The following is a 554,889-nucleotide window of genomic DNA, read 5'->3' as shown; positions in this document are numbered from 1 at the left end:
TCCAGCCTAGAGAGGGTGAGGCCCTGAATGAGGAGTTTTCTGTAGTGGGGAGGTAAGAGAGGGAGGATTTTCCGTGTGGTGCGGAGTAGAACAAAGCACACACCAGCGGTTTTCTTGGCTTAGGTTTGAAAGGAGAGGTCTTGGTCGAGCCAGACGCTAAGGCTTTTAATTTCACTTTTTGGGAGGGGAGTTGATCCTATGCATGTAGGCCACGCGGAGTTAAGGATAGTTGTGGGTTGAGGCTGTTGGTTTTTTTGTTGGTTGAGTAAGAATCCAGCATATTTGCTTTAGTTGCGAAGCCAATATATATCAACATTTGTAATAGCGATTACCTAATTACGATTTTCTACAAATCGCAATTAGGTCATCGCTATTACAAGTGTATGAAACAATAGCGATTCGTAGTGGGTCGCAAATCAACCTACCTCATTAATATTAATGTGGTAGGTCATAATTTAACTAACACGAAGGACCCAGTTATGGCTCCATCCGGCTGCACAGCCGCTACCAATCTATGAATCCAATTAATCAAATTAATCTTCAGTTCATCCTTTAATCCGTTTTTTCTTCTCTACTTTTTTCCTCCCTCAGTTTCACCCTTAAGTGTTCTTCAATTCATTTTACTCATTCATTTGTTCATTCCCACTTTTCTCATAAACACAGAAGAGCCACAGAGAAATTGTGATTGAACGTTAAAATGTCGATGCTGAATGACACTGATTAATGTTTTTAAGAAGTAGAAGAAAATATGTCACGATACCCCTGACAAAGGGAGGTCCCAAAATGCATTGGGTTTTTTAAATAAATCGTGACATGGAAACATTTGGCTCTCCTGTGTTTATGAGAAAAGTGGGAATGAACAAATGAATGAGTAAAATGAATTGAAGAACACTTAAAGGTGAAACTGAGAGAAAAAAGTAGAGAAGAAAAAACGGATTAAAGGATGAACTGAAGATTAATTTGATTCATTGGATTCATAGATTGGTAGCAGCTGTGCAGCCGGATGGAGCCATAACTGGGTCCTTCGTGTTCATTAGTATGATTGCAGCACAATTGGGGGGAGCGCGGAGCAGGCTTGCAGCAAAAAAAAAGACAAACGAGTAAATAGGGAGTACTAATGGTTGTAATGTTGGTTAAAACAGTTGTGCATTGCACCCCCCCTGTCCTATTTGCATAAATGAAAAAGTAGGTCTCAATTTGCAACACTCTAGGAATTGCTAAAATCACAGAGATGGTGTCCTGCTGGGTCATTTCATTTTTTTGAAAGGAAAACAGGTTGTGTTTAGAAAAAAATAATGAAAACTTTTCTTTTCATTTTATTAAAAGTAGCAGGTTGTCTGTTGGGAAATAAAGTTTTTGCATACATTTACAAAGGGGAAGGGGTCCCATAGGGACCCCGTCCCATTTGCTAACGGGTTACAACCTACTTAAAGTAGGTGGTAAAATGGAAATGTTTTGCAACCGCATTTTGGTCACAACACATTCCTACATACCGATGCGGCTCAAAATTAGTTAGCAATTCGCTATTAGGAAGGGCCATGCCCTAAACACGCTCCTTCCTAATAGTGAATCAGTAACCCATTTTGCGATTTGGTAATAGATTACCAAATCACAAAATAGGGTTTGGTACATTGGGAAACCCTTTTTTCCAGTCTCACACGGCCCAATTCTGCGAATCAGGCCATTTTTGTCCTTAAAAAAGGTACATGCATGTGTCCTGTAATGTTTTGACTGTTTGTCACAAAAATATATGGAAGTGAGAATGGTACATTCTGTGCATTGTGGCTAATTGAATTCTGTGAATATTTTATAAAATTATTTATTGAAAGATTTTTTGTAGTGGGCTCAGCTAGAATAGTTTAGTTTTTTTTTTACTTTTTACAGTTGATTTGTATATTCTTCTATGTCTGTGTGGGAGTATTTTTTCTTGATATTTGCTTGTTTTTTAGCCAGTTCCGTTGAAGGTTGGCAATTTGTTTTTTGATTTTTTTAAAATTCTTTATTCATCCAAGGGGTAGGTTTTCTTTTGTTCTGTGCAGATGCTTTAAGTGGAATTGAGAGATAAAAAGCTTGCTGGAGCCATCCACAGAGTGTTAGTACAAAATATATTGTTGGAAGTAAGCAGGTTTTCTAGTTCCTCCAAATTCAGCTTATTCTAAGTTCGATATTTAGCTGCAGGAAAGATAGGTTTATCCGGAATGAGTTGTTGTGTCTTGTGTTGGAAAGCAATAAGGCACTGGTCTGTCCATGTGACTGGAGTCATCCTGTGGAACGTGAGTAGTTCTGGGTTGCCAAAAGTGACATCAAGCTTGTGTCTTGCGATGTTTGTGGGGTTGGGAATGAGCTGTTGTAGGTTGTGTGTGTCTAGGCCAGCGAGGATGGTTCTGGTTGTGGCATATTATGTTAGTCTAACCATATGTTCAGGTCATCAAGAATGCATGGTAGATTGTAAGAAAGTTAGAGATTGTGTCTAGAAATGTGGCTGGGAATGTTGCATTGCTAGATGGTGGTCTGTAGTGAAGTAGAAGGTTACATGAAAATATTGTGGTAGGGTGCATTTGACAATGAAGGCCTCACAAACTTTTAAAGACAATTCTCAGCTTCCCTGAGACTTGTTCTCTCTCTCAGAGGCTCAACTACCCCAGCACCGCGCTCAAATCCCTAAATCTAAGAGGACCCAGGGCCGAATGCTGCTCTCAAGCACCAAGGAACATGAAAGGTCCATTCGACCTACAACTCTGCAGTTTCATCTGCCACACCCCTATACCCACACCGACAACCCTTCCCACCACCGAACCCCTTGAACCAGCTCAACTGCATGCTAATCAGTGTCAGATCCCTCAGCAAGCGTGCTATGGAATATGGGACACCACTGCCAACCCATCATCTCCGAAATCTGTCTCAAGCAAGCCTCAGCCCCTGACATAGGGACCACAACTCACAACAGCTACACAATGATCCACAAAGACCACCCACTCAAACCGGGAGGAGGGATAGCAATCATTCACAAAGACTCCATCAGACTCACCACCACAGAGGACGACTCAACTCCCATCATGGAACATCTCAATTTCCAAATGCACTTGAACGCCAATACAACCATCAAGTGTACCCTTGCCTACAGACTCCCAGGCCCCTTCCCAGCTTTATGCTATGCCGTCACCAAAATCATCGCCTCCTAGCCATCGAATCGAATTATTACTTCTTCCTAGGAGAATTCAACTTTCACCTCGATGACCACACCAACACCAACTACGCCACTCTCGTGGAGACCATGGACAACATCAGCCTGACATAAATCATTACCAGCCCCATGTACAATGCTAGACACACTCTCAACCCCATCTTCACCACCAATGACAAAATCAGATTCATCCACACCTTCGAAGTCACCTGGACAGACCACAGCATCGCCCATTTCACCCTCGCAGACACACCCCAGCCCACCAGCACACTATACAACCTCACACAACGCAGCTTGAACAAAGTCAAGCAATCCCAGTGGATGACCACCCTCAGCCCCACAACTCTCCACACCATAGATGCCGTGAACCAAGCCACCCACAATTTCTCAGACTCTATCACAGCCAGAGCATCACCCCCCACCTCAGAGACCTCCACTGGCTCCCAATCACAAAGAGATGCCACTGCAAGCAATTCTGTGTCACAGTTTAATGGCCTGGTGAAAAAGCTTCATGAAAACTCCACACCATAGATGACGTGAACCAGGTCACCCAGAATTACTCGGACTGGATCACAGTCAGAGCAGAAAGCATCACCCCCAACAACCCACCCAACACAAGAGGTTCAACAAAACTCGCCATCTGGTTCACCACTGAACTCCGGACCTCAAAAAGTGAATGCAAACGAATGGAGAGATGATGTCGCTCCAGCAGAGACCCCACAGACCACTTGCGCTAAAGTCCGCCCTCAGAAAATATCGCCACTCTCTCAAAAAAGCCAATGAAGACACCCTGGCCGCTCGCATCGAAACCAGCAGCAACCACTCAAAGGATCTATTCAACATCATCAGAGAATTCTCTGCTCCAGCAGCCATAAAAAATGTAATCCCACCCAGGACTTCTGCGATGCCTTATCGAACCACTTCAACAATAACATAGCAGACATCTATGGAAATGTCAACCTCAACCAACTGAACTCCTTCCACCTCACCAACTGGAACCAACTCAACCCCAAGACCACCGTGACCACCATGGCTTCCAGACACTCAGGGACTCCAACAGACCCGTGCTCACACCACACTTTCAACCTAGGACGGAAGGAAATCCGCCCCCCTCTCACTTACATCCTCAATGCAGCCATCAACACCACCACCTTTGCGGAAACATGGATACACGCAGAAGTAAGACTGCTCATAAAGAAACCCACTGCAGACCCCAACGACCTCAAGAACTACCACCCATCTCACGTCTCTCTCACAGACCACATGGAGAGAAACAATTTATTATAAACCTTTCAATCCGGCTTCTGAACCAATCACAGCACCGAAACAAACCTCATAGCCGACAACGGATGACATCAGAACCAACATCGACCACAGAGAATCAGCTCCCACTATTGTCCTTGACCTCTTCCTGGGCTTCAACACTGTGTCCCACCGCAACCTGGTCCACAGACTTCACCACATCGGCATCAGTGCCAACATGCTCAAGCTGATCACATCGTTTCTCACAGGACGCACGTAAATAATCCATCTACCACCCTATTTATTTATTTATTTTATTTAAAGAGTTTTATATAGCGCTGGCTAGACCCGAAGGTATCAGAGCGCTTTACATGAGAATCAATACTGTAACAGAACAAATTCAACAAATTACACAGTACATCAAAAAAATAAGCAATACAATTAGGATGGGGGAGAAGGACAGAGAGAACTAGTGGAGGGGGCAGGGGAGGTGAGAAAGGGAGGATAATGGAAGAGAAAATCAGGAGAGCCGAAAAAAAAGCCTGTCTACAGACCGACTGGGTAGGTGACGACCAAGGAGGGAATCCACGGCCCATCTCCTCTATAGCTAAACCAGGTAGCTCCATCGGGCACCAGACAAAATAGTTCAGTCTCAATACATTGAGAGGGGAGAGAAGGAGAGACATAAAATAGAGGGAGGATGCGGGGGGAGAGGACTGGAGAGATGAAAGGAAGTGGAATAATTTCGTTTAACAATATAACAGAAAAAGATCAACAAATGACACATTAAATCAAACAATCAGCAATACATTGGGAGAGGAGAGAGAAAAGTAGTAGGTGATAGGGGAGGTGAGAGAGTGATGATAAGGGAGGAGACAATAAGGAGAGACGAAAAGAAGTCTGTCTAATTACCGACTGGGTAGGTGACGACCAAGGAGGGAATCTACGGCCCATCTCCCCTATAGCTAAACCAGGTAGCTCCATCGGGCATCAGACAAAATAGTTCAGTCTCAAAACATTGAGAGAGGAGAGAAGGAGAGACATAAATAGAGGGAGGAAGCGGGAAGAGACGACAGGAGAGACGAGAGGAAGTGGAACAATGTGGTTCAGCAATATCATAGAAAAAGAATAACAATTAAACATTACATAAAGCAATCAGCAATACATTAGGAGAGGAGAGAAAAGAGAGGGAAAAGTAGTGGGGGGTAGGGGAGGTGAGAAAGTGAGGATAAAGGAAGAGACAATAAGGAGAAACGAAAAGAAGTCTGTCTAAAGACTGACTGGGTAGGTGACGACCAAGGAGAGAATCCACCTGCTTTACAGGTTACATAATTAAGAGCAACCCATTAACGAAGGTCTGGTAAAGATAGTGGACGAACGTCTCATCTCTCCCATGGGAATCTCTCCAGGGAATACATGCACGTATATCTAATAAGTGTACGTGAGCCAGGAAGCATGTCCGAGTTAATATTAACATTGTGGCAGCAAGGCATGAGGCCATTTCAGCTGCAGGATGGACCTGTGTCTTTTATTCATTTTGTTCCAAATGTACATCTTCTTTTAAATATTTATACCACGAGGGGCAGTTTAATCTCTGTAGAAGGGATGTGTATTTATGAAGTGATCTGCACCTGGGACTTCTCCTTTACAACATGCGGCTAGGCGGTGGAGTAGTGAAAATGAGTGGTAATTGTTGCTGTTCACTTAAGATAAAATAAAGTTTTCAGGTTTTATTTTCCACGAAAAATTCTCTAGTCAGACAGCCCCAAAACAAGTTTTTCACCACTGGACACAACCTTGAATGCCGCACGGAGATTCATCTCGAACACATACGTTTCCTTGTGTAGATTTCACAAACACCGTGATTGATTACCCTTCAGAAGACTATGCCTCAGTCTCTGGTAACCGATCACCAAATCGGAATGAGTAGGTGTTTGCTGGGAAAAGGCTAGTCCTCCGAACCCAAGGACACCATCAACGGCATCTCCCAGGGCTCCTCGCTTACCCCCACCTTCTTTTTTTTTTGAAAACCTTTATTGAGACAAAAACAGGAGATACATGCGCAGGCCCACAACCATCATGGCCGGCCGCAAAGATAGACGAGAAATAATAGAAAACCGTATATCAATATACAATCAGGATATTGAAAAGGACGCCAAAAACGACTGTGGGGCGCGCAACTCAGGAGAGGAGGTTTTACATTTTTAAAGCAAAAGGAAGCGAGGGGGCTGCAACAGGAAGGAGTAGACACCGTACATTAAGGGACCCAAAAGAAACGCGGCAAGAGGGGCGTACCCCATATACAAGTAGAGGTGGGCCATACATGCAACAACTATACAGGAGCAATAGGCAGCAATTCACACAATAACAGTGAGAAGCGTAATCACAGGAAGCCCATACCAGGAACAGGAAGCAAAGATCCATTGAAACACAAGAAGACAAAGGTTGCAAGATCCCGAAACAGCCAACCCCACTAAGAGGAAAGAACCCTCCCAAAGCCGGAAAAGAGCGATAGGGACCATAGAACAAAACAAACTAAAATAACAAACCCCCCCCGCACCCACCACCCTGCACCCCTGTAATGGCTACGGCTAAACCCACTAACAGCGTGCCTGTCGCCCCGGAACTGCCCCATAGTAGGGAAATTTATATAAAAGAATGGAGGAGGAGAGAAACAAACCCGCTCTCGGAATTCAATACTCGGGCCGCCCAACCCTTGACCCCATCATCAATACAAATGGAATGCATAACATCCCCGGCTATCAATCAATACCCCAGCGGCACGAGCAACAACAGTTTAAGCACAGGAGGAGACGCCCCCACCCCACCCCCCGCCGCCCGGCATTACGACAAAGTCCAGCTTCACAGTACCGTTCACCATCTCAAGTCCCAACAGTATATGGCATCACGGTGATTGAGAGGGAAAGTTCAGCCCTGTCCCCTGCGATCTAAAACGTCGACGTGGTCCAGCAGCACAGTAGCCATCTTGAGAGGGACAAACAAACCGTGTGATCCCAGTAAATCAGAGCGCCATCCAATAAAGTCTGTCCAATACAATGTCCTGCGTGCACCGGCGATGGAAAGGTAGACATCACTTTGGAACAGCCCACCCGGCCCGGGCGGTATCAGCAGCCGCAGAAGAGCGTAGGAAGCGCCTCTAATCATCAGTAATGGAGTATCCAAAGATGGCGTCCGTGGACGAGACCCCACACACTGAGCAAGCACCCCGACATCAGACCGCGGACCCCCCGTCGCGGTCCGCATCGAGGGGGCATCGAGAGCGCAGACCACCGGCACCTCCGGGCACATCAGGGCAGGCAGTCCACAGGAGTCGGGTACAGGATGAGGCTCGGAGCCACGCAGTCGCAAATGTGCGTGGGCAGGCAAGGGCACAATAGAGAGAACAGCATCCAGACTGCGCCCTAGGTCACAGGCCGTGGCACACAAAGCAGTACGAAGATCATCCAGGGCACTCAGAATGTCCATAATCCGCACTGGCGCCTCAGGAGGGAAGGATGCAACAGAGCTACGCACACGGGGCTCGGAAACCTGGAGCAGCCCACAAGACTGGCCGTCCACGGTACCATCACCACGCTGTGCACCACGCCCGCACACTGTAGAACACCATCGGTCCGGGGGCACGAGGGGAACACCGCCCATGTCACACCAAGCAGACGTAAGCGCGGCGACTGTAGCAGCCATGTCACCAATTGTAGCCCGGGATCGTGAAAAACGAGCTCCGGTGGCTCCGTCTTCAAAATGGCTCCCCCTGCTTCACATAGCGAGACCAGAGGCGTACAAAGGCATACAGGAGCCCGGGCGGTGAAACATTGTTGCAATCGCCGCCAATGTATCCCCTTCGTATAGAGGAGCAGAGCGGTGAGATGAGAAACACGGAATGCAGCCACTGCACTCCGTCGGCCGGTCCGGTGCCGATCACAGCTGCCGCTGTTGTTGTGTGCGATGGCGGCCGCACCCGGAGAACAAAGACCCGTCCACGCCGGGCAGCGTCTGGGAGAAGGCGAGGGCGTCCCGTCGTTGTCACCGCATGGAGCAACGAAAGAAACACACCAGCGGAGTCGGGGTCACCTCCCGCGCCCGAAAACAGCACTTAAGATCAGGATCAATGCCAGGACAGGTCGCGGGGCGGGAGGGAAGCGAGAAGGTCGGCGGAGCCGAAGGATTAGGCGGCCATCATGGCTGCAGGCTAGGCTCCTCCTCCTACCCCCACCTTCTTCAACAATTACATGACTCTGTTTGCCAACATTGTCCACAAAAAAACTCACCAAATGAAAAGGACTGAAAAACAAACAAAGAGTTCTGAGCATTACATTTGGACATTCAGAATTTAAAACGCTGGTCAAATGACTTCACACCTAGGGAGGAAAAACCCAAAAGGTTGTAAACACTGCCCTCACCCACTAGATAGTGGCATGCTTCATTATTGGGCCGCTAACACACCCTGGCGCAGACCAGTGCTCAGGGTGGAGCGCAATTCTTTCATTTTAGAGAGAACATTTTTTTCCTTGAAAGGGTTCCCAATTGTAGAGAAAGAAGGAATATTAAAACAGTTTTAGTGGATTGCCCTAACTTAATTTATTCTGGGCCACCATTGACAGGATTAAAATAAGAAAGGGTATATTGGAGAGATTATGTATCCATTTCCCTTACTGCCACTATCAACATGTTTCAGCCTCTGTCAACTGCCCAGAGGAGTCATAGGCCTTCTTCAGGATACAGATCTCTATGTTTTTTGCAATCTCTCCTAATAGGAACTACCTAAAGGCAGGGATGATTAGTGCTGGCAATACTTGCCTACTTGTCGACACAATCGGAGCATGTTCCCGAGTTTCACTGTTGCCATTCTCAACACGGGGAATAATTGGGAACGTTGTCCTGTAGTCACACTTTCTTCAAGGAGTAACATCACCGTCTACGCCACTCTCGGCCCTGCGACGATCAACAGCCACAAACTCAGCATCACCTCATACGCAGACTACACCCAACTCATCCTCGCTCTCACTGAAGACACCTCCACCACCAGAGCCAACTTCTGGAACGCTATGACCAACGTCGCTAACTGGATGAAAATCAACTGCCTCAAACTGAACATGGACAAGACAGAAGTGCTCGTCTCCAAAAGAAGCCCCTCCCCTTGGGAAAACTCCTGGTGGCCCCCCGCTATCAGACCTTCACCGACCCCCTCCACCCATACCAGGAACCTGGACATCCTCTGGACAGCGAGCTCTCCCTAAAACAGCAGATTCACGCAAGAACCTCGTCAAGCTTCGACATCCTCCAAATGCTCCGCAAGATCTTCAGGTGGATCCCGCCCAGCACTAGCAGAACAGTAACACAGGCCCTCATCACCAGCCGACTGGACTACGGCAACGCCCTCTCCCCTGGAATCACACACCAACTACTGACATGATTCCAGACCATCTAAACCACAGCAGCCAGACTCATACTGGATCTCCCAAGGCAGTCAAGCATCACCCCCGACCTCAGAGACATCCGCTGGCTCCCAATCACAAAGAGATTTATTTATGTATTTATTTATAAAGTTTTATATAGCGCGAACTTGACCCACGAGGGTATCAGAGCGCTTTACATTTAGGATCGTTGCGTTAAAATTTACTTCAGATACAAGAGCATAGTAAGATACAGTACACATAAACAATGTCTCAAGATTCGTTGGAGCGAGGGAAGGAAGGAGTAATAGCAGGGAGATAAGGAGGAACTGTGCCCAATGTCTGGCTGGGTAGGTGACGGTCAAGGGGGAAACCAAAGCCAATCTCCTCATTAGCTGACTAGCAGCTCCATCGGTCATCAGCCATGTTGCTCAGGTCTCAGCGTTCAGGGAAACCAGTTTTTAGTTCATTTGATTTGTGCAGGTTTCATAGTGCTGTCTAGACTCGGAGGTATCAGAGCGCTTAACCAGAGGCTCATTGCATTACAAGGTACATAAACAAGCATTTGCAATGCAATAGGTCTCGCATTAGGAAAGTTTTAGCTATTGGTCTTGTAAATGACAAATATTTTATTTATGTGTCGGTTTTGAAAATAGCGAAATTAATAGCTTTGTCTTTTACAATGCCAATACTTTTAACTTTTGCAAATGTGACACCTATAGCATTTGTAATGCAACATGTTTTGTATTTACGTGACTTAGATGTATTGATATTACAAATAACAATGGCTTTTAATTTTTTTAAATAATTAATACTTAAATAAAAGTTATTGTAATTTATAATGGCAAAAGCTTAAATTTTAGTAAATAACTTTTGTGAAGATTATGTTCAGTGTATTTTATTGTGATGAAAATCCAAGATCAGAAGTGAAATATTAACATATTTTTGTGACATTTGTACTAAAGCTTGAAACATTGAGAGAACATATTTGAACCAGTTGTTGTTGAATATTTGCACAAATTGATGTTGTGGTGGCGACGAGTGATGTTGTGGTGGCGATGAGTGATGTGGTGGCGACGAGTGATGTTGTGGTGGCGACAAGTGATGTTGTGGTGGCGACGAGTGATGCTGTGGTGTTCAGTGATGCTGTAGTAGCGCATAGTGATGTTTTGGTGCCCCTGAGTGATGCTGTGGTGCCCCTGAGGGATGCTGTGGTGATGCGATAGATAGAGTGAGGGCGATAGATAGATACATAGAGTGAGGGCGATAGATAGATAGAGTGAGGGCGATAGATAGATAGATAGATAGATAGAGTAAGGGCGATAGATAGAGTGAGTGCGATAGATAGACAGAGTGAGGGCGATAGCTAGAGTGAGGGAGATAAACAGATGGATAGAGTGAGGGCGATAGAGTGAGGGCGGTAGATAGATAGTGAGGGCGATAGGTAGATAGGTAGATAGATAGAGTGGGGGCAGTAGATAGAGTGAGGGCGATAGATAGAGGGCGATAGATAGAGGGCAATAGATAGAGGGCGATGGATAGAGGGCGATAGAGTGAGGGCGATAGATAGAGTGAGGGCGATAGATAGAGTGAGGGCGATAGATAGAGTGAGGGCGATAGAGTGAGGGCGATAGAGTGAGGGCGATAGATAGATAAAGTGAGGGCGATAGATAGATAGAGTGAGGGCGATAGATAGAGTGAGGGCGATAGATAGATAAAGTGAGGGTGATAGATAGATAGAGTGAGGGCGATAGATAGAGTGAGGGCGATAGATAGAGTGAGGGCAATAGATAGAGTGAGGAAGATAGATAGATAGAGTGAGGGCGATAGATAGAGTGAGGGCGATAGATAGAGTGAGGGTGATAGAGTGAGGGCGATAGAGTGAAGGCGATAGATAGATAAAGTGAGGGCGATAGATAGATAGCAAGACCACTGACTCATTGTCAGTGAAATTGCTCTCCCACCCTCGCAGCTCCACCATTAAGTGAGGTGCCCCTGCCCCTGCACTCTTGAGTGTTGGTGATCGAGGCCCTCCTCCACCCGCAGGTTTCCCTGCGCCTCATCCCTGGTGGTCCAGTGGACCTCTGTCTCCTTTCTTTCTTTCTGCTCCTTCGCTCCTTTTTCTCCCCTTTCTATCTTTCACCTTTCTGCACCTCTGCTCTTTTGCGCCTTATTTCTGCCCATTTCCCTTTCTCTCCCTCTGCTCCTTCACTCGTTTTCACTCGTTTTTTTCCCTTTCTATCTTTCACCTTCCTGCACCTCTGCTCTTCTGTGCCTTATTTTTGCCCATTTTCCCTTTCTCTCCCTCTGCTCCTTCACACGTTTTCACTCGTTTTTTTACCCTTTCTATCTTTCTCCTTTCTGCTCTTTTCTGCATCTCTGCTCTTTTGTGCCTTATTTCTGCTTATTTTCCCTTTTTTCTTTATCCCTTCTTTCCTCCCTTTACCTTTCCCCGCCGCTGCTGCCCCCGCGACCCCTCCCCCCCAGCACGACCGGCCCAATCCAGCTCCCCTCCCCGCTCCCGCCTCCCAGCTGTCCAGCCCTCCCCGACCCCTACTTAATGGCGGCCACTGCGGGGACAGGCGAGCAAGACCACTGACTCATTGTCAGTGAAATTGCTCTCCCACCCTCGCAGCTCCACCATTAAGTGAGGTGCCCCTGCCCCTGCACTCTTGAGTGTTGGTGATCGAGGCCCTCCTCCACCCGCAGGTTTCCCTGCGCCTCATCCCTGGTGGTCCAGTGGACCTCTGTCTCCTTTCTTTCTTTCTGCTCCTTCGCTCCTTTTTCTCCCCTTTCTATCTTTCACCTTTCTGCACCTCTGCTCTTTTGCGCCTTATTTCTGCCATTTCCCTTTCTCTCCCTCTGCTCCTTCACTCGTTTTCACTCGTTTTTTTCCCTTTCTATCTTTCACCTTCCTGCACCTCTGCTCTTCTGTGCCCATTTTCCCTTTCTCTCCCTCTGCTCCTTCACACGTTTTCACTCGTTGGTGCACCGAAGGCGCGTCAAAGGCAAGCACGTCTGCGCCCGTCTGCGATCCGTCCGCGACCAGCACCAGGAACCCTGGACCTCCGCCCCGCCAACGCTACGACCCAGCAGCACTCCACGCACTCAACCCAGGCTACAACAACAACTGCAAGCTAGCATCACCAGCCGACACCCATGGACCCTTCAGCTGTCACCGCTGCCGGCACACCTGCAGCATCGCCAAGAACACGGATCCAGCACAACCCGCCCACAAGAACACAACCGAACCGAAGACCCTACAATGCATCCTCCTCAACGTCCGATCCCTCCACAAACACGCCACAGAAATCTGGGACCTCCTCGACAGCACAACCCCAGACGTAGCATTCTTCACCGAAACCTGGACCAACACCACCTCAGGACCGGACATCGCCATCGCCATCGCCATCCCCCAAGGATACAAGATCTCCAGGAAGGACCGCCCCATCCACCCAGGAGGAGGAATCGCCATCGTCCACAAATCCAGCCTCCGCCTGAGCACACTCCCTGACGAGTCCACAGAACTGATGGAACACCTTCACTTCAAGATACTGGCCAGCCCCACCGCCGCCCTCCGAGGAACCCTCATCTACCGACCCCCTGGACCCCGCGGACCCTTCGCCAACTCCATTACGGACATTATCTCCCCGCAGGCCATCGCATCCACCAACTACACCCTGCTGGGAGACCTCAACTTCCACCTCGACAATCAACTGGACCCCAACACCACATCCCTCCTGGACAACCTCCACAACATTGGACTCCGCCAGATCGTGACCGAGCCCACGCACTCAGCAGGACACACCCTCGACCCCCTCTTCACTACAGGAAACTCCATCACCTTCAGCCACACCACCGAACTCCCATGGACCGACCATCGTTGCGTCCACTTCACCTTCAGAACACCCACCATCCACAGACACCAGCACCTGCTTCCACAAAGAAACTGGACCAAAATCACCGATGACCAGCTCACCTCCTCACTCAACAACTCCACCCCAACCATCGCGGAAAACGACGACCCCAACACCGCAGCCCGAACCCTGCATAGATGGATCTCGGACAGCACCAACACCATAGCCCCCCTCAAGAAAAACAACAATACCCATGCCAAGAAAGCCAGATGGTTTACCACCGAACTTCGAGAGTCCAGGCGCACATGCCGCCGCCTCGAAAAGGCCTGGAGAAACACCAAATCCACAGAAGCCCACAACAACTTCAGAGCCGCCACCAACGCCCACCATCAACTCATCAGAGAAACGAGGAAAAAAGCGATTGAAGACAGAATCTCCACCCACGCACACAACAGCAAGGAACTCTTCAGCATCATCAAGGAGTTCGCCCAAACCACCAGCGAGTCTACCGACATCCCTCCCTCACAAGACCTCTGCGACAAACTCAGCATCTTTTTCCACCACAAAATCAAGAGCATCTACGACAACTTCGACGAAGACAACCAACACACTGAACCCTCACCAACCACCCCCGACACCCGGAAACCAGTGATTGATGACTGGACAGCCCTCACCACCGAAGACACACTGAAGACAATGAAGTCAATCCACTCAGGGGCCCCCACGGACCCCTGCCCCCACCACATCTTCAACAGAGCCGCCAACACCATCGCACCCATGCTCCGCCAAACCATCAACTGCTCCCTGGCGACCGCCTCATTCCCCGACGACTGGAAACACGCCGAGGTCAACCCCCTCCTAAAGAAACCCTCAGCGGACCCCACCGACCTCAAAAACTACAGACCCATCTCCCTGCTCCCGTTCCCAGCGAAAGTCATCGAGAAAGCCATCAACAGCCAACTCGCCACATTCATTGAAGAACACAACATCCTCGACTCCTCCCAATCCGGCTTCAGAAAAAAACCACAGTACGGAAACCGCCCTCCTCGCCACAACAGACGACATCCGCACCTTACTGGACAAAGGAGAAACAGTAGCCCTCATCCTCCTCGACCTATCAGCGGCGTTCGACACAGTCTCCCACCGCACCCTAATACGCAGACTCTACGATGCAAGAATCCAGGACAAGGCCCTCGACTGGATCTGCTCCTTCCTCTCCAGCAGGACGCAGCGTGTCAGACTCCCCCCTTTCCTCTCGGACCCCACACCTATCACCTGCGGAGTCCCCCAGGGCTCCTCCCTCAGCCCGACGCTCTTCAACGTCTACATGGCTCCACTTGCCCCCATCGTCAGAACCTATGGACTCAACATCGTGTCATATGCAGACGACACCCAGCTCATCCTCTCCCTATCCAACGAGCCCAACACCGCCAGACGCAACATTCGAGAAGGCATGGAAGCCGTCGCCAAATGGATGAAAAACAGCTGCCTACAACTAAACACCAGCAAAACAGAAGTACTCATCATGGGCCCAAACCCCGACGCCTGGAGTGACACCTGGTGGCCCACCGCCCTCGGAAACCCGCCAACCCCCACAGACCACGCACGCAACCTGGGAATCATCCTGGACTCCGAGCTCAAAATGGACCGCCAGATCAACTCTGTCTCATCTTCCTGCTTCCACACCCTCCGCCTCCTTCGTAAGACCTTCAAATGGATCCCCCTCGAACACCGAAAGACAGTCACTCACGCCCTGGTCACCAGCAGACTCGACTACGGCAACGCACTCTACGCCGGAATAAACAAAAACCTCATCCGCAAGCTACAGAACATCCAGAACGCCGCCGCAAGACTGGTCCTCAACCTGCCAAAACACTGCCACATCTCCCAGCACCTGCGCACACTCCACTGGCTCCCCGTCGAGGCGAGAATCACCTTTAAGATGCTCACCCACGCACACAAGGCCCTCCACGGCACCGGACCAGCATACCTGAACAGTCGACTCAAATTCCACGCACCCCAAAGGACCCTACGATCAGCCCAGCTTTCCTACGCTGTGGTCCCCCGCACCAGAAAGACCAGATCGGGAGGCCGCTCCTTCTCCTTCCTCGCGGCCAAAGCATGGAACGCCCTTCCGCTCCACCTCAGACAGACAACATCGCTCCCCATCTTCGCAAGAAACCTCAAAACCTGGCTCTTCGACAGACCCCCTCCTTGATGGAATGGAACCTGCACCCCCCCCACCCCTAGCGCCTTGAGACCCTTACGGGTGAGTAGTCGCGCTTTAACAAACTCCTGATTGATTGATAGATAGAGTGAGGACGATAGATAGAGTGAGGGCAATAGATAGATAAAGTGAGGGCGATAGATAGATAGAGTGAGGGCGATAGATAGAGTGAGGGCGATAGATAGAGTGAGGGCGATAGATAGAGTGAGGAAGATAGATAGATAGAGTGAGGGCGATAGATAGAGTGAGGGCGATAGATAGAGTGAGGGCGATAGATAGAGTGAGGGCGACAGAGTGAGGGCGATAGATAGATAGATAGAGTGAGTGCGATAGATAGATAGAGTGAGGGTGACAGATAGAGTGAGGGCAACAGATAGAGTGAGGGCGATAGATAGATGTGTGTGGTTGTGCGTGTGTGTGTGGTTGTGTGTGTGTGTGTGGCTGTGTGTGAGGTTGTGTGTGTTTGTGTGTGTGTGGTTGTGTGTGTGGTTGTGTGTGTGGTCGTATGTGTGTCTGATTGTGTGAGAGGTTGTGTGTGTGTGTGTGGTTGTGTGTGGTTTTGTGTGGTTATGTGTGTGGTTGTGTGTGTGTGGTTGTGTGTGTGTGTAGTTGTATCTGTGGTTGTGTGTGTGGTTGGGTGTGATTGTGTGGTTGTGTGTGTGGTTATGTGTGCAATTGTGTGTATGGTGTGGTTGTGTGTGTGTGGTTGTATGTGTGTGTGTGCATGGTTGTATGTTGTAACAGGGAGTTAAAGAAGGAGGAGTGTGGAAGAGTGCAGCAGATCAGCACAGGAGAAGAGAACAGGGAGTTAGAGAAAGAGGTGCGTGGAAGAGAACAGCAGATCAGCACGGGAGAAGAAAACAGGGAGTTAGAGAAGGAGGCGGTGGAAGGGAACAGCAGATCAGCACGGGAGAAGTGAACAGGGAGTTGGAGAAGGGGCGGGGTGGAAGAGAGCAGCAGATCAGCACGGGAGAAGAGAAAAGGGAGTTAGAGAAGGGGGCGGGTGGAAGAGAGCAGCAGATCAGCATGGGAGAACAGACCACTGAGATAAGGAAGGAGGCAGGTGGAAGAGAGTAGCAGATCAGCACAGGAGAAGAGAAGAGAAGAGAACAGGGACTTAAAGTAGGAGGTGGGGTGGAAGAGAGCAAAAAGATCTTCACAGGAGAAGGCAACAAGGAGTTAGAGAATGAGGCGGTGGAAGATAAGAGCAGAGCAGCACAGGAGAAGAGAACAGGGAGTTAGAGAAGGGGGCTGGTGGAAGAGAGCAGCAGATCAGCACGGGAGAAGAGAACAGGGAGTTAGAGAAGGAGGTGGGTGAAATAGAGGGAGGGCGTTAGATAGAGGGAGGGAGGGCAATAGAGTGAGAGCGATAGATAGATAGAGGGAGGGCGATAGATAGATAGAGGGAGGGCTATAGATAGATAGAGGGAGCGGGATAGATAGATAGAGTGAGGGAGGGCAATAGAGCGAGGGAGGGCGATAGAGTGAGTGAGGCTAGTAAAGTGGTAGAGTGAGGGTGTGAGGGTGTGTGGGGGTCTCAGGGTGTGTGGTGGTCTGAGGGTGTGTGTTCGGTGTGAGAGGGTGAGGAGGTGTGTAAGGGTGAGGGGGTGTGTGAGGGTGGGTGTGAGGGGGAGGGGGTGTGAGTGTGTGAGGGGGTGTGTGTGGGGGTGTGAGGGTGAGGATGTGTGTGAGGGTGAGGGGGTGTGAGGGTGAGGGTGTGTGTGAGGGTGAGGATGTGTGTGAGGGTGAGGGTGTGTGTGAGGGTGAGGGGGTGTGTGTGGGTGTGAGGGTGTGTGAGGGTGAGGGGGTGTGTGAGGGTGTGTGTGAGGGTGAGGAGGTGTGTAAGGGTGAGGGGGTGTGTGAGGGTGGGTGTGAGGGGGTGTGAGTGTGTGAGGGGGTGTGTGTGGGGGTGTGAGGGTGAGGATGTGTGTGAGGGAGAGGGGGTGTGAGGGTGAGGGTGTTTGTGAGGGTGAGGATGTGTGTGAGGGTGAGGGTGTGTGAGAGGGTGAGGGGGTATGTGAGGGGGTAGAGGTGTGAGGGTGAGGGGATGTGTGAGGGGGTGAGGGTGTGTGTGTGAGGGTGAGAGGGTTGTGAGGGTGAGGGGGGTGAGGGTGTGTGAGAGGGGGTGTGAGGGTGAGGGGGTGTGAGGGGTGTGGGGGTGAGAGGGTTGTGAGGGTGAGAGTGAGTGAATAGTGAAGAGAACACAAAGCTAAAGAAGCACCAGAATGACAAGAAAGAATAGCCTGCAGGGTAAAACTAATGCCAAGATCAGGCAAAACCAGTGATGGCAAGTTGGACATTTTTCGTCAAAAGTACATAATTATCAGATATACGAAAAGTGTCATCAATAACTAGAAGATGAATATGGAGGGGCAACGATTGTGTCTGGCATCCATTGCATGTATTTGGCTAAATTAGTCAATTGCCTTAAAGAGGTGCATTAAGTGAATGTAAAGTTTGTAAATGTCTGGTCTGGTTTAAGTCGTAAGAAAACGTGTTCTCCTTGTCTCCTGCATGTGGGGAAAGCCTTGAAGGCAGCGCTGGGAGGGGGGCTGGGCACGAGCAGATGGTCCTGTTGGTCCTGTTCATGACCTGCGGAGCGCGTGAAGTGGCTGCTGGCAAATGGCTTTGATGTTCTTGTCTTGCTTTGTGCGAGGTGTAGGTGGAGCGAATTGCTGTGCACGCGCCTGGCTCTCACATGAACTGTATGAGTTTTGAAATCAGTTTACTATATTCTCGCCCAAAAAAATGCTTACGCATTGCTTCAGCGAGACCTAAAAACAGAAAGAGGGAGCTAAAATAAGAAAGAAAGAAAAAAATCTATAAACAAACTAACAAAGTACGAAATGGAACCAAAAAATTGGGCAAAAAAAAGAACAAAGGAATATTCGAAAGAAAACGAAATGAAGAAAAACACAAATGAAGCAAGCTTAGTATTAGAGTATCTGCAACAAAAACAGTGCACTGAGCAATCTACAAAAAAAATCAAATCTGTGAACCAGTAGGTTACTGCTGTGCAAGCTCTACGTTAGTCAATGGTGGGAAAACGTGTGATTAGATTGGACACAGAGCACGCCAGCACATGCATAATCAACAAGATTTATGTTGCTACTATGATATACTAGATTTCGCTGGGTACACAATGATGTCTGAAGGAAGACCCTGAGCCCCGTATGATATTTGAAGCTCGTGATCAACATAGTAAGCCAGAACATATATACTATTATACTTTTCCATGTTTACAATTTCTATGGGTCAGATTTAACGGATGTATGACATTACAACGCATGCATTTACCATGCATGCCTTTACAACGCGGTTTTTACAACGCATGCCTTTACAACGCATAGTGCTTTGGGGCGCTGGATAGTGAATTGTTTAATTTACTATTCCAACTCCAGTCCCCGTGGATAGTAGGGAAGGTGTTGGATAGTAAATTAAACCTATTCCCTATCCTAGAGCGGCCCCAGCGCAATGCGTTGTAATGGTTTGCGTTGTAAAAGTTGCGTCATAAAGGCACTGCGTGGTAAAAGTTGCGTTGTAAAGGATGTTTCCCGATTAAACATATAAAAGTACCAATAGACTTGCAGACTCCGCTCCTCGTCACTCCCTTGCCTCCCTATTTATGGCATCCACGAGAATTTTCCATTTCTTGCACTTCCCCTTCTGATATAATATGTAATTAGTCATGTGAATTTGATACATGCTGGACAGCTAACTACATGGCACTTTGACAACCCAGACCGTTTTTAACATTGTGCACAATGATTTCTCGAGCAGGTGTATAATGTTGTTACTATAAAAATGAGAATGGGCGCATAATTGCATTTGCTCCCACCAGCAGTTCTAGAAACATCACAACAGTAAACTGAACAGATGGCACTGGCAGATATGCGCTATACGAACGCTGCTTACAAAACATAACTGTACACATTTTAGTACGAAAAAGTCAGCCCTTTAATCTAAAATGACTGACACTCATCTCCTGAAAGTAGTGAATGAGCAGACTCACAGCTGGTGCGAAGTCCTCAAACAGCGGTCTTCATGAAAGCAGAGTAATAACATTCTACTATACAAACAACTGCACCAGTGAACCAAATTATACCACACTCCTACCCCCACGACCCGCCAATTACGGTGTTGTTGCAATTGGTTAACGCTAAGGTACCAACTGCGTGATCTAAACTCAGAGTTCGAGGCCGGAACTTCGGCAGAGCTTTCAACGGTGGGTTAATATACAAAAGAACATAAATGAGAGAAAGAAAAAGAAAAAAATCAAGAGAAAAATAAATAAGATGAGCAAAGACGGAGAAGACAGACAAAATATGCTGCGACAAATGGAATAAAAAATTCAACGTCACTGAGTTACGTACAGTAAATTGAAAGAACGAATAATTAAAAAAAAAATGTCATATGGGGAAATTCACAATGGGAGAAGGAGCATTCCTTTGAAGACTGATGCGGTGGCCGGGGTAGCGGCAGCCTTTCTTTGAAGTCTGATGCGGTGGCCGGGGGAGCGGCAGCCTTTCTTTGAAGTCAGATGCGGTGGCCGGGGGAGCGGCAGCCTTTCTTTGAAGACTGATGTGGTGGGCGGGGGAGCGGCAGCTTTGAAGTCGCTCGGGGAGCAAATGGCAAGCGTGCGCACGGAGCACATGCACTGTGCGTAATCCGCCTGCCAAAGCCCTCTTGGTAAGCTTTCCTGGTGCACCTCTATATTTCTCGACGGCTGCAATGTGCAAGCGCATTGGCAGGTCGAGACCTAAAAAAGACACTCTCAGATACACACATCATAGACAAGCACACAGCCAACATGCCAACGAAAGACTCGCAAACGCCACCCAGGATACACGAAACTCCGACTTGAGTGCACACAATATCAATATAGCAGTGATACGTATTCAGATGCACACACAACTGGTACTCAATTACGCAAACCATGCATGGGCACAGTGCACACCGGATGCACACGTTTGGATCAGATCAAGGAAGCGCATTCAAACGCACATAAAAGTACCTAACAGAAGCACACACAATAGCTACACAGAAATAATAAAGATTGATACACATGACATATAAAGTATACACATGAAACAAACGAACAGGAAGGACACGTAGAACATGAAATCATATCAAGTGTAAACAAATGGGACCACACCACTGAGACACCAAATGTACCTACTTCCAATACGTGCAGTTCACATAAGAATTTAAAATACTCATGTTTAGCGACCTCCCCATGACAGGCAGACAGCAGGCACATACGAAATCCTGAAGTGGCAAAAGTCAGGGGTATTCGGCAAACACCCTTGTCTCGCGAGAAGAAAGTGCGTCTCGTTTATGTGTTGTTGGACTGCAAGAAGAAAGTGTTGTGTTTTTGCAGCAAAAACCGGTCCGATGATAAAGAGGACGCTTAGGCTCGAAAACACATAGGCATGTACGCAGTTCCGTGTGACACAGACACAAGTATAAACAGAGAAAACAGATTCTCCAGCAAACTGTATAAAGGAACAGGCTGTGACAGTGATACCACAAGGACACAAAGACACCCGTGGACACAGGCCCTTCATCCATGGTCTAGTCTCGGACAGGTAACTCAGCGGGTGCAGCCCCTGTCCCAGAGTGCTGTGTGCACGGTGTAGGCCCCAGGTCAGTTGGCGCACCTCAGGGGCGGATCTACCATGGTGAGCTCACTCGCCTCATCCCAACAGGCAGAATGTTACTAGGCGGCCAGACATCGCCCAGCTGGGGAGCGTGGTCAAGGTGAGGCCAGACTGCCGCAGACTGGACTGTGTGTATAGAGTACACAGCGGGCGCATGCCGTTGTAGCGCTGCAATCCGCACATTCAACGGTTTCCCGCGTGAACCAATAGCAGCAACGTGACAGGCCGCATTCAAAGTGACAGGCCGCATTTATTACACGCCAGCCACGCAACGAGATGAGCGGCCCTTCTCTGGGGTCTGTTTCTCTCGGGCTGGCTACATTTTAATGCCTTTCACTCGGGCCTCTCCGTAGGTGTGAGGCAGATCACACTCCTGGGACAACAATACGTGCTTTAGGTTGGGATTGGAGGTTTAGCAGAGCTATGTGTGGGTCACCCAAAGAAGAGGGGGGAGCTCCGGGTCGGGGCGGGGGTGCATGAGAAGAGCTGCGGGAGGGTCCCATGACTGGATAAGCAGGGAGTGCTGATGGTCGGGACTGGGGTGCATGAGAAGAGCTGCGGGTGGGTCCCATGACTGGATAAGCAAGGGCTGCTGCTGGTCGGGACGGAGCTGTGGCAGGTGACCCTGCGGGAGTAGCGTGTGGGGCTGTGGCCGGAGAGTGAGATGCAGTCTCAGAGCTGTGAGTGGGTCACGCTCCTGGAATATACCACGGAGGCAGACGGGGACACTCCTACTCACTCCACCTGTCTCTTGATCTTTCTCTCTATAAGCGTGGGGATTATGAGACCCATTTGTGGCTAAAGATAGCCAGGGGTAGGCCATCCTCTAGGGACCCCCCAGAGCGGCTCTGCTGAGGAATGAACACGTAACCCCGATGGAGACTGGAATCCTTCGTCTTGCTGACGGAGCTCAGTGCTGCGAGGCACCGGGGCCTCTTCAAGGCCCGTTACTTCATCCCACGGTTCGCCTGACCCACTTCACCCAGCCGTTCTCTAAGGGGCTGGTGTGCGCACAGGCAAGAGGCGCGGGTTCAGCCATTGTCGTCATGCGTCGGTGCCAGCCCTGTGCCAGGCAGACGGGCTGACAGCTCAATGTCAACAGGAGGAGACAAGACAGGTGTGCAGAGAGGGCAGAGGGGGGCAGAGGCGAGGGAGGAGGCTGGCGAGGAGGAGTCGGGGCCTAGAGGGGGCCCGTGAGAGGCCTTAAAATGTCAGAGAGAACCAGACCCTGCATCTCAGTGCGTGGCCGGCACGTAATAAATGCGGCCTGACACGTTGTTGCTATTGTTTCACGTGGGAAACCGTTGAATGCGGGGATTAAAAATTAGGAAGGCAGAAGAATGACATAAATCCGCTGTGTACTCTACACACACAGTTCAGTCTGCGACAGCCACTACTTTGTCTTGTATATTTAATTGTATAACCTGAAAGAGGTTCCTCGGTCCATGGAAGCTGCGTTTATTCTAGTGTAAGGAGCTCGGACCCAGTCCGAGTGTGGAAGCCCTCAACTCAAGGCATGCATGACCAGTGCAGGTGCCACGGGCACTAATGCAAGCAAGACAAGCTGAGGATCGCCGGGCGCGAAACAGCGCGGTGGGAGCGCACGAGACGACACGCAGTCGCCGTGCGCATGCACATCAGCTGTAGCGACGCAAGCTGAACATTGCCGGAGAAGACACGCCCGACCTCTGAGTCTGCCTGCTGCCCAGACTGACCCTCTGCGGAGGGAGAGGGACACGCGGAAAGAGCCCGGTGAGTGGGGGGGGGTAAGTGGGGGAGGGTGGGTGGCAGAGAGGGCGGGGATGTGTGTGTGTGTGCGTGTGTGCCTGTGTTTGTGTGTGCGCGCGCGTCTGTGTGTGTGAACAGCATGCCATCTCTTGTCTCACTGTAAGCAGTGAAACTGAATGCTGGTTTGCCTGCGGGACAGAAGATGTGCGCGCGCGTGTGCCTGTACGTGCGTGTCCACGGTCCGAATCGCCGCGCGTGCCCCGGTCTGTCTCCCTTGAGAGCAAACTCCACAGCAATAGGTCTCGAGCGAGACCTAAAAAGGATTATATAGCGCTGGCTAGAACCGGAGGTATCAGAGCGCCACAACAGAGGAACATTGCGTTACAAGTTACATCAGTTACAATAGTGTAGTAAGGTACAGTAAATAAACAATGAGGTTCAGAGAATTTGTAGGAAAGGAGGGGAAGAAGAAGCCATAACAGGGAGATGCAATTTTTCTCTGACAGCTGTAGAAATGCAAACATTTCGGGCAATAACCAGTTCTGGACTGCGGGATAGCCAACTTTCTCCCAGGTATATTACCCTTATAGTGGGCACGAACGCTGTGGACCATCAACAACACCTGGCTGGATCAATCAGGGGTGATTTTATAATGAACATTTGTCTCTCTTGTTTCTTGGATTACCGTTGGGCATTCCTTTATACTTGTGGTCACATTTAAGATCCTGGATGACACTGGCCATGGGTAACAAAGCGTGACCTACATTCTGATGGAAACTCACTGGCTCCACTTGTAAGTCAGCACTATCTTCAAAGCCAGCAGCATCATAACAAGCACCCATGCATATCTCGATAACATGCGCTCCGTCTCTGGTAACTCTCGGCACATCCGCAGCTAGGGCACCATCATACCTGCTGCTCTCCCTGGCTGGATTAATTAGTGTTGACCAGAGCTCCCCCAGTACCACGGTGTAATGCGCATGATACCAGTCTCAACTTAAGGATGCAGAGCTGGCGCAGACGTGGAGACAACTGCGCACCGCACACCATTTAATTAAAAAAGAAAAAGAAAAGGTGAGATGCCACTGCTAGCGATTCTGTGTCACAGTTTAATGGCCTGGTAAAAGCTCTTCATGAAAATTCGGTGCCATGTCTTCCTCCAGCCATAATGCAGTTATGAAAAGTAAGTCAGGTTCTGTGTCTATCAATAGGTTGAATATTGGGAACTTATCTTTTAATTAAAATTACCATTTATAAGTAGGCAGTCTAAAGCATTTTTTTAGAGGTGGTGTGAGTTTGTGCTGTAGTAGAGTGAGTTTTGTCCTTTGAAGATGTGGGCGGTGTGCTGTTGGTGTTAACTGTAGGAGAACAGAGAAAGTGTTGTTCTTGTTTATCATTATCTTGCTCCAAAAGGACTAGAAGACATGTTTGGGTCTGTATGTGTGGGTGGAGGTGAGTCTCATTGAGACTGAGGGGTTGGACTGTGGAGTTCTATCTGAAAGGTAGACTGTTTGTTCCATAGACATGGGGATGTGAGGTTATGAGCAGTTGTGGAGTTCTTTTCTTCTGCGTATGTTGAGGTGGAAGGTGTACGGGATAGGGATGGTTGTGGCACATGGCGGCCATGTTTTATGGCTCAGAATACAGCACAGGCAGATAGATAAATGAGTAAGTGCTGTGGTGTGTAAGTGCATTGAGTGATTACTGTATTCTTTGCATGGAGAGTGTGAGGTAGAGATGGGTTTCAATGTTTTATTTATGTTGATATTCTGAGCAGAGCGGATGCTTGTAAGTATGTTGGGATGATTGGGTGTTTTCAATGTGTGAGATTTTGTTTAGATGCATTTTGTGTGTTTATGGTTTTGTGGGGTAGTGACTTCAGGTGTGGGTTTTGAGTGTGATGGACTGGTGATGTGTATATGTTGATGGAGAAGGGATTGAGTGTGAGAGTATAGTCTCTGTGTAGTGTGAGAGTGGGTAAGCAGGGGGTTTTGAGAGACAGTTGTAGGCTGAGTAAGGAATGATTTTGCCTTCTTGGTGGAAGGGAGTGTTGAAAGAGTGTTGTCTTTGATCCTGTGTGAGGGGAGGGTTGTGTGGTGAAGTGGTATGATTGAAGGTTGAAGAAAGGGTTGAGAGGGGTGGCAAGAGCAATGTTAGCCATAGACAGAGGGTAGTGGAAGGATTTTATATGGAAAGGGTGGGAGTTTGTGAGATTTGAGGTGTGTGTTTTGTGGGTTATTAGTATATAAGTAAAATAAACATTTGGTTGTGTTGCAGTATAGCGTTGTGGTTTGTGTAGGTGTATCTGAATGTAGGGGTAGACGGGTATGAAGGAGTGAATTATAAAACTGGGTAGTGTTTGTTGAGTGAGTAGAGGGCGCATTTGCCTTGTTTTTTGTTAGCAAGAGGTATATGTTTGTTGTGAGCTTGTTTGATTGCTTATGTTTGTTTTTTGAGAAGTGGTTGTAGATTGTGAAATGGGCAGCATCCCTGGCCCTCAGCCCTTCCTGACCCAAACAGGCAATCGCCCTTGTTCTCTCTGCACTTAGACTCGACGTCCAGGCTGAGCCATCCTAGTGGGAAGGTTTGTAAAGGCTGGTGATGAGGTTAAGTGACCCTGCCCCAGCCGGTTAGGCTCAGCTTCATATCCAGCCAAGTGCCTGCCCAGCAACCATCTAAAGACTGTCCCTGGAGGGGGGGGGGGTCAGCTTTCTAATCCACAAGCTGTCTGGGAGAGCAGGTGGTGTGGTGGTTGGGGTTGCCTGTTTACTATAAGTGTGCGGGGAATCTAAGAGTAGAGGGACTTTTGTGCCTATAACTCTATCACAGCAATAAGGGACACGACCACTCCTAGCTCCGGTCCGTGCCGTCAACCGCGAGCGCTGACGTCACCATTTATTTACACGCCCTGGTCTGCGCCCGGCCCAGGGAGTTGAAGTTGCAACATTGTATAGTACGAACCGTGTGGCTCACTACATCTGGGATGAGGGAAATGGAGGAGAACAGACTGTGTCAGCTGCAGTAAATGTCAGCCAGCGGCAGGCAGACCACACAAATTCCAAACGTTTACAATCAACACAAGTATAATTTGTCACCACAGTCGCCGCTATATCACTCTAAAAATGCACTTTGATTACAGTCTAAGGCAGTGGTTCCCAAACTGTGCGCCGTGGCTCCCTGCGGAGCCGCCAAACCTAGCCAGGAGAGCCGCGTACCAAGCACTTTAATGCATTTAATGTTGAAGGGTCTGTTGGCTTCAGTTAAACTAATTAGCCTTAAACGCATAATGTCAATGATTTGTAAGTCACATGCCTAAAGCTGTAAACTTAGTGCTTAATTGATGGCATGTCGAGGGAGGTGACCTCAATATTTCCCTGGATCCCCATGCTCCAACACTCCCATAGTAGGCAGAAGATGCCCGATGTATTTTGTTAGACTCGTTCATAGTTTCTTTTTTTTCCAAATGCATTTTACACCAATGCAAGTTATCAGAAAAGTACAGTTGTCCTGTCTATTAAACACATTAAGTATTATTGAGTATTGACACTTGTAATTGAACCATAGGTACATCGAGTACATAATTCTTTCAGTGCACACACATTTCCAGCCAGGCCTGCTCTCTCCTTGAGCACAGGAAAGTAAAGCACCATATATAGCATAATGCCAACATTTGGAAGCAAGAAAGAGAGGCGTTTAAAAAACAAACAAAAAAAACAAATCAGAGGAATTTATTTGGCTTCCATTGATTTGGAGGCAATTTTAGGGAGAAGACAGCAAAAATAAAGCTGTTTGTGGTTTAAAAAATCGTGATTATAAGACCTTCATCAGTTTCATCCCAATTATTTTCAGGGAGAAAAATGCAAGTGCTCCTAAGGCCGGGATTAAATCCCCCCCACCCTCCCAAAAAAAGTAAAAGTGGGGAGCAACGGGCAACAGCAAATGAGTCAAGGGAGCCGCAAGTCGAAAAAGTTTGGGAACCACTCGTCTAAGGAGTGCACAGCTATTGGTCTGATGAGCACAACTCAAGTAGTCAGAAGTCGTCCATGAGTGGTAAAAGGGGAAGCAAGCAGAGGGAAGCAGAGGCTGTTGAAAAGGGGAAAGCACAGAAAAGAATGCCAGCATTAAATCGAGTATGTTTTGGGGCGGGGGGCAGTTCCAGATCACAAAGGGACAAGTGCAAAGGGAGATAAAGGGGGAGAAAAATACGGGGTGCAGAGTAGTGGATAAAGAGAGGAAACTGGCTGTATGGAGGGACAGGAAGGGGCTTTAACGGACGAGCCACCACTGCAAGAGATGGCTGTTTTCCATGTCCAAGGCCCTACCCATATGCGGTATTACCGCACTTTCTGAGTTTCATAGGGAAATATTTATCACATAAAACCTGGTTGAGTGTGTCCTCGCAAATTAGCACAGAGTGGGGGACTTCCAGGCAGAACTGCTGCGGGAATGATTTTGGCGGGAATTCCTCATTCCGCACGAGCACCCTTGGCATTGTGGTATTATAATACCACACCCTGCAATCTCAGAATTCCTGCATGCGGTCCAGCATCAGGGCTCCGTGACTCCCAGAGTGAGGTCTGAACCGGCTAAGTAGGGATCCCCCCATATACCTGTTCCCAGGGCTTTAAGTGGGGCGGGTCTGAGCACCGGCAGTTATTTTCAGGGGGCCTCGAAACGGGTCGCTATTGGGCTCTATTTTCGGGCTTTGCAAAGGTAGTCCGTTTTCTTTTTTTTAAATTGGACTGCAGTGAGAGCATGCTCTCTGCTGGGAAGTGGAGACGTCATGCCAGGTGAGCCGCGTTGTAGGGGAAGGGAAATCCTTTAAAGAGATAATTGGAGGGGATTTTCTTAAGCCCACTATGCTAGTAATCTTGATTTAGACCACGCCCCTACTTGGATAGGCCACACCCCTTTAAGAGGTTTGCCCCGTCCCTTTTAGAGCACCCCTAGTTTTTTTCCCACTTAAAGCCCTGCCTGTTCCATCTCCCAAGAGTCCATAAGATGTCTTTATATGACCAGGATATGTTTGTTTTACAGAGACCACTACCGCCATCACCACAGACGTCACAGCGACCATGACAACTAAACCCACTGAGAACAGCACAGCCTACGCAGGTAAATATACCAAAGAACAAGGGTGTTGGGCTCCAGCTCATAATAAGGGGGCTGGGGCAAAGCTATCTGAATATATGCAAATCTATTAGGAAGTATATGCACAGTCTGGTGTAAATCTATCTGGGTGTATGCACAGTCTGGTGTAAATCTATCTGGGTGTATGCAGAGTCTGGTGTAAATCTATCTGGGTGTATGCACAGTCCGGTGTAAATCTATCTGAATGTATGCACAGTCTGGTGTAAATCTATCTGGGTGTATGTACTGTCTGGTGTAAATCTATCTGGGTGTATGCACAGTCTGGTGTAAATCTATCTGGGTGTATGCACAGTCTGGTGTAAATCTATCTGGGTGTATGCACAGTCCGGTGTAAATCTATCTGAATGTATGCACAGTCTGGTGTAAATCTATCTGGGTGTATGTACTGTCTGGTGTAAATCTATCTGGGTGTATGCACAGTCTGGTCTAAATCTATCTGGGTGTATGCACAGTCTGGTGTAAATCTATCTGGGTGTATGCACGGTCTGGTGTAAATCTATCTGAATGCATGCACAGTCTGGTGTGAATCTATCTGGGTGTATGCACAGTCTGGTGTAAATCTATCCAGATGTATGCACAGTCTGGTGTAAATCTATCCAGATGTATGCACAGTCTGGTGTAAATCTATCTGGGTGTATGCACAGTCTGGGGTAAATCTATCTGGCTGTGTGCACAGTCTGGTGTAAATCTATCTGAATGCATGCACAGTCTGGTGTAAATCTATCTGGGTGTATGCACAGTCTGGGGTAAATCTATCTGGCTGTGTGCACAGTCTGGTGTAAATCTATCTGAATGCATGCACAGTCTGGTGTAAATCTATCTGGGTGTATGTACAGTATGGTGTAAATCTATCTGGGTGTATGCACAGTCTGGGGTAAATCTATCTGGCTGTGTGCACAGTCTGGTGTAAATCTATCTGAATGCATGCACAGTCTGGTGTAAATCTATCTGAATGCATGCACAGTCTGGTGTAAATCTATCTGGGTGTATGCACAGTCTGGGGTAAATCTATCTGGCTGTGTGCACAGTCTGGTGTAAATCTATCTGAATGCATGCACAGTCTGGTGTAAATCTATCTGGGTGTATGCACAGTCTGGTGTAAATCTATCCAGATGTATGCACAGTCTGGTGTAAATCTATCTGGGTGTATGTACAGTCTGGTGTAAATCTATCTGGGTGTATGTACAGTCTGGTGTAAATCTATCTGAATGCATGCATGGTCTGGTGTAAATCTATCTGGGTGTATGTACAGTCCGGTGTAAATCTATCTGGGTGTATGCACAGTCTGGGGTAAATCTATCTGGCTGTGTGCACAGTCTGGTGTAAATCTATCTGAATGCATGCACAGTCTGGTGTAAATCTATCTGGGTGTATGCACAGTCTGGTGTAAATCTATCTGGGTGTATGCACAGTCTGGGGTAAATCTATCTGGCTGTGTGCACAGTCTGGTGTAAATCTATCTGAATGCATGCACAGTCTGGTGTAAATCTATCTGGGTGTATGCACAGTCTGGGGTAAATCTATCTGAATGCATGCACAGTCTGGTGTAAATCTATCTGAATGCATGCACAGTCTGGTGTAAATCTATCTGGGTGTATGCACAGTCTGGGGTAAATCTATCTGGCTGTGTGCACAGTCTGGTGTAAATCTATCTGAATGCATGCACAGTCTGGTGTAAATCTATCTGGGTGTATGTACAGTATGGTGTAAATCTATCTGGGTGTATGCACAGTCTGGAGTAAATCTATCTGGGTGTATGCACGGTCTGGTGTAAATCTATCTGGGTGTATGCACTGTCTGGAGTAAATCTATCTGGGTGTATGTACAGTCTGGTGTAAATCTATCTGGGTGTATGCACAGTCTGGTGTAAATCTATCTGGGTGTATGTACAGTATGGTGTAAATCTATCTGGGTGTATGCACAGTCTGGAGTAAATCTATCTGGGTGTATGCACAGTCTGGTGTAAATCTATCTGGGTGTATGCACAGTCTGGAGTAAATCTATCTGGGTGTATGTACAGTCTGGTGTAAATCTATCTGGGTGTATGCACAGTCTGGTGTAAATCTATCTGGGTGTATGTACAGTATGGTGTAAATCTATCTGAATGCATGCACAGTCTGGAGTAAATCTATCTGGGTGTATGCACTGTCTGGAGTAAATCTATCTGGGTGTATGTACAGTCTGGTGTAAATCTATCTGGGTGTATGCACAGTCTGGTGTAAATCTATCTGGGTGTATGTACAGTATGGTGTAAATCTATCTGGGTGTATGCACAGTCTGGAGTAAATCTATCTGGGTGTATGCACGGTCTGGTGTAAATCTATCTGGGTGTGTGCACAGTCTGGAGTAAATCTATCTGGGTGTATGCACAGTCTGGAGTAAATCTATCTGGGTGTATGCACGGTCTGGTGTAAATCTATCTGGGTGTATGCACAGTCTGGAGTAAATCTATCTGGGTGTATGCACAGTCTGGAGTAAATCTATCCAGATGCATGCACGGTCTGGTGTAAATCTATCTGGGTGGTTGCACAATCCGGTGTAAATCTATGTGGCTGTGTGTACAGTCTGGTGTAAATCTAGCTGGGTGGGTGTGTAGCCTGGTGTAAATTTATCTGGCTGTATGCACAGTCTGGTGTAAATCTATCCAGGTCTATACACAGTCTATGGTAAATCTAGCTGGGTGTGTGCACAGTCTGGTTTAAATCTGTCTGGATGTATGCACCATGTGGTATCAATCCATCTGTATGCATGCAGTCTAGATCAAACCTATCTGGTTGTATGCACATTCTGGTGTAAAATGATCTAATTGTTTGCAAAGTCTGGTCCACACTGTGTTATGAAGCTATAAGGAGGACTCTCTGGTATCCATAGATGTACGTACTGGGTATGAGGTTCTGTGGATGTATGCACAGTGAGGCGTCTCTGGATGTATGCACAGTCAGGTGTCTCTGGATGAATGCACGGTCGGATGTAAAATACTCTGGATGTTTGCACAGTTATGGCTAAATTCCTCAGTATGTTTGCACCTGCGTGTGGTGTGTATTCTTCAGGATGGAGAAAAGCACTTAGGAAGTATGCACTGTTGGGTTCAATGCACTCTTGGTGCCCACACACTGAAGGGTAAAGCCCTCTGAGATGTGTGCACACTGGTGCAAAACACCTTGAATAAAGGCACAGTCTGGTGTAAAACTCTCCTGTGTGTGCACAATCTGCCGTCTCGTGTGTATGAACACACGCTGTCTGGTGTTTTACCCCATAGCATCATTTATATGTTGGTGGTACATATACTATATCGCGATGGCGACGGAGTATACAAACCGCCGTGATAATGGTGAGCCTGCCCGATTGCGATGCGGGCGAACCATAGCGTTGATAGGTTTGGCTACGGTGGTGACTACTCCATTACCGCAATACCCAGATCTCTCCGATGGCCGGATGGAGTAAGGGCAGTTGGGAAAATGTCTATACTTCCGCCCACCCAATTAGGATGGGTGGACACATAGCCATGTTTTACTGTCCGTCACCACCAGGCAAACCCTGGCGGTGAGGGACATTAAAATGGTAATAATGCTCCCCTCACAATAGGAAGTGATGAGAGTGGAGCATTAGATTTTTTATTTTCACAAAGAAAATCCTGTTTGGGGATTTTCTTTTTGGAGAAAAAAATATCTGTTTGGTCATGCTGATGCAACCCCATACAGAGGGCCCGATTCACAGAACTAACTTAAGACAAAATCCTAAACTTACTACCATTTTGGTATTCACAGAAGGCACTTACTCATTTTGGTATTCACAGAAGGCACTTACTCATTTCGGTATTCTCAGAAGGCACTTACTCATTTTGGTATTCACAGAAGTTAGGGCTACTAACTTTAGGACTCCTAAATGCCTTCAGTGAATACCGAAATGAGAAAGTGCCTTCTGTGAATACCGAAATGAGTAAGTGCCTTCTGTGAATACCGAAATGAGTAAGTGCCCTCTGTGAATACCAAAATGAGTAAGTGCCTTTTGTGAATACCAAAATGAGTAAGTGCCTTCTGTGAATACCGAAATGAGTAAGTGCCCTCTGTGAATACCAAAATGAGTAAGTGCCTTCTGTGAATACCAAAATGATAGTAAATGTAGGATTTTGTCTTAAGTTAGTTCTCTGAATCGGGCCCAAAATCGCTGTGCTGGTGTTTACTGCGGTGAGCAGCCATCACAACGCGGGCAGTACCACGCGCTGCCATTTCGATGCTGCTTTCACAATGCAAGTCGTTTCAACGACTTGCGCTGGAGGGCGCTGTTGGAAAAGGAATAGTTTAATTTTCTATTCCAACACCTTCCCTACTGTAACGTGGGCTGGAGTTGGAATAGAAAATTAAACTATTCCACTATCTAGCGCTTACAGCGTAAGTCGTTGTAACGACTTGTGTTGTAAAAACAGAGTCGTTAGGGCACGCGGGGTAAAATCCCACGCTGTAATGACATACAACCGTTTCCTGCCAATGCATTATAAATGACCACCTGCTTAGCGGTCTTTTATAATCGTGGTGGGCGTTCCCTCCAACTGGGGAATGGAGAAATTTACTCCATCTCCTGGAGGAACAACGGGCTGCCCACCCACAATTTAACCAGCTCCAGACTCCAGAGTCACACAACGGAATGCATGAACATAGTCACATGCTTTAATATGCATACATAAGGAGTGACATACTAGGCCTTGCATAGAATGCTAACCACATTTTTATGCATGAATAGCTGACATATAACAAAATGTGTATAATCGTTTATTACATTTTGTTTCACAATAAAAACTTTGACAGATACATCAATTTATTCCAATCAGTACACCACTTTAACTACTATTACATTAAACCAATTGTTACCAAGATATCATTCACACTCTGCACTATTGACATAATTTATAAACTAATTTACACCACAAGTCATTGCTTTATCATGTCCTCTTAGTAGAAAAACGAGTCTTTCCTTTGCTGATCCATCCCCAAGTGTTAGGGTTAATCATAACTATTCTATTGCAATTCGCAGCCTTCTCACTGCCAAGGTTTCTGTGCATTCATTTTCCTCTGCATTGTCTGAAATGTTGTTAGTTACCAGGGCCTGTAAAGGGTTAAAACAAGGTAAAGTCCCGTACAAGGCACTCTAAAGTTAAGTCCTCCCTATGCCCTACTGCAGACAGCTCATCACATCAGCCAAAGCAAAGTACTACACCAACGCTATCGGTGAAGCCAGCGACAGATGCAGAAGGCTGTTCATCCCCCCCTGCCCGACCCACCTATTCCTCACTCCCCATAAAAGTACCGTTCTATCAACCTCTTCTTCAGGGAGAAGACACAGAAGATCCGATGAGCACAATGGGGACAGCCAGCCTGCTTCGTCTTCTATGCACGCCGCTTCCCGTACAATCCCGCAATGGTGAACATTCCAAGCCCAATTTCTTCCAGATGTCGTTGACATACTCGGCTCCCTGAAAGTCACATATGGAGATGATGTCTTACCACCGTCCTTCATCAAAGCTCTCTCTGGGGACGCTTCCTTACCTCTGCTCCCCATTGCCAATGCCTCTCTCACTCAAGCCGTCTCTTCAGGAGCTCTCAGACAGGCCAGACCCTCCCACTCCTAAAGAAACCTACCTTACACCCTGAGGACCAATTCAATTACAGGCCCTTCACTCACTCACCATTTGTTTGGCAAGATCATCGAAAAAGCAGTCTATGTCAACTTGAAGATCACATCAGTGTGAACCAGTCTGGCTTCAGATTACACTGCGACATGGAAACAGCTACCTTACACATCATAGACAATGTCCTACGAACTCCTGACCACGGATGAAGATGACCGCAGGGCTGGACCTTTCAGCTGACTTCGACACAGTCTTCCATCCCACCCTCAAATGCACCACGAAGTCTCAAATGCGATTCTCTGCCGTGTCCTTCACTGGTTTGCCTCCTGCCTTTCCAAGCAACACCAGATTGTTCACTTGGGCCCTTTCAGGTTCCAAATGGTCTCTATCGCCTGCTGAGTCTGCCAGAGGGGTCCATTCCGTACCCTATCTTCTTTGACCTCTACATGGAGCCACACCGTGCTCAACTCACAGACAACAGCATCAAGATTCACCAATATGCGATGATACACAACGCTACTTGAAAGCTTCTCTGCTTCAGACAACTTACTCCTCAAGCGCTGCCTGCACCTCTTCCAGACCTGGGTGTCCAGCACCTACCTGAAGCTCAAGCCAACCAAGACAGAATCCCTATCATTTGCCAAGAACAACAAACAAGATACAATAGAAACCTGGTTCAATAAAATGAACATTTACAGCTTCAACACCAATTTTCACAGAATGCCATGTCACTTGGATTGACTCTGGAGACCGACTACAAGTGATATTTGCCAAAAAAAACCCAAAGATGTCTGGTACCAGCCCTCTCTTTAAAGAAAGTGAAACCATTTCTTCCAGAAAGCAACTACAGAACTGCTGTTGAAGCCCCAACACACTTGCATCTGGATGGTGGTGACTTCCTGCTTCAGGACCTCCCATGGTCCTCACTGGCACCCCTTACGAGCATTCTACACACCACAGCACGTCACATCCAGGGCCCAAAGAAATATGATCACACCACCCCATCCTGACGGACCTCCATTGACTCCCCTTGCCGGCTCGCACCATCTTCTAAACCACCTACATTTACAAAGTCATCACGTCCTGCACTCCCACTTATCTCACCCTCTCTGGTGGTTCTCAGCACACTCAAAGCCAGGAGACCATCAGACTGCAGACGAAGAAGTGTGGAACAGAAACAAGGCAGCAGGCCTTTTCCATCTGTGCGTCCAGGATCTTTAACAGCAACCCCATATCCATCAGGACCACCCCAACGCTGCTCCTAGGGTTTTATGATAGGTTTGCCCTATAGAAATACCACATACATACATACTTATATACTGTTGCCTAGTGCAAGTAGACAGTATTTTAAAATCTCACCCATGTTCCCATTTGCAATATACTGGTCAGGCTCAAAATAATTTTCCCTGGGGGTTTACATCACAAGGGGCAAAAATATACTGTGTCCTTTCTTTCTGTTCATGGGCAAAGCACGGTTGTCAGTGTTTTTTGTTTGGTCAGCCCTGGTAGACGGACAATCTGACAGGTCAGGATGTGAGACCACTGAAGAGAGGCCGTTGGCACAAGGGGGGTCTGAAATTGTAGAGGGGGAGGATGAGTGATTTTGTATTCTTAGCTCTTTAAATTATCAGCTAGGAGCCTCTGTTCTTCTGAGAAATCCAGGACTGAAGTTGTCTTCTCCTCATCCGCGCAGCATTTCTTGAGCTTCCCCAAACACGTCCATTGCCTTCACCACGCATAGAGAAGTGTGTGCCACCTGTGCTGCCACACTGGCATACCCGGGTCTGACCTACAAGACTGGCAGCCGAGTCCAGGCCACCTCGGACCTGGAGAGAGCCAAGGCCTGCACCTTATTACTACAGCAAGGGCTTCCCCTTCAGCCCTCTTGTTTCCATCCTGAGTTCTCAAGGACATGAAGGGGGTTGACTGTTTTCTCAGTAATTGCTGCAGATGTAATTTCTCAATAAGATCCAGGGAGTAGGAAGAGATTCCCTGTTACAACAGCTTTTAGGGGGTGAATTTCAACTACACATCACACTGACTGAGAAGGGACCAGTGGTGCACAAGGGTGCAGGGGGCCCTTAAAGCAAGCCAACAACTGTCGATGACTGGACGCTGTGAAGGCCTCCCAGGATGCCTTGTTGTTTGCCCAATGAAAGGGCAGGTCCTCCCAGGAGCCATGGTGCCACCCTGAAAGAGGAAAATCACATGAAATGTGTCAAGTGCCTACTTGCCAGGGTCCCATTTAGGACAAAAAGCCTCAATGGCAGAAAAAGCATCCTTGGAAGTCTTTATAATACTCGATTAAACTTGATAATGTATGCAGAATTAGTTAAAAACACACCACGAAATCATCTCTGAACATCAGGAAAGAAAAAGAAAATCCAGAAGAAAAACCCAAAGGAAATCTGGCTGCAAAAGGAGTAACAATTAGGGACAAAAATAGAAGTGACTGCACAATGAAAGTGACAAAAATAAAGCTACAAATGTGTTGTGAATCTTACTTCACTTGTCAATGCCTCCTTATATATAGTTTAGGCAGGAACTGGCAGCACAGTAAAAGACTTAACACCATCTTGTATTGGCAAAACGTTAGGTAGCAAACTCTGCACATGCCGCCATCCTGGTAAGCGCCATTTGTCGGGCTTGTCGTGCACCTCGCTTTCAGCATCCACCTTAGATGAGGTACAGGAAGAAGAATCCCAGGTTTAACATCTTCCTTTTGATGAAAATCTCTGTGCTACACCCACCACCCTTACCCCGACACTTCACCCGAGCTGTGGAACAAACCTTTGGGTGACTTCAGCCATGGAAACACTGGCATGGCCTATGTAGTGCAGACACCCAGATGGGTGCCAAGCCCAGGGTCCAGGGACACACTGCTTGCTTATGCAGCAAGCGCGCTGTCTACTTCCAAACAATTCTATTCTATTCTATTCTGGGTTTGGTAAAGCGCAACAGCTGCCCCAGCAATGGGGCGTCCCGGCGCTGAGAGAAGTCACACACCCTACCAGGAGGAGGACGGGGGAGGGGGGGGGAAGGGAGCTGCACTAGTCGGAAGGAAATAGAAGGGTCTTGATTGCCTTACGGAAGGCAGAGAGGCAGTCTATGGAACGTATATGAAGAGGAAGAGCGTTCCACAACTTGGGTCCCAGGACCTTGAAGGAGCGACCTCCAATGCGACAGAGCTTTATTCGGGGTACTTTCAGAAGGAGTTGGTTGGAGGAGCGCAGCTCGCGGCTAGGAGCATAGGGGCAGGTGAGGTTTTGCAGCAGAGAGGGGTTTCCCTGTTTGAAGATTTTAAAGATCGTAATGAGCGCTTTGAATTTTACTCTGTTTTCGACGGGCAGCCAGTGAAGTTTGCGGATGGTGGCTCTGGCTGAGCATCTGCGGGGAAGACCGACCAGCGTTCTTGCCGCCGCGTTTTGGACTCGTTGAAACCTCGCAGTTTCCGCTTTGTTTGCACCTAGGAGGAGGACGTTCACGTAGTCCAGGCGTGATAAGATGGTTGCCTGGACAATCAGCTGGCGAACGTTCGAATCGAAAAAGCCGAGTATGGGCCTAAGATTTCTCAGAAGACCCATACAGGTGGCTTCCACCTTTTTGGTGTGTGTCTGGAAGCTGAGAGTGGCATCCATCCAGACTCCCAGATTTTTGACGCTAGATTTAGGGAGAGGGGTGGTACCAAGGGATGACGGCCACCAGTGCTCGTTCCAATGGCTGGTGTTTCTGCCAAGAAGGAGCACCTCGGTTTTCCCGGCATTCAGTTGGAGATAGTTGTCCGTCATCCATTGTGCCACTGCTGCCAGGCCATTTCTGAACCTGGATGCCGTGATGGAAGGGCTTTCAGTGAGGGTGACGACCAACTGGGTGTCGTCGGCGTAAGATACCAGCGTGAGCCCCCACTCTTTGGCCACTTCCGCAAGAGGCTGAACATATACGTTGAAAAGGGAGGGGCTCAGCGCTGAGCCCTGGGGAACTCCCTGTGCTATTGGATAAGGTTTTGAGAGGAAAGGGGGAGCTGATACCCGAAAGGATCTGTCCTTAAGAAAGGAGCGGAACCAGGTTAGAGCAAGGCCAGACACACCGGCCATCTCCAGACGCTTCAGAAGAATGTCGTGTGATACCGTGTCAAAGGCTGCGCTGAGATCGTGAAGAATCAGCGCAGCACTTTGACCGGAGTCTAAAATTGTCCGGAGATATTTGGTGGTGGCCAATAGGGCAGATTCCGTCCTGTGACCCGGTCTGAAGCCATTTTGGGATGGGTCCAGGATGCCATTTAGGTCCACATGTTTGGAGAGAATGCCGTTGACGTGGGCTTCTGCTATCTTAGACATCCAAGGGAGAAGGGATATAGGTCAGAAGTTTTCTGGCTTCAATTGCCTCCTCAGACAAGCTTCCACTGGCTGCAAGTGACAAGGCCAGGCCCTGAACCCCACACAGGGTTCCATGATACTAACCCACAACTGGAAGAGGGAAGACATGGGGAATGGAAGCACTTACAAGGACCCAAGCAACATAAGCAAGACATACACTGTTAGACCTGACATCCTTGGTGGGGCATTCCCCCCGGCTAGTTGCCTTCACTCCCTTACTTTGCTGAACTTGTTTTTGTTTTCTTTAGGTCTCTGTTCACTTCACCCCTGATAACAAGTGCTAAAATGCTTATGCTCTCTCCTAAAAACATGGCAAAGCTGCACTACCCCTATTGGCCTATTGGCACAATTAATTTACTTGTAAATTAAATGTTACTAGTGGACAACAGCACTCATTATGCCAACTGCCACCCACTAAAGTAGCCTTTTAAAATATGCCTCAGACCTGCTACTGCAGCCTGTGGTGCAGTTTTAAACTGTAATTTCAACCTGGCAAAATAAACATTTTGTTAGGTGTAAACCTTCCTTTTTAATACTCATAGGAACTCCTGCGGTAGGACTCTAAAGGTTCATTTGGCAGGGTACACTGTATATAAAAAGTAGGACATATGAGTTTAAGTTTTACATGTCCTGGCAGGGGAAAACTCCTAAAGTTATTTTTTACTTAACTGAGTTACCCTATTACACTTACTAAGTCCTAACTTCAGATTGGGAACAGACAGAGAAATTATGTTTACACTCAAATGAATTGCAATTTTGAATCCTCGTTGATGGTAAACTCAGATTTAAAATTACAATTTTGAAAATGCCCCTTTTAGAAAGTTGATTTCTTTTGTCCAAACCAACTGTGCCTTTCTGCCAGTGTCATGGGCCTCATGACTATGACTGGCTGTTCTACTGCGGATTGTCTATTTATGAGTGGTGGATGGAGCTCGCGGAGTTGCACTATGGGGAATTCCATGGAGTTGCATAAAAACTCAGTGGAATTCTGTGGAGTTCTGCTCCGCCCTAAGCATCATATGTTCTAGCGAGGGTCTCTTCCGTGCAACCGGAAAGCGTCACGGATTCAGAGGGTCAGAGAATGATGGCTCCCCCGGTGGAGCCCTGCCGCCAGATTCACCTGGTATTTCCAGTGTCCACTCTCCTCTCGTTTCACAACAAAGGCCTGGAAAGAACGCGATGTTGGAAACTAGGCAGGAGTCTGATCACGGATTAAAGGGTGCCATGATTAGGAAGCGCGCTCAGGTCAAAGTTCAAACGACAGAAACACAAAGCCTGCTTTGACCAATCAATGTACAGACACATGCAAAACAAAAGAGCAAACGGCGGCCTGTACTGCGCGTAACCACGCGTACAGAGAAGATACGTGCAAATGCAGTGGGAGTATTGATGAGACGCCCGCCATTGACAGCTCAAAATTGTGCAAAACAGTTTCATCAACTAAACTAGATTGGAGGTCAGAAGCAACAGGGAAGAGCTCCTTTGAATCAATGACGTGCTTACCTGAGCATGTCCCAAAGGGGAAGATGGCAGGGCCAGGCAGCTTCATGCCACCTCACAGCTTCCGCTGGTCAAGGGAGTAGTGTGTGACACAGTAATGGCTAACCTAGACCTGGTGTATGAAGCAGGTGCAAAAGTACAGTGATGCAAATAATGTGCCTGCTGGATTTCGAGTGGACGGAATGCTGACAATGCAAACATTCTCTCCCAGTCAAAAGATCTGGGTCAAATCCATCGTTCTTTTGCCCTTTACGGCACCCCAGTTTGGACCCAGCCATATGCAAATCAGCCTTGACCCTGTGCCTCATGGGAACAGTCCAGATCACTGCCAGGCCAGGTCCTCCCTGGACCGGAACCAAGCTTCCGAGGACCGGTTTCAGGGTATGTCACCCTTCTTCAGCCAGGCTAGCTTGAATCCAGTGGCACAGTGACCAAGGGACCCACATCTGGGCATACCCATCCCACTTAGGGCGAAAAGTGTTACAGAAAACAAATGATGGACGGAATGCTGACAATGCAAACATTCTCCCCCAGTCAAAAGATCTGGGGTAAATCTATTGTTCTTTTGCCCACAACGCCACTGCTGTATTTTGAGGGCATTAGTTTTTGCACTTCCTATTTGCATTATAGTATTATATGCACCGCCCTGTTTCCTGGCCTCCCCCAAGTTGGCATCCCCTCACACCTGGTCAGGCTTTTAAACCGATGCCCGCACCATTGCCTGATGAGGCTCCCACCCCTGGCTCTTAACTCTTCCCCTGGTATTGCTCCCCCGCTCCCTCTGCTCCCTGTGTCCTTAGGGATACCGTCATCTCTAGCTGCAGCTCTCAGGCCCAGCCCCTTTCACTCCATCACCGCCACCATCGGACAGCGGAACGCTATGACATCCAGTCACGTCGCTGCGCTCCATTGTGTCCTACCTTTCTTCCTATTTTATCTACTGTGATTTGTTAGATAGGAAGACCACGTTGTGGAAAAGTAAATTTTGCCATGTTCTGTGTCTCTACGTGTCATCCATCATATGTTATGTGTGCATGACCAATATGCGTATGTTATTCCCCATGTCCGATTCAAGACGCAATTACAGTTGTGTCCTCCTCTAGTATGCCAGTTTCCAGTCCTCGTGAATACTACGAATATCAGGCCTATGTAAAGCTACGTTGCCACGTTTCTCAGTGTGCACGTTATTTCATTATAAAGTCCCCGTTTCCAGGCCTCAACAGGGCCCGGACATCAGATTCAGCTCCTGTCTCCTGAAGCCTCGCTAAGGAGCGATACAGCCCCCACCTGTATCCTCGACCTTTCACTTACTTCCTGCCTCGCAGTGCCCGGTGCAGCTTGGCTCTGCCTCTGAGTCTGCCAAGACTATGTTATGATTCCAGTTATCAGTTTAGTCCTCCTTCTCTGCATTCCTAAGCTACTGAACTACATCAATAGTTTCCGTCATTGTCTAGCCTATGCGGCTCCATGTTAAGAGAAATACTGTATTTAATGGTCATTTAATATTCTTCATCACGCACTATATGTAGAATAAATGCATGCTCCAGTCTTAGAGTCAGTTAGCTTTTCCCCTCATGACTTCTAGTTTATATCAACATGTTCCCTAAACATCAGATACTAGATAGGGTTTAGGTACATGTCGCTCCGACCCTCCAGACTTTAGTCTCTGCTCCTAGCACAGAGTTCATAGCCCCCAGCTTCTTCTCGTAACACGTCATTGCCAGTTTGCGCGCACCACCAGGTTAGAGGTCCCGGCTCCTTAGGTAGCCTCCTCCATGGTTCCCGCCCATTCATGACATATTCTGTTACGTTTGCATCACATGTCTATGTATACGCCCTGTTACACCTTCTTTTTACTCTTATCTTTCGCGACTGCTACGCGTCACGCCTTCTGCTCCACCCACTGCTACGCCTACTGCAATGTAATGCTATGTGTTTGCGTTATGTATATATGCTCATGTATTGTTATTAAAAGGCAGCGCGCTCATCCCAGACTCAGCCCCAGCAGCTGCTGGGCCCTGCCATCCTATTCCTATGCAGGTTGTCCTGTTCCTGTCCTTATGCTGTAATAAACCTGCAAAACTCCTACTACCTCGAATCTTGACTCTTATTTATTGAGCTATCTGTTATGATATATGTCTAGTCAAAAATAGGGTATTATTTATTTATTTACCACATAATGGCGCCCGAATAGGGACTTGCCCTTTCCCCACGCGTCGGTGAAGCCACGCCGACCCCCTGACCCTCTGCAGTCGTGACGGAACTCTTCTGCGCAGTGGCAGATATTTCTGCTCAAGTATCCCTCAGGCCCACGGAGGAGACGGAGGAGGCGGTCCAGCATCCAGACGAGACGGTGGAGGAACGCGGCGAGTCCCGACCAGAGCCCAAGCCAAGAGTCCAAGGTCCGAGGTATCCGGAGGTCCACCCGTAACTGAAGTCCGAAGTCCGAAGTTCGTCGTCGTAGCAGTCCAGTCCAGTCCGAGGCCTTCCGTTCTTGCTGCCCGGTGAGTACCGTTACTGGGGTGGTATCTAGACAGGGTCAATTTAATTGACTCTGGTCTGTGGGTTGGTGGTACACAGTCCCACAAACGAAGTGTCCACTTCGGTGGATGCGGGTCCTGACGTGTCTCTTTAAGAGACCGGTAAGTTTCGTACTGTTTCAGCAGTGCATCTAGTTTCTGTTCTAGTCAGTTCTGTTCTCGAGAAATTTCAAGTATTTTCAGGTGGTATTCTGTTCGAACTGTTATTCATAATGTTCTTCATGTATTTTAATGTTGTGGTATGAGTGCGACGTGATTTCGTGTTTTCATTGTGTATTGTATTATGTCCAGATTATAGTCCAGTCATGCCGCTCTTCTCAAAATTACGTCAGTTAAAAACTAGAAAGGGTCTGCTGGAAGCAGCAGTTCCCGTCCCGCCCAGGGACAGTCCAGGTCACTTTATGTATCAGAAGCATGGCATAAGCGCCATATTGTATCTAGATTTATGGGTAGAGTATACCAAACAGTTAGAAGAAAAGTATAGATGGCCCGTATCGGGTACATGGGATGCCGAATGCATCATGCGAGTAGAAGAAGCATTATGGAAAAAGAAAGCCAGACAATCACAGAAAGACTCCATCGAGTTATGGCGTAAAGAAGCTCATAAAAGAACCGAAAAAGAAATCAGAAAGACAGAACTAAGTAGAGAATCCCAAGAACGAGCCCAAGAAAGAGAATTAATCGAGATAGGTGAACAAGTTAGAACTGAGCAATCAGACAGACAGAGGAATGCCCTCATTAAGGGTATGTATCCTCTTCTTGCTGAGGGCTTGCCAAAAGCGACCCCAGAGGCATCCAGTAATTTCCCGCCACCATTAGTTCCGACCAAGCTACGTCACAAACCGACCGCAGCTGATATTTTTATTTCGTCCTATCTGGACGACACAGTCCCCGAATATGCAAATCCTGTTCGCGCTCCGCCAGTCCCTGTAAATCAGGTAATTCCTGCTCCTCCAGACACCGGGGTGCCCTTAACAGCCCCCCCGGGTCAGCCCGCTATACAAGTCCAGCCCACGTTACAATTACCGACCCTGCCAGGACGAAAAGCATCAGTTGATGATTCTAGTTTAGGGGCCGCAGGAGGAGGTCTTCCTCAAACCCCGCCGCCACGCAAGCGTTTATCAGCACTCGAATTACATGCTCAAGCATCACAGCGTACTCCCAAGAGTAATAAGTCTGTCGCAGAAATCAGGCAAGCCCTTGGCGAATGTGCCTATGACCCAGTCCCAGGCGAGAATAATATGGTTTTATATTCAGTACGCGTAAGGAGAGTGACCGAGTATCTAGTCACCTTGCCGAATATGAAAGAAGATCTAGACAGGATATATCGTTTCATCCGTACAGGGGATGACCCACAAAGTATTAGTGATGCCATGTCTCAAAGGAAAGCCGAGATTCAGCGCATGATATTAAAGTTCTTAATTAACTGTCTAATAAGAGAACAGGATCATCCGTCTAAAGACCCGGAAGAAATGAAAACTCTGACAAAGTGGAGTGATAATATAGCCGAAGGAAAGCACAATACCATTGGTGCCATGGAAAGTATGTACAAGAAAATCCGTAGAGAGATAATAAAGATACACGAACAACGTAAATCAGCACAAGTAAGCGAGAAAGAAAGTACCTCTGATCCTGAAGAGGAAGACGACGAGAATACTGCCAGAATAGCGTATGTAGGAAAACCTAGATTTCCAGATCGTCATTTACGCCTAGAACACAAGTCAATTTTCCATCATCCAGCACCAGAACAAGGTTCCCTAGAACAAGTATTCCAAGCTACCGATCACATTCTGAAATCACGAATCGGTTATAGTGAGTTAAGTACTATGCATGAACAAGAAATAGTTCGGTCAGCAGTCCGATGGATTACTGATTCTACCACTTTTCCAGACGAAATAGTGGCACAAATGTTTCTGAAAATGCCCCCAGCCGAGCAGCGACTGGTGGGTATGTATATGATTCAGCACCTCATTACTCTGTATGAGAGTCAACATTCTGATCCAGGCCCGTTACATGATATCTTGAACGAGTTACTCCAGTACAAATGGAGAGGTCTAGGTACCGATTTAATTAGTGTCATTCTAGAACAGCGCCACAAATATAGAACATTCTTAAACCCGCATTTTGTTCATGTCTCACCCCCAGAAAGTAAATCATTCTACATAGACAGACAGAATCCGTTACGAGAAGTCAACCCAGTCAGAGGAGCGGGTGGCGAAATGCAGCGAGTGTTTGTATACACTCCGATCACAAAGATGGAACTCCTCGAAATGAAGAAATTAATTCCCTGTCATGACAAAGATCCAGCAGGGTTCCATAGAGAATTAAAAGACATGCTCCGTATGGGAGAATACACTTACCCAGATATCATTAAAATGTTAAAGGTTCTGCTGCCCGCAGGGGTGTATGAAAAGCTAAAGGAAAAAGAATGGGAGGTGGGAGAGAAAAAGATAGATTGGGCAGTCCTAGAAGCAGAAGATAAGATACGTGTACCAGGTACTGGTCTTGGAGAGAAATGTAAAGAATTACCAGAATTATTAATTCAAGTTTTACCCAGATTATTAACAACGAGAAAAGAAGACTGGGATGCAATCTCAGCCTGTAAACAGAAACAAGAAGAAGATATTAGTGATTTTTATTCTAGGTTTGAAAAATGCTTTAGCATCAACAGTGGTCTCAAGACAAGTAGTGAGTCGTACCCTCACCTTTTCGTTACTAAATTAGTCGAGAATTCAAGTCCACCAATTAAAAACCGAGTTCTGAAAGTCGAAAGTACCTGGCAAGCTAATACTCCGTCCCAGATGCTCCAGATGCTCCAGTATCACCAGAATAGAATCAGAGAAGAGCAAGAACACGAGAGAAAACGTATGAAAGACACGAAAATGAAAGTGCTAGTTGCACAATCTGTTCCTCAAGACAGTCAGAAGAGGGGTCCGAATCAAGCCAGTCATCCTGCAGCTCCCGTTAAAGGGAACTGCAATTATTGTAAACAGCCAGGTCATTTCATAAACGAGTGTACAGTTCTGAAACATAACATAGCTACTGGTAAGACTAAAGAAAGACCACGTCCGCCTAGACAAGAACAAGTTTCACAGACTCCTCAGTCACAGAATGCACCACAGACAGTTACAGCTCCGCAGCCTATTGCTGCAACACAGCATGTTACATCGCAGATGTACCAGTATGCACAGTCTGAGTATCCAGAGTACCAGCCATATTCATGAAACAGCCTAGAGAGGGAGGTAGGCTTGCCTCTCATCGAGATACCTGTAGATCAAGAAGGTCCCTATGTTCACAGTCAAGTATTAGGGAAAGACAGAAAGTTTTTGATTGATACAGGGGCAAGTAGGACCACAATTAGTCACGCCGAAGTTCCAGGGGCTCCGCTCTCAGGCTCAAGAAATGTTTCCCTTGGATTTTCAGGAAAACCTATCGTAAATGAGATTTCAAAGCCAGTCACTCTAGAAGTAGGTCCATTGTCCCGCACTACTGATCTGTTACTTACTAAGTCATGTCCAGAAAATCTATTAGGCATTAAAACACTGAAAGAGTTAGGTGCAGTTATATGTTGTTCCCCAGAGGGAATACGATTGTTCCTACGTGACTTTAAGGGTCACTATGTATTACGAGATTTTGATTCCAGACTGTCTAAAGTTCCGCAGCATTTATGGGCGCAAGGTCCAACTGATGTAGGTTATATGCAAATCACACCCCATCGTGTGACTCTCAAACCAGGTGTAGTGTTACCACGAATCAGGCAGTATAGATTGCCACCTGAGGCTGTAGCAGCCTTATCCAAAATTATAGACGAGCTCATGGCTCAAGGAGTAGTTGTAGAAACTGACTCCAATGTATGTAACTCTCCGATCATTCCAGTCATGAAACGTACTGATCCGAATGCACCCCCAGTATATCGATTAGTGATCGACCTACGAGAGCTTAATAAATGTATTATTCCACAGTACCCAGTTGTCCCAGACATCTCTTCCCTATTGACAGCCATTGATTCCGAAGCCACGTTCTTCACTGTCATTGACCTCAAGAACGCATTTTTTAGTGTTCCAATTCATCCAGACAGCCAGTTTCTTTTCGGATTTTGTTTAAATGGAAGGAGCTATATGTTTACACGAGCTCCTCAAGGTTTCACAGAAAGCCCTAGTATTTACAGTCAAGCACTTAAGAGACAACTAGATAATATTCACATGCCAACTGACACTGCCCTGCTCCAGTATGTCGATGACCTACTGATCACAGCCCGTTCTGAACGTGATTGCGAGCGAGCGTCACTAACGGTTCTGTATTTCCTGGCCGAGATGGGGCACAAGGTGTCCCCATCGAAGCTTCAATTCTGTGTCCAGCAAGTGGTATACTTAGGACACTTACTGTCCAAGTGGGGTAGGCAGTTGACACCTGACCGTATCCAGTTAATAGCGAGTCTTCCACAGCCCAAGACACAGAAGGAGGTACGTGCTTTTATTGGCCTTACTTCTTACTGCAGACAATGGATTCCTCAGTATGCGTTTCTAGCCAAGCCACTGATACAGTTAACGACACAGGAGACAGCCGTATCGACTGTTCTCCCTTGGACATCTGAACATACACTTAGTTTCAATGAGTTAAAGAAAGCCCTATGCCAAGCTCCAGTTCTAGCGACACCGAACTACAGTAAGCCTTTTACACTTTTCGTTACTGAACGCGAAGGTACAGCATTATCTGTTCTCACGCAAGATCAAGCAGGACAAAACAAGCCATGTGCTTATTTTTCTAGCACACTAGATCCAGTCGCCCAGGCTCTGCCTGCATGCCTCAAGTCAGTTGCAGCCACAGCACTAGCTATCAGACAAAGTGATTCCATAGTCTTAGGACATACCTTGACAGTACAAGTTCCACACTCTGTGGAAGTTCTTCTGAATCGAACACAAACTCAGCACTTGACAATTGCACGTTTAACAGGTTATGAATTGACACTGTTTCAGCCACACATAGATATTAGACGCTGCAACATCCTGAATCCTGCTACACTGTTACCATCAGTTAGTTCAAATCCTGCCGCACACGACTGTGTGGAAGTAGTCAACATTACGACAAAGCCAAGACAAGACCTGACAGACATTCCGTTACCAGATCCTGACCTGACACTTTATGTGGATGGTTCATGTATGAGAACTAGTACAGGAGATTTAGTCGCCGCGTATGCAGTGACTACTGACACCGAAGTTATTGAAACACACCGTATTGATACCCTGTCCGCTCAAGCAGCAGAGCTAGTTGCTCTGACACAAGCCTGTATACACGCCAAGAACCTGAAAGTTAATGTTTACACAGATTCACGTTACGCATTTGGAGTTGTACACGACTTTGGAGTGCTCTGGCAGGAGAGAGGTTTCATGACTTCTCATGGAACCAAGATTCAGCATGGTCTCCTTATTCAAGCTCTGTTAGATGCCATACACTTACCGACATCTATCGCTATTATGAAATGCAAAGCACATACGAAAGTTACTGACATTATTTCCCAAGGTAATGATCTAGCAGATCGCACAGCCAAGCTTACAGCACAGACTCCAGACATTCAAGTTAATCCGACACAGACACACACTCCAGATCCGATTACATGTATGACAGTTAAGGACCCTACTCAAGATGTCATAGATATCCAGTTACATGCTACTCCCGATGAAATCAAGAAATGGTCTGAACAAGGAGGGGTCCAGACAGATCAAGGATGGTTAACAAAGGGTAGGACCGCATGGTTTCTCCCCGACTCTATGGTTCAAGTCATCATTAATACCGCACATAGTCCAGCACATTTAGGAGAAAAAGCAATGTTAGACAGTATCCAGAACATTTGGTTCAACAAGCATTTACGAGCTGCAGCCAAGCAGAAAGTCCGTACCTGTATGATATGTTGTCAGTTTAATCCAGGTAAAAGTGTCCCGGTGGAACAAGGTGGTTTCCAGCCCCCTGACCACCCTTTTGAGGTCCTCCAGATGGATTATATTCAGATGGAGCGATGTCGAGGTTTCAAGTATGTCCTTGTAGTTGTATGCGCTTTGTCCAGATGGACAGAAGCATATCCAGTCCCAGATTACACAGCCGCGACCACTGCCAAGCAGTTGGTTCGTGAGTTTTTCCCTCGATATGGACTCCCTAGAGTCGTATATTCTGATAACGGTCAGCCATTCTCATCTGAGTTGATGAAGCACGTTTCCCTGTTGTTAGGGTACCAGTGGAAGTTTCATTGTGTACGCCATCCTGAAGCAGCCGGTCTAGTCGAGAGACATAATCAGACTCTGAAAATTCGAATTGCCAAAATATGTAAAGATAAGGGTGTGGACTGGCTAGTAGCTCTGCCAGTTGCTTTGTTTTATATGCGCATGGTCGCACATTCCAGATCAGGTCTGTCCCCGTATGAGGTCGTTTTCGGCCGCCCCCCTAACATGTGGGGTACTCCTAGACCCCGAAGTATTACTGATGTTTCATGTAATATGCTGACAGATTACCTAGCTTCCTTGATGTCTGCCCTCAACTCATGTCGTTCACAGGTTGCCGCCACATTTCCAGACAATACCGAGGTGGCACCGCATGAAATCGTTCCAGGTTCGATGGTGCTCGTCCGTAACTTCGACAGATCAAGTCCGCTGGAGCCACGTTGGAAGGAGCCCCGTCAGGTCCTCCTCACCACCCGTACAGCCGTGAAATTGGAAGGACGCCGCGGCTGGGTACACCTTTCGCACGTCAAGAAATTCTACGGATTGAAACCGGTCTCCAAGAACATTTCCCAGGATATCAAGACTTGTCAAAACATTGTTTCTAAGGACTGTCCCGCAAATGACATTGACACAACCCCTCCCCTGTTAGAGAAAACTCCGCAACAGGAGTATAAACAGAAATTAAGGTCTAGTAAAATAAGTCAGCCAGTTTGATTGTCTAAGTCCTCCCCTAGGTGAAACGGTTAGACTGTTTCTGACATGTATAAAATAGACCCCCATAGTGAGAGAGTTAGTCAAAACTCAATCCGATATATCGTTTTTCTAAGTTTCATATTATTTCTCAGCCTTTTGATATCCTGCACTAGTTACGCATTTTTCCTGTGTTTTCCAGTTCCTCATGTAAATAAGCCTTCTAATGTTACAGTAGAGCACACGTTTAGTGATCTGCCTCCTCACGAATATTCATACCGCCTCGCTATGCGTAACAATACATTTATCCGCATGTTACATTACTCACACCAGGCCAGCAATGCCACTAATTGTTGGGTGTGTGGTCGACTCCCCCCTTTCCAGACGTCAAAGGGAGTTCTGCCACTTTTTCCTTATCCTTTTTCACATAATGGTTCGTGTGGAGCATGGTCCACGTTAACGTCATCCTTAACAGATATGTCTTTTCTTAACAGCACATGTTTCCCAGACAAGCAAGGTTTCCCCCATAGAACCGGGTTAGATCTAGAAAATGAAGTGTATAATTTAGGTAATTATTCGTCGAATTTCATGGTCCTGAATGTTCAGTCTGATACTACTCCAGACTTACCTGCTATTTCAGTACTACCAGTCAAAGGCGAATTATGTGTCCGAAATAATGGTTCCGTACATGTAGGACATAGTGATTGTACTACTATTGTCAAGTATAGTGACAGTGGGAAATCTATTTTTAAAGCTTCACGTCATTCTTATTTTGTTTGTGGTCAAACCGCATATGTTCGTCTGCCCCTCGATTGGGAGGGAACCTGTTACATTGCCTTCCTACTGCCACCTGTTTTTTTAGCCCCACCTGACTACCATAGGAATTCCTTCCTAGTACATACTAGACACAAGAGAAACCTCCCGATTGTCGATTATACTGAAACTGCTGCAGAGCAATTCATTGATATTGATAAAGGTGTGTTCCCTTATTTAGGTACAGTTGTAAACAGTAAGCTAATCCGTAGGTTAACAAGAACCCTTGAAGCTGTAGTAGACGAGACTGCCTCCGCTCTAGGTAACTTAACCGAAGAGCAATCCTTTATGAGAATTGTTGTGCTCCAGAATCGTCTCGTCCTTGACGTCATACTGGCCGATAGGGGCGGGGCCTGTAGAGTCATCGGATCCAGTTGTTGCATTTTCATTCCAAATAACGCGCCGTCTGTTTATTCAGCTATAACCAGACTTCATAAAATTGCCCATCTATTACACCAGGATCCAGGCACATGGTCCGGTTGGTTCTGGAATATAATTTCTGCATGGGGATGGAAAGTCCTGTCCTTTCTAGGTATCGCAGTAGCGATCATATTCAGCTGCTGCCTCTGTATACAATGTGGCCCTGCGATTTGCGGCATGTGTGCTACCACTTGTATTCCTAGTCCCAAGCCCCGTTCTAAATCCCGTTCCAAGACAATTCGAGATGAACAAATGGTACTGTATGAAATGATAGATGGTATCATGAATATTGATGTTTCCTGATGGAAACGTAGTGACAAGGAGGGAATGTGGAAAAGTAAATTTTGCCATGTTCTGTGTCTCTACGTGTCATCCATCATATGTTATGTGTGCATGACCAATATGCGTATGTTATTCCCCATGTCCGATTCAAGACGCAATTACAGTTGTGTCCTCCTCTAGTATGCCAGTTTCCAGTCCTCGTGAATACTACGAATATCAGGCCTATGTAAAGCTACGTTGCCACGTTTCTCAGTGTGCACGTTATTTCATTATAAAGTCCCCGTTTCCAGGCCTCAACAGGGCCCGGACATCAGATTCAGCTCCTGTCTCCTGAAGCCTCGCTAAGGAGCGATACAGCCCCCACCTGTATCCTCGACCTTTCACTTACTTCCTGCCTCGCAGTGCCCGGTGCAGCTTGGCTCTGCCTCTGAGTCTGCCAAGACTATGTTATGATTCCAGTTATCAGTTTAGTCCTCCTTCTCTGCATTCCTAAGCTACTGAACTACATCAATAGTTTCCGTCATTGTCTAGCCTATGCGGCTCCATGTTAAGAGAAATACTGTATTTAATGGTCATTTAATATTCTTCATCACGCACTATATGTAGAATAAATGCATGCTCCAGTCTTAGAGTCAGTTAGCTTTTCCCCTCATGACTTCTAGTTTATATCAACATGTTCCCTAAACATCAGATACTAGATAGGGTTTAGGTACATGTCGCTCCGACCCTCCAGACTTTAGTCTCTGCTCCTAGCACAGAGTTCATAGCCCCCAGCTTCTTCTCGTAACACGTCATTGCCAGTTTGCGCGCACCACCAGGTTAGAGGTCCCGGCTCCTTAGGTAGCCTCCTCCATGGTTCCCGCCCATTCATGACATATTCTGTTACGTTTGCATCACATGTCTATGTATACGCCCTGTTACACCTTCTTTTTACTCTTATCTTTCGCGACTGCTACGCGTCACGCCTTCTGCTCCACCCACTGCTACGCCTACTGCAATGTAATGCTATGTGTTTGCGTTATGTATATATGCTCATGTATTGTTATTAAAAGGCAGCGCGCTCATCCCAGACTCAGCCCCAGCAGCTGCTGGGCCCTGCCATCCTATTCCTATGCAGGTTGTCCTGTTCCTGTCCTTATGCTGTAATAAACCTGCAAAACTCCTACTACCTCGAATCTTGACTCTTATTTATTGAGCTATCTGTTATGATATATGTCTAGTCAAAAATAGGGTATTATTTATTTATTTACCACAACGTGATTAAGGAAGAAGCGTTCTCATGGAAAGGAAACTATACTCCATTCCAATGCAAACCTGAAATCTATTGCGTTAGATAACCTCCTGTCCAATAATGTAGTCTTTTTCTTTCACTAATCTGAGTATATTTTCAGAGAAAGTGTGAAATCATTAGCACCGCCCTCCAAGAATGGTGAGCTCTAAAGGGTGGTTCAGCAGGAAGGCGGCGTGTCGTTTCAGAGTTAGAACGAGCAGCCTGACTCCTGGAAAGCCTGGAGCAGGGTTTGGTGTGCGCTGATTCGCCGGCGCTGGTAAACTCCGCTACGCGGTGGCGGCAAAAACTTTACAAGCTCCGCCAGCGGAGCGGAGTTCACAGCCCACCCCTTGTATTGGTTTCAGACAGTGAGACAGAGGACGCCTAGGCATGAGGGGAGAGGGTCTTTCTGACAGGATGGCTGCAGAGGAGCTGTTCCCTCCTCTGATATCCCTTGAATGGTCACTGTGGGCACACGCACAAAGGAACCTGACACCAGGGCCGCCATTGCCTTTGCCACCCTGGCCAGTTTAGAGCTAAGACCAGGGGAAGCAGAAGAACTGCCCAGAACGCGTTTTAGGGGTAGGTCAGGGATCTCCCCAACACAGAGGTTAGCACCAGGAATAAAAATGTGGCCTTTAGACCCTCTCATCAGAACACTCTTGGACCTGTGAAAGATTCAGAAGAAGGACTTCCCTGCTGTCTGAAGGATGAGGACTGCCCTGCAGACTGCAGAAGGAAGGCTACCAGGAATTACACCTGTGTGAGTAACAGGGGCACAACAAGCTTCCAGTACCAACTGGACCTGCGTGAGCCCTGCTGCTGGCCACTGCTGAAGTGAGTCATGATACCGATCAGGTCCTGGGCCCTTGGCGGTCATCAATGGAACCTCTCCTGAAGAAAAAGTGAAATTGCAGAAGTTTTGGGCTTGTCACGACCGTGGAGTGATCACTTGGCGCAGAGAATCGAACACCCGAGACAACATCCAAAGCGAAGCTGCAGCGGGACATGCCCTGCGCGTCAACAGCGACCACCAGTGACGACCAGCAATGCAAGATCTGCACTTCATGCCGGCAGTGGCAGCCCGCGACGATCAACAATGCGAAGCTGCAGCAACGACGGCTCTTCTTTCTACAGCAACAACCGTCCGCGACACTTGAGCAGCTTCTTGTGCCGACAACCTTTGCCTCGCAACCTCCGCCAACGCAAACAGCTCTCTTCACTGGACTTGGGAAGGAAACTCTTCAACAGGGCTAACTTGGTCCTTGTATCCGGCACCCCTCCATCGCAGTTGGCCTGAACTTGTGACTTCCCCTGGATTTGCATGAGCAGATAACACAGAGTGGCGCTTTCTGCTTCTTGGTGCTATTTTCACCGTCTATTTTAAAAACTCATATCTCTGGTTTTACTGATTCGATTTTTGTCATGTTGATGTCATTTCATGTATTACATTTTACACTATGTTTCTAAGTTGGTTTGGGATTTTTCTTCTGTTTTGTTTTGACATTATTACTGTTTGAGTGCTACATACAGTCCTTACATATTGACTCTAAAATAAGCCTGACTGTTTTGCACCAATCTACCAGGAGGTTACTCACAGTTTAATTTAGTCACGTTTGTGGTTCACCCTGACAAGGACTATGTTTATTACTTGAGTGGAGCTTGCACCCCTCTCAACTAATAACCCAATTTCTAAAATACACACCTACTGATAGGAAAAATGCAAGAGGGATCAAACAGCATAATCAATAAAGAAGAATCACACACAGACGCGCACACACACAAACACATACACACAGTAGTAGGTTTTAAAGCAGTTCACTGTTACTTTCTTGATACACTCGTTGAAAGTACCTAAAAACACGATAGAGATTTATCCTAATAGAGTAATGGCCCCCAGAAAGTTAGTGTTTGTCTGGTTCTGTCAGGATTTGCCCACACAACAGGGACTTATACAACCTAATCCACATACACACACACGCATTCCACCCCTTCACCCTCACACTCAAATAAATGTGCTGCTTTGTGGGCCAAACACTCACCAGGCTTTTCACTCCAACACTGTCTTGGTGCCATTGAAAAAGTGAAGATTACACCATATAAAAACTTTGTGACATAAGGGTTCTCTAAACCAGGGTCTTTAACCAGAGTGGTCAGTAGACATGTGTAGGGTGAGGGGTGTAGTTGGAAGGGAGGGGTAGCATCAACCTGCTTCCCCCCACTTGGGGGTTGGCCCTGTCAGTGTCTTGGGGTGGGCCACCAGCTCTCAGACTAACCAGAGCTCTTTTCCCTCTAGGACGGGGTCCCTGCATGTCGCGATACCACTGCATCCTGTGGTCGGCTCTTGGAGGCGCGGGGGCCCTGGTTGTGACCGCCCTGCCGCTGCTGATTGGCTGCCTCTACACCATGCCGCGTGAGACCCCTCTGTGAGTATTGCACTTCCTGTAAGTTCATGCTTCGCACACTGAGGGCTTGTGGTAGTATAATGCAGTGCTTCCTGAACCCCACATAACATACAAGAAGCTTCTATCATCCCGTCACCAGACAGCATCTGCTGCAGACAGTCTGCTCAGGTTCTACTAGGGTTTTACACAGTTTAGACCACTCTATTAAAAAGTATATATTGTTTATTTTTGCTTGTTTTTGGTGGTTTTATTTATTTTAGAAATTCTTTGGTTTATGAATTCTTCAGACACATAAAAGAGAGCTGTGTCTCCGTGGCACTGACATCAACTTCCTTTGACTGCAGGTGAATGTGAGTCTATCCACCTCTAAACCCGGCAGGCAGCCCGCCATGCTGTTTGTGTTGCATAATCTACAATGTTGTGTTTGGTTGACCAGCATAAGTGGTTCTCCGCCTACCACGGATCACTAATGCTGCTTTCTTGGAGTTCCTTCCACTCCTACTGGTCATTGCTGGTACTGCACTCCACTGGTGCTCCCCCTTCTGGATGTCTGGGGTGCTGAACTCTGCTAGTTCTCTGCTTACCACATATCACTAATGCTGCTTTCTTGGGGTTCCCCTCCTGCTGGTCATTGCTGGTACTGTACTCCACTGGTGCTCCCCGTCTGGGTGTCTGGGGTGCTGCACTGCTGGTTCTCTCCTACCAAGGATCACTGGTGCTACTTCATGGTGATTCTGCCTCCTACTGGTCACCACTAGCACTGCAGTCCACTGGTGCTTTTTCTGGGTATCTGTGGTTCTGCGCTTTGCAGCTTCTCCTGGACATGACTGGCCGTTGCGGCCTCAGTTATTAACCAGATGACCCCCACCTCCTAACCCTTCGGTGTGCCCGTGTCTTCTCATTTTTGTTTGTCTCTTCCGCTCCTTCAGAATATCTCCTTCCCTTCTATGCCAGATACACCCCCCGTTGCCACAAATGGTGATGATTCTGCCTTCGGATACGTGATGTAAGTGTTCTGCATTAACATCTCCAAGACCCATATTATCTCCTTCCCTCTTCCACTGAATCTAAAAGAGTGTCTTCTCCGGACTTTTACCCCTCCTCAAATCACCCTACTCCTCTGACTATCTACCTATGAGGCTGACTTAGAGTAGAGTCCGTCAGATGGCAGAGGATACCACCTCTACCATTCTGGAGGTACTCCACTCACCAAGTTTAGAGGTGTCCAACAGCCCAGCAGAGAACTCTGTACATTGAAAGGAGCCAGCACTGATTCCTTTCAATGTACATACAGTTTGGGGTGCATCTGCTCTCTGTTTTGATGGATAGACACCAAACTTTTCAAAACTTTGTGTTTTTCAAAAACAAACTCCCAGAGTTTGTTACTGAAAACCAAAACAATAATGACCCCCACACCCTGGGAGTTTTCTCTGAGGATGTTGATGGGTATCACTATTTAATCCCGATCTCTGAACACTAAGTTCTGCCTGGCAAACAGGAAAAAAAGGCTTTACACTGTCCACCATAAGAAGGGCGGATTGTGTTATGTCCTTCCTCTGAAGGCCCCTACTCTATTGATGGTGGCTCCATTGACAGAAATCTGGCAAACGACCTGGCTATAAAGCAGGCAGGCTGGACCAATAATTTGGCGCACAGGGTACACATAGTATTTTTAACTGAGTACCCTATCCCTAAAACTCTAAATAAGGCCCTAAGTGTAACTCTTGGAAGTCAAGGGAAGCCCCCCTTCTCTCTTAGATCAACCATCCCCTCAACATTTACAAGATCTGCCCCTTTTCACCTTCAATCTGCCCAGACCTTAAAGTGCTGATCCCCATCTCAGGGCTACTGCCTCCTGCTGTGCCTCCCCTTTACTGCACAACAGAAGGAGTACAACTAAACACAATTAAATAGCAATTGCATGCTCAGAACCCAATTACCTACAATGAGCATGGGCGAGTGACTGTCCCTCCTGCACTTAAATACACGGGGCCCGATTCACAGAACTAACTTAAGACAAAATCCTAAACTTACTACTAATTTGGTATTCACAGAAGGCACTTCTGTGAATACCCAAATGAGTAAGTGCCTTCTCTGAATACCAAAATGAGCAAGTGCCTTCTGTGAATACCGGAATGAGTAAGTGCCTTCTGTGAATACCGGAATGAGTAAGTGCCTTCTGTGAATACCGGAATGAGTAAGTGCCTTCTGTGAATACCGAAATGAGTAAGTGCCTTCTGTGAATACCAAAATGAGTAAGTGCCTTCTGTGAATACCGGAATGAGTAAGTGCCTTCTGTGAATACCGAAATGAGTAAGTGCCTTCTCTGAATACCAAAATGAGTAAGTGCCTTCTGTGAATACCAGAATGAGTAAGTGCATTCTGTGAATACCGAAATGATAGTAAGTTTAGGATTTTGTCTTAAGTTAGTTCTGTGAATCGGGCCCAGGGACTTTTGCCTTCACTCCTATTCAGTTCCAACTACGGTTGGGTACTTGCTCTTCTTGGCTGGTTATTACTCTTTGGAATCAGAAGAAGGCTGTTTCAGTTCACTGCATTGTGGCATTAACTACCAACCCTGAACACTTTGCCAAAAATCTTCAAACCACCTCTCTGTTGCGTCATCTCTGCCACATGCATGCCACAGAGCTGCGGTACCTTGCATATTTCCAAGGATCCTGGTCTCAGACGAGGCTGCATGAAGCAGGTTGTGTTTTCCTCCCACTTTGGGCTTCCTTCCTTCATGCTTCTTGGCTCCTAACTGTTGTTCCTTCCCAAAATGGCTGTCATCTGTCTGAGGGTCTGCAGCCAGCTTTAAAAGCTGCTCCATGGCTGGTCCACTTCAGGTTTTCATTCTCTTCTTCTTTTCCCTTTCAATCAAGGCTGTTTCTTTTTGTTTCCTTCCTGAATATCCAAATCCTTTGTGATTCCTGACAAGTAGTGTTTTGATCTAATTCCCTTTTCTTATTCCTTTTCTGTGTAAAAGCTTTAGTCTGATTGGAGGGTGCATCACAACAAATCTGTGTTCCTTTGCTTGTTTCCTTGCTCCCGCCTCGTGCTTTTTTAATGGTGTAAATCCGTTCAGTAGTTCCCGAGAAATTCAAAAATAAAACATACCGATTCAAAAATAAAACACACCCATATCTGGTAGCCGAAAGATTCACAAACCCTCCCGAGCATGTGCTTCATTCTGATTGGCTGCCAACACTCCAAACCAAGAAGTGTTGGCAGTCATCTTGTGACTCGGTAACACTGAGTCACAAGAAAAAAGGAGAAAAAACATTAAGAAACAAGAAAAGGGGACAGGGTAGAAACACCCTGACCCTCTAGGCCTGCTCAGGGGGTCCCACATGGAACTCTAGGGCCCACAAAAGCATTACAAAAATATATTTTTGGCAGGATTCACGCTGGGTGCGCGAATCCGGCAGAATTTTTTTTTTTTAAAACAAAGCGCAGGCTCCCGTGCTTTGTTTCTTTAAGCCCCTGTGTGGGCCAGGTCCCAGGGGCAATGTTTTATTAGGGTGCGGGGGCCCGTGGAGACCCCCGCAGCCCCAGGGACCGCCACCTCCCTGGGGCTTCAATAATAATGGGTGGTGGGGGCACGCGCCCCCCCGCAGCCCTGGGGACCGCCACCTCCCCGGGGCTTATTAAGAAAAAATGCATGGGCTCCTCCTCCCCCCATGCTGCTGCGGGGACTGCCACCTCCCCTGGTCTTTACTTTAATAGGTGCGGGGGGCCTCGTGGGTCCCCCAGGGACCGCCACCTCCCTGTGGCTTTACTTAATTATGGGGGGGGGGCCTTGTGGGCCCCCAAGCCCTGGAGAAGGCCACCTCCCTGAGGCTATTCTAAAAAGTAAGTGTGAGGGGGCTTGAGCCCCCCACACTGCACGAGGGACCGCCACCTCCCCGGGGCACTTGTTATTAAATGCAGGGGTCCATTTGGGACCACCAGCCCCGCGAACCACCACCTACCGGGGCTATTTTCACATTGGGCGGGGAGCCAATTGGCACCCCTCCTGGAGCCCTCTATGGTATGGCGGACCGCCAACCCCCAGGGCCGGCTCCGGCAATGTTCCATGAAGCGAAGCAGATTGCTTTGGAACAAGGGAAGCTGCATGTCAACAGCTCCCCTTGTCCAAAAGCAATGTTGGCTCCCGCAGGAGGCGGGGAGACAGCTAGGACCCCAGAGGCATTGAGGCGTTCCTCAGCATGACAGAGGAAGGGATCCCCGGGGGCAGAAGTGGTCAAGGGAATGGGCGCCATGAGGCTCCCTTCCCTTTTTCATAAGAAAAACATATTAATAAGGCCTGGTCCTGGGGGATTGGGTCCCTGGGCCAAACTGGCCACAGTAACAGGGCCACGTGGCCCCCTCCAAAATTAAAAAAAGAAAGGCTGGGCAGGCCCCAGGAGAGGGTTTCTCCAGGGCCAAATGTGGCCCACGGATGGGGGGCCATGCAGCCTTTCTCCTGTAGAATAAAGATTTTATTAAAAATTCAAAGCCCCGGGGGATGGAGTCTGTGGGGCCAAAAACGGTCTCACGAGGGGGGCCACATGGCCCCCCTCCTTTAAATGTTGTTTTTCTTTTTTTATTAGAAAATTCGCCATGTCCCGGGCAATGGGGTCCCCAGGACCAAAATCATCACCTTCAGGAGGGGGGTCGCGCGGCCCCTTGCCCGTTTTACTTTTTTTTAAATGGGTCCAGCCCTAGGGATGGGGTCTCCAGGGCCCTGAACAACTATTTAAAAAAGGTGGTCCACACAACCCCTTTCTAACAAAAAAAAGTAAAGCTGGCATCTCGCCGGAGGCCATGCTCCTCCCTACACAATTCTGTCAATGTGCCTCCTGGTGCGTTCTAAGTTGGGGGATTAAGTCCCCTTGGATCCTGAGGGTCCCAGGGGACTAACTAGCTCACCAGGTACCTCCAGTAAGCCCCACACAGTGGGATTGCTGACAGGTGGTCCGAGGCCATACCCCTTTCTCACCACTCTACAAACGTGCCTCTTGGCGCACTGCTGGTGGGGCGATGAGTTCCTCTTGTGTCCTGATGACCTCAAGACTAAAGTGGACTTCATTCCTCGAGCAGCAGTGCGCCAGGAGGCGCGTTTACAAAGTGGTGTAAAAAGGGGCGTGGCCTCGGACCACTCTCAGCAATCCAGCTGTGTGGGGCATACCAGAGATAACAGGAGGGCTAGTTGGCCCCCAGGGACCCTCAGGATCCAAGAGGACTTCATCCCCTAACCAAGAGCACGCCAGGAGGTGCGTTTGCAGAGTGGTAGAGAAAAGGGGTTTCGCCTGTGTTCACTTCTCAGCAATCCCATTATCTGGGGCTTACTGGAGGTATCAATAAGGCTAGTTGGTCCCTAAGGACTCCAAGCAGTGAAGGGGACTTTAATCCCCATTGAAGAGCGCACCAGGGAGCACATTTGTAGACTGGTGGTCAAAGGGAGTGTGGCATGCTATGAGTACTTACCAATGCTGCTGTGTGGGACTTACTGGAGGTAACAGGAGGGGTAGTTGGCCCCCAAGGTTGTCCTTAGGGGCCAACTACCCCTCCTGTTACCTCCAGTAAGTCCCACACAGTAGCACTGGTAAGAGGTCTTCAGAGGCCATGCCCCCCCTTTCTCCACCGCTCTGCAAACACGACTCCTAACACACTACAGACTGGGGGATGAAGTTCACTTTACTCCTGAGGGACTTTGGGGGCCAAGAAGCCCTCCTGGTACCTCCTGTAAGTCCTACGAAGTATAATTCCTTAGCGCTGGTTGGAGGCCCAGCCCCCTTTCTCCACTACTCTGCCAATGCGACTACCAGTTAAAGAAGCATCTGTAATGTAATAGGTCTCGCTTTTGCAGAGCTATTGGTGTTGGAAATGTAAATGTTTTTTACTAATGTTTTTTGGATTGGGGTGGATGTACGTTGTGTGCAGTGGAATTATGTGGTATGTTGTGCAGTGAAATTAAGTGGATAGAAGGTATATGGTATTTAGTGTATAGGAATTATGTAGAGTGTGATTATGTGTTATGGAGAGTAATTATGTGGTACGGTAGTGTGTGTTGTGGAGTGGTAACCTCAGGTTTAGTCTTCCTCGTTTCCATAAAAGTTAAACTATGAACTCAATGAGACAAAAAAAGAAGGAATCACTGAGGAGCACTTCTAGACCCAGTCAGACGTATGAGCAAAGCCACTGGAATTATGTGACTGTTTGGCTGCACCGACTTTCACACAAATATACATTTTCCGCATTAGCCACATGATCCATCATCTACAGATTTGAACAAAAAGAAATTGTTTCTTGCTCAAACGGCTCACATGTTACCAAAAATGCAGCAACAAGTGTTACAGCATGGTGGAAGGTTCTTGGCAAACATAGAATGTTCACCTGTTACTTATTGCTAAATGTGGGTGTTAAATTGGTACTAATGGTCTGCAAGCCACTTTGCTTCTTTCTGCGCCTCTCTTGCCTCTTTCTGCATTTCTGTTGCTTCTTTCTGCACCTTTCTTTCTTTTTCTGCACTTCTTTTGCATCTTTCTGCAAATATATTCTACTTTCTGTACCTCTTTTGTCTCTTTCTGCACCTCTGTTGCCTCTTTCTGCACCTCGCTTGCTTCTTTGTGTACCCCTCTTGCCTCTTCCTGCACCTTTCTTGCCTCTTTATGCACCCCATTTCCCTCTTTTTGCACACCTCCTGCCTATTTCTGCACCTCTTTTTTTTCTTTCTGCATTTCTTTTGTTTCTTTCTGCACCTCTCTTGTTTTTTTGTGCACCACTCTAGCCTCTTTCTCCATCCTTCTTCCCTCTTTCTGCACCTCTGTTGCTTCTTTCTGCACCTCTCTTGCTTCTTTCTTCACCACTTGTGTGTCTTTCACACCCTCTTGCCTCTTTCTGCACCTCTATTCCTTCTTTCTGCACTTCTTTTGTTTCTTTCTGTACCTCTCACTTCTTTCTGCACCCCTTTTCTCTCATTCTGCACCCTTCTTCCCTCTTTCTGCACCCCTCTTGCCTCTTTCTGCACCTTTGTTTCTTCTTTCAGCAAATCTTCTGTTTCTTTCTTCAGCTCTCTTGCTTCTTTCTGCACCCCCTTGCCTCTTATTCCACCTAACCACCCTCTTTCTGCACCCCTGCAGCCTCTTTCTACACCTGTTCTTTCTTTTTGCACTTCATTTGTTTCTTTCTGCATATCTCTTGGTTCTTTCTGCACCCCACGTACCTCTTTCTGCACCCCTCCGCCCTCTTTTTGCACCCCTCTTGCCGCTTTCTATACCTTTGTTGCTTCTTTCTGCACTCCTCTTTTCACACCCCTCTTTCCTCTTTGTGCACCCCTCTTGCCTCTTTCTGCACCTCTGTTTTTTCTTTCTGCACTTCTTTTGTTTCTTTCTGCACCTCTCTCTTCTTTCTGCACCCCTTTTGCCACTTTCTGCACTCCTCTTGCCTCTTTCTGTACCTCTCTTCCTTCTTTCTGTATTTCTTTTGTTTTTTTATGCAGCTCTCATGCTTCTTTTTGCACCCTCTTGCCTCTTTCTCCACCCCTCTTTCTGTACTCTTGTTGCCCTTTTCCGCACCTCTGTTCCTCTTTTTTGCACTTCTATTTTCTTTCTGCATATCTCTTGCTTCTTTCTGTATCCCTTCTGCCTCTTTCTGCACCCCTCTTGCTTCTTTCTGTACCACTTGTGCTTTTTTCCGCACTCCTCTTCCCTCTTTCTGTACCCCTCTTGCCTCTTTCTGCACCTGTTCCTTCCTTCTGCACTTCTTTTGTTTCTTTCTGCACCTCTCTAGCTTTTTTCTGCACCCCTCATGCCACTTTCTCCACCCCTGTTCCCCCTTTTTTTATCTCTGTTGCTTCTTTCTGCACTTCTCTTGCCTGTTTCTCCATCCCTCGTCCCTCTTTCTGCACCTCTGTTGCTTCTTTCTGCACCTCTCTTGCTTCTTTTTGTACCTCTCTTGCTTCTTTCTGCACCACTTGTGCCTCTTTCTGCACCCCTATTGCCTCTTTTTGAATTTTTGTTCCTTCTTTCTGCACTTCTTTTGTTTCTTTCTGCACCTCTCTTGCTTTTTCTGCAACTCTCACTTCTTTCTGCACCCCTCCTGCCTCTTTCTGCACCTCTGTTCCTTGTTTCTGCATTTCTTTTGTTTCTTTCGGCACCTCTCTTGCTTGCTTCTGCACCCCTCTTCCCTATTTCTGCATCCCACTTGACTCTTTCTATACCCCTCTTGCCTCTTTCTGTACCTCTGTTCCTTCTTTTTGCACTTCTTTTGCTTTTTATGCAACTCTTGCTTCTTTCTGCATTCCTTTTGCCTATTTCTTCACCCTCCTTCCTCTTTCTGCACCTCTGTTCCTTCTTTCTGCATTAATTTAGTTTCTTTCTGCACCGCTCTTGCTTCTTTCTACGCCCCTCATGCCTCTTTCTCCAAACCTCTTCCCCCTTTCTGCATCTCTGTTGCTTCTTTATGTACTTCTCTGGTCTCTATCTCTACCCTTCTTCCCTCTTTCTGCACCTCCGTTGCTTCTTTCTGCACCTCTCTTGCTTCTTTCTGCACCCCTCGTGCCTCTTTCACACCCTTCTTCCACACCCCTCTTGCCTCTTTCTGCACCTCTGTTCTTCTTTCCGCACCTCTATTGTTTCTTTCTGTGCCTCTTACTTCTTTCTGCACCACTTTTCCCTCGTTCTGCACCCCTCTTGCCTATTTCTGCACCTTTGTTCCTTCTTTCACCACTTCTTCTGTTTCTTTCTGCAGCTCTCTTCCTTCTTTCTGCACCCCTTGCCTCTTTCTCCACATATCTACCCTCTTTCTGTACCCCTGCTGCCTCTTACTACACCTGTTCTTTCTTTCTGAACTTCTTTTGTTTCTTTCTGCACATTGCACCCCACATACCTCTTTCTACATCCCTCTTCCCTCTTTTTGCACCCCTCTTGCCACTTTCTGTACCTTTGTTGCTTCTTTCTGCACTCCTCTTGCTTCTTTCTGCGCTCCTCGTGCCTCTTTCACACCACTCTTCCCTCTTTGTGCACCCCTCTTGCCTCTTTCTGCACCTGTTTTTAATTTCTATACTTTTTTTGTTTCTTTCTGCAACACTCACTTCTTTCTGCACCTCTTTTGCCTCTATCTGCAACCCTCTTGCCTCTTTCTGCACCTTTTTTCCGTCTTTCTGCACTTCATTTTTTTTCTGCAGCTCTCATGCTTCATTTTGCACCCCCTTGCCTCTTTTTCCACCCCTCTTGCCTCTTTCTGGACCTTTGTTGCTTCTTTCTGCACTCCTCTTGCTTCTTTCTGTGCTTCTCGTGCCTCTTTCACACCCCTCTTCCCTCTTTCTGCACCCCTCTTGCCTCTTTTTGCACCTCTGTTCCTTCTTTCTGCACTTTTTTTTCTTTCTGCACATCTCTTGTTTCTTTCTGCACCCCTTGTGCCTCTTTCTGCACCCCTCTTTCCTCTTTTTGCACTCCTCTTGCCTCTTTCTGCACCTCTGTTGCTTTTTTCTGCACTCCTCTTGCTTCTTCCTACACCTCTCTTGCTTCTTTCTGTACCACTCGTACTTCTTTCTGCACCCCCTTCCCTCTTTCTATACCCCTCTTTCCTCTTTTTGCACTCCTCTTGCCTCTATCTGCACCTCTGTTCCTTCTTTCTCCACTTCTTTTGTTTCTTTCTGCACCTCTCTTGCTTCTTTTTGTTCTCCTCAGGCCACTTTCTCCACCCCTGTTCCCCCTTTTTAAATCTGTGTTGCGTCTTTCTGCACTTCTCTTGCCTATTTCTCCATCCCTCGTCCCTCTTTCTACACCTCTGTTGCTTCTATATGCACCTCTCTTGCTTCTTTATGCACTTCTCTTGCTTCTTTATGCACCCCTCGGGCCTCTTTCTTTCTGCACCCCTCTTGCCTCTTTCGGCACCTCTGTTCCTTCTTTCTGTACTTCTTTTGTTTCCTTCTATACCTCTCCTGCTTCTTTCTGCACCCCGTTGCCTGCTTTTGCACCTCTGTTCCTTCTTTCTGCACTTTTTTTGTTTCTTTCTGCAGCTGATGCATTCTGATGTGCTGAAGGCCCATGTGGGGCTGCATCTGCCCCAGCCTCGCCTCACTGCCTCACCGCGTTTATCTGTGCTAGCCGCCACTGGCTGAATGTCCAATCAGGGTTTACACCTACTATATAGCCACTCAGGATGCGGGCCCCAAGTGCTGATTGCACAGAGGTACAGTCCAGCTGGGATCACGTCTACCTCTTGGTGACCAATCATCAGGTAATTGAATGAGCCGCTCTATCTAGTCGCTGCAACTGAGAAGAAAGGCCAGGTGGGCACAGCTGAATTCAGCCCTGCTCTGAAGACTGCTGGTGTCCCCAGCTCTTCAAGTGCATTGGAGCACTGCCGGGGTGTAAGGGAGGCCTGGAAAGACTGAGGGAACTCTTCCATCCCACAGAAGAGTAAACTTCTGACTGAGAGCATCTGTAAACTGTCAGTGGTTAGACTGACCCTGGTTCACCCTATTCCTGATGATCCCTAGAGAGAGGGGGAAACCCACAACCACTGGACAGACCGAGGAAGGGGACAGAGAGGGAGTGTAGTGGGTGTAGCGTCTATACCAGATAGCACCCAGAGGAACTTTCTTGTATAGGAGTATTGCAGCGTGTGGTATTCAGGACAAATGAGTAATTAAAGTGTGCTCTGTCTTGCAAAGACAAGCTCTCGGCTGGACATTCACTTTATTGGATCTGTTGGTAGAATGAGAGCTCTGAGCTCGAGCCCCGAGAGGGAAGTATGGAAAGGGTTATACTTGGCCCAGTTTGCAAAGCCATAGTAGTGGTAAACCACCTCAACCCTACAGTTGAAGCCCAATAGCCTATCTCTACCCCCACACCCCCCCACCAGTGTTGCCTGACATACTTCCACTATCTAGACTCACTCTAGTCCAGTGATACTCAGAGTACGGCCCGGTGGCCGCCTGCGGCCCTTCTGCCCATCACATGCGGCCCCTGGTGCCCAGCAGTACTGGACTGCTGTTTAGTTGCTGGAGCACAGTACAATGTTAAATAAACAGGCAAGCATCTATACAGGTTAACTGACACAGAAGAAAACAAGCAAAGAAGGTGTTCTGTAACATTTAACTTTAGGAACACCTTCATTTTTAAAGACAACGTGCCACAAATGTGTAAAAATATAATAGAGTCTCTCCAAAATAAAAATAAAACTGTTTTCCATTAACGTGCTGAAGCGTTTCGCCTTAGTACAGCAGACACCATCAGTGCATTGAGAAGTTTTTCTAAAAGTGATAGTTTTCAAACATTTGTGCCTCGTCACACCCTATCAACAATGTCAATAGTAAACGTAGAGGCAATTCACTTGCTATGTGGACCCCTCTGACTTCTCGAGATGGAGGTGCCGGCTGGCACTGATCGGGGTGGCAGGGGTGGGGGAGTAGAAAAAAACCCACTTACCTCTTTGGGTGGTCGCGTCTTTCCTCCTCTTCCTTTCAGACGAGTTCCGGGACAGAAGCAGGAAGCCCACAGGCTCCCCTAAGCCAATCACGACACTGCTGTCACCATGACTGAGCGCTGTGGTTCGGCGCTCAGACAGAAACTTTGAGCCTGCGCATGTTCTACAGCCTGGTGGAGACCATGCAAAGTGCGCATGACTTTTTGGCCGACCCAAGTCGGCCGGCCAAATAATCACGCATGTTTAGAAAGTGTCCGAACCACTCCTCTCCCTGCTCTATGAGCAGCCTAGCCCCACCCGCTGAACTGGCTCAGCACGGAAAAATAAAATGATAATAACAGCGTGTTAATATTCTTTTTGTTTTTTGGTTTTTGCACTGCTAAAACCAGTGGGGCAATGCTCCTTTGCCTTAGCGGAGTAGCCGCCACTACTGGGTGGCCTGAACTGTTAATATACCTGACCAACTTTATATTTTATGATATCAAACCCTACGGAGCTTTTTTACAGTGAACATCCAGCACTCCTGTATTTCAAGGTGCACTTATATATCATAATGAAGAAAACGGAGGCAAATTGAAATAAAACAATTGTCACGAGCGAAGCCAGGATTGATTTCAGGTTTTCTGGTTTTGCATTGTGCAATTTCTATTTTATTCTAATTGAATAATTAAGTTACTTCATTTGTACACTTGACTCGGCTGGGGTACTGACAGCAAGCAGAGAAGGGCCTGTCCCTCATCTGCCCTATTTGCAGAAGAGGGACAGTGACTCAGATACAGCATTACACAGCATTGCCCAGTGTATGATTCCTATCGAGACTAGGGGCTTAATTCAGAGGGCAGTGTGGAATGAAACCCTCAAAATACCCCCAAGACTCACTGCCCCCACAGAAGAGATACTGTGTTTCCCCTACACCCACTTTACACCCCCCACACCCCATCCCATCATTGCGGCCCTCGGTCACACCATAGAACATACTTTATGGCAACCCGGGTAAACGTTTCCGAATACCCAAGCTCTGGTGTCTCCGTGTGCCCCCTGGCATTGACCAATCTCCAGTCATCACTCCTCAGAGGTAGGGTTGTCGTTTAGGGGCCACCATGGTTCAGAAGGTCCCCTTCAGTCTCTCAGCCTCCAGACAAGCTTTCCCCACAGTCTCCAGACCCCCTGGGTGTGAGGATTAGGAGGATGCTGTGCTGTAATCTGCTGGACTGGACCGTCATTGGCTCAGTGACGGTACCATGGCAACAGCAGAACACAGGGTAATGAGGGAAGGAGCTGCCTGTTTTTCGGGTTAGAGCTGTGTTGGTGTAAGAAAAAAGCTAGAAGTGCTCTTTGCTTCCTGAAGTTCTTCTCAACTCGTATTCATGCAACACCCACAGAACACAGAGAGTATTCTGTGCAGAACAGTTAATGGGGAAGTTATTTGGAGGTTTGCAGTGTCAGCAGTGGCAACCAGCACAGATCTGGTGGTGGTGGAGGTATGTGTGTGTGTGGGGCGTGGGGGGGGGAGCTGTGAGGGGGTAACGAGGTATAATTCTATAAAAAAAAGAAAAATTCCCTTACCTCCTTTCTGCTCTGTTTCACGTCGTCTCTCCTCCCCGAATAGGAATCGGCCGTCAGCCAATCACAACGCTGCAATGCACCCTTGTGATTGGCTCCCCTAAACCAATCACAATGCTGCAACAGTGCTGTGATTGGTCTGAGCAGGGGGACTGGGGCCTCAGCATGTTCTCCATGCAGCCAGCATGCAGAACATGCAAAAGTGCGCATGACTGTTTGGCCGGCCCAAGAGAGTCGGTCAAAGCATCATGCGCACTTTAGTGTGCCCGCCACTCCTCCCCTGCTCTGCCAGCAGAGCAGCCCGCCCTCATGCTGCCACAGCAGGGAAGAATAAAATGATAATAGCATTGCGTTATTATTATTTTAGTTTCCCTTTCTTAGTGGATGAGTCAGAGATTCTGATGTAGGATTTTTTACGCCTACAATAGGATTGGGTGTTCAGCTGTGTCAAAAGGTGTGTTTTGTTGCTTCATGACATGCTCTCAGTGCCAAAGGTCAAGTGACGGGGAAACGACCTCAACTCCATCGGTGCTCATGACGAGCTCAGCTCGTCATGAGGCACGGTGCTCGTGTGCTCATGAGCTGAGCTCGCCATGAGCCGCGCAACGCTCGCACGTGGGGCTAATTCCCCCGCTGTGCTGAGCGTTCTGAAAAACGGGCACGGTCATGACGAGCTGAGCTCGTCACGAGCACCGGAGCGCTGTGCGCGCCCCCAGCACAGCGGGGGAATTAAACTCGCTGCGAAGGGATTAACAATGCGGTCAAAATACCGCAATACATTTACATCATTGCTTTTACAACGTAAGTCGTTACCACAACTTGCACTAAAGGGCACTCTAGACTAAGAGATAGTGTGATTTACTATTCCAACACCTTCCCTACTGTACGTAGGCTGGAGTTTGAATAGTAAATCTTACTATTCCTAAGTCCAGCGTCCTACAGCGCAAGTCATTGTAACTACTTGCGTTGTAAAAACAGCGATGTAATGTACCTCGATAATTTTGATCGCGTTGTAACATCATGCATCCCAAGTGATGTCACTGGCTATGATGATCTAAACTCATGTGACCTGTAATGTCAAATCCTCTAACCCTGTAATCCTGGTGAGATGACCCCAAAGCTTGTGAACTCGGAACCTCTTCAGTGAACCTCTCCCACAGGGTCCCACCTCAGAGGTCACGTCAGTTCTGTGTCTGACTCTCAACACAACAATGTCCTCCTGATCACCATCCGCGGGCACCATCTGAAGACCCTCTCAGCAGGGACGTTTTAAGGCATGGGCAAAGTGGCCGCTGGCCCGGGGCCCCAGCGTTTCAGGGGCCCGTAATAGAGCCAGCTCAGTTCTGCAGTCTTGTTCGGATGACCTTTAATAATTCCTAAACAGATTGTTTTAAATGCGGTTTATTTATTTAATAAACCCCTTTTTTTAAAACAAAATGTACGTTCAGCTCTAACAAAACATCAGCACACCCTTTGCTGGTCCACCCTTTCATTTATTTTACTGTGGTTGATGTGTGAGAGTCTATTACAGATATTTTGCAGGCAAATGTTGTTTTTGTGTTTCATGTGACATTATAAAAAAGTTTATTTTAGATCAAAACAGGACCTCACATTTGAGAAAGAATGGGGGGGTCACACCGTCACAGAGATTATTTGCAGTGATATTCGTGAGCTGCTGCTGGGGTACAATATTGGAAACACGTCACTATCCCTGAATATTAGATGCAAACACATTTAGAATGTGGACACGTGTCTGTGCACTGTCAGTGTCCTGGCCAAGAGGGCATGAGAGATCTGATATTGCATCATAAATTCAAAGCTATTCTGAACAGGGGCCCCAAAATACATTTGGCCTTGGGCCCCAGAAATCCTTAAGATGCCCCTGCATAGGAGGCCGCCTCTGCCAGCTGCAGAGCCCTTGTCATCGCTGCTGCCAGGCCAGCATTACAAAGAGTGATGACATCACAGCCCCCACTGGCCGCTCCATGCCGTCACAGGCATTAAAACATAGATGGAAGTTTGCAGTCAACGGGGTCCTTGAGCGTTCGGAGCAAAAGTTGGATTTTATGCATTTATTGAAAAATTCTACTGATTAGTCAAGGAAAGTCATGCCCGCCGTAGACTGCCTTTCCTGCATGCTGAAATGCAATCAATCAATCAATCAAACCTTTTGTAGAGCGCACTACTCACCCATGAGGGTCTAAAGACGCTGGGGGAATGGTGGGGTGGGGGTGCTGCTACTGCTCGAACAGCCAGGTCTTGAGAAGTCTTCTGAAGGTCAGCAGGTCCTGGGTCTGTCGTTGGAGGATGGGGAGGGTGTTCCAAGTCTTGGCGGCGAGGTGGCAGAAGGATCTGCCACCGGTGGTCGTTCGGTGGATGCGTAAGACGGTGGCAAGAGCGAGGTCATCGGAGAGAAGCTGGTGGTTCGTGGTGATGGGGAGCCAGTGCAGGCCTTTCAGGTGGGCTGTGATGTGGCTGTGGCGGGGGATGTCGGGCTTGAGGTGCACAGAGGCGTTCTGTATGCGTTGTAGTCGCTTCTAGAGTTTGGCCGTCTTCTCAGTTTCAGGCGACTGTTCTTCATCCATTCAGCTATGGCATTCATACCTTCGTAGAGGTTGGTTTGGCGGTGTGCGGGTCCTTGGTGAGGCAGAGGATGAGCTGGGTGCCCTCGGCGTATGAGATGATGTTGAGGTGGTGCGATCGGACGATCTTGGTGAGCGGTGCCATGTAGATGTTGAAGAGTGTCGGCTGAGGGACAATCCTTGGGGTACGCCGCAGATGATCTTAGTGTCTTTAGATCGGAATGGAGGGAGTCGGACATTCGGGATTCTGCCGGTGAGGAAGGAGGAGGTCCAGTCCAGGGTTTTGTCTCAGATCCCTGCGTTGTGGAGGCAAGTGCATAGGGTGTGGTGGCAGACGGAGTTGAAGGCGGCCGAAAGGTCCAGGAGGATGAGGGCTGCGGTTTCTCCGTTGTCCTGCAGGCTCTGATGTCGTCGGTGGCAGCGATGAGAGTTGTTTCGGTGCTGTGGTTGCTACGGAACCTGGACTGGGACGGGTCCAGGATGTTGTTCTCTTTGAGGAAGGAGGTCAGTTGCCTGTTGACAATCTTCTCGATGACTTTCACCGGGAACGGGAGGTGGGAGATGGGCCAGAAGTTCTTGAGGTCCTTGGGGTCCGCCTTGGGTTTTTTGAGTAGGGCATTGATATCTGCGTGCTTCCAGCTCTCCGGGAAGGTGGCGGACTCGAAGGAGCTGTTGATGACCTTGCGGAGATGGGGTGCCATGGTGGAGCTTGCTTTGTTGAAGATGTGGTGGGGGCATGTGTCTTATGGTGAGACGGAGTGGATGGTGTTCATGATTTTGATGGTGTCTTCGTCGTTGACGTGGGTCCAAAGAAAGCAGGGGGTCGGCGTGGCTGGGGGCGGTGAGTCTGAGGTGTTGGTATCTGTCGGGGGGGTCTGGTTGTTGAAACTGTCATGATGTCTGCGATCTTGCGCATGTGAATTTGGGCAGCTGTTATTGCAATAAGTGTACAAATGTGTAATTTGCACATTTTACCTTTTTATTTCTCCATTGAGAAAAACCTTGTGGGATATGTACAATGAAGTGGTGTAGCGTGTCGTTAGCCTCCTTGGCTTAACGACACGCTCCGCCACTTGGGAAACGCAAGGCTGCACCATATTTACAAGGATGTAGTGCAGCCTTGCGTTTCCACCTGCAATGGCGCTAAGTTCAACAACTTAGCGACAACGCAGGCACCCTTGCACCAGAGTATAAGGGTGTCTGTGTGCAGGGGAGGGTTGTTTATGTAAGGGGCGGTGTCCCTTCCTGCACATAAACAATCTCAGAAATTCCATTCTGTCACTTTCATGTGTGCTGCTTCATGCAGCACACATGAAAGTGACAAAATAGCAGTTTTTTAAAGGTTTATTCATGTAGAGGAAGGGACACCTTCCTGTACATAAACACACCATGGCATTTTGCTCTTTCCATGTGTGCTGTACGAGGCAGCACACATGGAAAAAGCTAAATCGAGGAGAATTAATGCATTTCTCCTCGTTTCTTCACCTTAAGACCAGGTGCTACCTATGTACGTCACCCTTGTACATAGGAGGCAGCGTCAAATACAATGGGTATTGTGGTGGAACGCCCACCACAACACCCACTGCCCACCCCTTTCACGGTAAACATGGCCTGAAAGGGGGCCTTATTACAAGGCAGTGTTAAGCCACCTTAAGTGTCTTGGCGCTGCCTTGTACATAAGGCAAGGCCCCTATAGCCACGGGAACGTCACAGAAAGTGGCGGTCCCGTGGTGACTGGGGCTTGTACATATGCCCCCTTGTTCCTCATATGGAGGCACCCCTCCCCTTTCCTCTACACTTGTATTCCTTTTCTTGCCTGTAGTAAACATGCTTCCGAGTCCACGGTGGAGATAAGCCAACATCATACCCACAGATGTACCAGTATCGCCCAGACATGCCCTGCACTCCCCTCCTAGGTCTTGCAGAAATTGAGTGCACTGCCTAAGTTTCTGTATTAGCAAATGTGGGGGCATATTACCAAGCAATAGCGATAATTATCGCTATTGCTTGGTTAGAGACAAAATTTTACAGCTAAGCTGCGGCGATTTTTACCGCAGATAAACCTTGGTATTACCAAGGTTTATCGCAAATGCGATAAAAAACGGCCGCAGTGCATGAATATCGCTGAAAAGTCAGCGATATTCATGCATTACCGAGCTAATGCTCTTAGCCATGTTATCCACCTCCCATTGGATAACATGGCTAAGAACTGCTCAGGGCAGGTGTTAGCTTTTGGAGATATTCACGCTTAGCGCGAATATCTCCAAAAGTTGGTAATAGGAGATAGCGATGTTAGCGACTGTTTCCAGTCGCTAACATCTTGGCACGCCCACTTTGCATGTCATTAGTGATAAATATCACTGACATGCAAAGCGGGGCCCAAGATGGTCGCTATCTCCTACTAGCTGTCGCTAACTGGTGTTAGCGACAGCTAGGTAATAGGGAGATAATTTTATCTCCGCTTTCTTGGCTTTTAAAGCAAAAAAAGCAGAGATAAACCCCCTTGATAATATGCCCCTTCATTTCCGAAGTTGTTTCCACATTTCTGATCCTATCTATCAGGAATGGAACGTCACCCTTGCAAATAATGTCGTGTCTGGGTACAAACAGCTTCTGTAGCCTACTTCTCATGCCATACATTATCCATATGGGGCACAGCGGATCAGAGATAGTTGCATGGTTCTAGTCTTCCGTGGACTTTACATTATAGCTTTTTCGTGACATCAACTAACGCTGACGATTCCACATACATGGAGTAATCGCGCCACCGTGTGTGTATTCTTTGTATTACAATTATCCATTCAGACTGAAGGTTAGACATGTTTTATGTGCTAAAGCTTATCTGCTTGCACACTGAAGTTAAACTTGCTGCCAATGATAGTAACAACACAACCACTGACCATCACACTCCCATAAGTGCGACAATTCAGACTTTTTCAGGCCCCCAAAGCTATAAGAAAGGCTTGGGCGTCGGGGAATAGTCATTTTAAATGTACATTGAATGAATAATTACCTATTGTTGTGGTCATCTGTAAATAATCCAGACAACGCCACCTTGTGGCAGACTGTCACAAGCGCCGGTGTTGACAATGAAGTGCAGGTACCGAGCACCGGAAACCATCGGCTCAAATTAAGCACTGGTAACAATAACGCCTGTCTGCAAAATGCATGTTTCAGCTTCCTTTTCAACATCTCGTCATTTATCAACGCGCACTGATACAAACCTCATCTCTACTATCAGTTTTAAACTTCGTGCAATAGTTGTGTTTGGGATGCTGCGCCTATTAAACAGACATTTAAAGATTTTATTGACATATCTCTAAAAACAGAATAAAACCTCCTGGTAGAACTATAGAGAAAAAAATGATTGAAACTAGTGCCTGCGGCACCACTTGTAAAAATAAAACTTAAGAAATGTGCAAAAACTTATTTGCCTTTTTATGTGGTAAAAATTCTTCCCTAACATGCTCTGGGTTTTTTTCAGATGATAAATGTTTCCTTGAAGACGGGCGAGTCTCCTGTTGAAAGCCGGACATCCTGATTCGTTGTTTACGTGACACGTCACCAGTAGTGAACATTCCTTGATTGGAGGTTTCTGTCACGTGCTGGTGCAAGAGAAAGAGCACGAGCCGTCGAGTGTGAAAAGAACAGCCCAAACTCTTCCTCTCAGAAATGCAACTGCTCTCGAGAGCAGACAGAACTTGCAAATGTGCCTTATGATTGTATGTGTGAGTAATGTATATCATTTATTTGTATTTGGAGGGGGCTTACGAAGCCCAACCTTACCCTCGAAGGCTTCCTGGTGCTACAGAATGGGCTTCTGGAACAGAGGCTGAGCACTGTTAGATGTTGATTAGGGGTGGGTGGTGAATCCCGCTCCGCCGGCAGAGTTAGTGGAGTTTTGCCCAAAGCGTGCGGAGCACCGAGTTCAGAAAAACTCAGAGAAGTGGCGCAGAGCAGAGTTTTTCCTCTCAAATGGCTTGCCAACATTAGGTTGGGGAGCACAAGTGATTAAATCAAACACTAGACCACCTCCCAGTAAGATTTGTAAACAAGGGCGGTTGCAGAAGGTCAATACTGCTCGCATCGAGAAACCTGCTGCTCGCGTTGAGAAACCTGCTGCTCGGGTTGATAAACCTGCTGCTCGCGTTGAGAAACCTGCTGCTCGCGTTGAGAAACCTGCTGCTCGGGTTGATAAACCTGCTGCTCGCGTTGAGAAACCTGCTGCTCGCGTTGAGAAACCTGCTGCTCGGGTTGATAAACCTGCTGCTCGCGTTGAGAAACCTGCTGCTCGCGTTGAGGAAGCTGCCACCCGAGTAGAACATCTTCTAAAGCAGGAGAAACAAGCAGCACCCTCTTACCCTCTGCATTGTGTCATTGACGCTGATTTTGCAGCATTAAAAATCAGCATGAGCAGCATGAATTACCGCACTCTGTGGCTCGCGGAACTCCGCAGAGCACGGCGGGGTTTTTTCGGCACTTTGAGGACTTCTCGGCCCGGGCCTAATGTTAATAAGGATAAAGCCAAGATTTAGAAGCTTTTGTGAACTGCCTCAGCAGGGTTTTCTCTTTCAATGGCATGCTATCCCTGCTTTTATTTCCAAACATATTTATTTGTAAAAGCTCAGTTATTAAATACCATTGCAAACATTAGCAAAAAATAATTAACTTGCATTAAAAAAAAATAGAAAACTTCGAGTTTTGGGAATATTTCATGAGATCTAATCATGAGATTTTGAATTTTTATATTAAAAATAGGAGGGGGCTAGATATTCATGCTATGAGAGGTGTGGCGCCGCGGCCAGGGCGACTGACGCTGGAATCTGGGGACCACGGTTCGATCCCCGGCTCCGGCGGCAGGTTAGCCCAGCACCATGTGACTCTGGGCAATAGCTCGCTTAATCTTCCCGACGGCCCCCCAGCGCCTAGAGACCCTTACGGGTGATTGTGCGCTTTACAAATGTGGACTTTTACTTTTTCTTTTTATCATAAAAAGTTTGCCGAATGATTTGCCAATAACAGGCGTGTCTGGCTATCATCCTTACATGAGCGGGCTGAGAGAGCCCAGCTAGTGGGACATTAAATTCTTTCGCCGCGCAGGCCGCAAATTTGAAAAAGCGGGCAGTTAATCCATAGTCGGTGGCTTGCAGGGACTCGATCACTGCTCTTCTGCATGTGCGGATAACTTGTTATAAAGATGGATTTTATCCAATACCTATGTTACATTTGCAGGGCTGCACAGGCGCATGTTTCATGTTCGATTGACTCCTGTCGATGGTCACATAACATGCATTGCTTTCTGCCGTCCGGATTGGGCCAGCTCGGAGCCAGCTCTTGAGTCGGAAGGTCGCCAAGCCGATACATGATGAGCTGTGGTTTAACTGTGGACACAGCCTGCCTCCAGGTAGGGTTGCAGGTGCAGGGTCTTGTAGCGGTTAGTAACGAGGCAGGCATTAGATCACCTTGCTAGCATGCTCTGTCCATGGTGGAGGAAAGCCGCTGCGTGGCTTTGTTGGTCACAGCTTTGAGGGTTGAAAAGGAAGCAGAGGGCCAAAGGTCCCTTGGTTGTAGAGTTGTGATTGGCTGATCCAGAGAGGCCCGGGCCTTCCTAAAACCAGACTATCAAGAAGTTGCAGGTCCCTGCCACACAGGGCTGCAGAGCCATATGAAATGGTCTGCATCAGTTTTGCTCTGATTACTTTTGTGGGGAAACAGCATTTACAATGCTGCCATTACATTGCGGTGCTGTTACAATGCAGTCATTACAACAACCGCATTGTTAGTACGCGATACCTTTACATCGCAAGTCATTAGATCGACTTGCTGTTGGGGGTGCTCTAAACTAAGGAATAGTATAATTTACTATTCCAACACCTTCCCTACTGTTGCACACTCTGGAATTGGAATAGTAAATTATACTATTCCTTAATCCAACGCGCCCCCTACAGCAAGTCGATCTAATGACTTGCGATGTAAAGCTATTGCATTCTAACAACGTGGTCGTTGTAACGACCGCATTGTAATTGAACGCGATGTAATAGCATGCATAGTAACATGCTATATTCCTTCTGTTAATGGCCTCGATGAGCGCCCAGTACTGCCCTTTGCCAGTTTTCCAAAAGCGTTTTGGCGCGCTCCTGCCCTCTTCCGGATGTATTTCTTTTGGGTCAGGAATGAGCCATGGCTATCTATTAATACAACTAAATACATGTAGGTGTTAACTTTGAAAATATTGCTTCCATTTAAAAACATTCTCCCACCTTTTTGATTAGGTTCCCCCTAATCATTGTTGTGGTCTTTTGTAAATTCTCCACTAGATGGTCTTTGTCGGAATATGCTTGGAGGGTGTTTAGCAAATATTGAAGGCCTATTTTGTTTCCGGCTCATAAGGAGTCCATCGCCTGCGTGGAGAAGCACCTCAGATGCTTTCCACCGATTTTGGGGGGGATGAGGTATGATGTTGTTTAGAGAGGCTGCCAGGATAGCCAAAAATAGGTTAAAACGGAGGGGGCTAGGACACACCCCTGCTTCAGCCCGGTGTTGGTTGGGATTTTTCTGTGTGGGATCCAAGTGCCTCTAGCTTTGCCCACAGAAGCGATTTGGGTACCGAATCGAAAGCCGCCTTACGGTCTGCGAAGCAGAGGTAGAGAAGAGCGCTGTTTGGTTCAATTTTATCGATCATAAGAGAAACGGCCATTAGGTTGGGGATGGGGCCCATTCCTTGTCTGAATCCTGTCTGGTTTATTGGGGTGATGTTATTCTCGAACGCACAGGTCTCAAGGTCCACTAGAAGGTGGCCCCATAGAACTTTGCGTCATTGTCTGACAAAGAGATTTGATGATAGTGTCCGGTTGGAAGGGTTTCCTCCTGTGGATGTAGGGTGTGCACTGGCCCGTCGCCGTGAGTCTGGGATCTGACCTGTCCTGGTTGTACACAATCTTAGCATCTGTGCCCATGTGGACGGGCTTGCTTTGAACAGTGCCAGGGGAAGGCTGTTGGGGCCAGGTGCCCCATCAGCCCTGCTTTTGTAGATAATGTGCTCTGTTTAAGGCTCAGAGCAAAGGATGGGTGTAGTAGTTTGGGCTTGTTGGTGGACTGGCACGACTGAGGACTGTGGGGTATATTATCAAGGAATGGAGTTAACATTGTCGCCGCTTTATCGACAGGAAGCTGCCGCTAATGGGGAGTTAATGCGCTTGATAATATGCCGTAGAGAATTCCAATAGAAGCCCAGGTTCTGGTGGGAGCATGGGCTTCTATTGATATTCTCTACGGCATATTATCAAGCCCATTATCGCAGTTTCAGCGGCTGTTTCCTGCCGCTAAGCGGCGATAATTTTAACGCCGTTCCTTGATAATATGCCCCTTAGTGCCCGTCTATGGTCTGCGATGAGTGCACATCTGAGGCCCAGGCGTCTTCAGGGATGTTGGTGTTGTTGGCAGCTGTATCAACGTTTTTAAGTTCTTGATTATTCACCAGCATTTTTTGGAGTTGCTGCTTTTGCAGACTGAGCACAGTTCGTCCCAGAAGATTTTGGCATGGTCACTCTTGTGCCCCCAGACTTTGCTTTCGTATTGTATGCTTGGCACCCTGATTGTTTTTGATGAAGACCTGATTTAAGGGGTTGTGACCCAGCAGGCATAGTCCCCTATGTATAGCGCTTTTTGTGCCAGCAAAGGCGCTGTTTGAGGCCAGAAGGAGACTGCGTTGCAGCAAGTTTATAAAGCAAACCAAGTGATTTTGTGTTTTTTTTGTTACTGCACGCACAGTTTGGAGAGTGTTCGCTCCCTAGTAAACAAACCCTGGACGGGTTTTCACCCTATCTGACCAATGACACAGCTCGGACAGTTGTCGGCCCCTTCTCTATGGGGTATTTCAGGGGCGTTTGGCTGACCGCCTTCCCAAGTTGAGGGGTTGGGATACATCACCCTTTGTGATGGTCATGGGAAGCAAAGTGGGGTCTTGAAGCGTGGTATTCCTGAAGAAGGCGCTGTTCACCGAAACGTGTGTTGAAAAGATTGAATCTAAGCCACAGTAGTGTGTGGAAATGAGGATTGTGCCAGCACACTTTTATTGATCAACTGACCATACTGGGTCAGGAGAGAAATAAATGGTACCGTGTTTAACCCTTTGAATTACGATTGGAATATCTGTAATGACTCAAGAGCAGTGTTGTTGTGACTATCAAGAAATGTTTTAGTATTTGTGTGCATGTATGTGGAACTGTTGTGATGCATGGAATACCAATGTGTGATGTTTTGAATAATATGCTTTTAAGGGGAATATTCTTGCTTCCCATGCTGACCTGCATGGATATTTTTCAGAATATGTGCTTGTGTTGCTGAAAACAAAACATGTCTATTATGAGATTATGGATTACAATATATAACTGGTTTTGTATATGAAAATAAAATGAGGAATATTGACTATAAAACTTACCCTGTTGGGCCATACATTAATGTGTGAATGCTTGGTAGTAAAAAAAAACAAGGATGCCGGGGATACTTCTCCCTAAATGATAGATTTGCCCTGCTGTAGGAACCTTTCAGGAAAGCGGGGGATCCTGTTATCAATATAGAGAGCCCTTTTGAAACCCCTCAATGCTGGGGGGAGACGGCAGCGCTTGTCAGAGTGAGGGGCATATTTACAAACCTCTATCACCACAGGAACGTCACTTTTCTTGACGTTGTGATAGCGATGGGAACTTTGACTCATTCACAAGGGGGCGATAAGCCACTTAACGTGGCTTAACGCCGCCTTGTAAATAAGGCGCCCTTTCACACTAAACTTAGCGTGAAAGGGGACGGCAATGGGTGTTGCTGTGGGCATTCCACCGCAACACCCATTGATTCTGATGCTGCCCCCTATCTACAAGGGAGGTGTAAATAGGAGACAGCGCCAGAATTAAGACCAGGGAAAACCTGGTCTTACCCTGACGAAACGATGACACATGTTTCCTTTCTCCTCATTTTTGCTGTTACCATGTGTGCTGTGTTGTGCAGCGCACATGGAAACAGCAAAAGGCCATTGATTGTTTATGTGCAGGAAGGGGAAGGTGTTCCTTCCTGCACATAAACAATAATTTTTAAAATGTAAGGATGCTCGAGCAGGCGTAATGTGAGATCATCTGGAAGCGGGTGTAAGGATGAAAGTACAGGAGTAATGTGATCCCATATGGAAGCAGGTGTAAGGATGCTAGTGCAGGAGTAATGTGGTCCCATCTGGAAGGATGCCAGTGCAGGAGTAAAGTGGACCTATCTATAAGCGTGTAAGGAGGACAGTGAAGAGGTATTGTGGTCTCATGTGGAAGCGAGTGTGAGGATGGTAGAGCAGGAGTAAAGTGGGTGTAAGGATGCTAGAGCAAGAGTAAAGTGGACCCATCTGGAAGAGTGTGTAAGGATTATAGTGCAGGTGTAATGTGGTCCCATCTGGAAGCAGGTGTAAGGATGCTAGCGCAGGAGTAATGTGGCCCCACCTGGAAGCGGGTGTAAGGATGCTGTCATATGGTCCCTACAAATAAGACTGCGTGTTTGGACAACATAAACGTCAGAATATGGGGACTGAGTCCATCCATACCATCAGAGTATGCTAGCCCAATTCTTAGCTACCCCACAGTACCCCATGGGAACTCCTAAACATAACCCTAACCATAACAAGGTACCAGATGGTTTCTGTAACCTCAGAACATGACCACTCTGATTCCCCCAGGAAATTGTGGAAAGTATGCCCTTGTTTACTACTTAGGCATGCTGGGGGGGGGGGGCACAAGAAATGTACGAATTGTCTTTTCAAGCATTTATTGAAGCAATTGTATTGTTGTGTAAAAATCATGAGCTGCAGTGATTAGCAGAAGGAAACAAAGCATTGTTACCAGCATTACAAGAATGGTGAAAAAGATGAACAATGCAACCATCATGACAATATTGTGCGATTATATAATAATGCATATGTGAATATTTGAATACTCCTACCCTAATTATCGAGAGCATAGTGAGAGTACCCTCTGCCAGGTCTCTTGGGAAAACTAAACTCGCCATACCTGTGTATGATATATCAGGCAGCCGGTCTTGTGTAGGCGGCAGTCAGCAGGATAACGACTGGAATCAGAAGTGTTGTTCTGAAATTCTGGACCCTACTGTTACCACGATATCGAGATCCAATACCCGTGCCACAAAATATCAACGTACCATGACGAATTTGGTATCAACAGACCGATAATGATTAGGACATCATCCCTATGCATTTGCGTCATGATTGGGGGATGCCAACACCCTTAAATCATAGTTTCCGTTCCGAACCCTTAGACTCCATTTTGTGAACGGCATCCATCTTGTGTCTTGCCCTCATGATAAGTCAATTAAGTAGGGCCGAGTCTGATCTAAAAGGACACATCCACCTTTCCTTGACTTCCCCCTGACCTGTCCCAACTGACTCCATTGCCTCTAGCCAAACCTGTTTGGGCAGCTCCTCGCCCAGTGGCCGAATACGATAGCATCGATGCACAACATACCACAAACCATTCACTACATCCAGATCATGTTTTTACACACACACACACCTGTCCACACACCCTGTTTATGGCCAGTTTTATGACTAGGAGGTGCCTTTCTTTATTGGGGTTTCGTCGATATCTGATGGGAGTTCCGGGCCTGGCCGGGTAATCTATCACGAATTGGACGTCTAAAATAGGGGCTTGCCTACATGACTTCGCTCTTTTGTATTATTGTAGAAATATGTGTATAGCCATATCATAAACTTAGGAATTATTGCTTGCAGCTATTATTTTTGTATATAAGGAGACGGCTGGTTCTGTAAAAACGAACAGTCTCCTGATAACACACAACCCGTGCTGTCGTGTTTTTAGGACACCTGTTACTTGGTAGCTGCCAATAAAACTTGATCTTTGACTGCGACTAGAAGACTCCGTGTTTCTGTGGTCCGGAACAAGGGAGAACTCAGAGGTCTTCGGGTGTTATCCCCTGGCACCAGCGGGTTCCTAAAAACCCGTTACCTCAGTTGGCGCCCAACTCGGGGCGGTATCAAGCGGCGACGGTCCAAGCCAGATGTTCGTGAGGAGCTTCGTGTGAAAATTCCAGAGGACGGCCAGCCACCTCAGCGACCCCTGTATGTCGACGTGGTTCCGAAGGTCTTTGCTGCGAGGTTCCCCGCGTCCCGACGGCTACGAAGGACTGCTGCCCTGACTATCGCCTTGTTTTGGACCCAGTGATCCTTGGTAGGGCGAAACGATAGACGAGTCTTCTAGCGACGTCACAGATCTTCAAATACTTCAGTTAAGTATAAGTGGAGCGTCTCCCAGTCCTTAGTTTGTCCTTAGTTTTTGGTATCCTTGAGATACGCTTTGATTTGGTACTTGCAAGCCCCAAAGCCAAAGGACTCGTTTATTCACGAGAAATATCATAACAGATAATCCTTTGAAGTTTGAAGCTAGACTAGTGAGCGAAGATGCCTGGTTTTAGCAGACTTGGAAACTTGTTTTGTCTTGGTTGTAGTAAGGACTCCCGATTAGAGGATTCTTGTCCGGTTCCTCCAATTGGAACTCCAACGTATGAGCTCTATGTAAAGCACGGCGTAGGTCCTATCACATATAATGAAGTATGGATAAAATACACCCGCAAGGATGGTGTTTTAAAATGGCCCCAATATGGTAGTTTTGATTCAGAAATATTAGATAACCTAGAGGTCAGATTGTTCAAGAAAAAAGCCCGGCCGGCGATGTTTGACTCTTTTCGCTTATGGCGCAAAGAAGCCAAACAGAAAGAAAGAAAATTAGCAAAAAAGAATAAAAGAGGAATGTCAATGGTGCAAGCTGCCATTGCATACAGGGATAACGAGGAAGAGCAAGAAAACGAACAAATGCTTAGGAGCAAGAAACTAGCAGTAGATAAATGCTACCCGATGTTACCACATAAGGGACAAGGTCAAGAGGAGAGATCTGAGAAAGATCCATTAATGTCCCACTTATTAAGCTCACCTCCACCGTATGCGTTAGACGCTACGGCACCACCAAAGCGTTTTACTATACCGCGCCCCGGCGCACGTAACACAGCTCTTGCACAAACGCCAGCTACTGTTCAGCTGGTTCCTACTTCGCCGGCGCAGCCTTCTCAAAGGCCGCCGTCTCTGCTACCTACTCCATCTACTTCTACGACTTTGCCTACAGCTCCAACTATTCTCTATGATACTACGTCTGCTACCGCTCCAACTTCCTCTGCTATTGCCTCTACTTCTTCTTTGCCTCAGCATGTCTTTTCCGATGCACTTGCCCTTCCGCAAGGTTCTCCTTCTACTAGACAAAGAGTGACAGGTACCGTCACTAGTCTGTTTTCACCTTTCTTTGGGTCGCCTAAAACGACCCCTAAAACAGAAGATAGGCAGTCACGTAGTCAACTGCCTGACTACGAGGAACGAAAAGTGCTGAATGAACTAGCCCGCCAATGGATTACGGATACTGTTAGATATGATGTTCAGCATGTTATGGAAGTTTTCCGTCAATGGAATGCACCCACTCAGAGACACGTATTCGAAGAGATGTGTGTATATCTGTACGAAGATTTGGAGACGAATGATCCCAAATACACAATGGACGAACTATGGCGTACGCGCTTTAAGTTCCATGAAGGTATGATTGTAGGCGCAGATATTGAGAAAGCAATAGAGTTATTGCTCTCTTATAGGAGTAAGGGAAACGTCTCTAGATCATTGTACCAAGACGACGTATCAGGTAGGAAAAGAGCGAGACAGTACCCCATGAGAGAGGTTCCTCCGGTTTGGAGGGAAGGTGATGCGAATGCAAATCCACCAATTCTGCCTCATTTCCAGCGTGTATGGGTACATGTCCCCTGGAAAAGATCAGAAGTTTTAGCGCTCAAGCAGACACTACCTGATCCCCGTAAAAACCCGACTGGGTACTATAAGGAGTTATCGCAAACTGCAAGCTCATGTATAATGAATTTAGCGGATGTAGACATGTTGTTTGGGAACGTTGTTCCACATCCTTTATGGAGCAAAATCCGTCATACAGACCATGACCAAGAACTAGGTGACTCATGGGCTAATATTACCGCTACAGATGCTAGACAAATTGGCGGTTTTAAACCTGAGCCGTTAATAGCTGAACTTCCCGGTAGGATTACCGCGTACATGAAAACAATAATGCCTGAAGTACGCGTAAACTGGGATAAGCTATCTGCGTGCAAGCAGAAGAAAGATGAGAATGTGTCTGACTTTTTCACGAGATTTGAGGAGACTTTCACCGATCATAGTGGTCAGGATATGGCTACCGAGGGTGGTCAAAGATTGTTTGTAGACAAATTCGTACATAATTTACTTCCTGAACTGTGTAATAAAGTGAAAGATTCAGAGAGTGCTTGGGCTGTCTCTACGTCAGCACAAATTTTAGCAACAGCCCAGTACTATGAAAATAGGCGCAAAGACGAGCTAGATAAGGCAGACAAAAAGACGAAAGATTTAAAAACTAAAGTTCTTCTCCAGCAGGCCTATCCGCCTCGCACGGCTAGTCAGCCCAATTATCAACAACAACAGCAGTATTCGAGAAACGCGCAAGGAAACGAGTTTTCCCATCAGCGTCTTCCGTATGGCCCGAATCAATGTGCGTATTGCAAGGAAGAGGGTCACTTCAAAAGTAATTGTCCGGCTCTTGCGCGACGCTTAAACGGCGTTTCAGGTGTAAGGGGAAGAGGTGTTCAACATGCCCCTAGAGGTAGGGGCCGTGGAAATTTCTCCCAGAATACAACTTCTTTTCCGCCTCAGAATTCGATGAACAGCTTTGACCAACAGAATAATGCATCATCTAGGTCAGCTCAGTACTATGCTGACGACTATTACACCGAACACGAAAATGAGCGTAACGATTGCTAGGACAGCCATGGACAAAGAGAGGGAGTCGTTTCAGTTCCAGTAGATCAGAATGGACCTTATGTCGAGGTAATTGCCTCAGGAGTGTCAGAGCCATTTCTGCTGGATACTGGTGCTACAAAAAGTTCTATTATGCACTCGAAACTTCCTGGCGCACCTTTGTCTGGCGAAATGAATGTCTCAGTAGGTTTCTCTGGCGCCCCTGTTAGAAACCCGATCTCTAGTCCTATATCACTATCTGTTGGCCCATGCGACTTAGAAGCACCCCTCATTTTGACAACAGGTTGCGGTGAAAATTTGTTAGGTTTGGATTTACTAAAAAGGTTATATGCGACTTTGTACTGTTCCCCCTTGGGAGTACAACTTACTTTAGGTAAGAAAGTCGTTTCTCCAATGTATTTGTCAAAGGAAAATATTCCAACTGAATTGTCATCACTTCCTGATATACTTTGGGCTAATGGTTCTAATGATGTCGGTCGTTTGGAGATAGCACCGTATGTCATAACTTTGAAAGCCAACGTTAGGTTGCCACGTATTCCCCAATACAAAATATCTAGCGAATGCGAAAAGGCGTTGTTGACGATTGTTTATGATCTGATTGACAAAGATGTCATCGAAGAAACAACAGGTAATGTTTGTAACAGTCCAGTTTTGCCCGTCTTAAAACGTACTGATCCTTCACAACCGCCTGTGTACAGGTTCGTGATTGATCTCAGAGAAGTGAATAAGGTAGTTATCCCGCAGTTTCCAGTTGTCCCCGACATTACTGCTTTATTGACAATGGTTCCAGCTTCAGCAGCTTGGTTCTCGGTGATTGACCTGAAGAACGCTTTCTTCAGCATACCGATTGCTGAGGAGAGTAGAGACATTTTTGGCTTCAATTTAGGAGGACGAAGCTTCCGCTTCAAGTGCGCTCCTCAAGGCTACTGCGAAAGCCCATCAATATTCAGTCAGGCCCTGAAAACACAACTAGACACTATTGTTCTGCCAGATGGGTCAACTCTGATTCAGTATGTAGACGATCTGCTGATCGCTGCAGACACTGCAGAAATTTGCAAACAAGCCACGTTGTCATTATTGCGTCACTTATGTGACATGAAGCACAAAGTCTCTCTTTCCAAACTACAATTTTGTCGACAAGAAGTAACCTACTTAGGTCACATCTTATCGAAGGAGGGAAGGAGACTGACACCAGAAAGAATACAGGCGATTGCAGAACTGAGTGCCCCAAGGACACAGAGAGAGGTTCGAGCCTTCTTGGGCATTACATCGTACTGTAGACAATGGATACCGAATTTCTCACTACTAGCTAAACCCTTGCTGGCACTACTCTGCAAAGACACGCCCAATCCTATGCCCTGGTCTGAAGATTGCCAAACGAGTTTTCTCGAGTTGCGTGATGCATTATGTTCGGCTCCTGTGTTGGGAAACCCCAACTACAGTAAGCCTTTTACATTATATGTCCATGAGAAGGAAGGTTGTGCATTATCAGTCTTAACACAACACTTTGGGAACAAACAGCGCCCATGCGCGTATTTTTCCGCAACTCTGGATCCTGTGGCTAAGGCACTACCAAGTTGTCTGAGGGCCACCGCCGCAGCAGCTATCTGCATTCGACAGTCCGCTGGATTAGTCATGAATAATACTCTGATCGTTATGGTCCCGCATGCAGTAGACATCTTGCTAAACAGGACGAAGACACAACATCTCACTAGCGCTCGACTATCCAGTTACGAACTTACACTGTTAGCAAGTCACATCCACATAAAGAGGTGTGATACACTCAACCCCGCTACGCTATTACCCATCCCGACAGAAACAGACAAAATTGATAACCATGACTGCTGCTTTAGGACAGAAGAAGAGACAAAAGGGAGAGTAGACTTACAGGACACTCCCCTTCCTGAATGCAACGATACTTTATGGGTTGATGGTTCATGTTTCAAGTTGCCAAATGGTGATACGACTGCAGCCTATGCCGTAACGACATTACACACCATTGTAGAGACCGCGAGTATTTCCCACAATTCTGCACAAGCTGCAGAACTAATTGCACTCGCCAGAGCATGTGTGTTAGCGAAAGGAAAGCGAGTGAATGTGTACACTGACAGCCAATACGCCTTTGATGTGGCTCACAGTTTTGGGAGATTGTGGCGTGAACATGGGTTCCTTACGTCACATGGTGCAAAGATACAACATGGTCAGCTAGTTAATGAGCTCCTCGAGTCACTGACCTTGCCACTACAAGTCGCCATTATGAAATGCAGTGCACACAAAAAGATTTAGGATGATGTTGGCCGCGGGAATGCATTTGCAGACGAGGTTGCGAAAGAGACTGCAAGGAACACGATGAGTCGGATGTATGTTGTAGGTCCTGCTAGATGGACTACTGATGTAGGAATGTGTGAGGACACCATTGAAAGTGTGAAATCTATACAAGCCGAGGCGACTGAGAAAGAGGTGAATGAATGGAGAGAAAGTACAGGTAGATTAGATGCGAATGGTTGTTGGGTCGAATTGTCGGAACACCAGCGATGGCTATTACCTAACGCATATGTACTTGCAGTAGTAACAATGGCTCATGGAATTGCACACATCAGTTCGAGAGGAATATGTAAACTATTGGCCCCAGTATGGCAGAATAGTAATATCCCAAAGTATGCAGAGAATGTGGTCAGAAACTGTATGGTGTGTTTGAAGTACAATCCCGGTAGGGGAACCCCAACTCCAGCTGGTCATTTTGCACCTCCTACGTATCCGTTCGAGGTTTTGCAGCTAGATTTCATACACATGGAGAGGTGCAACAACTTAAAATACGTGCTTGTGGTTGTTTGTGCTTTTTCCAGGTGGATAGAAGCGTACCCCCTTAAGGACAATACCGCCTTGTCAACTGCCAAAGCTATTGTCAAAGAGTTCTTCCCGAGGTTTGGTATGCCTAGAATTGTCTGGAGTGATAACGGAAGTGAATTCGTAGGACGCGTGATGAAGAGAGTGTGTGAGTGTCTAGGCATACACCAAAAGTTCCACTCTGCAAACCACCCCCAATCTGCTGGATTAGTAGAGTGCTACAATGGCACGTTAAAGCTCAAATTAGCCAAGATCCAAGCCTGTACAGGTCTTAAATGGCCTGACGCCTTGCCTCTAGCACTCTTGTCAACCAGAACGACCGTCCATTCCAGATTAGGACTTAGCCCCCATGAGATAGTGTTTGGCCGCCCAGCCAACGTCTGGGGCGTGCCAAGGCCAAAGAAACTCAGCGAAATAGAACACCCCGTACTGCTTGACTATTTGTGTGAATTAACAACTAAATTGCGTGTCTTACACCAACAGGTTCACAGTTCCTCTCCGCCAGCCTCTGACGATCCAGGTCACTCCATCGAACCCGGCACGTGGGTCTTGGTGCGGAATTTCCAGCGCACCAACAACGGACAACCGAGGTGGACCGGACCGCACCTGCTACTTCTTTCCACGAGATCAGCTGTTCGGGTGGAAGGCAAAAAGAACTGGGTGCACGGGACCCATTGTAAACGGGTCCCTCTACCCCTCCCATACGACCGGTGGGTCAATGAAAGACTTGCCGACTCTGAGACAGAATACGTACCTCGCTTCATCCCTTTCAGCGATGCACGTTTGAAAGAGACTGGTTCCGAAAAGGAGAGTGATCATATTTTACAAGGACTTGTGCCACCGTCTATGCAGTTGGACACTACCGAACCTGAAACATTGTTTGAAGACCACACCGTACCTAGGAAACGACGATACAATCTAAGGTCTAAACAAAGAGACTAATAAAAAGCAAACCAATGTGATTTCCCTTTTCCCCTAAGAACTATTTTTGATTTTTCAGCTCTCTCACTCTTAGGGAACTTGCTCATTTTTGATTTTCGAACCGCCATCCGGTTCTGCTGCTAGGGTCGCGGTTGAAGTCTGGGGAGTGCAACTGGGGACGTTTAGGTCAACGGTTCTGGTTGGTCCACGGGAGTTACCCCGGACTGAACAGAGCGCACTCCCTGGCCGAACCAACCTACCACCGCGGGCAGCAACTAGAGGATGGAGTTTCCTAGGGTAAAGAGACCTACTAGATTCACGAACATTGAAAGACAACTATGCACTGTACTGGCCAAAAGAAGGTTTTTGATAACATGTATTTTAATGTTGTGTAGCATAACGATGTTTTTGACTGGTTATACTCTATTCGTATTTCAAGTTTCCTTGTTTTCAAATGACACTCGGCCAACGCCTCCTCCCACTATCTCTCCGCACTCCTTTCACCCTCTACCTGAACACGAGTCTGCCAGAAGACTCGAATTTGTAAATAACTCATTCATTCAACTTCTACACCAACACCAGTCCATAATGAACACATCGAACTGTTGGATATGCGGACTCATGCCACACACAACTGATAAGGGTATCCCATACTTTATCCTGCCATTCAGTTATTATGGTTCCCTGTGGGCTTTCCAGACCATGTTCCTATTCGCCCTAGAACCATACCCGACCCGTTCCACTGAGAGCGATTCCAGTAACAAGGCACTAGTGGCAGGGATAAGAAATATGAGTAGGGAGTTCGACACTTATCTTACGATCCCAAAAGATGAACTCAGTCCCTACACTCGTTGGAACGTAACTAAATATGGGGTTTACCTGAGTAAGAGCCAGGCAGCAAAGAAATCTCGCCCAGTTTGGATAGTGCCCCACCGAGGTCACTTATGTTTACAAGGTATCGGTAGGGATCCCAAAGCACAATTAGGAAAGAGCATATGCACGGAAACATATGTGTTCGCTTCCCGAACTTCCCCTATACTCTTAGCAGCCAAAGGCACGTATTCTGTCTGCCACGACCAACCCTATACATGGTTGCCCCCTGACTTCTCAGGGACATGTTTTATCTCATTTCTGCTGCCTCCCACCTACACGGTCAGAGCAGATTACCATCGGACAAGGACAGCTAGGGGTGTCGTGAGTAAAGACGACACCGCGGGTCAGGAATTCGCTGACTTTGCAAAGGGTTTTCTGCCATTTTGGGGGCCTATGGTGAACAGCAGGTTTATTCGTCAATTAGCAAGGATAGTTGAATCCGCCGTGATTGAAACGGCCGGAGCCCTTGGCAATTTAACAACCGAGCTTCAGTCGGATCGACTTATGACCCTTCAGAACCGAGTTGCCCTAGATATCATACTCGCCGATCGTGGTGGTGTGTGTAGAGTGATCCAATCCAGTTGTTGCATTTTCATCCCTGATAATGCACCGACAGTGTACCAGGCCATCTCTAAGCTACATGAAATATCTGGTTCCCTTCACGTGGAAAAAGGAGATTGGTCCCTTCTAGGGTGGTTCTGGGGCCTGATCACTGCCTGGGGATGGAAAACACTGATCTTCATTGGGATGATCTTAGCTCTTCTGTTTATGTTCTGCCTGTGTGTACAGTGCGCTCCTGCACTATGTGGCCTCTGTGCTACCCCATGTACAAGGAAGCCTGTGTCAAGGGACGAACTGAGCAACAGAATGATGCTACAGCAGCATCTCCACGAATTTCTTCATACAGATTTAGACTCAGATTAACGTGAGTTATTGCCTTACATAAGGGCAAAAGGAGGGTCTGTGGTTCTGAAATTCTGGACCCTACTGTTACCACGATATCGAGATCCAATACCCGTGCCACAAAATATCAACGTACCATGACGAATTTGGTATCAACAGACCGATAATGATTAGGACATCATCCCTATGCATTTGCGTCATGATTGGGGGATGCCAACACCCTTAAATCATAGTTTCCATTCCGAACCCTTAGACTCCATTTTGTGAACGGCATCCATCTTGTGTCTTGCCCTCATGATAAGTCAATTAAGTAGGGCCGAGTCTGATCTAAAAGGACATGTCCACCTTTCCTTGACTTCCCCCTGACCTGTCCCAACTGACTCCATTGCCTCTAGCCAAACCTGTTTGGGCAGCTCCTCGCCCAGTGGCCGAATACGATAGCATCGATGCACAACATACCACAAACCATTCACTACATCCAGATCATGTTTTTACACACACACACACCTGTCCACACACCCTGTTTATGGCCAGTTTTATGACTAGGAGGTGCCTTTCTTTATTGGGGTTTCGTCGATATCTGATGGGAGTTCCGGGCCTGGCCGGGTAATCTATCACGAATTGGACGTCTAAAATAGGGGCTTGCCTACATGACTTCACTCTTTTGTATTATTGTAGAAATATGTGTATAGCCATATCATAAACTTAGGAATTCTTGCTTGCAGCTATTATTTTTGTATATAAGGAGACGGCTGGTTCTGTAAAAACGAACAACAAAATAATAATTATAAATGTAATAAACATTGTTAAAAATATATTATATTATTTAAAATTAATAAATAATGTAATAAAAACTAATAATAATAAAGACATAATACATAGTATATACTTCATTAATAATAACTCTAAAATAATTATTTTAATAACTTATAAATAAATGAAAATATAATAAATTACAAATACATTTATATACATAAAATAATAATATAATAAATGAAAATATAATAAATTACAAATACATTTATATACATAAAATAATAATATAAATAACAATTAATAACAATGTAAAACTAATAAAAATAAATAAAAATGTTTTGAATAGCGTACGGGTAAAAATTACTATTCCCACTCCAGAGAGTGCAACAGTAGGGAAAGTGTTGGATAGCATAGGGTTAACAATTACTATTCCCACTCCAGAGAGTGTACCAGTAGGGAAAGTGTTGGATAGCGTAGGAGTAAAAATTACTATTCCCACTCCAGAGAGTGCAACAGTAGGGAAAGTGTTGGATAGCGTAGGGGTAAAAATTACTATTCCCACTCCAGAGAGTGAAACAGTAGGGAAAGTGTTGGATAGCGTAGGGGTAAAAATTACTATTCCCACTCCAGAGAGTGCAACAGTAGAGAAAGTGTTGGATAGCGTAGAGGTAAAAATTACTATTCCCACTCCAGAGAGTGCAACAGTAGGGAAAGTGTTGGATAGCGTAGTGGTAAAAATTACTATTCCCACTCCAGAGAGTGCAACAGTAAGGAAAGTGTTGGATAGCGTAGTGGTAAAAATTACTATTCCCACTCCAAAGAGTGCAACAGTAGAGAAAGTGTTGGATAGCGTAGGGGTAACAATTACTATTCCCACTCCAGAGAGCGCAACAATAGGGAACGTGTTGGATAGCGTAGGGGTAAAAATTACTATTCCCACTCCAGGGAGCGCAACAGTAGGGAAAGTGTTGGATAGCGTAGGGGTAAACATTACTATTCCCACTCCAGAGAGTGCAACAGTAGGGAAAGTGTTGGATAGCGTAGGGGTAAAAATTACTATTCCCACTCCAGAGAGTGCAACAGTAGAGAAAGTGTTGGATAGCGTAGGGGTAAAAATTACTATTCCCACTCCAGAGAGTGCAACAGTAGGGAAAGTGTTGGATAGCGTAGGGGTAAAAATTACTATTCCCACTCCAGAGAGTGCAACAGTAGGGAAAGGGTTGGATAGTGTAGGGGTAACAATTACTATTCCCACTCCAGAGAGTGCAACAGTAGAGAAAGTGTTGGATAGCGTAGGGGTAAAAATTACTATTCCCACTCCAGAGAGTACAACAGTAGGGAAAGTGTTGGATAGCGTAGGGGTAAAAATTACTATTCCCACTCCAGAGAGTGCAACAGTAGGGAAAGCGTTGGATAGTGTAGGGGTAACAATTACTATTCCCACTCCAGAGAGTGCAACAGTAGAGAAAGTGTTGGATAGCGTAGAGGTAAAAATTACTATTCCCACTCCAGAGAGTGCAACAGTAGGGAAAGTGTTGGATAGCGTAGGGGTACAAATAACAAACTTATAAATAAATGTATTTTTTTAAATAATAAAAATATTAACTATTAAATGAATATAAACCATTTACAAATACCAATACATAATTATTAAAAACATGATTAGCTAAATATTTTTAACCAAAAAAATTAATAAAAAATACCATATAATAATATTTGATTACCAATTAATAATTAATTAACAAATATATAATTAACAAAACAATTAATTAAAGAACATTATTACTTAATTACATTTAAAATACTTCCCACCATATTCCCCTATAAACCCACAACCCGCTACAGGACATATTTATCAATTAATCAATTAATTAAAATTAATTACCAATTAATTAAAATTCTTTACCAATTAATTAAAATTAATTTATAATTCCTACTAATTAATAATTAATTTAACATAATTAAATTACTTCCCACCCTATTCCCCTATAAACCCACAACCCGCTACAGTACTAAAATACAAAATGTAATTAAATTACATAAAAATAAATTAAAAACATAATAAATACATCATAATATACACAAAAATAATTAAAAAATCGTTATTAGTAACATCGAAATTATTAAAATCGATATTACTGGCATCGATATTTCAAACTTCGATATTACTAATATCGATATTAACCCCTTCAGTGCTAATGACAAGGGTAACTCGTCATGGAGTTTCCATTGATTTCAATGGAAATTACATGAAGAAGAGCAAATACCCTTAGCATCCAAGTGGTTAAATCTATAGATATTACTTACCTTCTATATTATGTCCCTTCAATATTTAAACTTCGATATAATTGTATATCGATATTTAAATATCGATATTTTGTCTGCATACCCAGCAGGACAACCAAAAACATGAGTATTGTGCTCAATGTTCCTAGCCTCGGACGGAGTGTACTAGACAACTCAATGATGTGCCTACAAAGAAATGTGCTGCTTGCGGAACTATTGATAAGTATTTTATCATGTACGTGAAATGCATGTTGAAAGTCACTGTGTAAAAATATGTCAATTTTATACATGTAACTAAAATGGTGATCTTGTGCTCAGGCATTGTTGAACCCCACAACACTGATAGTGCATGAGTAGTGTTAACCCATCTGGAAGCGGGTGTAAGGATACTAGTGCAGGAGTAATGTGGTGCCGTCTGGTGACTCCAAGCAATAGTTTAGCTGCAGAATTTGGGATCAGTTGCCACCTGTGCACCGCGATGACAGTTACACCCTTTACGGTGATCCACACGTGGAGAGATGACATCATTTAGGATCATCACATTTAGGGTAATTAGGGTAATTTCTTTTATGATGAAACAATAAGAAATGGGGGATCTACCCAAGGTGCACTGGTTGGAGACAACAACTGGTGACTGAACTGGCCATGGCAGTGATAGAGCGCGCAGGTCACCCGACTACAATTTTATCAATACTTACTTGGCCCATGATTCAATTTACCAATATTTACTCAATCGGGTAACCTACATTCTACTGTAAGGAGAGGAAGATGGCGGCCGACTGAGACGCTCGGTCGCGAGCTCCGATACACCACTGCACACAGAGGTATGATAGACACTTTCCGGCCAAAATAATGCTTTCATACACCGAGCCTAAGCAAACTTAAAACTCAACTTTGAAGCAAGACTGGAAAGAAGAAACGATAGCGGCTGTCAACACAATGCTATCCCCAACCTCCCCATATCCTGGACTGTGATTAGGGCTACGATGCAAGGAGCTGCGGCTCACAGACTTGACTCGGCAGAGATAATCTAAGGAAAAGAACTTGTATTCGTACTCACTCGCCCTGCCTGATAGTATGACTGGCGGAGCCCTGCAGAGAAGCAACATAACCGTACCTGTAGTGCCGTTGCCGTGTAATACCAAAATCTGGGCTGAAGCACTGGGAGCAGCACGGACGTGCCGCAGGGCGCACCGAAGGATCCCTTTCCTGTTCCGGGGCGCGAGTGTCAGTGTCAGCGGTTGCAGCAGCAGCAGCTCATCCCACAGACAGGGGGGAGTGCCGGCTGATGCGGAGAGCTCGATAGTCCCTACAGGCGTGAAATCAACACAGTGGCAGCTGGTTAAGAAGACGCTAAATATAAGAAAAGAAAGTGATATACCGGCTGCGGTCTTTCTGGGAGCTTCATATCGGATGAACAGTAGGAGAAAACCCCTTATACTCCTGATCCTGATGTAGACCCTGAGGCTGATTTAAAGACAGGAGAAGCAGCAGCAGCATACCCTGAGCAGCGCGAAGTACAGGTACGGTGTGGGGGGAGTAAAACTGAAGTAGAACCTGATATTAACATTGTGAAACCTCCCCCAGATTTAATCAGAGGTTGCAGCCAACTATTTACGTCAGTACAAACAGGCAGCATTAGGAGTGAAGGAGGTGGAGGTGGAGGCAACTTGTCTGAGGTAGAAAAAATCTCTGCACCACTAAACCAAGAAAAATTGAGGGGAAAGAAACTAATAAACTGGAGACAGAGAAAACACTGGGAAATGGAGCTACATCCTCATATTGTCTCAGAAATCGCCAACTAGTTAAACAGAATTTCATTCCTTCGCAGAAAAAAGGCGTGACACCAAAGAGCACAAAGAGAAAACAGAGGGCACTACCCAACTTAGTGGAGTTATCAGAGAATATAAAAACAAGATCTGCTAAATTAAAAACACAGGGGCCAAGCGGATCAAAGCAAAAAATTAAAATAACACCTTCTCTAAAGTCGTATTTTAAAGTCCAGCAATTAATACAAGTGAGGGGAGGTCCTTATACATCCATGAACCCTGATGATCAAAACACAGTCACAACATCAGAGGAAGAGGAATTGGACATCACAACTTCAAAGGGGTTAGCAAAGAAAAAGAAAAACGAAGGTGAAATGTCGACCGTATCCCCTACCGCCACACTAATAACAACACCACCAATAGACATAAACAAAGGTACACCCGCTTTACCTCAAGCAAAAATCCCCGGCCGTACACTTGAACAGACAAGCAAAGACCCCTTGGCAGAGAAACAAATGGAAAAAATTATGGAGATGTTCATGGATAAAATAATGGGAGAAATGAGGGAGAAATTCTCTATTTCTGAGGGGAACCAATGCAAGATACGCGAGGTTTGCGAAAATCTGGACCAAAAGCTAAATGACCTGGGTGAAAGAGTCACCGCAGTAGAAACGGCAGTGGAGACCCTTAGCAAAAAGGTTGACATAAACCAAAGGGAAATAACGCACTTGAAAGACAGTGAGAGATCCACCAAGGAGAAACTCGAGTCCCTGGAGAACCAGGGAAGAAAAAATAACCTTAGGGTGTTAAACGTGCCTGAAAACTTGGAAGGAACAGACATAAAAACCTTTATTGTCTCCCTCTTTGAAGAGTTCTTTCCATGGACGAAAGATTGTAACCTAGCAGAGGACATCCAACGAGTCCATAGGGACCCTTTCAGGAAAAATAAAGATAGAAAAGTACCAAGAAAAATTCTAATAAACTTTAAGACGTATACCCTGAAAGAGAAAATTCTAAGTGAAGGTCTAAAAGGCGGAACTCAAAACAAGGACAATTGGTCATTTCGGATTAGATCCGATATATGTAAAGCCACGCAAGATAGGCAATGGGAGTTGGGACAGCATATGCAAGAACTGAAAAACTTAGGTGTGACTGTACAAATGAAGTTCCCGGCAGCACTGAGAACCATGTGGCGCAATAAAATGCACAACATAAGAGACCCACAGGAGGTAGAAAACCTCATACAGATGATAAAAGACCAGATCCAAACTGAGAAATCTGACTAGAGAAAGACTAGAGAGAAGAAGCTAAAAATAAAAAGAATGGCTGTGAAATATGACACAATAGCGTAGAAAGGCTCAAATGAATCTACAACATAGAATTTAAAAAAGGAAAGTGACTACATAATAATATAAACTAATTTAAACTAAATAAGTGGCCGAAATCGGAGCACAAATTGGATGGAGATACTACCCAAAAGAAGAAAAAGGGAGGCTTCCTCAGGGTGGGAAAACCAAATCACACATTCACTTAATAAACTAAGTTATGATAAGTCACGGGTGGGGAGCAAATTAGGGAAAAAAATTATAAAAAATGTCCTCATAAAGCAAAACAAAAGAAGGAGCAAGAAGGAGTCATCTACACTATACCAATTTTGCCTCAGCCTTGTTCATGAAGATATAGTACCAGACTTAAAGAAATAAAGGAAAAAATAATTAAAGTCCTCTCATGGAATGTTAATGGGCTCAGAACCCCCAATAGAAGACAAAGAATCCTGGAATACTTAAAGGAAGTGGAAAGTGAGATTATTATCTTTCAAGAGACCCATCTAGTAAGTGCTGAGTGGGACCAAATAGTAAAAAAGCTAAACTGGGTAGATGTTTGCTTACACACTACGCAAGAATGTAACATAAAGGGGGTGGCAATTATCATAAAAAAATCGTTAAAAGCCAAGGTAGAAACCAAAATAGCAGATAACAAAGGTAGATGGGTAGTGGCTAAAATCAGGATAGAAGATAATACCCTAAATATAGCTGGATACTACGGCCCGAACCTGGATGACTCTGCCCCTCTCCAAAAACTTTACTCGGAACTCCTTACAACCTACGCCCCCACAATAATAGGGGGAGACTATAACATTATACCCGATCCTAAAGTTGACAGATCACCTCCAAACAAACTTAAGAACTTACCCAAAATGAGAGAGTGGTTAGGAATCTATAAAAAGACTTAGACCTGGAAGATATGTGGACACAAAAAGGAGAGAAAACGCATCCTTACACATTCCATAATAAAAAACAAGGCCACAGGTCAAGAATAGATTTCTTTCTAGTAAGCAAGAGTCTCCAAGATAGTGTTAAGAGTATTGAACATTTTCCAGCTCATCTATCAGACCACTCGGCAGTACAATTAGTTCTCTCACTATCAAAGAACAAAACCCTCCCCAGATGGACTGTAGAACGGTCTATATAAAAGGACTCACAAAACATAAACCAGCTTGAAACTGTCTCTACAAACTATTTTGAGGATAATGCAATCGGCACTTCGTCACAGACTACCTGGGACGCTTATAAGGCTGTGATCAGAGGAAAACTACTTAGTTTAGGCGCTCATAAAACAAAGATTAAAAAACAGGAGATTGTGAAAATGGAAACAGAAATTAGGGCAATAGAGATACAATTAGAAACCGGAAATCTTTTAGAACCAAAGGAAGATCTGGTTGAGAAGAGCCACAAACTAAAAGAGTCCCTAACCGAATATTTGGACAACATAGTACAAGAAAAATGGGAAAACAGCAAATTGTCCAACTATGAATATGGGGAAGGATGCGGGAAAATGCTTGCATGGAAAATTAAAACAGATCAATCAAGGAACAACATACCATGTATCCAGACTCAATCCCAAGACCAAATATCACACAGTTCAAATGACGCTACTATAAGACAGGAGTTCACAAAGTTTTTCTCTAATATTTACAAAGAAGACATAAATCCAACAAAAGAAGAGATTAGGAAATATCTTGACGCCATATCACTTCCTACCTTAACAGAAGAAGAACTATCAGAATTAAACAGTGAAATTAAACCCGAGGAAGTCAGAGCGGCTATAAGGGGCTTAAAAAAAGGAAAAGCTGCAGGCCCTGATGCCCTACCAAATGAATTTTACATGGCATTAAAAGAATCCCTAGTTAATCAGTTAGCAGAAATTATGAATAAGGTATATGTAGACCAAGAAAAAATACCTGACTCCTGGAATGATGCGACAATTAGTATTATCTTGAAACCTGGAAAAAATCCAAAACTATGTGAGTCTTATAGACCTATCTCATTACTTAATTGTGACTACAAGCTATTCATGCAAGTTATCTCTAAAAGGCTGGCCAAGGTAATGCCTAAATTGATCAACCCGGACCAAAAGGGCTTCATAAAAGGACGACAAATACATGAGATAACACACGAATTATTCGCAGCAGTAGATGTTGCCACTTGTGATAAACTTCCCTTGACTATAATTACCTACGACGCGGCCAAGGCGTTTGATAGAGTCAACTGGGCATTCCTAAATGAAATCATTGAGAAATACAAACTAGGGAAAAGCTTTGGCCACATGGTTAGGGAAGTGTATAAGAACCCAAGAGCGAAAATAATAGTCAATGGAAATCTGACTAGTAACATCGAAGTACAAAGGGGCACCAGGCAAGGCTGCCCACTGTCGCCATTACTTTTCAACTTATATATTTAGCCACTGGCCTGTTCGATCAGAAATCATCTCTTAATAACACCCTTCATTTACAAGAACTGGTCAAAAAAAGTGGCACTATATGCAGATGACCTAATGTAATGGTGTTCACGAACAACTATGAAATTTCCAACCAACCAATAGAAGATATGATGAATAAGTTTGGTAAAGTATCAGGATATCTAACAAATAAGGATAAAACTGAGTCGATGAGTTGGAACACGAACCCCAACACACCATTCACTAGGGATAAAATAAAATATCTGGGAATCACATTGGTAAATGAGCTCGAAAACATCCCTCAACTGAACCTCAATATAGTAGCCAAAGAAATGAGAAGACTTCTTAAAGTCTGGTCAGGAATACCATTAAGCTTTCTGGGGAGATCCAATGCAGTACAAATGACCATTATTCCTAAATGTACGTACCTATTTAATACTATTCCACTTGAATTCAGAAAAGAATCCCTGAAAAAGATCCAAGGAGAAATATCCAGTTTCATCTGGGCATCAAAAGGTACAAGGATAGCATGGAATAAACTCAGAAGAAAGAAAGAGCAAGGCGGAATAGCAAGCCCGGATGTACACGAGTACTGCAGATCGTTTCAATTTAAGAACATTAGATCCCTTTTAAGGAAACATCAATTATACCCAAATTTCCTACAGATTATGACAAATGGAGTAGACCATTTTCTTTTCAAATTTGGCCACCCAAAATTTTTCAAACAAGTAAAGCTAAAGATCCTGAATAATGCTGCAAAACTCTGGAGTCAAATCAGAAACATAGTAAATATGCCGTATTATAGCAACATAGCCCCAATATGGGACTCTCCTGGGACCCCAGACTGCCCGAAAGAGTCCTTGGCAATACCGCTCAAAAAAGCATGAATTGAAACATGGGGACAACTGCTGGTAGAAAACGCTTTAATACCATGGAATGACTTATTCATGATTACCGAGGGCAAACTGTCAAAATTCTAATTCTACCAACTGAGTAGCTGGGTTAACTCCCTACCAAAAGGAAAAAATGACAACGAAGATCTTGAACTTGAAATGACAAAAAATACACCAATAAAGAAAGAAATAGCAAAATAGTATTGGACTTTCATTGAATCAGGAGAAAAAAACTTTTTAATACCGGAATCAATAAGGAGAAGAGATATGCCTGATCAAGATCTAGACTTACAATCTATCTGGAAGAAATCTACGGAAAAATGTTGGTCCTGTGTAAAACCAGCCTCTCTAAAAAGGAATCACTTATTCTCATTACACAGAGCATATTGGACGCCAAAAAAACTGTCTAAATTCAAAGATGCAAATATAAAATCATTTCCCAAGTGCGGAGAGGCAAAAGCAGATGACATCTACATGTTCCAGAAATGCCCAGCACTTTCTTCCTATTGGATCGAGATTGGTAAGACACTAACCATGGTAATGGAAACCCATATAATTGTAAGTACCCCTCTTATTATTTTTGGGATTTATAACAACAGTGAAAATGGTATGGGCAAGTTAAGCAAAAATCAGGAGAATCTGATGTTCATGTTAATTCTACTAGCACGAAGGGAGATATGCATCAACTGGGTTAAACCAGCTCCGCCTACACATAATAACTGGTTAAATTCTACAGCAAAAATGAACAAACTTGACAGGAAAGGGAAAAACTCTAAGAGAACAAGATTCTGGGAAATTTGGGAACAGCATTTCCAGACAAATCATTAGCTCCTTTCTAGATACCGGAATAAAAAGTCCAATGATTAATGCGGAGACAATAATTTCCAGGCAGGAATGATTCTTGCTGAGAAGCCTAATAGGCTAGCTCCTCCCCCGAATTCCGAAATTATTGAATACGATAAAGGGTAAGAGGAGTAAATTGATTGGTCGTAACAAACAAGGGTATACTCCCCAAGCACAACCGATAACAGCGGGGCAGTGAAGGCCTAGAACGAAGAACCTTTCAGACTCCCGAAACCTCCTTATCAAAAAATCCGCAAGATGAGGATAATAAAAAAAAAAAAAAAAACTACATTCTACTAAGAGTCTATTTTTCCTACTAATTCCTATACCATTGACTTACCAATCCTTGTCACTGGTACCTATGACCACAATGGATCAGGGAGTTTAGAATAATAGGTAAACAGTCAAAAATACCACAACATTTGCACTCATATAATAACCGCAGATTCGAGGAAGTATTAAACTCTTTATATAATCATCATCAAAAGTCACACATTAAAAGCAATTAAACTATCGATTACCAACATCAGAAACAGTGTATAGCTATGCAAAAGAAATATTATGCCAACCATTTAGCAAGTTTAAATGAAAGGGAAGGACAACAAGGAACATGCTATTTTGAGAACAAACTTTAACCACTTTACTAAAGGAGGGTAAAGAAAATGGAACATACTAGAGGATATAGTTTAAGCAATTATCAAAGGGTACGGAAAAGGGAACATAATATGCAATTACGAACCTAATTTAGCATATGACTATAGGGAGAGTAAGAAAATGGAACACGCTAATAAATCAATAAAAAGTGAATTTCATTTACTAAGGGAAGGGTAAGAAAAGGGAACATATATATAATCAAAGTTTGCAAATTAGGGAGGGTAAAGAAATGGACGCAATTTATAATGACAATTACCCACACAGATTTATATTTACCTAGAATGGTGTGAAGACCAACCCTGGCCACGGGTCAGTTGAAAGGACAGAAGAACCACAAGGAGTGCAATTGCCAGTAGGCCAGCAGGTGCAGTATGGAAATCAGGACAGGATAGACCAGATTTGGATCAGGACAGGACTACCAAAGGTTAAGACCAGCACCCGCAGTTCAGTTGCAATGCCTGCGCTACTCCCCCTCTGCAAGGAATCAGCCAAAACCCCGACTGGGTTACAGCATGTACCAGCAAAGTGCTTCACCAGCACTTCACCTTCCCAGAACCCCGATTGGGGCAGCGAGTCTGTCTGACAGAGTGCTCCGCAGCCCTCTGTTCTGAATCACCTATTGAGTCCGTTGGGTCAGTGACAGGTCAGCTATTTGGACAATTCGGACAATTTCTCTATCTAAACCTAGGCTAGTTATACTATTTTCCAGGTCAGTGTACCACCCCCCAATGTTGCAAGTGTAAGGATCCCCAATTTCGATTGGACAAAGGAAGAAGACAGGTCATCACACCACCTAATATTTCAAATGTTGCCGTCTTCTATTCAAATTTATGTTCGCGCCCATCAAATTCAGGTTCTCATGAAGTCTTCGTCTCATAAAACAATGGATGTTCTATTCACAAATACAATGTATTTTTCCAGAGTTCATTAGGTGAGATTCCCAGGAGCATCTTCTCAGTCAGTCAGCTCCTTGAATAAAGTCCAAAGGTCACTGCTCTAGAGACTTGCGAATCTCGCGCAGTCGCAGTTTCAATCAAGATGGAGTACAGCATTATACGACAGGCCAAGTTTCAAAGTGCAACATGAAATGGAAAAGAAACAGTTTTAGAACAGAGAATAAATAAATACACTGTATACCATGAATTTCTACACTATACCCATTACATTATAATAAACTATAGCATTAGGATTAAGCAGAACGAACAGCTTAGCAAAAGCAGCAGTGCAAGCTTCTCGCATGTGAGAACATAGATCAGCCATCTTAGTTCTAGTGCGCAGAAGCGACAGATTCCCTCCAAAGCTGCGAGTACGTCATGTCACGTGGGTATGACAGACGCATGCGCAGTAGAAATTCCCGCGTAGTAGCAGCCATTTTATTTGCAAGCATTTTAGGATTAGAAAACACATAAGCAAGCTTCACTCGGATGCCCAATAATGAAGAAAGTGGGGCAAATTTGTAAGACAAACATATTGGTTAATTCGTTAACGTTATTCGAGGTTCTTGATTATAAGCAAGTCGCTTTTCGTGCGAATTCTTGCTCCATCAGCAGGATTAGCCTCATCTTTACCCCTTGATTATTCACACAGCCCACTGACATAAGGGGCTCCCTTAGCAGCTTTTGATTGGCTACACAGCCCACTGATGTAAGGGGCTCCCCCGGCAGCGTCTGATTGGTCACACAGCCCACTGACGTAAGGCGCTCCACTAGCAGCGTCTGATTGGTCACACAGCCCACTGAAGTTAGGGGCTCCCTTAGCAGCGTCTGATTGGTCAATCAGCACACTGACGTAAGGGGCTACTTCAGCAGCTTCTAATTGGTCACACAGCCCAGTGAGGTAAGGGTCTCACACAAGCATCTTCACAATAAATTGTATTCAATCTATCAATATAAACCTTTATTCGATTATGCATCATAATCATAAAAGATAGAAACATAAAAGCCACATAAATACCTTAAAAACATTAAAATATACAGTCCACCGTATCTCGATCAGATTGCACATTCTATAGACATTAGGTACATTTTGAGAAAAGCGGGACAGCCTATCATTCGATTCGAATAAAACCCCTCGATTTTATAAGTGGTAATAAATACTTCTTACGCAAAGAATCATAAAATTTACAGACTAAGACCAAGGGCCGGATGTACAGTGGAAAATTGGATGCGTAAACGGGTTTACGACCCGTTTACGCATCCAATTTTCCACTTGGCCATTTGGCCATGTGCTAACACTATTTTGCGAGTCGCAAATAATTTGCGACTCGCAAAATAGTGTTTTGCGACTCACAATTAGAAAGGGGCGTTCCCTTCCTAATAGCGACTCACAAGCTATGTATGAATGTTTTGCGACCGCAATTGTTGTCGCAAAACACTCGCAAATACCCACCCTCTTCAAGAGGGTGGTAATGCAGTCGCAAATGGGAAGGAGTACCTAGGGGACCCCTTCCCCTTTGCAATTTTTATATCTTACGGAGTTTTATATATCTCGTGAACTTGACCCGAAGGTATCGGGTTTCAGAGCGCTTTACATAGCACCAGTTGCCTTACATAAGGACAAATTAGTTTTTGTTAGGCACGGAGAGATTACGTGATTTTACCAGAATCACAGGATGTTCAGCGTCATTGCCTCAAACCTGCTTCTCCAGATTCGAGGTCGACTGTCCTAGTTGTTAGGCCTACTCCTCTCCCCAAATGCAGGTATAAATATTTAAGGAGCAGGAAGTTGACCAGATGTAAAGGTAGTCCTAATACACCAAGGATGTCCCAGAGCTTTGATCGAAGGTTTTCATTTCATTAAATAATGAAGTGAAAACATATTTTTTTTTTTAAATGCATCCAGTTTTACTGTAAGGAAAATGGGCTGCATTTTTAAAAAAAAGCTTCTTTAATGAAAAGCAGTCCCAGACTTGGAGGTCAGCTGAGACCAGTAGGCCACCATCCCTGGTGTAATGGTTAGTGGTCCTGTAGACAACAGGACCGCCACACGTCATCCACAGGTCAGGCGTGGCCTGCGGGGAGTAAATATAAGGAAACGCCCGCTCGGGGGCGGGAGTTCGGACAGTTCATTGCATGTGGTTCTTCTGTGTCCAGCACTGGTGCCGCAAGCTAAGTGTGCGTGCAAGCCACCCGCGCACACCCTCACAACACTGGCAACGTGGGGGGCCGTGACCCCGCTCGTGCATCCTGACGCAGTCCCGTTGCTGCAGCTGAGAGCATCGACCCTCCAATCACGGTAGGAGAGCCGCGGCTGCGTTGCCTTACGCACACATGCACGCATCGCCACCGGGTGAGTGCACCCTGCCGTGCGAGTCACCGCGGTCAGGCCACTCCCGTTTGGGGACCGTTTTTTGCCTGGAAACACCCAATAAGAGGCTGCTAACACGCGCCCCACACCACAGGCTCAATCTCTATGTGCCCATGAGCCACATCACCTGCAGAGCCCACCAGTGAAGCTGTCAATCATCCCTCGGCCCCAGCAAGTTGGCCCCTCTGCGCTTCAGCGTCGTGCTGCCTGCGCCACCAGTGAAGTGCACGTGGCGTGCATTCCTCACTGGCCCAGCACCCCCTGCTCTGACCCGCCATGATAGACCATGCTCAAGCTGCAGCACCCACCCACACCCCGTTCCAACATGCAGCGGAAGGGGTGCTACTGCCTTTCAGAGAATTGGAGGATCCAGCCAGGGCATCACTCAGGTGGAAAATATGATTGAGCGCCTGAACAACTACTTTGTCGCGACTCGGGAAACCAACGAGGCAGTGAAGAGGTCGTTGCTACTACACTACACTGGATATGAGAACTTTAAGCTCTTTAAGCACCTGCCTAACACGGGAACGGCCACGGACTATAATGCTGCAGTTGCCGCGCTTGATGTCCATTTTGATCCCAACTGAACCCTGAGTTTGATCAGTTCAAGCTGCGTCAAGCCCGTCAGAGGAAAGGAAAGTCCATGGACACATTCTACTCCCGGTTATGCAAACTCGCCAGTACGTGCACCGAAGTTGACCAGCCAAAGAAAATCGGGGTGCAGCTCACCCAAGGCTGCAGAGACAAAACACTGAGTGTCCTCATCCTACGCCAACCGAAGATCGCGCTCGAAGACATGTTGATACTGGCAAGATCACGCGACCTGTCGGCAGCAAGGGTGAACGAGATGGACCAGGCACTCTTCAAACCCCAAGGATGGCCCAACACCATCAAAACAGAATGAGCAGATGCCCTCAGAGCCAAGCAAAATGGAGACTCCTTCAGGAAACCAAAACCGGAAACATCTAAACCGAGGTGCGGATACTGCGGCCACAAGCCACACGCAGCAAAAGACTGCCCTGCAGAGGGGAAGACCTGTACCAATTGCGGCATACCCAACCACTTTGCCACTGTGTGCTGAAGATGGAACAGGGGTCGTGAATACCGGACCCAAAGACCATCCACCCGAGCGGTGCTACAACTGTCTCTGACGGAACCAGCACCATCCGAAGACGCCCAAAAGAAAAGCAGGAGGTACCAGGAGCCGATTGAAGACTCTTCAGATGAAGATGAAGAAGAGGTGTGACTATTCTAATTCGCACGGGAGCTCAAGCGACGACACCGGCATCAGGCGACGTGCATGGTCCATGTCGCTGGAACCAAAATCAAATCAGTCATCGACACTAGAGCAACTGTGAATGTAATGGGTCACCAACAATACCGACTTCTACAACCATGTCCGCCAGTGATGCCATCCAAGACCAGGATATACGCATACGGGGCGGACACACCCCTTCCACTGAAAGGGAAGATTTCAGTCCCCATCAAAGCAGATGACCCGGAAGTCACAGCAACGATTCACATAATCGACTGAGAAGCAGACACCTTACTGAGCAGCCACACGCAGAGGACCTGGGCCTCGTCTCATTTGCCAGGAGGATCTAAACCCACCAGGTAGTGGAGCTACTCAGCCAGTTCCCAGAGTTGTTCCAAGGACTCGTTTGCATCAAGTGTGACCCCATCAAGCTGCACATTGACAAGTCGGTTGCCCCAGTCGCTCTACGACACAGAAGAGTGCCATTTCATCTACGGCCACTGGTAGAGAAGGAGCTGGAAACCCTGGAAGAGCAAGGCGTCATCGAGAAGGTGTCAGGACCAACGCCTTGGGTGTCCCCGATGGGCATCGCACAAAAACCGAAGCAGCCAAGAGCCATACGCCTCTGCATAGACATGAGGTTACCGAACAAAGCCATCCGAAGGGAGTGCCACATCACACCAACAATGGACGACATCATCACGGACGTCAACGGGTCCAAGTGGTTTTCGAAGATCGATCTAAATGCAGGATACCATCAACTTCAGTTGTCCGAAGAAAGCCGATACATCATCACTTTCAGCACCCACCTAGAGCTATGGAGGTACAAAAGGCTCAATTTCGGGATATCTTCAGCAGCAGAAGTATTCCAAAACACGATACGGGAGATGCTGTCAGGTTTGCCAGGGGTGCTAAATGTCAGTGATGATATTTTGATCCATTCAGCGACCGCCGCTTACTACCACTAACATCTCCGCAATACGTTAAAACGTCCCAGCAAACACGGAGCCACGCTCCAAAGGGACAAGTGTCAATTCTTCCAACCATCCCTCAAATTCTTCGGGTATGTTTTCAATCAGGAGGAAGTCCATTCAAGGCAGAAGCCAAAGTCGTTGAATTGAAAAGCCCAAAGTAAGGGAGTTCGAAAAAGAAAAAAACACAGTGGGATAAACTGCCAGACAGTATATATGCCGCACCAACCGCCAAAGTTATCCAATAAATGGACATATAATTTTGTAACACAGTGCAGATGGAATTAGAACCTCCTCAACAGATGTGTCTCTGAGGTAATTTGCAAAAGTCATAACAGGGGTGCATTGAAGACTTTCCAACCCCAAATAACATGTCCAGGAGTGAAACAAAAGGTCCTTACCATATATTAGAAGAAAATAACCATGTAAGCAGTACACGGGGTAACAGTGAGGAAAAGAAAAAAAACGGCGCGTAGAAAAACAAAAAAAAAAAAAATGGTGGCCACTAGTCAGGGAGATGCAATTTAGGCCATATCTCACTCAAAAAAACGCATTTTGAAGCAGAAACTTGCCCATACGTGGCTGGACACTTCTGACGGCGAAATCAGCTGTTTTCGCGCAGGAACACTGCAGTGGAGTTTGCCCTTCAATCCTGAGCGCTGCTCATCAGGACGGAGCGTTTCAAGTTGCGGCCATCTTGGACCGCCGCGCGCTCTCCGTATTAGGTGTTTTTTAACAAACACATTTTTTGTATGTATATAGCATATTGATTGTATGATATTTATTCTTCAAGCCTTGAAAAAGTCTTAGTACGGACGAAACACGTGTCGGCTAAATTGTGTGCTGGGAATCTTTAAGAAATTAATAAAAAGACAAGGAATTATCAACTGATGACGTTCTTTGACTATTTTAATGCTATGCACATCACATGAATCATTGGTTTATTCTCATGTGCTTAGGAACATATTGGGTTCCAGACTTTGTTTTTGGATTGGTACACATAGTAATGGGCGTGCTGTAACAGCTTCTTTTCTTGTGTATTGATATGCATGTTCTTTTGTAACGTGCTGATAGCACCTCTAGGTAGTAGGTGTTCGAAGCTACTTTAGCAACCCTCTATAACTATAGCAACAAAAAAACAAATTTCTCACGCTCTTTATTGTCAGTTATAGACATGTTGACCTTATTGATGTGCGGGTCTTTCCCTCATAGGGAACACTACTATCAGTTTTTTTCTTATAATAGAGTTTTCTGTTGCCCAAGATGTTAGTTCATCCAGGATTGTTCCTGTGTAATACTTTGCCTCTACGTCAATAAGAGCGATTAGTCGATAGTTATTTAGAGCTTTCCTGTCACCCTGTTTAAACATTGGACTGATAATTGATCCTTTCCAGGACTCCGGGGACTGTTGTTGTACAGTTTATGTCTTTAAAAACCAGCGATAGTGCTTTGCTCCAGAGTTCCGCGTCATGTTTGTACAGCATTGGGGGGATGCCGTTAAGGCAGTGGCGGTTTCTGTGCTAGGGTGTCGGGGCTCCGCCCCCTTTACTTTCACCATAAAAAGGAAAGCAATGTGGAGTGCTAAATCTGCGTTTTTCGTTTTATAAAAATACATATATGCACACATACAAATTTACTTGAATTGTTGCCTTATCTTCTGCACTGTCTACCAGACTGCCACTTCCGTCACAGTGCTTTCTCTAAATTTACGTTGCTCACATGTAGAGAGTATTTGCCGGGCTGACAATCTCTCCGCCCTGAGGCGTGTGAGGTCATCAGCTTGGCAAAGACCTTGCATCAAAGACCAGTCACTACCCCCTGATGACGTGGAGGTGAAGTTAACCCCGGGCGTTGGAGACACAAGCCCTGTAGCCCTAAGCCTCCACGTCAATCAGAAAGGAGAGCAAGTATTTTCACCCCAACTTTCCCAGCTCACATGACCCACCCTGTGACGAGTTGGAAAGGGTGTGGTAAAGGCTGCAGTTGGAACTGTATGATACTGCGCAGACTCGACTTGAGTCATGCGTTGTAACGACATACATCCCCATGCGTGGAAAAAGCATGCATTGTAACGACATACATCCCTTCCCGCCGCATAATATTTAATCCTAGAAGCCATTTTCATTCCGGGCCCAGCAGCATGTGTCTGTTCAGAGACGCACATGAATTACTGCCAGTGTCAGGCCACTGAGGCCAGCTGGACTCGTGCTGGTGATGACGGTCGGTGGGGGTTCAAAGGACGAGGTGCTTATTGCGCACTGCACATCAGGTTTGTGCCGTGCGTCTGAAGGGAACCTTGCAGATGTGCTGTATTAGTAGTTTGGGGTAATGTGCTAGCACTTTCCCTTGGAAGATGTCAGAGGTTTATTGCTGTTGCCGAGCATGTGTTTTTAGTAGACCCCCTGGGTGTTTGTCATTAGGGGAGGGACAATGGTGGCAGAGGGCTCGGCGAGGTGTACAATTTATTTATTTTAAAAGTTTTATATAGCGCTAGCTTGACCCGTAGGTATCAGAGCGCTTTACAAACACACAGTAAACAGCAGAAGGTTATTACATTACATAGTAGGCAGTAAGGAAGCAAACAACAGAAAAAAATACAGCATTGTAGATAAATATGCAGTGGAGCGGAGGGGAGAGAACAATAAAAGAAATAGGCGAGAGTGACACAGTCCGGTCACCACTATTCTTGAATGTCCAGACAGAGAGCGCTCTAGCTGCGCTGTACTCGAGCTGAATAAAAGGTGGGGAGGAACGCGGCCACATTGTGGAGATGAGGAAGCCGGTGGCAGAGGCAGACTCTATCCGCTTGTGAGCTGCATGCATTGCACTGTGGGCGCTGATTGAGAGCGTTTTGTTTTTAAATGCAATAGCGAATGTACTGCTATTTTAAAATACATGGTGTGAGCAACTAATGCTGGCAGGCTCAAACGATCTTATTGCACTTTGAGCTGGTAGTTATTTTAAAAATTGTGTCCATTCTACTTCTGGGCTGATTAAAAAGTTCGGGGGGAGTCACTCACCTACTGCACTCCCGCCCCGGTCCGCCGCGTCCATTCTGGGCATTTGATGCGGAGGGTGAGGAGGAGTCCAACATTTCCGGGCCCATAGCAGGCAGGTCAGCGCTCTAGCTGCCCCTCCCCCCACCCTATCTCCTATATATGTGTGTGGGACAGCGTCCGTGCAGCGGACGCGTGCAGCGGGCGCGATGGAGGCGCGCCGAAGTTGCGCCAAAGTTACGCCCGTCTGCGCCCATCCGCGGCCAGACGGGGCCCGGGGCCAAGACCTCTGGGCAAATCAAGCAAACCCACATTCATTATGGGAGACAGGAACTGTTAAATCTATGTCCTCCAAGGGCGGGGCGGTGCTGGCACTCTATGGAGGCTCTTACACCCCAAGACTGCCCACTGTGTTCCTTTAATGGTAGGAGGGAACCGACTAGTGGGATATGCAATAGGAGAGTCCAAGGAGGCTTGCTGAATTGTAGATCATTAAGTAAGCACAGCAGTCAGATCTGGGATCTCCTTCTGGATGAGAAGTTAGACTTTCTCTTCCTAACGGAAACTTGGCTTGGGGAACACTCTGACCCAGATATAATAGAAGCTATCCCACCAAGCTACTGCCTGGCCAGATTAGATAGGAGCGGGGGGAGGGGAGGGGGGATTGCCATTGTTATTAAGTCTCCACTTGAATGCACTTTAGAGCCTATAAAAATAGATAATTGTGAAGCTGGATGTTTTACTCTGAAACTAGGGCCCCAATATTCTGTGTCGGGGATTCTCGTATACAGACCCCCGGGAGGGTTTAACGATTTTAAAACTAGCCTGGTGGAGGGTATTGCTCATTTGGCAATTAGGAAGAGCAGACTTTTGGTATTAGGAGACCTCAACATCCACCTTGAAGATGAGCAGGTCAAGGAGGCCATAGACCTAAGGCAAGAATTGCAGGCTCTAAGTAAAGTAAAGTAAAGTCCCCATTTGTAAAGCGCACAATCACCCGTAAGGGTCTCTAGGCGCTGGGGGGCCGTCGGGGAGATTAAGCGAGCTATTGCCCAGAGTCACATGGTGCTGGGCTAACCTGCCGCCGGAGCCGGGGATCGAACCGTGATCCCCAGATTCCAGCGTCAGTCGCCCTGGCCGCGGCGCCACACCTCTCCTGGCTCTACAATTAGAACTAAAAAATACTACTCCAACCCATAAGCAGGGCCATCTTTTGGATCCAGTGTTCGGAAGTTGGGACGGAGTGAGGGTGGATACGCCCCTTCCTGTCCCTTGGTCGGATCACTACATAGTCCCCTTTAAAATTCATATTTCAGCTATTGACACTCATAGAGGGGAGAATAAGAGCTACCCCCGTCGCAAATGGAAGCAATTTTCACAAGACACCTTCAATAAGTTGCTGCAAGAAGGGGGTCCGGCGGGGGGCGATGACTGCGAAAGCGCTAATAATAGGCTAGAGGAACGCATTCTCGGTGCCATCGATGAGGCGGCCCCGATGTATCTAGCTAGGGTAGGGAGCAGAGATAAAAAATCAGCGCTGTGGCTCACTTCATATCTGCAAGCTGCAAAATCGGTCTGCAAAAAAATGGAGCGTAGATGGCGGGTAGACTTCTGCCCTCTGAGGAAGATAAACTACAAGGAAGCACAGAAAAAGTACCAAATGATGGTGCGAGGAGCTAAAGCCACCCACTATAAAAGGCGTATTGGGGAGGCAGACAACTCAGTGAAAGAACTTTTTAAGATATTTAAGGAGATCTCTGTGGTAGCAAACTCTAACACCCCTGACAATGACTCGGTGGCAGAGTGTAATAGAGTAGCTGAATACTTTGCGGGAAAGGTCAGAGACATCTATGCTACCTTTTCCAATAAACCTGGAAGGGGAATACATTTTGAGGTAGTCAGGGGAGCATATAATACAGAAAAGGGCCTGAAGTTCTTCTCTGTTCCACCCCCCAGAGGCTCTCCGTAGCATCTGTCAGGGGATAAAGTCTGGCTCCCCTCGGGATCCGGCACCCCCTAGGGTGATGGGAGAAAGCCTCTTGGTTCTGGAACCTTATGTCAGGCATATACTCCAGATTTCATTCTTCTCGGAAACACTGCCTGAAGACTGAAAGAAAGCGGTTGTGCTTCCCATAAAGAAAAAACCCAATGTGAGCCATGATGTACTTGAGAATCTGAGGCCAATTTCTCTGCTCCCATATTTAGCCAAAGTGGCGGAGAAAGTGGTTAATTGTCAACTGATGGCTCACTTAGAGAAAGCTAACATCCTACACTCCTCTCAATCAGGGTTCCGGGCGGGTTTCTCGACGGAGACGGCCCTATTGAGAGCGACTGAGATCCTGAGACGTGGGGCGGATGCCGGACACACCATGGCTTTGGTGATGTTAGACCTCAGTGCGGCGTTCGACACTGTAGCTCATTCCATCCTGCTACAGTGTCTAAGCAAAGCGGGAGTCACGGATTCCGCACTGGGGTGGCTGAAATCCTTCCTCACAGGTAGAAGCTTTCAGGTTCAACAAGGCTCCTGTAGATCAGCAGAGATGGCCTTAGAACAGGAGGTGCCTCAGGGATCTGCCCTGAGTCCAACTCTTTTTAATCTATACATGACCCCCCCTGGCTGAAGTGGTGCAAGCGTATAGAGTAGAGTTGGTCTCCTACGCTGATGACACCCAACTGCTGATCTCTCTGTCTCAAGCACCTTCAACAGCAGCATCCAATTTTAAGGCTTGTATGCAAGCTTTGGCAGTATGGATGGACTCGCACTGTCTGAAGTTAAATGGATCCAAAACGGAGATAATGGTGGTGGGTGGGGCCAACCTGAGCTGGACACCGGACTGGTGGCCAACATGTCTGGGTCCAATGCCTGTTCCCTACAAGGAAGCAAAGAACTTGGGAATATGGGTTGATCCCACTCTGTCCTACGAAGGTCACATTCTTCGCCTAGTGGGAAAGTGTTTTGGGGTGTTGAAAACACTTAATCACACCCTAGACTTACTTCCGCTGGATGCCAGACGCACTATGACTCAGGCGCTTGTGACGTCCCGTATGGACTACGGTAATGTCCTGTTTATAGGCGCCACAGAAAAAAGCCTGGGGCGCCTGCAAGTCCTTCAAAACACAGCAGCTCGTCTTGTTCTAAGACTCCCTAAAAGAGCAGCATACAAATCTGCTCTAGCGGCTCTACACTGGCTACCGGTCAGGAAGAGAGTTATGTTTAAAGCTCTCTTAGTGTGCCACAGAATACTATGGCATAAAGCTCCATCCTATCTTCAAGATCTAGTACTTAGGTATGAGCCTAACAGGGCTCTACGCTCAGAAGGGACGGGCCAGCTGACGATCCCCCGTGTAAAAAGAGCGAAACTCGGAGGTCGCTCTTTCAGAGTGGTAGTGGCCAGAAATTGGAACAGACTCCCGATAGGCCTAAGACTGGAAAAATCTGAGACCAAGTTTAGAAGTCTTTTAAAAACCCACTTGTATAATCTTTAATGCAGGTTGTAGGCGGAGGTGGTGCTAATTGCTGCTTGCTAATTTTATCTCCACAGCGCGGGGACACGCCGAGATGGCGTCGCCAGGCGCTTTATAAACTACTTTATTATTATTTATTATTTAGAGAGGAGACAGCTCCGATAAGAAGGACTAGGTTAGTTGACGTTGGTCATGAAAGTATTTGTTTAGGAGATGGAGTTTCAGGTCCCTTTTGAAACAGGAGAAGGAGGGGTTGCATCTGAGGACTCCAGGGAGAGCGTTCCATATCCTGGGAGCGTTGCCAGTAAACTGTCGGTATTGGGTGGTTTCCTTTTTCAATTTCGGAGGAATAAGAAGGAGTGAGTTGGAGCTTCTTAGTGTTCTGGATTGACGTGCTCTACTCAGTTTGTTATTTAAGTAGTTGGGGGCCGGAGAGTGAAGGGTTTTGTGTGTGATGCAGGCCAGTTTATAAATACATCTCTCTTCCATAGGGAGTCAATTGAGGCAGTTGAGAGCTGGAGTGATGTGTTAAAATCTTTTAACTCCAGATACAAGTCGAGCGGACATGTTCAGCACTGCTCTTAGAGGGGCTTGGTGAGCTTTTGGAGTCCCTGTAAGGATGGCGTTCCCGTAGTCGATTTTAGAGAGAACTAGGGATCGGACTACTGTCTTGAGGTCATCGTGGGGTAGAAAAGGTTTCAGTTTCTTGAGGTGTTTTAGTGTCAGACTCACCGTAAACTTGCACAGGAACAGAGACGCTAATTTCCCAACTCCCTCCAGAAGATATCCCAGGGATCCAGACAAGCTTACAAATATACCTGGACCTAGACTATCTCCCAGGGGGAAGGGGGAAGTGGATAAAATAATAAACAAGAAGAGACTGGTCCTGGAGCTGGTTCTTGCGTTCTCTTCTGTTAACTCTAGTCCGACCTGCAGACTTTTCTTTCTATGAGAACCTATAATAGAAGCACAAAGATATTTACCTCCTAACCTACACTATTCTATTTCTACTCTTATTCTCATCCTACCTTACCTACCCCTAGTGTCCAAGATCTGCGCTCCTCTTCTATTTTTGCTTGTACTATTTTCTTATCCTTTTCTTTGTAACTCAGATACTAAACCTACAAAACAAATATGTTACTCATTTACTCCTTAAATTCTCCTCTGAATTCTGATATTACTACTACAATATTTTTTACTCACTTCTCTTACTGTGTCACAATCCTGTAAGTGTTTTTCTAGGCCTCACTTATTTTCTTTGTTATCTTCGAACCTTACTATGTACAGTTTTTCTTTCTATCGTGATATATTACTACTGTTATCTCTTTTTCTTCTCAAAGACCTTCAGTGCTCAAGTAATTCCTGTGTCAAGGTAAGTACTTTTATTTAATCTTATCATCTATGTAACATTAACTAAGTTGTCATTCTTATCTATTGCCACTTAGCTCTGTATTCTTCTTTATTTCAGGAACTGCAGCAAATCGGATTCCTTCTCTGGAAAGTAGTCGTTTCTCTTTCCTAAACTCCTTCAGACTTGAGGAGAAACGAGTGATGAGGCACCAAGATGTCTTCTTACTTCAGACGCGAGAAAATGAAATTATACTGAGTGTCCTACTCCCGACGGGAGTTGCGGACAAAAAACGGGTGAAAGACCCGACGAGAAAACTAAGTTTTTAAACACCTTGGAACCAGAGCTATAATAATAGGTACGCACTGCGGGAAAACTTTAGTGAAGTGCGCAGCGTTTACACCGCGCACGCTTCAAACTGCCTCTGAACACCGGTGTGGCAGAAAGGGGAAAAACAACTAGACTGCAATCTCGTTTTCGAGATCAGCGGCCATCTTGGAATTTCGGGACCGCTGGAGGTCCGACCAGCTGCTGATTCCTGGCCGTCCTTTACCTTTCAGGCTAGAGTTTTTACTTGACCGTATGCCCATTATTGTTAGCACACAATTTGGGGTTCTGACATTTAGAGAGAAGAGAGCACTTTTAGCAGAGTTTTTGACGTGAGCCTCCATTGAAAAGTTCTTTTCAAGAGTGATGCCTAGAGACTTAACTGAGTCGGCTAGGACGAGGGGGCAGTTTAGGGCAACCAGATTCTTGAGCCCCTCTTGGATTGGACGATGGTTACTTTTTGGAGAAAATAGGATTAGTTCTGTTTTGTCTGGGTTGAGCTTTAAGTGGTTAATGTAGAACCAAGTTTGTATCTCGGTTAGGGTGGTATTGAGGAGTTGGATGTCACTGGGAGACTTGATTCTGAAATAGATTTGGGTGTCATCCGAGTAAAGGTGGCTATTCACTCCGGCTTTTTTCAATATGATTGTGAGGGGCTCCATGACGAGATTGAAGTGGGACGGTGAGAGGATCGAGCCTTGTGGGACCCCAAGTGTGACTTTTGTTGGCTTTGAGAGACACGAGTTGATTTTAATTTGTTTTGAGCGGTGTTGAAGGAAGGAGGTGAACCATTTTAGAACTGTGCCATTAATGTCGGACCGTTTTGACAGGGTCTCCAAGAGGGCTGCGTGGTTTACTGTGTCGAATGCCGCAGAAAGGTCAATGAGGATGAGAAGGCAGGCATCTCCTTCGTCTAGGGCCTTGTGAATGTCGTCCGCGATGGGAGGTTAGAGATAGGTCTGAGGTTGCTAAGATTGTTAGGGTCAGCCCAAGGTTTCTTGAGAATGGGTGTGATTTGTCCTAGGGAGTCTGGACACAGCCTTAGGTGAGGGAGGCGTTGATGATTTTTGTCCAGAAAGGGGAACTGATCTTTACGCAACACAACGCCTCACAGGATCTCAGAGATGAATTAAAAAAATCGACAACGCCACCCTTCATTTAGTGATGTAATTAATGCTTATGAACAGAAACCTATTTTGATTTACAGATAGGGCTGTTCAACGAGAGAGATCCGTGCCTCAAACAGTATGGTAGTAACAAGGGTCGAAGTTTAGATAAAGAAAAGACATCACAATGCATAGACTGCAACTAGGATCTGTGAATGATGGTTTGTTTACATAAAAACACAGAGGAGTCGAGTTGCATGGCCTGGCCTGGCTGGAAGGCAACTTCCCTCCAGTTCATCAGCCAAATGAGGTAAATAAACATGCCAGCTGTGCTCTGCCCATTTAGTTAGGTCATTGCACCTAGGGCGTTAGTGATCCAAATCATTAATTGTGTTTCGTTGTTTGCTTGAAATGGAAATAGGAGTGTGGGCGTTTTTATTGGGGGTCGCAGGCATGTGTGGAAAGGCGTTGCTTTCCATACTATGGTTTTATTCCAATAAATGTTTTCTATAGTGTGTATGTTCGATCTCCTGACAGGACAAGAATCCTGGGGCCTTATTTATGAGTCCATGCGTCACTTTTTGTGACGCACCAGTGGTGTAAAAAATGCGCCTTGTTGAGTCATATTTACAAAGTGACGCATCTAGGTAGATGCATCACTTTGTAAACCCCTGCGCCACATTATACCTGCCCCAGGTATAATGTATGCAGGGGGGGCGTATTGACGCGAGGAAGGGTCGTAAAAGTGACGCAGTGAAATCTACGAGATTTCACTGCGTTACTTTTAGGACGCCGTTGCGTCAAAATCGTGCGCCTGCCTCACAGCAGGCGTAAGACTGACGCAGGCCCTTTCACATGAGGCTTGCCCTTGTGAAAGGACGCATTGCTGGAGTTGCGTCACTTTTGTGATACACTCCAGCAATGCGTCACTTTTGCGCTTACAGATACGTCAGAAATACTGACGTATCTGTAACTCCTTGCGACATGATGCGTCATACATTAAATATGACGCATCATGTATGTCGCAAGGAGTGTGCACTGAGAGGTGACGCATCGCTGCTTTCAAGCATCGATGCGTCATTTCTCATAAATGAGGCCCCTGATCTCTGTCATTGCATTTCTGCCTGTAAACTCAAGCGGTATGGACAGAGTGCATACATGATCTGACTCTGCCTGAATAGACCACAGCAGAGGGATGCAGTTTACCAGAGAGCGTGCTGTATTATTCCTCGCTTGTGTTACTCATTCCATACAAAACTGAGGCCTTCTTGCCAAAACAGGAATGTTTTTAAAAGCTCAAAACAAACATTTTTTAGATCTGTTTTTGCAGTCGATTCATTCAAGCTGCAAAGCCTCAGAGTTTGTCATCGGAAAAATAACTACTTTTGATACAAAGCTACCAAATCAAATACATCCTCCTTAACTGACAGAAGCAGTGCAGTTACAAATGTGGAGTTCAATATTTGATTGTCTGTCATAAAATTGATTCCTGGGTGGAAACAGACACAGCAGCACAAGACAGAGAGTTGTTTCTAACTATTGCATTTTCCTGCCTTTCAGAAAGGGGTTAATAATTCCCTTAACACCTTCGCTGCGGCGGCAATTCCGCCACAGCAATAGGGGGGAGGAGGGCCGCGCGGCGCTCCCATGCTCGTGACAGAACCGCTCCGTCACGAGCCTCGGGCGCGTTGTGCTTGTGACGGAGTGGATCCGTCATGGCCCCGCCCACTCAATAGAACACGCCGCGAAGGCGCGCCGAGCGGGCCGTGACGGAACCGCTCCGGCACCAGCACAGCGCGACCGAGGCTGGTGACAGAGCGGTTCCGTCACCAGCATGGAAGAGGTTAAGGGTGAGGGAGGCTCTCTGTACCTCTTGAAGATCCAGATGACAGAGTGCGCTGTGGTCTACCACAAATCTGAGGTCGGGGTGTGGCTGCCTTGTCAAGTGGTCGAGGTGAGCCCGCCTCATCAAGTGGGATTAAAGCACATTGGAGCCAACTGCCTTCAGAGGGCTCCCCTTGTGTGGGAATGAAACATTAAGATACTGTGATTCCAGGCATGCACTCTGACTGTTCCTACGGCTTACAGCTAGTGTCTGACTGTTTCGATCATGCTATACCTCAGTGACAGCAAGTTAAACACTCGCTGCTGACATCAGTCACTAAGGCTAGAAAGCAGGCAGAAATGCCCATGAATGACATGAGAACTTCCAGTGTGACTTGTTAAAAAGCATTTTACTTTCTGGAGTGGCCCTCATATGCTGGTAAATATACACCTACTGGGCCTTTTGTAGTAATTTGGTACCACCACTGAGTGGAATCATGAGGTCTTAACTTGCCATAAGGAAACGTTAGGATGTGGGACTGACATAACGTGCCTTCTCGCCCACAACTGAACAAACCCAGCCTCACCACTCACAAACCTCACCAGCCGCCACTCCGTTAGGACCTGGAGCACCTGCAAGTCTGCCCCTGGCTATTTGCCTCTTTATCTGAGATGCTGTTGGGCCATAGCATTACGCTTTGAGGGAGGATAACTAATCTAAGCCTACCGCCGGGGTTCCCCCTGATGAGGTTGTGTTTTCCCGTAGGAGTCACTTGGCTCGGCTGGAGTGGGGTTAGGCATTGGTTCATCCCTTTTTGATGTTGCTTCTATCCCTTCTCACAATCTACATTTCCTTGTCTGCTTCTTCATCCTTTTGCACTATATTGTTTTTTTTTCTCATTTTATAAACTTTATTTATTAGTTTTAATCACAGCCATACATACATGATTGGACGACACGTTCAAGATTGACAACAGAATAGTTGATCAGACATTAATTTCAATAGCATATTAGACATTTCCTACATGACCCACTTGCCTATGCATCTCCATTTCAACCGTAGGCGATACACAGGGACCTCCTCGATACTTATTCCAGTGTGCCCATTTCCTATCCCATTTCTTGGGACACCCCTGTGCCTTAAAAACCTTGGTCTCTGCCAACATGTATCTGTACATTTCTTTAGCCCACAGGGTGATGAGAGGTGGGGTCACTCCCCCCCCAACCTTTAGCCAGCTCTCGTTTCACCAGCGTGTATCCCAGTGTTGTAAATTGCTGTTCGACTTCCATGAGATCAGTCGCCTCCCATATATTCAACAGTCCCAGTTGCGGCGTTAAAACTATGTCCTTCCCCAAAGCTGTTTGCATGTGGTCTGAGGCATCCTCCCAAAGGGCACGTATCTTTGGGCAACTCCACAGGATATGGTAAAACGTGGCCTGCTGACCACATCCCCTCATACAAAGATTGTCAAGTCTAGCACCTATCCTCGCCAAAACGTTCCGAGTGATGTATGATCAGTGGAGTATCCTAAGTTGAATCAGCCTAAGTCTCCGTGTGATAGCCGCTTCTCGGGGGGACATAAGCGCCGTTAGCCAGTCTTCGTCATCTATAGGACCAATGTCATCTTGCCACCACTCCCTGAGCTTCGGAAAGGTGTCTGGCAAGTTATTACTCAACTTTCTGTGAGTTAGAGATATTGCCTTCGAACTGAGGGGCCCATCTAGCAAGCGGTTGTGAGAAGTTAGCCTGGCATATGATGTCAACTAGTTCTAGTGGCACCTTGCACCGGTCTAATCGACCCTTATTGATGGTGGTTGTAAAGTCAACCTTATAGAAAGCTATCCTAGTGGTAGCATGGACCTGCAGTCATCAGGCTAAGACTTCAGAGAGCGTATTAAGAAAGTTGTTTTACCAATTATAATCCCTTGAGTACCAAATGAAAGGACACCACACAAGGTATATATCAAATATATATGTATTTAATCTAAACACAACCCCTCTGCAATCTTTATGAGGTCAGAGGTCACAGTACATTACAAGAATCTCAATTAGCATACGATAAGTTTCACAATGCCCTAGGGGCCTCACAAACCATATACTAAAATAGTGGTATAAGAACCACGTCTGGAATAGAAAGCAGGCCTAGGGCCTGTGCAATCACTGGGGCTACTCTAAACAACCAAAGGTTAGGAAGTAGGAGGCCCACGGGAGACGCGTGCAGTGTCTAAACACAGCCGCGGTTTACCATTGACTTTCTATGGGAAACGAAGAAGTTACAAAAGTACAATTTAAGGACACTTCCAGCTGGACTACGATGGAACCCTTTTAAACTAGGACACTTCGAGAGTCAAGACCCACGGGAGCACCGGAGTACTCATGTTACCTCACCCAGGGAAGCCGGGTGCATAGGTGCCTTTTCGTGACGGGTTTCGTCGTCGTTTTCAATGGAGAGCTGCAAAGAAGTGCTGCATGCGACCAGAGGAAAAGTGTCCGGGTGGATCCAAGGGTGGATCAAAGATCTGAAGAACCTGAAAGCAGAAGGGACAGAGTCTGGGTCACTTGCCAGTGACCAGGATGGCGATGGAAAGCTGCCAGCCAATGTCGGGTGATTTCAGGTGAAGAAGTGAAGCTTACCTCTTCAGCCACGAGGTCCAGGAGGCATCGACGATGACCAGGAGCTGGATTCGAGCTGTCCCATAAAGGATCTAGTTGACTGCGGTGTCAGTATCCGGATTGGACCCAACAAGCCTTGGCAACCGCAACCCACGACGGATGTCAAGATTGGCTTGATTGCAGACCAGCTAGGTCTGTGGCACTTCTCCTTTGGAGGGAAGCTGGATCAAGCCTTGAGCAACCAGGAAAGCAAGTTAGATGTAAAAAAAGTTCTTCGGGGGCCTCACTAGCCAACAGGCCAGGAACCGGGAAGATGCATCAAGCTGAAATGCAAGAGCGGAGCCCACGGGTCATTCGTGGAGTGTGGGGCTCTGAGCTTCAGTGCAAATGGTACTCGGGGCTGGGGCTTCAAGCATCTCAATGCACAACTTTGTTGATGCTTCAGAAAGTGCGTGCAGGTAGCAAAATGCAGGATGTCCAGGAGTTCCGGTCCCACAACTCTTGTGTCCGCCACATGTCTCAGCTTTGCTGTGATTGAAGGTCGGGGTCAGAGATGTCTGGAAGTCCATGTCCTGTGTCGCAGATTATTTGGGATCTGGTGGGAGCCTCGAAAATGCAGACCGGCAAAGTTGCTGTTGGTGCCTGTTTGAACAGAGTGGTTGCTCCTTGACCACAAGGGAGATGTCTTCCGTCTTCCAGTCGAAACGGAATGTCGAAGGTCCAGGATGTATGTATCAAAGTTTCGTCCAGGGTAATCTAAAGTCCCAGGGACACAGCTCCTATACTTATACTAAGCTTGTGGGCTAGACTACCTGAAAGGTCCCTCCTATGGGTGGACCTGGGGAGGGGGTGGTTACACACCCTTCCCTTTGTTCAGTTTCACGCCAGAGCTGGGGCTGAGTGCCCCAGCAACTGGTTTGAACCGGGCTATGCATGGAGCACCTTGTGTGCCCCAGACAGTGTCTGAAAAAGCATTCCCTGAATGCAACCCTCCCTGCCCCAATACACTGAAGCCTGTCTGGGGAGGTGCTGGCACCTCCCTGGACAGGAAACCTATTGTTCAAGCCTCCCCTGCCGGAGTTTCGTCCAGCAGCAGGAGGCCAGACCCCTGTCCCCCTGTCTGTAGCAGCAGCATCCATTTTGTGATGCTGGGGCTCTGTTTAACTTTTACCGGGTTTAACAGGAACTACATGTCTTCTCCCTCTAGAAGGGTGGAATGTTACCCCCACCGCCAGGAATGGTGGGTGGGGGGGGGGGTAGTGTTCCAAAGTGTTTGAAACCTTACATGACATGTTTTGATAAAGCCAAATCAAAGTTAGCATTAACTGCGAGGATTATAATGCACGTAAGAGTATATGGTATGGCTATATCATAGAACAGCTATAAGGAGATGGTTCCGAAAGCTGCAGAGGGGCTCAGCTCATGCTAGGGCACCCCTCACATAAATCCATGCACTCTGCCTCCAGGATTGTCGAGGCCTGCCATAGGAGTGGCTCATAGGTTCTTATGTGTATATATATATATGTGATCAAGGCTATCCTTAGCCGAAACGCGTCATGGTGGACTGGTGCTGGGCTATATTTAAATAAAAGAAAATTTTGCACCTTCAAGGGTCTCGCTGGTTCCTGCTTGCGTGCGTAGCTGCCTTGCTGCGTTTGCTGGTGTTGGGGATCCAACATACCTCATATATATATATATATATATATATATATATTACCTACTGGCGGTCGCCAGTAGGTATATATAGTTAGGATTTTTTCTCTATGGGATTTTTGAAAATTCTATGTCTAATAACTTTGGCGTTTGTGGACGGAATTGGCTGAAATTTTCTGGAAAATGGAACATTTTGTTTCTGAGCAGCCCCTGGAAATTTGGGGGGGGTTCGTCAAGGGGGGGCCGAGAAAAAAGGGGGGTCCCAAAACGTGTTTTTAACATTGAGTTTTCCATAGGGCGGTTGGCCTCACTTTTAGCCCGAACGGCTGAATGGATTTGCACGAAACTTGGCAAAATTGTAGGGACTGGTAGCCCGATGTGCCTTTTGTAGGTCTCAATATATGTGCTCCAGTGGATTTTGAGAAATTAACGTTCAAAAAAAGATATATATCTAGAGCCGCGCCTGGAGCGCTCCCAGGTACGCGTACCGGGGAGCGCTCCAGGCGCGCCACGCGACTTGCGCACGGCAAGCTGATTGGTTCTCGGGTGTCTATAAACATTCGAAACAGTCCGCAGCGGCCGCCATCTTGTGTCTCGGTAGGATTGAGACACAAGAGGTGGCAAAAATCAAAGGGGGAAATGAGCAAGAGGGGGCAGGGTACACACCCCCTGACCCCCTAGGTTTCATGTGGGGGCCATAAAAGGCTCCCGCGGGTGAAAAAAATAAATAAAAAAAAAATCGATTTTCGCGGGGGTGAGCGCCCGGTACGCGCACCGGGGAGCGTACGGGGGAGCGTACCATGGAGATTAAAAATGACAGACTTTTAAAAAAATAAAGCTTCTTTTTAAAAATTGGAGGTAGTTCTGAAAAGAACTTTTTTTTTCATTTTGTTGTTTTATATATTTTTTTTTTTGTTTTTGTTGTTTTATATTTTTTTAGACTTTTTAAAACAATTTTATATTTTTTTTGGATTTTTTTCAAGGGAAAAACAAAAACAAGGATTCAAAAACTGCTCAACAGGAGCAAAAAAAATTTAAAATTTAGGGACTGGAAGAGCAGCGGTGTTGCTGTTTCTTTAGGGCAATCAGTTCAACACTCTGCTCCCCATAGCAGAGCAGTTCGTCACACTCTGCGCACAAAAATTTGATGCCCGCAAACACCGGCTGAATGTTAGGGATCATTCTTCCACGGGGTGGTCCCGAAGGTGTTGCTCCACCAGTGGAGGTGCTGCCGCCATCTGTAGGTACATTCCGTGCCAGCTCTCTGACACTCTCCCTGGCAAAGTTGTTAGGGTGTCTTCTTTTGACATGCCGGATCAAATTGGCATTGCCAAAACTATATTTTTTCAGAGGATTGCCTCTGGATAAACTACTCCCACATATTTTGCATGTTACTTTGGGAGCGTTGACTTTTTTCTGTCCTTCTGGGATGTCGTAAAATTTCCAGATGAAATGGGTTTTTTTCTTTTGCTGAGGAGGGTCCTCATCTAAAAATCCCTCTGAATCACTGCTGGATGACTCTCTTGCAGCCATTGCTGGAGATCAGAAAAGTAGGAGATAGAGTAGACACAACAGCTCTTGCTCTCTCCAAGTACAAAGCAATAGTGAGAGAAATGGGTGGGTTTCACACAATTTGGAAAAAAAAAAGTTCTGAACCAATGAAAAGTGTTATTTTAAAGTCACATGGTTTGACGCGCTTACGCTACGCGCCCCGGGGCGCGCCCCGGGCGTGTATCGTAAGCGCATCGGGGCGCTTACGTTGCGCGATCGTATGCGCTTCCGGGTGCGCTTACGCGGTGCGTCATAAGACGCATCTCGCGGCTACGCGATACGTGTCTTATGACGCAAGGCGTGGCGGCTACGCGATACGTCACGATGTTGTTTTCGTTCTCGGCAATAGCGCTTCCGGGACGCGCATTAGTACGCGCCCCGGGGCGCGCCGCAAGATTGCGCTTACCCGTGCGTTCACCTGTCCGCGCCCCGGGAGCGCACTAAAAATAATATTAAAAAAAATAAATACATTTATAAAATATAAAATTAGATTTAAAATGTATTATTTTTATAAAGATTTGCTATTAAAAAACCTATGAAATTCACTGAAAAAACCATAGGTTATAGACCATATATAGTTAGGAATTAGCATTTACAAAACCTTGAAAATTCACTGAAAAAACCATAGGTTATAGACCATATATAGTTAGGAATTAGCATTTAAAAAACCTTATTTTACTCACACAAAACCATTGAAATTCCATATATAGTTAGTTGCACTAACTATATATCGCGCACCCGCAATCCACTGCTGATGATGTCACATATTACATCATTCATGACATGGTCAGTGACATCACTGATGACATCACTGATGACATCTCAAATGACATCACTGATGATATCTCATTTGACATCAATGGTCACATCAATGATGATATCATTAATGTGACAATACAATGCATCTCCTCACACTTTAATATAACCTCTGTTACACCCAGTGTTAAATACAGAGTATAATTTTTGAAACCATTGACACACCAATACTAGTTACTACATACGCACTCACTGATTCCTACGTCTACACACACATTCACTCATTCACCCATACAATCATTCATACATACAATCACTCATCTTTAGAACACTATCATATGCACTCATACACCTATACAGACACTCACACTCTGCCACTCATCCATGGAGTTACTCACACACCTAGTCAGTCCTGTAAAGAATCAATCACAGTTCCATTTTCTAATCTACACAGTTAAACATAGAGTACCTTACATTTTCAAACATATACTAACACATACTTACTCTCTTATAGAATCATTGATACAAGTACACATTGATCTGCACAGAGTCACACACCTCCCAGCCAGCCATACACACACTCAGTCTCCCATACAAATACTTGTGCAACCAATCAATAACCCATATAGCTACTTATATAGCTACTGATCAACACATGCAGCAGCTTGCACAACAACAGACATGCTGATGCACACTTTCAGACAGTTTAGTCACTAACCCGTGCATTTAGTAAGACGCATTTAATCACTCACTCATACAGTCAATCACGCACCTACTAAAACCTTCATTCAGACACTTATACATCCACTCATTCTTCAATATGTAAAACATATTTAAACTTTACAGAAACACATAATCACTGGATGTTGTCATCAGTGATGTCATTTGAGATGTCATCAGTGATGTCATCAGTGATGTCATCAGTGATGTCACTGACCATGTCATGAATGATGTAATATGTGACATCATCAGCAGTGGATTGCGGGTGCGCGATATATAGTTAGTGCAACTAACTATATATGGAATTTCAATGGTTTTGTGTGAGTAAAATAAGGTTTTTTAAATGCTAATTCCTAACTATATATGGTCTATAACCTATGGTTTTTTCAGTGAATTTTCAAGGTTTTGTAAATGCTAATTCCTAACTATATATGGTCTATAACCTATGGTTTTTTCAGTGAATATATATATATATATATATATTATATATATATATATGTATATATATAGATATAGATACAGGTATACTATATCTAAGCAAGGGGTGATTACACCCCTGTGGTGTCAGTTTGGATGGCCAGCCAGGGGTGGCATAATACATGCTGAAGCCCCTGGTAGGCCTTGGATGCACCTATGCCCTGGGTACCTATGGTAGACTATACAGAGACTCACAGAGGTGACCCAGTAACCAATCTGGTATGTACCTAAAGTACATGGAGTCCATTTTACAGAGAAAGCAGATAGACTGGGGCCCTGAATAGCAGGGTCCCAGTCCAACTAAGTCGAAAACCAGCAAAACACTAGGAAAAAAGTGGGGGCAACCATATAGTCAGATTCCAACTTCCTACAGCGGTCTTCCAGAGGGGACGACTCTGGTATATCTGTGAGGGATGGGAATGCCGCCCGACCAGCGTGTCGAATCTGTAAGTACCTATCCATTTCTCCTCGTGCTAGATGGTATTGTTTCTGGAGATCACCGAAAGTGACTATTGCTCCCCTTCTAACCAAGTCCTTCACCGTTGAGATCCCGATGAGATCCCATTTGTCAAACCCGGGCTGATAACACAGCATGTCCAACTTCTGAGCATACCACAGCGGTGTAGCCTGCGAGAGGCGGCCCGTCCATCCCAGCCAGGAAGTAACAAGACGCCAAATTTCCAATGTGTGTTGGGTGGGTCCTAAAACCCTCCCTTCATTTTTCCTATCAGAGGTGTTCAGCTCCCCCAGATATCCGGAGCGGTCCGTTTGGTATCGATCGAGAGCATATGCCGGGTCATCTGGGGGATGATATATCCATCGATTGACGGTCACCTGTTGTGCCGCCCAGTAGTAACGCTGTAGGTTAGGGAGTGCTATGCCTCCTTTGTACCAGCCTTTTGTCAATTTCTGCAATATGATCCTGGGGGCCCTCCCATCCCACAGCAGCGTGCGAATCTCACCTTCCATGGCTCTGAAATAGGAGTCTGGGACCCTTTGGTACAGTTATGTAATATGTAAAGAAAACAAGGAAGAACCAGCATTTTAAAGAGTGCTGCCCTCCCCACCAGTGTTAAAGGCAGAGACCTCCAATGCTTCACGTCCGCTCTTAGCCTGGCCAACGGGGGGGCCAGATTGGAGCTATAAAAACAAGCTGGTACTGAAGTGACAAATATCCACAGATATCGAAACCCTTCCGTCTCCACCGTAAAAGGGTAGTCGGCCGGGAGGCGGGGAACCTCTCCCCTCAACATAAACAATACGGACTTCTGCCAATTGATCGCATATCCAGAATATTTACAGAAATTTGTGAATATATCCAGCACTACCCTGATCGATTTGTACGTGGATGCTAAGTATAACAGTATTTCGTCCGCGTATAAAGATATTCGGTCTTCTACCTCATCCGCCCAACGCATCCCTGGCACCATCACGTCTCTACGGACCCAGGCCGCAAGAGGCTCCAGCACAAGAGAAAATATCAATGGGGAGAGTGGACTTCCTTGCCTAGTTCCTCTCCGTAACTCGAACGTCCGAGATGTAAAGCCATTGACCCTCACCTGTCCCACCACGCCGGTATATAGAAGCTTTACCCATGCTACAAACTTAGGGCCTAATCCCACCTTCTTTAGGAATTCGAACAAATACGGCCATTCAATAGAATCGAATGCCATTGAGGCGTCCAGAGATAGTACCTCCGCATCCTCTTCAATATATTTCCAACGAGCCATCACATTATGCAGGCGCCGTATATTGAGGGCCGTGTTTCTACCTGGCATAAAGCCAGATTGGTCTGGGTGGACCAGAGATGTAATAACTGTCACCAGTCTGTTGGCCAGGACCTTTGCCAGTACCTTTGTCTCCACGTTAATCAGCAAGATTGGCCTATAAGAGCCACATGTATCCGCTGGTTTGCCCTGCTTATGAATGACTACTATGGTGGCTAGTCGCTGATCTACAGGTAGACCACCCACTGCCAGCATCTCTTCATACATGGCTCTCAGGTGTGGCAAAGTCAACGAGGCGGTGTCCTTCAAAAACTCTACTGGAATGCCATTGGGCCCCATCGCCTTACCGGACTTGATCTGTCCCAAGGCATTGCTTATTTCCTCGTTCGAAAGGTCCGCCTCCAGGGTCTCCCGCTCCACATCTGAGAGGCCCGGCACATCGCTGTCCAGGAGGAGCTGACGGGAGTCCTCAGCCGTGTAGGGTATAGAAGGGGAGTACACCCTCTCAAAACGATCCGCAAACTTCTCCGCTATGTCCTGTGGATGAGTCACTGTTTCACCTTCCAGTGTCGTCAGTTGGTGTACCCACCTGGACCCCTGCTCTCGCCTTTCTAGCCACGCCAGTGTCCTGCCTGCCTGCCTGCCTGCCTGCCATAGAGTCGGTGCTGGGTGGCACAGTTTTAGCCACTATCTGTTCCCTAGTTTTTATCCTGTATTCATCTTGCTTCAGTAAGAGCCTGTGACTTGTGTCTGGGGAGGGATCTTGTGAGTGCTCCCGTTCTAGTTCGAGAAGATCTGACTCTACCTGGACCAGGAGTTCACACTTTTTGGCGATATACCCCGTCTTTAATGACAACGCTTGCCCCTTAAGAACCACTTTCTATGCTTCCCAGATTATTTGTGTGGAGTTGACTGAGCCTACATTCTCAGCAAAATAATTCTCCGTTTGTGTGCGGAGTTCTTCCCTAATATCCGGTATGTGTAGGAGCAATGGGTTGAGAACAATAGTGGTGCGTGCTTGGCGTTCCCAGTGCGCATATTCCACCCAGACTGTGGAATGGGCCGATATGCCTCTGGGTAGGACTTTATATTGGGCGAAGGTACCTATTGAAGACAGGTGCATGAGGAAGTAATCTATACGTGATAGACTACCGTGGACACTAGAGAAGTACGTGAATAATGTATCAGTTAGGTGAAGCGCACGGCCTACATCTGTCAAACCCAGTACCTTCACAAAATCAGCCATTAGGTCATTAGATTTCTCCCTAGATTTCGGTGGGTGGCAATCAAAGGTGTCATCTAAGGTCACGTTGTAGTCTCCCCCCGTGATACGTGTGCCCTCTCTGAGTCTCGTCAGCCTACTACCTAGGTCCTCCAATGCCGCCTTGCCCAATGAGGGCGGTAGATACACTGAGAGTATGTTGATTTCTTTTCCATCCCACTGGGCCTCTGCCCCTACGAAGCGGCCCCTCCGTGTCCACCCAAGTCTTATGAACGATAAGGGGCGTACAGCCCCATGCATCAAGCTAAAAACCGGTCGCAAACGGAAGTTTTGGCTAGTATTTTAAAACAGGCGAGGATGTTTGCATAGACGGTACGTGAGTGGAATATCATTTAGTAGTTTTCCCTTATGCTTAGCTTCACACGGCTCGACAGATCTTTGATATATATTTTAGATTCCAATCCGGACTTGGAACGTCAATACACGTGTTATCTCTCAGCGTGACCAGGTATTTCTTAGCTTGCCATATTTACGATTGAGGCCACAACATCAGGCACGTCTTCACCTTTTCAATTTTGATGAAAATGTTGCCATTTTCCATACTAACACACGGATCGCTTCTTTCCCAGGCACACTTGGTTGTTTTCTTGCTCCCATTTCACAAACAAATACGGTGTGTGAACCCTGGCATTTTGCCAATCTGATTGACCACATCAAGAATCTTTCATGTTTACAACTCTTTTATGTTATATTATCCTCCTCTCATTTTAACTTTGCTTTGGCTTGTTTACATAACATGCCCTCGCCTAATTAAATGAGGCAATGGTAAATACTGTACACATCAACCAATGATGTATGTTATGTTTTTTGTAGATTTTACCCTGTAGAAGGGTGTATGCTAACACCCGAAATGCACTGGGAATTATCAAACTGGAACCATGCATAATGAAACTTATGACTTGTTCCGCATTACATCTTTGAATTAAAAGAAGCATCAAGCAACGCTGGATATCAGAGAATTTTACTTTATTGTTTGATACCGTTATTCACTGTTGATTGCCTTTGAATAATTGTTGTAATCATTGTTACATTATATTAACGAGCAAGAAGTTACGCGCACTCTAGGTAGAGTGCAATAGGGTAGTGCAGACCTTGTCTAACACAGTGTGTTCTTAGTTAGTCATTTCTTCTGCATTTCAAGCATCTTCGTCTGAAATCCCGATGTGTCAGTCTGTAGGGCACTGGTGACTACCTTGAGCTCTTTGACTTTCTCGTACATCTTCCGGAAGTCCGCCCTGATTAAGGAGACCTCCACTGTGACCGAATCCACCGAAGCAGGCACTCCATTAATAGCTGCCATGACATCATGCAAGGTTGGCTCTGGTCCTTGCTTAGAGGCCACCGCCCCTCCATCCTTCTCGGACTGCGGCGAGTCACCCTAGTCGCCATTTTGGACCATGCAAATTTGGCCAGTTGCTTCTGGGCATTTGCCTTAGGCCCTTTCCCTCCTGTTGCCATGGATAAGTGCTAGCAAACGCCCCACTAGGTGAAAACACGGGCCAGCCTTGGAGAGTTAACCGCAAATCGCTAATAAGTGTGACCAAGTTCGTACATATCGCTTCTGGAGTCGATATCTGGGTACCACTACTCCAGAACACAGATTGTAGAGGCAGGGCTTCTGTACCCTATGCTACTGTCGTCAGTTCAGTAAGAATGCCTTCGCCAGCTCTATTCAGGAGGCTTCTGCGTTGTCTGGTTGCGGCACTCTGTCACAATACCGTCTGCAGGCCTGGAGATTTCAACACTTCCAGGCAGTGATGCAGTCCGAGTTCAGAACACCCCATGGGCCCCAGCCTTGGCACCTAGAGCACCAATTATTCCTCAAGCAATTGAGGAGGGTGAGGGTTTGGGGTTGGGGGGGATCCCAGTAATTCCCACGCCTGACTTCAGAATCAGTAATATCGTATCCGGACTACCAGTAGAGTGGCTTCCCCAGGAGGCAGCAACGGTCTACAAAGCCAGCGCCGGATATCCGGAGGGAGTCATCAGGGACAGATACCTTCAGCCTCAGGTGCCCCTCACTGCCGTTCTCTGTCACCACCGGACAAGTCATTTAGGTCTGAAGGAAGCTCCAGAGTCACCCCCGTTTAGAGCAGAGAAGACCTCGGCTCGGGCATCTGGGCCAGAGGATTGAGCGCGGGTGCTTCCCCCCTAGCCACAGCCTGTCTACAGGGCCTCTTGCCCAATAGGTAGCGAAGTGGCACTTACGTGGGGACCCCCGTCGGTACCTCACCACTGGAGTCCAACCAGCAGTCTTCTCTGGGAGCCACACCTGAGCTAGCAGGACCAACCTTCTCCCTGTGCCGCGTCCCAGGTCTGGCTCCAGCAACAGTGTAGGCCACAAGCATGGGCCTCAATTTTCCCCCCAGCTGCTCCCAGTCCAGTGTCTAGTGGGCCCCCGCGCTCTTTCCTTGCAGCAAATCCCTTCACAGGCCGCTATGCAGAACTCTTGTCTCCAAAACTACTGGGCGGAACTTTAAATAGAGCGTCGTCACCAGCTCCCTTTAGGCGCCTTCCCTCTTCCAGCACTCAGTGCTGTCTCCTCAGGTCCGCGTTGCACATCTCTCACCTCATACGTGGGATGCCACCACTCCGGCGAACTCCAGGTCGCCCCGCTCAAACTCACATTAGGTCTCGGGGTCAGGCCGCAAACCGGGTCTCACGCAGGCTGTGCGCCTATGATCACGAGCCCAGGATCGCCACTCCCCCTCTTCTATATCGGCACCAAAGTCCGTGCCTGGTTCTGTAGCGCGGGCGAGCAGACGCGCCACGTCTCCACTGCGCCTCCACTCCCCGCAGATTATTGGGGCAGGTCTCGGCCCCTCCAGCGGCACCAATTCAATACCTGCAGCCCGATGTATGTAATTACCACGCATGCTTTTACAACGCATACCTTTACCACGCAACTTTCACAACGCAAGTCGTTACAACGACTTGCGTTGGGGGGTGCTGGATAGTGTATAGTTTAATTTACTATTACAACTCCAGTCCCCGTGGATGGTAGGGAAGGTTTTGTATAGTAAATTAACTATTCCCTATCCTAGAGCGCCCCCAGCGCAAGTCGTTGTAACGACTTGCGTTGTAAAAGTTGCGTGGTAAAGGTACTGCATTGTAAAAGTTGCGTTGCAAACGCTACAGTCAAAGGCCTCGAAGCCGGGGACTCCGGTGGTGAAGGAGCCCACCAGGCCCTCCCTCTGCAACACCGGTGAGAGCGAGAGCCCTCGGGTGACCTCCGAAGTCCTCCCGACACCCCTCTAGGCGTGAGGCACCTCAGGACCCCCCATACCGCTTCAACTTCCGTGCGTCTCTAGCAGCTCTCGACTGGTGCCGCAGTTCTCACCCTGCGGGAATCCACCACTACCGGCTCGTTGGGGGACACTTCGAAAGGGGGCCGTGGATTCCCTGGCCAAGTTGCTGCTCCCATCAAGGCTTCCCCAGGAGGTAAGGTGCAAGGTACTATTCGTTTCTCAAATTTTTAATATGTGCAGGGCAGCGGATATTGTAGAAGTAGTGTTGGGGATTCAGGAGCCCTTTCAGGCAGCGGCCATTTTCATTGGCTTCTAGCCACGCCCCCGCACTATATTGTTACAGTGGTTGAAGAGGTAATCTCCCCAGACATCCTTTGTTATGTTAGAGTCTATTCTATTGGATTCGTGAAGTAACTTGGGCCATATTGTTTGTCATTCTTTGATCTTTTTTCCCATTTCTCTCTTGGAGTGGGCCGGGAAACGAAGTAGGGTGAAACTGAAGGTGCTTAAATTGGAAATGGACTCGGGGTGCATAGTTCTCCCTGCCTGTAATCTCTATTATCTTGCTGGGCTGCTGCAATATACGGTGCAGTGGTGCACCGAGGGTCCCAATATAGAGAAGGCGCTGTTGGCGGACTGGGGCGTATAGGCAGAACTCCCGAGGTACGTCATGATGGGCTAACAAACTCTCCCGGATTCTCCGTTCGTGTGGATGGGGGAGGGGTGTGGGGTTTTACAGATGCCACTCTGATACAAATAGTTGAAAATGCTTTTTTAAGGCATATTTTGTCTGTACCCCGGAGTACTTCCTCACTCATTTGTCATGAAGAACTGGGTCTACACTATATAGCTGATCTAGTAAAAGTAGAGCCAATACTCTTGTGGCATTGAGTTTGGTGCAAAGACCAGACATATGTAAACAGGGAAATTCTAAAAAGATACATTGAGGTTAGAGGGGGCTTTGGTGATACCTTGGATTACATTTATCCATGATTTTATGAATGACCTGGGTCATCGAGAGTATTTTTTAAATCCAATATCTATGCTAGAGAATCGCAGAAAAACCCTAAAAAAAGATTGTCTCCAGCTACTGGAAACAACTAGAATGGCAGGGGAAATCTCAAACAAAATTACTGTGAGCCAACATCAGTTGATACGCACAACCTTGGGGATGGAGCCGTACCTATCATTCGTACCTGGAACCTTTGATAGATTTCTTTTAATTAGGTTCAGGCTGGGAAACATCCATAGACTAACGTCTTTGCCGAAAATGAATGACTGGTCGTGCAAACTAATATTGTGTCATTGCGATAACATTTCAGACCAGTCGACCATGCATTTAGTCTTGTTTTGTAAGTTTTATACTGAGCCAAGAAAAGTCTGGATTCTTCCATTTTAAAAGCACTTAGGGCTATTAATACTAATACCATATTGAAAATTCAAAAAAGGATTCTTCACCTAACAGATTTGGCATTAAGAGAAGGTTCCATTACGACTAAAGAGCATGAATATCTTGCATAAATGGGGTACCCAAAATCCACAAAAACATAGAAAATCCCCCATACAGAGCAATAGTCTCAATGATAGGTACCACTACTGAACCATTGTCTAAATTTGTAGGCAACTTATTAAGACCTTACATCCCTCTGACTAAATCGTGCATACAAGACACCAGGGATATAATCAACAAAGTTGAACATTTACCGTTCAATCACCATCAGGAAGTACTAGTGACACTTGATATTGAGTCACTGTACAGTAACATACCGCAAGTAGGAGGCATACAAGCTACCAGTTGGTTTATTGATACATTCAATATAGCATGTGCTAAACCTTTTATCACTGAATGCCTCAATATAATACTTACTGAAAATATTTTCTCCTTTGGCAGCCACACTTATCGCCAAACCAAAGGCGTAAGTATGGGCGCATCGGTAGCACCATCAATAGCCAACATTTACATGGCCATGTCGGAATCCAAGTTCATTTTCAATGAAGTTGCCCCTTTTACGAGTCTGTCACCCACTGGTCCAGATATGTTGATGACATCTTTTTTATCTGGACCGGTGGGGCAGACACTTTAGCTGATTACATCGAATAGCTGAATCTCACAGACTACAATTTAAAATTCACCTCCAACAGCAGTAGCTCCCAAGTGGAATTTCTTGATATCAATATACTCATCCGACTAGTACAATTAGAGGTAGATCTACATATCAAACCCACCGCATGCAATACACTCCTCCATTTCAAAAGCTTTCATCCACGTAATCAGAAAGATAGCATCCAATTTTCTCAGTTTCTACGAGTCAGGTGCAATTGTTCCACCCTTGCCGATTTCGATAGACAATCCATAGCAATGAAGCTCAAATTTCAAGAGAGAGGATATCCACACAGGCTCATCAGAGAATCACACAAATGAGTGAGATTCTTTGATAGAGACAGCCTGCTCAAACAACAAACTAAATAGGAAAAAGATCAATTAGTATGTATAACCAGACACTCCACCCTTAACTTCATGGTGAAACATGTAATCAACAAAAACTGGCATATCTTGAACTGTGATGCAAATGCCACCACTAAATTGAAGAAGCCTATATATGCCCATCGCAGGAACAACAACGTAAAACATATCATGGCCCACTCTAAATTCGAAGACCAGACTCCTAAAATACCTTTCATTCAGAAATCAATAGATAACCAGCTCCTCATTAAAGCCACTGTCAAATGTGCTCAATGTAAATCCTGTGACTCTATCATCCCAGGAGAGACATTTACTCATAATGGATTTAAAACCCAGGCATCAACCATGTGGAATTGCAAGACACAGAACGTAATATACCTTATTCTGTGTCCTTGCAACCTAGCCTATGTAGGAGAAACGTGTTGTATATAAAGGGGGTAACCCATATATACTACCTGACCTGGGTTAAACAAGTACAGTATTATACAATGTGGTCGTGGCAGTTAGAACATTTATGTATATGTTTACAAAAACACACAACACAAATATAAATGTGGTCATTTGATCCACTTTTGAATACTTTGTATTTTTTCAAAGGAACAGATGCAGTACAAATCAAGGCATCTAACAATATGAGTCTAATATATGCTCAATAGTTCGGAATAGTAAAAAATATTTTATGTACAGTGCTCAAGGTGAAGTAGAGGGAGAGGGAGATGGGGATAAAGTGTTTCAGTGCAGGTGAGGGACCAGGAAAGATAGTGGTGACATAAATACATCAAATTTATTTGCTGTATATGTTTCCATGCATGATCATAATGTTCCCATTGATATACATAGCTCTATAGGACCCTGAATTTCTCTTATAAGGTGTCACTAGAGTTTGTATTTAGATTGTAGTCGACGTTTCGACCCCTTCTAGTACAGGATGATTAGTGGTCCTTGTGGTGGGGTCTTCTTTCAGGCCTAAGGGAGCACCTATGGAAGATAAACGATGTGTGAGGCACTATATTTACAGTGGTGTGTGTGTTTATAAAACAAAATTTGGTGGTATGAATAGCGGCCAAAAATTGCGAATTCGCAAATTAAAAATAGTTAATGAATTGCATTTAAGGAATCTCAAATAGAGATTCCTTAAATGCAATTCCTCGCAAAAATGCAAATTCTATAATAGCGATTTTTGTATTTGGGAATCCGGCCCTTTGCGAGCCGATTTCGTGTTGATGAATCTGGCTGATAGTCCTTAACCACTGCAGTATAGCGTCATACAAAACTTCTGGAGCCATTTAATGGGTGCACACCGCGATCAGCAACACCCCTACGACTGAGTAGTATCTCTGCCACTGTTTACATTAAGAAACTATTTATAGCCACCAGTGTTTCGAAATGTTTCTAAATAGGCTACTTGACATCACATCTTTTGCTATTTTATAGGGCATCCATCCCTGTTCACGCATTGTACTTGCCCACTTCTGGATTTTCCATAGCTACAGATGATATACTCGCTGTATGATTGTCCATTTTAATAAATAAGGTAACACCTCCACATCTTGAACCACCAGCATTTTCACACTTAACCCCTTCGACGCTCATGACGAGCTGGGCTCGTCATGGCGTAGCCTCCTCGCACGCTCATGACGAGCCCAGCTCGTCACGTAAAGTGCGATTACGAAAAACCCAGCGTACGGGCGGAATTCCGCACGCACGCATGCGGTTAAGGTCCAAGAAAGCCATTCTTATTCCCAATACATAATAAGGTTTGTTCCAACATATATAAATAATTAGTCTTCTGATGAATCTGATGGAGATAAATAGTAAAAAAACAAAGGTCATGATTATAACGCATCGTCACTTTAACCCCTTCCATGCGTCGGACGGCCGGCGGCCGGCCGACGTCACGGTGGGCGTGTGCGGAGGACACGCCCACCGAACCACGCCCACGCGGTACGAACCACGCCCACGCCGTAAATCACACGCACCGCGGCGGAATTTTCGCCACGGTTAAGGGGTTAAACAGACGAAATTTACAATTAACAACATAAACCTGGAAGTGGTGGACAGCTACAAATATTTGGGGATACATCTGGATAGACGGCTCACATTCTCCACGCACTTCGACACTATTGAAAAGAAGGGAACTGCCTTATTGCATGCATTCTGCAGATTATCCAAATGGCTAAAAGGTCCCTTGTTCACCCCCCTTCTCACAGTTATTAAAGCCAAGCTACTTCCAATGATAGCTTATGGCAGTGTGGGACATAATGGAAGAAGTGCACCGCTATTAGATAAAATCCAAACAACGATCATCCAGGCTTCCTGTTTCCATTGATACAGGTACTATATACAACAGTCACTCATCACTCACTATCTGCTGCATGATACCAGCGAGCGAGGTTCAGAATGGCTGACAGTCGACTGATACCATTCACTTGGGTTATCCGGGACGTTTCACTTACTATCTAAATCTCCTTTCTCACCGCTATACATATATGGTCTACCTCTTGAAACTTATGAGAGATCTATCCTCAAACTCAAGCTTAACACGCCTGACTCTCTTAGAAATCCAAATACTAATATATCTTATTCTATTCTAAGTTATCTATACACGTATTATGCCCTTTTTTTAATTAATTGGAGCTTCATCAAGATGTTACATTGTGGGACTCATAAATGATTGAGCACACCATATTTCTGAGGCTAGTATAGCTATGCAATGAGTAGTATACTTCCAGACGAAGAAAAAAATTGTCTATGATTTCTTTGTCTTCTCCCCTTGTATCCGCCATGTCTGAAGGCATGTCACATATTATGATTGTCTGCCTTATAACTAAAATTCAGACTCTAAAAACTGTATCACTATGTCAAGCACTTACAGGATTATTTACATTGGCAATGTTTTTGTGAATTTTAGGAATTTGTGGCCTAATTTCCTGACGAAGGCGTCCCAACACGCTGAAACGCGCGTCGAATTACACACAGTTCTGCTACACCACTAACTATTGGATTGTATTTTTTTAAATCAATTGTTGCACCAATGAATTGTATATTCTTTTTTAAAGAAAACTTTGTTATTAATAGTGAATATTATATGTTGACCACGTATTTTGTTTTTACCTTTATATTTTAAGTATTAAATAAAACAGACCATTTGTATTGCCTTTGTTTGCTTGACAGTTTTTGTACATGATATATGAAACACACATTCTGTATTTGTTTATAGCGATTTATTACTGTCTAGGAAGATACCTCCTTTGGGCTTAGGCTGTGTCGTCGCCAGGCCATGTTTTTACTCCAGCTCCTGGAAAACGAGCATGTAGCGTGGAAAATAACAATTTTTTTTTAAAGGCGCTTCAAATCAGGAAATGTATTACTATGGATCTGTAATTGTTGCATTATGCTTCGATGGAGAATGACATGTGTTTTTTATATGTATAATGTTGTAAATATTATGAAATGAAATGTGTTTTTTATTGCTACTACGTGCTTTTATGCCTGTATTGAAATGCAGCCGAATAAAGCTCTCCTTGACCTTGAAATGATTGCATGTACTCTAGGTACACTCCAGTTTGGTTACTGGGGTACCTTTGTGAGTCCCTAGTACATGGTACCTTAGGTACCAAGGGCATAGGCACCCCAGAGGCCTACCAGGGGCTGCAGCATGTGTCATGCCACCCCTGGGAAGCCTTCCAAAATGACACCACAGGACTGCTACTGCAGCCTGGGTAAGGTGGTGCATCCACCCCTTACTAAGATATAGGTTACCTATAGCTACCTTTAATCACTGACACATATAAACCTATAAGTCACTCCTATGGCAGGCTTTATCAATCCTGAAGGCAGAGTGCTTGGTTTTTGTGTGAGAAGGTGCCCATGCATGAGCAGGACCCCTCTGCAGCTTTCGGAATCTATTCTCTGAGGCTGTTCTGTGATGCAGCCAGACCATATACTCTTAAGTGCATTATAACCTCACAGTAAATGCTAACTTTGGAATGGCTAACTTGATTCCGGTCTGGGAAAGACATGGCTTGGTAGTTCGGACTGGACTGTTCCCATGAGGCACAGGGTCAGAGCTGATTTGCATATAGCCAGTGTTTAACCCAGAGTGGTGTGGAGTGCAAAAAAACGATGGATTTAGGCCCAGATCCTTGTACTGGGATGAATGTATGACATTGTTCTACATTCTGTCCATCAACTGTGTTTTTTGCAATTTTCACCCCGAGTGTGCTGGGTATGCTCAGACGTGAGTCCCAGGCTCTCCACACCACTGGAGTCAAGCTATCCAGGCTGATGAAGGCTGATAGCCAGAAACCGGTCCTTGGATGCTTGATTCCGGTCTGGGAAAGACATGGCTTGGTAGTTCGGACTGGACTGTTCCCATGAGGCACAGGGTCAGAGCTGATTTGCATATAGCCAGTGTCTAACCCAGGGTGGTGTGGAGTGCAAAAAAACGATGGATTTAGGCCCAGATCCTTGTACTGGGATGAATGTATGACATTGTTCTACATTCTGTCCATCAACTGTGTTTTTTGCAACTTTGGAATGGCTGCATGGAAACATGTTGTGTTTGGTGTCAAACACTTTGGAATCCTACCCCTAGAGGGAGAGACATGTACACACTGGTTTGCGAGCCCCAGCAGCACAAAATGGATGCTGTAGCCAAGGTCACGCGCCTGACCTCCTGCTGCTGGACGAAACTTCGGCAGGGGAGGCATGGACTATAGGTTTCCTGTCACAGGGAGGTGTAACCACCTCCCCAGACAGACTTTAGTGTATTGGGGCTGGGTGGGTGCACTCTGAGAGTGCCAGAAAGTCTGCACTGGGGTCACATTTGGTGTCCCTGTGCATAGTCCAGTTCTAACCGGTAGCAGGGAAACTCAGCCCCTGCTCTGGCACAAAACTGGACAAAGGAAATGGGTGCAGCCACCCCTCTTTCCAAATCCTCCCATAAGTGGGTTCCCAGAGTATGTTCAACCCCTTTCTTCAGTATAAGTAAGGGACCCCTGGCAACACAACTTTAGATTACGCCTGGACGAAACTCCGAAACTGAATCCTGGAACTTCGACGCTCTACTAAAGACTAGAGGACGGAAGAATCTCCCTTGGGGTCAAGGAGTGACTCCCCTGCTCAAGCAGGCACCATCAAAGCATTTGCCGGTCTGCATCTCCGAAGCTCCCGACGGACTCCGAAGTATCCGCAGCACAGGAAGAGGATTTCCAGATTTCTCGAAGGCCGACCCGAGTCCCCAGCAAAGCTGAGATCCGCAGCCCTCACGAGTGACATGGAACCGGAACTCCTGGTACACTGTGCACATTTGCTAGTGCATTGCCTTCCCGAGCTTTCCTGAAGTTGTGATTTGGGTTACTTGTATCCCAAGCCCCGAGCACCCTATTATACAACACTAAACCCCTAATGAAATAATCATATTAAACAGTCCTGTCCCACAAAGAGAATTGACAACATTTCCTTCAAATATGTTTTTTTTTTTATTATTATCAAACATATATAGTTATTTCCAGTTCTGAAAAAAACATTTATGTCATTCCATCTGTACAAGATTTTCTAAAATTTCATCCTAGACTAAGGAGTCCCAATAGCCAGAGGGGTGAAAAATCACTTAATATTGGCACATGTGTCTACATATAACAATCAATACACATTGACAAAAACCAAAACAAAAGAAACATTCATAAATTCATCAAATACTAACACTATACACAATACATGACAATGTTATACATTACTGAAAATTCAAACAACACAATTGCGCTGACGCGCGTTTCGCATCTACCATGTGCCGTCCTTCATCAGAGCACTGATGTGATAACCTGTTTTCTAAGTTTAACAAGTTGTTTGTCAATATATATACAACAAAGTTTGATACATATAGAGACTCTCTATTGGCTGTACAATCGACTCGTGAGGAATGATCACTGGTAACTTTTGAGACATTTAAAACGTCTTACTTCTGTAAGGCCAACCTAGCCATGCATCAACTTGAATCTGCCCAGTGAAGTCGAAGCCCAATGTAGGGGATCACACAAATAAACAGGGAAGAAAGAATCCTCTCTTAGATACAGCCTTCGGTACGTTGCATATTGGTGATGTCAATTATAAATAGAAATCCAAGCAGGATGGAGAGTGTAGAGATGGAAAATCTCAAACAATAGATATTTAAAAAGGGCAGCTCTCAAACCAATCAGCCTTGTATTTATATAGATGTATGTCCTCAAAAATGCTTGTATAGGTCCAACTTGAAGTGCCACGTGTCTATTACACCACCTCCGTATGCTTCCGAAGGGGAAGGGCAGGAAAAATGATCCCTCTGCACAGCTCAGAGGTCCATCCTGCTCGGACGCAGTAATTTTCAATGAATCCCCGAGCACCATCTGCACCGAAGATTGTGAGCCTACACTCCACGAGTGTCCCGTGAGCCCGCTTCTTGCATTTCCGCACGAGGCTCCTTCGCGATCCCTAGTCCTTTCACTGGTGGGTACTCACGAAGTCAATTCTGATTTTAGTTGGGCTTCCCTGGTTACTCCATACGTGCCCTGACTTTCCACAGCGTGGTGAGTTCCTCAGATCTTGCTGGTCTGCACCAAAGCCTATCTCTGCTTTGTGCGTGGGTTGCTGTTGCCAAGGCTTGTTGGGTCCAATCCGGAAACCGACACCACAGCACTCGACATCCTTCATAGGACAGATCGAATCCAGAACCTGGTCATCATCGACACCTCCTTGTCCTCGTGGCAGAAGAGTCAAGCTTCACCTTCTTCATCTGAAATCACCCGACATCGGTGGGCATCCGCCTATCGTGCTGCTGGTCACTGGCTAGTGACCCAGACTCGGTCCCCTCTGCTTTCAAGTTCTTCACATCTCTGATCCAGGCTTGGATCACCCCGGATACTTTCCACTTGGACGCCAGTAGCACTTTGCAGCAGATCGCCACTGAAAACGACGAGGAAACCCAGCACGAAAAGACACCTATACACCCGGCTTCCCTGAGTGAGGTAACTCTAGTATTCTGGTGCTCCCGTGGATGTTCACTCTAGAACCACCTAGTTCTAAAAGGGTTTGCTCCAAGTTCTCTTCTATGTGTTCTTTATCTTTAATATTCCAACCGCGACTTTCCCCATAGAAGTTAATGGTGATTTGCGGCTGTGTTCACACACTGCACGCGTCCCCCCTGAGTCCCCTGTGTCACTACCTTGGGTGGTTCCTGGTGGCCCCAGCGGTTCTAAAGGCTCTAGGCCTTGTATCTATGCAGGTCGTGGTTCTTATACCACTTTATTGATATATGGTTTGGTACTCCCCTAGGGCTCAACGTATATTGTGCTCGTTTACTGAATGTACTTTTGCCTCTAGCCTCATAAAGAGTCTAGAGGGATGTGTTTAGAATAAATACATATATTTTTTATATATATATATTACCTACTGGCGGTCGCCAGTAGGTATATATAGTTAGGGCCTAGTTACCATAGGAAATTCCAAACATTCTATTGGGAATAACTTTGGCACCGATTGAGGGATCTGCCTGTAATTTTCTTTAAATTTGCCTTGCTGCGCTCCGCTCCTTCCCTGAAAGTTTCGGGGGGATTCGTCAAGCGGGGGCCGAGAAAAAAGGGGGGTCCCAAAACGTGTTTTCCCCATGGTAATTTCCATAGGGACATTCTGACAAGGCTACAGCTCGAACGGCTGAACGGAATTAAACCAGATTTGGCAAAATGGTAGGGACTGGTATGCAGCAGTGCCTTTTGTATGTTTGGTGTAAATCCCTCCAGTAGTTCTTGAGAAAATTGAATTTGAAATTTTTCAAATGGCATTTTCTATGGGACCTTTAGACACGGCTACAGCCCGAACGGCTGAACGGAATTACACCAAACTTGGCAAAATGGTGGGGACAGGTATGCAGTAGTGCCTTTTCTATATTTGGTGAAAATCCCTCCAGTAGTTGTTGAGAAAATGAATTTGAGCAAATTATATATCTATATGCGCTCGTCATTCTACTGGGAATAACTTTGGCGCCGATTGAGGAATCTGTGTTTAATTTTCCAGAATTTTGGCCAGCTCCGCTTCGCTCCTTCCCTGAAAGTTTTGGGGGGATTCGTCAAGCGGGGGCCGAAAGGGGGGTCCCAAACCGTGTTTTCCCATGTTCATTTCCATAGGGGCCTTTGGACACGGCTAGTTCTTGAGAAAATTGAATTTGAAATTTTTCAAATGGCATTTTCTATGGGACCTTTAGACACGGCTACAGCCCGAACGGCTGAACGGAATTACACCAAACTTGGCAAAATGGTAGGGACAGGTATGCAGTAGTGCCTTTTCTATATTTGGTGAAAATCCCTCCTGTAGTTGTTGAGAAAATTGAATTTGATCAAATTATATATCTATATGCGCTCACCATACGCGCACCGTACGCGTAGGGTACGCGTACCGTACGCGTACGTGCGCGTACCCTTACGTGCACGAGCGAGTTTCTGAATGGCTGACAGTCGACTGTCAACATTCCAAACTGTCCAAACCAGGAAGTGTTGGCCACCATCTTGTTTTTTTAGGAGAACTGAGGCACAAGAGAGCCCAAAACAAGAGTGGAAAACACGAAAAGGGGGCAGGGTAGAGACCCCCCAACCCTCTAGCCCTTCTCAGGGGGTCCCAAAAGGACCCCCAAGGGCAAAAAACAAAAACAAAAAAAATCACGGGGTACGCGCACCGTACGCGTAGGGTACGCGTACCGTGCGCGTACCCCGCGATTTAAAAAAAAGGGCTAGGGGTCAGGGGGTCTCAACCATGCCCCTTTTCGCGTTTTCCACTCTTGTTTTGTGCTCTCTTGTGCCTCACTTCTCCTGAGAAACAAGATGGCTGCTCAGGTGGTCCCAAAAGGATAATAACATATATAAACGTTATCCACTAATAGAATTAGCATTTACAAAACCTTTGAAATTTATTGAAAAAAAATATAGGTTTCACGCCTGATATAGTTAGGAATTAGCATTTAAAAAACCTTGCAAATTCACTGAAAAAAACATAGGTTTCAAGCCTTATATAGTTAGGAATTAGCATTTAAAAAACCTTGCAAATTCACTTAAAAAACCATAGGTTTCAGGACTTATATAGTTAGGAATTAGCATTTAAAAAACCTTGCAAATTCACTTTAAAAACCATAGGTTTCAGGCCTTATATAGTTAGGAATTAGCATTTAAAAAACCTTGCAAATTCACTTAAAAAACCATAGGTTTCAGGCCTTATATAGTTAGGAATTAGCATTTAAAAAACCAGTGTTGTATTGATGAGTGACTGTTTGTATGAGTGATTCTATGGGTGAATGAGTGAATGTCTGTGTAGACCTAGGAATCAGTGAGTGCGTATGTAGTAACTGGTATTGGTGTGTCAATGGTTTCAAGAATGGTAGTCTGTATTTAACACTGGGTGTATCAAAGGCTATATTAGAGTGTGAGGGGGTGCATCGTATTATCACATGAATGATATCGTCAGTGATGTGATCAGTGATGTCAAATGAGATGTCATCAGTGATGTCATCAGTGATGTCATGATGTCATTTGAGATGTCATCAGTGATGTCATCAGTGATGTCACTGACCATGTCATGAATGATGTAATATGTGACATCATCAGCAGTGGATTGCGGGTGCGCGAAATATAGTTAGTACAACTAACTATATAGGAGCAATTTCAATGGTTTTTTAAATGCTAATTCCTAACTGTATAAGGCCTGAAACCTATGGTTTATTAAGTGAATTTGCAAGGTTTTTAAAATGCTAATTCCTAACTATATAAGGCCTGAAACCTATGTTTTTTTAAGTGAATATATATATATACTAGCAGCCCGTCCCGACGTTGTCCGGGAGCAATCAGGCTTCAGAGCCCCCGCCTGCACGTAGAAAAAGGGATCGGTTAGGCTCTGGGTGTATTTAAACCTTTTCTTTCAGACCATATTTTGGGTTTGCATAAGAGCCCACTTTTCCACCTCCTGGTCACCTTTTTAGATGCTAGGGCAGCATTCTCTCGACTTCTGTAGACACATCTGCATCATATCCACTCTTGTTAGTTTGCTCACTGACTTTCTGACTGTGCTGAAGGATGATCGTACTGCAAAAGCCGCTATTTGGTTCTCTCTACTCATACCAGCCCTCTCTTGCCTTCTGCCATATCCCTTGCGCTCCAGCTGGCTGTATACATCATACCTGTTCCCTTCCCACGCGGCATCTACTACACCTTGTCACAGCACCCCTTCCCACACGGCATCTACTACACCTTGTTACCTGTTCCCTTCCCACGCGGCATCTACTACACCTTGTCACAGCACCCCTTCCCACACGGCATCTACTACACCTTGTTACCTGTTCCCTTCCCACGCGGCATCTACTACACCTTGTCACAGCACCCCTTCCCGTGCGCTCGGTCTTTGTACCTCAATACCTGCTCCCTGGCCGCCTCAGCATCACGTCACTCCGCCCCCTTCCTAGCGCTGTTGCCTTGTGACTATCACACAAGTGAGTGACCCCTTTCCTGACCCTCTCTGCTACTCGCCACACGTCTCTCGTTTATCTGGTCCCCCTTTCTTCGCCTCTCAGTTGCTCCAATCACGTCTCACCAGTCCTCCAGTCTCCGCTCTTTGCAATCAATGCTCGGACGTCAGCGTCGGTTGCTCCAATCATGTCTCACCAGTCCTCCAGTCTCCGCTCTTTGCAATCAATGCTCAGACGTCAGCGTACGCCGCTCCTCCCCTCGCTCCTGATGTCATGACGCACCTCGTGGCCGGCGCTACTTCCAAGGGACTACTTATTTTTTATGGTAAATTTTTTTTATTCCATTTTATTTTTATTTTTATATAGCCTATGTCCATCTCCTGGACCTCCCCTTTCCAACACTGTATTGGGTGTTGCGATTGATTGTGTACTTTGTGAGTTTACCTGGCTCAAAGGACACAGTTCTCTCTTTATAATATTAGTATATATATATATATATATATATATATACTAATATTATAAAGAGAGACTTACCTTTGTGAGCGAATAAAGCCGTTTCCATTCTGTTCCCCTGCTGTGGTTTCTTCGCTTCGACTTTGTTGAGGTGTGGAGTTAGATATATATATATATATATATATATATATATATATATATATATATATATATATACATACATACATATTACCTACTGGCGGTCGCCAGTAGGTATATATAGTTAGGATTTTTTCTCTATGGGTTTTTTGAAAATTCTATGTCTAATAACTTTGGCGTTTGTGGACGGAATTGGCTGAAATTTTCAGGAAAATGGCACATTTTGTTTCTGAGCAGCCCTTGAAAATTTGGGGGGGGTTCGTCCGGTGGGGGCCGAGAAAAAAGGGGGGTCCCAAAACGTGTTTTTAACATTGAGTTTTCCATAGGGCGGTTGGCCTCACTTTTAGCCCGAACGGCTGAATGGATTTGCACGAAACTTGGCAAAATTGTAGGGACTGGTAGCCCGATGTGCCTTTTGTAGGTCTCAATATATGTGCTCCAGTGGATTTTGAGAAATTAACGTTTAAAAAAAGATATATATCTGTAACAGCGGACCAGTTAGCGCACTGGTTCGCGGACTTTTCGCGCAACGGAGCTTTGTGAAGCGAAGCTGATTGGTTCTCTGGCGTCTGTCAACATTCCAAAAAGTCCGTAGCGGCCGCCATCTTGTCTCTCGGTAGGATCGAGAGACAAGAGGAGGCCAAAGCGAAGGGGCAAATGACCATAAGGGGGAATAGTAGATCCTCGCTGACCCCCTAGGTTTGATGTGGAGGTTTTAAAAGGGCCCCGCGGGGCAAAAAAAAAAAATTATAATAATAATCTTACGGCTGAATGGATTTGCACGAAACTTGGCAAAATTGTAGGGACTGGTAGCCCGATGTGCCTTTGCTAGGTCTCAATATATGTGCTTCAGTGGATTTTGAGAAATTAACGTTCAAAAAAAGATATATATCTGTAACAGCGGACCGCTTCGCGTACTTTTCGCGTTACGGAGCTTTGCGAAGCGAAGCTGATTGGCTCTCCGGTGTCTGTAAACATTCCAAACAGTCCGTAGCGGCCGCCATCTTGTCTCTCGGTAGGATCGAGAGACAAGAGGAGGCCAAAGCGAAGGGGCAAATGACCATAAGGGGGCATAGTAGATCCTCGCTGATCCCCTAGGTTTGATGTGGAGGTTTTAAAAGGGCCCCGCGGGGCAAAAAAAATAAATAATAATAATAATCGAACGGCTGAATGGATTTGCACGAAACTTGGTAAAATATTAGGGACTGGTAGCCCGATGTGCCTTTGCTAGGTCTCAATATATGTGCTTCAGTGCATTTTGAGAAATTAACGTTCAAAAACAAGATATATATCTGTAACAGCGCTCCGCTTCGCGGAGATAAAATTATATCTGTATTACCTAGCTGTTGCTAACACCAGTTAGCGACGGCTAGTAGGAGATAGCGACCATCTTGGGCCCCACTTTGCATGTGAGTGATATTTATCACTAATGACATGCAAAGTGGGCATGCCAAGATGTTAGCGACTGGAAACAGTCGCTAACATCGCTATCTCCTATTATCAACTTTTGGAAATATTCGAGATAAGCGCGAATATCTCCAAAAAGTAACAGCTGCCCTGAGCAGTTCTTAGCCATGTTATCCTATGGGAGGTGGATAACATGGCTAAGAGGATTAGCTCGGTAATGCATGAATATCGCTGAGTTTTCAGCGATATTAATGCATTGCGGTCGGTTTTTATCGTATTTGCGATAAACTTTGATAATAGCAACGTTTATCTGCGATAATTTCTGACGGTAAAAAAATCTTTGCAATGCATCGTTAGGGATAAATATCGCTTAACTTTGGTAATATGCCCCAACGTCTGTTAACGTTCGATTCGAAGGAAATCAGGAAGTGTTGAAAAACATTGTCTGCGCCATCTTGTCTTTTTTCAAATGCCACACTTTTGTCGTGCACGGCAGCCATTTTAGATGCCTTGACCAGACCCACTCTGTGCACGCTGTCGATCCTTAGCATGGCTCCCCACCCTCGCAAGCATCTCCCCCAGGCAGTGGTCACCCCCGCTCTCTGTCTTATGCATGGGTAATAAACCTCCCCCCATCTGCGCTGCTCTTTCCTGAGAATCACACCCTGTGCCCGCCCGACACCTCCCTTTCGCCCTATTCACTAGTGCACCCTCTGACACTCCTTTTCCTCTGTGTCCGATTGTCCAGGCTGGTCCTAGGGTATCAGCTAGCCCTGCAGATGTAGTTTATGGCCACAGCTGTAAAGATTCACCCCTCTTCAAAGGAGTTATAGTAGATCAAGGCCCACACTCGATGAGATCCGTCACAGCAGAAGCGTTGCTATTATCTGAAAACCATCCTGTATTGTGATTGGGGAGGGGACCGAGCGTGAAGCGGAAGATTCCAGGGATGACTCTTTGTACATCAAAGTTTTTACAATTATGTGTCACATTAAAAATATATAGCACTCCGACAAAGTAGTAAGATTATAAAACTTTAATAATTTATAAATATATACAAGAAAACAAAAATAGTAATAACATATAAACATTTTTAGGGAAAAACAACGAAGTAGCGGTCGGCTGTGCGAATAGTCCCAACGCAGCACAACGTCCAGATTTCCGGCGTGGGGCGGGTCATCAGTAGCAAACTGTTGTGCGAATAGTTCCAAGGCAGCAGAACGCGCTGAAATCTACATGACACGAAAGTGATGTCTAGTAAGTTGCCACCCAGCAAATAACGGCGTGGGGCGTCGCGGGGGGTGGGTCTTCAGTAGCAAACTGTTGTGCGAATAGTTCCAAGGCAGCAGAACGATGGCACCAAGGTGATGTCCAGTAAGTTGCCGCACTGGTTTTGGTATCCTACAATGCTGCTCCGAATAACGGCGTGGAGCGCCCCGGGGGAGGCGGCGTGAACGGGCCTCTCCAGGTGGAGTGTCATCTGTTGTAGTGGGGCGCCCCTTTACCGTTTCAGTTGCCATTCCGTCCGTTTTTGGTCCACTGTGTCAAAAGCCGCAATTCAGCTGAGTTGCGCCCACTCTTGCGGTGCAGCGATAGTCGGCTGCCACAGGACTCTCAAAATGGCGGCAGGCTCTTTCCTTTTTGGGCCTGGTCCACTGAAATGGCCCTGGGACACCTTGGAAATCGGACGCTTGTCTGCTAGGTCTTGGACCCCATTCTCGAAAGCGTCCCCTCCGCTTTGAGAATTCATCAAAAGTTTTGGGGGCCCCGACTCCTGCAGGCTTCTGGTGGGGAGCGGCTGCCATGATTGCTCGCGGAATGACCACGACGGAGCTACGAGATGGTGGTGCTCTCATGCTGACGCCAGCTTCAGTCTGAAACATCCAGAAACAAGGTGGGGCTTTCATCGTTTGAAAAAAAAAAAAAGTTTTCATCCAATGAAAAGTGTTGTTTTTAGGTCATATGATCAAGCCTTCCATCATTAGGAAACCAAAAGTAAAATGAACCAATGAAAAGTTTTATAAACAAGTCACATGACCTGTTATGCGGCATAGGGTATAAAATGCGGAGAAAATACGTTGGCACGTGAGGCGGCGTCAGTAGCGGACCGATGTGCGAATAGGCCGAAGGCAACACAGCGCGCCAAGATCCGGATGGCACCGAGGTGGTGTCCAGCAAGTTGCAGCACTGGTGTGGCCATCCTACAATGTTGAAAGTCGGCGTGGGGCGCCCCGTTGGCCTGTGAGTTTGCGTCAGTAGCGGACCGATGTGCGAATAGGCCGAAGGCAGCACAACGCGCCAAGATCCGGATGGCACCGAGGTGGTGTCTAGTAAGTTGCCGCACTGGTGTGGCCATCCTACAATGCTGAAAGTCGGCGTGGGGCGCCCTGTTGGCCTGTGAGATGGTGTCAGTAGCGGACTGATGTGCGAATGGGGCCAAAGGCAGCGCAACAATATTTTCTGACGAGAAGACACCACAAGGCGCTGAGATGCCAAGATCCGGATGGCACAGAGGTGATGTCTAAGTTGCGGACTGATGTGCGAATGGGGCCAAAGGTAGCGTAACAATATTTTCTGTATGGAAGATACCACTAGGCGTTAAGATGCCAAGATTCGGATGGCACCGAGGTGATGTCTAGCAAGTTGCTGCACTGGTGTGGTCATCCTACAATGCTGAAACTCGGCGTGGGTCGCCCCATTAGCCTGTGAGATGGCGTCAGTAGCGGACCGATGTGCGAATAGGCCGAAGGCAGCACAACGCGCCAAGATCCGGATGTCACAGTGGTGGTTTCATAGTTGAGAGGCACTTCATCTGCAGTGGGGCGCCGAGATCCGGATGGCACCGAGGTGATGTCTAGCAAGTTGCTGTACTGGTGTGGTCATCCTACAATGCTGAAAGTCGGCGTGGGGCGCCCCATTAGCCTGTGAGATGGCGTCAGTAGCGGACTGATGTGCGAATGGGGCCAAAGGCAGCACAACGCGCCAAGATCCGGATGGCACCGAGGTGGTGTCCAGCAACTTGCCGCACTGGTGTGGCCATCCTACAATGCTGCGCCGAAAGTCGGCGTGGGGCGCCCCGTTGGCCTGTGAGTTCGCGTCAGTCAGTGGGGGCTGTTTGAGGATCTGACTGCATTGGAAAGCAATGTGATGCTGTGCGTCGCCCCCAAGATGGAGGTTCCTCGGCTGCAGTGGGGCGCCCCTTGGTGTTTCACTCGCTATGCAGCTGAGTTGCGTGCGCACTTGTGGCGAATAGGCCGAAGGCAGCACAACGCGCCGAGATCTGGATGGCACCGAGGTGGTGTCCAGCAATTTGCCGCACTGGTGTGGCCATCCTACAATGCTGCGCCAAAAGTCGGCGTGGGGTGCCCCGTTGGCCTGTGAGGTGGCGTCAGTAGCGGACCGATGTGTGAATAGGCCGGAACCAGCACAAGGCGCCAAGATCCGGATGGCACCGAGGTGGTGTCATAGTTGAGAGTTCTGAGCAGCGCTTGTAACACTGTCTGAAGCTTATTTGCACCTGCTGCAGCTTCACTATTGCCCTGGTGTGGCCTAAGATCGCCCATGACATAGGCGGCCACCTCCCGGGGTCCGGCGGAACTTTTTTCCTTTTCCTTTCTGCATCTTGTCCCAAATTCGTTTGACCTGAAGACACGACCAGGTCCCTGAATGTGTGCAGGGGGACGCTATTGATTGAATCAAAATGGCGGCTTCACACAAAGCTGACTCAAGCGTTTTCTGGTGGTTTCATAGTTGAGAGGCACTTCATCTGCAGTGGGGCGCCGAGATCCGGATGGCACCGAGGTGATGTCTAGCAAGTTGCTGTACTTGTGTGGTCATCCTACAATGCTGAAACTCGGCGTGGGTCGCCCCATTAGCCTGTGAGATAGCTGTTCTTTGGATTTGGGCCTGGTCCACTAAAATGGCCCTGGGACACCTAAGAACTCGAACGCTCGATTTTTTTTTCCTTTCCTGTACATGCAAAAAAAGGTAAATGCCCGGTATGTTACACGCTTCATCTGCCACGATGAACTCTCCAGAGGAACCGAAAAAATATATAGTTGTGGTAACTATACCATGCATCGTCATATGGAGAGGTGGCACCAATTAATTATAGTGCTGCATAAAAGAGAGATTTGGAGGAGAACCCCTGACCTGCTAGTACATTCATCAAAGAAGTGGCACTGAGAGCTTCAGAGGCAAGGGAAACGGTCCCAAATATTTAGAAGAACTTTGGAAAGATTAAAATGACATGTTTAGATTGTGGTAAATTAATTTCATGTGGGCAGATGAGTGTTACTCTAATAAATACAGCATATGAACATCATCATAGTCGATGGTTGGTAGAGACATTTTGACTATATCCTGGACCTGCCCGTCCTCGCCCAAAATGGCGCCGGAATAAATGGGACTCGTAACTCCTTGTTGTGTACTGGTTGCAGAACCTTGAAATCACGAGATACGTATGCAGTTTTGAAGCACATGGCGGGCGGGGACGAGAATTGATTGAATATTTCGACATCCCTATTGATATTAAGTTCTGATGTGTTATTGATTACTGTACTGTTGAAAGTTCGAATTAACGTCACCCATGGTACTTGCCCGCAAATGTATATCTAGATAATTTTATTGTAACTGGCCCTGTCGTATTTTAATTATAAAATGTACGTCCACCGATTCCGTAACTGTTAGACACCTTAGTTCTTGCAACCTAATGGCCCGCCCGTTACGTTCCTCTACAGTGTAAATGTCTACTCATCACATACGATTACAGTTTGCTCCGTGGCCGGCCCACGTGGTTATAGGCTCGTATTTGTATAATGAAATTTTCACAATAAAGGTTTTTAAAAGAAAACATGGTAGTAGTATATACATTGGTAAAGTTTGTAATAATAGTCACTGTTTTAGAATCATTAAAAGGCAAGTGAAATAAAGCAGACCAATTACATGAAGGGTAAAAGGTATAATACGAAGGAACGCAGTAAAGATAAATGGTCAAGGGCTGTTGTGTTTTCTATTCCTGCAACATAAAGTGATCGATAAGAATCTCATATTCAGGCGTATCGGCGACTAAGACAGCAGGTCGACCCTCTTTTGCTCAACGGCTCCATCATGGGACGAAGAAACGCTCTTTTTCTCGAAAAAAGAATATATTTTACTTGCAGGACAGTTGTAAAATTTCCGGGAAAGTACATTAGCCTGGAACATTATAACATATATTTAAGAAAAAATAATGTTCGGAAGTAATGAAAAGCGTAATTTTTAGGTCATATGAGCAAGCCTTTCATCATTACAATAAGAAAAGTAAAATGAACCAATGAAAAGTTTTATTAACAAGTCACATGACTTGTTATGCTTACGTTACGCGCTGCGCGCCCCGGATGACTTCCGGATGCGCTAACGCGGCGCGTCATATGACGCATTACGCGACAACGCAGGTCCAGAATATAGTCAAAATGTCTCCACCAACCAGCGGTCGGAACACAACCCCTTTCAGCAGGCTAAATAGTTCTGTTAAATGAGAACAGAAGGGACAGGCAACAAGAACCATCAGTGAAAGAGGGGAGGGCTAGTTCTTCTCTACCGGGTTACATTGGGGCGCTACCGGAACTGATCGAATTGGTAGTCTACAGTGTTTCTGGATGTTTCAGACTGAAGCTGGGGTTAGCATGAGAGCAGTATCATTTCGTAGCTCCGTCGTGGCCATTCCGCAACCAATCATGGCAGCCGCTCTTTATCGTTATTTTGGGCGGGGTGGGTGGCGGAGCCGAGCTGTTTTGCAGCCATCATTGTGTGGAGTTCAGTTCATCTCACTAGTTTTGTATTTGTCATGAGGGGTTGTTCCTAATGTTTCTATTTTAGCGAGGTCAAAAAGAGATCCCATTAGTGGCCTACTGATTTTGCTCGATTCCTTTTCTTTTTTTTTACACGATTTTTCGTTATCTGCAAAGACTAAACAGAGTATTGCGACTCTGTGTTTGTTTGTAAATAGAGAATGAACCAAAGAGAACTAATTCTAAAACAGTAAATACTTGGATAACAATCAATCAAATGGAGAGAGAAGCAGGCACGACGGATTACAACGGGGGCAAAGGCCTGCGTTAACTACCTTTCACTATCTGCAAAGAGAGAGTACTCCTAATAGAAATGAGGGGGGGGGCACCATTCAAAGCAGATCAGTGTGCATAAACACGAAAATGTTTTCACTTACCACGTACTTGACATTCGACAGCTTATGATATTTGCTATTAAAAAACCATTGAAATTCACTGAAAAAACCATAGGTTATAGACCATATATAGTTAGGAATTAGCATTTACAAAACCTTGAAAATTCACTGAAAAAACCATAGGTTATAGACCATATATAGTTAGGAATTAGCATTTAAAAAACCTTATTTTACTCACACAAAACCATTGAAATTCCATATATAGTTAGTTGCACTAACTATATATCGCGCACCTGCAATCCACTGCTGATCATGTCACATATTACATCATTCATGACATGGTCAGTGACATCACTGATGACATCACTGATGACATCTCAAATGACATCACTGATGACATCACTGATGACAACATCCAGTGACTGTATGTTTCTGTAAAGTTAAAATATATCTTACATATTGAAGAATGAGTGGATGTATAAGTGTCTGGATGAAGGATTTAGTAGGTGCGTGACTGACTGTATGAGTGAGTGATTAAATGTGTCTCACTGAATGCATGGGTTAGTGACTAAACTGTCTTAATTTGTGCATCATTATGTCTGTTGTTCTGTAAACTGCTGCATGTGTTGATCATTAGCTATACGAGAGGCTATATGTGTTATTAATTGCTTGCCCAAGTATTTCTATGGGAGATTGAGTTTGTGTGGGGGTGGCTGGAAGGTGTGTGACTCTATGCATAGATGTGTGAACAGTTTATTCACTAGGTGTATGAGTTCAAGAGTGCATGTGGAAACAGCTACATGGGCAGTTGACTGTGTGCATGAGTGTATTGATGAGTGAATGGATATCTCAATGCTACATGTCATAGTAAGTACATATGTAAAACACAGTACATGTGAGAGTTGGCATATATAAATAACTGTGCATGAGAGCCACTGAATGAGTGAGTGGTTGTATCGATCATTGTGAACTTGTATCAGGGATTGTATAAGAGAGTAAATATGTGTTAGTATATGTTTCAATATGTAAGGTGTGTTTAACTGTATAGTTGAAGAAATGGAGGTGAGATTGTTTCTTTGCATGACTGACTGGGTGTGTGAGTAACTCCATGGATGAGTGGCAGTGTGTGAGTGTCTGTATACACTGAGTGTATCTAAGGTTATATTAGAGTCTGAAGAGGTTTATCGTATTAGCACAAGAATGATGTCAAATGAGATGTCATCAGTGATGTCATCAGTGATGTCATTTGAGATGTCATCAGTGATGTCATCAGTGATGTCACTGACCATGTCATGAATGATGTAATATGTGACATGATCAGCAGTGGATTGCAGGTGCGCGATATATAGTTAGTGCAACTAACTATATATGGAATTTCAATGGTTTTGTGTGAGTAAAATAAGGTTTTTTAAATGCTAATTCCTAACTATATATGGTCAATAACCTATGGTTTTTTCAGTGAATATATATATATATATATATATATATATATATATATATATATATATATATATATATTCACTGAAAAAACCATAGGTTATAGACCATATATAATAGGGGCCGATTAGGATGGCGGTTTTTCCGCATCCTCCGGGCCGGCGGAAGTGTCCGCCGGCCTGGAGGATGCGGAAAAACCGCGGCGGAGACTCCAAAGACCCACCGCCAAATTAGGATGGCTGGTGGGTCTGGAATTCCGTCCGCCGCTTTTCCGCCGCGGTCGGCTTCCGACCGCGGCGGAAAAGCTATAACATGGCAGGCGGTGTCTATGAGACACCGTCCGCCATATTATGATGTTTGTGTAAATATGCTTTTCCACGGCGGCTTTTCCGCCATGGAAAAGCATACGGACATTCACTTTGGGGGCCCGTTGCGGGCCCCCTGGGTGAATGGGGGGTGGGGGGTGCACATGGGGGGTACCTATGGTACCCCCCAGCATTTGCGTACACAAAGCAGCAGGCACCGTGCGGTGCCTGCCGCTTTGTGCATGTAAATGCAACACATGCATTTTTAACATTGCGGCGGGTGCAGCTTGAAGCTGCACCCGCCGCAATGTTAATAATAGAGGATGTGACCGCCACCCTGGCGGTCACATCCTAATTGCCATGGAGGGACCGCCGCTGCCCATGCGGACGGTCCCTCCTACTCAGGGGTGGCGGACGGACGCAAGTCCGTCCGCCATCCTAATCGGCCCCAAAGTTAGGAATTTGCATTTAAAAAACCTTATTTTACTCACACAAAACCATTGAAATTCCATATATAGTTAGTTGCACTAACTATATATCGCGCACCCGCAATCCACTGCTGATGATGTCACATATTACATCATTCATGACATGGTCAGTGACATCACTGATGACATCACTGATGACATCTCAAATGACATCACTGATGACATCACTGATGACATCTCAAATGACATCACAGATGACATCACTGATGACAACATCCAATGACTGTATGTTTCTGTAAAGTTAAAATATGTCTTACATATTGAAGAATGAGTGGATTTATAAGTGTCTGGATGAAGGATTTAGTAGGTGCATGACTGACTGTATGAGTGAGTGATTAAATGTGTCTCACTGAGTGCATGGGTTAGTGACTAAACTGTCTTAATTTCTGCATCATTATATCTTTTGTTCTGTAAACTGATGCATGTGTTGATCAGTAGCTATATGAGTAACTATATGGGTTATTGATTGGTTGCCCATGTATTTGTATGGGAGACTGAGTGTGTGTGTGGGTGTCTGGGAGGTGTATGACTCTGTGCATAGATGTGTGAGCAGTTGATTCACTAGATGTATGGGTTCAAAAGTGCATGTGGAAACAGCTGTATGGGGGGTTGACTGTGTGCATGAGTGTATTGGTGAGTGAATGGATATCTCAGTGCTACATGTCAAAGTAAGTACATATGTAAAACACAGTACATGTGAGAGTTGGCATATATAAATAACTGTGTTTAAGAGCCAGTGAATGTGTGAGTGGCTGTATGGATCATTGTGAACTTGTATCCGGGATTGTATAAGAGAGTAAATATGTGTTAGTATGTGTTTGAATAAGTAAGGTGTGTATAACTGTATAGTTGAGAAAATGGAGGTGTGATTGATTCTTTGCATGACTGACTAGGTGTGTGTGTAACTTCATGGATGAGTGACAGTCTGTGAGTGTCTGTTTACACTGAGTGTATCTAAGGTTATATTAGAGTCTGAAGAAGTTCATCGTATTATCACATGAATGATGTCATCAGTGATGTGATCAGTAATGTCAAACCAGTGATGTCATCAGTGATGTCATTTGAGATGTCATCAGTGATGTCATTTGAGATGTCATCAGTGATGTCATCAGTGATGTCACTGACCATGTCATGAATGATGTAATATGTGACATCATCAGCAGTGGATTGCGGGTGCGCGATATATAGTTAGTGCAACCAACTATATATGGAATTTCAATGGTTTTGTGTGAGTAAAATAAGGTTTTTTAAATGCTAATTCCTAACTATATATGGTCTATAACCTATGGTTTTTTCAGTGAATTTTCAAGGTTTTGTAAATGCTAATTCCTAACTATATATGGTGTATAACCTATGGTTTTTTCAGTGAATTTCAATGGTTTTTTAATAGCAAATATCAAAAGCTTTAAAATGTATTCTTCTTTAAATCGAAAAATATATTTTATATGTTTTTAATAAAATTTTTTAATGTATTTTTTTTAATATATTTTTTTGTTTCGCTTCCGGTCCGCGAACCGGGTAGCTTCCCGTTAGCTCAATTTCTTGCCGCGACCTGGTCCGCGAACCGGTAAACGTTCCGTTTGCGCAACTGCCACGTTAGAAAACAACATCGTGACGCATCGCGTAATCGCGAAGTATCGCGTTGTCGCGTAATGCGTCATATGACGCGCCGCATCAGCGCACCCGGAAGCGCTCCGGTCCGCGAAGCGAAGCGCGAAGCGCAGCTTCCCGGAAGCGATCCGGGGCGCGGCGCGGAGCGCGTAACGTAAGCATAACAGGTCATGTGATTTGTCATGTGACTTGTTAATAACACTTTTCATTGGTTCATTTCACTTTTGGTTTCCTAATGTTGTTAGGCTAGGTCATGTGACCTAAAAATAACACTTTTCATTGGTTTAGAACTATTTTTTTTTCCCAAATGATGAAAACCCCTCCTTGTTTTTACCTCATTCTTACTTTCTACTTCCAGAGAGCAAGACCTATTTTTCACAATGGCTTCTGTAATAGCTGCAGCTGGTGCTTCTCAGCAACCACCACCACCACCACCAAAAGGACCACCTCCAACACTGGACTTTGGTAGAGAGGAAGATAATGAGGCTGAAGAGGAGGAGGAGGAGGAAGAGCAAGTAAGGCAGTTCCTGCCAGAAACACCAAGGCAGAGCCATATTAAAGAGCACTACATATGGCAATTTTTTAAAATTCCACCTGGACAAAATAAGGTCAATGCACCCCAGGTGTCTTGTTTGATATGTAAAAATATACTTTCTCGTGGCAACCCCAAGAAGAAATACAGCTTTGGCAATCATACAATGATTTGCCACATGGAGCGATGGCACCCTAATAATCTTTCCCAAGCACAAGTAAGGGATCTTGCTGCCAATCCCCCAAATGTCATCCCCAGCACCTCCAGTGGACAAAGCTCATTCGCCGGACCAGACAATATTCAAGCTCCTTTTGAACACTACAAAATAGTTTGTATATATTGTGGAGGAACTATTTGTTATAGAGAGAAGAGTATTACTTTGATTAACCGAGCTGGAGAAAATCATAAATGCAACAAGATGAGAAAACAATGAATCCTTTTTATTTTTTTTTGCTCCTGTTGAGACATGTTCAAACCCTGCTTTTTTGTTATTTCCTCTAAAAAAACACAAAACAAACACAAAATAGTTTTCAAAAAAAAAAAATAAATAAATAAATTGTTCAGAAAATTAATTAAAAAAATAAAAAAAGAAAAAGAAAAAAAAAACAGTTCTTTTCAGAACTACCTTCCATTTATAACAAAATTGCCCAAATTTTTATACCCTGTCTTTCTTTTTTCCTCATAGTACGCTCCTCGGACCGCTTCCCGGTGCGCGTACCGGGCGCTCCCCACGCAAAAACAAAGAAAAAAAATATTTTTTTTTTGCCCCGTGGGGCCCTTTTAAAGCCTCCACATCAAACCTAGGGGGTCAGGGAGGATCTACTATGCCCCCTTATGGTCATTTCCCCCTTTGTTTTGGCCTCCTCTTGTCTCTCGATCCTACCGAGAGACAAGATGGCGGCCGCTCCGGACTGTTTAGAATGTTGACAGACACCGGAGAGCCAATCAGCTTTGCTTCGCGAAGTTCCGTTACGCGTCAAGTACGCGAACCGGAGCGCCACCCGGAGCGCGCTTACAGATATATATCTTTTTTTGAACGTTAATTTCTCAAAATCCACTGGAGCACATATCTTGAGACCTAGCAAAGGCACATCAGGCTAACAGTCCCTACAATTTTGCCAAGTTTCGTGCAAATCCATTCAGCCGTTCGGCTAAAAGTGAGGCCAACCGCCCTATGGAAATTAACATGGGAAAAACGCGTTTTGGGACCCCCCTTTTTTCTCGGCCCCCCCTTGACGAAACCCCCCCAAATTTTCAGTGGCTGCTCAGAAACAAAATGTTCCATTTTCCTGAAAATTTCAGCCAATTCCGTCCACAAACGCCAAAGTTATTAGACATAGAATTTTCAAAAATCCCATAGAGAAAAAATCCTAACTATATATACCTACTGGCGACCGCCAGTAGGTTATATATATATATATATATATATATATATATATATATATATATATATATATATACCTGGTGTGGTTCTCCTTTCATTTGGTCATTCACGAGATTATAGACTGGTAAAACAAGCTGCTTTACATTCCTCCAAGACTTACCCTGAAGGCTGTGCTCCACAGCTACCATTAGGATAGCTTTCTATAAAGGTCGTCTTTAACTTACCATCAGTAAGGGGTCGTTTGATCTGGTGTAAGGTGCCCACTAGAACAGTGGACAGCATATGCCAGGCCAACTTCTCACAGTGTGATGTGACGTTCCTCTGTATACAAACTGCTGAGACTTGGGTCCGTTTGTGCAGTGGTGTGATGTGCCCTTGTGCTCAGACTGCTGAGACTCTGCCTGCCTGTGCAGAGGTGTGATGTGATGTACCTGTGTACACAGACTGCTCAGACTCGTGTCTGCTTGTGCAGTGGTGTGATGTGATGCACCTGTGTGCACAGACTTCTGAGACTTGTGTCTGCTTGTGCAGTGGCGTAATGTGCCTCTGTGCTCAGACTACTGAGACTGTTGTCTACTTGGGAAGCAGTGTGATGTGATGTCCCAGTGTGCTTGTACAGTCGTGTGATGTGATGTGCCTATGCACACAGACTACTTAGACTCGTTTCTACTTGTGAAGCAGCGGGATGTGATGTCACTGTGTGCACAGACTGATGAGACTCGTGTGTACGTGAGCTGTGGTGTCATCTGGTGTCTGTATGCACAGATTGCTGAGACTCATGTCTGCTTGTGCAGTGTTGTGATGTGATGTGATATGCCTGTGTGTACAGGCTGCTGAGACGTGTGTCCACGTGTGCAGTGGTGTGATGTGATGTCTCTGAGTGCAAAGACTGCTGAGACCCGTGTCTGCTTGTGCAGTGGTGTGATGTGATCTGCTTCAGTGCACAGACTGCTGAAACTTGAGTCAACTTGTGCAGTTGTGTGATGTGATGTGTCTGTGTGCACAGACTGCTGAGACGCGTGGCTGCTTGGGCTGTTGTGTGATGTGATGTGCGTGCACGTGCTGACTGCTCAGACTCGTGTCTGCTTGTGCAGTGGTGTGATGTGATCTGCCTCTGTGCACAGACTACTTAGACTCGTGTCTGCTTGTGCAGTGGTGTGATTTTGATCTGCCTCTGTGCACAGACTACTCAGACTCGTGTCTGCTTGTGTAGCGGTGTGATGTGATGCACCTGTGTGCACAGACTTCTGAGACTTGTGTCTGCTTGTGCAGTGGCGTGATGTGCCTCTGTGCTGTGACTTCTGAGACTCATGTCTGCTTGCGCAGTTGTGTGATGTGATGTGCCTATGCACACAGACTACTGAGACTCGTGTCTACTTGTGAAGCAGTGTGATGTGATGTCACTGTGTGCACAGACTGACGAGACTCGTGTGTACTTGAGCTGTGGTGTCATCTGGTGTCTGTATGCACAGATTGCTGAGACTCATGTCTGCTTGTGCAGTGTTGTGATGTGATGTGATGTGATATGCCTGTGTGATGCTACGAGCACACTCCAGAAACCCCGGTCGCGGCAACAATACATCATATATAAGGCTCCGAGCACGTCTCCGAACAAACACCGGCATCTGCACAAGTCCTTGGACTGCCGTTTACAACTTTGTAAATGTAACCAATAAGGAAACAGACAGAGTTTTGAAGCACTGCTCCTCCTGTGCATCACAGATACGGAACACCACAGTAGATGAGATCCACACAGAAAGCTATTCGTGACAGACACAGATCTCTGACCATCTTTCCCCTTGACGTACTTGAAAGATAAAGAGTATCAGTACTGTACCTTAAGCTCGCGATCCAGTAAAAGCTATAAACACCGGTCATTTTAAATAAAATTACGCACAGACTGTCCGCCCCATAGAACATTGTCTCATGCCCTCAAAGATTTTTAATAGTATTTGTCATATTGTTGTGTATATATATATTTGTCTCTGGCCCTGAGGAAGGTGACACTCACCGAAACGTACGTCGGCCTAACATCCACAGTCTTGGATATGAACTGGTTATCTCCACCTTAACTAGCTGAATGTTACCATCTACACTATTATAAGTATCCCAATAAGTACACCTCTGAGTTGCCACTTGCATTAGATTGTTTTTTTTGTGAAAAATTTTGCTGTTGTGTTTATATTGTTTAGTATGTTTTCTTCCCCTTTTTTAAAAAAATTAGTAAGATGAGTATGAAAGGAAGTATGAAAGGTAGTATGCTTGACTAGCAAGACTAACTGTTACCCACTGCCAATAGAGGGCACTCCTTGAAACATGGACAATGTTATGTATAATTGTACAAATGTATCTTAAAAAACTCTTAGAAAAAACGATAAAAATATTTAAATAAACTTACATGTTTGAAAAATAATCTAAATTTTGTTTCTTTATGGCATCTTTGTCTTAAATAGTTTGGATTTACTCTATAAAAAAGAAATATAGGTCCTAACTGAGGTTTACTCCTTTTGCGTGATATGCCTGTGTGTACAGGCTGCTGAGACATGTGTCCATGTGTGCTGTGGTGTGATGTGGTGTCTCTGAGTGCACAGACTGCTGAGACCCATGTCTGCTTGTGCAGTGGTGTGATGTGATCTGCTTCTGTGCACAGACTGATGAGACTTGAGTCAACTTGTGCATTTGTGTGATGTGATGTGTCTGTGTACACAGACTGCTGAGACGCGTTCCTGCTTGGGCTGTTGTGTGATGTGATGTGCGTGCATGCGCTGACTGCTCAGACTCATCTTTGCTTGTGCAGTGGTCTGATGTGACATGCCTGTGTACGCAGACTGCTGAGACTCGTGCCTGCTTGTTCAGTGGCGTGATGTGCCTCTGTGCTCAGACTGCTGAGACTCTGTCTGCTTGTGCAGTGGCGTGATGTGATGTACCTGTGTGTACAGACTGCTGAGACTCATGTCTGCTTGTGCAGTCGTGTGATGTGATGTGATGTGCCTATGCACACAAACTACTGAGACTCGTTTCTACTTGTGAAGCAGTGTGATGTGATGTCCTTGTGTGCACAGACTGACAAGACTCGTGTGTACTTGAGCTGTGGTGTCATCTGGTGTCTGTATGCACAGATTGCTGAGACTCATGTCTGCTTGTGCAGTGTTGTTATGTGATGTGATGTGATGTGATATGCCTGTGTGTACAGGCTGCTGAGATGTGTGTCCACATGTGCAGTGGTGTGATGTGATGTCTCTGAGAGCACAGACTGATGAGACCCGTGTCTGCTTGTGCAGTGGTGTGATGTGATGCACCTGTGTGCACAGACTGCTCAGACTCATGTCTGCTTGTGCAGTGGTGTGATGTGATGCACCTGTGTGCACAGACTTCTGAGACTTGTGTCTGCTTGTGCAGTGGCGTAATGTGCCTCTGTGCTCAGACTACTGAGACTGGTGTCTACTTGTGAAGCAATGTGATGTGATGTCCGTGTGTGCACAGACTGACAAGACTCGTGTGTACTTGAGCTGTGGTGTCATCTGGTGTCTGTATGCACAGATTGCTCAGACTCATGTCTGCTTGTGCAGTGGTCTGATGTGACGTGCCTGTGTACGCAGACTGCTGAGACTCGTGCCTGCTTGTTCAGTGACGTGATGTGCCTCTGTGCTCAGACTGCTTAGACTCTGTCTGCTTGTGCAGTGGCGTGATGTGATGTACCTGTGTGCACAGACTGCTGAGACTCATGTCTGCTTGTGCAGTCGTGTGATGTGATATGATGTGCCTATGCACACAGACTACTGAGACTCGTTTCTACTTGTGAAGCAGTGTGATGTGATGTCGCTGTGTGCACAGACTGACGAGACTCGTGTGTACTTGAGCTGTGGTGTCATCTGGTGTCTGTATGCACATACTGCTGAGACCCATGTTTGCTTGTGCAGTGCTGTGATGTGATCTGCTTCTGTGCACAGACTGCTGAGACTTGAATCAACTCGTGCAGTCGTGTGATGTGATGTGTCTGTGTGCACAGACTGCTGAGACGCGTGCCCACTTAGGCTGTTGTGTGATGTGATGTGCATGCATGCGCTGACTGCTCAGACTCATGTCTGCTTGTGCAGTGGTCTGATGTGACGTGCCTGTGTATGCAGACTGCTGAGACTCGTATTTGCTTATGCAGTGGTGTGATGTGATCTGCCTCTGCACAGACTGCTCAGACTCGTGTCTGCTTGTGCAGTGGTGTGATGTGATGCACCTGTGAGCACAGACTTCTGAGACTTGTGTCTGCTTGTGCAGTGGCATGATTTGCCTCTGTGCACAGACTGCTGACACTCATGTCTGCTTCTTCAGTGGTGTGATGTGACGTGCGTGTGTGCGCAGACTCCTGAGACTCGTGTCTGCTTGTACAGTGGCGTGATGTGCCTGTGTGCACAGACTGCTGAGACTTGTGTCTGCTTGTGCAGTGGCGTGATGTGATGTACCTGTGTGCACAGACTGATGAGACTCATGTCTGCTTGGCAGTCATGTGATGTGATGTGATGTGCCTATGCACACAGACTACTGAGACTCATGTCTACTTCTGAAGCAGTGTGATGTGATGTCCCTGTGTGCACAGACTGACGAGACTCGTGTGTACTTGAGCTGTGGTGTCATCTGCTGTCTGTATGCACAGATTGCTGAGACTCATGTCTGCTTGTGCAGTGTGGTGATGTGATGTGATGTGATATGCCTGTGTGTACAGGCTGCTGAGACGTGTCCACGTGTGCAGTGGTGTAATGTGATGTCTATGAGTGCACAGACTGCTTAGACCCGTGTCTGCTTGTGCAGTGGTGTGATGTGATCTGCTTCTGTGCAGAGACTGATGAGACTTGAATCAACTTGTGCAGTTGTGTGATGTGATGTGTCTGTGTGCACAGACTGCTGAGACGTGTGCCTGCTTGGGCTGTTGTGTGATGTGATGTGCATGCATGCGCTGACTGCTCAGACTCATGTTTGCTTGTTGTTAGATGGGGCGATCTCAGAGGGCCAGGTTGTGCTCACCTGACCACCCCAGGACCCACCTCTCCCACAGATATTGCAGAGTCTTATCGTGAAGTCTCCACCGGGGAGGACTTCGAGTCTAGGATCGTACACACTGAGCTCACACCACACTTACGAATGGACACCACACCGTAGGTTTTCAGTAATAAGTTCTTTATCAATCAGTAAGAAGAATCAGCACTCTTATTTACAAGCGATCGAGGTATCGTAAAGTCTTTAGGAATTCGGGAAAAGGAAGCGGGACAGACTCAGTCTTTAGGCCAGTACGAAGCGTACCCTGCGCACAGCTCTCAATCCTCGAGCCGGGGGATACGGAAGATGGTGGTCGTACTAGCTGCTTCACTCACGTCGAGTCGACTCAGGTCGTGTTGGTAGCGTTGATGGTCCAGCCGGACCAGAGTACTCCTCGAGCCGCGACGAGGTCAGCAGGGCTCGATCCGGAGATGTTCTTGAGGAGCCTTGACAGCGTCAGCAGGGCTCAGGTGGTTTCACGTAGGGGAAACATCCTTAACAACGATAATTTTTTAACGACTTACCTGAACAACGAAGCCGGAACCACGACTTTCTTAAACCACCACTTTCATTAAGCACGATTTTCCTGAACCACGAGTCTCTCCACTACACTCCTCAGAATTAAGGGAACATTAGGTTTGAGGGGTGTGGGGGGTCTCCCCCCCAAAAAAAGGAAAAAAAATAAACGAATGGTATGCGTTGTAAAAAAAAAAAAAGTAGATTTCGAAGCGTTTATTTTTTACGAGTGGTTCACTCAAGAAGAATTGTAATTACAATAGTGCCATCTACTGGCAAAACACGAGATGTTAAATTTCGTGGTTTAGGAAGTCGTGTTAAAAAAAGGTAGTGGTTGAGAAAATCTCGTGGTTAGGCTTTCGTGATTAAGGAAGCCGTGGTTTAGGCAGTAGTTGTTTAGACATACAACCTTCATGTAGATCTCTTTCGAGTTCAAGCTCGAGCCGCGACGAGGTCAGCAGGGCTCCGAGGTCTTAGTTCGGTCTTTGCAAGGACGAGCCGCGACAGCGTCAGCAGGGCTCCGATGGTCAAGTTCCGTGTTACGAGAAGGAGCCGCGACAGCGTCAGCAGGATTCAGAGATTAAAAGATTCAGTTCTTCCAAGGGTCAGCCGCGGTCAGAACAGCAGGGCTTTCTTGTCCAGGATACGATTGCCCGCTAGTTGTGGGGCTGGCCTTGATATAGTCCAGTGGCCCTTTGATGTCCGGACCCTCGCAGGCGGAGGTCTCAGGCCTTGGGGGCTGGCCGTTGGAGAGGTCCAGCGGTTGGCTCTTTGATCCTTGGAAGATGCGCCCGGGAATTCCCAGACGCCCAGCAGGGTCTGGAGCAAGCCCTCGGGGAGGCCAGAGGTGCAATCGAAACTGGCCCACAGGGGAGGGCCAAAGGTGTGACAGAAACCAGTCTCTCAGGGGAGGCCGGAGGTGCCATTGAAACTCCCTGGCTTATCTCACTCGGGGAGCCCTTTACCCCCCATCCGGGACTGGCGCGCCTTGGAGTCTAAGTTTCGCTGGGGCTGGGGTCACGCTAGGCCCAGGGAGTCAGGGGTCTTGGGGAAGGAAAATGGCTGACGGGCCTTGTGGGGCATGCAGGTTCTAGGCGCTCGGAGTGGGACGGGACAAGCGGGCTGGTCGTCTATTACGGGGTCTGGGCATACAGGGAGCAGGATGACCAGGGAACTCTGGGTGCAGGGCTACGCTAACGGGGTGCTGAGCAGGGAACTCTGGGTGCAGGGCTATGCTAACGGGGTGCTGAGGAACGGGGGGGACCACGCCACGAGGCCAGGTCCAACACGCGTCCCCCCTAGCTGAAAGGCGGAGAGAACTACCCATCCTCTTGGGGGTTCTCTTCACTGAGGCGGAAGAATCAGGACAGGCCGTCTGCGTTGGCGTGGTCAACACCAGGGCGGTGCTCCACAGTGAAATCCATCCCCTGGAGGGAGATGGACCAGCGCAACAGTTTGGGGTTCTCCCCTCTCATTTGCATTAGCCACCGGAGGGGTCGGTGGTCGGTCTGGACCCGGAAGTGAGTACCAAACAGGTAGGGCCTCAGCTTCTTCAGGGCCCAAACCACCGCGAAGGTCTCCCGCTCGATGGTGCTCCACCTTTGCTCTCGAGGGAGTAACCTCCGGCTAATGAATGCCACTGGCTAATCTAGACCTTCGTCGTTTATCTGGGACAGGACTGCTCCGATGCCATGCTCGGACGCGTCCGTCTGGACCACAAACTCTCGGGAGTAGTGCTTGCCTTAATGGTGAGCCCGGCCCTCTGCAGGGCCGTCAGCACCTCCCAGAGGTGTTGGAGGTGCTCGGACCAGTGGGAGCTGAACACCGCGATATCATCTAGATACGCGGCGCTGAATTCTTCCAACCCAGCCAGTACCTGGTTAACCAGCCTCTGGAAGGTGGCGGGGGAGTTTTTCATCCCGAAAGGGCATCACCCGGAAATGGTAGTGACCATCCGGGGTGGAGAAGGCGGATCTCTCTCTGGCCCCCTCGGTGAGGGTGATCTGCCAGTATCCGCTGGTCAGGTCGAACGTGCTGAGATAGCGAGCAGCCCCTAGGCGGTCAATAAGCTCGTCTGCTCGGGGGGATGGGATGTGCATCGGTTCTGGTGACTGCGTTGAGCCCGCGGTAGTCTATGCAGAACTTCAGCTCAGGAACAGCACCGGGGGCGGCCGCCTTCGTAACCAGGACCACGGGGCTGGCCCATGGGCTGTCAGAGGCTTCGACCACTCCTAGAGCTAGCATCTTAGAGACTTTGGCCTTGATGCAGGCCCGGACTCTGTCAGGGACGCGGTAGGCTCTGTGCCATACTGGTGGGCTGTCCCCGGTGTCGACATCATGGATGCACCAGCTGGTGACGCCGGGGATGAGGGAGAAAAGGTTTGCAAATTGCCCCAGTAAATGGCGACAGTCCTCGCGCTGCTCGGGGGTGAGGGAGGAGGAGAGACTCACTCCCTCTATGGAGCCATCTTGTTCCTTCGCACACAGGAGATCTGGGAGAGGCTCCGTTTCCTCTTAATCTCCGTCGTCGGTGGCGAGGAGCAAACTCAACTCGGACCGCACGAAGTGGGGTTTGAGGCGGTTCACATGAAGCACCCTCAAGGGGTTCCTGGGGGACTGCACATCGATGAGATAGGTCACCTGGCTCTTGCGCTCCACCACCTTGAAGGGCCCTGTCCACTTGTCTTGCAGGGCACAGGGCTCCACTGGGGCCATCACCCAGACCTGCTGTCCGGGCTGAAACTCGACCAGAGTGGCATTCTGATCATACCAACGTTTCATTTCTTCTTGACTGGCCTCGAGGTTTGCCTCGGCCAGTTCTCGGAACTTCCGAGTCTGGTTTCGGAGGGCCAGGATGTATCGAAACACATCCGGAGGGGGCTCTGGAGCCGCCGCTTCCCAACCTTCTTTGACCAGGCTGAGGGGCCCCCTGATGGGGTGCCCTTAGATGAGCTCGAAGGGGCTAAACCCCAATGATTTCTGGGGGACTTCGCGGTACGCGAACAGGAGACAGGGAAGGAGGACGTCCCACTTGCGCCTCAGGGGCTCTTCGAGAGACATGATCATTCCCTTGAGGGTCCGGTTGAATCGCTCAACCAGGCCGTTACCTTGGGGGTGGTGAACTTGTACGTCGCCCCACATTGTTGCCAGAGGGACTTCATGTACTTCGAGATGAAGTTCGTTCCTCAGTCGCTCACTACTTCTCGGGGGAATCCCACCCGGGAGAAGATCCCCATGAGGGCCCGCCCCACTACGGGGGCCGTCACCGTTCGGAGGGGGATGGCTTCGGGGTATCGTGTGGCATGGTCCACCAGGAGGAGGATAAATAGGTGGCCTAAGGAGATCCGGGGGTCAAGGGGCCCCACGATATCGATGCCCACCCGCTCAAAGGGGGTACTGATCACGGGGAAGGGTTGGAGGGGGGCCTTGCGACTCCCGCCGCTCTTCCCGCTGGACTGACACGTGGGGCAGGACTTGCAGTAGGCCTCCACATCGGAGCGCATGCCGGGCCAGTAAAAGTACGTGACCAGGCGGTGATATGTTTTGTCTTGTCCCAGGTGTCCCGCCAGGGGTACATCATGGGCCAGGTTCAGGAGGAAGCCGCAGAAGCGGAGGGGTACCACCAGCACACGGGCTGACCCTAGCTCGGCAGACTTCTGTTCGCTATATAACAGGCCGTTTTCCCAATAGACAAGGTGGGAGCCGGACTGGTCACCGGCGGCCTGGGTGGCGGCCTGCTGCCGCGGCCCAACTAAGGACGGACAGGAGATCTGTTCTAGGCAGAATTCTTCTCGGGACGGTCCTCCCTCTTGGCGCCACTGGGCCAACTCAGGAAGTTCGTCCAAGCTCGGGGTCTGTTCGACGTCAGGGCCGAGGGGACCTGCGTCGGGGACGAGGCTCTCACTGGGTAACAGCTCGGGGGTTTCAGATGATCTGGGGACCTCGGGATCCTCGGAGACTGGCTGGACGTTCTCGGGGCTTACCCCTCTGGGGTGGACACTCGGGCGGTCATGGAACGGGTGCTCACACAGGCCCATTCGGGCAGGCCCACCATCTCCAGGTGAGTCCTTTGTTCTACCTGCTTCCACGGGGAGCTCTCCAGGTCATTACCAAGGAGGCAGTCCACGGGCATGTCGGTGCGGACCGCTACTCGTAACTCTCCGGAGACGCCCCCCCCCATTCGAACGGGACCTAGCTAATCGGCAGGTGTGGATGGAGTTGTCAGCTGCGATCACCCTGCAGGAGGCGTGGGGTACAATTTGGGCTTCGGTGACTAGGTGACACCTTACTGCAGTGATGCTGGCCCCTGTGTCTCGGAGTGCCCCTATGCGGTGGCCATTGACGGTCACCTGCTGTCGGTACTTCTCAGTGTTGTCTGGCAGGGGGGCTCCGGGGACCATTTCCCTATCACCCAGGGAGACTAAAATCATGGCTGCTGGGTCACCCCCCTCGAAATCCTCCCCCTCTTCTTCTTCTAGGGCTACAGAGGCTAGCTGGCGCGCTGGCGCGCTGGGGGACCTGCAGCAGCGGGTTTCTTGAACAGCGGGCATCGGGGGTCATTGGCATAATGCCCTGATTGCTGGCAATGGTAGCAGGCTTGGCTGACTCGGGGTCCTGGTTTGGCTGGAGGAAACCCTGCTCTCGCTGTGGGAGGAAAGGTTCCGGACTGGCTTCTGGGGGGGCTTCGTGGGGACCCTACCTGGGACCCCCTCTGTCTACTCTGACCCCCCCTCTGGCAGGAAGATCCTTGTTCGTTTCGGCCATAGTCTCCCCCCGGGGGACTCTGGCGCTCACCCAGCGATCTGCCTCAACGGCCAGCTTCCGGGGGTCAGCCAACTTGCTGTCCAGAAGATGCTGCCTCAGTTCCACAAAGCAATTTGTGGACAAATGTTCATATGCAATGAGATCAATGAGTCCCTCAAAGGTGGTCACCTTGCTGCCCTTGATCCACCCTTCCAAGGCCCGGCTGTAGAAATTCACGTATTCTACCCATGTGGTGCCGGGGATCTTCTTGCAGTCTCTAAACCGTTGTCGGTACATTTCTGGGGTGAGCCCGTACCTTGTGAGGAGGGCCTCCTTCATGTGGCTGTAGGAGGTTTGCTCTGAGGACGGTAGATCGAGTAGGGTGTCTCTCCCCTCGCTCATGAATCGACCCCACAGCCCGGCTCCCCAATCCTTCTGCCGAACTCGGTGGGAGGTCATGGCGACTTCGTAGGCCTTGAACCATTGCTGGATGTCATCGTTCCTGTAATATTCTTTTACCACATCCTTGGGGATGTGGACTTTTGTTTCCGCTGGGGGAACGGCTTCTCGGGTCCCCGATGTTCGGTTGTCGTCGCTTCGGGCCTTCAGTTCGATCTCCTTCAGGCCGCGCTCGTGCTCCAGCTGGAGTCTTTTGCCTTCATGTTCTCTCTGGAGTTTCTTCTCCTCCAGTTCTTCTTGCAGCCATAACTGCTCGATGGCTAGTTTCTTCTCGGCCAACTTGAGCTCTCCTTCTATCTTCAGGCGCGCTAGTTCTAGCTCGTGGTTTCGGTTGCGTTCTCGGTCTGTCATCTCCTCTGGTGACAGACCTCTCTCCGTGCTGGGACTCAGCGTCAGGGACTCTGCTCTCTCACCCTCTTGGGCACAGGTTTCGGTCAGTGGCCCTCCCTCTCCACCGTCTTCTGTTGGTGGGGGAAGATGGGCTACGGCCTCTACCCATGCTGTCAGGGCTTTTTGAAAGTCCTCCTTGGTGCTTAACCCAGTTGTAGTGATATGGAGATCTTTGCAAAACTGCTTCAGCTCTCGTTACGTATACTCTTCCAGACGCTCCATCTGGAAGGTGGTCTTGTTGTTCGTTAGGATGAGACTCATGGTTGTTCTTCGTTCGGGTAGTGTGTCAGTTCCTGTACGATCCCTAGACGTAGGTTCTTATCCCGCTGCTGCCACCAATGTTAGAAGGGGCAATCTGAGAGGGCCAGGTTGTGCTCACCTGACCACCCCAGGACCCACCTCTCCCACAGATATTGCCGAGTCTTATCGTGAGGTCCCCACCGGGGAGGACTTCGAGTCTAGGATCGTACACACTGAGCTCACACCACACTTACGAACGGACACCACACCGTAGGTTTTCAGTAATAAGTTCTTTATCAATCAGTAAGAAGAATCAGCACTCTTATTTACAAGCGATCGAGGGATCGTAAAGTCTTTAGGAATTCGGGAAGAGGGAAGCGGGACAGTCTCAGTCTTTAGGCCAGTACGAAGCGTACCCTGCGCACAGCTCTCAATCCTCGAGCCGTGTATACGGAAGATGGTGGTCGTACTAGCTGCTTCACTCACGTCGAGTCGACTCAGGTCGTGTTGGTAGCATTGATGGTCCAGCCGGACCAGAGTACTCCTCGAGCCGCGACGAGGTCAGCAGGGCTCGATCCGGAGATGTTCTTGAGGAGCCGCGACAGCATCAGCAGGGCTCAGGTGGTTTCACGTAGATCTCTTTTGAGTTCAAGCTCGAGCCGCGACGAGGTCAGCAGAGCTCCGAGGTCTTAGTTCGGTCTTTGCAAGGACGAGCCGCGACAGTGTAAGCAGGGCTCCGATGGTCAAGTTCCGTGTTACGAGAAGGAGCCACGACAGCGTCAGCAGGGCTCAGAGATTCAAAGATTCAGTTCTCCCAAGGGTCAGCCGCGATCAGATCAGCAGCGCTTTCTTGTCCAGGATACAACTGCCCGCTAGTTGTGGGGCGGGCCTTGATATAGTCCAGTGGCCCTTTGATGTCCGGACCCTCGCAGGCGGAGGTCTCAGGCCTTGGGGGCTGGCCGTTGGAGAGGTCCGGCGGTTGGCTCTTTGATCCTTTGAAGATGCGCCCGGGAATTCCCAGACGCCCAGCAGGGTCTGGAGCCAGCCCTTAGGGAAGCCAGAGGGGCAATCGAAACTGGCCCACAGGGGAGGGCCAAAGGTGTGACAGAAACCAGTCTCTCAGGGGAGGCCGGAGGTGCCATCGAAACTCCCTGGCTTATCTCACTCGGGGAGCCCTTTACCCCCCATCCGGGACTGGCGCGCCTTGGAGTCTAAGTTTCGCTGGGGCCGGGGTCACGCTAGGCCCAGGGAGTCAGGGGTCTCGGGGAAGGAAAATGGCTGCCGGGCCTTGTGGGGCATCCAGGTTCTAGGCGCTCGGAGCCGGGAGTGGGACAGGACATGCGGGGCTGGTCGTCGATTACGGGGTCTGGGCGTACAGGGAGCAGGACGACCAGGGAACTCTGGGTGCATGGCTACGCTAACGGGGTGCAGAGTAGGGAACTCTGGGTACAGGGCTACGCTAACGGGGTGCTGAGGAACGGGGGGAACCACACCACGAGGCCAGGTCCAGCACTTGTGCAGTGGTCTGATGTGACGTGCCTGTGTACGCAGACTGCTTAGACTCGTGCCTGCTTGTTCAGTGGCGTGATGTGCCTGTGTGCACAGACTGCTGAGACTCTGTCAGCTTGTGCAGTGGCGTGATGTGATGTACCTGTGTGCACAGACTGCTGAGACTCATGTCTGCTTGTGCAGTCATGTGATGTGATGTGATATGCCTATGCACACAGACTACTGAGACTCGTGTCTACTTGTGAAGCAGTGTGATGTGATGTCCTTCTGTGCACAGACTGACAAGACTCGTGTGTACTTGAGCTGTGGTGTCATCTGGTGTCTGTATGCACAGATTGCTGAGACTCATGTCTGCTTGTGCAGTATTGTGATGTGATGTGATATGCCTGTGTGTACCGGTTGCTGAGACTTGTGTCCACATGTGCAGTGGTGTGATGTAATGTCTCTGAGTGCACAGACTGATGAGACTCGTGTCTGCATGTGCAGTGGTGTGATGTGATGCACCTGTGTGAACAGACTGCTCGGACTCGTGTCTGAAAGTGCAGTGGTGTGATTTGATGCACCTGTGTGCACAGACTTCTGAGACTTGTGTCTGCTTGTGCAGTGGCGAAATGTGCCTATGCACACAGACTACTGAGACTCGTGTCTACTTGTGAAGCAGTGTGATGTAATGTCTCTGTGTGCACAGACTGACAAGACTCGTGTGTACTTGAGCTGTGGTGTCATCTGCTGTCTGTATGCCCAGATTGCTGAGACTCTGTCTGCTTGTGCAGTGGTGTGATGTGATGTGTCTGAGTGCACAGACTGCTGAGACCCATGTCTGCTTGTGCAGTGGCGTGATGTGATGTACCTGTGTGCACAGACTGCTGAGACTCATGTATGCTTGTGCAGTCGTGTGATGTGATGTGATGTGCCTATGCACACAGACTACTGAGACTCGTTTCTACTTGTGAAGCAGTGTGTTGTGATGCCACTGTGTGCACAGACTGGGACTCGTGTGTACTTGAGCTGTGGTGTCATCTGGTGTCTGTATGCACAGATTGCTGAGACTCATATCTGCTTGTGCAGTGTTGTGATGTGATATGCCTGTGTGAGGCTGCTGAGACGTGTGTCCACGTGTGCAGTGGTGTGATGTGATGTCTCTGAGTGCACAGACTGCTGAGACCCGTGTCTGCTTGTGCAGTGGTGTGATGTGATCTGCTTCTGTGCACAGACTGCTGAGACTCATGTCTGCTTGTGCAGTTGCATGATGTGACGTGCCTATGCACACAGACTACTGAGACTCATGTCTACTTGTGAAGCAGTGTGATGTGATGTCCTTGTGTGTACAGACTGACGAGACTCGTGTGTACTTGAGCTGTGGTGTCATCTGGTGTCTGTATGCACAGATTGCTGAGACTCATGTCTGCTTGTGCAGTGTTGTGATGTGATGTGTTGAGTAATGCCTGTGTGTACAGGCTGTTGAGACTTGTGTCCACGTGTGCAGTGGTGTGATGTGATGTATCTGAGTGCACAGACTGCTGAGACCCATGTCTGCTTGTGCAGTGATGTGATGTGATCTGCTTCTGTGCACAGACTGCTGAGACTTGAGTCAACTTGTGCAGTCGTGTGATGTGATGTGTCTGTGTGCACAGACTGCTGAGACGCGTTCCTGCTTAGGCTGTTGTGTGATGTGATGTGCGTGCATGCGCTGACTGCTCAGTCTCATGTCTGCTGTGCAGTGGTCTGATGTGACGTGCTTGTGTACGCAGACTGCTGAGACTCGTATTTGTTTGTGCAGTGGTGTGATGTGATCTGCCTCTGCACAGACTGCTCAGACTCGTGTCTGCTTGTGCAGTGGTGTGATGTGATGCACCTGTGTGCACAGACTTCTGAGACTTGTGTCTGCTTGTGCAGTGGTGTGATGTGCCTCTGTGCACAGACTGCTGAGACTCATGTCTGCTTCTTCAGTGGTGTGATGGGACGTGCGTGTGTGCACAGACTGCTGAGACTCGTGTCTGCTTGTAGAGTGGTGTGATGTGCCTGTGTGCACAGACTGCTGAGACTCGTGTCTGCTTTGCAGTCATGTGATGTGATGTGATGTGCCTATGCACACAGACTACTGAGACTCATGTCTACTTGTGAAGCAGTGTGATGTGATGTCCCTGTGTGCACAGACTGACAAGACTCGTGTGTACTTGAGCCGTGGTGTCATCTGGTGTCTGTATGCACAGATTGCTGAGACTCATGTCTGCTTGTGCAGTGTTGTGATGTGATGTGATGTGATATGCCTGTGTGTACAGACTGCTGAGACCCGTGTCTGCTTGTGCAGTGGTGTGATGTGATCTGCTTCTGTGCACATACTGATGAGACTTGAGTCAACTTGTGCAGTTGTGTGATGTGATGTGTCTGTGCACAGACTGCTGAGACGTGTGCCTGCTTGGGCTGTTGTGTGATGTGATGTGCGTGCATGCACTGACTGCTCAGACTCATGTTTGCTTGTGCAGTGGTCTGATGTGACGTGCCTGTGTACGCAGACTGCTGAGACTCGTGCCTGCTTGTTCAGTGGCGTGATGTGCCTCTGTGCTCAGATTGCTGAGGGTCTGTCTGCTTGTGCAGTGGCGTGATGTGATGTACCTGTGTGCACAGACTGCTGAGACTCATGTCTGCTTGTGCAGTCGTGTGATGTGATGTGATGTGCCTATGCACACAGACTACTTAGACTCGTTTCTACTTGTGAAGCAGTGGGATGTGATGTCACTGTGTGCACAGACTGATGAGACTCGTGTGTACGTGAGCTGTGGTGTCATCTGGTGTCTGTATGCACAGATTGCTGAGACTCATGTCTGCTTGTGCAGTGTTGTGATGTGATGTGATATGCCTGTGTGTACAGGCTGCTGAGACGTGTGTCCACGTGTGCAGTGGTGTGATGTGATGTCTCTGAGTGCAAAGACTGCTGAGACCCGTGTCTGCTTGTGCAGTGGTGTGATGTGATCTGCTTCAGTGCACAGACTGCTGAAACTTGAGTCAACTTGTGCAGTTGTGTGATGTGATGTGTCTGTGTGCACAGACTGCTGAGACGCGTGGCTGCTTGGGCTGTTGTGTGATGTGATGTGCGTGCACGTGCTGACTGCTCAGACTCGTGTCTGCTTGTGCAGTGGTGTGATGTGATCTGCCTCTGTGCACAGACTACTTAGACTCGTGTCTGCTTGTGCAGTGGTGTGATTTGATCTGCCTCTGTGCACAGACTACTCAGACTCGTGTCTGCTTGTGTAGTGGTGTGATGTGATGTACCTGTGTGCACAGACTGCTGAGACTCATGTCTGCTTGTGCAGGAATGTGATGTGATGTGATGTGCCTATGCACACAGACTACTGAGACTCGTTTCTACTTGTGAAGCAGTGTGATGTGATGTCCTTGTGTGCACAGACTGACAAGACTCGTGTGTACTTGAGCTGTGGTGTCATCTGGTGTCTGTATGCACAGATTGCTGAGACTCATGTCTGCTTGTGCAGTGTTGTGATGTGATGTGTTGAGTAATGCCTGTGTGTACAGGCTGTTGAGACTTGTGTCCACGTGTGCAGTGGTGTGATGTGATGTCTCTGAGTGCACAGACTGCTGAGACCCATGTCTGCTTGTGCAGTGATGTGATGTGATCTGCTTCTGTGCACAGACTGCTGAGACTTGAGTCAACTTGTGCAGTCGTGTGATGTGATGTGTCTGTGTGCACAGACTGCTGAGACGCGTTCCTGCTTAGGCTGTTGTGTGATGTGATGTGCGTGCATGCGCTGACTGCTCAGTCTCATGTCTGCTTGTGCAGTGGTCTGATGTGATGTGCTTGTGTACGCAGACTGCTGAGACTCGTATTTGTTTGTGCAGTGGTGTGATGTGATGTGCCTCTGCACAGACTGCTGAGACTCATGTCTGCTTCTTCAGTGGTGTGATGTGACGTGCGTGTGTGCACAGACTGCTGAGACTCGTGTCTGCTTGTACAGTGGTGTGATGTGCCTGTGTGCACAGACTGCTGAGACTCGTGTCTGCTTGTGCAGTGGCGTGATGTGATGTACCTGTGTGCACAGACTGCTGAGACTCATGTCTGTTTTGCAGTCATGTGATGTGATGTGATGTGCCTATGCACACAGACTACTGAGACTCATGTCTACTTGTGAAGCAGTGTGATGTGATGTCCCTGTGTGCACAGACTGACAAGACTCGTGTGTACTTGAGCCGTGGTGTCATCTGGTGTCTGTATGCACAGATTGCTGAGACTCATGTCTGCTTGTGCAGTGTTGTAATGTGATGTGATGTGATGTGATATGCCTGTGTGTACAGACTGCTGAGACCCGTGTCTGCTTGTGCAGTGGTGTGATGTGATCTGCTTCTGTGCACATACTGATGAGACTTGAGTCAACTTGTGCAGTTGTGTGATGTGATGTGTCTGTGTGCATAGACTGCTGAGACGTGTGCCTGCTTGGGCTGTTGTGTGATGTGATGTGCGTGCATGCACTGACTGCTTAGACTCATGTTTGCTTGTGCAGTGGTCTGATGTGACATGCCTGTGTACGCAGACTGCTGAGACTCGTGCCTGCTTGTGCAGTGGCGTGATGTGCCTCTGTGCTCAGATTGCTGAGGGTCTGTCTGCTTGTGCAGTGGCGTGATGTGATGTGATGTGCCTATGCACACAGACTACTGAGACTCGTTTCTACTTGTGAAGCAGTGTGATGTGATCTCCCTGTGTGCACAGACTGACAAGACTTGTGTGTACTTGAGCTGTGGTGTCATCTGGTGTCTGTATGCACAGATTGCTGAGACTCATGTCTGCTTGTGCCGTGTTGTGATGTGATGTGGTGTGATATGCCTGTGTGTACAGGCTGCTGAGACTTGTGTCCACATGTGCAGTGGTGTGATGTGATGTCTCTGAGTGCACAGACTGATGAGACCCGTGTCTGCTTGTGCGGTGGTGTGATGTGATCTGCTTCTGTGCACAGACTGCTGAGACTTGAGCCAACTTGTGCAGTTGTGTGATGTGATGTGTCTGTGTACACAGACTGCTGAGACGTGTGCCTGCTTGGGCTGTTGTGTGATGTGATGTGTCTGTGTACACAGACTGCTGAGACGTGTGCCTGCTTGGGCTGTTGTGTGATGTGATGTGTCTGTGTACACAGACTGCTGAGACGTGTGCCTGCTTGGGCTGTTGTGTGATGTGATGTGCATGCATACGCTGACTGCTCAGACTCGTGTCTGCTTGTACAGTGATGTGATGTGATGGGCCTCTGTGCTCAGACTGCTGAGACTCGTGTCTGCTTGTGAAGTGGTGTGATGTGCCTGTGTGCACAGACTGCTGAGACTCGTGGCTGCTTGTGCAGTGGTGTGAGGCCCCTCTGTGGTGTCTTTCACTTCCCATTTCATGTGTGCAGCATTCTAGTGCTTCCTGCTTGAGCTGTATTTCCTCTTTACTTCTTATGTGTTTTAACATCCCCTCCCAGACAGCTCAGCTGCTGCCTCGCCCCAGAAGCTTCAATGGCGGTTCTCTGTCTCTTCCTGCTCGCATACTTTGGTAAGGAGATTTCAGCTTCTCTAAATACTTTATAGAATATACTTTCCTGTTTCTGGTGGTAGCACTGGGTACTGGTGGTAGCTCTTCTGTCTTCTGCTGCTGTGGGTGGTGGCTTTACTAGTTCTATGCTATGGCCAGGGTATGTGGCTACTGGTGTTAGTTGTTCTGTTTCTAGAGGTATAAATGCTGCAGCTAGTTTTTCTGTTTCTGTCCTTCTGGCTGTGGCCCTAGTTGTATGTTAACGTTCTGTGCTGAGGTGTGTGGGTGCTGGTGGTACATCTTCTGTTTCTGTGTTTCATGAGTGTGGGTGGTGATGGTATGTCTTCTGTTTTGTGAATGTGTCTCTGTTTTGTGCTGGTGCTACTTCATCTGTGCCAGTGGCTGGTGGCTTTGTGTGCTGATATTAGTTATTTTCTTTCTATAGCGGATGGATGCATGTTTTGACCCTCCGTCACCACTTTCTAAGGCTGAACTGTAAGGGTGCTGGTTCTAGGTCTTGTGGTGCTTGGTTTTCAGATTCTGTATCTCCTTTGCTGTGGGTTCTGGCCGTAGTTCTTTAGTTCTTTTCTTTGTATGGTTGATACTGTGGTTGTTAGTTCCTTTATTTATGTGATTGAGGGTTGTAGTTGCTGGTCTTTTACTCTTTCTCTTTATAACTGATTGGTGGGGTTCTAGAGTTACTTCTTCTCTTTCAATGACTGTAGGTGCCGTCATTAGTTCTGTTTCTGTAGCGCAGATCTGTGTGTGCTGGACTTAATTCATCTCTCTCCATGGTTGAATACTGAGGGTGGTGGTGCTAGTTTTTCCATTTCTGCGGCTGATGGCTATGGCTGCTGGTGTTTGGTCTTCTGTTATTTCTATGTTTGGTGATTTTTGCTTCTGGTGGTACCTCCTCTGTTTCTATGACTGATGGATTGTGGGTGCTGATGATCTTCAGTTTCTGTGGATTCCAGCTATGAGTCCTGGTGTTAGGTCTTCTTTTATTTCTACATTTGATGATTGTTGCTTCTGGAGTGACTTCTTCTGTTTCTTTGACTGATGGATTGTGAGTGCTGATGTTCTGTTTCTAAGGCTGATGGCTGTGGCTGCTGGTGTAAGGTATGCTTTATTTCTATGTTTGGGGATTGTTTCTTTTGATGTGACCTCTTCTGTTTCCATGAATGATGGATTGTGGGTGCCAATGGTCGGTCTTCTGTTTCTGGAGTAGATGGCTAAGGCTGCTGGAGTTAGGTTTTCTTTTATGTCTATGTTTGGTGAATGTTGCATCTAGTGGTACATCTTCTGTTTCTATGACTGATGGTTTATAGGTGCCGATGATCTTCTGTTTCTGTGGTAGATGGCTATGGCTGCTGGTGTTAGGTTTTCTTTTATGTCTATGTTTGGTGATTGTTGATTCTGGTGTGACCTCTTCTGTTTCTATGACTGATGGTTTGTAGGTGCCGATGAACTTCTGTTTCTGTGGCTGATGGCAATGGGCACAGATGTTGGCTCTTCTATTATTTCTCTGTTTGGTGATTGTTGCTTCTGGTGTGACTTCTTCTGTTTCTATGGCTGATGGTTTGTGGGTGCTGATGCTCTGTTACTGTGGCTGCCGTTTATGGGTGCTGGTGTTAGTTCTCCCGTTTTGGTGAATGATGGTTTGGATGGATTCTTTATTTCAATGTTTGGGTGAATGAAGTACCCATGAAGCACCTCACCTTCCAAAACACCTCCTGTCCCTGTGTTGTGCCCTTTTGCTTCCCTGAGGAGGACTGTTGGAGGTTTGGCTGTAGCGACCTTTGCAATTTGGGTGCAGGGGGTCCTCAGCGTTTGTTAAATGGTGTGTTCCATCTGATTATTTTGTTTGTGGATAGCTGGAGCTTGTCCATCACATTGTAAACAGATTATACCCTCATCCTCCAGTTTGAATTGCAGCATCATTCCCTTCTTTAAGGGTTGCGATCCCCAGTCCTACCTAGACAGATTACCTTATCACTGTAGATGCTATCTCCAGTGCTCAACAGATTACATCATCACTGCAGATGCTTTCGCCAGTGCTCAACAGATTACCTCATCACTGCAGATGCTTTCGCCAGTGCTCAACAGATTACCTCATCACTGCAGATGCGGTCCCCAGTGCTCGACAGATTACATCATCACTGCAGATGCGGTCTCCAGAGGTCGACAGATTACCTCATCACTGCAGATGCTTTCGCCAGTGCTCAACAGATTACCTCATCACTGCAGATGCAGTCTCCAGAGGTCGACAGATTACATCATCACTGCAGATGCTTTCGCCAGTGCTCAACAGATTACCTCATCACTGCAGATGCGGTCCCCAGTGCTCGACAGATTACCTCATCACTGCAGATGCGGTCTCCAGAGGTCGACAGATTACCTCATCACTGCAGATGTCGTCTCCAATGCTACACATATTACCTCATCACTCCAGATGGGGTCTCCTGTGCTAGACAGATTACCTTGTAGGAGAGTAGGATCTGCATACTACGGTTACCCCCACTTTTTGCTGGTGTTTCACTGTTTGTCGAATTTAGTCTGACTGGGGCCCTGCTATTCAGGACCCTAGCCTAGCTGCTTCCTCTCTAAATTGATTGCATGTACTTTAGGTACACTCCAGATTGGTTACCGGGTTACCCTTGAGAGTCCCTAGTATATGGTACCTTAGGTACCAAGGGCATAGGTACCCCAGAGGCCTACCAGGGGCTGAAGCATGTATTATGCCACCCTGGGAATCCTTCCAAAATGGCACCACAGGTCTGCTACTGCAGCATGGGTAAGGTGGTACATGCACCCCTTACTAAGATATAGGCTACCTATATCTATCTTTAATTACAGATACATATAAACCTATAAGTCACTCCTATCACAGGCCTTAACAATCCTGAAGAAAGAGTACTTGGTTTTGTGTTAGAGGGTGCCCATGCATAAGCAGGACCCTCTGCAGCTTTCGTAATCTATTCTCTGAGGCTGTTCTGTAATACATCCATACCACATACTCTTAAGTGCATTATAACCTCGCGGTAAATGTTAACTTTGGAATGGCTGCATCGAAACATGTTGTGTTTGGTGTCAAACACTTTGAAAATCATACCCCCCCCCCCACCAGTCCTGGTGGCGGAGGTAGAATTCCACCCTTCTAGAGGGAGAGACATGTACACACTGGTCTAACCGGTAATAGTTTAAAAGAGCCCCAGCATCACAAAACGGATGCTGCAGCCACAGACACGGGTCTGACCTCCTGCTGCTGGACGAAACTCCAGCAGGGGAAGCCTGGACAATAGGTTTCCACCTCCCAGACAGGCTTTAGTGTATTGGGGCTGAGTGGGTGCATTCAGAGAATGCTTTTCAGACAGCGCTGGGGGCACACTTGGTGTCCCTGTGCATACCCCAGTTCAAACCAATTGCAGGGGCACTCAGCCCCTGCTCTAGCGCGAAAACTGGACAAAGGGTAAGGGGCGTAACCACCCCTCTCCCCTGACCCTCTCACAGGTATGTCCCCTGAGTATGTCCAACCCCTTATCTTAGTATAAGTATGGGACCCCAGTCCATTCTATTTCGACTAGAAGACGGAAGAATCTCCCTTGGGGTCAAGGAGTTACTCCCCTGTTCAAACAGGCACCAGCAAAGCATTTGCCGGTCTGTATCTTCGAAGCTCCCACCGGACTCCCAAGTACCTACAGCCCAGGAAGAGGATTTTCCGACTTCTTTAAGGCCGACCCGAGTCCTCAGCAAAGCTGAGACCTGCAGTCTGAACGAGTGACATGGAACCGGAAAACTGGGCACTGTGCACATTTGCTAAGTGCATTGACTTCCTGATCCTTCCTGAAGTTGTGCTTTGGGTTACTTCTAGCCCAAGTCCCATCTACACCGAAAATTGTGGACCTACACTCCACGAATGTTCCGTGGGCCTGCTTCTTGCATTACAGTTCAAGGCTTCTTCGCGATCCCTAGTCTGTTGACTGGTGGGTCTCCTCGAAGGTAACTCTACTTTTTCTTGGGTTTTCCTGGTTGCTCGAGAGGTGCCCTGACTCCCTACCAAGAGGTGAGTCTCCCAAACCTTGCTGGTCTGCACCAAAGCAGATTACTGCTTTCTGCGTGGGTTACTGTTGCCAAGGCTTGTTGGGTCCAGTCCGGGCACCGAGACCGCAGCACTCGACATCTTTTGTGGGACAGCTCGAATCCAGCTCCTGGTCATCATCAACATCTCCGGGACCTCGTGGCTGAAGAGTCAAGCTTCACCTTCTTCAACTAAAATCACCCGACATCGGTGGGCATCTGCTCATCACCTTCCTGGTCACTGGCTAGTGACCCAGACTCCGTCCCCTCTGCTTTCAGGTTCTTCAGATCTTTGATCCACCCTTGGATCCACCCGGACACTTTTCCTCTGGTCGCATACAGCACTTCTTTGCAGCTCTCCATTGAAATCGGCGACGAAACCCGACACGAAAAGACACCTATGCACCCGGCTTCCTGGGTGAGGTAACTCGAGTACTCCGGTGCTCCCATGAGTGTTGACTCTAGAACCTCCTAGTTCTAAAGGGGTTTGCTCCAAGTCCTCTTCTAAGTGTCCTTTATCTTTAAAATTCCAACCATGACTTTCCACATAGAAGTTAAAAGTGATTTGCGGCTGTGTTTAGACACTGCACGCGTCCCAAGTTGTCCCCTGTGTCACTGCTTTGGGTGGTTCCTGGTGGCCCCAGCGGTTCTAAAGTCTCTAGGCCATGTATCTATGTCAGTCGTGGTTCTTATACCACTTACTTAATATATGGTTTGGTACGCTCCTAGGGATCAACGTATATTGTGCTAATTTACTGTGTGCTAAATAAGTTTACTGTATGTACTTTTAGCTCTAGCCTCATAAAGAAACGGAAGAGGTGTGATTAGAATAAATACATATATTTTATGTATATCCCTGGTGTGGTTCTCCATTCATTTGGTCATTTATGAGATTATAGACTGGGAAACCAAGCTGCTTTACATTCATTCAAGACTTAGCCTGAAGGCTGCTCTCCACTAGGATAGCTTCATATATAGGTTGTCTTTAAACTTACTATCAATAAGGGTCGATCGGACTGGTGCAAGGTGCCCACTAGAATAGTGGACAGCATATGCCAGGTCAAGTTCTCACAACTTCATCACTGCAGATTCGGTCTCCAGTTCTAGACAGATTACCTCATCACTGCAGATGTGGTCTCCAGTGCTCGACAGATTACCTCATTACGAGGCCTGGGCGGTAAATTGTGTTCCACTCGTGGAAATTGTGATAATTTGACATTTTCGCGTTCCGCCGAGAGCACAAAAATGTCAAAACTTTTGCAATCTTCAGCGAAACGGAAGTTTTTTCTTGCTCGCGCTGTAAAAATGCGTTCTCGCGTACGGGTCCCTGCGTTCGCCGACGAGTTTTCCTATGTTGGATTGTTGGTAGCCGGTCGCGCGTAAGTTTGCAATCGCGAACACGTCAATCGCGACCCCGAACAGGAAATAGGCATCACGAGTGGGCGGGACAAGTAAAAACAAGATGGCGACCGCATGGGCAAGTTGGCGAGACATTTATCAACGCGATCACTCGAACAGGCGGGGGGAAAAAACTTCTGCGTCTTCTCTATATTTACGCGTGTTTGAGGAGATTTTTGACATTTTCGCGATAGTTTGCAAAAGTGAATTCCGCAAATTCCGCCCACCCCTACTCATTACTCCAGATATGATCTCCACTGCTCGACAGATTACCTCTTCACTATAGATGCAGTCTCCAACAGATTAACTCATTACTCCAGATGTGGTCTCCAGTGCTCAACAGATTATCTCATCAATACAGATGCGGTCTCTGGTGCTCGACAGATTACCTCATCACTCCAGATGCGGTCTCTGGTGCTCGACAGATTACCTCATCAATACAGATGTGATCTCCAGTGCTCTAGAGATGGTCCCTTGATCTTAGATTGGGCCTCATAGCTCCCAGCACCCCTCCACGTGTACCCCAGGGCCTGGTCTCGGGGTGCAGAGCTCGAAGCCACCTTCTATCATTCCTAACCCCTGAAGATGAAGGACAGCGGTGGACGCTTGTGTGTGTGCGTGTGTGTGTGGTGTTTTTGCGTGGTATGTGTGTGTATGGTGTGTTTGCGTGTTTGTGTGCGTGTGTGCATGTGTGTGTGAGGGTGTGTGTGTGTGTGCGTGTGTATGGTGTGTGTGTGTATGGTGTGCGCCTGTGTGCGCGTGTGTGTGTGTGTGTGTGAGGGTGTGTGTGTGTGCGTTTGTATGGTGTGTGTGTATGATGTGTGCGTGTGTGTGTGTGTGTGCGTGTGTGTGTGTATGGTGTGTGCGTGTGTATGGTGGGTGTGTATGGTGTGTGCGTGTGTATTGTGTGTGTATGGTGGGTGTGTATGGTGTGTGTGTGCGTATTGTGTGTGTGTATTGTGTGTGTGTATGGTGTGTATGTGTGTATTGTGCGTGTGTGTGTGCGTGTGTGCGTGTGTGTGTGTACGTGCATGTGTATGGTGTGTGCGTGTGCGTGTGCGTCTGCGTGTGTTAGCTTGTGTGTATGGTGTGTGTGTATGTGTGCGTGTGTATGGTGTGTGTGCATGTGTGTGTGTATGCGTGTTTGTGTGTTGGCATGGTATGTGTGCCATCGCCTGCATGGTGTGTACGTGTGTGCGTGTGTGTGTGTATGGTGTGTGTGTGGTGTGTGTTTGTAGGTGTATAGTGTGTGTGTGTGTGTGTGTATGGTGTGTGTGTGGTGTGTGTTTGTAGGTGTATAGTGTGTGTGTGCGTGTGCTGAATGCACCCTCTTGTATGTTCCTCCCCTCCAGGGACTCCAGTGCGCCTCCATATTGTCCACAGTGACTCACCTGCCCCCCCCTCTCTCTTCTCTCATTCCTTCCCACAGGTCTGTCTGCTGGAGGAGAGACATGTGCCCTGGTGTATGTGGCCCCCGGGGGACCCGCCCTGCTCCAGCTCAGTGACTCAGAGGTGGCCGGCTGTTCCGGGATTTGTGACTTCGATTGGACAAAGAACACGTCCAAATTTGTGGCTAAGATCAGAAATGGAGTCGAGGTTCGGAAATGCCGGCCGAACTGTCAGGCTTTTCCTTCCGGGAGCCTGGAGCTGTCTGAAGTAACCCCGGAGGACACAGGAGATTACAGGGTGGAGGCGTGGTTAAGAAATCAAGGAATTCGCTTGTTCTCTAGGTGCTTCCGTTTGCAGGTTCAGGGTGAGGCGCGGATCTGTTACTTCCTTTTGTGATTTTAATAATCTGCAGCTCACGCGAGAGGAGTGATCGCTGATCCTGCACGGTTGGGCCTGGTGCGGATCTAGGGACCACATCATGTGCGCTGCAGCAGATCACGTGATCTCAAGGTGCTCTGCGTTGTCCTCAGTGTCTCTCCCCTCCTCTCCTCCGTCCCCCACACACATCATGTCTCACCTGCTGCGCGGTTTACAAAGCTTGGAGGCCCCCTGGGGCTGAATAAAGTAGATTCTGCGATGAAAGTGGTGCTTTTTTTATTAAAACAACACAAGTACTATATTCAGCTACATGTGACCTCTCTCAAGGCCTCCAAACCCCCTCATTCGGATATAATTTCTCTGGATTCACAAGAACAGGACATTTTCACCATAGTGCCTATATCGGCCCGCACACCATCCCACCAACAATACATGTTGCACAACATAAATAAGTAGACAAGACAACTTGTTGTTGGGAAAAAGTAGCTGCAGGTTTATTAGCATAAAATGCCAAAACATGGTGGGTTAACTTACAGATGATCCAAATGCAAGCCGCCCCTCGCAGCTTGCCACCTGATAGGCCAAGTAGCCCGCAGCCTTGGCCAGACGGGGCATAGCGGTTGTGGTGAGAGGATAGCCCCTCACCTGTCCGGCGAACCATTGGTCCACCTTCTAGCTCACACCCCCCCCCTACGAGGGGCGGAGCGTTCAAGCAACCCCCGGTTGTCCAGGTAACCAACCGCCCGTAGGATAACGGGGCGCCGTCGCACCCCCAGGGTCCACTGCACAGATCTCCCAGGTATATTGGCCTCAGCACCCTTTGTGCTTCTGCATAGGGTACTCCTGAGTACCTTTCGCCTCTGGATCATCCTGTAACTCCTCTACAGCCCTGGATGTGGCGACCGTCACGGACAGGGACCCCCACCAGAGCTAACTTCCTAGATACAGCCTGCTGAGAGAAGGGCTTCCTGAATGTCCAACAGGAATAAATCCATGCCTACTTTGTAAAGGTGGACTCCTTCATCATCAAGGCAGCCAGTGGCTTTGGCGTGCAGTTCCCCATGTCGAATGAAGCCAAAGCCCATCAGCTCTGCGAATTTCCGCATTGTGCAGTTTACCTTCCTTCGCACCACTTCTATTGCTTGCCCAGAGCAAGCACCTAGCCAAACCCGGCGTGGTGTGATCTCAGACCACCATAGTTCGCAAGGTCCTAATAAATTGCTGATCTTGGTGATGTTCGCTTTCATGTCCCTCAGTAGGAACCTTTTACTTAGGATAGGCAAGTCATTCCCTCCCAGGTGCAGGATAAGCACGTCTGGGGGGTGGGCATTCCCTTGTAATTCTTGTGTTAGCAAGCCCAGCACCCCGCTCCACCGCAAGCCAGCAATTCCTCGCCAAACAAACTTAGTTTTACTAAACCCATGAGTCCACTTCCTGCTTTCTGCCCACAGGGCCAACTTGGAAACCCCCTCGTGGCCCAGCACCCAGACCGTTGTTCCTGGTAAATAAAGAGAAGTGTTGTATGTAACTTATTTATTAAAACATGCAATAAAACACACTGGTAAAAAATACCACACTGCAAAACCCACACAGCAAATCACAGTTCGTGGGACAGGGCCAAGAGTGCCCAACATTCACAGTTGCTGCTTCACGTCCCAGAACAAAACTTAACACATATCCTGTGCTCGCTGAGCACTACCTGCTGCTGTCTGGTCTGATGTACCTTTTGTAACAGTCAGAAGACCATCTCCCTAATTGTTTGATGACCTCTACGTGTACCCCTTCAGAGGATGCAGTTGTGGCTGCACCTATGAGGAAAGAGTGGGTGCTGTATTTTTTGCCCAGCGTTGAGACACCTGCCGAAAACAAGCAAGCGTGCAAGACATGTTCCACTTGGTATTTAGTAAGCGGTGTCCCATCTGAATGCAAGAGGAGATATCCCTCACTGGAGGGGCGGATGGCAAGGTAGGCATTCAGGAGGCTCACGGGGCAAAACTTGGCCGAGCCTAGGCTTTGTAACCAAAATTCTATCCCCCTTCCCCGCTGATCAGTTTTGGATTGGCGCAGGGTGATCTTGAGCGTGTCCCCCAATACCACAACGTCCTGCAGGGACAATGCTACACCTGACGTGTCATTCTTGGATTTGACAACCAGCTCAGAGATCCTAAAAGCTCCAAAAAAATGCTAAACTGAAAGCGTCTGCAAACAAGGCAGACTCGTGGGCGGAGGAAGTAACCTGAGGTAAACACAAGATCAGTCTCTGGAGGGTTATAAAATCAATAGGTGATCTGTTGTCGGGCACTTTGGGTTCACCTCTAGCCCACCCTTTTAAAGCTGCCCTAATGACAAATGCCCTGGTAGGGTCCGCCTGTCCTTTCAACTTGGCCTTGTTACTAATGGCTGCTAGGTGGCCTGATATCCAAGAGTGGCTCTTTTTGTTATCCTTTGCCCACAGGATGAAGGCCTGGACTTTCAATTCTGCTGCCTCCCCAGAGTCTTCCCAAGGCCCCACAGTGGCACAAAATGTTTTAACACAAGATTTTTATCTATTGTTAGTGTTCGGATGGCAATGCGATCACCGTCCGGCACTCCCCGCACGGGTGCAGTGCAGGGCAAGGTGAGGGAAAGACCTCAAAACCCGGGACGCCCGGCAGGAGCAGCCCTCAGGCCGCGCGGCCCCTCCCCCGGTGGGGAAAATTGAATGTTATTAAATATGAAACAGATATTTAATTGAAATTTTTAAAACCATCCCGCCACGCGATGGCGGGAATCGAACCCATGCCACAAGCTGTGGAGACACCGGCACTAACCACCGTGCTAATGGCACTGCTCTAAGGAGAACCCCGGGAGAGGAGGGAGATGGTGGACCGACGCTGCATGGACTCCCTAACTCAGCCAGAGCAAAAGAACTGAAAGTCAAACGCCCAGTAAATTAGGCCACACAGACACGAAGTACACACGCGTGCCTGGCGAAAGCTCCGATGGCAGCACGCTTGAACCCCTAGTCGATGGACAGCGAAAATCATAACCAGAGCACGACACAACTATCTCTGCCGAAACGGAGAGGTCGGGAGATGAATGGAACGTGGAAAATGCAGGGAGGAACTCCAAGGCACGACGGAGGACGAGTGCACACCAAGGCGAAAGCGGTGTAGCCCCGTAACATTCCAGCCCCTGCAATACTTGGTGGGCATGACGAACGCTGCCCAAAATGGCCACGCACCCACGCCCCTCCCCCGTAGAACCGAAGGGACAGACTGCCCCCTAAAATGTCCGCTTGGGCACCCAGACCCATGCGGCCGGACAATGGCGCCCCTAAAGATGGCCACTGCTGGACCCCATGACCCGCGGCTATTAGGGGGTCTCGAGGCACCGCTAGACTACAAAAGTGCGTGCGAGGGACTTCTAGGCCCAGAGGGTCTGAGGAGAGACCACCTAGAAAAATCGCGGGCAGCCAAGCCGCTCCTCTAGTGTGCCCGATGTCTGGCAGACTAACACTGGGAAGGGAGGGGGCAGCCGCGACCCGCTGCCTCGCTTGGGAAAAGTATTAGGAGCGAGACGCTGCAAAATAACTTCAAATATTCAACATTAATAATACTATATAATAATTACTATTATTAAAGATAGCCAAAACCGCTTAAGATGGAATCAAACCCCGGTCCGCAGGGCCGGAGGCGAGCACGCAGAGACATGAGACACACCCACTGCCCAGAAAAGAGAAAAACCTCCGGAGACCCGACCCGCAGGTCGGAAGATAGTCACTACGAAATGCACGTTAGATAATACATAAACTGCTACACATGATATAGATAAATCGCTACCCCATGGCAAGGTACCCCGCCCAGTGCCCAGCCCCCCAAAAACAAAACTACACAAAAAGGGGTTACTGTGCATAGTTTTTACATGTACATGACCCAGCTTCAGCGGCCCGATACTAAGCAGGCCGCCCGGCCCGTCTCAAACCCCCTAATGGGGGGAGCGAGCACGAAGGGGGGGGGGGGGCGCCTCTCACCTTTGATCCTGAAGGTCCTGAGCACCAACATCGAGGGCAGCAAGAGCACAAAGAGGCCGCTCGAAGGGAGGGGGGAAGCCTAAATACCCCGTTCCCCCCCTCCCCTAGCAGAAGTGACGTCACAGCAGCGGCCTTCCAGCCTCTGGACACCAGAAGGCTAGTGCGCTTGCCATCTTGTGGCACTACGGTGTCCGCCCTCTTATGAGGGTCACCTGCGGCGACGAGTCGGGCGGCCTGCATTTTGAGAAAGGGGTTTGGAAGAGAAGAGCTGAGACTGCGGATCTGTCGTCGTCTCAGCGGCACTGTGAGAAGCCGGGTCAGTATATGGTGCTCACTTATGTAAGTGAAGCACCCTGCACTAATCCAGGCAGCCCTTATGGTGATCTGTGGAGAGCAGCCTTCAGGCGTGATCTACGCAGAGTGCAAAGCAGCTCGGTTTACTAGTATCTAATCCCTTACTATAGACCAGAGGTTCCCAAACTTTTTTGACCTGTGGCTCCCTTGACCTAATTGGCAGTTGACCGTGGCTCCCCACCACGTTTTTTACCGGTGAATGGGTGGGGAAGGATGTCAGCCCGACCTCGGGAGTACTTCCTGTTGTCTTCCTTAAATTAATTGGGATGCAATGAAGGTATTATAATCATATTTGTAACAAAATAGGATAAGTTGTTTAATAAAAACTCGTTAAGTGTGAAACGTTACAAGATTAATAGCCAAACATTAAACATAAGCAACTTCTTTCTAGCATGAATTATAATTTTGAACAATTCTCATTTAAAAATACCATGGCTAAAAATATAAAAATCTGATGCTTGCATGCTGGAATATTCATTACAATCAGCTCCAATGTAATAGCTTTATCGGTTTGAATATAATCTGTTAATTTTCCCGCTTTTGTCCATTTTAAAGTGGAAGTATGTTCATGCAAAATCACCTTGAGACTGAAAAGTAATTAATTAATGAAATAACAAGTGCCTCTACTATCTTACCTATGTCACATGTTTTGACTGATATGATCATGCATGGTCTCTTAAAGTGCATTTGTGAAAGCATTAAGCCAGGCACATCTAAAGGTGTTGACGTCATGTTTAAATAGTTGATAGACTACATAATATTCATCAGATCCTTTGCTGTCACTAACTGATCCGCTTCAAGGAAACCTTTTATAAAAGCTGCTATTATTTGAGGAGTCCCTCCTTTCATGTAAAAGAGCAAAGCATGTTTTTATCTGATTTAAACACAGATGATTGTATACCATTTACACTGGGGGCTCCACTCGATCTTTGTACGTTCACAACTATAGTAGTACTATTCGGGTTAAAAATATTCTCGCAAACTTCTTTAGAGTCATTTTCTTTGCTTTGAGGCAAGACTGCCATCTCCATAAGAGATTGTCATAATAGAGAAGCAAAAGGTAGTTTTCCCAAATGTCCAGGATTATTCTGTTTTCTTGTGATGGTTGATCCTCATTGACCACTTTCCAAAAACAACTATTTTCTTTATAGTTAATTGACTATGGATTCTTAGCCATTGCCTTTCAGTATATTTACTATTAAACACTCAGCAGGCTTCAGTCAGGAGGGACCCGATGATGACGCATCCTAAATAATGTGGGTGAGGGTTTCCATCTTTTTAGCACTATATCGTTGGGATTCTTTCTGTGAAGAATGGCCACTACAAATACAAAATAAGTTATTGCTCCCTGGATCTAAGGTGGTCCCCAATCAGAGCTTTAAGTGAAATGAAAAACATGGGGTGGGGGAGGAATCTCTGAAAGGCCTGTGACCTAAGAAGCATATCTAGGAATCCTTTCTAGGAGTTGTGTCCAATGTAATTAAGGAAGTGTCTTGAAACTTGCAAACTAAAATGCTGCACTTCCTATAGTGTACCTACCAACCAGTATTTTGGTTCATCTCTCTGTGAGATTTCTGTTATTGTATCCAGGCATGTCATGCAGTGACAGGCATGCACCTAAAACAAGCCACACCTATTGGCATCGCCAGTGCTTATTAGCAACATCCGATAAGTGAGTAAAAACTAATATTTTATTGTAAATAATTAGACTGTCAAATGTTTCAGTTCTGAAAATATGAGACCATGAACATTATAAAGATATGTGGAAAGGGTCTCAATCACCTTCACACCACTGTCCTCTCCCTATGTGGCACTCATGCTGTTTTTCTTCTTACATATTTCTATGCAGTCTACAGAGAAGCCAAGAACCGGATGTATGACATTACAACGCATGCATTTACATTGCATGCCTTTACAATGCAAGTATTACAACGCAGTCCATTACAACGCATAGTGCTTTTGGGCGCTGGTTAGTGAATAGTTTAATTTACTATTCCAACTCCAGTCCCCGTGGACACTAGGGAAGGTTATTGGATAGTAAATTAACCTATTACCTATCCTAGAGCGCCCCCCAGAGCAATGCGTTGTAATAGTTTGCGTTGTTATGGTTGCGTTGTAAAGGCTCTGCGATGTAAAAGTTGCATTGTAAGTGTTGTTCACCCCAAGAATTGGATGAGCATTTAGTCTGACCACTTTTTTGACCCATTGACTCCCCCTGCCATCAGCCTCTACTCCAGCGCCCCCCATCGTGGTCATGAACACTGAGCCAAAACATTAACTTATCGAGACACCTAGAAGTTAAATAGTTCATTGTATGCACTAAAAAAGAAAGACATTAGTGGTAATAAAAAAACTAAACAATTGCAGCATACACAAACCCTGGAAGAAGTCATCACTGTTAGCGAATGCATGATTAAATAAAACATGAAATGCAAACAGGAACTTGTGTCTCTGACATGGATTACCTTACAGTCATCGTTCAGAAATCAGTCAGTGATTTCCCTGGAAAATTAAGGACCCATAATAATGACCCGTGTTAATGCCAATGTTAATTACTGCCAGGTCTGATGCCCTGAGGGAGCATTGCCACTTAAATCCATGTCACCAATCTTACTGTCACATGATATCCCAATAACTGCGTGTTCTTTCATACTTCGACATACTGTGTACCAAGGCGATGTGCCATTTTCGCAGGAACCTGTGACACTATAAACAAATTAGCTTCACTGTCTTAATGCAGATGAGCATGTGTGTTTGAAATTATACACATCTTCGCCGACTTTCCAAAACAAACACAAGATAGTTTATAAATGTATACATATGTAAAATATTCGGTAAAAAGTAAAACGCCAAATATCTATAATATTGTGCCTAACTGCCACGTTCCTTTCACAGGCAAGGAAGACCAACTTTTCAGCTCACAGGGCCTGCTTAGAACGGGTTCAATCTCGACGTTCATTTGCGTCAGACGATCTAGCCATTGTGGTCGCGGCGCCCCTGGCTCCTCGTTACGGCGCACCGGGGTGCCGCGGCGCACAGTTTGGGAACCGCGGGTATAGACTAATCGAAAAAGAACGACACAGTGTATTTATAAAAATAGATATTTTTTACAATCACTCACTAACACTTTACGGTATCTGCTACCCGGAGATATAAATAATGCACAAAATAATTTGGTCATAGAACAGTCAGTAGCACCAATACACAGTGGTCCCAAAGAAGAGACCAGACCATATACCAAAATAGTGGAATACAAACCACGACCTAAGTCAAGACTGGACCCAGAAGGCATAAAAGATTCAGAAACCCAAAGAACCGCCCAGGTGAGAGTCTAGGGCCCGATTCACAGAACTAATTTAAGACAAAATCCTAAACTTACTACTTTTGGTATTCACAGAAGTTAGGGTTTTGTCTTAAGTTTGTCTTAAGACAGACTTTAGACAGACTTAAGACAAAATCCTAACTTCCGTGAATACCAAAAGTAGTAAGTTTAGGATTTTGTCTTAAGTTAATTCTGTGAATCGGCCCCATGGGGCCCGATTCACTGAATGCATTTAAGACTTCAATCCTAAACGTACTACTATTTTGGTATTCACAGAATGCACTTACTACTTTTGGCACTCACAGAATGCACTGACTACTTTTGGTATTCACTGAATGAACTTACTACTTTTGGTATTCACAGAAGTTAGGATTTTGTCTTAAGTTTGTTTGTAGACAAACGTAAGACAAACTTAAGCCAGACTTAAGACAGACTTAAGTTAGGATTTTGTCTTAAGTCTGTCTAAAGTTCGTCTTAAGTCTTTCTTAAATCTGTCTTACGTTTGTCTTAAGTTTGTCTTAAGTTTGTCTTAAGACAAACTTAAGACAAAATCCTAACTTCTGTAAATGCCAAAAGTAGTAAATTCATTCTGTGAATACCAAAATAGTAGTAAATTTAGGATTGAGTCTTAAATTCATTCTGTGAATCGGGCCCTCGGAACCACACGACGGTCGTGTGCAAAGAGGATACACGACCGCCTACTCAATACTTATCAGTGGGTATGTCGTGGTTACAGTTTTACACACAGATGGTGGAATGACTCGGTTAGGACCCAGGAAGTGAGTTTGAGTTGAAGAGTACCTGCAAGCAAATGTCAATTTTTCCAGGATCCAGAGTTCACTCAGTGCTCAGCTGTTTGGCCTGAGCCCTGGTGACTAGTTTTAGGTACGGTGGTCCCTAAATGAAAGCAATATACAAAGAAGATACATATAGGCTCAATCAGTGCTATATTTCAAGCTGTCCAGCCAGACAGTGATTTTTTTATATTCAATTATTTAAAAAATTGTGAACAAAAGACATTAAAGTGGGACACAAGCCTGTATCCTACTTAACAGATACGACGGACAACAAGTAGCAGAAAAGGATCAGGCAGAGTAATTTGTTTGAAAGTCTTTCAAACAAATGATGTCCCTCTTGTAGATTTCTTAAGGGAACTATATTCGAAAGCCTCTGCGAGAGTACGATTTGGCGTAAAAGGTGAATTGTCCGCGTCCTTTGGTGTAGAGCGTGGAGTTCGCCAAGGTTGCGTCCTGGCCCCCTTTCTGTTTTCACTATATACCAATGACTTGGAGGTGGCAATGTTGAGGGGGGGTCAGGACCTACCACAAGTAAACAAGCGTCCAATTCCAGCTCTGCTTTACGCGGACGACGCCGCGATATTGGCGCGTACTCGCGAATTGCAGAAGGCCTTGGACAGGTACGCAGACTTCATGGGGAATCTATAACTACACATTAACATAAAAAAGACCTATGTAATGATAGCAGGCACGGGGAAAAAAGGGGTTAAAGATATATTTCTTGGTAAAGAAAAATTAGAAACTATGGCCCAGTATCCCTATTTAGGTATCTTAATTGATGACAAACTTAACTGGAAAGCCGCAGTTGAAGCAAGAAAACACCTCCTTATGAGAGCTATTGGAGCACTCATAAATTTTTCCCAGAAGCTAGGTAAAAGGCCCCCAGTTGAACTGATAAAAATCTACAAAGCAAAATGTCAGGCAATAGCCTTGTATGGGGCGGGTGTGTGGGGGCATGCGAACATCGGCACCTTGCAAGTGGCAGAGAACATATTTTTAAGATTTTTATTAGCGGCCCCTAAAAGTGTCTCTACGTTTGCATGCCATACCGAGTTGGGGATTCCTTACCTGGTGGATATGGCAAAAATTCAACCGCTTTTATTATGGCGACAAATTTGGCTATCAGAAAAAAATCAGTTAACGAAGCAAATCATGACAGACTATATATCACTAGATCATTCACTCAAGAATAAATGGCTTTTGTACGTGAGAAACTTTTTATTTGATCTAGGGCTAGGATCCTATTATAAAAGACCTGAGTCAATAGGAGAAATCTCGAAAGACCTGAAAAACAGGGCATTGGGCCACTTAGAAGAACTTCGGATTACAAGCGAAGCAACGAAGGCTTCTGTTCAACATGCAATAGCGGTCCAGACTACCCTGTTAATCCAGCCATACTTAACACATGATTTTAAAGTATCTTAACGAGATTTAGGCTAAATATTTTCCACCGACTTGTCGCTTTTCCAGTGGAAAATACCTGGGATCCTATTCTCACACTTTGCCCTTGTGATGGAATTTCAGAACAGTCAACTATAGACACTGTCCTGTTTTGTAAGTTCTATCATGGCCATCGTAAGCTCTGGTTGATCCCGTTGTTAAAACTGTGGGACATAAGTCGCTGTCGCCCAGCTATGTTGAGACTGCAGTTTTTAGAGTCGGAATGTGTTTCTAACCACATTGTAAATTTTTTTAAATGTATTTTTAAACACAGAAGGAACTTGTGATGACCTCTTTTAATGTAGACGAAATCTGTTAGAAGCCTTCTTAATCTTGATATCGATGATTTCCCTTTTATATAGTAAATAGGACGATTATGGATCGCCAATGATTTTATGGATAATGGTGTGCAAAATGAAATGATTTGAAATTGTATCTGTATTTTAATGTCACTTTTATGGTTTTTCCATTTTGTAAAACCGAATAAAGAAGAATTTCATTCATTCAAGTGCCAGTATAGGTTAATCGAAAAAGAACCACTCAGTGTATTTATAAAGACAGATATTTATTACAATCACTCACTAACATTTTATGGTATCTCCTAGCCAGACATATACACAATATTCCCTGCATGAGCTTGGCCCAGCAGCAGGAGGGCAGAATCATGTAAGGGGTCGGCAGCAGCCCTAGGTTGCAGTCAGGCTCTCTAAGATCAGCCCCAGGAGCATGGAAGGCTCCCTGCAGGGGCCCTACTGTGGGTGGAATCAAACCTTCAACACCGGATACGGTGTGGGGGTTATGATTCCAATATGTTTGATACCAAACATGCCGAGGTTCATTCATCGCGTAATGACGCATGGCCTCTCTATATCGTAACAGCTTATTCACTTACGAAGCTTGGAGAATGGACTCCGGGGTTTTTAGGGGTGGTCTGCTCATGCAGGGCCACCCTCACACTCATAACCGAGCACCCTGCCTTTGGGACTGAAAGGCCTTCTAGAGGGGTGACTTATAGGTTCCAAGTTCAGTGACGTTAGATATAAGGAAACTTACCCCTGGCTTTGACCATGATCCGTAGAGGATTGAGAGGAACCCCAATGATGGAGCATTCCACCTAGGGGCAACCCTGGTGGGTGAGAGGTCTCTAGAAAAAAAGATTATTTTTCTAGACAAGGGATTACAATGAATTCTTGCTGTATCCTATCTAATTTCCTAGGGGCAGGTTTTCTTCGATGTGCCATGTTAATTGGCCATCGAGTATTAGATCAAGTGTTAGGATTGTCAACAGCAAGTACCCGAGTCTTACTGCCATTGAGCTGGGGGTCCTTCAGACTCATCCAGCTGACGACTGCTCACAGGGAGGTTTGAAACTGTGCCTGAGATGCAGAAGGTTGGACGACAACCACATGAGTAGTTTACCATCCAGGTAGGTGTAGGATAAAAACTCAAAAGACAGATGAGCAAGAGGGTGATATAAAAATTGAGTAACGTGGGCTCAGGAAAGATGAAGTCTTCTAAGGCTCTTAAGTTAGGAAAAAACAGGTAATAGGTATCACCTGGTCATGCTCTGAAGGAAAGGAAAGGATGCCATACATTGTGGTGTACGGTTATCAAGCCTAGAGATTTGCTATCTATTGACATATGAAGGGAATCAAAGTAACTACAAGATCCTTCTCAGTGCCTTGGCCATACCAGCAGTCGACATGCTTAGGATGCAGTAAAATCTGATCCTCCCAGAGCTGGGACAACTCTAGGTTGCCCGTCCCCTCTGCCGCCGTAGCCACTAGCGGAAGTAGGCATAGAGTTTGTCAACAGTGAAGCTCCGTGCCCTGCCTTAAAGACCAGCCAGGCCACGGTAGATTTCAGACAACAATTGTAATATTCACAAATTGCTTGTGGATTTTTGCAGGGTATGAGTAAAACTGGATGTGATGGTCTCTGGTTTATTCTGAATGTTCTGTGTGGAAAGAGAAGAAAAAACATTGAGAGAAACCAATTTAGAGAAAGAAAGGAGATATCGAAAAGGAGACTAGCAAAAGGTGAGAGAAAGAGGGTTGCCACCAGCTCATAAATCACCTCATATATTTCATTCTGCGGTAACCCACATTTAGACCGCTCACCCCATTTCAGCAGGCAGCAGCTACCACTCATCCTGTAGAGAGACCTCACAAGCTCACATCCTGTAACCTTTCTCATTCTCAGAGCCTGTGTCCGTACCTGCGGTGAATTACACCTGTCGGCCTAACGCCAGTGTCCAGCTGTCCTGCAGCGTGGAGAACGGAACCGATCCTACCTACTCCTGGAGCCTAGACGAGACCCCGTCATGGACCCCCACCAAGGGAACACTGAGGGGCTACCAGTCTGTCCTGAGACATGTGACCTGCAGCGCGAGGAACGAGATCAGCGAGCAGCGGAGTGACCCCACCGATATCACCTGCCCAGGTTAGGAGCGCGAGAGTTAGGGTCTCTGCGACCAGGAAAGACAAGTGAGGGTTAAGGGTCTGGAGGTCGAGTAAGATGACTGAGGGGCTGAGATCCTACATCCAGGTAAAGAATGACAGGTTCTAGGTCTACATTTCCAGGTGAAGAGTCTTAGGTGATGGGTTTGTAGGTCCAGGTTGAGAGTCTGAGGTTATGGATTTGTAGGTCCAGGTTAAGAGTCTGAGGTTATGGGTTTGTAGGTCCAGGTTAAGAGTCTGAGGTTATGGGTTTGTAGGTCCAGGTTAAGAGTCTGAGGTTATGGGTTTGTAGGTGCAGGGTGAGAGTCACAGGTTATGGGTCTGTGTCAAGTTAAAGAGTCTGCAGTTAGGGGTTTGTAACCGAGGAGTCATGGGTTTGTAGGTACAGGTGACAGAGACTTTGGATCTGTAGGCCATGGGGATGATTCTGAGGTTATGGATATAAAGGGTCAAGTAATGTAGATTATGGGTCTCCTTTATGAAAAGGGTTGCATCACTGCGGTAAAACAGCGATGCAACAGTTTTCAGTGTGCCCTCCGTGTGAGCCCGAAGATGTGCCTTATTTACTGTACGGTGCTCCATGTTGCAAGGATTAAAAGATACGTCAGGAATCCTGACGTATCTGTCGGCATAAAAATGCTGCATTGCTGGAGTGTGTCTGGAAACAGACGCAACTCCAACAATGTCACATTACACACAGGGCAAGCCCGATGTAAAATGACCTGCGTCACTCCTTACGCCTGCTTCAAGCAGGCATAAGGTTTTGATGCACCGAGGCCATAGAAATGTTGCAGTGAAATCGCTTAGATTTCACTGCGAGTGGCGTAAGGGCCTCATAAATAAGCCCCCAGGGTCTCTGGGTCCAGCGGGGAGGTTGAGGTTATGTTCTAAAGGCAGTGGTAAGCAGTCTGAGGTTATGGTTTGTTAATGTGTTTTACTCCTGTCTTCGATGTGAGTTATGCCGCCATATCCAGGCCTGATTGACACAGAATTCTCTGTGACTAATTCCCAGGATTAAGAAAAGTTTATTCTCAAAGGCTGTCTTTCATTGGTATTTCAGACCTATGATGTGAATCAAGCCTGGACATTTAGATGTCACCCACATCTGCTGCAGCTTCCCAGATGTTCCCCTAGAACACTCTGTGAATTATTTATGAATTCTAAAAATTCATAAATTTACTCCCGCAAATGTCGAAAACCACGGCGAGTGGATTTACAATTTCTCCTGTGAATCTGGTCTCTCTATTTTTTTGTTGTTAATAGACAAGCTGCAGGGAATCCTGGAAACACAGGTAAAGTTTCTACTGTGTGGTTTATAACTTTAACTCAGATGTGGAGTGTAACTGAAAATGAATGCAGGTAATAAAAATATCCGGTTCTAAGGGCAACTGCAGATCAAGATAAATACCTGAGAAACTGAAGTGTCTTAACTGTAACTGAAAGGAGGGCTTGTAATATTCATGGTATTTCTCCGGATGGTCAATTTACCACTGACAAGCCCACATGACTCTATTTATGTGGCATAAATAGAGAATGGGCTGTTAAGTGAACAGCCCATTCTCACCTAAACTGGCGTAGGAGGGCATCCTTTATGTAGTGTCCCAGCCCTCTTCTGCAAGCTTGACGCCTCATTCTTCTCAAGTAATGTCCATGGTGAAAATCACAACCACTCACTGCAAGATTTCACTCCTTGTCCTCTGTCTCTTCAAGAGTATACAGACATCTTTAGTGCACCTGTGAATCACAAGGCTGATGATTGCACAATTCACAATCTTGAAAGAATCTTTTCTTTCCCTGGACAGGAGTGTGGGGGAAGAGTGTGCTCTGTGAGGCCCAGGAAGTGACGGTTCATATCTTGTCATCTCTCCCTTCCTGGCCTTGAGTGTGAAAGAAGGACATATCTTGGATTTCTGATCCCCACTTTCTGAAGTGGATGACTGTTGCATTTCACCTTTTATTTATTTATTTCCTTTGCTGGAACTAGAACCCTGCTCCTGCGTGAGCCTTCCTGGTTCTATGTTCCAGATTCTCTGTTTGGCAGTTTAAGCCTGCCCTGCTGTTCAGCTGGATGCTCTGTGCCTTTCCACCTTCAATAAATCCTTTTTTTAATATAAATCGCTTGGCTCTTATCTTACAAAATTGGCGACGATTGGAGAACCTACAGGAGTCCTTTGCGGCATTTTGAAGGCACAGGTGCGAGGATTCCTTAAAAAAAAACGAACCCGTCTGTTTGTTTTCAACTTTCAACTAAGTCGGAGCATTGTTGAACAAAGACTCTTCCCTTACATTTTATCGGCAGCCTCGGGGTATGTACTTTGCCTAAGTTATTGATTTTTCATTACTTTCCCCGTTACGAGAGGATTGCCGTTTGGTTGCCATAACTACCAACCAGCCTGCTACTCCACGCGTCATCACACTTAAGACGTCACCGCGTTTAACGCGTCATCACACGGATCACGCTCTTTCTAGAACTAATCCGTCTTGTTTTCTTGTTTGCCTCGTCACACAGCGCGTCATAAAGCGTCCTCGATCAGCGTTCTCGATCAGTGTCCGCTTCAGAGGCCTCTGTCTAGCTGATCGAGTGGGATTCCAACGCTGTGTTTACATTTGACGCACAACAACGTGGTTAAGCAGTCATTTCACCTTCTGCGCACTGAGGAGATAAATTTCCAGGCTAAACGCTACACGCTACAATGGTTGGTACGTCTACATTGGAAAGTTATTGTTGACTGACTTTTCCTGAGAGACTTCTCTGCTATGTAAAGATTGGCACTATATACTTTACTGATTTTAGTCTTTGCTTCCTGATTCCAGTGTAGTTCCAGTATAAAATGTTTTGACATTTTGACATTCCCAGCAGTCATTTTGTGTGCAATTTGACAACATTTTTTACATTTCACTCTTGACATTTCCTGTACTTTTACAGACACTACTTTATTTAATTTGTGTTATTAACATATTATTCAGCCATGCAATTTGATCCTCCAAGCAAGTTTCTACAAAGCAAAGGTGAACCATCTATTCCATGGTCACGTTGGAAAGAAGAGTTTATTACTTATCTAAAGGCTATCGATGGCGAGCGTATGTCTGCTGAGAGGAAGAAGAATATTTTCCTCCACTGCTTGGGTTCAGAGGGTCAAAATGTATTCAGAACTCTTCCTCCTATACGCTCAGGAGGGGATCACAATGTTTATGATGAAGCCTTATTGCGCATTGAAAATAGATTTAAACCAAATACTAGTGTGGCATTAAACAGGTATAAATTCTATACTAGGGCTCAAGAAGATAATGAGAGTTTTGATGATTTTCTCACTGCACTTCGAGCTTTGTCCCTACATTGCAACTTTGGTTTAATGACCGACGAAATACTTAGGGACCAAATCATTGTGCACGTAAGAAGCAAAAAGGTTCAGGAACAGCTTTGGATCCTAGGTGATCCCAGTTTAGAAGTGACTATCAGTACCTCCAAAGCCCTTGAACAATCTGAGCGTTGGATGAAAACTCTAGAAGGTAAAGCCTCCTCTGTTGCTGTTAGCAAATCATCCTCTACTGTTGATGAGGGCAATGTTAATGCTGTTGCTGTTTCCTCCTCTAGCTCATTTTCCAATAACAAGCCTAATGCTAATACCAAAACTCAGTCCAATTCTAAAAATTATTACTGCTTTAGATGTGGTAATCCCAACCACATTGCTTCATATTCTCGTTGTCCTGCTATTGGAAAAGAGTGCAGTAAGTGTGGACGGGTAGGTCATTTTTCAAAAATGTGTAAAGACACTGGTACTAGAAAAGATTCTTCCTCCTCATTTAAAAGAAAAATTTCTACTGTGTCACAAGGTATGTCTTCATCTCAAGACCTGGAACATGGTATTGTTGTTTCTATCCGCAATGTGGTTGATATCAAATCTGCAGAAACTTTGAGTTCTCCGGATTGTATTGTTAATATTTTAGGAAAAGAGCTCAAACTTATGGCTGATTCAGGCTCTCCCTGGACCATTATTACCAAGTTATATTGCAATGAAATTTTTGGGAGCCTTGTTGATCTTTCTACCTTATATGAGTCTGACATTGCTGCACTAAACTTTGATGAATCCTGTATTAATGTGGTTGGTTATAAAGAAGTTATCATTGAATTTAGAGGGAACAGTGCTTGGATCAAGATGTATATTGCTGTCAAAGGTGTGAATGTTCTGGGCTGGAGGGATCAATTCAAACTTGGAATTACCTTAAATCCCAGGAACAAAGATCCTATCTCTGTGGTTGCCATCACTTGTGATACTGCACCTTTGGACAACACTGCTTCCTGTAGTGCCAATACTCTTCTGTCTGATGATAGTATGATTGTTTCTGAATTTTCCAAGAATGAGTGTGATCTTGAGAAGGACCTCCCTTTGTTATTTCCTCAGGTTTTTTCTGAGAAACTTGGCAAACTTAGAGGTTTTTCCCATAGGATCAAAGTTAAAAGTGGTGCCATCCCAGTCAAACAAAAATTGAGGGGTGTACCCATTAGCATAAGAGCTGAACTCAAGGTCTTATTAGACGACATGATCCTGGGAGGCGTTATTGAGGAAGTGGAGTCCTCTGAATGGGTTTCGCCCATCGTTTTGGCTCAGAAACCCGATAAAAGTATCAGGTTGTGTGTGGACCTAAGGGCTCTCAATGCTAATTTAATCACTGATTGTCACCCTCTCCCTAATATAAACGAAATGGTTTGTTTGTTGGATGGTGCTTGCATTTTTTCTACACTTGATTTGCGTTCCGCTTATCACCAAATCGAATTGACTGATGATGCAAAGCATTTTACCGCTTTCATCACTCCGTTTGGCCTTTTTCAATTTAAGCGGATGCCTTTTGGCCTAGCCTCCGCCGCTTCGGTGTTTCAGAGGGCCATGCACCATAATTTTAAGGAGGTTAGCTCTTTCGTAAAGTGTTTCCAGGATGATATCCTCATTTTTTCCAAGAATGTGGATGATCATCGTGTCCATCTTAAGGATGTGTGCAACAAGTTATATGATGCTGGTCTTACCCTCAAATTTAACAAGTGTAAATTATTTTGTAAGAGTGTCGAATACTTGGGTCACACCTTGTCTGCTGACGGTGTAGTTCCCAAGCGTTCTCTTGTTGATGCCATTGTAAAAGCCCCTTCTCCTGATAACAAGGAGAAATTGCTTTCCTTCGCTGGCTTATGCGAGTACTACAGTAAGTTCATTCGCAATTTCGCCACGAAAATGGAACCCCTCAGGGAGCTTACCAGGAAGTCCTCAGACTTTGTGTGGTCTGAAAGGCAGGAGTCTGCCTTTTCTTCTATCAAAGAAGATATTGTCAATGCTCCCACTTTGAGATCCTTCTCTCTTAACAAGAAGTGCATTATTACCGTGGATGCCAGTTGTTATGGTCTTGGAGCTGTGTTAGGTCAGGTTTCTGGCAAAGAAGAATGGTGTGTTGCCTTTGCGTCAAGAACCCTATCTCTCACTGAGAGGAGGTATGCGGTCATCGAAAGGGAGTTGTTAGCCTGCACATGGGCTGTGGAGCATTTTCGCAATTATGTTTGGGGCAACAGATTCATTCTTAAAACTGACCACAAGCCCTTGGTTGGAATTTTGTCTCCTGGGGGAGGTTGGAACTCAACTGCTCGCATTGCACGCTTATCTTCAAAATTGCAGGAGTATGATTTTGAAGTTTTGTATGTTCCTGGTAGGAGTAATGTCACGGCGGATTTTCTCTCCAGGTTGCCTTGCCCTGATGTTGGTTCCAACCCGGATAATCGTGAAATTGATATTGTTTCTGTAGTCAATGACTATATTTCTAGTGATTTCAGGGGTATCTCTGAGATTGAGTGGATGTCGGAAGTTGAGAAGGATCCTATTTTCTCATTTATTTTTGACTGTTTGGAAAAAGGTTGGCCCAAGGATAAATCTGTTTTACCTGAATTTGCCCCTTTTTGTCAGGTTTCGTCTGAGATTGAGGCTGTAGGAAGGATTTTGTTTAAGGCTGGGAAGATGATTCCTCCTGCTTCTTTGTACAACAAGATTCTTTCTTTGGCCCATAGGACTCATATTGGAATGTCCTCTATGAAACGTCTCATTAGGACCAACTTTTGGTGGCCTGGCCTTGACAAGATGGTAGACAGAACTGTCCGTGACTGTGTGGATTGCATTAGTAGTGATAAGATGCTTAAAGTGTCTTCTGCTCCCCTTCATCCTGTTTCTTGGCCTGACCATCCCTGGCAGAAGCTAGCTTTTGACATTTCTGGTCCTTTCCATCGTCTGCCAGAGAATGCTCGTTTTGCTTTAGTTTTAATTGACTATCACAGCAAATGGCCGGAAGTTAAGTTTGTCTCCTCTGCCACCACCTTGGTCATCATTTCTTTCCTCAGGGAAGTTTTTGCTAGAGAGGGTTCCCCTGAAATCCTCATTACTGATAATGGCGTTCAACTTATCTCTCGGGACATGGAGGATTTTCTTGTTTCTTGTGGTATCAAGCATCACACTACCTCGTTGTATGAGCCTAGAGAAAATGGCCAGGTTGAGAGGTTTAACCGTGTCCTCAAAAATGCTGTGGAGCTTGCTTGTTCTTCGGGTGAATCTTGGAGGGATGTGGTAAGGGAAAGACTTTGGATGTACCGCATCACCCCACATGCCGTCACTGAAGTCAGTCCCTTCCAGCTTCTGAGAGGAAGAACTCCTAGTTCCGAAATCTGTCCCTGGTGGGTTAAGAAGTTGGATGTTAAAGTTGACCACTTGGACATCTCGCAAGTGGCCAGTCGGGTTGAAACCAAGCAGAACACTATGAAGAATTTGTTTGACCGGAAAATGAATGTGAAGGTTCCTGATTTTGTTGTGGGCGAGTGGGTCAGGATCAAGAAACCTGGGTTCACTCTCAAAGGTCTTTCTAAGTTCGGCAATCCTATTAAGATTGTCAAAGTGTTCAGGAATTCTGTCATTACCCAAGATGGTAGAGCCTGGAACATAAGGAGGGTTGCCAAGTGTAAGTCTGTTCCTCCAGGTTCTGCCCAGACATCTACTCATGACAAATGTTCTGCTCAGAGTTCTTCTCATGACGACAGCAACTGTGTTCTGCCTTCCCAATCTGTGGCTCATAGAGTTAAAACCAATGCCAGACCTGTTGTTATGCCTTCTAGATTTTTATCCTAATCCTCCTCTTCACTGTACTGTTTGGCTTGTTTTATAGGAAGGAGATGTGTTGCATTTCACCTTTTATTTATTTATTTCCTTTGCTGGAACTAGAACCCTGCTCCTGCGTGAGCCTTCCTGGTTCTATGTTCCAGATTCTCTGTTTGGCAGTTTAAGCCTGCCCTGCTGTTCAGCTGGATGCTCTGTGCCTTTTCACCTTCAATAAATCCTTTTTTTAATATAAATCGCTTGGCTCTTATCTTACAATGACGTCATTACTTGGCTCCTGCTATAGGCTCTGAAATATGTCATGCAGGTGTCATGTTGGCCAGATCTATGTTTACAACCTCACCAGAGCAGAATGTAAGAAGATGGGAAGTATAGATTTGGATTTGAAATACTGAAGGAAGGGGCTTTCTTGAGCCATTTTCAAAGGTCTCCTACAAAAAGAGCTTTCAATGAGTTACAATAGCAGACAATTCAGTCCTCTTCTTTGGGCACAGCTCTGAGAGTGGAAGGTGAATCAAAGGACAGGTGGCAGCTGAGGGGTCTCTCTTTGAGGGTGAGACATAAGGGGTGCACTTGTGCCTCTTTCCTCCTTCGGTACCGGCGGAGGAGAGTCGCTTGAGGGTGGACTTTGTTGAAAAGAAAGTCCTCGCACCTTTCAATCATCTGTGCAACCTCGTTTCTCCTGACTGACCCTCTGCTTACTCTGGTGGTCTTGAGACCTGCGGGTCCCATGAGGGATTCTAGGGTGTCATTTTGCCTCATTGCAGAGCACAAGCCTCTGCATTGTTCTGGTAAAACACTGAACAATGTCTCTTCTCTCACAGCAAACGCCCTCCTCAACCTCTCCCAGAAGAGTATTCAAACGCGGTGTGTGCCTTTTGTTCTCCTGGTTTGACCACTGCTCACCTTCCATCTTTGTACCTCTTAAAGCTCCCTAGCCAACAAGGATGGCATCTAACTTTATCAAAACCTTTGGACTGATACATAAATTACTGTTAGATTTGGGGGTCTCTAGTTGGCACAGGTAGGTACTTGTGACAAATAGGGACCATTGCCTTTAGTAAGGGTAAGGGGGTGCACTCCTAAAATAACCACTGCTCACCCCCTTTGTAGCTTGGCACGAGCAGACAGGCTTATCTCAGAGGCAGTGTGTAAAGCATTTGTGACCAAATACAGTAAACCGGTGACAACACTACAAATGGACACCACACAGGGTTTATATCGGAAATAAGTATTCTTTATATAAATTTAACACGAACCCATAAACGACAAAAATCCACAATACTGTACTTAAAAATGGTAGTTTTAGCTTAGTTCAGTTCAGTTCTTAAGACGTGAAACTTTGCGTCAATGTACCTTACGATGCGTTGCACTCCCCAACAAAAGGTTTGCAGCGATGGAAAAGTGGCAAAGTTCTGGTGCAAAGAAATAAAGACTTGAAGATCTTCCAGATGCGGCACACTTCTCCGATGATGCGAGAAGTCTCGGTTTGATGCGTCAACTGCACCGACGACACCCTTGTTCAGCGATGCAACGGCAACAGCCGCACAATGCGACAACTACAGCAGCGACATCCAAGATGCAACAGCAGCTGCTTCGATGGCAGGCCGCTTCTCCGTGGATGAAAGGCGCTTTTCTTGATGCGGTGCAATACGACAGCTACAGCACAGACATTTATGATGCGACGGCAGCAGCAGTGACGGCGACATGCTTCTTCCTTGTTGCGAGACACTTCTCTAAATGCAGTGCAATACGACAGCTACAGCGCCGACATTCACGATGCGACGGCAGCAGCAGTGACCGCGACACGTTTTCTCTTCGTTTCCAGATGCTTCTCTCGATGCAGTGCAATACGACAGCCACAGCGCCGAAATTCAAGATGCGACGGCAGCAGCAGCGACGGCGACACACTTCTTCTTTGTTGAGTCACGCTTCCAGCTCCTTACGACACGCAGTCCCTCAGAAGGCCCCAAAACAGCAGCAGGCACTTCCAAAGAACTCTGGGGAGCTGGGGGTTGACGTCTTTTGTCCATGAGACTTCAGCAGGAGAAGCTCTTTTCCAAGCCCTTGGAGATCCTTCATAAGTTGAAAATAAAGCACATAAAGTTCTTTCTCCTTTCTTTGGCAGTCAGGCAACCACTGCAGGTCAATCCCCCAAGCAGCACTTGAGCTTAGGGATAGTCTCTCCTCAGTTTCTTCAGGTTCCCCTCCTTAGCAAAGGTTTCTTCTTGTAGTCCAAAAGTGATCTAATTTCTTGGGATCAGGGTCCCAATATTTATATCCCAAAATCCTTTGTTCTCTGAGGGCAGAGGGGCATTTGCCCAGTCCAAACAAGTTCTGGAGCACTCTGTTTACATGACTCCTTCTTTCCTTTCACAGTGCAGGGCAGAAACATCAGACGCCCCACAGGAGGTGGAGTCAGCATTGTGGAGGGAAAGCACAGCCCTGGAGCACTTTGTTGACATGATTCCTTCTCTCCTTTCACAGTGCAGGGCAGAGATATCCGATGCACCACAGGGGGTGGAGCCAGCACTGTGGCGGCCCTATTCAAGGTTCAGGTGCAACTCCTCCCACACATCTAGATGCAGATCTCTCTATTCACCACTGGGCTGACTAATTCTGTCTCCTGGAATCCCCAGCCCTGTCACTCACAATCTCCAGACAAGAAATACACAACCTAGCAGAGGCAGGCTTGAAAGGTTAGGCAAGAAAATACCTGCTTTCTAAAAGTGGTATTTTCAAACACAGAATGTTAAAACCAACTTCACTAAAACATGTATGTAATCACTCTGAGTTCAGGCATACTAAATTCGAATTTTTACCATGTTCTCTGACTCAGTAAGGATTATCAGAATGTAATAATCTAACTGCCCATCCTAGCCCACGGGGAACAGATAGCCTTGCAATAGTGAATAACGAAAATGGCAGTAATTCACTATTAGGACATGCCACACACACCAGGGCATGTCCCACCTTATACTTACAATGCACCCTGCCCTTGGGCCTACCATAGGGGTGACTAATATGAAGTCAAGGGAAGGTTTAAGGACTGGCAAGTGGGTGCACTTGCCCAGTCAGCATGACAGTACCAGACTGCACGCAGGCTCTGCAATGGCAGACCTTAGACACACTTTTACAGGGTGCTTCTGTGGGTGGCACAACCAGTGCTGCAAGCCCACAAGTAGCATTTGGTTTACAAGCCCTGGACACTCCTGGTGCACTGTACTAGGGTCTGACAGGTAAACCAAACCAGCCAATCATGGAACCACTGATTAACACATTAATTTACAGTAGGGAGCACTTGCACTGTGGCACTGGACAGCAGTGGCACAGGGCCCAAAGCATCTAACACCAGCAAAAATACATGACGCAACAGCAAAAATGGAAGGGAGACCTACGCCAATGGTGCCAGGTCTAACAATTACCTTGCCAGTTCAGGCTTCCACTGTGATCATCAATGAATCTCCTCCCCTTGGAAATATAATGCCCCATACTCATTGGCAGCCAGCAAACTGATCTGTTAAATTCCATCAGTAGGAAAGCTTATGTCTTCAACATCAATCAATCTCTTTACGCGTCTCACTTACCTGACAGTAACAACTCCACCAGCGCTTTAGGAACCAAAAACCACTATCTGTGTTCACCCAAAAATCCAGATTCCTCCACAATCAAGAAGTCTCTGGGCCAATTGACACTTTCCATCCTGAAATGTTACTTAACCCATTTGTAAAATTCTCTTTCATTTATCCCAGATTATAACACTTTGGTCTGTGACTCTTTTTATATCTTTTTGATTTATTTGAAATGCACCAAGAAACCTACCTTTCCTTCTCCAGCCCCCTCTAAACATTCCCAGTCCGAACATCCACCATGTGAGCCCTGAACTGTATCCAAATTAAAAAGGTTTTGTGGTACTTGACTAACTCCTCCAAACAGTTGTCCCCAAACAGTGAATCTCCTGCAGCCAGGCCTTACATGGCTGTTGCCAATTCAAACAACTTGGGGTCTTTCTTCTCAAGGATTGATTCCCTTCTCTCAGTCATCCAAAAAGTGTTTGCATTACCTAAGACGCAGAAAGATCTCTGACCCCAACCCACACGACAATGTAACCCCAATGTGCAACATTCCATAAACATTGCAGAAATGACAAAGCCAATGTTGCCATTCGTGAGTGCATTTCCCTAATATTTTCAAGCTGTCCAAAGAGGTTGTAGCAAACCCCTTGGAAGCGTTGATTACACGGGTCTTCAGCACAAAGCAAAGGCAGCGAAGGCTGTTTATGGGCACCGATGGGTGATGGGCGCCTAACGAACACCTTCCGATGATGTCCAGAAGTGTTAGCAATGCAATGGAGATGGGATAACCCAGTTAAGGGATATGTTTCCCTTCCAGGGCATGGACGGGTTGTGTAAAATGACCCCTAACTTTGCATTGGTTCGGTCCATGACCCCCTCATCGATCATGGTTCAGTGCACAGGGAGCTACATTTAAAGGTTTCTCCTGGCAGACTCTGAAGTTTTGCACCCTCTCTTAGGTTCTCCATCCAGACTCTGAAGTTTTGCACCCTCTCTTAGGTTCTCCATCCAGACTCTGAAGTTTTGCACCCTCTCTTAGGTTCTCCATCCAGACTCTGAAGTTTTGCACCCTCTCTTAGGTTCTCCATCCAGACTCTGAAGTTTTGCACCCTCTCTTAGGTTCTCCATCCAGACTCTGAAGTTTTGCACCTTCTCTTAGGTTCTCCACCCTCTCTTAGGTTCTCCATCCAGTGTCACCTTTTCTCTCTACATTTCAGGGTCTGCCTACAGATGGACACTGACCATGTCAGCAGTGACTGGATGAAATGTGCCAGCCATAAAGTATTCTTCTCCTCAGTTTCCTTCAGTTTCCTCACCTTGTTCCTGGTCTCTTCCACCAGGGGGTCCAGGAGCCACAGGTCTGTGGAGTGAAAATGACCAGTCTCAGATGCAACCCTGACGTTGTACCAAGGACCCCACCCATCCTCTCACACTCATGATGGATAAAACATCACTCTCTCAAGAGGGTCCTGCTTTACTCCTGCAACATCCTGGGAGGTGTTTCACCTTACACTGATAAATTTGGCGTGGGGTAAAATGGGCTTTGGCAATCTGACCACCGCACCCACGGTTGAGAGGAGAAGGGCAGGTAGCACCAGGCATGGGAGGGGACACATGGGTACCAGCAGGTGGGGGCGTAGTTCACATCCACACCGCACAGGAGGCTAAGAGGAGAGGGAACCAGAGCAAGCTCCAAGGTGGAGGAAGTGGGATATTGTCTGAGTGCCAAGTACCCAGGGGGTGAGGGTGCACAGCTGCTCATGGAGCAGGGGGTGAGAGTGTAAGAGGTGAGAGGCCAGCCTGCAGGCAGGGGCACACTATGGGGTTAAGATAGGTTTCTGAAGTGCAGGGAGCAGATCCATACACATCTACACATAGAACAAGGGGGGGGAGACGTAAAGCAAAGAGACGGTGGAGCTCAGACCGGGGACATTTGGGGGTGAGGTTATAGGTGGAATAGGGATTGTAGGTAGAAGAAACATAGAAATGTACACAGGGGAAGGGACAGAGAGGGTAATGTGAAGGGAAAGGAAGACAACAAGAAGGGAAAGAGATGGGGGATAAAGGGAAAAAGAAGGGGAGGGAACAAAACAAGGAAGGGAATGGAAGGCAAGGGAGAAGAGGGGAAAATAAACGAGATGGGATGTAAGGGAAAAAGAAGGGAAGGGGATTGGAAGAGAAGGGAAGGGAAATGGGAGGGAAGGAGAAGGTAGAGGAAGGGAAGGGAAGGGAAGGGAAGAGAAGGGAAGGAAAGGGAAGGGAAAGGAAGGGAAGGGAAGGGAAGGGAAGGGAAGGGGAGGGAAGGGAAGGGAAGGGAAGGGGAGGGAAGGGAAGGGAAGGGAAGGGAAGGGAAGGAAAGGAAAGGAAAGTGAAGGAAAGGAAAGGAAAGGAAAGGAAAGGGAAGGGAAGGGAAGGGAAGGGAAGGAAAGGAAAGGAAAGGAAAGGAAAGGAAAGGAAAGGAAAGGAAAGGAAAGGAAAGGAAAGGAAAGGAAAGGAAAGGAAAGGAAAGGAAAGGAAAGGTAATAGAATGAGAAGAGGAGGGAAAAAAAGGAAAGGAAACGAGCAGAGAAAGGAAAAGGAAAAGAAGGGAATCCTGGAGATGCATGGTAAGCCAGAAGTATGCCTAAGAATGGCAGAGTAGCTATGTGCAGGTCTGGTGTATTCAGCAGGGGGTGGCAGTGGTGTGTTTTGACTTCTGAGGGTCTGATGAGTATCATAGTCAGGGGGTGGGGTCTGTCCAGGTTAGCCCAGATCTGACAACTTTGTGTACAGAATCTATTGTCAGTGCGAGTTCAACAATAGATCAAATCTTGGCCATTTTGTGTCTCATCGACCCATATATTTGCTTAATGTGGAGGCCAAGGTACCGGCTAGGGCCCTGGTGACCAGGCTGTGGAGGTTGATCACCTCAATGGTCCATCCAGACCAATCCGGCCTTTATGACACACAGGGGGACGCGCTTATATCTACAGCACCTCTATTGGGCGTTACACATGGCCGCGTTGCAACGCGCTCAACAGGCCGTACTTATGTCCTTGGATACCAGAATGGCGCTCGACAGAGACAAATGAAACTACATCTTCACAGCCTTTGCAAGACTGGGCTATGTGCCCAAATTTTGTGGCTGAGTGAAGTGTTTATATCGGGACCCACTAGCAAGAGTGCGGGTTAATAATGCAGTGTCCCAAGTCTTTGCCCCGCAAAAGAAGACATGTCAGGGTGTCCCCTGTTATATTCTTGTTGGCATTCGAGCCCTTAGCGGCTTGGGTTCACCAAGATCCCCTCGCACAGGGAGTGTGCAGTGACGTGGGGTGGGAAAAGCAGATCTACTATACACTGACGTTATATTGTCTTGGACATTTTCTGAATAATGCCAGAAACTAAATCTCAGAGGGGTGATGGGTGTAGGAGGCCTTACACTGGTCCTCACTGTGTGAAGAATGAGGCAAGCAGGATGCCAGATCATAGGGTAACTGTGTTCTGTCAGAGATAAGGCTGTACATCTTGGAAGAATACCAGGGGGAGGCTGATTGTGTTGAGTCAAAACACTTTCAGATGGTGATTAGATGTCACAAATAATGCTATGGTAGCATCAGTGAAGCTGCTAACAGGCTGTGGCCTCCGTTCAAGGTCTGGCTGAAAGCCAGGCCCTGTACCCAGAATGTACTGGGCAGAGCCCTGTGGCGGTGGGTGTTAAGCCGCAGGCTTGTATAGCTTGTACCGGAGGTCCCTTGGAGGAGGGTTTTCATTTCATGGCCTGGCTAAAGTTGCAACTCCAAACCGAGAGATGGATGCAGTGGAAGGAAGAGGCCACCGGGTCCTTTGAGTAGGTGAGCCGGGGTGCTGGGCGTCAGTGCTAACGCTGGATACGAGTCTGGCTGGAGCATCACATGTGGGTAGTGTCACCATCAGAAACTACATGGTGAGAGTAGTGATTGAGTGACAGCCATGAGATAGGTGCTATTCTATACTTGTTTCTTGAGACTCAGGCTTGGCATCAACTCAGTTTGATGAAGGTGGAGTTCATAGAATCCACCGGCAGCTCAGGCCTCCCTCTGCTGGACTTGTTAATATTCAGTTCATGTAGACTCTTGTCAAGGGTTAGGCTGAGCATCTCACTGTCCCCATTCCAACCTTTGAGGGACCTCAAGTGTGCTGACTGAGCTAATATTTGATCCACCCGAGAAGCGTGCACAAGTTCCATCTGCAGATCTCAAGGATGGTCCCACCCGGAGACCCCAAGATCATTTCTTTTGTGTTTATGAATTCTCAGATCCTGTGTCAGTACCAGAAGTGACCTTCAAGTGCAGCTCCAAGGGCACGGTCCAGCTCTTCTGTCGCGTGGCCAATGGGACTGATCTCTCCTTCTCCTGGACCGTGAACGGGACAGAGGAAGACAAAAGAACCTCACCTCTGGAAATTCCAATAGGGAATGAGTTCATTGAGGTGAACTGCACCGCAAGAAACCAGATCAGCGAGAGTGCAAGCAAGCGCACAAACATCACCTGCATGGGTAAGAACCACATGTGTGTAACTTTGGGTGTCTGCACTTGGATGTGGATGGGAATCCAGAGTCAGGTATGTCCAGAAAGGAGCATGCTCAGTGGGTTACAACTACTGCTGCAAAATGTTGTGTCTGAGGAAGGTCACTAGCCTCAAAGGTGTGTTTAGTGTTTTTTATGGGCTGTGCAGAGCATTTTCAAGATTCTGCTGAGTGGGATTTCTTTCACCAGGTGTCTTCATTGCTTGTCTACTAAATATATATATATATATATATATATTGGAATCCATCACTCTTGCAAATCACTTCCACAAAGACGGGCACGGACCACGGTATCAGTGCAATATCTTCTGTTTATTTTCAGACAGCCATTACTTGTTTCGGCTCTATCGAGCCTTGGTCACATGACATCTGCTACTGCAATCGCTTTTGCTTTTAAAGTGACTGGTGCAAACCACCCACGTGCAAATTACGAAATCATAGAAACAGATAACAGCTGTAACAGTGCTTTTTGTTCAGTCTGTCTTCTTTTGTCGCTGCCTCTCAAAATTGATTTATAGGACATTTTTCCACACAGTATTCTTATATCAATAGGTTCCCTTGTGGGCCTCAATCACATTTTTCTTATATCTCATTTATGTTTGATTTATATCTCCATCAAAATAATACGACTCACAGTGACTGGCAGTACAATGCATGCCATTGGGTATACTGATAGGTTGATGAGTATGGAATAAATAGCATAAATAACATATATAGCAGAACATTTTGTATATAAATAAATAAATCTATGTGTATAATCAAATATCCTACATTTTATTTTAAAATAAATATATGTATAAATACAATATCATTAAAATTCCTGTAAAAAAACAATTATAGTTCTGCTAAAAATAACTTTTCCATCTCTAAAATACCCTGGCTGCTAGATTGATCCAGGTTACTGTAACCTCCCGCGTTATCCATCACAAAAATAAATATAAAGTGCCCTGTGCTAAATCCAATACAAATATATGTATATTAACACGATGACATCCAGGATGCAGCGGGGTTACAAAACCTGTTGGATCTAGCTTTCGACAATGATTCACAACCCACTCCTACTGTGAGTCAAAGTATTGTGACAAGCTGCTCAGCAAACACTCCTTTTCGCCCAAAATCTACTTTTCTACCAATCATGCCCCGTGATTCGGTCGATGTTTTCAGTGACAGAGTGATTGTTGAATTGAAAGCACTCAACAGGAATATTCTTAGTCAGAAGAATCAGTCTAAATTCAATGACAAGCAATACCATAGATTGGTGAGTAAACTTCAAAAGAACAAAGACATTATAATTAAAAATGCTGAAAAGGGAGGGAATACAGTGCTTTGGTCGACTAAGGACTACATCACTGAAGCCCAGAGACACCTTAATGATTCCTCCTGCTATCATTTAACTTCCCAGTTTGCGATGAACAAATGTAATGAGTCTACACGCAAACAAATCCACACATGGAAGCGGAAAGGTTTACTCACTAAAGACGAATGTAATTTTCTGGTAAAAGATCATTCCATCACACCGGTATTGTATTTTCTACCGAAAATTCACAAACAAGTTACACCCACTCCAGGTCGTCCTATTATAGCTGCCATTGGAAGCAACAATGAAAACCTCTCCAAATATATAGACTTTTTTCTGCAGACACACATGCAGAATCTTCCATCTTTTGTTAAGGACACCACGGATTTTCTCATTAAGCTTATGGAAGTGGAATGGAATGCGAATCTACTGTTTTTGGTAATGGATATCGAATCGTTGTACACGTCGATACACCATCAACATGGCATGCAAGCGTGTAAACATTATTTGGACAGAAGAGACATTTGTTTTCGTGAGCATAACATTATGTTGATGGAAATGTTAAATATCTGTTTAACTACTAACTTTTTTAAGTTCCAGGGTCAGATATACCAACAACTTCGCGGTGTGGCGATGGGCTCGTGTTTCTCCCCCAGCTACTCATGCTTGCATGTGGGCTGGTGGGAGGAGCACGAGCTCAAATCCACACATCGCCGATGGTTACCTCACATCAAACACTATTGGCGTTTTATAGATGACGTCTGCATCATCTGGCAGGGATCAGTGAACGAGGCTGAAATGTTTGTTAGAGAGGTCAATGTGAATTCTTTTAATCTCAAATTCACCTCTACCATCACGACTGACTCAGCCGAATTCCTTGATGTCAACATTTTCATCAAGAACAACCAAATTGAAACTTGCCTACACAGAAAGGCCACTGCAGGCAACTCAATTTTGCATGCTCACAGTTCTCACCCTGGCCACACAATTCAGAGCATCCCCTATGGGGAGTTCATTCGTATCTGCAGAATATGCAGTGAAAATGACTCCCTGGAAAAATGTCTTAATGAATCTAGACAACGTTTCATCCATAGGGGTTACTCTGATTCCATTCTTGATAAGGCTCTCCACAAAGCTTATCGTTTTGAGCGTAAAACACTGTTGATGCCCAAGGCTCCAAATGTCTCTACTGCTGATAGCACTGTGCGCCTTATTACCAACTATAGCACCCAGGAGCACAAAATTAGGGGTATCATTACTTCTGAATGGCCTATGATCCTCACGGATGTCATTCTTGGACCTATATTGCCTACTAGTCCTAACATCACATTCAGAAGAGCTCCCAGCATGCGAGATGCTCTTGACAGAGCCATGCCGGAGGATCCGCCTAAAAAGAGTCTGACCACGAAAACTGGGTTCTTCCGGTGCACTTCGTGCCGAGCCTGCACTTTTGCCAAAAATAGTACCTATTATTGCACCGCATTTTGCTCCACACCTGTCCCTATTCGTGAACACCTCACATGTAGATCAGAATATGTTGTGTACAAACTCAGATGCACATGCAACTTGGAGTACATCGGAAGTACTAAACTTCCGGTACACCAACGGATATTGCAACACATCCGTGCTATTGTCAATAGCGACAACAACTATCCTGTCGCGAGACATTTTCGAGCTGTACACGATAAAAAATTAAGGGATCTCGAATATACAGTTTTGTGCTCTGTACCTCAACCCGGGCGGGGAGGTGACAGGATGAAACTTCTTCGGCAGAAAGAATCTCATTTAATTCTTGCCTTAGACACCAAGGCCCCGAATGGTTTAAACTTGACCGAAGATTTGAGCAATTTTTTGTAAACTGGATCATGACAGGTCTTGATATATAAAAATCATTCTTACTTTGATTCATGTTTTCTGATGTGACGTAGACTATCACTGAGTGGTTGGCCGGCTGGTTAACCTTCATTTGTATATACTTGGTTTAGGTGTTTCTTTTTGATATTGAAATGATTATTCTTGTTATATTTGACACCTATCTGCAAAACAATTTCATGCAATGTAATTATGTGGGGTCCTGTCAAGCATTTTCCTCTAAGCTGTAGCTCATTATATATTTATTATATACCTTCTTTTTTACCATTACTCTTTTATTATTCTATTTTATGTTTTCTTGCTTTCTCTCATTTAATTGCTTATTTGATTTTGGTTTATTATTTACTCTACTTATTATTTTTGCTGTGGTCCCATTTACATTCATGTAGTATGTTCGTAATTCTCTGCACAGGACCTTTTTTTCAGCTGCTCATTTCAAGTTCAGCTTGGCAAGGTTATTTTGGCACTATGTCATTACTTTCTTGTTCTTGTTCATTTGAACAGCCTTGCCTCAGAAGGGTCATTATGGCATTTGCCGTCATTATTTGTTGTAAATACATTGTTCCCTTTTGTAAATTACTCCTGTGTATATAGTATTAATACTTGATACATTCTAGTGTGTTTAAACATCATGTAAATATTTGTGACCGTGAGCTTTTCAGTATTCAACTTGATACATTCTCTGTTACTTTGTTTCCTTATTACGTTTCTTTTGTAGTCCATCCTTTGTGCCTATTACTTGGAGAAGGTGTGTAGCATTTGTGGTTTTCATTTTAGTCCTTTGTTTTTGTTTACTATATAAACACTTTTTTTGTTTCTGGCGCGCTGTGTGAACAAGCTCTCTTGTAGAGTGAAACGCGTCATCCTAAATAAACTACGTCTTCCCTGTTCTCCACTGGTGGATTTACTTTCTTTGAGGCTGTGTTAATTGCTGGGTACGAGGTATTTTGAGGTCCCGACCGTTGGTTCCGACATCTATTCGGAACCTGGACTGCTTTCTTCATATATATATATATATATATATATATATATATATATATATATATATATATTACCTACTGGCGGTCGCCAGTAGGTATATATAGTTAGGATTTTTTCTCTATGGGATTTTTGAAAATTCTATGTCTAATAACTTTGGCGTTTGTGGACGGAATTGGCTGAAATTTTCAGGAAAAATGAACATTTTGTTTCTGAGCAGCCCCTATAAATTTGGGGGGGTTTCGTCAAGGGGGGGCCGAGAAAAAGGGGGGTCACAAAACGCGTTTTTCCCATGTTAATTTCCATAGGGCGGTTGGCCTCACTTTTAGCTCGAACGGCTGAATGGATTTGCACGAAACTTGGCAAAATTGTAGGGACTGGTAGCCCGATGTGCCTTTGCTAGGTCTCAATATATGTGCTCCAGTGGATTTTGATAAATTAACGTTCAAAAAAATATATATATCTGTAACAGCGCTCCGGGTAGCGCTCCGGTTCGCGTACTTGACGCGTAACGGAACTTCGCGAAGCGAAGCTGATTGGCTCTCCGGTGTCTGTCAACATTCTAAACAGTCCGGAGCGGCCGCCATCTTGTCTCTCGGTAGGATCGAGAGACAAGAGGAGGCCAAAACAAAGGGGGAAATGACCATAAGGGGGCATAGTAGATCCTCCCTGACCCCCTAGGTTTGATGTGGAGGCTTTAAAAGGGCCCCGCGGGCCAATTTTTTTTTTTAAAAAAACAACGTTTTTTTTGCGTGGGGACGCCCGGTACGCTTTTGTGCAATGGGCGGTGGTAATCTAAATGATATGGGGGGGGGGGCAGCGTTCAAAGCACATCAGCGTGCATAAACACGAAAATGTTTTTATATACCACGTACTTGACTTATCTCTCTGAGATGCATTCCCTTGTGTTTCGGCAATGGTAGTCTGTTCATTACATAGATCGCCCGAGGGTGGTAGTACAGACCGCGCGTAGGAAAGGGTCAAAAGCCAGGGGTATAGGAGTATGTAACAAGCAAGCCATTTAATTGAAAAAAGTAAACGTGACAAACGGTTGCAGAATCAGTGAAGGTTGATTTTTTAATTGAAAGTATAACAGGATCAGTTACAATAAAATCGTCCATACGCACACCATGGGCGAGTATCATGGGTAACATTACTTCGAAGCTTTATTAATACAATAATCAATAATCAATAATGAAAAATCGACATCAATAGGGTTGTCCGTATTCCCAGTCAGTACCCTTCCCCGCCCGCCATGTGCACAAAGACCGCATACATCCCCCATAACGTCAAGGCTAAGTAACTAGAACGTCATAAGGAGTTGCAAGTCGCTCCCATACTGGCGCCATTTTGGTCGAGGCCAGGCAGGTCCAGAGTATAGTTCAATGTCTCCAATAAGTAGCGGCAGGACCAGAATCCCTTTCGGCAGTTCTGGCTTCGTCATTACGAGCACTAGAAAACAAGACATTCTGGGCAATACCACCCTTGACGCAGCCCTTTATGCTACAAGATGGTGTCTTCCATTCAGAAAATATTGTTGGCAGCATTTTGAAAGGAAAGATAAACGGCCGTTCTCCTAGTGAGTCTCACATTGTTACATTTATGAAGAATGTTGAAGAGTAGTATGTTGAAAATCTGAAGCCATCGTTCTACAAACTCTCAACCAGCCTTGGATGGAAAAGTCCTGAAGAATGTACAAACTGAAAACCAGTTTTTGTCTGCATAGCATCAGCAGCAACACTTGAGTCAGCTTTGTGTGAAGCCGCCATCTTGATCCAATCAATACCGTCCCCCTGCACACATTCAGGGACCAGGCCGTATTGCGAGGGCACCGCAGGACGTGACTTCAGGTCAAACGGATTGTGGGACAAGGTCCAGAATGAAGAGTCACCAAAAGGCAATTAAATTCTTAAATGGACATACCCTGAATACCTTTAAGTCTTTCGGACAGGCTTACCGCAGTAACTTGGTTTGTTTCTGTGTTTACTGTTTTTTCTGTATCCTTGATATTCATTATTCTTTCTTCTGTCATGGCAATTTACACGTGAGCACCTCTATGAGCACTTTTTCAGGCACTCTATGGTGCACCCACAGTAATATTTATTAAATATATGCACCAATCATTTTCTTTCCTTTTCCAATAGGACCAATTATTGCTTTTATCGGATTGTACCCAGGTCCTTTGGGCTTTTTGGGTTACCCCATTAGTTTGTAAGGGTTTGATTCCGGTATGTCACTCTAAAAATCAAGAACTACACTGCTAATTAGACAGATAGTAGCACAATAAACACAATTTGCACTATGTGTGATAACAAAGTATGGGAAACCCGGCCTCGGGTCCTTTTCTTCTGCACTGCTTATCAAACGGCAGGTAGGAGATGGATCCGGCCCCTATGCGTAAGCGTGGGGCTCAGGTCGTACCTGGAGGCAGTACAGACTCTCAGACTGACTCCTCTGAATTACCTGTTGTCTATCTGATCAGGGTCTTGCACAGAGTATGGCTTACTAGGAGCAAAGTCAGGCAGGACTTGTAACTAACCACAGTAGACATGTCGGCAGCTCTCCCAGGTGTGGCGCTCTGCGTAGCATATACGTCATGCTCTGGTTTCCGCTTGTGCTTTTTCTCTGTTTGCAGAAATTATGAATTCTAATATACAAATGTTATCTTTTTTAGATGTTTTTTGCATTATTAGTATGTGTTTCTATTCTGTGTCTATGATTATGAACATGGCTCGAAATGAACTTTCTTTGACTTGACTTGAGACATTCACCAGGTCCCAGTAAAGAATACTAGATAGAGGTTCTTGAGAAGAATCCAGTCCACAGCTCCAGGAGATTGTTTACCTGCTGATCTGCTGTTGTCTCAGCAGCAGCTGTAGGATGAAAGCATAGTGTTGGATACTGGGAGGAAATAGTCATTTTTGGATAAGATTTTTCACTTGAACACCTTTACAGGGAGGGGAGGACTCCGCTCTCCTTGGAGTCGAGGTGGCAAGAATCAAAGACAAACTCCTAGGGGATTTTTGGGGCGTGGGATTGGTACTCTAAGATCCTGTCTTTGGAAGAGGGGATGTGAGAGACTCTGCTGGTTTTGGGGATCTTCTTTGCTGCATGGAAATTCTCAGATTAGCCATAGGAGGGGATCACACATGGAAGGCGTGAAGGCGTGACTGAATACTTTTCCCAGTTTGAGCCAAGAGCATGCTTGGTTTTCTTGCTAAAAAGTAATACGCCCACGTTACTCCGTACAGATTGTTCTCAGACCATAGAGCCCCTGATACGTCCAACAAATAGACCAATCAGAGACCTTCAGGACCCAGCCAAGAGTACAATGAGGGGGCGGGAGGAATCAATTATTAGGGGTGGGCGGAATTTGCATAATTGCGTTACGCAAATCTCCGCGCAATGGTAAAAAATCTCAGCGAACACGCAGAATTGCTTGTTCGCAATGCTTTTATACTGTTCGCAATCGCTGTTTGCGTGCTCGGGGGGATATATCTCACGAACACGTATTTTGAGAACGTGAACAAGCAAAACATTTAGCGAAGTCATGGAATACAGAATTTTGAGCAATTTTGCGTTCTCTGTGGAATGCAAAATTACCCAAATTCCGCAAATTCCGCCAGCGGAACGGAATTTACCGCCCAGGCCTATCAATTATAAGAAACACCCTAAACTAAGGGACTTAAAACCCTCCCAGAGCTCATTTGCTCCAGTGCCAAGAAGCACAAAGTCGATAGATTGTCACAAGCGACACCCCTCCCACAGCAGAACACAAAGATTCTTCGGTACAGAAGCATCCATTTCAGACTTCTCTGTCTGTCTTTTTCAGTTGCTGTGTCTGAGCCAGAGGTAAAAGCCACTTGTGATCCTAACGGCAACGTCCGGCTCATCTGCGTCTTGGCCAATGGGACCGCGCCCTCGTATTCCTGGAGTGTGAATTGGACTCAGCAGACCGCCTCAGGTCAAGAACTTACCATAGATGCTTCTGTGATGCTCACCGCCACCTGCACCGCCAGCAACATGATCAGTCAGAGAAAAAGCAAGCCTGTGAATGTCACCTGCACTGGTAAGAGCAAACATTCGATGGGCCAGTGGCCTGTCTTTAGACTCACCTGCATACTGTCTGTGAAAGAGGTTTAAAAAGTAGTAAATCCACACCTTTGAAAGTACTCCACCCAAGGGTTACTAATTAACACTGTTTGGTATTAACAGGCATTGGGAGTAGTAAGCCTTCACTTTTTTTCTTTCTCTCTTTTGTTTTCCATGGTGAATATCTCCACTTTACACCCAATAATTCTGGGGGTGTTTCTGTTTGCAAACAAGGAAGAAGATTTACACCCTCTTTTTACTAGATTAAATCTACAACCCTTTGTAGAGTAGGAAAGGGTCTGAGAGGAGTTTCTGAATACCCACAAAGCATTCACAAAGTCTCAAAGCTCACCAGTCAGAAGTACATATATTTACCTTTCCCAGGTATCTCTCTATGGATACATAATAGGCAAAATTGCATCCATGGTAAGACGAGACCAACTCTTTGTACCGTCTCCTTCCTTGAGCCCACATGTTTCCTCAAGAATGCTCCCAAAAGCTTCAAAAGACTGTCCACTTTCAATTATAAAAAGTATTCTTCATAATACTTCAAGAAGTTTTCTACATTGTAAAGGTTTAATATGAAAGTTTAAAATAATAAGTGAAATAGTTAATAATAGAATGTGTATTATTTTAATATTATTTCAAAGTAAAGGATAGATAGATAGATAGACAGGAAGGCAGAAAGACAGATAGATAGATAGATAGATAGATAGATAGATAGATAGATAGATAGATAGATAGATAGATAGATAGATAGACAGATAGATAGATACTTCATGAGGTCCTTTCTCACTGTCCAGATTGAGATCAGAGCCTTGTCAGCGCCTCTTCCTGGATGGAATCCAGTTTCGAAGACTGAAAGTAGTGAACTGTCGTCAATGAATTGTGACATCTGGGCGAAGCCTGCTCTTTCTAGAAGTTTGCCCAGGAATGGTCCATCTGCTATAGGTCTATAGTTGTCAGGGTCGTGAGCTTCCAGGTTATTTTTTGTAAATAAAGGACATGTCTATGCCTTGGACAAATTTTCTGGGGAATCTCCTGTGGATCAGGAGTTATTGATGAGTGTTCTAACAGGGATGGCTGTTGAAGTTGTTAAAAGAATGTCTTTGAAGGTTTGAGACAGACAAGGGTCAGAGGGCAGCCGGCTGGGTTGTTCGCTTTGACAAGATCCAGTTGATGATATTTCTTTGAAGGAGTGTAGAGGCTGTGTTAGCCTTCCCCTGGAGGGGTTTGTTGGAAATGGGTTGAGGCTGTTGGTTTTTTTGTTGGTAGAGTAAGAATCCAGAATGTGTGCTTTAGTTGAGTAGGGCTGAATGCATCACCATTTGTAATAGCGATAACCTAGTTATGATTTTCTGCAATTTCAATTAGGTAATCGCTATTACAAATGTATGGAACTCCTAGAGTCTCATATAGCGATTCGCAGGGGGTCGCAAATCGACCTACCTCATTAATATTAATGCTTAAATTACAGAGATGGTGGCCTGCTGGGGTCAGCAGACCACCATGTCCGTGATTGCTTTTAAATAATGCACTCTTTTTTTTTAATGCCGCCCATTTACTTGAAAGGTAAACAGGTTGTGTTTAGAAATTTAAAAAAAAAAAAATTCTTTTCAGTTTTTAAGAGTAGGCGGTGGTCTGTGGGACCACTGCCGGCTCTTAAAAAGCATTTTACATTTATTCACAAAGGAGATTGGGGTCTCCTTGGGACCCCTTCCCGTTCGCGAATGGTTTATCATTAACTTCAAGACAGTCGGAAAACATTGGGCCAGATGTACGAGGTTGCATGTTTGCAATTTCCTAATAGTGAAAGTTAGTGATTCGCTGTTGGGAAATCGCAAACTGCAATATACAATAGTGTGATTGACACTGTTGCAGACATCCCTCGTCAACATTCCTGAGGCATGTCGCAATTTGCGACCAATTATGAATGCCTACACTCACGGGGATCGCGTCTGCTGGGGTCAGCAGACCACCATGTCCGTGATTGCTTTTAAATAAAGCACTAGTTTTTTTTAAATGCAGTGCATTTTCTTGAAATGAAAATAGGTTGTGTTTGGAAAAAAAATGAAAAGTTTTCTGTTAATTTTTTAAGAGTAGGCAGTGGTCTGTGGAACGACTGCCGGCTCTTAAAAATAGTTTTTGCTTAGATTCACAAAGGGTGAGGTGTCCCTTAGGGACCCCTTCCTTTATGCAAATGGGTTACCACCTACTTGAAGTAGGTGATAAAATGCAAATGTTTTGCGACCACATTTCGGTCACAAACATTTCTACATACTGATGCGACTCAAAATGGGTTAGCAATTCGCTATTAGGAAGGGCCATGCTCTAAACACGCTCCTTCCTAATAGTGAATCAGTAACCCATTTTGTGATTTGGTAATAGGTTACCAAATCACAAAATAGGGTTTGGTACATTGGGAAAGCCTTTTTTCCAGTCTCACATGGCCCAATTCTGCGAATCGGTCCATTTGTGTCCTTAGAAAAGGTACATACATGTGGTCCGTAGGGTTTTGACAGTTTGTCACAAACATAGGTGGAAGTGAGAATGGTACATTCTGTACATTTTGGCTAATTAAATTCTGTGAATATTTTATACAATTCCCTTGAATCGATTTTTTATAGCGGGTACTGCTGGAATATTATAGTTTTATTGCTTTTTAATTGTTGATTTTTATTTTCTGTTATGTATGTATTTTATCTTGAGATTTGCTTACTTTTTTAGCCAGTTCCGTTGAAGATTAGCAGTTTGTTTTATGACCTTTTTTTAATTCTGTATTCATCCGAGGGGTAGGTTTTCTTGTGTTATGTGAAGATGCTTTAAGTGGAATTGAGAGATCAAAAGCTTCTTGGAGTCATCCATAGAGTGTGAGTACAAAATATATTGTTGGAAGCAAGCACGTTTTCTATTTCCTCAAAATTCAGCTTATTCTAAGTTCGATATGTAGCTGAAGGTAAGATAAGTTTATCCGGAATGAGTTGTTGTGTCTTGTGTTGGAAAGCAATCAGGTAATTTGTCTTTTCATTTTTTAAGAATAGGCATTTGTCCGTGGGACCACTGCCTGCTCTTAAAAATAGTTTTTGCATACATCGCTGATGACATCTCAAATGACATCACTGAGGACATCATCCACGTGACAATCAGATACACCTCATCATACACTAGTATAACCTTTCATAACTCACTGTAAAATACAGAGTACCATATTGGAATCCATTGACACACCAATACAAGTTTCTAAAAAGCCACTCAGTGATTTCTAGATCTACACACACATCTAATCACTTACCTATAGATTCACTCATACATGCTGTCAATGATCAATTGAACACTATCAAATATACTTATACACCTATTTAGACATTACACACCAGCACACATCCTATTCACTTATGCAAACAATGGATCATACTAACATTTACTCAGCTACACACTTATACAAATACCACGTCATGTATTCATATAGATAGAAACTCATACTTAGTGTGTTATAAAATCACTAATGCAAGTATACAGTTATCCATACAGTCACTCATGCAATCACTGACTCTTATGTATATTTATTTATATACAACTGTCACATACACTGCCTTTTATTTTTCTAGTTTATTGTACATGTACCATTGAGAGATATATTTGCTCATCACCACACCCATAAAGATATTCACTCACCCAAACAACTGTTATAGCATGTAGTCTTAACCTCATATACCTATTAAATCAACTATTCACACATCTTTGGGCAGTCACCCCCCCCCCCCCCCACCGAACCACACAAACATTAACTCTCCCATACAAATATTCAGTTAACTAATCAATAACTAATATAGACTTTCACATAGCTAGTAACCAACTGGTGCAGCAGTTTACACAACAACTAACAAAGTGATACAGATATTCACACAGTTTAGTCACTATCCACTATATTTAGCGAGACACTATAAATTAGTCAAGTAAACAGTCAATCACACTGCTACTAAATCCTCCATCCAGATATTTATATATCCATACATTTTCAATGCAAATTGCTATATATATAATACATATTTAAATAACAAACCAAACCACATTCACTGGATGATGTCATCAGTGATGTCATTTGAGATGTCATCAGTGATATCATCAGTGATATAATAGGTGACATCATCAGCAGTGGATTGGAGGCGTGCAAGTTATAGTTAGCAGAACTAACTATAACAGAGGAATTTGAATTGTTTTGTATGAGTGAAATCTCCAGGCAACTATAACACCCCTAAAAACTACGTTTTTTTCAGGGAGCAGTGGGCCCCTAATGTGAACAAGAAATTGGGCCGCCGTGGCCCATCCATAATTGGGCGCAGCAGGTTTGTTACACTGCAAGGTGCTGGTGCCACTGCACTTTCTGCATCAATGAAACCTACACCCATGGAAGAAACACCAGGACAGAAAGGTGAAATCGATCAAACATGCACTAAACTCCATACCCCGCTGCCAGTGCACCTGCGAGTGAAGCAATCCTGGGGAGTACCAAAGAAAACTGCGCCGCCGGTCCATCACTTTCTGTGAAGTTCTGTGGCGCAGGAGCCTGCTGCATAGTTATGAGGCAGCACTAAGCCACTTTTTTGGGCTTAATGTTATGTTATGTTAGTACATTTATTAAGCGCGCAAATACCAGAAGGTGTCTTAGCACTGAAGGATAGAGCAGGTTCCCGTAAGGTATGCGTCTCTATTTCTCAAACAGCCAAGTTTTCAAGGCCTTCCTAAAGGCAAATAGAGTTGGAAGTGTTCTAATGGAGAAAGGGAGTGCATTCCAGAGCTTGGGGGCAGGCGCCCTGAAGCTTCTGCCACCCCAGCTAGATTTGAGAACTCTCGGAATTGTTAGCAAATGAGCTCCTTCAGACGCAAATGCCTTTTTGGAACATACCAATAAAGTAGGTGTCGCAGGAACATGAAGCCGGTGTCCTGTAGTGCTCTTCAGGTAATGCAGAGGGCCTTAAAGATGATGCAGCTTATGCAGATTTGTTCAAACTAATAGGTGCCGAGGGATTCCCAGCAAAAGCCTTGCGGCTGCGTTTTGAATCATTTGCAACTTATTGAGTTGTTTCTCAGGCATGCCAAGATAGAGACCTTTACAGTAATCTAATTTAGCAAGAATAAAAGAAGAAATCACTGTTGTCCTACTATCCGTTGGGATAAAAGGTAGTATTTTTTTAAATTGTTTTTAGCAGAAAAAAGCTTGATGAGGAGACGGCATTAACCTGCGCTTCAAAGTTCCATTTTTTATCAACAATCACACCAAGGTTCTTTGCCGTGTTAGCTGGGATAGGTGCTGGGATAGGTTCTGTCCCAAGTTCGTCAGGCCACCAACTCTGAAACCACTTTGGCAGAAAAATGCAGAAAATGATAACTTCTGTTTTGTCTCAATTCAATCTAAAACAATGAGAGCTCATCCCGGAGCTGACCACTAGCTTGCAGTCCTTGAAGTTTTGCATTGGTGGTACAGTATATATTTTTGATACCGACAGTACAATTTGTGTATCATCGGCATAAGATGTCAGCGCCAGTCCGTAGGATCTTATAAGTTTCGCCAGTTCTGATATATATATATATTAAAGGGTTTGGGTCTCAAGGGTGAACCGCACGGGAGACTTGTAGCTGCCCAGACCTACTGATTGTAATACTGGCTTGTAAATATAGTTCCCTTTAATGCAGTTCCCTGCATTAATGGGGCGTGAAATGGGTGCTGCTGGGGGTGTTCCCAGCAACACCATTGGCTTTTTGACACTGCCCCAGATTTACGAGAAATCATAACTCTGAGGCAGCGGCAAAAACGTATACCTCCCCAGAAAGAGGCATAAGGGAGGCACAACGAGGAGAAATATCTTTGTTTCTCCAAGTTTTACCTTGGTCTATATGTGCTGCATTCTGCAGCACACATTGAAAGAGGAAAAAGCCTCTTGTGATTGTTTTTGTGCAGGAAGGTGTCCCAGGCCTAGCATTCAGTGGACCCAGTCCTTCCGCAGCAAGACCCCACCCTTATGACGATGAGGGTGATGACATGACCCGAATCACTGACAGAATATCGACTACAGAAATATTGACAACAAAAATAAATTAACACAATTAATTTAATTATCAATTAATACATTAATAAAAATTAATGACCAATTATTAATTAATTAACAATCAATTAATTATCAATACCATAAGATAAAAATGTATAATTACTTTATTATAATTAAATTACTTCCCACCCTATTCGCCTAGAAACCCACAACCCACTACAGAACTAAAATGCAAAATGTACTAAAAAAGAATTAATCATTTCTAAAAAATATTATTTAATTTACTATAATTAAATTCCTTCCAACCCTATTCCCCTATAAACCCACATCCCGCTCCGGTACTAAAATGCAAAATGTACTCTAAGAAAAATTACTAGCTTCTAAAAATGTAATACATATATTTAAAAAAAATACAATACTTAACAAAAAATATAGAACACATACATATAAAATACATACTAAAATACATAACACAATATAAAATTCGATATTATTAACAGCAATGTTTTTGCAAACAATATTACTGACTTCGATATTAACAAAAACTATATTTCTTACTTTCAGGTCGATATTCTGGTCACCGATATTCGATATTCTGTCCCTTCGATATTTCCAACTCGATATTTATGCAGTACGAATAAAAAACTCGATATTATGTCTGTGCACTGACATGACCCACTCCCATCCGTTCTCCGAATCTGGAATCCATGCATTTAAGATCAGCTGCGCTCAGAATCTCTCAAACCACCCAATGAAAACCTTTAAACACAAGACCCTGAGAAGTTTCAGAATCCTCGTTTGCAGACCCATACCATTGTGTTCCGAAAGAAATCAAAACCAACCTCCTTTTCCTGACGTACAACACCAACCTCAGGTCCAGCTCCTCACAGAGACTCTGCAAGTCTCCTCAATGACAAACATCCCCTTTGGACATACACTTAAATGTATATCACCCACCGCTGAAATGCTAACCTTTCCATTTCCATCTTTAGCAACGCGTAAATCACACAGCCTTTGTCATGGTGACCATCTCTTTCCTACTCTTAGAGTAGGAACAACAACACCCTTCCCTTAGAGCTCATCTATACCAATCCTCTCACCCCCGTTTCCCAATCCTCTCACCCCTGTTTCCCAATCCTCTAACCCCCGTTCCCCAATCCTCTCAACCCTGTTTCCAATCCTCTCACCCCTGTTTCCAATCCTCTCACCCCTGTTTCCCAATCCTCTAACCCCCGTTCCCCAATCCTCTCAACCCTGTTTCCAATCCTCTCAACCCTGTTTCCAATCCTCTCACCCCTGTTTCCCAATCCTCTCACCCCCGTTTCCCAATCAATTACGACTACTCACCCCTGAGGGTCTCAAGGCTCTGGGGGAGGGGGGTTTCACACTTTGGCTGAAGAATGCATGGATTTCATCACATCCCACTTAATTAACTCCAACAACATCACCTACTTGGGTGACTTCAATTTTCACTTGGCGACCAAGGGCAGCAAACCAATGGGCAACAACATGAGCTACGAAAGCACTCCCACTCGTCCTGTGTCTGATTCAATAGTGGCTTAGAAAAGGTCACTGGGCTCCCCTTTGCTGTGTTAACACAGTAATTACAACAATGTTTTAATCAAATCCATACTCATTTATTAAATTCATTTAATCAAAAGTTTTAAAAGGATTTTTTTGCCTTTTATATGCTGTATAATTATACAATTAATCATTTCAACATTTCAAATTGGTATACATTATATAAATAATTTGCACAGAAAACCCCGTACTCTGATCCACCTTGCATCACAACTACCTCAGATCACGTCACAACCTGACCTGCCATACTCGTATATACACACTTCCAACACATTCTTCCTCCAGCTATAGAGGCATACACTTTTTAATCACGGTTGAAAGCCCATCATTGATTGTCCATGATTATCTTGCTAGCTGGGGATCCATAATGTCGACGCACGTTTCGGTGGGTACGAAAATTTTCATCCACCTTCTTCAGGACCTCTCCTTATTGACTAAATTCTACCGGAGGGTATTGGGGAATCCAAAACAAAGTCACTGTATTCACAATCACAAATTGGGATCTATTGCGGGGTTGGAGAACCCTTTCCACAAAAGATGGAGTTTTTGTTGCCCCTTCAATAGTTTGCTGGTTTGATGTCACCGTAGCTTTTTTTATGTATATACACATTATTATGGTAATAGATCCAGCCTTGTTGTAAGATAGATCAATGGTGCCAGAAGGTTTGGTTTACTTTGCCTCATTGGGATTTAGGCTAAATTTGTGCTGATTCTCAATATTAGTTCGTTGGCATTTCTGCGGTCAGTATCTTCGTACAGGTATCTTGCTGTCCATCTGTGTTTCTGATCCTTCCCGTCCCACTATGCATAAAGGAGTGGGCACCTTCTCCTCCTTTCTCAGCGACATTGATCTCTTGCAACATTGCCAGAAACCTGCACACTGCAAGGGCTCTTTTCTGGATCGGATCATATTCAAAGTTCCCCACCTAACAGCAGATGGTCCCTCGCTGGTAGATTGATCTGAATACCTTCTAATCCCCATCACACTGAGCTTTACCTGCACTAAACCTCTGGTCAACCAAAGAACGAGAAAATATGGTTTAGGGATGTACGATCCATCAATAGAAAGATGCTGGTGATCAAGGCTCACCCTACTCTCACCTCTGTAGTTCCCCAAGTTTATGTCAACACTGCCACTTACAAATCTAATAACTGCATGGAAGCCTTGATAGAGGAATTTACAAATCTCAAGAGTAGGCGCTGAAGAATCATTCCTTCTCCCTCTTGGTTCTGAAATGACATTTACAATAAGGAAAGTACCTCAAATTGCTTGCAAAACAATTGAGACAATAACCCTCTCTGCTAAGTCTGGCCAGGCTGAGAACTGCAAGAAAAAGCAACAACCACCACATTTCAGAACCAAACCAGCATATCAAATCCCATCATGACTTAGCAGAGAACATACACAAGAATCTGTTTGAAGTAATCAAGGAGGAGTTGGCCTAACGGCTAGTGCGGTCGACCTCAAATCTGGGGAACCGGGTTTGAGTCTATGCAAGGACGCACAACATCTTGTGATTCTGGGCAAATCACTTAATCTCCCCGTGCCTAACAAAAATGAATGAGTGTCCTCATGTAACGCAACTGGTGCTCATGTAAAGTTTGTGCTATATAAAACTCCATTAAAAAAACAACAAAAAAAAAAGCACACAGACAACCCTTCATCTCCAACAACGCCCATGTCATCTGAGGCCATTTGCAAAGACTTTGCAGAGTTTTTCAACAAAAAGTAACCTCTGGCAATATAGCCAAGAGTAAATTAACTAGCAAAGTGGAGTGCTTCTGGTCATCCCAGTTTATGAGTCATAACTTCTGTAGAACATAACCAAACCATCAAACCCACTTTCTGATGTTATCTCTGGTTCTATGAGGAAAGATCTCACCAAACAGCATTTGCCCTTTCTGTCCACCCTGGTCAACGCTACCCTCTAACAAGGTACTTTCCCTACTGTTAACAAGTTGATCAAATCTCCCCTCTTTAAAAATAAATGATGACTTGACCTCAATGACCTTAACAACATCTGTCCATCCTCTACCCTTCCCTTCTTAGCTAAAGTGATAAAAGGCTGAGTAGTCTCCCAACTGTCTTCTCACATCCAAACACATATCCTCCTAGACACTTCCTGGTCAGGTTCCAGGCAGGGTTCCAGCATCGAGACTACAGTTCCGCAGATTGCTGATGACTCTGCATCCTTAACAGTGGGAAGTCGTGCCTCCTTTTCCTCCTCGATCTCTCGCTGCCTTTGATACGGTCAACCATCGCGCTTTGGTCAGCATCCAGTGGAATCAAATGGGCATCCAAGCAGTAGTTTTGGACTGGTTTACTTCCTATTTGATGAACCGATCATAAGTAGTGAAAATTGGGAGCTCCATCTCTAATGGAGTCAGCCTTCAACGAGGGGTTCCTCAAGGCTCGATCCTTTCACCAAACCTATTTAACCTCTCTTTGGAGCCCCCCGTGAGACCCTCAGGAAGTCTTGGACCCTCATTCACCTACACGTTGAAGATACCTTGATCTACCTGAAGGTCTCATCCCCACAGGACATTACCCTCCTATCCAACACCTTGGCAAGAATTCAAACATGGATTTCAAGTCACACCTTAAACTGAACCCTCAGAAGACAGAATTCTTTCTTATCACTTAAGAAGTGCAAGCTAATTGTACAAGAATGGAACAAATCCCCCCCTGCCTTGGAGGCCCAGCCCTCCACAGTTCAAAATACTAATTTGCATGGCTTCATCCTCCACAAACGACTCAACCTCCAGAGTCCAATCACACCACGTCCAAGAGCACCCGGGTCCAACTGCGGCTGCTGACGGAGGATCAGGCATCTCATTCCAGAACAAGAATTAAAATCAGGGGTCAACACATTGGTTCTAGTTGAATCCGTTATTCGGGCGTTGGTTCTCCCCAGACTGGACTATGGGAACGCTCTCCTCTCCGACATCCTCAAAGCACGCTTAGCGCCTCTCACAGCAGCTCTACACGCTGCATCTCACTTTGTTACTGGACACAAGAAATATGACATCACACCCATCCTAGTTCAAAATAATGGGGTAACCCTGTGTCCCTCAGAACCTGGGTAATACAGACGTTTCAAGAAAAAGCGGTTCTGTCGGGTAGATCTATTATTCCTTCAAAGTACAATATATGAGATAATATTATTCCTTCAAAATACAATATATGAAATACTGAGAAATTATGATACTCTCGACACACACAAGGAGAGAAAACAAAACTAATACTCTTTAAATCTGGGCTCAATCTTTATCAGAATTACTTCATTCCATTATGAGCTGTTTGTATCAAAATGAAAACAAGTCATATACAAAATACTGTTTAGTGACATTTGTGCATAGTGAAAAAGTGACACAGTGCGCAATATATACAATATTAACAAGATATTAAATCTAAAATTGTTTCTGTAGGGGAGGCCAGAGTTCTATTTGAAACCACAGTTTCGTCCTTGATGTGGAAACCGGGTCATACTGGACATAGAGATTACGTCGACGTTTCGACCCTTCTGTGCCCCTGTTGGTGGTCACGGCGGGTCTTTATCAAGACGGAGAAGAGAAGATTATAGATGCACTGTCCTATCAGGCATGGGGATTCTCTGCCTGGATTACAATGGCAGAAAGGATCAATATGATTTAGTCTAATGACGCGTTCAACCTTGAAATGAAGCCACGGAACAGAGTCTCGGCAAGCAGTTCCAAACGTGATCACACCCATCCTGCCATCCCTCAGGTGGCTTCCTTTTGAGACTGGACCTCAACTTAAAATTGCCCACACAACCCACAAGGCCCTGCATTCCTCTTCTCCATCTACCGAACTGGAAAATTTAAAAATTTGAGTACGATGCTGTATTAAAAAAACACAAAACTCCTTCTTTGGGAGCCTCTCACTTTAAATGAGAACAATACATGAACCTATCATTCACAGGAAGGCTACAAGAATCTGGAACTCCCTTTCTCTTAGCCTCCATCTGATCCCAAAGTCATGCTATCCTAACAAATGAACCCAAAACTCTTCTCTTTGACTTGAGATAAATCTATGATCTCCCACAAACTCTTAAATGTCTTTTTTTCATTTTTCCTGTGCTGTATCACAGATACATTCTCGTGTTTATTGTTGGTAACTTCACTCTTGGAAAGCACTCTGCTGCCCGTGGGCCATGTACGCATTATATAAAATTCAATAATATGAAACATACACACACATGCGTGCATGCATGTGCGTGCTTACACACATGCCCGCACGTGCACACATGCACATGTCCCCCCATCCTCACACTCCAATTAGAGCGCTGCTTTTAGGGACAACCCTTATCAGGCTTTTCATTCCAAACAGTGCCAAGGTGTCATTGAAACCAGTGACCATTACACTATATAAATACTTTGACTTGAGAGTTCACTATATATTTAACCTGAGCGGTCAGTGTTGACAGGTCCAGGGTGAGGGGTGTACATCAGGCCTGGGAGGGGGCCACCAGCTCTCAGATTAACCAGAGTTCTTTTCCCTCTAGGAGGAGGCGCCTGTGAATGCCGAAGCCGCTGCATCCTGTGGTCGTCTCTTGTCGGGGCGGGACTCCTGATTCTGATTGCACTGCCTCTGGTGATTGACTGCCTCTACCCTGTGCCGCGCTAGACCCGCCTGTGAGTATAGCGCTTCCTGTACGTTCAGGCTGGGTCGCGCTTTCGCATGCAGAGGACTTTGGGGTGCCATGTGGCGCAACACAAATTGTACATAACATAGATAAAACTTCTACCGGCTGTGGCACATGCTTTCAGAGGGTGTTTCCCAAATTCTCCTGGTGTACCCAAAGATCAGCCCACTGTGTTTAAGTAAAATATATTCACAGTTTCTTCTTCTCTTTGGTAGTATTATTTTATTTTAGAAGCACTTTGATTTGTGAATTCTGTAGATACATAGACAAGAGCTGTGGCTATCCAAGGCAATGACATCAGGTTCAGGTGAATGTGAGTCTGTCCTTTTTAGGTCACAGTCCACCAGACAGCACAGCTGCCTGGGTTGCTAAAGACATTTTGGGGGCATTCAGAAAGCATACCTAGGAATGCATTTCACCCAGTGCTTATCATTGCCTTTGTTGTTTGTAACTCACATTTCCTTGCTTTCTATTTGCTGGCTTTATTTGCTTTAGGCTCTCCAGCTTGAGTTTGTCCCTTCCATTGCCCAAATCGTGTTTACTGTATTCTTCCACTAACTCACCTTCTGTAAACAGGCCTTTAAAGCTTGTTCTTATCTTGTCACATTTGATGTGTGTTCAAAGACAGAGGTCAAATGTCAGGCTCTCTCTTCCAGGGAGCTTGGTCTTTACTGCAAGTGCCGGTGTTGACAATCAAATGTAGTACGAGCACCGGAAGCCACCAGCTCAAATTAAACACTGTACCTGAAAGCCAAGGTTTACATAAAGTAATTACATTTCAAACACCCACTGGCCACTCTAATGGCTTGACAAACACAAGAACATAGTTGGAAGTTTGCTGCTACTGGGGTCCCTGTACGTTTGGATGTAGAGTACAAGTTTCTGAAATTCTTGAAATATTTAAGGAATTGGCAAGTAAATGTATGGCTGTTGTAGATTCCTGCATGCTCACGTATGTATGGATATTTGCAGGTGTGATTACAATTGGTATCCCACTCTTTAGCTGTATTTTCAATGCAAATGTATTTTAGCACATATTACTTATTTGTTTCTCCACTGCGAAACCTTTTATCCCTTGTGTAGAAACCTCTCTCCTTTTTTGTACATCCGTATTACTTTTCTTGCCAGAAGCAAACATGGAAGTGTGCCTGCAGATCGTTGATAAATACCCACAAATGTATAAGTAAATGTGTCTTTTTTGGTACAACCACCCAGCAATGCCCCTGCAGTCCACCCTTAGGCACTTTTAACATAGTCACATATCCTGATTCCTTTTCCTTTCTAAAAATAGAACAAAACCTCCTGGTAGAACTGTGGGGAAAGCATTGTTGGCAGCTGCTGCTTGTGGGGATACTTGCACAAAATATTGCAAGAAATGGGTAAAAGTTTGTTCTCCTTTATGTGGTAAAACAGCTTAGCTTAGTTTATTGTTTTTTTTTCAGATGATGAATGTTCACGTTGCTCTAAGGACGGACGAGTCTCCTGTTGAAAGCCTGGACCCTGACATGTCCATCGGGTGACAAGCCACCAGTGGTGAACATTCCTTGGTTTGAGGTTCCTGCCACGCGCTGGTGCAAGAGAAAGAGCGCGAGGCACCGAGTGATAATGAACAGTCCAAGCTCTTTCCCTCAGAAATGCGCATGCTCACGAGAGCAGACGGGGCTTACACATGTGTTTTATGCATGTATGTATGAGTGAATGTATGTCTTTTATTTGTATTTTTATTTGGGGCTTATGAAGCTCAACCTTACCCTCGAAGGCTTCCTGGCGCTACAGATGCTGAGCACTGTCAGACGGATTTTAATGCAGATAAAGCCAGGATTTGGAGGCCTTTGTGAGCTGGCTCAGCAGGGCCTGCTCTTTCCACTGACTCGGTGGCCTGGTGGTCCAGAGGGAGGTCCCTGTAATGGAGGAGACCCAACCACCCGGGCAAAGGCCCAACCACCCAGGGCAAAGACCTAACCACCCGAAGCGAAGACCCAACCACCCGGGGCAAAGGCTCAACCACCCGGGGCGAAGACCCAACCACCCGGGGCGAAGACCCAACCACCCGGGGCAAAGGCTCAACCACCCGGGACGAAGACCCAACCACCCCTGCAAAGACATCTCCACAGAGGGCTGTGGTTGAGCGATTGATCCCTCTGGGCATCAGGAGAATCATGTCAAACATTTAGACACGCCTGAAGAAGGCAAAGCGACTTGATCTAAACTCAACGGTTTACCTGGAATTGATGTAAGGATGCTAGCACAGGAGTAATGTTAACCCATGTGGAAGCAGGAGTAAGGATGTAAGTACAGGAGTAATGTGGACCCATCTGGGCAAGGGTTTAAGGATGCTTATGCAGCAGTAATGTGGTCCCATCTTGAAGAGAGTGTAAGGATAGTAGCTCAGCAGTAATGTGGTCCCATCTAAGAGAGTGTAAGGATAGTAGCTCAGCAGTAATGTGGTCCCATCTAAGAGAGTGTAAGGATAGTAGCTCAGCAGTAATGTGGTCCCATCTTGAAGAGGGTGTAAGGATAGTAGCTCAGCAGTAATGTGGTCCCATCTGGAAGAGGGTGTAAGGATAGTAGCTCAGCAGTAATGTGGTCCCATCTGGAAGAGTGTAAGGATAGTAGCTCAGCAGTAATGTGGTCCCATCTTGAAGAGGGTGTAAGGATAGTAGCTCAGCAGTAATGTGGTCCCATCTGGAAGAGGGTGTAAGGATAGTAGCTCAGCAGTAATGTGGTCCCATCTTGAAGAGGGTGTAAGGATAGTAGCTCAGCAGTAATGTGGTCCCATCTTGAAGAGGGTGTAAGGATAGTAGCTCAGCAGTAATGTGGTCCCATCTTGAAGAGGGTGTAAGGATAGTAGCTCAGCAGTAATGTGGTCCCATCTGGAAGAGGGTGTAAGGATAGTAGCTCAGCAGTAATGTGGTCCCATCTGGAAGAGTGTAAGGATAGTAGCTCAGCAGTAATGTGGTCCCATCTTGAAGAGGGTGTAAGGATAGTAGCTCAGCAGTAATGTGGTCCCATCTGGAAGAGGGTGTAAGGATAGTAGCTCAGCAGTAATGTGGTCCCATCTTGAAGAGGGTGTAAGGATAGTAGCTCAGCAGTAATGTGGTCCCATCTTGAAGAGGGTGTAAGGATAGTAGCTCAGCAGTAATGTGGTCCCATCCGTAAGAGGGTGTAAGGATAGTAGCTCAGCAGTAATGTGGTCCCATCTTGAAGAGAGTGTGAGGATAGTAGCTCAGCAGTAATGTGGTCCCATCCGTAAGAGGGTGTAATGATAGTAGCTCAATAGTAATGTGTTCCCATGTGGAAGAGGGTGTAAGGATAGTAGCTCAGCAGTAATCTGCTCCCATCTGGAAGAGAGTGTAAGGATAGTAGCTCAGCAGTAATGACCATCTGGAAGAGTGTGTAAGGATAGTAGCTCAGCAGTAATGTGGTCCCATCCGTAAGAGGGTGTAAGGATAGTAGCTCAGCAGTAATGTGGTCCCATCTGGGAGAGGGTGTAAGGATAGTAGCTCAGCAGTAATGTGGTCCCATCCGTAAGAGGGTGTAAGGATAATAGCTCAGCCGTAATGAGGTCCCATCTGGAAGAGGATGTAAGGATAGTAGCTCAGCAGTAATGTGGTTCCATCTGGAAGAGGGTGTAAGGATATTTATGCAGCAGCAATGTGGTCCCATCAGGAAGAGGGTGTAAGGATAGTTGAGCAGGAGTAATGTGGTCCGTTCTGGTTAGAGGGTGTAAGCATAGTAGCTCAGTAGTAATGTGGTCCCATCTGGAAGAGGGTTTAAGGATAGTAGCTCAGCAGTAATGTGGTCCTACCTGGAAGAGGGTGTAAGGATAGTAGCTCAGCAGCAATGTGGTCCTATCTGGAAGAGGGTGTAAGGATAATAGCTCAGCCATATTGTGGTCCTATCTGGAAGAAGGTGTAAGGATACTTATGCAGCAGCAATGTGGTCCCATCTGGAAGAGGGTGTAAGGATAGTAGCTCAGCAGTAATGTGGTCCTATCTGGAAGAAGGTGTAAGGATACTTATGCAGCAGCAATGTGGTCCCATCTGGAAGAGGGTGTAAGGATAGTAGCTCAGCAGTAATGTGGTCCCATCTGGAAGAGGGTGTAAGGATAGTAGCTCAGAAGTAATGTGGTCCTATCTGGAAGAGGGTGGAAGGATACTTATGCTGCAGCAATGTGGTCCCATCTGGAAGAGGGTGTAAGGATAGTTGAGCAAGAGTAATGTGGTCCGTTCTGGTTAGAGGGTGTAAGGATAGTAGCTCAGTAGTAATGTGGTCCCATCTGTAAGAGGGTTTAAGGATAGTAGCTCAGCAGTAATGTGGTCCCATCCGCAAGAGGGTGCAAGGATAGTAGCTCAGCAGTAATGTGGTCCCATCTGGAAGAGGGTGTAAGGATAGTAGCTCAGTAGTAATGTGGTCCCATCCGCAAGAGGGTGCAAGGATAGTAGCTCAGCAGTAATGTAGTCCCATCTGGAAGAGGGTGTAAGGATAGTAGCTCAGGAATAATGTGGTCCCATCTAGAAGAGGGTTTAAGGATAGTAGCTCAGCAGTAATGTGGTCCCATCTGGGAGAGGGTGTAAGGACAGTAGCTCAACCGTAATGTGGTCCCATCTGGGAGAGGGTGTAAGGATAGTAGCTCAGCAGTAATGTGGTCCCATCCGCAAGAGGGTGCAAGGATAGTAGCTCAGCAGTAATGTGGTCCCATCTGGAAGAGGGTGCAAGGATAGTAGCTAAGCAGTAATGTGGTCCCATCTGGAAGAGGGTTTAAGGATAGTAGCTCAGCAGTAATGTGGTCCCATCCGCAAGAGGGTGCAAGGATAGTAGCTCAGCAGTAATGTGGTCTCATTTGGAAGACAGTGTAAGGATAGTAGCTCAGCAGTAATGTGGTCCTATCCGCAAGAGGGTGCAAGGATAGTAGCTCAGCAGTAATGTGGTCCCATCCGGAAGAGGGTATAAGGATAGTAGCTCAGCAGTAATGTGGTCCCATGTGGAAGAGGGTGTAAGGATAGTGGCACAGCAGTAATCTGCTCCCATCTGGAAGAGAGTGTGAGGATAGTAGCTCAGCAGTAATGTGGTCCCATCTGGAAGACAGTGTAATGATAGTAGCTCAGCAGTAATGTGGTCCCATCTGGAAGAGGGTGTAAGGATAGTAGAGCAGGAGTAATGTGGCCCCATCTGGAAGAGGGTGTAAGGATAGTAGCTCAGCAGTAATATGAACTCATCTGGAAGAGGGTGTAAGGATAATAGCTCGGCAGTAATGTAGTCCCATCTGTAAGACAGTGTAAGGATAGTAGCTCAACCGTAATGTGGTCCCATCTGTAGGAGAGCATAAGGATAGTACAGCAGCAGTAATGTGATCCCATCTGGAAGAGGGTGTAAGGATAGTAGCTCAGCAGTAATGTGGTCCCATCTGTAAGAGGGTGAAAGGATAGTATCTCAGCAGTAATGTGATCCCTCCTGGAAGAGGGTGTAAGATAGTAGCTCAGCAGTAATGTAGTCCCACCTGTAAGAGGGTGTAAGGATAGTAGCTTAGCAGTAATGTGGTCCCATCTGGAAGAGAGTGTAAGGATAGTAGCTCAGCAGTAATGTGGTCCCATCCGCAAGAGGGTGCAAGGATAATCGCTCAGCAGTAATGTGGTCCTATCTGGAAGAGGGTGTAAGGATAGTAGAGCAGGAGTAATGTGGTCCCATTTGGAAGAAGGTGTAATGATGGTAGCTCAGCAGTAATGTAGTCCTATCTGGAAGAGGGTGTAAGGATAGTAGAGCAGGAGTAATGTGGTCCTATCTGGAAGAAGGTGTAAGGATAGTAGAGCAGGAGTAATGTGGTCCCATCTGGAAGAGGGTGTAAGGATAGTAGCTCAGCAGTAATATGAACCCATCTGGAAGAGGGTGCAAGGATAATAGCTCAGCAGTAATGTAGTCCCATCTGTAAGAGAGTGTAAGGATAGTAGCTAAGCAGTAATGTGGTCCCATCTGGAAGAGGGTGTAAGGATAGTAGCTTAGTAGTAATGTAGTCCCATCTGGAAGAGGGTGTAAGGATAGTAGCTAAGCAGTAATGTGGTCCCATCTGGAAGAGGGTGTAAGGACAGTAGCTCAACCGTAATGTGGTCCCATCTGGAAGAGAGTGTAAGGATAGTAGCTCAGCAGTAATGTGGTCCCATCTGGGAGAGGGTGTAAGGATAGTAGCTCAGCAGTAATGTGGTCCCATCTGGAAGAGGGTGTAAGGACAGTAGCTCAAATGTAATGTGGTCCCATCTGGGAGAGGGGGTAACGATAGTAGCTCAGCAGTAATGTGGTCCCATCTGGAAGAAGGTGTAAGGATAGTAGCTCAGCAGTAATGTGGTCCCATCTGGGAGAGGGTGTAAGGATAGTAGCTCAGCAGTAATGTGGTCCCATCTGGAAGAGGGTGTAAGGATAGTAGCTCAACCGTAATGTGGTCCCATCTGGGAGAGGGGGTAAGGATAGTAGCTCAGCAGTAATATGAACTCATCTGGAAGAGAGTGTAAGGATAGTAGCTCAGCAGTAATGTGGTCCCATCTGGAAGAGGGTGTAAGGACAGTAGCTCAACCGTAATGTGGTCCCATCTGGGAGAAGGGGTAAGGATAGTAGCTCAGCAGTAATGTGGTCCCATCTGGAGGAAGGTGTAAGGATAGTAGCTCAGCAGTAATGTGGTCCCATCTGGGAGAGGGTGTAAGGGTAGTAGCTCAGCAGTAATGTGGTCCCATCTGGAAGAGGGTGTAAGGATAGTAGCTCAGCAGTAATGTGGTCCCATCTGGAAGAGGGTGTAATGATAGTAGCTCAGCAGTAATGTGGTCCCATCTGAAAGAGGGTGTAAGGATAGTAGCTTGCCAGTAATGTGGTCCCATCTGGAAGAGGGTGTAATGATAGAAGCTCAGCAGTAATGTGGTTCCATCTGGAAGAGAGTGTAAGGATAGTAGCTTGGCAGTAATGTGGTCCCACCTGGAAGAGGGTGTAATGATAGTAGCTCAGCAGTAATGTGGTCCCATCTGGAAGAGAGTGTAAGGATAGTAGCTCAGCAGTAATGTGGTCCTATCTGGAAGAGGGTGTAAGGATAGTAGCTCAGCAGTAATGTGGTCCCATCTGGAAGAGTGTAAGGAAAGTAGCTCAGCAGTAATGTGGTCCCATCTGGAAGAGGGTGTAAGGATAGTAGCTCAGCAGTAATGTGGTCCTATCTGGAAGAAGGTGTAAGGATACTTATGCAGCAGCAATGTGGTCCCATCTGGAAGAGGGTGTAAGGATAGTAGCTCAGCAGTAATGTGGTCCCATCTGGAAGAGGGTGTAAGGATAGTAGCTCAGAAGTAATGTGGTCCTATCTGGAAGAGGGTGTAAGGATAATTATGCTGCAGCAATGTGGTCCCATCTGGAAGAGGGTGTAAGAATAGTTGAGCAAGAGTAATGTGGTCCGTTCTGGTTAGAGGGTGTAAGGATAGTAGCTCAGTAGTAATGTGGTCCCATCTGTAAGAGGGTTTAAGGATAGTAGCTCAGCAGTAATGTGGTCCCATCCGCAAGAGGGTGCAAGGATAGTAGCTCAGCAGTAATGTGGTTCCATCTGGAAGAGGGTGTAATGATAGTAGCTCAGCAGTAATGTGGTCCCATCTGTAAGAGAGTGTAAGGATAGTACCGCAGCAGTAATGTGGTCCCATCTGGAAGAGAGTGTAAGGATAGTAGCTTGGCAGTAATGTGGTCCCACCTGGAAGAGGGTGTAATGATAGTAGCTCAGCAGTAATGTGGTCCCATCTGGAAGAGAGTGTAAGGATAGTAGCTCAGCAGTAATGTGGTCCCATCTGGAAGAGAGTGTAAGGATAGTAGCTCAGCAGTAATGTGGTCCTATCTGGAAGAGGGTGTAAGGATAGTAGCTCAGCAGTAATGTGGTCCTATCTGGAAGAGGGTGTAATGATAGTAGCTCAGCAGTAATGTGGTCCCATCTGGAAGAGAGTGTAGGGATAGTAGCTCAGCAGTAATGTGGTCCCATCTGGAAGAGGGTGTAATGATAGTAGCTCAGCAGTAATGTGGTTCCATCTGGAAGAGGGTGTAATGATAGTAGCTCAGCAGTAATGTGGTCCCATCTGTAAGAGAGTGTAAGGATAGTACCGCAGCAGTAATGTGGTCCCATCTGGAAGAGAGTGTAAGGATAGTAGCTTGGCAGTAATGTGGTCCCACCTGGAAGAGGGTGTAATGATAGTAGCTCAGCAGTAATGTGGTCCCATCTGGAAGAGAGTGTAAGGATAGTAGCTCAGCAGTAATGTGGTCCCATCTGGAAGAGAGTGTAAGGATAGTAGCTCAGCAGTAATGTGGTCCTATCTGGAAGAGGGTGTAAGGATAGTAGCTCAGCAGTAATGTGGTCCTATCTGGAAGAGGGTGTAAGGATAGTAGCTCAGCAGTAATGTGGTCCCATCTGGAAGAGTGTAAGGAAAGTAGCTCAGCAGTAATGTGGTCCCATCTGGAAGAGGGTGTAAGGATAGTAGCTCAGCAGTAATGTGGTCCTATCTGGAAGAAGGTGTAAGGATACTTATGCAGCAGCAATGTGGTCCCATCTGGAAGAGGGTGTAAGGATAGTAGCTCAGCAGTAATGTGGTCCCATCTGGAAGAGGGTGTAAGGATAGTAGCTCAGAAGTAATGTGGTCCTATCTGGAAGAGGGTGTAAGGATAATTATGCTGCAGCAATGTGGTCCCATCTGGAAGAGGGTGTAAGAATAGTTGAGCAAGAGTAATGTGGTCCGTTCTGGTTAGAGGGTGTAAGGATAGTAGCTCAGTAGTAATGTGGTCCCATCTGTAAGAGGGTTTAAGGATAGTAGCTCAGCAGTAATGTGGTCCCATCCGCAAGAGGGTGCAAGGATAGTAGCTCAGCAGTAATGTGGTCCCATCTGGAAGAGGGTGTAAGGATAGTAGCTCAGTAGTAATGTGATCCCATCCGCAAGAGGGTGCAAGGATAGTAGCTCAGCAGTAATGTGGTCCCATCTGGAAGAGGGTGTAAGGATAGTAGCTCAGGAATAATGTGGTCCCATCTGGAAGAGGGTTTAAGGATAGTAGCTCAGCAGTAATGTGGTCCCATCTGGGAGAGGGTGTAAGGACAGTAGCTACACCGTAATGTGGTCCCATCTGGGAGAGGGTGTAAGGATAGTAGCTCAGCAGTAATGTGGTCCCATCCGCAAGAGGGTGCAAGGATAGTAGCTCAGCAGTAATGTGGTCCCATCTGGAAGAGGGTGCAAGGATAGTAGCTAAGCAGTAATGTGGTCCCATCTGGAAGAGGGTTTAAGGATAGTAGCTCAGCAGTAATGTGGTCTCATTTGGAAGACAGTGTAAGGATAGTAGCTCAGCAGTAATGTGGTCCTATCCGCAAGAGGGTGCAAGGATAGAAGCTCAGCAGTAATGTGGTCCCATCCGGAAGAGGGTATAAGGATAGTAGCTCAGCAGTAATGTGGTCCCATGTGGAAGAGGGTGTAAGGATAGTAGCTCAGCAGTAATCTGCTCCCATCTGGAAGAGAGTGTGAGGATAGTAGCTCAGCAGTAATGTGGTCCCATCTGGAAGAGAGTGTAATGATAGTAGCTCAGCAGTAATGTGGTCCCATCTGGAAGAGGGTGTAAGGATAGTAGCTCAGCAGTAATGTGGTCCTATCTGGAAGAGGGTGTAAGGATAGTAGAGCAGGAGTAATGTGGCCCCATCTGGAAGAGGGTGTAAGGATAGTAGCTCAGCAGTAATATGAACTCATCTGGAAGAGGGTGTAAGGATAATAGCTCGGCAGTAATGTAGTCCCATTTGTAAGACAGTGTAAGGATAGTAGCTCAACCGTAATGTGGTCCCATCTGTAGGAGAGCATAAGGATAGTACAGCAGCAGTAATGTGATCCCATCCGGAAGAGGGTGTAAGGATAGTAGCTCAGCAGTAATGTGGTCCCATCTGTAAGAGGGTGAAAGGATAGTATTTTAGCAGTAATGTGATCCCACCTGGAAGAGGGTGTAAGATAGTAGCTCAGCAGTAATGTAGTCCCAACTGTAAGAGGGAGTTAGGATAGTAGCTTAGCAGTAATGTGGTCCCATCTGGAAGAGAGTGTAAGGATAGTAGCTCAGCAGTAATGTGGTCCCATCCGCAAGAGGGTGCAAGGATAATCGCTCAGCAGTAATGTGGTCCTATCTGGAAGAGGGTGTAAGGATAGTAGAGCAGGAGTAATGTGGTCCCATTTGGAAGAAGGTGTAATGACGGTAACTCAGCAGTAATGTAGTCCTATCTGGAAGAGGGTGTAAGGATAGTAGAGCAGGAGTAATGTGGTCCTATCTGGAAGAAGGTGTAAGGATAGTAGAGCAGGAGTAATGTGGTCCCATCTGGAAGAGGGTGTAAGGATAGTAGCTCAGCAGTAATATGAACCCATCTGGAAGAGGGTGCAAGGATAATAGCTCAGCAGTAATGTAGTCCCATCTGTAAGAGAGTGTAAGGATAGTAGCTAAGCAGTAATGTGGTCCCATCTGGAAGAGGGTGTAAGGATAGTAGCTTAGTAGTAATGTAGTCCCATCTGGAAGAGGGTGTAAGGATAGTAGCTAAGCAGTAATGTGGTCCCATCTGGAAGAGGGTGTAAGGACAGTAGCTCAACCGTAATGTGGTCCCATCTGGAAGAGAGTGTAAGGATAGTAGCTCAGCAGTAAGGTGGTCCCATCTGGGAGAGGGTGTAAGGATAGTAGCTCAGCAGTATTGTGGTCCCATCTGGAAGAGGGTGTAAGGACAGTAGCTCAACCGTAATGTGGTCCCATCTGGGAGAGGGGGTAACGATAGTAGCTCAGCAGTAATGTGGTCCCATCTGGAAGAAGGTGTAAGGATAGTAGCTCAGCAGTAATGTGGTCCCATCTGGGAGAGGGTGTAAGGATAGTAGCTCAGCAGTAATGTGGTCCCATCTGGAAGAGGGTGTAAGGATAGTAGCTCAACAGTAATGTGGTCCCATCTGGGAGAGGGGGTAAGGATAGTAGCTCAGCAGTAATATGAACTCATCTGGAAGAGAGTGTAAGGATAGTAGCTCAGCAGTAATGTGGTCCCATCTGGAAGAGGGTGTAAGGACAGTAGCTCAACCGTAATGTGGTCACATCTGGGAGAAGGGGTAAGGATAGTAGCTCAGCAGTAATGTGGTCCCATCTGGAAGAAGGTGTAAGGATAGTAGCTCAGCAGTAATGTGGTCCCATCTGGGAGAGGGTGTAAGGGTAGTAGCTCAGCAGTAATGTGGTCCCATCTGGAAGAGGGTGTAAGGATAGTAGCTCAGCAGTAATGTGGTCCCATCTGGAAGAGGGTGTAATGATAGTAGCTCAGCAGTAATGTGGCCCCATCTGAAAGAGGGTGTAAGGATAGTAGCTTGGCAGTAATGTGGTCCCATCTGGAAGAGGGTGTAATGATAGAAGCTCAGCAGTAATGTGGTTCCATCTGGAAGAGAGTGTAAGGATAGTACCTTGGCAGTAATGTGGTCCCATCTGGAAGAGAGTGTAGGGATAGTAGCTCAGCAGTAATGTGGTCCCATCTGGAAGAGGGTGTAATGATAGTAGCTCAGCAGTAATGTGGTTCCATCTGGAAGAGGGTGTAATGATAGTAGCTCAGCAGTAATGTGGTCCCATCTGTAAGAGAGTGTAAGGATTGTACCGCAGCAGTAATGTGGTCCCATCTGGAAGAGAGTGTAAGGATAGTAGCTTGGCAGTAATGTGGTCCCATCTGGAAGAGGGTGTAATGATAGTAGCTCAGCAGTAATGTGGTCCCATCTGGAAGAGAGTGTAAGGATAGTTGCTCATCAGTAATGTGGTCCCATCTGGAAGAGAGTGTAAGGATAGTAGCTCAGCAGTAATGTGGTCCTATCTGGAAGAGGGTGTAAGGATAGTAGCTCAGCAGTAATTTGGTCCTATCTGGAAGAGGGTGTAAGGATAGTAGCTCAGCAGTAATGTGGTCCCATCTGGAAGAGTGTAAGGATAGTAGCTCAGCAGTAATTTGGTCCCATCTGGAAGAGGGTGTAAGGATAGTAGCTCAGCAGTAATGTGGTCCTATCTGGAAGAAGGTGTAAGGATACTTATGCAGCAGCAATGTGGTCCCATCTGGAAGAGGGTGTATGGATAGTAGGTCAGCAGTAATGTGGTCCCATCTGGAAGAGGGTGTAAGGATAGTAGCTCAGAAGTAATGTGGTCCTATCTGGAAGAGGGTGTAAGGATAATTATGCTGCAGCAATGTGGTCCCATCTGGAAGAGGGTGTAAGAATAGTTGAGCAAGAGTAATGTGGTCCGTTCTTGTTAGAGGGTGTAAGGATAGTAGCTCAGTAGTAATGTGGTCCCATCTGTAAGAGGGTTTAAGGATAGTAGCTCAGCAGTAATGTGGTCCCATCCGCAAGAGGGTGCAAGGATAGTAGCTCAGCAGTAATGTGGTCCCATCTGGAAGAGGGTGTAAGGATAGTAGCTCAGTAGTAATGTGGTCCCATCCGCAAGAGGGTGCAAGGATAGTAGCTCAGCAGTAATGTGGTCCCATCTGGAAGAGGGTGTAAGGATAGTAGCTCAGGAATAATGTGGTCCCATCTGGAAGAGGGTTTAAGGATAGTAGCTCAGCAGTAATGTGGTCCCATCTGGGAGAGGGTGTAAGGACAGTAGCTCAACCGTAATGTGGTCCCATCTGGGGGAGGGTGTAAGGATAGTAGCTCAGCAGTAATGTGGTCCCATCCGCAAGAGGGTGCAAGGATAGTAGCTCAGCAGTAATGTGGTCCCATCTGGAAGAGGGTGCAAGGATAGTAGCTAAGCAGTAATGTGGTCCCATCCGGAAGAGGGTATACGGATAGTAGCTCAGCAGTAATGTGGTCCCATGTGGAAGAGGGTGTAAGGATAGTAGCTCAGCAGTAATCTGCTCCCATCTGGAAGAGAGTGTGAGGATAGTAGCTCAGCAGTAATGTGGTCCCATCTGGAAGAGAGTGTAATGATAGTAGCTCAGCAGTAATGTGGTCCCATCTGGAAGAGGGTGTAAGGATAATAGCTCAGCAGTAATGTGGTCCTATCTGGAAGAGGGTGTAAGGATAGTAGAGCAGGAGTAATGTGGCCCCATCTGGAAGAGGGTGTAAGGATAGTAGCTCAGCAGTAATATGAACTCATCTGGAAGAGGGTGTAAGGATAATAGCTCGGCAGTAATGTAGTCCCATCTCTAAGACAGTGTAAGGATAGTAGCTCAACCGTAATGTGGTCCCATCTGTAGGAGAGCATAAGGATAGTACAGCAGCAGTAATGTGATCCCATCCGGAAGAGGGTGTAAGGATAGTAGCTCAGCAGTAATGTGGTCCCATCTGTAAGAGGGTGAAAGGATAGTATTTTAGCAGTAATGTGATCCCACCTGGAAGAGGGTGTAAGATAGTAGCTCATCAGTAATGTAGTCCCACCTGTAAGAGGGTGTAAGGATAGTAGCTTAGCAGTATTGTGGTCCCATCTGGAAGAGAGTGTAAGGATAGTAGCTCAGCAGTAATGTGGTCCCATCCGCAAGAGGGTGCAAGGATAATCCCTCAGCAGTAATGTGGTCCTATCTGGAAGAGGGTGTAAGGATAGTAGAGCAGGAGTAATGTGGTCCTATCTGGAAGAAGGTGTAAGGATAGTAGAGCAGGAGTAATGTGGTCCCATCTGGAAGAGGGTGTAAGGATAGTAGCTCAGCAGTAATGTGGTCCTATCTGGAAGAAGGTGTAAGGATACTTATGCAGCAGCAATGTGGTCCCATCTGGAAGAGGGTGTATGGATAGTAGGTCAGCAGTAATGTGGTCCCATCTGGAAGAGGGTGTAAGGATAGTAGCTCAGAAGTAATGTGGTCCTATCTGGAAGAGGGTGTAAGGATAATTATGCTGCAGCAATGTGGTCCCATCTGGAAGAGGGTGTAAGAATAGTTGAGCAAGAGTAATGTGGTCCGTTCTTGTTAGAGGGTGTAAGGATAGTAGCTCAGTAGTAATGTGGTCCCATCTGTAAGAGGGTTTAAGGATAGTAGCTCAGCAGTAATGTGGTCCCATCCGCAAGAGGGTGCAAGGATAGTAGCTCAGCAGTAATGTGGTCCCATCTGGAAGAGGGTGTAAGGATAGTAGCTCAGTAGTAATGTGGTCCCATCCGCAAGAGGGTGCAAGGATAGTAGCTCAGCAGTAATGTGGTCCCATCTGGAAGAGGGTGTAAGGATAGTAGCTCAGGAATAATGTGGTCCCATCTGGAAGAGGGTTTAAGGATAGTAGCTCAGCAGTAATGTGGTCCCATCTGGGAGAGGGTGTAAGGACAGTAGCTCAACCGTAATGTGGTCCCATCTGGGGGAGGGTGTAAGGATAGTAGCTCAGCAGTAATGTGGTCCCATCCGCAAGAGGGTGCAAGGATAGTAGCTCAGCAGTAATGTGGTCCCATCTGGAAGAGGGTGCAAGGATAGTAGCTAAGCAGTAATGTGGTCCCATCCGGAAGAGGGTATACGGATAGTAGCTCAGCAGTAATGTGGTCCCATGTGGAAGAGGGTGTAAGGATAGTAGCTCAGCAGTAATCTGCTCCCATCTGGAAGAGAGTGTGAGGATAGTAGCTCAGCAGTAATGTGGTCCCATCTGGAAGAGAGTGTAATGATAGTAGCTCAGCAGTAATGTGGTCCCATCTGGAAGAGGGTGTAAGGATAATAGCTCAGCAGTAATGTGGTCCTATCTGGAAGAGGGTGTAAGGATAGTAGAGCAGGAGTAATGTGGCCCCATCTGGAAGAGGGTGTAAGGATAGTAGCTCAGCAGTAATATGAACTCATCTGGAAGAGGGTGTAAGGATAATAGCTCGGCAGTAATGTAGTCCCATCTCTAAGACAGTGTAAGGATAGTAGCTCAACCGTAATGTGGTCCCATCTGTAGGAGAGCATAAGGATAGTACAGCAGCAGTAATGTGATCCCATCCGGAAGAGGGTGTAAGGATAGTAGCTCAGCAGTAATGTGGTCCCATCTGTAAGAGGGTGAAAGGATAGTATTTTAGCAGTAATGTGATCCCACCTGGAAGAGGGTGTAAGATAGTAGCTCATCAGTAATGTAGTCCCACCTGTAAGAGGGTGTAAGGATAGTAGCTTAGCAGTATTGTGGTCCCATCTGGAAGAGAGTGTAAGGATAGTAGCTCAGCAGTAATGTGGTCCCATCCGCAAGAGGGTGCAAGGATAATCCCTCAGCAGTAATGTGGTCCTATCTGGAAGAGGGTGTAAGGATAGTAGAGCAGGAGTAATGTGGTCCTATCTGGAAGAAGGTGTAAGGATAGTAGAGCAGGAGTAATGTGGTCCCATCTGGAAGAGGGTGTAAGGATAGTAGCTCAGCAGTAATATGAACCCATCTGGAAGAGGGTGCAAGGATAATAGCTCAGCAGTAATGTAGTCCCATCTGTAAGAGAGTGTAAGGATAGTAGCTAAGCAGTAATGTGGTCCCATCTGGAAGAGGGTGTAAGGATAGTAGCTTAGTAGTAATGTAGTCCCATCTGGAAGAGGGTGTAAGGATAGTAGCTAAGCAGTAATGTGGTCCCATCTGGAAGAGGGTGTAAGGACAGTAGCTCAACCGTAATGTGGTCCCATCTGGAAGAGAGTGTAAGGATAGTAGCTCAGCAGTAATGTGGTCCCACTCGGGAGAGGGTGTAAGGATAGTAGCTCAGCAGTATTGTGGTCCCATCTGGAAGAGGGTGTAAGGACAGTAGCTCAACCGTAATGTGGTCCCATCTGGGAGAGGGGGTAACGATAGTAGCTCAGCAGTAATGTGGTCCCATCTGGAAGAAGGTGTAAGGATAGTAGCTCAGCAGTAATGTGGTCCCATCTGGGAGAGGGTGTAAGGATAGTAGCTCAGCAGTAATGTGGTCCCATCTGGAAGAGGGTGTAAGGATAGTAGCTCAACCGTAATGTGGTCCCATCTGGGAGAGGGGGTAAGGATAGTAGCTCAGCAGTAATATGAACTCATCTGGAAGAGAGTGTAAGGATAGTAGCTCAGCAGTAATGTGGTCCCATCTGGAAGAGGGTGTAAGGACAGTAGCTCAACCGTAATGTGGTCCCATCTGGGAGAAGGGGTAAGGATAGTAGCTCAGCAGTAACGTGGTCCCATCTGGAAGAAGGTGTAAGGATAGTAGCTCAGCAGTAATGTGGTCCCATCTGGGAGAGGGTGTAAGGGTAGTAGCTCAGCAGTAATGTGGTCCCATCTGGAAGAGGGTGTAAGGATAGTAGCTCAGCAGTAATGTGGTCCCATCTGGAAGAGGGTGTAATGATCGTAGCTCAGCAGTAATGTGGTCCCATCTGAAAGAGGGTGTAAGGATAGTAGCTTGGCAGTAATGTGGTCCCATCTGGAAGAGGGTGTAATGATAGAAGCTCAGCAGTAATGTGGTTCCATCTGGAAGAGAGTGTAAGGATAGTACCTTGGCAGTAATGTGGTCCCATCTGGAAGAGAGTGTAGGGATAGTAGCTCAGCAGTAATGTGGTCCCATCTGGAAGAGGGTGTAATGATAGTATCTCAGCAGTAATGTGGTTCCATCTGGAAGAGGGTGTAATGATAGTAGCTCAGCAGTAATGTGGTCCCATCTGTAAGAGAGTGTAAGAATAGTACCGCAGCAGTAATGTGGTCCCATCTGGAAGAGAGTGTAAGGATAGTAGCTTGGCAGTAATGTGGTCCCATCTGGAAGAGGGTGTAATGATAGTAGCTCAGCAGTAATGTGGTCCCATCTGGAAGAGAGTGTAAGGATAGTAGCTCAGCAGTAATGTGGTCCCATCTGGAAGAGGGTGTAAGGATAGTAGCTCAACCGTAATGTGGTCCCATCTGGGAGAGGGGGTAAGGATAGTAGCTCAGCAGTAATATGAACTCATCTGGAAGAGAGTGTAAGGATAGTAGCTCAGCAGTAATGTGGTCCCATCTGGAAGAGGGTGTAAGGACAGTAGTTCAACCGTAATGTGGTCCCATCTGGGAGAAGGGGTAAGGATAGTAGCTCAGCAGTAATGTGGTCCCATCTGGAAGAAGGTGTAAGGATAGTAGCTCAGCAGTAATGTGGTCCCATCTGGGAGAGGGTGTAAGGGTAGTAGCTCAGCAGTAATGTGGTCCCATCTGGAAGAGGGTGTAAGGATAGTAGCTCAGCAGTAATGTGGTCCCATCTGGAAGAGGGTGTAATGATAGTAGCTCAGCAGTAATGTGGTCCCATCTGAAAGAGGGTGTAAGGATAGTAGCTTGGCAGTAATGTGGTCCCATCTGGAAGAGGGTGTAATGATAGAAGCTCAGCAGTAATGTGGTTCCATCTGGAAGAGAGTGTAAGGATAGTACCTTGGCAGTAATGTGGTCCCATCTGGAAGAGAGTGTAGGGATAGTAGCTCAGCAGTAATGTGGTCCCATCTGGAAGAGGGTGTAATGATAGTAGCTCAGCAGTAATGTGGTTCCATCTGGAAGAGGGTGTAATGATAGTAGCTCAGCAGTAATGTGGTCCCATCTGTAAGAGAGTGTAAGGATAGTACAGCAGCAGTAATGTGGTCCCATCTGGAAGAGAGTGTAAGGATAGTAGCTTGGCAGTAATGTGGTCCCATCTGGAAGAGGGTGTAATGATAGTAGCTCAGCAGTAATGTGGTCCCATCTGGAAGAGAGTGTAAGGATAGTAGCTCAGCAGTAATGTGGTCCCATCTGGAAGAGAGTGTAAGGATAGTAGCTCAACAGTAATGTGGTCCTATCTGGAAGAGGGTGTAAGGATAGTAGCTCAGCAGTAATGTGGTCCTATCTGGAAGAGGGTGTAAGGATAGTAGCTCAGCAGTAGTGTGGTCCCATCTGGAAGAGTGTAAGGATAGTAGCTCAGCAGTAATGTGGTCCCATCTGGAAGAAGGTGTAAGGATAGTAGCTCAGCAGTAATGTGGTCCCATCTGGAAGAGAGTGTAAGTATAGTAGCTCAGCAGTAATGTGGTCCTATCTGGAAGAGGGTGTAAGGATAGTAGCTCAGCAGTAATGTGGTCCTATCTGGAAGAGGGTGTAAGGATAGTAGCTCAGCAGTAATGTGGTCCCATCTGGAAGAGTGTAAGGATAGTAGCTCAGCAGTAATGTGGTCCCATCTGGAAGAGAGTGTAAGGATAGTAGCTCAGCAGTAATGTGGTCCCATCTGGAAGAGAGTGTAAGGATAGTAGCTCAGCAGTAATGTGGTCCTATCTGGAAGAGGGTGTAAGGATAGTAGCTCAGCAGTAATGTGGTCCTATCTGGAAGAGGGTGTTAGGATAGTAGCTCAGCAGTAATGTGGTCCCATCTGGAAGAGTGTAAGGATAGTAGCTCAGCAGTAATGTGGTCCCATCTGGAAGAGAGTGTAAGGACAGTAGCTCAGCAGTAATGTGATAGTAGTTCCGCAGTATTGTGGTCCCATCTGGAAGAGGGTGTAAGGATAGTAGCTCAGCAGTAACGTGGTCCCATCTGGAAGAGAGTGTAAGGATAGTAGCTCCGCAGTAATGTGGTCCCATCTGGAAGAGAGTGTCAGGATAGTAGCTCAGCAGTAATGTGGTCCCATCTGGAAGAGAGTGTAAGGATGCTAGAGCAGGAATAATGTGGTCCCACAAGGAAGCGGTGTAAGGATGGTAGTGCAAGAGTAATGTGGTCCCACAAGTAAGCGGGTGTAAGGATAGTAGTGCAAGGGTAATGTGGTCCATTTACTAGTTCCAAGCAGTACTTTAGCTGTAGAGTTTGGAATCAGTTGCCGCCTGTGCACCGAGATCCACCCTTTACGGTGATCCACCTGTGAAGAGATGGCATGATTTAGGATCATCACTCCTTGGCTAATTACTCTATGATGGAACAATAAGAAATGGTGGATTCGCCCAGCTGCACTAGTTGGAGACTGGTCTTGCTGTGGTAGGACTGGCCTCCATTTGTGTCCTCTGATTGGTCTACAGCCCACTGACGTAAGCGGCTCGCCCAAGAGGCTTCTGATTGGTCACACAGCCCACTGACGCAAGGAGCTCAGCCCAGCAGCTTCAGCATGAATGGTGCTGTCAAATGGGTTCATTCAGTGAACTCAAGTGCTTTGTTTAACTTCAGCAGATCGAGACACATCCAGATGTTGGCGGCTGAAGATCATATTTGGAGATGATCAGTGATGGGCTGAAGATCCTTACAAACCTTCAGCAAACTCAGGGACCTGTCAACAAACAAAAAGATTATAGAAATCAACGGTGCCAAGTGCGCCAACGCCAGAATCACAGGCTGAAAAGAAATGATAATATTTACTTGGGGGGGGCACCATGATAGAGGGAGAGGGGTGGAGGCAAAAGGGGGCAGTTCATCCGCCTGATGAGGGCTGTCCCCCAGAAAGACTGGTGTGGTACCTTGGCCTCCAGAAGTTCAGCTGGCCTCTCTGAGCCTGCCCCTGCTGCACTGGGGGCCTGCGTTGGGTAAATGAAGCCAGAAGGTGCAAAAGAAGCATCACACTGAATGTGGAGTCACTGAGCTCCATGAGAAGCAGAAGATGAATGGGAGGGGTGTAGAGGAGCTGCCAGGGCAGGACATTACCTGACCTCTGGCCTTCTCCACCCCTCCCTGTGCCTCAGGTATTGGTGGACCTTACCAGACCTCTGTCCTTCTCCACCCCTCCCTGTGCCTCATGCAGGGCAGGACCTTACCAGACCTCTATCTTCCACCACCCCTTCTCAAGCTTCGGGTCTTAACCTGTACCCTAGCTGTGTTTATTTCAAAGCTCATCCCAACAAGACTTAAGGTGATAAAGGAAATTGAAATATGTTTAAAAAAAGAATGGTACCAAAGCACCAGAGTCTTAGGACCTGATTCATAAAGGTGACTTACACGTTTGAGTAATTTACATGCGTATTTTACTCTTACACTTTAGCGTAACTTTGCCCTCAGATTTTGTGAATAGCCACAAGTAGTTAAGTGACTCAGAACTGTGAGAGTAAATTTCACATGTAAATTACTCAAAAGTGTAAGTTAGATTTGTGAATAGCCCCTGCAGTTTGTGAAGGCCCCCAAACTCTTCAATTTGGTGGAGACATATCAGTTACTATTTAGGAGTAATTTGCACTCGGATTGCGTGAATAGCCAAAACTTAGTAAACTTGCTCAGAAGTGTAACTTACTTTTGTGTATTAGGCCCTTAGAGCTCTTGGTATAGTTAACATTTTCTGCTGTTGTTTGTAAGAGTCCTGATCAAGTGTTAAAATAGGGGAGTCACCGACTGGCAGTGACTTAGGGTCGATTACGATCTTGGTAGATGGATTACTCTGTCACAACAGCGATGAATATCCTGTGCGCCAAAATATGAAGCCCATTGGATATAATGAGATGTATATTTCAGCGTAGAGAATATCCATCCCCATTGTGACAGAGTAACTCGTCCCCCGAGATCGTAATCGAGTCCATAGTCACGGCATAAATCCACCCACCTTTGTGGTGGATTTTCTATTAGAGGAACATACATTGTTCTTTAACTAATGTGCCAGACTCATTGACATAGTTGAGGTTTTCTATCAGGGTGTCTGAGTTTTTTATAATGAAAATGGGCGACTCTCCCATTGATAAACAAATTAAAACATGGTAATGTCTGTATCTGTTCCTGGATTTACTCTTGATATTGCAAGTGCATACATATATAGTGCTAATGCATTTGAAACTCATTTCCTATGACTTGTAGCGGTGTGTTTTCCTGACTCGTGTTACCTAGGCCTCAATTTAGGATTAGATGCCATATTGTTCAAAATGGATGTCTTCTCCATGCATGGATCACTGTTACATTATTTCTGCAACACATAGTCAAGCAGAGTCATGTTTGTTGATTTCAATTAATGCTTTTCTTACTGTTCTCAATGAAAAGTTTCAACACAGATATAGAAATGTAAAATTTCAATGTCCTGGTCTCTCCTCTAGCTCACTGCGCCCTATTCATTCATAATAACTTGCTTTTGTTCATATAAATAGTTTGCCTACCATCTCCGGATGACATTAGCACAGAGTGGGCAGAATCAATGTTCATGTAGTGGGATAGTGCTTAGGTGCTAAGGCAATGTGACATTTGATAAAACAGTTCTCAGATTTCCCAAGAATGTAACAATTTTCTCACATCATGATGATTTCACAGTTTTAATGATTTAATATGTGAAAAGAAAGTATATTAATCCTCAAGTCTGGGAGTAAGTTAGAAGACTTTCCTGAGACTTTCGATGCTACTGGGGATGCTATCCATTTCTCTTTTGATTTTGTTGCTTATTTGAGGCTTAGAATTTTCCTGATTCTGCACATTGTTTTGTGATGCTCTGTCTGCTTAGAGGGCAATGAGGTTATGCTTTTGAATTTACCAATTCTGCACCACACCATATGGATTTTTGTAATAAATCCTATAAATGTATTACCCTGCTCTATAACTCACTTATTAAGTCACCCCTACTTACTTGATTGTATTTTGACAAGCAGCGAGGTGCCTTATCTTGGGGACACATTGTCTCATGAAATTGAGGTGCAACACTGTCTCTAATTCATCAATATGTGAGTGTACTGTAAATTTTGGAGTGTAAAAATCTTCAGGGTTCCCTGTGCGCACAAATGTTTGGTAGCAGAGGATGGTTTCAAGATAAGAGCAACTACTTTCAGCTTTGGAGATTTCTCTTTCCCCTGTCAAGTATGAAGAGGGTGGGAAGAATTTTGTGATTGATAGTGTTTTGGTGTGTTATTGAAGTATGGTTGTCTGTGTTTTGTGATGGATTATTACCCCACATTTAAGGTTTTTACTTATGCATTGTTGATTCTTAGTTTAATTGGTCGTTTGATCACTATGATATTGATGTACTTTTCTTATTTGTGATTTGCATGGAAAATGTTTTGGTTTTATCATTGGTTGACTTGGTAATCGGATTCAGCAAAATTCAAGATTTCGCGATGTTATTGTTGAACTTGTCTGCATAAAGGTAGTGTGTTTTGCAAGGTGCCATATACACATACAAAGAGATTTTTCTGAAATAATGAGTTTCTTTCCAGGGTTTGGTGTTATTTGCTCTTTGGTGCTGCACAGGAGTAAGTACACTAGTCAGAGATTGATTACCTCTGGACGGGAGTCTGTTTTAGTGTGAATTGAGATTGCCAAGTGCTGCCGAGGTACTGGTCTTGTTTCTATTGTTTGTGAGATTATTTTATTCTAACATTCAGATTATCTCCTATTTAGATTGATCATTCAGGATTTATTTTGGTTTATTTAGTGTGTGTTTAGTAAGAAAGGCTGTGCAGTTGTTTTTGCATTCACAAAGAAAGCCGCTCTGAAATTGGTTAGTCAACCAAGGAGTTACAGTGGTATTGGTGAGATGTCACCATAGCATTGTGCTGTCCTTGGTTGGTTACTGTCAAGGCTGTGCTGTGATTGGTTGACCTTTAGCAAAGGTGCGCTGGGATTGGTTATTATCTGTTTGCTTGTTTTATGCAGTTTTGGGAGTTTTTGAGTGAAAATAATGGGGGCTGTGTTGATGAAGCCTAAAGCTCCTAGCAAACCTGCCATAAAGGAACAAGAGATACCTGTCGAGAGTTTGACTGTGTATGAGATGATGATGAATATTGGGTTTTGAAAGTGTGCCTTGATTTGAGATTGGCATGAATATACCTCTGGTGACAAGAACTTTCAATTTCCCTTTGAGGGTACTTTTAACATTAGCAAGCTGGATTTTTTTAAAGCAGGCAATGAATGAGAGAAAGCTGTTACCTAGACTTATACATTTTGAGGCACTGAATAACTCGGATAGGATGTCTACAGAGAGGGAAAAAAACACAAATTGAAGGAGCAGGTGAAGGGTTCATTTAGAAGTGGTTAGAATCGGGAGAGATACTGGAGAGTGTAGTAGTGTCCTTCCCATCCAGGCAGCATGTAGATGAATCACCCCACAGATGGAGCTCGATATAACACTTCTTTATTCTAAAGAGTATAACCATTAATTGAAACGTATTGCATCATGAATTTCATTAACCACACCCAATCACTAACATCACTTGACTATGTAGTCCATTAGTGACCAGAGGGGTCCCACGCTCTATAATGCACAATGTGCTACATCTCCCCTTTGTTAAATAAAAAGTACAAACAAAAATATGTATATCAAAGCTCCTCAATAAGTCGTCAAGGCGCTTGAACCATTCTTCCAGATCTTATTGCATGAGGCTGAGGAGAGACAGGAAATACAACCACAGCAGGCACTTGAAATCGAAACACAGTTGCAATCCTTCGGCTCTCCTGGCCCTCTGATAACAGAGTCTCTCTCCGAATGTCTGGAACTGACAGACTCCGAGGCAGGTGCTTGAAATGTGAGGATCCCTCGTAATGGACTTTCCAGGGCGGTGAGCCGTCACCATGTGTCACTTACTAGTCACAACTTGCAATGGATCAGCATCGAATGGCGCATCAGATTTGCAATTTTGCCTTTGCCTGACAAAAAAGTGAAAAGTAGTGTCTCAAACACATCGGGGCACATTTATGTCGGACTTGCGCCACGTTTACGCCGCCGTTGCGTGACCCAACGGCGCGGAAACGTGGCGCATCCCTGCGACCTATTTACAACGTGACGCATCTAGGCAGATGCGTCACGTTATAAAGCCCTGCGCCGCATGAAACCTGCGTCAGGTTTCATGTGGGCGTTCTGTCGCAGGGTGGGCGTTCCCTCGTAGGAAAGCCCCGTAAAACTGACGCAGTGAAATCTACAAGATTTCACTGAGTCAGTTTTACGACGCTGCTGCGTCAAATCCTTACGCCTGCTTGGAGCAGGCGTAAGGAGTGACGCACCACGTTATGTATGGGTGGCCTCTGTACATTGCAGGAGTTGCGTCGCACTTGCGACGCTACTCCAGCAATGCGCCGCCCGTACACCACAAGATGCGTCACGCATCTGCCCTTCCTTGCACCATGGTGCGCCGCATTGTTTCTGGCGCATCCCTGCTGATTTGCAGAGATGCGCCAGAACTCATAAATCTGCCCCTTCGACTCTTGTCTGTACAAGTCTTCATTCAGGACTTGTGAGATGATTAGTTGATTTGAACCTTCTTGGAATGAATCATTCTTTCTTTGGTCCACTGGGGCAACTTGGTGCCCATGGCTCTCCCGAGCATCAGGTATTGCCAAGTTTTTCCCGGAGCTAGAATGGGGAGTAGATTGGTATCCATGAAGAGTAGAATGAAGAATTGACTTGAGCCCCAGCCCTTCTAGTGCAGCGCGCTGTACGGCCTTCTTAAGAGTGCTCATAAAACGTTCAAAAACGCTGTTAGTCTGTAGCCAGAAAGGTATCCTTTTCTGATGCTTCATATTTGAATGAGTAAGAAAGTCTTTGAACTCCCGGCCATTGAATGTTGGGCCATTGTCAGATTTTAGAATGGAAGGAACAGACCAGATTGCAAATATGCCTTCTAGTCTTTCAATGACTCGATCATGAGTGGTTGATGAAAGGTCTTCCATCAGAGGAACCCAGGAGTACTCACCTATGATTACCATGAGGTAATAGCCATTGTGAAGGGGTCAAAAGTAGTCAACTGCATGTTTCTCCCAGACGTGTTTTGGAAGATCCGACATGTTCAAAGGATGCTGGGCTGCTTTGGAGATAAACAACTGCACAAATGACAAGCCTAGAGCTCTCTCTCAACTCAATCATCAAGATGGGGAAACCACACACGGTCCTGAAGGGTTTGCTGAGTCGTGACTATTCCACAATGTCTCTTATGCACCACTTCAATGACTTTTTAGCCTTAGACTTTCAGGAATAGCAATTGTCGAACCTCGTAAGACAGTCCCTTCTCATGTAACTGACAGCTATTCATGCACATTCTTGAATTTCTTATATTCAATGTCGTTATCAAGATGTCAAGCATGTGTTCTCCAGGGTTGATGCACAATAATGTCTTTGGTTATAAGCATATTTCTATCTGCATTGGTAGCAGCTAGGCCTGGGTGGAATTTGTAGAGTTTCGCATAGCGGAATTCCACAAAGTGACCAAATACTTCTGCCGCTCTACTTGGAGCTTCGCAAGCGGCAGAGTGCGTTAGGTCACGACGTTCACACTCGGAGGAGGTGTGGTGCAGCGGCCAGGGCGACTGACTCCAGAAGACGGGGGCTCACGGTTTGATCCCCGGCTCCGGCAGCAGGTTAGCCCTGCACCTTGTGACTCTGGGCAATAGCTAGCTGAAGCTTCTCGACGGCCCCCAGCGCCGGGACCACTCTCTGGAGGTAGCTGTGTGCTTTACAAATGCTGATATTTCTATTTCTATAGAGCCAGGTGTTTGTCCCATGCTGGGAAATTGGCACGAACTGCACCATGTGCAGCGCAAGAGGGATACAGCTTCTTTCTGCCACTTGAGTAGATGTTCTACTCGAGCTGCACTATCCTCAACGCAAACTGAACTGAAGGTTTCTCAACGCGAGCTGCTGCGGACAACAGCGAACTCCGCGTCGAGGAATCTTGCCAGTAGTTGGTCTGGAGTCAGATTAATCTTGCTCGCACTTGCCAACTTAATGTTACTGAGCGCGAGCGAGGAAAAAACGGTGCTACGTAGAGCAGAGTTTTTCAGAACTCAAATCTCTACTCAGAGCATGGAAAAACTGCAAACTCCGCAAGTGGAGCAGAATTTCACACTCAGGCCTAGTAGCAGCACTTATTTGCTCCTCAGGTATAGTTGCCGGGGTACTGGATCTCACAATGAAGTTAAAGTAGGCCTTGGCCACCTGATAAGGGGTTCCCTAATAATGCAGCGGCAGTCAAGAAAAGTAGTCAGCAGGGTTTCGATCTTTTACCGGCCGATGCACAATAGTGTAGTCATACTCTTGCAGTCACAGCCCCACCTCTTAATGCGAGGGGACATCTTGGCCTTTGGATTTCTTTTTCAGATCGGGAATAAGCTTGGTCAGTCTGTGGCAAACTCTTGCTAGCATACGCTACAATGCACCTTCGTGCATTTTCACGTCCAATATGTTTGGCATACATCGCGCCCAAATCCACTGGGCTGGCATCCACAACAATCTCTGTATGCAATTTTGGATCAAAGTAGGCGATATCAGTAGCTTTCCAATTGCATGTTTGATTGCCTTAAAACTTTTATCACACTCCGGTGACCATCGAAATCAAGTATTCTATTTTGTTAAGTCTATCACTTACAGTGGCAAAGTCAGCGACATACCTGGAGCAGTAACTGGATGTACCCAGGGAAGAACGCAACATGGTTACATTTCACAGAGGAGAGGTGGATGGCAAAACCTGAACTTTGGCTGGATCTCGAGTCATCCCCCATCAGAGAAAATGTTCCCAAAGAATTTTTATTTTGTTTTGTGAAACTCACACTTTTCAGCATTCAAAGTAAGACCTGCATCAGCAAGTAGACGGCACACTTGTGTAAGGGCTCTATCATGTTCTTATTGTGTGGCCCCAAATACCAATCCTGAAGCATCCTATGAGAACGCTCTGGGCCGTTTCATCCAATTTAACTCTGGTCACCAAACTTTTGTAGTAGCCTGTGAGGAAAAGGGGCCAACTGCAATTTGAATCTTAAGGTACTGTGTGATCTTTAAAATCACTAATAAACCCGACACTAAACTAAGGATTCGAAAACCCTATCAGATTAAAGAGGCATGAAAGGTGTCAGCATCATAACCCATGTAGAAGTTCTATAGGTAAGGAAACATGTATAGCCTGAAGCCATCCAATCAGAGATGGCAACAGAGGTCTGTACCTCTCAATATCTAAAGTGAATCTGACTAAACCCAAGGTGGGTTCAGTAATTAAAATTCACAAAGAACATCCGAGAAACAAACCTCATACACATCACAGTACTTTTCAAGTTCCCAGAAGTAAACTTGGCACCCTGAACAATACTCACATATTCCAGTCCCTGCTTCCGAAGCGTCCTTGGGTTCCTTCCTTCGTCTGATGGTACCAACTGGTAACACTCCCTTTGTTCTTCATTAAAATATTTGACTTTGCCAATTATTTCTCGCCTCACTATCTCAGAAATACAATGTGCTGTTTATTAACTGATGAATGGCTTTCATATGCCCCTGCATAGGAGAAAACTTGCAAAAAAATAACTTTCTTTAGATGCATATTAACTCTACAACATACATATAATCCAATAAATAAGATCTTTAAAAACTAGAGTCAAATTATATTGGACTGTAGTCTTATTATATGCAACACAATTAACTGATACATGTATGTATCAGTGTATGTATTATCTGTGGAGAAGTCTGGCTCACTGGTTAGAGGAGGCAGACCCTGAGCAGAGGTCGGCCCGGGACCAGGGTTCAATTCCCGCCTCGGCAGGGTCTTGGGTCAATGTCCGGGGACTCGATATTCTCGCTTAGGTGCCTACGCTAACCATGGGTCCCACTCTGCAACTCTGGGCAATAGCTTGCTTAATCTCCACAACGGCCCCAGCAATGCCGGGGATGCCTGACTTCACCTTGGGGTGCCCTCTCACAGGGAAAGCCAGGACGGGTTCCCCAGCGGTATACAGCACCAGGACGCCACGTAACGAGGTAACAGTGCGCTTTACAAGTATACATACATAACACACACATTAAGTGAAACCTTGACCTCATGTCCAGGCCAGCTCTCTCCCAAGCAGGACTGCATTGCTGTGCGCCTTTCCACTGCACTGAGTCCTCCCCCTGGTGAGGGTTCAAACCGGCTACCCACTCCAGTCTCCGGCCTGAAGCTGCACCCGTCTCCGCACCTCGACTCCTTCTTCTTCTGATCTTTTCTCGCACCCTCTCACCGCCCTCCTTCCCATTTTCGCCCTCTTTAATCATTATATTCCCACTCCTCGGCCCCGCCAGCCACAAGCTTTGCCGTTTTCCCGCCGCTGCAAACCTGCAGCCCCGCCCCCTACTCAGCCCCCGCTCCCGTCTCCCTACCTCTTGTCCCACCCCATCCCTTTCTTAATGGCGGCTGCTGCAAGGGAGCGCAAGAAAAGCCTTGACCTCAGGTCCAGGCCAGCTCTCTCCTCAGCAGCTCCGCATTGCTGTGCGCCTCTCCACTGCGCCAAGTCCTCGCCCTGCTGAGGGTTCAAACTAGCTACTTGCTCTAGTCTCCTAACCTGAAGCTGCACCTGTCTCTGCTCCTCGCCCCCTTCTTACTCTGATCTTTTCTCTTGCCCTCTTGCCGCCCTCCTTTGCATTTTTGCCCTCCTTAATCATCATATTCCCCCTCCTCGGCCCGCAGCCCAATGCTTCGCCATTTTCCCGCTGCTGCACACCTGCGGCCCACTCCCTACTCAGCTCCGCTCCCGCTTCCCTACCTCTCGTCCCACCTCCTTCCCTTCTTTATGGCAGTCGAGCAGCGGAGGTGCGCAGCTGGCGTGCCGCTGGCACGCCAAAGGCAAGCCCTTCTACGCCTGTCCTGGACCCGACCATGACCAGCGCCAGGAACCCTGGATCTCCGACCATCCATCGCTACAACATCAACACCCTCCTTGCACTCAACCCCGGAAGACTCAGAGACTGCCAAAAGGCCTCACCGAACAAGAGCCACTGCCAATTCTCCTGTCTCCACTGCTGCCAGACCTCCACCACCACCCCGGTCTCCAACAACACTGACTCCAACACCGGTGACACCCTAAGATGCATCCCCCTCAACGTGCACTCCGTACACAAACACGCCATGGAAATCTGGAACCAACTCGACTCTCTCTCGCCCAACATCGCCATCTTCACGGAGACCTGGAACAATGCCTCCTCTGCCCCCAACATCAACACAGCCATCCTGGACGGATACAAAATCCCGAGGAAGGACCGCCCCAACCACCCGGGAGGGGGCCTCACCATCGCCCACAAGAGCAGCCTCTGACTTACCACCTCCAGCGAAACCTTCCCCTCCGCCGAACACCTGCACTTCCAGATCCAGACCATCCCCAAAGCCATGCTCCAAGGAACCCGTGTCTACAGACCCCAGGGCCCCGAACACCCTTCACCAACGCCATCACCAGCTACATCGCACCACATGGCATCGCCTCAATGAACTACATACTCATTAGAGACCTGAGCTTCCACCTCGACAACCCAGCGACCCTAACTCTGCCATCCTTCATGACAACCTCGCCAACATCTGACTCAAACAACTCATCACCACACCAACCCACAGAGCAGGACACACCCGCGACCCTATCTTCGCTGTGGGAAACAGCATTTACTTCAGCCACACAACGCAACCGCCATGGACTTACCACCACTGAATACACTTCACCGTCGACAAACCCAAGGCACCCAAACCAGCCCCACGCCCACCACGAAGGAACTGAAGCAAGGTTACTGACGAGCAACTCAACTCCACCCTCACCCGATACAACCACACCTGGACACCCGAAGCAAACATTGCAGCCAGAGGACTCCACACCTGGCTCTCCAACTGGCCAGACCAGCTTGCCCCACTACGCAACCCTGGCAAACAACGCCCATGAAAAGACACCTAATTCACCTCCAATCTCCAAGAAGCCAGGCGCACCTGCAGACGCCTGGAGAAGAACTGGAAAAACATCAAGAAAACCGAACACTACTCCACCTACAAGGACGCCATAACGGACTACCACAACTAAATCAGAACCGCCAAAAGGAACTTCATCCACAACAAAATCCTCGCCAACTCCACCAACTCCAAGGATCTCTTAAGTGTCATTCAGGAATTCACCAACCCACACAGCGAAGCCACAGACATCAACCCGTCTCAAAACCTCTGTGACAATCTCGGAACCTACTTCCACCTCAAGATCAGAAACCTCTACGACAACTTCGTCGACCATCCACCAGATGACACAGCAGGCCCCACCCCCCAGAGACACCAGCCAGCCTACCATCTCCAATTACGACACCAATCACGACGGAAAGATATCCACTCGGCGGCCCCCACCGACCATCTTCACCATCTTCAAAACAGGCACCTGACCTCTGCACGCTTCCAGTCATCTGGGAAGGTGCCTGTTTTGAAGGTGGTGTAGATGGTGCATTGTAGTTCGGGTGCGATGGTAGAAGTGAGGAGGGTAGGAGTCGGTGGGGGCCGCCGAGTGGATAACTTTCATGGTCGAGGCGGTATCTTCTACACTTCCAGATGACTGGAAGCGTGCAGAGGTCAGGTGCCTGCTCAAGAAACCCACAGCTGACCCCACCGACCTCAAGATCTACCAGCTCTTCTCGCTCTTCCTCTTCGCAACCAAAGTCTCAGAGAAAACAGTCAACAGTGAATCCTCACTCACGCCTACAAATGCCTACCCAACATCAGACCCACATACCTCAACGACAGAATCAACTTCCACGTACCCAAAAGAAACCTCCGATCTACCAACCTCGCACTGGCTGAAACTCTGCGCATCCACAGAGCCAGAGCAGGCGGATGATCCTTCTCTCACATTGCAGCCAAGACCTGGAACGCTACTGGCAGACATTAGATGGATATTTCTCAACCCCAAGGGGGATTTTCGTTGTTTGGGACACCTCCATTTTCTTTTAGACATTAGATGTGCCCCCTCTCTGGATACCTTTAGTAAGACTCTCAAGACATGGCTCTTCAGGTAAACAGATCGGCGGGGACCCCCCACCCCCGCAGTGCCTTAAGACCCTCACGGGTGAGTAGCATGCTTATAATTCTCTGCTTGATTGATTGATTGAATACATGAAACAACAACTGGTCAAATTTTATATGGAAAGCATCTCTGGTGAATGCACTGCATTAAATGAATTTTAGTGCACCACCTTGCAATCTAAACCTATAGAAGATTACTATCAGCAAACCAGATGTTTTTGAAAAAGGAAAAAGTTAATATGAGCACACACATATATAAAAAAAATACAGTGAATGCAATTTCCATACATTTAGGGGACCACATCTCATTGGTATTATTGCATCACATGAATACATAAGGCCAAATGCAAGTATATATGTGGCCTAGCCAAACGTAAAAGACTGGAGCCAAAATCAAGCTATTCCACCTACCGCACAGTAAATATTTACAAACGAAGATATTCAAAGGGTAGAACAGAACTAGGGGAAAGCGGACCCTGTGGTCACAGAACTGCTGTCATTGGTCCAAAACTCTCAAGCACCTTCCTTCAGCGCCAATCTATCAATATCTCCAAACCAGGCCGTGCAGTACAGAAGAGAAGTGGCGTAAAGTGCATCCAAACTAAACAGAACTGCCACTCAAGCCCCAACACACTCAACCAACAACCCTGAAGCATCCTACTGCTCTGTAAATATTAACAAAACAGACCCTTCCAAGACAGAACAGGACAGCCATCACCAGGCCCAAAGCACTCAACTCACAAACACGAGCGCTCTAAAAATACCAACGAGCACAGGCTGCGGAAACAGAAGAGAGAGGGGGCAATGTGCGTCTCCTGACAGAGCTGCTCTGGGTAGGCCTAAAAGAGACACCTACTAACTCCAGACGCACTACCTGTGTACATAGCAATGATTATTTATTTATTTTTTTACAAAAAATATCAATTTATTAAAACTTCTATGTGTTAAAGTTTCTTTTTTTTGTTCAATATCTTTATTATTTTAAAAAGTAAAAGTTCATACAAGTATAATAAAATGCAATACATCAGGATAAAGTAAGCAATAAGTAATGAAAACATTTAGAAAAATATAAACACTAATATAGAATCCATGTAAGAAAAATAACAAAATCACAAATAGTACTAAATCAAAGTATACAATTTTTAAAAAGTACATAATAAAATGATAACAAAAAATTAGCTGTATTGCATATTATCCAAAAAATATCAGAAGGAGAAGAAAAAGAAGGGAGAAAGATAGGATAGAAAGAAGGATGAACAGGGAAAGCGGGAGGAGAGAGGATGAAAGAGAGAGGGGACGATATATACTGCTCTGCACTTTGAAGCCCTCTAATCACCTCACAGACCCTCTACCCGCTAATGCGGTAAAAGACTTTATCCCCTTGCTCCTCCCTCTCTGGACCAAGATCATTAACAGCTCGTTGCGACAAGGACACATTCCAGACTCCCTTAAGGTGGGGCAAGTCACGCCTATACTCAAAAAACCTACAGCTGATCCGTCTGACCTAAACAATTATCGACCCATCACCAATATCCCCACCCTGGCCAAACTGTTGGAGAAATGTGTCCAACTCCAACTAACAAAACACATTGATAAATTTGACCTCCTCAACCCTCATCAATCAGGTTTCAGAGCGAAACATAGCACGGAAACAGCTATGACACACATAATTGATGACGCCCTCCAAATTCTGGATCGTAATGAGTCCTGCCTCCTCATCCTTCTTGATCTCTCGTCAGCATTTGACACGGTCAAACATGAGAACTTGTTGGAGCTGCTAAGTACTAGAATGGGGCTATCGGGAACTGTTCTCAAATGGTTCTCGTCTTTCCTTCACAACCGGTCTCAGAGGTTCAAGATCGACAATGTACTATCTACACCGGTGCCTGCAGATCTTGGGGTTCCACAAGGATCCACCCTCTCTCCTACACTGTTCAACCTCGTTATGGAACCCCTCGCCACCTTGCTTCAAGCATCCAATGTTCAATTCCATATGTACGCTGATGACACGCAACTCTACCTAAAGTTACAGTCCCCGGAAGATATCAAACAGCTGAATTCCACGCTTATTAACACCCAATCCTGGCTGGCCGATAATCACCTCAAACTAAATGCTCTAAAAACTGAGTTCCTACTCATATCACCTCCGGCGAAAATCTCCACCACCCAAACCTGGCTCAACAACCTAACAGCACTCAATGTCCAACCTACCATCGTGGACTCGGCGAAATCCCTAGGCATCACACTCGACGCCAAGCTCGACATGCAGCAGCACGTCAGCAAAGCCACAAAAGCAGCTAATTTCCAAATTAACACGCTGAGGAAAATTAAACCCTTCCTCCCTGCCAAAGACTTCCAAACTGCTGTACAAGCTCTAGTCATCCCTCGAATAGACTACGGAATTGCGACCCTCAGCGGTCTCCCGCTATCCACAACAGCACCCTTAAGAGCCTCCCTGAACGCTGCCGCGAGACTCATTACTGGCTCAAGAAAGCACTCGCACATATCCCCAGATCTAAAGTCTCTAAAATGGCTGCCTTTTGAAGCCAGAATACAGCTAAAAATTGCAACTATGACACACGCGGCCGTGCACCACAAGGCACCCTACTACCTCGCTCAAAAGCTGTCTATATCAGGAGGGTCGAGATCCAATAGGAGTACTAAAAATCTACTCCTGAAACCCCGTAGATTTCGGAAAGCGAAAACTTACAAACGCTCCTTCTCAGGAATGGCACCCAGGATCTGGAATGCGCTCCCTCCTGAAACACGGCTAATCACCTCCACTGCACTCTTCAAGAAAGAGGTGAAAACAATGCTTCTGGCCAATATTTCCTGATCGCTACAGATGTTGTGTCAGAGACTCTGCATTGCTTGTATCGCTGCTCTGCCTATCCTCGACTTGTTGGGGGCACTATTACGCTACTCTATTACTACCGACCAAGATATGATACACGTTAGTTTACTGATCCACCTGTACGTCATGGTAGTCGGATCAATGACCTGTGCTGCTATATACTACTCCCTTACCTGATCATATATGGAGTGGTTTTATGTTGTTTTTTTTTTTTTTTTTTCATCCATGTTGTTACCATGTTACTTACCATGTTATTACCATGTTATTACCATGTTACCATGTTACCTACCTGATCATATATGGATTGGTGTTATGTCTGTTCTTATCATCCATGTTATTACCTTGTCACTGATTACTATATTGTTCCCATTATCTCTGTTTACTCTGTTGCCCCTTCCCTGTCTTGTGAAGCGCTCTGATATCTGTAAGGATCTTGTTCGCGCTATATAAAACTTTGAATAAATAAATAAATAAATAAATAAATATAGACAAATAAAATGATAGGTAACTGGGCAGATAAATAAATAAATGATAACTGATAGATGGAGGCACCCACTGCAGTGGAAAAGATGAATTAAATTAAGAAGTAGAGATAAAAGGATATTGGGCTACCAAACCTAGCGAGGACAGTTTCATATACTCATCTAAAGACCTCCAAATCTTATTAGAGATGAATGGAGTCAAATGTTTCTCTTCAACAGAAGTATGGGCCCCACGAAGGGATGATACCCAGGCCCACCAAGTATAATAGGACAGGAGATTAAAGGATTTCCACTCGGTTAGAATTATTTTAACAGCAATGGATATGAAGAGATCTAACAACTGCATGTCAGTATCGTCGAAGGGGAAAGGAGTGCGTGCAGCCCACGGACCCAATAAAATCGTGGGTAACGAGAGCTCCACTGGAGTATCAAAGATTAGTGAAAGATGTTTCTGAATCATATCCCAAAAGGAATGTAGTAACGAGCATTCAAAAAACATATGTTGGTGAGGGATGTATGTCACTACAACGCACACTTTTACAACGCATACCTTTACAACGCATTTTTTACAACGCAACATCCATTACAACGCATGCCATTACAGCGAAAATTAAAAAACTGCATTTACAATGCATTCCATTACAACGCATAATACCTTTACAACGCATACCATTACAAAGCATAACATTACATTGCATGTTTGGTAAGTATTGGATAGTGTAGGGGTAAAAATTACTATTCTAACTCCAGGGGGTGCAACAGTAGGGTAAGTGTTAGATAGTGTAGGGGTAAAAATTACTATTCTAACTCCAGGGGGTGCAACAGTAGGGTAAGTGTTGGATGGTAATGGTATGCGTTGTAATGGTATGCGTTGTAATGACTGAGTTGTAATGTCATGCGTTGTAGTGGTGTGCGTTGTAATGGTATGCGTTGTAATGACTGAGTTGTAATGGCATGCGTTGTAGTGGTGTGCGTTGTAGTGTCATGCGTTGTAATGGTTGCGTTGTAATTGCATGCGTTGTAATGGATGTTGCGTTGTAAAAGTTTTGTTGTAATGGTAGTGCGTTGTAAAAGTTGCGTTGTAAAGGTTGTTTCCTGTTGGTGAGTGCCTGAGACCAAATTGCAATTCCAACAAAGATCGTTTTCCCTTAGTTTCATCTTGTATAAGCGAGCAGGTGTCCAATGCAGGAGATTCATAGAAAATAATTTAGATTGCATAAGAGAAGGAGCAATCTTATTCTGTAATGAAACCTTCCCAATTAATTGCCATGACTCTTGTGAGATGTGTATGAAAATATCACTATCAAAATGATGGGACCATTTGTCTTTCGCAATAGTAGCCTGGGAGGGAGGTGGTACAGATAAAAATGTGTATATCTTCGAGGCAATATGACCTGCACGACACCACATAGACAAGTACATAGCAATGATGGAGGCTTTCGAAACACAGGGCAAAACCGTCCCGGGCTGGTACCAAATACACGGAATTTCTATCACTGGGCCCAAAACTTCCCAAAGACCAACCTTATAGACACTAATAGCAAACAGGCCTTTGAAAGGGGGCTCGGACCGACCAGGGTGGAGCCTGCTAAGTGCAACTGCTCTCCGGAGCCCAAAACACTCCAACGACAAGCTGGAGGCAGTGTAAAGCTCTCCCTGATGTATTGACAACACTGGTCTCTACAACATACAGCACTACAGAGTGAGTGTGAAAGATGAGCAGACACAGCTGCAGCGGTGAGGCCCAACCTCTTGTGCACCAACCGCAGCAGCTCTTCCTGTCCAGGCACTTTAGCAAAATAGGCCCTTGACAGACAGACAGACAGACAGAACAGAGTTTGGGTTAGCACCAAGGAGACAGCTGCAGGACAATCATAGTACATTAAAATGCGCACGCCTGCGTCATTGGAGACTCTTAGATGTGCAGATGGGACCCCATAGAAGGGCAATTGGGACTGACCCCACATCCGCCCTCTTCCACTCTAATTCAGCACCACCTGAACTTTAGCCCAGCACTACAAGGCAAAGTATCAAAAAAACTTAAGAGTGGGGGAGAGATCCATATATGAGAGGGGAAATCAAAACCTTTCAACAGTGCAAGAGAGAATGTAACCTGACAGAGACAGACAGACTGACCTCTGCTCAGTTAGACACTGGGCCATGCGGATGTATGACGTTATAACGCATACTTTTACAACGCCTACCTTTACCACGCAATTTTTACAATGCAGGATCCATTACAACGAAGTACCATTACAACGCATGTATTTACAACGAATATACTTTTACAACGCATACCATTATAACGTAAGTATTGGTAAGTATATAATTTTTTTTAATGTAAATTAATTAAAATTATTATAATTTAATTTAAATTAATTTAATTTAATGTAATTTAATTTAATTAATTTAATTTTTCTTAATTTTTATCCTGTACCCCTGTACCCCAAAAACCCCAAACTGACCCTAAACCCTAAAAATACCCCTTTACCCAAAAACCCAAAACTGACCCTGAACCCTAAAAATACCCCTTTACCCCAAAACCCAAAACTGACCCTGAACCCTAAAAATACCCTTTTACCCAAAAACCCAAAACTGACCCTAAACCCTAAAAATACCCTTTTACCCAAAAACCCAAAACTGACCCTTTAGCGCCTTGAGACCCTACGGGTGAGTAGTGCGCTCTACAAATGACCTGATTGATTGACCCTGAACCCTAAAAATACCCCTTTACCCAAAAACCCAAAACTGACCCTGAACCCTAAAAATACCCCTTTACCCAAAAACCCAAAACTGACCCTGAACCCTAAAAATACCCCTTTACCCAAAAACCCAAAACTGACCCTGAACCCTAAAAATACCCCTTTACCCAAAAACCCAAAACTGACCCTGAACCCTAAAAATACCCCTTTACCCAAAAACCCAAACCTTGCCCTGAACCCTAAAAATACCCCTTTACCCAAAAACCCAAAACTGACCCTGAACCCTAAAAATACCCCTTTACCCAAAAACCCAAAACTGACCCTGAACCCTAAAAATACCCCTTTACCCAAAAACCCAAAACTGACCCTGAACCCTATAAATACCCCTTTACCCAAATACCCAAAACTGACCCTGAACCCTAAAAATACCCCTTTACCCAAAAACCCAAACCTTGCCCTGAACCCTAAAAATACCCCTTTACCCAAAAACCCAAAACTGACCCTGAACCCTAAAAATACCCCTTCACCCAAAAACCCAAAACTGACCCTGAACCCTAAAAATACCCCTTTACCCAAAAACCCAAACCTTGCCCTGAACCCTAAAAATACCCCTTTACCCAAAAACCCAAAACTGACCCTGAACCCTAAAAATACCCCTTTACCCAAAAACCCAAACCTTGCCCTGAACCCTAAAAATACCCCTTTACCCAAAAACCCAAAACTGACCCTGAACCCTAAAAATACCCCTTTACCCAAAAACCCAAAACTGACCCTGAACCCTAAAAATACCCCTTTACCCAAAAACCCAAACCTATAATATTTTTAATAAAATTATATACTTACCAATACTTACGTTGTAATGGTATGCATTGTAAAGCTATCTGCGTTGTAAATACATGCGCTGTAATGGTACTTCGTTGTAATGGATCCTGCGTTGTAAAAATTGCGTGGTAAAGGTAGGTCGTTGTAAAAGTTGCGTGGTAATGGTTGTATACCGGGCCATGCACCATAGGAAGAGGTTAAGACGTGGAGATGACGTCAAAGGAGTTTTTATAATATGAGATAACATGTGCAACGTTCAGAAGAATAATTTCAACCATCTGCATGGGAGCACAAACACTACCCCAAAATATGCACACCCCAAAATTTACCTCATTCAGTTCTCCCATGGTACAGTGGATCAGAGACAATGTTTAATCTCAGTTTCATTAAGCAAAGTGTTAAGGCCCCTCCCAAAACATCAAATAGTAGAGTAAAACAGTTCAAAAAGTTATGGGACCCACTCAATAATTGATTTCTAGATCAATGAAAAGTTTAAGGGATTTATTATAACAATTCAAAAAGAAGCATTACAGAGTCAATCCCAAAAAGGCTGCTCTCAAAAGCAAAGTTTTACAGAGTATGTGGATTCAGAAAATAACCCTAAGGCTCAAATAAGCAGGAAAATCAGCAATACCTTTTGCCTCATCCCTACTAGCATCAAGGGTAGCTCAGAAATCTCTGCTTCCCCCAACTCAAGAGGCTCCTATGCACAATGTTTGCATAACACATTAGAGAACTGCAACATCCTTTAGCTGTAGCTTTATTTTTAATAGTAACCTTCTTTTTCCATTTTTCTCTGCACTCCTTCAAATCTCCCCAGTCCTTAGTCTTCTCAACGGGGTCTTTAATGTCAGTTCATGAAGTCACTAAGACCAACCCTTTTATTTCTTCTTTAGCCAAATACATGTTAGGATTTCTCTATACATTCCTGTTCGTACTTCTGCCCACCTCGCATTCATGAGCTAATTCCTCTAGCTTGTCATGTGCTTCATTCGCACACCCCGCTGCTCCTCTAATCAAACATCTCATTTCAGCCACATTATATGACATTAGTGTATTTAAGGCAACTGCCCCCTGTAAAATGTCTTCAAACTCGGGGCCCAATTCACAGAACTAACTTAAAACAAAATCCTAAACTTACTACTTTTGGTATTCACATAAGTTAGGATTTTGTCTCAAGTTTGTCTTAAGACAAACTTAAGACAGACTTAAGTCAGACTCAAGACAGACTTAAGTTAGGATTTTGTCTTAACTTTGTCTTAAGTCTGTCTTAAGTCTGTCTTAAGTCTGTCTTAGGTTTGTCTTAAGTTTGTCTTAAGTCTGGCTTAAGTCTGTCTTAAGTCTGTCTTAAGTCTGTCTTAAGTTTGTCTTAAGTCTGTCTTAAGTCTGTCTTAAGTCTGTCTTAAGTCTGTCTTAAGTTTGTCTTAAGTCTGTCTTAAGTCTGTCTTAAGTTTGTCTTAAGTCTGTCTTAAGTCTCTCTTAAATCTGTCTTAAGTCTGTCTTAAGTCTGTCTTAAGATTGTCTTAAGTCTGTCTTAAGTCTGTCTTAAGTTTGTCTTAAGTCTGTCTTAAGTCTGTCTTAAGTCTGTCTTAAGTCTGTCTTAAGTTTGTCTTATGTCTGTCTTAAGTTTGTCTTAAGTCTGTCTTAAGTCTGTTTAAGTTTGTCTTAAGTCTGTCTTAAGTCTGTCTTAAGTCTGTCTAAAGTCTGTCTAAAGTCTGTCTTAAGTCTGTCTTAAGTTTGTCTTATGTCTGTCTTAAGTTTGTCTTAAGTCTGTCTTAAGTCTGTCTTAGCTTTGTCTAAAGTTTGTCTTAAGTCTGTCTTAGGTTTGTCTTAAGTTTGTCTTAAGTCTGTCTTAGTCTGTCTTAAGTCTGTCTTAAGTTTGTCTTAAGTCTGCCTTAGGTCTGTCTTAAGTCTGTCTTAAGATTGTCTTAAGACAAACTTAAGACCAAATCCTAACTTCTGTGAATACCAAAAGTAGTGAGTTTAGGATGTTGTCTTAAGTTAGTTCTGTGAATCAGCCCCTCAATCTTTAGAAGCCTGATATTGATTTCCTTCTCTTAAAGGGGCTCAGCAGGAACAGTCGCAGAAATGTCCTTAGAAACTGGAGAGACAACAGCAGTATCTCTGAGACTCACAAACTTCTTTATTCAGTGTACAGGGAGATCTATAAATCTGAGCAATTTTTCCTGATTATCAAAAGTATAAAAATATACACCTAAGGTATCTGCATCATTTTAATATTTAATGGTAGACGAGCTACAAGATCAAAATAGGAAGCCAAGTAACTAGATTGGAACGAGGCCTATACAAAGATGCAAGAGACACAAATAAACTATGAATTCTTGAATACTTTATGTTAGTGTAAACATACCAGAAATAGAGTCTCAACTGTAGAAAAGTATGGTTCAGGCAGATACACCAAATATATAACAATAGTCATATCCCCACTACTCACCTTAGACGAACAGCTCAGGATATATATTTATAGACCATCGGACACATATATTCAGTTTGAAGGAGTTGCATTTAAATTAATCTAGTCTAAATAGCCTAATATTCAAATTCTTTCAAAGTGGGATTAAAAACTTTCCGCAGGATAGTATATAACTTGCAAAAAAATACATAAGTGTAGCAGAGACTGACTTGTTGATGAGTCGCACGGGCAAGGCTCTGAAAGGGAGTGATGGTGAGTGGAGCTTGGATTGGAAACCAAAGAGTGTGCAATGCTATCCCTGAATCTAATCAGGGAGAAGCTTTGTCTATTGGAAAAGACGAACGTTAGATGTGGTTCCATGGTATTGGTAGCAATGAGGGGGGATATCCAGTTACCCTCTGTTTTACTATCTTATTTCCATGTCTTTGTTGAGCCTTTATGGTGAGAAACTCATGGTATAGCTGTTATTTAGCAATATTCACCATTAATAGTGCGCTCTGGTAGCAATCCTCCCTTCCCAGCAGGGCGAGATGTTCCTTCTCAACCAAATAAATGTAGATGCCTCCTCTGAAGACTTACAATTGTTAATTATAGTTTAGTTAAGTGCAGTCTCCTGCTTAACCCAAAGTGCTCTCCAGAGCATCGGAGGAGCTAGTTTAACATAATCCTCTGGTGGCCGCAGTCCCAACTCCGTGTGACATAGGTTGATAGGGAGGCTGTTTGGGACTGAAAGAAATTTCCTTAAAAAGATTCTTGTGTGACTTGGCGCTGTTTCTATTGAACCAATGGTGCGGTTTCATCTCTGACAGTACTTGGTAAAGCTATCACTGAATTTTCAGGTGGGGCACTCGCTGATGCACTCGCTGATGCACCTGTATCAACAAGCACTGACAATCCCTGTGTTTACAGTCATATCCTCTCACACTGCACCCATGTCTGGCACAACTGGGGGGATCTCTGCCCGTCTCCGCATACCACCTGTATATGGAGAAGGTCTGGAATACAAAAGATCATTTTAAACGTTATCCTCCTCATCTAAATCCTGTTCTGACCTTTGCTTCTCTGAGTTCCTCTCTTCATCTTACTTTTTATCTGTTGTTTCTTTAACTATTGAAGGAAAAACTCTCTTGACTATATACTCTCTCTATAGTGTTGTGTATTATAGAACACGGGACCCCTCTGATCCCTAACGAACTCAGTACTCTAGTGATGTAAGTGATTGAGTGTGGTTAATAAAAATTCATGATACAGCACGTTTCAGTTAATGTTACTCTCTAAAGAATAAAGAAGTGTAACACCGAGCTCCATGTATGGCGTGATTCATTTACCTGCTACCAAGCTGGGGAAGATGCTACAACTGGCAACGAAATAGGGGTATACGTAAACCACGCAAACTGAGGAGTCGACTGTGCTCTCCCAGTGGGTTTGGCGAGGTTCAGCAAACTGCTTGTGTTTGCCACGAGGGCCTCAGTCGTAGTGAGAATCGACAGTTGGAAAATGCGGAGTAAAAGCGCAATTTCAGGCAGTATAAGACTATCGAAGAAAGTGAAGGCCCCATGGAAAACTTAATTTGTCATCGATCAGAAATGATAACAGGTACTGGCCCAGAAAGCAAGACAAAGCCAGCAGTCAAAAAGAATGTTAATCCTAAAGGCAGCAATAACCAGGTAAAGAGAAGCATTAGAATAGTGAGATTTTCCACTCTTTTTTTCATGGCTACCAGAGAGAGCCCCCGCTAGGATTCTGCCACCTTCCTAAAACCACTGTTGTCCTTCGATGTTACGAAGAAGCAGAGAGTTGGTGCTGGATAGACTGACCAGAGCGAATCCTTTGATGATTTTGTTGTTGCATTGGAAGAAGCAGATGACAAAAACATCGCCAAATAGTTCAAGAACATCGCAGGTGACAGAGTGAAGGAAGTGATAAAGAAAATACCAAGAGGTGAAGAAATTTCATGCCATCAAATTAAAGGAGTGCTAGAAACCAAATTGCATCAGATGCAGAACATTGACTATGAAATGAACATCTTCAATCACGAGAGACGGACAGCTTGTGTAAGGATGGTCGGATTTGTTGAAAGACTTGAAATGCTCATCAAAACACTAAGTTCAACGAGTTCAATGACGAAAAAGCCATTCATCTCAGAGTCATAGACGGGTGCCTGCCTGATTCCTTCAGACACCAAATGCTGAGAGGAAAGCTCGGTCTGGTGAGTGTGCTCATGGTTGCCCAAGTTGAAGAACGGGCTGACAAGCGAGTCGCTGTCTTTGAGGCCAGAGGAGCCCAAAGTGCATCCGTGTTGAATGTGAAGAGTAATAAAAGGTACAAGATAAAGGCCACAAAGTAATGCTTCAGAAGAAAAAGAAGTTGTGTTTTTGATGTGGATTATCCTTTCCACATGAAGGTGAATGTGGCGCCATTGAACAGATTTGTAAAGGCTGCGGGAAGGGGAAGTATTTTGTAAAAGGAAAGAGCAAGCGCGTCACGTCATGAAAACAAAATGGATGCCAAAAAGTTCCAGAAGCGTTTCAGTCATGCCCACTGAAGTAATCGGTAACATCAGTTGAGGAAAGTAGAAAGATAAAGAGGCTGATTGTCATCTGAGTCTCCGTCGAGAAGTTCTTCGACTGCACAGTGAAGAAGATGGGTGTGCGATATCAATGTCGACTACTGAAAGACGCAGAGACCAGGGCGCCCATTGAGTTTCACACACTCCAAGCCATGCTGGACGTTGTGGAACAGGTTACCCTCTCGCAGTTTGAGGCTCGACTCTTTGCGGCAGCTTTCTGCCTCTCATTCTTTGGGGCATTCAGAATTAGCAAACTGGTGGCTAGGGCAAAAACTGAACAGTCGGGAGACGCATTATGCATCCACGATGTGAAAGTGTCAGACAAACTGGTGATTCACCTCAGAAGGTCTAAAACGGACCAAGCTGGGAAGGGGATGGACATAGTCCTAATGCCACTGGGGGACCTAAGATACTGCCCCGTCGCCAGAGTCAAAGAATACTTGGCAGTCCGCCCCAATGTCCCGGGTTACTTCCTCATACATGTGGAGGAGGTACCTCTCTCTAAATTCCAGATAGACAAGGTCATGGGTGCTTGCCTCTGCGGTCTGACCTTGACCGCTCAGACAAGAAATATTCAAGTCACTCATTTAGGATTGGGGCGGCAACTGCATCATTTAAGGCGGGCATGGGGCAGGAAGGCATCAAGAAAGTGGGACGCTGGGAATCCGGCTGTTTTAAGCGATACATTCGTCCTTGAGTTAAATACGTGTTGAACTGGTGCTCCGCCCCCGGCTAGAAGGGGCAATTGTAAATAATTTGTGTGCAGTGTAATTCAGTTACTTTTCCATGCAGCATGTGTATAATAAATGTGCAGTGGAGCTGATCAGCATAACTTGTGGTGCATTTTTCAAGCACGAAAGATTATTAAAGTTTGGTGTGTGAAAATGGCATCCGTTTATTTTAACCGGATTCCAAGTGGGGGTGATCGGCCACTCGTTCGTTGCCAGACTGGCCCAGTGGGCCACACAAAGGAAGTGGATGCAAAAGTTCCCACACACCAAGTTTGTGTGGTGGGGTTTCCCCGGCATGAGGTGGGCCAACCTATTGAACAGACTAGAACAGGGCATGGCTGGGCAGGAAGGTTTTCCCAACTTTTTGATCATCCACTTAGGAAGCAACAATCTCACTACAATGGGTAGGGGTGCTCGCCTACAGGCTATGAAGACGGACTTGGGGGAGATCAGCAAACACATGGGCCAATGCAAGCTTTTTGGGTCGGAAATAGTACCACGCTTGTCTTGGCACGGGGCCAAGTATAATGAAGCAGTGGAGCATTCACGCAAAAGGGTTAACAGCGCAATGCGCAAGTTCACAGACCAAAGAGGTTTTGGGTTTATCAGACATGAGCTGATACAAATGAAGTTGAGAGGCTATTTCGATGCCGATAAGGTTCACTTGTCAAAGGTTGGAATCGACCTGATGCTCTTGGACATGCAAGAGACAGTGGAAGGAGCCGTTTGCAAGTGAGTTACGTGTTGTTTGGTTTGGTGGGGGGCTCAGTAGGTGACGGTTGCCGCCTCCCGAGCTGTGGCGGAGTTACAGGGCGATCTGGAAGCAGTCTGGGTACAGAAGGATACCTCTGCAAGTGCACAATAAGGGCGCCAGAGCCAAATCCCAGGAGCCTCAGGGGCGGGTCCTGGAACAATGACGTCGGCGCCCCGTTAGTCCTTCGGGCGGTTGTGGACCTGACCAACCGGGGGCTTGCCTTGCTACGCTCCGCCCTGAAAGGGGCGTGAGTAATAAGGGACCAATGTGTCACATGATCCAGTAAGGGGCTCGCACCTATAAGGGTAGCGCTGATTGGGTTTCCAAAGTGCTTGGCTGATCAGGGGGGCAGGGTAGCATAGGTCAGTACGGCTACCTGCCCTTGGATCGCCCGTAAGATAACCCACCATAATGTGCATACTGTTGTATGGAATAAACCTGGAGCCATATTTTCTCCAAACAAAAAAGTTGTGTTGTGTATTTATTTATGCATGCCTTTTCCACTTGGGTGCGGGTGGGGATCATCCTGCGCCGATAATGGGACTAAGCCACCGGCAGCTGCAAACCAGCAGTGGCGAGGGTGGGGCGATTACATAGAGGACCAGAGGTGAGCGCTTGTTCCGATGAAGCAGGCGCTTTACAGCCTGCTACTCCGCTGCACTTATTACCTCTGTGTTGTGTTCAAAGGCAATAGAAGAACACGTTTTCCTTAACCAAGTTAGTTTATTCAGGCAGAGGTTAAACCCCCACCACAGCTTCGCCAGACACAGCGGGTCCATCAACTGACAAACCGTCCCCAGGAACACCAAGAACCCCTTGACCTCACCCTAGAACACATGGCCTAGCTGGAACTGCCTAAGTACATCACAACACTCTGGCAGTGAGTCTTACTGGTGTGTGTGCTGACCATGCTACAAGCACACTAACTGTACTAACTATTATTACAGTGGCGGCTCCTCCATTAGGGCGGAGGAGCATTGCCACACTGCTTTCGCAGAGTGCTAGAAGCAGAAATATAAAATGGTATTTTAAATACCATTTATGTTTCTGCTTGTCGCGCAGCGAGAAAGCAGAACGGTATGCCTGGTTGGGGGCGGGCGTGGCTTGCCCATTGATGTGGGCCTTGACTGTTTGGTGGAGCTTCTGGGGCCGACCAAACCAGTCATGCGCACACTGCATTTTCTGTATGTAGCGTGCATGCAGCCTACATAGAGAAAATTGCCTCCCTACAGGCTCCCGGCTAGGCGCCGTCCGCACCAATCACAACGCTGCTGCATTGTGATTGGCTTAGGGGAGGGGAGGGAAGATGCCTTCTTCCTGTTATGGCTGAACGCGGGACCCAGCCAGGAGCGGCAGTGGCACTAGGTAGGCACTACAAAAATAAAATATGAGTTATGATTCTAATCTCAATTTCCCGCCTGCCTGGCCGAGCCCAGAGGAATTAATTGCTGCTTCTGCCCCTGCAACAAGTTAAATAACTACAGGAGGACATCAGTGTTTGTTCGACCTGGTACCACCTGACCTCGACGGGGAACATCACTTACAACGCAACTTTTACCACGCGATGCTTTTACATCGCAACTTTTACAACGCAAACCATTACAATGCATTGCGCTGGGGGGCGCTCTAGGATAGCGAATATATTTAATTTACTATCCAACACCTTCCCTACTATCCACGGGGACTGGAGTTGGAATAGTAAATTAAATAATTCACTATCCACCGCCCCAAAGCACTAGGCGTTGTAATGGTATGCGTTGTAAAACTTGCGATGTAAAAGCATGCGTGGTAAAAGCATGCGTTGTAATGTCGTACATCCGACCTCGACACCTGCTGCTTGCCCAGCCCCTGTCATGGGGGGAGGATTCCCGGGGGTTGTTTCCGGTCACGGCATGAGCCTGAGAGCAGGTGCCGAGTGTCTTTAAAGGACACAAGCGCGGCTCTCAAGACAGCGGTGCCAAGCCACTTATCAGCCACTCGCGCCGTCATCACTATGTGAGAATGTATCCCGATTGCCAGCAGCTGTCTGCAGCCAAGGAGAGCGAGGAACTCCAAGAGATACAGAGACCCATGGCCAGCAGGCTTTATATTCCCAGCTGCAGTCCTGTGACGCAGAGATGCTGCTGACATTATAAATGATCCCGGTAAGGTCGGGGTTCAACTTTAATATCATAGCTACATTTATTTCACAGTACCATCAGGTTACAAGGGCACTGGGTTAGTACCTTTCCATTTCTGCAGCTTTGCACTGTCCATCTGTTTCAAGATCTTCTTAGAGTTTCTCCTTTCTCAAAGGAGTGTAATTTCTGATATTTATCTGTTTCCCTGGACTTCATTGCTTGATTTTACTCGCAAGAAAGTGTCACTCTTTGGTCGTTGAATGTCACTCATAACTGCACCGTATCTGTGAAAATGTCACTCATAGGCAGTCTGAAACATTGGCAGCTATCATTGTGAGAACTTGTAATGTGGGAGTTACGGGCCACATCCTCCCTGGCTTTTTTCCTTTCTTAGTAATAGGACCTTTCAGGTCTTTTTTGGGATGTTGTACCTCAGATACCTTCTGACTGAGCAGTGGAGTTCCCCAGGGCTCCAGTTCAGTTTATGTGTGCGTCCTTTGGCTATTATCATTCTGTCATTTAGGATTCGTATAATCTCATATGCGGATGATACACACCTGGTTTTTGCCCTCTCTCATGAGCGGGATCCCTGCTCCCCTATCTTAGGCCCCTGTGTAGAAGCTGTGGCCAATTGGATGAACAACTCCGTCCTGAAATTAAACGGGGAGAAGACGGAACCTATGCTTCTTGGGAGCTCCCTGAACCCTCAGTTGGAGCTGGGATGGCCGATCCTCCTGGGCACGCCTCCCTCTCCCGAGTCGCCCATAAAAAGTCTAGACTTCTGGTTAGACAAACCATTGACCATGGAAATCCAGGCTACAAACCTGGCTGCATTTTGTTTTGGCATCCTTAGGACTCTCAGGAGAATTCTACATCTGCACCCTTCCACTTCAAAAAGAATAGTAGTCCAGGCATTGATGTTATCTCCCCTGGACAACGGAAATTTCTGTATTAAGGAGCTTCGAAATCTGTAGTAAGGAAACTGCAGGTTGTACAGAATTCACCTGGCCAGCTGCCCTATAATACTCCTAAGCAAGCAGAAGGAGATGATGAACGGAGCGCTGAAACTTTTCAGGCACTCATTCCCAGTCACAGATCTGGGTTGAAACCATCATCATTCTTTAGCTCACTTCACCACCTCAGTCAAGACACAGCTATATGCAAATGAGTCTTGTCTGTGCCTCAGGGGAACAGTCCAGACCAAACTGCAAAGCCATGTCTTCCCTGGACCAGAAACAAGCATCCTGGGACCGGTTTCGGGGTAACATCCCTCATCAGCCAAGCTAGCTTGAACCTAGTTGCAACGTGAGCAAGAGACCCACGTTTGGGCATACCCTGCCAACTTAGGGCGAACAAAGCAAACACAAGAAGATGATGGACAGAACGCTGAAACTTTTCGAACACTCACCCCCAGTCACAGATCTGGGTGGAATCCATCACCATTCTTTAGCTCACTTCACCACCCCAGTTCAGGCCCAGCTATATGCAAATCAGTTTTGACCCTGTGCCTCATGGGAACAATCCAAACCAAACTGCCAAGCCATGTCTTCCCTGGACCGGAAACAAGCATCCTGGGACCGGTTTTGGGGTAACACCCCTCATCAGCAAAGCTAGCTTGAATCCAGTGGCAAAGTGAGCAAGGGACCTTCGTCTGGGCATACCCTGCCAACTTAGGGCGAACAAAGCAAACACAAGGAGCTGATGGATGGACCACTGAAACTTTTCAGACACTCACCCCCAGTCACAGATCTGGGTTGAATCCATCATCATTCTTTATCTCACTTCACCACCCCAGTTCAGACACAGCTATATGCAAATCAGTCCTGACCATGTGCCTCATGAGAACAGTCCAGCCCGAACTGCCAAGCCATGTCATCCCTGGACCATAAACAAGGATCCTGGGACCGTTTCGGGGTAACACCCCTCATCAGCCAGGCTAGCTTAAATCCAGTGGCAAAGTGAGCAAGGGACCCAGGTCTGGGCATAACTTGCCCCCAGTCACAGATCTGGGTTGAATCCATCATCATTGTTTAGTTCACTTCACCCTCCCAGATCAGACATAGCTATATGCAAATCAGTCTTTACCCTTTGCCTCATGGGAACAGTCCACACCGAACTGCCAAGCCATGTCTTCCCTGTACGGGAAACAAGTATCTTTGGACCGGTTTCAGGGTACCACGCCTCATCAGCCAGGCTAGCTTGAATCCAGTGGCAGAGAGAGCAAGGGACCCTCGTCTGGGCATACCCTGCCAACTTAGGGCAAACAAAGCGATACAAAAGGGGATGATGGACGGAATGCTGAAACTTTTCAGACTCTCACCCACAGTCACAGATCTGGGTTGAATCCATCATCATTCTTTAGCTCACTTCACCACCCCAGTTGAGACACAGCTATATGCAAATCTGTCTTGACCCTGTGCCTCATCGGACAATCCAAACGGAACTGCCAAGCCATGTCTTCCCTGTACCAGAAACAAGCATCCTGGGACGAGTATCGGGATAACACCCCTCATCAGCCAGGCTAGTTAGAATTCAGTGGCAAAGTGAGCAAGGGACCCACGTCTGGGCATACCCTGCCAACTTGTGGCGGACAAAGCAAACACAAGGAGATGATGGACAGAACGTTGGAACTTTTCAGACACTCACCCCCAGTCACAGATCTGGGGTGAATCCATCATCATTCTTTAGCTCACTTCACCACCCCAGTTCAGACACAGCCATATGCAAATCAGTCTTGACCCTGTGTCTCATTGGAACAGTCCAGACCGAACTGCCAAGCCATGTCTTCCCTATAATATTCCTAAGCAAAGAGAAAAGATGATGGATTGAATGCTAAACAAATCAAACATTCACACCTAGTCAAGAGATCTGGGTTAAATCTGAGGGCGTAGTTAGAAAAAGAGTGATGGTTTTAACCGAGATCTCTTGACTGGGGTGAATGTTTGATTTATTCAGCATTCCATCCATCAATTTTTGCTGCTGCTTTTTTCGCCCTACGTTTGATGGGTATGCCCAGACATGGGTCCCTTGCTTGCTGTGCAGCTGAAATCAAGATAGCCTGGCTGATGGCGAGTGATACCCCGAAAACGGTCTCAGGATGTTTGGTTCCGGTCCAGGGAGGAGTCGGCTTGGCAGTTCAGGCTGGACTGTTCCCATAAGGAGCAGGGTCAAGACTGATTTGCATATGACTGGGTCCAAACTGGGATGGCGTAGTGATCAAAAGAATGATGGATTCCACCCAGCTCTCTTGACTGGGGGTGAATGTTTGATTTATTCAGCATTCCGTCCATAATTTGTTGCTGCAGCATTTTTTGCCCTAAGTGGGATCGGCATTCCCAGATGTGGGTTCATTGACCACTTTGCCACTGGATTTAAGCAAGCCTGTCTGATGAGGGGTGATACCCCAAAACCAGTCTCAGGATGCTTATTTTTGTTTTCAGTCCAGGCAGGACCAGGCTTGGCAGTTTGGGCTGGACTTATCCCATGAGGAGCGGGGTCAAGACTGATTTGCATGTGGATGGGTCCTAACTGGGGTGGCGAAGTGAGCAAAAGTACAATGGATTTAACCCAGATTGCTTGACCGAGGGTGAATATTTGATTTATTCAGCACTCCGTTCATCATTTGTTGCTGCAGCACTATAATATTCCTAGGCATGAGTCAGCCCAGCAAGCTCTTATGTCCCTTCATTGGTTGCCAGTGGCCCAAAGGGTTAAATTCAAATCCCACTGTATGGCTCAAAGGGCATTTTTGGACAAAGGCAATTTGATCTCCAATCTCTGATTTCTTCCTATACCCCTACCGGAAATCTACTGTCTACTAATTCCCAAATTGAAGTGGTCCCATTCATTAAAAAACAGCAGAAGTGGAGGTCAATCTTTTCGATACAATGTTGCCCCCCACCCTACAGATGACCAACTTGGAACTTCTTTTTTGAAAACTCCTGGACACATGGTTGTTTGACTGCTCCCATCATCAATGTCATGGTCAGCTAGATGCGTACCTAGCACTGGGACGCCTACGGGTAGCCATGCACTCTATAAGTGCCTCCAAGATAGGATAAGAATTACAATGTCAATGCTCATCATGCCATGTGACTCAGTTTCTGTTATTGTTTCATGGATTAGGAAAACCTCAGACAATTAAAGTGCAGCTTCATATTATTGAGGACATTTGTCCTATTGCTCGATGACATCGTCGAATTGCATTTCATGTCCAAGAAGTTGTTGAAAAAGAAATTGAGACTTTGCTGAAACATACTATCATTGAGCGCTCTACTGGTCCGACACCATGGGTGTCACCATAGTGGTGGTACCTAAAAAAGGCAGAGGATGCAAATTTGTGTTGACATGCGTCAAGGAAATAAGGCGACTTAAGGAGACCGACATCCAGATCCACACATTGCCAATATGATTACCAAGTTGAATGGTGCCAAAGTCTTTTTGCACCATGATCTGAACAAAGGATATCATCAGTTCAAATTGGGAGAAAATTGCAGGTACATTACTACCTTTTAGAATCATGCTAGTTTGTTCAGACTCAAAAGATTGAGTTTCGGAGTGCCATCAGCTGCTGAACTTTTCCAAGATGTCATTTGTCGCATTATATAGCCCGTCAAACATGCTTTCAATTATATTAATTGGTTGCGTGTTCTGGGCCTTAGGTAGAAGTTTTCTTTGGTTTAGGCACTTTATACCAGTGTTGTTCTAAATTGTAAAGGTCTGTTTTGGGGCAAGTCATTCGCTTTTGTCATTTGCGTGGTTTGGCCCACTGACTGCAGCTCTGTTTGATCCAGATTGAGTCAGTTCCATCCTGGACTCCAAAGGCCTCTTCCATCAATATTTAAAGAGGCGCTCAGTGCTTTGAGTTCATCACTGTATGTTTTAGGCCTCCTAAAAGTGGAGTTGCAGCATCCCTCGAGTACCTGTTTTCTTATGAGAACAGCGCTGCGTTTCTAGTGGGTTGAAAGTTTTTGGCTCTGGGACAACAGTTTGTTGTGTATTTGAAGGGCTGCTCTTTATTTTTGTAGACTGTTGCAGTTTGTATTTGGTTAACTGTGTTTAGTGCTACGACAGCGGCAGTTGGGAGAGGTGTGGCGCCGCGGCCTGGGCGACTGACGCTGGAATCTGGGGATCAGGGTTCGATCCCCGGCTCCGGCGGCAGGTTAGCCCAGCACCATGTGACTCTGGGCAATAGCTCGCTTAATCTTCCCGACGGCCCCCAGCGCCTAGAGACCCTTACGGGTGATTGTGCGCTTTACAAATGTGGATTATTATTATTATTATCATTATTATTATTATGTCTCCCTGGAGGGCCTGCCTTTTAATGTTTGCAGAGTCATAAAGTTTGTGTTTGGTGCTTCACTGTGTTTAGCTTTATAACAGCCGTTTGTTCTCTCCTTGGAGGCCTGTTCTTTTAATGTTTGTAGAGTCGTACAGTTTGAGTTTGTTGCTTGACTTTATCTGACTGTCTGGCAGAAGTCCTGGGGTACCTTATAAACACCTGTTCTTTTCATGTTTGTAGAGTGGTGCAGAGGTCTGTTATTTAATGTTTGTAGACTGCTGCAGTGTACATTTGTAGCTTGACTGTGACAGGTGTTGTGGCAGTAGTCCTGAGGTATCCTTCAAAGACCTATTTTTTTAATGTTGTAGACAGGTGCAGTTTGCATTCGTTGGGTGAGTGTGTCTGGCTGTCTGGCTTTAGTCCTGGCGTGTCCTTGGAAGGCCTGTTCTATTGATGTTTGAAGAGTGGTACAAGGGTCTGTTCTTTTAATGTTTGTGGTATGGTGGAGTTTGTCTTAGTTGGGTGGCTCTGTCTGGCTGTCTGACAATAGTCCTGGGGTGTCCTCGGAAAGCCTGTTCTTTTAATGTTTGCAGTGTGGTACAGTTTACCATTTTTGTTTGACTGTGTCTGGCTGTCTAACAATAGTCCTGGGGTATTTGTGAAAGGCCCGTTCTTTTAATGTTTGCAGTATGATACAGTTTGTGTTTGTTGATTGACTGTGTTTGACTGTCTGACAATAGTCCTGGGGTATTCGTTGTTAGAAAGGCGATCCCGGGGGAGGCAGAAGATGTCAGACTGACCACCCCTAGGTCCACCCCTCCGTCGAGAAGTGGCCGAGCGTTAGCGAGAGGCCTCCTGGGTGAGGGTCCTCTCCTAGGTTCGTACAGCAGAGTAATCACACCACTACAAATGGACACCACACAAGAGAATAAGTTCTTAGGCTTTTATCAAGAATAAAAGGTTGCTTGTCTTCAGCGATATGTACAGACAGATCGGGGGATCTGTAAAGTCTCGTAATTAAGGGACAGGGTAGCGGGACAGTCTCAGTACTGCGGAAGGAAGGGATACCCTGTGCACAGCTCTCAATCCTCGAGCCGGGAGGTTCCAAGAGGTTGGGCCGCGTCAGCGCCAGCAGGCTCCAAAGATGGTTCAGCTAAGATGGGCCGCAGCAGCGCCAGCAGGCTCCAAAGATGGTTCAGCTAAAATGGACCGCGGCAGCGCCAGTAGGTTCCCAAGATTGTTCAGCTAAGATGGACCACGGCAGCGCCAGCAGGCTCCAAAGAAGGTTCAGCTAAGATGGGCCGCGGCAGCGCCAGCAGGCTCCAAAGATGGTTCAGCTAAGATGGGCCGCGGCAGCGCCAGCAGGCTCCAAAGATGGTTCAGCTAAAATGGACCGCAGCAGCGCCAGTAGGTTCCCAAGATTGTTCAGCTAAGATGGACCGCGGCAGCGCCAGCAGGCTCCAAGGTGGTTGCAGGTTTCAGGGAAAGGAGTTCGTCTCGGGGTCAGCTGCGACAGTGTCAGCAGGGCTCTTGACTCCAGGATACAACTCCCGTCCTACTCCGGGGCTGGCCCAGATATAGGACTGGAGTCCTTTGATGTCCGGACCCTCTCGCCTGGGGGTCAGAGGGGCCGGGATGATGGTGTCCAGACACCCAGCAGGGGGGTGGAGCCAGCGCCCAGGGAGGCCGGAGGGCGATTGTTAGAAAGGCTAACCCGGGGGAGGCAGAAGGTGTCTGACTGACCACCCCTAGGTCTACCCCTCCTTCAGAGAAGGGACCGAGCGAGGTCGAGAGGCCTCCGACGGGAGGGCCCTCTCCTAGAATCGTACAGCAGAGTAACCACACCACTACAAATATACACCACACGTAGATAGAGTTTTCAATCTTTATCTGGCAATAAGTATCGTTTCAATATATACAGCAGATCCCGAGATCTGGAAAGTCTCGTGACAAAGGGGCAAGGTAGCGGGACAGTCTTATAGGTGGTCGGTGGCAAGGAGACTCTACGCACAGCTCTCAATCCTCGAGATGGGGAGTCCCGGGAGGTGGGGCCGCGGCAGCGCCAGCAGGCTCCAAGATGGCTCAGCGAGTGTGGACCGCGGCAGCGCCAGCAGGTTCCAAGATGGTTCAGCGAGTGTGGACCGCGGCAGCGCCAGCAGGTTCCAAGATGGTTCAGCGAGTGGGGACCGCGGCAGCGCCAGCAGGTTCCAAGATGGTTCAGCGAGTGTGGACCGCGGCAGCGCCAGCAGGTTCCGAGATGGTTCAGCGAGTGTGGACCGCGGCAGCGCCAGCAGGTTCCGAGATGGTTCAGCGAGTGTGGACCGCGGCAGCGCCAGCAGGTTCCGAGATGGTTCAGCGAGTGTGGACCGCGGCAGCGCCAGCAGGTTCCGAGATGGTTCAGCGAGTGTGGACCGCGGCAGCGCCAGCAGGTTCCAAGATGGATCAGCGAGGGTGGACCGCGGCAGCGCCAGCAGGTTCCAAGTAGAACAGCAAGGGGAGTTCGTCACAGGGTCAGCCGCGATAGCATCAGCAGGGCTTCTCGACTCCGGGATACAACTGCCGTCCGACTCCGGGGCTGGCCCAGATATAGGTCTGGAGTCCTTTGATGTCCGGACCCTCTCGCCTGGGGGTCCGAGGGGCCGGGAGGATGGTGTCCAGACACCCAGCAGGGGGGTGGAGCCAGAGCCCAGGGAGGCCGGAGGGCGATCGAAACCAGACATCCGGGGACGGTTGGAGAGCCATCGAAACTCCCCTCTCCTTGTCTCTGGTGGAGGGGCCACTCTACCACCCGGAGGGTTCTTGGTGCCTCAATGGCGGGCTCGCTGGGGCCGTGGCCGCGGCTGGTCCGGGACCACGTGTCTGTGACTTGATGGGCCCAAGATGGCGTCGGGCCTGGAATGAGGGTCCGGGGTGGGCACCGGACCGGCAATGCTGGGGCGGCCCTAGGGTGCCGTGTCAGTGGTGGTGGGCCGCCGGGTGGCGGATCTGGTGGCTTGGAGGGCGTGCAGAGGTGTGCCCGAGGCCGACCCGGGCTGGATGGAGGGCCGATGCCGTCCGGGGCCCGCCATGCGGGAGGGGTAGGACCACGCCACGAGGCCGGGTCCAACACGCATCCCCCCCAGCTGAAGGCAGGGGAGAGTCACCCATCTTCTTGGGGATTCTCCTCGCCAAGGCGGAAGAATCTGGAGAGGCCGTCAGCGTTGGCGTGGTCGTTGCCAGGGCGATGCTCCACGGTGAAGTTCATCCCCTGGAGGGAGATGGACCAACGTAGCAACTTCGGGTTCTCGCCCCGCATCTGCATCAACCACCGCAGGGGCCGGTGGTCGGTCTGTACTCGGAAGTGGGTGCCGAAGAGGTAGGGCCGGAGCTTCTTTAGGGCCCATACGACGGCGAAGGCTTCCCTTTCGATGGTGCTCCATCGTTGTTCTCGGGCCAGCAGGCGCCGGCTGATGAAGGCCACCGGAAGGTCCACTCCGTCAGAGTTCATTGGGGACAGTACGGCCCCAATGCCGTGTTCCGAGGCGTCAGTTTGGATGATGAACTCTCGGCTGTAGTCGGGGGCCTGGAGCACCGGGGCGGTGCACATGGCAGTCTTTAGTGTCTCAAAGGCTACTTGGCACTCGGGGGTCCAGTGCACCTTCGGGGGCAGTCTCTTGGAGGTTAGTTCTGTGAGGGGCCCCACAATGCTCCCATAGTCCTTTATGAACCGCCGATAGTATCCAGTGAGCCCTAGGAAGGCTCGGACGGCGGTCTGGGTGACGGGGGGCTCCCAGGCCTGGATGGCGTCGATCTTGGGTTGGAGGGGAGCCACTTGGCCGCTCCCCACTTGGTGTCCTAGATAGGTCACGGACCCTTGACCGATCTGGCACTTGCTGGCTTTTATTGTTAGTCCGGCCCGTTGGAGGGCCGTCAGGACCTTCCCGAGGTGGGTCAGGTGCTCGTCCCAACAGAGGCTGTACACCGCAATATCGTCCAGATAGGCGGCACTGAACTCTTCCAGCCCGGCCAGCACCCGATTCACTAGTCTCTGGAAGGTGGACGGAGCATTCTTCATGCCGAAGGGCATCACGTTGAAGTGGAAGTGGCCATCGGGGGTCGAGAAAGCGGATCGTTCTTGTGCCCCTGGTGTGAGGCCGATTTGCCAGTATCCGGCCGTGAGGTCGAAGGTGCTGAGGTACCTGGCGGCTCCCAGGCGATCGATCAGTTCATCCGCTCGGGGAATGGGATGGGCGTCGGTCCTGGTGATGGCATTCAGTCCCCGGTAGTCGACACAGAACCGCAGCTCCGGGGGCACCCCGGGGGCGGCGGCCTTAGGGACCAGGACGACGGGACTGGCCCATGGACTGTCTGAGGGTTGGACTACCCCTAGGGCTAGCATCTTGGAAACTTCGGCTTGGATGCAGGCCCGGACTCGGTCGGGGACTCGGTAGGCTTGGTGCCGCACGGGCGGACTGTCCCCGGTGTCGACGTCGTGAACACACCACTGGGTGACTCCGGGGGTGAGGGAAAATAAAGTCGCAAATTGACCCAGCAGGTTCTGGCAGTCCTGGCGCTGTTTGGGTGTCAGCGCGGGAGAGAGGGAGACTCCCTCGACGGAGCCATCTTTCTCGGAGGTGCCCAGGAGGTCCGGTAGAGGCTCGGAGTCGTCCTCTGCTCCGTCATCGGTAGCCAACAACAGGCTCAGTTCGATGCGGACAAAGTGGGGCTTGAGCCGGTTGGCGTGTAGGACCCGGAGGGGGTTCCGGGGGGACTCCATGTCCACTAGGTAGGTGACGGGGCTCTTGCGCTCCACCACTTTGAAGGGCCCCGTCCACTTGTCCTGGAGGGCGCCGGGGTCTACCGGGGACATGACCCAGACCTGCTGGCCCGGCTCGAATTCAATGGACGAGGCATTTTCATCATACCAGCGCTTCATCTCCTCTTGACTGGCCTTCAGGTTGGTTTCGGCCAGCTCCCGGAACTTCCGAGTCTGGTTGCGGAGAGTCAAGAGGTATCGAAAAACATCGGGCGGAGTATCGGAGGCAGCCAGCTCCCAGCCTTCCTTGACCAGGCTGAGGGGGCCTCGCACCCGGTGTACATATAATAGTTCAAAGGGGCTGAACCCCAGGGACTTCTGGGGTACCCCCCGGTAGGCGAATAGGAGGCATGGCAGCAGAACGTCCCATTTGCGCCGGATGGGCTCTTCTAGGCCCATGATCATCCCTTTATTATTATTATTTATTATAGGGGCTTATAGAGCGCCTGGTGACGTCTCTCGACGTGTCCCCGCGCTATGGAGCAGAGTGTTGCTTAGATGGAGTGAAGCATCAGACAGTTTAGGTGGTGAAAAGATATGTTTTTAGATGTTTCCTAAAGGATGTTTCACTTTTTTCCTGTCTGATATTCATAGGAAGGGTATTCCACTCCTTAGCTGCGAGGATGCGGAAAGATCTGCCTCCAAGTCTGGCTTTTTTTGGGCGCATTATCTTGAGCAGACCAGTTCCCTTCGAGCGAAGGGATCTGGAAGGTTCATAGGGTAAGGCTAAGTCTGACAAATAGGAGGGGGCTCTAAGGTGAATGATTCTGTGGCACCAGAGAAGGGCCTTGAATATTAATCGTTTTTTTATGGGTAGCCAATGCAGAGCATCCAAGGAAGGTTTAGAAGGAGCTCTTCGCGGGAGTCGTAGCACAAGGCGTGCTGCTGAATTTTGTAGGACCTGTAGCTTCCTAATGTTTTTTTCTGAGGTGCCCAATAGAAGCACATTCCCATAATCAATACGGGATGTGATGAGAGCCTGCGTCATCGTGCGCCTGGAACTCAGAGGAAGAAGATCCAGGGTGCGACGGAGCGTCTTCATCACTCCGAAGCATTTCCCAACTGTTTTTTGGACATGACTGTCAAAAGAAAGTTTGGTGTCAATCCAGACACCCAAGTTCTTGGCCTCCTGACTGGGGATGGGTAATGATCCCAGACATGGGGGCCACCAATCCTTGGTCCAGTTGGTGTTGTTCCCACCTATAACGAGTACCTCTGTTTTTGTTCCGTTTAATTTGAGGCAATGCTCGTTCATCCATGTAGCCAACTTGCACATACATGAGTTGAAGTTATCTGCCTCAGAGGAGGGGGATTGAGACAAGGAGATCAAGAGTTGAGTGTCGTCGGCGTAAGAGACAAGCTCTACGCCGAACGATTGGACCACCTCTGCCAAAGGAGACATATATAAGTTGAACAGGGTGGGACTCAGGGCCGAGCCCTGAGGGACCCCCTGTTCTAAGATCAGACTGTCAGAGAGATAGATCCCTCTTTGGACCTGAAAGCTTCTGTTGGTTAAAAAAGCCTTCAGCCAGCCTAGAGCCTCTTTAGTGACTCCCGCTCTGTTTAGACACTGTAGCAGTATAGAATGAGCTACAGTGTCAAACGCGGCACTGAGGTCCAGCATGATCAAGGCCATAGTTTTGCCTTTGTCGGCTCCCTCCCGCAGAGTTTCCGTGGCTCTTAGAAGTGCAGTCTCTGTGGAGAAGCCTGTTCTGAAACCCGATTGAGATGGGTGAAAGGTTTTTTGGGTTTCGAGATGGGTCATTAGTTGGGCGTTGACCACTTTCTCGGCCAGTTTGGCAAGGTAGGGGAGTAAGGAAATTGGGCGGAGATTCTCCAGTATGTCTTGGCTTAGGTTCGGTTTTTTCTTAATGGGAAACACTATAGCTTGTTTCCAGTCAGCAGGAAGGGTGGCTGTGGAGAAAGATGTTTCCAACATAAATCTAAAGTGCGGCTCCAGGACCGGGAGACTAGCATTTAGTATTTTCGGGGGTGCGGGGTCGCGGGGTGATCCAGATTTAATCCCCTTACAGATTTTATTCAAGATCTCAGTTGGAGGTACAGAGAAGGCACACAAGTGGATATTAGTGCTGATGTAATCTTCGTTCTCAGTTCTTCGTTTAATAGGACCCTTTCAGGGTCCTATTAAATCGCTCCACTAGTCCATTCCCTTGAGGGTGATACGGGGTGGTGAACTTATACGCGACCCCGCACTGTTGCCACAGGGACCGCATATACTTCGATATAAAGTTTGTGCCCCGATCACTGACGACCTCTCGGGGGAAGCCGACTCTGGAGAAGAAGCCCATCAGCGCCCGACCCACTACGGGGCTGTGATAGTCCGGAGAGGGATAGCTTCTGGGTAGCGGGTGGCATGGCCCAACAGGACGAGGATGAAGCGGTGCCCCTGAGAGGTGGGAGGATCCAGGGGCCCCACGATGTCGACCCCTACTCGCTCGAAGGGAGTGGTCACCACGGGAAACGGTTGGAGTGGGGCCTTGATTTTCCCCCCACTCTTTCCGCTGGCTTGGCAGGTCGGACAGGTTCGGCAGTGGTTGTACACATCGCGGCGCATCTGCGGCCAATAAAAGTGGGTCACCAGGCGGCTGTAGGTTTTGTCCTGCCCCAGGTGCCCGGCGAGGGGCACGTCATGTGCCAGGTTTAAGAGAATGTCTCTGAAGTGGAGGGGGACGACTAGCACTCTACCGGCCCCCAGCTCGGCGATCTTTTGTTCACTGTACAGGAGGTCCTGGTCCCAATAGATCCAGTGGGACCCCGAGGAGTCTCCTGTGGCTTGCGTGGCGGCTTGTTGTCGGAGTCCCTCAAGGGACAGACATGTCTTTTGTTCCCGCCGGAACTGCTCGCGGGTGGGGCCCCCTTCTTGGCGCCACTGGGCTAGTTCGAGAAGGGGCCCGAGCTCGGGAAGTTCTTCATGGTTGGGGCTCTGCGGCCCCAGTTCGAGTTCGGCCGTGGCAGTGGCGGGTGGCGGAGGTGCCGGCCATTCAGGTTCTTCGGGTTCGTCTTCGGCTGGGACGGGGCCCCGGGTGGACATGGATCGGGTCGTTACGCAAACCGATTCAGGAAGGCCTAGCATCCCCAGATGCTCTCTTCGCTCGATCTGTGCCCAGGGGGAACTTTCCAGGTCGTTCCCTAGGAGGCAGTCCACCGGGGCATCGTCTCGGACGGTGACTTTCAGCAGGCCGGACACTCCTCCCCACTTGAAGGGGATGCGGGCCATCTGGCACAGGCTCTCGGAATAGTCCGCTGACCGGACAGGGCACAGAACGTGGGGCAAGATTTGTTCTGGGGTCACCAGATGGCAGCGGACGGCGGTTATGCTGGCCCCCGTGTCACGGAGAGCCTCGGCCCGGCGTCCGTTGATGGTGACCCACTGGCGGTACTTCTGGGTGTTGATCGGAATCTGGTCTCGGGGGATCATGTCTTTGTCGCCCAGGGAGGCGAGGCACATGGCCGCGGACTCCCATTCTTCTGGTTCCATAGGGACCTCTTCTTCTTCCTCCTTTTCTTCGCTCAGAGCAGCCGCAGCGATTTGTCGACCGGGGGGCCCGGTGGGGCCGGGCCGCTGGTTCATGGGGCAGAGAGGGTCATTGGCATAGTGACCCAGCCGCTGGCATCTGTGGCACGTAACGGTGGGGCGTGGCCCCGGCCGGGCTGGATGGGCCCCCCTCGGGCTGGCGGTCGGTGTATAGGAGGCGGGCGAAGACCCCGGCGGGAGGTCTCGGCCTCGGCTGATGCCAGACCCGCCGCCTCGCGGCCGGTGGTTCCCCGGGGACCCTCGTCCGTATTCTCCGGTGGTGTTCCGGTGGACGCGGTTGCTCGCCCACCGATCTGCTTCAACCGCTAGCTTTCGCGGCTCGGTCAACTTGCTGTCGAGGAGGTGCTGTCGTAGTTCAATGAAGCAGTTGTTGGAGAGGTGCTCCCACAACATAAGGTCGACCAACTGCTGGTAGGTAGTGACCTGACTGCCTTTGACCCACCCCTCGAAGGCTCTGCTAAAAAAGTTCACATATTCTACGCAAGTGGTACCGGGGATTTTTTTACAGTCTCGGAACCTCTGCCGGTACATTTCGGGGGTGAGTCAGTAGCGCGTGAGTAGGGCCGTTTTCATGTGCTCATAGGAGGTCATTTCGGTGTCAGGGAGTTCCAGCAGGGCGTCCCTCCCTTCGTTGATGAACTTTCCCCACAGGCCGGCGCCCCAATCCTTTAGGGGCACCCGATGGGCAGTCATGGCCACCTCGTAGGCTTTGAACCATTGCTGGATATCATCGTTCTTGTAGTATTCTTTGACTACATTTTTCGGTAGGTGAACCTTGGTGTCCACGGGAGGGGCCGAGGTCTTGGCCCCGGCCACGCTATCTTCGTTGCCCTTGGCCTTGATTTCTAGTTCTCTCAGGCCTCGTTCGTGTTCATAGGCTAGTCGTTTTTCTTCTAGGTCACATTGTCTCCGTTTCTCTTCTAGATCCCCCTCCAGCCGTAGTTGGTCGAGGGCTATCTTTCTTTCCGCTAGCTGGAGTTCTCCGTCTAGCCGGAGTCGTGCAAGCTCCAATTCGTGTAGCCGGTTGCGCTCTCGTTCTCGAGCGTCTTCATAGATGAGGTCCACGTTTAGTGTTGCGGTTCTTTCCCCCGTCGGGGGTGCGCTGGTTTCCTGTTGCACGTTCGGGCTATTCTCCTCTTGGGGTGGTCTGTCTCGGGATTCCACCCAGGCTTGTAGGGCCGATTTGAAGTCCTCTTTTGTGCTCAGGCCAGTGGTAGCGATACCCATGTCTTTACAGAATTGTTTTAGTTCTTTGTGGCTGTATTCTTCTATCTTCTCTTTCTGGAATTCGGCCGGTAGGTTGGTTCCTTGGGTCGTCATGGTCTCTGTGTGTTTTTTCGTTGTAGCGGGTAGATCACTCTCTGTACGATTTTGCGTTGGCTCGGATCGCAGCGCCTGCCACCAATGTTAGAAAGGCTAACTCGGGGGAGGCAGAAGGTGTCTGACTGACCACCCCTAGGCCTACCCCTCCTTCAGAGAAGGGACCGAGCGAGGTCGAGAGGCCTCCGACGGGAGGGCCCTCTCCTAGAATCGTACAGCAGAGTAACCACACCACTACAAATATACACCACACGTAGATAGAGTTTTCAATCTTTATCTGGCAATAAGTATTGTTTCAATATATACAGCAGATCCCGAGATCTGGAAAGTCTCGTGACAAAGGGGCAAGGTAGCGGGACAGTCTTATAGGTGGTCGGTGGCAAGGAGACTCTACGCACAGCTCTCAATCCTCGAGCTGGGGAGTCCCGGGAGGTGGGGCCGCGGCAGCGCCAGCAGGCTCCAAGATGGCTCAGCGAGTGTGGACCGCGGCAGCGCCAGCAGGTTCCAAGATGGTTCAGCGAGTGTGGACCGCGGCAGCGCCAGCAGGTTCCAAGATGGTTCAGCGAGTGTGGACCGCGGCAGCGCCAGCAGGTTCCAAGATGGTTCAGCGAGTGGGGACCGCGGCAGCGCCAGCAGGTTCCAAGATGGTTCAGCGAGTGTGGACCGCGGCAGCGCCAGCAGGTTCCGAGATGGTTCAGCGAGTGTGGACCGCGGCAGCGCCAGCAGGTTCCGAGATGGTTCAGCGAGTGTGGACCGCGGCAGCGCCAGCAGGTTCCGAGATGGTTCAGCGAGTGTGGACCGCGGCAGCGCCAGCAGGTTCCGAGATGGTTCAGCGAGTGTGGACCGCAGCAGCGCCAGCAGGTTCCAAGATGGTTCAGCGTGGGTGGACCGCGGCAGCGCCAGCAGGTTCCAAGTAGAACAGCAAGGGGAGTTCGTCACAGGGTCAGCCGCGATAGCATCAGCAGGGCTTCTCGACTCCGGGATACAACTGCCGTCCGACTTCGGGGCTGGCCCAGATATAGGTCTGGAGTCCTTTGATGTCCGGAACCTCTCGCCTGGGGGTCCGAGGGGCCGGGATGATGGTGTCCAGACACCCAGCAGGGGGGTGGAGCCAGAGCCCAGGGAGGCCGGAGGGCGATCGAAACCAGACATCCGGGGACGGTTGGAGAGCCATCGAAACTCCCCTCTCCTTGTCTCTGGTGGGGGGCCACTCTACCACCCGGAGGGTTCTTGGTGCCTCGATGGCGGGCTCGCTGGGGCCGTGGCCGCGGCTGGTCCGGGACCACGTGTCTGTGACGTGATGGGCCCAAGATGGCGTCGGGCCTGGAATGAGGGTCCGAGGTGGGCACCGGACCGGCAATGCTGGGGCGGCCCTAGGGTGCCGTGTCAGTGGTGGTGGGCCGCCGGGTGGCGGATCTGGTGGCTTGGAGGGCGTGCAGAGGTGTGCCCGAGGCCGACCCGGGCTGGATGGAGGGCCGATGTCGTCCGGGGCCCGCCATGCGGGAGGGGTAGGACCACGCCACGAGGCCGGGTCCAACAGCGATCGATACCAGGCGTCCGGGGACGGCTGGAGGGCCATCGAAACTCCCCTCCTCTTGGATCCGTTGAGTGGCCACTCTGCCACCCGGGGGGATCTTGGTGCCTTGATGTCGGGGCTTCGCTGGGGCCTTGGCCGGGGCCGAGGCCACGTGCTCGGGACGTGATGGGCTCAAGATGGAGTCGGGCGAGGCCTCGTGCTCGTGACGTGATGAGCCCAAGATGGGGTCAGGCCTGTCGGGGTGGTCCGGAGTGGTAGCCGGACCGGCAGGGTTGGGGGCGTGCAGGGTCCGCCATGTTCCAGGGGAGGAGAGCCGTGGTGTGTCAGGGGGGTTGCTCTCGCCGGTAGTTCGTGTAGGGTCGGGCCAAGGGGGCGCTCGTGGCCCGATGGAGGGCCGATGTCGTCCTGGGCCCGCCATGCGGGGAGGGGTAGGACCACGCCATGAGGCCGGGTCCAACACGCGTCCCCCCCAGCTGAAGGCAGGGGAGAGTCACCCATCTTCTTGGGGGTTCTCCTCGCCGAGGCGGAAGAACCGGGACAGGCCATCAGCATTGGCGTGGTCGTTGCCAGGGCGATGCTCCACAGTGAAGTCCATCCCTTGGAGGGAGATGGACCATCGCAGTAGCTTCGGGTTCTCGCCCCGCATCTGCATCAGCCACCGCAGGGGCCGGTGGTCGGTCTGTACCCGGAAGTGGGTGCCGAAGAGGTAGGGCCGGAGTTTCTTTAAGGCCCACACGACGGCGAAGGCTTCCCTCTCAATGGTGCTCCATCGTTTTTCCCTAGCCAGCAGGCGCCGACTGATGAAGGCCACGGGAAGGTCAATTCCCTCAGGGTTTACTTGTGAGAGGACCGCCCCAATGCCGTGCTCTGAGGCGTCTGTTTGAACCACAAACTCTCGGCTGTAGTCGGGGGCTTGGACCACAGGGGCGGTGCACATGGCAGTCTTTAGTGTTTCGAAGGCTGCTTGGCACTCTGAGGTCCAGCATACCTTTTGTGGTAGTTTCTTGGAGGTCAGTTCTGTGAGGGGCCCCACAATGCTCCCATAGTTTTTTATGAAGCGCCGATAATATCCTGTGAGCCCCAGGAAGGCTCGGACGGCGGTCTGGGTGACCGGGGGCTCCCAGGTCCGGATGGCATCAATCTTTGGCTGGAGGGGAGCCACCTGGCCGCTCCCGACTTGGTGTCCCAGATAGGTCACGGACCCTTGGCCTATCTGGCACTTGCTGGCTTTTATTGTCAGTCTGGCCCGTCGGAGGGCCGTCAGGACCTACCAAAGGTGCGTCAGGTGCTCGTCCCAGTGGAGTCTGTACACCGCAATATCGTCCAGATATGCGGCACTGAACTCTTCTTGCCCCGCCAGCACTCTATTCACTAGTCTCTGGAAGGTGGCCGGGGCGTTTTTCATGCCGAAGGGCATCACCTTGACATGGTAGTGGCCATCAGGGGTCGAGAAGGCAGATCGCTCTTGGGCACCAGGGGTGAGGCCGATCTGCCAATACCCAGCCGTGAGGTCGAAGGTGCTGAGATTCTTGGCGGCCCCCAGGCGTTCGATCAGTTCATCCGCCCGGGGGATGGGATGGGCGTCGGTCCGGGTGACGGCATTCAGCCCCCGGTAGTCGACGCAGAACCGGAGCTCCGGGGGTGCGCCGGGGGCGGCGGCTTTAGGGACCAGGACAACGGGACTGGCCCAGGGACTGTCGGAGGGTTCGACTACCCCCAGAGCTAGCATCTTGGCAACTTCGGACTGAATGCTGGTCCGAACTCGGTCGGGAACTCGAAAAGCTCGGTGTCGCACAGGCGGGTTGTCCCCAGTGTCTACATCGTGGACACACCACCGGGTGACTCCGGGAGTGAGGGAGAATAGGTCTGCAAACTGCCCCAGCAGCTTCCGGCAGTCCTGGTGCTGTTCTGGGGTCAGGGTGGAAGAGAGGGTGACCCCTTCGACGGAGCCGTCTTTCTCGGTGGTGCTCAGGAGGTCCGGTAGGGGCTCGGAGTCGTCTTCAGCTCCATATCGGTAGCCAAAAGGAGGCTCAGTTCTGTGCGGGCAAAGTGAGGTTTGATCCGGTTGGCGTGTAGGACCCGGAGGGGGTTCCGGGGGGACTCCATGTCCACCAAGTAAGTGACGGGGCTCTTGCGCTCCACCACTTTGAAGGGCCCCGTCCATTTGTCCTGGAGGGCGCAAGGTTCGACCGGGGACATGACCCAGACCTGCTGGCCCGGCTCGAACTCGATGGACGAGGCGTTCTGGTCATACCAGCGTTTCATATCCTCCTGACTGGCCTCAAGGTTGGCCTCGACAAGTTCCCGGAACTTCCGAGTCTGGTTGCGGAGGGTCAGGAGGTACCGGTAGACGTCCGGGGGTGCATCTTGGACAGCCGTCTCCCAGCCTTCTTTGACCAGGCTGAGGGGACCTCGGACAGGATGCCCATACAACAGTTCGAAGGGGCTGAACCCCAGGGATTTCTGGGGCACCTCTCGATAGGCGAACAGGAGGCAGGGCAGTAGGACATCCCATCTGCGGCGTAGCGGCTCTTCTAGGCCCTTGATCATTCCCTTCAATGTTCGGTTACACCGCTCTACAAGTCCATTCCCTTGGGGGTGATACGGGGTGGTGAACTTATATGTGACCCCGCACTGTTGCCACAGGGAGCGCATATATTTAGATATAAAGTTGGTGCCCCGATCACTCACGACCTCTCGGGGAAAGCCGACTCTGGAGAAGATCCCCATTAGCGCTCGACCCACCACGGGGGCCGTGATGGTGCGGAGGGGGATGGCTTCCGGATAGCGGGTGGCATGGTCCACCAGGACGAGGATGAAGCGGTGCCCCTGAGAGGTGCGGGGGTCCAGGGGCCCCACGAGGTCGATCCCCACTCGCTCGAAGGGGGTGGTGACCACGGGAAAAGGCTGGAGCGGGGCTTTGATTTTCCCCCCGCTCTTCCCGCTGGCTTGACACGTCGGGCAGGTTCGGCAGTGATTGTTAACGTCGTTGCGCATTTTCGGCCAGTAAAAGTGGGTCACCAGGCGGCTGTAGGTCTTGTCCTGCCCTAGGTGCCCGGCGAGGGGCACGTCATGTGCAAGGTTCAAGAGAAAGTCTCGGAATCGGAGGGGGACGACCAGCACCCGGCTGGCTCCCAGCTCGGCAATCTTCTGCTCGCTGTAGAGGAGGTTGAGGAAAATTGAATTTTGCCCTGTCGTGTGTCCCTACGTGTTCCCCATTATATGTTATATGTGCATGATCGATATGCATATTTACCCTCTTGACCGAATAAAGATGCAATTACAGTTGTGTCCAATGTTAGTATGCCAGTTATCCAGTCCTCCTGAAAGCAACAAGTATTAGGCCTATGTTGCCAACGTCTTTATATTGTGCACGTTAATTCATCGAGTTGTCCCCGTTTCTAGGCCTCAAAGGGCCCGGACACCAGATTCAAGCCTCAAGTCTCCTGAAACCACTCTGAGGAGCGAAGCAGCCCCTCCCGCATCCCTGACCCTTCACTTACTTTCTGCCAAGCAGCGCGGTGCCCGGCCTGGCCTGCCTGCCTGTCTGCCAAGAATATGTTATGCCTCTAGTTATCAGTTCAGCTCCCCGGCTTCACATTCCTAACTAACGAACCGCATAAACATCTTCATCTATAAGTCTAGTCTTCCTGTCTCCATGCAAGAGAATTACTGAATTAGTATCCATAGAAGATTCATAGCACACGCAATACACTAAGAAATATTTGCATGCACCAGCCTTAGTGACAAGTAGCCTTTACCCTGATGACTTTTAGATTCTATCAACATTTTCTCCAAACACGAGATATCAGATATGCTATAGGTACATGTCGTCCTGACATCCCAGACTTTAGTCTCCTCTTCTAGTGCCAGAAGTCAGAGCCCCCAGCTCTCCCCAGTTACACGTCATGGCCCGCTTGCGCGCACCAGTAGGTTAAAGGTTCCAGCTGCCCAGGTAGCCCCCTCCATGTATCCACCCATTTATGACACTTCTGTGACGTTTACATCACATGTCTTCGTGCACGCCCTGTGCACGCCTTCTTTTCACGCCCATGTGTTCTTATCTTTCGTTTGTCACTTGTTACGCCTACTGTATTCAATGTAATTGTACTGTTTTACTATATATACTGTATGATGTTAATGAGATGTTGCAGCTGCCATTCCATGCCATTCCCCTTTTTCCTTGTGTCTGTCCCTTCCTGAACCTTTGCAGGTGATGGAACCCGATGGTCCATTGGCTCGAGCCATCTGATTAAAGCCCTTATGACTCAGACACCTCGGATTCTGCCTCTTATTTATTGAGCTATCCTTTTCAGAAAAATAGTACCGGTAATTATTTATTTATTTACCACAAGGTCGTGGTCCCAATAGACCCAGTGGGACCCCGAGGGGTCTCCGGCGGCTTGAGTGGCGGCTTGTTGACGGATTCCCTCGAGGGAGGGTCATGTTTTCTGCTCCTGCCGGAACTGTTCGCGGGTGGGGCCACCTTCTTGGCGCCATTGAGCTAGTTCTGGAAGGTGGCCGAGCTCGGTGATGTCTTCATGGTTGGGCCCCTGGGGCCCGGGTTCCTGGTTGGCGTCCTCGGGGACGGCGGGCGGCGGAGGTGCGGGCCACTCCGGTTCTTCAGGCGGGGGTTCTTCGTTCTGGGTGGAGGCCCGGGCGGTCATGGAACGAGTGGTTGCACAGACCCACTCGGGAAGGCCGAGCATCCCCAGATGCTCTCTCCGCTCGACTTGGGCCCAGGGGGAACTTTCCAGGTCGTTCCCGAGAAGGCAGTCCACGGGGGCATCGTCCCGGACAGTCACTTTCAGCATGCCCGACACCCCTCCCCACTCGAAGGGAATGCGTGCCATCTGGCACAAGCTCTCGGAGTTGTCCGCCGACCGTACTGGGCACAGGATGTTGGGCAGGATTTGTTCAGGGGTCACTAAATGGCAGCGGACCGCCGTCACGCTGGCTCCAGTGTCACGGAGGGCTTCGGCCCGGTGTCCATTAATGGTGACCCACTGGCGGTACTTCTGTGTGTTGCCTGGGATCGGGCCTCGGGGGATCATGTCTCTTTCGCCCAGGCATACCAAGGACATAGCGGCGGGCTCCCACTGAGCCTGCTCGGGGACTTCGTCCTCTTCCTCGCCTCCTTCTTCAACCAGGGCGGCGGCCATGATCTGGCGGTTTGGAGGGCCGGTGGTGCCGGGTCGCTGGTTCATCGGGCAGAGAGGGTCATTAGCATAGTGACCCAGCCGCTGGCATCTGTGGCAAGTAACGTTCAGACGGGGCCCCGGTCGTGCGGAGGGGCCCCTCTTTGGCCTAGGGCTGGCGACGTGGAGGTAGGGGACGACCCCGTGGGGGCGTCTCGGCCCCTGCTCTGGCCTCCTCCGCCGGCCGTAGTCTCCCATCGGACTCCGGGGGACTCGGGTGCTCACCCATCTATCAGCCTCAACAGCGAGTTTTCGTGGCTCTGTCAGTTTGCTGTCGAGGAGATGCTGCCGGAGTTCGATGAAGCAGTTGTTGGAAAGATGTTCCCATAGGTAGGCAGACAAAATATCGAAATTAAAATATCGATATACAATAATATCGATGTTTTAATATCGATGGTATAGTATATCGATGTGCCATAATATCGACAGACAGAATATAGAGATTAAGGTATGTATGTTAGTAATATCGAAATGTTGTTGTTTAGTGTTATGTATATCATTTTGTTGTTTATATGTTTGCTAAATATGTTTAGAAATGTATGTTTGAAAATTAGTAATTTTGTTAACATTTTGCGTTTTAGTATTAGAGCGGGTTGTGGGTTTATAGGGGAATAGGGTGGGAAGTAATTTAATAATAATTAATTAATTAATATATGTTTGTAAATATTTTTAATTAATAATTAATTGGTAAATAATTAATATTAATTAGTTAATTAATTAATATATGTTTGTAAATATTTTTAAATAATAATTAATTGGTAATTAATTAATATTAATTCGTTAATTAATTAATATAATTTTGTACATATTTTTAATTATTAATTAATTGGTAATTAATTAATATTAATTAGTTAATTAATTAATATAATTTTGTACATATTTTAATTAATAATTAATTGGTAAATAATTAATATTAATTAGTTAATTACATTAGAGTAATTTTTTAATATATATATATTTTTTTTATTGTTAATTAATTATTTTGAGAAAATTAATATTAATTAGTAAATTAAATTAATTATAGCTAATGTGCTAATATATTTACTTTATTGTTATTGTTAATTCATAATTAATTGGTAATTAAATAATGTTAATTAATTTTGGGTAAAGGAGTATTTTTAGGGTTCAGGGTCAGTTTTCAGTTCTTGGGTAAAGGGGTATTTTTTGGGTTCAGGGTCAGTTTTCAGTTTTTGGGTAAAGGGGTATTTTTAGGGTTCAGGGTCAGTTTTCAGTTTTTGGGTAAAGGGGTATTTTTAGGGTTCAGGGTCAGTTTTCAGTTTTTGGGTAAAGGGGTATTTTTAGGGTTCAGGGTCAGTTTTCAGTTTTTGGGTAAAGGGGTATTTTTAGGGTTCAGGGTCAGTTTTCAGTTTTTGGGTAAAAGGGTATTTTTAGGGTTCAGGGTCAGTTTTCAGTTCTTGGATAAAGGGGTATTTTTAGGGTTCAGGGTCAGTTTTCAGTTTTTGGGTAAAGGGGTATTTTTAGGGTTCAGGGTCAGTTTTGGGTTTTTGGGGTACAGGGGTATTTTTAGGGTTCAGGGTCAGTTTTGGGTTTTTGGGGTACAGGCGTACAGGGTAAAAATAAAATAAATGTAAATTTATTTTAAATGAATTAAATGAAATAAAAAAAAAAAAATTACATTAAATTATTACGTTTTTAATTTATTTTAAATGTATATGTATTACTTTAAATTTTTTAATTATGTTTTAATGTTTTTATTTAATATTTGTTAAATTATATGTATTTTAACTCCTTTAGTGCTGCCGTTGGCCAACGGTCGGCGCGAGCACTACCTTGCCAGTGCTGCGCACGTCCGTTGGCCGACGCAGCCGCACCCGTTTCTTCAAACGTTCAGCACTGGCGCAGAACGTTCGAAGCAACAAACAGGTTAAAATTATTTTTACATTATTATTAATACATTTAAAAAAACGATATTTTTAATTTCGATATTTTTGTACTACGATATTATTTTTTTGATATTTTTGTACTTACCATTATGTAGATATAATTTCGATATTTTTGATTTCGATATTTTTGTGTCGATATTTTTGTATGTAGATATTCTGTCTGTCGATATTATGTCAGACATTCGTTCCCATATAATGAGGTCGACCAACTGCTGGAAGGTGGTGACCTGACTGCCTTTGATCCACCCCTCGAAGGCTCTGCTATAAAAGTTCACGTATTCCACCCAGGTGGTACCAGGGATTTTTTTACAGTCTTGGAATCGCTGCCGGTACATTTCGGGGGTGAGTCCGTAGCGAGTAAGGAGGGCGGTTTTCATGTGTTCGTACGAGGTCATCTCGGCATCGGGAAGCTCTAGCAGAGCGTCCCTCCCTTTGTTGACAACTTCCCCCACAAGCCGGCGCCCCAGTCCTTGAGGGGTACTCGATGGGCGGTCATGGCTACTTCATAGGCTTTGAACCACTGTTGGATGTCGTCGTTCTTATAGTACTCCTTGACGACATCCTTGGGTATGTGCACCTTCGTGTCCACAGGAGGGGGCGAGGTCTTGCCCCCGGAGGCGCTGGCCTCATTTGTCTTGGCCTTGATCTCTAGTTCCTTTAAGCCACGCTCATGCTCATACGTGAGTTTCTTTTCTTCGAGTTCTCTTTGTCTTCGTTTCTCTTCCAGGTCTCCTTCTAGCCGTAGTTGTTCGAGGGCTATTTTTTTCTCTGCTAGCTGTAGTTCTCCGTCTAGCCGGAGTCGGGCTAGTTCTAGTTCGTGCAGCCTGTTCCTCTCTCGTTCTCGGGCGTCTTCGTGGGAGAGGCCCATGTCTAGGTTTGCGGGTCTTTCCCCCGCTGGGGACGCGTTGGTCTCCGGGCGTCCGTTCGGGCCCGGGTTATCTCCATTCTGGGGTGGCGTGTCTCCGGCTTCCACCCATGCTTGCAAGGCCAATTTAAAATCTTCCTTGGTGCTTAGGCCAGTGGTAGCGATGCCCAGATCTTTGCAGAATTGTTTCAACTCCTTATGACTGTACTCTTCCATTTTCTCTTTCCGGAATTCTGCAGTCGGTCTTGTTTCTTGGGTAGTCATGCTTGCGGTGTGTTTTTCTCGGTAGCGGTTGACTCACTCTCTGTACGAATTGCGTTGGCTCGGATCCCACCGCCTGCCACCAATGTTAGAAAGGCGATCCCGGGGGAGGCAGAAGATGTCTGACTGACCACCCCTAGGTCCACCCCTCCATCGAGAAGTGGCCGAGCATTAGCGAGAGGCCTCCTAGGTGAGGGTCCTCTCCTAGGTTCGTACAGCAGAGTAATCACACCACTACAAATGGACACCACACAAGAGAATAAGTTCTTAGGCTTTTATCAAGAATAAAAGGTTGCTTGTCTTCAGCGATATGTACAGACAGATCGGGGGATCTGTAAAGTCTCGTAATTAAGGGACAGGGTAGCGGGACAGTCTCAGTACTGCGGAAGGAAGGGATACCCTGCGCACAGCTCTCAATCCTCGAGCCGGGGGGTTCCGAGAGGTTGGGCCGCGGCAGCGCCAGCAGGCTCCAAAGATGGTTCAGCTAAGATGGGCCGCGGCAGCGCCAGCAGGCTCCAAAGATGGTTCAGCAAAGATGGACCGCGGCAGCGCCAGCAGGTTCCCAAGGTGGTTCAGCTAAGATGGACCGCGGCAGCGCCAGCAGGTTCCCAAGATGGTTCAGCTAAGATGGACCGCGGCAGCGCCAGCAGGCTCCAAAGATGGTTCAGCTAAGATGGACCGCGGCAGCGCCAGCAGGTTCCCAAGATGGTTCAGCTAAGATGGACCGTGGCAGCGCCAGCAGGCTCCAAAGATGGTTCAGCTAAGATGGACCGCGGCAGCGCCAGCAGGCTCCAAGGTGGTTGCAGGTTTCAGGGAAAGGAGTTTGTCTCGGGGTCAGCCGCGACAGCGTCAGCAGGGCTCTTGACTCCAGGATACAACTCCCGTCCTACTCCGGGGCTGGCCCAGATATAGGACTGGAGTCCTTTGATGTCCGGACCCTCTTGCCTGGGGGTCAGAGGGGCCGGGATGATGGTGTCCAGACACCCAGCAGGGGGGTGGAGCCAGCGCCCAGGGAGGCCGGAGGGCGATCGATACCAGGCGTCCGGGGACGGCTGGAGGGCCATCGAAACTCCCCTCCTCTTGGATCCGTTGAGTGGCCACTCTGCCACCCGGGGGGATCTTGGTGCCTCGATGTCGGGGCTTCGCTGGGGCCTTGGCCGGGGCCGAGGCCACGTGCTCGGGACGTGATGGGCTCAAGATGGAGTCGGGCGAGGCCTCGTGCTCGTGACGTGATGAGCCCAAGATGGGGTCGGGCTGGTCCGGAGTGGTAGCCGGACCGGCAGGGTTTGGGGCGTGCTGGGTCCGCCATGTTCCAGGGGAGGAGAGCCGTGGTGTGTCAGGGGGGTTGCTCTCGCCGGTGGTTCGTGTAGGGTCGGGCCAAGGGGGCGCTCGTGGCCCGATGGAGGGCCGATGTCGTCCTGGGCCCGCCATGCGGGGAGGGGTAGGACCACGCGATGAGGCCGGGTCCAACATTCGTGAAAGGCCTGTTATTTTAATGTTTGCAGTTTGGTACAGTTTGTGTTTGTCGGGTGACTGTGTTTGGCTGTCTGACAATAGACCTGGCGTGTCCTTGGAAGGCCTGTTCTTTTAATGTTTGTTGTGTGGTACAGTTTGCCTTTGTTGTTTGACTGTGTCTGGCTGTCTGACAATAGTCCTAGGATATTCGTGAAGGCCTGTTCTTTTAGGGTTTGCAGTGTGGTACAGTTTGTGTTTGTTGATTGAATGTGTCTGACCTTCTGACAATGGTCCTGGGGTTTTCGTGAAAGGCCTGTTGTTAGATTTGGGAGTCTCTAGTTGACAGAGGTAGGTACCTTTGACCAAATAGGGACCATTGCATCTAGTCAGGGTAAGGGGCTACACTCCTAAAATATCCCCTGCTCACCCCCTTGGTAGCTTGGCATGAGCAGACAGGCTTATCTCGGAGGCATTGTGTAAAGCATTTGTGAACACATACAGTAATCCAGTGACAACACTACAGATGGACCCCACACAAGTTGTAGTATCAAAATAAGTATTTTATATCGACTTAACACAATACCACAAACGACAAAAATCCATAATACTGTACTTCAAAAATGGTAGAATTAGCTTAGTTCTCTTAAGATGTAAAATGCGACACTTTGAGTTCAATGTACCTTTGGATGCGTAGCGCTATGCAACGAAAGAGTTGCAGGGAAGGTGATGTGTCGGTTCCTTACACACAAGAAGGGCGATGCGTCGGGTCCCTACTGATGAGTAGGGGATGCGTCGGCTCTTCTCGGCATGGGGAGGTGATGCGTCGGTTTCTTACTGCGCGTCTGTGGCGATGCGACCAGCAACGCCGTGATGCGATGAAGATCCGGTGCAATAAAACAAAATGGCGTCTTCTTCTTGATACGACACGATGCGTGCACACCTGACGGCCGTGCGGCGACTCAACGATTCTTCTGAGTCATGACAGGCCCTGCGACACGCTTCTCCGGTGATGCGGCGGCGTCTGATGTGACGTTGATCCTCTTCTCCGGCGATGCGAGGCGCTTTGGCGATGCGATGCAACAGCTGCAGCGGCGACACCCTTCTACCGTGATGAGACGACATGGCTGCGGCGGGGACACGCTTCTCTGATGATGGGGTGGTGTCTGATGCAACATCGATCCTCTTCTCCGGCGATGCAAGGCGCTTTGCATTGCGAAGCAGCAGCGGCGACACCCTTCTTCAGTGATGCGGTGGCTGCGGCGGCGACACGCTTCTTCTTCAGGAGTCGCGCTTCCAGCTCCTTGCGACACACAGTTCCTCAGAAGGCCCAACACAACAGCAGGCACTTTAAAAGAACTCTTGGGGAGCTGGTGGGTGAAGTCTGTTGTCCCTGAGACTTCAGCAGGAGGAAAGCTCTATCTCGAGCCCTTGGAGATCCTTCACAAGTTGAATGAAAGTAGCACAAAATATGTTCTCCTTTCTTTGGCAGTCAGGCAACCACTGCAGGCCAAACCCCCACAGAGCACTCAGCTTAGGGATAGTCTCTTCCTTAAATCCTCTCCTCAGCAAAGGTTTCTTCTTGTTTCCCAAAATTGATCTAAAGTTATGGGGTCTGGGTCCCCCCTTTTATCCTCATTTTCTCTTTGTTCTCTGATGACAGAGAGGCCTTTGCCTAGTCCAAAAAAGTTGTGGTCAGTCTTGGAGAACTTTGTTGACAAGACTCCTTCTTTCCTTCCACAGTGCAGGCCAGGAACAGCAGACGCACCACAGGAGGTGGAGAAAGCATTGTGGAAGGAAGGCCCTATTCAGGTCCCAGGTGCAACTCCTCCCACCCATCTAAAAGCAGATCTCTCTATTCAGCCCTGTGCTGATTCACCCTTTCTCCTGGAATCCCCCAGCCCCTGTCACTCAAACTCCAGACAAGGAATACACAACCTAGCAGAGGCAGGCTTGGATGGATAGACAAGAAAATACCTACTTTCTAAAAGTGGTACTTTCAAACACAGAATGTTAAAACCAACTTCACTAAAATATGTATTTTATCATTCTGAGTTCAGACATACTAAACTCGAATTTCTACCTAGTTCCCTGAGTCAGTTAGGATTATAAGATGTTATAATCAAACTGCCCATTCCTGCCTATGGGGAATAGGTAGCCTTGCAATAGTAAAAAACGAAAAAGGCTGTATTTCACTACTAGGACATGCCACACACATCAGGGCTCATCCTGCCTTTTACCTACAATGCACCCTGCCCGTGGGCCTATCCATAGGAGTGACTAATATGCAGAAAAGGGAAGTTTAGGGGCCAGAAAGTGGGTGCATTTGCCCAGTCAACATGACAGCACCAGACTGCTCACAGGATCTGCAATGGCAGACCTGGGACACACTTTTACAGGCTGCTTCTGTGGGTGGCACAACCAGTTCTTTTAATGTTTGTGGAAGAGGTGTGGCACCGCGGCCAGGGCGACTGACTCCGGAATCTGGGGATCACGGTTCGATCCCCGGCTCCGGCGGCAGATTAGCCCAGCACCGTGTGACTCTGGGCAATAGCTCGCTTAATCTTCCCGACGGCCCCCAGCGCCTAGAGACCCTTACGGGTGATTGTGCGCTTTACAAATGTGGATTTATTATTTATTTTTTATTATTATTAGTGCTGCAGGCCCACTAGCAGCATTTGGATTACACGCCCTGGGCTCCCTCAGTGCACTGTACTAGGGTCTGACAAGTAAACGAAACCAGCCAATCATGGAGTCACTAATCCAAACATCAATTTACAGTAGGGAGCACTCGCACTGTAGCACTGGACAGCAGTGGCACAGTGCCCAAAGCATCTAACACCATCAAAAACAAATGAGACAAGAGCAAACAATGGAAGGGAGACCCACACAAATGTGCCAGGTCTAACACCTGTTCTTTTAATGTTTGCAGTGTGGTACAGTTTGTTTTTGTCGGGTGGATGTGTTTGGCTGTCTGACAATTGTCTTGGCGTGTCCATGGAAGGCCTGTTCTTTTAATGTTTGCAGTGTGGTACAGTTTGTGTTTGTTGATTGACTGTGTCTGACCCTCTGACATTAGTCCTGGGGTATTGGTGAAAGGCCTAGTCTTTTTATGTTTACAGTGTGGTTCAGTTTGCCTTTGTTGTTTGACTGTGTCTGGCTGTCTGACATTAGCCCTGAGTATTGGTGAAAGGCCTGTTCTTTTAATGTTTGCAGTGTGGTGGGTATTCTTGCCGGGCCTGTTCTTTCTAATTTCTGTAGACTGGTGCAGTGTGTGTTGGTTCCTTTACTGTGTCCGTCCGTCTGTCTGTCGGTCCTGGGGTGTTCCACCAAGACCTGTGTTGAGTGAGACGGATCCCCCATTACCCTCCGCAGTGACACTTCTTCTGGGGGGGTTTGCATAGTGTGAGGTCCTACACCCCCCCCCCGCCCCCCGCCGCTTCTCTTCCCTCCCCACTCCCCCCACTCCCCGCCCCCCCTCAGCGCCCACGCACATCTGCCCATTCTTTCCCCCCGGCTGGTATTTTTAGCCTGTAAACAACTGCTGCCTCCTAAAAATGGCGAGTCCTTGGGCCGGGGCGGGCCGTGTGGGGCCGGGGGCTATGTACGGTGTGGGGGCCGGGCTGGGCTGGGCTCGGTCTATTCTTGTGCTGCATTGTGTGCGCCTCGGGGGTCCCTGAGACCGATCCCTGGCCCCCTCACAGCCAGGAGCGCAGAGAAGGGCAGGGTGGCCGTCACTGCCTCTCTCGGGTCTGTCCCATGAGTGTCCGAGCCCGTGAGGGACCGCTGCGGCCTGGTGAGTGACTGTGCCCAGGAGGCAGGGAGGGAGTGCCTGTCACATGCACCGTGTGCCTGTTCCTGCAGCGCACTGAGTGCCTGTCACAAGCACCTGTGTGCCTGTTCTTGCAGCGCACTGAGTGCCTGTCACATGCACCTGTGTGAATGTGTCTCCTGAACCTCAGTGAGTGCCTGTCACATGCACCTGTGTGCCTGTTCCTGCAGCGCATTGAGTGCCTGTCACAAGCACCTGGGTGCCTGTTCCTGCAGCGCGCCGAGTGCCTGTCACATGACACCGTGTGGGTGTATTTCCTACACATCAGTGACTGTGTCTCCTACAGGTCCTTGAGCGCCTGTTACTACAGCTCATTGAATGTTTGTAACATGTAGCTAAGTGTGCCCCTGTTACTACAGCTAAGTGAGTGCCTGTCCCTTGAAGCCACTGGAGTGTGTCTCCTGCACCCTTCACTTCCCCTCGAGTATCTATATGCTGAGAATTAGTAGCCCTCTGAGTGTCTGTCCACTTGAGTGCCCGCCCCCTGAGTGTTTGCCCCCGAGTGTCTGTCCCCTGAGTGTCCACTCCTTGAGTGCTTGTTCCCTGAGCATCAGTTCCTGCCCGTCGGACCCCTGAGAGTTACTTGATTATCTGCCCCGAGTGCCTGTCCCCTGAGGGTCAGTCACTTGAGTGCCAGTGTCTGAGCTCTTGAGTGTCAGTCACTCACGTGCCTGTCAGTGATGCTATAAGAGAGGGCGCTCTCTGCCGCCCTTGACTGTCAGTCCCTTGACGTCAGGCGAGGATGTCACCTCCGACTCCCGTGAGTGTCTGCCCACTGGGTGCTAGCAGAGTGCATGTCCCCTGAGTGCCCACTCCCTGAGTGGCTGTCCCTTGAGTGTCTACTCCTTGAGTGCCTGTCTGTCCACTCCGTGTGTGCCCACTCCCTGAGTGTCTGTCTGTCCACTCCCTGAGTGTCTGTCTGTCCACTCCCTGAGTGCCTATCACTTGAGTGCCCACTCCCTGAGTGTCTGTCTATCCACTCCCTGAGTGCCCACTCTCTGAGTGCCTGTCCCCTGAGTGCCCGCTCCCCGAGTGTCTGTCTGTCCACTCATTGAGTGCCTGTCTGTCCACTCCGTAAGTGCCCACTCCCTGAGTGCCTGTCTATCCACTCCCCGAGTGCCTGTCGCCTGTTTGTCCACTCTCTGAGTGCCTACCCCTTGAGGGCCCGCTCCCCGAGTGTCTGTCTGTCCACTCCCAGAGTGCCTGTCCCCTGAGTGCTCACTCCCTTGAGTGCCTGTCTGTCCCCTGAGTGCCCGCTCCCCGAGTGTCGCCCCCCACAGTGGGTGCCATGCTCTGCCCGGGGCGCCTCCTGCTGGCGCTGCTGCTCCTGCCCGCGCTCTGCCCGGCCGAGGAGGGTCTGGACTTCCCGACCTACGACGGCAAGGACCGGGTGCTGGAGCTGACGGAGCGCGGCTTGAAGCCGGCCTTGAAGCGCTACGAGGTGCTGTGCGTCTACTACCACCAGCCCGTGGGGCCCGACAAGCTCTCGCACAAGCGCTTCCAGCTGACGGAGATGGTGCTGGAGGTGAGTGACCCCCACCAACACCTCACATCCCCCCCCCCCCCCCACGGGGAGCTGTGTCTCATGACGTGTGCTGAATACTAGGAGCTATGTCCTGTGACGTGTGCTGAGTACTAGGAGCTATGTCATATGACGTGTGCTGAATACTAGGAGCTATGTCCTATGACGTGTGCTGAATACTAGGAGCTATGTCCTGTGACGTGTTTTGAATACTAGGAGCTATATCCTGTGACGTGTGCTGAATACTAGGAGCTATGTCAATCAATCAATCAATCAATCACAGCATTTGTATAGCGCACTACTCAACCGGAGGGTCTCAAGGCGCTAGGGGAGGGGGGTGGGGGGTCCGCTACTGCTCGAACAGCCAGGTCTTGAGCTGCTTCCTGAAGGCGAGGTGGTCCTGGGTCAGGCGGAGGTGGGTCGGGAGGGAGTTCCAGGTCTTGGCGGCGAGGTAGGAGAAGGACCTTCCTCCTGTGGTGGCTCTTCGGATGCGGGGGACGGCGGCGAGGGCGTGGCTGGTTGATCGAAGCTGGCGCGTGGGAGCGTAGAAGTTGAGGCGGCTGTTGAGGTATCCTGGTCCTTGGTTGTGTAGGGCTTTGTGTGCGTGGGTGAGGAGACGGAAGGTGATTCTCTTGTTGACGGGGAGCCAGTGCAGGTCTCTCAGGTGTCCGGAGATGTGGTTGCGGCGGGGGATGTCCAGGATGAGTCGTGCTGAGGCGTTCTGGATCCGCTGGAGTCTCTTCTGGAGTTTGGCGGTGGTTCCGGCGTAGAGGGCGTTGCCGTAGTCCAGTCGGCTGGTGACGAGGGCCTGGGTGACCGTCTTCCTGGTCTCGGTGGGGATCCACCGGAAGATCTTTCGTAGCATGCGTAGGATGTTGAAGCATGACGAGGATACGGCGTTGACTTGTCTGGTCATGGAGAGGGAGGAGTCCAGGATGAAGCCCAGGTTGCGTGCGTGGTCCGTTGGTTTGGGTGCGCTGCCTAGGGCGGGGGGCCACCAGGAGTCGTCCCAGGCGGAGGGTGAGGATCCTAGGATGAGGACTTCCGTCTTGTCCGAGTTCAGTTTCAGGCGGCTGTTCTTCATCCATTCGGCTACCTCTTTCATCCCTTCGTGTAGGTTGGCTCTGGCGGTGGCGGGGTAGTTGGTGAGGGAGAGGATCAGCTGGGTGTCATCGGCGTAGGAGATGATGTTGAGGTTGTGCTGGCGTGCAATGGCTGCGAGGGGACTCATGTAGACGTTGAAGAGGGTTGGGCTCAGTGAGGAGCCTTGAGGAACGCCGCAGATGACTTCGGTGGCTTCTGATCTGAACGGGGGAGGCGGACTCTCTGCGTCCTTCCGGCGAGGAAGGAGGTGATCCACTCCAGTGCCTTCTCCTGGATTCCGACGTTGCTGAGGCTCTGTACTAGGGTACGGTGGCAGACAGTGTCGAAGGCCGCGGAGAGGTCTAGGAGGATGAGGGCCGCTGTTTCTCCATTGTCGAGCAGGGCTCGGATGTCATCAGTTGCTGCGATCAGGGCGGTCTTGTGCTGTGGTTGGCCCGGAAGCCAGACTGCGAGAGGTCGAGGGATCCGTTCGTCTCGAGAAAGGCGGCCAGTTGCTTGTTGACGGTCTTCTCGATGACTTTTGCGGGAAACGGGAGCAGCGAGATGGGTCGGTAGTTCTTGAGGTCGGTGGGGTCGGCTGATGGCTTCTTTAGTAGGGCGCTGAGTTCGGCGTGCTTCCAGCTTTCCGGGAAGGTAGCGGTGTTGAGGGAGGTGTTGATGATGTCCCGCAGGTGGGGTGCGATGACAGCGTCGGCCTTGTTGAAGACGTGGTGAGGGCAAGGGTCGGTCGGAGATCCGGAGTGGATGGAGTTCATCGTGCGGATGGTGTTTTCGGTGCTGATCGGGGTCCAGGCGCGGAGGGTGGTGGTGGGGGGTGGTGGTTCGGTTGTGGCGTGCGTCGGTTGCGTGCTGAAGCTGTTGTGTATGTCCGGGATCTTGTTGTGGAAGTAGGAGGCGAGGGAGTTGCAGAGGTCTTGTGAAGGGGTGATGTCGTTGTTTCCGGCGTTGGGGTTGGAGAGCTCTTTAACGATGTTGAAGAGTTCCTTGCTGTTGTGTGCGGTGTTGTCCAGTCGTTCCTCTAATGCAGTTTTCTTGGTGTTGGGGATCAGTTGGTGGTGTTTTCGGGTGGCGAGCTTGAGGGCGGTCATGTTGTCCGGTGTTGGGTCTCTGCGCCAGGCTTTCTCAAGAGCTCTGCAGTCTTTCTTGGAGCTCTTGAGTTCGTCGGTAAACCATGGGGCTTTCTTGCTGCTGGGTCTGCTAGGCGGGGTCCTCAGAGGGGCGAGGTCGTCTGCGCAGTCGCTGATCCATTTCATGAGGTTGGTGGCCGCTTGGCTGGGGCTCGTTGCGCTGGTGGGTGGGTTCTTGCTCAGGGAAGTCGCGAGCTGGTCGGCTGTGATCTTGTTCCAGCTTCTGCGTGCACCCTGCTGCTGTTGGTGGTGGATCGTGGTCCTTTTGAAGCTGAAGTGGATGCAGCTGTGGTCTGTCCAGTGGAGTCCGGTCGCGTGGCTGAAGGCGATGTCCTTGCTGGATGAGAAGACGGGGTCGAGTGTGTGTCCGGCGTAGTGGGTGGGGGTGGTCACCAGTTGCTTGAGTCCGAGGTTAGCGAGGTTGTCCAGCAGGGTGGTGGTGTTGCGGTCGTTGTTGTTCTCCAAGTGGAAGTTGAGGTCCCCGAGGAGGATGTAGTCAGTGGAGGGGAGGGCATGCGGGCTGACGAAGTCGGCGATGTCCTCGCTGAATTGTGTGCGTGGTCCCGGGGGCCTGTAGATGAGGGTGCCTCTGAGGGTGGTCTTGGGGTTGATGTGGATCTGGAAGTGCAGGTGTTCAGCGGGTGCGAGGGTGTCGTCGGTGTTGGTCGTGATGCGGATGGAGTTCTTGTGGATGATGGCGATGCCTCCTCCTGTCTGGTTGACGCGGTCCCTCCGGATGATCTTGTAGCCGTCCGGGATGGCGATGGCGATGTCGGGCGCTGAGGAGGCGTTCATCCAGGTTTCCGTGAGGAAGGCGACGTCTGGGGTTGTGGTGTCGATCAGGTTCCAGAGCTCGACGGCGTGTCTGTATGTCCTGTGACCTGTGCTGAATACTAGGAGCTATGTCCTGTGACGTGTGCTGAATACTAGGAGCTGTGTCCTGTGACGTGTGCTGAATACTAGAGATATGTCCTGTGACGTGTGCTGAATACTAGGAGCTATGTCCTGTGCTGACTACTAGGAGCTATGTCCTGTGACGTGTTTTGAATACTAGGAGCTATGTCCTGTGACCTGTGCTGAATACTAGGAGCTATGTCCTGTGACGAGTTCTGAATACTAGGAACTATGTCCTGTGACGTGTTCTGAATACTAGGAACTATGTGCTGTGACGTGTGCTGAATACTAGAGATATGTCCTGTGACGTGTGCTGAATACTAGGAGCTATATGCTGTGACGTGTTCTGAATACTAGGAGCTATGTCCTGTGACGTGTGCTGAATACTAGGAGCTATGTCCTGTGACGTGTCCTGAATACTAGGAGCTGTGTCCTGTGACGTGTGCTGAATACTAGGAGCTATTTGCTGTGACGTGTGCTGAATGCTAGGAACTATGTGCTATGACGTGTTCTGAATACTAGGAGCTATGTGCTGTGACGTGTTCTGAATACTAGGAGCTATGTCCTGTGACGTGTTCTGAATACTAGGAGCTATGTCCTGTGACGTGTCCTGAATACTAGGAACTATGTCCTGTGACATGTTCTGAATACTAGGAGCTATGTCCTGTGACGTGTGCTGAATACTAGGAGCTGTGTCTCATGATGTGTGCTGAATACTAGGAGCTGTGTCCTGTGACGTGTGCTGAATACTAGGAGCTATTTGCTGTGACGTGTGCTGAATGCTAGGAACTATGTGCTGTGACGTGTTCTGAATATTAGGAGCTATGTGCTGTGACGTGTTCTGAATACTAGGAGCTATGTCCTGTGACGTGTTCTGAATACTAGGAGCTATGTCCTGTGACGTGTTTTGAATACTAGGAGCTATGTCCTGTGACGTGTGCTGAATACTAGGAGCTATGTTCTGTGACGTGTGCTGAATACTAGGAGCTATGTCCTTTGACGTGTCCTGAATACTAGGAGCTGTGTCCTGTGACGTGTGCTGAATACTAGGAGCTATTTGCTGTGACGTGTGCTGAATGCTAGGAACTATGTGCTGTGACGTGTTCTGAATACTAGGAGCTATGTCCTGTGACGTGTTCTGAATACTAGGAGCTATGTCCTGTGACGTGTTCTGAATACTAGGAGCTATGTCCTGTGACATGTGCTGAATACTAGGAGCTATGTCCTGTGACGTGTTCTGAATACTAGGAGTTATGTGCTGTGACGTGTGCTGAATACTAGAGATATGTCCTGTGACGTGTGCTGAATACTAGGAGCTATATGCTGTGACATGTTCTGAATACTAGGAGCTATGTCCTGTGACGTGTGCTGAATACTAGGAGCTATGTCCTGTGACGTGTGCTGAATACTAGGAGCTATGTCCTGTGACGTGTCCTGATTACTAGGAGCTGTGTCCTGTGACGTGTGCTGAATACTAGGAGCTATTTGCTGTGACGTGTGCTGAATGCTAGGAACTATGTGCTGTGACGTGTTCTGAATACTAGGAGCTATGTGCTGTGACGTGTTCTGAATACTAGGAGCTATGTCCTGTGACGTGTTCTGAATACTAGGAGCTATGTCCTGTGACGTGTCCTGAATACTAGGAACTATGTCCTGTGGCGTGTCCTGAATACTAGGAACTATGTCCTGTGACGTGTGCTGAATACTAGGAGCTGTGTCTCATGATGTGTGCTGAATACTAGGAGCTGTGTCCTGTGACGTGTGCTGAATACTAGGAGCTATGTACTGTGACGTGTGCTGAATACTAGGAGCTATGTGCTGTGACGTGTTCTGAATACTAGGAGCTATGTCCTGTGACGTGTTCTGAATACTTGGAGCTATGTGCTGTGACGTGTTCTGAATACTAGGAGCTATGTCCTGTGACGTGTTCTGAATACTAGGAACTATGTCCTGTGACGTGTTCTGAATACTAGGAGCTATGTCCTGTGACGTGTCCTGAATACTAGGAGCTGTGTCCTGTGATGTGTGCTGAATACTAGGAGCTATGTGCTGGGACGTGTGCTGAATGCTAGGAACTATGTGCTGTGAGGTGTTCTGAATACTAGGAGCTATGTCCTGTGACGTGTGCTGAATACTAGGAGCTATGTCCTGTGACGTGTCCTGAATACTAGGAGCTGTGTCTCATGACGTGTGCTGAATACTAGGAGCTATGTCCTGTGACGTGTTCTGTATACTAGGTGCTATGTCCTGTGACGTGTTCTGTATACTAGGAGCTGTGTCTCATGACGTGTGCTGAATACTAGGAGCTATGTCCTGTGACGTGTTCTGAATACTAGGAGCTATGTCCTGTGTCGTGTCCTGAATACTAGGAGCTATGTCCTGTGACGTGTTCTGAATACTAGGAGCTATGTCCTGTGACGTGTCCTGAATACTAGGAGCTATGTCCTGTGACGTGTGCTGAATACTAGGAGCTATGTCCTTTGACGTGTCCTGAATAGTAGGAGCTGTGTCCTGTGACGTGTGCTGAATACTAGGAGCTATTTGCTGTGACGTGTGCTGAATGCTAGGAACTATGTGCTGTGACGTGTTCTGAATACTAGGAGCTATGTCCTGTGACGTGTTCTGAATACTAGGAGCTATGTCCTGTGACGTGTTCTGAATACTAGGAGCTATGTCCTGTGACATGTGCTGAATACTAGGAGCTATGTCCTGTGACGTGTTTTGAATACTAGGAGTTATGTGCTGTGACGTGTGCTGAATACTAGAGATATGTCCTGTGACGTGTGCTGAATACTAGGAGCTATATGCTGTGACATGTTCTGAATACTAGGAGCTATGTCCTGTGACGTGTGCTGAATTCTAGGAGCTATGTCCTGTGACGTGTGCTGAATACTAGGAGCTATGTCCTGTGACGTGTCCTGATTACTAGGAGCTGTGTCCTGTGACGTGTGCTGAATACTAGGAGCTATTTGCTGTGACGTGTGCTGAATGCTAGGAACTATGTGCTGTGACGTGTTCTGAATACTAGGAGCTATGTGCTGTGACGTGTTCTAAATACTAGGAGCTATGTCCTGTGACGTGTTCTGAATACTAGGAGCTATGTCCTGTGACGTGTCCTGAATACTAGGAACTATGTCCTGTGACGTGTCCTGAATACTAGGAACTATGTCCTGTGACGTGTGCTGAATACTAGGAGCTGTGTCTCATGATATGTGCTGAATACTAGGAGCTGTGTCCTGTGACGTGTGCTGAATACTAGGAGCTATTTACTGTGACGTGTGCTGAATACTAGGAGCTATGTCCTGTGACGTGTCCTAAATACTAGGAACTATGTCCTGTGACGTGTGCTGAATACTAGGAGCTATGTGCTGTGACGTGTTCTGAATACTAGGAGCTATGTGCTGTGGCGTGTTCTGAATACTAGGAGCTATGTCCTGTGACGTGTTCTGAATACTAGGAGCTATGTGCTGTGACGTGTTCTGAATACTAGGAGCTATGTCCTGTGACGTGTTCTGAATACTAGGAACTATGTCCTGTGACGTGTTCTGAATACTAGGAGCTATGTCCTGTGACGTGTTCTGAATACTAGGAACTATGTCCTGTGACGTGTTCTGAATACTAGGAGCTATGTGCTGTGACGTGTTCTGAATACTAGGAGCTGTGTCCTGTGACGTGTGCTGAATACTAGGAGCTATGTCCTGTGACGTGTCCTGAATACTAGGAGCTGTGTCCTGTGACGTGTCCTGAATACTAGGAGCTGTGTCCTGTGACGTGTTCTGAATACTAGGAGCTATGTCCTGTGACGTGTCCTGAATACTAGGAGCTGTGTCCTGTGACGTGTGCTGAATACTAGGAGCTATGTGCTGTGACGTGTGCTGAATGCTAGGAACTATGTCCTGTGACGTGTTCTGTATACTAGGTGCTATGTCCTGTGACGTGTTCTGTATACTAGGAGCTGTGTCTCATGACGTGTGCTGAATACTAGGAGCTATGTCCTGTGACGTGTGCTGAGTACTAGGAGCTATGTCCTGTGACGTGTTCTGTATACTAGGTTCTATGTCCTGTGACGTGTTCTGTATACTAGGTTCTATGTCCTGTGACGTGTTCTGTATACTAGGAGCTATGTCCTGTGACGTGTGCTGAATACTAGGAGCTATGTCCTGTGACGTGTGCTGAGTACTAGGAGCTATGTCCTGTGACGTGTTCTGTATACTAGGTTCTATGTCCTGTGACGTGTTCTGTATACTAGGAGCTATGTCCTGTGACGTGTGCTGAATACTAGGAGCTATGTCCTGTGACGTGTGCTGAGTACTAGGAGCTATGTCCTGTGACGTGTTCTGTATACTAGGTTCTATGTCCTGTGACGTGTTCTGTATACTAGGTTCTATGTCCTGTGACGTGTGCTGAACACTAGTCCCTTAAGTGCTGTCCTGTGTTGTTGCTGAGGCTTCCTATACCACTGGCCTGTTTTATCTCTTACTTGCTTCTGTTACATAGTACGTGTTGCTATGTTATGTTACGTTGTTGGCATTCCTACAGCGCGCAGCCTGAGAGTAGGGACTCGAGGCGCTTTAGCCTGGAAGGTTTAGTGCCAGAATATGGAGTTTTAAGGAAGGATCGTGTAACTACGATAGCGCGGCCAGATCATTTCAAATGTTGTGTCCAGACTATAGATCGCCGATATATCGCAGTTTGCTGTTCGATGCACCCACACAATATTGTCGTGCTGTGCCGTGCATCCGTCTGGTCCCTGTTCTCTTGCACTAGGTCTGGCTGGGGGTTGGCGTTGTGCTCCGGTGTGCCTCTCGGTTTAGCATGGGTGGTTCTTCACGGAGCTGCAGGGTGTGATGCTGGTGTTAAGAAGGTGTGGCCCTGGGCTGTGCTGGGTGTGTAGACACACCCCACACCGGTCAGATGTCCGTCCCTGGCAGGTGGCGGGACTCAGGGTGCACGGCCGGTGCCTGCGTGCGGTGGATGAGGTGTGTTACACGTGTGTGTGCTGAGGCGGATGTGTGTGGTGTTGTGCCTAATGAGTTGTTAGTGTTTGTGAGTCACTTGCCTCCACAGCCTTGAATGTATATTCAATAAGAATCAGAATGTTCTGTCAAGAATTGTTTGTGTATTTTTGTCTTGTGTTACGCTGTTCTCTGGCTTTAAGTTAAAGAGACAAATAGTGTGTCACGTTGTGTTTCTGAGTTGGTAAACGACTTCACAGCTGTTCCTATAGCGCTGTGCTTGGTATGAGGCGCGCTGTGCTTGGTATGAGGCGCGCTGTGCTTGGTATGAGGCGTGCTGCCTTGTATGCTGTGGGCAGGTGTGTGCAGAATATGTGTCATTTGCTTTGGTGTGATCAATGAAACTTTAGGGGAAATGACGCGAAAATACACGTAATTGCCAAGCGCCGCCATTTCGCCCTATATTTTAGTGTAAAAACCCCAAGTGGCGCGAGCCTCAGGTCCTCGTGCTCCGGCCCTTCCCATTATTCCCACGCGCTCCAGGTAACATTTTGTTGTGAACGCTAAAAACGCACCCCGGCGTAATTCAGGCAAGGTGAGCACAAAGCCCCCCTGTTACACAAGGGACACTAGTGTGATGTAAATGTAGTCACCTGAGGCTGCAGGTGTGTGGGGGTTTCTTTGGGGCAAGTGTTGGGAGCCGCAACAGCCTTTTATAAGACAGTTCCAGTCTGCGATGGATACTTGGTTGCACTTCGCTGTCATTTTCGAGTTGTTGTTTGTTTTTGATGTCTCAAGTGGTGAGTGCTCTTGTGAGGCACAGCATCTGCGCTGCCTTGGGTGCAGGAAGGTGTTTTGTGTATGTTTTGTTGTGTGGTGTTTATGTGTGGCGCTTCTTGGAGGCTGGTGGTGTTGGGAGTTAAGAGGTAGGTGGCCGCAGTGTGCATCTCAGCTAGGTTCGATGTTTGTGATATGTCCAGTCCAGTGTGTTTTGTCTCTGTTGTTGAGTGGTGTTTATGTGTGGTACTTCTTGGAGGCTGGTGCTGTTGTAAGTCAAGAGGTAGCTGGCCGAGTGTGCATCTCAGCTAGGTTCGATGTTTGTGATGTGTCCAGTCCAGTGTGTTTTGTGTCTCTTGTGTGGTGTTTATGTGTGGCGCCTCTTGGAGAGCGGTGCTGTTGGGAGTCAAGATGTATGTTGCTGCAGTGTGCATCTCATCTAGGTTGAATGTATTTGATGTGTGCAGTCTAGTGTGTTTTGTGTCTCATGTTGTGTGGTGTTTATGTGTGGTAGTTCTTGGAGGCTGTTGCTGTTGGGAGTCAAGAGGTAGCTGGCCGAGTGTGCATCTCAACTAGCTTGGATGTTTGTGATGTGTCCAGTGCAGTGTGTTTTGTGCCTTTAGTTGTGTGGTGTTTATGTGTGGTGTTCCTAGGAGGCTGGTGCTGTTGCAAAGCAGGTGGCTGCAGTGTGCATCTCAGCTAGGTTCCATGTATGTGATTCGTCCAGTGTATTTTGTTGGAAGTTGAAACACACTGCAGGATCCTTGAAAGTAGCATAAAATCTAAATTGAACAGCGTGCTCTGGAAGACAGAGTGTCATAGCCCGTTAATACCAGGGACGCTTTCACCGAGGAGTTCTGAGTGACATCAAATCGATAACTATAGCAAAGTTCCCCTACTCATCGAGGCCTAGCTACACTTTGAAGCTATGTATAGCGCCCACAAGACCATCTGCTCCGGCTTTCAATAGCTACATAGGGTTAAAGGAATATCATGGGAGCCACACAGAACATGGCATCACTTGCCTCAGCCCTCTGCCCTTTGATGCACCTGGTGTCCTGCCGCCCACCACCACTTTCTAGCCACCCCTTCTCTCACCACCCAAAATAATACCCATCACCCTATCAGATGACCCTCAGCATTTACACTCCTCCCTCCCAAAAATAAACAAGGCCTCCTTCCATTCCCCACAGCCCTCTTCAGGAACCATGGGGCATATTACCAAGGGCCTTATCGCCACTTTAGCGGGAATTTTCCCCGCTAAAGCGGCAATAATTGTATAGCCCTATTACCGGGCTGTCGCTAACACCAGTTAGCGACATCTAGTAGGAGATAGCGGGCATTTAGGTGCCCACTTTGCATGTCAGCGATAATTATCGCTAATGACATGCAAAGTGGGCGTGCCAAGATGTTAGCGACTGGAAACAGTCACTAACATCTCTATCTCCTATTACCAACTTTTGGAAATAATCGCGCTAAGCGCGATTATCTCCAAAAACTATTGGAATGCAGGGGAGTGACTCCTTCACTCCAAGGGAGATTACTTCATTTGTCCTTGATGAGGTGGATTACATGGCTAAGAGCATTTGCTCGGTAATGCATGAATATCGCTGACTTTACAGCGATATTCATGCATTTCGGCCGGTTTTTATCGCTTAGGAGATAAACCTTGATAATAGCAAGGCTCCTAAGTGATAAAAATCGGCGGAGATCGGCGATATTAATGTTGCCGCTAAACCAACATAGCGATAATTATCGCTAGTTGTAGGTAACATGCCCGACATTCCCCGCTCAGTTGAGTAAAACAACTGGTATCCTCCAACTGATTCACACCAACCTTTCCACACCCTCCCCAACTGAAACATAAAATGCCTGTCCTCTTGCAAATCACCCACCCCTGTGCTTTTCCTATCCATCGCTGCTCAAAGCTCGAGTGTCCACTCTCAATGCGAACACAACAGCTTTGTGAGAGCCGCTTCTAGGAGCAGTTGGTTTCCCTCTGAGTTGAGCTTGAGGGATCTGTCCTTTATCCAGGTGGCTCCCGTCGTGGTAGTTGTTTTTAGTGGCTGCGGGTTCATTGGTGACGGAGAGAATCAGCTGGGTGCCATCGGCATAGGAGACGATGTTGAGTCTTTGTTTCCTGATGATGGCCGTGAGCGGGGCCATTTAGATGTTGAAGAGTGTGGAGCTCAGGGATGAGCCCTGAGGCAATGTGCAGTTGATTCCATGGGTTCAGAGTGGAATGGTAGGAGTTTGACTCTATGTGTTTGGCCAGTGAGGAAGGAACAGATCCATTCCAGGGCTTTGTCGCGGATGCCGGCATTGTGGAGTCTTGTGCATAGGGTGCGGTGGGAGATGGTATCGAAGGCGGCCGAGAGGTCGAGGAGAATGAGGACTGCAGTTTCTCCATGGCCGAGAAGGGACTAGAGTTGTCTGTGGGGGTGAGGATGGCGGTCCCTGTGCTGTGGTTGCTTTTGAAGCCAGATTGGGATAAATCCAGGATGTGGTTTGCTTCAATGAACTTGGAAAGTTGGGCGCTGATGGCCGTCACGATGACTTTGGCTGGGAAGGGGAGTAGAGAAATGCGTCTGAAATTCTTGAGGTCCGTTGGGTTGGCAGAGGGTTTCTTCAGCAAGGGGTTGATTTCCGCGTGTTTCCAGTATTCTGGGAAGATGGCAGATATGTTGAAGCAGTTGATGGTGCGGCAGAGTTCGGGGTCGATGGAGCTGCCGGCTCTGTTGAAGATGTGGTGTGGTCAGGGGTAAAGGGTGCTCCGGAGCTGATGCTCTTCATGTTCTTGAGGGTGACGTCGGCAGTGAGAGAATTGCAGCTGAGCAGGGTCTGCTGGGGTCCGGTGTCATCAGTGCAGTGGTTGTGGGTGGGGTGAGAGAGTCGTGGGTATTGGAGCTGTTGAACCTGTCATTGATCTCCTTAATCTTGCACGGGAAGAAGGTTCCAAGGTGGTTGCAGAAATATTGGGAGTCTGCTGTTTCTTTGCTGGGTTTGGCAAATTATTTGACCACGCCAAAGAGTTCTGTGCTATTGACTAGGTTGTTGTTAATACTTTCTTGTAGGGTTGCTTTCTTTGTTGTTCTAATGAGGCAGTGGTGTTCGTTTACAGCTGTTTTGAAGGCTGATAGGTCTTTCAGGGTCTTGCAGCTCCTCCCTCTCTTCTCAAGCCATCTGCAGGTGCGTCTGGACTCATGAGGGTGAGAGAGAACCAGCTGGCTTTCTCGGAGTGTCGTTTGCCTGGGGCTTTCTTGAGGGGAGCCAATGTTTCGGCACACTTGTAGATCCATCAATGGAGTTTGCATGCTATAGTGTTATCGTCCGTGGATGTCGTTGGTGGGGTTTTGCTGAGGGAGGTGGTGAGCTGTTCTGCGGTGACCTTGTCTCAGCTTCTTCGAGGGTAGCTGTGGGCATGATGGTGTATGGTGGCGGGTTTGGTGAAGGAGAAGTGGATGCAGCGGTGGTCAGTCCAAATGAGCTCGGAGGTGCAGCTGAAGGTAATGTTGTTGCTGGGAGAGAAGATGGGGTTGAGCGTGTGTCTTGCTGAGTGGGTTGGAGAGGTGACCAGTTGTCTGTGTCAGACTGTGGTTAGGTTCTCCAGCAGGGACGAGGTGTTCTTGTCATTGGGGTTGTCCAGGTAAAAGTTGAGGTCGCTGAGAAGGATATAGTCTTTGGAGGCAAGAGTGTGGGGTACAATAAGTGATGATGGAATCGCTGAAGGTTGGACAGTGTCTGGGGAGGGAGGCGTTTGGGTTGGTATGGACCTAGAAGTGGAGGTGCTCCATGTTGGTTGAGTAGTCATCCAAGTGGGTGGTGAGGTTAAGGGTGCCTATGTGTACAACGGCAATAACCTCCACACGGTTTGTTGATGCAGGCCTTGTGAATGATTTTGCAGCCATCTGGAATGGCGATGACGATGTTCGGAGCCGAGGTGGAGTTTATCTAGGTTACCGTGGTGAAGGCGATGTCGGGGTGGACAGAGTCGAGTAGGTCCCAGATCTCTACGCTGTGTTTGTGGAAGGAGCGTGTGTTGAGCAGGATACAGCTGAGGTGGTCTGGTCCGGTATTTGTCGATCGTGCGGCGGGTGGGGCTGGTGTGCGGTGGCAGGCAAAGGTGCAGCTGGAGTGTAGACAGGGGAAAGGGCCCTGGGTGTTATTTGGCATTGCTTGGCGGCAGGCAGTGTGGCGTCCGGTGTTGAGGGCGTGGAGGGTGCTGGTGTTGTAGCAGTGGATGGTCCGGGAGCCAGGGTATGTGGCGCAGGGTGCAGTCCAGGAATGAATGTGCGTAGACGGGTTTGCATTTGGCGTGCCTTTGACACGTTACCGCGCATCCGCATATCAGCTGTCATTAAGTAGCGTGAGGTGGAGGGCTGGACAGCGGGGAGGCGGGAAAGCGGGAAAGAGGAAAGCATTGCTGGAGGGTGGTTCACGGGGGGCCAGCAGCGGGGTGTGGGACATGGCGATGAAAGGCGCAAAAGTGCAGAAAACGGAAGAAAGTGAACAGGAAAGCAGAAAAGATAGAAATGTGATAATTAAGGAAAATCAGAGGACAGAGGAAAAAGACAGAAACATAGAGATGGAGAGGGCAGAGCAGCAGCAGAGTAGAGATGCTTCCCACTGGACCACCAGGGATGAGGTGCAGGCGGGTGCCTGCGAGTGGAGGAGGGCCTCGAACACAGGACCTGGAAGGATCAGGGGCAGCAGCTACCAGACAGAGCTGTGCAGTGAGGGAGGCTACTCACTGACAATGACAGGTTAGGCATTGTCTTCATTCACTCACCTATCTTGGGTCCATGAAGACCAGAGAAAGGTAGAAGAAGGTGGGTGAATCCAAAAGCCACCATTTCACCGTCTTGCTTGTGTTTCTGGAGCCCCAGGAGAGATGAGAGAAGCACGTGCTTCCCCTCATGATGTAATTGCAAACACAACAGTGATGGACAGAATGTGGATCAATGTCACACATTCACCCCAGTCCAAAGATCTGGGCCCAAATCCATCGTTTTTACACTCCACACCACCCTGGCTTGGTAGTTCGGACTGGACTGTTCCCATGAGGCACAGGGTCAGAGCTGATTTGCATATAGCCAGTGTCTAACCCAGGGTGGTGTGGAGGCAAAAAAACGATGGATTTAGGCCCAGATCTTTGTACTGGGGTGAATGTATGACATTGATCTACATTCTGTCCATCAACTGTGTTTTTTGCAATTTTCACCTCGAGTGGGCTGGGTATGCTCAGACGTGAGTCCCAGGCTCTCCACACCACTGGAGTCAAGCTATCCAGGCTGATGAAGGCTGATAGCCAGAAACCGGTCCTTGGATGCTTGATTCCGGTCTGGGAAAGACATGGCTTGGTAGTTCGGACTGGACTGTTCCCATGAGGCACAGGGTCAGAGCTGATTTGCATATAGCCAGTGTCTAACCCAGGGTGGTGTGGAGTGCAAAAAAACGATGGATTTAGGCCCAGATCTTTGTACTGGGGTGAATGTATGACATTGATCTACATTCTGTCCATCAACTGTGTTTTTTGCAATTTTCACCTCGAGTGGGCTGGGTATGCTCAGACGTGAGTCCCAGGCTCTCCACACCACTGGAGTCAAGCTATCCAGGCTGATGAAGGCTGATAGCCAGAAACCGGTCCTTGGATGCTTGATTCCGGTCTGGGAAAGACATGGCTTGGTAGTTCGGACTGGACTGTTCCCATGAGGCACAGGGTCAGAGCTGATTTGCATATAGCCAGTGTCTAACCCAGGGTGGTGTGGAGTGCAAAAAAACGATGGATTTAGGCCCAGATCTTTGTACTGGGGTGAATGTATGACATTGTTCTACATTCTGTCCATCAACTGTGTTTTTTGCAATTTTCACCTCGAGTGGGCTGGGTATGCTCAGACGTGAGTCCCAGGCTCTCCACACCACTGGAGTCAAGCTATCCAGGCTGATGAAGGCTGATAGCCAGAAACCGGTCCTTGGATGCTTGATTCCGGTCTGGGAAAGACATGGCTTGGTAGTTCGGACTGGACTGTTCCCATGAGGCACAGGGTCAGAGCTGATTTGCATATAGCCAGTGTCTAACCCAGGGTGGTGTGGAGTGCAAAAAAACGATGGATTTAGGCCCAGATCTTTGTACTGGGGTGAATGTATGACATTGTTCTACATTCTGTCCATCAACTGTGTTTTTTGCAATTTTCCCCTCATGATGTAGCAGTCAGGAACACCCCTTGACTGGTGGAGCTACCACCCTCCGTGAGTCGGTTGTACAAATGTAATAACTTGGTTGATGAATAAAATAATCTCTTAGGTAATGGGTAGTGTTGGAAAGTATAATCTGCTTCTTTTTGCTTGATGTGATGCTGTTTTGGACGAGTCTGACTGGGATCCTGCTAATCAGGACCCCAGTCTATCTGCTTTCTCACTAAACTGTTGTGTTATGTACCTAGGTACACCCCACATTGGATACTGGGGTTCCCTTGTCAGTCCCTAGTATGTGGTACCCATGTACCCAGGGCATAGGTACCCCAGAGGCCTCCTAAGGGCTGAAGCATGTATTATGCCATCCATGAGAGACCATTCAAACTGTCACTACAGGCGTGCCATTGCAGCCTGTGTGAGCTGGTGCATGCACCACTCACTTAAGATACAGGTTCACTATATCTAAGGTCACTGCACTTAAAACCTATAAGTCACCCCTATAGCAGGCCTTTACAATCCGGCAGGGTGCTTGGTTCTAAGTGAGAGGGTGCCTCTGCATGAGCAGGTCACCCCTGCAGCCTACGGAGTCCACTCTCCTGGGTTGTCGTTAAAAAAGCCATATACTAATATAGAGTGGCATTACGCGACTGCGTAATCACCATCTCAAAAAGGGCTGCAAAAAACCCTGTCGTGTTTGGTGTCAAACATGTTGGAATCATACCAACACACCAGTATCCGATGTGGGAGGTATGATTCCAAACACCAGGAAGGCCCTTCGTGGGGCACTTGGGGTTCCGTACCAGGCTTCTAGTCCCGGACAGCTGACCAGAGACACATTTCTGCCCTCCTGCTGCTGAGCCAAGCTCGAGCAGGGGAAGGCAGAACAATAGGCATCCTGTCACCGGGAAGTGTGACCACCTCCCAGACAGGATTTAGTGTATAAGGCCTGGGTGGGTGCGCTTTCCAGTGCCTAAAAACCTGCAGGAGGGGTACATTTGGTGTCCCTGTGCATAGTCCAGTTCAAACTAGTCCTGATAGCCCTCAGCTCTGGCGTGAAACTGGACAAAGGACATGGGAGTATACTCCCCCCGTCCAGGACCTCCCCTGGGAGGGTCCCCTGAATCTTTCTAACCCTCTCCCGTGAGTACTTAAGGTCTTACCTGGTTGTAGGACCTTAGATTCGCTGTGGACAAGATTCAGAATTGAAACCACTGCACTTTGACCCTCTGGGCACTCTGGACTTCACAGGACTTTGTTTGGGCATGACTTTATCTCCATTTCAGTCTGCTGCATCGTCTGTGCCCGTGCATCATACAGGAGCCTTCCAAGGCCTGTGAAGCATCAAGGACAACCAAAGAAATCTCCCTTGGCGTGAAGGAGTCACTCCCCTGCATTCGAAGGCACCGTGACGAAGACGACCGGTCTGCAGGTCCCGAGCTCCTCCGGACTCCGTGGGCTCTGCAACTCAGCTGTTAGTTTTCCTCGGCCCACGAGGCCTGCTCTCCCTTTTGACCAAGTTTGAGGCCAGCAGCTTGAGTGGGGGTTGCAATAACTGAACCCCTGGGTACAGTGTCACATTTGCAGTTGCAAAGGCTTGTTGACATCTTTGCAAGAAGATCTCTGGGATCCAAGTAGCCCCAACCCGAGCATCTCCTGTGATCAGAATCTTCAGCCACACTGCATTGTGTGCATCGTGGCCTGCCTCTTTTGGTCAGGCCTGGGCGTAGTTTGCTGAGTTTTGCTACATGGAACTCCGCGAAGTTACAAAAAAACTCAGAGAAGTCCCGCAAGTGACAGAGTGCAGTTCGAACTGCAGTTTGTGCTGCTGGTATTACTGCCACTCGGGTAGAAACTCTACCCGAGTGGTAGCTCGCGCTCGCAAACTTTCCGTTCGCGATCGTGAGCAGATAAAAACTCCACTGCATATCGCGAAGTGTAATTTTCTGCAGTCCATGAGCTCCCTGGAGTGCAGAAAACTCTGCAAACTCCGTGAACGGAGCGAAGTTCACCGCCCAGGCCTACTTTTGGTGAGTTGCTCGAGGTCCTCTTGCGACTCTTGGTCCGGTGGCCTGTGGGTCCCTTTGAGGGTCACCTTTGATTTCCTAGGGCTCCCCTGATTGCTCGGGACCAGCCCGCCTTCCCTGCTTGTGGTGAGTCTCCAGGACCTTGCTGGTCCGAACCGTACACTTTCTCGACTTCCTGCGTGGGTTGTTGTTGCAAATTAAGCACTGTGGGGCATATTTACAAGCCCCTATCCCCAGAACTTCACTTTTAGTGACGTTGTAGTGGCGATAAGGGCTACGCCTTATTTACTTTTGCCTTGTGAATAAGGCACCCTTTCACGCTATACTTAGCATCAAAGGGGTGGGCAATGGGTGTTGTGGTGGGTGTTCGTGTCACAGCATCCATTGATTTTAACTTTGCCCCATATGTACAAGGGTGGCGTATATATGGTGCAGCGCCAGAATTAAGACCAGGGAAAACCCGGTCTTACCCTGGTGCAACGAGGAGAAATGTTTCATTTCTCCTTGTTTTTGCTGTTTCCATGTGTGCTGCGTTGTGCAGCACACATAGAAACAGCAAAAGGTGCAAGGATGTCTGCGTTAGCGCTAGGCAGGTAAATTTAGTATCAGCGCATGGGGAAACGCATGGGTGAGCTGTATTGTTGTAAATATGTTGCAACCCTGCATTTCAGAAGTGGCGGAGCAGGGCGTTAAGCCAAGAAGGCTAACACTGTGTTCTACCACTTCTTTGTAAATATGCCCCTGTGTATGGAGTGAGGAGACATCCATTCAACCTGTATGCCTGAAAGACCTTTTATCAGGTGATTGCACCTCAGCCTGGTCTCAGCTCCTGATACGGTTGTGTGGTAGACGTGCACACGGCGACGGACAGTGGCCTCATGGGACCCACCTCCGAATAAGGACCAGTGGTGCATAAAGGTCTGGGATCGGATATCCCTGTCTTCTCTTGGAGAGTGATCCTAGTTGAACCCTACATATCTCCTTTTGTTTCACTCTATATCCGGATGCGACTCCTCTGTAATTTCTTGCCCCCCCCCCCCGTGGCATTCTTGTAACCCTGCCCTCTCCTGCCCAGTGAGTAACAGGCACCCTGAGCTGGCCGCTTTCCCATCTGCCCACCCCGGTGTTCAGGACCGGATGGATCAGGTAGCGCATAGAAGAGGTCCCTTCCACCAGGACTCCGGTGACCACTGACCGAGCCCCTTCACTGATGTCCGACTTGGCTACTGTTCCACTTCATCATTCCTTCTCCCGGCTCCTGCTGTCGCTTGACTTCCACACTTTAGGAATTTAGACAGTATGACCCCCCCTCCCAACATGAGTCCACTGCTTCCAGGGGCCAACATCAGAGTTATTACTACCAACCATGTCACTGTGGAGAAGAAGTTGAGGTCAAGGGTTAGCATTAGGGTTGGGTTAGCCCACTTAATTAATTTAATTTAGGTTTATGGTTAGCATTAGGCATACATTGTAGTTACTTATTTTGTAATAGAATTAACATTAAGTTTGAACAGGAGACAGTTTTAGTATCAGGTTAAGGTTTCATATTTCGTTCAGTATAAATTAATTGAATTAGAGGTAAGGGTTAGAGTAAATATTAGAAGAGATTAAAGGTATTTACTGAAAAAATGCGTAAATGCATTTAAATTAATTTAGGGTTAGGTTTTGCAACAGGGTTATTTTACAGTTTCTTTTTCATCACTATGTATTTAATTAAAAAAAATCAATGCGCCTGAACTCTGAGAGTGGTGCAGTTACTTTTTCATTAATATATATTTAATTTAAAACTATTCAATACACCTAAACTCTGAGAGTGGTGCAGTTACTTTTTCTTTAATATATATTTCATTTATAAATATTCAGTGCACCTGAACTCTAAGAGTGGTACAGAGCCCCGATAAGACTGCGAGCAGCATTGCCAGCACCCCCTGATTTAAAAGGTTCTTCTCTACTGAAAAAAGACCAATATCCCGAAACACGTGTCTAGAAATGCCAATCATTGGCTGCTCCAACAATGGTGAATACTAAAGACTTTCAACTGAAGTGAGTGTTATCCTGCACAGCACCTACTACAAAGCATCTAGGCTAATTGTGTACTGGTATACCAGGCAGTGTGCTCCCTCCCCCCTCGTTTTTATATTTAATTTAATTTAATTTAAGGTTAATTTTAAGATTGGCATTATATTTACTGTTTCATAACTTAAATATGTCAATTCAGAAATAGACTTCAGGTAAACATTAGGCATATGTTAAGGTAAAAAATTTAATTTGGTCACATAATGACCTTAATTGTAATTTAAATTAATTGAAGGGTTGTTTAAGGATTAGGTTAGGTGTTAATGAAAGTTACAAATAAAATTTCAGTTGATATCGTATCATTTAATTTCATTAATGATCGAGTGGGTGCAAGAGTGAGGATTAGTATTCAGATTAAGTTAAGATTGGTTAATTTAACATAGGCATTGAGTACAGCGTTGGCGGGAGTGTGGGACTGGGTCAATGTAGTGGGGTAAAATTAACATTCATTAAATACTCTCCTTGTCACAGCATTGGTAGGTTAAGCAGTGGCTTGGATGTAGTGGTAGATTGAATTGGTGGACGTCTAAGTAGGAACCATCCAGACATCTCATTAGAAGTCGACACAAGGGCCTCAAGTTGTGTCCGCTGGCCCTTGAGTGACTCTTTCAATCTTGAGCCTTTTTAATGCTCGGACATCAGGTTAGCCACTTGCCTCTGTCTGGGAGCACCAGGGGATGGTGGAGTCTCATGACTCCCTTGGCTTTGACATTTCAATGGTGTTTGCAACAGAAGAGGCGCAGAGTGTGCACTGGGGGGGCCAGGCTAGCTTTGTTTATTATGTTTATGCGATTATGGAATCCTGCTAGATAATAATCATACTATACCAAGATACCCCGGAGTACTATACACTTGTTCACCTTCTACCGGAGTACACACAGTGCATCTAGGACCATCTCATGACTGATCTCATCACTGCTGCTTGGTGCATCAACCTACTGAGCAGCTACTCTACCACCATAGGTTAGCCTGCCTGCCCTTGGTCAAGCGTAGATCGAGTCAAGAGCCACAACTACTCTACCAGGTGTTAGCGTTCCTTCCCTTGGTCAAGCATAGATTGAGTCACAACTTCTCTACCAGGTGTTAGCGTGACTGCTCTTGGTCAAGAATAGATTAAGTCTAGAGCCACAACTACTCCACCAGACGTTAGTGTGCCTTCCTTTGGTCAAGTGTAGATCGAGTCAAGAGCCACAACTACTCTATCAGGGATTAGCGTGGCTGCCCTTGGTCAAGCGTAGATCGAGTTAAGAGCCAAAACTACTCTACCAGGGATTAGCGTGCCTGCCCTTCGTCAAGCATAGATGAAGTCAAGAGCCACAACTACTCTACCAGGGGTTAGCGTGCCTTCCTTAGGTCAAGCGTAGATTGCGTCAAGAGCCACAACTACTCTACCAGGAATGAGCATGGCTGCCTTTCGTCAAGCGTAGATTAAGTCAAGAGCCACAGCTACTCTACCAGACGTTACTGTGCCTTCCTTAGGTCAAGTGTAGATCGAGTCAAGAGCCCCAACTACTCTACCAGCGATTAGTGTGCCTGCCCTTGGTCAAGCGTAGAACGAGTCAAGAGCCACAACTACTCTACCAGGGGTTAGCGTGGCTGCCCTTGGTCAAGCGTAGAACGAGTCAAGAGCCACAACTACTCTACCAGGGGTTAGCGTGGCTGCCCTTGGTCAAGCGTAGATCGAGTCAAGAGCCACAACTACTCTACCAGGGGTTAGTGTGCCTGCCCTTGGTCAAGCATAGAACGAGTCAAGAGCCACAACTACTCTACCAGGGATTAGCGTGCCTGCTCTTGGTCAAGCGTAGATCGAGTCAAGAGCCACAACTACTCTACCAGGGATTAGCGTGGCTGCCCTTGGTCAAACGTAGAACGAGTCAAGAGCCACAACTACTCTACCAGGGGTTAGCGTGGCTGCCCTTGGTCAAGCGTAGATCGAGTCAAGAGCCACAACTACTCTACCAGGGGTTAGCGTGGCTGCCCTTGGTCAAGCGTAGATCGAGTCAAGAGCCACAACTACTCTACCAGGGGTTAGTGTGCCTGCCCTTGGTCAAGCATAGAACGAGTCAAGAGCCACAACTACTCTACCAGGGATTAGCGTGCCTGCTCTTGGTCAAGCGTAGATCGCGTCAAGAGCTACAACTACTCTTCCAGGGGTTAGCGTGCCTGCCCTTGGTCAAGCATAGATCAAGTCAAGAGCCACAGCTACTCTACCAGGGATTAGCGTGCCTGCTCTTGGTCAAGCGTAGATTGAGTCAAGAGCCACAACTACTCTACTAGGGATTAGCATTGATGTCCTTGGTCAAGCAGAGATCAAGTCAAGAGACACAACTACTGCACCAGACGTTAGCGTGCCTTCCTTAGTTAAGAGTTGACCTACAAAAGCTGATGTTACGCTCAACCTCATTGGATGGGAGTAACCTTTATTGAAAGCTATCCTAGTAGTAGCTGTGGAGAACAGCCTTCAGGCTTAATCTTGAAGGAGTGTAAAGCAGCTTGTTTTACCAGAATATCACCTCCTAAATGACTCAATGAAAGGAGAACCACACATTAGTTATATCAAAATATGTATTTATTATTATAACACTCTCTACTAGTCTATACAAGACTAGGGCGCAAATTACGCAATACTGAATCAATACAACATCCGTAAGTACCAAATAACACAACGGGCTCCAGCAGGAGACCAAACCATATGCTAAAAAAATCGTATAATAATAACAACTTGACTAGACACAGTGCCTAGAGCACATAGAATCAATGGGACCCAAGGAACCACCCAGAGGAGTGACACAGGGAGCCCACGGAGGACGGGTGCAGTGAGAAAACACGACCACGTGCTTCGTACAATTCTATGGGAAAGTCGCGGCTGTAAAGTTACAGTTTAAGGACACTTCTACAAGGGCTTCGAGCAAACCCTTTGGAACATAGGAGGTTCTAGGCCAAACCACCAGTGAGTACCGAGGTACCCGAGTTACCTATCCCAGAGGAGCCGAGTGCACAGGGGTCAAGTGGCGTCGGGAACCTTTGTCGTTTTCAATGGAGAGTTGCAAAGAAGTGCTGCTGCCAGAAAGATGAAAAGTGTCCGGTGGAATCCAAGCCTGGATTCAAGGTGAGAGGAACCTGAAAGCAGAGGGGACAGAGTCTGGGTCACTTCAGGTGATATGGGGCTTGGTAGTCAAATGCCCACCGATGGGGACCAGGTAGATGTCGAGGACAACCAAAATCTGTAGGTGAGCTGTCCCACAAAGGATGTCGAGTGCTGAGGGGTTGATGTCAGGCTGGAGCATCAATAAGCCTTGGCAAATGCAGCCCACGCAGTTAGAGTAAACAGGTTACTGTGTGAACCAGCAAAGTCTAGTGGACTCTCCAAGCAATGAAGAATCAGGGCACATCTGGAGAAACCAGGTAAGCCCAAGAACAAACAAGGTAGCCCTCCCAGGACCCACAGGCCAACAGACCAGGGATCGCGAGGAGACCGCAAGCTAGTTTGCAAAGTACCAGTCCACAGGACACTCGGTGAGTGGACGCTGGATATCTTCAGTGCAAATACTGCTTGGGGTAAGGACTACACGGACTCCAATGCACAAGCTCAGGAATTGTCAACAAGCATGTGCAATATTGCAAATGTGCGCAGTGCACTGGGGTTCGGGTTGCACGGTCCCCACAAGGGATACTGGTCTCAGAATCACTGAGAGGGCAGATCTACCTCAGGGACCTTCAGGAACTCATCTCCTGTGTTGCTGAAATCTTCTTAGTCCTCAGGAGCTCGGGAGAAGCAAACCGGTCAGATGCGTTTAGGTGCCTGCTTTTGCAGGGGAGTAACTCCTTTAATCCAAGGGAGATTCCTCAGTCATCCAGGGTCATGCAGGCAGTCGAAGTACTTGGTTTCTTCTTAGCAGAACCTTATCCAGGTAAAATCTAAAGTCCAGGTAACCCATGTTATACCCATGGGAAGGGGTTGGAAAGATTCTGTGGACCCTCCTAGGGAAGGGAGGGGGTAGGACAGAGGGGTGGCCACACCCATGTCCTTTGTCCAGTTTTGCACCAGAGCATGAGCCAATGGCTCCTGGAACTGGTTTGAGCTGGACTATACACAGGGACACCAAATGTGCCCCCAGTGCATTCTTTCTGGTACTTTCAGAGGTCACCCATCCGGTCTCAATACACTAAACCCTGTCTGGGAGGTGATCACAGCACCCTGTGACAGGAGGCTTATTGTCATGCCTTCCTCTGCTTGAGCTTGGCTCCACAACAGGAGAGTAGAATTGTGTCTGTGGCCGACAGCATCCATTTTGTGCTACCCAGGTCAAGAAAGCTGGTACTGGGTAGACCGGTGACCACATATGTCCCTTTGGAAGGGTGGAATCATACTTCCACACCAGTTACTGGCGGGGAGGTATGATTCCAAGGTGTTTGACACCAAACACGACATGTTTCTAAGCAGCCGTTTTAAAGTCAGCATTTACCGCAAGGTTATAATGTACTTAAACATATATGTCTGGCTGCATCACAGACAACACCGGAGAATGGTCTCTGAAGGCTGCAGAGGGGCTCTGCTCATGCAGGGGCACCCTCTCACGTAAAACCTAGCACCCTGTCTTCGGGATTGATAAGGCCTGACATTGGGGTGACTGATAGGTTTATATATGTAGTGATCTAGATATATATAGTGAACCTACATCTTAAGTAAGTGGTGCAAGCACCAGTGTACACAGTCTGCTGTAGCAGACTTGCTGTGTCAATTTGAATGGCCTCTCATGGGTGGCATAATACATTCTTCAGTCCATGGGGGGCCTCTGGGGTACCTATGACCTGGGTACATGGTGTACCATATACTAGGGACTGATAAGGGTACCCCAGTATCCAATCTGGAGTGTACCTAAAGTACATGGTTAGCAATTTAAGGGAGGAAACAGATAGACTGTGGTCCTGAATAGCAGTATTCCAGTCAGGCTAGTAGAAAAACAATGAAACATCAGCAAAAAGTGGGGGTAACCATAAGAAGCAGATACTACTTTCCTACAGGGAGCATCTCGGGGGACTTTATCTACCCAAGGGTACACAATGTGAGCGGGGCTGCCCAGGTGGACCCTGCCAGGGGTAAGTTTCTGGCAGCCCAGTGGAGTTCATTGACAGGATGACGTCATTAGCAGACTGACAGACATATCTTCACCCTTAGGCCTGAGAACTGGAGCTGCAGACGGGCTCAGTACTGCTCGTCCTGTGAGCTCTTGTGAAACAAGCATTGCACTGGAGGCTGTCAGCCGTCTGAGAGGACACGATTAGATCTGTCATCAACTCATGGACCAGGGGTGTCGCCAGGACTGGCGTAAGACATGTTCCAGCACACTGTGCCAGAGAGGCTGGCCTGTGGGTGAGGGCAGCCTAGAGACCTCCCCAGCAATGCGTCACTTTTGCGCCATACAGAAATACTGACGTATCTGTAACTCCTTGCAACATGATGCGTCATACAGTAAATAGGACGCATCCATCATTCTAGCAAGGAGGGCGCAGTGAGAAGTGACATCGCTGCTTTCACGCAGCGATGCGTCACTTTTCATAAATGAGGCCCAACAGTGTTTTACTGCCAAACTCTAGCACACCTCTTGGTAAGCACATTTAAAAGAAGGAGTTGTGTTTAGTTTTTAACTCTTTCCAAAGTAAAACTAGGCCAGGTTCTATAATTAATAGTCTGAAGAGTTTTCACTTTTTATTATTTATAAATTGTTGCCTTAAACTTTTCTAAGTGTATTCATTATAATAATGTAATTCGTTTTGATGAGACTTCGCAGGAAAGGATTATCACCGAATGTGTTCTTTCTCTTGCCTTTTTTGAGAGGGGGGATTGATATGTGCTCCCACCGTCCCTCGTCCACCTCTCTGGGCGAAGGACTTTACTAACTCTGTCCTCGTCGGTTCCAAACAGTGAACTAACTGTTTCGGTGCTGACGACACACAAAAGCTGCTGGTCCAGGAGGGAATCCCTGAGAAGAAGAGTTTCCTCCAGGCCCGGCCCACCCTAATCCAGACGAAGGAATCCTGGAGCTTTTCACAACAAAAAAGCACAAAATTACAGTTTTTAGTGTCTGTTCAAGTTGTTCACAAAAATGTCAGCAAATACAACAATACGCATTCACAATAGTACAAAAGATAAAAATAGTTCATATAATGGTAAAAATGATTTTGAAGATCTAACAACACAATACTAGGGATAGGCGTAGTTTGCGAAGTAGCTCTTCGCAAAGCTACGCGAAATGCACTTCGCACCACACGAGCTAAGCGTAGCACTACGCGAACTGCGTAGTAGCGTGTTCGCACTGTGCAAGATGCCGTTTTCAATGATTGTACAGTGCGGACAAGCATCCGCTACTGTGCAATCACTGAAAACGGCATCTTGCACAGTGTGAGCTGTAGTTTTCTGCCGCTCAAGGAGATTTTTCCTCGAGCGGCAGCTTTCTCAATGCGGACTGGTAGTTTCTCATCGCGAGCGGTCGCGAGCATACGCGACCACTCGCAATGAGAAAACAGACCTACCCGCGTTGAGAATCTCGCAGGGAGGTTTATTTTCCAACTTGATGTTGCTGATGGCGAACGAGGAAAAAGTCTTGCCAGGATGTCATTTTGCTTGCTCGCGGTCGCCAACTTGACGTTGAGGACCGCGAGCAAGCAAAAAATGACCTCTGCACTACGCTACTCTACGCGTGTTCGCACTGTGCTACGTGCAGCTTGCGTAGTGCGTAGTTGCGCAAACTTCGCAAACTACGCGAGCGTAGCGTAGTGCTTCGCCCAGGCCTACACAATACCAGTTGTAGGTGGAGCCATAATAAAGTCTAAACCTTCTCGTGTGGTCCTCAGTTTGTTGTGTCAGGTTCACTATTGTGCATTTTGTCGCATGGGACTAAGACCCACCACCTGCTAGAAACCTATTATCCCCCGGTTACAAAGGAACAAGTGCCTTCGTCCGGTGCTTCTGCACCCATCTGTCGGTCGGACCGGTCAATGGCAGATGAGCAAGAAAACATGGTCTTGCAAAGACAGTAGATCCGGCAGTTTCGTTTTTAGCGCTGCAGACCCAGCTGTTACTATGTATGATATAAAAAGTCCTTACGGACATATGTATGACCTGGTTTGTGTCACTCCTGCACCACGCAACCTGGTGCAAGAGCAATGCAAAAACCTCAGGTCAATATTTAAGAAGCCCGTTAAGCCGCTTTGCGTTGCTATGATTGGCTCGAAAAATACGGAGTAATGCAGCATGCAGCACGACCCGCAGCATTGCATTACAGTACTGAACCCGCTCCTCATGGGAAGAGTCCATCCTGAGCTGCAGGGCGAGGTCCTTTCCAGAAGGTAACACAAGCAACCCCAATCAATCAATCAATCAGGGTATTTATAAAGTTTGCTACATACCCGTGAGGGTCTCAAGGCGCTGGGGGGGGGGCTGCTACTGGTCGAAGAGCCAGGTCTTGAGAAGTCTTCTGAAGGCCAGTAGATCTTGGGTCTGTCGTGGGTTGGTGGGGAGGGTGTTCCAGGTCTTGGCGGCGAGGTGGGAGGAGGACCTCCCACCCAGAGTGGTGTCAACCTTGTTAACCTCCCCAGCGAGGTATATCTTCGATCCTGTGGCACAGACAGCAAGGAACCTACTTCTGGGTATACCCCTGGCCACCTAGGATGTTACATCAGACACACAGAAGGTGATGGAAGGAGTCACTCTGGGTACCCTCGATCACATCATCGCAGCAACGCATCACATTGGATCCACTGTTCCAATGAGGACCAGGGTCGGTACTGATTCGCATAAGGTGCGCCTCTCTCTAGAGTGGCACAGTGTGCAAAAAACAATGAATTGGAATTCATTCCTCCCATCACCTTTTGTGTGTAGCAAGTTACATTTACACAACAGGCGGATCCACCTTCACAGCTTAAGATACTTTGAATGTAATATGGTAAAATGAAGCGATAGAGATGGTGGATCTTTTACAGGGGAGTTCAATGTGAGCTGTAGCTTGAGGGAATGGAATGCTGTAGCGGAAAGTTGGAAAGAGTCCATGGTCTCGGAGCGGTGATAGTGACAGTTTATCCGGGGTATCTCCTGATAGACGGCGTGTGCTGTATTCTTGTTGTTGTAAAATAAACAACGTGAACTTCCTCAGCTTCCTGTTTCACGATATTGAACCCAACAAACCTTGGCGTCATTGTTGAAGGACTTAGCGCCAACAACAGGATGAAGGGACTCTTAACCCCTCCCATGCTCATGACGAGCTGAGCTTGTCACGAGCCACGGCGCTCCGGTGCTCATGACGAGCACAGCTCGTCATGAGCCGTGGAACGCTCGCATGCGGGGATAATTCCCCTGCTGTGCTGAGCGTTCCACGACAGGTAATGCACCTGTGATGAGCTCAGCTCGTCATGAGCATGCGGGCGCCGTGCGCGCTCCCCTACCCCCCAGCACAGCGGGAAAATAAACCCCGCAGCGAAGGGGTTAACCGAGCTGCGTTACTTGCTTCTATCTGCGAATCTGAGGGACATTTAGACAATTATTTGAGGGACAACTGGTGGTAAACTGGACAAGAGAATCCAAGAAAGCCTGCGGTGATGCAGGATTCCTACTTCGGAAGAGAATTTCGAAACTGCAGGCGGCATTGAGAGATCAATCATTACCTCCAGAGAAATTGATCGATCACCAGACAGGAGACACAGAAAACATCAATGCTTTGTGTGAAATCAAAAATGGGCTCACATTTTTCCTTTTCAGATAAGAAACCAATAACAAAAATAGGATTCTTGAATAGTTCATTTTTAGGTGTGGATCTAAAAGTCATCTTGTTAGCAATAAACAGTGTTATGCTATGGGTAAAATGTGTATGGGATGCAAGAAAAAAGGTCATTTTGCAAAGGTTTGTGAAAATTCACGGAACATTGCCTTGGTAAATCAACAATTGTTGGAAAATAGTGATGCAGGCCATATCAAGTAATGTGAGAATGATATTTAGGATTTAAGGGGAAGAAAGGGGACTCTCTTTGTGTTGTGAGAATCGGAGCGGTGGAATTTAGCGTCACTGTGGTTCTGGTTCTCCAATAATGACCAGTTCTGCTGCATTGTATTGGAAGGAAAGGAGTGAGGCTGAGTTACTTCCACCAGAAATACTTACTACTGCTTTTTGGGGGTTTGACAATGACATGATGGGGTGCTTTCATGTAAGCATACACTACAAGGACAGGAACTTTCATACCAAGATTAATGTTGCAAAGAACGGGTATAATGTTCTGGGGTGGAAGAATCAGGGTGACTTTAGGAGGTGTTGAGACCTGGAACTGAGCACCCTGTTTCGTTAGTTTGAAATAGAGAAGTGGCAAGTGTACCAAATGTTTCGTTGCAAGAGTTATTGCACAAACATAAAGTTTTATTTGAGGATCACTTAGATTTAATTAAAGAGCATAAAATAATTCTTAAACCTAATGCAATGCCAGTAGCGCATAAGGTTCAGAATGTAACTTTGTGCGGAAGAAGTCAGTTGAAATATCATTTGAATAATTAGTTGAGGAAAAGGTGATTGAACCTGTAGATTCATCGTTGTGGATGCCACTCATCATGGTGGCGAAAAAAAAACCTCCGGAGTTGAGGCTTTGTTTTGACCTACAATCTCTTAAAAGACACATATTGATGGATAGTTTTCCACTTCCTAAAATACAGGAAATGATAGCTCAGATTAGTGGTGCTGGATTTTTCTCCACTCTTGACTTGGGGGCAGCATACCACCGAGATCAGTTGAGTGAAGATTCCCGGGGATTAATAACTTTTATCATCGCCTTGGGTGCATTCCATTTTTTACTCATGCTGTTTTGCTTAGCCTCGGCAGTGTCTGTTCTACATAAGTTAATGTTAAGACTCTTGATGGTGTACCTAACGTTTTAGTAAATTAAATTGATATTATAATTTTCATTAAAATAGAAGCAGAGCACTTGCAGTTAGTAGAAACGGTGTTGGGTATTTTTAAAATGTAGGGTTGATGGTGAAAAAAGAAAAATATCAATTTCTGTGAAAAAGGACATCATATTTCATCAGCTGGTGTTAGGCCTAAGGTGGAAACACTCGAGGCAATCAAGGAAGCACCTACACTGATTGATAAAGTCCAGTTAAGATCATTTTTAGGTCGTTGTGAATATTATTCAAGATTTGTTGAGAATTTTGCTTTTAGACGGAAGCTTTGAGAAACTTCTTAGGGTGGGTGTCGAATTCACTTAAGGAGAGGAAGAAGGATTAACATTTGAGTCTTTAAAGATCTTGATATTGAAGTATCCTCTTATCCAACATTTTGTTGATAATGCCAAATTCATTCTCAAAGTTGATGCAAGTGGAGTAGAACTTGGAGCGGTCTTAAGTCAGATGGTGGAGGGGAAGGAAAATACAGTAGCTTTTGCCTCAAGGAATTTTTCCATAGCAGGAAAGAACTATAGGGCCATGTGCAGGCCCGGACTGGCCATAGCGGGCACCGGGCAATCCCCCGGTGCGCCGCAAGGGTGGTAATGCATATTACTGCTCGTAAATGGCCTAATTCGCAGAATCGGTCCGCTTGTGACCGGTAAAATGCATTTTGGTATGCATGAATAACAATTTGTGAATCGGTAACATGTTAATGAATCGCAATTTGGAATTGCGAATACATACTGATTCGGTTTTAGGAAGGGGCGTGTTTAGGGCGTCTTTTCCTAATAACAAATCGCAGTGGTATGTAAGAATGTTTGCAACCGAATTCACTTTCATGTAAGCATACACTACAAGGACAGGAACTTTCATACCAAGATTAATGTTGCAAAGAACGGGTATAATGTTCTGGGGTGGAAGAATCAGGGTGACTTTAGGAGGTGTTGAGACCTGGAACTGAGCACCCTGTTTCGTTAGTTTGAAATAGAGAAGTGGCAAGTGTACCAAATGTTTCGTTGCAAGAGTTATTGCACAAACATAAAGTTTTATTTGAGGATCACTTAGATTTAATTAAAGAGCATAAAATAATTCTTAAACCTAATGCAATGCCAGTAGCGCATAAGGTTCAGAATGTAACTTTGTGCGGAAGAAGTCAGTTGAAATATCATTTGAATAATTAGTTGAGGAAAAGGTGATTGAACCTGTAGATTCATCGTTGTGGATGCCACTCATCATGGTGGTGAAAAAAAACCTCCAGAGTTGAGGCTTTGTTTTGACCTACAATCTCTTAAAAGACACATATTGATGGATAGTTTTCCACTTCCTAAAATACAGGAAATGATAGCTCAGATTAGTGGTGCTGGATTTTTCTCCACTCTTGACTTGGGGTCAGCATACCACCGAGATCAGTTGAGTGAAGATTCCCGGGGATTAATAACTTTTATCATCGCCTTGGGTGCATTCCATTTTTTACTCATGCTGTTTTGCTTAGCCTCGGCAGTGTCTGTTCTACATAAGTTAATGTTAAGACTCTTGATGGTGTACCTAACGTTTTAGTAAATTAAATTGATATTATAATTTTCATTAAAATAGAAGCAGAGCACTTGCAGTTACTAGAAACGGTGTTGGGTATTTTTAAAATGTAGGGTTGATGGTGAAAAAAGAAAAATATCAATTTCTGTGAAAAAGGACATCATATTTCATCAGCTGGTGTTAGGCCTAAGGTGGAAACACTCGAGGCAATCAAGGAAGCACCTGCACTGATTGATAAAGTCCAGTTAAGATCCTTTTTAGGTCGTTGTGAATATTATTCAAGATTTGTTGAGAATTTTGCTTTTAGACGGAAGCTTTGAGAAACTTCTTAGGGTGGGTGTCGAATTCACTTAAGGAGAAGAAGAAGGATTAACATTTGAGTCTTTAAAGATCTTGATATTGAAGTATCCTCTTATCCAACATTTTGTTGATAATGCCAAATTCATTCTCAAAGTTGATGCAAGTGGAGTAGAACTTGGAGCGGTCTTAAGTCAGATGGTGGAGGGGAAGGAAAATACAGTAGCTTTTGCCTCAAGGAATTTTTCCATAGCAGGAAAGAACTATAGGGCCATGTGCAGGCCCGGACTGGCCATAGCGGGCACCGGGCAATCCCCCGGTGCGCCGCAAGGGTGGTAATGCATATTACTGCTCGTAAATGGCCTAATTCGCAGAATCGGTCCGCTTGTGACCGGTAAAATGCATTTTGGTATGCATGAATAACAATTTGTGAATCGGTAACATGTTAATGAATCGCAATTTGGAATTGCGAATACATACTGATTCGGTTTTAGGAAGGGGCGTGTTTAGGGCGTCTTTTCCTAATAACAAATCGCAGTGGTATGTAAGAATGTTTGCAACCGAATTGCGGTCACAAAACATTTGCATTTTGCACATACTTCATATTTTCCACATGTGTTTGGGATACTCCTTATTTTTCCACTTACTTGTGGGGCAGAGAATTTACTTTATTTACAGATCAGAAATTGTTAGTTTATCAATGGGGTGGTGGTCATTTCAACAAGTCAGTTCCCAGATTGGTGTGGTTGTTGGCCAAAATACAGGAATTTAATTTTCAAATCAGACATATCCCAGGTGGAAACAATGCTAGAGCAGACTTTCTCTCACAATCTCCCCTTGTAAAGATGCTGCATTGAATGTTGAGTCATGATGTGGAGTGTGTTATTGGTTTGGTTGATGGAGTGGTAGTTGCAAGCAAGATTGTTTATCGGAGAGAATGGGAAGATGTTGGAGCACAGGATGAATGTCAAATTTTGCTGAAAGATTACATCAGTCAGGGCTGGCCCAGGGATGTTGATAAGCAGCAAGAGATGAAGGCTTTCATAACATCAAAGATGAATTAACTGTTAAAGGTGCTGTTATTCTACAGGGGAATCTGCTGGTGAAATTAAGAGCTAGATTGGTGAGATTTAGGGGCCAGATGTAGGTGGCCCATTACCGGTCGGTAAACCCGAAATTCGGTGAATTTCAGGTTTACCGACCGGTATTGAGCCAATTGTGATGTAGGGGAGGATTCTGTAAATAACGGATCGGAATTTACCGATTTGGTATTTACCGAATCATCATTTACCGATTCGGTATTTACCGAATCGGTAAATGACATGTAGGAAGCACTTTAAAGAGTGCTCATGTGCTTTAAGGATTCGTTATTTACCACCAACTATTAGTTGGTGGTAAATACCGAATACCTTTGAAAATGCAAATCTGTGCGTTTTCAACAGTTGCATGTGACAGACATACATGCCCTTAGGGCATGTATGTGTGCCACATGTGCACTCGTGCACCTTTCAGGGGTGCAACAGGGTGTCAATGTGACACCCTGCCACCCTTGAAGCTTTCCCTATTTTACCAAATCGGTATTTACCGATTCGGTAATTCAAATTCATTCCTATGGGCCTCCAGGCCCATAGGAATGAATGGGAATTACCGGATCGGTAAATACCGATTCGGTAATTACCGAATCGTACCGATTTTTTAGCTACATAGCATTTACCGATTCTTAAACACCGAATCGGTAAAATTAGGTATTTTAGAATCTGTAAATTTCAATTACCTACATCTAGCCCTTAGTCACGGTGGACATGTTGGACTGTCTGGATCCAGGAAGAGATTGCGTGCCTTTTCTTGGAGGCCTGGAATGGATACTGAAGTTGAGCTGCTCATGTCTAGATGTGAAGTGTGTAATGGGGCAGAGAAGTAGTTGAGTTCTTACAATACTCGTCCGTCTCCGGTGGAGTTTTCTGTGGCACCATGGCAAAAGTTGGGAATGCATTACTACCATTGTACTCACTGAGTGAGAATTTACCACATGCTTTAGTGATTGCTCATTTTCACTCCAAGTAGTTGTGTCATGAATTCAGGAGAGAGCCAGGCACTAAAAGTGTGATTAGATGTTTGGAGAATTTGTTTCACACAGAAGGTGTTCCCAGGTTTTTGGTAACAGATAACGGGGTGCAGTTTAGGTCAAGCATGATGGAGTGACTTCTTTTCACATTGGGAGTGAATCATTTAAGGATCTCTCTACCCTCAAGGTAATTGAATGGCAGAGAGAGTTGTCAGGACTATAAAAGACACTACTCAACCTTTGTTGTTGAATCCTCAGCATTGTGAGGTGGTTGTAACGTGCCAAGTAGGGAGGCTGTAGGGCGGGAATCGAATTGGGTCAGATTCTCGACTACTCAATGGTGTCAGCAGAGAGACAGTGGTACGTTGCCAGCTAAAGAGTCTTTGTTCTCCGCTACGACTTGGTCAACCTTGCAGGCTACTAACAACGTACAGGCTTCTTGCCACTGACGACTGAGGGCCCCAGATGCATATGCGATGCAGTCATTTATTAGAGACAATTTTCTTGAATAAGAGATATAAATGCATCACAATCTCAAGCGAGCTCCTTTCTTTATGATCATCTCAAGATTGGTGAGAAGCTCTCTCAGATTTTTGTGAGGTTTGATCAGCTAGGACATGGGGTTCAGATCTTGAAGATGGGCTGTTTTTGTTGCAGAATGGCTCAGTAGACTTTAGGAAAGCAATCACTGCACTCAAAACAAACTTGAGGAGCTGGAAAACCATTCTTGCCATCAAACTTCCCAAAATTTTCAGCTGATCTCTCAATAATGCGGGCACGTAGGACGCTAAGCCTTGAATATCACAGGCTAAATATTCATGCACTCACTTAGTAATCTATGTTGATTTTACCCAGTTAAAAAAAAATATTTTCTAAGCTATTAATCAAAAATATCTTGGGGCGCTAGAAGATATGAAGTACCATATTTACTCTGGCATGACTATCAAATCAGCTAATCACAGGAAATAATTTAAAAGGGTGTTGGACTCTTTCAAAGCAGCTGGCGCCCAAGCTCCCCTCTTTCAACAATCACAATTGAAAATATTGTATCAAGGTCATTTCCAGATTTTTTCTGTAGTGCTAGAGACATTTTAAAGGAAATTAAAAAAATTAAAGAACACTACCGTAATTAAGATGTTAATTAAATAAATCTACCAATCACCATATCAGACGGACTAAAAATATGGGAAAATAAAACATGTCCTAAATCTTTGGACCCCATCTACTCAAGGGGGTATAAAGATAGAAGGAGGAAAACGAAAAGAAAAAGAAGAAAACAACCTTATTGGGGAACCCAAAAGGTGTCAAAACTGCCATCACCCACTGGATAGTAGCATTCTACATCATAGGGCCGCCAACACACCTTGGCACAGACCAACGTACAGGGTGGGGTGCAAACAATTTTTTAAAATATATATAAAAAAGAGATCCCAGTTTCAGAAAATGCGAATAGTATAACTGTATAAATGGGCAACCTTCTAAATTTTATTGTAGGCGCCACTTGGCAGGGTAAAATAATTAGAGGGTATATGAGAGAGACAACATTTCTAATACCCTATCTGCTGTACCAACACGTTTCAGCCCTTAACTGCCGCCACATGGGGTTGATGGCCTTCGTCAGGATACAGATCCCTTATAACATTTTATTTGAAATTCCCTCCCAGGTATAGTCACTTTGTGGTAGGGAAAAGGTCAGTGGCAATACTTGTCCTTTGCAGACACACATTGTGAGTGTACCTATATGAATATTAGCTTTAAAACAGATCTTCTTCCCCTGTAATTTTTCTCTACTTGGAAGAGTGTACTTAGGAAAACTCTTCTTTCTTTGCACACTTCTAAAATCACTCCCTTTAACAACATAGATTTTAACTGCTTGTGTACCACTTTTTGTTTATCTGAATTCCAAACCAACCCCTTTACATCCTTGGAGGATAAACTGAATACTTTAAAAAGAAAAATCTAATCTGAAAACTTGGACTGGTTCCTAAATCCTACCCTGGTATCTGGTTTGACCTCCTTGGCCCCCTGCCCAGCGTTTTCACTATGCCTTCACGGAGAACGAGCCCATTAGGGTTCTCTGTGGTCTCTTTCTCCACTAAATCTCCCAAATTGGGGTTGATTTTCTTTAGAACTGCCTTGCACTTTTGGCCTTTAGTCCTGCACTGGTGTTCTCCAGGAGAAACATAGCGTGAAGACGCCAGTCTCTAGCCTCCAAGTCTAATAGAAGCCTCTAAGACATGTCTCTTCGGAAAAATCAATGATCCCCATCGTTGGGCCGATAACGTCAAGGAGGCGATCTTGACATTTGTACAGGTATCTCTCAAGATCCCTCCTGGGGTCCTCGCCAGTTGGGCCTCAGTACTACTTGTCATGGATGACTGGCCTAGAACTTTCGGCCTTGAGGACATTCCTCCCTTCTTTCTCTAGCGGAAATCCAATCCATCTCTCAATGAATTTGGCCACCTTTCCGTGATTCTGGGATGTTTATTACTGTAGGGCGAGAACATATTCTCTACTAACGGATTCCTGAAGTCATCTTTGGAGGTAGAAGGAACTTGATCTTTATCCTCACTAAAGAGGACATCTCCATCAACATCCCCTCGGAGGTCGAGGGCATGATCCTCATAAAGCTCATCATCGTCTCTCAGGAACTCCTCCTCCCGGTACTCAATATCTTGAATGTCCATGTCTTGTGTGTCGCTCACAACACCCATCACCATTGTATAGATGTCTTGCATGCACTCAGGACACCCATCTGTACTGTGCCGCATTGAACACTTCTCTTTTTTGTGCCACAGAGGTAAGTCTGGGTGGTGAACTCCGCTCCGCTCGCTGAGTTTGCAGAGTTTTCCGCACTCCGCGTTACGCAGAGCTTGCGGAGTTCCCAAAATCTCTGTGGAGCGGAGTTTTTCCTCTCGCGCACGTTCGTCAATGTCAAGTTGGCGAGCGCGGGCGAGGAAAATCCATCTCCCGGCAAGATTTCTCAACGCGGGCGGTCAGATTTCTCATTTTTTTTATTTTTTTATTTTTTTTAATTTAATTTATATAGCGCATGATCACCCCGGGGTCTCATTGCGAGTGGTCGTCTATGCTCGCGACCGCTCGCATTGAGAAACCATCCGTTCGCAGTGAGAAAGCTGCAGCTCGTGTAAAAATCTATTCGAGCGGCAGAAAGGAAGCAGCGCCTGCTTGCGCTGTGCATGGTGCCGTTTGCTATGATTGCACAGCGTGGACAAGAACCTGGCACCAAAATTCACAGTGAACAGCATTTATCTAAGGCACTCCTCTGCCTGCGGAACTCCTTGTAGCGCGACTGAGTTTTTTTTGCACTTCGCGGACTTCCGCGTAGCAGAACTCTGCAAACTCCACCCGGGCTTACACATAGGACACCATTCTTCCATTTGTGTCGCACCGGACAACTCTCTTTTTCATGCCACATAGGAAACCTTTCTTCCATTGTACCGGATCAGACACCTCTCTCTTTTGTGCCGCATAGAACACAATTCCCTTTTGTGGTGCTTGGGCCTCCTTTTATACACCTTTTCTCAATATGATTGGGCGATTTGTTAATTTTTTCGGTAAAAATACCTACATAGCATTTACCGATTTTTAAATACCGAATCGGTAAAATTCTATGTAGTCTTGATCTCCACTCTTTAAACAGAGCTGTACATGGTCGGACAGGGACAAAAAACAGGCCCCGGCACCAAATAAAAGTGGCCCCCATTAGTGAAGCAGATAGCTAAAAAAGAGGCCCACATTTGCAAATCAGTCCAGTTTTGAACTTGTCAAGACACACTGTATAGGTATTTTGCAGGGTATGAGAGGCTGCACGCTTCTGTGTTTGCTGCAGGCAATGCTTGTGGCAATGTCAGGGACATCAACTGTGAAAACTGCCCCACCTGACTTAAAAAAAGGCCTCAAGCTGCAAAATAAATGACCCACAGAGTGCTCTGTAATACCAGTCTAGTGGGCGCTGCCTGATTGGTTATATGTGATTTCACAGAAAAACTATTTCATTGAATTTGAGAAACCATTTCACCTAACCTGTTTAATGGAAATTTGTAGGATGAAATGAATTTTCCATTACGTAGAAAAAAAATTCATAGAATTTCTTTTTTTCCGAAATTGTCCCTTGCTTGCTTATTTTTCATGGTGTAAATGCAATGGTTGCAGGTCTTACTTTTTGAAAATTTTTGTCATCGGTATTTATTTCTGTGCTTTACTTCAGGGGACATTACTTCTAATTCATGTCTTTTACATTGTCAAACAATTACTTTGTGTGCTTGGAATTCACAGACTCCTCACCACCCCTAGATACCATCCATCGCCTATCCATGAAATCTAAAGAAGCCTCAACACCCCAACATTCCGCCCATCCCTGAACCCTAAAATCCCCTCACCTCCCCCAAACGCCACTCTTCCGTGAACCCTAAAAACCCATCACCTCCCTAAACTCCACCTATTCCTGATCCCTAAAACTCCTCCTACAAAGGCCTATTACGAGTTCGGCCTCCATAGGGCCGCAGAACCCCTGGTGGCGGTCTGACCACCGCCACACTGCAGTCCCGCCTGCAGTATTATAAGTGTGGTGGTCGAACCGCCACTGAACCGCTGTGACCGCCGCGAATGAAGGATCCTGTGGCGGTCTTGCAGCGGTCCGAGGCAAAATATGCTGGCGGTGCCAAAGCAGCACCACCGAACATATTTTGAGTTGCCTCACCGCCCCCCTTTTCATGGCAGTGTAACCGACATGAAAAGGGTGGAGGTGAGGCAAAAAGGAGGCCCAACAGGGCCCCCTTGTGCCTTTGGCCCTGGGTGTGCATGCAGGGGGGCACATGTATTTCCCCCCTGTAAATTTGCACCCCCAGTTCTTGCACGGTGTAGCATGTACCCCACACCCTGCAGGAAGGTGCTGACAGCGGTCTGAGAGCGGCGGTCTGCCTCTTAGGCTCTTTAATGAGCCTGACAGACCGCCGCTGTCAGACCGCTGCAGCACCGCCCATCAGACCAGGGGATACTCCTGATCTGGCAGGCGGTCCGACCACGGGTTTGGCAGCCCCACACCTCTGGGACAAGACCCTATCACCCACATGCATCATTGTAGGAATTTGCGATTCCTAAATTGCGAAAATTAAGGAATCGCAATTTAGGGAATCGCAAAATCCTATGCATCAAGAAATCGCAACCGTTTTTGCGATTCCTTAATTTTCTTTATTTGCGATTCCTTAATTGCGAATCGCAATTAAGGAATCGCTTTACATTGATTCCCATGGGCCGAGAGGCCCATAGGAATCAATGGGAAGGCATTCTCATTTTGCGAATTCGCAATTAAGGAATCCCAAAATGAGAATGCAATTTCAAGGGTGCAGGGGGGGTCCAAAGGACCCCCCCTGCACCCCTGAAATGTCACGTAAGTACATTTTACTCACACACATGTCCCAAGGGCATGTGCGTGTGTAAAATATAAGTTTCAAAAATGCACTTTTGTGCATTTTTGAAACTTTTCGCAAATTACCATGAAGGTTTACTTCATGGTAATTTTCCCCTTCCTAATTGCGAATTCGCATTTTAAAAAAAATCATGCATAGCATTTAAGAAATCGCAAAATTTGCGTTTTCTTAAATGCTATAGAATTTAAGAAATCGCAAAAAATTGCGATTTCTTAAATTGCGAAAAATGAAAAAAAAATGATGCATCCCAAAAAAGGTTTTTGCATTCGCAAACGGCCGAATTTTGCGATTCGCACCGTTTGCGAACACAAAAAAGCTTGATGCATGTGGGCCTATATCTTTCCTTAAAATTGTTTTTCTATGATTTGGTTTCCTCCAATGTGGTTTCTCTGCTTTTGCTTTTCTGTTAATTCACGTGCATCAGCCTGATTGCCCCATATGCCAGCTAAGGGTGGGCGTCCGAATCGGCTACGCCCACGGAGTAGGCGTAGTGTTGCCTTCTACGCATTTTGCGTAGACAGCGTAGCCGGCAACACTACGCCCACTCCGTGAGCGTAGCCGAGTCGGCCGCCACCCGCCTCCCTCCCGCCCTCCACTAGATACTTTATTTAAGCATTTGCACGGATAAAAACAACTTAAAAGCACTTACCTTGTCCGGGGCTCGTCCGGGTCTTCATCTTTGAATAGCGTCCTTTGCCTGGATACCAATGCGCATTTCTCGGGAGAAATGCGCATGCGCGGCCGCCCGCGCATGCGCATTGGTATCCAGGCAAAGGACGCTATTCAAAGATGAAGACCCGGACGAGCCCCGGACAAGGTAAGTGCTTTTAACTTGTTTTAATCCGTGTAAATGCTTAAATAAAGTATGTAGGGGAGAGCGGGAGGGAGGTGCGTAGTGGGGCTACGCGGAGTGCGGGAGTGGGCGTAGCTTCTCGCCCTCTCCGCGTAGCTCCGCGGAGCCCCACTACGCCCCACTACGCCCAGGGTTAATGCCAGCCCAACCCTGGAGCCAGATCGGTCGATCGGCCTTCCTTACCCAACACGCATGAGCTGATCTCTGCTCTGGAAGGCGCAGAATTATTTCCAACCTTGGTTTTTGCCAGTGCCTTCCAGCAGGCAGTTTTAGACAAACATTGGAGGCCCCTCACTGCCTTTGTAACACCCGAAGGAAGGTATCAGTTCAAAAGGATGCTTTTTGGCCTGGCGAGGGCCGCTTCTGTTTTCCAGCACATCAGGAAAAAACCCTTGGGCCTCATTTATGAGGCCTTGCGTCAGTTTTGCGCTTCCGATGCGTCACTTTTTGTGACGCATCGGCGGCGTAAAACATGCCTCCTGTTGCGCACTATTTACAAAGTGACGCTTAGATGCGTCACTTTGTAAACCCCTGCGCTACATTATACCTGCGTCAGGTATAATGTATGCAGATGGGGCGTTCCCCCGCAAAAAGCCTTGTAGAAGTGACGCAGTGAAATCTACAAGACTTCACTGCATCACTTCTAGGACGCAAATGCGTCAATTTCTTACGCCTGCCTCACAGCAGGCGTAAGACTGACGCAAGCCCTTTCACATGGGGCTTGCCTATGTGAAAGGAAGCATTGCTGGAGTTGCGTCACTTTTGTGACACACTCCAGCAATGCGTCACTTTTGCGCTTACAGATACGTCAGAAATACTGACGTATCTGTAACTCCTTGCGACATGATGCGTCATACTGTAAATATGACGCATCAGGTATGTCGCAAGGAGTGCGCACTGAGAAGTGACGCATCGCTGCTTTCACCCAGCGATGCGTCACTTCTCATAAATGAGGCCCCATGTACGCCTTGAAATGAGCAGTATTATTCCAGGACATTTAAAGCAGTGATCCCCTCAACAGACAGGGCACGAGAGAGGGGCGTAGCGACAGCGCAGGGCGCCGCGTGACCGCCCTGGCATGTGTCGGCTCTGAATATCACTGGCCTCAGCGGCATGGCATGGTGTTTATAACCGGGCACAGGGCCAAGGGGATGCTGGGGGACAAAGCAGCCTGGAGCCCTGCAGCTGCTCCTGCCACTCAGGGTGTAGGGAGTGCCCTGCCAGCTGCCATGCTGGGCACCAGAGCCGGGCACTGCAACCCGAGCCCCTTCCACTCACGAGGGGGCTGCAGCCATTGTCCTGGGCAGGGTGCACCACTGTCCCTGGTGGCCTCATGTGACACAGGACCCCCCTTAGCTTCCGGAGGGGGAGATTCTGCCGGTATCCATGACCTTTGACTTCTGTGCCATCTGATTGGCTGGGTGACTTGTAAACTAGAGGAGCCTTCAGTGACCTTGGGCATCTGAGTAGTCCAGAGGGAGGGGGGTAGCTTAGCCAGTGAGATTCAGGGGGCGTGAGTCTGACATTTCCCGACCATCGCGGCAGTACGTCCAACAAAAACAAGCATTGGCAATGCCAATAGGTCTGACTTTAGAAGAATGGTTCATGGTAATTTGGAGCATCACAGGTGGGAAACATCCTTTACAACGCAACTTTTACCCTGCAGTGCCTTTACGACGCAACTTTTACGACGCAAACCATTACAACGCATTGCGCTGGGGGGCGCTCTAGGATAGGGAATACGTTTAATTTACTATCCAACACCTTCCCTAGTGTCCACGGGGACTGGAGTTGGAATAGTAAATTAAACTATTCACTATCCAGCACCCCAAAGCGCTATGCGTTGTAAAGGTTTGTGTTGTAAAAACCACGTTGTAAAGGCATGCGATGTAAAAGCATGCGTTGTAATGTCATACATCCATCACAGGTAGATAGCGGAGGGATAGATATGCATTTACATAGAAGCAAAGAACTTTAGAAAAATATTGGTGTAGGTTAAAAGGTTAGGTGCGAGTTGGATTCTCAAGCAAGACCTAAAATCCATGTAGGTTAACGACTACTGTCGCCCATCTGTGCTGCTGTCAGGGAAAGCACACTATAAACTATCTAGTTATCTAAGACACTTTAATAGCATTGCAGTGGCATGTGTATGTGCCCTTTAAAGTTCAAACTCAGGCAGCAGGATAAATAAACAAAATGATCACAGCTGTGTGGAGGGCACTTTTTTGTGGAAGCGCACCACTGCTACCCAATCAAAACATGTACTCTTGGCTCCCACATGTGGGCGGAGATAAAGCCCCTCTCTGGTGATGCTCACATAATTGTCTGGCAACAGCTGCGCTGTCAAGCCCAACCGTAATGCAGGTACGCCACGCAGGGTTTGCAAGGCTGAAGGGCGTTGGGAGGGTAGAGGCTTCTGGGGCCTGATTTATGAGGCCTTGCGTCAGTTTTGTGCTTCCGATGCATCACTTTTTGATGGCGTAAAACATGCCTCCTGTTGCGCACTATTTACAAAGTGACGCATCTAAGCAGATGCGTCACTTTGTAAACCCCTGCGCTACATTATACCTGCATCAGGTATATTGTATGCAGAGGGGGCGTTCCCCCGCAAAAAGCTTCGTAGTAGTGACGCAGTGAAATCTATTAGATTTCACTGCGTCACTTCTAGGACGCCGTTCAGTCAAAATCTTGCGCCTGCCTCACAGCAGGCGTAAGACTGACGCAGGTCCTTTCAAACCCATGTGAAAGGATGCATTGCTGGAGTTGCGTCATTTTTGTGACACACTCCAGCAATGCGTCACTTTTGCGCTTACAGATACCCCAGAAATACTAACGAATCTGTAACTCCTTGCGACACGATGCGTCATTCTGTAAATATGACGCATCAGGTATGTCGCAAGGAGTGCGCACTGAGAATGAGGCCCCTGCTGTTTAGGGTGGTAAATGCAGGGACAGTATTATTCTGAAAAGTAACAGCAATTCTTTAACCCCTGTCAGTCCGTGTGATTGTTTGTTGCATAGGAAGGGTTTTGATATTAGCTGACAAAAGTTTAGAGAGGCGGGCACCTGCTCTAGCAACTGTGTCATGCGCAATTAACATTTTATGATCACAATGGCATATTTCAGAAGGATGAACGGCTGCTGCAGGGATCTGTGTGTAACAACTTTAAGGTCATGGGAGATTATTTACGAGAGCCCTGCACCTCTTTTGTACTACGTAAAGTGGTACATTCATGGCACGGGGCTCTCATAAATATTTATGAAGCAATGTAAAGCCACCCTGCGTGGCTTTGAGTAAGACGACGCAACGCAAGTCGCTGCTTCACCTTTTCTCTGCGTCCGGGAGCATTGTGGCGGGGTTTCCCACGCTACACCCATGGAATTTGAAGCTGCCTTAAATTTACAAAGTGATGTAAACCTGGGAAATACGTATGCCACCCAAGGAGACTTGTAACGAAGAGAAATATGTTAATTTCTCCTCGTTTTTTTCTTTTTCCATGTGTGCTGCATTTTGCACTGCACATAGAGGAAAATGCCTGGTAGAATTGCTTTTGTGCAGGAAGTTGCCCCTTCCTGCACAAAAACAATCCTACTTGCAATGTAGGCACCCTTACAGCATAGTGCAAGGGTGTCTAAGTTGGCGCCAGGCTGCCAAAACGGCATCAGCACAGGAAGGCACTGTATTGCTTAAAAACGGCGCATTCCTGCCCTTTCACTTTAGTGTAACGCAGAGTAGCAAGGTATTTTGCTGCAGCGCCCTGCGCCAAAATGCTGAATGAAGCCCACAGTTTCAGATGCAGGGAGAAAGGTCGGGGACTAATGCACTTACCAATGGTCTGCGTGTGTGCGCTTTATGTGTTTTTTTGCTAGTTACTTGGGGGCTTATTTACAAGCCCCTTGCGCCGCTGATGTGTCACTTTTTGTGACGCACCGGCGGCGCAACCTGCTGCCCCATATTTACAAGGACACATAAAGCCACCGTGCATGGTTTTTCGTGTCTTTCTAATTACGGCCCCTTTACACGTAACACTTTTCGTGATAAGGGCATTCCATGGGTGTTGCTGTGGGTGTTCCAACGCAACACCCGTGGAACCTGACACATTTCAAGCATTACGAGAAATCCTCAACTTGGGAATGCATCTAAATGCTACATGTCCCCAGGGGAGGCGTAGGGAGGCGCAATGAGGAGAAATGTATTAATTTCTCGTTGTTTTTTCCTCTTTCTATACATGCTGCAATGTGCAGCACACGTAGAACGAGGAAATCCCCTCCTATGATTGTTTATGTGCAGGAAGGTGTCTGTCCCTGCACATAAACAATCATTAAAAAAGTGATGTTATGCAATTTGTATGTGTGCTGCACAAAGCAGCACACATAGAAGTTGAAAAACACCATTTCAGATTGTTTATGTGCAGGAAGGGACACCTTCCTGCACATAAACAATCATCCCCATGACTCAGGAACCCTTGCAGCGTGGTGCAAGGGTACCTGCGTCGGCGCATGGCAGCCGATTGTGCACCAGTACAGGGGAGAGCAAAGGGATCCGTTATATCGTTGTAGATATAAAGCATCGCTGTGCTTCGGAATTAACTCAGCACAGCCCAGCCAAATGGCGTGCGGCACTGCGCTGCATTAATTCTTTGTAAATAAGGCCTTTGATATTTAGGATTGAGCTTGCTGCAAGGAACTGTGCAGAACCACACAGAGGACGTGTCTACACCCGCAGGAGCCTCAGAAGCCTCAAGAAAGGAAGCGATAATAATAATAATAATCCACATTTGTAAAGCGCACAATCACCCGTGACCTCTCCTACCACGTAGGAAGCGGCCGCTCCCCTTGCACCCTGCCCGACTGCCACAGCGCTTTGCAGAGAATGTTACTGGTATCGTAGCGCTATACGCCTGCCTGCCATTGCTTTGCCTGCCACTGCTGACGCTTTGTATACCTGCACTTTGTGTGTTTAAAAAATTGCATTGTGTGTGTAATTCCGATTGGGTAAACGTGCATCTCGTCATTTTTTCATCTATTATCAGCTAGCGCTCAGCTTGCACTGTTGATTGGCTGTACTACTCACTTTTCTTTTCAGAGTTGCGCCGGTGCCACTGCCCTCAGCGTCTCTCCTCCCTGCGCCCCAACCTCGCCCAGGCTGAATTTCGATCCCCCCACCATTTTGTTTGTTGTGCCTAACCAGCATCTACAGCCCACCTCCCGCCTCCCAGCTGCCCCTCCCCCGCTCCGCCCCCTCCACTATCCATATATGACAGATGTCCCATCGCGCAGCGTCCACGCGCAGCGGTCGCGCCCCAAAGGTGTGCCAAAGGTAAGCCCGTCTACGCCCGTCCGCACCTGGACCGCGCCCAGCGCCAGACCCCCTGGCCCCCGCATCACCCACCCCTCCCGCATTACTTACAATGCCTCCACCCTCCTATCACTGAACCCCGGCCGACTCCCTAACTGCGCCCAAGCAGCACCAGGACACATCCATGGACCCTTCACCTGCCACTCCTGCAAATTCAACTGCATCAAGACCCACACCAAACCCTCAAACACCAAACAGAGATCCAACACCAACCACCTTAACTGCATCCTTCTCAACACCCGCTCGGTTCACAAACACACCATCGACCTTTGGAATCTACTCGACACCATTTCTCCGGACATCGCCTTCCTAACAGAAACCTGGATGAATGCCTCTTCAGCTCCAGACATCACCATAGCCATCCTGGACGGCTACAAGATCATCTGTAAGGACCGCCCCATCCAAACAGGAGGAGGCATCGCCATCGTCCACAAGAACACCATCCGCATCACGACCAGCTCAGAAGACAACCTCACCATCGCCGAACACCTTCACTTCCAGATCCACACCGACCCCAAGACCACACTCAGAGGCACCAGGACCCCGTACAAAATTCAGCGAAGACATCACTGACTTCATCACCCCACACGCCCTCCCCTCAGAAGAATACATTCTACTGGGAGACCTCAATTTCCATCTGGAAAAGAGCAACGACAGTAACACTACCACCCTTCTGGACAATCTTGCTAATCTCGGACTCAAACAACTTGTCAACACCCCCACACATTACGCAGGACACACACTCGACCCTATCTTCACTTCCAGCAAGCATATCTCCTTCACTCACACCACACCCCTCCACTGGACGGACCACAGCTGCGTCCACTTCATTTACAACAAGACCACGACCCACAACCACCCTCAACCAACTTTGCGAAGAAATTGGAACAAAATCACCATCAACCAGATCTCCACATCGCTTCTTCAAAACCCCCCTGCCTACTCAACGAACCCTAACCAAGCCGCTATCAACCTCACACAATGGCTAACCCAAACCGCTGACAAACTAGCACCCCTTAAAAAACGCCAAATCAAGCAAGGAAGCAAGAACGCCCCCTGGTTTAACGATGACCTTAAGAAATCCAAGAAGCTCTGTCGTTCCCTTGAGAAAACTTGGAAAAAAGACCCAAACACTACCACCCTAGCCGCCTTCAAAAACGCCACCCGCAAACACCACCAACTAATCCGGACAGCCAAGAAATCAGCACTCAAAGACCGACTAGACAACAACGCTCGCAACAGCAAGGAACTTTTCAACATCATCAAAGAATTCACCAACCCTACCGCCAGCTCCAACGACATCACCCCCTCTCAAGTCCTCTGCGACTCCCTCGCCTCATTCTTCCATGACAAAATCGCCGACATTCATAACAGCTTTCACAACCTACCCGTAAACCAGTCCACCCCTCTCACCTCCGAACATGTGCCTCTTCCGAATAACCTTTCTGACTGGAACCCAATCACCACAGAAGACACCATTCACCTGATGAACTCCATCCATTCAGGATCCCCTACAGACCCATGCCCCCATCACATCTTCAACAAAGCAAACTCCGTTATCGCACCCCATCTCCGAGACGTCATCATCTGCTCCCTCAACTCCGCCACATTCCCAGAAAGCTGGAAACACGCCGAACTCAGCGCCCTTCTGAAGAAACCCACAGCCGACCCCACCGAACTCAAAAACTACCGCCCCATCTCGCTCCTCCCATTCCCTGCCAAAGTCATTGAGAAAGCCATCAACAATCAACTCGCCGCCTTCCTCGAAACCAACAAATCACTCGACTCCTCACAGTCTGGCTTCCGAGCCAAACACAGCACCGAGACCGCCCTCATCGCAGCAACAGACGACATCCAAACTCTACTGGACAATGGAGACACAGTCGCCCTCATCCTCCTTGACCTCTCTGCAGCCTTCGACACAGTCTGCCATAGCACCCTGATACAACGCCTCAGAAACATCGGAATTCAAGGAAAAGCATTGGACTGGATCACCTCGTTCCTTGCTGGAAGAACTCAGAGAGTCCGCCTCCCCCCTTTTAAGTCAGAGATGTCATCTGCGGCGTCCCGCAAGGATCTTCACTCAGCCCTACCCTCTTCAACGTGTACATGAGCCCCCTCGCAACCATCGCACGCCAGCACAACCTCAACATCATCTCCTACACTGATGACACTCAGCTGATCCTCTCACTTACCAAAGACCCAACCACCGCCAAAACCAACCTACACGAAGGGATGACAGACGTAGCAGAGTGGATGAAGCACAGCCGTCTGAAACTGAACTCGGACAAAACGGAAGTCCTCATCTTAGGAGCTTCCCCTTCCGCCTGGGACGACTCTTGGTGGCCAACGGCCCTAGGAAAAGCCCCCATACCGACTGACCACACACGGAACCTGGGCATCATCCTGGACTCCTCACTCTCGATGACCAGACAAGTCAACGCCGTCTCATCATCATGCTTCAACATCCTACGCATGCTCAAAAAAACATTTCACTGGATCCCCACCGAAACAAGAAAAACGGTCACCCACGCACTGATTACTAGCCGGCTAGACTACGGAAACACCCTTTACGCCGGTACCACCGCAAAACTGCAGAAAAAACTCCAACGCATCCAAAATGCTTCAGCCAGACTCATACTAGACATCCCCCGCACAGACCACATCTCCGGTCACCTGAAAGACCTGCACTGGCTCCCCGTCAACAAAAGGATAACGTTCCATCTCCTCACGCACGCACACAAAGCCCTCTACGAACTTGGACCGGATTGCCTCAACACGCGCCTTTCCTTCTACACCCCCACCCGCCAGCTGCGTTCGTCCAACCAAGCCCTCGCTGCCGTCCCGCGCATCCACAAAGCCACCATGGGGGGAAGATCCTTCTCCTACTTAGCGGCCAAAACCTGGAATTCCCTTCCCATCCACCTTCGCCTCACTCAAAACCACCTAGCCTTCAGAAAACAACTTAAAACATGGATATTCGACAAGTAATTCCCCACCCTTCCTCAAGCGCCTTGAGACCCTCTGGGTATATAGTGCGCTATATAAATTTTGACTTGACTTGACCCGTAAGGGTCTCTAGGCGCTGGGGGCCGTCGGGAAGATTAAGCAAGCTATTGCCTAGAGTCACATGGTGCTGGGCTAATCTGCCGCCGGTGCCGGGGATCGAACCGCGATGCCCATATTCCGGAGTCAGTCGCCCTAGCCGCGGCGCCACAGGAAATGGGCGATAGGAAAAGGCGTCTTCCAACATGCGCAGGATGCATTTCTAAGAGCACAAAGGTTGGCGGCTGTATGCGCACTAGAAGCAGAAAGCCTGAAAGTGACGCTTACTGTGGTTAAAAAACAAAGGCTGCTGGGAAGTCTGGCCCTATATATGGAAGGTGCTCACTTCTTGGTACATTCACTACTCTCCTCAATCCAGGATAAAGGCACAAGGAAGGAATGTTGTGTATTTTTGTCCTGCTCAACCAACCCACATCCTTCCCTTTCATTGAAGCAGACGAGCTACTGCACAGAGAAATAAAGCTATGTAACCTGCCCTCTCCCCCTATCATCATGGGAAAGGTGTTTTCACATCGTCTATACGACCCCAAGTACCTGAGTAAACAAACACACAACTAAAAACTTGTCTTAGGGCCAATACGACCAGAAGCAGAGTTTTATCTGTCAAGGTTCTCGCATTAGATCACCTTTTTTAGTGGAGAAGTGTGGCTCAATGGTTAGAGCGGCAGACCCTGAGGCAGAGGTCTAGCCCGGGACCAGGGTTCAATTCCTGCCTCGGCGGGTCTTGGCCTCAATTTCCTCGGCCCTGATAATTCTCGCCTCGGTGCCTATTCTAATCATGAGTCCCACTCTGCAACTCTGGGCAATAGCTTGCTTAATCTCCACAACGGCCCCAAAAACGCTAGAATGCCTGGCTTCACCTTGGGGGTGCCCAGGAGTGGACATTTCACAGGAAAAAGCCAGGAAGGGTTCCACCGCGTATGCGTTACAGTGCCAGGACTCCCCAGTTGGGGTATAAGTGCGCTTTACAAGTACAAATTACATTTATTGGACCCTCAAAACCTCTAATGCAGCCTTACATTTGTCTTCATTTATCCTTCCCATATGTTGTGTGGGAGGAGGCAGGAGAGGCCAGGCTAAACCGGCACAAACAAGTTCTTCACAGGTTAGAGAGAACATGCCTGTTCTCTGAGGGGCTGATTTATGAGCCCTGTACGCCACCGGAGTGTCACTCCTTTTAACGATCCGGTGACATAAGCCTCTCGATCACATCTATGAGGCGACACAAAGTCAGCCTGCGTGGCTCTGCACGGCCTCAGAGATGTGGAGTGAAACAAAGCAGCGCAAGTCGCTGCGTTGCCTTACGCTGCGTCAAGGAGGTGTTCCATGAGCGTTGCAGGTTTTCACACGCAACACCCATGGATTTTGACCCTGACCCAGAATTACAAAATCATGTAAACCTAGTGCAGCGCCAAAACCATACGCCGCCCTAGAGGAGGTGTAACGAGCAGAATTCTTTTTATTTCTCCTCGTTTTTTCCTCTTTCCATGAGAGCTGCATTTTGCAGCACACACACAGAGAAACAGGAAACACCTCTCAGGATTCGTTTTGTGTAGAAAGGTGTCCCTTCCTGCACAAAACAATGCTGCATGCAATTGAGTCTTCGTTGCACCATGGTGGAAGGGGGCCTGCGTTGGCACTAGGCCGTCATTTGTGCACCAGCACAGCGGGAATGGACAGGACTGCACCGTATTTCATAAATGCGGTGCATTCTCGCCTGTTCACATTGGCGTAGGGCAGCGCAGCAAGAAGACAAGCAACGCTGTCCAAGGCCAATTCCCCATAAATGAGCCCAGAGTATAGAGCAGAGCTTGTCTGCAAAACCTTGTAGTTGCTTATTTCATAACTGCAACGGAGCACTTCCTAATGTAGGAATACAATAGAAGAACATACGGCCTCGTTTAGAAGCCCGGTGGGTCGCTTTTTTTAAGGCAGCAGCGGCCGCAGTGTGCCTGTCCATATGTACAAGGCCACGTAAAGAAACACTAAGTGACTGTTCATGGCCATGTAAATATGGGCCTCTTTCGCGCATTGCTCTGAGTAAAAGGGGCGGTCCATGGGTGTTGCTGGGGGTGTTCCCAGACCTACAATATTTTGTAAAACTGGGAATGCGTCAGAATCCTACGCCTGCCCAGGGGAGGCATAGGAATGGCGCAACTCAGAGAAATATATTTCTCCTCGTGTTTTCTTTTTTCTATTCTTGCTGCATTCTGCAGCACGCATAGAAAGAGAAAAATGCCATTCATTATAATGTTCCAGGGGATTTAAATCCCCTCGCGCTCGGAGTGGCCTTTGTTAAACATTGGAATGTTGCTCTGCGGGCCTTTACTGGCCGTAGAAGCGGGGAGCACTCCATTGTCTTCAATGGAGCTCCCAACTTTCCAATGTTCTAATACCCTATATATGATCTCTCTCAGTTCTGCACATTTTTAAAAACCAATTCAAAAGACAGTGAGGATGTCTCTGGGTTACTGAATAGGTCCGGTTGATTTAATTTATAACTAATCATTTGAGGGTGCATATTTACTATTCCCACTCTCAATCTATGCCACATCGAGGAAAGTGTTGACCTTTAGGGGCAAAGATTTACTATTCCCACTCCAATCTAAACCACAGGAGGCATCGCATTGGTCTTTGAGGGGTAGAGCTTTATTTTTCCCGCTCCAGTATAAGCCATATTGAGGAAAGCGTTGGTCTTTAAGGGGCACACATTTACTATTCCAACTCTAATCTACGCCACATTGGGGAATGTGTTGGACAGTGAGGAGTGGAGATTTACTATTCCCAATCCAATCTTAGCCACACTGGAGTACATTTTAATCTTGAAGAGTAATAAATGTACCATTACTACTACAAAAAAACACTGTATCATTTCTGAACTTACTAGACTAATTATAATAAAACACACCCTCACACAATTCAATAACTTGCAAATAAAAATACAAAGAAAAATAGGATTACGTACAACAAAATTATTTATTAAGTATTTACAAATCTCGAAACATTCATTAAAATGTTAAAATGTATAACATTAAAATTAAAACAATTTCGTTTATGATAAAAGTTATTTTAAAAATAATTTTCAAAGAAACAAAATGTAAACTTCAAAATAAAATCAGAAAACATATTTGAATAAAAAATAATATAAATAAATATCAGACAATCATTGATGTTTAAATAGAATAGTAAACAATAATTAATTATTAGAATTGTACAATTAACGTCATATACATCATTTTAAAACACTGCCTACTATAAAGCCAATTAATTCCAAACAACCCAAAAAATAAATTCACTAGAAATTATTATATTAAAATATAAATTAACATTTTACAAAATGCATTTCGTTTATATATCAAAAATATTTAAGTACGTATTAAACGTTTTTTTTTAGTTTAGTTAGAACTCGACCCGAAGATATCAGGTATCAGAGTGCTTTACATAAGCACCAGTTTTGTTATAGATGAACACATTCATTTTTGTTATGCGACGGGAGATTAAGTGATTTGTCCAAAATCACAGGATGCTGAGAGTCCCTGCCGAGACTCAAACCTGGTTCCTCAGCTTCAATATCAACTGCTTAGCCGTAAGGCTACAACCCTGGTCCTCAGCCCGGAGGAAGAGCAGAAGACCTCTGCTGACTCAGCCTTTCACACGTCCCGAGGACCACGAGCCTGTCCTCAGCCCGAAGGAAAAGCAGAGGACCTCTGGTGACTCAGCCTTTCTCGCATCCCGAGGACCACGAGCCTGGTCCACAGCCCAGAGAAAGAACAGAGGACCTCTGGTGACTCAGCATTTCCCACGTCACGAGGACCACAAGCCTGGTCCTCAGCCCAAAGGATGTGGTATATAAATAAATAATACCGGATCTATTTTTGGATGAATGAATGAATAACAGATAGCTCAATAAAATAAGAGTCAAGATTCGAGGTAGTAGGAGTTTCTGCAGGTTTATTACAGCATAAGGACAGGATCAGGACAACCTGCATAGGATGACCCAGCAGCTGCTGGGGCTTGGTCTGGGATGAGCGCGCTAACATTCAATAATAAAACACAGGCATATATACATAGCGCGAACACATAGCATTACATTGCAGTAGGCGTAACAGTGGGTGGAGCAGAAGGCGTGACGCGTAGCAGTCGCGAAAGATAACAGTAAAAAGAGGTGTAACTGGGAGTATACATAGACATGTGATGCAAACGTAACAGAATATGTCGGAAACATAGGAGGGGGCTACCTAAGGAGCCGGGACCTCTAACCTAATAGTGCGCAAAAAACTGGCAATGACGTGTTACTAGGAGAAGCTGGGGGCTATGAACTCTGTGTTAGGAGCAGAGACTAGAGTCTGGAGGGTCGGAGCGACATGTACCTAAACCCTATCTGGTATCTGATGTTTAGGGAACATGTTGATATAAACTAGAAGTCATGAGGGGAAAAGCTAACTTGACTCTAAGACTGGACCATGCATTATTCTACATGTAGTGCGTGATGAAGAATACTAAATGACCATTAAATACAGTATTTCTCTAACATGGAGACGAGAAGGCTAGACAATGACGGAAACTATTGATGCAGTTCAGTAGCTTAGGAATGCAGAGGAGGAGGACTGAACTGATAGCTGGAACTATAACATACTTTTGGCAGACTCAGAGGTAGAGCCAAGCTGCACCGGGCACTGCGAGGCAGGGAGTAAGTGAAGGGTCGAGGATACAGGTGGGGGCTGTATCGCTCCTTAGCGAGGCTTTCAGGAGACAGAAGCTGAATCTGTGGTCCGGGCCCTTTTGAGGCCTGGAAACGGGGACTTTATAATGGAATAACGTGCACACTGGGAAACGTGGCAACATTACTTTACATAGGCCTGATATTCGTAGTATTCACGAGGACTGGAAACTGACATATCAGAGATGGACACAACTGTAATTGCGTCATTAATCGGACATGGGGAATAACATATGCATATTGGTCATGCACACATAACATATGATGGATGAGGCGTAGGGACACAGAACATGGCAAAATTTACTTTTCCACATTCCCTCCTTGTCACTACGTTTCCATCAGGAAACATCAATTTTCATGATACCGTCTATCATTTCATACAGTACCATTTGCTCGTCTCGAATTGTCTTGGAACGGGATTTAGAACGGGGCTTGGGACTAGGAATACAAGAGGTAGCACACATGCTGCAAATCGCAGGGCCACATTGTATACAGAGGCAGCAGCTAAATATGATCGCTACTGTAATACCTAGAAAGGACAGGACTTTCCATCCCCATGCGGAAATTATATTCCAGAACCAACCGGACCATGTCCAGGTGCCTGGATCTTGGTGTAACAGATGGGCAATTTTATGGAGTCTGGTTATAGCTGAATAAACAGACGGCGCGTTATTTGGAATGAAAATGCAGCAACTAGATCCGATGACTCTACAGGCCCCGCCCCTATCGGCCAGTATGACGTCAAGGACGAGACGATTTTGCAAAACAACAAATCTCATAGCAGATTGTTCTTCGGTTAGGTTACCTAGAGCAGAGGCAGTCTCATTAACTACAGCTTCAAGGGTTCTTGTTAACCTACGGATCAGTTTACTATTCTGGACAGGTCCTACAAAGAAGAAGAAACCTTTATTGAAATCTGTATACTGTTCTAGAGTAGTTTCAGTATAATCGACAATTGGGGACTCCCTTCTATGTCTAATGTGTACTAGATGTGTGTTTCTGTGATAATCAGATGGGGCTAGGAAAACAGGTGGCAGTAGGAAGGCAATGTAACAGGTTCCCTCCCAATCGAGGGGCAAACGAACATATGCGATCTGACCACAAATAAAATAAGAATGACGTGAAGCTTTGAAAACAGATTTCCCACTGTCACTATACTGGATAACAGTAGTACATTCACTATGACCTACATGTACAGAACCATAATTACGGACACATAATTCGCCTTTGACTGGTAGTACTGAAATAGCAGGTAAGTCTGGAGTAGTATCAGACTGAACATTCAGGACCATGAAATTCGACGAATAATTACCTAAATTATATACTTCATTTTCTAGATCTAAACCTGTTCTGTGGGGGAGACCTTGCTTGTCTGGAAAACATGTACTGTTAAGAAAAGACATATCTGTTGAGGATGACGTTAACGTGGACCATGCTCCACACGAACCATTATGTGAGAATGGATAAGGAAAGAGTGGCAGAACTCCCTTCGGTGTCTGGAAAGGGGGGAGTCGACCACACACCCAACAATTAGTGGCATTGCTGGTCTGGTGTGAATAATGTAACATACGGATAAATGTGTTGTTGCGCATAGCGAGGCGGTAAGAATATTCGTGAGGAGGCAGATCACTAAACGTGTGCTCTACTGTAGCATTAGCAGACATATTTACATGAGGAACTGGAAAACACAGGAAAAGTGCGTAACTAGTGCAGGAAATCATTATGCTGAGAAATAATATGAAACTCAGAAAAACGATACATTGAAGTGAACATCGACTGACTCTCTCACTATGGGGGTCTATTTTATACATGTCAGAAACAGTCTAACCGTTTCACCTAGGGGAGGACTTATACAATCAAACTGACTGACTTATTTTACTAGACCTTAATTTGAGCTTATACTCCTGCTGCGGAGTTTTCTCTAACAAGGGAGGGGTTGTAATAACGTCTTGTGCGGGACAGTCCTTTAAAACAATGTTTTGGCAGTCCTTCGAATCCTGGAAATCCTTGGAAATGTTCTTGGAGACTGATTTCAATGGATTGAAAAGTTTTACATGAGAAAGGTGGACCCACCCCTTCCTGCCTTCCAACTTGACGGCAGTACGGGTGGTCAAGAGGACCTGGCGTGGCTCCTTCCAACGTGGTTCCAGCGGACTTGATCTGTCAAAATTTCGGACCATCACAAGGGAGCCTGGAACGATCTCGTGCGGTGCCACCTCGGTATTGTCTGGAAAGGCGGCAGCAACCTGTGAACGACATGAGTTGAGGGCAGACATCAAGGAAGCTAGGTAATCTGTCAGCATATTACATGAAACATCGGTAATACTTCGGGGTCTAGGAGTACCCCACATGTTAGGGGGGCGGCCGAATACGACCTCATACGGGGACAGACCTGATCTGGAATGTGCGACCATGCGCATATAAAATAAAGCGACTGGCAGAGCTATTAACCAGTCCACACCTTTGTCCTTACAGACTTTTGCAATGCGGATTTTCAGAGTCTGATTATGTCTCTCTACGAGACCGGCTGCTTCAGGATGGCGTACACAATGAAACTTCCACTGGTACCCTAACAAAAGGGAAACGTGCTTCATGAGTTCAGATGAGAATGGCTGGCCGTTATCAGAATATACGACTCTAGGGAGTCCATATCTTGGGAAAAATTCACGAACCAACTGCTTAGCAGTGGTCGCGGCTGTGTAATCTGGGACTGGATATGCTTCTGTCCACCTGGACAAAGCGCATACAACTACAAGGACATACTTGAAACCTCGACATCGCTCCATCTGTATATAATCCATCTGGAGGACCTCAAAAGGGTGGTCAGGGGGCTGGAAACCACCTTGTTCCACCGGGACACTTTTACCTGGATTAAACTGACAACATATCATACAGGTACGGACTTTCTGCTTGGCTGCAGCTCGTAAATGCTTGTTGAACCAAATGTTCTGGATACTGTCTAACATAGCTTTTTCTCCTAAATGTGCTGGACTATGTGCGGTATTGATAATGACTTGAACCATAGAATCGGGGAGAAACCATGTGGCTCTACCCTTCGTTAACCATCCTTGATCTGTCTGGACCCCTCCTTGTTCAGACCATTTCTTGATTTCATCGGGGGTAGCATGTAACTGGATATCTATGACATCTTGTGTAGGGTCCTTAACTGTCATGCATGTAATCGGATCTGGAGTACGTGTCTGATTAACTGGAATGTCTGGAGTCTGTGCTGTAAGCTTGGCTGTGCGGTCTGCTAGATCATTACCTTGGGAAATAATGTCTGTAACTTTCGTATGTGCTTTGCACTTCATGATAGCGATGGATGTCGGTAAATGTATGGCATCTAACAGGGCTTGAATAAGGAGACCATGCTGAATCTTGGTTCCATGAGAAGTCATGAAACCTCTCTCCTGCCAGAGCACTCCGAAGTCGTGTACAACTCCGAATGCGTAACGTGAATCTGTGTAAACATTAACTTTCAGGTTCTTGGCATATATACAGGCTTGTGTCAGGGCGACTAGCTCTGCTGCTTGAGCGGACAGGGTGTCAATACGGTGTGTCTTGATAACTTCAGTGTCAGTAGTCACTGCATACGCGGCGGCTAGTTCTCCTGTACTAGTTCTCATACATGAACCATCCACATAAAGTGTCAGGTCAGGATCTGGTAACGGAATGTCTGTCAGGTCTTGTCTTGGCTTTGTCGTAATGTTAACTACTTCCACACAGTCATGTGTGTCTGAATTTGAATTAACTGATGGTAACAGTGTAGCAGGATTCAGAACGTTGCAGCGTCTAATTTCTATGTGTGGCTGGAACAGTGTCAATTCATAACCTGTTAAACGTGCAATTGTCAAGTGCTGAGTTTGTGTTCGGTTTAGGAGAACTTCTACTGAATGCGGGACTTGTACTGTCAGGGGATGTCCTAAAACTATGGAATCACTTTGTCTGATAGCTAGTGCTGTGGCTGCAACTGACTTGAGGCACGCAGGCAACGCCTGGGCGACTGGATCTAATGTGCTCGAAAAATAAGCACAGGGCTTGTATTGTCCTGCTTGATCTTGTGTGAGAACAGATAATGTTGTACCTTCACGTTCTGTAACGAAAAGTGTAAAAGGCTTACTGTAGTTCGGTGTAGCTAGAACTGGAGCTTGACATAGGGCTTTCTTTAACTCGTTAAAACTAAGTGTATGTTCAGATGTCCAAGGGAGGACAGTCGATACGGCTGTCTCCTGTGTCGTTAACTGTATCAGTGGCTTGGCTAGAAATGCATACTGGGGAATCCATTGTCTACAATAAGAAGTAAGGCCGATAAAAGCACGTACCTCCTTCTGGGTTCTGGGCTGGGGGAGACTCGCTATTAACTGGATACGGTCTGGTGTCAACTGCCTACCCCTCTTGGACAGCAAGTGTCCTAAGTATACCACTTGCTGGACACAGAATTGAAGCTTCGAAGGTGACACTTTGTGCCCCATCTCGGCTAGAAAATACAGGACTGTAAGTGATGCTCGCTCGCAAGCACGTTCAGAACGGGCAGTGATCAGTAGATCATCGACATACTGGAGCAGGGCAGTGTCAGTTGGCATGTGAATATTGTCTAGTTGTCTTTTAAGTGCTTGACTATAAATACTAGGACTTTCTGTGAAACCTTGAGGAGCGCGTGTAAACATATAGCTCCTTCCATTTAAACAAAATCCGAAAAGAAACTGGCTGTCTGGATGAATCGGAACACTAAAAAATGCATTCTTGAGGTCTATGACAGTGAAAAACATGGCTTCGGAATCAATAGCAGTTAACAGGGAAGAAATATCTGGGACAACTGGGTACTGAGGAATAATACATTTGTTAAGCTCTCGTAAATCAATCACTAATCGATATACTGGGGGTGCATTCGGATCAGTACGTTTCATGACTGGAATGATCGGAGAATTACATACATTGGAGTCAGTTTCTACAACTACTCCTTGAGCCATGAGGTCGTCAATAATTTTGGATAAGGCTGCTACAGCCTCAGGTGGCAATCTGTACTGTCTGATTCGTGGTAACACTACACCTGGTTTGAGAGTCACACGATGGGGTGTGATTTGCATATAACCTACATCAGTTGGACCTTGCGCCCATAAATGCTGTGGAACATTAGACAATCTTGAATCAAAATCTCGTAATACATAGTGACCCTTAAAGTCACGTAGGAATAGACGTATTCCCTCTGGGGAACAGCATATAACTGCACCTAACTCTTTCAGTGTCTTAATACCTAATAGATTTTCTGGACATGACTTAGTAAGTAACAGATCAGTAGTACGGGACAATGGACCTACCTCTAGAGTGACTGGCTTAGATATCTCATTAACTATTGGTTTTCCTGAAAATCCAAGGGAAACATTTCTTGAGCCTGAGAGTGGAGCCCCTGGAACTTCGGCATGACTAATTGTGGTCCTACTTGCCCCTGTATCGATCAAAAATTTTCTGTCTTTCCCTAATACTTGACTGTGAACATAGGGACCTTCTTGATCTACAGGTATCTCGATGAGAGGCAAGCCTACCTCCCTCTCTAGGCTGTTTCATGAATATGACTGGTACTCTGGATACTCAGACTGTGCATACTGGTACATCTGTGATGTAACGTGCTGTGTTGCAGCAATAGGCTGCGGTACTGTAACTGTCTGTTGTGCATTCTGTGACTGCGGAATCTGTGAAACTTGTTCTTGTCTAGGCGGACGTGGTCTTTCTTTAGTCTTACCAGTAGCTATGTTATGTTTCAGAACTGCACACTCGTTTATAAAATGACCTGGCTGTTTACAATAATTGCAGTTCCCTTTAACGGGAGCTGCAGGATGACTGGCTTGATTCGGACCCCTCTTCTGACTGTCTTGAGGAACAGACTGTGCAACTAGCACTTTCATTTTCGTGTCTTTCATACGTTTTCTCTCGTGTTCTTGCTCTTCTCTGATTCTATTCTGGTGATACTGGAGCATCTGGAGCATCTGGGACGGAGTATTTGCTTGCCAGGTGCTTTCGACTTTCAAAACTCGATTTTTAATTTGCGAACTTGAATTCTCGACTAATTTGGTAACGAAAAGATGAGGGTATGACTCACTACTTGTCTTGAGACCACTGTTAATACTGAAACATTTTTCAAATCTAGAATAAAAATCACTAATATCCTCATCTTGTTTCTGTTTACAGGCTGAGATTGCATCCCAGTCTTCTTTCCTAGTTGTCAATAATCTGGGTAAAACTTGAATCAATAATTCTGGTAATTCTTTACATTTATCTCCAAGACCGGTACCTGGTACTCGTGCCTTGTCTTCAGCTTCTAGAGCTGTCCAATCGATCTTTTTCTCTCCCACCTCCCATTCTTTTTCCTTTAACTTTTCATACACCCCTGCGGGTAACAGGACCTTTAACATTTTAATGATATCTGGGTAAGTGTATTCTCCCATACGGAGCATGTCTTTTAATTCTCTATGGAACCCTGCTGGATCTTTGTCATGACAGGGAATTAATTTCTTCATTTCAAGAAGTTCCATTTTTGAAATCGGAGTGTATACAAACACTCGTTGCATTACGCCACCCGCCCCTTGGACTGGGTGGACTTCTCGTAACGGATTCTGTCTGTCTATGTAGAATGGCTTATTTTCTGGGGGTGAGACATGAACAAAATGCGGGTTCAGAAACGTTCTATATTTGTGGCGCTGTTCTAGAATGACACTAATTAAATCGGTACCTAGACCTCTCCATCTATACTGGAGTAACTCGTTCAGGATATCGTGTAACGGGCCTGGATCAGAATGTTGACCCTCATACAGAGTGATGAGGTGCTGGATCATATACATACCCACCAGTCGTTGCTCGGCTGGGGGCAATTTCAGAAACATTTGTGCCACTATTTCGTCTGGAAAAGTGGTAGAATCAGTAATCCATCGGACTGCTGATCGGGCTAGTTCTTGTTCATGCATGGTACTTAACTCGCTATAACCGATTCGTGATTTCAGAATGTGATCGGTAGCTTGAAATACTTGTTCTAGAGAACCTTGTTCTGGTGCTAGATGATGAAAAATAGACTTGCGTTCTAGACATAAATGGCGATCTGGAAATCTGGATTTTCCTACATATGCTATTCTTGCGGGATTCTCGTTCTCTTCCTCTTCAGGATCAGAGATACTTTCTTTCTCGCTTACTTGTGCTGCTTTACGCTGGTCGTGTAACCTTATTATTTCTTTACGAATTTTCTTGTACATACTCTCCATGGCACTGACGGTCTTGTGCTTACCCTCGGCTATATTATCACTCCACCTTGTCAGGATTCTCATTTCGGCGGGATCTTTAGACGGGTAATCTTGTTCTCTTATTAGACAATTGATCAGGAACTTTAATATCATGAGCTGAATCTCGGCTTTCCTTTGAGACATAATCTCGCCAATACTTTCTGGATCATCCCCTGTACGGATGAAACGATATATTCTGTCTAGATCTTCTTTCATATTCGGCAAGGTGACTAGATACTCGGTCACTCTCCTTACACGTAAGGAATATAAAACCATAGTATATTCGCCTGGGACTGGATCATAGACACATTCGTTAAGGGCTTGCCTGATTTCTGTAACAGACTTATTACTTTTAGGAGTACGCTGTGATGCTTGAGCATGTAATTCGAGTGCCGATAAACGTTTGTGTGGCGGCGGGGTTTGAGGAGTAGCTCCTCCTGCGGCCCCTAGACTAGAGTCGTCTACTGAGGCTCTACGTCCTGGCAGAGTGGGAAATGGAACTGTAGGCTGGACCGGGGGTACCGTAACAGGTACTCCGGTGTCTGGAGGAGCGGGAAGTGCCTGATTTGCAGGGACTGGCGGAGCGCGGACAAGATTTGCATATTCGGGGACTGTGTCGTCCAGATAGGACGAAATAAAAATATCAGCTGCGGTCGGTTTGTGACGTAGCTTGGTCGGAACTAATGGTGGCGGGAAATTACTGGATGCCTCTGGGGTCGTTTTTGGCAAACCTTCGGCAAGGAGAGGATACATACCCTTAATAAGGGCATGCCTCTGTCTGTCTGACTGTTCGGCTTTGACTTGTTCACCTATCTCGATTAATTCTCTTTCTTGAGCTCGTTCTTGGGATTCTCTACATAACTCTGACTTTCTGACTTCCTTTTCCGTTCTTCTATGCGCTTCTTTACGCCATAACTCGATGGCATCTTTCTGTGACTGTCTGGCTTTCTTTTTCCATAATGCTTCTTCTACTCGCATGATACATTCAGCATCCCATGTACCCGATACGGGCCATCTATACTTTTCTTCCAACTGTTTGGTATACTCTACCCATAAATCTAGATACATTATGGCGCTTATGCCATGTTTCTGATACATAAAATGACCTGGACTGTCCCTAGGTGGGACAGGAACCGCTTCCTCTAATAGACCCTTTCTAGTTTTTAACTGACGTAACTTGGAAAATATAGGCATGACTGAACTGGAATCTGGACACAATACAATACACAATAAAAACACGAAATCACATCGCACTCATACCACGACAGTAAATCACATGAAGAACATTATAAATAACAGTTCGAACAGAATATTACCTGAAATACAGAACAGAGAACAGAAATACAAGAATTTTCTCGAGAACGGAACAGACTAGAGTTACTGGATGCACTGCTGTAACAGTACGGAACATACCGGTCCCATAAAGGAACGCATCAAGACCCGTATCCACCTAGGTGAACACTTCGTTTGTGAGTCTGGGCACCACCAACCCACGGACCAGGAGTCAATTTAGATTGGTCCTGTCTAGATACTACCCCAGCTATGGTACTCACCGGGCAGTACGGAACGGAAGGCCTCGGACTGGACTGGACGACGGACGACGAACTTCGGACTTCGGACTTCAGTTACAGGTGGGCCTCCGGATACCTCGGACCTTGGACTCTCGGCTTGGGCTCTGGTCGGGACTCGCCGCGTTCCTCCACCGTCTCGTTCGGATGCTGGACCGCCTCCTCCGTCTCCTCCGTGGGCCTGAGGGATACTTGAGCAGAAATATCTGCCGCTGCGCAGAAGAGTTCCGTCACGACTGCAGAGGGTCAGGGGGTCGGCGTGGCTTCACCGACGCGTGGGGAAAGGGCAAGTCCCTATTCGGGCGCCATTATGTGGTATATAAATAAATAATACCGGATCTATTTTTGGATGAATGAATGAATAACAGATAGCTCAATAAAATAAGAGTCAAGATTCGAGGTAGTAGGAGTTTCTGCAGGTTTATTACAGCATAAGGACAGGATCAGGACAACCTGCATAGGATGACCCAGCAGCTGCTGGGGCTTGGTCTGGGATGAGCGCGCTAACATTCAATAATAAAACACAGGCATATATACATAGCGCGAACACATAGCATTACATTGCAGTAGGCGTAACAGTGGGTGGAGCAGAAGGCGTGACGCGTAGCAGTCGCGAAAGATAACAGTAAAAAGAGGTGTAACTGGGAGTATACATAGACATGTGATGCAAACGTAACAGAATATGTCGGAAACATAGGAGGGGGCTACCTAAGGAGCCGGGACCTCTAACCTAATAGTGCGCAAAAAACTGGCAATGACGTGTTACTAGGAGAAGCTGGGGGCTATGAACTCTGTGTTAGGAGCAGAGACTAGAGTCTGGAGGGTCGGAGCGACATGTACCTAAACCCTATCTGGTATCTGATGTTTAGGGAACATGTTGATATAAACTAGAAGTCATGAGGGGAAAAGCTAACTTGACTCTAAGACTGGACCATGCATTATTCTACATGTAGTGCGTGATGAAGAATACTAAATGACCATTAAATACAGTATTTCTCTAACATGGAGACGAGAAGGCTAGACAATGACGGAAACTATTGATGCAGTTCAGTAGCTTAGGAATGCAGAGGAGGAGGACTGAACTGATAGCTGGAACTATAACATACTTTTGGCAGACTCAGAGGTAGAGCCAAGCTGCACCGGGCACTGCGAGGCAGGGAGTAAGTGAAGGGTCGAGGATACAGGTGGGGGCTGTATCGCTCCTTAGCGAGGCTTTCAGGAGACAGAAGCTGAATCTGTGGTCCGGGCCCTTTTGAGGCCTGGAAACGGGGACTTTATAATGGAATAACGTGCACACTGGGAAACGTGGCAACATTACTTTACATAGGCCTGATATTCGTAGTATTCACGAGGACTGGAAACTGACATATCAGAGATGGACACAACTGTAATTGCGTCATTAATCGGACATGGGGAATAACATATGCATATTGGTCATGCACACATAACATATGATGGATGAGGCGTAGGGACACAGAACATGGCAAAATTTACTTTTCCACAAGGAGGAGCAGAAAACCTCTGCTGACTCAGCCTTTCTCGCGTCCTCGGGACCTCTGCTGACTCAGCCTTTCTTGCGTCTCGAGGACCACGAGCCTGGTCCTCAGCCCGGAGGAAGAGCAGAAGACCTCTGCTGACTCAGCCTTTCTCACGTCCCGAGGACCACGAGCCTGGTCCTCAGCCCGAAGGAAGAGCAGAGGATCTCTGCTGACTCAGCCTTTCTCGCGTCCCGACGACCACGACCCTGGACCTCAGCCTGAAGGAAGACCAGAGGACCTCTGCTGACTCAGCCTTTCTCGCAACCCGAGGACCACGAGCCTGGTCCTCAGCCCAAAGGAAGAGCAGAAGACCTCTGCTGACTCAGCCTTTCTCGCGTCCTCGGGACCTCTGCTGACTCAGCCTTTCTCGTGTCTCGAGGACCCGAGCCTGGTCCTCAGCCCGGAGGAAGAGCAGAAGACCTCTGCTGACTCAGCCTTTCTCACGTCCCGAGGACCACGAGCCTGGTCCTCAGCCTGAAGGAAGACCAGAGGACCTCTGCTGACTCAGCCTTTCTCACGTCTCGACGACCACGACCCTGGACCTCAGCCCGGTGGAAGACCTGTGGACCTCTGCTGACTCAGCCTTTCTCGCGTCCTGAGGACCACGAGCCTGGTCCTCAGCCCGAAGGAAGAGCAAAGGACCTCTGCTGACTCAGCCTTTCTCACGTCCAGAGGACCACGAGCCTGGTCCTCAGCCCGGAGGAAGAGCAGAAGACCTCTGCTGACTCAGCCTTTCTCACGTCCCGAGGACCACGGGCCTGGTCCTCAGCCCGGAGGAAGAGCAGAAGACCTCTGCTGACTCAGCCTTTCTCGCGTCCTGAGGACCACGACCCTGGTCCCTTCACCTTTACCTTCCTCTGCCCTACCCTGTCTTGCCTTATTATCTCAATAATTCTGAGGCTGCCCATTCTTGATTCCACTTTACTATTCCTTCCACCGTCCTATACTTCTTGTCTTTTAATATATTGAATCCTGAGGCTGCCTAGTCTTGATTCCACCTCGCACCTCTGCTGACTCAGCCTTTCTCGCATCCCTAGGACCACGACCCTGGTCCGCAGCCCGGAGGAAGAGCAGAGGACCTCTGCTGACTCAGCCTTTCTCGGGTCCTGAGGACCACAACCCTGGTCCTCAGCCCGGTTGAAGACCTGTGGACCTCTGCTGGTTTCAGCCTTTCTCGCGTCCCGAGGGCCACGAGCCTGGTCCTCAGCCCGAAGGAAGAGCAAAGGACCTCTGCTGACTCAGCCTTTCTTGCGTCCCGAGGACCACAAGCCTGGTCCACAGCCCAGAGAAAGAGCAGAAGACCTCTGCTGACTCAGCCTTTCTCACGTCCCGAGGACCACGAGCCTGGTCCTCAGCCCGAAGGAAGAGCAGAGGACCTCTGCTGACTCAGCCTTTCTCGCGTCCCGACGACCACGACCCTGGACCTCAGCCCGAAGGAAGACCAGAGGACCTCTTCTGACTCAGCCTTTCTCGTGTCCCGAGGACCACGAGCCTGGTCCTCAGCCTAAAGGAAGAGCAGCAGACCTCTGCTGACTCAGCCTTTCTCGCGTCTCGAGGACCCGAGCCAGGTCCTCAGCCCGGAGGAAGAGCAGAAGACCTCTGCTGACTCAGCCTTTCTCACGTCCCGAGGACCACGAGCCTGGTCCTCAGCCTGAAGGAAGACCAGAAGACCTCTGCTGACTCAGCCTTTCTCGCGTCCCTAGGACCACGAGCCTGGTCCTCAGCCCGAAGGAAGAGCAAAGGACCTCTGCTGACTCAGCCTTTCTCGCATCCCGAGGACCATGAGCCTGGTCCTCAACCCGGAGGAAGAGCAGAAGACCTCTGCTAACTCAGCCTTTCTCGCTTCCTGAGGACCACGACCCTGGTCCCTCACCGCTACCCTCCTCTGCCTTGCCTTATTATCTCATTAATTCTGAGGCTCCCCATTCTTGATTCCACTTCACTATTCCTTGCACCGTCCTACACTTCTTGTCTTTTAATATATTGAATCCTGAGCCTGCCTAGTCTTGATTCCACCTTACGCCTCTGCTGACGCAGCCTTTCTCGCATCCCTAGGACCACGACCCTGGTCCGCAGCCCGGAGGAAGAGCAGAGGACCTTTGCTAACTCAGCCTTTCTTGGGTCCTGAGGACCACGACCCTGGTCCTCAGCCCGGAGGAAGAGCAGAGGACCTCTGCTGACTCAGCCTTGCTCGCGTCCTCGGGACCTCTGCTGACTCAGCCTTTCTCGCGTCTCGAGGACCACGAGCCTGGTCCTCAGCCCGGAGAAAGAGCAGAAGACCTCTGCTAACTCAGCCTTTCTCGCGTCCTGAGGACCACGACCCTGGTCCCTCACCTCTACCCTCCTCTGCCATACTCTGCCTTGCCTTATTATCTCATTAATTCTGAGGCTCCCCATTCTTGATTCCACATCACTATTCCTTGCACCGTCCTACACTTCTTGTCTTTTAATATATTGAATCCTGAGCCTGCCTAGTCTTGATTCCACCTTACGCCTCTGCTGACTCAGCCTTTCTCGCATCCCTAGGACCACGACCCTGGTCCGCAGCCCGGAGGAAGAGCAGAGGACCTCTGCTAACTCAGCCTTTCTTGGGTCCTGAGGACCACGAACCCTGGTCCTCAGCCCGGAGGAAGAGCAGAGGACCTCTGCTGGCTCAGCCTTTCTCACGTCCTGAGGACCACGAGCCTTATCCGCAGCCCACAGGAAGAGCAGAGGACCTCTGGTGACTCAGCATTTCTGGCATCCGGAGGACCACGACTCTGGCCCGCAGCTCGGAGGAAGAGCAGAGGACCTCTGCTGACTCAGCCTTTCTCGCTTCTCGAGGACCACGAGCCTGGTCCTCAGCCCGGAGAAAGAGCAGAAGACCTCTGCTAACTCAGCCTTTCTCGCGTCCTGAGGACCACGACCCTGGTCCCTCACCTCTACCCTCCTCTGCCATACTCTGCCTTGCCTTATTATCTCATTAATTCTGAGGCTCCCCATTCTTGATTCCACATCACTATTCCTTGCACCGTCCTACACTTCTTGTCTTTTAATATATTGAATCCTGAGGCTGCCTAGTCTTGATTCCACCTCGCACCTCTGCTGACTCAGCCTTTCTCGCATCCCTAGGACCACGACCCTGGTCCGCAGCCCGGAGGAAGAGCAGAGGACCTCTGCTGACTCAGCCTTTCTCGGGTCCTGAGGACCACAACCCTGGTCCTCAGCCCGGTGGAAGACCTGTGGACCTCTGCTGGTTTCAGCCTTTCTCGCGTCCCGAGGGCCACAAGCCTGGTCCTCAGCCCGAAGGAAGAGCAAAGGACCTCTGCTGACTCAGCCTTTCTTGCGTCCCGAGGACCACAAGCCTGGTCCACAGCCCAGAGAAAGAGCAGAAGACCTCTGCTGACTCAGCCTTTCTCACGTCCCGAGGACCACGAGCCTGGTCCTCAGCCCGAAGGAAGAGCAGAGGACCTCTGCTGACTCAGCCTTTCTCGCGTCCCGACGACCACGACCCTGGACCTCAGCCCGAAGGAAGACCAGAGGACCTCTTCTGACTCAGCCTTTCTCGTGTCCCGAGGACCACGAGCCTGGTCCTCAGCCTAAAGGAAGAGCAGCAGACCTCTGCTGACTCAGCCTTTCTCGCGTCTCGAGGACCCGAGCCAGGTCCTCAGCCCGGAGGAAGAGCAGAAGACCTCTGCTGACTCAGCCTTTCTCACGTCCCGAGGACCACGAGCCTGGTCCTCAGCCTGAAGGAAGACCAGAAGACCTCTGCTGACTCAGCCTTTCTCGCGTCCCTAGGACCACGAGCCTGGTCCTCAGCCCGAAGGAAGAGCAAAGGACCTCTGCTGACTCAGCCTTTCTCGCATCCCGAGGACCATGAGCCTGGTCCTCAACCCGGAGGAAGAGCAGAAGACCTCTGCTAACTCAGCCTTTCTCGCTTCCTGAGGACCACGACCCTGGTCCCTCACCGCTACCCTCCTCTGCCTTGCCTTATTATCTCATTAATTCTGAGGCTCCCCATTCTTGATTCCACTTCACTATTCCTTGCACCGTCCTACACTTCTTGTCTTTTAATATATTGAATCCTGAGCCTGCCTAGTCTTGATTCCACCTTACGCCTCTGCTGACGCAGCCTTTCTCGCATCCCTAGGACCACGACCCTGGTCCGCAGCCCGGAGGAAGAGCAGAGGACCTTTGCTAACTCAGCCTTTCTTGGGTCCTGAGGACCACGACCCTGGTCCTCAGCCCGGAGGAAGAGCAGAGGACCTCTGCTGACTCAGCCTTGCTCGCGTCCTCGGGACCTCTGCTGACTCAGCCTTTCTCGCGTCTCGAGGACCACGAGCCTGGTCCTCAGCCCGGAGAAAGAGCAGAAGACCTCTGCTAACTCAGCCTTTCTCGCGTCCTGAGGACCACGACCCTGGTCCCTCACCTCTACCCTCCTCTGCCATACTCTGCCTTGCCTTATTATCTCATTAATTCTGAGGCTCCCCATTCTTGATTCCACATCACTATTCCTTGCACCGTCCTACACTTCTTGTCTTTTAATATATTGAATCTTGAGCCTGCCTAGTCTTGATTCCACCTTACGCCTCTGCTGACTCAGCCTTTCTCGCATCCCTAGGACCACGACCCTGGTCCGCAGCCCGGAGGAAGAGCAGAGGACCTCTGCTAACTCAGCCTTTCTTGGGTCCTGAGGACCACGAACCCTGGTCCTCAGCCCGGAGGAAGAGCAGAGGACCTCTGCTGGCTCAGCCTTTCTCACGTCCTGAGGACCACGAGCCTTATCCGCAGCCCACAGGAAGAGCAGAGGACCTCTGGTGACTCAGCATTTCTGGCATCCGGAGGACCACGACTCTGGCCCGCAGCTCGGAGGAAGAGCAGAGGACCTCTGCTGACTCAGCCTTTCTCGCTTCTTGAGGACCACGAGCCTGGTCCTCAGCACGGAAGAAGATCAGAAGACCTCTGGGGCCAGGTCAATGCAGGGGCCCATGATGTTGCCAGTATGCACCGGATCAGGCAGTTGCCCCGGATGTCCGCAGTGTGCATAGAGTCAGCCAGTGGCCCCAGATGTCCGCAGTGTGCTCCGGGTCAGGCACGGGACACGCCTGTTTGTTTCTCATTAGCTGCTAGGCTGCCAGGACTAGGGATATTTATGGGCTGATATTATAAATTGAACATTCTGGCAGCAGACCCTCAGGGACTGCATCTACAAAAGCATGGGGTTGGTGACCACTAATTACTGGCATAGGTGATTAACCCAGGCAGATGTGAGCATCTCCTCTGGCAGGCCAGCACCCTGAGCATCATGTCACTGGAGCCCTCTGGAATATTTCAGCAGCATCCTCATCCCACTGGGGCCCCCACGAGCAGTCGACCTGAAATATTTGAGCATTCTGCTGGCATATGATGGCATCATCAGGCTATAACATTATGAATTATGTTAATTGTATTCCTGGCTTTGGTTTTTGATGGTGGTGCAGTAGCAGTGATATGCTTGTTATCCCCAGACACAGTATCTAAATTGTTTTATTTCTCCAGAAAAGCGATTTTTGATGGGCATGCTCTCCATTCTTGCACACCCTCCTCGAGAGGCAGTGCGCATCCTGTGACACTTATATTTACACACTCTGCATTCAATATTTCCATCAGTAACACACTTATCTTGCAAGCTCATACAAGGTTTGATGCAGAGAACAAACCTTGCTCCAGGTACTCTGCTGGGATCCTGTGCATGAAGGTGACCCATGCGTCCCTCTTTGGAGCTGCCTGTGAAGCGTTGGAGTTTGAAGCTGTGAATTAATGATTTCTCCTAGGCGAGCCTGGTCCACCCTTCCTGTTGACTATGGGTCATCAGGCTGTTGTTAAAGGATGTTTTAGTGCTGGGTGGAGCTCCAAGACTCTCTGTGCTAGGTGGGTGTAGACCCCTTTGGACCACATAAGGTTTCTTGCAACACTTCGACTAATCAAAGTGCGTAATATATACCGGTGACTGCAGGTGGGGGTTCATCGTCCCTCATTTTTGAGGACAGAACTTATTTGCCATCATCAGACCTTGGCACAGAGCAAGAGAGAGAGGGAGAGAGATGGACAGAGAAGAGACACAGGAGGAGGAAGAGAAGAGTGACAAAAAGAGAACAAGCAGGAATGAAGAAGGGCGTTCAAGAGTAATCTAAAGAACCAGGAAGTGTAGGGCGGCAGAAGGAAGAGGCATGAGGTGGAATCACGGCTAGGCAGCCCTGGTATTCATGAGATAAAGAGACAGGAAGTGTAGAGTGAGGAAATAGACAGCCATGAGGTGGAATCAAGACTAGGCAGCTTTGGTGTTCATGAGAGAAAGATACAGAAAGCATAGGGCAGCGGAAGGGAGAGGCGTGAGGTGAAATCAGGACAACAGTGCCTTGTTATTCATGAGATAAAGAGACAAGAAGTGTAGGGCGGTTGAAGGAAGAGGCGTGAGGTGAAATCAGGACAACAGTGCCTTGTTATTCATGAGATAAAGAGACAAGAAGTGTAGGGCGGTGAAAGGAAGAGGCGTGAGGTGGAATCAGGACAACAGTGCCTTGTTATTCATGAGATAAAGAGACAAGAAGTGTAGGGTGGTGGAAGGAAGAGGCGTGAGGTGGAATCAGGACAACAGTGCCTTGTTATTCATGAGATAAAGAGACAAGAAGTGTAGGGTGGTGGAAGGAAGAGGCGTGAGGTGAAATCAGGACAACAGTGCCTTGTTATTCATGAGATAAAGAGACAAGAAGTGTAGGGCGGTTGAAGGAAGAGGCGTGAGGTGGAATCAGGACAACAATGCCTTGTTATTCATGAGATAAAGAGACAAGAAGTGTAGGGTGGTGGAAGGAAGAGGCGTGAGGTGGAATCAGGACAACAATGCCTTGTTATTCATGAGATAAAGAGACAAGAAGTGTAGGGCGGTGGAAGGAAGAGGCGTGAGGTGGAATCAGGACAACAATGCCTTGTTATTCATGAGATAAAGAGACAAGAAGTGTAGGGTGGTGGAAGGAAGAGGCGTGAGGTGGAATCAGGACAACAATGCCTTGTTATTCATGAGATAAAGAGACAAGAAGTGTAGAGCGGTGGAAGGAAGAGGCATGAGGTGGAATTAGGACAACAATGCCTTGTTATTCATGAGATAAAGAGATAAGAAGTGTAGGGCAGCGGAAGGGAGAGGCGTGAGGTGGAATCAGGACAACAATGCCTTGTTATTCATGAGATAAAGAGACAAGAAGTGTAGGGTGGTGGAAGGAAGAGGCGTGAGGTGAAATCAGGACAACAGTGCCTTGTTATTCATGAGATAAAGAGACAAGAAGTGTAGGGCGGTTGAAGGAAGAGGCGTGAGGTGGAATCAGGACAACAATGCCTTGTTATTCATGAGATAAAGAGACAAGAAGTGTAGGGTGGTGGAAGGAAGAGGCGTGAGGTGGAATCAGGACAACAATGCCTTGTTATTCATGAGATAAAGAGACAAGAAGTGTAGGGCGGTGGAAGGAAGAGGCGTGAGGTGGAATCAGGACAACAATGCCTTGTTATTCATGAGATAAAGAGACAAGAAGTGTAGGGTGGTGGAAGGAAGAGGCGTGAGGTGGAATCAGGACAACAATGCCTTGTTATTCATGAGATAAAGAGACAAGAAGTGTAGAGCGGTGGAAGGAAGAGGCATGAGGTGGAATTAGGACAACAATGCCTTGTTATTCATGAGATAAAGAGATAAGAAGTGTGGGGCAGCGGAAGGGAGAGGCATGAGGTGGAATCAGGACAACAATGCCTTGTTATTCATGAGATAAAGAGACAAGAAGTGTAGGGTGGTGGAAGGAAGAGGCATGAGGTGGAATCAGGACAACAATGCCTTGTTATTCATGAGATAAAGAGACAAGAAGTGTAGGGCAGCGGAAGGGAGAGGCGTGAGGTGGAATCAGGACAACAATGCCTTGTTATTCATGAGATAAAGAGACAAGAAGTGTAGGGCGGTGGAAGGAAGAGGCGTGAGGTGGAATCAGGACAACAATGCCTTGTTATTCATGAGATAAAGAGACAAGAAGTGTAGGGTGGTGGAAGGAAGAGGCGTGAGGTGGAATCAGGACAACAATGCCTTGTTATTCATGAGATAAAGAGACAAGAAGTGTAGGGCAGTGGAAGGAAGAGGCGTGAGGTGGAATCAGGACAACAATACCTTGTTATTCATGAGATAAAGAGACAAGAAGTGTAGGGTGGTGGAAGGAAAAGGCGTGAGGCGGAATCAGGACAACAATGCCTTGTTATTCATGAGATAAAGAGACAAGAAGTGTAGGGCGGTGGAAGGAAGAGGTGTGAGTTGGAATCAGGACAACAATGCCTTGTTATTCATGAGATAAAGAGACAAGAAGTGTAGAGCGGTGGAAGGAAGAGGCATGAGGTGGAATTAGGACAACAATGCCTTGTTATTCATGAGATAAAGAGATAAGAAGTGTAGGGCAGCGGAAGGGAGAGGCATGAGGTGGAATCAGGACAACAATGCCTTGTTATTCATGAGATAAAGAGACAAGAAGTGTAGGGTGGTGGAAGGAAGAGGCATGAGGTGGAATCAGGACACCAATGCCTTGTTATTCATGAGATAAAGAGACAAGAAGTGTAGGGCAGCGGAAGGGAGAGGCGTGAGGTGGAATCAGGACAACAATGCCTTGTTATTCATGAGATAAAGAGACAAGAAGTGTAGGGCGGTGGAAGGAAGAGGCGTGAGGTGGAATCAGGACAACAATGCCTTGTTATTCATGAGATAAAGAGACAAGAAGTGTAGGGTGGTGGAAGGAAGAGGCGTGAGGTGGAATCAGGACAACAATACCTTGTTATTCATGAGATAAAGAGACAAGAAGTGTAGGGGGGTGGAAGGAAGAGGCGTGAGGTGGAATCAGGACAACAATGCCTTGTTATTCATGAGATAAAGAGACAAGAAGTGTAGGGCGGTGGAAGGAAGAGGCGTGAGGTGGAATCAGGACAACAATGCCTTGTTATTCATGAGATAAAGAGACAAGAAGTGTAGAGCGGTGGAAGGAAGAGGCATGAGGTGGAATTAGGACAACAATGCCTTGTTATTCATGAGATAAAGAGATAAGAAGTGTAGGGCAGCGGAAGGGAGAGGCATGAGGTGGAATCAGGACAACAATGCCTTGTTATTCATGAGATAAAGAGACAAGAAGTGTAGGGTGGTGGAAGGAAGAGGCATGAGGTGGAATCAGGACAACAATGCCTTGTTATTCATGAGATAAAGAGACAAGAAGTGTAGGGCAGCGGAAGGGAGAGGCGTGAGGTGGAATCAGGACAACAATGCCTTGTTATTCATGAGATAAAGAGACAAGAAGTGTAGGGTGGTGGAAAGAAGAGGCGTGAGGTGGAATCAGGACAACAATGCCTTGTTATTCATGAGATAAAGAGACAAGAAGTGTAGGGCAGTGGAAGGAAGAGACGTGAGGTGGAATCAGGACAACAATACCTTGTTATTCATGAGATAAAGAGACAAGAAGTGTAGGGCGGTGGAAGGAAGAGGCGTGAGGTGGAATCAGGACAACAATGCCTTGTTATTCATGAGATAAAGAGACAAGAAGTGTAGGGTGGTGGAAGGAAGAGGCGTGAGGTGGAATCAGGACAACAATACCTTGTTATTCATGAGATAAAGAGACAAGAAGTGTAGGGCGGTGGAAGGAAGAGGCGTGAGGTGGAATCAGGACAACAATGCCTTGTTATTCATGAGATAAAGAGACAAGAAGTGTAGGGCGGTGGAAGGAAGAGGCGTGAGGTGGAATCAGGACAACAATGCCTTGTTATTCATGAGATAAAGAGACAAGAAGTGTAGAGCGGTGGAAGGAAGAGGCATGAGGTGGAATTAGGACAACAATGCCTTGTTATTCATGAGATAAAGAGATAAGAAGTGTAGGGCAGCGGAAGGGAGAGGCATGAGGTGGAATCAGGACAACAATGCCTTGTTATTCATGAGATAAAGAGACAAGAAGTGTAGGGTGGTGGAAGGAAGAGGCATGAGGTGGAATCAGGACAACAATGCCTTGTTATTCATGAGATAAAGAGACAAGAAGTGTAGGGCAGCGGAAGGGAGAGGCGTGAGGTGGAATCAGGACAACAATGCCTTGTTATTCATGAGATAAAGAGACAAGAAGTGTAGGGTGGTGGGAAGAAGAGGCGTGAGGTGGAATCAGGACAACAATGCCTTGTTATTCATGAGATAAAGAGACAAGAAGTGTAGGGCAGTGGAAGGAAGAGACGTGAGGTGGAATCAGGACAACAATACCTTGTTATTCATGAGATAAAGAGACAAGAAGTGTAGGGCGGTGGAAGGAAGAGGCGTGAGGTGGAATCAGGACAACAATGCCTTGTTATTCATGGGATAAAGAGACAAGAAGTGTAGGGCGGTGGAAGGAAGAGGCGTGAGGTGGAATCAGGACAACAATGCCTTGTTTTTCATGAGATAAAGAGACAGGAAGTGTAGAGTGAGGAAATAGAATGCCATGAGGTGGAATCAAGACTAGGCAGCTTCGGTATTCATGAGAGAAAGATGCAGAAAGCATAGGGCAGTGGAAAGAAGAGGTGTGAGGTGAAATCAGGACAACAATGCCTTGTTATTCATGAGATAAAGAGACAAGAAGTGTAGGGTGGTGGAAGGAAGAGGCGTGAGGTGGAATCAGGACAACAATGCCTTGTTATTCATGAGATAAAGAGACAAGAAGTGTAGGGCGGTGGAAGGAAGAGGCGTGAGGTGGAATCAGGACAACAATGCCTTGTTATTCATGAGATAAAGAGACAAGAAGTGTAGGGTGGTGGAAGGAAGAGGCGTGAGGTGGAAACAGGGCAACAATGCCTTGTTATTCATGAGATAAAGAGACAAGAAGTGTAGGGCGGTGGAAGGGAGAGGCGTGAGGTGGAATCAGGACAACAATGCCTTGTTATTCATGAGATAAAGAGACAAGAAGTGTAGGGTGGTGGAAGGAAGAGGCGTGAGGTGGAATCAGGACAACAATGCCTTGTTATTCATGGGATAAAGAGACAAGAAGTGTAGGGCGGTGGAAGGAAGAGGCGTGAGGTGGAATCAGGACAACAATGCCTTGTTATTCATGAGATAAAGAGACAAGAAGTGTAGAGCGGTGGAAGGAAGAGGCATGAGGTGGAATTAGGACAACAATGCCTTGTTATTCATGAGATAAAGAGATAAGAAGTGTAGGGCAGCGGAAGGGAGAGGCATGAGGTAGAATCAGGACAACAATGCCTTGTTATTCATGAGATAAAGAGACAAGAAGTGTAGGGTGGTGGAAGGAAGAGGCATGAGGTGGAATCAGGACAACAATGCCTTGTTATTCATGAGATAAAGAGACAAGAAGTGTAGGGCGGTGGAAGGAAGAGGCGTGAGGTGGAATCAGGACAACAATGCCTTGTTATTCATGAGATAAAGAGACAAGAAGTGTAGGGTGGTGGAAGGAAGAGGCGTGAGGTGGAATCAGGACAACAATGCCTTGTTATTCATGAGATAAAGAGACAAGAAGTGTAGGGCAGTGGAAGGAAGAGGCGTGAGGTGGAATCAGGACAACAATACCTTGTTATTCATGAGATAAAGAGACAAGAAGTGTAGGGCGGTGGAAGGAAGAGGCGTGAGGTGGAATCAGGACAACAATGCCTTGTTATTCATGGGATAAAGAGACAAGAAGTGCAGGGCGGTGGAAGGAAGAGGCGTGAGGTGGAATCAGGACAACAATGCCTTGTTATTCATGAGATAAAGAGACAAGAGTGTAGGGTGGTGGAAGGAAGAGGCGTGAGGTGGAATCAGGACAACAATGCCTTGTTATTCATGAGATAAAGAGACAAGAAGTGTAGGGCGGTGGAAGGAAGAGTCGTGAGGTGGAATCAGAACAACAATGCCTTGTTATTCATGAGATAAAGAGACAAGAAGTGTAGGGTGCTGGAAGGAAGAGGCGTGATGTGGAATCAGGACAACAATGCCTTGTTATTCATGAGAGAAAGAGACAAGAAGTGTAGGGTGGTGGAAGGAAGAGGCGTGAGGTGGAATCAGGACAACAATGCCTTGTTATTCATGAGATAAAGAGACAAGAAGTGTAGGGCGGTGGAAGGAAGAGGCGTGAGGTGGAATCAGGACAACAGTGCCTTGTCATTCATGAGATAAAGAGACAAGAAGTGTAGGGCGGTGGAAGGAAGAGGCGTGAGGTGGAATCAGGACAACAATGCCTTGTTATTCATGAGATAAAGAGACAAGAAGTGTAGGGTGGTGGAAGGAAGAGGCGTGAGGTGGAATCAGGACAACAATGCCTTGTTATTCATGAGATAAAGAGACAAGAAGTGTAGGGCAGTGGAAGGAAGAGGCGTGAGGTGGAATCAGGACAACAATACCTTGTTAATCATGCGATAAAGAGACAAGAAGTGTAGGGCGGTGGAAGGAAGAGGCGTGAGGAGGAATCAGGACAACAATGCCTTGTTATTCATGGGATAAAGAGACAAGAAGTGTAGGGCGGTGGAAGGAAGAGGCGTGAGGTGGAATCAGGACAACAATGCCTTGTTATTCATGAGATAAAGAGACAAGAAGTGTAGGGTGGTGGAAGGAAGAGGCGTGAGGTGGAATCAGGACAACAATGCCTTGTTATTCATGAGATAAAGAGACAAGAAGTGTAGGGCGGTGGAAGGAAGAGTCGTGAGGTGGAATCAGAACAACAATGCCTTGTTATTCATGAGATAAAGAGACAAGAAGTGTAGGGTGGTAGAAGGAAGAGGCGTGATGTGGAATCAGGACAACAATGCCTTGTTATTCATGAGATAAAGAGACAAGAAGTGTAGGGTGGTGGAAGGAAGGGTGTGAGGTGGAATCAGGACAACAATGCCTTGTTATTCATGAGATAAAGAGACAAGAAGTGTAGGGCGGTGGAAGGAAGAGGCGTGAGGTGGAATCAGGACAACAGTGCCTTGTCATTCATGAGATAAAGAGACAAGAAGTGTAGGGCGGTGGAAGGAAGAGGCGTGAGGTGGAATCAGGACAACAATGCCTTGTTATTCATGAGATAAAGAGACAAGAAGTGTAGGGCGGTGGAAGGAAGAGGCGTGAGGTGGAATCAGGACAACAATACCTTGTTATTCATGAGATAAAGAGACAAGAAGTGTAGGGCGGTGGAAGGAAGAGGTGTGAGGTGGAATTAGGACAACAATGCCTTGTTATTCATGAGATAAAGAGACAAGAAGTGTAGGGTGGTGGAAGGAAGAGGCGTGAGGTGGTATCAGGACAACAATGCCTTGTTATTCATGAGATAAAGAGACAAGAAGTGTAGGGCGGTGGAAGGAAGAGGCGTGAGGTGGAATCAGGACAACAATGTCTTGTTATTCATGAGATAAACAGACAAGAAGTGTAGGGCGGTGGAAGGAAGAGGCGTGAGGTGGAATCAGGACGACAATGCCTTGTTATTCATGAGATAAAGAGACAAGAAGTGTAGGGCGGTGGAAGGAAGAGGTGTGAGGTGGAATTAGGACAACAGTGCCTTGTTATTCATGAGATAAAGAGACAAGAAGTGTAGGGCGGTGGAAGGAAGAGGCGTGAGGTGGTATCAGGACAACAATGCCTTGTTATTCATGAGATAAAGAGACAAGAAGTGTAGGGTGGTGGAAGGAAGAGGCGTGAGGTGGAATCAGGACAACAATGCCTTGTTATTCATGGGATAAAGAGACAAGAAGTGTAGGGCGGTGGAAGGAAGAGGCGTGAGGTGGAATCAGGACAACAATGCCTTGTTATTCATGAGATAAAGAGACAAGAAGTGTAGGGCGGTGGAAGGAAGAGGCGTAGAGGCGTGAGGTGGTATCAGGACAACAATGCCTTGTTATTCATGAGATAAAGAGACAAGAAGTGTAGGGTGGTGGAAGGAAGAGGCGTGAGGTGGAATCAGGACAACAATGCCTTATTATTCATGGGATAAAGAGACAAGAAGTGTAGGGCGGTGGAAGGAAGAGGCGTGAGGTGGAATCAGGACAACAATGCCTTGTTATTCATGGGATAAAGAGACAAGAAGTGTAGGGCGGTGGAAGGAAGAGGCGTGAGGTGGAATCAGGACAACAATGCCTTGTTATTCATGAGATAAAGAGACAAGAAGTGTAGGGCGGTGGAAGGAAGAGGCGTGAGGTGAAATCAGGACAACAATGCCTTGTTATTCATGAGATAAAGAGACAAGAAGTGTAGGGCGGTGGAAGGAAGAGGCGTGAGGTGAAATCAGGACAACAATGCCTTGTTATTCCTTAGATAAAGAGACAAGGGGCCTCATTTATGAGGCCTTGCGTCAGTTTTGCGCTTCCGATGCGTCTCTTTTTGTGACGCATGGCAGCGTAAAACATGCCTCCTGTTGCGCACTATTTACAAAGTGACGCATCTAAGCAGATGCGTCACTTTGTAAACCCCTACGCTACATTATACCTGCGTCAGGTATAATGTATGCAGGGGGGGGCGTTCCCCCGCAAAAAGCCTCGTAATAGTGACGCAGTGAAATCTATGAGATTTCACTGCGCCACTTTCAGGACGCTGTTGCGTCAAAATCTTGCGCCTGCCTCACAGCAGGTGTAAGACTGACGCAAGCCCTTTCACATGGGGCTTTCCCCATGTGAAAGGACGCCTTGCTGGAGTTGCGTCACTTTTGTGACACATTCCAGCTATGCGTGACTTTTGCTCTTACAGATACGTCAGAAATACTGACGTATCTGTAACTCCTTGCGACATGATGCGTCATACATTAAATATGACGCATCACGTATGCCGCAAGGAGTGCGCACTGAGAAGTCACACATCACTGCTTTCACGCAGCGATGTGTCATTTCTCATAAATGAGGCCCAAGAACTGTAGGGTGGTGGAAGGAAGAGGCATGAGGTGGAATCAGGACAACACTGCCTTGCTATTGCTATTCATGAGATGAATAGACAGGATGTGTTGTTTAGTAGAAGGAAAAGGCAAAAGCTGGTATCAAGGCAAGGCAGCCTCAGTATTTATGAGATAAAGAGGCAAGAAGTGTAGGGCGGCGGAAGGAAGAGACATGATGTGGAATCAAGACTAAGCAGCCTCAGTATTCATGAGATAATGAAATAATGATATTCATGAGATTAAGAGACAAGGGGGCATATTATCAAGGGGGTTTATCTCCGCTTTTTTGGCTTTAAAAGCCAAGAAAGCGGAGATAAAATTATCTCCCTATTACCTAGCTGTCGCTAACACCAGTTAGCGACAGCTAGTAGGAGATAGCGACCATCTTGGGCCCCACTTTGCATGTCAGTGATATTTATCACTAATGACATGCAAAGTGGACGTGCCAAGATGTTAGCGACTGGAAACAGTCGCTAACATCGCTATCTCCTATTACCAACTTTTGGAGATATTCGCGCTAAGCGCGAATATCTCCAAAAACTAACACTTGCCCTGAGCAGTTCTTAGCCATGTTATCCAATGGGAGGTGGATAACATGGCTAAGAGCATTAGCTCGGTAATGCATGAATATCGCGGACTTTTCAGCAATATTCATGCATTGCGGCCGTTTTTTATCGCATTTGCGATAAACCTTGATAATAGCAAGGTTTATCTGCGATAATTTCTGACGATGCTTAGCGTTAAAAAATTCGTTGCTAAGCATCGTTAGCGATAAATATCGCTTAACGTTGGTAATATGCCCTAAGATGTGTAGGGCGGTGGAAGGGATAGGCATGAGGTGGAATCAAGACTAGGATGCCGTCGTATTCATGAGATAAAGAGGTAAGAAGTGTGGTTTAGTGGAAGAAAGAGGCACAAGTTGATGTCAAGACAAAGCAGCCTCGATATTCACGAGATAAAGAGGTGTAATGCGGTGGAAGGAAGAGGCGTGAGGAGGAATCAAGACTAGGCAGCCTCAGGATCCTTTAGATAAAAAGACAAGAAGTGTAGAACGGTGGAAGGAATAGACATGAAGTGGAATCAAGAATGGGCAGCCTCAGAATTAATGAGATAATAAGGCAAGACAGGGTAGGGCAGAAGAAGGTAGAGGTGAAGGTTGAATCAAGACAAGGCAGCCTCAGGGTTCATGAGATAATGAGATGTCGTACGGTCCCTACTTATCAGTAAGAATGAGTGTTTGGGCAGCATATGCTTTAAACTGTGGGGACTGAGCCCGCTCATACCATCAGAATACGTAGACCTAGTTCCTGGCTAGCTCGCAGTTGGCCATCCGGACCCCTAAACCTTACAGGGTACCCGACGGTTTCTGCAACCTCAGAACATGACAACCCGAATTCCCACAAGGAAATCGTGGAAACAGATCTACCCTTTCATTGTTGGCGCCGGCATTCCCAAGGGTAAACACAAGAAGTACATGATTTGGCATTTTCTGTATTTATTGAAGTAATTGGACTCTTGTGTAAAGAACATGCCCTGTAATGATTAATGAAGGAAACACAATATTGTAACTAGCATTACAAGAATGGTGAGAAAGATAAACAATTCAGCCATGTGCATTTGCGTTGATTATATGAATACATATAATTGTACTCCTACCTAGCGCTGCCCATCCTAAAAAGCATAGGGTGTGCGGTTCTACCAGAAGACCTTGGAGTTGTCTAACTCCCCATTCACCTGCGAGTCTGTGTAACTGTAATCTGGTAGCCAGTCTTGGCATAGAACAGGCCGCTGACCTTCTCAGGATGGTGATGTATTCCAATGGGCTGGAATTCAGGCACAAGGCGATGGCGATAATCTATCAAAAGGCTCCTCTGTCTAAACAAAGGCTTGTTGTGGCTTATATTATAAACAGGACTGATTTGTACTCTGCCTGAGCTCTGGTCCGGCCGTTATCATTGATTCTGCCCACCCAGAGCTGTCGCCGAACAGACAACAACAAACAAGGACAGTTTGTGCAGTGTACCCCAGTCCTTGGACAGAATGTTCTAAGGTATGATAATGTGCCTACGAAGAAAATTTATTTGTAAGCAAACCTTTTCTGATTATGTTATCCTAGGTGGGTGCGCAAGCAAATGTGTGATTGAGTCATCATTTGTACGATGTTAACTTTAAATGTGAACATGCAAAATGGACGTGTTTGTGCATAGAGCCTATGTATTCTCACAACTCCCTCTCCTTGTCTGTAAGGTGACTAAAAAGCTTCATATTAATCATAAAAATATCCGAAAACCGAAGCTTAATTTGTTCATGTTGTGATGTATTCCTATAGGTTCTGTATCGATCCCCCTATTCCTGACCCTATTCTGGTTAACAAGTTAACTAGCAGCCATCCCGTGATGCAGAAAACCCCCATGATGCAGGAACCGTTATCTGATTAAGCCACACTACGGCACAGGAACGTGTTATCTGATTAGGTCATAACGCTTGCCATCTAATTAGACAAGCGATATTCCTCCAGCCCCTGATAAGGCATACGGAGTTCTCAAAACAAATCAAACCTATGACAACCTGGGAAAAACCCTGCGGCCATTGTTTTGATTTCACCGAGAACTTCAGCAAAAGAATGTGCTAACGACCAGGTCGTATGACATCCTTATTGACGTATCTATGTCCATCCTTACGTCAATCTCGCCACCTTAAAGGTATAAATATTACCGATATTGCCCTATGCAAACACACGCGGTGGTGACGAGATCGGAGCAGCCAGACTTGCCGAAGCCCAGAGCAGAGCAGGCCCCGCTGGCGCAGCCCCGCCTTCCTGACGCGCTGAGAACGAGACGCTGCTATCCCATGCCGAGAAATCCAGCTCCGGCGCTTCCGAGCAGCCCTCGCAGGCAGCTTGGAATATCGAGACCAGAGACGAGAGATACCATCCCTCATTCATCCTAGATTCCAGGTACAGAACTGAATAACCCCTTGCAGAGAATTCTTTAGTCAGTCACTTGGCAAAACAAACTTAACTTAAACTACTAATTTCTACTCCCGCCCACGTATTAGGCTTAGGTCAGGTACATCTGGGGTAGGCGTAGTTAGAAACACCAGTTGAGTACTATTAGTCAAATGTATATGTGTATGTATCTATTTTATCCATTTTAAAACACCTTATGGCTTAGAAACCATATAAATGTTTTTACAGTATTATTTTATACTTCTGCTTTTAATGTATGCACTTTACTTAACCATAAGTATTGCAATAATATCGATCCATTTCTCTTGTATGAGAAAAGAGACTGATCAATAAATAACATCTTTTATTGAACACGCCCGTCTCTTCCTTTTCTCTACAATCTGGTGAGACTAAGAATGCACGTACTGACTGAGTAAAATAAGTCGTCTTTTGTTTTCACACGACTCTAGAGATACACTCTTGATTAGGGGAGAGCAAAGTTGTCATGTTCTATGGTTGTCAGAAACTAAATCCCTTCTTGTCTATCCAGGGAGGTTCAACTCCTCCTTGCCTATTCGAGAAAGTTTCTAGTGAACTCTGAGCTAGCTGGCAAACCCAAAACTTTAAGTCTAATATCGACAGTAGTAGACCTAGTTAACGTCTGGTCTAGGCCTATACTATTGAAGGTATTATTCCAATGCGCAGAGCCTATTGGGATAATAGGAACTACACTACATGGCGCCCAACGCGTTTGGAAAGGGCGATAAAACTAACGTAAGACATTTAGAGTAACTCAGTCGTGCTTTTTCACTCAGACCCCTTTTTTTCCCATAATACTCCAAAGACGTCTGGAGTGGGTAAAAGGTAATATCCGCCAGACCTCGCAGGAGGAAACTCCTATGTATGGTCCTTGGTTTAGTCAACGTTGAAGGATACACTGTTCCAAAATATTGTGCATCTAATCTTTGTTTCCATAAGAACCTGATCTGCAAACAAACTAAATAACCTTCTGGACAGTACAATGTCAGACACTGAAGGAGAAAGAGAGGCAGTTAGAATAGTAACTGAACTCGCAGCAGCTGATAATGCACTGCAAGACGCTGACCCGGATATAATACTCATCGCGGTCAACATAAGAAAATCTATAACTTTAAAACTTATAGAAAATGGACTGACACCTAGAGGTGGCACAGTCATATTCGTAATTGAGGCACACGAATATCGGCAGACAGAGGTATACTATTCATGGATACACTTTCCAGCAGCAAATGCTGTAACAAAGGTCTTCCACTATTACAAAACAGAGGAACCTCCTAATGAGTACACTCCTTTCGAGGAAGTGGAAGTACCACTTAAATTTCAAGAGCATCTGCTCTTATTTAATGGCGCCCTAAAACATAATAATCACATCACCAGGCTCGGTCCATTAGGTAGACCAGGAGCAACGTGGCCGGTTCTAGCCGGATACACACCACATCCAGACATCGATGGTATGTCTGCAGCAGAGCTTTTAACACAGCTAAAACAATTAATAAAATTACATAGACAATTAGTCCAATATGTGATGCGGACTTCAACAATTCAACCAGCAATTAAAATTCCACAGCTGACCCCTCATCAGGGGAACACAAATAAAATTACACCACAGAACATACAATCCTGCATAGGTTAAGTACCAGCTAAACGGGAACAAATACCATTCTGGTTAGCACAAAAAATCACCCAAGTAGAGGCGGTGTTTCCAGACACCACCCCGTTAGAAAAACACAGGATTCTGACTATCTGTCTTCCAATGGGAATCGCACCACACATGGAGGACTGTGACACTTGGGGTACAGTCTTTGCTTCAATCTACACAAAAACGCACGGTGTTCCATCCATTTCGGTAATACAAGATGTGCTAAAACAAATTCAAGACGAATACGGTCCAGAACCCGCTTTAACTCTTGGTATGAAATTACTAAAAGACTTCAAGCAGGTCTCGGCTATATTATTAGCCAACATAAAGGGAGAAGCAGCAAACGTGGCGATCCGCCAGAGGTTAAAGGAGACAGATATAGCAGACCAACCAGCTGAAATCGCCAGAATTATAGAAAAGTCCTATGAGGAACTAGGTAGAGATAGTTTAGGTGGAATACCAGTAAAACCACAACTGATTGAAAGTCCTGAAAAAATATTTTTTAATAATAATTCAACATCACAAAAAAAGAGCTGGGATGGAAACAAACAATCCAATCCTAAAGAAAAGAAATTCCAGTCCAGAGGAAGGTCTCCTCGGCGGAGAGAAAAATCTCCGAACCAAAGACACAGGTCACCCCAAAGTGACCCCTCTGGGAAAAGATATAACCTTAGAAATAGGGATAATATAAAGAAGCCTGATAGATATCAAGACATTGATACACGTCCCTCTCAATCTTTTCAGACTTCCTCGCAGAAATCGGAAAGAAGAGGACGATCAGAACAAAGAGAAGAGCACGCCAAGTTCAAAGACAAGGAACCTGCTCATCTAAAAAAGAAATTCCAATTTCCAAAAAAGAAGGTAGCCAGTATTAAAGTAGTTAACAATGCCGAGAATACTGAGCACACAACTGAAAAACGGAGAATGGGCTCAGACAATTCTAGACAGCGCAGCAGAAGTGAGCATAGCCCGCAAAGTCCTTATGAATCATCTGGAGACAGTGGACACGAATGAATATCTTCAAGTGGAAACTGCAGACACCAGAGTTAGCAAACCTCACAAAATATATGAAATAACTTTACGTATAGAAGGGGATAAGACTAGAAAAATAAGGGGACTATTTTGGGATAATCTCTCCAAGGGCTATGACATCCTTCTAGCTGAAAAAGACTGGCCACCAGAGTTTGACAGGGAGTGCCCTCATGGCGAAGAAATAATTATGCCTGCCTTCTCAAATCATATCCCAATTCATAAAAAATATACTCTTGCCAGAAAGTGCCTAGCTCCTGCTTTATATAAAAATCATGTAGGATGGGATGAGACCTCTCCTCATCACAAAATCCAGTTAAAATCACAACCTACTGCACAAAGACAGTACCCAATTAAGCAAGAAGCTAAAAAACAGGTAAAAGAAATCCTAGATCAACTAGAATACCAGGGGGTGATTGAAACTTGCACCTCACAAATGAACAACCCTTTGTTTCCGGTCTCCAAACCAGACAATTCATATCGTCTAGTTTTGGATTACCGAAACTTAAACTCATGTTGCAAAACTTTTGCAGTGCAAAACTCGCATAGTGCTGCACTAATGAATAACATAGTGCGCAAAAAATACAAAACAACATTAGACATCTCTAATGGATTCTTTTGTCAAAACATAGCACCAGAGAGCAGATATTTGTCTGCGTTCTCAATAAATGGCACTCAAAAACAATTCTGTCGGTTAGCCCAGGGGTACAAGAATAGCCCAGGGGTATTCTCAGCGAGAGTAACAGAATTACTACAAATATATGATGACGAAGCATTATCTTATGTCGACGACATATACCTAACAGATGATGACTTGGATACTCACTTGAAGAGAGTGAACACCATAATACTTGGGTTCGCAGCAGAGGGTTACAAATTCAACTTTAAAAAATCTAGAATTGCCCATCTAACAGTCCTGTTCTTAGGATATGAATTATCAAGTGAAGGCAAAAGCCTGGCTGACAATTTCCTAGAGAAATGTGCCGTACTCCAAGCACCTAGAACACTAAAAAACCTACAGTCAATTCTAGGCTTCCTAAATTTCGGAAGAACATACATTGCAAATTACGCAGAAAGGGTCAAACCCCTTTATGATCTAATAAAACCAGATTTTAAAAGAACCAATTGGACTCAAATACACACAGAAATTCTGAGATCCTTACAAACAGACATGTTAATTAAAACAAAATTAGAAACACGTGATAACACACGCAATCTTGTGATTCGAGTCATCCCAGGAAGATGCGGATTCACATACCTGACCTCTAATGAGGGAGAAAAGGTACCAATTGCATTCAAATCACACTTGTACACAGAAGCTGAAAAGAAATTCAGCATTAAAGAAAACATTGTTCATGCAGTTCAAACCACAATAGCTAGAGAAAAAGATCAAGCGGACGGTAGACACATCACAGTCAGAACAGCAGAATCAGCCTTTGAGGCATTAACAACACCGTGTAATTTACCAACAACAGCATTGAATCCGGAATGGATACAATGGGTGAATTCAATTACAACGGACAAAGTATACTACTACTTTGATCCAGAACTAAAAGAATTGAAAAATCTAGAATATGAAAGAACATTCCCTCTGCCAATCGACATTCTGCCCTTACGACAATACGCTTGTGTAATCTATACAGACGGACATGCTCAACCCTCCGTTTGGGGAGAACAAGCATACAACCCCACATGTGAGATTACAAAAGAAGTGTGGCGCGGAGGTAATCTAAGACCTCTATTAACAAAAACACACTCAGTAGAAACTAATTCAGAACAACAGACTGAAATAATAGCATTGAAAATGGCGCTAGATAATGCGGATCGCGAATTCCCGACACTTATAGTGTCCGATTCATATTACTGCGTCAAATCATATAACAACGATTTGCAGACATGGATTCAAAACGGTTACAAAGATGACACAGGTGCAACAATAAAGCAAAAACTGCTTTGGGAACAAATAGTTCTGTTACAAAAAGAACTACCAAAGACTCACGTGACACACTCACTGAGTCATCAGCATGATGGCGTTCACGTTGCAGGGAATTCATTGCTGAGACAGCCACAGCGGTAGCAACTAAATCGGCTTCCGTAGCTCAAAAAAAGCGTACAGTGAAGTATATTGACGGTGAAACAGTGCTGGCGGTGAAAACGTCATCAAAAGGCGACTGCTCAGCGCTACCGATCAACTATCCACTCAATTATACATACATAATCGATGCAAACTCCGTCCCTTTTGCTCGAATCCCTGGAGTGGGGGATAGAGTGATTCCAAACATGGACAGGAGAACCTTGTTAATAGCAGACGCACATATGGGCGAGGGTCTCAGACACCTCAAACTAAAAGATTCTCTGGAAGAATTACAATCAAGGTACTGGTGGCCAGGCATGAGCCTGCATCATACCATGTTTGTAAAGAACTGCCCAAACTGTAACAGAAATCGCAGTGGTGAGAGAAACGGTGTAATACCGTGGCGTTTCACTCCAGAAAGAATCAACAGTAAAAAGCAAAGCGTCCGATTAACATATACAGGCTAGTTTCCGCTTATAATGTAGATCCTCAGCACTCGGCTGACGTCTGGACTGTTATACAGAGATTTGCGAGTCTAAATGGCATATACGCTAGGAGCATGCTACGTTTGACCGATGTTTTCACTTTAGCTTTTAAGCCTGAGGGGAAACATGGCCAAATGAGCATAGCATAGCGGGACTCTTCTCACTTCCTTCCTGAGGGATACGGGATGGTGTAAAGAAAAAACCAAGGCAGAAAGCAATCTATAACGGAAAGGATATTAGGTTCGGGATCTGGGTGGGTCAAACATCTAATAAGTGTCCAACATAGTCTAATTAACCTGCCAAGAAATTCTCAGAAGGGATTCAGTCCGTACGAATTATTATTTTGAACTAGGATGTTAGTCTTAGACCTCGACAGTCAGACTTCAGTGGTGAAGGAAAAAAGCTTTGATATCAAAGATCGTTTGGCTATTTTGCAGGACTTAAACGAAACAAGAAAAGACCTGAGCAACATAAAGTTGAAACAGCAGCCAACAACCACTGAAGAACCACCGCCTGTCCCAGCAAGATCTGTCTGGATTCCAAAACTCGGGGATCCAGTCAGAGAAAAGATCGCGGTAAAGAAGGAATTTGGGCCTTCTTACAGAAAAGCAGTTCCTGTCTTGTCTGTCAACGGGACAAGATCAGTTGTATTACCGCCGCTTGCTGGTAAAAAGGAGAACCGAGTTGTATCCATCGACCTGGTAAAACCACAATCATGTGGCCGATAACAAATAGTAGGCCAAGTGGACTCCCGATAAGTAGTAGAACACCAAGATTTGCTAAAAACACAGAGGTTCAATCTAAGAGGCTAATCACATTCGAAACGCCTACAGAACTACAACAAGGACTATGCAACAATGCAATGGACCTTAGACCTCTGAAAACCCAAATAAAAACATTTAGCAGAGACACACCAATCTATAATGAAGTAACAAACGACTATGCAGGAAACAGTAATCCTGAAGCAATTGGAACAATTGACAGAACTGCATCCGGCTACTTCATAAACTTCGATGATTCCTCTGAAGGCTTCACTGAATCAAAAACACAGCCATCAACAAAAACCTTTAAAGATAAAGTTAAAGTACTTTTGAAACAACTGAAAGAAAGATATCTGATTTCTCCATGGATTGAATTTTGGGTGGTTTTGGTGCATTTATCCTCATACTTTGGCTCATCATGGTACTAACTTTGGGACGCTTCATTGAGGGAAAATATGCTAAAATGGACACAGCAAGTCAGAAAATCAACTTGATCCTCAAACCACACACATCTTCACACGTCGAGAAAAGAGAACTTTCTTCAGTCAACTTCACAGCCAATCCTATACCGGGTGGGGTAGCATGGGACAACACTGACTACGAAATTTATGGTCCGGTTGAAATCCTGAAATATCCACACCAAATTAAGATCTCGTTGAGTGACTTTGTAAAACCAAGTTCATTTGCTGATGATTGGGACTTTGAAAGTATAAATAATATGATGTCTGACTTAGTGATGTCTGCTAAATTTACCAAACATGATTATTTGCAGGGTTCGACAAATTATGATAGTATGTACTGTTATAACCACTATGGTAACCATTTTCTACATAGATCTGCACAACCTAGAAATGTTTTAAATTATAATCAATGGGAACATTGTGCAACCCCTCCAAAAGAAAGCTCAAGAACCTTTTATGACAAATATTCATACTTTTCAGGTTTTAACACAAGTAATGCTGAAACATTTTATTTCAAATTGTCAAATAAGACAGGGACAAAGACCATGATAACAAACACGAAATTGATATATTCAGACTCATTCTTTGAACAAATGAATACTTTTGGTTTTGATTATTGGGACAAAAATGTTGAAGTAAAAAGTGTTTGGGGTACAAAAGAATGGCAAGTACAGGGTATAGAATCTTTGTTTAGAGCCTGCATGATCCCAGAACAAATTATATTTTTAAATGACACTGTTCAACAAACTACCTGTCTTGGCTTAGCCAAAATCAAAGATTAAATAAACCGTCTATTCCAAAACCAACAATGAACAGCAATAGCTCTACAGATGAAGAGATAGACGTAAACTATGTATTAAACCAAAACAGAACACATCCTGATTGCAAAAAGAGGTTGATCTGGCCCACAGATACTAATAACTGTCAAGACAGATTCCTGAACAAAACACAGGGGTTCAAAATGACCAGGCCAGACCCTAGATATTCCCAAAGACAACACCCAGGGATAATAACCACCTACAGTGTGGGCAAATTATGCCTTCAGTGGCTACAAACTTCCACAATTGCAGAAATTAAGCAACACCTAACTTTACTTACTGATGGTGCTGACTTGCGTGATTTCATTAATTGAGACAGCAGAAAGTATACGGGAAATTGACCGTATTAATTTGGAAAAATCACTTTCTGTAGTGGACAATGGGTTCATGACTCTGTCCTCCAGAATTTTTTCTCTGGACAGCATTGTGTCTTCAGCAATCGACATATTATCGCAAGACTTACTGTTGTTACAACACGGTCAGTCCCAATTGCGTTCTATTGTACAGCTTGGCTGGACGTTACAAAATCTGCGTTCAGGCTATGTGCCTTGGCGTTTAATCAACACAACGTCACTATTCAATATCTTTAACCTCACTGATAAACAAATCAGTATGGCACAAAAGGGTGCTGATTATACAATCCTGAGCATTGAGAAACTCGAGAGATTACCAGTGACAATGTCAGAACGACCTGTCAGTGAATGGATAATACATGGGATAATTAATATTCCGATATCAACCTTCAGGTTTCAATACTGCCAAAAATATACACAGGCTGGCATGTACGAAAAATTGGGAAAAGGGTACATTAAGACAACATGGAACTTGCCCTATTCACATGCATGTGTCAGTAATAAAGGACAGAAAGTGTTTCTTAGTGGCAATAATTGTGCGATGTCACTGAGCGGTACACTTCTGTGTAATGGAATTAGTTTGCATGGAGCCTGTGAAGGGAACTCAAATAACCTTTCATGTCACCAGCTAGGCGCACCTGCAACAGAGATAGAACCATTCTTTCAAAGACTCTATAATGGGAGTTACGTTCTAATTGTGGACCGCAGATGCTGTAGTCTTATGCCCGGGACTCCTTATCTCGTAACTACGACTGCGAAGGTCAAGTGCTGTGGACGCTTATTGTTCCCCAGCTCCCTTCCAGACAGGGAGGCAAGGGCATGGCCCAACTTGAAAATTACTTCTATTCGAATAGATACTTTAAGCAGAATGAAAACAGTGCTTCTTCAGACGCCGACCAGGCTCACGTCATCAAAAGAAACGTATGATCTCCTAGTCGCAAGGACGACTGCAGAGATTCACTCATTGTTATCAACTAATTCCCCCATACATTTCGCAGAAATCCTGAATGAAATCTTAAATATTTCTGATACCAGTGGAGTCTCAAAAGTATTTAAGACAGTATTTTCGATGGCATTAACACCATTCAAAGCCATACTGGGTATTTTTCCAGATTTCGTCCATTCGATTTTTGGCGGACTTCCCCTCATTTTGGGACTAATTGCAGGAATCCTATTCTTAGTCCTTATATTTCGTTATGGCAAACCATGTCACAGACAAAACACCTGCGACAAGGGAAGAAACAATCCTAGCCATTGGATACCGGGACCGGATATCAAAAATCCTGGGGCTATCCCGGCTTAGAGACCTGAACATGACTTGGTTTCTTTCATTTCGACCAATGTGGCAACGATGTGTTTTACCTGTATTAAGGTGCTTGCTATGCGGAGAAGAATGCGTGTTAGACACCTGTCTGACGCTACAATCAGATGCGCCAATGGATGCAGAAACATTGTTGAGTCCAATAAAGGCTCATGCTTTGTGCTGCCCTCAACGGCTACCAATCCTGATGACGGCATTCGTGGAAGCTTCACCACTACGATTAAGGGGTAGTGAAGTTCAAGATGAAAGCAGCATTGATCAGGTACGACCTTCTGTCAGCAATACTAATCAAAACGTCAATGAAGACAATCATGCGCACGAATGCATGGTTACACCTTTTTCCGAGTTAGTGGAACTCTCCCAGGAAGCTGTTGACAGCTTTTTCGACAGTCTAAATGATATGATGTTCTCACCAGAGCAGAAATAGAGACTTTTGAGCAAGCTCGCACACGGCGTTCCCTGAATTTGGCCTTCAACTAGAATAGCAAAATACCATGAACAATTTTCCCTCCAGTTCACGGACAGCAATTTTTTTCAGCAACCCCAAAATATTTTTACATATTTTTCGGGACACTTATCTTCTGCTTAAAGTAAGAACTATTCTTAGAGAACTAAAATTTCTAATTTTAGATAGTTTATAGACATTAGCTGCCCGCTGGTATGTTCATAATTATTTTATTCTGCGATGGAATGGTCTCGAACCTTTTTTCTGTATTAAGAGCCATTTCATGTGTAAATTCTCATATACAAATTAGTGATAATGTATAGATATGCGTGATTACTTTAGCATTATTCTACAGCTTGAGTGCATATATTACATGTGACTGTTTTTTCCGTATATTTGCTAATTTCAAAATGCATTTATGTATTTTGGGGTGGTAAGGTATACACGATACTCTACAGTATGTTTTACTATGCATAGATTCGTAAATATGTCCATAGTTAGCGTGGAGTGGGTGTGATGTATTCCTATAGGTTCTGTCATGTATTCCTATAGGTTCTGAATCGATCCCCCTATTCCTGACCCTATTCTGGTTAAACTAACTATCAAGTTAACTAACAGTCAGCCCATGAGGCAAGAAAAGCCCCCATGATGCAGATACCGTTATCTGACGCAGTCACACTACGGCACAGGAACGTGTTATCTGATTAGGTCATAACGGTTGAGATCTAATTAGACAAGCGACATTCCTCCAGCCCCTGATAAGGCATACGACGTTCTCATAACAAATCAAACCTATGACAACCTGGAAAATCCGTGCGGCCATTGTTTTGATTTCACAGAGAACTTCAGTAAAAGAATGTGCTAACGAGCAAGTCGTATGACATCTTTATTGACGTATCTATGTCAATCCTTACGTCAATCTCGGCACCTTTAAGGTATAAATATTGCCGATCTTGCCCTATGCAAACACACGCGTGGTGACGAGATGGAGCAGCCATACTTGCCGAAGCCCAGAGCAGAGCAGACCCCGCTGGCAGCAGCCCCGCCTTCCTGACGCGCTGAGAGACGCGCTGCTATCTCCTGCCGAGAGACCCAGCACCGGCGCTTTCGGGCAGCCCTCGCAGGCGGCCTGGAATATCGAGAGCAGAGAAAGAGATACCATTCCTCATTTCATCCTAACTTCCAGGTACAGAACTGAATAACCCCTCACAGAGAATTCTTTAGTTATTCACTTGGCAAAAACAAACTTAACTTAAACTGTAACTTTCTATTCCCGCCCACGCATTAGACTTAGGTCAGGTACACGGGGTAGGCGTATTTAGAAACACCAGTTGAGTACGTTTAGTCAAATGTATATGTGTATGTAATATATTTTAATCATTTTAAACATCATATGGCTCAGAAACCATATCAATGTTTTTACAGTATTATTTTATACTATTGCTTTTAATGTATGCACTTTACTTAACTATAAGTATTGCAATAATATCGATCCATTTCTCTTGTACGAGAAAAGAGACTGATCAATAAATAACACCTTTTTATTGAACACGCCCATCTCTTCCTTTTCTCTACAATCTGATGAGACTAAGAATGCACGTACTGACTGAGTAAAATAATTGCCTTGTGCTCACACGACTCTGGAGATACACTCTTGATTAGAGGAGAGCAAAGTTGTCATGTTCTATGGTTGTCAGAAACTAAATCCCTTCTTGTCTAATCAGGGGAGTTAATTCTTTCCTGAACATTCGAGAAAGTTTCTAGCGAACTCTGAGCTACGCTGGCAAACCCAAAACTTAAGTCTAGTATCGACAGTAGTAGACCTAGTTAACGTCTGGCCTAGGCCTTTACTGCTGTAGGTATTATTCCAATGCGCAGAGCCTATTGGGAAGATAGGAACTACACTACATGGCGCCCAACGCGTTTGGAAAGGGCGATAAAACTAACGTAAGACATTTAGAGTAACTCAGTCGTGCTTTCTCACTCAGACCCCTTTTCCCAAATACTCCAAAGACGTCTGGAGTGGGTGAAAGGTAATATCCTCCAAAACCTCGCAGGAGGGAACTCCTATGTATGGTTCTTGGTATAGTCAACGTTGAAGGATACACTGTTCCAAAATATTGTGCATCTAATCTCTGTTTCCATAAGAAACCTGATCTGCAAACAAAAAGAATAACCTTTCTAACAGTAAAATGTCAGAAAGTGATGACGAAAGAGAGGCAGTTAGATTAGCAACTGAACTCGCAGCAGCTGATGCTACCATGCAGGCTGCAGATGGGGATATAATACTCATCCCGGTCATCAAAAGGAGATCTATAACCCTAAAACGTATAGAAAATGGACTGACACCTAGAGGTGGCACAGTCATATTCATAATTGAGGCACACGAATATCGGCAGACAGAGGTATACTATTCATGGATACATTTTCCAGCAGCAAATGCTGTAACAAAGTACTTCCACTATTACAAAATAGAGGAACCTCCTGAAACGTACACTCCTTTCGAGGAGGTGGAAGTACCACTCAAATTTCAAGAGCATTTGCTCTTATTTGATGGCGCCCTAAAACACAATAATCACATCACCAGGCTCGGTCCTTTAGGTAGACCAGGAGCAACGTGGCCGGTCCTAGCCGGATACACACCACATCCAGACATCGAAGGGATGTCTACAGGAGAGCTGTTAATACAGCTAAAACAATTAATAAAAATTCATAGACAATTAGTACAGTATGTAATGCGGACTTCAACAATTCAGCCAGCGATTAAACTTCCACAGCTGACCCCTCACCAGGGGAACACAAATAAAATCACACCACAGAACATCCAATCCTGCCTAGGTAAAGTTCCGGCTAAACGGGAACAGATACCATTCTGGTTGGCACAGAAAATAACCCAAATAGAGGCGGTGTTTCCTGACACCACCCCGCTAGAAAAACACAGGATTCTGACTATATGTCTCCCAATGGGAATCGCACCACACATAGAGGACTGTGACACTTGGGGTACAGTCTTTGCTTCAATCTACACAAAAACGCACGGTGTTCCATCCATTTCGGTAATACCAGATGTGCTAAAACAAATTCAAGATGAATACGGTCCAGAACCAGCTTTAACTCTTGGTATGAAATTACTGAAAGACTTCAAGCAGGTCTCGGCTATATTATTAGCCAATATAAAAGGTGAAGCAGCAAACGTGGCGATCCGCCAAAGGTTAAAAGAGACAGATATAGCAGACCAACCAGCTGAAATTGCCAGAATCATAGAAAAATCCTATGAAGAACTAGGTAGAGATAGTTTAGGTGGAATACCAGTAAAACCGCAACTGACTGAAGGTCCAGAAAAAATATTTTTTAATAATAATTCACCGAAAAAGAACTGGGATGGAAACAAACAATCCAATCCAAAAGAAAAGAAATTCCAGTCCCGAGGAAGGTCTCCTAGGCGAAGGGAGAAATCTCCGAACCAGAGACACAGGTCACCCCAGAGTGACCCCTCTGGGAAAAGATATAACCTTAGAAATAGGGATAATATTAAAAAACCTGATAGATATCAAGACATTGATACACGTCCCTCTCAATCTTTTCAGACTTCCTCGCAGAAATCGGAAAGAAGAGGACGATCAGAACAAAGAGAAGAGCACGCCAAGTCCAAAGACAAGGAACCTGCTCAGCTAAAAAAGAAATTACAATTTCCAAAAAAGAAGGTAGCCAGTATCAAGGTAGTTAACAATGCCGAGAATACTGAGGACACAACTGAAAAACGGAGAGTGGGCTCAGACAATGCTAGACAGCGCAGCAGAAGTGAGCATAGCTCGCAAAGTCCTTATGAATCATCTGGAGACAGTGGACACGAATGAATATCTTCAAGTGGAAACTGCAGACACCAGAGTTAGCAAACCCCACAAGATATACGAGATAACATTACGTATAGAGGGAGATAAGACTAGGAAAATAAGGGGACTATTTTGGGATAATCTCTCCAAGGGCTATGACATCCTTCTAGCTGAAAAAGACTGGCCACCAGAGTTTGTTAGGGAGTGCCCTCATGGCGAAGAAATAATTATGCCTGCCTTCTCGAATCAAATCCCGATTCATAAAAAATATACACTTGCCAGAAAGTGGGCAGTGGCTCTAGCACCTGCTTTATATAAAAATCATGTAGGATGGGATGAGGACTCCCCTCCTCACAAAATCCAGTTAAAATCACAACCTACTGCACAAAGGCAGTACCCAATTAAGCAAGAAGCTAAAAAACAGGTAAATGAAATACTAGATCAGCTAGAATACCAGGGGGTGATTGAAACTTGCACCTCACAAATGAACAATCCTTTGTTTCCGGTCTCCAAACCAGACAATTCATATCGTCTAGTTTTGGATTACCGACACCTTAACACATGTTGCAAAACCTTTGCAGTGCAAAACTCACACAGTGCTGCACTAATGAATAACATAGTGCGCAAAAAATACAAAACTACCTTGGACATCTCCAATGGATTCTTTTGTCAAAATATAGCACCAGAGAGCAGATATTTAACTGCATTCTCAGTAAATGGCACTCAAAAACAATTCTGTCGGTTAGCCCAGGGGTACAAGAACAGCCCGGGGGTATTCTCAGCGAGAGTAACAGAATTACTGCAACTATATGATGATGAAGCATTATCTTATGTCGATGACATTTACTTAACAGACGATGACTTGGATACTCACTTGAAAAGAGTGAACACCATAATACTTGGGTTCGCAGCAGAGGGTTACAAATTCAACTTTAAAAAATCCAGAATTGCCCATCTGACAGTCCTATTCTTAGGATATGAGTTATCAAGTGAAGGTAAAAGCCTGGCTGACAATTTCCTAGAGAAATGTGCCGTAATCCAAGCTCCTAAAACACTAAAAAACCTACAGTCAATTCTAGGCTTCCTAAATTTCGGAAGAACATACATTGCAAATTACGCAGAAAGGGTCAAACCCCTTTATGATCTAATTAAACCAGACTTTAAAAGATCCAATTGGACTCAAACACACACAGAAATTTTGAGATCCTTACAAACAGACATGCTAATTAAAACAAAATTAGAAACACGTGATAACACACGCAATCTTGTGATTCGAGTCATCCCAGGGAGATGCGGATTCACATACCTGACCTCTAATGAGGGAGAAAAGGTACCAATTGCATTCAAATCACACTTGTACACAGAAGCTGAACAGAAATTCAGTAATACAGAAAAAATCATTCGTGCAGTTCAAACCGCAATAGCTAGAGAAAAAGACATAGCTGACGGTAGACATATCACAGTCAGAACAGCAGAATCAGCCTTTGAGGCACTAACAACACTGTGTAATTTACCAACAACAACATTGAATCCGGAATGGATACAATGGGTGAATTCAATCACAACGGACAAAGTATACTACTACTTTGATCCAGAACTAGAAGAATTAAAAAATCTAAAGTATGAAAAGACGTATCCTCTGCCAATCGACATTCTGCCTCTACGACATTACGCTTGTGTAATCTATACAGACGGACATGCTCAACCCTCCGTTTGGGGAGAACAAGCATACAACCCCACATGTGAGATTACAAAAGAAGTGTGGCGCGGAGGTAAACTAAGACCTCTATTAACAAAAACACACTCAGTTGAAACTAATTCAGAACAACAAACTGAAATAATAGCATTGAAAATGGCGCTAGATAATGCGGATCGCGAATTCCCGACACTTATAGTGTCAGATTCATATTACTGCGTCAAATCATATAACAAGGATTTGCAGACATGGATTCAGAACGGTTACAAAGATGACACAGATGCACCAATAAAGCAGAAACTGCTCTGGGAACAAATAGCTCTTTTGCAAAAAGAACTACCAAAGACTCACGTGACACACTCACTGAGTCATCAGCGTGATGGCGTTCACGTTGTAGGGAATTCATTGGCTGAAGCAGCCGCAGCGGCAGCCACTAAATCGGCTCCCGTAGTTCGAAAAAAGCGTACATTAAAATACATTGACGGTGAAACAGTGCTGGCGGTGAAAACGTCATCAAAAGGCGACTGCTCAGCGTTACCGATCAACTATCCACTCAATTATACATACATAATCGATGCAAACTCCGTCCCTTTTGCTCGAATCCCTGGAGTGGGGGATAGAGTGATTCCAAACATGGACAGGAGAAGCTTGTTAATCGCAGACGCACATATGGGTGAGGGTCTTGGACACCTCAAACTGAAAGATTCTCTGGAAGAATTACAGTCACGGTACTGGTGGCCAGGCATGAGCCTGCATCACACCATGTTTGTAAAAAACTGCCCAAACTGAAACAGAGATCGCAGTGGGGAGAGAAACAGTTTAATACCTCGTCGTATCAAGGCAGATAATATCACCAGTAAAAAGCAGGGCTTGCGATTAACATATACAGGCTAGTTTCCACTTATAATGTAGATCCTCAGCACTCGGCTGACGTCCGGACTGTTATACAAAGATTTGCGAGTCTAAATGGCATATACGCTAAGAGCATGTTACGTTTGACCATTGTCTTCACTCTAGCCCTCCGGCCGGGGGGGAAACATGGCCAAATGAGCACAGCCCAGCGGGAATCTTCTCACTTCCTTCCTGAGGGTACGGGATGGTGTAAAGAAAAAACCAAGGCAGAAAGCAATCTATAATGGAAAGGATATTAGGTTCGGGAGCTGGGTGGGTCAAACATCTAATAAGTGTCCAACGTAGTCTAAATAACTTGCCAAGAAATTCTCTGAAGGGATTCAGTCCGTACGAATTATTATTTGGAACTAGAATGATTATCTCTGACCTCGACAGTCAGACTTCAGTGGTTAAAGAAAAAAGCTTTGATGTCAAAGACCGTTTGGCTATTTTGCAGGACTTAAACAAAACAAGAAAAGACCTGAGCAACATACAGTTGAAACAACAGCCAACAACCACTGAAGAATCACCACCTGTCCCAGCAAGACCTGTCTGGATTCCAAAAGTCGGGGATCTAGTCAGGGAGAAGATCGCGGTAAAGAAGGAATTTGGGCCTTCTTACAGAAAAGCAGTTCCTGTCTTGTCTGTCAACGGGACAAGATCAGTTGTACTACCGCCACTTGCTGGTAAAAAGGAGAACCGAGTTGTATCCATCGACCTGGTAAAACCACAACATGTGGCCGATAACAAACAGTAGGCCAAGTGGACTCCCAATAAGTAGCAGAACACCAAGGTTTGCTACCAGTACAGAGGTCCTAACAAAGAGGCTCATCACATTCGAAACGCCTACAGAAGAACAACAAGGACTATGCAACAATGCAATAGAACTCAGAGCTCTGAAAACCCAAATAAAAACATTTAGCAGAGACACACCAATCTACAATGAAGTACCAAGTGAAAATGCAAGAAACAAAAATCCTGAAGCAATTGGAACAATTGACAGAACTGCATCCGGCTACTTCATAAACTTCGATGATTCCTCTGAAGGCTTCAGTGAATCAAAGACACAGCCATCATCAAAAACCTTTAAAGAAAAAGCTAATGAACTTTTGAACCAACTGAAAGAAACATATCTGATTTCTCCATGGATTGAATTTTGGGTGGGTTTTGGTGCATTTATCCTCATACTTTGGCTCATCATGGTATTAACTTTGGGACGCTTCATTGAGGGAAAATATGCTAAAATGGACACAGCAAGTCAGAACATCAACTTGATCCTCAAACCACAAACATCCTCACACGACGAGAAAAGAGAACTTTCTTCAGCCAACTTCACAGCCAATCCTATACCGGGTGGGGTAGCATGGGACAACACTGACTATGAAATTTATGGTCCGGTCGAGAGCCTGAAATATCCACACCAAATTAAGATCTCCTTGAGTGACTTTGTGAAACCAAACTCATTTGCTGATGATTGGGACTTCGAAAGCATTAATAATATGATGTCTGATTTTGTAATGTCTGCTAAATTTACCAAACATGATTATTTGCAGGGTTCTACAAATTATGATAGTATGTATTGCTATAACCACTATGGTAACCATTTTTTACATAGATCTGCACAACCTAGAAATGTTTTAAATTATATTCAATGGGAACATTGTGCTACACCTCCAAAAGGGAGCTCAAGAACCGTTTACGACAAATATTCATATTTTTCAGGTTTTAACACAAGTAATGCTGAAACATTTTATTTTAAATTGTCAAACAAGACAGGGATGAAAACCATGATAACCAACACAAAGTTGATATATTCAGATTCATTCTTCGAAGAAATGAATACTTTTGGATTTGATTATTGGGACAAAAATGTTGATTTGAAAAGTGTTTGGGGTACAAAAGAATGGCAAGTACAGGGTTTAGAAGCTTTGTTTAGAGCTTGCATGATCCCAGAACAAATGATATTTTTAAATGACACTGTTCAACAAACCACCTGTCTTGGCCTAGCCAAAATCAAAGATTTAAATAAACCGTCTATTCCAAAGCCAACAATGTTTAGCAATAGCTCTGATACAGATGAAGAGATAGACGTAAACCATATATTAAACCAAAACAGAACACATCCTGATTGGAAACAATGGTTGATCTGGCCCACAGATACAAATAACTGTCAAGACAGATTCCTGAATAAAACACTGGGGTTCAAAATGACCAGGCCAGACCCTAGATATCCCCAAAGACATCACCCAGGGATAATAACAACCTACAGTGTGGGCAAATTATGCCTTCAATGGCTACAAACTTCCACACTGCCTGAAATTAAGCAACACCTAACTTTACTTACTGATGGTGCTGACTTGCGTGATTTCATAATGGGACCACGCAAACAGCGTCAAAAGCGTTTCATAGCAGCCTCTGTATATGCAGCATACAATGAGGCCTGGAAGGTTAATCAAATTGAAACAGCAGAGAGAATACGGGAAATTGACCGTATTAATTTGGAAAAATCACTTTCTGTAGTGGACAATGGGTTAATGACTCTGTCCTCCAGAATTTTTTCATTGGACAGCATTGTGTCTTCAGCAATCGATATATTATCGCAAGACTTACTGTTATTACAACATGGTCAGTCGCAATTGCGTTCTATTGTACAGCTTGGCTGGACGTTACAAAATCTGCGTTCAGGCTATGTGCCTTGGCGTTTAATCAACACAACGTCGCTATTCCAAATCTTTAACCTTACTGATAGACAAATCGGTATGGCGCAAAAGGGTGCTGATTATACAATCTTGAGCATTGAAAAACTAGAAAGATTACCAATGACAATGTCAGAACGACCTGTCAGTGAATGGATAATACACGGAATCATAAATATTCCAATCTCAACCTTCAGGTTTCAATACTGCCAAAAATATATACAGGCTGGCATGTACGAGAAATTGGGAAAGGGGTACCTTAAAACAACTTGGAACCTGCCCTATTCACATGCATGTGTCAGTAATAAAGGACAGAAAGTGTTTCTTAGTGGCAACAATTGTGCTATGTCACTAAGCGGCACGCTTCTGTGTAACGGAATTAGTTTGCATGGAGCCTGTGAAGGGACTTCATACAACCTTTCATGTCACCAGCAAGGCGCACCTGCAACTGAAATAGAACCATTCTTTCAAAGACTCTATAATGGGAGTTACATTCTTATTGTAGACCGCAGATGTTGTAGTCTTACGCCCGGGACTCCTTATCTAGTAACTACGACTGCGAAGGTCAAGTGCTGTGGACGTTCTTTGTTCCCCAGCTCCTTTCCAGACAGGGAGGCAAGGGCATGGCCCAATTTGAAAATTACTTCTATTCGAATAGATACTTTAAGCAGAATGAAAACAGTGCTTCTTCAGACGCCTACAAGGCTCACGTCATCAAAAGAAACGTATGTTCTACAAGTCGCAAGGACGACTGCAGAGATACATACATTATTATCAACTAATTCCCCCGTACATTTCGCGGAAATCCTGAGCGAAATCTTAAATATTTCTGATACCACTGGGGTCTCAAAGGTATTTAAGACAGTATTTTCGATGGCATTAACACCATTCAAAGCCATACTGGGTATTTTTCCAGATTTCGTCCATTCGATTTTTGGCGGACTTCCCCTGATCCTGGGACTAATTGCAGGAATCCTATTCTTAGTCCTTATTTTTCGTTATGGCAACCCATGTCACAGATCAAACTCTCGCGACAATGGAAGATACAATCCTAGCCATTGGATACCGGGACCGGATATCAAAAATCCTGGGACTCTCCCGGCTTAGAGACCTGAACATGACTTGGTTTCTATCATTTCGACCAATGTGGCAAAGGTGTGTTTTACCTGTATTGAGGTGTCTGCTATGCGGAGAAGAATGCGTGTTAGACACCTGTCTGACGCTACAATCGGATGCGCCAGTGGATGCAGATACATTGTTGGTTCCAACCAAGGTTCACGCTTTGTGCTGCCCTCAAAGGCTGCCAATCCTGATGACGGCATTCGTGGAATCTTCACCACTACGATTGAAGAGTAGTGAAGTTCAAGATGAAAGCAGCATCGATCAGGTACGACCTTCTGTCAGCAATGCGAATCAGAATGTCAATGGAGACAATCATGCGCACGAATGCATGGTTACACCTATTTCCGACTTAGTGGAACTTTCCCATGAAGCTGTTTCAGTTTTTTCGAAAGCCTTAATGATATGATGTTCTCTCCAGAACAGAAATAGAGACTTTTGAGCAAGCTCGCACACGGCGTTCCCTGAATTCAGCCTTCAACTTTGAAAATAAAGTCACATGAACAATTTTTCCCACCAGTTCACGGACAGCAATTTTTTTAGCAGCCCCAAATTAATTTTTACAAAAATTTCGGGACACTTATCTTCTGCTTAAAGTAAGAAACTATTCCTAGAGAACTAAGATTTCTATTTTTAGATACTTTATAAACTTTAGTTGCCCGCTGGTATGTTCACAAATATTTTATTATGTGATGAAATGGTCTCGAACTTTCTTTCTGTATAGCCATATTAAGAGCCATTTCATGTGTATTTCTCATATACCAAATAAGCAATAATGTATACAAATGCGTGTTTACTTTAGCGTTTAATTCAAAGCTTGAGTGCATACAATACATATGACTGCAATTTTTCAGTATATTTGAAAGTTTCAAAATGCATTTATGTATTTTGGGGTGGTAAGGTATACACTATACTCTATAGTATGTTGTACTATGTTATACTATGCATAGATTAGTAAATATGACCATATTTAGCGTGGAGTGGGTGTCATGTATTCCTATAGGTTCTGAATCGATCCCCCTATTCCTGACCCTATTCTGGTTAAACTAACTATCAAGTTAACTAACAGTCAGCCCATGAGGCAAGAAAAGCCCCCATGATGCAGATACCGTTATCTGACGGAGTCACACTACGGCACAGGAACGTGTTATCTGATTAGGTCATAACGCTTGAGATCTAATTAGACAAGCGACATTCCTCCAGACCCTGATAAGGCATTCGACGTTCTCATAACAAATCAAACCTATGACAACCTGGAAAATCCGTGTGGCCATTGTTTTGATTTCACAGAGAACTTCAGTAAAAGAATGTGCTAACGAGCAAGTCGTATGACATCTTTATTGACGTATCTATGTCCATCCTTACGTCAATCTCGGCACCTTTAAGGTATAAATATTGCCGATCTTGCCCTATGCAAACACACGCGTGGTGACGAGACGGAGCAGCCATACTTGCCGAAGCCCAGAGCAGAGCAGACCCCGCTGGCAGCAGCCCCGCCTTCCTGACGCGCTGAGAGACGCGCTGCTATCTCCTGCCGAGAGACCCAGCACCGGCGCTTTCGGGCAGCCCTCGCAGGCGGCCTGGAATATCGAGAGCAGAGAAAGAGATACCATTCCTCATTTCATCCTAACTTCCAGGTACAGAACTGAATAACCCCTCACAGAGAATTCTTTAGTTATTCACTTGGCAAAAACAAACTTAACTTAAACTGTAACTTTCTATTCCCGCCCACGCATTAGACTTAGGTCAGGTACACGGGGTAGGCGTATTTAGAAACACCAGTTGAGTACGTTTAGTCAAATGTATATGTGTATGTAATATATTTTAATCATTTTAAACATCATATGGCTCAGAAACCATATCAATGTTTTTACAGTATTATTTTATACTATTGCTTTTAATGTATGCACTTTACTTAACTATAAGTATTGCAATAATATCGATCCATTTCTCTTGTACGAGAAAAGAGACTGATCAATAAATAACACCTTTTTATTGAACACGCCCGTCTCTTCCTTTTCTCTACAATCTGATGAGACTAAGAATGCACGTACTGACTGAGTAAAATAATTGCCTTGTGCTCACACGACTCTGGAGATACACTCTTGATTAGGGGAGAGCAAAGTTGTCATGTTCTATGGTTGTCAGAAACTAAATCCCTTCTTGTCTAATCAGGGGAGTTAATTCTTTCCTGAACATTCGAGAAAGTTTCTAGCGAACTCTGAGCTACGCTGGCAAACCCAAAACTTAAGTCTAGTATCGACAGTAGTAGACCTAGTTAACGTCTGGCCTAGGCCTTTACTGCTGTAGGTATTATTCCAATGCGCAGAGCCTATTGGGAAGATAGGAACTACACTACAGTTCTGTATCGATCCCCCTATTCCTGACCCTATTCTGGTTAACAAGTTAACTAGCAGCCATCCCGTGATGCAGAAAACCCCCATGATGCAGGAACCGTTATCTGATTAAGCCACACTACGGCACAGGAACGTGTTATCTGATTAGGTCATAACGCTTGCCATCTAATTAGACAAGCGATATTCCTCCAGCCCCTGATAAGGCATACGGAGTTCTCAAAACAAATCAAACCTATGACAACCTGGGAAAAACCCTGCGGCCATTGTTTTGATTTCACCGAGAACTTCAGCAAAAGAATGTGCTAATGACCAGGTCGTATGACATCCTTATTGACGTATCTATGTCCATCCTTACGTCAATCTCGGCACCTTAAAGGTATAAATATTACCGATATTGCCCTATGCAAACACACGCGGTGGTGACGAGATCGGAGCAGCCAGACTTGCCGAAGCCCAGAGCAGAGCAGACCCCGCTGGCGCAGCCCCGCCTTCCTGACGCGCTGAGAACGAGACGCTGCTTTCTCCTGCCGAGAAATCCAGCTCCGGCGCTTCCGAGCAGCCCTCGCAGGCAGCTTGGAATATCGAGACCAGAGACGAGAGATACCATCCCTCATTCATCCTAGATTCCAGGTACAGAACTGAATAACCCCTTGCAGAGAATTCTTTAGTCAGTCACTTGGCAAAACAAACTTAACTTAAACTACTACTTTCTACTCCCGCCCACGTATTAGGCTTAGGTCAGGTACATCTGGGGTAGGCGTAGTTAGAAACACCAGTTGAGTACTATTAGTCAAATGTATATGTGTATGTATCTATTTTATCCATTTTAAAACAACTTATGGCTTAGAAACCATATAAATGTTTTTACAGTATTATTTTATACTTCTGCTTTTAATGTATGCACTTTACTTAACCATAAGTATTGCAATAATATCGATCCATTTCTCTTGTATGAGAAAAGAGACTGATCAATAAATAACATCTTTTATTGAACACGCCCGTCTCTTCCTTTTCTCTACAATCTGGTGAGACTAAGAATGCACGTACTGACTGAGTAAAATAAGTCGTCTTTTGTTTTCACACGACTCTAGAGATACACTCTTGATTAGGGGAGAGCAAAGTTGTCATGTTCTATGGTTGTCAGAAACTAAATCCCTTCTTGTCTATCCAGGGAGGTTCAACTCCTCCTTGCCTATTCGAGAAAGTTTCTAGTGAACTCTGAGCTAGCTGGCAAACCCAAAACTTTAAGTCTAATATCGACAGTAGTAGACCTAGTTAACGTCTGGTCTAGGCCTATACTATTGAAGGTATTATTCCAATGCGCAGAGCCTATTGGGATAATAGGAACTACACTACAATGTAACCTAAAAGTCCTAAAAAGCCAATTTAAAAATATGCATATAATAACAGCATAAAAAAATATCAATTTTGTTTTAAAAGTTGCTGACTTAAAATCAGTTCTCGAAACTGCAAGGATGTTTAAATATTCCGAGAGCCAGACAAAACAATGTTGTTTCCAGCTTCCGCAGGTGATGTTTCCGTTGGTACCCCAGTCACAAGTTTGAAGGAACAAACATGGTCATATCCAACTCAGTCAGCAGCTGCTGAAGGTGTGACAGCCAGTAGTGCCTCCACAGAGAACCAGCCAGGATCCAAAAATCCAGAGAGGTCTCATAATATGCATTCTGCAGCGATGCAATCACGCAGGACATCTTTGCAAATGTATTCTTATCAGCAATTCCACATCCCTGGACTAGACCAATTGCATTCCAAAGGCTAATTTCACAAAAAGGCAAGGGTTGAGGCAAAGGCATATATCCAAGGCACACTTCAAAGTGCACTGCAGGCAGTGAAACACACACTGTATACAATCTAACCAAATACTTCAAAAAGAGAAAGACCAAATGGATTATTTAGAAGGCACTTGCTCCACTGCTGCGCCATTTTTCCCCATAAAAAAAGTAATGCACCAGTGGCACAACGTGCTTGTAAATAAACCCCCAATTGTCATTCAGTTCCCAAAGAAAAAGCATGCCAAAATATTGCACCATGTGTTCACAACACATTGCCACGTATGGTAGTGCCATTCTCATATGGCCGCGTGGCAGAACGTCCATTGCAAAGCAGCAAATATAGGTTCAGGATCCCGACAACCAAAAACAGAATAGGCAGTATGACTTCAAAAATACTGGAAACCACAGAGAATGTAACACATGGAATCCCTCCGAAGACTGTCTGGAAAGTACTAAGAAGCCCAGACCCAATCACTTTGAAAAAGTGAGCTACTCCTGTAGTATTTGAAGCATTAAATATGCGGTGCATCAGTTCTACAAAGAGTTGTGGGTTGTTAGTGCGCAGTAGTGACTGGATTTCAGAAGAAGTCATTGCAACTTGAAGATCAAATGTCTCCCTTGCAGATGTTAAAGAAACTTCCTCCTGAAACAATAAGGCTTTCAGTCTGCTCATATGATTAAAGTTTACATTTGAAGTAGCAATTGAAGGCCATATCGTCACTCCTCTAACTTTATGAGCTGGTGGAAAAAGCACTTTTGTACAACAAGTCACAACCCTGGAAACCGTTACCACATAGGGTACTCCGGGACTCATCCCACAGCAACCTTGGTCATTCAACATCAAATAACTTCCATTTGAAAGCAATCTGAATGTTGAATGAATTACGGCAGCTGGGGTTCCCTTTAGATAACAAGCTAAGTTTGCTTTTGAAGCATTACAAGCTCCATGAAGTGTTACCTCCCTGCAAACTAGAGAGTGGCCAAAAGTGTTCTTGCAGTCTGTACCACTAAGAAAAACTCCAGTTTCCCCATTCCTACACCTGTAGTCGAAAGGTAGGACCCATGCCTCATGTAGAAAACTCTCCCCTAATGCTTCATACCTCCCAACCTGAAAGTGTTTTAAACAGGATCTAAAATGGAATGTTGAAATTGGTAGAGAAATTAATCCATGAATTATCCAATCGGCTGATGGTGTTTCCACCACAGTGAATGGTAATTTCTCCAGGTGTTCTATGTTTAACATTGAGTATGTTGCATCCTTCTCTGCCATTATTTTCTGCTCGCGTGTTAAATTGTAAGGCAGCAATAAATCGGTCATGTTTATATGCTTCCAAGGTACATGGCCATTCTGCAGAGTTTGTAAAGTCCAGCTTAATAGCAATATGGATCTAAGCGTAATGTGTCCATGTTGTGAGAGGGACATGTCACTCTGAATTATGTCAATTGCTGATGACACAGTGCTACTCAGAGAGTACATTCTAGGGGATAAAGTAGTCCTACCATTGTCAACTACAGCTAGAGACTTTTCCAGATTTATTCTGTTAATCTCACGTAACAACTCAGCAGCTTTCTTCTGTGCCACCTTCCACAACTCGCTGTACCCTGTATACAAATTGTGTTTATGAGGGGGCTTTCCAGGACCTATTAAAAAATCCTGCAAATCCATGTCATCTGAAAGGAGAGACAAGTGTTCTTTCACCTCATCCAAGGTGGAATGTTGTAACCATTCAAGGCATAACTTTCCTACGCTGTATGTTGTTACCACTCGTGAGTGTTGTGTCTCTGTGTAACGTGGGTCTGGTCTGTTTATTCGAAACCCCTTCGTGTTGTTCAAAAAACGTGCATGACACCCATTAGTATTTAATGGCCACACTAGCCACCCCTCTGGCCTGGAATGTGAAGAATTGTATGTGCCATTCTTAAGCATGTTGTTGAGGTTGTCCTCTGTGTAATTAGTGAATTGTTGCCAATTTTTAAAGCATTCAAATGTGGGAATGTTTGGTGTTTTCAAATCCTTTATCCTGGCCAAGCCTAGGCAGGATGTTTGCTGTACAGTTTTGTTTAGAAAAATCATTTGTCTTGGTATTATACATGCTCTAAACAAAGCTTTGTTGCCCTGAACTTGCCAGTCTTTAGTTCCCCAAACAGATTTTAAGTCAACATTGTCTTTCCAAAAGTCATACCCTTGTATTGACAACTGGGAAATAAAGTGGGCTGAATAAATTAACTTAGTTTCGGTCAGCATACTTTTCTTTGCCGGGGAAGGGAAAAGTTTAAAATAATAAGACTCTGGGTCTACAGGATCATTGCTAGAAGAGTATGCATATTTCTGTGCATATGTTTTGGAGCTACCCGAAGGTGGTGTAGGGCAGTGTTCCCATTGTGTGTAATTAAATGTTGCACGGGGAGTACTAGCTCTGTGTAAGTAATGGTGGGCATAGTGATGGTAACAAAACATGTCATCATAATTTGACATTCCACTATATAAATCTTCACGGCCAAATACAGTATAGTGTTCTAGCTCAGATAGCATAGATCTTATGATATTTAAGTCCCAATCTTCAGAGATGCTGCCAGGAGTGATAATGTCACCAAGGGATATTTTGAATACATGTGGTATTTGCAAAGTTTCTGTAGGACCAAAAATGTCAAATGGTACCTTATCCCAAACAATTCCATCAATTACCGGAACCGCTAAAAAGTTTACAAGGGACATGTCTCGTCGCACTTTGTGTGATGAAGAATGAGGCGTCAAAACCTCCGTTACCAGTTCAACAGCAGAGCGTTCTGGAAGTAAAAAGAAGACTGTAACAAAACCAATGCAGATGAAAAGGAAAATCAACGAAATAGAAATCCATGGTGCAACAAAATATGTCTTTTCAAGCCAAATTATATATGCATTTATTCCAATGCCGAGGTGGATCCAGGGAAACGTCATTAATGTTGGCCAAGTGGCCAGAGTCAGTCTGTGCAAGAACAGGTACCCCACTGGGCTGTGTGGAACTGGTAGTTAACTCCAAAGGTGAGTCATAAACAATTTCATTGTTGGCATGTGGAGTTGAAATCTGTGAATTTGTATACAATTTTTGTATGGTGGTGGTAGATGTAACTGGAGGTAGCAATACTTCAGTGTCAGATATCTCCTTCTGGCGTGCAGAAACTTCTCTTTTGTTCAAAGCTTGTAAAGGGATTTCCTTTAAGGTAGTTTGAGGGCGCCGGTAACTACCTGGGAGCCCTGGTGGCCTACTATTCAGGATTGGCCACATGGTGTGGTTTGATTAGATCAATTGACACAAACCTTTTGTTTTTACAACCAGCAAGGGGTGGTAAGTGTACAGTTCTGGTACCTTCAACTGCCAGGACCAGCACCACTGCTCCGTGAGATGGACCAAACTCCTTTTTGTCCACTATCTTCTCTCGGACCAGATCCCCGATCTTTGGAATTCAGTCAGGAGTTGCTGCTTGTGCCTTCACTTCCCCAGTGGTGGAACGTTTCTCAAGCTTGTTCCTTTGCTCGTCCTAGAAGTCCTTTAGTTCCTGTAAAACAGCCAAACATTCACTGATATCAGAACTAGGATTGTTTGTGTTGGGAACGCACATCTGAACCCCACACAGGAAGTTCGACCACCCAAGGATCTTCTTGGCAAATCATTTTAACCTATCCGGACCCATACAGGTGGCAGATCCAGCTATGGCATGAACCAAATTTCCCAGCTGTTAGAGACTGCTTTAAGTCACAATTCTTCCTCTCCACTATCAAATTTGCCTCAGGATGCTAGGGGGAGGAGTACTGCACAGCTACACCCAAGGTACCCATGGAATACCGGTAAGCCCCAGAGGCAAACGCTGGTCCCTAGTCCGAATGGCATGCAGCTACTGCATATGTCCTGATGAAGACTTGCAAATCTTTTATAACAGTTCAAGTGTCAGACGATTGCTGTGGCCACTCCCATATGAATCAAGAACAGGAGTTCACTGCTAGTAGAATGTACTTAAAGGAACTATCACTGTTTAGCAGCCCGCAGTGGTCCAAATAAATATAGGTCTGGGGCTTATTGGATATTAAGCTGTGACATCCACCACGATGCCTCAATCTATCCTTGTGTTGACACAAGTTACTGCAGCCACAACAGCAGTACCCGCTGCTGTCTTTGCTGCTTCATCAGTCAAAGAATTCCCTGCAAAGTGTATACCTACATGTTGGTGGCTCAGTGTGTGAATTACATGAGCCCATTGGAAATTTGCTTTAAGATTTGACACCTTTCCCCAAAGTAATTTGTGCTTGACAGTGTACCCTTTTGAGTCTCTGAATCCATTCTGGTTCCAATAGTGTAGCTACTCATTGTAAGACTGGGCACAATAATATGTTCAGTTCAGTTCAGAAAAACTTTATTTCGGTTGTTACGGCCTAGAAAAGTACAACTCTAAAATCATATACAACAAAAATACATGATTGCTCACAAATATCAAATTGGGGCATTAAAAAACGGCATTCCAACTATCTTCAAACCTCGTAAATAAAGTGCAAGTCGGTAGGAATACTACAAGCAGGCGAGCTATACAATTGCATATCGGAAAATGCATGATAATGGATAAATAAATAATTAAAAAACAGGAGTAGTCTGTAGGGGAGATTAAAACCATAGCACAATATAAAATCTTGATCATGGTTTAAAAGAACACAGTTGTAAAAAGAGTTTCATTAAAATTATTGCCACATGCCCTAGGCCTCATTGGATAATTTCAATAGAGCCCTTCTAGTGCACCACATGGAAAATAAAAATCTGGAGACTGAAAACACGATCGGGATACTAAGATCAGATTTCAGTATCTGAAGTGCCTCCAGATAATTCCTACTTCCAATGTTTCTGCAGATCTGGACCAGCCAGCGTTTCCGAGCCTTATGATAGCCAGGGCAGCCAAAGAACACATGCTGCACTGATTCATCAGTGAAACCACAGGCAGGGCACTGTACCTTTTGGTCCTTGCTCCACTTTGCCGTGCAACAGCGGAGCGGGAGGACCCCAAACCTAAATTGTAGGAAAAGCTTTCTTGCCTCCACCGGTGTAATCAGGTCTGGTATTGGCTCAAAACGGGCAACATCCTTAAATTCCAAGAAAGCTAAAGATAGTATGCCCATCCTGGGGCAAGAGTGTAGTTGGGCCCTTCTATATTCTTCATACTGGGCCTTGATTTGCTTCCTTGTGGTTTGGTGCCAGTCACGATCTGGGTCCGTCCAACAATCACCCAGGCCCAAATTGGTCAGTAAAGACTTTATGTGTGCAAACCAAGGAAGTGCAACTGCACCCCGAGCTGACATAACCTCCAATAACTCCTCCCTATATATCAATAGTTCAGGAGTGGACCATAGGCGACGCCAATATAACATAGGTCTAAGACTTGAAGTGTCTGTTATCACCATCAAACCTGAATCTAATCGTAGCGGAATCAGCGGGGTACTCGTTGGTAGTCTATACAACTGTCTAAGGAGTTGATTTTCTACCTTTAAAAGGGAATCTAGTTTGGAATGACCCCATAACTCGGCACCATATAGTGCTCCCTCTCGAGCTTGGGCCTTCTAAATTTCTAGAGATGGACTAACTGCTCTCTTACTTGATCTACTAAAGACCTTCATTATGCCACCTGTCGATTGAGCTAGTTTTAGTGTACTCTTAGTAATGTGAGCCCCCCAATCCAGATTTTCAGTAATGGTGAGACCCAGATAAATGAAGGATGAAACTCTTTCCAAAGGTTTCCCATTTAATTGAGGGTTGTAACGAGAACTGTTTGAGCTATTGAACGCCATCTATTTAGTTTTCTGTAAGTTTATATCTAAACCTCTCTCTTTACAGAATAGCTTAAATTTATCTAGGACCCTCTGTATCCCCATGGGTGATTTTGAGACCAAAAGAGTGTCATCAGCAAACATCATTGCTAAAATTCGGCGGGACGCTAGCTTAGGAGCATCAAGGTCTTTTACAGTAGCCAGTTAATTGATTAGTCCGTTGATATAAAGACTAAATAGTGTCGGTGCTAAGACGCATCCCTGCCGTACACCACGTTTAACAGGTATTGGAGCTGTGAGTTTTCCATCCTTTCCAAATCTTATTTGGGCATAAATATCTTCATGCAATCTCCTAAGGAGTTGGATCAGATATACCGGGACCCCCATCTCAATAAGTACTGACCATAGCTTTTCCCGTGGCACCAGTTCGAATGCCGACCTCAGGTCTACAAAAATTAGGTATACGCTGCCCCCCTGGAGGCAGACTATCTTCCAGTACAAGAGCTGTAGTCTTAGTACTTGGTCCAGGTTTGATATCTTTTCCCTGAACCCCACCTGTAGGGGGGACAGTACCCCTTTTTCTTTCATCCAGGATTGTAGCCTGGCTTGCAAGACCCTCCCAAATAGTTTTTGGGATATGTCTATTAAGCTTATAGGTCTATAATTTGTTGGCAGGAGTGGGGATCCTTTTTTGAAAATTGGAATAATCTCCGCTCCCAGTCAGCTGGGTGGTATCTTCATACCCTGGATTATGGCGTTAAAAAGTCCACAAAAATACGGGGTCCAGATGGCTGGTTCGCTCCTATATAAGTCCCCAGGAATCTTATCCAGACCTGGGGCTTTACCTGGTGCTATTTTTAGCAGGGCGCCCTCAGTCTCCTTTAGGGTTATGGATATACTTAGGCTGCTACCTGGGTATACTTCACGTTCTGGGCTTCTTACAGTGCCATCCCCGGACGCGGCCAATTCAATAGGTGACCGGGCAGTTAAGGGACCCTCAAAGTCCTTTTCATCAGCATACAGGGTTTCGAAATGCACCCGCCATACCTCTTCATCCAGGTTTGATTCGATTGCGGATTTGGGAGTAGAAGCACCTGTATTAACAATGCTCCAAAACGTCCTCATGTCTCTATCCCCCAGGGCCGTTTTGAGTGAATCCCAGTTTTCCCTTTCCCATCGCTGTTTAGCTTTTTGGACCGTTGTTTTATATGACTTTTTTGTAGTTTTGATAAGGGGCAATTTTTACCTTTGATAAAATCCACAAGTGCCTTCTTGGCCCTACGACATTGGCTGTTATACCAAGGATGACTAGGGGGCCTACTCGGTCTGGGGGAAGCATTGGGGTAAAAGAAGGCCAATGATGCCTCCCTTAGTTTACTATAGTTTGTATCAACTGCTCCCAAATCTAGGACCGCACTGGTACGGTGTAATACTGATGCCTCTTCAACCGCAGGAATAAGCGCTTCAAAAAGATTACTCATCTTATTCTGTGATTGGAGGAAATTGGACCATCGTACTTTCCTCCTACAGTTAGAGATGGTTAAGCCAAGGTCGATAGGACCAGCTATAGGAGTATTTTGGGGGTTTAAGGCTTTGATTTCCATTATTAGGGCATAATGATCACTATCCACTCGTGTAGTAATATTAAAATCAATCATCCTGTCCCAGGAGTTTTAATTAATTAAAATATAATCTAATATAGACCCACGTTTCTTGCTATGAAAGGTATAGCCATTAGATGAATCGGAGCATGATCTCCCATTACACGCTCTTAATGAGTGTTTTCCAACAAGGCAGTTCTTCTGGATTGCCAAGGGGGACCAGTTTTTGACTAGTGGACATCTGGATTCTGGGATTGCCAGAGAGAGATCCTCATCCCCTGTGTTTTCCAGGGACAGGTCCTCAAGGGGCTCGAACTGACAAAGTCCCCACCAACAATAACCATTTGACTTGGGTCTATAAGGCATAAAAAAGTAGATAGGGCCTCTACCGTATTAGAGTCTTTACCCCTAGGGGTCGGTTTAGAGTATAAATTAATTAGAGTAACGGGAGGCTTGGAGCGGAACTGTAGTTGGATACAAAGAATGTCCAAAGAGCCTGTTTCGAGTTGTACAATCTTACAACCTAGGTGGGTCCCACTTGACTCACACTCAATATGTGTGGTGAATTTGACATCCGTATTTTCAAGTGTCAGAATTAGAGCTTTTTGTTCAGCCAGCAGTGCAGTCACCTAGTGACTGTGTGAATGTTTTGAGAAGTTAGTAGACCCCATCCCTCGTTTTACCCCTTACCCCTGTGCAAGTTGCGGAGAATTGATGAATTGTTCCAACTGCAGGCTGGGCAGAACCATCAGTGTAAACTATATAGTTGTATTGATCTCGAGGCATTATTTCACTGTGCACAGGTTATTTTTGTTCATATTGTATGTATGCTTGTGTATGTAAAGTAGAGTGAAAGCTGTAATCTACATCTTTCTCTGTTAAAGAATTGTCTCACTGTATCCATCTAGGAGCAACGCTTTAACGTTTAGGACACTGGCCTTTGTGACAGCCTCTAAAGCTGGAACGGGAGTCATAATAAAAATGTGTTTCCCCTGAGCCAAGGATCTTTCTTAGACTACACCTGTCTGTACTGCCAGCAGTATTTTCCCGTCAGTGCAAAACACATTTCTGCATTGGAGTATAAATGTGATTTATATGCTATTGTCACAGTGTCACCCTCATTGAAAGTGACATGTGTAGCCTCCGGTTCTCGCAACTATGCTGATCACCACAATTTGTTGTGTTTACTCTCGTGTGTGAGTGTTTTGATGCTAGCATGTTAGTCTGTACTGAACACAAGATCTGTGTATGTTCTGGTGCCCAATGTGTGCTTGAGAAATCTGAACGTATTAATTCATAAAATGGTTTTACCTGTTGTGCATAATCTGGTATTTATTTTAATTTTATTTATAAAGTTTTATCTAGCGCGAACATGACCCTTTGCTTGTCAAATTTAGAAAGTCCAATAGTGATTGTAGCTTTTTTTTGTGTGTTGGTTGTAGAAGTGCACATTTCTTTAGGCAATGTGGCGATAAGATTTTGCCTTCATTTGATAACTCGTATAACCAGGAAAAGGACAATGAGAAAGACATTTTATTTTAGCTCATCCTTGAACAATGTGATATACCCTGGCTAGGTGTGTTTCCAAGTCATCATCCGTAAGGTATATGCCATTGATATGGGACAATGCTTCATGGTAAAGCTCTGTAACAAGCTGGAGCTGTTCTTATGCCCCTGTGGTAATTGACAACATTGTTTTTGTGAATCCTACGGTGGGAAATGTGCTTAAATACCTGCTTTCAAATGCTATGTTTTGGCAGGAAAAGCCATTTGATATGTATGGTGTTGTTTTGTATTTTTGTGCACTATATTGTTCATTAGTACTATGCTGTGTGCATTTTTACTGCAAATGTGCGAGTGTGACTATTTAATTGTCTATACTCTAAGACTAGTCAGTGTGAGTGGTCTGGTTTTAATTCCGTGTACAAGGGATTGTTCATTGGAGAGGTGCACAGTTTGGGGGGTCATGGGTCCTCCGGGGATCCTGACCTACATCTCAGGATCTTTTGGGCCGATACACAGAAATAACTTTAGACAAAATCCTAAACCTACTACTTTTGGTATTCACAGAAGGCAGTTAGTAGTAGTAAAGTTAGGATTTTGTCTTAAGTTTGACTTAAGACAAACTTAAGACAAACTTAAGACAGACTTAAGACAGACTTAAGACAGACTTTAGACAAACTTAAGACAAACTTAAGACAAACTTAAGACAGACTTAAAACAGACTTAAGACAAAATCCTAACTTTACTACTACTAAATGCCTTTTGTGAATACCAAAAGAAGTACGTTTAGGATTTGGTCTTAAGTAAGTTCTGTGAATCGGGCCCTCTGTCAGAGATTCCTGTGGGTAGATAGGAAGGAATTCCGAGAAGGAATATTCGGACACACGACTACCACTCTCTTCTTTTCTGTCTCTACCGCTGCCGTGAAGGTGTTATGGACTTTCTGAATTTTACTGTTGAAAAAGTCCGATAACTTTGCGCACAGAGAGGGGGATGGTTGTATTACGTTTTCCGACTCCATCGGTTTGGCGAAGGAGCTGGCGATTCTAAATATGTCCTTAGTTGAATTTTCCGCATTATTAATGCGCTTCACCAAATTGTCCCTCCTTGCCGTTTTTATCATTTTCTGGAGCTCTTTCAGGGCTTTCTTAGATGCCAATTTGAGCAGCAGAGTCCTCAATATGTGTGGCATATTGGAGTGAGATCCCAGAAAGTGAGGCTTTTGCTGAGGCTTTTTGTCCTTCTTTTGTTTCTGATTATATCAGAAGAGAGTCCTTCTTCGGTTTCACATACTCCACTGACCTGTGCTCTGATGTCTTTTGGGATGGCTCCAGAAGCTAAGGAGAAGGACTGTGTATTGGTGTACTGATACCTATCAGGTTGTTTACTTGTTTCACGGTGGTGCAGATTATAGCGCTTTCAGAGGACTCCTGTGGAGGAGACGCACCCGGGCTTTCACTTTTTGCTCAGGTTGGAGTAATGCTCATTTATGGAACGCTTGCGTTGGAGGAATACTTGGGTTGGAGGAATGTTCGGGATGGGAGAATGCTTCGATTGGAGGAATGCTTAGATGGGTGAATGCTTGGGGAGGGTGAATCCTCAGGTTGGAGGAATGCTGGGGTTGAAGGATTGTTTGGATCAAAGAATTTCTGTGGAATAAGATTGCCTTGTGTAGGAATGCCTGGGGGGTAGGAATGCCTGGGGTAGGAATGCCTGGGGTATAGGAATGCCTGGGGTAGGAATGCCTGGTGTAGGAATGCCTGGGGTAGGAATGCCTGGGTTAGGAATGCCTGGGGAAGGAATGCCTGGGGTGTAGGAATGCCAGGGGGGCAGGAATGCCTGAGGTAGGAATGCCTGGGGTGTAGGAATGCCTGGGGTAGGAATGCCTGGGGTGTAGGAATACCTGGGGTAGGAATGCCTGGGGTGTAGGAATGCCTGGGTTAGGAATGCCTGGGGAAGGAATGCTTGGTGTAGGAATGCCAGCGGGGGCAGGAATGCCTGAGGTAGGAATGCCTGGGGTGTAGGAATGCCTGGGGTAGGAATGCCTGGTGTGTAGGAATACCTGGGGTAGGAATGCCTGGGGTGTAGGAATACCTGGGGTAGGAATGCCTGGTGTAGGAATGCCAGGGGGCAGGAATGCCTGGTGTAGGAATGCCTGGGGGGTAGGAATGTCTGGGGTAGGAATGCCTGGAGGAATGCCTGGGGTAGGAATGCTTGGTGTAGGAATGCCAGGGGGGCAGGATTGCCTGGTGTAGGAATGCCTGGTGTAGGAATGCTTGGGGGGTAGGAATGTCTGGGGTAGGAATGCCTGGGGTGTAGGAATGCCTGGGGTGTAGGAATGCCTTGTGTAGGAATGCTTGGTGTAGGAATGTCTGGGGTAGGAATGCCAGGGGTAGGAATGCCAGGGGGCAGTAGTGCCTGGGGTAGGAATGCCTGGAGGAATGCCTGGGGTAGGAATGCCAGGGGTAGGAATGCCAGGGGGCAGTAGTGCCTGGGGTAGGAATGCCTGGAGGAATGCCTGGGGTAGGAATGCCTGGGGTAGGAATGCCTGGGGTAGGAATGCCTGGGGTAGGAATGCCTGGAGCAGGAATGCCTGGGGTAGGAATGCCTGGGGTAGGAATGCCTGGGGTAGGAATGCCTGGGGTAGGAATGCTTGGGGGGTAGGAATGCCTGGGGGGTAGGAATGCTTGGTGTAGGAATGTCTGGGGTGTAGGAATGCCTGGGGTGTAGGAATGCCTGGGGTGTAGGAATGCTTGGTGTAGGAATGTCTGGGGTACGAATGCCAGGGGGGTACGAGTGCCTGGGGTAGGAATGCCAGGGGGCAGGAGTGCCTGGAGTAGGAATGCCTGGGGTCCGAATGCCTGGGGTCGGAATGCCTGGTGTAGGAATGCCAGGGGGCAGTAGTGCCTGGGGTAGGAATGCCAGGGGGCAGTAGTGCCTGGGGTAGGAATGCCTGGAGGAATGCCTGGGGTAGGAATGCCTGGGGTAGGAATGCCTGGGGTAGGAATGCCTGGGGTAGGAATGCCTGGGGTAGGAATGCCTGGAGCAGGAATGCCTGGGGTAGGAATGCCTGGGGTAGGAATGCCTGGGGTAGGAATGCCTGGGGTAGGAATGCTTGGGGGGTAGGAATGCCTGGAGGGTAGGAATGTTTGGTGTAGGAATGTCTGGGGTGTAGGAATGCCTGGGGTAGGAATGCCTGGGGTAGGAATGCCTGGGGTAGGAATGCCTGGGGTAGGAATGCCTGGAGCAGGAATGCCTGGGGTAGGAATGCCTGGGGTAGGAATGCCTGGGGTAGGAATGCCTTTGGTAGGAATGCCTGGGGTAGGAATGCCTGGGGTAGGAATGCCTGGGGTAGGAATGCCTGGGGTAGGAATGCTTGGGGGGTAGGAATGCCTGGGGTAGGAATGCCTGGGGTAGGAATGCTTGGGGGGTAGGAATGCCTGGGGGGTAGGAATGCTTGGTGTAGGAATGTCTGGGGTACGAATGCCAGGGGGGTACGAGTGCCTGGGGTAGGAATGCCTGGGGTAGGAATGCCAGGGGGCAGGAGTGCCTGGAGTAGGAATGCCTGGGGTCCGAATGCCTGGGGTCGGAATGCCTGGTGTAGGAATGCCAGGGGGCAGTAGTGCCTGGGGTAGGAATGCCAGGGGGCAGTAGTGCCTGGGGTAGGAATGCCTGGAGGAATGCCTGGGGTAGGAATGCCTGGGGTAGGAATGCCTGGGGTAGGAATGCCTGGGGTAGGAATGCCTGGGGTAGGAATGCCTGGAGCAGGAATGCCTGGGGTAGGAATGCCTGGGGTAGGAATGCCTGGGGTAGGAATGCCTGGGGTAGGAATGCTTGGGGGGTAGGAATGCCTGGAGGGTAGGAATGTTTGGTGTAGGAATGTCTGGGGTGTAGGAATGCCTGGGGTAGGAATGCCTGGGGTAGGAATGCCTGGGGTAGGAATGCCTGGGGTAGGAATGCCTGGAGCAGGAATGCCTGGGGTAGGAATGCCTGGGGTAGGAATGCCTGGGGTAGGAATGCCTGGGGTAGGAATGCCTGGGGTAGGAATGCCTGGGGTAGGAATGCCTGGGGTAGGAATGCTTGGGGGGTAGGAATGCTTGGGGGGTAGGAATGCCTGGGGTAGGAATGCCAGGGGGCAGGAGTGCCTGGAGTAGGAATGCCTGGGGTCGGAATGCCTGGGGTCGGAATGCCTGGGGTCGGAATGCCTGGGGTAGGAATGCCTGGGGTCGGAATGCCTGGGGTCGGAATGCCTGGGGTCGGAATGCCTGGGGTCGGAATGCCTGGGGTCGGAATGCCTGGGGTAGGAATGCCTGGGGTCGGAATGCCTGGGGTCGGAATGCCTGGGGTAGGAATGCCTGGGGTAGGAATGCCTGGGGTAGGAATGCCTGGGGGGTAGGAATGCCTGGGGTAGGAATGCCTGGGGGGAGGAATGCCTGGGGTAGGAATGCCTGGGGTAGGAATGCCAGGGGGCAGTAGTGCCTGGGGTAGGAATGCCTGGGGTAGGAATGCCTGGGGTAGGAATGCTTGGGGGGGTAGGAATGCCTGGGGTGTAGGAATGCTTGGTGTAGGAATGTCTGGGGTACGAATGCCAGGGGGGTACGAGTGCCTGGGGTAGGAATGCCTGGGGTAGGAATGCCAGGGGGCAGGAGTGCCTGGAGTAGGAATGCCTGGGGTAGGAATGCCAGGGGGCAGTAGTGCCTGGGGTAGGAATGCCTGGGGTAGGAATGCCTGGGGTAGGAATGCTTGGGGGGGTAGGAATGCCTGGGGTGTAGGAATGCTTGGTGTAGGAATGTCTGGGGTACGAATGCCAGGGGGGTACGAGTGCCTGGGGTAGGAATGCCTGGGGTAGGAATGCCAGGGGGCAGGAGTGCCTGGAGTAGGAATGCCTGGGGTCGGAATGCCTGGGGTCGGAATGCCTGGGGTCGGAATGCCTGGGGTACGAATGCCAGGGGGGTACGAGTGCCTGGGGTAGGAATGCCTGGGGTAGGAATGCCAGGGGGCAGGAGTGCCTGGAGTAGGAATGCCTGGGGTCGGAATGCCTGGGGTCGGAATGCCTGGGGTCGGAATGCCTGGGGTAGGAATGCCTGGGGTAGGAATGCCTGGGGTATAGGAATGCCTGGTGTAGCAATGCTTGGTGTAGGAATGCCTGGGGTAGGAATGCCTGGTGTAGGAATGCCTGGGGTAGGAATGCCTGGTGTAGGAATGCCTGGGGTAGGAATGCCTGGGGTAGGAATGCTTGGGGGGTAGGAATGCCTGGGGGGTAGGAATGTTTGGTGTAGGAATGCTTGGGGTGTTGGATTCCTTTCCACCAACACTTGCCTGTGGAGGCTCAGTAACAAGTGCAGACCCCTCCCCCTCCCACCAGCTCCAAAGATGCTTAGTGTCTCCAAGGGGCCCCCTTTCTTGGAACCCCTCCCACCCCCAGTCCCACTCTCACAAGCTCCCCTCTTACCCCCCCCCCCCATGTTCACCAAGTGTGTTTCCTATCCCCGCTTGGAGGGGAGCAGACATCACCACCGCAGTGCTCACAGCTCCGCGGAGTTCACTCTCTCTCTCTCTCTCTCTCTCTATCAGTCACACAGCTCCGCAGAGTTCACTCTCTCTCTCTCTATCAGTCACACAGCTCCGCGGAGTTCACTCTTTCTCTCTCTCTCTATCAGTCACACAGCTCCGCGGAGCTCACTCTCTCTCTCTCTATCAGTCACACAGCTCCGCGGAGTTCACTCTTTCTCTCTCTCTCTATCAGTCACACAGCTCCGCGGAGCTCACTCTCTCTCTCTCTCTCTCTCTATCAGTCACACAGCTCCGCAGAGTTCACTCTCTCTCTCTCTATCAGTCACACAGCTCCGCGGAGCTCACTCTCTCTCTCTCTCTATCAGTCACACAGCTCCGCGGAGTTCACTCTCTCCCCTTCTCTTTCAGCCTCACAGCTCCGCGGAGCTCACTCTCTCCCCTTCTCTTTCAGCCTCACAGCTCCGCGGAGTTCACTCTCTCCCCTTCTCTTTCAGCCTCACAGCTCCGCGGAGTTCACTCTCTCCCCTTCTCTTTCAGCCTACAGCTCCGCGGAGTTCACTCTCTCTCTCTATCAGTCACACAGCTCCGCAGAGTTCACTCTCTCTCTCTCTATCAGTCACACAGCTCCGCGGAGCTCACTCTCTCTCTCTCTATCAGTCACACAGCTCCGCGGAGTTCACTCTTTCTATCTCTCTCTATCAGTCACACAGCTCCGCGGAGCTCACTCTCTCTCTCTCTCTCTCTCTATCAGTCACACAGCTCCGCAGAGTTCACTCTCTCTCTCTCTATCAGTCACACAGCTCCGCGGAGCTCACTCTCTCTCTCTCTCTATCAGTCACACAGCTCCGCGGAGTTCACTCTCTCTCTCTCTCTCTATCAGTCAGACAGCTCCGCGGAGCTCACTCTCTCTCTCTCTCTATCAGTCACACAGCTCCGCGGAGTTCACTCTCTCTCTCTCTCTCTATCAGTCACACAGCTCCGCGGAGCTCACTCTCTCTCTCTCTCTCTCTCTAGCAATCACACAGCTCCGCAGAGTTCACTCTCTCTCTCTATCAGTCACACAGCTCCGCGGAGCTCACTCTCTCTCTCTCTCTCTCTCTCTCTCTATCAGTCACACAGCTCCGCGGAGCTCACTCTCTCTCTCTCTCTCTATCAGTCACACAGCTCCGCGGAGTTCACTCTCTCTCTCTCTCTATATCAGTCACACAGCTCCGCGGAGCTCACTCTCTCTCTCTCTCTCTATCAGTCACACAGCTCCGCTGAGCTCACTCTCTCTCTCTCTCTCTCTATCAGTCACACAGCTCCGCGGAGTTCACTCTCTCTCTCTCTCTCTCTCTCTATCAGTCACACAGCTCCGCGGAGCTCACTCTCTCTCTCTCTCTCTCTCTATCAGTCACACAGCTCCGCGGAGTTCACTCTCTCTCTCTCTATCAGTCACACAGCTCCGCGGAGCTCACTCTCTCTCTCTCTCTCTCTATCAGTCTCACAGCTCCGCGGAGTTCACTCTCTCCCCTTCTCTTTCAGCCTCACAGCTCCGCGGAGTTCACTCTCTCCCCTTCTCTTTCAGCCTACAGCTCCGCGGAGTTCACTCTCTCTCTCTATCAGTCACACAGCTCCGCGGAGTTCACTCCCCCTCTCTCTCTATCAGTCACACAGCCCCGCGGAGTTCACTCTCTCCCCTTCTCTTTCAGCCTCACAGCTCCGCGGAGCTCACTCTCTGCTCTTCTCTTGCAGTCACACAGCTCCGCGGAGTTCACTCTTTCCCCTTCTCTTTCAGCCTCACAGCTCCGCGGAGCTCACTCTCTCCCCTTCTCTTTCAGCCTCACAGCTCCGCGGAGTTCACTCTCTCCCCTTCTCTTTCAGCCTCACAGCTCCGCGGAGTTCACTCTCTCCCCTTCTCTTTCAGCCTCACAGCTCCGCGGAGTTCACTCTCTCCCCTTCTCTTTCAGCCTCACAGCTCCGCGGAGCTCACTCTCTCCCCTTCTCCTTCAGCCTCACAGCTCCGCGGAGTTCACTCTCTCTCTCTCTATCAGTCACACAGCTCCGCGGAGCTCACTCTCTCCCCTTCTCTTTCAGCTGACTGCTCAGGTCCTGGAGAAGAAAGGCGTGGGCATCGCCCTGGTGGACTCCAAGAAAGGGGCGAAGCTCGCCAAAAAGCTCGGTAAGTCCTTGAATTGTGGTGATGTCATGACCTTGGAGAGATTTAGCAGCTTGGATGACGCACCGTGTGCCCTTCAACACCTCTTGTTCCTCCTATGAAGCTAAGACAGGCAGCCTGCATCTCTCTCTATGCACCTCAGTCCTGAGCTAGAGACCCCTGTCATCTTAACACTGCGATAGAAGCACAGCTCTCTCTATGCACCTCAGTCCTGAGCCAGAGACCCCTGTCAGCTAAACACTGCGATAGAAGCACAGCTCTCTCTATGCACCTCAGTCCTGAGCCAGAGGCCCCTGTCAGCTAAACACTGCGATAGAAGCACAGCTCTCTCTATGCACCTCAGTCCTGAGCTAGAGACCCCTGTTGTCTATACACAGCGGTAGAAGCACAGCTCTCTCTATGCACCGCAGTCCTGAGCTAGAGACCCTTGTCAGCTAAACACAGCGATAGAAGCACAGCTCTCTCTATGCACCTCTGTCCTGAGCCAGAGACCCCTGTCAGCTAAACACTGCGATAGAAGCACAGCTCTCTCTATGCACCTCAGTCCTGAGCTAGAGACCCCTGTCATCTAAACACTGCGATAGAAGCACAGCTCTCTCTATGCACCTCAGTCCTGAGCCAGAGACCCCTGTCAGCTAAACACTGCGATAGAAGCACAGCTCTCTCTATGCACCTCAGTCCTGAGCCAGAGACCCCTGTCAGCTAAACACTGCGATAGAAGCACAGCTCTCTCTATGCACCTCAGTCCTGAGCCAGAGGCCCCTGTCAGCTAAACACTGCGATAGAAGCACAGCTCTCTCTATGCACCTCAGTCCTGAGCTAGAGACCCCTGTTGTCTATACACAGCGGTAGAAGCACAGCTCTCTCTATGCACCGCAGTCCTGAGCTAGAGACCCTTGTCAGCTAAACACAGCGATAGAAGCACAGCTCTCTCTATGCACCTCTGTCCTGAGCCAGAGACCCCTGTCAGCTAAACACTGCGATAGAAGCACAGCTCTCTCTATGCACCTCAGTCCTGAGCTAGAGACCCCTGTCATCTAAACACTGCGATAGAAGCACAGCTCTCTCTATGCACCTCAGTCCTGAGCCAGAGACCCCTGCCAGCTAAACACTGCGATAGAAGCACAGCTCTCTCTATGCACCTCAGTCCTGAGCCAGAGACCCCTGTCAGCTAAACACTGCGATAGAAGCACAGCTCTCTCTATGCACCTCAGTCGTGAGCTAGAGACTCCTGTCATCTACACACAGCGATAGAACCACAGCTCTCTCTATGCACCTCAGTCCTGAGCCAGAGACCCGTCAGCTAAACACTGCGATAGAAGCACAGCTCTCTCTATGCACCTCAGTCCTGAGCTAGAGACCCCTGTTGTCTATACACAGCGGTAGAAGCACAGCTCTCTCTATGCACCGCAGTCCTGAGCTAGAGACCCCTGTCAGCTAAACACAGCGATAGAAGCACAGCTCTCTCTATGCACCTCAGACCTGAGCCAGAGACCCCTGTCAGCTAAACACTGCGATAGAAGCACAGCTCTCTCTATGCACCGCAGTCCTGAGCTAGAGACCCCTGTCATCTAAACACTGCGATAGAAGCACAGCTCTCTCTATGCACCTCAGTCCTGAGCCAGAGACCCCTGTCAGCTAAACACTGCGATAGAAGCACAGCTCTCTCTATGCACCTCAGTCGTGAGCTAGAGACCCCTGTCATCTACACACAGCGATAGAACCACAGCTCTCTCTATGCACCTCAGTCCTGAGCCAGAGACCCGTCAGCTAAACACTGCGATAGAAGCACAGCTCTCTCTATGCACCTCAGTCCTGATCTAGAGACCCCTGTCATCTAAACACAGCGATAGAAGCACAGCTCTCTCTATGCACCTCAGTCCTGAGCTAGAGACCCCTGTCATCTAAACACAGCGATAGAAGCACAGCTCTCTCTATGCACCTCAGTCCTGAGCTAGAGACCCCTGTCATCTAAACACTGCGATAGAAGCACAGCTCTCTCTATGCACCTCAGTCCTGATCTAGAGACCCCTGTCATCTAAACACAGCGATAGAAGCACAGCTCTCTCTATGTACCTCAGTCCTGAGCTAGAGACCCCTGTCAGCTAAACACTGCGATAGAAGCACAGCTCTCTCTATGCACCTCAGTCCAGAGCTAGAGACCCCTGTCATCTGAACACTGCGATAGAAGCACAGCTCTCTTTATGCACCTCAGTCCGGAGCTAGAGAGCCCTGTCATCTAAACACTGCGATAGAAGCACAGCTCTCTCTATGCACCTCAGTCCTGAGCTAGAGCCTCCTGTCATCCAAACACAGCGATAGAAGCACAGCTCTCTCTATGCACCTCAGTCCTGAGCTAGAGACCCCTGTCATCTAAACACAGCACTAGAAGCACAGCTCTCTCTATGTACCTCAGTCCTGAGCTAGAGACCCCTGTCATCTAAACACAGCGATAGAAGCACAGCTCTCTCTATGCACCTCCCTCCAGAGCTAGAGACCCCTGTCATCTAAACACTGCGATAGAAGCACAGCTCTCTCTATGGACCTCAGTCCAGAGCTAGAGACCCCTGTCATCTAAACACAGCGATAGAAGCACAGCTCTCTCTATGCACCTCAGTCCTGAGCTAGAGACCCCTGTCATCTAAACACTGCCATAGAAGTACAGCTCTCTCTATGCACCTCAGTCCTGAGCTAGAGACCCCTGTCATCTAAACACTGCGATAGAAGCACAGCTCTCTCTATGGACCTCAGTCCAGAGCTAGAGACCCCTGTCATCTAAACACAGCGATAGAAGCACAGCTCTCTCTATGCACCTCAGTCCTGAGCTAGAGACCCCTGTCATCTAAACACAGCGATAGAAACACAGCTCTCTCTATGCACCTCAGTCCTGAGCTAGAGACCCCTGTCATCTAAACACAGCGATAGAAGCACAGCTCTCTCTATGCACCTCAGTCCTGAGCTAGAGCTTCCTGTTATCTAAACACAGCGATAGAAGCACAGCTCTCTCTATGCACCTCAGTCCTGAGCTAGACCCTCCTGTTATCTAAACACAGCGATAGAAGCACAGCTCTCTCTATGCACCTCAGTCCTGAGCTAGAGACCCCTGTCATCTTAACACTGCGATAGAAGCACAGCTCTCTCTATGCACCTCAGTCCTGAGCCAGAGGCCCCTGTCAGCTAAACACTGCAATAGAAGCACAGCTCTCTCTATGCACCTCAGTCCTGAGCCAGAGACCCCTGTCAGCTAAACACTGCGATAGAAGCACAGCTCTCTCTATGCACCTCAGTCCTGAGCCACAGACCCCTGTCAGCTAAACACTGCGATAGAAGCACAGCTCTCTCTATGCACCTCAGTCCTGAGCTAGAGACCCCTGTCATCTAAACACAGCGATAGAAGCACAGCTCTCTCTATGCACCTCCCTCCAGAGCTAGAGACCCCTGTCATCTAAACACAGCGATAGAAGCACAGCTCTCTCTATGCACCTCCCTCCAGAGCTAGAGACCCCTGTCATCTAAACACTGCGATAGAAGCACAGCTCTCTCTATGGACCTCAGTCCAGAGCTAGAGACCCCTGTCATCTAAACACAGCGATAGAAGCACAGCTCTCTCTATGCACCTCAGTCCTGACATAGAGACCCCTGTCATCTAAACATTGCCATAGAAGTACAGCTCTCTCTATGCACCTCAGTCCTGAGCTAGAGACCCCTGTCATCTAAACACTGCGATAGAAGCACAGCTCTCTCTATGGACCTCAGTCCAGAGCTAGAGACCCCTGAGGTCTAAACACTGCGATAGAAGCACAGCTCTCTCTATGCACCTCAGTCCTAAGCTAGAGACCCCTGTCATCTAAACACAGCGATAGAAGCACAGCTCTCTCTATGCACCTCAGTCCTGAGCTAGAGACCCCTGTCATCTAAACACAGCGATAGAAGCACAGCTCTCTCTATGCACCTCAGTCCTGAGCTAGAGACCCCTGTCATCTAAACACAGCGATAGAAACACAGCTCTCTCTATGCACCTCAGTCCTGAGCTAGAGACCCCTGTCTTCTAAACACAGCGATAGAAGCACAGCTCTCTCTATGCACCTCAGTCCTGAGCTAGAGCCTCCTGTTATCTAAACACAGCGATAGAAGCACAGCTCTCTCTATGCACCTCAGTCCTGAGCTAGAGACCCCTGTCAGCTAAACACTGCGATAGAAGCACAGCTCTCTCTATGCACCTCAGTCCAGAGCTAGAGACCCCTGTCATCTGAACACTGCGATAGAAGCACAGCTCTCTTTATGCACCTCAGTCCGGAGCTAGAGAGCCCTGTCATCTAAACACTGCGATAGAAGCACAGCTCTCTCTATGCACCTCAGTCCTGAGCTAGAGCCTCCTGTCATCCAAACACAGCGATAGAAGCACAGCTCTCTCTATGCACCTCAGTCCTGAGCTAGAGACCCCTGTCATCTAAACACAGCACTAGAAGCACAGCTCTCTCTATGTACCTCAGTCCTGAGCTAGAGACCCCTGTCATCTAAACACAGCGATAGAAGCACAGCTCTCTCTATGCACCTCCCTCCAGAGCTAGAGACCCCTGTCATCTAAACACTGCGATAGAAGCACAGCTCTCTCTATGGACCTCAGTCCAGAGCTAGAGACCCCTGTCATCTAAACACAGCGATAGAAGCACAGCTCTCTCTATGCACCTCAGTCCTGAGCTAGAGACCCCTGTCATCTAAACACTGCCATAGAAGTACAGCTCTCTCTATGCACCTCAGTCCTGAGCTAGAGACCCCTGTCATCTAAACACTGCGATAGAAGCACAGCTCTCTCTATGGACCTCAGTCCAGAGCTAGAGACCCCTGTCATCTAAACACAGCGATAGAAGCACAGCTCTCTCTATGCACCTCAGTCCTGAGCTAGAGACCCCTGTCATCTAAACACAGCGATAGAAACACAGCTCTCTCTATGCACCTCAGTCCTGAGCTAGAGACCCCTGTCATCTAAACACAGCGATAGAAGCACAGCTCTCTCTATGCACCTCAGTCCTGAGCTAGAGCTTCCTGTTATCTAAACACAGCGATAGAAGCACAGCTCTCTCTATGCACCTCAGTCCTGAGCTAGACCCTCCTGTTATCTAAACACAGCGATAGAAGCACAGCTCTCTCTATGCACCTCAGTCCTGAGCTAGAGACCCCTGTCATCTTAACACTGCGATAGAAGCACAGCTCTCTCTATGCACCTCAGTCCTGAGCCAGAGGCCCCTGTCAGCTAAACACTGCAATAGAAGCACAGCTCTCTCTATGCACCTCAGTCCTGAGCCAGAGACCCCTGTCAGCTAAACACTGCGATAGAAGCACAGCTCTCTCTATGCACCTCAGTCCTGAGCCACAGACCCCTGTCAGCTAAACACTGCGATAGAAGCACAGCTCTCTCTATGCACCTCAGTCCTGAGCTAGAGACCCCTGTCATCTAAACACAGCGATAGAAGCACAGCTCTCTCTATGCACCTCCCTCCAGAGCTAGAGACCCCTGTCATCTAAACACAGCGATAGAAGCACAGCTCTCTCTATGCACCTCCCTCCAGAGCTAGAGACCCCTGTCATCTAAACACTGCGATAGAAGCACAGCTCTCTCTATGGACCTCAGTCCAGAGCTAGAGACCCCTGTCATCTAAACACAGCGATAGAAGCACAGCTCTCTCTATGCACCTCAGTCCTGACATAGAGACCCCTGTCATCTAAACATTGCCATAGAAGTACAGCTCTCTCTATGCACCTCAGTCCTGAGCTAGAGACCCCTGTCATCTAAACACTGCGATAGAAGCACAGCTCTCTCTATGGACCTCAGTCCAGAGCTAGAGACCCCTGAGGTCTAAACACTGCGATAGAAGCACAGCTCTCTCTATGCACCTCAGTCCTAAGCTAGAGACCCCTGTCATCTAAACACAGCGATAGAAGCACAGCTCTCTCTATGCACCTCAGTCCTGAGCTAGAGACCCCTGTCATCTAAACACAGCGATAGAAGCACAGCTCTCTCCATGCACCTCAGTCCTGAGCTAGAGACCCCTGTCATCTAAACACAGCGATAGAAACACAGCTCTCTCTATGCACCTCAGTCCTGAGCTAGAGACCCCTGTCTTCTAAACACAGCGATAGAAGCACAGCTCTCTCTATGCACCTCAATCCTGAGCTAGAGACCCCTGTCATCTAAACACAGCGATAGAAGCACAGCTCTCTCTATGTACCTCAGTCCTGAGCTAGAGCCTCCTGTTATCTAAACACAGCGATAGAAGCACAGCTCTCTCTATGCACCTCAGTCCTGAGCTAGAGACCCCTGTCATCTAAACACATCGATAGAAGCACAGCTCTCTCTATGCACCTCAGTCCTGAGCTAGAGACCCCTGTCATCTTAACACTGCGATAGAAGCACAGCTCTCTCTATGCACCTCAGTCCTGAGCCAGAGGCCCCTGTCAGCTAAACACTGCGATAGAAGCACAGCTCTCTCTATGCACCTCAGTCCTGAGCCAGAGACCCCTGTCAGCTAAACACTGCGATAGAAGCACAGCTCTCTCTATGCACCTCAGTCCTGAGCCACAGACCCCTGTCAGCTAAACACTGCGATAGAAGCACAGCTCTCTCTATGCACCTCAGTCCTGATCTAGAGACCCCTGTCATCTTCACACTGCGATAGAAGCACAGCTCTCTCTATGCACCTCAGTCCTGAGCCAGAGACCCCTGTCAGTTAAACACTGCGATAGAAGCACAGCTCTCTCTATGCACCTCAGTCCTGAGCCAGAGACCCCTGTCAGCTAAACACTGCGATAGAAGCACAGCTCTCTCTATGCACCTCAGTCCTGAGCTAGAGACCCCTGTTGTCTATACACAGCGGTAGAAGCACAGCTCTCTCTATGCACCGCAGTCCTGAGCTAGAGACCCCTGTCAGCTAAACACAGCGATAGAAGCACAGCTCTCTCTATGCACCTCAGTCCTGAGCCAGAGACCCCTGTCAGCTAAACACTGCGATAGAAGCACAGCTCTCTCTATGCACCTCAGTCCTGAGCCAGAGACCCCTGTCATCTAAACACTGCGATAGAAGCACAGCTCTCTCTATGCACCTCAGTCCTGAGCCAGAGACCCCTGTCAGCTAAACACTGCGATAGAAGCACAGCTCTCTCTATGCACCTCAGTCGTGAGCCAGAGACCCCTATCATCTAAACACATCGATAGAAGCACAGCTCTCTCTATGCACCTCAGTCCTGAGCTAGAGACCCCTGTCATCTAAACACAGCACTAGAAGCACAGCTCTCTCTATGTACCTCAGTCCTGAGCTAGAGACCCCTGTAGTCTATACACAGTGATAGAAGCACAGCTCTCTCTATGCACCTCAATCCTGAGCTAGAGACCCCGTCATCTAAACACTGCGATAGAAGCACAGCTCTCTCTATGCACCTCAGTCCTGAGCTAGAGACCCCTGTCATCTAAACACAGCGATAGAAGCACAGCTCTCTCTATGCACCTCAGTCCTGAGCTAGAGACCCCTGTCATCTAAACACAGCGATAGAAGCACAGCTCTCTCTATGCACCTCAATCCTGAGCTATAGACCCCGTCATCTAAACACTGCGATAGTAGCACAGCTCTCTCTATGCACCTCAGTCCTGAGCTAGAGACCCCGTCATCTAAACACTTCGATAGAAGCACAGCTCTCTCTATGCACCTCAGTCCTGAGCTAGAGACCCCTGTCATCTAAACACAGCGATAGAAGCACAGCTCTCTCTATGCATCTCAGTCCTGAGCTAGAGACTCCTGTCATCTAAACAGAGCGATAGAAGCACAGCTCTCTCTATGCACCTCAGTCCTGAGCTAGAGACCCCTGTCATCTAAACACAGCGATAGAAGCACAGCTCTCTCTATGCACCTCAGCCCTGAGCTAGAGACCCCTGTCATCTAAACACAGGGATAGAAGCACAGCTCTCTCTATGCATCTCAGTCCTGAGCTAGAGACCCCTGTCATCTAAACACAGGGATAGAAGCACAGCTCTCTCTATGCACCTCAGTCCTGAGCTAGAGACCCCTGTCTTCTAAACACAGAGATAGAAGCACAGCTCTCTCTAGGCACATTAGTCCTGAGCTAGAGACCCCTGTCATCTAAACACTGCGATAGAAGCACAGCTCTCTCTATGCCCCTCAGTCCTGATCTAGAGACCCCTGTCATCTTAACACTGCGATAGAAGCACAGCTCTCTCTATGCACCTCAGTCCTGAGCCAGAGACCCCTGTCAGTTAAACACTGCGATAGAAGCACAGCTCTCTCTATGCACCTCAGTCCTGAGCCAGAGACCCCTGTCAGCTAAACACTGCGATAGAAGCACAGCTCTCTCTATGCACCTCAGTCCTGAGCCAGAGACCCCTGTCAGCTAAACACTGCGATAGAAGCACAGCTCTCTCTATGCACCTCAGTCCTGAGTTAGAGACCCCTGTTGTCTATACACAGCGGTAGAAGCACAGCTCTCTCTATGCACCGCAGTCCTGAGCTAGAGACCCCTGTCAGCTAAACACAGCGATAGAAGCACAGCTCTCTCTATGCACCTCAGTCCTGAGCCAGAGACCCCTGTCAGCTAAACACTGCGATAGAAGCACAGCTCTCTCTATGCACCTCAGTCCTGAGCTAGAGACCCCTGTCATCTAAACACTGCGATAGAAGCACAGCTCTCTCTATGCACCTCAGTCCTGAGCCAGAGACCCCTGTCAGCTAAACACTGCGATAGAAGCACAGCTCTCTCTATGCACCTCAGTCGTGAGCTAGAGACCCCTGTCATCTAAACACATCGATAGAAGCACAGCTCTCTCTATGCACCTCAGTCCTGAGCTAGAGACCCCTGTCATCTAAACACAGCACTAGAAGCACAGCTCTCTCTATGTACCTCAGTCCTGAGCTAGAGACCCCTGTAGTCTATACACAGTGATAGAAGCACAGCTCTCTCTATGCACCTCAATCCTGAGCTAGAGACCCCGTCATCTAAACACTGCGATAGAAGCACAGCTCTCTCTATGCACCTCAGTCCTGAGCTAGAGACCCCTGTCATCTAAACACAGCGATAGAAGCACAGCTCTCTCTATGCACCTCAGTCCTGAGCTAGAGACCCCTGTCATCTAAACACAGCGATAGAAGCACAGCTCTCTCTATGCACCTCAATCCTGAGCTATAGACCCCGTCATCTAAACACTGCGATAGAAGCACAGCTCTCTCTATGCACCTCAGTCCTGAGCTAGAGACCCCGTCATCTAAACACTGCGATAGAAGCACAGCTCTCTCTATGCACCTCAGTCCTGAGCTAGAGACCCCTGTCTTCTAAACACTGCGATAGAACCACAGCTCTCTCTATGCACCTCAGTCCTGAGCTAGAGACCCCTGTCTTCTAAACACAGCGATAGAAGCACAGCTCTCTCTATGCATCTCAGTCCTGAGCTAGAGACCCCTGTCATCTAAACACTGCGATAGAAGCACAGCTCTCTCTATGCCCCTCAGTCCTGATCTAGAGACCCCTGTCATCTTAACACTGCGATAGAAGCACAGCTCTCTCTATGCACCTCAGTCCTGAGCCAGAGACCCCTGTCAGTTAAACACTGCGATAGAAGCACAGCTCTCTCTATGCACCTCAGTCCTGAGCCAGAGACCCCTGTCATCTAAACACAGGGATAGAAGCACAGCTCTCTCTATGCACCTCAGTCCTGAGCTAGAGACCCCTGTCTTCTAAACACAGAGATAGAAGCACAGCTCTCTCTAGGCACCTCAGTCCTGAGTTAGAGACCCCTGTTGTCTATACACAGCGGTAGAAGCACAGCTCTCTCTATGCACCTCAGTCGTGAGCTAGAGACTCCTGTCATCTACACACAGCGATAGAAGCACAGCTCTCTCTATGCACCTCAGTCCTGAGCCAGAGACCCCTGTCAGCTAAACACTGCGATAGAAGCACAGCGCTCTCTATGCACCTCAGTCCTGAGCTAGAGACCCCTGTCATCTAAACACAGGGATAGAAGCACAGCTCTCTCTATGCATCTCAGTCCTGAGCTAGAGACCCCTGTCATCTAAACACAGGGATAGAAGCACAGCTCTCTCTATGCACCTCAGTCCTGAGCTAGAGACCCCTGTCATCTAAACACAGCGATAGAAGCACAGCTTTCTCTATGCACCTCAGCCCTGAGCTAGAGACCCCTGTCATCTAAACACAGGGATAGAAGCACAGCTCTCTCTATGCACCTCAGTCCTGAGCTAGAGACCCCTGTCATCTAAACACAGGGATAGAAGCACAGCTCTCTCTATGCACCTCAGTCCTGAGCTAGAGACCCCTGTCTTCTAAACACAGAGATAGAAGCACAGCTCTCTCTAGGCACCTTAGTCCTGAGCTAGAGACCCCTGTCATCTAAACACTGCGATAGAAGCACAGCTCTCTCTATGCACCTCAGTCGTGAGCTAGAGACTCCTATCATCTACACACAGCGATAGAAGCACAGCTCTCTCTATGCACCTCAGTCCTGAGCCAGAGACCCCTGTCATCTAAACACTGCGATAGAAGCACAGCGCTCTCTATGCACCTCAGTCCTGAGCTAGACACCCCTGTCATCTAAACACAGCACTAGAAGCACAGCTCTCTCTATGCACCTCAGTCCTGAGCTAGAGACCCCTGTCAGCTAAACACTGCGATAGAAGCACAGCTCTCTCTATGCACCTCAGTCGTGAGCTAGAGACCCCTGTCATCTAAACACATCGATAGAAGCACAGCTCTCTCTATGCACCTCAGTCCTGAGCTAGAGACCCCTGTCATCTAAACACAGCGATAGAAGCACAGCTCTCTCTATGCACCTCAATCCTGAGCTATAGACCCCGTCATCTAAACACTGCGATAGTAGCACAGCTCTCTCTATGCACCTCAGTCCTGAGCTAGAGACCCCTGTCATCTAAACACAGCGATAGAAGCACAGCTCTCTCTATGCACCTCAGTCCTGAGCTAGAGACCCCTGTCATCTAAACACAGCGATAGAAGCACAGCTCTCTCTATGCACCTCAGTCCTGAGCTAGAGACCCCTGTCATCTAAACACAGCGATAGAAGCACAGCTCTCTCTATGCACCTCAGTCCTGAGCTAGAGACCCCTGTCATCTAAACACAGCGATAGAAGCACAGCTCTCTCTATGCACCTCAGTCCTGAGCTAGAGACCCCTGTCATCTAAACACAGCGATAGAAGCACAGCTCTCTCTATGCACCTCAGTCCTGAGCTAGAGACCCCTGTCATCTAAACACAGCAATAGAAGCACAGCTCTCTCTATGCACCTCAGTCCTGAGCTAGAGACCCCTGAGGTCTAAACACAGCGCTAGAAGCACAGCTCTCTCTATGCACCTCAGTCCTGAGCTAGAGACCCCTGTTATTTAAACACAGCGATAGAAGCACAGCTCTCACTATGCACCTCAGTCCTGAGCCAGAGACCCCTGTCATCTAAACACAGAGATAGAAGCACAGCTCTCTCTATGCACCTCAGTCCTGAGCTAGAGACTCCTGTCATCTAAACACAGCGTTAGAAGCACAGCTCTCTCTATGCACCTCAGTCCAGAGCTAGAGGCCCCTGTCATCTAAACACAGCGTTAGAAGCACAGCTCTCTCTATGCACCTTAGTCCTGGGCTAGAGACCCCTGTCATCTAAACACTGCGATAGAAGCACAGCTCTCTCTATGCACCTCAGTCCTGAGCTAGAGACCCCTGTCATCTAAACACTGCGATAGAAGCACAGCTCTCTCTATGCACCTCAGTCCTGAGCTAGAGACCCCTGTCATCTAAACACAGCGATAGAAGCACAGCTCTCTCTATGCACCTCAGTGCTGAGCTAGAGACCCCTGTCATCTAAACACAGCGATAGAAGCACAGCTCTCTCTATGCACCTCAGTGCTGAGCTAGAGACCCCTGTCATCTAAACACAGTGATAGAAGCACAGCTCTCTCTATGCACTTCCGTCCTGAGCTACAGAGCCCTGTGGTCTATACATAGTGATAGAAGCACAGCTCTCTCTATGCACCTCAGCCCTGAGCTAGAGACTCCTGTCATCTAAACACAGTGATAGAAGCACAGCTCTCTCTATGCACCTCAGTCCTGAGCTAGAGACCCCTGAGGTCTAAACACTGCAATAGAAGCACAGCTCTCTCTATGCACCTCAGTCCTGAGCCAGAGACCCCTGTCAGCTAAACACTGCGATAGAAGCACAGCTCTCTCTATGCACCTCAGTCCTGAGCTAGAGACCCCTGAGGTCTAAACACAGCAATAGAAGCACAGCTCTCTCTATGCACCTCAGTCCTGAGCTAGAGACCCCTGTCATCTAAACACAGCGATAGAAGCACAGCTCTCTCTATGCACCTCAGTCCTGAGCTAGAGACCCCTGTCAGCTAAACACTGCGATAGAAGCAGAGCTCTCTCTATGCACCTCAGTCCTGAGCTAGAGACCACTGTCATCTAAACACAGCGATAGAAGCACAGCTCTCTCTATGCACCTCAGTCCTGAGCTAGAGACCCCTGTCAGCTAAACACTGCGATAGAAGCACAGCTCTCTCTATGCACCTCAGTCCTGAGCTAGAGCCTCCTGTCATCTAAACACAGCAATGGAAGCACAGCTCTCTCTATGCACCTCAGTCCTGAGCTAGATACCCCTGAGGTCTAAACACAGCGCTAGAAGCACAGCTCTCTCTATGCACCTCTGTCCTGAGCTAGAGACCCCTGTCATCTAAACACAGCAATGGAAGCACAGCTCTCTCTATGCACCTGAGCCCTGAGCTAGAGCCCCTGTCATCTAAACACAGCGATAGAAGCACAGCTCTCTCTATGCACCTCAGTCCTGAGCTAGAGCCTCCTGTCATCTAAAGACAGCGCTAGAAGCACAGCTCTCTCTATGCACCTCAGTCCTGAGCTAGAGACCCCTGAGGTCTAAACACAGCGCTAGAAGCACAGCTCTCTCTATGCACCTCAGTCCTGAGCTAGAGACCCCTGTTATTTAAATACAGCGATAGAAGCACAGCTCTCTCTATGCAACTCAGTCCAGAGCTAGAGACCCATGCCCTCCTAACACTGCGATAGAAGCAAAGCTCTCTCGATGCACCTCAGTCCTGAGCTAGAGACCCCTGTCATCTAAACACAGCGATAGAAGCACAGCTCTCTCTATGCACCTCAGTCCTGAGCTAGAGACCCCTGTCATCTAAACACTGCAATAGAAGCACAGCTCTCTCTATGCACCTCAGTCCTGAGCTAGAGACCCCTGAGGTCTAAACACTGCAATAGAAGCACAGCTCTCTCTATGCACCTCAGTCCTGAGCTAGAGACCCCTGAGGTCTAAACACAGCAATAGAAGCACAGCTCTCTCTATGCACCTCAGTCCTGAGCTAGAGACCCCTGAGGTCTAAACACTGCAATAGAAGCACAGCTCTCTCTATGCACCTCAGTCCTGAGCTAGAGACCCCTGAGGTCTAAACACAGCAATAGAAGCACATCTCTCTCTATGCACCTCAGTCCTGAGCTAGAGAGCCCTGTCATCTAAACACAGCGATAGAAGCACAGCTCTCTCTATGCACCTCAGTCCTGAGCTAGAGACCCCTGTCATCTAAAGACAGCGATAGAAGCACAGCTCTCTCTATGCACCTCAGTCCTGAGCTAGAGACCCCTGTCATCTAAACACAGCACTAGAAGCACAGCTCTCTCTATGCACCTCAGTCCTGAGCTAGAGACCCCTGTCATCAAACACAGTGATAGAAGCACAGCTCTCTCTATGCACCTCAGTCCTGAGCTAGAGACCCCTGTCTTCTAAACACTGCGATAGAACCACAGCTCTCTCTATGCACCTCAGTCCTGAGCTAGAGACCCCTGTCTTCTAAACACTGCGATAGAACCACAGCTCTCTCTATGCACCTCAGTCCTGAGCTAGAGACCCCTGTCTTCTAAACACAGCGATAGAAGCACAGCTCTCTCTATGCACCTCAGTCCTGAGCTAGAGACCCCTGTCATCTAAACACAGCACTAGAAGCACAGCTCTCTCTATGCACCTCAGTCCTGAGCTAGAGACCCCTGTCATCAAACACAGTGATAGAAGCACAGCTCTCTCTATGCACCTCTGTCCTGAGCCAGAGACCCCTGTCAGCTAAACACTGCGATAGAAGCACAGCTCTCTCTATGCACCTCAGTCCTGAGCCAGAGACCCCTGTCAGCTAAACACTGCGATAGAAGCACAGCGCTCTCTATGCACCTCAGTCCTGAGCTAGAGACCCCTGTCATCTACACACAGCGATAGAAGCACAGCTCTCTCTATGCACCTCAGTCCTGAGCCAGAGACCCCTGTCAGCTAAACACTGCGATAGAAGCACAGCGCTCTCTATGCACCTCAGTCCTGAGCTAGAGACCCCTGTCATCTAAACACAGGGATAGAAGCACAGCTCTCTCTATGCATCTCAGTCCTGAGCTAGAGACCCCTGTCATCTAAACACAGGGATAGAAGCACAGCTCTCTCTATGCACCTCAGTCCTGAGCTAGAGACCCCTGTCATCTAAACACAGCGATAGAAGCACAGCTTTCTCTATGCACCTCAGCCCTGAGCTAGAGACCCCTGTCATCTAAACACAGGGATAGAAGCACAGCTCTCTCTATGCATCTCAGTCCTGAGCTAGAGACCCCTGTCATCTAAACACAGGGATAGAAGCACAGCTCTCTCTATGCACCTCAGTCCTGAGCTAGAGACCCCTGTCTTCTAAACACAGAGATAGAAGCACAGCTCTCTCTAGGCACCTTAGTCCTGAGCTAGAGACCCCTGTCATCTAAACACTGCGATAGAAGCACAGCTCTCTCTATGCACCTCAGTCGTGAGCTAGAGACTCCTATCATCTACACACAGCGATAGAAGCACAGCTCTCTCTATGCACCTCAGTCCTGAGCCAGAGACCCCTGTCATCTAAACACTGCGATAGAAGCACAGCGCTCTCTATGCACCTCAGTCCTGAGCTAGACACCCCTGTCATCTAAACACAGCACTAGAAGCACAGCTCTCTCTATGCACCTCAGTCCTGAGCTAGAGACCCCTGTCAGCTAAACACTGCGATAGAAGCACAGCTCTCTCTATGCACCTCAGTCGTGAGCTAGAGACCCCTGTCATCTAAACACATCGATAGAAGCACAGCTCTCTCTATGCACCTCAGTCCTGAGCTAGAGACCCCTGTCATCTAAACACAGCGATAGAAGCACAGCTCTCTCTATGCACCTCAATCCTGAGCTATAGACCCCGTCATCTAAACACTGCGATAGTAGCACAGCTCTCTCTATGCACCTCAGTCCTGAGCTAGAGACCCCTGTCATCTAAACACAGCGATAGAAGCACAGCTCTCTCTATGCACCTCAGTCCTGAGCTAGAGACCCCTGTCATCTAAACACAGCGATAGAAGCACAGCTCTCTCTATGCACCTCAGTCCTGAGCTAGAGACCCCTGTCATCTAAACACAGCGATAGAAGCACAGCTCTCTCTATGCACCTCAGTCCTGAGCTAGAGACCCCTGTCATCTAAACACAGCGATAGAAGCACAGCTCTCTCTATGCACCTCAGTCCTGAGCTAGAGACCCCTGTCATCTAAACACAGCGATAGAAGCACAGCTCTCTCTATGCACCTCAGTCCTGAGCTAGAGACCCCTGTCATCTAAACACAGCAATAGAAGCACAGCTCTCTCTATGCACCTCAGTCCTGAGCTAGAGACCCCTGAGGTCTAAACACAGCGCTAGAAGCACAGCTCTCTCTATGCACCTCAGTCCTGAGCTAGAGACCCCTGTTATTTAAACACAGCGATAGAAGCACAGCTCTCACTATGCACCTCAGTCCTGAGCCAGAGACCCCTGTCATCTAAACACAGAGATAGAAGCACAGCTCTCTCTATGCACCTCAGTCCTGAGCTAGAGACTCCTGTCATCTAAACACAGCGTTAGAAGCACAGCTCTCTCTATGCACCTCAGTCCAGAGCTAGAGGCCCCTGTCATCTAAACACAGCGTTAGAAGCACAGCTCTCTCTATGCACCTTAGTCCTGGGCTAGAGACCCCTGTCATCTAAACACTGCGATAGAAGCACAGCTCTCTCTATGCACCTCAGTCCTGAGCTAGAGACCCCTGTCATCTAAACACTGCGATAGAAGCACAGCTCTCTCTATGCACCTCAGTCCTGAGCTAGAGACCCCTGTCATCTAAACACAGCGATAGAAGCACAGCTCTCTCTATGCACCTCAGTGCTGAGCTAGAGACCCCTGTCATCTAAACACAGCGATAGAAGCACAGCTCTCTCTATGCACCTCAGTGCTGAGCTAGAGACCCCTGTCATCTAAACACAGTGATAGAAGCACAGCTCTCTCTATGCACTTCCGTCCTGAGCTACAGAGCCCTGTGGTCTATACATAGTGATAGAAGCACAGCTCTCTCTATGCACCTCAGCCCTGAGCTAGAGACTCCTGTCATCTAAACACAGTGATAGAAGCACAGCTCTCTCTATGCACCTCAGTCCTGAGCTAGAGACCCCTGTCATCTAAACACTGCAATAGAAGCACAGCTCTCTCTATGCACCTCAGTCCTGAGCTAGAGACCCCTGAGGTCTAAACACTGCAATAGAAGCACAGCTCTCTCTATGCACCTCAGTCCTGAGCCAGAGACCCCTGTCAGCTAAACACTGCGATAGAAGCACAGCTCTCTCTATGCACCTCAGTCCTGAGCTAGAGACCCCTGAGGTCTAAACACAGCAATAGAAGCACAGCTCTCTCTATGCACCTCAGTCCTGAGCTAGAGACCCCTGTCATCTAAACACAGCGATAGAAGCACAGCTCTCTCTATGCACCTCAGTCCTGAGCTAGAGACCCCTGTCAGCTAAACACTGCGATAGAAGCAGAGCTCTCTCTATGCACCTCAGTCCTGAGCTAGAGACCACTGTCATCTAAACACAGCGATAGAAGCACAGCTCTCTCTATGCACCTCAGTCCTGAGCTAGAGACCCCTGTCAGCTAAACACTGCGATAGAAGCACAGCTCTCTCTATGCACCTCAGTCCTGAGCTAGAGCCTCCTGTCATCTAAACACAGCAATGGAAGCACAGCTCTCTCTATGCACCTCAGTCCTGAGCTAGATACCCCTGAGGTCTAAACACAGCGCTAGAAGCACAGCTCTCTCTATGCACCTCTGTCCTGAGCTAGAGACCCCTGTCATCTAAACACAGCAATGGAAGCACAGCTCTCTCTATGCACCTGAGCCCTGAGCTAGAGCCCCTGTCATCTAAACACAGCGATAGAAGCACAGCTCTCTCTATGCACCTCAGTCCTGAGCTAGAGCCTCCTGTCATCTAAAGACAGCGCTAGAAGCACAGCTCTCTCTATGCACCTCAGTCCTGAGCTAGAGACCCCTGAGGTCTAAACACAGCGCTAGAAGCACAGCTCTCTCTATGCACCTCAGTCCTGAGCTAGAGACCCCTGTTATTTAAATACAGCGATAGAAGCACAGCTCTCTCTATGCACCTCAGTCCTGAGCTAGAGACCCCTGTCATCTAAACACTGCAATAGAAGCACAGCTCTCTCTATGCACCTCAGTCCTGAGCTAGAGACCCCTGAGGTCTAAACACTGCAATAGAAGCACAGCTCTCTCTATGCACCTCAGTCCTGAGCTAGAGACCCCTGAGGTCTAAACACAGCAATAGAAGCACAGCTCTCTCTATGCACCTCAGTCCTGAGCTAGAGACCCCTGAGGTCTAAACACTGCAATAGAAGCACAGCTCTCTCTATGCACCTCAGTCCTGAGCTAGAGACCCCTGAGGTCTAAACACAGCAATAGAAGCACATCTCTCTCTATGCACCTCAGTCCTGAGCTAGAGAGCCCTGTCATCTAAACACAGCGATAGAAGCACAGCTCTCTCTATGCACCTCAGTCCTGAGCTAGAGACCCCTGTCATCTAAAGACAGCGATAGAAGCACAGCTCTCTCTATGCACCTCAGTCCTGAGCTAGAGACCCCTGTCATCTAAACACAGCACTAGAAGCACAGCTCTCTCTATGCACCTCAGTCCTGAGCTAGAGACCCCTGTCATCAAACACAGTGATAGAAGCACAGCTCTCTCTATGCACCTCAGTCCTGAGCTAGAGACCCCTGTCTTCTAAACACTGCGATAGAACCACAGCTCTCTCTATGCACCTCAGTCCTGAGCTAGAGACCCCTGTCTTCTAAACACTGCGATAGAACCACAGCTCTCTCTATGCACCTCAGTCCTGAGCTAGAGACCCCTGTCTTCTAAACACAGCGATAGAAGCACAGCTCTCTCTATGCACCTCAGTCCTGAGCTAGAGACCCCTGTCATCTAAACACAGCACTAGAAGCACAGCTCTCTCTATGCACCTCAGTCCAGAGCTAGAGGCCCCTGTCATCTAAACACAGCGTTAGAAGCACAGCTCTCTCTATGCACCTCAGTCCTGAGCTAGAGACCCCTGTCATCAAACACAGTGATAGAAGCACAGCTCTCTCTATGCACCTCTGTCCTGAGCCAGAGACCCCTGTCAGCTAAACACTGCGATAGAAGCACAGCTCTCTCTATGCACCTCAGTCCTGAGCTAGAGACCCCTGTCTTCTAAACACAGCACTAGAAGCACAGCTCTCTCTATGCACCTCAGTCCTGAGCCAGAGGCCCCTGTCAGCTAAACACTGCGAAAGAGGGACAGCTCTCTCTATGCGATGAGATTAGGCTTATGCCCGTACCTGGACAGTGTGCCGGCGGTCAGCGCTGCGTCAGGGGGTGAGCCGTCCGTGGGTGATGCCAGCTCCGGGGGGCAGGGCTGCGACGCTCCTCTCTGACCCAGAATGGGGCACCGCACACTTTATAGAATGAAACCAGCTCCTCAGACACACAGCCTTCAGGCAATGTTATGTCTAGAGGTTGGAAGCTGCCGTCTAACGAATAACATAGACGAGGCGCTATCTCGGTTTGTGCTGCCTGTGACCTTGTACCAAATGTACAGACGAGGGAGGGGAAAGATTACTGAAAAAAATGCAACATGTACCAGGCATTGCAAGAATACCAGTGTGCAAGCAAAGTCCATCAAATATAACCTGGCTTCACAAAGGCAGCCTAAAACCTGTAACAGCTGAAGACTAGGGGGAGAACCAAAGTGGGTCCAGGGGGGAAATCACTACAATAGAAGCACAGCTCTGTCTATGCACCTCAGTCCTGAGCTAGAGACCCCTGAGGTCTAAACACTGCGATGGTGTAGGAGAGTAGGATCTGCTTCCTGTGGTTACCCCCAGTTTTTGCTGGTGTTTCACTGTTTCTCGACTTTAGACTGTCTGGGGCCCTGCTATCCAGGACCCCAGCCTAGCTGCTTCCTCTCTAAATTGATTGCATGTACATTAGGTACACTCCAGATTGGATTCTGGGGTACCCTTATACGTCCCTAGTATATGGTATACTATGACCTAGGGCATAGGAACCCTAGACGCCTACCAGGGGCTGAAGCATGTATTATGCCACCCCTGGGAAGCCTTCCAAAATGGCACCACAGGACTGCTACTGCAGCCTGGGTAATGTGGTGCATGCACCCCTTACTTAGATATAGGTTACCTATATCTATTCGAAATCACTACACATATAAACCTATCAGTCACTACTATGGCAGGCCTTATCAATCCTGAAGGCAGGGTGCTGGGTTTTGTGTGAGAGGGGGCCCATGCATGAGCAGAGCCCCTCTACAGCCCTCAGAACCTATTTTCCAGGGTTGTTTGTGATGCAGCCAACCATATATGTATGTGCATTATAACCTCGCTGTAAATGCTAACTTTAAAACGGCTGCTTAGAAACATGTTGTGTTTGGTGTCAAACACCTTGGAATCATACCTCCCCGCCAGTAACTGGAGGGGGAGGTGTGATTCCACCCTTTTAGAGGGACTGATGTGACACGCCCAGCTACCCGGTACCAGCTTTCTCGATCTGGGCATCACAAGATTGTTGCTGCCAGCCACAGACGCAAGTCTGCCCTCCTATTGCTGAGCCAAGCTCGAGCAGGGGAAGTCTTGACAATAGGTTTCCTGTCACAGGGAGGTGTGACCACCTCCCAGACAGGCTCTAGTGTATTGGGGCTGGGTGGATGCACTCTGAGAGTGCTTTGAAGTCTGCACTGGGGACACATTTGGTGTCCTTGTGCATAGTCCAGTTCAAACCGGTTGCAGGAGCCATTGTCTGGCAGGAAACTGGACAAAGATTATGGGTGTAGCCACCCCTCTGTCCTGACCCTCCCATAGGTGGCTCCCCAGAGTTTGTCCCACCGCTTCCTTGGGTGTAAAGTAGGAACCCCTGACTACAGGACTTTAGATTTTACTTGGACTAAACTCTGCTACAGAAACCAAGTACTTCGACGATCTACACTGCGCTAGATGACTGAAGAATCTCCCTTGGAGTAAAGGAGTTACTCCCCTGCAAGGCAGGCACCTTTCACGCATCTGACCAGTTTGCATATCCCGAGCTCCTGAGGACTCCCAAGATTTCTGCTACACAGGAGGTGGGTTCCTGAGCATCCCTGAGGTTGATCTGACCTCTCAGTAATTCTGAGACCAGTATCCCTCGCGGGACCGTGGAACTAGAACCCCTGTGCACGGTGTACTTTTGCAGCAGCATATGCTTTTCGACAATCCCTGAGGCTGTGCTCTGGGCTACTTGTAGTCCCAACCCCAAGCAGTATTTCTACTGAAGATTTCTGGCCTGCACTCCACGAGAGTTCCGTGGACTAGTATTTCGTTATTCAGCTTGAGGTCCCTTTGCGATCCCTTGTCCGTTGGCCTGTGGGTCCCTGCAAAGGTAACTCTGACTTTCCTTGGGCTTTCCTGGTTGCCCCAGACATGCCCTGACTCTCCATTGCTGTGAGAGTCCCCAGGACCTTGCTGGTCCTCACCAAAGCTTATTTCCTCTGTCTGCAAGGCTTGTTGGTGTTCAATCCGGACACTGGCCCCACCAGCACTCGACATCCATCGTGGGACAGCGCACTTTCGGACTTTGGTTGTTGTCGACATCTCCTTGTCCCCGTGGCTGCAGAGTCAAGCATTGCATCTTCTCACCTGAAGCGCCAAACATCGGTGGGCATTCGTCTATCGAGCCCCTGGTCACGCTGAAGTGACCCAGACTCTGTCCCCTCTGCTTTCAGGTTCTTCTCACCTCGGATCCAGGCTAGGATTCCACCGGACACTTTTCATCTTCCCGGCAGCAGCACTTTTTCGCATCACACCATTGAAAACGACGAAGGTTTCTGACATCACTTGACCCCTATGCACCCGGCTCCTCTGGGATAAGTAACACGGGTATCTCGGTACTCTCAAGGGTGCTGGCCTTAGAACCTTCTATGTTTGAAAGGGTTTGGTTAGTCCTCCCCGAAGTGTCCTTAAACCCAAAAATTCCAGCCGCGACTTTCCCATAGGATTGTACGGAGCTCCCGCCTGTGTTTCCACACTGCACCCGTCCTCCGTGGGTCCCCTGTGTCACTACTGTGGGTGGTTCCTTGAGGTCCCACGGTTTGACGTGCTCTAGGCACTGTGTCTAGTTAAGTAGTGGTTGTTATACCACTTTCTTAGTATATGGTTTGGTCTCCCCCTGGAGCCCACTGTGTATTATGCTATTTACTGTCGTTCGAGTGATTTAATATTGTGTGCTTTGTGCTCTAATCTCATAAACAGGTTAGTAGAGAGTGTTTAGTAAAACATACATATATTTTATATATCGCTAGTGTGGTTCTCCTTTCATTTGGTCATTCACAAGATTATAAACTGGTAAAAACAAGATGCTTCACATTCCTCCAAGACTTAGCCTGAAGGCTGCTCTCCACAGCTACCACTAGGATAGCTTTCAATAAAGGCTGTCTTTAACCTTCCATCAATAAGGGTCGTTTGGACTGGTGCAAGGTGCCCACTATAATTAGTGGACATCATATACCAGGCCAACTTCTCACAAGGACAATGTTGAGAGGACGTAGAATTGTTGGGGACCCACAGAACCAGCCAAGGTAAGTAGATAGGGACCCCAAGGAAAGCTTGTAGGGTGTGGAAACACCACCGCGTTCTCCGTACATTTCAACGTGTAAGTTGCGGTTTGATTTTTAAAGATTAAAGACCCTTCCCAGTGGACCCTGAAGAAACCCCGTGGAAGACCGAAGGTTGGAGAGCCACCTCACCCGCGGATACCCTAGTACCCATGTTACCTACACCAGGGAAGCTTGGTGAAAATTTGTTTAAATTGGTGTCAGAAATCGCCGTCAAACCCATTGGAGGACTTCAGAAAAGTGCAGCTGGGAGGAAGGAGAAAGGTCCGGTGGAATCTGAAGAGGGATTCTAGTTGAAAGGTACCTGCAAGCAGAGGGAACAAATTCTATGTCACTCAGGAGTGACCAGGAGATTTGGAAGACGAATGCCCTCCGATGTCGGGTGTTGCCGGATGGGGGATGAGGACCTTGACTTTGCAGCTGTGTTTTTTTTTTTTTGTTTTTTTTCCTGGTGATGCTGAGGAAGACCAGGAGCTGTGCACGAGCTGTCCCACATCGGATGTCGAATGCTGAGGGGTCGATGTCCGGCGGGAGCACCAACAAGCCTTGGGAAAGGCAACCAACGAAGAAGTCGAAAAAGGTGTAAAGTTGGGGTCAGCAAGGTCCAGGGGACTCACCACAAGCAGGGGAGTCAGGGCCTGCCCAAGCAATCAAGGGAGCCCAAAAGAAACAAAGATGACCCTCAAGTGAACCCACAGGCCGGAGGCACTGGAGTCGCAAGAGCACCTCGAGCAGAACACCAAAGGAAGCAGGCCACGGAGCAGTTAGATGCGATGTGGGTGAAGACTTTGGTCACTTGAGGTGCTTGAGGTTGGGGCTACTTGGAGTGCAAATATCTTGCTGGAAGGAATACAACAAGCCTTTGCAACTGCAAGTCGACGTGTTGCACAGGGGTTCGGTTCCTGCGGTTCCGATGAGGGATGCTGGCCTCACAATTGGTGAGAGGGCACGTCAGACCTCGAGAGCTGTGGAAAACCACCACCTGTGTTGCAGAACGTTTCGGAGTCCGGAGGCGCTCAGTATCAGCAGACGAGTCGACTTAGTCGCGGTGACTCCTTCACTTCAAGGGAGATTCCTTCAATCAATCAATCAATCAATCAATCAATCAATCAATCATTTGTAAAGTGCACTACATACCCGCGAGGGTCTCAAGGCACTGGGGAGGGCAAGCCACTACTGATCGAAAAGCCAGGTCTTGAGTATCCTCCTGAAGGTCAGCAGGTCTTGGGTCTGTCGTAGGCTCAGTGGGAGGGTGTTCTAGGTCTTGGCGGCGAGGTGGGAGAAGGATCTCCTGCCGGTGGTTGTTCTTCGGATGCGCGGGACGGTGGCGAGTGAGAGGTCGGCAGAGCTTAGCTGGCGGTTGGGGATTTAGAAGGAGAGCCGTCTGTTGAGGTAGGCTGGGCCGGTCTTGTGGAGTGCCTTGTGTGCGTAGGTGAGGGGCTTGAAGGATATCCTCTTGTTGACGGGGAGCCATTTCAGGTTTCTCAAGTGGGGGGTGATGTGGCCGTGTCGTGGTACGTCGAGGATCAGTCGTCCCGAGGCGTTTTGGATGCATTGTAGTCGTTTGATTAACTTGGTTGGGGCTTCTGCGTAGAGGGCGTTTCCGTAGTCGAGTCTGCTGCTGACGAGGGCCTGGGTGACTGTCTTTCTTGTATCTGTCGGGATCCATCTGTAGATCTTGCGAATCATGCTGAGGGTGTTGCAGCAGGAGGAGGAGACGGCGTTGACCTGCTTGGTCATTGAGAGCGTTGAGTCGAGGATGATTCCCAGGTTGCGTGCGTGGTCGGTGGGTGTCGGGGCTGCCCCCAGTGCTGTTGGCCACCAAGAGTCGTCCCAGGCGGAAGGGTTGGAGCCGAGGAGGAGGACCTCCATCTTGTCCGAGTTCAGCTTCAGAAGTCTGGAAGGTTCCTGTATGATGCACAGGCACAGACGATGCAGCAGACTGGGGGACACGAAGTCAGGCCCAAATGAAGTCCAGGGTACGCAGACGGTAGAAGTGCAGTGGTGTTTGATCTAAATCTTATCCCACAACTAAGCCCTAAAGTACACTAAGTAAAGGGTTGGGATGATTCAGGGGACCCTCCCAGGGCAGGGTCTGGACAGTGGGGAGGTTACTTTCATGTCCTTTGTCCAGTTTCGCGCCAGAGTGGGAGCCAATGGCTCCCAGGACTGGTTTGAATGGAACTATGCATAAAGGGGACAAAATGTGCCCCTCATGCAGATTTACTGTCACTTATAAGCGTACCCACCCAGCCCTAATACACTAAATCCTGTTTGGGAGGTGGTCACACCGCCCTGTGACAGGATGCCCTTTGTTCTGCCTTCCCCTACTCGAGCTTGGCTCAGCAGCAGGAAAGCAGAAATGTGTCTCAGGTCGGCAGCAGCCATTTTGTGCTGTCCGGGTCTAGGAGGCTGGTACTGGGAACACTGAGAGCCTAACGGAGGGCTCTTCCAGTGCTTGGAATCATACCTCCCACACCGTTTATGGTGTGGGGGTATGATTCCAACATGTTTGATACCAAACATGATAGGATTCGTTGCAACCAGTTTCGAGATGGTCACTGTGTAATTAGGCGGTACCTCTCTATATAGTATATGGCTGCTTCACTGACAATCCGGGAGGATGGACTGCATAGGCTGCAGAGGGGTCCTGCTTGTGCAGGTGCGCCCTCTCACTTAGAACCAAGCACCCTGCCTCCAGGATTGTAAAGTCTGCTATAGGGGTGACTTCTATAGGTTTTAAGTGCAGTGACCCAAGACTTCTTACTCCAAATAACTGACTAATATCCACCACTCAAATTACTTTCCTATTTCACTACACTAATTCAACACTAATCCTTTATGGGTTACCTGAGTAGCGTGCTACTCGCAAAAAAAACGCTTCAACACCCCATCAGGGGTAACAAGCGCTATATATATATATATACAAACCTTTTTTTCCCCACTCCTATCTTTCCGCTATCCTTCTGAATCAGAATAACTGACTAACCTATCCACCACTCAAATTACTTTCATATTTCACTATTCTAATTCAACACTAATCCTTTATGGGTTCCGGAGTAGCATGCTACTCGCCGAAAAAGCGCTTTGACTGTTCATCAGGGGTAGTAAGCGCTATTTAAATGCAATTACATTACAATACAATATAGGAAACCCATATCTTTAGTAAGTGGTCCTAGCACCAACTTACACATGGTGTAATGACAGGCCTGTAGTTCCCTTTTGAATGGTCTCCCATGGGTGACATAATTAGGGTGACCAGGCGTCCCAAATTTGCCTGAACGGTCCCAGTTTTTCACCAGCTGTCCCGGCAGATTTCATGAAATTTAGCACCTGTCCCGGTTTTTAGAGAGGGTCGACTGAAAAGGGCTGGAGGTGCTTTTTTATGTTTTACAAAGCTTAGGAAGTAAGCAGTTGTTTCAAGAAAGCAATGTAATTAACAGGCACGTTTCTGGGTTTAAAAATTGTATTTTATGCATGTTCTCACTGCCTGTTGTGTAATTCTCTGATGAGGAGGCTGTCATTCTGTGCGGTCGCTTGAAGTAAAACTGTAGTCCTTCTTCTATTTTCGTGAAATGTCCCGGTTTTTGGTTTTACAATTCTGGTCACTCTAGGCATAATGCATGCTTCAGCCCATGGGGGACCTCTGGGGTACCTATGCCCTGGGTACCTTAGTACCATTTACTAGGGACTTATAGGTACCGAAGTACTGAACATGACAATTTAGGGAGAAAGCAGAAAAACTGGGGTCTGATTAGCAGGATCCCAGTCAGACTAGTCAATAACAGCTGAGCACCGGCAAAAAGTGGGGGGCATCATAGAAGCAGATGCTACTTTCCTACAGTACCCATACATGCATACATGCATGCACACGCATGTCACAGTACTTTAGCCTGATCCTCAGCCCTTCGCTGCCGCCGAAGCCCACTCAGGTTTGAGTCCCACTGGAACCTCTCTCATGACAGCCCTGGGCTTCGCTCTCGCAGTTTCCTTCCTCTGTGCTCAAAGCTTTCCTCTCACCAGTTCTCTCTTCCTGTCCCAGGGTGCACCGAGGAGGGCAGCCTCTACATCTTCAAGGACGACAACGTCATCGAGTATGATGGTCAGATGGCCGCGGACGTCCTCGTCGAGCTCCTCCTGGACGTAAGTCTCGCAATCATTCCTTCACACTGTACAGGCAGCTGCTCAGGCATGAGTTCCCCGGTGGGCTTCACCCCAAGGTTTCCCATATCTTCAACTATGATCATGTGCAGGGGCAAAATGAAAGCCCCTGAATCCCAGGTGGCACAGAGGGGACCCCAGCGCTCCAGGGGGTCCCCATTCAGCCCCAGGTCAATCCATATCTGTGAGACATGGGAGACACAGGACCAATTCTACAAGTCTGAATGAGGGGGCATTATTTTGCGTTACGCAACTGGTCAAGCGATACTTGAGGTAGATTCAGACTCAGGGTTTTAACTAACCCTGGGCAAAGTACTACGCTACGCTCACGTAGTTTGTGAAGTTTGCGCTACTTCGCACTACGTGAACTGCACGTAGCACAGTGCAAACACGCGTAGCGTAGCGTAGTGCAGGGGTAATTTTTTGCTTGCTCGCGGTCCTCAACGTCAAGTTGGTGACCGCGAGCAAGCAAAATGACATCCTGGTATGCCCGCGACCGCTTGCGATGAGAAACTACCAGTCCGTGTTGAGAAAGCTGCCGCTCGAGTAAAAATCTACTCAAGCGGCAGAAAACTACATCTCGCACTTTGCAAGATGCCGTTTTCAATGCTTGCAGAGTGCCGGATGCTTGTCCGCACTGTGCAATCATTGAAAACGCATCTTGCACAGTGCGAACATGCTACTACGCAGCTTGCGTAGTGCTACGCGTAGCTCGCGTAGTGCGAAGTGCACTTTGCGTAGCTTCGTGTAGCGCTACTTCGCAAACTATGCCCAGCCCTAGTTTTAACATTCCAGATGGATTGAGGGTAGGCCAGGAAAAACCTTTTCAGAATTCACCCACAAATATTCACAGGTGCCAGGTAAAGTGTGGAGTCACCACTGAAGATCTGAGGATGGGCCTAAATTTCACGTCCATACATCCCCACTAAAATCCCAAACAAGGTTTAATTGTATTTATTGAATGTCCTGAAGGGGTTGGGTGGTTCCAGCAGGGCTGTGCATTAGCGTGCCTGGCCACACACGTACCCCGCGCAGCAGTCCGCACCCCTGCCGTGCATGGCCAAGCCTTGCGTAGAACATCCTGGCAAACAATAAAATATCAACAGGACACTCCTATATGTCTATAGCCACACAGACATAACAGACATCCTTCCTTCTCCTTTGCAAGTGACATTCCTTCTACTATGTCTGTGACATTATAGACATAAGAGAAGGACTATTCCCTTCAATATGGAAGACAGACGTTCTACAATGTATGCCAGTAGCGGCCACCCTGTGCCTTGATGGGATGGCGGACCGGTGGTTTGGAAGTTGGTAGAGAAAGAAGAACCTATGCGCAGACCTGTGGGGTTCTGCCGCACAACCACGACACCCGCCATCTCACCCACAGCAGCCACATCTGGCACGTCTTCTGGCTCTTCATCATCAATGATTCGAACACCATTCTCTATCTTCTCAAACAGTGGCAGCTACCTCGGAACAGAGGTGGTGGGGCGAAAAAATAAATAAAACAAACTTCTCGCCGCGCACCTCTCCTCCGTCCTTGCCAGCACCGGAAGCACCCAGGCTCCGAAACTCTCCGAGCCAATCACAACGCTGCATGAGCAACATCGTGATTGGTCTGAGCAGCCTGTTTGGCTGCTCAAGCAGTGCCTGTGAGCCTTGGCATGTTCTCTATCAGGCTGTACAACACAGCCTAGTGGAGAGCACGGTAAGTGCGCATGACTGCTTGGCCGGCTCAAGACGGCCAGCCTACCAGTCATGCACCCTTAGGGAGAGAGTGCAAACTTCTCCCGCTTCCTCTACGTCAGCGAGCCTGGCCCTGCCCGACCTGGCTCAGAGTCCCACAAAGAAAAATAAAATGATAACCTTTTGTACTGCCGCCTTAGAGGAGGAGCCACCACTGTTCTCAAGGCCACTCAACAATGACATTCTTCACTCCTCCTACATTGAACCCATTCCTCCGGGTGCCCTTGTCCATTCCTTGAACTCCTGGGGCCGATTCACAGAACTAACTTAAGACAAAATCCTAAACTTACTACTTTTGGTATTCACAAAAGGCATTCAGTAGTAGTAAAGTTTGGAATTTGTCTTAAGTTTGACAAAACTTAAGACAGACTTAAGACAGACTTAAAACAAACTTAAGACAGACTTAAGACAGACTTAAGACAGACTTAAGACAAACTTAAGACAGACTTAAGACAAACTTAAGACAGACTTAAGACAGACATAAGACAGACTTAAAACAAACTTAAGACAGACTTAAGGCAAACTTAAGACAGACTTAAGACAGACTTAAGACAGACTTAAGACAGACTTAAGACAGACTTAAGGCAAACTTAAGACAAACTTAAGACAGACTTAAGACAAATTTAAGACTGACTTAAGGCAGACTTAAGACAGACTTAAGACAAACTTAAGACAGACTTAAGACAGATTTAAGACAAATTTAAGACAGACTTAAGACAGACTTAAGACAAATTTAAGACAAACTTAAGACAGATTTAAGACAAATTTAAGACAGACTTAAGACAAACTTAAGACAGACTTAAGACAAAATCCTAACTTTACTACTACTAAATGTCTTCTGTGAATACCAAAAGTAGTACGTTTAGGATTTTTTCTTAAGTTAGTTCTGTGAATCGGGCCCATGAGCTGCTCATTGTCACTTTTCCATCCTCCCTGGAAACCATCCATATCCTCCCTCCCCACCAGCGGTCACTCACTTCCCCTTCCTTGAGGAGGTCCAGGAAAGGGCTCATCGCGGCCACGCCTGCACCACACGTCATCACAACCTCTCATGCCCTACCTGGTGGCACTGCTGCAGTGAAGCTGCACCCCTGCAACCTTCAGATCACTGACAGGAGGGACCCCTGACTCCAGGGGCTGCAGGTGTTCAACCACATCCCCTCCACACGCAAGGGCATATTTACAAGGAGCTTGCGCCACCGCTGCGTTGTTTTTGTTGTTGCAGCGGTGGCGTATTCAGTGCTCCACCTTGCCCCATATTTACAAACTGACGCATTGGTCCCAATGCGTCAGTTTGTGTAGGCCCGGGTCACATCATACCTGTGCAGTGTATAATGTATGCAGGGTAGGCGTTACCTCGTAAAAAACACTTACAATTGGCACAGTGAAATTTACAAGTTTTCTCTGCATCCCTCTAATCCTTGAATGTGTCAAAATTCCTACAACTCTTCAAATCAGGCGTCGGAAATGACGCAGCGGCTTTACAATGGGAATCGCCTCTGTTTTTTGATGAATTGCTGCAGTTGCGTCAGTCCTATGACCAACTACAGAAATGAGACACATTTGAGCCACAGATGCACCAGTATTTCTGATGCATCTGTGGAGGCTTGCGCCATGGAGCCCTGTACTGTAAATGCAGCCCATCCATGCCATCGTAAGGGTATCTGACGCAGGATAAAGAAATTTGACGCATCACTGCCGATGCGTCAGTTCTTGCAAATGTGCCCCTCAGATCTCCACCGGTTCTCACCTACACCAAGCATAAAATGTATGTGACTCAGAGCATATTTACAATATTTTGTCATACGGCAGCACAGCAAGACTTCTCGCTGCAGCTCTACGTCAAAGGAAAAGTGCAGGAAAATGTTGTATCTAAAATGTACAGCTCATTTCAGTCCTTTCTGCCAGCGTGTGTGCACAAACCGTGGCCGGGCACCAAATCAGGCACCCTTGCACCATGGTGGGTGCAAGGGGGTCTGTGTTGTTGGCATTATTGTTTTTGAGCAGGAAGGGACGCCTTCCTGCAAAAACCAATCATAGGAGGCCTTTTCCTCGTTATATGCGTGCTGCAGAATGCAGCACATGTAGAAAGAGGGATGAATGAGGAGAAATGTAAACATTTCTCCTTGTTATGCCAGCTTTGAGTAGGCGTTAGTTTTACGCTATGTTGTAAATCTTGGGCAGTGTCAAAAACCATGGAATTGCATTGGAACACCCACAGTAACAGCCATGGAGCGCCCCTTCCACCCAGAGTAAGGCATTGCCTTACTCTTTATTTACTAAACAATGAAAAGCCGTGCAGGGTGGCTTTCCTTGGCCTTGTAAATATGGGCTGGCACACTGCGCATCCACAGCGTCACAAAAGTGATGCTCTAGTGGCATAAAAGTGCCACAGGGACATTGTAAATATGCCCCTAAGTATCTCCAACAAGGCCAGCCACTCTAGACCAGACTTTCTGGCTGAAAAATGTAGCTTCTGTAGCTGTCCTGCACCACCAGCAGCGCACACCTGCACACCAGCAGCGCACACCTGCACCACCAGCAGCGCACACCTGCACACCAGCAGCGCACACCTGCACCACCAGCAGTGCACACCTGGGGATCACCTGGGGATCACCTGGCCAAATTAAAGAAAACCAGGAAAACAGCCCCCACCTGCATCAGTGCTAAATGATCAGGAAAGAAATGAGGACCCCTCTTCTCTGTCCACCTCCCAGCAGTCTAAACAGCAGCACAGAGTAATCAGTCAATTCACCCAGAGCATCTGGACCAATGGGCCACCAATATCTCAGATCCCCTCCCCCCCTGCTCTCTGATTATTTCATTCTATAATGTTTCTTTAAATGCTGGGGTAATTAAAAAAATACAATATATTATATGACATAAAGTACTCCAACGCCCTCGTTTTCAAGGTCCGTAGAATCCAATAAATAACAAGCTTTGGGTCACTGGCCCACAGTGGGATTGGTGAAGGGCCACAACGGAGCGGTCAGGCACAGAGATCCCTGGTTAACCCATGAGTCTTTCTTCTCTTTCTCAGCTCATGGAGGACCCTGTGGAGGTCATCAACAGCAAGCTGGAGCTGACGGCCTTCGAGAGCATCGAAGAGGAGATCAAGCTCATCGGCTTCTTCAAGAACGAAGAGTCTGAGCGTGAGTCTGAGAATGAAGCATGCATTGCATCCGCGCTGCTGAATCAAGTGCTTAATTTGTACCAGGGTTTGCCTGAGCTCAGCACGGGCATTTCTTTTGGTAACACCAGCACGTAATTATGACAGTAAAAGTAAAGTTAGGATTTTTCTCATTTTAGGAGTAGTAAAGTTATGACTCCTAACTTTAGGACTCCTAAATGCCTTCTGTGAATACCAAAAGCCTTAAAGTTAGGATTTTTCTCAGTTTAGGAGTCCTAAAGTTAGGACTCCTAACTTTACTACTCCTAAACTGAGAAAAATCCTAACTTTAAAATGGGTCGTAAGTTTAGGATTTTGTCTTAAGTTAGTTCTGTGAATCGGGCCCTCAGAGCCTTACACCTAATGTAAACAGAATGAAAGATACCAGAACTTTATGTACTGATGATAGAGAAGCTTAGATACCAGAGCCAAACAATCCCACAGTATAAAAACCCACACGGGGACAAAGGAAGTGGGGTGTCAGAGTCTGTAACATCACAGGATGAGAGCCTAGAATCTCATGTACAGAAATGTAGTAATCAAAGACCCCAAGTACAGAGGAGGAGGACTCAGAGCACATACTCTCACACACAGAGAATATAGGGGCATATTACCAAGCTATAGCGATAATTATCGCTAAGCTTGGTTAGCGGGCATTAAAATATTGCCACGCTCCGACGATTTTTATCGCTTAGGAGCCTTGATATTATCAAGGTTTATCTCCTAAGCGATAAAAATCGGCCGAAATGCATGAATATCGCTGAAAAGTCAGCGATATTCTTGCATTACCGAGCTAATGCTCTTAGCCATGTTATCCACCTCCCATTGGATAACATGGCTAAGAACTGCTCAGGGCAGGTGTTAGTTTTTGGAGATATTCGCGCTTAGCACGAATATCTCCAAAAGTTGGTAATAGGAGATAGCGATGTTAGCGACTGTTTCCAGTCGCTAACATCTTGGCACGCCCACTTTGCATGTCATTAGTGATAAATATCACTGACACGCAAAGTGGGGCCCAAGATGGTCGCTATCTCCTACTAGCTGTCGCTAACTGGTGTTAGCGACAGCTAGGTAATAGGGAGATAATTTTATCTCCGCTTTCTTGGCTTTTAAAGCCAAAAAAGCGGAGATAAACCCCCTTGATAATATGCCCCCTAGAGCCTAAAGCCTCATGTATGGAGAATGCACACATCCAGAGACTGGCACCCACATTGCTGATTTTTAAAACAAATTGGAGCTTGAAGCTCAGAACCTAATAGACTGAGCACGTGGATATTTGGAAACCAGAAAATCAGTGCACGTGAAGTAGGACCAGAGGGTTCAGCTCCTCCTAGACAAAGGTAGTGGATGTTTAGATACGAGGATCCCATGTACACATGAAGTAGGAGCCCAGATCCTAAAATACTGAGCACATGAACATTCAGAAACCATAACCTCGCGTACACATGAGGAAGGAGTTGAGAGCTTTATATGCTGAGCAAGTGGATGTTTATAATCCAGAGCCTCATGTGCACATGAAGTAGGAGCTCAGAGCCTGGTATGATGAGCAAGTGGATGTGAAGGACGTGACAACTCTGGGGCCATGCGGGTTCTCACCATAACCCCCTCTATCCCTTCCCAAGGAAAGATTGCAAAAAACAATGGGCTGGGTATGCTCAGACGTGAGTCCCAGGCTCTCCACACCACTGGAGTCAAGCTATCCAGGCTGAATGAAGGCTGATAGCCAGAAACCGGTCCTTGGATGCTTGATTCCCGTCTGGGAAAGACAGGGCTTGGCAGTTCGGACTGGACTTTTCCCATGAGGCAAAGGGTCAGAGCTGATTTGCATATAGCCAGTGTCTAACCCAGGGTGGTGTGGAGTGAAAAAAACGATGGATTTAGGCCCAGATCCTTGTACTGGGGTGAATGTATGACATTGTTCTACATTCTGTCCATCAACTGTGTTTTTTGTAATTTTCACCCCGAGTGGGCTGGGTATGCTCAGACGTGAGTCCCAGGCTCTCCACACCACTGGAGTCAAGCTATCCAGGCTGAATGAAGGCTGGTAGCCAGAAACCGGTCCTTGGATGCTTGATTCCGGTCTGGGAAAGACATGGCTTGGTAGTTCGGACTGGACTGTTCCCATGAGGCACAGGGTCAGAGCTGATTTGCATATAGCCAGTGTCTAACCCAGGGTGGTGTGGAGTGCAAAAAAACGATGGATTTAGGCCCAGATCTCTGTACCGGGGTGAATGTATGACATTGTTCTACATTCTGTCCATCAACTGTGTTTTTTGCAAAATTCCCAAGTAAAGAGGCAGTCAGGCAGCAGAGAACACAAACCAGCTGTATTAGTGAATCTCTGCAGAGAGAGCCCCAGTCAGACCTGCACTCTAAGGTGGACACTGAGGGGGACTGAATTCAGGACACAGGGGAACACACAGTGAGCTTTTCCACCCCTCCCAGACATGCCCAGACTGGAAATTTCCAGTTGGGACCAGTTACACAAGTTTCGATTCTGGGGCTGAACACACTATCTGTGTGCCAAGGTCATTCTGTCTGCTTTCTCAGTATAGAAGCTTGCTCCTCTGACTCCTCTCTGCCCCCTGGAGCAATCCCTTTGTTCCAGGAGGCAGAGAGGAGTCAGAGGAGCAAGCTTCTATACTGATACAATACTTTTATACTATGTCCTCCTTATATTGCAGTATTATACCTCTATGTTTATTTTGTACACTTTTGTAACCGGCACACGTCACTTTTTCCTCCTGTAATGCACCGTTTGCTACCTCTTGTATTTTGTTGGCACACAATTGTCATTTTTGCTTCATTTAATGTAACGTTTGCTTTTGTATTTTGTTCACTTGTAATGTTCTCATGTATCAGTTCTGTTCCTATTGTGAAGCGCTCTGACACCTTCGGGTAAAGTCCGCGCTATATAAAAATGCATAAATAAATAAATAAAGCTTGCGAATGACAAGGACAACTCAGTGGGTTGCATGACATGAATACAAATACAGGAAAACAGTGATTGCACAATTCAAGCTGGAGGTACCTTAGTCAAACAGGCCTGCTATACTGCAGGCGTAAATGAGTAGGCCGCAAATACGAAAATCTGTGTGCACTAGTTAGCCACAGTATGTTAACTTTATAGGCACTCCAATATGACTAGACTAAAGAAATTAAAAATCCTCAGATGTTTATAATCCAGAACCTCATGTGCACATGAAGTTGGAGCTCAGCGCTTGATTTAACGAGCACGTGGATGCTTAGATGCCAGGGTCTCATGTACACATGAAGTAGGAACACAGAGTTGAAATCCTCATATACCGAGCAAGCCGATGTTTAAATACCAGGGGCCTCATTTATGAGGCCGTGCGTCACTTTTACGCCGCCGGTGCGTCACGCACCAGCAGCGTAAAAAATGTGCCTTGTTGCACCATATTTACAAAGTGACGCATCTAGGTAGATGTGTCACTTTGTAAACCCCTGCGCTACATTATACCTGCGCCAGGTATCATGTATGCAGGGGGGGCGTATTGATGCAAGAAAGGGTCATAGAAGTGACACAGTGAAATCTATAGGATTTCACTGCGCCACTTCTAGGACACAAATGCGTCAATTTGACGCAGGCCCTTTCACATGAGGCTTGCTCCATGTGAAAGGACGCATTGCTGGAGTTGCGTCACTTTTGTGACACACTCCAGCATTGCGTCACTTTTGCGCCATACAGATATGTCAGAAATACTGACGTACCTGTAACTCCTTGCGACTTGATGCGTCATACTGTAAATATGACGCATCAATCATGACGCAAGGAGGGCGCAGTGAAAAGTGACGCATCGCTGTTTTCACGCAGCGATGCGTCACTTCTCATAAATGAGGCCCCAGGGTCTCATGTACACATGACGTAGAGACCGGATATGCTGAGCATGTGGATGTTTACAATCCAGAGCCTCGTGTGCGCATGAAGTAGGAGCTCAGAGCCTGATATACTGAGCAAGTGAATGTTTATAAGCCGCCTACCAGACTTGCACATCACAAAGGCTCTGCCGGAGCACACTCACAAAGGGTTTGTCATTAGTCTTTTGTGTCCCCAGACATGCTGGGACCAAGACAGGGATATAGGGGATACCCGTCACGTCAGGGGTTTGGAAGCCTGTAGAAACTTCTCTCACTTCAAAGCGTGCACCGGGTATAAACCATGGACACTCAGACTCAACACTCCAGTACACATCTGGACCTGTGGAAGACTCAGAAGGACTGCTGTGCTGCTCTGCTGCAAGAAGGACTGTTACTCTGCTGTCCTGCTACTCTACTGCTCTCCAGCCCTGCTGACCTGCTACTCTTCTGCTCTCCAGCCCTGCTGCCCTGCTACTCTACTGCTCTCCAGCCCTGCTGCCCTGCTACTCTACTGCTCTCCAGCCCTGCTGCCCTGCTACTCTACTGCTCTCTGCCCTGCTGCCCTGCTACTCTACTGCTCTCCAGCCCTGCTGCCCTGCTACTCTACTGCTCTCCAGCCCTGCTGCCCTGCTACTCTACTGCTCTCCAGCCCTGCTGCCCTGCTACTCTACTGCTCTCCAGCCCTGCTGCCCTGCTACTCTACTGCTCTCTGCCCTGCTGCCCTGCTACTCTACTGCTCTCCAGCCCTGCTGCCCTGCTACTCTACTGCTCTCCAGCCCTGCTGCCCTGCTACTCTACTGCTCTCCAGCCCTGCTGCCCTGCTACTCTACTGCTCTCCAGCCCTTCTGCCCTGCTACTCTACTGCTCTCTGCCCTGCTGCCCTGCTGCCTGAGTGAGAAGGACTGGGCCTGCACCTTAAACCCAGGAGCACCAGAGTGACCCCATGGGCTAATTGACTGGCCTCCTGATCAGAGCATTGGGGCAAAAACAGCTTCAACCTCCTTGAACCCTGCACCTGCTGTGAGTCCTGCCCACCAAGTGGTGCCACCCCAGTCCTGGACCCTTGGACGTGGGCCTGAAGGTGCTCTGCCAGCCCATCTGTGTGCCTGGCAGATCCAATGCAACATGACACAGGACTTCATCACTCCTTGGAGCTGCCACAACATGACGCATCCTGAATGCTGCACCTCGCATCATAGCCCGACAGCTCCTTGGATTCGCTGCTCCTTGACGCATCTTCGACACACGACTCACACCGCAGCCCCGCCACTACTCGGAACCACCGCTGTTCAAAGCATCCTCGACACAGTAACCACGTTATTGTTCCCGAGCACAGCACAAAATATAATAAGTTCAAGAGAAAAGAGACTAAATCAAAATTCTTTCTATTTTCAAAGTTCAATCAATTAGTTCCTTTATTTTTCTTTCTTTTCTCTTCATAATCGTGAAGATTCCATCAAATAGCCATTCTTCATATAATGTTGATAGGAATCATACAGAATGTAGCCATAAAACCAAGCCGACACGTGTTTCGTCACGGAAAAAATCACCCAATGACTTCATCAGGGCATAAAAACTCCTTGCGAAAAAGTACATCCTCGACACAGAGCCTCACATCACAACCTCGCAGCCCCTCCAATCCACCGCTACACGATGCATCGTCAAGGCGGGACCTCTCACTGCTCCACAACCAGCATTGAAGTTACTTTGTTCATCTGGCCTAACCTGGTCCCTCTATCTTGCCCTTACTCCATTGCACTCAGCCTGAACTTGTGACTGTGTCCCGGTCCACGCGACTTAAGATCCACAGTCGGTGCTTTGTGCTCTTAGCGCTATTTTTAGTTAAACATTTAAAATTGCAAATCTCCGATTCTATTGACTGGTTATGTGTTGTTTTGGTGTCAAATAATTTCTTGCATTTTAATCTCTTTTCTGTATTGGTGTGGGACTTTTTTGGTATTGTGTTTTCACTTTATTACTGTTTGTGTGCTGCCTAAATTCTTTACAAATTTCCTCTAAGTTAAGCTTTGCTGCTTTTGTGCCAAGTTACCAGAGGGTTAAGCTCAAGTTAAGTTGGGTTTGCTTGTGTGTCACCCTGACAGAGATTGTGATTGCTGCTTGATTAGGGTTTCACCCCCTCAACTAGTAATCATTTAATCTAGTAAGGAAATACATTGCCTGCACCAAAAAGGCAAGAACTGCTAGGACTACCGTGGAGAGCTCTTTCTGAACAAATTCCCTCCATGTCATTTTCATGGACTTCCCCAAGATAAGGACTGTGTGTGACAAGCATCTCTCAGTTGATAATCGCCTGCCTTCTTTGCTTGGTCCAGCTTCCTTGGTGGTCCACAAATAAATGCTGAATATTGATGTCTTTTGTGTTCTTTGCTCTCACTGAAAACTACCCTTTCCTCCTCTTTTGTCTCCTTCTGGTCCAGATTACAAAGCATTTGAGGAGGCGGCTGAACATTTCCATCCTTACATCAAGTTCTTCGCCACCTTTGAGAAAGCGGTGAGTGTCGTCCCGCACCAAACGCCCCCCTGCCTCTGCACTGAGTGTAGACTCGTAGTGGTGAGATTGGAAGCAAGAAGATGCAGGAAGGGAAACACCATCATAAGTCAGGCCTTCACAGTCTATGCACCCATGGTCTTGAACGCCGCTCTCACTGGCATCAGAACCGCCGCCCTCCTGCGATTCAGAGAGCCCTGAAGACACCTCCCTTCACAGACACTATGGGGCCAATTAACAGAACTAACTTAAGACAAAATCCTAACTTAAGTCTGTCTTAAGTCTGTCTTAAGTTTGTCTTAAGTTTGTCTTAAATCAAACTTAAGACAAAATCCTAACTTTACTACTCCTAAATGCCTTCTGTGAATACCAAAAGTAGTAAGTTTAGGATTTTATCTTGAGTTAGTTCTGTGAACCGGGCCCAACCACCTCACCTGTTGGGTGCCCACCTTATCTCTGCCTCACTGGCACGCATCATGAACACACCCTGGGCTGTCATCAACTGTTCAGTGCTCCGTTGCTTCCCAGATGGGTTTGCGATGAATATGTTTCGGCACACACATACACGTAAAAGGGCTGGTTAGGACTCCTAACTTTACTACTCCTAAACTGAGAAAAAACCTAACTTTAAGACTATCGGTATTCACAGAAGGCATTTAGGAGTCCTAAAGTTAAGAGTCCTAACTTCTGTAAATACCGAAATGAGTAAATGCCTTCTGTGAATACCAAAATGGTAGTAAGTTTAGGATTTTGTCTTAAGTTAGTTCTGTGAATTGGTCCCCAGGTTACAGGGGTCCCTCGTCTGCTCTTTAGGTTCAAGATACAGGTCACCGGAGTCCCTCGTCTGCTCCTTAGGTTCAAGATCCAGGTCACCGGCATCCCTTGTCAGCTCCTTAGGTTCAACATCCAGGTCCCTGGGGTCCCTCGTCTGCTCCTTAGGTTCAAGATCCAGGTCACCGGGGTCCCTCGTCTGCTCCTTAGGTTCAGGATCAGGTCACTGGGGTCCCTCGTCTGCTCCTTAGGTTCAAGATCCAGGTCACTGGGGTCACTCGTCTGCTCCTTAGGTCCAAGATACAGGTCACTGGGGTCACTCGTCTGCTCCTTAGGTTCGAGATCCAGGTCACTGGGGTCCCTCGTCTGCTCCTTAGGTTCAAGATCCAGGTCACCGGCGTCCCTTGTCAGCTCCTTAGGTTCAAGATCCAGGTCACCGGGGTCCCTCGTCTGCTCCTTAGGTTCAACATCCAGGTCCCTGGGGTCCCTGGTCTGCTCCTTAGGTTCAAGATACAGGTCACCGGGGTCCCTCGTCTGCTCCTTAGGTTCAGGATCAGCTCACCGGGGTCACTCGTCTGCTCCTTAGGTTCAACACCCAGGTCACCGGGGTCCCTCGTCTGCTCCATGGGTTCAAGATCCAGGTCACCGGGGTCCCTCGTCTGCTCCTTAGGTTCAGGATCAGGTCACCGGGGTCACTCGTCTGCTCCTTAGGTTCAACACCCAGGTCACCGGGGTCCCTCGTCTGCTCCTTAGGTTCAAGATCCAGGTCACTGGGTCCCTCGTCTGCTCCTTAAGTTCAAGATCCAGGTCACTGGGGTCCCTCGTCTGCTCCTTAGGTTCAAGATCCAGGTCACCGGGGTCCCTCGTCTGCTCCTTAAGTTCAAGATCCAGGTCATTGGGGTCCCTCGTCTGCTCCTTAGGTTCAAGATCCAGGTCACCGGGGTCCCTCGTCTGCTCCTTAGGTTCAACACCCAGGTCACCGGGGTCCCTCGTCTGCTCCTTAAGTTCAAGATCCATGTCACTGGGGTCCCTCGTCTGCTCCTTAGGTTCAACACCCAGGTCACCGGGGTCCCTCGTCTGCTCCTTAGGTTCAAGATCCAGGTCACCGGGGTCCCTCGTCTGCTCCTTACGTTCATGATCAGGTCACCGGGGTCCCTCGTCTGCTCCTTAAGTTCAAGATCCAGGTCACTGGGGTCCCTCGTCTGCTCCTTAGGTTCAAGATTCAGGTCACCGGGGTCCCTCGTCTGCTCCTTAGGTTCAACACCCAGGTCACCGGGGTCCCTCGTCTGCTCCTTAAGTTCAAGATCCATGTCACTGGGGTCCCTCGTCTGCTCCTTAGGTTCAACACCCAGGTCACTGGGGTCCCTCGTCTGCTCCTTAGGTTCAAGATCCAGGTCACCGGGGTCCTTCGTCTGCTCCTTAGGTTCATGATCAGGTCACCGGGGTCCCTCGTCTGCTCCTTAGGTTCAAGGTCCAGGTCACCGGGGTCCCTTGTCTGCTCCTTAGGTTCAAGGTCCAGGTCACCGGGGTCCCTTCTTTGCTCCTTAGGTTCAAGGTCCAGGTCACTGGGTCCCTCGTCTGCTCCTTAGGTTCAAGATCCAGGTCACCGGGGTCCCTCGTCTGCTCCTTAGGTTCAAGATCCAGGTCACCGGGGTCCCTTCTTTGCTCCTTAGGTTCAAGGTCCAGGTCACTGGGTCCCTCGTCTGCTCCTTAGGTTCAAGATCCAGGTCACCGGGGTCCCTCGTCTGCTCCTTAGGTTCAAGATCCAGGTCACTGGGGTCCCTCGTCTGCTCCTTAGGTTCAAGATCCAGGTCACCGGGTCCCTTCTTTGCTCTTTAGGCTCAAGGTCCAGGTCCCTGGGGTCCCTTGTCTGCTCCTTAGGTTTAAGGTCCAGGTCACCGGGGTCCCTTCTTTGCTCTTTAGGTTCAAGGTCCAGGTCACCGAGGTCCCTCGTCTGCTCCTTAGGTTCAAGCTCCAGGTCACCGGGGTCCCTCGTCTGCTCCTTAGGTTCAAGATCCTGGTCCCTGGGGTCCCTCGTCTGCTCCTTAGGTTCAAAATTCAGGTCACCGGGGTCCCTCGTCTGCTCCTTAGGTTCAACACCCAGGTCACCGGGGTCCCTCGTCTGCTCCTTAAGTTCAAGATCCATGTCACTGGGGTCCCTCGTCTGCTCCTTAGGTTCAAGATCCAGGTCACCGGGGTCCCTCGTCTGCTCCTTAAGTTCAAGATCCATGTCACTGGGGTCCCTCGTCTGCTCCTTAGGTTCAACACCCAGGTCCCCGGGGTCCCTCGTCTGCTCCTTAGGTTCAAGATCCAGGTCACTGGGTCCCTCGTCTGCTCCTTAAGTTCAAGATCCAGGTCACTGGGGTCCCTCGTCTGCTCCTTAGGCTCAAGATCCAGGTTACCGGGGTCCCTCGTCTGCTCCTTAGGTTCAAGATCCAGGTCCCTGGGGTCCCTCGTCTGCTCCTTAGGTTCAAGATTCAGGTCACCGGGGTCCCTCGTCTGCTCCTTAGGTTCAACACCCAGGTCACCGGGGTCCCTCGTCTGCTCCTTAAGTTCAAGATCCATGTCACTGGGGTCCCTCGTCTGCTCCTTAGGTTCAACACCCAGGTCACCGGGGTCCCTCGTCTGCTCCTTAAGTTCAAGATCCAGGTCACTGGGGTCCCTCGTCTGCTCCTTAGGTTCAACACCCAGGTCACCGGGGTCCTTCGTCTGCTCCTTAGGTTCATGATCAGGTCACCGGGGTCCCTCGTCTGCTCCTTAGGTACAAGATCCAGGTCACCGGGGTCCTTCGTCTGCTCCTTAGGTTCAAGGTCCAGGTCACCGGGGTCCCTCGTCTGCTCCTTAGGTTCAAGATCCAGGTCACCGGGGTCCCTCGTCTGCTCCTTAGGTTCAACACCCAGGTCACTGGGGTCCCTTCTTTGCTCTTTAGGCTCAAGGTCCAGGTCCCCGGGGTCCCTTGTCTGCTCCTTAGGTTCAAGATCCAGGTCACCGGGGTCCCTTCTTTGCTCTTTAGGCTCAAGGTCCAGGTCCCCGGGGTCCCTTGTCTGCTCCTTAGGTTCAAGATCCAGGTCACTGGGGTCCCTTCTTTGCTCTTTAGGCTCAAGGTCCAGGTCCCTGGGGTCCCTTGTCTGCTCCTTAGGTTCAAGGTCCAGGTCACCGAGGTCCCTCGTCTGCTCCTTAGGTTCATGATCCAGGTCACTGGGTCCATCGTCTGCTATTTAGGTTCAAGGTCCAGGTCACTGGGTCCATCGTCTGCTCCTTAGGTTCAAGATCCAGGTCACCGGGGTCCCTCGTCTGCTCCTTAGGCTCAAGATCCAGGTCACCGAGGTCCCTCGTCTGCTCTTTAGGTTCAAGATCCAGGTCACTGGGGTCCCTCGTCTGCTCCTTATGTTCAAGATCCAGGTCACTGGGGTCCCTCGTCTGCTCCTTAGGTTCAAGATCCAGGTCACCGGGGTCCCTCGTCTGCTCCTTAGGTTCATGATCAGGTCACCGGGGTCCCTCGTCTGCTCCTTAGGTTCAGGATCAGGTCACCGGGGTCCCTCGTCTGCTCCTTAGCTTCAAGATCCAGGTCACCGGGGTCACTCGTCTGCTCCTTAGGTTCAAGATACAGGTCACCGGGGGTCCCTCGTCTGCTCCTTAGGTTCAAGATCCAGGTCACCGGGGTCACTCGTCTGCTCTTTAGGTTCGAGATCCAGGTCACCGGGGTCCCTCGTCTGCTCCTTAGGTTCAAGATCCAGGTCACCGGGGTCCTTCGTCTGCTCCTTAGGTTCAAGGTCCAGGTCACCGGGGTCCCTCGTCTGCTCCTTAGGTTCAAGATCCAGGTCACTGGGGTCCCTTCTTTGCTCTTTAGGCTCAAGGTCCAGGTCCCCGGGGTCCCTTGTCTGCTCCTTAGGTTCAAGATCCAGGTCACTGGGGTCCCTTCTTTGCTCTTTAGGCTCAAGGTCCAGGTCCCTGGGGTCCCTTGTCTGCTCCTTAGGTTCAAGGTCCAGGTCACCGAGGTCCCTCGTCTGCTCCTTAGGTTCATGATCCAGGTCACTGGGTCCATCGTCTGCTATTTAGGTTCAAGGTCCAGGTCACTGGGTCCATCGTCTGCTCCTTAGGTTCAAGATCCAGGTCACCGGGGTCCCTCGTCTGCTCCTTAGGCTCAAGATCCAGGTCACCGAGGTCCCTCGTCTGCTCTTTAGGTTCAAGATCCAGGTCACTGGGGTCCCTCGTCTGCTCCTTATGTTCAAGATCCAGGTCACTGGGGTCCCTCGTCTGCTCCTTAGGTTCAAGATCCAGGTCACTGGGGTCCCTTCTTTGCTCTTTAGGCTCAAGGTCCAGGTCCCTGGGGTCCCTCGTCTGCTCCTTAGCTTCAAGATCCAGGTCACCGGGGTCACTCGTCTGCTCTTTAGGTTCGAGATCCAGGTCACCGGGGTCCCTCGTCTGCTCCTTAGGTTCAAGATCCAGGTCACCGGGGTCCTTCGTCTGCTCCTTAGGTTCAAGGTCCAGGTCACCGGGGTCCCTCGTCTGCTCCTTAGGTTCAAGATCCAGGTCACTGGGGTCCCTTCTTTGCTCTTTAGGCTCAAGGTCCAGGTCCCCGGGGTCCCTTGTCTGCTCCTTAGGTTCAAGATCCAGGTCACTGGGGTCCCTTCTTTGCTCTTTAGGCTCAAGGTCCAGGTCCCTGGGGTCCCTTGTCTGCTCCTTAGGTTCAAGGTCCAGGTCACCGAGGTCCCTCGTCTGCTCCTTAGGTTCATGATCCAGGTCACTGGGTCCATCGTCTGCTATTTAGGTTCAAGGTCCAGGTCACTGGGTCCATCGTCTGCTCCTTAGGTTCAAGATCCAGGTCACCGGGGTCCCTTCTTTGCTCCTTAGGCTCAAGATCCAGGTCACCGAGGTCCCTCGTCTGCTCTTTAGGTTCAAGATCCAGGTCACTGGGGTCCCTCGTCTGCTCCTTATGTTCAAGATCCAGGTCACTGGGGTCCCTCGTCTGCTCCTTAGGTTCAAGATCCAGGTCACCGGGGTCCCTCGTCTGCTCCTTAGGTTCATGATCAGGTCACCAGGGTCCCTCGTCTGCTCCTTAGGTTCAGGATCAGGTCACCGGGGTCCCTCGTCTGCTCCTTAGCTTCAAGATCCAGGTCACCGGGGTCACTCGTCTGCTCCTTAGGTTCAAGATACAGGTCACCGGGGGTCCCTCGTCTGCTCCTTAGGTTCAAGATCCAGGTCACCGGGGTCACTCGTCTGCTCTTTAGGTTCGAGATCCAGGTCACCAGGGTCACTCGTCTGCTCCTTAGACTCAGGATCCGGGTCTCGGGGGTCCCTCGTCTGCTCCAGACATGAGGAGTGACCCTCACAGGAGGGTCTTTTCACTGAAATCCTTCTTCATCACCAGGTTGCGAAGAAGCTGAACTTGAAGCTGAACGAGGTGGACTTCTACGAGGCCTTCATGGATGAACCGGTCACCATCCCGGAGAAACCCTACACCGAGGACGAGCTGGTGGAGTTTGTGCACGAGCACAAGAGGTGAGGCAGCTGCGGGGACACTTGCATTACTTTCCATCTAATCAATCAATCATTCGACTTGTATTTCTAGAGCACAGCTATTCACCGAGAAGGCGTCCACTGACATACGCACACTCACACTCACACTGCACACTCACATTCCACACTGCACACTCACACTGCACACTGTACACTCACACTGCACATTGTAATGTGTTCCTTCTTATTAACACCTCTGCAGAGTCCATGCCTCAGAGAAGCCTGTAGGCCGCAGGAAAATAAATTAAAACAGTTCCATATGAAAATAGACTGCAAAGACATCGACTCAAAAATGTACTGTCATAATCTCCACCATCCATAAACAGCGCCCTAAAAACAGCGCGTGTTTTAAATTCCCAACTCCTGCCAAACCCGGATCCCACCTATTGTTAGAACTGGGCGGATGTACTGGTCAGACTCAGACCCTGGCAACCCTGGGATAGAGCCTGGCAGCTCTGGGTAGAGCCCGGCAGCGGTAAGTAAATATAATATCGAGTTTTTAATTTCGACTAGACATAATATCGAGTTTTTAATTTCGACTAGACATAATATCGAGTTTTTAATTTCGACTAGACATAATATCGACTAGACATAATATAGACTACAAAAATATCGACTAGAAAAATGCAATATCGACTAGAATAGCAATATTATCGATTCAAAAATATAGAATGGACATAATATCGACTAGACAGAATATAGACAACAAAAAAATCGAATTTAAGGTAAGTTAATATTAATGTTTAATTTTTGTGTAATATAATTCTGTAGCAGGTTGTGGGTTTATAGGGGAATAGGGTGGGAAGTAATTGAATTATAATTAATTAAATATGTTATTTAATTAATTGGTATTTATTTAAAATTAATTGTTAATTAATTATTAATTGGTAATTAATTAAAATATAATTGGTAATTAATTAAAGATGATTAATTGATAAATATATTATTTTTAGTAATTTATTTTCTGTAGCGGGTTGTGGGTTTATAGGGGATTAGAGTGGGAAGTAATTTAATAATAATTAATTAAATATGTTATTTAATTACAGGTATTTATTTATAATTAATTGTTAATTAATTATTCATTGGGAATTAATTAAAATATAATTGGTAATTAATTTTAATTGATTAATTGATAAATATTGTATTTTTAGTAATTTATATTCTGTAGTGGGATGATAGTGGAATAGGGTGGGAAGTAATTTAAATATAATTAAATAAACATGTTATTTAATTAATTGGTAATTATTTAAAATTAATTGGTAATTAATTATTAATTGGTAAGTAATTAAAATATAATTGGTAACTATTTTTAATTGATTAATTGATACATTTTTAATTTTCAGTAATTTATTTTTAGTAGTGGGTTGTGGGTTTATATGGGAATAGGGTGGGAAGCAATTTAAATATAATTAATTCAATATGTTATTTAATTTAATGTTATTTATTTAGAATTAATTGTTAATTAATTATTAATTGGTAATTAATTGCAATATAATTGGTAAATCCATTTAAATGAATAATTAATAAATATGTTAATTTAATTTCTGTAGTGGGTTGTGTGTTTATAGAGGAACAGTTTTGGAAGTAATTTAATTGTAAGTAATAAAATTGTTTAAATAAATATATTGAGTTTATTTAGTAAAATATTTATAAAATTTAAATTAATTAATTGTTAATAGGTAAATTATTAGTGTTAGTAGGTAATTTATATTATTAAATAATTTTTATTTCTTATTTTAATATATTATTTAATATAATTTACACAATTCTAAAAAATTTAAATTATTTTGTAATAGATTTTACTATTTATGTTATTTATATTTGTAGAAGAAGTATTTACTTTCCCTACTGTTGCACTCACTGGAGTTGGAATAGTACATTTTACCCCTACGCTATCCAACGCTTACCCTATTGTTACACTCACTGGAATTGGAATAGTAATTTAAACCCCTACGCTATCCAACGCTTTCCCTACTGTTACACTCTCTGGAGTTGGAATAGTACATTTTACCCCTACGCTATCCAACGCTTACCCTATTGTTACACTCACTGGAGTTGGAATAGTAATTTAAACCCCTACGCTATCCAACGCTTTCCCTACTGTTACACTCTCTGGAGTTGGAATAGTAAATTTCACCCCTAGCCTATCCAATGATTACCCTACTGTTACATTCACTGGAGTTGGAATAGTAACTTAAACCCCTACGCTATCCAACGCTTTCCCTACTGTTACACTCTCTGGAGTTGGAATAGTAAATTTTACCCCTATGCTATCCAACGCTTACCTTACTGTTACACTCTCTGGAGTTGGAATAGTAAATGTTACCCCTATGCTATCCAACGATTACCCTACTGTTACACTCTCTGGAGTTGGAATAGTAACTTAAACCCCTACGCTATCCAACGTTTTCCCTACTGTTACACTCTCTGGAGTTGGAATAGTAAATTTTACCCCTACACTATCCAACGCTTACCTTACTGTTACACTCTCTGGAGTTGGAATAGTAAATTTTACCCCTACGCTATCCAACGCTTACCTTACTGTTCCACTCTCTGGAGTTGGAATAGTAAATTTTACCCCTATGCTATCCAACGATTACCCTACTGTTACACTCTCTGGAGTTGGAATAGTAACTTAAACCCCTATGCTATCCAACGCTTTCCCTACTGTTACACTCTCTGGAGTTGGAATAGTAATTTAAACCCCTACGCTATCCAATGCTTTCCCTACTGTTGCACTCACTGGAGTTGAAATAGTAATTTTAACCCCTACGCTATCCAACGCTTTTCCTACTGTTACACTCACTGGAGTTGGAATAGTAAATTTTACCCCTACGCTATCCAATGTTTACCTACTGTTACACTCACTGGAGTTGGAATAGTAATTTAAACCCCTACGCTATCCAACGCTTTCCCTACTGTTGCACTCACTGGAGTTGGAATAGTAATTTTTACCCCTACGCCATCCAACGCTTTCCCTACTGTTACACTCTCTGGAGTTGGAATAGTAATTTAAACCCCTACGCTATCCAACGCTTTCCCTACTGTTACACTCCCTGGAGTTGGAATAGTAAATTTTACCCCTACGCTATCCAACGCTTTCCCTACTGTTGCACTCACTGGAGTGGGAATAGTAATTTTTACCTCTACGCTATCCAACGCTTTACCTACTCTTGCACTCACTGGAGTCGTTACAGTAAATTTAACCCTCTCGCTATTGTACGGTAAAAATATTGTATATGTTTTGTTAATAATATGTAGATATATATATGTATAAAAAAATGTTTTTAAGTTACATTAATTATTTCTTAATTTTACGTTTATTTACATATTTTAAATATGTTTATATTAATTTAATGTATTGTTATATTACTTTTAAGTTACTTTTAACATATTTAAAAAAATCGATATTTTGACATTCTATATTTTTTACACTCGATATTTTGGAGTCAATATTTTTGTACTTACCTGTTTAAAGATAGGAAGTCGATATTCTGTCAGTCGATATTTTATCCTCGATATTTTGGCATCCCGATATTTTGTCTGTCGATGTTCTGTCAGTGAGCCCCTGGCAGCTCTGGGGGTAGAGCCTGGCAGCTCTGGGGTAGAGCCGGGCAGCTCTTGGTAGGGACTGGCATCTCTGTGGTTGAGCCGGGCAGTTCTGGGGTAGAGCCTGGCAGTTCTGGGGTAGAGCCTGGCAGCTCTGAGGGAGAGCCTGGCAGCTCTGGGGCGGAGCCTGGTGTAGGAGGCCCTGGGGTAATGAGAGGCGGACACCACGTTGCTTGGAAGAGTATTTATTATCTCTATATCCCGGAGCGCCGGGAACAGCACCAGCTCAAAACAAGGCTGGAGTTACACTGGCCAACATGGCCACCCGCGCTCTCAGCGTTCCCTGCCATGACGCGGCAGGAACACTAGAACGCTACACTACATATCTCCCTCCTTTATCAACACTGCAATTATCAAAGAACTAAACTTACAGTGTCCAAGGATAGTTCTTACTCGTAGGTGTTTAAGTCTTCATCTCGAACTCTCGATACCTTTTGGGCAGCACCGCAGTCCTTCTTGTGCGGGTTTGTTTCACCAGGGTGCACGTCCTGGTATCTCTGCTGTTGCCGGGTGGAACATGGTTTGGTGTCTCTTGTGTTTGGCTCTCCTGTACCCATTCACCCGTTCTTTGGTCCTCCCGTTGAACGTGCGTACCCTTGTCTTCTGGATTCTTCAGTGTGTTGGTGGCAGTCGTGTCTTGTGTGTAGGTGCTCCTCGTGTCGCTACTAGGTGCTTCTATTTCTGTCATATTTTTTTCCCCATCCGGGTTCTCGTCGTCATCTCTATCTGGTTGCGTTTCTCTTATCCTGGTCCAATTCAAGACTTTGTTGCACCTTGACATTCTGTCCTGGGACCATATCTTTCCGTTGCTTAATAAGGCTGATCTTGTGTAGACTTCTTGTACTTGCAGGGGTGTGCTATACTTGCTGTCGCCTTTCCGTCTCATCTGAGCCAACTTCACTCTGAGCCACTCCCCCTTTTCCAGCGACGACTCTTTGACGTTGTGTCGTTTGTTGTAGTGGTCTGTGTAGATCTTCTGTACTTTTTCCAAGTTGCTACGCACCACCGCTGGTGACCAATTGCTCTGTACTGTTTGTTGTTTCCATGCCATGTTGTCTCTAGTAAATGGGTCATGTCCTCTAATTTTTTTGAACGGGCTATATCTAGTCTTGGTGGGGGTGATCTGGTACGCCCATTCCATACTCTTAAGTTCTGCCTCCCAATTCTTTCCGGCATTGATGGCTGCCTGTAGTGACCCCATGATCACCCGGTTAAATCTTTCCGCTAGGCCGTTCCCGGATGGATGATATACCGGGTGTGTTTAATCTGTATTCCGTTACGTTTCATGAAAGCGTTCCATTTGTCTGACGTAAATTGAGGTCCATTATCACATGTTATGACTCTCGGTATTCCTTCTCTCAGGAAAGTGGCTGTGAGGAATGTCAGTACAGTGTCGGTGTCCACGGTTTCGCACACCTCAACTTCCGGCCACTTTGAGTACCTGTCTACCAACACTATGGCGTATTTGGGTACACTCTGTGCATCTAAAATGGGGCCTAGGATGTCCACTGCCAATTCTTCCCATGGATTTACCAGATTGGCGAACTTCCCTAGTGGTGGTCTCAGAGTGGTCTTCGTCTTGTCTGCGTTGCAGCATTGTACACATTCCCTGACATGCTTCTCCACCTGACTGTCTAGCGCCGGACACCAGTATGCTTGCTTGGCCCTCTTCTTAGTTTTCACTATGCCAAGATGTCCTTCATGCAGTATTGAGAGTAATCGGTTTATCATTTGGCTTGGCGGAACTATCTTGTCTCCTCGTAGTATGAATACACCGTTGTCTCCGACTGACAGTTCTTCTCGAACTTCATATAATTTGCGGTGTTCTGCTCCCAAGTGTTTCTTCTCAGGCCATCCAGTGACTATGAACTGTTTAAGTGTTGTGAGACGTGCATCATTGTCGTATGCCTCTCTCCACTCTTGTGCACTTATGACTGCTTCCTGGTCTTCTGTGAAGGCTATGGTGTATGCATCCTCGCCCGTCTGCTTGGGCGTGTCCTCCATCGCTGCAGCCCTGCTGAGGTTCTCCGCGACCTTGTTTTTGGCACCCGGGATGTACTCAACATTGTACACATAGTCCAGCAACCGCAGCGTCATTTTTGCTATGCGAGGGGTAGCACTCGCATGTCCACTGGATGTGAGCACCTTCACTAACGGCTTGTGGTCTGTTTTGAGCTGGAGCCCCAGAGGAATTGGTGGAATCTTTCCATTGCCCAGATCGCCGCCAGTATCTCCTTTTCTATCACACTGAACTTTTCTTCGTTCGGGCTTAGGGATCTTGACGCGAAGTTGACTGTCAGCATTTCGCCTTCCTCGGACCTTTGCATAAGGACTGCTCCTAACCCTTTGTCACTCGCATCTGTGGTGAGGATGGACAAAGCTTGTTGGTCAAAGCCATGTAGAGGCACTGCTTCACAGATGTCCTCCTTTATTTGTCGAAATTCCTCTTGAGTTGCCTCCAACCATGCGAAGGAGGTCCTCTCCTTCAGTAGCTGATGCAGGTTGTGCATTTTGGTGGCAAAGTGAGGTACAAATTTGCTATAGAATTGCACCATTCCTAGGAAAGAGCGGACCTCCTCCTTGCTTCTAGGTGTGAGAGCATCCTTTATAGCTTTGGCATTCGTCTGTTTGGGTGCGACTCCTTTGTCACTGATCTTGTGGCCCAGGTACGTGACCGATGTTACTCCGAACTTGCACTTGTCCCATTCAGTTGTGATACCGTTTTGCGCCAGAATGTGCAGAACTTTGGTTAGCTTGGCGTCATGGTCTGATTTGGTTTTCCCCATGACTAGGATATCATCTTGGAAGTATTGTACCCCTTCTGTGTCCCTGAAAAGTTTAATCATTAACTTCTGGAACACCGCTGCGGCGGATGCTAGACCGAATGGCATCCGCCGGTAGCACCCAAACGTCGTGATGAACGAAGTTAGTTTCTTGCACGTGGGATGTAGTGCGATCTGGAGGTATGCTGAGGTCAGGTCTATGGTGTAGAACCATTTGATGCCCTTTATCTGGGGCAACATTTCATTTATCTGGGGCAACGGGAACTTATCTATGATGATGTTTTTGTTGAGCTCGCGCAGGTCTATGCATAAGCGTACCTTCTCATTGGGCTTCCGGACAACGACCAAGGGTGCCAGCCATTCCGCACTCTCGATGGGCTCTATTGCTCCATTGTCTTCCAAGCGCTGCAATTCTTGTTGTACTGCGTCCCGACAGTATGTTCTGCACTTTGTGGCTCACTGGTTTTGCCCCCTCCTTGAGGCACATTTTGTGAGTGAACTTTGTCAGCTTACCGATGGTGCCTCCGAAGACCTTCGGGAAACTCGTCTTCCACGTGTTGGCTTCGTCTGTTCGTGCGTGATCCGTCATCAGCAACTGCATCGTGCCTCCTGGGTTTAGTTGGATCCCTAATTCTCCTTGATCCACCCATCCCAGCACTGACGGTCCCTTCTTCGCCACATAGAGCTTCCCTTCAACAATACTTCCTTTGAATTCAAACTGTAGATGGTGGTACCCTACCATGGGAATGGGTTCTTCTGTGAAGGTGACCGGATGAAGAAGGTGCGTGCCTATGCTCCTCGCAAAGTCTATGTCCCAAATGCTGTGTTGTGTGATGGTGTAGGGAGACCCTGAGTCAACGACCATGGAGACTTGGATCCCACCTATGGAAAGGTCACACAGCAGTTTGAGTGTCCTGGAGCAGTCTATGCCTAGGACTAGGTCATCAATGCACAGCACACTGTCTTCCTCGTCTTTGCCTCTTCCTTCCTCTGTCTCTGAGTCTTGCGCCATGTACTTGACTGACATTTTTCGGGGTTTGCGCCTACAGACTTTCTCAAAGTGTCCCATTATTCCCCAGTATATGCATTTGGCTCTGAAGGCAGGGCATCGTTTGTTGTTGGGAGCGTGTGCCCAGCTTCCACACCTATAGCAACTCTTCTTGTCTTCTCCTTGGGGTCTCTGGTTCGTGGGCATTTTGTTCACCTATTTCTTGGGCTGTCTCGATCCTCCCGAGGGTGGCTGCCTCTGCTCCTGGGTACTGGCATCTGTGACTTTGCCCACTGTTGCACTGCTGGCACTGTCCTTTTTGGCAGCCTCCGCACACCTCTTCGAGAGTTCCGCTTTTTTTTGACCATAGCTACTATTTCTTTGAGAGGGACATCGCCGCTGATCCACAACTTCTCCTGTATGGATGTATTCACAGTGTGGATGATGATCTGGTCTCTTATGAACTCATCATGGAGTCCTCCAAATTTACATGTGACTGCCAATCTCTTCAGCGCTGCCACATAGTCATTCACTGACTCCCGCGCGTTTTGTTTCCGTTGAAAGAAATTGAAACAATCGATTGCGGTGTATACCACTGGTTGATAGTGGCAGCCCAGGTCTTCTATGGCATGTTGGAAGACATCGTCATCATCTTGGAGCCTTGTCCTCTTTACTAGGTTCAAGTACACCCTGATGTCTTCTGGGCCTAAATTGTATAGTAGGATCTTCTTTTTCCGCTTGCTCGGAAAGACTTCTCCCCCTTCGTCCTCCAGCGCCGACAGGTAGTTCAGGAAGTATTCTTTCCATTCTTCCCATTTCATGGTCGGTTCTCCCGGTTTCGGTAGGGAGGGAACCCGATTAGTGAGAGAAAAGGTTTGGGCGCACATGGCTGCTTGCCGATGCGGTGGGTCTTCGTCTGTCCTGGTCGGGGGGCTCCCCGGTGCACTCTGCTCACGCGGGCTCGTAGTCCTTGCATGCGGCGCGAGGTTCTCTCCTCCCCTGGCTTGTCCTTGGTGCGCCAGGTTCAGATGTCTCCCGGCTGCTTGACGTACCTCCTGCTGCTGGCACGTGGTGTGCGTGGCGTGGTAGCGTCTAGTGCTTTGGGGTACCCTGGGAGTGTCCTTGGGGTTTGCTGCTCATCGGTGACCTCCTATCCGTTTGGTTGCCTGGTGGTGGTGCTCCAATTGCTGCCACTTTGGAGTGTGTTCAGTTGAGGTGGTGCCTCGATCAGCTCTCTGTGTACCCCTGGTGTGTGGTGGGCAGCACCCTCTCTCACTGTGCTTCCGGTGTGCTTTCCTCTATTGCAGGGAAAGGCACCACTTCCCACATTGGGTAGTTGCTCCTGGTTGCTGGGGGGGGGGTGGCAGGCCTGTTGAGGGTATGTGGGGAAAGCACCTCCTGGACCCTCTACCTTCGCTCATAGGCTTTGGATATGTGTTCCTGCACTGACTGCCTTTGGGTACCCAACTCTGCTACGAGCGGGGGAGGGGCAGTGCTGCACTCACAGTTCAGCAGGAGACGCGCTCCTCGCGCTATGTGGGCTGGATGTACCGCCTCTCCCTGGTCCTTCACGTGCACAGGCATGCAGCTCGCCGCCGCTGTGTCGCTGCCCGTGGCTCGTCGGCGGGTGCATCCCATCCCCCTCCTCCCCCGCTGCCGTGCTCCAGATGTGGCCCCCGCGGTCCGCGCGTCATGGTTGCACCGTGTATCGGGGCAAAAATTGGGCATGTCCGCCTCCCCAGCCTCGTCGCCAATTTGTAGGAGGCCCTGGGTAATGAGAGGCGGACACAACGTTACTTGTAAGAGTATTTATTATCTCTATATCCCGGAGCGCCGGGAACTGCACCAGCTCAAAACAAGGCTGGAGTTACACTGGACAACATGGTCACCCGCGCTCCCAACGTTCCCTGACGCGGCAGGAACACTAGAACGCTACACTACACCTGGCAGCTCTGGGGCGGAGCCTGGCAACTCTGAGGTGGAGCCTGGCAGCTCTGAGGCCAGAGCCTGGCAGCTCTGGGGTGGAGCCTGGCAGCTCTGGGGTAGAGCCTGGCACCTCTGAATTGCTAGAAAAAGAGCAGTCAAGAACCATTTGCTACTAAAAGAGCCAAGTTTTAAGATTTCTTCAAAAGCTGAGATAGGACGGGTCAGACTATCCACTGGGATCCCCTGGGATCACACTATCCACCCCCTGGGACCAAACTATCCACCCCCTGGGATCAGACTATCCACCCTCTGGCATCAGACTATCCACCCCCTGGGATCAGACTATCCACCCCCTGGGACCAAACTATCCACCCCCTGGGATCAGACTATCCACCCTCTGGCATCAGACTATCCACCCCCTGGGATCAGACTATCCACCCCCTGGGATCACACTATCCACCCTCTGGGATCAGACTATCCACCCCCTGGGATCAGACTATCCACCCCCTGGGATCACACTATCCACCCTCTGGGATCACACTATCCACCCTCTGGGATCAGACTATCCACCTCCTGGGATCACACTATCCACCCTCTGGGATCACACTATCCACCCCATCTGAGATCAGAGTATCCACCCTCTGGGATCAGCCTATACCCCCACCTGGGATCAGTCTATCCACCCCCTGGGATCACACTATCCACCCCCTGGGATCAACTATCCACCCCCTGGGATCAGACTATCCACCCCATCTGAGATCAGAGTATCCACCCCCTGGGATCCGCCTATACCCCCACCTGGGATCAGACTATCCACCCCCTGGGATCAGACTATCCACCCCCTGGGATCAGACTATCCAGCCCCTGGGATCAGACTATCCACCCCCTGGGATCACACTATCCACCCCCTGGGATCAGACTATCCACCCCCTGGGATCACACTATCCACCCTCTGGGATCAGGCTATCCACCCCCTGGGATCACACTATCCACCCTCTGGGATCACACTATCCACCCTCTGGGATCAGACTATCCACCCCCTGGGATCACACTATCCACCCTCTGGGATCACACTATCCACCCCCTGGGATCAGACTATCCACCCCCTGGGATCACACTATCCACCCTCTGGGATCACACTATCCACCCTCTGGGATCAGACTATCCACCCCCTGGGATCACACTATCCACCCTCTGGGATCACACTATCCACCCCATCTGAGATCAGAGTATCCACCCTCTGGGATCAGCCTATACCCCCACCTGGGATCAGTCTATCCACCCCCTGGGATCAACTATCCACCCCCTGGAATCAGACTATCCACCCCAGCTGGGATCAGACTATCCACCCCCTGGGATCAGACTATCCACCCCCTGGGATCAGACTATCCACCCCCTGGGATCACACTATCCACCCCCTGGGATCAGAGTATCCACCCTCTAGGATCAGACGATCCACCCTCTGAGATCAGACTATCCACCCCCTGGGATCAGAGTATCCACCCTCTGGGATCAGAGTATCCACCCTCTGGGATCAGAGTATCCACCCTTTGGGATCAGAGTATGCACCCTCTAGGATGAGACGATCCACCCTCTAGGATGAGACTATCCACCCCCTGGGATCACACGATCCACCCATCCATCCATGCTTTGCACATATCCTCAAGGAGGTGTCACTTTTGGCACACAGCCCTATCTACAAATGTTGGTTCATAGCGCTTTGTGTCAAAAACCCTGGGTCTCGCACGGGAACGCCCATGCGCCTTTTATATGGCGCCTCCTTGATGCAAGGGAGCGCTACTTTAAGTTACTTTTAAGCAACTTTCCAGCGCTGGAAAGTAAAGCCCAGCTCAACACTTTGCACCAGTTTGTGTAACTTTTGGTGGTTTTGTACCACTGCAAAGTGTTGATAATTCTGGCCCTTTCTTTGTAATTTGGGGTCTGATGTTTGAAGAGTAAGTGTTCCCTGTGGAGCTGTGCAGGCCTCACTGCACGGGTGTGTGCAAGAAACACTGGTGTGTACAAGTAACACAGGTGTGTGCAAGAAACACTGGTGTGTGAAAGGAACACAGGTGTGTGCAAGAAGAAACACAATTGTGTGCAAGAAACACACGTGTGTACAAGTAAAACAGGTGTGTGCAAGAAACACTGGTGTGTGAAAGGAACACAGGTGTGTGCAAGAAACACAGACGTGTGCAAGGAACACAGGTGTGTGCAAGAAACACTGGTGTGTGAAAGGAACACAGGTGTGTGCAAGAAACACAGGCATGTGCAAGGAACACAGGTGTGTGCATGAAACATAATTGTGTGCAAGAAACACAAGTGTGTACAAGTAACACAGGTGTGTGCAAGAAACACTGGTGTGTAAAAGGAACACAGGTGTGTGCAAGAAACACAGGCGTGTGCAAGGAACACAGGTGTGTGCAAGAAACATAATTGTGTGCAAGAAACACAAGTGTGTACAAGTAACACAGGTGTGTGCAAGAAACACAGGTGTGTGAAAGGAACAAAGGTGTGTGGAAGAAACACAGGTGGGTGCAAGAAACACAGGTGTGTGCAAGAAACACAATTGTGTGCAAGAAACACAGGTGTGTGCAAGGAACACAAGTGTGTGCAAGAAACAGGTGTGTGCAAGGAACACAGGTGTGTGCAAGGAACACACAGTGTGTGCAAGAAACAAAGATATGTGCAAGGAACGCAGGTGCGTGCAAGGAACTCAGGTGTGTGCAAGGAACACATGCCGTTCACCCCACGGTGTGATTCACACTCTGCATCCCAGTGCAGCTGAAGACTGAATGTGGCCCCCCCCTTGTCTTCCAGTGCTGTGACCCCAGACGGCCCCCAGCTCCTGACGGTCAGTACAGGTTATCAGCCTCTCTGGTGTGTTTCTCATTGGCCACGCCCTCCTCTGCTTCTGTGTTTCAGATCCACGCTGCGCAAGCTGCGCCCGGAGGACATGTTCGAGACCTGGGTAAGGCGCCCCCCGCAGCCATGTGTGTGTAATACTCCATGTGTGGGGGCAGCGGAGCGTGTCTGTTGTGGCACAGATACAGCCCCGTGGCCATCAGGGAGGGAGGAAGGAAGGGGGGAGAGAAAGCAGGAGATAGAAAGAGAGGGAGTGAGTGAGTGTGCGGTGTGTGTATGTGTTTGTGCGCCCATGCATGCCCCTGAAGGAAGTGGCATGCTTAGGGTCACCCAGGTCACTCACGACCACCTCTCAGCCTTCCATACAAATGAAGAGTCAGTCAGACAGTAGAGAATACAAACCAATACTTGTTTATTCAGATACACTCGAGCGGAGCCTGGTCTGGCCAGTCTCTTAGGGGTGCTGCAGAGGGACTGACTTCAGCAAACGAAGCGATACATTTTGGACAATTAAAGAACCAATAAAGTCCCACCCATAATGGAATTTTCCAGGCAGATGCAGCTACACGAAGAAGTACAGAAGGATACGTTTCGATTCAATCTCCTGCTCAAGGTCGCTCCGCCCATGCCCACCCCTAGTCTAGTGGGAGAAGGCCTCTATCTAGTGGGAAAGGCGTGTGCTAACAAGAACAGTGTATTCATTAGCAAAGCACGGCCCAACCTTGGAGAAACAAAACGTACCAGAAGCCATTCCCCGGACAAGCAAAGATTAGTTTCGATCCTGGGTCAAAATGGCGGCCAAACATAAAATGGTGCCGCGAATGCTAACGTACATAGAATAGTGCGCAAGCAAACATAATAAAAAACATTTTCATTTCAACAACCCTATGTGTGTCTCTTAACATGACACTGCAGTATCAGCAAGGGTCTGACTCTAGGCAGGTGTAGAGTTTTTCCTCAGAGCTTTGTGCAGCTTCGAGGCTCTTCGGAGCACCTGTGTGTGTGCACAGGTGATGACTGGAGTGTGCACGAGTCCCACTGAGTGAGCAAAGGAGAACCTTACAAGTAAAGGGGGAGGCATTCTGTGTGTGAGGCAAGGATGCTACTATGGGTATAGTAAAACTACTGAATGTGCGTGAGAGAGCAGGTGTGTGTGTGTGTTAACTATGTGTGCGTTGACATCTTTTGTGTGTGTATTGAGTCTGCCCTGCCTCTGCTAGTAGAGGTATGAATTTCTATGCCAGGGACTCGAAGTGTTCATGTGAGATCTGTGAGATGAGTGTATAGGACGTGTCCCATATGCCTGTGTGCAAGGGACATGGGATGTGAGGACGGCCCAGTGGGGGCGAAGGAGTGTTGGCGTCCTTTCTTCCATATAGGTACTAGCCCGCTAGCCCTACCTTTCTTCCAGATACTAGCCCACTAGCCCTACCTTTCTTCCAGATATTAGCCCACTAGCCCTACCTTTCTTCCAGATACTAGCCCACTAGTCCTACCTTTCTTCCAGATACTAGCCCACTAGCCCTACCTTTCTTCCAGATACTAGCCCACTAGTCCTACCTTTCTTCAAGATACTAGCCCACTAGTCCTACCTTTCTTCCAGGTACTAGCCCGCTAGTCCTACCTTTCTTCCAGATACTAGCCCACTAGCCCTACCTTTCTCCCGGATACTAGCCCGCTAGTCCTACCTTTCTTCCAGATATTAGCCCGCTAGCCCTACCTTTCTTCCCGCTAGCCCTAACTTTCTTCCTTCTAGCCCTACCTTTCTTCCAGATACTAGCCCGCTAGCTCAACCTTTCTTCCCGCTAACCCTTCCTTTCTTTAAGATACTAGTCCGCTAGCCGTTCCTTTCTTCCCGCTAGCCTTACCTTTCACACATATAGATACTAGCCCGCTAGCCCTATCTTTCTTCCAGATACTAGCCCGCTAGTCCTTCCTTTGGTCCAGATACTAGCCCGCTAGCCATTCCTTTCTTCCAGATACTAGCCCACTTGTCCTACCTTTCTTCCAGATACTAGCCCGCTAGCCATTCCTTTCTTCCAGATATTAGCACACTAGTCCTTCCTTTCTTCCAGATACTAGCCCACTAGTCATACCTTTCTTCCAGATACTAGCCCGCTAGCCATTCCTTTCTTCCAGATACTAGCCCGCTAGTCCTACCTTTCTTCTAGGTACTAGCCCACTAGCTGTTCCTTTCTTCCAGATACTAGCCCGCTAGCCCTACCTTTCTTCCCGATACTAGCCTGCTAGCACTACCATTCTTTCCACTAGTCCTACCTTTTTTCCATATAGATACTAGCCCGCTAGCCGTTTCTTTCTTCCTGCTAGCCCTACCTTTCACCCATATAGATACCAGCCCGCTAGCCCTACCTTTCTTCCAGATAGTAGCCCACTAGTCCTACCTTTCTTCCAGATACTAGCCCACTAGCCATTCCTTTTTTCCAGATACTAACCCACTAGTCCTACCTTTCTTCGAGATACTAACCTGCTAGCCCTGCCTTTCTTACCGATACTAGCCCACTAGCCCTACCTTTCTTCCTGAGACTCGCCCGCTAATACTGTGTGTGAGGCAAGGATGTTACTATGGGTATAGTAAAACTACTGAATGTGCGTGAGAGAGCAGGTGTGTGTGTGTGTTGACTATGTGTGCGTTGACATCTTTTGTGTGTGTATTGAGTCTGCCCTGCCTCTGCTAGTAGAGGTATGAATTTCTATGCCAGGGACTCGAAGTGTTCATGTGAGATCTGTGAGATGAGTGTATAGGACGTGTCCCATATGCCTGTGTGCAAGGGACATGGGATGTGAGGACGGCCCAGTGGGGGCGAAGGAGTGTTGGCGTCCTTTCTTCCATAGAGGTACTAGCCCGCTAGCCCTACCTTTCTTCCAGATACTAGCCCACTAGCCCTACCTTTCTTCCAGATACTAGCCCACTAGCCCTACCTTTCTTCCAGATACTAGCCCACTAGTCCTACCTTTCTTCCAGATACTAGCCCACTAGTCCTACCTTTCTTCCAGGTACTAGCCCGTTAGCTGAACCTTTCTTCCATACAGGTAATAGCCCGCACCCCTACCTTTCTTCCAGATACTAGTCCACTAGTCCTACCTTTCTTCCAGATACTAGCTTGCTAGTCCTACCTTTCTTCCAGATACTAGTCCGCTAGTCCTACCTTTCTTCCAGACACTAGCCCGCTAACCCTACCTTTCTTCCCGCTAGCCCTACCTTTCTTCCCGCTAGCCCTACCTTTCATCCCGCTAGCCCTTCCTTTTTTCCAGGCACTAGCCAGCTAGCCATTGCTTTTTTTCCAGATACTCGCCTGCTAGTCCTACCTTTCTTTCAGATACTAGCCTGCTAGCCCTACCATTCTTTCCACTAGTCCTACCTTTTTTCCATATAGATACTAGCCCGCTAGCCGTTTCTTTCTTCCTGCTAGCCCTACCTTTCACCCATATAGATACCAGCCCGCTAGCCCTACCTTTCTTCCAGATAGTAGCCCACTAGTCCTACCTTTCTTCCAGATACTAGCCCACTAGCCATTCCTTTTTTCCAGATACTAACCCACTAGTCCTACCTTTCTTCGAGATACTAACCTGCTAGCCCTGCCTTTCTTACCGATACTAGCCCACTAGCCCTACCTTTCTTCCTGAGACTCGCCCGCTAATACTGTGTGTGAGGCAAGGATGTTACTATGGGTATAGTAAAACTACTGAATGTGCGTGAGAGAGCAGGTGTGTGTGTGTGTTAACTATGTGTGCGTTGACATCTTTTGTGTGTGTATTGAGTCTGCCCTGCCTCTGCTAGTAGAGGTATGAATTTCTATGCCAGGGACTCGAAGCGTTCATGTGAGATCTGTGAGATGAGTGTATAGGACGTGTCCCATATGCCTGTGTGCAAGGGACTTGGGATGTGAGGACGGCCCAGTGGGGGCGAAGGAGTGTTGGCGTTGTTTCTTCCATATAGGTACTAGCCCGCTAGCCCTACCTTTCTTCCAGATACTAGCCCACTAGCCCTACCTTTTTTCCAAATACTAGCCCACTAGCCCTACCTTTCTTCCAGATACTAGTCCACTAGTCCTACCTTTCTTCAAGATACTAGTCCACTAGTCCTACCTTTCTTCCAGATACTAGCCCGTTAGCTGAACCTTTCTGCCATACAGGTAATAGCCCGCACCCCTACCTTTCTTCCAGATACTAGTCCACTAGTCCTACCTTTCTTCCAGATACTAGCTTGCTAGTTCTACCTTTCTTCCAGATACTAGTCCGCTAGTCCTACCTTTCTTCCAGACACTAGCCCGCTAACCCTACCTTTCTTCCCGCTAGCCCTACCTTTCTTCCCGCTAGCCCTACCTTTCATCCCGCTAGCCCTTCCTTTTTTCCAGGCACTAGCCAGCTAGCCATTCCTTTTTTTCCAGATACTAGCCTGCTAGTCCTACCTTTCTTTCAGCTACTAGCCTGCTAGCCATTACTTTCTTCCCAATACTAGCTCGCTAACCCTACCTTTCTTTCAGGTACCAGCCCACTAGTCCCACCTTTCTTCCAGATACTAGCCTGCTAGTCCTACCTTTCTTCCCAATACTAGCCCGCTAACCCAACCTTTCTACCCGCTAGCCCTACCTTTCTCCCGGATACTAGCCCGCTAGTCCTACCTTTCTTCCAGATACTAGCCCGCTAGCCATTCCTTTCTTCCCAATACTAGCCCGCTAGCCGTACCTTTCTTCCAGATACTAGCCCGCTAGTCCTACCTTTCTTCCAGATATTAGCCCGCTAGCCCTACCTTTCTTCCCGCTAGTCCTAACTTTCTTCCTTCTAGCCCTACCTTTCTTCCAGATACTAGCCCGCTAGCTCAACCTTTCTTCCCGCTAGCCCTATCTTTCTTCCAGATACTAGCCCGCTAGTCCTTCCTTTCGTCCAGATACTAGCCCGCTAGCCATTCCTTTCTTCCAGATACTAGCCCACTTGTCCTACCTTTCTTCCAGATACTAGCCCGCTAGCCATTCCTTTCTTCCAGATATTAGCACACTAGTCCTTCCTTTCTTCCAGATACTAGCCCACTAGTCATACCTTTCTTCCAGATACTAGCCCGCTAGCCATTCCTTTCTTCCAGATACTAGCCCGCTAGTCCTACCTTTCTTCTAGGTACTAGCCCACTAGCCGTTCCTTTCTTCCAGATACTAGCCCGCTAGCCCTACCTTTCTTCCCGATACTAGCCTGCTAGCCCTACCATTCTTTCCACTAGTCCTACCTTTTTTCCATATAGATACTAGCCCGCTAGCCTTTTCTTTCTTCCTGCTAGCCCTACCTTTCACCCATATAGATACCAGCCCGCTAGCCCTACCTTTCTTCCAGATAGTAGCCCACTAGTCCTACCTTTCTTCCAGATACTAGCCCACTAGCCATTCCTTTTTTCCAGATACTAACCCACTAGTCCTACCTTTCTTCGAGATACTAACCTGCTAGCCCTGCCTTTCTTACCGATACTAGCCCACTAGCCCTACCTTTCTTCCTGAGACTCGCCCGCTAATACTGTGTGTGAGGCAAGGATGTTACTATGGGTATAGTAAAACTACTGAATGTGCGTGAGAGAGCAGGTGTGTGTGTGTGTTAACTATGTGTGCGTTGACATCTTTTGTGTGTGTATTGAGTCTGCCCTGCCTCTGCTAGTAGAGGTATGAATTTCTATGCCAGGGACTCGAAGCGTTCATGTGAGATCTGTGAGATGAGTGTATAGGACGTGTCCCATATGCCTGTGTGCAAGGGACATGGGATGTGAGGACGGCCCAGTGGGGGCGAAGGAGTGTTGGCGTCCTTTCTTCCATATAGGTACTAGCCCGCTAGCCCTACCTTTCTTCCAGATACTAGCCCACTAGCCCTACCTTTTTTCCAAATACTAGCCCACTAGCCCTACCTTTCTTCCAGATACTAGTCCACTAGTCCTACCTTTCTTCAAGATACTAGTCCACTAGTCCTACCTTTCTTCCAGATACTAGCCCACTAGTCCTACCTTTCTTCCAGATACTAGCCCGTTAGCTGAACCTTTCTGCCATACAGGTAATAGCCCGCACCCCTACCTTTCTTCCAGATACTAGTCCACTAGTCCTACCTTTCTTCCAGATACTAGCTTGCTAGTTCTACCTTTCTTCCAGATACTAGTCCGCTAGTCCTACCTTTCTTCCAGACACTAGCCCGCTAACCCTACCTTTCTTCCCGCTAGCCCTACCTTTCTTCCCGCTAGCCCTACCTTTCATCCCGCTAGCCCTTCCTTTTTTCCAGGCACTAGCCAGCTAGCCATTCCTTTTTTTCCAGATACTAGCCTGCTAGTCCTACCTTTCTTTCAGCTACTAGCCTGCTAGCCATTACTTTCTTCCCAATACTAGCTCGCTAACCCTACCTTTCTTTCAGGTACCAGCCCACTAGTCCCACCTTTCTTCCAGATATTAGCCTGCTAGTCCTACCTTTCTTCCCAATACTAGCCCGCTAACCCAACCTTTCTACCCGCTAGCCCTACCTTTCTCCCGGATACTAGCCCGCTAGTCCTACCTTTCTTCCAGATACTAGCCCGCTAGCCATTCCTTTCTTCCCAATACTAGCCCACTAGCCCTACCTTTCTTCCAGATACTAGCCCACTAGTCCTACCTTTCTTCCAGATACTAGCCCACTAGTCCTACCTTTCTTCCAGGTACTAGCCCGTTAGCTGAACCTTTCTTCCATACAGGTAATAGCCCGCACCCCTACCTTTCTTCCAGATACTAGTCCACTAGTCCTACCTTTCTTCCAGATACTAGCTTGCTAGTCCTACCTTTCTTCCAGATACTAGTCCGCTAGTCCTACCTTTCTTCCAGACACTAGCCCGCTAACCCTACCTTTCTTCCCGCTAGCCCTACCTTTCTTCCCGCTAGCCCTACCTTTCATCCCGCTAGCCCTTCCTTTTTTCCAGGCACTAGCCAGCTAGCCATTGCTTTTTTTCCAGATACTCGCCTGCTAGTCCTACCTTTCTTTCAGATACTAGCCTGCTAGCCATTACTTTCTTCCCAATACTAGCTCGCTAACCCTACCTTTCTTTCAGGTACCAGCCCACTAGCTCCACCTTTCTTCCAGACACTAGCCTGCTAGTCCTACCTTTCTTCCCAATACTAGCGCGCTAACCCAACCTTTCTACCCGCTAGCCCTACCTTTCTCCCGGATACTAGCCCGCTAGTCCTACCTTTCTTCCAGATACTAGCCCGCTAGCCATTCCTTTCTTCCCGCTAGCCCTAACTTTCTTCCTTCTAGCCTTACCTTTCTTCCAGATACTAGCCCGCTAGCTCAACCTTTCTTCCCGCTAACCCTTCCTTTCTTCAAGATACTAGTCCGCTAGCCGTTCCTTTCTTCCCGCTAGCCTTACCTTTCACACATATAGATACTAGCCCGCTAGCCCTATCTTTCTTCCAGATACTAGCCCGCCAGTCCTTCCTTTCATCCAGATACTAGCCCGCTAGTCGTACCTTTCTTCCAGATACTAGCCCGCTAGTCCTACCTTTCTTCCAGATATTAGCCCGCTAGCCCTACCTTTCATCCCGCTAGCCCTAACTTTCTTCGTTCTAGCCCTACCTTTCTTCCAGATACTAGCCCGCTAGCTCAACCTTTCTTCCCGCTAACCATTCCTTTCTTCAAGATACTAGTCCGCTAGCCGTTCCTTTCTTCCCGCTAGCCTTACCTTTCACACATATAGATACTAGCCCGCTAGCCCTATCTTTCGTCCAGATACTAGCCCGCTAGCCATTCCTTTCTTCCAGATACTAGCCCACTTGTCCTACCTTTCTTCCAGATACTAGCCCGCTAGCCATTCCTTTCTTCCAGATATTAGCGCACTAGTCCTTCCTTTCTTCCAGATACTAGCCCACTAGTCCTACCTTTCTTCCAGATACTAGCCCGCTAGCCATTCCTTTCCTCCAGATACTAGCCCGCTAGTCATACCTTTCTTCCAGATACTAGCCCGCTAGCCATTCCTTTCTTCCAGATACTAGCCCGCTAGTCCTACCTTTCTTCTAGGTACTAGCCCACTAGCCGTTCCTTTCTTCCAGATACTAGCCCGCTAACCCAACCTTTCTACCCGCTAGCCCTACCTTTCTCCCGGATACTAGCCCGCTAGTCCTACCTTTCTTCCAGATACTAGCCTGCTAGCCATTCCTTTCTTCCCAATACTAGCCCGCTAGCCGTACCTTTTTTCCAGATACTAGCCCGCTAGTCCTACCTTTCTTCCAGATATTAGCCCGCTAGCCCTACCTTTCTTCCCGCTAGCCCTAACTTTCTTCCTTCTAGCCCTACCTTTCTTCCAGATACTAGCCCGCTAGCTCAACCTTTCTTCCCGCTAACCCTTCCTTTCTTTAAGATACTAGTCCGCTAGCCGTTCCTTTCTTCCCGCTAGCCTTACCTTTCACACATATAGATACTAGCCCGCTAGCCCTATCTTTCTTCCAGATACTAGCCCGCTAGTCCTTCCTTTGGTCCAGATACTAGCCCGCTAGCCATTCCTTTCTTCCAGATACTAGCCCACTTGTCCTACCTTTCTTCCAGATACTAGCCCGCTAGCCATTCCTTTCTTCCAGATATTAGCACACTAGTCCTTCCTTTCTTCCAGATACTAGCCCACTAGTCATACCTTTCTTCCAGATACTAGCCCGCTAGCCATTCCTTTCTTCCAGATACTAGCCCGCTAGTCCTACCTTTCTTCTAGGTACTAGCCCACTAGCTGTTCCTTTCTTCCAGATACTAGCCCGCTAGCCCTACCTTTCTTCCCGATACTAGCCTGCTAGCACTACCATTCTTTCCACTAGTCCTACCTTTTTTCCATATAGATACTAGCCCGCTAGCCGTTTCTTTCTTCCTGCTAGCCCTACCTTTCACCCATATAGATACCAGCCCGCTAGCCCTACCTTTCTTCCAGATAGTAGCCCACTAGTCCTACCTTTCTTCCAGATACTAGCCCACTAGCCATTCCTTTTTTCCAGATACTAACCCACTAGTCCTACCTTTCTTCGAGATACTAACCTGCTAGCCCTGCCTTTCTTACCGATACTAGCCCACTAGCCCTACCTTTCTTCCTGAGACTCGCCCGCTAATACTGTGTGTGAGGCAAGGATGTTACTATGGGTATAGTAAAACTACTGAATGTGCGTGAGAGAGCAGGTGTGTGTGTGTGTTAACTATGTGTGCGTTGACATCTTTTGTGTGTGTATTGAGTCTGCCCTGCCTCTGCTAGTAGAGGTATGAATTTCTATGCCAGGGACTCGAAGTGTTCATGTGAGATCTGTGAGATGAGTGTATAGGACGTGTCCCATATGCCTGTGTGCAAGGGACATGGGATGTGAGGACGGCCCAGTGGGGGCGAAGGAGTGTTGGCGTCCTTTCTTCCATAGAGGTACTAGCCCGCTAGCCCTACCTTTCTTCCAGATACTAGCCCACTAGCCCTACCTTTCTTCCAGATACTAGCCCACTAGCCCTACCTTTCTTCCAGATACTAGCCCACTAGTCCTACCTTTCTTCCAGATACTAGCCCACTAGTCCTACCTTTCTTCCAGATACTAGTCCGCTAGCTGAACCTTTCTTCCATACAGGTAATAGCCCGCACCCCTACCTTTCTTCCAGATACTAGTCCACTAGTCCTACCTTTCTTCCAGATACTAGCCCACTAGTCCTACCTTTCTTCCAGATACTAGTCCGCTAGCTGAACCTTTCTTCCATACAGGTAATAGCCCGCACCCCTACCTTTCTTCCAGATACTAGCCCACTAGCCCTACCTTTCTTCCAGATACTAGCCCACTAGTCCTACCTTTCTTCCAGATACTAGCCCACTAGTCCTACCTTTCTTCCAGGTACTAGCCCGTTAGCTGAACCTTTCTTCCATACAGGTAATAGCCCGCACCCCTACCTTTCTTCCAGATACTAGTCCACTAGTCCTACCTTTCTTCCAGATACTAGCTTGCTAGTCCTACCTTTCTTCCAGATACTAGTCCGCTAGTCCTACCTTTCTTCCAGACACTAGCCCGCTAACCCTACCTTTCTTCCCGCTAGCCCTACCTTTCTTCCCGCTAGCCCTACCTTTCATCCCGCTAGCCCTTCCTTTTTTCCAGGCACTAGCCAGCTAGCCATTGCTTTTTTTCCAGATACTCGCCTGCTAGTCCTACCTTTCTTTCAGATACTAGCCTGCTAGCCATTACTTTCTTCCCAATACTAGCTCGCTAACCCTACCTTTCTTTCAGGTACCAGCCCACTAGCTCCACCTTTCTTCCAGATACTAGCCTGCTAGTCCTACCTTTCTTCCCAATACTAGCGCGCTAACCCAACCTTTCTACCCGCTAGCCCTACCTTTCTCCCGGATACTAGCCCGCTAGTCCTACCTTTCTTCCAGATACTAGCCCGCTAGCCATTCCTTTCTTCCCGCTAGCCCTAACTTTCTTCCTTCTAGCCTTACCTTTCTTCCAGATACTAGCCCGCTAGCTCAACCTTTCTTCCCGCTAACCCTTCCTTTCTTCAAGATACTAGTCCGCTAGCCGTTCCTTTCTTCCCGCTAGCCTTACCTTTCACACATATAGATACTAGCCCGCTAGCCCTATCTTTCTTCCAGATACTAGCCCGCCAGTCCTTCCTTTCATCCAGATACTAGCCCGCTAGTCGTACCTTTCTTCCAGATACTAGCCCGCTAGTCCTACCTTTCTTCCAGATATTAGCCCGCTAGCCCTACCTTTCATCCCGCTAGCCCTAACTTTCTTCGTTCTAGCCCTACCTTTCTTCCAGATACTAGCCCGCTAGCTCAACCTTTCTTCCCGCTAACCATTCCTTTCTTCAAGATACTAGTCCGCTAGCCGTTCCTTTCTTCCCGCTAGCCTTACCTTTCACACATATAGATACTAGCCCGCTAGCCCTATCTTTCGTCCAGATACTAGCCCGCTAGCCATTCCTTTCTTCCAGATACTAGCCCACTTGTCCTACCTTTCTTCCAGATACTAGCCCGCTAGCCATTCCTTTCTTCCAGATATTAGCGCACTAGTCCTTCCTTTCTTCCAGATACTAGCCCACTAGTCCTACCTTTCTTCCAGATACTAGCCCGCTAGCCATTCCTTTCCTCCAGATACTAGCCCGCTAGTCATACCTTTCTTCCAGATACTAGCCCGCTAGCCATTCCTTTCTTCCAGATACTAGCCCGCTAGTCCTACCTTTCTTCTAGGTACTAGCCCACTAGCCGTTCCTTTCTTCCAGATACTAGCCCGCTAACCCAACCTTTCTACCCGCTAGCCCTACCTTTCTCCCGGATACTAGCCCGCTAGTCCTACCTTTCTTCCAGATACTAGCCTGCTAGCCATTCCTTTCTTCCCAATACTAGCCCGCTAGCCGTACCTTTTTTCCAGATACTAGCCCGCTAGTCCTACCTTTCTTCCAGATATTAGCCCGCTAGCCCTACCTTTCTTCCCGCTAGCCCTAACTTTCTTCCTTCTAGCCCTACCTTTCTTCCAGATACTAGCCCGCTAGCTCAACCTTTCTTCCCGCTAACCCTTCCTTTCTTTAAGATACTAGTCCGCTAGCCGTTCCTTTCTTCCCGCTAGCCTTACCTTTCACACATATAGATACTAGCCCGCTAGCCCTATCTTTCTTCCAGATACTAGCCCGCTAGTCCTTCCTTTGGTCCAGATACTAGCCCGCTAGCCATTCCTTTCTTCCAGATACTAGCCCACTTGTCCTACCTTTCTTCCAGATACTAGCCCGCTAGCCATTCCTTTCTTCCAGATATTAGCACACTAGTCCTTCCTTTCTTCCAGATACTAGCCCACTAGTCATACCTTTCTTCCAGATACTAGCCCGCTAGCCATTCCTTTCTTCCAGATACTAGCCCGCTAGTCCTACCTTTCTTCCAGATACTAGCCCACTAGTCCTACCTTTCTTCCAGGTACTAGCCCGTTAGCTGAACCTTTCTTCCATACAGGTAATAGCCCGCACCCCTACCTTTCTTCCAGATACTAGTCCACTAGTCCTACCTTTCTTCCAGATACTAGCTTGCTAGTTCTACCTTTCTTCCAGATACTAGTCCGCTAGTCCTACCTTTCTTCCAGACACTAGCCCGCTAACCCTACCTTTCTTCCCGCTAGCCCTACCTTTCTTCCCGCTAGCCCTACCTTTCATCCCGCTAGCCCTTCCTTTTTTCCAGGCACTAGCCAGCTAGCCATTGCTTTTTTTCCAGATACTAGACTGCTAGTCCTACCTTTCTTTCAGATACTAGCCTGCTAGCCATTACTTTCTTCCCAATACTAGCTCGCTAACCCTACCTTTCTTTCAGGTACCAGCCCACTAGCTCCACCTTTCTTCCAGATACTAGCCTGCTAGTCCTACCTTTCTTCCCAATACTAGCCCGCTAACCCAACCTTTCTACCCGCTAGCCCTACCTTTCTCCCGGATACTAGCCCGCTAGTCCTACCTTTCTTCCAGATACTAGCCCGCTAGCCATTCCTTTCTTCCCAATACTAGCCCGCTAGTCGTACCTTTCTTCCAGATACTAGCCCGCTAGTCCTACCTTTCTTCCAGATATTAGCCCGCTAGCCCTACCTTTCTTCCCGCTAGCCCTAACTTTCTTCCTTCTAGCCCTACCTTTCTTCCAGATGCTAGCCCGCTAACCCAACCTTTCTACCCGCTAGCCCTACCTTTCTCCCGGATACTAGCCCGCTAGTCCTACCTTTCTTCCAGATACTAGCCCGCTAGCCATTCCTTTCTTCCCGCTAGCCCTAACTTTCTTCCTTCTAGCCTTACCTTTCTTCCAGATACTAGCCCGCTAGCTCAACCTTTCTTCCCGCTAACCCTTCCTTTCTTCAAGATACTAGTCCGCTAGCCGTTCCTTTCTTCCCGCTAGCCTTACCTTTCACACATATAGATACTAGCCCGCTAGCCCTATCTTTCTTCCAGATACTAGCCCGCCAGTCCTTCCTTTCATCCAGATACTAGCCCGCTAGTCGTACCTTTCTTCCAGATACTAGCCCGCTAGTCCTACCTTTCTTCCAGATATTAGCCCGCTAGCCCTACCTTTCATCCCGCTAGCCCTAACTTTCTTCGTTCTAGCCCTACCTTTCTTCCAGATACTAGCCCGCTAGCTCAACCTTTCTTCCCGCTAACCATTCCTTTCTTCAAGATACTAGTCCGCTAGCCGTTCCTTTCTTCCCGCTAGCCTTACCTTTCACACATATAGATACTAGCCCGCTAGCCCTATCTTTCGTCCAGATACTAGCCCGCTAGCCATTCCTTTCTTCCAGATACTAGCCCACTTGTCCTACCTTTCTTCCAGATACTAGCCCGCTAGCCATTCCTTTCTTCCAGATATTAGCGCACTAGTCCTTCCTTTCTTCCAGATACTAGCCCACTAGTCCTACCTTTCTTCCAGATACTAGCCCGCTAGCCATTCCTTTCCTCCAGATACTAGCCCGCTAGTCATACCTTTCTTCCAGATACTAGCCCGCTAGCCATTCCTTTCTTCCAGATACTAGCCCGCTAGTCCTACCTTTCTTCTAGGTACTAGCCCACTAGCCGTTCCTTTCTTCCAGATACTAGCCCGCTAACCCAACCTTTCTACCCGCTAGCCCTACCTTTCTCCCGGATACTAGCCCGCTAGTCCTACCTTTCTTCCAGATACTAGCCTGCTAGCCATTCCTTTCTTCCCAATACTAGCCCGCTAGCCGTACCTTTTTTCCAGATACTAGCCCGCTAGTCCTACCTTTCTTCCAGATATTAGCCCGCTAGCCCTACCTTTCTTCCCGCTAGCCCTAACTTTCTTCCTTCTAGCCCTACCTTTCTTCCAGATACTAGCCCGCTAGCTCAACCTTTCTTCCCGCTAACCCTTCCTTTCTTTAAGATACTAGTCCGCTAGCCGTTCCTTTCTTCCCGCTAGCCTTACCTTTCACACATATAGATACTAGCCCGCTAGCCCTATCTTTCTTCCAGATACTAGCCCGCTAGTCCTTCCTTTGGTCCAGATACTAGCCCGCTAGCCATTCCTTTCTTCCAGATACTAGCCCACTTGTCCTACCTTTCTTCCAGATACTAGCCCGCTAGCCATTCCTTTCTTCCAGATATTAGCACACTAGTCCTTCCTTTCTTCCAGATACTAGCCCACTAGTCATACCTTTCTTCCAGATACTAGCCCGCTAGCCATTCCTTTCTTCCAGATACTAGCCCGCTAGTCCTACCTTTCTTCTAGGTACTAGCCCACTAGCTGTTCCTTTCTTCCAGATACTAGCCCGCTAGCCCTACCTTTCTTCCCGATACTAGCCTGCTAGCACTACCATTCTTTCCACTAGTCCTACCTTTTTTCCATATAGATACTAGCCCGCTAGCCGTTTCTTTCTTCCTGCTAGCCCTACCTTTCACCCATATAGATACCAGCCCGCTAGCCCTACCTTTCTTCCAGATAGTAGCCCACTAGTCCTACCTTTCTTCCAGATACTAGCCCACTAGCCATTCCTTTTTTCCAGATACTAACCCACTAGTCCTACCTTTCTTCGAGATACTAACCTGCTAGCCCTGCCTTTCTTACCGATACTAGCCCACTAGCCCTACCTTTCTTCCTGAGACTCGCCCGCTAATACTGTGTGTGAGGCAAGGATGTTACTATGGGTATAGTAAAACTACTGAATGTGCGTGAGAGAGCAGGTGTGTGTGTGTGTTAACTATGTGTGCGTTGACATCTTTTGTGTGTGTATTGAGTCTGCCCTGCCTCTGCTAGTAGAGGTATGAATTTCTATGCCAGGGACTCGAAGTGTTCATGTGAGATCTGTGAGATGAGTGTATAGGACGTGTCCCATATGCCTGTGTGCAAGGGACATGGGATGTGAGGACGGCCCAGTGGGGGCGAAGGAGTGTTGGCGTCCTTTCTTCCATATAGGTACTAGCCCGCTAGCCCTACCTTTCTTCCAGATACTAGCCCACTAGCCCTACCTTTCTTCCAGATATTAGCCCACTAGCCCTACCTTTCTTCCAGATACTAGCCCACTAGTCCTACCTTTCTTCCAGATACTAGCCCACTAGTCCTACCTTTCTTCCAGGTACTAGCCCGTTAGCTGAACCTTTCTTCCATACAGGTAATAGCCCGCACCCCTACCTTTCTTCCAGATACTAGTCCACTAGTCCTACCTTTCTTCCAGATACTAGCTTGCTAGTTCTACCTTTCTTCCAGATACTAGTCCGCTAGTCCTACCTTTCTTCCAGACACTAGCCCGCTAACCCTACCTTTCTTCCCGCTAGCCCTACCTTTCTTCCCGCTAGCCCTACCTTTCATCCCGCTAGCCCTTCCTTTTTTCCAGGCACTAGCCAGCTAGCCATTGCTTTTTTTCCAGATACTAGACTGCTAGTCCTACCTTTCTTTCAGATACTAGCCTGCTAGCCATTACTTTCTTCCCAATACTAGCTCGCTAACCCTACCTTTCTTTCAGGTACCAGCCCACTAGCTCCACCTTTCTTCCAGATACTAGCCTGCTAGTCCTACCTTTCTTCCCAATACTAGCCCGCTAACCCAACCTTTCTACCCGCTAGCCCTACCTTTCTCCCGGATACTAGCCCGCTAGTCCTACCTTTCTTCCAGATACTAGCCCGCTAGCCATTCCTTTCTTCCCAATACTAGCCCGCTAGTCGTACCTTTCTTCCAGATACTAGCCCGCTAGTCCTACCTTTCTTCCAGATATTAGCCCGCTAGCCCTACCTTTCTTCCCGCTAGCCCTAACTTTCTTCCTTCTAGCCCTACCTTTCTTCCAGATGCTAGCCCGCTAGCTCAACCTTTCTTCCCGCTAACCCTTCCTTTCTTCAAGATACTAGTCCGCTAGCCGTTCCTTTCTTCCCGCTAGCCTTACCTTTCACACATATAGATGCTAGCCCGCTAGCCCTATCTTTCTTCCAGATACTAGCCCGCTAGTCCTTCCTTTCGTCCAGATACTAGCCCGCTAGCCATTCCTTTCTTCCAGATACTAGCCCACTTGTCCTACCTTTCTTCCAGATACTAGCCCGCTAGCCATTCCTTTCTTCCAGATATTAGCACACTAGTCCTTCCTTTCTTCCAGATACTAGCCCACTAGTCCTACCTTTCTTCCAGATACTAGCCCGCTAGCCATTCCTTTCCTCCAGATACTAGCCCGCTAGTCATACCTTTCTTCCAGATACTAGCCCGCTAGCCATTCCTTTCTTCCAGATAATAGCCCGCTAGTCCTACCTTTCTTCTAGGTACTAGCCCACTAGCCGTTCCTTTCTTCCAGATACTAGCCCGCTAGCCCTACCTTTCTTCCCGATACTAGCCTGCTAGCCCTACCGTTCTTTCCACTAGTCCTACCTTTTTTCCATATAGATACTAGCCCGCTAGCCGTTTCTTTCTTCCTGCTAGCCCTACCTTTCACCCATATAGATACTAGCCCGCTAGCCCTACCTTTCTTCCAGATAGTAGCCCACTAGTCCTACCTTTCTTCCAGATACTAGCCCACTAGCCATTCCTTTTTTCCAGATACTAACCCACTAGTCCTACCTTTCTTCGAGATACTAACCTGCTAGCCCTGCCTTTCTTACCGATACTAGCCCACTAGCCCTACCTTTCTTCCTGAGACTCACCCGCTAATCCTACCTTTCTTCCCGATACTAGCCCGCTAGTCCGTCCTACCTTTCTTCCAGATACTAGCCCGCTAGTCCTACCTTTCTTCCTGATACTAGCCCATTTGTCCTACCTTTCTTCTAGATACTAGCCCGCTAGTCCTACCTTTCTTCCAGATACTAGCCCGCTAACCCTACCTTTCGTCCCGCTTGCCCTTCCTTTCTTCCAAGTACTAGCCTGCTTGTCCTACCTTTCTTCTCAATACTAGCCCGCTTGTCCTACCTTCTTCCGGAGGCTAGCCCGCTCGTCCTACATTTCTTTTCAATACTAGCCCGCTAGCCCTACCTTTCTTCCAGGTTCCAGCCCACTAGTCCTACCTTTCTTCTGGATACTAGCCCGCTAGCCCTTCCTTTCTTCCAGATACTAGTCCGCTAGCCGTTCCTTTCTTCCCGCTAGCCTTACCTTTCACACATATAGATACTAGCCCGCTAGCCCTATCTTTCTTTCAGATACTAGCCCGCTAGTGCTTCCTTTCGTCCAGATACTAGCCCGCTAGCCATTCCTTTCTTCCAGATATTAGCACACTAGTCCTTCCTTTCTTCCAGATACTAGCCCACTAGTCCTACCTTTCTTCCAGATACTAGCCCGCTAGCGATTCCTTTCCTCCAGATACTAGCCCGCTAGTCCTACCTTTCTTCCAGATACTAGCCCGCTAGCCATTCCTTTCTTCCAGATACTAGCCCGCTAGTCCTAGCTTTCTTCTAGGTACTAGCCCACTAGCCGTTCCTTTCTTCCAGATACTAGCCCGCTAGCCCTACCTTTCTTCCTGAGACTCGCCCGCTAATCCTACCTTTCTTCCCGATACTAGCCCGCTAGTCCGTCCTACCTTTCTTCCAGATACTAGCCCGCTAGTCCTACCTTTCTTCCTGATACTAGCCCACTTGTCCTACCTTTCTTCTAGATACAGGCCCGCTAGTCCTACCTTTCTTCCAGATACTAGCCCGCTAACCTTACCTTTCGTCCCGCTAGCCCTTCCTTTCTTCCAGGTACTAGCCTGCTTGTCCTACCTTTCTTCTCAATACTAGCCCGCTTGTCCTACCTTCTTCCGGATACTAGCCCGCTAGTCCTAGCTTTCTTCTAGGTACTAGCCCACTAGCCGTTCCTTTCTTCCAGATACTAGCCCGCTAGCCCTACCTCTCTTCCTGATACTAGCTTGCTAGCCCTACCATTCTTTCCACTAGTCCTACCTTTCTTCCATATAGATACTAGCCCGCTAGCCGTTTCTTTCTTCCTGCTAGCCCTACCTTTCACCCATATAGATACTAGCCCGCTAGCCCTACCTTTCTTCCAGATAGTAGCTCGCTAGCCCTACCTTTCTTCCAGGTTCCAGCCCACTAGTCCTACCTTTCTTCTAGATACTAGCCCGCTAGCCCTACCTTTCTTCCCGCTAGCCCTACATTTCTTCCAGATACTAGCCCGCTAGCCGTACCTTTCTTCAAGATACTAGCCCACTAGTCCTACCTTTCTTCCAGATATTATCCCGCTAACCCTACCTTTATTCCCGCTAGCCCTAGCTTTCTTCCTTCTAGCCCTACCTTTCTTACAGATACTAGCCCGCTAGCTGTACCTTTCTTCCAGATACTAGCTCGCTGGTCCTACCTTTCTTCCAGTTAGTAGCCCGCTAGCTCAACCTTTCTTCCCGCTAGCCCTACCTTTCTTCCAGATACTAGCCCGCTAGCCTTTCCTTTCTTCCTGCTAGCCTTACCTTTCACCCATATAGATGCTAGCCCACTAGCCCTATCTTTCTTCCAGATACAAGCCCGCTAGTCCTTCCTTTCGTCCAGATACTAGCCCGATAGCCATTCCTTTCTTTCAGGTACTAGCCCACTAGCCCTACCTTTCTTACCAATACTAGCCCGCTAGCCATTCCTTATTCCTTTCTTCCAGAAACTAGCCCACTAGTCTTACCTTTCTTCCAGGTACTAGCCCGCTAGTCCTACCTTTCTTTCAGATACTAGCCCGCTAGTCCTACCTTTCTTCCCAATACTAGCCCACCAGTCCTACCTTTCTTCCAGATACTAGCCTGCTAGTCCTACCTTTCTTTCAGATACTAGCCCGCTAACCCTACCTTTCTTCCCGCTAGTCCTACCTTTCTTCCCGCTAGCCCTTCCTTTCTTTAAGGTACTAGCCCACTTGTCCTACCTTTCTTCCAGATATACTAGCCCGCTAGCTGTACCTTTCTTCCAGATACTAGCCCTCTGGTACTACCTTTCTTCCAGATACTAGCCCGCTAGCTCAACCTTTCTTCCCGCTAGCCCTACCTTTCTTCCAGATACTAGCCCGCTAGCCTTTCCTTTCTTCCTGCTAGCCTTACCTTTCACCCATATAGATGCTAGCCCGCTAGCCCTATCTTTCTTCCAGATACTAGCCCGCTAGTCCTTCCTTTCGTCCAGATACTAGCCCGATAGCCATTCCTTTCTTCCAGATACTAGCCCACTAGTCCTACCTTTCTTCCAGATACTAGCCCGCCAGTCCTACCTTACTTCCCGATACTAGGCCACCAGTCCTACCTTTCTTCCAGATACTAGCCTGCTAGTCCTACCTTTCTTCCAGATACTAGCCCGCTAACCCTACCTTTTTTCCCGCTAGTCCTACCTTTCTTCCCGCTAGCCCTTCCTTTCTTCCAGGTACTAGCCCACTCGTCCTACCTTTCTTCCAGATACTAGCCCGCTTGTCCTACCTTTCTTCCCAATACTAGCCCACTAGCCCTACCTTTCTTCCAGGTACCAGTCCACTAGTCCTAACTTTCCTCCAGATACTAGCCCGCTAGCCCTATCTTTCTACCCGCTAGCCCTACCTTTCTTCCAGATACTAGCCCGCTAGCCCTACCTTTCTTCCCGCTAGCCCTACCTTTCTTCCTTCTTGCCCTACCTTTCTTCCAGATACTAGCCCACTAGCTCTACCTTTCTTCCAGACACTAGCCCGCTAGTCCTACCTTTCTTCCAGATACCAACCCGCCAGCTCAACCTTTCTTCCCGCTAGCCCTACCTTTCTTCCAGATACTAGCCCGCTAGCCGTTTCTTTCTTCCCTCTAGCCTTACCTTTCACCCATATAGATACTGGCCCGCTAGCCCAATCTTTCTTCCAGAAACTAGCCCGCTAGTCCTTCCTTTCGTCCAGATAATAGCCCGCTAGCCATTCCTTTCTTCCAGAAACTAGCACACTAGTCCTACCTTTCTTCCAGATACTAGCCCACTAGTCCTACCTTTCTTCCGGATACTAAACCGCTAGCCATTCCTTTCTTCCAGATACTAGCCCGCTAGTCCTACCTTTCTTCCAGATACTAGCCCGCTAGCCATTCCGTTCTTCCAGATACTAGCCCGCTAGCCATTCCTTTCTTCCAGATACTAGCCCGCTAGTCCTACCTTTCTTCCAGGTACTAGCCCGCTAGCCGTTCCTTTCTTCCAGATACTAGCCGGCTAGCCCTTCCTTTCTTCCCGATACTAGCCCGCTAGCTCTACCATTCTTTCCACTAGTCCTACCTTTCTTCCATATAGATACTAGCCTGCTAGCCATTCCTTTCTTCCCGCTTGCCCTACCTTAAAGCCATATAGATACTAGCCCCTAGTCCTACCTTTCTTCCAGATACTAGCCCACTATGCCATTCCTTTTTTCCAGATACTAGCCCGCTAGCCATTCTTCCAGATACTAACCTGCTAGCTCTACCTTTCTTCCAGATACTGGCCTGCTATACCTACCGTTCTTACCGATACTAGCCCGCTAGCCCTACCTTTCTTCGAGATACTAACCCGTTCGCCCTACCTTTCTTATCGATACTAGCACGCTAGCCCTACCTTTCTTACCGATACTAGCCCGCTAATCCTACCTTTCTTCCAGATAGTAACACGCTAGTCCTATCTTTCTTACAGATACTAGCCCACTAGTCCTACCTTTTTTCCCTATACTAGCCCACTAGCCGTACCTTTCTTCCAGATGCTAGCCTGCTAGCCTTACCTTTCTTCCAGATACTAGTCCGCTAGCCATACCTTTCTTCCATATAGATAGTAGCCCACTAGCTGTACCTTTCCTCAAGATACTAGCCTGCTAGCACCACCTTTCTTCACGATACTACCCCGCTAGCTGTTCCTTTCTTCCCGCTAGCCTTACCTTTCTTCCATATACTGGCCCGCTAACCCTACCTTTCTTCCCGCTGGCCCTACCTTTCTTCCCGCTAGCCCTTCCTTTCTTCCAGATGCTAGCCTGCTAGTCCTACCTTTCTTCCAGATACTAGCCCGCTAACCCTACCTTTAAATCCCACTAGCCCTACCTTTCTTCCCGCTAGTCCTACCTTTCTTCCAGATACTAGCCAGCTTGTCCTTCCTTCCATCCCAATACTAGCCCGCTAGCCCTACCTTTCTTCCCGCTAGCGCTTCCTTTCTTCCAGGTACCAGCCCACTAGTCTTACCTTTCTTCCAGATACTAGCCCACTAGTCTTACCTTTCTTCCAGATACTAGCCTGCTAGCCCTACCTTTCTACCCGCTAGCCCTACCTTTCTTCCAGATACTAGCCAGCTACTCGTACCTTTCTTCCAGATACTAGCCCGCTAGCCCTACCTTTCTTCCAGATACTAGCCCACTAGTCCTTCCTTTCGTCCAGATACTAGCCCGATAGCCATTCCTTTCTTCCAGATACTAGCACACTAGCCCTACCTTTCTTACCGATACTAGCCCGCTAGCCATTCCTTATTCCTTTCTTCCAGAAACTAGCCCACTAGTCTTACCTTTCTTCCAGGTACTAGCCCGCTAGTCCTACCTTTCTTCCAGATACTAGCCCGCTAGTCCTACCTTTCTTCCCGATACTAGCCCACCAGTCCTACCTTTCTTCCCGATACTAGCCTGCTAGTCCTACCTTTCTTCCAGATACTAGCCCGCTAACCCTACCTTTCTTCCCGCTAGTCCTACCTTTCTTCCCGCTAGCCCTTCCTTTCTTCCAGGTACTAGCCCACTCGTCCTACCTTTCTTCCAGATACTAGCCCGATTGTCCTACCTTTCTTCCCAATACTAGCCCACTAGCCCTACCTTTCTTCCAGGTACCAGTCCACTAGTCCTACCTTTCCTCCAGATACTAGCCCGCTAGCCCTATCTTTCTACCCACTAGCCCTACCTTTCTTCCATATACTAGCCTGCTAGCCGTACCTTTCTTCCAGATACTAGCCCGCTAGTCCTACCTTTCTTCCAGATATTAGCCCGCTAGCCCTACCTTTCTTCCCACTAGCCCTACCTTTCTTCCTTCTAGCCCTACCTTTCTTCCAGATACTAGCCCACTAGCTGTACCTTTCTTCCAGATACTAGCCCGCTAGTCCTACCTTTCTTCCAGATACTAACCCGCCAGCTCCACCTTTCTTCCCGCTAGCCCTACCTTTCTTCCAGATACTAGCCCGCTAGCCGTTTCTTTCTTCCCTCTAGCCTTACCTTTCACCCATATAGATACTGGCCCGCTAGCCCAATCTTTCTTCCAGAAACTAGCCCGCTAGTCCTTCCTTTCGTCCAAATAATAGCCCGCTAGCCATTCCTTTCTTCCAGAAACTAGCCCGCTAGTCCTTCCTTTCGTCCAAATAATAGCCCGCTAGCCATTCCTTTCTTCCAGAAACTAGCACACTAGTCCTACCTTTCTTCCAGATACTAGCCCACTAGTCCTACCTTTCTTCCAGATACTAAGCTGCTAGCCATTCCGTTCTTCCAGATACTAGCCCGCTAGCCATTCCTTTCTTCCAGATACTAGCCCGCTAGTCCTACCTTTCTTCCCGGTACTAGCCCGCTAGCCGTTCCTTTCTTCCAGATACTAGCCGGCTAGCCCTACCTTTGTTCCCGATACTAGCCCGCTAGCTCTACCATTCTTTCCACTAGTCCTACCTTAAACCCATATAGATACTAGCCTCTAGTCCTACCTTTCTTCCAGATACTAGCCCACTATGCCATTCCTTTTTTCCAGATACTAGCCCGCTAGCCATTCTTCCAGATACTAACCTGCTAGCTCTACCTTTCTTCCAGATACTGGCCTGCTATACCTACCGTTCTTACCGATACTAGCCCGCTAGCCCTACCTTTCTTCGAGATACTAACCCGTTAGCCCTACCTTTCTTATCGATACTTGCCCGCTAGCCCTACCTTTCTTACCGATACTAGCCCGCTAATCCTACCTTTCTTCCAGATAGTAACACGCTAGTCCTATCTTTCTTACAGATACTAGCCCACTAGTCCTACGTTTTTTCCCTATACTAGCCCACTAGCCGTACCTTTCTTCCAGATGCTAGCCTGCTAGCCTTACCTTTCTTCCAGATACTAGTCCGCTAGCCCTACCTTTCTTCCATATAGATAGTAGCCCACTAGCTGTACCTTTCCTCCAGATACTAGCCTGCTAGCACCACCTTTCTTCACGATACTACCCCGCTAGCTGTTCCTTTCTTCCTGCTAGCCTTACCTTTCTTCCATATACTAGCCCGCTAACCCTACCTTTCTTCCCGCTAGCCCTACCTTTCTTCCCGCTAGCCCTTCCTTTCTTCCAGATACTAGCCTGCTAGTCCTACCTTTCTTCCAGATACTAGCCCGCTAACCCTACCTTTATTCCCACTGTTAGAAAGGCGACCCCGGGGGAGGCAGAAGATGTCTGACTGACCACCCCTAGGTCCACCTCTCCGTCGAGAAGTAGCCGAGCGTTACCGAGAGGCCTCCTGAATGAGGGCCCTCTCCTAGGATCGTACAGCAGAGTAATCACAACACTACAAACGGACACCACACAGGAGGTCAAGTTCTCAAGCTTTTATAAGTAATTAAGGTTGCGGGTTCTTGGCAGTATATACAGGCGGATCGAGGGATCCGTAAAGTCTCGAAAAGGGGGGTAAGGTAGCGGGACAGTCTAGCTTCTGGGCGGAGGAAGGGATACCCTGCGCACAGCTCTCAATCCTCGAGCTGGGGGGTTCCGAGAGGTTCGAGCCGCGGCAGCGCCAGCAGGCTTACAAGGTGGTTCAGCGAGGTAGGCCGCGGCAGCGCCAGCAGGCTCTCAGATGGTTCCGCAAGGTAGGCCGCGGCAGCGCCAGCAGGCTCTTAGATGGTTCAGCAAGATAGGCCGCGGCAGCGCCAGCAGGCTCTCAGATGGTTTCAGCAAGGTAGGCCGCGGCAGCGCCAGCAGGCTCTCAGATGGTTTCAGCAAGGTAGGCCGCGGCAGCGCCAGCAGGCTCTCAGAAGGACGTCGGGTTACAGGAACGATGAGTTTGTCTGGTGTCGGCCGTGACAGCGTCAGCAGGGCTTCCAGTCCAGGATACAACTGGCGTCCTACTCCGGGGCTGGCCCAGATATAGGACGGAGGTCCTTTGATGTCCGGACCCTCTCGCCTGGGGGTCAGAGGGGCCGGGATGATGGTGTCCAGACACCCAGCAGGGGGGTGGAGCCAGCGCCCAGGGAGGCCGGAGGGCGATCGAAACTCCTCTCCCTCCGGGATCTGTCGAGTGGCCACTCGACCACCTGGGTGGATCTTGGTGCCTCGATGTCGGGGCTTCGCTGGGGCCTGGGCCTGGGCTGAGGCCACGTGGCCGTGACGTGGGGGACCCAAGATGGAGTCGGGCACGCCTCGTGCTTAGGTCGTGATGGGCCTACGCTGGAGCCAGGCCGGTGATGGGGATCCGGGATGGTAGCCGGATCTGTGGTGTTGGGGCGTGCAGGGTCGGGCCGAAGGGGCCGCCCGAGGTCCAGAGGAGGGCTGATGTCGTCCCGGGCGCGCCATGCGGGAGGGGTAGGACCACGCCATGAGGCCGGGTCCAACACGCGTCCCCCCCAGCTGAAGGCAGGGGAGAGTCACCCATCTTCTTGGGGGTTCTCCTCGCCGAGGCGGAAGAATCGGGACAGGCCGTCAGCATTGGCGTGGTCGTTGCCGGGGCGATGCTCCACAGTGAAGTCCATCCCCTGCAGAGAAATGGACCAGCGCAGCAGTTTCGGGTTTTCTCCCCGCATCTGCATCAACCAACGCAGGGGCTGGTGGTCGGTCTGGACTCGGAAGTGGGTGCCGAAGAGGTAGGGCCGGAGCTTCTTGAGTGCCCACACCACGGCAAAGGCTTCCCTCTCGATGGTGCTCCACCGCTGTTCTCTTGCCAGGAGGCGTCGGCTGATGAAGGCCACAGGCCGGTCAATTCCCTCGGGGTTAACTTGGGACAGGACCGCCCCGATGCCGTGCTCCGAGGCGTCGGTTTGGACTACAAACTCTCTGCTGTAGTCGGGGGCCTGGAGCACAGGGGCGGTGCACATGGCAGTCTTTAAAGTCTCAAAGGCTGTTTGGCACGCTGGGGTCCAGTGCACCTTCTGGGGTAATTTCTTTGAGGTCAGTTCTGTGAGGGGCCCCACAATGCTCCCGTAGTCTTTTATAAATCGCCGATAGTATCCGGTGAGCCCCAGGAAGGCTCGGACGGCGGTCTGGGTGACCGGGGGCTCCCAGGCCCGGATGGCGTCTATCTTTGGTTGGAGGGGAGCTACTTGGCCGCTCCCCACTTGGTGTCCCAGATAGGTCACTGACCCTTGGCCTATCTGGCATTTGCTGGCTTTGATGGTTAGTCCGGCCCGCCGGAGGGCCGTCAGGACCTTCCAGAGGTGGGTCAGGTGCTTATCCCACTGAAGGCTGTACACCGCAATGTCATCTAGATAGGCGGCGCTGTATTCCTCTAGTCCGGCCAGCACCTGGTTCACTAGTCTCTGGAAGGTGGCCGGCGCATTTTTCATGCCGAAGGGCATCACTTTGAAGTGATAGTGGCCATCAGGGGTCGAGAAGGCCGATCGCTCTTGTGCACCAGGGGTAAGGCCGATCTGCCAATACCCCGCCGTGAGATCGAAGGTGCTGAGGTATTTGGCGGCCCCTAGACGATCGATCAGTTCATCCGCCCTGGGGATGGGATGGGCGTCGGTCCTGGTGACTGCATTCAGTCCCCTGTAGTCAACACAGAACCGGAGCTCTGGAGCTGTTCCGGGGGAGGCGGCTTTAGGGACCAGGACAACGGGACTGCCCCAGGGACTGTTGGAGGGTTCGACTACCCCCAGGGCCAACATCTTGGCTACTTCCGATTGGATGCAGGCCCGAACCCGGTCGGGCACTCGAAAAGCTCGGTGTTTTACAGGTGGGCTGTCTCCGGTGTCCACATCGTGGACACACCACCAGGTGACCCCCGGCGTGAGGGAAAACAGATCCGCAAACTGCCCCAGCAGCTTCCGGCAGTCTTGTTGCTGCTCTGGGGTCAGGGTAGAGGAGAGCCGGACCCCTTCGAAGGAGCCGTCTTTCTCAGTGGTGCTGAGGAGGTCTGGTAGTGGCTCGGAGTCGTCTTCAGCTCCGTCATCGGTCGCCAGCAGCAGACTCAGTTCAGTGCGTGCAAAGTGCGGCTTGAGCCGGTTAGGGTGTAGAACCCGGAGGGGGTTCCTGGGGGACTCCATGTCTACCAGGTAGGTGACGGGGCTCTTGCGCTCCACCACTTTGAAGGGCCCCGTCCATTTGTCCTGGAGGGCACACGGTTCAACCGGGGACATGACCCAGACTTGCTGGCCCGGCTCGAACTCGATGGACGAGGCGTTCTGGTCATACCAGCGTTTCATCTCCTCTTGACTAGCCTCCAGGTTGGCCTCGGCAAGTTCCCGGAACTTCCGAGTCTGATTGTGGAATGTCAGGAGGTACCGGTAGACATCCGGTGGGGCATCTCGAACTGCTGTCTCCCAGCCTTCCTTGACCAGGCTGAGGGGGCCTCGAACTGGGTGTCCGTACAAGAGTTCAAAAGGGCTGAACCCCAGGGATTTCTGGGGTACCTCTCGGTAGGCGAACAGGAGGCAGGGCAGCAGGACATCCCATTTGCGCCGGAGGGGCTCTTCTAGGCCCTTGATCATCCCCTTCAGTGTTCTTTTAAATCGTTCCACTAGTCCATTTCCTTGGGGATGATACGGGGTGGTGAACTTATAGGCGACCCCGCACTGTTGCCATAGGGATCGCATATGCTTCGAGATAAAGTTGGAGCCCCGATCACTCACGACTTCTCGGGGGAAGCCGACTCGGGAGCAGATGCTCATGAGGGCTCGGCCCACCACGGGGGCCGTGATGGTTCGGAGGGGGATGGCCTCAGGATAGCGGGTGGCATGGTCCACCAGGACCAGGATGAAGCGGTGTCCCTGCGAGGTGCGAGGGTCCAGGGGCCCTACGATGTCTATTCCTACTCGCTCGAAGGGGGTGGTCACCACGGGGAACGGCTGGAGCGGGGCTTTGACTTTCCCCCCGCTCTTCCCGCTGGCTTGACAGGTCGGGCAGGTTCGGCAGTGGTTATGCACATCGGTGCGCATTTTTGGCCAGTAGAAATGGGTCACCAGGCGGCTGTAAGTTTTGTCCTGCCCCAGGTGCCCGGCGAGGGGCACATCATGTGCTAAGTTCAGGAGGAAGTCTCTGAATCAGAGGGGTACGACCAGTACCCGGCCGGCCCCTAGCTCAGCAATCTTCTGCTCACTGTAGAGGAGTTCGTTGTCCCAATAGACCCAGTGGGACCCCGCGGGGTCTCCAGCGGCCTGAGTAGCGGCTTGCTGTCGAATCCCCTCGAGGGAGGGGCAGGTTTTCTGTTCCTACCGGAACTGTTCGCGGGTGGGGCCACCTTCTTGGCGCCATTGAGCGAGTTCTGGGAGGTGGTTGAGCTCGGTGAGATCTTCTTGGTCGGGCCCTTGGGGGCCGTGTTCGGGGTCGGCGTCCTCGGGGACGACGGGTGGCGGAGGTGCGGGCCACTCGGGTTCCTCGGTCGGAGCTCCCCCCGCTGGGGTGGAGGCTCGGGCGGACATGGAGCGGGTGGTCGCACAGACCCACTCGGGAAGGCCTAGCATCCCCAGGTGCTCTCTTCGTTCGACGCCAGCCCATGGGGAACTTTCCAGGTCGTTCCCAAGGAGGCAGTCCACGGGGGCATCGTCGCGGACAGTCACTTTCAGCATGCCCGACACTCCTCCCCACTCGAAGGGGATGCGGGCCATCTGGCACAAAGTCTCTGAGTTATCTGCGGACCGGACTGGGCACAGGATGTTAGGTAGGATCTGTTCTGGGGTCACCAGATGGCAGCGGACCGCTGTCACGCTGGCTCCGGTGTCACGGAGGGCTTCGGTCCGGCGACCATTGATGGTGACCCACTGGCGGTATTTCTGGGTGTTGCCGGGGATCGGACCTCGAGGGATCAGGTCGTGGGTACCCAGGCATGCTAAGGTCATGGCGGCGGGCTCCCACTCGGCCTGTTCGTGGTCGTCGTCCTCTTCCTCACTTCTTTCTTCACCCAGGGTAGCTGCCGCGATCTGGCGGGCTGGGGGCCCGGTGGTGCCGGGTCGCTGGTTCATCGGGCAGAGGGGGTCATTCGCATAATGACCTTGTCGCTGGCACCTATGACACGTAACGTTTGGGCGGGGCCCCGGTCTGGCTGGGGGGCCCCCTCTCCGGCCCAGGGATGGCGACGTGGAAGTAGGGGAGGACCCCTGGGGGGCGTCCCGTCCCCGGCTCTGGCCTACTCCGCCGCCTCGTGGTCGGTGGGTCCCCGGGGATCCCCGGCCGTAGTCTCCCATCGTGCTCCGGGGAACTCGGGTGCTCGCCCATCGATCCGCCTCGACAGCGAGTTTTCGTGGCTCCGTCAATTTGCTGTCGAGGAGGTGCTGCCGGAGTTCGACGAAACAGTTATTGGACAGATGTTCCCATAGAATGAGGTCGACCAACTGCTGGTAGGTGGTGACCTGGCAGCCCCGAGTCCACCCCTCGAAGGCTCTACTGTAATAGTTCACGTATTCCACCCATGTGGTACCGGGGATTTTTTTGCAGTCTCGGAATCGCTGCCGGTACATCTCGGGGGTGAGTCCGTAGCGAGTGAGGAGGGCGGTCTTCATGTGCTCGTACGAGGTCATCTCGGTATCAGGGAGCTCCAGCAGGGCGTCTCTCCCTTCGTTGATAAACTTCCCCCACAGGCCGGCGCCCCAGTGCTTGAGGGGTACTCGATGAGCGGTCATGGCGACCTCGTAGGCTTTGAACCACTGTTGGATGTCGTCGTTCTTATAGTACTCTTTGACGACATCCTTGGGTATGTGCACCTTCGTGTCCACCGGGGGGGGTGAGGTCTTGGCCCCGGCGGTGCCGATCTCGTTTGCCTTGGCTTTAAGTTCCATTTCTTTGAGGACGCGCTCGTGCTCGAGCATGAGTTTTTTCTCCTCGAGGGCTAGCTTCCTTTCTGCCAGTTGGATTTCTCCTTCTTGTCGGAGTCGAGCCAGATCCAACTCGTCGAGCCGGGTCCTCTCTCGTTCTCGGGCGTCTTCGTGGGAGAGGCCCGTGTTTGGGGTTGCGGGTCTCCCTCCCGCTGGGTTCACCTCAGCCTCCGGGCCTCCGTTCGGGCCCGGGTTATCTTCCCTCGGAGGTGGCGCCTCGCCGGCGTCCACCCAGGCCTGTAGGGCCGATTTAAAGTCTTCTTTGGTGCTTAAGCCAGTGGTAGCGATGCCTAGTTCTTTGCAGAATTGCTTTAGCTCCTTGTGACTGTAGTCTTCCATTTTCTCTTTCTGGAATTCTGTGCTCATGGTCGCAGTGGGTTTTTCTTGGTAGCGAGTGAATCACTCTCTGTACGATCTGCGTGGGCTCGGATCCCGGCGCTTGCCACCAATGTTAGAAAGGCGACCCCGGGGGAGGCAGAAGATGTCTGACTGACCACCCCTAGGTCCACCTCTCCGTCGAGAAGTAGCCGAGCGTTACCGAGAGGCCTCCTGAATGAGGGCCCTCTCCTAGGATCGTACAGCAGAGTAATCACAACACTACAAACGGACACCACACAGGAGGTCAAGTTCTCAAGCTTTTATAAGTAATCAAGGTTGCGGGTTCTTGGCAGTATATACAGGCGGATCGAGGGATCCGTAAAGTCTCGAAAAGGGGGGTAAGGTAGCGGGACAGTCTAGCTTCTGGGCGGAGGAAGGGATACCCTGCGCACAGCTCTCAATCCTCGAGCTGGGGGGTTCCGAGAGGTTCGAGCCGCGGCAGCGCCAGCAGGCTTACAAGGTGGTTCAGCGAGGTAGGCCGCGGCAGCGCCAGCAGGCTCTCAGATGGTTCCGCAAGGTAGGCCGCGGCAGCGCCAGCAGACTCTTAGATGGTTCAGCAAGATAGGCCGCGGCAGCGCCAGCAGGCTCTCAGATGGTTTCAGCAAGGTAGGCCGCGGCAGCGCCAGCAGGCTCTCAGATGGTTTCAGCAAGGTAGGCCGCGGCAGCGCCAGCAGGCTCTCAGAAGGACGTCGGGTTACAGGAACGATGAGTTCGTCTGGTGTCGGCCGTGACAGCGTCAGCAGGGCTTCCAGTCCAGGATACAACTGGCGTCCTACTCCGGGGCTGGCCCAGATATAGGACGGAGGTCCTTTGATGTCCGGACCCTCTCGCCTGGGGGTCAGAGGGGCCGGGATGATGGTGTCCAGACACCCAGCAGGGGGGTGGAGCAAGCGCCCAGGGAGGCCGGAGGGCGATCGATACCAGGCGTCCGGGGACGGCTGGAGGGCCATCGAAACTCCTCTCCCTCCGGGATCTGTCGAGTGGCCACTCGACCACCTGGGTGGATCTTGGTGCCTCGATGTCGGGGCTTCGCTGGGGCCTGGGCCTGGGCTGAGGCCACGTGGCCGTGACGTGGGGGACCCAAGATGGAGTCGGGCACGGCCTCGTGCTTAGGTCGTGATGGGCCTACGCTGGAGCCAGGCCGGTGATGGGGATCCGGGATGGTAGCCGGATCTGTGGTGTTGGGGCGTGCAGGGTCGGGCCGAAGGGGCCGCCCGAGGTCCGGAGGAGGGCTGATGTCGTCCTGGGCCCGCCATGCGGGAGGGGTAGGACCACGCCATGAGGCCGGGTCCAACACCCACTAGCCCTACCTTTCTTCCCGCTAGTCCTACCTTTCTTCCAGATACTAGCCAGCTTGTCCTTCCTTCCATCCCAATACTAGCCCGCTAGCCCTACCTTTCTTCCCGCTAGCGCTTCCTTTCTTCCTGGTACCAGCCCACTAGTCTTACCTTTCTTCCAGATACTAGCCCACTAGTCTTACCTTTCTTCCAGATACTAGCCTGCTAGCCCTACCTTTCTACCCGCTAGCCCTACCTTTCTTCCAGATACTAGCCCGCTAGCCGTACCTTTCTTCCAGATACTAGCCCGCTAGCCATACCTTTCTTCCAGATACTAGCCCGCTAGTCCTACCTTTCTTCCAGATATTAGCCCGCTAGCCCTACCTTTCTTCCTGCTAGCCCTACCTTGCTTCCTTCTAGCTCTACCTTTCTTCCAGATACTAGCCAGCTAGCTGTACCTTTCTTCCACGTACTAGCCCGCTAGTCCTACCTTTCTTCCAGATACTAGCCCGCTAGCTCAACCTTTCTTCCCGCTAGCCCTACCTTCCTTCCCGATACTAGCCCGCTAGCCATTCTTTTCTTCCCTCTAGCCTTGCCTTTCACCCATATAGGTACTAGCCCACTAGCCCTATCTTTCTTCCAGATACTAGCCCGCTAGTCCTACCTTTCTTCCAGATACTAGCCCGCTAGCTCAAACTTTCTTCCCAATACTAGCCTGCTAGCCATTCCTTTCTTCCCGCTAGCCTTATCTTTCACCCATATAGATACTAGCCCACTAGCCATATCTTTCTTCCAGATACTAGCCCGCTAGTCCTTTCTTCCAGATACTAGCCTGCTAGTCCCACCTTTCTTCCAGGTACTAGCCCACTAGTCCTACCTTTCTTCCAGATACTAGCCCACTAGCCACTCCTTTCTTCCAGATACTAGCCTGCTAGTCCCACCTTTCTTCCAGGTACTAGCCCACTAGTCCTACCTTTCTTCCAGATACTAGCCCGCTAGCCACTCCTTTCTTCCAGATACTAGCCCGCTAGTACTTCCTTTCGTCCAGATACTAGCCCGTTAGTACTTCCTTTCGTCCAGATACTAGCCCGTTAGTACTTCCTTTCGTCCAGATACTAGCCCGTTAGTACTTCCTTTCTTCCAGATACTAGCCCGCTAGTCCTACCGAGTGAACTCAGACACACCAATGATTGCCAGAAATGTTGAGCCTCCTTGAACCCCGGCTCTTTCATGAAGTTCTGCAGGGTTCTCACTTGGGACGTCTCCCTCCCACTCACCTACCAGTGGCCCTGATAACAAGGACTTCCGGTGCCAAGAAGGGGTCTTTGCTTTCATCAGGGGTGCTGCTGGGGACCGGTGGGCATGTCCCAGTCCTGCCTCTGTAGATAGTGCGTAAAGCCAGCGCCATGCTGCGGGGTATTTACAATGTGACGCATCTAGGAAGATGCTTCACGTTATAAAGCCCTGCGCCACATGAAACCTGTGTCAGGGTTCATGTGGGCGTTCCGGAGCAGGGGGGGTGGGCGTTGTGGCGCAGGAACGCCTTGCAGAAGTGGCTGAGTGAAATCTATAAGACACTATAAGTCACTTTTCAGACGCCGCTGAGTCAAAACCTTGCGCCTGCTTGAAGCAGGCGTAAGGCTTGACGCACCATGTTGGACATAGGCAGGGTTGGAGCAGTGCTGGAGTTGCGTCGCGCCTGCGACGCAACTCCAGCACTGCACCAACCTTACGCCGGCAGATGCGACACGCATCGGTTTATCCTTGCGCCATGATGCGGCGCATTGTAAATGCGGCGCATCTGTGGTGGCGCAAGGGTAAACTTGCGTGACACATCTCTCCTGGCGCATCCCTGCTGATTTGCAGGGATGCGCCAGGAAAAATAAATCTGCCCCCAGGTGTTTTCAGTTTTCATATAAGTGATTCCCCTCCCTCTGCTGCCAGATCCCTGCACTGGATCTCAGTTGCTCACTGCGCTAAGTTTAAGATCCTGAACCTCATTTTGTAGGATACTCTGGGGCATATTACCAACAACTAGCGATAATTATCGATATGTTGGTTTAGCGGCGATATTTTTATCGCTGAGCTACGGCGATTTTTATCGCTTAGGAGCCTTGCTATTATCAAGGTATATCTCCTAAGCGATAAAAAACGGCCGCAATGCATGAATATCGCTGAAAAGTCAGCGATATTCATGCATTACCGAGCTAATGCTCTTCGCCCTGTTATCCACCTCCCATTGGATAACATGGCTAAGAACTGCTCTAGGCAGGTGTTAGCTTTTGGAGATATTCGCGCTTAGCGCAAATATCTCCAAAAGTTGGTAATAGGAGATAGCGATGTTAGCGACTGTTTCCAGTCGCTAACATCTTGGCACGCCCACTTTGCATGTCATTAGCGATAAATATCACTGACATGCAAAGTGGGGCCCAAGATGGTCGCTATCTCCTACTAGCTGTCGCTAACTGGTGTTAGCGACAGCTAGGTAATAGGGAGATCATTTTATCTCCGCTTTCTTGGCTTTTAAAGCCAAAAAAGCGGAGATAAACCCCCTTGATAATATGCCCCTCTATCTCTACTCCAAGGTACCTTCAGTGTCAACACGTACTGGAAGCCAATAGGGACTAAGGGCCAGATGTAGGTATCCAAATACCGGTCGGTAACGGCCTAAAATACCGATTTTCGGCCGTTACCGACCGGTATTTGGATACTGAGATGTAGGGCTTGTCAAAATACAGATTCGGTAATTTTACCGATTCAATAATTACCAAATCTTACCGATTCGGTAAAAAATACCGAATAATTACCTACATCAGATTTACCGATTCTAAAATACCGAATCGGTAAAATTCAGTATTTTAGAATCGGTAAAAATTATTTACCTACATCTAGCCCCTAATGTTCTGTGATTAAATCTTAATCTTGAGGGCGCTGACCCTTCCTTGCCTGGGTCCAGCTCGAGGGACACTTCACCTCTGGACATTGAAGCCTCTTCCTCACTCTGTGACTTACAAAGTGAGTGAACTGACGAGCTGGTTCGTCAATGGACACCAGCGCCAATGAACCCCTTGGGGTAGTGGCTTCCATTCCATACCAATGCGTCAATTACACCTTCCTGCACAAAAACAATCAATGGAGGCGGTTTTCTCTTTTGATCTTTGCTGCTGGATTCAGCACACATAGAAAGAGGAAAAAATAAGGAGTAATAACGTTATTTCTCCTCGTTGCGTCTCCCATACCCCTCCCCTGAGGCGGCGTCGGCTTTTGACGCATTACCAGGTTTACAAAATCTCATGAATCTGGGATTGTGTCAAATTCCACGGGTGTTGGGTTGGAACACCCACCGTAATGCTCATGGCACCCCACCCTATCATAGAGTGAGGCAACGCAACGACTTGCGTTGCGTTGCCTCACTCCATATCTACAAGGCCATGAAAAGCTACACAGGGTGACTTTACGCGGTTTTGTACATATGTAGATGAAAGTTTAGTATTAATAAAAAGAAACACAAACTCCAGCTTTCAAAACACAATCCTATGGCCTGATGTACATGGTACAAAGATGGCACAGCAGCCCTCGCTGGGGAAGCACCCATACAGGAGGCACATGATGGTGATCCAGGTACGGATGTATGATGTTACAACGCATGCTTTTACCATGCATGCTTTTACAACGCAGTTTTTACAACGCATACCATTACAACGCATAGCGCTTTGGGGCGCTGGATAGTGAATAGTTTAATTTACTATTCCAACTCCAGTCCCCGTGGATAGTAGGGAAGGTTATTGGATAGTAAATTAAATCTATTCCCTATCCTAGAGCGCCCCCCAGCGCAATGCGTTGTAATGGTTTGCGTTCTAAAACCTGCGTTGTAATAGCACTGCGTGGTAAAAGTTGCGTTGTAAAGGATGTTTCCCTCCAGGTACATAGGGGGCTCTTCCCTAGCAGGGATAATCCAGGCTGAGATTACAGGGGGGTGCAGGGCCGCCCTGCCTGCCTTTGAGGGCAGCCAGAGCTACTGTTCCCCTGAAGCTGGGGGTGCATTGTGTGCTGTTTGGCTGATCAAGAAGGAAGGATGAGGTCACTGGTTATGGATGGGTGAGTGACAGTGCCTGTTGATGTTTGATTGGATGTCTATCTGCAAGGGCGTGTCCGACAGTGCATGACGTTAGAGTGTGCTTCCAGAGAAAGGTAGATTGCAGACACACTGCCAACATGGCAGACCAGCAGGGCACTGGCTCTGTGGGGTGGAGGCAAAGCCTGGTCCCAACTATTCACACATTCTTCTAGAGGGTCATGAAAACAAAGCTGGAGCTGTTAGCAAAGGGGCAGGTGGCTGCCCTATTTTTAATGCATGTATTTTAGCCCCTGTTCTGGGCCTGGAATAGTCTTGCCTGCTGCACTCAGATGCACCCTGGTTCCTGCTCTCAGGTCCATGTTTGTCATTCGAATCCCCCTCCCTGCTGAACGGTTGTATGATGTTACACGCGGTACATCACAACGCATCTTTTACAACGCAAGTCGTTACCACGACTTCCAGATATGTAGACGTGGAGTTAGGAATAGTGAATCTATAATCCCCTGTATGCACTTGCCTTTTAGTATTTTGTTCTTCAATACTTTGTCCCACTGCTTAATTTGTAAAATAATACGTGTTGGGCCATTCTTAGAAGGGCACTGCAGCTTGCAACGCCTGTTGTCCCTGCCAGCGCTGCCGGTGACAGCACCAACACAACTATTAACTGGCACACTCTTACAGGTGTGACAATTCAGACTATTCCAGGCCCCAAAGCTATAAGAATGGCTTTGACGGCAGGTATTAGTCATTTTTAATGTGCATTGAAATAATAAACAACTGTTGTTGGGCCCGATTCACAGAACTAACTTAAGACAAAATCCTAACTTACTACCATTTTGGTATTCACAGAAGGCACTTACTCATTTCGGTATTCACTGAAGGCACTTAGGGCCCGATGTAGGTAAATCCCATTTACCGATTTTGAAATACCGAATCCTACCGATTCGGTATTCAAAAAATCGGTAAATGGGATGTAGGTCCCAACATCTGGATTCGTTACCGAATCCTTAACAATTCTTAAATTACCGATTTGGTAAATACCGAATCGGTAATGCCCATTCATTCCTATGGGCTTTGAAGCCCATAGGAATGATTAGGCATTACCGATTCGGTATTTACCGAATCGGTAATTAAAGAATTCACAAGGGTGCAGGGGGTGTCACTTTGACACCCTCTAGCACCCCCAAAACGGCCATGTGTGCAATGTGGCACACAGACATGCCCTAAGGGCACGTCTGTCTGTCACATGGCACATGTGTACATGCACAGATGTGCATGTACACAGGAATCGGTTTTTTACCATGGATTTGTATTCCATGGTAAAATACCGATTCTGTAAGCCATGTGCTGCCGGAACATAGGCTACCTACATTGCATTTTCGGTAATTTTACCGAATCGTTATCATTACCGAATCGGTAAATATTACCGACTCGGTAAATTTACCGATTCGGTAATGATAACGAATCGGTAAAATTACCGAAAATGTGCCCCTACATCTCCATAGCCCTTTACCGATCGGAAACGGCCGAAAATCGGTATTTTCGGCCGATTCCGATCGGTAAAGGGCTACCTACATCGGGCCCTTACTCATTTTGGTATTCACAGAAGGCACTTACTCACTTTGGTATTCACAGAAGGCACTTACTCATTTTGGTATTCACAGAAGTTAGGAGTCCTAACTTTACTACTCCTAAACTGACAAAAATCCTAACTTTAAGACTTTCGGTATTCACAGAAGGCATTTAGGAGTCCTAAAGTTAGGACCCCTAACTTCTGTGAATACCGAAATGAGTAAGTGCCTTCTGTGAATACTGAAATGAGTAAGTGCCTTCTGTGAATACCGAAATGAGTAAGTGACTTCTGTGAATACTAAAATGAGTAAGTGCCTTCTGTGGATACCAAAATGAGTAAGTGCCTTCTGTGAATACCAAAATGAGTAAGTGCCTTCTGTGAATACCGAAATGAGTAGTAAGTTTAGGATGTTGTCTTAAGTTAGTTCAGACCCGTTTAGTTTATCTCTAAAGTAGACAAACAGCGCCACCATGTGACGCACTGTCATAAGTGCCGGTGTTGACAATTAAGTGCTGGTGCCGAGTACCGGAAACCACGGGCTCAAATTAAGCACTGCTTTGCCCACAGTATTCTTGCACCATGACATTCATACCCTCGGTACTCAGTAGCACAGTCCTGTGAGGCCTTGCACCAGGGGCTTGTGATGAGTGTAGACACTCCAACCAGGCAGGTGTTCGAACAGGTCCCTCACCCAGCAGTGGTCCAACCTCTGTCCTCTTGTCTCCTGTGCAGGAGGACGACGTCGAGGGGATCCACATCGTGGCCTTCGCTGAAGAAGACGATCCTGGTGAGCTCTGCCGCGCGTGCGCCTTCAGCCTCACCCGCGTCACGAGCAGCAGCATTCACCAATGAGGAAGAGGAAGACTCAGAAAACAACATTCACACACAAGTCAATCCACCACACAAGCTCAGCAACAGCACCCCAGACCCTACAGCGCTTCCCAGATCTGTTTTACTTCCAGGAGACAAGACTTGTTTACATCTCAACCTCTAGCTGAGAGGCCCTAACACACTCTACCCACAGATGAGAGGCCCTGCATCACTCCTCACTCATTCTACCTACAACTGAGAGGCCCTGCATCACCCCTCAATCAATCTATCTACAGCTGAGAGGCCCTGCTTCACTCCTCACTCATTCTACTCACAGCTGAGAGGCCCTGCATCACTCCTCACTCATTCTACCCACAACTGAGAGGCCTTGCATCACTTCTCACTCATTCTACTCACAGCTGAGAGGCCTTGCATCACTTCTCACTCATTCTACCCACAGATGAGAGGCCCTGCATCACTCCTCACTCATTCTACTCACAGCTGAGAGGCCCTGCATCACTTCTCACTCATTCTACCCACAACTGAGAGGCCTTGCATCACTCCTCACTCATTCTACTCACAGCTGAGAGGCCCTGCATCACTTCTCACTCATTCTACCCACAGCTGAGACGCCCTGCATCACTCCTCACTCATTCTACCCACAGCTGAGAGGTCCTGCATCACTCCTCACTCATTCTACCCACAGATGAGAGGCCCTGCATCACTCCTCACTCATTCTACCCATAGCTGAGAGGCCCTGTAAACCCCCTCAGTCATTCTATCTACAGCTGGGAGGCCCTGCATCACTCCACACTCATTCTACCCACAGATGAGAGGCCCTGCATCACTCCTCACTCATTCTACTCACAGCTGAGAGGCCCTGCATCACTTCTCACTCATTCTACCCACAGCTGAGAGGCCTTGCATCACTCCTCACTCATTCTACTCACAGCCGAGAGGCCCTGCATCACTTCTCACTCATTCTACCCACAGCTGAGAGCCCCTGCATCACCCCTCACTCAATCTACCCACAGCTGAGAGGCCTTGCATCACTCCTCACTCATTCTACCCTGGGAGGCCCTGCATCACTCCTCACTCATTCTACCCACAGATGAGAGGCCCTGAATCGCTCCTCACTCAATCCACCCACAGCTGAGAGGCCCTGCATCACTCCTCACTCATTCTACCCACAGATGAGAGGCCCTGCATCACTCCTCACTCATTCTACCCACAGCTGAGAGGCCCTGCATCACTCCTCACTCATTCTACCCACAGATGAGAGGCCTTGCATCACTCCTCGCTCATTCTACTCACACCTGAGAGGCCCTGCATCACTGCTCACTCATTCTACCCACAGCTGAGAAGCCCTGCATCACTCCTCACTCATTCTACCCACAGCTGAGAGGCCCTGCATCACTCCTCACTCATTCTACCCACAGATGAGAGGCCTTGCATCACTCCTCGCTCATTCTACTCACACCTGAGAGGCCCTGCATCACTGCTCACTCATTCTACCCACAGCTGAGAAGCCCTGCATCACTCCTCACTCATTCTACTCACAGCTGAGAGGCCCTGCATCACCCCTCACTCATTCTACTCACAGCTGAGATGCCCTGCATCGCTCCTCACTCAATCCACCCACAGCTGAGAGGCCCTGCATCACTCCTCACTCATTCTACCCACAGATGAGAGGCCTTGCATCACTCCTCGCTCATTCTACTCACACCTGAGAGGCCCTGCATCACTGCTCACTCATTCTACCCACAGCTGAGAAGCCCTGCATCACTCCTCACTCATTCTACCCACAGCTGAGAAGCCCTGCATCACTCCTCACTCATTCTACCCACAGCTGAGAGGCCCTGCATCACTCCTCACTCATTCTACCCACAGATGAGAGGCCTTGCATCACTCCTCGCTCATTCTACTCACACCTGAGAGGCCCTGCATCACTCCTCACTCATTCTACCCACAGATGAGAGGCCCTGCATCACTGCTAACTCAATCTACTCACAGCTGAGAGGCCCTGCATCACCCCTCACTCATTCTACTCACAGCTGAGAGGCCCTGCATCACTCCTCACTCATTCTACTCACAACTGAGAGGCCCTGCATCCCTCCTCACTCATTCTACTCACAGCTGAGAGGCCCTGCAGCACCTCCTGACTCATTCTACTCACAGCTGAGATGCCCTGCATCACTCCTCACTCATTCTACTCACAACTGAGAGGCCCTGCATCACTCCTCACTCATTCTACTCACAACTGAGAGGGCCTGCATCACCCCTCACTCATTCTACTCACAGCTGAGAGGCCCTGCATCACCCCTCACTCATTCTACTCACAGCTGAGAGGTCCTGCATCACTCCACACCCATTCTACTCACAGCTGAGAGACCCTGCATCACCCCTCACTCATTCTACTCACAGCTGAGATGCCCTGCATCACTCCTCACTCATTCTACTCACAACTGAGAGGCCCTGCATCACTCCTCACTCATTCTACTCACAACTGAGAGGCCCTGCATCACTCCTCACTCATTCTACTCACAGCTGAGAGGCCCTGCATCACCCCTCACTCATTCTACTCACAGCTGAGAGGTCCTGCATCACTCCACACCCATTCTACTCACAACTGAGAGGCCCTGCATCACTCCTCACTCATTCTACTCACAACTGAGAGGCCCTGCATCACTCCTCACTCATTCTACTCACAGCTGAGAGGCCCTGCATCACCCCTCACTCATTCTACTCACAGCTGAGAGGTCCTGCATCACTCCACACCCATTCTACTCACAGCTGAGAGACCCTGCATCACCCCTCACTCATTCTACTCACAGCTGAGATGCCCTGCATCACTCCTCACTCATTCTACTCACAACTGAGAGGCCCTGCATCACTCCTCACTCATTCTACTCACAACTGAGAGGCCCTGCATCACTCCTCACTCATTCTACTCACAGCTGAGAGGCCCTGCATCATCCCTCACTCATTCTACTCACAGCTGAGAGGTCCTGCATCACTCCACACCCATTCTACTCACAGCTGAGAGGCCTTGCATCACTCCTCACTCATTCTACTCACAGCTGAGATGCCCTGCATCACTGCTCACTCATTCTACCCACAGATGAGAGGCCCTGCATCACTCCTCACTCATTCTACCCACAGATGAGAGGCCCTGCATCACTCCTCACTCATTCTACCCATAGCTGAGAGGCCCTGCATCACTCCTCACTCATTCTACGCACAGCTGAGAGGCCCTGCATCACTCCACACTCATTCTACCCACAGATGAGAGGCCCTGCATCACTCCTCACTCATTCTACCCATAGCTGAGAGGCCCTGCATCACTCCTCACTCATTCTACGCACAGCTGAGAGGCCCTGCATCACTCCACACTCATTCTACCCACAGCTGAGAGGCCCTGCATCACTCCTCACTCATTCTACCCATAGCTGAGAGGCCCTGCATCACTCCTCACTCATTCTACCCATAGCTGAGAGGCCATGCATCACTCCTCACTCATTCTACGCACAGATGAGAGGCCCTGCATCACTTCTCACTCATTCTACTCACAGATGAGAGGCCCTGCATCACCCCTCACTCATTCTACCCACAGATGAGAGGCCATGCATCACTCCTCACTCATTCTACCCACAGCTGAGAGGCCTTGCATCACTCCTCACTCATTCTACCCTGAGAGGTCCTGCATCACTCCTCACTCATTCTACTCACAGCTGAGAGGCCCTGCATCACTCCTCACTCATTCTACCCACAGCTGAGAGGCCCTGCATCACTCCTCACTCATTCTACCCACAGCTGAGAGGCCTTGCATCACTCCACACTCATTCTACCCACAGATGAGAGGCCCTGCATCACTCCCCACTCATTCTACCCACAGATGAGAGGCCCTGCATCACTCCTCACTCATTCTACCCATAGCTGAGAGGCCCTGTAAAACCCCTCAGTCATTCTATCTACAGCTGAGAGGCCCTGCAACACTCCTCACTCATTCTACGCACAGCGGAGAGGCCCTGCATCACTCCTCACTCATTCTACCCATAGCAGAGAGGCCCTGCATCACCCCTCACTCATTCTACCCACAGCTGAGAGGCCTTGCATCACTCCTCACTCATTCTACCCTGGGAGGCCCTGCATCACTCCTCACTCATTCTACCCACAGATGAGAGGCCCTGCATCACCCCTCACTCATTCTACGCATAGCTGAGAGGCCGTGCATCACTCCACACTCATTCTACTCGCAGCTGAGAGGCCCTGCATCACTCCTCACTCATTCTACGCATAGCTGAGAGGCCGTGCATCACTCCTCACTCATTCTACCCATAGCTGAGAGGCCCTGCATCACCCCTCACTCATTCTACCCATAGCTGAGAGGCCCTGTAAACCCCCTCAGTCATTCTATCTACAGCTGAGAGGCCCTGCATCACTCCTCACTCATTCTACCCATAGCTGAGAGGCCCTGTAAACCCCCTCAGTCATTCTATCTACAGCTGAGAGGCCCTGCATCACTCCTCACTCATTCTACTCACAGCTGAGAGGCCCTGCATCACTTCTCACTCATTCTACCCACAGCTGAGAGGCCTTGCATCACTCCTCACTCATTCTACTCACAGCCGAGAGGCCCTGCATCACTTCTCACTCATTCTACCCACAGCTGAGAGCCCCTGCATCACCCCTCACTCAATCTACCCACAGCTGAGAGGCCTTGCATCACTCCTCACTCATTCTACCCTGGGAGGCCCTGCATCACTCCTCACTCATTCTACCCACAGATGAGAGGCCCTGAATCGCTCCTCACTCAATCCACCCACAGCTGAGAGGCCCTGCATCACTCCTCACTCATTCTACCCACAGATGAGAGGCCTTGCATCACTCCTCGCTCATTCTACTCACACCTGAGAGGCCCTGCATCACTGCTCACTCATTCTACCCACAGCTGAGAAGCCCTGCATCACTCCTCACTCATTCTACCCACAGCTGAGAGGTCCTGCATCACTCCTCACTCATTCTACCCACAGCTGAGAGGCCCTGCATCACTCCTCACTCATTCTACCCACAGCTGAGAGGCCCTGCATCACTCCTCACTCATTCTACCCACAGCTGAGAGGCCCTGCATCACTCCTCACTCATTCTACCCACAGATGAGAGGCCCTGCATCACTGCTAACTCAATCTACTCACAGCTGAGAGGCCCTGCATCACCCCTCACTCATTCTACTCACAGCTGAGAGGCCCTGCATCACTCCTCACTCATTCTACTCACAACTGAGAGGCCCTGCATCCCTCCTCACTCATTCTACTCACAGCTGAGAGGCCCTGCAGCACCTCCTGACTCATTCTACTCACAGCTGAGATGCCCTGCATCACTCCTCACTCATTCTACTCACAACTGAGAGGCCCTGCATCACTCCTCACTCATTCTACTCACAACTGAGAGGCCCTGCATCACTCCTCACTCATTCTACTCACAGCTGAGAGGCCCTGCATCACTCCTCACTCATTCTACTCACAGCTGAGAGGTCCTGCATCACTCCACACCCATTCCACTCACAGCTGAGAGACCCTGCATCACCCCTCACTCATTCTACCCACAGATGAGAGGCCCTGCATCACCTCTTCACTCATTCTACTCACAGCTGAGAGGCCCTGCATCACTCCTCACTCATTCTACCCACAGCTGAGAGGCCCTGCATCACTCCTCACTCATTCTACCCACAGATGAGAGGCCCTGCATCACTCCACACTCATTCTACCCTGGGAGGCCCTGCATCACCTCCTCACTCATTCTACCCACAGATGAGAGGCCCTGCATCACTCCTCACTCATTCTACTCACAGCTGAGAGGTCCTGCATCACTCCACACCCATTCCACTCACAGCTGAGAGACCCTGCATCACCCCTCACTCATTCTACCCACAGATGAGAGGCCCTGCATCACCTCTTCACTCATTCTACTCACAGCTGAGAGGCCCTGCATCACTCCTCACTCATTCTACCCACAGCTGAGAGGCCCTGCATCACTCCTCACTCATTCTACCCACAGATGAGAGGCCCTGCATCACTCCACACTCATTCTACCCTGGGAGACCCTGCATCACCCCTCACTCATTCTACCCACAGATGAGAGGCCCTGCATCACCTCTTCACTCATTCTACTCACAGCTGAGAGGCCCTGCATCACTCCTCACTCATTCTACCCACAGCTGAGAGGCCCTGCATCACTCCTCACTCATTCTACCCACAGATGAGAGGCCCTGCATCACTCCACACTCATTCTACCCTGAGAGGCCCTGCATCACTCCTCACTCATTCTACTCACAGCTGAGAGGCCCTGCATCACTCCTCACTCAATCTACCCACAGCTGAGAGGCCCTGCATCACTCCTCACTCATTCTACTCACAGATGAGAGGCCCTGCTTCACTCCACACTCATTCTACCCACAGATGGGAGGCCCTGCATCACTCCTCACTCATTCTACTCACAGATGAGAGGTCCTGCATCACTCCTCACTCATTCTACCCACAGCTGAGAGGCCCTGCATCACTCCACACTCATTATACTCACAGCTGAGAGGCCCTGCATCACTCCACACTCATTCTACCCACAGCTGAGAGGCCCTGCATCACTCCACACTCATTATACTCACAGCTGAGAGGCCCTGCATCACTCCTCACTCATTCTACGCATAGCTGAGAGGCCGTGCATCACTCCTCACTCATTCTACCCATAGCTGAGAGGCCCTGCATCACCCCTCACTCATTCTACCCATAGCTGAGAGGCCCTGTAAACCCCCTCAGTCATTCTATCTACAGCTGAGAGGCCCTGCATCACCCCTCACTCATTCTACCCACAGCTGAGAGGCCTTGCATCACTCCTCACTCATTCTACCCACAGCTGAGAGGCCTTGCATCACTCCTCACTCATTCTACCCTGGGAGGCCCTGCATCACTCCTCACTCATTCTACCCACAGATGAGAGGCCCTGCATCGCTCCCCACTCATTCTACCCACAGATGAGAGGCCCTGCATCACTCCTCAGTCATTCTACTTGCAGCTGAGAGGCCCTGCATCACTCCTCACTCATTCTACCCACAGCTGAGAGGCCCTGCATCACTCCTCACTCATTCTACTCGCAGCTGAGAGGCCCTGCATCACTTCTCACTCATTCTACCCACAGCTGAGAGGCCACGCATCACTCCTCACTCATTCTACCCACAGATGAGAGGCCCTGCATCACTCCCCACTCATTCTACTCACAGCTGAGAGGCCCTGCATCACTCCTCACTCATTCTACCCACAGATGAGAGGCCCTGCATCACTCCTCACTCATTCTACTCACAGCTGAGAGGCCCTGCATTACTCCTCACTCATTCTACCCACAGCTGAGAGGCCCTGCATCACTCCTCACTCATTCTACCCACAGATGAGAGGCCCTGCATCACTCCTCACTCATTCTACTCACAGCTGAGAGGCCCTGCATCACTCCTCACTCATTCTACCCACAGCTGAGAGGCCCTGCATCACTCCTCACTCATTCTACCCACAGATGAGAGGCCCTGCATCACTCCCCACTCATTCTACCCACAGATTAGAGGCCCTGCATCTCTCCTCACTCATTCTACCCTGAGAGGCCCTGCATCACCCCTCACTCATTCTACGCACAGCTGAGAGGCCCTGCATCACCCCTCACTCATTCTACCCATAGCTGAGAGGCCCTGTAAAGCCCCTCAGTCATTCTATCTACAGCTGAGAGGCCCTGCATCACTCCTCACTCATTCTACTCACAGCTGAGAGGCCCTGCATCACTTCTCACTCATTCTACCCACAGCTGAGAGGCCTTGCATCACTTCTCACTCATTATACTCACAGCTGAGAGGCCCTGCATCACTCCTCACTCATTCTACGCACAGCTGAGAGGCCCTGCATCACCCCTCACTCATTCTACCCATAGCTGAGAGGCCCTGCAAACCCCCTCAGTCATTCTATCTACAGCTGAGAGACCCTGCATCACTCCTCACTCATTCTACTCACAGCTGAGAGGCCCTGCATCACTTCGCACTCATTCTACCCACAGCTGAGAGGCCTTGCATCACTCCTCACTCATTCTACTCACAGCTGAGAGGCCCTGCATCACTTCTCACTCATTCTACCCACAGCTGAGAGCCCCTGCATCACCCCTCACTCAATCTACCCACAGCTGAGAGGCCTTGCATCACTCCTCACTCATTCTACCCTGGGAGGCCCTGCATCACTCCTCACTCATTCTACCCACAGATGAGAGGCCCTGCATCACTCCTCACTCATTCTACCCATAGCTGAGAGGCCCTGTAAAACCCCTCAGTCATTCTATCTACAGCTGAGAGGCCCTGCATCACTCCTCACTCATTCTACTCACAGCTGAGAGGCCCTGCATCACTTCTCACTCATTCTACCCACAGCTGAGAGGCCTTGCATCACTTCTCACTCATTCTACTCACAGCTGAGAGGCCCTGCATCACTCCTCACTCATTCTACGCACAGCTGAGAGGCCCTGCATCACCCATCACTCATTCTACCCATAGCTGAGAGGCCCTGTAAACCCCCTCAGTCATTCTATCTACAGCTGAGAGACCCTGCATCACTCCTCACTCATTCTACTCACAGCTGAGAGGCCCTGCATCACTTCGCACTCATTCTACCCACAGCTGAGAGGCCTTGCATCACTCCTCACTCATTCTACTCACAGCTGAGAGGCCCTGCATCACTTCTCACTCATTCTACCCACAGCTGAGAGCCCCTGCATCACCCCTCACTCAATCTACCCACAGCTGAGAGGCCTTGCATCACTCCTCACTCATTCTACCCTGGGAGGCCCTGCATCACTCCTCACTCATTCTACCCACAGATGAGAGGCCCTGCATCGCTCCTCACTCAATCCACCCACAGCTGAGAGGCCCTGCATCACTCCTCACTCATTCTACCCACAGATGAGAGGCCTTGCATCACTGCTCACTCATTCTACCCACAGCTGAGAAGCCCTGCATCACTCCTCACTCATTCTACCCACAGCTGAGAGGCCCTGCATCACTCCTCACTCATTCTACCCACAGCTGAGAGGTCCTGCATCACTCCTCACTCATTCTACTCACAACTGAGAGGCCCTGCATCACTCCTCACTCATTCTACTCACAGCTGAGAGGCCCTGCAGCACCTCCTCACTCATTCTACTCACAGCTGAGAGGCCCTGCATCACTCCTCACTCATTCTACTCACAACTGAGAGGCCCTGCATCACTCCTCACTCATTCTACTCACAGCTGAGACGCCCTGCATCACTCCTCACTCATTCTACTCACAGCTGAGAGGTCCTGCATCACTCCACACCCATTCTACTCACAGCTGAGAGACCCTGCATCACCTCTTCACTCATTCTACTCACAGCTGAGAGGCCCTGCATCACTCCTCACTCATTCTACCCACAGATGAGAGACCCTGCATCACTGCTCACTCATTCTACGCACAGCTGAGAGGCCCTGCATCACTCCTCACTCATTCTACCCATAGCTGAGAGGCCCTGCATCACCCCTCACTCATTCTACCCACAGATGAGAGGCCCTGCATCACTCCTCACTCATTCTACCCACAGATGAGAGGCCCTGCATCACTCCTCACTCATTCTACCCATAGCTGAGAGGCCCTGCATCCCTCCTCACTCATTCTACCCACAGCTGAGAGGCCCTGCATCACTCCTCACTCAATCTACTCACAACTGAGAGGCCCTGCATCACTCCACACTCATTCTACCCACAGATGAGAGGCCCTGCATCACTCCCCACTCATTCTACCCACAGATGAGAGGCCCTGCATCACTCCTCACTCATTCTACCCATAGCTGAGAGGCCCTGCATCACTCCTCACTCATTCTACTCACAGCTGAGAGGCCCTGCATCACTCCTCACTCATTCTACCCACAGCTGAGAGGCTCTGCATCACTCCTCACTCATTCTACCCACACCTGAGAGGTCCTGCATCACTCCTCACTCATTCTACGCACAGCTGAGAGGCCCTGCATCACTCCTCACTCATTCTACCCACAGATGAGAGGCCCTGCATCACTCCTCACTCATTCTACCCACAGCTGAGAGGCCCTGCATCACTCCTCACTCATTCTACCCACAGATGAGAGGCCCTGCATCACTCCTCACTCATTCTACCCACAGATGAGAGGCCCTGCATCACTCCTCACTCATTCTACTCACAGCTGAGAGGCCCTGCATCACTCCACACTCATTCTACTCGCAGCTGAGAGGCCCTGCATCACTCCTCACTCATTCTACCCACAGATGAGAGGCCCTGCATCACCCCTCACTCATTCTACCCACAGCTGAGAGGCCCTGCATCACTCCTCACTCATTCTACCCATAGCTGAGAGGCCCTGCATCACTCCTCACTCATTCTACCCACAGCTGAGAGGCCCTGCATCACCTCCTCACTCCTTCTATTCGCAGCTGAGAGGCCTTGCATCACTCCTCACTCATTCTACCCTGGGAGGCCCTGCATCACTCCTCACTCATTCTACCCTGGGAGGCCCTGCATCACTCCTCACTCATTCTACCCACAGCTGAGAGGCCTTGCATCACTCCTCACTCATTCTACCCTGGGAGGCCCTGCATCACTCCTCACTCATTCTACCCACAGATGAGAGGCCCTGCATCGCTCCCCACTCATTCTACCCACAGATGAGAGGCCCTGCATCACTCCTCACTCATTCTACTCGCAGCTGAGAGGCCCTGCATCACTCCTCACTCATTCTACCCAAAGCTGAGAGGCCCTGCATCACTCCTCACTCATTCTACCCACAGATGAGAGGCCCTGCATCACTCCCCACTCATTCTACCTACAGATTAGAGGCCCTGCATCTCTCCCCACTCATTTTACCCTGAGAGGCCCTGCATCACCCCTCACTTATTCTACCCACAGATGAGAGGCCCTGCATCACTCCCCACTCATTCTACCCATAGATGAGAGGCCCTGCATCACCCCTCACTCATTCTACCCACAGCTGAGAGGCCCTGCATCACTCCACACTCATTCTACCCACAGATGAGAGGCCCTGCATCACTCCTCACTCATTCTACCCACAGCTGAGAGGCCCTGCATCACTCCTCACTCATTCTACCCATAGCTGAGAGGCCCTGTAAACCCCCTCAGTCATTCTATCTACAGCTGAGAGGCCCTGCATCACTTCCCACTCATTCTAAGCACAGCTGAGAGGCCCTGCATCACTCCTCACTCATTCTACCCATAGCTGAGAGGCCCTGCATCACCCCTCACTCATTCTACCCACAGCTGAGAGGCCTTGCATCACTCCTCACTCATTCTACCCTGAGAGGTCCTGCATCACCCCTCACTCTCTCTATCTACAGCTGAGAGGCCCTTCATCACTCCTCACTCATTCTACCCACAGCTGAGAGGCCCTGCATCACCCCTCACTCAATCTACCCACAGATGAGAGGCCTTGCATCACTCCTCGCTCATTCTACTCACACCTGAGAGGCCCTGCATCACTGCTCACTCATTCTACCCACAGCTGAGAAGCCCTGCATCACTCCTCACTCATTCTACTCACAGCTGAGAGGCCCTGCATCACCCCTCAATCAATCTACTCAGCTGAGAGGCCCTGCATCACTCCTCACTCATTCTACCCTGAGAGGCCCTGCATCACCCCTCACTCATTCTACGCACAGCTTGAGAGGCGCTGCATCACCCCTCACTCATTCTACCCATAGCTGAGAGGCCCTGTAAAGCCCCTCAGTCATTCTATCTACAGCTGAGAGGCCCTGCATCACTCCTCACTCATTCTACTCACAGCTGAGAGGCCCTGCATCACTTCTCACTCATTCTACCCACAGCTGAGAGGCCCTGCATCACTTCGCACTCATTCTACCCACAGCTGAGAGGCCTTGCATCACTTCTCACTCATTCTACTCACAGCTGAGAGGCCCTGCATCACTCCTCACTCATTCTACGCACAGCTGAGAGGCCCTGCATCACTCCTCACTCATTCTACCCATAGCTGAGAGGCCCTGTAAACCCCCTCAGTCATTCTATCTACAGCTGAGAGACCCTGCATCACTCCTCACTCATTCTACTCACAGCTGAGAGGCCCTGCATCACTTCGCACTCATTCTACCCACAGCTGAGAGGCCTTGCATCACTCCTCACTCATTCTACTCACAGCTGAGAGGCCCTGCATCACTTCGCACTCATTCTACCCACAGCTGAGAGGCCTTGCATCACTCCTCACTCATTCTACTCACAGCTGAGAGGCCCTGCATCACTTCTCACTCATTCTACCCACAGCTGAGAGCCCCTGCATCACTCCCCACTCATTCTACCCACAGATGAGAGGCCCTGCATCACTCCTCACTCAATCTACCCACAGCTGAGAGGCCTTGCATCACTCCTCACTCATTCTACCCTGGGAGGCCCTGCATCACTCCTCACTCATTCTACCCACAGATGAGAGGCCCTGCATCGCTCCTCACTCAATCCACCCACAGCTGAGAGGCCCTGCATCACTCCTCACTCATTCTACCCACAGATGAGAGGCCTTGCATCACTGCTCACTCATTCTACCCACAGCTGAGAAGCCCTGCATCACTCCTCACTCATTCTACCCACAGCTGAGAGGCCCTGCATCACTCCTCACTCATTCTACCCACAGCTGAGAGGTCCTGCATCACTCCTCACTCATTCTACTCACAACTGAGAGGCCCTGCATCACTCCTCACTCATTCTACTCACAGCTGAGAGGCCCTGCATCACTCCTCACTCATTCTACCCACAGCTGAGAGGTCCTGCATCACTCCTCACTCATTCTACTCACAACTGAGAGGCCCTGCATCACTCCTCACTCATTCTACTCACAGCTGAGAGGCCCTGCATCACTCCTCACTCATTCTACTCACAACTGAGAGGCCCTGCAGCACCTCCTCACTCATTCTACTCACAGCTGAGAGGCCCTGCATCACTCCTCACTCATTCTACTCACAACTGAGAGGCCCTGCATCACTCCTCACTCATTCTACTCACAACTGAGAGGCCCTGCATCACTCCTCACTCATTCTACTCACAGCTGAGAGGCCCTGCATCACTCCTCACTCATTCTACTCACAGCTGAGAGGTCCTGCATCACTCCACACCCATTCTACTCACAGCTGAGAGACCCTGCATCACCTCTTCACTCATTCTACTCACAGCTGAGAGGCCCTGCATCACTCCTCACTCATTCTACCCACAGATGAGAGACCCTGCATCACTGCTCACTCATTCTACCCACAGATGAGAGGCCCTGCATCACTCCTCACTCATTCTACCCATAGCTGAGAGGCCCTGTAAAACCCCTCAGTCATTCTATCTACAGCTGAGAGGCCCTGCATCACTCCTCACTCATTCTACGCACAGCTGAGAGGCCCTGCATCACTCCTCACTCATTCTACCCATAGCTGAGAGGCCTTGCATCACTCCTCACTCATTCTACGCACAGCTGAGAGGCCCTGCATCACTCCACACTCATTCTACCCATAGCTGAGAGGCCCTGCATCACTCCTCACTCATTCTACGCACAGATGAGAGACCCTGCATCACTGCTCACTCATTCTACCCACAGATGAGAGGCCCTGCATCACTCCTCACTCATTCTACCCATAGCTGAGAGGCCCTGCATCACTCCTCACTCAATCTACTCACAACTGAGAGGCCCTGCATCACTCCACACTCATTCTACCCACAGATGAGAGGCCCTGCATCACTCCTCACTCATTCTACCCATAGCTGAGAGGCCCTGCATCACTCCTCACTCAATCTACTCACAACTGAGAGGCCCTGCATCACTCCACACTCATTCTACCCACAGATGAGAGGCCCTGCATCACTCCTCACTCATTCTACCCATAGCTGAGAGGCCCTGCATCACCCCTCACTCATTCTACCCACAGCTGAGAGGCCTTGCATCACTCCTCACTCATTCTACCCTGGGAGGCCCTGCATCACTCCTCACTCATTCTACTCACAGCTGAGAGGCCCTGCATCACTCCTCACTCATTCTACCCACAGATGAGAGGCCCTGCATCACTCCTCACTCATTCTACCCATAGCTGAGAGGCCCTGCATCACTCCTCACTCATTCTACCCATAGCTGAGAGGCCCTGCATCACTTCTCACTCATTCTACTCACAACTGAGAGGCCCTGCATCACTCCTCACTCATTCTACGCACAGCTGAGAGGCCCTGCATCACCCCTCACTCATTCTACCCATAGCTGAGAGGCCCTGTAAACCCCCTCAGTCATTCTATCTACAGCTGAGCGGCCCTGCATCACCCCTCACTCATTCTACCCACAGCTGAGAGGCCTTACATCACTCCTCACTCATTCTACCCTGGGAGGCCCTGCATCACTCCTCACTCATTCTACCCTGGGAGGCCCTGCATCACTCCTCACTCATTCTACCCACAGATGAGAGGCCCTGCATCGCTCCCCACTCATTCTACCCACAGCTGAGAGGCCTTGCATCACTCCTCACTCATTCTACCCTGGGAGGCCCTGCATCACTCCTCACTCATTCTACCCTGGGAGGCCCTGCATCACTCCTCACTCATTCTACCCACAGATGAGAGGCCCTGCATCACTCCTCACTCATTCTACTCGCAGCTGAGAGGCCCTGCATCACTCCTCACTCATTCTACCCAAAGCTGAGAGGCCCTGCATCACTCCTCACTCATTCTACCCACAGATGAGAGGCCCTGCATCACTCCCCACTCATTCTACCCACAGATTAGAGGCCCTGCATCTCTCCCCACTCATTTTACCCTGAGAGGCCCTGCATCACCCCTCACTTATTCTACCCACAGATGAGAGGCCCTGCATCACTCCCCACTCATTCTACCCATAGCTGAGAGGCCCTGCATCACTCCTCACTCATTCTACCCACAGCTGAGAGGCCCTGCATCACTTCTCACTCATTCTACTCACAACTGAGAGGCCTTGCATCACTCCTCACTCATTCTACGCACAGCTGAGAGGCCCTGCATCACTCCTCACTCATTCTACCCATAGCTGAGAGGCCCTGCATCACTCCTCACTCAATCTACTCACAGCTGAGAGGCCCTGCATCACTCCTCACTCATTCTACCCATAGCTGAGAGGCCCTGCATCACTCCTCACTCATTCTACTCACAACTGAGAGGCCTTGCATCACTCCTCACTCATTCTACGCACAGCTGAGAGGCCCTGCATCACTCCTCACTCATTCTACCCATAGCTGAGAGGCCCTGCATCACCCCTCACTCATTCTACCCATAGCTGAGAGGCCCTGTAAACCCCCTCAGTCATTCTATCTACAGCTGAGAGGCCCTGCATCACTCCTCACTCATTCTACCCTGAGAGGCCCTGCATCACTCCTCACGCATTCTACCCTGAGAGGCCCTGCATCACTCCACACTCATTCTACCCATAGCTGAGATGCCCTGCATCACTCCTCACTCATTCTACCCATAGCTGAGAGGCCCTGCATCACCCCTCACTCATTCTACTCACAGCTGCGAGGCCCTGCGTCACTCCTCACTCATTCTACTCACAGCTGAGAGGCCCTGCATCACTCCTCACTCATTCTACCCATAGCTGAGAGGCCCTGCATCACCCCTCACTCATTCTACCCACAGATGAGAGGCCCTGCATCACTCCTCACTCATTCTACCCAGAGCTGAGAGGCCCTGCATCACCCCTCACTCATTCTACTCACAACTGAGAGGCCCTGCATCACTCCTCACTCAATCTACTCACAACTGAGAGGCCCTGCATCACTCCTCACTCATTCTACTCACAGCTGCGAGGCCCTGCGTCACCCCTCACTCATTCTACCCACAGCTGAGAGGCCCTGCATCACCCCTCACTCATTCTACTCACAACTGAGAGGCCCTGCATCACTCCTCACTCATTCTACTCATAGCTGAGAGGCCCTGCATCACTCCACACCCATTCCACTCACAGCTGAGAGGCCCTGCATCACCCCTCACTCATTCTACTCATAGCTGAGAGGCCCTGCATCACTCCACACCCATTCCACTCACAGCTGAGAGACCCTGCATCACCCCTCACTCATTCTACTCACAGCTGAGAGGCCCTGCATCACTCCACACTCATTCTACTCGCAGCTGAGAGGCCCTGCATCACTCCATACCCATTCTACTCACAGCTGAGAGGCCCTGCATCACTCCTCACTCATTCTACCCATAGCTGAGAGGCCCTGCATCACCCCTCACTCATTCTACCCACAGATGAGAGGCCCTGCATCACTCCTCACTCATTCTACCCAGAGCTGAGAGGCCCTGCATCACTCCTCACTCAATCTACTCACAACTGAGAGGCCCTGCGTCACTCCTCACTCATTCTACCCATAGCTGAGAAGCCCTGCATCCCCTCCTCACTCATTCTACGCACAGCTGAGAGGCCCTGCATCACTCCTCACTCATTCTACCCATAGCTGAGAGGCCCTGCATCACTCCTCACTCAATCTACTCACAACTGAGAGGCCCTGCGTCACTCCTCACTCATTCTACTCATAGCTGAGAGGTCCTGCATCACTCCATACCCATTCTACTCACAGCTGAGAGGCCCTGCATCACTCCTCACTCATTCTACCCACAGATGAGAGGCCCTGCATCACTCCTCACTCATTCTACCCAGAGCTGAGAGGCCCTGCATCACTCCTCACTCATTCTACCCAGAGCTGAGAGGCCCTGCATCACTCCTCACTCATTCTACCCATAGCTGAGAGACCCTGCATCACCCCTCACTAATTCTACCCACAGATGAGAGGCCCTGCATCACCCCTCACTCATTCTACCCACAGATGAGAGGCCCTGCATCACCCCTCACTCATTCTACCCATAGCTGAGAGGCCCTGCATCACTCCTCACTCAATCTACTCACAACTGAGAGGCCCTGCGTCACTCCTCACTCATTCTACCCATAGCTGAGAGGCCCTGCATCACTCCTCACTCAATCTACTCACAACTGAGAGGCCCTGCGTCACTCCTCACTCATTCTACTCATAGCTGAGAGGTCCTGCATCACTCCATACCCATTCTACTCACAGCTGAGAGGCCCTGCATCACTCCTCACTCATTCTACCCACAGATGAGAGGCCCTGCATCACTCCTCACTCATTCTACCCAGAGCTGAGAGGCCCTGCATCACTCCTCACTCATTCTACCCATAGCTGAGAGGCCCTGCATCACTCCTCACTCATTCTACCCATAGCTGAGAAGCCCTGCATCACCCCTCACTCATTCTACCCATAGCTGAGAAGCCCTGCATCACCCCTCACTCATTCTACCCATAGCTGAGAAGCCCTGCATCACCCCTCACTCATTCTACCCATAGCTGAGAAGCCCTGCATCCCCTCCTCACTCATTCTACCCATAGCTGAGAGGCCCTGCATCACTCCTCACTCATTCTACCCATAGCTGAGAAGCCCTGCATCACTCCTCACTCATTCTACTCACAGCTGAGAGACCCTGCATCACTCCACACTCATTCTACTCACAGCTGAGAGGCCCTGCATCACTCCTCACTCATTCTACTCACAACTGAGAGGCCCTGCATCACTCCTCACTCATTCTACTCACAACTGAGAGGCCCTGCATCACTCCTCACTCATTCTACTCACAGCTGAGAGACCCTGCATCACTCCACACTCATTCTACTCACAGCTGAGAGGCCCTGCATCACTCCTCACTCATTCTACTCACAACTGAGAGGCCCTGCATCACTCCTCACTCATTCTACTCACAACTGAGAGGCCCTGCATCACTCCTCACTCAATCTACTCACAACTGAGAGGCCCTGCATCACTCCTCACTCAATCTACTCACAACTGAGAGACCCTGCATCACTCCACACTCATTCTACTCACAACTGAGAGGCCCTGCATCACTCCTCATTCATTCTACTCACAACTGAGAGGCCCTGCATCACTCCTCACTCATTCTACTCACAACTGAGAGGCCCTGCATCACTCCTCACTCAATCTACTCACAACTGAGAGACCCTGCATCACTCCACACTCATTCTACTCACAACTGAGAGGCCCTGCATCACTCCTCACTCAATCTACTCACAACTGAGAGGCCCTGCATCACTCCTCACTCATTCTACTCACAACTGAGAGGCCCTGCATCACTCCTCATTCATTCTACTCACAGCTGAGAGACCCTGCATCACCTCTTCACTCATTCTACTCACAGCTGAGATGCCCTGCATCACTCCTCACTCATTCTACTCACAGCCGAGAGGCCCTGCATCACTCCTCACTCATTCTACCCACAGCTGAGAGGCCCTGCATCACTCCACACTCATTATACTCACAGCTGAGAGGCCCTGCATCACTCCTCACTCATTCTACCCACAGCAGAGAGGCCCTGCATCACTCCTCACTCATTCTACCCACAGATGAGAGGCCCTGCATCACTCCTCACTCATTCTACTCACAGCTGAGAGGCCCTGCATCACTCCTCACTCATTCTACTCACACCTGAGAGGCCCTGCATCACTCCTCACTCATTCTACCCACAGCTGAGAGGCCACGCATCACTCCTCACTCATTCTACTCACAGCCGAGAGGCCCTGCATCACTTCTCACTCATTCTACTCACAGCTGAGAGGCCCTGCATCACTCCTCACTCATTCTACTCGCAGCTGAGAGGCCCTGCATCACTTCTCACTCATTCTACCCACAGCTGAGAGGCCCTGCATCACTCCACACTCATTCTACCCACAGCTGAGAGGCCCTGCATCACTCCACACTCATTCTACCCACAGCTGAGAGGCCTTGCATCACTCCTCACTCATTCTACCCACAGCTGAGAGGCCCTGCATCACTTCTCACTCATTCTACCCACAGCTGAGAGGCCTTGCATCACTCCTCACTCATTCTACCCACAGCTGAGAGGCCCTGCGTCACTCCACACTCATTCTACCCACAGCTGAGAGGCCCTGCATCACTCCACACTCATTCTACCCACAGCTGAGAGGCCCTGCATCACTCCACACTCATTCTACTCGCAGCTGAGAGGCCCTGCATCACTTCTCACTCATTCTACCCACAGCTGAGAGGCCCTGCATCACTCCTCACTCATTCTACTCACAGCTGAGAGACCCTGCATCACCTCTTCACTCATTCTACTCACAGCTGAGAGGCCCTGCATCACTCCTCACTCATTCTACTCACAGCTGAGAGGCCCTGCATCACTCCTCACTCATTCTACTCACAGCTGAGAGGCCCTGCATCACTCCTCACTCATTCTACCCACAGCTGAGAGGCCCTGCATCACTCCACACTCATTATACTCACAGCTGAGAGGCCCTGCATCACTCCTCACTCATTCTACTCACAGCTGAGAGGCCCTGCATCACTCCTCACTCATTCTACTCACAGCTGAGAGGCCCTGCATCACTCCTCACTCATTATACTCACAGCTGAGAGGCCCTGCATCACTCCTCACTCATTCTACTCACAGCTGAGAGGCCCTGCATCACTCCTCACTCATTCTACTCACAGCTGAGAGGCCCTGCATCACTCCTCACTCATTCTACCCACAGCTGAGAGGCCCTGCATCACTCCACACTCATTATACTCACAGCTGAGAGGCCTTGCATCACTCCACACTCATTCTACCCACAGCTGAGAGGCCCTGCATCACTCCACACTCATTCTACTCACAGCTGAGAGGCCCTGCATCACTCCTCACTCATTCTACTCACAGCTGAGAGGCCCTGCATCACTCCTCACTCAATCTACTCACAGCTGAGAGGCCTTGCATCACTCCACACTCATTCTACCCACAGCTGAGAGGCCCTGCATCACTCCACACTCATTCTACTCACAGCTGAGAGGCCCTGCATCACTCCTCACTCATTCTACTCACAGCTGAGAGGCCCTGCATCACTCCTCATTCATTCTACTCACAGCTGAGAGACCCTGCATCACCTCTTCACTCATTCTACCCACAGCTGAGAGGCCCTGCATCACCTCTTCACTCATTCTACTCACAGCTGAGATGCCCTGCATCACTCCTCACTCATTCTACTCACAGCCGAGAGGCCCTGCATCACTCCTCACTCATTCTACCCACAGCTGAGAGGCCCTGCATCACTTCTCACTCATTCTACTCACAACTGAGAGGCCCTGCATCACTCCACACTCATTCTACCCACAGCTGAGAGACCCTGCATCACCTCTTCACTCATTCTACTCACAGCTGAGATGCCCTGCATCACTCCTCACTCATTCTACCCACAGCTGAGAGGCCCTGCATCACTCCACACTCATTATACTCACAGCTGAGAGGCCCTGCATCACTCCTCACTCATTCTACCCACAGCAGAGAGGCCCTGCATCACTCCTCACTCATTCTACCCACAGATGAGAGGCCCTGCATCACTCCTCACTCATTCTACCCACAGATGAGAGGCCCTGCATCACTCCTCACTCATTCTACCCACAGATGAGAGGCCCTGCATCACTCCTCACTCATTCTACCCTGAGAGGCCCTGCATCACTCCACACTCATTCTACTCACAGCTGAGAGGCCCTGCATCACTCCTCACTCATTCTACCCACAGCTGAGAGGCCCTGCATCACTCCTCACTCATTCTACCCACAGCTGAGAGGCCACGCATCACTCCTCACTCATTCTACTCACAACTGAGAGGCCCTGCATCACTCCTCACTCATTCTACCCACAGATGAGAGGCCCTGCATCACTCCACACTCATTCTACCCACAGCTGAGAGGCCCTGCAGCACCTCCTGACTCATTCTACTCACAGCTGAGATGCCCTGCATCACTTCTCACTCATTCTACCCACAGCTGAGAGGCCACGCATCACTCCTCACTCATTCTACTCACAGCTGAGAGGCCCTGCATCACTTCTCACTCATTCTACTCACAGCTGAGAGGCCCTGCATCACTCCTCACTCATTCTACCCACAGATGAGAGGCCCTGCATCACTCCACACTCATTCTACCCACAGCTGAGAGGCCACGCATCACTCCTCACTCATTCTACTCACAGCCGAGAGGCCCTGCATCACTTCTCACTCATTCTACTCACAGCTGAGAGGCCCTGCATCACTCCTCACTCATTCTACCCACAGATGAGAGGCCCTGCATCACTCCACACTCATTCTACCCACAGCTGAGAGGCCCTGCATCACTCCACACTCATTCTACTCGCAGCTGAGAGGCCCTGCATCACTTCTCACTCATTCTACCCACAGCTGAGAGGCCCTGCATCACTTCTCACTCATTCTACCCACAGCTGAGAGGCCCTGCATCACTCCACACTCATTCTACCCACAGCTGAGAGGCCCTGCATCACTCCACACTCATTCTACTCGCAGCTGAGAGGCCACGCATCACTCCTCACTCATTCTACTCACAGCCGAGAGGCCCTGCATCACTCCTCACTCATTCTACTCGCAGCTGAGAGGCCCTGCATCACTTCTCACTCATTCTACCCACAGCTGAGAGGCCACGCATCACTCCTCACTCATTCTACTCACAGCCGAGAGGCCCTGCATCACTCCTCACTCATTCTACTCGCAGCTGAGAGGCCCTGCATCACTTCTCACTCATTCTACCCACAGCTGAGAGGCCACGCATCACTCCTCACTCATTCTACGCACAGCTGAGAGGCCCTGCATCACTCCTCACTCATTCTACCCACAGCTGAGAGGCCCTGCATCACTCCTCACTCATTCTACTCACAGCTGAGAGGCCCTGCATCACTCCTCACTCATTCTACCCACAACTGAGAGGCCCTGCATCACTCCACACTCATTCTACTCGCAGCTGAGAGGCCCTGCATCACTCCTCACTCATTCTACTCACAGCTGAGAGGCCCTGCATCACTCCTCACTCATTCTACTCACAGCTGAGAGGCCCTGCATCACTCCACACTCATTATACTCACAGCTGAGAGGCCACGCATCACCCCCAATCACCTTCACTTAAAAACTCCTGCATAACTTCCATACTAAATTGATTAGTAACTAAGAGACACTTAACCGATTTCATTTCTAACTCTAGTGTAGCTGAGAGGCCTTGCATCAACTTTCATTGTATCATTAACTCTCAGCTAAGAGGCCGTGAACGTGAATGGGATATGATTCGCCCCTCGTCTGCTCTTGTCAGTGATGCCGCTTTGCTTTTGCTCCAATTTCAGATGGGTTTGAATTCCTTCAGATCCTGATACAAGTTGCGAAGGACAACACGAATAACCCGGAACTGAGCATCGTGTGGATCGACCCGGATGACTTCCCGCTGGTGAGCATGACGTCAGAGGGTGGGGGTGGCTCTGTGGGGGGGTGCAGTGAGGGGCAGCCCCTCGACAGTCTGAGCAGGGAGTGTACAATGGCACTCATGGCCCTCAGGGCAGGTAGTGCCTGTCCTTGCACTTACATTCTGCTGTGTATAATGGTGAAGGTAGAACTACAAGTACCAGAATGCCAAGCGGCAAAACAACATGTGGGACTGGTGGACTTGTACTCTTCACATTAGACACAGGCGTATTCCTCCCCCTCTCGCCGTTCACCACTTAAGCTTCCACATAAAAGAGCCCAAGACCACCTTTGGGGTGAGAAAAACCACAGTTTATTATATTTAAAACAGCTGGTACATACATTGTTCACAAAGAATTTGTCATAATTATGTTTCAGATGTGTGGATATCTTGAATGTCAATCCATTCACTTCATAACTGGTCATACCGTGAAAATTAGTTCCTTTCCGTTGTACATCATTACATCTCATAATTCATCACAAACACAAGGAGATGATGGACAGTGCACTGAAACTTTTCAGACACTCACCCCCAGTCACAGATCTGGTTTAATCCATCACCGTTCTTTAGCCCACTCTGTCACCCCAGTTCAGACATGGCCATATGCAGATCAGTCTGACCCTGTGCCTCATGGGAACAGTCCAGCCCGAACTGCCAAGCCATGCCTTCCCTGGACCGGAAACAAGCTTCAGAGGACCGGTTTCTGGCATTACAGCCGTCTTCAGCCCGGCTTGCTTGAATCCAGTGGCAAAGTGAGCAAGGGACTCACGTCTGAGCATACCCTGCCACACTTATGGCGGCCAAAAGCGGTACAAAAGGGGGTGGTGATGGACGGAGCATCTGAACCAATCAAACACTCACACCCAGTCAAAAGATCTGGGTTTGATCCATCACCGTTCTTTAGCCCACTCTGCCACCCCAGTTCAGACATGGCCATATGCAAATCAGTCTGACCCTGTGCCTCATGGGAACAGTCCAGCCCGAACTGCCAAGCCATGCCTTCCCTGGACCGGAAACAAGCTTCCGAGGACCGTTTTCTGGCATTACAACCGTCTTCAGCCCGGCTTGCTTGAATCCAGTGGCAAAGTGAGCAAGGGACTCACGTCTGAGCATACCCTGCCACACTTAGGGCGAACAAAGCGGTACAAAAGGGGGTGGTGATGGATGGAGCATCTGAACCAATCAAACACTCACACCCAGTCAAAAGATCTGGGTTTGATCCATCACCGTTCTTTAGCCCACTCTGCCACCCCAGTTCAGACATGGCCATATGCAAATCAGCCTTGACGTGTGCCTCATGGGACCAGTTTCAGGCTACCAGCCCTCATCATCCGCTCCAGTAATTACAGGGTGTCAGGATATAATGTTACATAGGGTCCACACAGGAGCGACCGAGGAGCAGATTCATCACTTTAAGAAAGCTGAGGTCTGGGAGAAGGTCTCTCATCCCATCTGCTAAATATACAAAAGTTGCACAATATGGATGAGCCCTAGGGGCCACTTAAACCATATACTAAAATAGTGGTATAAGAACCACCACTTGGAAAGGAAATAGGCCTAGGGCCTGGGGAATCGCTGGAGCTGTTCGGGACTAACAGTGAAGAAGTCGGGAAAGGCCCGCGGGACTCGGGTGCAGCGCTCAAAGCACACGCATGCACCAATGCAATGTCAATGGTGTGTAAAAGTTATAAAGTTACTGTTTTAGGAACCTTCCGACTGACCTTGAAGGACAAAACTTTAGATCTAGACACTAGAGGTGTGTACCAGTGTAGGAACACCAGCGTTGCTGAGTTACCTCACCCACAGGAAGCGGGTGCATAGGTGCCAAGTAGTGTCGGGTTTCGTCACGCAGGTCGATGGTGTCTGGAGATGAAGATGCTGCAGGCGGGTCGTTGAGGAGAGTTCCGGTGGATCCAAGGATGGATCTGAAGATATAAAGACCTGAAAGCAGAGGGGACAATGTTCAAAGTCACTAGCCAGTGACTACCGTGGAACCAGGATGGAACCAGGCGATGTCGGGTGCAAACAGGCGATGAGGTGCAGCTTGTCTCCGCAGCCACGTGGACACAAAGAGGTCCAGGACGTCCAGGAGTCGATCACGAGCTGTCCCACGAAGGCTCTAGCTGATGGCGGTGTTGGCCACTTGATTGGAGCAAACAAGCCTTGGCTAATGCAAGCCACGCAGGAAGTGAAGAAAGCTTATTTCTCGGACCAGCAAGGTCAGAGCGGGTGCTCTTTTTTACAGGAACGAGGGCCAGTCTGGGGCAACCAGACCAGCGGTGTAGATCGTAGATTTCATCGCCAAGATGGCCACTAGCCACGTGGCAATTGACCGGGATGACGCGTCGAGTGGCAAAGTGCAAAAGGGCCCCACGCAGATTGTGGAGATGCTGGGGGCTGATCTTTGGTGCAGATGCTGCTCGGTGGTGGGGCTTCTCAAACCCCAGAGCACAGCATTGAGGCAACCTCGGGTGCTGCGCAGTCAGCTTCTCGGGGGTCTTCCAAGATGGCCGGTCCCACGTCTCTCGATGCCTCCACGGGTCTCTTCTTTTCAGGGAATGTGGATCGGGCTGTGAGATGTCTGGGAATCCAGGTCTTGTCAGGCTCTGGGCTCCGGCGGGAGGCGGCGGCAAAGCAGACGTCGAGTTGCTGGTTGGTGCCTGTATTCACAGGGTGGTCACTCCTTTGCCACAAGGGAGATTCTCTTCAGTCTTCTGTGCAGCAGAATGTCGAAGTCCAGTTTTCTTCTTAGTTTCAAGTCGAGTTCAGGATGATCTGAAGTTTTGGGACACAGCTCCTACTCTTATTCCAAATCTAGGGGCCGGATTACCTGCTAGGTCCCTCCTCTGGGTGGGACCAGGAAGGGGGGTGGCTACACCCCCTTTCCTTTGTCCATCTCCGCGCCAAGACTGGGGCTGTGAAGCCCCAGCACCGGTTTGGACTGGCTTATGCACAGGGACACCTTGTGTGCCCCAGGCATGTCTCATTCTATTCAGCCCTGTCCTACCCAATACACAAAATCCTGTCTGGGGTGGTGCTAGCACCTCCCAAGGCAGGAAACCCTTTGTCCAAGCCTCTCTCGCTGGAAGGACTCCCAGCAGCAGGAGGTCAGACTTGTGTCTGTGGTGGCAGCATCCATTTTGTGATGCTGAGGCTCATGTTTAACTTTACCCGGGTTTCAGGTTATGTACATGCCGTGTCCCTCTAGAAGGGTGGAATGCTACCCCCGTCGCCAGAACTGGCAAGGGGGTAGTATTCCAATTCGTATGACACGTTACTCGACATGTTTTGATAAAGCCAAACCAAAGATAGCATTTAACCGCGAGGTTCATAATGCACTTAAGAGTATACGGTATGGCAGTATCATGGAACAGCTAAAGGACGTGGTTCCGAAAGCTGTAGACAGGCTCAGCTCATGCCAGAGCACCATCTCACATATTTCCAAGCACTCTGCCTCCAAGATTGATGAGGCCTTCCATAGGAGTGGCTGATAGGAACATATGTGTCCATTTTAAGTTAGATATAGACATACTATACCTAAGTAAGGGGTGATTACACCAACTTACCCCAGCTGAGTGATCAGCCAGTTGTGTCAAATATGGAGGCCAGGCCAGGGGTGGCATAAGACATGCTGCAGCCCCTGGTAGGCCTTGGAAACACCTATGCCCTGGGTACCTGGGTACACTGTTACAGGGGCCAATAAGGTGAACCAGTTCCAATTCGTAATGCACCTGGTGTGCATTGGTATTAATTTAGAGAGAGAACAGCAGGCTGTGGGTCTGATTAGCAGGCCCACAGCCACATTAAGTCATAAACCAGTGAAGCAAAAAGCAAACATTTGGGGTGACCATAGGATAGCAGACCCTACTCTCCTACAGTGGCGATACAGTGGGGCATATATACAAGCCCTATCTCCACAGGAACATCACTTTTTCTGACGTTCCTGTGGCGATAGGGGCATCGCCTTATTTACAATGCGGGATTAAACACTGTCTTGTAAATAAGGCCTCCTTTCATGCTATACTTAGCGTGAAAGGGGTGGGTAATGGGTGTTGCAGTGGGCGTTCCGCCGCTACTCCCATTGATTTTGACGCTGCACCCCATATTTAACAGGGAGGCGTAAATAGGAGGCCATGCCAAAATTTAGACCTGGGAAAGCCTGGTCTTACTCTGGCAAAACAAGGAGAAATGCTTCATTTCTCCTGGTTTTTGCTGTTTCTATGGGTGTTGCATTATGCAGCAAAGATAGAAACAGCAAATTGCCTTGAATGTTTGTTTATGTGCAGAAGATGTCTCTTTCTGCACATAAACATTCATTACAAAAATTACGATTTCCAACTTCTGTGTGTGCTGCACAATGCAGCACACATAGAAGTTACAAATCACCATTTGTGATTGTTTTTGTGCAGGAGGGGACCTTCCTGCACATACACAATCATTCCCCTCAATGCAGATGTGCAAGGGTGCCTGCGTTGGTGCTAGGATGTTTACATTAGCGCCAGCGCTAGAGAAAAAGCAGGGGTGCACGGTATCTTTGTAAATAAGGCTCCTCCCTGAATTTTCTGAATGGCAGAGCGTGGCGTTCGCATTTTGTGCTTTACGCCACGCTCTGCCATTCCCTTGTAAATATGCCCCAGTGTTCTCTGAAGATGGGCGCCTTCAGCATGACAAGCAGCAAACCCCCAATGAAGCCCCAGGGGGGCTGAACCCTTGCAGCAGGAATCAGGCAAATCAATCCAACAAGTAGAGTTTTTCTGGTCTTCCTGAACTGCTGAATACACCTGAGCATCCCTGAGGAAGGTTCAACTGAATTAAAAAAAGGAGGCTTCTCGCGACAAAGGAAATCTAGGAATAACCAGTCGATGTCATAGACCGGACTCTAAGGAGGGCCCATTGCAAGTCTGCAGGGTGGTCCCTCGCTGCTAAAAAATCCCAGTGGTGTCATGGTTCACCCTTATGGGAACCCAAGCTGTGTAAGCTATCTCACTGCACCCCATACTCGCAGACTTGTCCTGAGTTAGTTGACTCTAGTACTGGATGAGAGCACATAAGTGGTAAATGCCCCCTTGGGTTGCTGTGAGCAGGCAGAAGAGATATTTCTGATATAATACATTCTTTTAGCTTGAGAAAAAGCTGATCTAAGTCTTAAGCCTGCCCTCCTCACTTGATGAAATTCTGTGATTGGCAGCACAACAGTTTTCTGCCCATGCCACAGTTTCAGTGTGTGTCAGCCGGGGCTGAGACAGCTTCCCGGTCACACAAACAGCCGCACCTGAGCACTTCACAGGTCTTTAAAAGACCATTTAATTGTAAATGAGGCTTTGTTGTATTTTCACCCCTTCTTAGAGCCCCTGCATCTCCACTCTGACTATGGCTGGAAGAATTAACCACACCCAAGCCCCCCCAAAATTTGGCTCTAGTAGCACCTCTGCTAAGTACCACACATATGGTGTCAGTGTCTTTATTTATAGCGCATTGGCGGTGATTGTTGTGTGCATGCTGTATCAATGAAGAGGGAGTGTGTGAAAATGTAATGATGTATCTTGTGTTCTCTTTGCAGCTGATAACCTACTGGGAGAAGACGTTCAAGATCGACCTCTTCAAGCCCCAGATCGGCATAGTGAATGTCACGGACGTAAGTGTGACGCACGCTCCACAGGCGGGTGTCGGGGGGATACACGGTGCACCTACAGGGCAGTCGGTACAGCCTCGGGGGGTTTGAGGAGGTTCTAATGGACGACTGTAAAGAGTTTTTGAAAGAGGATGGGTTTGAGTTGAGAGAACAGGAAGAAGTGGCGCTCTAAGCGGTGTGTTCTCTTGATGGTGCTATTCGTGCGGTAGGCACGCGGTGCAATGCAGGACAGGGGGACACAAACCCAGAGGGAGAAACCACCCCTGTAACAGTATAGAAAGACCTAAACCGAAATAGAAGAAGAACAGATCCTGTGTACACGCTGATGAAATCGGTGGTCCTGCAGTCACGATGCAAAATTACAAGATAATGGAAAATACGTGAAAGGTTCAAAAGATTAGACACAAAGGTTCATGTAGGTGAAGATGTTTTTTATAAGTCAATTGTTGGTCAGTACAGAAAATAATAGCCAGCCGACATGTGTTTCGTCACACATTTGGCGACTGCCAAATCTGTAGTCGGCCACGTGGTAAAACGAGGGATGAGACCTAGGCACCCCGTGCCTCAAAAGGGAGCGAAAGTGGTGGGTGGGTACGTCCACAGCTTTCCGAGGTAGCCTAGGGCAAAAAATAAAGGAGAACGCAACGGGTCCGTGCATCCAGCTAACGAGGTACGGGTAATGGAGCCATTACCTGGACCTCGTTAGCTGGACACACGGACCCGTTGCGTTCTCCTTTATTTTTTGCCTTAGGCTACCTCGGAAAGCTGTGGAGCCATTACCGGACCTCGTTAGCTGGACGCACGGACCCGTTGTGTTCTCCTTTATTTTTTTGCCCTAGGCTACCTCGGAAAGCTGTGGACGTACCCACCCACCCCTTTCGCATCCCTCGTTTTACCACGTGGCCGACTACAGATTTGGCAGTCGCCACCACGACCCTGCCAACCCTATTAGCCTATCAGCCCTGATGAGTCACATCTCCTTCACGGTGTGACGAAACACGTGTCGGCTGGCTATTATTTTCTGTACTGACCAACAATTGACTTATAAAAAACATCTTCACCTACATGAACCTTTGTGTCTAATCTTTTGAACCTTTCACGTATTTTCCATTATCTTGTAATTTTGCGTCCTGACTGCAGGACCACCGATTTCATCAGTGTGTGCACAGGATCTGTTCTTCTGACGACTGTAAAGAGCCCTGTTGCCTGTGGTGGCCCAGTTCAAAGGTGTACAGGATGTTGTGTATGGAGAAGGTGTGTGCGTATGTATGGATTGTGTTTAGGTCTCGCCTGGCGTTAGCAGCGCGCCTGTGCTGCCCTCGCCATGCGAGGGCCTTTTGGAATCAATACGGATTCCAAAGGGTGCACGCGGACGGACAGTAGATGTGCAAGCGCTGCATTTCTGGGCATTTCTGGGGATTACACGTGACTTCAGATAGACAAGAACAAGCATTGAAGATGCAATAGGTCTCACCTTTGATTAAGTTAAAGCCATTTGCTTTGCTAATGATAATGAATAGCAATGCAAATGGCTTTAACTTAATGAAAGGTGAGATCTATTGCATTTTTAATGCTTGTTTTATATAGCTTGGACTTGACCCAAAGGCATTAGAGCACTTTACAACAGAGCAGGAAGTAACTTATGGTTAATAAACAACATAACACCGACCTGTTAGTACCAGGAAAACAAGGACAGACAGGTTACACCGTCTGAGACATTATGGGGAAGAAAGGAGTTAAGTAACCATCATAGTAAATCAATAGACGTGTACTAACTCATCCGCGCAGGCCAAGGCCAAATGCCAACAGTGTAGGAAATGTCACTGTTACAGCGTAGTTTACATTGAATGAGGGCATAGTCTCCTCCCCAACCACACCCTCGGTGGTCTTTAACATGGTTCTAAGAGGGGGCACATTTTCATACATATGTGGCAAAACAAAAGAACGCGAGAGGGAACTCCTGCGACTGGACTACCTGTGACCACTACACAAAGCGACCCAAGGGGTCCCTGGATACTTATGCACAATCAGTGGAAATGTTTTCTTAACGATGGCCACGCTCCGGGAACTTCAGGTACATCTCGAGTGGTATAACCTGCAGTACCCATGCCTGCCCAAGGAAAACTGTGTTCGAACAAAGTAACAAAAAAGAAAAAACGCAACAAATGGTGACAGAACTACCATCCCTCCCCCCACCCTACAGTTCTCTCCATGAAGCATCTGTCTCCCCAGCGTAAAATCCAACACACAGCTTTACTTTTAGTCCAAGTATCCATCAGTGATGTATGTGTTGCTCCCACTTTGGTGATGCCACCTCCTAATACTTGTATAAACCCTCCCGTATTCACAGGTGCCTCCTCCCGCCAGGTCATTAACCGTCCTCCAGAGATAGATGTGAGAGACACCTAATACCTCTCTTTCCACATCCCACATTTTTTACTCATACCACTACTTTGATCTTCTTAATAAAATACGTCCTTTCTAAAGGTAGGAGGTATTTTTAAACTTTTTTTCCTCACATGGTGGATCCCATATGGTTTCAGATTCAAGAGACAATCCCTCCTGGTGGAGGAAAATATCCAATGATGTAACAATTAGTGTCTAATTACGCCAACGGGAGGCATGCCCTTTGGCGGAACAACACTGGTGAGAGTCTCCCAACAGTTTTGGTGCTGCCCTCCCCATCCCCTGTCTCAACACAACTCTTCCACTCCTTTTTATTTTACATGTTCATTTAAGGGAAGTTGAGTGGAAGTTTAACTTCTCCATCTCTCTTTTGATTCTTGAGGCACGCTGGAGGACCACCGTCTCAGCCGAGCATCCCTCTGACCTTCTCTCTACTTCCTAGGCTGATAGTGTGTGTTGATGCTGGAGGACCATCGTCTCTTCCCAGCATCCCTTTGACCTTCTCTGTCTTCTTCTTCACAGGCTGATAGTATATGGATGGATATCAGAGATGATGATGACTTGCCGACCGCGGACGAGCTGGAGGACTGGATCGAAGACGTTCTCTCTGGGAAGGTAAACACTGAAGATGATGACGATGATGAGGATGACGACGACGATGATGATGACGACGACGATGATGATGACGACGACGATGATGATGACGACGATAATGATGATGATGATGATGACGACGATGATGATGATGATGATGAAGATGATGACGACGACGACGATGATGACGATTAAATGTATGTGCCTCAAGAAGGATGGCGACCGGAGGGAGAGTCGTAGTACGACCAGGACAATTGTAAATGTCACATTTTAGGACTGGTTATAATTTAATAAAAAGAAAACTTGTGAATGTACCAAAAAAGAAATATGGCATTACATTTTACATAGCCATTTCTGGTCTCTTTTCCTTCCCGGCACTGCTGCTTCCATACGAACTGGCCCTTGTGTGTCCATCTATTTAATGTTGCTCCATCTGTTTTCTTCTAGAAATTCACGGCCACAATTCTTGGTCCTCCCTTGCATCTCCTGAGATCCCATTCTGTCAATCAGTTATCTGCCCCCGGCCAACAAGTGGACTTGCCCAGCAGGCTTACGCAATACATTGGGCAATAAACAACCCTTCAGCATCCCCATGGGCA

The 554,889-nt window shown here is 47.7% G+C and overlaps 5 protein-coding genes across 5 annotated transcripts in view; 3 read left to right on the top strand and 2 right to left on the bottom strand.

The window, feature by feature from the left end:
• LOC144773376 (cell adhesion molecule CEACAM5-like) overlaps positions 1–54,619 on the top strand; it is a 248,210-nt gene extending 193,591 nt beyond the window's left edge. Inside the window, exons 7-8 of the mRNA XM_078658346.1 lie at positions 28,347–28,424; positions 54,486–54,619. Coding sequence (XP_078514472.1) covers positions 28,347–28,424; positions 54,486–54,619 — 212 coding nt within the window. The remainder of the gene's footprint in view (positions 1–28,346; positions 28,425–54,485) is intronic.
• Positions 54,620–105,679: 51,060 nt separating this feature from the next.
• Positions 105,680–232,885, top strand: LOC144773375 (uncharacterized). Its single transcript, XM_078658345.1, has 6 exons — positions 105,680–105,995; positions 183,333–183,656; positions 195,798–196,037; positions 211,042–211,281; positions 219,291–219,527; positions 231,705–232,885. Exons 1-6 carry the CDS (start codon positions 105,680–105,682, stop codon positions 231,824–231,826), a joined length of 1,479 nt encoding a protein of 492 aa, XP_078514471.1. The 3' UTR covers positions 231,827–232,885.
• A 74,281-nt stretch (positions 232,886–307,166) lies between these two features.
• On the top strand, positions 307,167–554,633 carry CASQ2 (calsequestrin 2). Its single transcript, XM_078656366.1, has 11 exons — positions 307,167–309,341; positions 430,236–430,320; positions 456,448–456,548; positions 461,356–461,467; positions 467,802–467,875; positions 474,015–474,145; positions 486,395–486,440; positions 523,183–523,237; positions 545,543–545,643; positions 551,219–551,293; positions 554,219–554,633. The coding sequence occupies exons 1-11, from the start codon at positions 309,105–309,107 to the stop codon at positions 554,483–554,485; spliced, it is 1,284 nt and encodes a 427-aa protein (XP_078512492.1). The 5' UTR covers positions 307,167–309,104; the 3' UTR covers positions 554,486–554,633.
• LOC144773102 (uncharacterized) lies at positions 346,327–416,694 on the bottom strand. Its single transcript, XM_078657955.1, has 3 exons — positions 416,131–416,694; positions 410,441–410,505; positions 346,327–346,357 (listed from the first exon to the last, which is right to left on the bottom strand). The coding sequence occupies exons 1-3, from the start codon at positions 416,692–416,694 to the stop codon at positions 346,327–346,329; spliced, it is 660 nt and encodes a 219-aa protein (XP_078514081.1).
• LOC144773106 (uncharacterized) lies at positions 414,019–415,422 on the bottom strand. Its single transcript, XM_078657959.1, has one exon. It carries the CDS (start codon positions 415,420–415,422, stop codon positions 414,019–414,021), a length of 1,404 nt encoding a protein of 467 aa, XP_078514085.1.
• Positions 554,634–554,889: the final 256 nt, after the last annotated feature.

This window comes from Lissotriton helveticus, chromosome 8 (assembly GCF_964261635.1).
Source record: "Lissotriton helveticus chromosome 8, aLisHel1.1, whole genome shotgun sequence".
Taxonomy (NCBI): Eukaryota; Metazoa; Chordata; class Amphibia; order Caudata; family Salamandridae; genus Lissotriton; species Lissotriton helveticus.
The sequence above is the reverse complement of the archived record's forward strand: the minus strand, read 5'-3'. Positions and strand labels throughout refer to the sequence as shown.

Coding starts and splice junctions, on each gene's coding strand:
- LOC144773375 (XM_078658345.1), top strand. CDS start 105,680: ATGGGCATCGCACAAAAACCGAAGCAGCCAAGAGCCATACGCCTCTGC. Junction 183,657..195,797: donor CTTCCGTTTGCAGGTTCAGG/GTGAGGCGCGGA, acceptor TCTCATTCTCAG/AGCCTGTGTCCGTACCTGCG. Junction 219,528..231,704: donor TGTGAATGTCACCTGCACTG/GTAAGAGCAAAC, acceptor TTTTCCCTCTAG/GAGGAGGCGCCTGTGAATGC.
- CASQ2 (XM_078656366.1), top strand. CDS start 309,105: ATGCTCTGCCCGGGGCGCCTCCTGCTGGCGCTGCTGCTCCTGCCCGCG. Junction 456,549..461,355: donor TCGTCGAGCTCCTCCTGGAC/GTAAGTCTCGCA, acceptor TCTCTTTCTCAG/CTCATGGAGGACCCTGTGGA. Junction 486,441..523,182: donor AGGACATGTTCGAGACCTGG/GTAAGGCGCCCC, acceptor TCTCCTGTGCAG/GAGGACGACGTCGAGGGGAT.
- LOC144773106 (XM_078657959.1), bottom strand. CDS start 415,422: ATGGATTTGCAGGATTTTTTAATAGGTCCTGGAAAGCCCCCTCATAAA.
- LOC144773102 (XM_078657955.1), bottom strand. CDS start 416,694: ATGACGTTTCCCTGGATCCACCTCGGCATTGGAATAAATGCATATATA. Junction 410,506..416,130: donor TTAATTACACACAATGGGAA/CACTGCCCTACA, acceptor TAGTGTATACCT/TACCACCCCAAAATACATAA. Junction 346,358..410,440: donor CTGAAAAATTGCAGTCATAT/GTATTGTATGCA, acceptor TCCATTAAACAG/GTTAGGTGAAATGGTTTCTC.